This window comes from Ranitomeya variabilis, chromosome 5 (genome assembly GCF_051348905.1).
Source record: "Ranitomeya variabilis isolate aRanVar5 chromosome 5, aRanVar5.hap1, whole genome shotgun sequence".
Classification (NCBI taxonomy): domain Eukaryota; kingdom Metazoa; phylum Chordata; class Amphibia; order Anura; family Dendrobatidae; genus Ranitomeya; species Ranitomeya variabilis.
The window spans coordinates 303,719,814-304,296,529 of NC_135236.1; the positions used below are offsets into that span (position 1 = coordinate 303,719,814).

The 576,716-nt window shown below is 44.3% G+C and overlaps 1 long non-coding RNA gene across 1 annotated transcript; it reads right to left on the reverse strand.

The window, feature by feature from the left end:
* Positions 1 to 158,915: 158,915 nt before the first annotated feature.
* LOC143773635 (uncharacterized) lies at positions 158,916 to 441,637 on the reverse strand. Its single transcript, XR_013215267.1, has 3 exons — positions 441,596 to 441,637; positions 315,995 to 316,179; positions 158,916 to 159,173 (listed from the first exon to the last, which is right to left on the reverse strand). It is a non-coding gene; the product is annotated as an uncharacterized LOC143773635 (long non-coding RNA).
* Positions 441,638 to 576,716: the final 135,079 nt, after the last annotated feature.

Below are 576,716 nucleotides of genomic sequence, written 5' to 3' on the forward strand. Positions count from 1 at the left end.
GAATTGTGGACAGCTTTGTAGGTGAGAGCGATAATTTTGTATTGTATTGTGCAGTGGATGGGTAACCAGTGCAATGACTGGCACAAAGGTGTAGTCATCAGTGTAGCAGTTAGACAGAAATACAACCTTGGCTGACACGTACAGGATGGATTGGAGAGGAGAAAGTTTGGCAAGAGGGAGACTGATTAGTACAGAGTTGCAATAGTACAGACAAAAATGAGTAAGAACAACAGTAACAGTTGAGGTGAGAAAAGGATGGATTCTGAAGATGTTTGTAAGTTGCAGTTGACATGAGTAATTACTAGTGTTGAGCATTCCGATACCGCAAGTATCGGGTATCGGCCGATACCGATTTCCGATACTTTTGTGGTATCGGAAATCGGAATCGGAAGTTCCCAGTGTATGGTTCCCAGGGTCTGAAGGAGAGGAGACTCTCCTTCAGGCCCTGGGATCCATATTCATGTAAAAAATAAAGAATTAAAATAAAAAATATGGATATACTCACCCGTCCGGTGGCCCGGTGAGGAGTTTAGGGCCTGCGATGACGTCACGGCCTGTGATTGGTCGCGTGAGCGGTCACATGAGAGGCACGCGACCAATCACAAGCCGCGATGTCATCGAAGGTCCTAAACTGCTCATTCTTAGGAACGGAGGCTGCCGGTTACAATCGGTAAGGTCCAGGGGCCACCGGACAGGTGAGTATATCCATATTTTTTATTTGAATTCTTTATTTTTTACATGAATATGGATCCCAGGGCCTGAAGGAGAGTTTCCTCTCCTTCAGACCCTGGGAACCATCCTGGATACCTTCCGATACTTGTATACAGGAATACATTGGAATACATTGACTTGTATTGGTATCGGGTATCGGTATCGGCGATATCCGATATTTTTCGGGTATCGGCCAATACTATCCGATACCGATACTTTCAAGTATCGGAAGGTATCGCTCAACACTAGTAATTAAGTGATTGCATAGAGTGAATAGGGAATAAAGGAAAGATCTGTGTCAAATATGACCTCAAGACAGTGAGATAGTATTAAAAGAACTGTTTAAAGATTCAGAATAATTTGCGGCACTAGGTGAAATGCTCTTATCAGGTTAATATCATTGACCGGAGTTGTGCAGACTTCCACACTTCCAAGACATCAGCACATGAGGGCGGTGCACCGAAGAAGGATAAATCCAGACTTGGACCCGTGGAAGCACATTCGTGCGAAACGGCCGTCGTCCTCACCTCTTTCCCCGCACCCTCTTCTGTTCGTTTTCCTGCCGCCTCTCCATGGAAGTCTAAACGCTGAGTTCAGCGAATAAAGGACATTAATCACAGCAACGTTGGGTGAGTGCCTGATCTATTTTTTCGTTTCATAGTATTAAAAGGCAGTGCCCACTTAACAAATGCTTACATGAATAAGACAATATAAGGTTAGATAATAAACTAATTACTTGCTTTTCTGTGTAAATCATACAGACATTTTAATTACATAATTCTTTTCAGATGGTTTTGATAGCAGTGGAATTTCTTCAGAAACATGTTACATATTTTCCCTCCTCAGTATCATAGAAATGAATTATGTTTATGCAATCATGGACTGTCTGTATAGTAACATTTCTCTCATATATCATATTTGCATATTTGATTGTATAGATAGTGATACTAGTTGCAAGATAGCTATTACTTTTAGCAATCGTGTTGGTTTAAGTTCCTAACAGATATAATCCCTGAAATTCTTATAAGATTTTAGATTTTCCTTGGCAGAGCTTACATATGTTGATGCCATCCAACATTTTTTTCATGCATTTTGTGTACTATTATTTAAGGGAATATACAGAAGTAATATATTAGTAGATATTGTAGTTTTATAGGCCAAAGATGCAAACTGCATTTCCATTTGAGTGCCATGTTAGTATCTAACTTTTTTTTAATTTTTTATTGTTAAACTATAAATGGACATGTTCTAAGTGAACACATGCCTGGGAACAATTTTTGCTTCTTAGTTGAAAAGGGTTGTCCCACAAAACGCACATATCACCTATCGTTAAATGACCCGCCATTTCAGCTTTGTGTTTATAATAGACCCTGCTGGACCTGCAGTTTTAAGACCTCAGTTATCATTCACATGACTACTGCAGTCAATCACTGGCTTCAACAGTGATGTTTGCATGTATGACCTCTGAGACTAGTGTTTGACAGCTGCAGTTCTGTGAATGATTAATTTGTAGCGCTGCAGCACTTGTGGGGATTGTAGCAGCGGCACTGGATAAGCGATAAGCAGGAATCAATATTAATAGAGGCTATTTTTCTATTTTATAGCATTCCTTAAAAGGGTTGAACCAAATTTGGAATTTGGAGAATAATACCTTGACGCCCAGGACTCTGATTGCTGGGACTCCGCTGATTCTGTAAACTAGAACTTTGTGGATGGAGCAGTGGTTGATCATGCGCACCTCTGCTCTATTCATTCTTAGTTGGTGATTGCATTCCTGTCTAAATAGGCCCTTAGTATGTTGTGGCAAAGCTCATAGAATATTTAATGGACTTAGTGTGGACAAAAAATATTTTAGATTTGTCTTCTTATGGATATTGATAACTTTGATGAGGTCTTCTGTGGACCCAAAGTATAGTTAACTAGTTCATACCCATGTTTGAGGTAAACTAAGTTCAAAGTATATTTGCAAAAACTGTCAAATTGGTTTACATATGTGGACGATGTTTTCCTCCTTGGAACTAAGTCCAGGGAGAAGATGGCATCCTTCGTAACAAACTTGAATAATTGTTACCAGTATATTACATTTTCCCTTCAGACAGTTGCAAATAAGGCACAGAAAAAAAGGGAACTTGTTTGTTTGCTACTGTTTAAATTACTATGTATTTAAAGCCAACAGACAGTAATAGTTTTCTTAGGTGGAATAGCAGTCATGCATCCCAGACTTTTAGGTATGGTCCATAAGAGTCAAAGGATGAAATGTTGAGGGCTTGTAGAATCTGTAATGAGGATGGAGAATATAAAAGAAATATAGAAAAATCGAGTCATACATTTACACAACATGTCTATTCAAAGAGTGTAGTGAAAATGGATGTTGACATAATAACTCGAAGTATAATTAGAGCCTACAAGCCCAAGCCGGTAAACATTTGTCAACTGTTTTTCTACTTATTATCATTAAACATGCCATCTTGAAATATTGACCAAAGTTAAAAAGAAATTCCAAATGCAGAATTGCATTATGTATTGTCCTGTGTTAATTTGTTGAAAGGGCGATCATTGGTGAATCAGATTATATGGTGTAGCATTTCGCATACTACGTGTCTTGGGGGGACACTCGCTTGGCACGGAATTCAAGCACTCAGGCACGGTTTTCCACTTAAAGCAGTCTGTTTGGTTTATTCTCTCCATAAACCATAGAAAGATGAACAAATGATAAACAGTCTTACATCAGACAGATGAATCCTCAATGTCCATAGTAGAGCTCCGCTCTCTCAGGTCTGTGGGCATACAGGCTGTGCTATGTCCAGCATGCAGTCTAAACACAGTCTCTTTGTAGTGTCCAGCCGGGACACATGGAAGTCTGTCCACACTTGCAGACTGCCAAACACTCACTACCATGTGCAGCTAAACACACCTCCTTTGGGTAGCCTGTAACCACACCCAGAGGTGAGGTAACATCATATGCATTGGTCACATGATCATGACATCACTGCAGGTCCTCAACCTTCTGCACTTCCCGCAGGGAAAAGGGGTACAGTAAGCACCCTCACCCAGAGGTGAGGCATGTGGGTAGCCAGACCCTCCCATCTCTCATAGCTACCCGCAACCTGGACCCAGGTGCACTAAATGATATCTTTAGTGCTCACGTGCACTAAAGACAAAATACTCCGGGTTGCATCGCAGGAAGCATCCATCCCTGTGACACATACCTCCCATTAGCCATGCAACCACCAGTCACACCACATATTCCCCCCTCTGTTCAAACCCGTGGGGTTGAACACTTGTCCTAAACCGACCAGAGACGCTTCTCAGTCGTCCCTGACAGTCAAACCATCTGTCTTTGTCAGGGCCTGTTACTGAACCTTTTCGTCGGCATTCGTCAACCACTTACGTCACATCCTTAGACAAAGATGACCCCTTGTCATTTCGTCTGCTACAGGATCTCCTGCTTAGGTCACTGAGCCCTGAGCTAACTGAGGAGTCACTATTTCTAGCTCTTCCATCTGGCCACCTTCTTTCTCTGTGGGTGATCTCTCCTATTGTCAGGGAGCATCCATCCCTGTGACACATACCTCCCATTAACCACGCGACCACCAGTCACACGACAATGGGCTGATATCAAGAAGAATAAAATGTCAAAATAAATGCTTTTACAAACCTGAAACAATGGCACATTTGGTGATAGAACAATGATAGAACAAGTCAATGTAGATAATAGGAGACTTCTAGAAAGAAAGCTGATAGCATTTTTTTGAGACAACTGTATAGAGACGCTTCAGGAGGGAACATTGGTCTACGACCTGAAATGGCTTATCTTCGAAGAGTTCATGTTCCATATGAACAAACAATTAAGATCAGATTGATTCAACATGAAGTATCCTGGATCTTTAATCGTTATACACTTGAGCTGCCCTTTTATGACTTGGTTTGTTGGATTTTCCATGCTAAATTGAGACTCTTGGCAAGCATGCAATCAGAGATAGAAATTGGGAGCTGTACATGTTTGTAATACTTAATTCTTACATTAACCAAGAGGTAATAATTTTGGGGTATCTTCACTTAGATCTCTGCTTTGTCATATTCATCTGCTATTTCTCTTGAAGTATCTGAATAAGGCAGTACTACATTAGGCTTTTAAGACACAATTAATTCATTTTAAATACAGTTAGGTCCATATATATTTGGACAGAGACAACATTTTTCTAATTTTGGTTATAGACATTACCACAATGAATTTTAAACAAAACAATTCAGATGCAGTTGAAGTTCAGACTTTCAGCTTTCATTTGAGGGTATTCGCAATAAAATTGGACGAAGGGATTAGGAGTTTTAAGCCCTTAACATGTGCCACCCTGTTTTTAAAGGGACCAAAAGTAATTGGACAGATTCAATAATTTTAAATAAAATGTTCATTTTTAGTACATGGTTGAAAACCCTTTGTTGGCAATGACTGCCTGAAGTCTTGAACTCATGGACATCACCAGACGCTGTGTTTCCTCCTTTTTGATGCTCTGCCAGGCCTTCACTGCAGTGGTTTTCAGTTGCTGTTTGTTTGTGGGCCTTTCTGTCTGAAGTTTAGTCTTTAACAAGTGACATGCATGCTCAATTGGGTTGAGATCAGGTGACTGACTTGGCCATTCAAGAATATTCCACTTCTTTGCTTTAATAAACTCCTGGGTTGCTTTGGCTTTATGTTTTGGGTCATTGTCCATCTGTAGTATGACACGATGACCAATCAGTTTGGCTGCATTTGGCTGGATCTGAGCACACAGGATGGCTCTGAATACCTCAGAATTCATTCAGCTGCTTCTGTCCTGTGTCACATCATCAATAAACACTTGTGACCCAGTGCCACTGGCAGCAATGCATGCCCAAGCCATCACACTGCCTCCGCCGTGTTTTACAGATGATGTGGTATGCTTTGGATCGTGAGCTGTACCACGCCTTCCCCATACTTTTCTCTTTCCATCATTCTGGTAGAGGTTGATCTTGGTTTCATCTGTCCAAAGAATGTTCTTCCAGAACTGTGCTGGCTTTTTTAGATGTTTTTTAACAAAGTCCAGTCTCGCCTTTTTCTTCTTGATGCTTATGAGTGGCTTGCACCGTGCAGTGAACCCTCTGTATTTACTTTCAAGCAGTCTTCTCTTTATGGTAGATTTGGATATTGATACGCCGACCTCCTGGAGAGTGTTGGTCATTTGGTTAGCTGTTGTGAAGGGGTTTCTCTTCACCATGGAGATTATTCTGCGATCATCCATCACTGTTGTCTTCTGTGGACGCCCAGGTCTTTTTGCATTGATGACTTCACCAGTGCTTTCTTTGTTTCTCAGGATGTACCAAACTGTAGATTTTGCCACTCCTAATATTGTAGCAATTTCTCGGATGTTTTTTTTTCTGTTTTTGCAGCTTAAGGATGGCTTGTTTCACCTGCATGAAGAGCTCCTTTGACCGCATGTTTACTTCACAGCAAAACCTTCCAAATGCAAGCACCACACCTCAAATCACCTCCAGGCCTCTTATCTACTTAATTGAGAATGACATAACGAAGGGATTGCCCACACCTGTCCATGAGATAGCCTTGGAGTCAATTGTCCAATTACTTTTGGTCCCTTTAAAAACAGGGTGTCACATGTTAAGGAGCTGAAACTCCTACACCCTTCATCCAATTTTAATGTGGGTACCCTCAAATGAAAGCTGAAAGTCTGAACTTCAACTGCATCTGAATTGTTTTGTTTAAAATTCATTGTGGTAATGTCTATAACCAAAATTAGAAAAATGTTGTCTCTGTCCAAATATATATGGACCTAACTGTAAGTATTAATGTCAAATACTTCAGAGGTGGTTAAGCTGATTGTATTAGAACTGTCACTAATCCTGGTAATTGAGGCAAAATCAGGTTAAATCATAGAGCTGCGCTCCTGCCACTGACCTCTTGTGTGCATTGAGAGTAGCCTCAAAATCAGCCTAATGAAAATATAATGGTGGCCGGCTGCAAGGTACATATTCTTGCTATTCGGCATCTGGTGGACAAAGTAATGAATGGAGTGACCAAATATACTGTAACAAAGTCTGCCATCCTTACTGTCCTACAATTGTACTGCAATGAGTGTGTTATGGAAGGGGATGTTGAAAATAGTCTGGTTGGGTATTATGTGCCAGTGTTGCTTTTAACCCCTTCACCCCCGGAGCTTTTTCCGTTTTTTCGTTTTCGTTTTTCGCTCCCCTCCTTCCCAGAGCCATAACTTTTTTTATTTTTCCGTCAATATGGCCATGTGAGGGCTTATTTTTTGCGGGACGAGATGTACTTTTGAATGAAACCATTGGTTTTACCATGCCGTGTAACGGAATTTTTTTCCCGTTTTCTAAGTGTGATGAAATTGCAAAAAAAGTGCAATCTCACACTTGTTTTTTGATTGGCTATTTTGCTAGGTTCACCAAATGCTAAAACTGACCTGCCATTATGATTCTCCAGGTCATTATGAGTTCATAGACACCTAACATGTCTAGGTTATTTTTTATCTAAGTGGTGAAAAAAAATTCCAAATTTTGCTAAAAAAAAAATAAAAAAAAATTGTGCGATTTTCCGATACCCGTAGCGTCTCCAATTTTCATGATCTGGGGTCAGGTGAGGGCTTATTTTTTGCGTGCCAAGCTGGCATTTTTAATGATACCATATTAGTGTAGATACATTCTTTTGATCGCCCGTTATTACATTTTAATGCAATGTCGCGGCGACCAAAAAACGTAATTTTGGCGTTTTGATTTTTTTTCTCGCTACGCCATTTAGCGGTCAGGTTAATCCTTTGTTTTTATTGATAGATCGGGCGATTCTGAACGCGGCGATACCAAATATGTGTAGGTTTCATTTTTTTTTTAAATTATTTTATTTTGATTGGGGCGAAAGGGGGGTGATTTGAACTTTTATATTTTTTTTATTTTTTTTATATTTTTAAACACTTTTTTTTCTTAACTTTGGCATGCTTCAATAGCCTCCATAGGAGGCTAGAAGCATGCACAACTCGATCGGCTCTGCTACATCGAGGTGAAATACAGATCACCTCTATGTAGCAGAAATGGTCGTGTACTTTGAGCGCCGACCACAGGGTGGCGCTCAAAGCATTCGGCCATCAACAACCATAGAGGTCTCAAGGAGACCTCTGGTTGTTATGGCGATGTACTGCTGACCCCCGATCATGTGACGGGGGTCAGCAGTGCGAGCACTTCCGGCCGCGGGGCCGGGAGCGCTAGTTAAATGCCGCTGTCAGCGCTTGACGGCGGCATTTAACTAGTTAATGGTCGCGGGCGGATCGCGATTCCACTCGCGCTCATTGCGCGCACATGTCAGCTGTACAAAACAGCTGACATGTCGCGGCTTTAAGGTGGGCTCAGCGCCGGAGCCCACCTTAAAGCAGGGGATCTGCCAACTGACGTACTATTCCGTCAGCTGGCAGAAAGGGGTTAAGTCCAAGTCCGGCCCTGATTAATTTAAAAGCATCTTTAGTCCTGTAGCTTTAAATGAGTCTTGTAAATATATTGTTTCCTTGTAATTTATTCATTCATTTATTATGTCTCCAACTTACCACTTGTTCATATTTCTGTATGGGTATGTTTCATAATGGGTGCGATTGGTGTTAATATGGGTTTGGGTTTTGTAATTATTATAAACTAAGAAAAAGGAATCAACTACTATGTATTTAATCCAGTATTCTATATTATGAGCTGTCACGGATCCCTCTCCGTGCTGTCACTAATTCGTCACGTGCCCACTCTCAGCACTTGGGGTTGCGCCTGCAAGGGTTAATCTATCTCCCCACTCTCATTCCAGCATTCAACCTCTGTCCTATGCTGTAATGGGAGCATAAATCACACACTGACCCAGGCCACACACCCACTCATACACGCTGAAACCACTCACCGAAACACTGGCGATGAGTCCCGGAAATACTACTAATACTGTCTACCTCTCATAAGGCTCACTCACCTTAGGCTATGGATTCTTTAGAACATACAAGGTTCAACTGTTAAAGTTTATGCTTTAACCCCTTCACGACCTTGCCCTTTTCCTTTTTTGCGTTCTCGTTTTTCACTCCCCTCCTTCCCAGAGCCATAATTTTTTATTTTTCTGTCAATATGGCCATGTGAGGGCTTGTTTTTTGAGGGACAAGTTGCACTATTCAATGACATCATTGGTTTTAGCATGTCGTGTACTAGAAAACGGGAAAAAATTCCAAGTGCGGTGAAATTGCAAAAAAAGTGCAATCCCACACTTGTTTTTTGTTGGGCTTTTATGCTAGGTTCACTAAATGCTAAAACTGACCTGCAATTTTGATTCTTCAGGTCATTACGAGTTCATAGACACCAAACATATCTAGGTTACATTTTATCTAAGTGGTAAAAAAAATTCCAAACTTTGCTAAAAAAATAAAAAATTGCGCAATACTCCAATACCCGTAGAGTCTCCATTTTTTGTGATCTGGGGTCAGGTGAGGGCTTATTTTTTGCGTGCCGAGCTGGCATTTTTAATGATGCCATTTTGGTGCAGATATGTTCTTTTGATTGCCTGTTATTACATTTTAATGCAATGTCGTGGCGACCAAAAAACTTAATTCTGGTGTTTCAAATTTTTTTCTCTCTACGCCGTTTAGCAATCAGGTTAATCCTTTTTTTTATTAATAGATCAGGCGATTCTGAACGCGGCAATAGCAAATATGTGTAGGTTTGATTATTTTTTATTGTTTTATTTTGAATGGGACGAAAGGGGGGTGATTTAAACTTTTATATTTTTTTAGTTTTTTCATATTTTTCAAACTTTTTTTAACTTTTGCCATGCTTCAATAGCCTCCATGGGAGGCTAGAAGCTGGCACAAATCGATCGTCTCAGCTACATAGCAGCGATCATCAGATCGCTGATATGTACCTGAATTGCAGGCTTGCTATGAGCGCCGACCACAGGGTGGCACTCACAACAGGCCGGCATCAGTAACCATAGAGGTCTCAAGGACCTCTATGGTTACTATCCTGATGCATCGCTGACCCCAAATCATGTGACGGGGTCGGCGATGCGATCATTTCCAGTCGCACGGCCGGAAGCGCCCGTTAAATGCCACTGTCAGCGTTTGACAGTGGCATTTAAGTGGTTAATAGTGGTGGGTGAATCGCGATTTCACCTGTCGCTATTGCGGGCACATGTCAGCTGTTTAAAACAGCTTACATGTCCTGGCTTTGAGGTGGGCTCATCGCCGGAGACCACATCAAAGCAGGGGACCCAACTTCCGCTGTAATAGTACGGCGGAGGTCGGGAAGGGGTTAATACAAAAAGTACAGCGCTTACAGTAAAAAAGAATATAAAAATATGGTAATATAAAGACATACAGGTATGCAAAACAGTATAAACAGGAGAAAACTTTCAGAAATAGCTAACTTGTAGTCTGCTTCTGCTCCCTGAGTGTGGGATGAAAAAACCTGGATCACATCAGCTTTCCAGGCTGCCCTCACATGTGAACAATTTTGAATGTATACAAGCCAAATTTATAGTCACCCTGGAGGTCAGATTTCTAAACCAGTCCCTCAAGTTGATATTCTAATTACTTATTTTTGATTGGGCCACGGACGTGCCCCCAATGAATATAATATTTTCTCTGAGATTCTTTGTGTAAAGCTTCCCACAGATAGATAGTGTCAGGCTGTAACTGACATCTCTCTTTAAAGATCAAAGAGCTAGGGAAAATGGGAAAGGGAAAATGTTCCCTTTCTTCTTGGTTCCCATCCCGACCCCCTGGTGAGATTGGAGACAGAAGTCTACTGTCTCAGGAAAACACATATTAACACCTGGGTGAGACCTGCAGCCTTCAGGACAGATGTTCAATTATTACTAGTCACACAATAAACCTATACATAGTTCACTGCACACATATATATTTATATATATTTCACTACATGAACTGTTTTAATTATGTAATATTTAAAATGAGTGTATGTGTGTATAAGTGTGTGTATCGACGATGTTGTCATAATGGTTGCTATGGCGATGATGATGTCATAATAGGTTGCAGTGGTAATGTTATGTCGTAATGGTTGCCATGGCAACAATGATGTCATTATAGGTTGTAATGGTGACGGTTGTCATAATGGTTGCCATGGTGACGATGATGTCATAATAGGTTGTCATGGCGAAGATGATGTCAGAATGGTTGCCATGGTGAAGATGATATAATTATGGGTTTATGGGCATGTTACTATGGGATGGAGGATGTGTGATGGGTATATGGGCACGGGACTATGGGATGGAGGATATGTATGATGGGAATATGGGCACGGGACTATCAGATGGAGGATTTGTGATGGGTATATGGCATGGGAATATGGGATGGAGGATGTGTATGATGGGCATATGGGCACAGGACTACGGGATGGAGGATGTGTGATGGGTTTATAGACACGGGACTATGGGATGGAGGATGTGTATGATGGGTATATGGGCACAGGACTATGGGATGGAGGATGTGTGATGGGTATATGGACACGGGACTATGGGACGGAGGATGTGTATGATGGGTATATGGGCACAGGACTATGGGATGGAGGATGTGTGATGGGTATATGGAAACGGGATTATGGGATGGAGGATGTGTGTGATGGGTATATGGGCACAGGACTATGGGATGGAGGTTATGTATGATGGATATATGGGCATGGGACTATGAGATGGAGGATATGTATGATGGGTATATGGGCACGGGACTATGGGATGGAGGATAATCATTATAATTTGTTATCACTAACCACAGTTAGTTACTATGCCCAGGCAATGCCAGGCTCTTCAGCTAGTATGTAATATTTATAAATACTTAAAAAGTAACCACCATTTTAATTTTTATTTCATAAGTCAATAGTACGCATGAAAATAAGCAGCTTTGCAATATATCTTATCAGAGAAATCTGCTTCCTTTATCTGCCAGGATTGATCAGTCATTATCAAAATTCTCAATTCTGAGGTAAGATCTGTATTCAATGAAGACAGACTCACCAATTACTGAGATAGGAGGTGGCAGTTGCTATGGGTACAATTCTATATAGAAGGGAGGAGCTAGAGGCAGAGCTCCACCCTTTTCCTCCTCTTCTGTCAAGATGGAATCTCATCAGTAGCACTTTGCAATCTCCTATCTTCACTAAATACAGATTTTACCTCAGAATTTTGATAATGACTGATCAAAGAGAAAAAAGGAAACTTTTCCGATAAGATACAATACATAGTTTCTTAATTCCATTTGTACTATTCATTAATGAAATAAAATTTAAACGATAGTTACTCATCTTTGACAGGTGAAGTCATGTGATGACTAGTGTTGAGTAGTGTTGAGCGATACCGTCCGATACTTGAAAGTATCGGTATCGGAAAGTATTGGCCGATACCGGCAAAGTATCGGATCTAATCCGATACCGATACCCGATACCAATACAAGTCAATGGGACTCATGTATCGGACGGTATTCCTGATGGTTCCCAGGGTCTGAAGGAGAGGAAACTCTCCTTCAGGCCCTGGGAACCATATAAATGTGTAAAAGAAAGAATTAAAATAAAAAATATCGCTATACTCACCTGTCCGACGCAGCCGGGACTTCAGCGAGGGAACCGGCAGCGTTGTTTGTTTAAAATTCGCGCTATTACTTGGTTACGTGAATTCCCGGCTTGTGATTGGTCAGGTCGGCCATGTTGCCGGGACGCGGACCAATCACAGCAAGCCGTGACGAAATTACGTCACGGCTTGCTGTGATTGGTCCGCGTCCCGGCAATATGGCCGCCCTGACCAATCACAAGCCGTGACGTCACGGGAGGCTGGACACGCGCTCATTTTAAAATGGGCGCGTGTCCAGCCTCCCGTGACGTCACGGCTTGTGATTGGTTGCGCCGCGGTCAACCAATCACAAGCCGGGAGGCTGGACGCGCTCATTTTAAAATGGGCGCGTGTCCAGCCTCCCGTGACGTCACGGCTTGTGATTGGTTGCGCCGCGGTCAACCAATCACAAGCCGGGAGGCTGGACGCGCTCATTTTAAAATGGGCGCGTGTCCAGCCTCCCGTGACGTCACGGCTTGTGATTGGTCAGGGCGGCCATATTGCCGGGACGCGGACCAATCACAGCAAGCCGTGACGTAATTTCGTCACGGCTTGCTGTGATTGGTCCGCGTCCCGGCAACGTGGCCGACCTGACCAATCACAAGCCGGGAATTCACGTAACCAAGTAATAGCGCGAATTTTAAACAAACAACGCTGCCGGTTCCCTCGCTGAAGTCCCGGCTGCGTCGGACAGGTGAGTATAGCGATATTTTTTATTTTAATTCTCTCTTTTACACATTTTAACATTAATGTTGTTGCGATACCCGATACCCGATACCACAAGAGTATCGGAATCCCGGTATCGGAATTCCGATACAGCAAGTATCGGCCGATACCCGATACTTGCAGCATCGGAATGCTCAACACTAGTGTTGAGCATTCCGATGCTGCAAGTATCGGGTATCGGCCGATACTTGCTGTATCGGAATTCCGATACCGGGATTCCGATACTCTTGTGGTATCGGGTATCGGGTATCGCAACAACATTAATGTTAAAATGTGTAAAAGAGAGAATTAAAATAAAAAATATCGCTATACTCACCTGTCCGACGCAGCCGGGACTTCAGCGAGGGAACCGGCAGCGTTGTTTGTTTAAAATTCGCGCTATTACTTGGTTACGTGAATTCCCGGCTTGTGATTGGTCAGGTCGGCCACGTTGCCGGGACGCGGACCAATCACAGCAAGCCGTGACGAAATTACGTCACGGCTTGCTGTGATTGGTCCGCGTCCCGGCAATATGGCCGCCCTGACCAATCACAAGCCGTGACGTCACGGGAGGCTGGACACGCGCCCATTTTAAAATGAGCGCGTCCAGCCTCCCGGCTTGTGATTGGTTGACCGCGGCGCAACCAATCACAAGCCGTGACGTCACGGGAGGCTGGACACGCGCCCATTTTAAAATGAGCGCGTCCAGCCTCCCGGCTTGTGATTGGTTGACCGCGGCGCAACCAATCACAAGCCGTGACGTCACGGGAGGCTGGACACGCGCCCATTTTAAAATGAGCGCGTCCAGCCTCCCGGCTTGTGATTGGTTGACCGCGGCGCAACCAATCACAAGCCGTGACGTCACGGGAGGCTGGACACGCGCCCATTTTAAAATGAGCGCGTGTCCAGCCTCCCGTGACGTCACGGCTTGTGATTGGTCAGGGCGGCCATATTGCCGGGACGCGGACCAATCACAGCAAGCCGTGACGTAATTTCGTCACGGCTTGCTGTGATTGGTCCGCGTCCCGGCAACATGGCCGACCTGACCAATCACAAGCCGGGAATTCACGTAACCAAGTAATAGCGCGAATTTTAAACAAACAACACTGCCGGTTCCCTCGCTGAAGTCCCGGCTGCGTCGGACAGGTGAGTATAGCGATATTTTTTATTTTAATTCTTTCTTTTACACATTTATATGGTTCCCAGGGCCTGAAGGAGAGTTTCCTCTCCTTCAGACCCTGGGAACCATCAGGAATACCGTCCGATACATGAGTCCCATTGACTTGTATTGGTATCGGGTATCGGTATCGGATTAGATCCGATACTTTGCCGGTATCGGCCGATACTTTCCGATACCGATACTTTCAAGTATCGGACGGTATCGCTCAACACTAGTGATGACTGCTATATCTTCTGTACTCTGAGTAGAGTGCATGCTTCAGAAAGGGAATACTACCAAATATTACTAGTGTGATCTCATGTAGATTCTACTCCAGCAAGATTTCTGAATACTCTGCATAGCTGTTTCCACCCAAGGATTTTTTCTGTCTGGTCAAATGGAGGTGAATTTAATAAGATATTGACAGTTAAATGACTACTGAACAATTGACTATGTATAACATGGTCCCTATATTTTTGTATGTTTCATATATATTCTTACTCAGATCAAGCATAATTTTTTAAAATTATAAGTTGGTTGGTTGTTACATCCTTACTTTTCTATTAATCTCACAAATAGTTGAACATGAAACCAAGTGGGTTAAAATTAATTTCTCATAATGATAAAAGAAACTTCAAGGAAACATTGCCATATTATCAATTTATACAAATGAGAAAAATGAATAATGATATAGCGATTTTTCTTTCACACTTCATCCCACCACTTTCTGCTTGTCAGTTTGAAGTGGGTGGCAATATCAATACTCATACCAGTACAGGATGTGTTGACAGAAAACTTTAAACTATTAATTTGCGTAACTAAGTTACAGACAACAGGTATATATATACAGTTTAAACTAGAATGTTTTAAGGCATTTTTTCAGTCAAAAGTTTACATGCACTAAGATTATTATGATTTTACACAATTCTGGGCTGCCCATATGATGATGTCATTTGTTTGGAAGCTTCTGATTCAGGTTTTTTGGCAACATCTGCGTTCATTAGAAACACACCTGTGGTGGATGTATTTTAATGTAAACCTGAATTACGCTGCTTCTTTGTGTAGCATCATGGGAAAGTCTAAAGAAATCAACCAAGATATCAGGAAGAGAACTGTGGACTTGCACAAGTTTGGCTCATCCTTGGGTACAATTTCAAGATACCTGAAGGTGTCTCATTCATCTGTACAAATAATTATATGCAAGTACAAACAAGATGGGAATGCCCAGCAATCATACTGCTCAGGAAGGAGACGGGTTCTGTGTCCTAGAGATGAACATGCTCTGGTCTGAAATGTGCATATTAACCCAAGGACAAAAACAAAAGACCTTGTGAAGATGATGACGGAAGCTGGTAAGATTGTGTCAATATCCACAATGAAACGAGTGCTGTATCAACATAGGCTGAAAGTTCACTGTGCCTGGGAAAAGCCATTACTCCAAAAGGAACATTAAAAAAACAGATTAATGTTTGCAAATGCACACAGGAACAAAGACCTTAATTTTTGGAGACATGTCCTGTGGTCTGATGAAACTAAAATTGAACTTTGGACTGGTGCACTTTAAAAAATAGCTGGCATCATGAGAAAAGAAGATTATTTGGCAATACTGAAGCAACATCTCAAGACATCAGCAAGGAAGTTAAAGCTTGGGCGGAAATGGGTCTTCCAAATGGACAATGCATACTCTCAAAATGGTAACAGAGTGGCTTAAAGATAACAAAGTCAATGTTTTGAAGTGGCGATCACAAAACCCTAATTTCAATACTATTGAAAATTTATGGGAAAAGCTGAAAAGGCAGATGAGAGCAAGGCGACCTACAAACCTGGATCAGTTACACCAGTTTTGTCCGGAGAAATGGGTCCAAATTCCCACCAACTATTGTGAGAAGCTTGAGGAAGGATACACTTGTGGTTATGTCCTGAGGAAGAGGTCATTTGAACCTTGAAACGCATTGAATTAAACCACTTTTGTCTATTTGAACACCTTGACTTTATATCATTATCGGCAGCACAGACTACATCCACAATATCCTCTATCTTGTCATACCTGATATGGTCTCCTGCAGATCCACGGATCTGCTGCAGCTGGAATCCTCATTGAGATCTATATTGTTAGGAGTCGAGCCACTGCACAGGGGGAACCTCGAGCCATGTCTGCATCAGCCGCAGTGGAGCCTGCCCAGCAGAGACATCGGTCCCAGCGTCTCACTGAATCTGATACTGTGCAAAGGGTTACTGCTGCCTCTCCAGGCTCTGCTATTGTACCCTGTACTGGTCTGCGGCGAGCAGGCTTTTCTGGGACTGTCCTGCTTTGCACACACTGAGCATGCCCAGGGTAAGATCTCTCAGTGGAGATCAAGGGTCACATGCTCAGGTACTGCAGCAACTTCCATTGGTCCTCCAGGAAGGTCTTATACCTGATCAAGTTCTGTGGCAGCCTTCCATTGGTCCTTCTGGGAAGGTCCTGTAGTTGCTGCAGCTATAAAAGGTTCTCATGACCGCACAGCCATGCGCTAGTATCAAATATGTATGAGCTCAGCGCCAGTGTGGTCGTGTGGGTGATCAGGGACCCAGCTGAAATAAGCCCTTAGAATGCTGGCACTTCCGGTGAGGAGTTGTGTGTGTATGCAGTCAGGGACCCGGCTGAAATAAGCCCCTAGAATGCTGGCACCTCAAGCGAGGAGTTTATGCGTGAATTCAGGGCTGGCTAATAGCCATTAGAATTCCGGCTCCACCGGAGAGGAGCTGCGTGTTTGGTTTGGACTGCATGACCTCTGTCGGCTCTACTCAGTAGCTGTGTCCCCTGTGAGTTAAACAGGGCACAGCGTTCTCTTTACTATGGGCTCTGTGCAGTAACAGAGTTTGTTTAATCTAATTTACTTCACCGCCTTACTTAGCAGCAGGTTCTTTCCTGCACGGTGGATCCTGGGTTGCGAACGCACCTATCTCACCTAATAAATATTTTCGGTGCGTTCCGCCAACCCTAACATATATGCCTTACCAATAGATATATCAGGTTAGTGTAATGTGAATTGAATGAAATTTGTAACCATCAGATAAGACCCTATTGCGCTGATCTATCCTACAGTTTATTCCTAATAGGCTAAGCAGGCATTTCTTGGCATTTTTAGTGTGTTAAGAAGGGACCAGGGAGCAGAGCAGCATAGAGCATGTATGGGTGTTTTGCTGTGTTGGTGAGAATGAGAATTGAGTCTTTTCTTATGTTACCCTGGTCTGAAACTTTAAAAAAAAACATTATAATAAAAATGACCTATAATGCTGTAGATAAGCCCCTGATGTAACCTGAAAGATAAGAAAAACAACTTAGATTGTACTTACCCAGGGGCGGTCCTGGTGCCGTCCGGTCCGATGGGTGTCGCGGTCCGGGTCCAGCGCCTCCCATCTTCATGCGATGGCGTCCTCTTCTTTGCTTCCTGTTGCGGCTCCTGCGCTGGCATACTTTATCTGCCCTGTTGAGGGCAGAGCAAAGTACTGCAGTGCGCAGGCTCTGGCAAAGGTCAGAGAGGCTCAGCGCCTGCGCACTGCAGTACTTTGCTCTGCCCTCAACAGGGCAGATAAAGTATGCCAGCGCAGGAGCCGCAACAGGAAGCAAAGAAGAGGACGCCATCGCATGAAGATGGGAGGCGCTGGACCCGGACCGCGACATCCATCGGACCGGACGGCACCAGGACCGCCCCTGGGTGAGTATAATATAACGTGTTTTTCTTATCTTGCAATATACATCAGGGGCTTATCTACAGCATTACAGAATGCCCCTGATGGTGGTGGCCTTAGCTTATAGGCGAAATATGGGGTGACAGATTCCCTTGAAACATCCATTAACTTGTAACCTCTCTCTTGGTAAATACTATGTTGCAGCTTTTTCTTGGCCAAGATGTGCTGTCATATTGTGCAGCATTTTTTTTTGGGATGAAAAAAGGAATTATGATGAAATAAAATTAATTTAAAAGAAAGTATTTTTTTTAAATTCAAAATATCTCTGAGATTGAATAGCAATCATACATTATTTGATTTGATAATGCCAGTTAACTACAAAAAAAATCAATGGTGTCTGAAGACAAAATCTTTTTGCATATGCCAAAATTTTCGGTGTGAATTTAGGTTTATAAACTATTTTGGAAAGAAGAAAAGTTTGGTCTAAAAACAATATGACAATTTTCATTATATGACATAGTGCCAGAAGATATAGCAGAAAAATATATAAATATAAATGTTGTGTCTCAATAGTTAACATAAAATCTATTTCATTTTCTTTTTGACTTGGCTTATCATGTTCTTCTAATTTTACTATACAGTTTTCCCATTTAGGAAATAACCAGAGGTGGGGATTATTCAATGACAAAAGTGATTTACACTGTAACAGTAAATAAAGGAGGACCAACAAAGCTAAATGTTATCCTTTGCCAAAGTTTATGTCTTTAAATCAAGTAGCAACAGAAAAACAAACACTGTATTCAGGGGCAGTGAGCTGTAGACAAGAACACACATTTTTTTTTCAAGAAATGTCAACAGCTCATATTGTCTTTGAGACCAAACACTGTTTAGCTCTTTTTCATACATCAATACTGAAAGCCCTGGGGCATCTGTGTAAAACAAACAAGCCAAGTGGTAATCATACTAATATTTTTGTTTTGTATCTTTTAGTAGCCTCTTAGCATATGTAGCATGAAGACATTTGCATCACAAAACCCACTGATGCTGAAGCTTTCTAGTCACAATGCTGTATTTATTACACAAAAATGAGACATCTACCAAATAACAGAACATAGAACATCTATAAATTACATTTAGCTCCAATACCAAAATTATGAATTATTTTTACAGACTGTATTGCCTAAAATTAACAGTTCTTTTTGTAGCTAAATGGACACCTAACTAATAATTGGTGACATTGCATGTTTCAAATAATAATTTGACAATCTCTCAGGCCTCACTTCCCTCAGTTGAGGATAGTGTTCATGACTCCACCATAAGAAAAAGACTGGACAAAAATGGCCTGCAAGGCAGAGTTCCAAGACAAAAACCACTACTGAGCAATAAGAACATAAAGGCTCATCTCACTTTTGCAAGAAAATATCTTGATGATCCACAGGACTTTTGGGAGAATAATCTGTGGACTGATGAGACAAAAGTTGAACTTTTTGGAAGATGTATGTCTCATTATATTTGGAGTAGAGGAAATACAGCATTTCAGAAAAGGAATATTGCACCAACAGTAAAATATAGTGGGGGTAGTGTGATGGTTTGGGGCTGATTTGCTGCTTCAGGATCTGGAACACTTACTGTGGTAAATGGAACCATGAATTCTGCTGTCTACCAAAAAATCCTAAAGGAGAATGTCGGGCCAATTTTTTGTGGCCTCAAACTGAAGCGCATTTTGATTATGCAGCAGGACAATGATACAAAACACACAAGCAAGTCCACCTCTGAATGGCTTATGAAAAGCAAAATTAAGACTTTGGAGTGGCCTAGTCAAAATATTGATCTTAATTGGATTGAAATGCTATTGCATGACCTTAAAAAGGTGGCTCATGCTCAGAAACTCTCCAATGTGACTGAATTGTAACAATTCTGCAAAGATGAGTTGGACACAATTCCTCCAGGGTATTATAAAAGACTCATTGCCAGTTATCACAATTGCTTTATGGTAGTTGTTGCTATTAAGAGTGACCAACAAGTTATTAGGTTTATGGAGCAATCACTTTTTCTCACAGGGTCTTGTAGATTTGGATTTCCTTTTCCTTAATAATAGAGACGGTCATTTCAAAACTGCATTTTATGTTTACGTGTGTTATCTTTGTCTAATATTTAAATTTATTTTTGGATCTGAAACATTTAAATGTGACAAACATGAAAAACAATAAGAAATCAGAAAGGTGGCAAACATTTTTTCACACCACTGTAGTACAATGCCTGATGACGAGACCTGAGTAGTCTTGAAAGCTAAAGATTTATAACCATCTGTTCAGTTAGCCATTAACCCTTTCATGACCCAGCCTGTTTTCACCTTTCTGACCTGGCCAATTTTTACAATGCTGACCACTGTCCATTTAAGAGGCAATAACACTGGAACGCTTCAAAGAATCCCACTGATTCCAAGAATATTTTCTTGTGACATATTGTACTTTATGATAGCAGTAAAATTTCCTCAATAAGACTTGTACTTTTTTGTGGAAAAACGGAAATTTTGTGAAAATTTTGAAAATGTCAAAATTTTCCAACTTTTAATTTTTATGCCCTTAAATCAGAGATTTGTATTGCACAAAATAGTTAATAAATATCATTTCTTATATGCCTACTTTACATCAGCACAATTTTGGAACTAACATTTTTATTGTTAGGAAGTTATAAGGGTTAAAACTTGACCAACAATTTCTCATTTTTTTCAACAAATTTTACAAAAGCATTTTTTAGAGACCATATCACATTTGAAGTGACTTTGAGGGGTGTATATGCTAAAACATACCCAAAAGTGACACCATTCAAAAAACTGCACCCTTTAAGGTACTCAAAACCACATTCAAGAAGTTTATTAACCCTTCAGGTGCTTCACAGGAATTTTTGGAATGTTTAAAAAAATGAACATTTAACTTTTTTTCACAAAAAAATTAATTCAGATCCAATTTGTTTTATTTTACCACGGGTATCAGGAGAAAGTGCACCCCAAAAGTTGTACAATTTGTCCTGAGTATGCTGATACCCTATATATGCAGGTAAACCGCTGTTTGGGAGCATGGCAGAGGTTGGAGGGGAAGGAGCGCAGTTTGACTTTTTCAATGCAAAATTGGCTGGAATTGAGACCGGATGCCATGTCACGTTTGGAGAGCCCCTTATGTGCCTAAACACTGGAAACCCCCCACAAGTGACACCATTTTGGAAAGTAGGCCCCCTAAGGAACTTACCTAGATGTGTGGGGAGCACTTTGTACCCCCAATTGCTTCACAGAAGTTTATAGAGTAGAGCCGTAAAAATAAAAAATCTTATTCTTTTCACAAAAATGATCTTTTCACCCCAATTTTATATTTTCTCAAGGGTAACAGGAGAAAATGGACTGCAAAGATTGTTGTGCAATTTCTCCTCAGTACACTGATACCCCATATGTGGGGGTAAACCACTGTTTGGGTGCATGGCAGGGCTTGGAAGGGAATGAGCACCATTTGACTTTTTCAATGCAAAATTGGCTGGAATTGAGACCGGATGCCAAGTCAGGTTTGGAGAGCCCCTGATGTGCCTAAACAGTGGAAACCCACACAAGTAACCCCATATTGAAAACTAGACCCCCCAAGAAACGTATCTAGATGTCATGAACAATGCAAAAAAAGAAAAGGACCTCCGCACAGCTGTTTTTGTAGTTAGACTCTGTTTTCCAAACACCCCTATCACAGAGAAAGCCGACAAAAAAATTGCTTTATACCTACAATGGGGTGCAGCTTTCAGAGAAACACACTGTAGTCCATAGGAAGATAGAAAAAAGTGCACTTACCCGTGTATAAAAGTCACAGCTTTATTCGGACATGTTACAAAATATGCAGGGAGGGATGTGAAAAAACGCGTTTTTTCACATCCCTCCCTGCATATTTTGTAACATGTCTGAATAAAGCTGTGACTTTTATACACGGGTAAGTGCACTTTTTTCTATCTTCCTATGACTTATCTAGATGTGTTGTGAGAATTTTGAACCCCAGATGTTTCACTAAAGTTTATAACGCAGAGCCGTGAAAATATAAAAAAAAAATTCTCACAAAAGATTTTTTTAGCCCCCAATTTTTTATTTTCACAAGGGTAACATGAGAAATTGGACCATAAAAGTTGTAGTCCAATTTGTCCTGAGTACGCTAATACCCCATTTTGTGGGGGTAAATCATTGTTTGGACGCACGGCAGAGCACGGAAGGGAAGGAGCACCGTTTTACTTTTTCAATGCAGAATTGGCTGGAATTGAGATTGGATGCCATGTCACGTTTGGAGACTCCCTGATGTGTCTAAACAGTGGAAACCCCCCAATTCTAACTCCAACCCTAAACCCAGCACACCCCTAACCCTACTCCCAACCCTAACCATAACCCTAACCACACCCCTAACCTGAACACACCCCTAACCCTAATCCCAACACTAACCACAACCCTAACCCTAATCCTAACCCCAACCCTAACTCTAATCCCAACCCTAATCCCAACTGTAAACATAATCCAAACCCTAACCCTAACTCTAGCCCCAACCCTAACCCTAACTTTAGCCCCAACCCTAACGGGAAAATTGAAATAAACACATTTTTTAATTTTATTATTTTTCCCTAACTAAGGTTGTGATAAAAGGTGGTTTGATTTACTATTTATAGCGGGGTTTTATAGCTGGTTTTTATGCTTGGCAGCTGTCACGCACTAAAACATGCATTTTATTGCAAAAAAATAGTTTTTGTATCACCACATTTTTAGAGCTATAATTTTTCCATATTTTTACCCACAGAGTCATGTGAGGCTTTTTTTTTTTGCGGGACGAGTTGACGTTTTATTATTATTGGTAGTATATTATTATTATTGGTACTATTTTTGGGCACATGACATTTTTTAATAGCTTTTTATTCTGATTTTTGTGAGGCAGAATGAACAAAAACTAGCAATTAATTATTTTCTTTTGGTGGGGGGCCTGTGGCATTTATACTGTTCTGCGTGTGGCAAAATTGATAAAGCATTTATTCTTCAGGTCAGTGCGATGACAGCAATACCTCATTTACATAATTTTTATGTTTTGGCGCCTTTATACAATAAAAACTATTTTGTAGAAAAAATAATTATTTTTGCATTGCTTTATTCTAAGAGCTATAACTGTTATTTTTCTGGTGATGGAGCTATTTGGTTGCTTGTTTTTTATGGGACATGATGAAGTTTTCAGCAGTACCATGTTTATATCTGTCTTTTTGATCGCATGTCATTTTACTCTTTGTTTCGGTGGAATGATAATAAAGCATTGTTTTTTTGCCATATGTATTTATTTTTTTAATTGTGTTCACTAAAGGGGTTAACTAGTGGGACAATTTTATAGGTCAGGTCATTACGGACATGGTGATACCAAATATCTGTACTTTTACAGTTTTTTTTTATTATTTACATAAATATATGTTATTGGTAAAATATTTATTCAATTTTCTTTTTTTTTTTATTTGGGGATTTTTTAAATATATTTTTACACTATATATATATATATATATATATATATATATATATATATATATATATATATATATTTATTTAACTTTATTACATTGTCCCTGGTTGGGACACTACTATATAAAGTCAGATCGCTGATCTGACACTTTGCATTTGCATAGCACAGTGTCAGATCAGCAGTCTGACAGGCAGTATACAGGTCCTTCTCAAAAAATTAGCATATAGTGTTAAATTTCATTATTTACCATAATGTAATGATTACAATTAAACTTTCATATATTATAGATTCATTATCCACCAACTGAAATTTGTCAGGTCTTTTATTGTTTTAATACTGATGATTTTGGCCTACAACTCCTGATAACCCAAAAAACCTGTCTCAATAAATTAGCATATCAAGAAAAGGTTCTCTAAACGACCTATTACCCTAATCTTCTGAATCAACTAATTAACTCTAAACACATGCAAAAGATACCTGAGGCTTTTAAAAACTCCCTGCCTGGTTCATTACTCAAAACCCCCATCATGGGTAAGACTAGCGACCTGACAGATGTCAAGAAGGCCATCATTGACACCCTCAAGCAAGAGGGTAAGACCCAGAAAGAAATTTCTCAACAAATAGGCTGTTCCCAGAGTGCTGTATCAAGGCACCTCAATGGTAAGTCTGTTGGAAGGAAACAATGTGGCAGAAAACGCTGTACAACGAGAAGAGGTGACCGGACCCTGAGGAAGATTGTGGAGAAGGACCGATTCCAGACCTTGGGGAACCTGAGGAAGCAGTGGACTGAGTCTGGTGTGGAAACATCCAGAGCCACCGTGCACAGGCGTGTGCAGGAAATGGGCTACAGGTGCCGCATTCCCCAGGTAAAGCCACTTTTGAACCATAAACAGCGGCAGAAGCGCCTGACCTGGGCTACAGAGAAGCAGCACTGGACTGTTGCTAAGTGGTCCCAAGTACTTTTTTCTGATGAAAGCAAATTTTGCATGTCATTCGGAAATCAAGGTGCCAGAGTCTGGAGGAAGACTGGGGAGAAGGAAATGCCAAAATGCCTGAAGTCCAGTGTCAAGTACCCAGTCAGTGATGGTGTGGGGTGCCATGTCAGCTGCTGGTGTTGGTCCACTGTGTTTCATCAAGGGCAGGGTCAATGCAGCTAGCTATCAGGAGATTTTGGAGCACTTCATGCTTCCTGGCACCTGCTCACAGTGCCAAAACCACTGGTAAATGGTTTACTGACCATGGTATTACTGTGCTCAATTGGCCTGCCAACTCTCCTGACCTGAACCCCATAGAGAATCTGTGGGATATTGTGAAGAGAAAGTTGAGAGACGCAAGACCCAACACTCTGGATGAGCTTAAGGCCGCTATTGAAGCATCCTGGGCCTCCATAACATCTCAGCAGTGTCACAGGCTGATTGCCTCCATGCCACGCCGCATTGAAGCAGTCATTTCTGCCAAAGGATTCCCGACCAAGTATTGAGTACATAACTGAACATTATTATTTGATGGTTTTTTTGTTTGTTATTAAAAAACACTTTTATTTGATTGGACGGTTGAAATATGCTAATTTATTGAGACAGGTTTTTTGGGTTATCAGGAGTTGTAGGCCAAAATCATCAGTATTAAAACAATAAAAGACCTGACAAATTTCAGTTGGTGGATAATGAATCTATAATATATGAAAGTTTAATTGTAATCATTACATTATGGTAAATAATGAAATTTAACACTATATGCTAATTTTTTGAGAAGGACCTGTAGGAGGCTTGTCGGCATCTGCTCTCAGCTGGCGCTGACAAGCCACCTCACTGAGGGACCCGGAAGGACCCCACGGCCATCTTGGAGCCGGGGGTCTCCGTGGAAACCATAGGAACAACGTGATCGCATTGTGTTGTTCCGGTGGGAGAGAGCAGGGAGCCCCCGCCCTGTGCGATTATTCTCTATGCCGCTGTCAATACCGATCGTGGGCGTTGCTGTGGGGTGTCAGCTGTCACATACACCCACACCTGATTACTGCCGTGCTCAGCATGAGGCCGTGATGATTGTGCCGCTGTACTAGTACTGCTCTGGGTAGAAATGCAGTTCCCTCAGAGCAGTTCTAGTACGGAGAAGGTCGTGAATTGGTTAAAAGTTATCAACCAATGAGGACTCTCAATTTTTATATTTTTATATCTACTTGCTAACACAGTACAAGTATATATTTTTCTTGACTATTTTTGAATTTTAAGGTGCATTTAAACTAGCCAGTTATTCCTATGATAGCTCATTTCCCAATAATCAGCCAGTAAACAGATTACTGATCAACCAACAAATGAGTGAAATGCTCATGCGTAGGTCTAAATCATTTTTAAATACGCTTGGAAATACGCTTGGCCTATCTAAATATTCTAGAGAACCTGTCATCAGGCTTACGCATATTAAACTAAAGGTATGCCCATACTGATTGATTACATACATTCAGTGAAGAAATCTGCAGCCTGGTTGTTTTAAAATCATCATTAGAAGTTTTGGAGCTGGACTGTAGGGCAGAACTGTGGATAAGGTCTTTGGCACTGCAACGGCCCCTCCATGCCTTTGAATCCTTTTCCTTATTTAAATTTTGAACCTGTGTCCTCCTGCCTTCGGACGGTGCTTGTGCAGATTGATCTTGTGATGGGCTTCAGTAATATGGTTCTGGTGGAGGCGCATGTGCAGATTGAGATTTTGGCATGTCATTGAGCCGAGATCTTAATATGCACATGAGCGAGAATCAGTGCCATTTTCCTGAAGACTGCCAGGAGATCAATTTAAACAACCGCTGCCTACAGCTAGTATGGTGCAGGTGCGAAATTTGAATAAGGAAAAGGCTAAAGACAACAGAGACAGCATAAGGACTGTGGCAGAGCCAAAGTCCTTATCCACAGTCTCACCCCAATGGATGGAGAATAACATTTCTATTGATGTTTTAAAAACAACCAGGCTGTGGATTTCCACACCGAATGTATGTGCCAGATCAGCATAACAGTGTCATTATGGCCATACCTTTAGCTTAATATACATAACCCTGATGACGGGTTTTCTTTAAATGATCGCCGATTGGCAAACATATTTTTTTGTAGAACTACTGACTAACTCCAAAGCACAGCATCCTATTTAAACCTACCTTTACATGCAATCCTTTCCAGTTATAAGTGCTAAGTTAGGTTCACACAACTATATAAAAAAAAATCATCAGTTTCCTAGAGAACAGTTGGATGATTTTTTTTCCTCCATTGTCATCTGGTGTGCAGTCCGTTTTTTCACAGCAGCCTCTATTATTTCCTTACAAGACCATTTACAGTTTCCTATGTTATAAAATTGCAATGTATCCATAAAAATCTGATGTTATACTGACTCTGTATGGCATCAGATATATTTGTATGCACCCATGGACTTGGGTGTCCGAGTCTCATCCAATTTACAGAAGAAACTATTGCATGCTGTAATTTTTTTCACACACAGAATCGGTCAGTAAAAAGAATCACTCATCACACTTCACCATTGAATAACATTGGTCCGAGTGGGATAGTGTTATCCATTTTTTTTAAAGGATAGCACTTATTGAAGCATATTTTTAATCCTGATACTTGATTGGGTTTTTTACTTTATTTTTCTTTTGCCTGTCCCCTTGGATTGCTATAAAGATTTGACTGATTAACCCTTCTATTGCCTTCAGATCTTGTCTCTGATTTCAGCCTCCTGATTTGATCCCAGTTATTCTAACATTTACTATATGTACTTGCTTGTTGATTTTGTCTTTGAAGGCTATCACTGATTATGACCTGGCTTTTTGACTGCTCTACCACAAATTCGCTCCACTTGCCAGTAGCTATACCATGGATGAAACTCAAGGGCTTTCGTAGTGAAGGCTAGATTCTTGTCTAAGTGTGAAAGAGTGAATAGTAAAACATTGCCTGGGATCTATTGAGTGGCTACAGCCAAAATTGTCTATAGAAGCTAGATGTTGCCAGAACTCCATTTAGCGTCTGCAACAGCTAGCAGTTAAAGGAGTTATCAAACTTCTGTGGGTTTTGTTTTCAGTTTTTTTTTTAAAGCTGCAAATCATTAGCTGCAGAGGTTTAATGCCATACTTGTATCTCACAATGGTGGTATTGACACTGTGGCACGTGATCAATGTGGTTGTATTTTGTCTGCATCTTCACCAAGAATGGGATAAAAAGAATAACTTTTAGAACAACCCCTTCACAATCTAATTGTTTGTATCCATTAAAATTTAAACTCTAGAGATGAGCGAATGTGCTTGGTGATACTTGGATGTCACTTGAGTATCTGGGTGCTTAAATGTGTTCGACACTTGACGAGCAGTATCTGGTGCATTGATTTGAAGCTCAATTCCACGCCCCACATGTTTGGTACCTGTTACACAGCCAATAAGCATGCATGGATTGTCTGCCAGTCACTGCAATCCCGTAGCCATCTTGGTTGTGTCACTACTGTGATTGGCTGGCTGCATTACCTCATCAGAGGTTAGAAAAGGACTGGCACCATCACACTCAGCTCACTGATGCAATTGCACAGCTCAGAGAAAGTTCTGAAAGTTCTGATTGGAGGGAGAGAGCAGTTAACCAGGCCTGCGTGTGCACAGTTTAACTAATCAGAGTCCTCTGATGTTGATACTGGTACTGATGCTGAACCATCATACTAACAGTCCTTCTAAGGGCTATTCCTGTGCTGTTTGTATCAGATATATTCTTCATTTAGCCTAGGGACAGTTGCACTAGCAGGGAGCATGGCAGAATACAGCCTCTAGGCAGGGCTTATGGCTTTGCAGTCCATTGCTAAATATACAGCTGTTGCACGTGACATTCTTTTTTTGGGAGTGAAAAACTTGACTATTTTGTCATCCATGCAGTTTAACGTGCTTAGTGTTACATTGCAGGGGTATATAAAACTCATAAAAAAGTTAAACATTTTTTTCTGAATTCAGTTAGTCATCAATACAGTTTAACATGGTTAGTGTTACATTATTGTGGTATATAAAACTGTCCGAAACCTTTCAAAAATGTTTTTGTGGATTCAGTAAGGCTACGTTCACATTTGCGTTGTGCGCCGCAGCGTCGGGCGCTGCAGTGTTGCCGCATGCGTCATGCGCCCCTATATTTAACATGGGGACGCATGGATATGCGTTGCGTTGCGTTTTGGGACGCATGCGTCCTTTTTGGCGCAAGCGTCAGGGCGCAGAGGACGCAGCAAGTTGCATTTTTTGTGCGTCAAAAATCATGCCAAAAAAGGACGCATGCGTCACAAAACAATGCGTTTTGCATGCGTTTTGCATGCGTTGTGCGTTGCGTCGCCGATGCGTCGCCAACGCAACGCCCAACAACGCAAATGTGAACGTAGCCTAAGTCATCCATAAACTTTAACACATTGCATAGTGTTACATTACAGTGCAATAGAAAACTACAAAAAAGGTTAGGTTTTTTTTCTGGATTCAATTAGTCATCCATACAGTTTAAAGTGCTATGTGCAAAATGATGGTGGTTTAAAATGTATTAATAAAGGAAATTTTGTTTGCAGATACTTTGCAATTAGAAAATGCGTAAGGCCTGCAGTAAGGGACGGGAAGTGGAAGTACTGATAAAAGCTGTAACTGCACCTGTTGCTGAAGCACAAGAAACAAGCCCATCCACAACACATAGCTTCTAATCCCACTGTGCAGGGAGGCACTGGACACCACATCTAAAGTCACACCAGTGTGCTGGATAGCAGATAATGCATCCAGAGTGTTTGCCAGAATCACCCAGTCTTCCACATGGTCCAGCCTCACCATCCAACAGTCTGTATTACTTAATCCTTACCCTGATCCTTCTTCCTTCTACCATGTTGATTCCCAGGAGACCATGATCCCACAATAGGACATTCCATGGAGCTCTTTACAACATAATTTATTGATTGTGGCCTCTCACCCTGTGTGTTCCAAGAGAGACAGGAGGATATACTGTGCAGTGATTTAGAAAACTTAGAGCAGCCAAGGTCACAAGAAGATGATGATGGGGAATCACAAATTTTGTCTACGGAGTTAAATGATGGTGAGACACAGTTGACAAGTCAGGTTGTTATTCAATCAGGACTAGGGTGCGTCAGGCGAAGACTAGATGCTGGATGATGAAGTCATCGACCCAACCTGGGTAGCTGACATGCAGAGCAAGGGCAAGAGCACTGATATGAAGAGATCAGCAGCATTGAAACAGGCAGGAAGAGGCAGTGGGGGTGACCATAGGGAAAAAGTGGGTAACTGTTCTGCAGAGCACCAACACTTGTGAATTTCTCTGACAAACAGGTGTTCTCCAGTCAGGGACTTTTTTTAAAGTGAATTCTGAGACAAAATAACCTGTGCCAGGCCAAGATCAGCAGGGGTCTGACCACTAAGAGCCTAACCACCACCAACATGATCTGCCACATGTCATCTAAGCACCCAACTCAGTGGGCTGAACACCTGGGTCCATGATTGGTGCCAGCGGATGACACCACTTCCTCATCCCCTGTGCTAGTAGTCTGTCAATTGCCTGACCATGACACTGGTGCAGATACCTCCTGACCTGCACCTTTCCTTGCATATTCTGAGGCACCATCATCAGGCACCTCCAAAAACTTGTCCCAGCACAGTGTTCAGCTGTCCCTACCCCAGGCCTTGGATTGAAAAAGAAAGTTTCCAGCCACCACCCACAGGCCAAAAAAAGCTAAACTTGCACATTTCAAGGTGGCTTGACATGGAAATGTTGCCACTTAGGCTTGTAGACACGAGAAGCTAATTTCTCTAGGAGAGAAACCGCACAGTGCGGCAGAGTTGAAAGGCATAACAGACTAGACAGTTCTGTGGCTCTTGCTGCTGAACCTTAAACCAGTCATGGTCATTTATGATAATGGGCGTAACCTGGAGGCGGCTGTGAAGCTTGTCAAGCTCACAAGCCTACCATGCTTGGCCCATGTGCTAAACTTGGTGGTTCAGTGGTTTCTGAAAATCTACCCATATTTGCCAGTGCTGCTGGGGAGGAGTCATAACAGATGCTTTCGGCTGCCAACAGAAAATTATGACAGGCTAACTCTGATAAAAATGAACAAATTCTGGATTAGCTCCACAGCCACACATAAAGTGTTACTAATCTTCAATATTTGAATGAGGCCCAGTTGTTGCCTTCAAGGGTCTATGGATGACTGGATGACCCTACTTATAATTTTTTCTTTGCTTTGCACTTTGTGCAAAGACTTTATGAGTGTAAGAGTACCAGACCTACATTTTGTTCAAAATATTTGAATGAGATACTACAGTTGGTGCATTTAAGTGTGTGTGGATGACCCTGCTTCTATTTTTTGGCAGGAATTGCACTGTGTTCAGAACTTTTGAGTGTGGAAGTACAACAACTACTCTTTGTTCACAATGTTTTTCATGAGGTTCTACAGTTGGTGACTTGCAGGTTGTATGGAAGTCCCTGCTTGTAATTTTTGGCAGGGTTTGCCTTGTGTGAATACCTTCCATGAGTGTGGACATACCACAGCTACACTTTTTTCACAATATTTAATCTAATCTAAACAATCTAGTACAAGGTGTATATGAGTTCCTATTCCATCTAATTTTTGGAATCTTCTTGCTTCCTACATAAATTACACTGAAATTTCAAATTTTTTAATAAAGATTTACATTTTTGTTTACTTACATTATTATTAATTTTTAAATCCTTTTTAACTTGTGCCTTATATACAAGTCATTATACAGGAAAGAATGTTTCAGTCCTTATGCTATGTGCACACGTTCATGTTTTTTCATGTTTTTTTCACGTTAAAAACGTTATAAAAACTCATTAAAATGCATACATTATGCATTCTATAATTTAGAATGCATTCTGCATCCGCTCCGCTAATGACCTCAGGTTAGCATCCTCAATAATCAGAACCTCCCACTCCCATCTCCAAGACTTTACACGTGCTGCGCCGATTCTTTGGAATGCATTACCTAGGTTAATACGATTAATCCCCAATCCCCACAGTTTTAAGCGTGCCCTAAAAACTCATTTGTTCAGACTGGCCTACCGCCTCAATGCATTAACCTAACCATCCCTGTGTGGCCCATTCAAAAAAAAAAAAACATAATCAGGTTCCTCTCATCATGTTCTCATACACTTTATGCAGTTAATAGCACTCTGTGTCTGTACTGCTACATACTTAGGCAGTTAACAGGTTCATGCAGCTTTACATGAACACCCGAGCCTTACACTACGGCTGGTCCAAATAACTAAAGCAATTGTTACCATCCACCTCTCGTGTCTCCCGTTTTCCTCATAGTTTGTAAGCTTGTGAGCAGGGCCCTCATTCCTACTGGTATCTGTTTTGAACTGTGATTTCTGTTATGCTGTAATGTCTATTGTCTGTACAAGTCCCCTCTATAATTTGTAAAGCGCGGCGGAATATGTTGGCGCTATATAAATAAAAATTATTATTATTATTATTTTGTGCACATGGATGCGTTTTTTTCCGTGAAAAAACGCATCGCGGTAAAAAATGAGCATGTTCATTATTGTTGCGGATTGTCTGAGGCTTTCCCGCAATTTTATGCATTTGGGAAAAAACGCACAAAAAAACGCACAAAAACGCGTCAAAAACGCGAAAAAAATGCATGCGGATTTCTGGCAGAAATGTCCTGTTTTTGTCAGGAAAATTTCTGCAAGAAATCCTGATGTGTGCACATACCCTCAAAGTACAGTAAAAGTGTGACATCATTGTTCTTAGCAGGGATCTGCGAGTCAGATATGCTTCCAGGGATCTTCATCATGCTATTCTCCTTCCATTCAGCACTTTTTCCATACATTTCAACATGTTCACTGCACCCCAGACCTCCTACCAGAAAAGTGCTCAGATTTTCCATCGACTTCCATTATAATCTTAACTCAAAATGAGCATCCAAGCATTAGGAATTGCTTGGTTCTAATAATAATCATCCAAGCATTTTAGTGCTCGTTCATCCCTAAAAAACACTTATACTCACCTCCTGGGCTTATTCCATTCCAGCAGTGTCAGCACTCGCGTTCTCAAGGCTCACATGAGGCTATGTCATGCGAGCCCTGCGCCCAATGGAGAAAACAGGGACACAGATTTTGAGCAGGGCTCATGTGACATAACTACCTCATGTGAACCCTGGGAACACGATTGCCAACACCACACGTGAGGTGAGTATAAGAATTTTTGTGTTAACAAGGTTAAACATTCAGAATGAGAAGGGGTTGTCCTAGTAGTGAACAATCCTTTTAATTATATCATTATTATTTTTTTTAATTGAGTATTAAAAAGGAAAAAAATATTGTTAGAGTTGGTGTGAATCGATTCACAAGAACCAGTCCAGTGACCAGATCAGTAATCTTTGGCAGCCGGACGTGAGACATAAAAGTTGGGTCCTACCTCCATGTATCCAATGCTCTTCTTTTGATTAACTGGCCTGGTATGACATTGTTGTGACATGACACAAATATGACCTCACCCCAGTCTGTCTAATCAAAGGAAGAGCTGCAGATGTCAGGTCTTAGGCACCAGTTTTCAGGGCTCCAGTCCACCAGCCAGATATTGCTGCAAACCAACTCTGCTTAATTATGTGCAACAATTTATATTATACAAAAAAGTCTTACAATTTATAAAAGGTTGGAGATTTCTGCTTCAAGAACATATTCACCCCATACAAAAAGTATATATGTATGAAATAGATTCTCAGTTACAACAAATTTGACACATTTGTAGATATCTTTAGATGTAAAATTTATGATGATCCCTAATATATTATATAAAAACCATGACAGAGAAAATACAAATTCTATAATACTTTCAGATTAGGAGTTTTTATAAAAAAAAAACTTTTCTATGTTTTTACTTCAGTTGCAATCTTTCAAAATACTGTGTAAAGTTTTCCCTTAGTTTTGCAAAACCTGCCAAGTCCTGAATCAATGATTTTTTTTTCTTTACGAAAGTGAAGGTAGGTTGAATGAAAATGCTGTGCAAATGTTCAAAAGCCTGAGATGTTTGAAAATTGTACAATACAATTAAAATGTGTATTTCAGTGATAACTCAAACAGAGAAAAACAAAAAGAAAATAAATGAGTAAAGGAAAATTAAATTACACTTGAAAAGCTGTAAATGACATTCGCAGGTAGCTGTAACACAGACTCAGATGCTCACTTCTAAAATAAATGCATACAATTCAGTTTATGTCTGCATCTCTTCAGAGACTATGAGCATAATTTGAGCTACTAAGGGCCATCTCTGCTAAATACTGCTATATAATAAGACCCATTCTAGCAGTCCAATTACATTTAGCAGAGCATCTACTAAAACACCAGTAACCTTCATTTTTATTCTAAGTAGTGGGTCAAACATCTATATCAATAAACAAATTTCTCTATATATATAATATGCAAATTGCCTCTTCAGAGAAAAAGAGGACTTAAACTCTATAGCGCCACCTGTTGGAAGTAGCGATCCTACAAGTCACAATCAACCCTGTATGTATATATATATATATATATATATATATATATATATATATATATATATATATATATATATATACAGTATATACTTATGCAGATAGAGAGGAAAAAAGAACATAGGACAGATTTCCTAATTTTGTTTAACTGTTATCAGATTCCAAATTCTGTTTAACTGTTATACAGTGTAGGCTTAAAGGAGTTGTTTGGTCTAGTAGTAAAAGTCTGCACTCAATCTATGACTGCAGACTCTGCATCGCTCACTGTCATTATTCTCCAGTGTCGCTGCTGAGAACAGGCGATTTGCACATATGTGATCTGCATACTTCCGGCCATATTCTGACTAGACATGCTTGGCCTCCTTAAGTTCTTTTATGTTGCATAAGGTCAAGCACATATATTTGGCATGTAATCACATGTATGCAAATCACATGCTTGCCATCATGTGACTACCTGGTCTTAACAGTGACACTGGAGAATCCTGGCAGTGTGTGGTGCTTATGCTCTGTCATGATCCAGACCGGGTTTTTAATCCTGTTTTCCCCTTTTTCCCGCCTAGTCATGCTAGGGGTTAACTTCCTCACCCTCAGTCTGGTCTCAGGTTTGCTATTTATCCCCACTGTGTCCTGCAGACCATGTCAGTTATAGCTTCTGCCTACAGCGTGACTAGCTGACCCCATTTGCCTTGAATTGTCCTGCTGCTTGCTTACTGAACCCATGTCTGTTTATCCCCTCTTCCCTTTCCAGCTCTGTATTCCCCTTTTGTGTATTGACTCTCTGTTTTTTTTGGACTCGGCTTGGACCCTGACCTGTTGTTTTGTCTCTTGTCTTTGGCATATCCGCTCCTGTCTGGTACTGAGTCTGACCCATTTGGCTTGTTATTGACTCTGTGTTTGCTTATTTCCTTTGTACTGTGCTACAGTCTAATATTTGACCCGGCTTGTTTTGACTATTCTGCTGCCACCTGGTGGCGGCCTCGCCACTGCATTGCAGGTCTGCTCCTGCTGTGTGCAGTCCTCCCTCCACTCTATTGCCACCTAGTGGAGCTTGCAATTGCCTGTACTGCAGCAGCCTGACATTATACCTGACCAAACAGACAGTTTTATTTTCTCTGCTTCTCTTTCTATGGATCCGCTCCATACCTTTGCAGATCAGATGTCTAGTTTGACACAGATGATGCAGGATTTGTCTGTGAAACATAGGGCTCTGGCCATGTCTTATAACCAACTGCAGAGGGAGCTTTCTGAGACGGTTAAATCTCTTCAGGGATCTATTTCCCAATCTGTCTGTGAGCACTCTGACACTGTTGATATTTCGCTGCACTCCCCTGTACCTATGGTCAGGCTCCCAGATACCTTCTCCGGAGAAAAAGAGAAGTTCCGTACGTTCAGGGAGAATTGTAAGTTGCTGTTTTCTCTTAGACCCCGATCCTCTGGTAATGAAAGTCAGCAGGTGGGGATAATTATTTCCTTACTTCAGGAGGGACCTCAATCGTGGGCTTTCTCTTTACCTGCATCTGCCCCTGAACGTAGGTCTGTTGGTTTTTTGAGGCTTTAGAACTTATTTTTGATGAACCTGACCGGGTCAGAGTGGCAGAGGACACTATCATCGGTCTCTTTCAGGGTAAGCTCTCGGCCGAATGGTATTGCTCCGAGTTCCGATGATGATCCACTGAGGTGTCCTGGAACGACTCTGCGCTAAAGTGTAAGTTCAGGAGAGGACTGTTGGATCACCTGTAGGACGCTCTGGCTCTCCATCCACCACCCAGATCTTTGGAGGAGGCCATGACTTAGGCTATCCGTATGGATTGGAGGCTGCGGGAGATGGGTTCCTTTGCTTCCTACTACTTTTGTTTTTATGCCACCTTCTGAACCTATGGAGGTAGGGGCCGTCAACTTCAGGGAGAAAGAGAGGAGATGGCGACGTGAAGGAAATTTGTGTTTCTACTGTGGAAAATCTAGACATTGGAGAAAGGACTGTCCCTCCTGCCCACCGACAAGCAAGGTGTCGGAAAATGCCTAAGTCTCAGCTACCTTTTTCCTAATTTCATAAAATATTTCTGGAAGTGGAGCTTTGTTGTGGAAACTGCTTCATGCCCACTTCTGCTTTCGTGGACTGCGGGTCGTCCATGATCTTTATTGACACTAACTTGGTGACCAAGTGCATGTTAGGGACAGTTAGGCTTGAGACTTCTATTCATATTGTGGCCATTGTCAAAACAAGGTTGGCTAAGAATGTTATTAAATTTGTCTCAGAGGAGTTCCTCCTTAAGGTGGATTCCTTGCACCAGGAACATATTTCATGTTTTGTTCTGGACAACCTTTCTGCAGGACTGGTGTTGAGATTTCCTTGGTTACAGTTACACAATCCTGTGATTGACTGGAAATCTCGGGACATTGTTAAATGGGGACCTAAATGTATTAAGGGTTGTCTTACCTCTCTACTGGTGTCATCCGTAAGTCTGGAGGGTATTCTGGAGTACCTGAAGGATTTTGAGGATGTTTTTTCCAAAATGGAGGCCGAGATCTTACCACTCCACTGCCCATTTGATTGTCCTATCAATCTGATTCCGGGTGCTAAATTGCCCAAGGCCCATCTGTACAACCTCTCCGGCACGGAGCATACTGCTATGAAAGAGTATATTTCTGAAAGCTTACGGAAGGGTCACATCCATTCTTCTATCTCTCCAGTGGCGGCTGGTTTCTTTTTTGTAAAGAAAAAATATCGTGGTTTATGCCCGTGCCTCGAGTTTTGGGAATTAAATAAGAGCGCAGTGAGAAATACTTATTCTCTCCCGCTCATCCCTGATCTGTATAACCAATTATCTGGAGGCAAGTGGTTTTCTAAATTGGACCTTAGGGGAGCATATAATCTTCTCCGTATTCGGGAAGGGGATGAGTGGAAAATGGCTTTTCTCACCTCTGGGGGTTTGTTTGAGAATTCGGTTATGCCCTTTGGTCTCACTAACGCCAGCCATCTTTCAGAATTTTATTAACCATGTATTTTCTGATTTCATTGGGTGCTTTATGGTGGTTTACTGAGATTGTATCCTGGTATTCTCATCTTACAAACAAGATCACATGGGTTATCTACGTGCAGTTCTCCAGAGATTTACGGGAGAACTCTCTTTTTGCTAACCCTGAAAAATGTTCACTTTTTGTCCAGGAGCTGTCCTTTTTGAGGTTCAGTCTGCCAAGGGGTTTTGTATGGACCCTGGGAAGGTTCGGGCCATTGTGGATTGGGTGCAACCCAGAGACCTGATGGGTCTTCAGCATTTTTTGGAGTTTGCCAATTACTACAGGAAATTCATTAAGGGATTTTCACAGGTAATTAAGCCCCTCACGGATCTTACTCGTAAGGCGGCTGATATCTGAAACTGGTCAGCTCAGCAGTGGCAGCGTTTTCTTCACTTAAGGAATGCTTTATGCCTGCTCCTGTTTTGATCCAGCCTGATCCGTCTGAACAATTTATTGTTGAGGTGGATGCATCGGAGGTGGTGGTGGGGGCGATGTTGTCCCAAGGATTCACCACTTTGAATAATCTGAGACCCTATGCCTTTTTCACTAAGAAATTCTCTCCTGCTGAGAGAAATTACGATGTCAGGAATCGGGAGTTGTTGGCCATAAAGTTAGCTTTTGAAGAATGGAGGCACTTTTTGGAGCTGGCTCTTCATCTGATCATGGTGATTACTGACCACAATAACCTGTCCTATATTGAGTCTGCCAAATGTTTAACTCCTAGACAGGCAAGGTGGTCTTTTTTTTTCACGCTCTCATTTTCTCATTCCTGGTTCCAAAAATGTCAAGGCCAATGCCTTGTCTCGTAGCTAGGATCTGATATTACCTCCCAAACCTCCTTCCTCCATTCTTCAGCACTGGGTGGTCATGGCACCAGTGTCCTCAGAATTGGAGCAGGAGATTTGTGAGACTCAGTCTCTGGCTCCCCCGTCATTGACTGATAACAAGCTCTTCGTCCCTGTTCAGTACCGGTTGAGGGTGCTCCAGGAGTTCCACGATTCTGCTCTTATTGGATATACTGGATTCTTAGCCATATAGAGAGATTGCAATATGCATAATTAGTGGCACATAGAGTAGACACATAAGAAAATAATCCTAAATAATAATAGAATGTACCACTCATGCATGGACATGAGGATAACTGCACCAGTATAAGTCAAAAACAAGAGCCAAACATGCAGTCATAGAATCCAAACATGTAATACTTTATTATAAATATACATAAAAAACATACAGACAATGTGTAACAGGGCTAACAGATGGAAACAGCCATCAGCATCATGTAGAATAAAGCCCAAGGTTGGTGCTCACCCATACCAAGACAGAAACAGTACCTAGGTATAAAGTAAAGTGCACTGTATAGTGGCAGACAGAACTACTGAACGCCACCCAATAGGGAATGATATAGTAAGGAGTAGTGACTCCATTCAATAAGTAACAGCCACTATAATGGCTGATAATTAGTGTTGAGCATTCCGATACCGCAAGTATCGGGTATCGGCCGATACTTGCGGTATCGGAATTCCGATACCAGGATTCCGATACTTGCCGCGTATCGGATACCGGAATCGGAAGTTCCCAGATTCAAAATGCACAAATTCAGCCAATGAGAATGATTTCAAGTGTGGGCACATCCTGTTCAGCATGGAGGGCATGAAACTACTGGCATGGCTGTGATTGGCTGCTGAAATGATGTCATGATGCAGTTTAAAAGTCGCTGGCGCCATTTTGCGATCACTCTGCTGTGAATTCAATTAGTGACAGGACGCTGTTTGCTGACTGAGGGCCAGTTTAGAGATAGCGATTTGCTTCTTTGTGCTTTCCAAAGGCTAATTTAGCAACCGCTGTGTTCACCTACTATTCACCTTGCTTTTGCCTTGTAGCGCTGTTTTCACAGCGATCTGCAAGGTCTGTGTGTGTGTGTGTGTGTGAGTGCAGCCCACTCTCTAGTCTGAGTGCAGCCACATAGGCCATCCATAGCTGGTTGTATTCAGTTCAGGGAGGGTGGTTCATTGCCTCATACTGTTCTTTTTTTTTTTTTTTTTCCAAGTAGTGTAGTCTGCTGCTAAGTTTTAACAAAAAATCCTATTAGTGTCTTTCCACCCGTCTCCAGCTAATTTGTGGAAAAACACTACATAGGATAACGTAGAGGAGGGTTTTTGGGCCTTGCAGCGCCATTTACGGCTGTCTGCACGGTCTCCGTGTGACTGCAGCTCGCCCTGTAGTCTGTGAGCAGCCATAGCCTGGTTGTCTCCAGCTCAGGGTTGTTCACTGCGTCATACCGCAAAATCAATTTTCATTTTGTTTTAAGTAGTGTAGGCTGCTGCACATTTTTTCAAAAAATTCCTATTAGTGTCTTTCCACCCGTCTCCAGCTAACTTGTGGAAAAACACTACATAGGATAACGTAGAGGAGGGGTTTTGGGCCTTGCAGCACCGTTTACGGCTGTCTGCACGGTCTCCGTGTGACTGCAGCTCTCTCTGTTGTCAGTTCAGCCCCCAAAAAATAAATAAATAATAAAGTTCACCAAACACACCAGTGACACCACTTTACATTTCTGTAGGCCACATTAGCTCATATTAAAGTCTAGTCCACACTTGTTTCTTATACCTGTTAGGAGGAGTTGTTCAGGAATAAGCACACAAAGCCGTTAGTACTTTTCTGCTTATCTTTATCAGTCACCCAGGATGAAGAAGGCAGTGAGTAAGGCACGTGGGCGCGGAGCAGGGAGGGGACGTGGGGATTCTGTGCCCGCTGCGGGCACCGGTGACTCATCAGCACCCACTTTCACAAGGGAACAGTCATTCGTGCGCAGCTTTGTCGCAGAACGCCGTACACCGCTGCTGCGTGAAGACCAAATTGAAGTCGTTGTCGGATGGATGGCAGCTAATGCATCAACTTCAATTAGTGCCACATCCTCTCAGACACAGAGCACTGGAGAGCAGCCATCTGTCTCTTCACCACCTGCCAAATTGCCCAGGCAGACAGAGAGCCCAGGACAGGAGCCGTCTCTACTTCTGTTCTCTGAATCTCTTGGCTCGGAAACAGGGGGCCAGCCAAGCAGCATTGGAGAAATGGAAGAAGAGGCAGGGTGCAGTGATGCCCAACAGCTTTTTCTCTCTGAGTCTGAAGAGGCGGGTGGACCAGTGGCTCCGGTCACCACATCGCAGGCCGCATCCGCTGATGATGACACTCAGGTGCCACTTACTGGTGCGTGCTCTGCTGCTAAGACTACCCAGGAGGAGCAGTTGGGGGCAGAGGGTAGTGTAGATGATGAGGTCCTTGACCCATCTTGGCGTGAGGGACAGGAAGGTGGTGGGAGCAGCTCTGAGGAAGAGATTCCCCGTACGGCCCAAAGAGGGAGAGGGAGGGGGAAGACTGCGGATCCTGCAGCCTCCGCTTTGGCACCCGTTAGGAGCATGTCTCTTCCAAAAGCCAAAAAGGGCGCTCCCAAGACTTGCAGTGCCTGGGCCTTTTTTGACACAGTTGCAGATGACATTTGCTATGTCAAATGCAAGGTGTGTCATCAGAAAGTCAAAAGAGGTCGAAATGTCAGCAGCCTCAATACCTCCAACATGTGGAAACATGTGCGCAACAGGCACGCGGCGTTGTTAGAAAAACACACTGAAGAGCTAGGCCAACCAACAGCGGCAGCTACCACCTCTTCAGCTCGTGTTGCCTCTTCCTCCAGCTCACACGCATCTGGTTCGGCTTCCTCCCAGGATCGCCGTGGAAGAACCTCTGGCCCTGTTGTCCAGAGACCTGCTGTAATTCCACCCGCAGCACCACTTTCCCAGTCATCCACACACTCCCAGCCCAGTCTACAGCTATCGGTAGTACAGGCATGGGAGAAAAGGCGGCCTTTCTCGTCAAACCACCCACGAGCACAGGCTCTGACTGCAGGCATTGCCAAACTTCTGTCACTGGAAATGCTGTCATTCAGGCTGGTGGAGACTGACAGCTTCCATGACTTGATGTCATTGGCAGTCCCACAGTACAATGTGCCCAGCCGCTTTTACTTCAGCAGGCAAGCCGTCCCTGCCCTGCACAAGCATGTGGAGGGACACATAAAACACGCGCTACTGAACGCCATCAGTAGCAAGGTCCACCTCACCACCGATGCGTGGACCAGTCAACATGGACAGGGGCGATACCTTTCCCTCACTGCCCATTGGGTTAATGTCGTTGAGCCGGGTACAGACCGTGCGAGTGGCGCAGGACGTGTCCTGCCCACTCCAAGGATTGCAGGAATCCATTCTGTACGCATTGACTCCTCCTCCTACACCAGTTCCTCAGAATCATCGCTGCAGGAGCCGTCACAGTCCACCTCCACATGGACCCGTGATGAACGTGTACCTGTTACGACCGACATGAGCACAGCCGTGGCCAAACGTCAACAGGCCGTCTTGAAATTAATTTCTTTGGGGAATCGAAGCCACACAGCGCAGGAGCTCTGGAATGCCATCAAGCAGGAGAGCGATGTGTGGTTTGTGCCAGCGAATCTCCAGCCAGGCATGGTAGTGTGTGATAATGGCCGAAATCTGGTGGCAGCTCTGGGCCTCGGCAACCTCACTCACATCCCATGTCTGGCACATGTGCTCAATTTGGTCGTGCAGAGTTTTCTGAGGGACTATCCGGATCTTGATGCACTGCTGCACAAGGTCCGCCTAGAGTGTGCTCACTTGCGGCGTTCCAGCACGGCAAAAGCGCGCATTGCGGCTCTGCAGCGCCGACACCGCCTGCTGGAACATCGCATCATATGTGACCTACCTACCAGGTGGAATTCCACGTTACATATGTTGGAGCGGTTGTGTGAGCAGCAGCAAGCTGTAATGGAGTACCAGTTGCTTCAGGCGCAAAAAAATCGCAGTCAGCGCCGTACAGACTTCACAACCACAGAGTAGGCCACTATGAATGACGTCTGCCAGGTTTTGCGTCCCTTCGATTATTCCACGCGGATGGCGAGTGCAGATGATGCACTAGTCAGCATGACTGTCCCCCTTATCTGCCTGCTTGAAAAATCACTGCAAGCGCTAAGGGATGATGTTGTGGAAGAGGTGGAGGATGAGGATTCACCATTTCCATCATCTTCTGGACAGTCAGCGCCACGTGGTTCCTCACAAACGCGTAGGCAGGGGACAGTTTGTGAGGAGGATGAGGAGGAGTCAATGGAGGAGGAAGACATCCGTCCAGAGGAGGGAGTTACACAATTGTCCAGTACTCAGTGTGTACAGCGAGGGTGGGGTGATGACGAGCGGGCAGAGATCACGCCTCCAGCAGGGGACAGCGTTTCTTGGGCAGTTGGCAGTCTGCAGCACATGGTGGATTACATGCTGCAGTGCCTGAGAAACGACCGCCGCATCGCCCACATTCTCAACATGTCTGAATAATGGGTGTTCACCCTCCTCGATCCTCGCTACCGGGACAACGTAGAAAGCCTCATCACACCGTTGAACCGGGAGCGAAAAATGCGGGAGTACCAAGACACACTGGTGAATTCCATCATCTTCTCCATTCCAAGTGAGAGAAGTGCTGCTAGTGCATTCCAAAGCAGCTCAGTGCGTCCAGGCAGTGGTGGAGGCTCTGCACAAAGAGGGAGCAGAAGCAGTGCCTCTGCCCAAGGCAAGACCAGTATGGCCCAACTGTGGCACAGTTTTCTGTGCCCGCCACAAAAAGTCTACACCATCACAGACGGCTCCAGTCAGCAGGAGGCAACGGTTCCGTCAGATGGTGACAGACTACATGTCTTGGCCTCTTGCTGTACTCCCAGACGGCTCTTCCCCTTTCAAGTTTTGGGTCTCAAAGCTGGATACATGGCCAGAGCTAAGCCAGTATGCATTGGAGGTGCTGTCTTGCCCTGCGGCCAGTGTATTATCGGAACGTGTCTTTAGTGCTGCAGGTGGTGTACTAACTGACCGTCGCATGCGACTATCCTCCAGTAACGTTGACCGGCTTACTTTCCTGAAAATGAACAAGGCCTGGATCTCGCAGGAATTTGCCACTCCTCTTCCTGATTAAATAATTAGGTGACTGTCTACAGTATCCAGGTCTCCTGTTGTGTTCATCTTTCTACCACCTGAACTTAAATTCCTGGGCTCCAACACCGCCAGTTGAGGCTCAGAAGTGCCGTCTGCACAGTCAAAACATACGACCCAGTGTTATTGGGTTTCAGTAACGTCAGCTGATCCCCAGCTGTGTAGCCGGCAATGTGTCCTGCGACCGCCACGCTGACACAACAACTGAAATGTAAGGGAACCTGTCCCCCCCCCAAGGCGTTTGTTACTGAAAGAGCCACCTTGTGCAGCAGTAATGCTGCACAAGGAAAAGGTAGCTATTTTTGCTTAGCTCTTTGCACACGCAGAACTTAACACTTATAAAATGTGTCCACTGATACCGTAAAACCGTCCCGGAGGTGGGACTTTCCTTCGTAATATGACGCAGCACAGCCGTCATTCCTACCCCCTTGGCGCCGTGCCCCGGCTCCTCAGCGTTGTTTGATTCCGTCCCGGAGCCTGCGCTGTTATGTTATCCCTTGGCCAGGCACACTTAGCGCTGCCCGTCTTCTGACATCATTTGGTGTCAGGATGGCTGCGCCTGTGCGGCCGCGCTGGCCGAGAGCCCGCCTCGCAGTGTCTTCTGATTTCATCCCACCGGGGGCCTGAGATCCATGGACATGCGCAGTGCATATCTGAACCTCCACCTCTCACTCATCTCCCTATGGCTTCTTCAGACTGTGCGGTGTCAGCTGGTCCCTAATAGCATGCCACGGCCGTGACACCGCACAGTCTTAAGAAGCCATAGGGAGGGGAGTGAGAGGCGAGGATATGCACTGCACAAGGCCACGGATCCCAGGCCCGCGGTGGGATTACATTAGACAACACTGCGAGGCGGGCTCTTGGCCAGCGCGGCCGCACAGGCGCAGCCAGCCTGACACCAAATGATGTCAGAAGATGGGCAGCGCTAAGTGTGCCTGGCCAAGGGATAACATAACAGCGCAGGCTCCGGGACGGAATCAAACAACGCTGAGGAGCCGGGGCACGGCGCCAAGGGGGTAGGAATGACAGCTGTGCTGCGTCATATTACGAAGGAATGTCCCACCTCCGGGACGGTCACACGGTATCAGGGGACACATTTTATAAGTGTTTAGTTCTGTGTTTGCAAGGAGCATCATGAAAAGAGCCACCTTTTCCTTTTGCATCTTTTTTGCTGCACAAGCTGGCTCTTTCAGCTACAAACGCCTTGGGGGGGGGGGGGTAAAGGTTCCCTTTCGACTTTCTCCAATCAGGCTTCGGCCTACATTGTGTTCCTCTGCTTTTCCTCCTGTCCCTGGGCTCCAACACCGCTAGTTGTTGCCTGGTAGTGCTGTACGCGCAGTCCCGACAGTCCCTCCTCTGTTATTGGGGTTCAGTAACGTCAGCTGTTCCCCTGCTGTGTGTGTGGCAATCCCTCCTATCTCCTCCACCTCCTCCTCCTCCACCTGTCCCTGGGCTCCAACACCGCTAGTTGCTGTCCAGAAGTGTTGTACGCACAGTCAACAGTCCCTCCTCTGTTATTGGGGTTCAGTAACGTCAGCTGTTCCCCTGCTGTGTGTGTGGCAATCCCTCCTATCTCCTCCACCTCCTCCTCCTCCACCTGTCCCTGGGCTCCAACACCGCTAGTTGTTGCCTGGTAGTGCTGTACGCGCAGTCCCGACAGTCCCTCCTCTGTTATTGGGGTTCAGTAACGTCAGCTGTTCCCCTGCTGTGTGTGTGGCAATCCCTCCTACCTCCTCCACCTCCTCCTCCTCCTCCTGTCCCTGGGCTCCAACACCGCTAGCTGCTGTCCAGAAGTGTTGTACGCACAGTCAACAGTCCCTCTTCTGTTATTGGGGTTCAGTAACGTCAGCTGTTCCCCAGCTGTGTGTGTGGCAATCCCTCCTATCTCCTCCACCTCCTCCTCCTCCTCCTGTCCCTGGGCTCCAACACCGCTAGTTGCTGTCCAGAAGTGCTGTACGCACAGTCCCAACAGTCCCTCCTCTGTTATTGGGGTTCAGTAACGTCAGCTGTTCCCCAGCTGTGTGTGTGGCAATCCCTCCTATCTCCTCCACCTCCTCCTCCTCCTCCTGTCCCTGGGCTCCAACACCGCTAGTTGCTGTCCAGAAGTGTTGTACGCACAGTCAACAGTCCCTCCTCTGTTATTGGGGTTCAGTAACGTCAGCTGTTCCCCTGCTGTGTGTGTGGCAATCCCTCCTATCTCCTCCACCTCCTCCTCCTCCACCTGTCCCTGGGCTCCAACACCGCTAGTTGCCGTCCAGAAGTGCTGTACGCACAGTCCCAACAGTCCCTCCTCTGTTATTGGGGTTCAGTAACGTCAGCTGTTCCCCAGCTGTGTGTGTGGCAATCCCTCCTATCTCCTCCACCTCCTCCTCCTCCTCCTGTCCCTGGGCTCCAACACCGCTAGTTGCTGTCCAGAAGTGTTGTACGCACAGTCAACAGTCCCTCCTCTGTTATTGGGGTTCAGTAACGTCAGCTGTTCCCCAGCTGTGTGTGTGGCAATCCCTCCTATCTCCTCCACCTCCTCCTCCTCCTGTCCCTGGGCTCCAACACCGCTAGTTGCTGTCCAGAAGTGCTGTACGCACAGTCCCAACAGTCCCTCCTCTGTTATTGGGGTTCAGTAACGTCAGCTGTTCCCCTGCTGTGTGTGTGGCAATCCCTCCTATCTCCTCCACCTCCTCCTCCTCCTCCTGTCCCTGGGCTCCAACACCGCTAGTTGCTGTCCAGAAGTGTTGTACGCACAGTCAACAGTCCCTCCTCTGTTATTGGGGTTCAGTAACGTCAGCTGTTCCCCTGCTGTGTGTGTGGCAATCCCTCCTATCTCCTCCACCTCCTCCTCCTCCACCTGTCCCTGGGCTCCAACACCGCTAGTTGTTGCCTGGTAGTGCTGTACGCGCAGTCAACAGTCCCTCCTCTGTTATTGGGGTTCAGTAACGTCAGCTGTTCCCCTGCTGTGTGTGTGGCAATCCCTCCTATCTCCTCCACCTCCTCCTCCTCCACCTGTCCCTGGGCTCCAACACCGCTAGTTGCCGTCCAGAAGTGCTGTATGCACAGTCCCAACAGTCCCTCCTCTGTTATTGGGGTTCAGTAACGTCAGCTGTTCCCCAGCTGTGTGTGTGGCAATCCCTCCTATCTCCTCCACCTCCTCCTCCTCCTCCTGTCCTTGGGCTCCAACACCGCTAGTTGCTGTCCAGAATTGCTGTACGCACAGTCCCAACAGTCCCTCCTCTGTTATTGGGGTTCAGTAACGTCAGCTGTTCCCCAGCTGTGTGTGTGGCAATCCCTCCTATCTCCTCCACCTCCTCCTCCTCCTCCTGTCCCTGGGCTCCAACACCGCTAGTTGCTGTCCAGAAGTGCTGTACGCATAGTCCCAACAGTCCCTCCTCTGTTATTGGGGTTCAGTAACGTCAGCTGTTCCCCAGCTGTGTGTGTGGCAATCCCTCCTATCTCCTCCACCTCCTCCTCCTCCTCCTGTCCCTGGGCTCCAACACCGCTAGTTGCTGTCCAGAAGTGTTGTACGCACAGTCAACAGTCCCTCCTCTGTTATTGGGGTTCAGTAACGTCAGCTGTTCCCCTGCTGTGTGTGTGGCAATCCCTCCTACCTCCTCCACCTCCTCCTCCTCCACCTGTCCCTGGGCTCCAACACCGCTAGTTGCCATCCAGAAGTGCTGTCCGCACAGAGTCAAACACCTCGCCAATGTGTTATTGGGGTTCAGTAACGTCAGCTGTTCCCCTGCTGTGTATACGGCAACTTGTACTGCGACCGCCACGCAGGCACAACAAGTTAAATTTAAGGGAACCTGTCCCCCCCCCAGGCGTTTGTTACTGAAGGAGCCACCTTGTGCAGCAGTAATGATGCAAAGGGAAAAAGTGCCTCTTTTCGTGGTGCTCCTTGCACATGCTGAACCTAACACTTATGAAAAGTGTCCCCTCCTACCGTGATACCGTCCGGTAGGTGGAACTTTCCTTTGTGATGTGACGCAGCACAGCCGTCATTCTTACCCCCTTGGCGCCGTGCGCCGCCTCCTCAGCGTTGTTTGAATCAGTCCCGGAGCCTGCGCTGTTAGGTTAGCCCTTGGTCATGCACACATTTTGCGCTGCCCGTCTTCTGACATCATTTGGTGTCAGGCTGGCTGCACCTGTGCGGCCGCGCTGGCCGAGATCCCACCTCGTACTGTCTTCTGATTTCATCCCACTGGGGGCCTGAGATCCATGGACATGCGCAGTGCATATCTGAACCTCCACCTCTCACTCATCTCCCTACGGCTTCTTCAAACTGTGCGGTGTCAGCTGGTCCCTAATAGCATGCCACGGCCGTGACACTGCACAGTCTGAAGAAGCCGTAGGGAGGGGAGTGAGAGGCGAGGATATGCACTGCGCATGGCCACGGATCTCAGGCCCCAAGTGGGATTAAATCAGAAGACAGTAGGAGGCGGGATCTCAGCCAGCGTGGCCGCACAGGCGCAGCCAGCCTGACACCAAATGATGTCAGAAGACGGGCAGCGCAAAATGTGTGCATGGCCAAGGGCTAACCTAACAGCGCAAGCTCCGGGACTGATTCAAACAACGCTGAGGAGGCGGCGCACGGCGCCAAGGGGGTAAGAATGACGGCTGTGCTGCGTCACATTACAAAGGAAAGTTCCACCTACCGGACGGTATCACGGTAGGAGGGGACACTTTTCATAAGTGTTAGGTTCAGCATGTGCAAGGACCATAATTAAAAGAGCTAAGTTTACCTTTTCCAGCACTAGTGCTGTACACGATGGCTCTTTCAGCTACAAACGCCTGGGGGGGGGGGGTTAAAGTTTCCCTTTCAACTTGCTCCAGTGCAGGCTTCGGCCTACACTCTGCTCCCTCTCCTCCTCCTGCTGACCCTGGGCTCCAACACCGCCAGTTGGGGCCCGGTACTTCTAGCTCCACAGAGAAAAACACCAGCCAAAGTGTCAGTGGGGTTCAGCACCGCCAGCTGTTCCCCTGCTGTGTAGCCGGCAACGTGTCCTGCGACCGCCACGCAGGCACAACAGACCCAAAGCTGCCGCCAGTGCAGGCTTCGGCCTACACTCCCCTCCCCCTGCTCCTCCTCCTGCTCCTCCTCCTGCTGACCCTGGGCTCTAACACCGCCAGTTGGGGCCCGGTACTGCTAGCTGCACAGAGAAAAACACCAGCCAATGTGTCAGTGGGGTCCAGCACTGCCAGCTGTTCCCCTGCTGTGTAGCCGGCAACGTGTCCTGCAAAAGCCACGCAGACACAAGAACTGAAATTGAAGGGAACCTGTCCCCCCTCCCCCAGGCGTTTGTACGTTTTACAGCCACCTCGTACAGCGGTAATGCTGCATGTGTGCAAGGTGGCTCATAAACGTATTCTCCTCGCACATGTGGAACTGAAAACACGTCTAAAATGTGTCCTCTGTGTGACCATTTAACCGTCCCGGTGGTGTGACTTTCCTTTGTAATGACACGCTGCAACCCCCTTGGTAGCGCTGCCCGTCTTCTGGCATCATTGTTTGGCTGCCTGCGCCTCTGCGGCCGCCCTGACCCACACAACGCCCCTCGGTGTCTTATTTATTGGGACTGCGAGGGTGTGATTGATGGGCATGAGCAGTGCATATCTTCGCCTGTTGTCACTCATCTCCTTCCGCCTTCTTCAGACTGTGCGGCTTCATGGCCGTGGCATGCGATAAGGGATCAGCTGACGCCGCACAGTCTGAAGCGGGTGTAAGGACCCGAGTGCGAGAGGCGAACATATGTGCTGCGCCAGGCCATGAATCCCAGACCCGCAGTGTTTTAACAATGTTAAGACACTGCGGGGCTGGGATTCATGGTCATCGCGAAACGCACCGGCCGACATTACATGATGTCAGAAGATGGGCAGCGCTAACAGCGCTAGGCCAGGGGATAACACGACAGCGCAGACTCCTGTACAGCAAATAACAATGCTCAGGAGGCTGCACCCAGCACCAAGGTGGGATTCTTGACATCTGTGCTGCGTCTCATTACGAAGGGAACTCGCGCCTCCAACACAGTTTGACTGTATAAAGGGCTAAATGTTATACGTGTTTCATTCGGCGTGTGCAAGGAGAAAAATTAAAAGAGCAACCTTTGACTTGTGCGGCACTACTGCTGCATAAGCTGTGGCTCTTCTAGTTTGTAACCCCTGAGGGGGTTAAAGGTTTACTTTAAAATTGGTTCAATTATGCTTCGGCCTACACTCTGCTCCCCCTGCAGAGCCCGGGCTCCAACACCGCCAGTTGGGGCCCGGTACTGCTAGCTGCACAGAGAAAAACACCAGCCAAAGTGTCAGTGGGGTTCAGCACCGCCAGCTGTTCCCCTGCTGTGTAGCCGGCAACGTGTCCTGCGACCGCCACGCAGGCACAACAGACCCAAAGCTGCCGCCAGTGCAGGCTTCGGCCTACACTCCCCTCCCCCTGCTCCTCCTCCTGCTGACCCTGGGCTCTAACACCGCCAGTTGGGGCCCGGTACTGCTAGCTGCACAGAGAAAAACACCAGCCAATGTGTCAGTGGGGTCCAGCACTGCCAGCTGTTCCCCTGCTGTGTAGCCGGCAACGTGTCCTGCAAAAGCCACGCAGACACAAGAACTGAAATTGAAGGGAACCTGTCCCCCCTCCCCCAGGCGTTTGTACGTTTTACAGCCACCTCGTACAGCGGTAATGCTGCATGTGTGCAAGGTGGCTCATAAACGTATTCTCCTCGCACATGTGGAACTGAAAACACGTCTAAAATGTGTCCTCTGTGTGACCATTTAACCGTCCCGGTGGTGTGACTTTCCTTTGTAATGACACGCTGCAACCCCCTTGGTAGCGCTGCCCGTCTTCTGGCATCATTGTTTGGCTGCCTGCGCCTCTGCGGCCGCCCTGACCCACACAACGCCCCTCGGTGTCTTATTTATTGGGACTGCGAGGGTGTGATTGATGGGCATGAGCAGTGCATATCTTCGCCTGTTGTCACTCATCTCCTTCCGCCTTCTTCAGACTGTGCGGCTTCATGGCCGTGGCATGCGATAAGGGATCAGCTGACGCCGCACAGTCTGAAGCGGGTGTAAGGACCCGAGTGCGAGAGGCGAACATATGTGCTGCGCCAGGCCATGAATCCCAGACCCGCAGTGTTTTAACAATGTTAAGACACTGCGGGGCTGGGATTCATGGTCATCGCGAAACGCACCGGCCGACATTACATGATGTCAGAAGATGGGCAGCGCTAACAGCGCTAGGCCAGGGGATAACACGACAGCGCAGACTCCTGTACAGCAAATAACAACGCTCAGGAGGCTGCACCCAGCACCAAGGTGGGATTCTTGACATCTGTGCTGCGTCTCATTACGAAGGGAACTCGCGCCTCCAACACAGTTTGACTGTATAAAGGGCTAAATGTTATACGTGTTTCATTCGGCGTGTGCAAGGAGAAAAATTAAAAGAGCAACCTTTGACTTGTGCGGCACTACTGCTGCATAAGCTGTGGCTCTTCTAGTTTGTAACCCCTGAGGGGGGGGTTAAAGGTTTACATTAAAATTGGTTCAATTATGCTTCGGCCTACACTCTGCTCCCCCTGCAGAGCCCGGGCTCCAACACCGCCAGTTGGGGCCCGGTACTGCTAGCTGCACAGAGAAAAACACCAGCCAAAGTGTCAGTGGGGTTCAGCACCGCCAGCTGTTCCCCTGCTGTGTAGCCGGCAACGTGTCCTGCAACCGCCACGCAGGCACAACAGACCCAAAGCTGCCGCCAGTGCAGGCTTCGGCCTACACTCCCCTCCCCCTGCTCCTCCTCCTGCTCCTCCTCCTGCTGACCCTGGGCTCTAACACCGCCAGTTGGGGCCCGGTACTGCTAGCTGCACAGAGAAAAACACCAGCCAATGTGTCAGTGGGGTCCAGCACCGCCAGCTGTTCCCCTGCTGTGTAGCCGGCAATGTGTCCTGCAAAAGCCACGCAGACACAAGAACTGAAATTGAAGGGAACCTGTCCCCCCTCCCCCAGGCGTTTGTACGTTTTACAGCCACCTTGTACAGCGGTAATGCTGCATGTGTGCAAGGTGGCTCATAAACGTATTCTCCTCGCACATGTGGAACTGAAAACACGTCTAAAATGTGTCCTCTGTGTGACCATTTAACCGTCCCGGTGGTGTGACTTTCCTTTGTAATGACACGCTGCAACCCCCTTGGTAGCGCTGCCCGTCTTCTGGCATCATTGTTTGGCTGCCTGCGCCTCTGCGGCCGCCCTGACCCACACAACGCCCCTCGGTGTCTTATTTATTGGGACTGCGAGGGTGTGATTGATGGGCATGAGCAGTGCATATCTTCGCCTGTTGTCACTCATCTCCTTCCGCCTTCTTCAGACTGTGCGGCTTCATGGCCGTGGCATGCGATAAGGGATCAGCTGACGCCGCACAGTCTGAAGCGGGTGTAAGGACCCGAGTGCGAGAGGCGAACATATGTGCTGCGCCAGGCCATGAATCCCAGACCCGCAGTGTTTTAACAATGTTAAGACACTGCGGGGCTGGGATTCATGGTCATCGCGAAACGCACCGGCCGACATTACATGATGTCAGAAGATGGGCAGCGCTAACAGCGCTAGGCCAGGGGATAACACGACAGCGCAGACTCCTGTACAGCAAATAACAACGCTCAGGAGGCTGCACCCAGCACCAAGGTGGGATTCTTGACATCTGTGCTGCGTCTCATTACGAAGGGAACTCGCGCCTCCAACACAGTTTGACTGTATAAAGGGCTAAATGTTATACGTGTTTCATTCGGCGTGTGCAAGGAGAAAAATTAAAAGAGCAACCTTTGACTTGTGCGGCACTACTGCTGCATAAGCTGTGGCTCTTCTAGTTTGTAACCCCTGAGGGGGTTAAAGGTTTACTTTAAAATTGGTTCAATTATGCTTCGGCCTACACTCTGCTCCCCCTGCAGAGCCCGGGCTCCAACACCGCCAGTTGGGGCCCGGTACTGCTAGCTGCACAGAGAAAAACACCAGCCAAAGTGTCAGTGGGGTTCAGCACCGCCAGCTGTTCCCCTGCTGTGTAGCCGGCAACGTGTCCTGCGACCGCCACGCAGGCACAACAGACCCAAAGCTGCCGCCAGTGCAGGCTTCGGCCTACACTCCCCTCCCCCTGCTCCTCCTCCTGCTCCTCCTCCTGCTGACCCTGGGCTCTAACACCGCCAGTTGGGGCCCGGTACTGCTAGCTGCACAGAGAAAAACACCAGCCAATGTGTCAGTGGGGTCCAGCACTGCCAGCTGTTCCCCTGCTGTGTAGCCGGCAACGTGTCCTGCAAAAGCCACGCAGACACAAGAACTGAAATTGAAGGGAACCTGTCCCCCCTCCCCCAGGCGTTTGTACGTTTTACAGCCACCTCGTACAGCGGTAATGCTGCATGTGTGCAAGGTGGCTCATAAACGTATTCTCCTCGCACATGTGGAACTGAAAACACGTCTAAAATGTGTCCTCTGTGTGACCATTTAACCGTCCCGGTGGTGTGACTTTCCTTTGTAATGACACGCTGCAACCCCCTTGGTAGCGCTGCCCGTCTTCTGGCATCATTGTTTGGCTGCCTGCGCCTCTGCGGCCGCCCTGACCCACACAACGCCCCTCGGTGTCTTATTTATTGGGACTGCGAGGGTGTGATTGATGGGCATGAGCAGTGCATATCTTCGCCTGTTGTCACTCATCTCCTTCCGCCTTCTTCAGACTGTGCGGCTTCATGGCCGTGGCATGCGATAAGGGATCAGCTGACGCCGCACAGTCTGAAGCGGGTGTAAGGACCCGAGTGCGAGAGGCGAACATATGTGCTGCGCCAGGCCATGAATCCCAGACCCGCAGTGTTTTAACAATGTTAAGACACTGCGGGGCTGGGATTCATGGTCATCGCGAAACGCACCGGCCGACATTACATGATGTCAGAAGATGGGCAGCGCTAACAGCGCTAGGCCAGGGGATAACACGACAGCGCAGACTCCTGTACAGCAAATAACAATGCTCAGGAGGCTGCACCCAGCACCAAGGTGGGATTCTTGACATCTGTGCTGCGTCTCATTACGAAGGGAACTCGCGCCTCCAACACAGTTTGACTGTATAAAGGGCTAAATGTTATACGTGTTTCATTCGGCGTGTGCAAGGAGAAAAAATAAAAGAGCAACCTTTGACTTGTGCGGCACTACTGCTGCATAAGCTGTGGCTCTTCTAGTTTGTAACCCCTGAGGGGGTTAAAGGTTTACTTTAAAATTGGTTCAATTATGCTTCGGCCTACACTCTGCTCCCCCTGCAGAGCCCGGGCTCCAACACCGCCAGTTGGGGCCCGGTACTGCTAGCTGCACAGAGAAAAACACCAGCCAAAGTGTCAGTGGGGTTCAACACCGCCAGCTGTTCCCCTGCTGTGTAGCCGGCAATGTGTCCTGCGACCGCCACGCAGGCACAACAGACCCAAAGCTGCCGCCAGTGCAGGCTTCGGCCTACACTCCCCTCCCCCTGCTCCTCCTCCTGCTCCTCCTCCTGCTGACCCTGGGCTCTAACACCGCCAGTTGGGGCCCGGTACTGCTAGCTGCACAGAGAAAAACACCAGCCAATGTGTCAGTGGGGTCCAGCACTGCCAGCTGTTCCCCTGCTGAGTAGCCGGCAACGTGTCCTGCAAAAGCCACGCAGACACAAGAACTGAAATTGAAGGGAACCTGTCCCCCCTCCCCCAGGTGTTTGTACGTTTTACAGCCACCTCGTACAGCGGTAATGCTGCATGTGTGCAAGGTGGCTCATAAACGTATTCTCCTCGCACATGTGGAACTGAAAACACGTCTAAAATGTGTCCTCTGTGTGACCATTTAACCGTCCCGGTGGTGTGACTTTCCTTTGTAATGACACGCTGCAACCCCCTTGGTAGCGCTGCCCGTCTTCTGGCATCATTGTTTGGCTGCCTGCGCCTCTGCGGCCGCCCTGACCCACACAACGCCCCTCGGTGTCTTATTTATTGGGACTGCGAGGGTGTGATTGATGGGCATGAGCAGTGCATATCTTCGCCTGTTGTCACTCATCTCCTTCCGCCTTCTTCAGACTGTGCGGCTTCATGGCCGTGGCATGCGATAAGGGATCAGCTGACGCCGCACAGTCTGAAGCGGGTGTAAGGACCCGAGTGCGAGAGGCGAACATATGTGCTGCGCCAGGCCATGAATCCCAGACCCGCAGTGTTTTAACAATGTTAAGACACTGCGGGGCTGGGATTCATGGTCATCGCGAAACGCACCGGCCGACATTACATGATGTCAGAAGATGGGCAGCGCTAACAGCGCTAGGCCAGGGGATAACACGACAGCGCAGACTCCTGTACAGCAAATAACAATGCTCAGGAGGCTGCACCCAGCACCAAGGTGGGATTCTTGACATCTGTGCTGCGTCTCATTACGAAGGGAACTCGCGCCTCCAACACAGTTTGACTGTATAAAGGGCTAAATGTTATACGTGTTTCATTCGGCGTGTGCAAGGAGAAAAATTAAAAGAGCAACCTTTGACTTGTGCGGCACTACTGCTGCATAAGCTGTGGCTCTTCTAGTTTGTAACCCCTGAGGGGGTTAAAGGTTTACTTTAAAATTGGTTCAATTATGCTTCGGCCTACACTCTGCTCCCCCTGCAGAGCCCGGGCTCCAACACCGCCAGTTGGGGCCCGGTACTGCTAGCTGCACAGAGAAAAACACCAGCCAAAGTGTCAGTGGGGTTCAGCACCGCCAGCTGTTCCCCTGCTGTGTAGCCGGCAACGTGTCCTGCGACCGCCACGCAGGCACAACAGACCCAAAGCTGCCGCCAGTGCAGGCTTCGGCCTACACTCCCCTCCCCCTGCTCCTCCTCCTGCTCCTCCTCCTGCTGACCCTGGGCTCTAACACCGCCAGTTGGGGCCCGGTACTGCTAGCTGCACAGAGAAAAACACCAGCCAATGTGTCAGTGGGGTCCAGCACTGCCAGCTGTTCCCCTGCTGTGTAGCCGGCAACGTGTCCTGCAAAAGCCACGCAGACACAAGAACTGAAATTGAAGGGAACCTGTCCCCCTTCCCCAGGCGTTTGTACGTTTTACAGCCACCTCGTACAGCGGTAATGCTGCATGTGTGCAAGGTGGCTCATAAACGTATTCTCCTCGCACATGTGGAACTGAAAACACGTCTAAAATGTGTCCTCTGTGTGACCATTTAACCGTCCCGGTGGTGTGACTTTCCTTTGTAATGACACGCTGCAACCCCCTTGGTAGCGCTGCCCGTCTTCTGGCATCATTGTTTGGCTGCCTGCGCCTCTGCGGCCGCCCTGACCCACACAACGCCCCTCGGTGTCTTATTTATTGGGACTGCGAGGGTGTGATTGATGGGCATGAGCAGTGCATATCTTCGCCTGTTGTCACTCATCTCCTTCCGCCTTCTTCAGACTGTGCGGCTTCATGGCCGTGGCATGCGATAAGGGATCAGCTGACGCCGCACAGTCTGAAGCGGGTGTAAGGACCCGAGTGCGAGAGGCGAACATATGTGCTGCGCCAGGCCATGAATCCCAGACCCGCAGTGTTTTAACAATGTTAAGACACTGCGGGGCTGGGATTCATGGTCATCGCGAAACGCACCGGCCGACATTACATGATGTCAGAAGATGGGCAGCGCTAACAGCGCTAGGCCAGGGGATAACACGACAGCGCAGACTCCTGTACAGCAAATAACAACGCTCAGGAGGCTGCACCAAGCACCAAGGTGGGATTCTTGACATCTGTGCTGCGTCTCATTACGAAGGGAACTCGCGCCTCCAACACAGTTTGACTGTATAAAGGGCTAAATGTTATACGTGTTTCATTCGGCGTGTGCAAGGAGAAAAATTAAAAGAGCAACCTTTGACTTGTGCGGCACTACTGCTGCATAAGCTGTGGCTCTTCTAGTTTGTAACCCCTGAGGGGGGGTTAAAGGTTTACATTAAAATTGGTTCAATTATGCTTCGGCCTACACTCTGCTCCCCCTGCAGAGCCCGGGCTCCAACACCGCCAGTTGGGGCCCGGTACTGCTAGCTGCACAGAGAAAAACACCAGCCAAAGTGTCAGTGGGGTTCAGCACCGCCAGCTGTTCCCCTGCTTTGTAGCCGGCAACGTGTCCTGCGACCGCCACGCAGGCACAACAGACCCAAAGCTGCCGCCAGTGCAGGCTTCGGCCTACACTCCCCTCCCCCTGCTCCTCCTCCTGCTCCTCCTCCTGCTGACCCTGGGCTCTAACATCGCCAGTTGGGGCCCGGTACTGCTAGCTGCACAGAGAAAAACACCAGCCAATGTGTCAGTGGGGTCCAGCACCGCCAGCTGTTCCCCTGCTGTGTAGCCGGCAATGTGTCCTGCAAAAGCCACGCAGACACAAGAACTGAAATTGAAGGGAACCTGTCCCCCCTCCCCCAGGCGTTTGTACGTTTTACAGCCACCTTGTACAGCGGTAATGCTGCATGTGTGCAAGGTGGCTCATAAACGTATTCTCCTCGCACATGTGGAACTGAAAACACGTCTAAAATGTGTCCTCTGTGTGACCATTTAACCGTCCCGGTGGTGTGACTTTCCTTTGTAATGACACGCTGCAACCCCCTTGGTAGCGCTGCCCGTCTTCTGGCATCATTGTTTGGCTGCCTGCGCCTCTGCGGCCGCCCTGACCCACACAACGCCCCTCGGTGTCTTATTTATTGGGACTGCGAGGGTGTGATTGATGGGCATGAGCAGTGCATATCTTCGCCTGTTGTCACTCATCTCCTTCCGCCTTCTTCAGACTGTGCGGCTTCATGGCCGTGGCATGCGATAAGGGATCAGCTGACGCCGCACAGTCTGAAGCGGGTGTAAGGACCCGAGTGCGAGAGGCGAACATATGTGCTGCGCCAGGCCATGAATCCCAGACCCGCAGTGTTTTAACAATGTTAAGACACTGCGGGGCTGGGATTCATGGTCATCGCGAAACGCACCGGCCGACATTACATGATGTCAGAAGATGGGCAGCGCTAACAGCGCTAGGCCAGGGGATAACACGACAGCGCAGACTCCTGTACAGCAAATAACAACGCTCAGGAGGCTGCACCCAGCACCAAGGTGGGATTCTTGACATCTGTGCTGCGTCTCATTACGAAGGGAACTCGCGCCTCCAACACAGTTTGACTGTATAAAGGGCTAAATGTTATACGTGTTTCATTCGGCGTGTGCAAGGAGAAAAATTAAAAGAGCAACCTTTGACTTGTGCGGCACTACTGCTGCATAAGCTGTGGCTCTTCTAGTTTGTAACCCCTGAGGGGGGGTCAAAGGTTTACTTTAAAATTGGTTCAATTAGGCTTCGGCCTACACTCTGCTCCACCGGCAGAGCCCGGGCTCCAACAATGCTAGTTGCTGTCCGGAAGTGCTGGCTGCACAGAGCCAAACACCTCGCCAATGTGTCAGTGGGGTTCAGCACCGCCAGCTGTTCCCCTGCTGTGTAGCCAGCAACGTGTCCTGCGACCGCCACGCAGGCACAACAGACCCAAAGCTGCCGCCAGTGCAGGCTTCGGCCTACACTCCCCTCCCCCTGCTCCTCCTTCTGCTGACCCTGGGCTCTAACACCGCCAGTTTGGGCTCTAGGAAGACAAGCTTGAATAGGTCCCCATCCTGGTTCCAGTACCGTCAGCTGGTTCCGGGCAGAGCCTTTGGCTTAGGTGCCTCCCTCTGGGTATCCGAGTTCCACCAACGTCAGGTGGTCCTTGGTAGTGCTTTCAGGCACGGGTACCTCCTGCTTAGTAACCGGGTTCCAGTAATGTCAGCTGGTCCTCGGTAGTTCCATTGGCTCTTGGACCTTCGGCTACCCATCCGGGTTCCAGTACCGTCAGCTGGTTCTCGGCAGTGTCTTTTGCTCTTGTACCTTCTGCTCCCCATCCTGGTTCCAGTACCGTCAGTGTTATGACCCCAATGGCGAGGGTCTCAGAGGAACGTGGAAGTCTGCAGAATACAAAAATCCAGCTCATAGGGCAGTGGTAACTGGGTTGACCATATATCTACTCCTAACGCCAACACTAGAAGTAGCCGGGGATCATTCCTACGTTGATTCTAGATGACACGCGCCAGCCGGAGAATCTAGCTACCCCTAGCAGAGGAAAACAAAGACCTTTCTTGCCTCCAGAGAAGGGGACCCCAAAGCTGGATAGAAGCCCCCCACAAATAATGACGGTGAGGTAAGAGGAAATGACAAACACAGAAATGAACCAGGTTTAGCACAGTGAGGCCCGCTTACTGATAGCAGAATAAAGAAAGGTAACTTATATGGTCAACAAAAACCCTATCAAAATCCACACTGGAAATTCAAGAACCCCCGAACCGTCTAACGGTCCGGGGGGAGAACACCAGCCCCCTAGAGCTTCCAGCAAAGGTCAGGATATAGATTTGGAACAAGCTGGACAAAAATACAAAACCAAAACAAATAGCAAAAAGCAAAAGGCAGACTTAGCTGATATAACTGGAACCAGGATCAGTAGACAAGAGCACAGCAGACTAGCTCTGATAACTACGTTGCCAGGCATTGAACTGAAGGTCCAGGGAGCTTATATAGCAACACCCCTAACTAACGACCCAGGTGCGGATAAAAGGAATGACAGAAAAACCAGAGTCAAAAAACTAGTAACCACTAGAGGGAGCAAAAAGCAAATTCACAACAGTACCCCCCCCTTAGTGAGGGGTCACCGAACCCTCACCACGACCACCAGGGTGATCAGGATGAGCGGCATGAAAGGCACGAACTAAATCGGCCGCATGAACATCAGAGGCGACCACCCAGGAATTATCCTCCTGACCATAGCCCTTCCACTTGACCAGGTACTGAAGCCTCCGCCTGGAGAGGCGAGAATCCAAGATCTTCTCCACCACGTACTCCAACTCGCCCTCAACCAACACCGGAGCAGGAGGCTCAGCAGAAGGAACTACAGGCACAATGTACCGCCGCAACAAGGACCTATGAAATACATTGTGAATAGCAAACGACACAGGAAGATCCAGACGAAAAGATACAGGATTAAGGATTTCCAATATCTTGTAAGGCCCAATAAAACGAGGTTTAAATTTGGGAGAGGAGACCTTCATAGGAACAAAGCGGGAAGAAAGCCACACCAAATCCCCAACGCGTAGTCGGGGACCCACACCGCGGCGGCGGTTGGCAAAGCGCTGAGCCTTCTCCTGTGATAACTTCAAGTTGTCCACCACATGATTCCAGATCTGCTGCAACCTATCCACCACAGAATCCACCCCAGGACAGTCAGAAGGCTCCACATGACCCGAAGAAAAGCGAGGATGGAAACCAGAGTTGCAGAAAAAAGGCGAAACCAAGGTGGCGGAACTAGCCCGATTATTAAGGGCAAACTCAGCCAACGGCAAGAATGTCACCCAATCGTCCTGATCAGCAGAGACAAAACACCTCAAATAAGCCTCCAAAGTCTGATTGGTTCGCTCCGCCTGTCCATTAGTCTGAGGATGGAAAGCAGACGAAAATGACAAATCAATGCCCATCCTACTACAAAAGGATCGCCAGAACCTGGAAACGAACTGGGATCCTCTGTCTGACACAATATTCTCAGGGATGCCGTGCAAACGAACCACGTTCTGGAAAAACACAGGAACCAGATCGGAAGAGGAAGGCAGCTTAGGCAAAGGAACCAAATGGACCATCTTGGAGAAGCGATCACATATCACCCAGATAACGGACATGCCCTGAGATAGCGGAAGATCAGAAATGAAATCCATGGAGATATGTGTCCAAGGTCTCTTCGGGACAGGCAAGGGCAAGAGCAAACCGCTGGCACGAGAACAGCAAGGCTTAGCTCGAGCACAAGTCCCACAGGACTGCACAAATGACCGCACATCCCTTGACAAGGAAGGCCACCAAAAGGACCTGGCCACCAGATCTCTGGTGCCAAAAATTCCCGGGTGACCTGCCAACACCGAGGAATGAACCTCGGAAATGACTCTGCTGGTCCACTTATCCGGGACAAACAGTCTGTCAGGTGGACAAGACTCAGGCCTATCAGCCTGAAATCTCTGCAACACACGTCGCAGATCCGGAGAAATAGCTGACAAGATAACTCCATCTTTAAGAATACCAACAGGATCAGCGACTCCAGGAGCATCAGGCACAAAGCTCCTAGAAAGAGCATCGGCCTTCACATTCTTTGAACCTGGTAAATACGAGACAACAAAATCAAAGCGGGAGAAAAACAATGACCAGCGGGCCTGTCTCGGATTAAGGCGTTTAGCAGACTCGAGATACATCAGATTTTTGTGATCAGTCAAGACCACCACACGATGCTTAGCACCCTCGAGCCAATGACGCCACTCCTCAAATGCCCATTTCATGGCCAACAACTCCCGATTGCCCACATCATAATTTCGCTCGGCAGGCGAAAACTTCCTAGAGAAAAAGGCACAAGGTTTCATAACAGAGCAACCAGGGCCTCTCTGCGACAAAACGGCCCCTGCCCCAATCTCCGAAGCATCCACCTCAACCTGAAAGGGAAGTGAGACGTCAGGCTGGCACAAAACAGGCGCCGAAGTAAACCGGCGTTTCAACTCCTGAAAAGCCTCCACGGCAGCAGGAGCCCAGTTAGCTACATCGGAGCCCTTCTTGGTCATATCCGTCAAAGGTTTCACAATGCTAGAAAAATTAGCGATAAAACGACGGTAGAAGTTAGCGAAGCCCAAGAACTTCTGAAGACTCTTAACTGACGAGGGCTGAGTCCAATCAAGAATAGCTCGGACCTTGACTGGGTCCATCTCCACAGCAGAAGGGGAAAAAATGAACCCCAAAAAGGGAACCTTCTGTACACCAAAGAGACACTTTGAGCCCTTGACAAACAAAGAATTTTCACGCAAAATTTTAAAGACCAACCTGACCTGCTCCACATGCGAATCCCAATTATCAGAAAAAACCAAAATATCATCCAGATAAACAATCAAAAATTTATCCAGATACTTCCGGAAAATGTCATGCATAAAGGACTGAAAAACTGAAGGCGCATTGGAGAGCCCAAAAGGCATCACCAAGTACTCAAAATGACCTTCGGGCGTATTGAATGCGGTTTTCCATTCATCACCTTGCTTAATGCGCACAAGGTTGTACGCACCACGAAGGTCTATCTTGGTGAACCACTTGGCACCCTTAATCCGGGCAAACAAGTCAGACAACAGCGGTAAAGGATACTGAAATTTGACAGTGATCTTATTTAAAAGCCGATAATCAATACAAGGTCTCAAAGATCCGTCCTTTTTTGCCACAAAAAAGAATCCCGCACCAAGAGGGGAAGAAGACGGACGAATATGTCCTTTTTCCAGAGACTCCTTGATATATGAACGCATAGCGGTATGTTCAGGTACCGACAGATTAAACAGTCTTCCCTTAGGAAATTTGCTGCCTGGGATCAAATCTATAGCACAGTCACAGTCCCTATGGGGAGGCAGTGCACTGGACTCAGACTCACTGAAGACATCCTGATAATCAGACAAATACTCCGGAACTTCCGAAGGCGTAGAAGAAGCAATAGACACAGGCAGGGAATCCTCATGAATACCACGACAGCCCCAACTTGAGACTGACATAGCCTTCCAGTCCAGGACTGGATTATGGGTCTGTAACCATGGCAGCCCTAAAACGACCAAATCATGCATTTTATGTAAAACCAGGAAACGTATCACCTCGCGGTGTTCAGGAGTCATGCACATGGTAACCTGAGTCCAATACTGCGGTTTATTTGCTGCCAATGGTGTAGCATCAATACCCCTAAGAGGAATAGGATTTTCTAATGGTTCAAGAGTAAATCCACAGCGCTTAGCAAATGAGAGATCCATGAGACTCAGGGCAGCACCTGAATCTACAAACGCCATGACAGGATAAGATGACAGTGAGCAAATCAAAGTTACAGACAGAATAAATTTAGGTTGCAAATTACCAACGGTGACAGGACTAACAACCTTAGCTATACGTTTAGAGCATGCTGAGATAACATGTGTAGAATCACCACAGTAGTAGCACAAGCCATTCCGGCGTCTATGAATTTTCCGCTCATTTCTAGTCAGGATTCTATCACATTGCATTAAATCAGGTGTCTGTTCAGACAACACCATGAGGGAATTTGCGGTTTTTCTATCACATTGCACCGAATTAGGTGTCTGTTCAGACAACACCATGAGGGAATTTGCGGTTTTGCGCTCCCGCAACCGCCGGTCAATTTGAATAGCCAGTGCCATAGTATCATTCAGACCTGTGGGAATGGGAAAACCCACCATAACATTCTTAATGGCTTCAGAAAGGCCATTTCTAAAATTAGCGGCCAGTGCACACTCGTTCCAATGTGTCAGCACGGACCATTTCCGAAATTTTTGGCAATACACTTCAGCCTCGTCCTGCCCCTGAGACATAGACAGCAAGGCCTTTTCTGCCTGAATCTCAAGATTGGGTTCCTCATAAAGTAAACCGAGCGCCAGAAAAAACGCATCAAGATCAGCCAATGCCGGATCTCCTGGCGCCAGCGAAAAAGCCCAATCCTGAGGGTCGCCCCGTAAGAACGAAATAACAATTTTTACTTGCTGAGCAGAATCTCCTGATGAACAGGGTCTCAGGGACAAAAACAATTTACAATTATTCACGAAATTCCTAAACTTAAACCTGTCTCCGGAAAACAGTTCAGGAATCGGTATTTTAGGTTCTGACCTAGGATTTCTGATAACATAGTCTTGTATGCCCTGCACACGAGTAGCCAGCTGGTCCACACTTGTAATCAAGGTCTGGACATTCATGTCTGCAGCAAGCATAGCCACTCTGAGGTAAAGGGGAAGGAGAAAAAAAAAACTCAGAATCTTCTTTCTTATAATCCCTCTTCTGCAATGCATTAAACATTTAATACTGGCCTGGCAAACTGTTGTGACCCCAATGGCGAGGGTCTCAGAGGAACGTGGAAGTCTGCAGAATACAAAAATCCAGCTCATAGGGCAGTGGTAACTGGGTTGACCATATATCTACTCCTAACGCCAACACTAGAAGTAGCCGGGGATCATTCCTACGTTGATTCTAGATGACACGCGCCAGCCGGAGAATCTAGCTACCCCTAGCAGAGGAAAACAAAGACCTTTCTTGCCTCCAGAGAAGGGGACCCCAAAGCTGGATAGAAGCCCCCCACAAATAATGACGGTGAGGTAAGAGGAAATGACAAACACAGAAATGAACCAGGTTTAGCACAGTGAGGCCCGCTTACTGATAGCAGAATAAAGAAAGGTAACTTATATGGTCAACAAAAACCCTATCAAAATCCACACTGGAAATTCAAGAACCCCCGAACCGTCTAACGGTCCGGGGGGAGAACACCAGCCCCCTAGAGCTTCCAGCAAAGGTCAGGATATAGATTTGGAACAAGCTGGACAAAAATACAAAACCAAAACAAATAGCAAAAAGCAAAAGGCAGACTTAGCTGATATAACTGGAACCAGGATCAGTAGACAAGAGCACAGCAGACTAGCTCTGATAACTACGTTGCCAGGCATTGAACTGAAGGTCCAGGGAGCTTATATAGCAACACCCCTAACTAACGACCCAGGTGCGGATAAAAGGAATGACAGAAAAACCAGAGTCAAAAAACTAGTAACCACTAGAGGGAGCAAAAAGCAAATTCACAACACGTCAGCTGGTTCCGGGCAGAGCCTTTGGCTTAGGTGCCTCCCTCTGGGTATCTGAGTTCCACCAACGTCAGGTGGTCCTTGGTAGTGCTTTCAGGCACGGGTACCTCCTGCTTAGTAACCGGGTTCCAGTAACGTCAGCTGGTCCTCGGTAGTTCCATTGGCTCTTGGACCTTCGGCTACCCATCCGGGTTCCAGTACCGTCAGCTGGTTCTCGGCAGTGTCTTTTGCTCTTGTACCTTCTGCTCCCCATCCTGGTTCCAGTACCGTCAGCTGGTTCCGGGCAGAGCCTTTGGCTTAGGTGCCTCCCTCTGGGTATCCGAGTTCCACCAACGTCAGGTGGTCCTTGGTAGTGCTTTCAGGCACGGGTACCTCCTGCTTAGTAACCGGGTTCCAGTAACGTCAGCTGGTCCACGGTAGTTCCATTGGCTCTTGGACCTTCGGGTAGCCATCCGAGTTCCAGATCCATCAGCTGTTTCTCGGCATTTTCTCAGCCTTCTTGTACCTTCTGCTACATTTCCAAGTTCAAGACCCTAAAGACGATGACCCGGAAGACCACCCCTAAGATGATGACGACACCAGAGACGACAACCACCGAGATGACGACGACCCTGGAGACGATGACCCTGAAGACGACCCCGATGACGACGACCCCGATGACGATGACCCCGATGACGACGACCCCGGAGACGACGACCCTGGAGACGACGACGACATGGGAGACCGAGAAGCAGAAGAACAAGAGGCTGCAGAACAAAGAGCAGAAGAACATTAAGCATAACACTAAATATCAGAGCAAAAGATATTATCTAAATTATAAGCAGAAGAAGACTAAGCAGTGTATGGGGGTGAGTCCGTTCCTCCTCGTGGTGCCCCTGGATAAAGCCTGATGCTGCAGGCCAAACTGAACGCGGACAAATGTAACTCTTTTGTGACAGGCAGAACGGAAGGTGTAATCTTCAAACTTTTATAGATAACAACTACGGGAATGCCTGTCACAAATAAGAATATGATGAAGAAGTTGAATATGAAAAAGATAATAGTTAAATAAAAAGAATATGAACAATGTAAAAAAAAAAAAATTAGAGGTAGAAGAAGATGAATAAGGTGAAGATAGTTGATGTCAAAGAAGCTGATGATGAGGATAATGAAGAAGAAAGTGTGGGAGAAGTAAAAAAGAAGGTGAAGGACGTGGAAGTAGTGAAACATCAATATCTGACAAAATAAAAAAAAAAAAATAGTCAAAATCTTTCTAAAGCCGACCGTCATAAAAAAAAAAAAAAAAAACCTCCTATTCTATTTGTTTGGGCTAAACCTCTGTGCCTTTAATGTATCCGCCACCTCCCCCAATACATCCTACATTATTCTTAGTTGTTTTCCTTCATGTAGAATTAACCTACAAGGAAAGAAAGGGTTTATTTTAATTCCGATATTTTCGTCCCATTGACTTGCATTGGGATCGGGTATCGGTATCGGATTAGATCCGATACTTTGACGGTATCGGCCGATACTTTCCGATACCGATACTTTCCGATATCGGAAGGTATCGCTCAACACTACTGATAATGCCTAAAAATACAAATCAATTTGCACATACCCGTGATAGCTGTATTGACCGGTACGGGGGCTCCAATCCACCCCTGGATTCTTAGCCACTCAAAGAGCTATTGCTAGGCTGTTTTGGTGGTCCTCTATGGCCTCTGATGTCACCGTGTTTGTGTCAGCTTGTGATACTTGTGCCTGTGCTAACAGCTCCCATAACCGGCAGGCTGGGGAATTGGTGCCATTGCCAATTCCTGATAGACCTTGGACTCATTTGTCCATGGACTTTATCAGTGATCTCCCTCCTTTCATTGGCAAATCTGTGGTCTGGGTGATGGTGGACAGATTTAGTAAACAGGTGCATTTTGTACCTATGGCAAGCCTGCCTAATGCTGAAACACTATCGAGGTTGTTTGTTGAAAACATGGTGCGGTTGCATGGTGTGTCATGTTGTTCCTGATAGAGGGGTACAATTTGTGTCCAAATTATGGAGGGCTTTTTATAAAAGATTAGGTATTAGTCTGGCCTTCTCCTTGGTCTACCATCCCAAGACCAATGGTCTGACGGAGAGGACCAATCAGTCTTTTGAACAAATTTTGTGGTGTCTTGCCACATGCCTCTTTGTTGCCAGTGGCGGAGTTTGCATTTAATAATCAGATCAATCAGTCCACAAGCACCTCTACGTTCTTTGTAACTACGATTTTCACCCTCATTTTGGGGAGTTTTCTAGGCTGGATTCTGGGTGTCCTGGGGCTGATTCAGCTATTCATCAGTTGCAGGAGGTTTGGAGGGAGGTCCAGAGGAACATTGTGGAGGCTCAGGACAAACGTAAACATTTTGCGGACAAGCAACGGTCTTCAGGGCCAGTATTTTTGGTGGTGGGGTAAGATATGGTTGTCTACCAAGAATATACAGTTGAAGGTTCCTTCTGTTAAGCTGGGTCCCAGGTTTATTGGTCCTTATGAAATCATTGAGTTTGTCAATCCTGTTACCTTTTGCTTGCGCCTTCCTCCATCACTTTGGATCCCCAATGTGTTCCATAAGTCCCTCCTGAAGTCATCTGTGTCTCCCTCTGTTGAGTCTCCATCCCTTCCGTCACCTGTCTCTGTGAATGATCAGACTGAGTACGAAGTGGAGCGGATTGTGGATTCTCACATGGTCTGCCGTTCACTTCAGTACTTGGTTCATTGGAAGGGTCATGGTCCTGAGGAGCGATCCTGGGTCCCAGTGCAAACTGTCCATGCGGATCGATTAGTTCAGGCATTTCATTCACGTTATCCTGGGAAACCTGGAAATCTGGTGTCCCCCCTTGAGATGAGGGTACTGTCATGATCCAGACCAGGTTTTGAGTCCTGTCTTCCCCTTTTTCCAGTCTGGTCATGCTAGGGGTTAAATTTCTCAGCCTCAGTCTGGTCTCAGGTCTGCTATTTATCCCCGCTGTGTCCTGCAGACCATGTCAGTTATAGCTTCAGCCTACGGCGTGAGAAGTTGACCCCGTTTACCTTGATTTGTCCTGCTGCTTGCTTACTGAACCCGTGTCTGTTTATCCCCTCTTCCCTTTCTGATTCTGTGTTCCCCTTTCGTGTATTGACTCTTTTTTTAACTCGGCTTGGACCCTGACCTGTTGTTTTGTCTCTTGTCTTTGGCATATCTGCTCCTGACTGGTACTGACCCATTTGGCTTGTTATTGACTCTGTGTTTGCTTATTCCCTTTGTACTGCTCTACAGTCTAATATTTGACCCAGCTTGTTTTGACTATTCTGCCACCTGGCAGCGGCCTCACTGCTGCATTGCTGGTCTAGTCCTGCTGTGTGCAGTCCTCCCTCCACTCTATTGCCACCTAGTGGAGCTTGCAATTACCTGTATTGCAGTAGCCTGACACACTCTAAGGATTTAGAAGTCTGCAGAGTTTTAACACAAATTCGGGCAACTCCTTTAAGGCCCCCATACACATTAGACTATTGCCAGCCTAGTTTGCTGATATCAAAGAGTTCGGCCGAAAATAAATTGTGCATGTAAACACTGGCCAACAGAAGGTGGGGGAATATGACAATCAGGCATGTTCAGTTTTGGACTGCTTATCGCACTGATCTTTTAGAGATAAGCCACATTGGTCAGTAACTCTCTCACAGAGAACACAGGAGTACTCGGTCGCACGAGCGCTTCTGTGTATGGGAGGGTTGGCTAAGATGGTTGTTGGCCAAACAATTGGCTAATGCATAGTTCAGCAAACAGCCATTAAATTTATTTTGGGCTCTAGACTAGAGGGTGTTAAAATTCACTAAAATTGTCACAGTGGCTCTTATTGGATAATAATAAATCTGATGCATTTTTAGACTGTCTTAACACTGTCTACCGTATTAGTCATTTTATGCTTAGCAACTTTCTCAAACTTTATGTCAAAGCACTACAACAAAAATGTGAACTCAGGATAAAAAACTTAGCGAGCCAATGGCCAATATTACTGAGCATGGTATATGATACAGGGCTAGTTGAGTTTCTATATCTGGCATTCTTGTGTAATATTTGCCAGATTGACCCATTATTTATTATCTTTTAAATTACCAATTAGTCTATGTATATAGAGGAAAAACGTTTCTAGATTACCAAGCCATTGTACAAGACGTTATCCTTTCTAAACACAACACACAAATGAGAATTTCAACACATCTGATGTAAATTCACATTTAATTCCAAAGGGAGAAAATTGCAAAGAAATGTAAAACACTGCATCTAAAGATCTATCGATCCTTGTGCCACATGAGCTTATCTGGAGAAGCTGATAAATTTGAGTATAAATGAAACTAGTTTAGGTGATTTATTTGCAAAGATAAAACGATACAAAAATGTGAAGTTGTTTCACAAGTAAAAAAAAGTTTTCTTATCCAAGCATTTAATCTATGCCCTGCAAGAAAAAAACACCTCTGATCCACTCCACTTCTAACATTGGCCAGTGCAGGCGTCTGATTTCTCTATGGACATTCCTTCTTGTTCTACACAAACAACACATTTGGAGAACTTGCCCTCCACTTGTCAATAGTTAAAATAACGATTGGCGTATGCTGTAGATTTTTATGGATTGCTCATAAACTTGCATCTATGCTACCTGCAGTGTCTAATTGAGGTTTGTTGGGCCCACAAGCAGAAATTATTCTGAAGGACCACACTCCATTTACACAGAACATTTACACATCTACTTCTTATAATTAATAATAATAATTTTATTTATATAGCACCAACGTATTCCGCAGCGCTTTACATTATAGAGGGGACTTGTACAGACTATAGACATTACAGCATAACAATAAACACAAAGATCAAAACAGATACCAAGAGGATTGAGGGCCCTGCTCGCAAGCTTACAATCTATGAGGAAAAAGGGAGACACGAAAGGTGGATGGTGACAATTGTTTTTGTTGTTCGGACCAGCCTAAGTATGTAACAATACAGACACAGAGGGCTATTAGATGCATAAAGCGTATGAGAAACATGATGTGAGGAACCTGATTATGGTAAAAAAAAATTGAATTAATTATAATTGCATAATAAACTTTGCTGTCATTATTGTACACACAGGACATATCATCAATCAGGTCAAATAAGTCATTTGTGAATCAACCCCCAAAAATATAAACTGGGAAAAAGTAATTAGCAAACCTGAAAGCAGTTGTCTTAAAATTGTTGCATATACAGTGAGTTTAGATGTTTGGAATGGGATTCCAGCAGTAACAAACCGATAATTGTATTAGACCCTGGACACAACAGGCAATGCTTTGGTACTGTTAGGCCAGTCTAACTTTAGCTCAGTGTACACATATTCCCGTTTTTAATTTTTTTTTTCTATTCTAACTCTAGTTTTTGTTTCACTAACTGTCTTCATTTTGCAAATGTTAAAGGAAACCTGCCATATTGAATATGGCATGTAATCTGCAGGCAAGATGTTATAGAGCATGGGGAGCTGATAAGATTGATTTACATTTTGGGGGGATTTGTTCATTGAAATCCCTGGTGTTTGTATCAGTCGGAGGTCCTGCTGAGTGATTCGTAGTCTGCTCTGAATGACTGTGCATGCAGGGACAGCTGTCAGTCACTGAGTAGGACCACCCACTGGACTCATCATTCTAGTCTGTTGGTCCTGCGCTATACCATGCTCTGCACAGATTCGACTGCATATACAATGTGACACGTTTCCTTTAAACCAAATCCAATGTTTAAAAATGTGGGCTGTCACTGTTTGAGGTAATGGATTACTATGCTAGTGAATTTGATGTATGAACTGTCTGCCATATTTTTTACCAATCCAGCATAGTCAACTAATTATTTAAAACATAACTTTTACTTATTTATAGTTAAAATTGGTACCAGACAACAAACCTATATATAAAGTGCTCAATATTACCAGTGCACATGTAAAAAAGGTTTGGTCTCACCCATTTGCTGAGTCCTATCTCCTGGGGTCAGGCTTATGCTTTTGAGACCTAACTGAGAGCATTCCGGGGGGATAACACTGGGATCTGACTTCCCTGTCGTGCCCACTGTAAGAGACTCCCGCCCTAACAAGGGCAGTACCCAAGTGTGGAGCTGCCTTCAGATACCCATGGAACATATGGCCTCCCTGGGTGTTATGTATATCGCTTCCCAACTCATTTCCCCCCCTGTTCAGGGGGTTCGTCAGGGGAAGTAAATCAAATTAGTCTCCTGCAGTGGCTAGTGAGACACTTTTTTTCTATTGTGTATCTCTCTCTCTGAGGGTATGCGAGATCCTCACCCTCTGCAGACAGCCAATCTCCTCAGCCACGTCCTTTCCTATAGATGCCGGTGTGGTTCAGGACCTTCGATGACGTCGCGGCTTGTGATTGGTCGCGTGAGCGGTCACGTGACCAATCACAAGACAGTGACGTCATCACAGGTCCTGAACCACACCATCTATAGGAATGGAAGAGAGAGCATGCACCGGAGAGGCGGGAACACTTCGGGGGCCATCAGAGGGTGAGTATAGGACTATTTTTTATTTTAATTCTTTTTTTTTTACCAATTATATGGTGCCCAGTCCGTGGAGGAAATTCTCCTCTCCTCCACCCTGGGTACCAACCGCACATAATCTGCTTACTTCCCGCATGGTGTGCATAGCCCCGTGCAGGAAGTAAGCAGATCAATGCACTCCTAGGTGTGCGGAATCCCCGCAATTCCGCATTTTTAATGAACATGTTGCTTTTTTTTCCGCGATGCGATTTTTTTGCGGAAAAAAATGCAACATTTGCACAAGAAATGCAGAATACACTGTAAATAATAGGAGGCATATTTAAAAAAATGCGAAAAATACTGAATGTGTGCACATGGCCTCAATGACGTTTATTATCTAAGCTCACTGTAGATAAGTTCACTACAGATAAAAGTTAGTTCCCCAGGTTTTTTCTAACCTTTACCTTTGCTTGAGTAGCTGTGATCAACATGAAAGTACTGAAGTTTCACCTTCACATATATCATGTAACCGAAAAAAGTATGCTTTTTACTGTTCTACATGTAGATGTACTATGACAGCTAGAAATTGTGGTTCAGTGACTCTTATACTCATCACTTCAGAATACTCTGTGTGCTGTCAGGATGGGTTTTGTACATTTTGTGCAGGCATTTCAGGTGTAAACCAGGAATATTGACTCTGTCACAGCATTTACCTTCTTGTGGTTGCAGTCAGGGCAAGAAAAAAATCTGAAGAATGAAGGCAGAAAGTTGAAAGTTGCTAAATGAAAACATAAAACAAAAACAAGAAGAATGGAGGCAGCTTATAAGGCAGTCATTTGTTCTGTACTAAAACCAATGTGATGTGCTCCAGTATCATGCCTCAGCAAAATACTGTATAAACATCACTGTTCCATTTCTTCCTGTGTAACTGGTCTTACAAGATGCATACATTTTACTAAAAGTATCTTATTTACATAGAGCAGTATCACTGAAGCCTAATAAACTGTTTAGAAAACTGTTTTTTCTGGGTTCAGAATCTTATTAGTTTTATTAGAGAGAAACTGTCAGTAGGATTTTACACACCAAACAATTTTCTATGAGCATGTAGCTATTTCAAAGACAAATCCAACTACACCTTTACATGGCCAGTCCATACCTCCATTATTGAGAAATCAGATTTTGCACTGATATGCAAATGAGGCTGAAGAACTAGTTGTACATCTGAAGCCTCTGTCACTCCAGCTCTATCCCTTGTCCAACGCTGTATTCACCTCCTTCACGGCTCCTTTTGCCTGAAATCACATAGCAAAGAGTACGTCAGTCAAGCTAGAAGAGGCAACGCTTTTCTTGGATTAGAGCTGGACTGACAGAGGCTTCAGATTTGCTAATAGTTCCAAAGGCTCATTTGAGTATCAATTGAAATGCTGATTTCTCAGCCACAAAGGAACAGACTAATCAAGTAAAGGTATCACTGGACTTGTCTTTGAAAGAGCTACATGAACACATGAATAGTAACATCATGATGTGCATAATGACATCATTAACTTACCCTGGAATGTAAAGGTACCGTCACACTAAGCGACGCTGCAGCGATAGCGACAGCGATGCCGATCGCTGCAGCGTCGCTGTTTGGTCGCTGGAGAGCTGTCACACAGACCGCTCTCCAGCGACCAACGATGCCGAGGCCCCCGGGTAACCAGGGTAAACATCGGGTTGCTAAGCGCAGGGCCGCGCTTAGTAACCCGATGTTTACCCTGGTTACCAGCGTAAAAGTTAAAAAAACAAACAGTACATACTCACCAGCGCGTCCCCCAGCCTCTGCTTCCTGACGCTGACTGAGCTCCGGCCCTAACAGCACAGCGGTGACGTCACCGCTGTGCTTTCACTTTCAGTTTAGGGCCGGCGATCAGTAGAGTCAGGAAGCAGAGGCTGGGGGACGCGCAGGTGAGCATGTACTGTTTGTTTTTTTTAACTTTTACGCTGGTAACCAGGGTAAACATCGGGTTACTAAGCGCGGCCCTGCGCTTAGTAACCCGATGTTTACCCTGGTTACCAGTGTAAAATATCGCTGGTATGGTTGCTTTTGCTGTCAAACACGGCGATACACGGCGACCTAGCGACCAAATAATGTGCAGACCTTCTAGCAGCGACCAGCAATTTCACAGCGGGATTCTGATCGCTGCTGCGTGTCAAATACAGCGATATCGCTCCCTAGGACGCTGCAACGTCACAGATCGCTGGCGACGTTGCTTAGTGTGACGGTACCTTAAGAGAACATCATTAAATTTAAAAAAAAGCCTGGAAGAACCCATTGCGGTTTCCATGTATTGTAAATATCTTATATAAAGCACACTGATGCTTTTTTGACAGTGATTAATGAAATTGAAAGGCAATGGATGGTAAAGTAATGGTAAAAAATGGGAAATTGGTAACAGAGACTTATAAAAAACCCACATCCACTAATTTTCTACATCATCACAATAGTGCCCATCCCCGACATGTGAAAACTGGACTCCCTTACAGCCAATACCTAAGATTAAGGAAAACTAACAATGCAGATGCTTCTTTTTTGAGACAATCAAAGGAATTGACTAATAATTTCAGAGAAAGAGGTTATCCTAAAAAAAAATTTAAACAATGCTTTTAATAAAGCTAAAAATTACACACAATATGATTTATTGGGTAATAAACCAGGTAAGAACAAGGGCAGTAGTGAGAGATTTGTGTTCAATTTTAAACACAGCCCTATTGATAATATTTCGAGGCAAGCGATAAACAGAAATTGGCATTTTTTGGAAAATGAGAAAGATCTTAATAATCTAGCAAGGGATAGATCAATTGTATCATTCAAACGTTGTCAAATATATTGGGGGCATATTAATAAAACACAGAATTTCTCCTGATATTAATAACTGGCTGGATAGATCCCGTCCTAAAGGTAATTTCAAATGCAGAAGTTGCTCTTTTTGTGATCAGCATTTAACTACTAATCCTTTGAAAAAGGGCCGTGTATTACATGAAATCAGGGATTTTATAACTTGCAGATCAAAATTTATTGTATATGTTATTTTTTACCCTTTCGGTTACTTTTGTATAGGCAAAATAATTTGTCCTTTATTCATTTCAGGGAACATTTACACTCACTTGTTGCTAAGAAAGGCTCCCGCAAGTTAATTGAGCATGTGGTGGAACAGTACAAAGCTGATCCAAACATCCTGCTGCTTGCAGGCATTGAAAAGGTCCAGTGAGACATGGAAATCATAATAAGTACCTCTTACAAAGAGAAGCAAAATGGATTAATAAAACAAATGCCAATGGACCATTGGGGCTAAATGACAGGTCTAATTTGTCTGTTTTTATAAAAAAAACTTTATATGTCTTTATGTCAGCTGATTGCATTATGACGTATACCACATGTACACCTGGTATAAGGGAGGTGGTTGTTCATCTCCTTATGTTTGGACCCTCAGAAGCTCTGGGATAGGCGCGAAACGGCTGTTGTCCTCATTCATTTCCTCGCTCCCCCTGCATGTTAAAGGATTATCCCGCTACATGGAATAAAGGACATTAACCTTTTTTAAGAAGCAATGGTGAGTCCTATTTCTTTTTTCAATATTGATTATACTTGGTCTTCAACACATTTTTCATGCACCACCTAGCTCAATATCAGGTAGTAAGCTTTATAATAAGGACGGATACAGACTGCAGTCAACAGCTTGGTGCCGTTTTTTCTGCTTTTCCAATTTTTGCTATAAAAAAATTAAAGCTTTTTTAATATTGTCATTACCATAGAAGTGAAAGAAAGAAAAATCCAGCTCCACAAAAATCCAAAACTCTTCTTTATTGCTGTGGATAGAAAACACTCTAGTCAGTGAATTAAAATGTCAACACCTAGTTTCAAATAGTGAAACCCTTAATTAATTAATTAATGAAATTATAGAAGTGTGCTATATCAAAATATCAAATTCATTACCATTTATACAATTAACAGTTTGGCCTGCAATGATCAAACCCTCACACAGCTAAATCATTCTAAAAATACCAGTTTTTATAAAAAAAAAGAAATTTTTTTTTTCTTTAACTTTCTGAAATTTCAACCACTAAAATATAGAAACAATCTTCTAAGTAGAGATAAGCAAATCTGAACTTACAAGTTCAGGGTTCATATCGGACAGTTAGTCTCTGGTGCTAAATATCGAACACCAACTTCTCCTGGAAGCCCGTTGCTATGTTTGGTGTGGACTTCTCACGGAAGTCCCTTGATATGTTCGGCCTTCCGTGGGAAGTCCGAGGAGAGTGAGAATTTTCCAGCAGAAAAGTTGGAGTCCCCGTTATTCTCAATAGGATTCGGGTTCTGCTTCAAGTTTGGGCACAATTCTGGTACCCGAACCAAACTATGGAAAAAAGTTCAGCTAGAGTACAGAACCCTAACTTCCATGGGTTCACTTATCCCTAATTATAAGTTTGGTATTACCAAAATTCTACGGACCTGGTGAATCACATTTCCAGGTCATTTTTTCTTGGTAATATGATTTTCAAAAAAACTATTTCACCTCATGTTTTCCTGTTTTTAATACATTATATGGTAAAGTGAATTGTGACATTTAAAACTGCAATTTGTACTTCAAAGAAAAAACCTCATTAATGCATTCGCAGAAAAAAGGATATTGATCTTGAAAAAAGGGGAGGAAAAAAAGAAAGCACAAAAAATGGAAAATCAGCCAGTATTGAAAGGCGTTAATAGTAGTTTGATTATATAAACAGTCAACTGTGACAAATATGCAAACATAATAAATTGAGACATTACTATTTAGGAGATTTAAAAAAAAATAAATTATATAGAACCATACCCAGGAACATGGATTTCATTGCTGCCTGTCCACTGTCCCATATGTAACACTGCAAAAGACCACACACTTGGCATTGTATTGTACATTACCAAAACTCACCCTATACAAGCTAGGCATAGGGGCATAGTGTGGGGGTGGGACACTTTATTGTTCGTTTACTTATATATATTGTTCAACTTAATGAGAGCAGCTTGACGGCAGTAACGACAGTGTGTCTGTTTAATGAGGGGCATAGCTTCTCCGGTTCCTATAGCAGCAGTGTCTTGATGTTCTGTTTCTCTAAGCTGAATGCCGTGAGTTCAATTTGCCAATTCTGCAAGTCTGTCTGTGATAAAGATTTCTAAATTGCTTTAAGGAGTTATTCCCAAAATTTCAAGTTATCCCTTTATACACAATGATCAGCAAATTATTACCTATACTGTGGATAGGTGGTAAATTAAAAACTTATTAGTATTGAGACTAACCCTTTAAGCAATTGAAAACCCTGTTCCAAATTAGATGATACTTTCTAATGTTGTAAATAACCATTTAAAGGGGTTTGTCAGCAGGATTTTGGACTCTTAACTAAAGAAGACATGACTGTAATGGTACCTTGAAGTCGACTAAAATGATACCTTATTTAAGAAATCTATTTTGTCATTCTCTTGTAATCAACCATAAAAGTTTTATGTTAATGAGGGGCAAGAGCAGCGGAGCTGGATGTTGCACTTGGTCTTCTGCCTGTCTCAGTGGCGTAGCTACTGGGGGGGCAGAGGGGGCCATCGCCCCGGGCCCTGTCACATGAAGGGGCCCACTGGGAGCCAGGGCCACTTCTGTGCCGAGGCAGAACACCGCATAGGAGCAGAGCAGTATAATGTCTGCTCCCGTCTGACGGAGACTCTGCACGCTGCTAGCACAGTGGCCGGCTGCAGTCTCCATCCTGCAGTGAATGGTGCTGCTCGTCTGAACTGATCATGAAGCTTTTCCCGCTGCAGTTTTCTTCACTCTGTGCACGCAGGGATTGATTCAGGCACGCTGGGTCCTAGTGCCCACATCTTGCATTTCACTGACACTTCCTGGTCCTGCCTGCAGTGCAAACTTTATCAGTAAGTGGGGATAGAACTTATTAGGTTTATTAAATTCAGGTATGTCACTGTGAGACCGTTGGGGTATTGTGGGGGCTGAAAGTGAGTGAGGGGGGACAGGGTACTGGGGGGTGAATGTAAGACCATTTGGGGGTTGTGAGGGCAGAAGGTGGGTGAGGTGGGACAGGGCACTGAGGGCGTGGATGTGAGATGATGGGGGTATTGGGGGTGAAGGGGGAGTTGGGACAGGTCACTGGGGGCTGAATATTATAATGTTTTGTTATGATATTATATGTACTTCATCACGTAATATTTGCTGTCTGGGGAGGCTGGAGATGGGGAGGTCGGGGGCTTTTGATACGTACCACCTGGGTCTTTTATGAGTATTAGTATAAGGAGCCCGCATACAGTAACCAAGAGCTGCGTCACATTTACAGCACCACTCTAGCATTATTTTTTATCTCGTTGCTGGAGCGGTGCTGAAAATCCACGTCCCCTGCCTACTGTCTGATACTCACCTTCTGGCGTTTTCATCTGTTTTAGTCTCCGCTCGGCTCTGTCTCCTGCAGTTTGTGTCCTGTCCGAGGCTCCAGTGTTTCATGGAGCAGCGCAGAGGTCACTAATCAATGTAAGTCTATGGGAGCCTCGTTCTGGCCTCTTTCTCACTCTCAGGCTATATGCACACGTTGCGGATTAGCCGCTGCGGATTCACAGCAGTTTTCCATTTGGTTTGCAGTGCCATGTAAACCTATGGAAAACCAAATCCGTAGTGCCCATGGTGCAGAAAATACCGGAAAACGGTAACGGAAACGCTGCATTGCATTTTCCGCAGCATGTCAATTCTTTTTGCGGATTCTGCAGCATTTTACATCTGCTCCTGTATAGGATTCCGCAGGTGGTAAAATGCAGATGAAATCTGCACAAAAAAACACAGGAAAGCCACGGTAAATCCGCACATGAATCTGCAACAAGTGCACATAGCCTCATAGTCTTACATTGAGCGCTTGTGACATAGCTTCTAACTTCTGGCCTGTCAGAACTGCGCTCACAAGTTTGAGCAGCGGCACTGCAGCAGTGCCACAAAATAGTGAATACGCCGGAGGATGAGTAAATGACCGGGACATCCAAATCATGACAGGGAGCTGTGAATCCATCATACTGTGTATAAGGGAGCTGCGGGCCCATCATACTGTGTATAAGGGACCTGCGGGCCCATCATACTGTGTATAAGGGAGCTGCAGGCCAATCATACTATGTATATGGGAGCTGCGGGCCCATCATACTGTGTATAAGGGAGCTGCGGGCCCATCATACTGTGTATAAGGGACCTGCGGGCCCATCATACTGTGTATAAGGAAGCTGCAGGCCAATCATACTATGTATAAGGGAGCTGTGAGTCCATCATACTATGTATATGGGAGCTGCGGGTCCATCATACTGTGTATATGGGAGCTGCGGGCCCATCACACTGTGTATAAGGGAGCTGCGGGCCCATCATACTGTGTATAAGGGACCTGCGGGCCCATCATACTGTGTATAAGGGAGCTGCAGGCCAATCATACTATGTATATGGGAGCTGCGGGCGCATCATACTGTGTATAAGGGAGCTGCGGGCCCATCATACTGTGTATAAGGGACCTGCGGGCCCATCATACTGTGTATAAGGGAGCTGCAGGCCAATCATACTATGTATAAGGGAGCTGTGAGTCCATCATACTATGTATATGGGAGCTGCGGGTCCATCATACTGTGTATAAGAGAGCTGCGGGCCAATCATACTATGTATAAGGGAGCTGCGGGCCCATCACACTGTGTATATGGGAGCTGCGGGCCAATCATACTGTGTATATGGGAGCTGCGGTTCCATCATACTGTGTATATGGGAGCTGCGGGCCCATCATGCTGTGTATATGGGAGCTGAGGGCCCATCATACTGTGTATAAGGGAGCTGCAAGCCCATCATACTGTGTATAAGGGAGCTGCGGACCCATCATACTGTGTATAAGGGAGCTGCGGGCCCATCATACTGTGTATAAGGGAGCTGTGGGCTCATCATACTGTGTATAAGGGAGCTGCGGGCCCATCATACTGTGTATAAGGGAGCTGTGGGCCCATCATACTGTGTATAAGGGAGCTGTGGGCCCATCATACTGTGTATAAGGGAGCTGTGGGCCCATCATACTGTGTATAAGGGAGCTGTGGGCCCATCATACTGTGTATAAGGGAGCTGTGGGCCCATCATACTGTGTACAGGGGAACTGTGGGGGACATCATACTGTTTGACGGGAGCTGTAGGCCCATCATACTGTGTATAGGGAACTGTGAAGGCATATTGTGCATATGGGAGCTGTTGGCCATTACACTATATATAGGGGAGCTCTGGGGGGCATTATACTTTCTATAGTGGAGTTCTGTCAGCATTATACTGTATATAGGGGAGCATTGGGCTCATACTATCTATAGGGGAGCAGTGGGATCATACTGTGTAGAGGGGAGCAGTGGGAACATCATACTGTATAGAGGGGAGCAGTGGGAACATCATGCGGTGTATAGGGGAGTTATAGAGTCATCATACTGTGTATAGGGGAGCTGTGGGGCCTTAGACTGTGTATAAGGAAGCTTTGAGCTCACCGTACTGTGTATAATGGAGCAGTACATGGGGGGAACTTAGGGGACATTATTAAATGTTAAGTGGGCACTTAAGCATTATTGTTATAGGGGCACTCAGAGTATTGTGACCATCAAAGTTGCATATGGTCACAATATGGCGGTAAAGCCAATGTTCGTTTTTGTATATAGATTTATTTTCAATAACAGTGCTGTCATATTCTGAGGTTCCCCTATATTCACAATTAGAGTGCGCAACCGTAGCTGTAATCAGGGTTAGCTGGTTAGGGGCCCACTCAGATGTTTCACCCCCCCTAAGTTGAAACCCTAGCTACGCCTCTGGCCTGTCTGAGTGTTGTTCGCACCCCAAGCTGCCTCCAGTCTACAACAAAGATCACTGCTTATTTTATTGCTCTTTCTCTCCTGGACAAAAACTCACACAGATGCTGGCATGGTCAGTGGTGGCGATTGCGCAGATTGATTTCTCAGCTCATTACTTCACTTGGTAGTTTGCTTCGCATGCCCAGTAAGCTTGGGATTTCAGCCAGTGGAGGAAAATCACTGAAAAATCAATGACCTGTCAGTCATAGAAGTGAGAAGATGAGGGGGCTGATAATACTTGTAGGAGAAGACCAAGTGCAATATCCAGTCATGCTGCACTTGTGCCACATTATCATAAAACTTTCTCAGCTGATTTCAGAAGAACAACCAGATTACTTCTAAATTATGTCATTCTAATCAGCTTCAAAGTACCATTGGAGCGCCCCTCCCATGTATTAGGGCAATGGGGTACTCGGCACCGGGTCCTTCGGTTCGGGGGGTGTCATGGTGGCCTGAGCCGGTACCGTGGCCCTTAGAGGGGCGTCCAATAAAAAGGGGTGTGTGTATAAAGTTCGTGACACCTTCTGTGGTATTCGGTCAGGGTGACCGACGCTGCTTAGGGATCCACTGGGTTGATGTGATGGCAGCTAGATGGTATACCTTCCCACAGGTGAAGTGTATCCCCAGGGCTTCCCAGAAGTGTAGATGGTGATGGTGGGTGATGTAAGGCACAGAGAATAACGAGGACACAAGGTTGCAGTCTCTTTACCTTTTACAGGAGGCTTCAGCATCCACAGTCCAGGGTACATACCACAGGGTAGGCAGAGTCTGGCCGGTCCGAAGGCAAATCCAGAGTCCCCTTATCCAGGTGGAAATCAGTAGCCTTCCTACTAGCGCCTGTGTGTTGTAGTACCTCCCTGCTGAGCTTCCCGGTAAGGTCCTCACAACTCTTGTAGATGTTCTAGATGTTATTTCTTCCTCTCTGTCCCCCAGATGGTGTGGATAGGACAAACCCGTATGACTGATGGCCTGAGGCATGTTTATAGGGACCCTAGAGATGCCCCGATCCCCACTAGTTGCCACTGTGTCTTCTTAGGTATTAAGGTTGGGCAGCCAACTTGGAATTGACTGTCCTGCCGGTCTCTGAAGTAAAGCATAGAGACAATTACTCCCTCGGTGTTCCGGCCACCGGCTACGCGCCTCAGAAGGAGGCAGCCTATTTCAGGGCAGAACTCCTGGTGGTGTTTTCTGTTGTGAATTCTGCTTTTGGGAACCCAGCTTTGCTTAATGTAGATTCCTTTTTTCAGGCTTTAGGACTATTATATGATGAACCTAATTCTGTGGATCAAGTGGAGAAGACCTTGTTGGCCCTATCTCAGGGTCAAGAGGCGGCAGAATTGTATTGTCAGAAATTTAGAAAATAGTCTGTGTTGACTAAATGGAATGATGATGCTTTGGCTGCAATTTTCAGAAAGGGTCTTTCTGAATCCGTTAAAGATGTTATGGTGGGGTTTCCCACGCCTGTCGGTCTGAGTGATTCTATGTCTTTGGCCATTCAGATTGTTCGGCGCTTGCGGGAGCGCAGAACTGTGTGCGCTGTGGCGTTGTCCTCAGAGCAGAGTCCTGAGCCAATGCAGTGTGATAGGATTCTGTCTAGGACAGAACGACAAGGACTCAGACGTCAGAATAGGTTGTGTTATTATTGTGGCGACGCTTCTCATGTCATTTCAGTCTGCCCTAAATGGACAAAGAGGATCACTAGTTCATTTACCATCAGTACTGTACAACCTAAATTTCTGTTATCGGTGTCCTTGATCTGCTCATTGTCATCATTTTCTGTCTTGGCGTTTGTGGATTCAGGCGCCGCTTTGAACTTAATGGACCTTGAGTTTGCCAGGCGTTGTGGTTTCCCCTTGCAGCCTTTGCAGAACCTTATTCCTTTAAGGGGCATTGATGCTACACCTTTGGCTAAAAACAAGCCCCAGTTTTGGACACAGGTGACCATGCGCATGGCGCCAGCCCATCAGGAAGATTGTCGATTTCTGGTATTGCATAATTTACATGATGCTATCGTGTTGGGTTTTCCGTGGTTACAGGTACATAATCCTGTGTTGGATTGGAAGTCTATGTCTGTGACTAGTTGGGGTTGTCAGGGGGTTCATAATGATGTTCCTTTAATGTCCATCTCCTCTTCTTCCTCTTCCGAAATTCCAGAGTTTTTGTCTGATTTTCAGGATGTATTCGATGAGCCCAAGTCCAGTTCTCTTCCACCGCACAGGGACTGTGATTGTCCTATTGATTTGATTCCAGGCTGTAAGTTTCCTAAGGGCCGACTCTTCAACCTGTCTGTGCCTGAACATACCGCTATGCGGAGTTATGTTAAGGAGTCTTTGGAGAAAGGGCATATTCGGCCATCTTCTTCACCGATGGGAGCGTAATTTTTTTTGTTGCTAAGAAGGATGGCTCCTTGAGACCCTGTATTGATTATCGCCTCTTGAATAAGATCACGGTCAAGTTTCAATACCCTTTACCTTTGCTTTCTGATTTGTTTGCTAGGATGAAGGGGGCTAGTTGGTTTACAAAGATTGACCTTCGGGGGGCATATAATCTTGTTCGTATTAAGCAGGGTGATGAATGGAAAACTGCGTTCAATACGCCCGAAGGCCATTTTGAATACCTTGTGATGCCATTCGGGCTCACTAATGCTCCATCTGTTTTTCAATCTTTCATGCATGATATCTTCCGTACTTATATTGATAAATTCTTGATTGTATATTTGGACGATATTTTGATTTTTTCTGATGATTGGGAGTCTCATGTGGAACAGGTCAGGATGGTATTTCAGATCCTTCGTGACAATGCTTTGTTTGTGAAGGGGTCTAAGTGTCTCTTTGGGGTGCAGAAGGTTTCTTTTTTGGGTTTTATTTTTTCTCCTTCATCTATTGAAATGGATCCGGTTAAGGTTCAGGCCATTCATGATTGGATTCAACCCACGTCCGCAAAGAGCCTTCAGAAATTTTTGGGTTTTGCAAATTTTTATCGCCGTTTCATTGCTAACTTTTCCAGTGTGGTTAAACCCTTGACCGATTTGACGAAGAAAGGCGCTGATGTGGCGAATTGGTCCTCTGCGGTTGTTTCTGCCTTTCTGGAGCTTAAACGTCGATTTACTTCTGCTCCGGTGTTGCGCCAACCGGATGTTTCCCTTCCGTTTCAGGTTGAGATTGACGCTTCTGAGATTGGCGCAGGGGCCGTTTTGTCCCAGAGGGATCAAGTTGGTTCCTTGATGAAACTGTGTGCATTCTTTTCCCGTAAAATTTCGCCTGCTGAACGCAATTATGATGTCGGCAATGGGGAGTTGTTGGCTATGAAGTGGGCATTTGAGGAGTGGCAACATTGGCTTGAGGGAGCTAAGCACCGTATTGTGGTCTTGACCGATCATAAGAATTTGATTTACCTCGAGTCTGCCAAGCGGCTGAATCCTAGACAGGCTCGATGGTCCTTGTTTTTTTCCCATTTTGATTTTGTGGTCTCGTATCTTCTGGGTTCCAAGAATATTAAGGCTGATGCCCTTTCTAGGAGTTTTTTGCCTGATTCTCCTGAGGTCCTTGAACCGTTTGGCATTCTGAAAGAAGGGGTGGTTCTTTCTGCTATTTCCCCTGATTTACGACGGGTTCTTCAGGAATTTCAGGCTGACAGACCTGATTGTTGTCCAGTGGGGAAACTGTTTGTTCCTGACAGATGGACTAGTAGAGTGATTTCTGAGGTTCACTGTTCTGTGTTGGCTGGTCATCTTGGTAATTTTGGTACCAGAGACTTGGTTGGTAGGTCCTTTTGGTGGCCTTCTTTATCACATGATGTGCGTTCTTTTGTGCAGTCCTGTGGGACTTGTTCGCGGGCCAAGCCTTATTGTTCCCGTGCTAGTGGGTTGCTTTTGCCATTGCTGGTCCCTGAGAGGCCCTGGACGCATATCTCTATGGATTTTAATTCTGATCTTCCGGTTTCCCAGAGGATGTCAGTTATCTGGGTTGTTTGTGACCGGTTTTCTAAGATGGTTCATTTGGTGCCTTTGCCTAAATTGCCTTCCTCTTCAGATTTAGTTTCGTTGTTTTTTCAGCATGTGGTTCGTTTGCATGGTATTCCGGAGAATATTGTGTCTGACAGAGGTTCCCAGTTTGTTTCTAGGTTTTGGCGGGCCTTTTGTGCTAGGCTGGGCATTGATTTATCTTTTTCCTCGGCATTTCATCCTCAGACAAATGGCCAAACCGAGCGAACTAATCAGACCTTGGAGACTTATTTGAGATGCTTTGTGTCTGCTGATCAGGATGATTGGGTGGCCTTTTTGCCATTGGCCGAGTTTGCCCTTAATAATCGGGCTAGTTCGGCTACTTTGGTTTCGCCTTTTTTTTGTAATTTTGGTTTTCATCCTCGTTTTTCTTCTGGGAAGGTTGAGCCTTCTGACTGTCCTGGTGTGGATTCGGTGGTCGACAGGTTGCAGCAGATTTGGGCTCATGTGGTGGACAATTTGGTGTTGTCTCAGGAGGAGGCTCAACGCTTTGCTAACCGTCGTCGGTGTGTTGGTTCCCGGCTTCAGGTTGGGGATCTGGTTTGGTTGTCTTCCCGTCATGTTCCTATGAAGGTTTCTTCCCCTAAGTTTAAGCCTCGGTTTATTGGTCCTTATAGGATTTCTCGGATCATTAATCCGGTGTCTTTTCGATTGGCGCTTCCGGCCTCTTTTGCTATCCATAATGTCTTCCATAGATCTTTATTGCGGAAATATGTGGTATTCGTTGTTCCCTCTGTTGATCCTCCGGCCCCTGTGTTGGTTGATGGGGAGTTGGAGTATGTGGTTGAGAAGATTTTGGATTCTCGTTTTTCGAGGCGGAGGCTTCAGTATCTTGTCAAATGGAAGGGTTATGGCCAGGAGGATAATTCTTGGGTTTTTGCCTCTGATGTCCATGCTGCTGATTTGGTTCATGCTTTTCATCTGGCTCGTCCTGATCAGCCTGGGGGCTCTGGTGAGGGTTCGGTGACCCCTCCTCAAGGGGGGGTAATGTTGTGAATTCTGCTTTTGGGCTCCCTCCGGTGGTTGTAGGTGGTAATGCAGTTGTCCCTGAGTTACAGTCCTGGTCAGGTGTATCTGCTGATTGCAGTTCTGACTGGGGTATTTAGGCGTGCAGGATTCATTAGTCCTTGCCAGTTGTCCATGGTTGTTGGGAGGTTTTGGTCCTGGTTTGGTTCCATCTGCCTTCTGCCAAATCAGCAAAGATAAGTGTCTGGTTTTGTTTCTGTGGCACACATGCTGTGTGCTTAATAATTCTGTGCTATTCAGTGTTTTTTTGTCCAGCTTAGATTGTCAGTATTTTCTCAGTCTTGTTGGATTCTCTGGAGTGGCAGATATACATTCCATGTCTTTAGTTAGATTGTGGAACTTTTTGTATTATCTGCTGTGGATATTTTTGGAAGGGTTTTAATACTGACCGCTTAGTATTCTGTCCTATCTTTCACTATTTAGCTAGAGTGGCCTCTTTTGCTGAATCCTGTTTTCTGCCTGCGTGTGTCTTTCCTCTCCTACTCACAGTCAATATTCGTGGGGGGCTGCCTATCCTTTGGGGTTCTGCTCTGAGGCAAGGTAGTATTCCTATTTCCATCTATAGGGGTATTTAGTCCTCCGGCTGTGTCGAGGTGTCTAGGGTTTGTTAGGCACACCCCACGGCTACTTCTAGTTGCGGTGTTAGTTTAGGTTTTGCGGTCAGTACAGTTTCCACCTACTCCAGAGAAAGTTCATGCGGCTCCAAAGTCACCGGATCATAACAGTTTTCTCCTTGTGCTGTGACTTCATTTCTCACCCGCTACAATACAATTCTCTTTGAGTCCTTTCTTAGGATGCTGCCGCACGTGGGGCAGGCGCAGCTCCGTAGCTTTCTGTCCTGCTAGGCCTCTGTCAGGATCCCACCCCTGACAGGGACCCCCTGTCTGCAGCTCAGATGTTCCTCCTTTCCCCCTTTCTACCTGACAGGCGTTCCCTGGGCAAAGCCCAGTCAGCTTCTCTCTAACTTTCTATCCAGCCCACCAGTTTTGCCCTTCTAGTAGATAGGAGCAAGGCTCCCCCTGGTGGTCTGGAGTGTGAAGTGTAGTGTATGGTTTGTGATACCTGGTAGGAAGATCTCCTTTGTTACCTTCAGACGTAATATCACTCCCCCTGGTGGAAGAACGACATCACTGCAATGACCAGGACTCTGGGGCGCTGCACCATCACTGCCTTGTCTTTAGTTAAGAGCTCAAAATCCTACTGACAAGTCCTCAATAAATATCGGCTCACTCCAGAGGAAGCCATTAGGATATGTGAAACTCAATGGGAATCTCTACTCTTTTTTCTCCCCTCTTTGTTTAAACAATTCTGAGTGATTGTTACCCTTTAGATATTTTGTATCCGCTGTACCCTGTTGTTTAATTTGATTGATATTGAGTTTAATTTTCATTACAGGGCAAGCAAATCTTTATCGGTGTTATTGTCCATTTCCCTCCACCAAACTATATCCATGTTAACACGTCCAGTAGTTATTTCTGTTTTTGTGATGACAAAAATGAAAATAAAATAATCGAGTACAGCATAAATTTTTTTTAATTGGAACAATGTTCAAAAATATTTTCCTTTTGACTGTAATATGGCTGCAATCTATTTTTAGCTGAATCAAAAAATTTAGTCGACACAAATTTTTGGTCTGGTTAAAAAAAACTGATTGCATCACCGTTTGCTAAGTCAATGTGAACAAATTAGTTTTAAAATGCATCAGTTTTTCATCAGTTTGAAACTGATTCAGATATTTTGTTTATTAAATTAATGTTAATTAAAAGGTAATTGAAATGATCTTTTTAAGTGGCACTTGCTTGTCTTTGTCCTGTATATAATGAAGAATGCATTAAGTTTTTCTCTACCTATAGCATGCATAAGGGTCCGTTTACATGGACCAATCTGTGGCATTAAACAGCCTATTTTCTTTTTTCATAGCCTGTTTACATAGGTAGATCGTAGTAAATGATGTGAACTAAACAATCTTTAATGGGTTACTCAGTGCTCATAGGCTGCCATTGTTCTTGGCAGTGCAAATCCTGTTTATACAAGACAACATATCACCAAAAATGGAGCAAAATATCATTTTACCTGAGCATTTTGCTCAATCTTGTTGCTCGGCTGCCTTTTCTATGTTGAAAGTTTATTGTGAACTAGTTCTCTAAATAACTTTCCTTCACTATAATCTTTCAATGTCAATTTTTCAGTGAAAATGCAATTTAAAGGGAATCTGTCACGACATTTGAGCTACCTAACCTATTAATATGGGCATACAGGTTATAGATTGCTGAAAAAAGTCTTACCAGTATGCCTCATATCAGATGTCTTGTGGATAAATCAGCTTTTTTCACTTTATGTAAATGAGTTCTTCCAGGCTATGGAAATGATGTGGCCTCTGCACTTCATTATTCTATGTAAGGCCACCCACAGTGTCACTTTGTCCCTGTGGCTTTGGGTGCTAATCTGGAAATCTTGTACATGCACATTCCATTTCCCAGAGTTGTCTCCTCTTCAGTGTTCTGCCCTTCTATGGGCATAGGCTTCATGTTCTTACTGTGCAGGTGTTGGCAAGTCACTGGTACTTGTGTAGTGCAAGGTTTCAGTGCACCGGAGAACACTGGGAGCGGAAGTACCTGCGACTTGCCGACACATGCGCATTGTCTATGGGGCTGATCTGACATTGAAATTGATCACTATACTAAGCTAGGTTATGTAGTCATTCACTGTTTGTAGTTCCCTTGATGTATTCACATACTAATGGTGATTCTGATGATGTATTCATGTATTGATGGTATTCTCGTGACATATGCATGTCTTGATGATGGTATTGGTGTTGTATTTTTTTTACAGATAATGGTTCTAGTGATGTATTCATGTACTGATGATGCTTCTGGTGATGCATTTATGTACTGATGGTGCTTCTGGTGATATATTTATGTGTTTCTGGTGATGTATTCACCTACTTATGGTGGAGTTTATGGTAATGCATTCATGTATTGATGGTGGGTCTGGTGATGTATTATTTTACAGATGATGGCTCTGGTGATGAATACAGCACCAGAACCATCATTATTACATGAATACATTGCAAGAGCTATCAGCAGTACATGAGTACAGCACCTCAATGTCTATTACTACATGAATACATAACCACAACATTACATCTGACTAGGGCACCCAAGTAACTTGTCCTGGCCCTTATTGCTTGAAATAATTGCTGCAGATCTAGCAAAGGTTACCATGACTTAAGGTACCGTCACACTAAGCGACGCTGCAGCGATACAGACAATGATGCCGATCGCTGCAGCATCGCTGTTTGGTCCCTGGAGAGCTGTCACACAGACCGCTCTCCAGCGACCAACAATGCCGAGGTCCCTGGGTAACCAGGGTAAACATCGGGTTGCTAAGCGCAGGGCCGCGCTTACTAACCCGATGTTTACCCTGGTTACCAGTGTAAAATGTAAAAAAACAAACACTACATACTCACCTTCGCGTCCCCCGGCGTCCGCTTCCTGCACTGACTGAGTGCCGGCCCTAACAGCAGAGCGGTGACTTCACCGCTGTGCTGTGCTTTCACTTTACGGCCGGCGCTCAATCAGTGCAGGAAGCGGACGGCGGGGGACGTGTGACAGACAGCAGAAGGTGAGTATGTGCTGTTTGTTTTTTTACATTTTACACTGGTAACCAGGGTAAACATCGGGTTACTAAGCGCGGCCCTGCGCTTAGTAACCCGATATTTACCCTTGTTACCATTGTAAAACATCGCTGGTATCGTTGCCTTTGCTGTCAAACACAACGATACACTTCGATCTGACGACCAAATAAAGTTCTGAACTTTAATCAACGACCAGCGATATCACAGCAGGATCCTGATCGCTGCTGCGTGTCAAACACAACGATATCGCTATCCAGGACGCTGCAACGTCACGGATCGCTAGCGATATCGTTTAGTGTGACGGTACCTTTAGATAACATAACATATGGATATTACTAAACAAAAAGGTGTAATTCAATATTTAACTTGACATCCATCAATGGCTTCTTCCGTGTTAAATTATCTTAATCCTTTTAAGTAAAAAATCCATCTGCAACAAATTTTCAAGTGAGTGAGTCACGATAACCTTTGCCACATCTGTACATGTATTATTGGTAAAAAATTGCACAGCATGTGATTGTTACATTTATAGCTGTTTAACGACATCTTATATTTATTTGTATTCCTCTCTTTAACACACCAGATTAATACATCTTACCACTTGTAAAGGGCTAGAGTGAGTTGGCTTTGATACGATGTTCATTATGAGACCATGGGAAGTTGCATCATATGTGATGTACTACTGTACCTATTTTTACTCCTAGATAATGTGTCTAACATTAATTCTACATAGTGCTAGGGCTGTCCTCAGACTCTGTACTCATCATATACTTTATGGCTGGGGCTCTGGTATTTTGTTACATGCAAGAATTGTGAAGTCTGCAGCTTTTCAAAATACTGGAGCCCTTAGAGGAACCTGACAATATCCATTATTATTCTATGGTGATTTACCAGAATCTTTTTAACAATGAATGCAGCATAACAGTCAGGAGGACTGCTATAAATGGATCCAAGACACTAATGTGAATAAGTTGAATTTAAATAGCAAAAAAATGCACACTATGGTATACTAGCAGTGGATCTATTATTGAATGAGCCCTGTGCGGGTGACAGATGAATCTTAAGGGAATTCATTTCTCTCTGAATTGGTTTATGACTGCTGTTAAGAAGTAATAAAATTGTCTTCTTCTGTTAATTTGTCTAAAGGAGCTATAACATAGGCATGCATTCATTCATGTTGTGATCATAAAGAGACCTTTTATAAGGTACTAATTAAATGTTTAATGTAGCAGACTAGTGAAAGCGGAATAACAATAGTAACATCTGCATCGATATTGGGATTTAAGAACTTGTGCAGATGTTGGTTTATCTTTAAAACCTTCTGGCAAATATTTCTTTCTGTGAACACTATATAAGATTTGACATATATTAAAGTTTCTACTATTTATGATTGTGACGATTGTCATATAGCAAAAGTATGCAGGTGAAATCTAGAGTTAAAGCTGGTGAGGCCATACATGATTACCACTATAAAAAGTGAGATCTCTCTGTAGTAGGTTAATGTTGCTGCTAGTTGTATATCAATCATTTGTATTGTACGTATTTCAAAAACATTTTCAAAATGGGTGTGTAGCTTTAATTAATTTTTATTACTGTCCAACCAACACAGGTTTACTTTTCGATAATTGGTGATAGATGCCTGCTTTATAATAAATCAATAGTAATCATTTATCAGACTGAATCACGGCCCTACAATTGTTCAAGTGGATTTGAATCAAGAATAAGGATGATTAATAGTGTTGAGCGATACCGTCCGATACTTGAAAGTATCGGTATCGGAAAGTATCGGCCGATACCGGCAAAGTATCGGATCTAATCCGATACCGATACCCGATACCCGTACAAGTCAATGGGACACCAAGTATCAGACGGTATCCTGTATGGTTCCCAGGGTCTGAAGGAGAGGAAACTCTCCTTCAAGGCCCTGGGATCCATATCAATGTGTAAAAGAAATAATTAAAATAAAAAATAGGGATATGCTCACCTCTCCGACGCAGCCTGGACTTTACCGCCGTAACCGGGAGCCATTGTACCTAAGAATGCGCGCTTGAAGGGCCTTAGATGAGGTCACTGCGCTCTGATTGGTCCGTAGCGGTCGCGTGACCGCTACGCGACCAATCACAAAGCAGTGACGTCACCTAAGGTCTTTCAAGCGCTTGAAATACCTTAGAAGACGTCCGCAGCTTCTGATTGGTCGCGTAGCGGTCGCGTGACCGCTACGCTACCAATCACAAAGCAGTGACGTCACCTAAGGTCTTTCAAGCGCTTAGGTACCACAAAAGTATCGGATCTCGGTATCGGAATTCCCATACCCGCAAGTATCGGCCGATACCCGATACTTGCGGTATCGGAATGCTCAACACTAATGATTAATTTTTATTCTTTAAGCAAGAGGTAATCATTCCTTAATAGTGTTGAGCGATACCTTCCGATATCCAGAAGTATCGGTATCGGATTGGATCGGCCGATATCCAAAAAATATCAGATATCGTCGATACCGATACCCGATACCAATGCAAGTCAATGGGACACAAATATCGGAATGTAAATACGCCCTTTCTGTCCTTGTCCTTCCTGTTCCGGAGGGGGGAAGAGTGTGGGTCACACTCAGACCTCGCCCGCGCACACACACGCAGTCTCTGCCCATGCACCGCCCACACTCCATTATAGTGCATAATTGCACTATAGGAACTTCCGATTCCGGTATCGATATCGCAAAAGTATCGGAACTCGGTATCAGAATTCCGATACAGTGAATATCGGCCGATACCCGATATTTGCAGTATCGGAATGCTCAACACTATTCCTTAAGCTTCTTAGAAAGTTAAATTTCTTGAAAAAACAGAAGGCCTTTCTGGTTATAAGGATACGTCTTGAGAAGCTAGAGCCCTTTAATGGGCCCTAATAAATGTCTTGCTTGGCAATCAAATTAAGGAACTAATTAAATAAATTAAATCATTACATTAAATAAGCTAATTAAATAAATAATTAGGGTATTCGGGAAGTCTCTACCTTAAATAATAAGTTGATGATACAAATGTATGCATTCTGGGACTTCTTTGTGAAAACCAACCAATCATCCATGTGATCCTTTGTGAAAACCAATCTGTGCATGAATCCAGTTTAAAGAAAGCCAAAGTAGTCTGCTACTTTATATATCATAAGAATTTGTAAGCAAAATATCTATAAAGTAGCAAGAAAGTATATATAGCATAATAATCTGAATTGAGCCTACTTTTACTTGCTAAGCATGAGAAGTAGGGTTGAACAAAAAGATTTTCAAGATGTTGGTCCAGCAGCCATGTCAGTAGTCCATTTCTGCTGCACTAGCACACTGCAAACCTGCTGAATCCCCTTTACTTCTTCTGACATTGTGGCCCGATGCATGCATGACATCACCTACTAATCACAAAAGGCACCAGTAATGCAACAGCTAGTAGGAGGTTATTAGTGCTCTACTCTGACTACCACAGACTACTGACATAGCTGCTAGACTAGTGCCTTGCAAATCCTTTTTCTCAACTATAAAAAAAAGTTCAAAAAAGTAATGTATTTTGGCAAAAACTTCTAAAGGATATTGCTTGTCCAGATATAGGGATGTCGGTTATTCTAGCTGCAAATTTTTAAAGCTGAAGAAAAATACATAGGAGGGAATTCATTAAGACTAGCGTAGTGTATGCCAGGCAGGTGTGACCATGCCCCATCCAGGAAATTCCAAACCCATGTTGGTGTAGGTGGCCGAAACTGGTGTGTTAATGCCAAAAGTCACAATATTTTTGCTCAAGTGCATATTTTCGCTAACTATTTCTGGCATAAGCAGTATGAATTCCCACTATAACTCCAACATCTATATTAGGTAAGGGTATAAATATATTTTTCATGATTAAATGGGGAAGGTCCAAAAGCAGGTGTTTAAGCACTAAGTGAAAAGGTCTTAACAAAATGTACTTAAAAGCTCATATCTGGGTATTTTAGAGTTGAGACTTTAAGGCCATGTGCACACGTTCAGGATTTTTCGCATTTTTTTCGCGTTTTTTCGCTATAAAAACGTGATAAAAACGAAAAAAAAAAACGCTTACATATGCCTCCTATTATTTACAGGGTATTCCGCATTTTTTGTGCAAATGTTGCATTTTTTTCCGCGAAAAAATCGCATCGCGGAAAGAAAAGCAACATGTTCATTAAAAATGCGGAATTGCGGGGATTCCGCACACCTAGGAGTGCATTGATCTGCTTACTTCCCGCACGGGGCTATGCCCACCATGCGGAAAGTAAGCAGATTACCGTATGTGCGGTTGGTACCCAGGGTGGAGGAGAGGAGACTCTCCTCCACGGACTGGGCACCATATAATTGGTAAAAAAAAAAGAATTAAAATAAAAAATAGTGATATACTCACCCTCTGATGGCCCCCGAAGTGTTCCCGCCTCTCCGGTGCATGCTCTCTCTTCCGTTCCTATAGATGGTGTGGTTCAGCACCTGTGATGACGTCGCTGTCTTGTGATTGGTCGCGTGACCGCTCATGTGACTCACGCGACCAATCACAAGCCGCGACGTCATCGAAGGTCCTGAACCACACCGGCATCTATAGGAACGGACGCCGCTGAGGAGATTGGCTTTCTGCAGAGGGTGAGTATAACCATTTTTTAATTTTTTTTATTATTTTTAAACATTCTATCTTTTACTATAGATGCTGCATAAGCAGCATCTATAGTAAAAAGTTGGTCACACTTGTCAAACAGTATGTCAGTCAGTTTTCCAAGCGATGCTACAGATCGCTTGGAAAACTTTAGCATTCTGCAAGCTAATTACGCTTGCAGAATGCTAAAAAAACCGCGAAAAAAAACGCTAAAAAAACGCAAAAAAAAATGCGGATTTCTTGCAGAAAATTTCCGGTTTTCTTCAGGAAATTTCTGCAAGAAATCCGGACGTGTGCACATACCCTAAGTGCTGTTTACATGTGATCAGTTTCTATCCTTATCCCCATGGCATCACAGCCAGTTTTGACATTCACGAAAAACCTTTTTTTTTCCTCTTTTTCATTGCAGCATTCTAGGGGCCATAACTTTAATTTATTTTTCAGTGACAGTCATAGAAAGTTTTTTTATTTTTTTTTAATAAGTTGTGATTGTCAGTTTCATTATTTTGGGGTACATATAATTTATTAACAATCTTTAGTTGTATAGACCCAAATATGTGGGGGCTGATTTTTTCACAAATAAACCACGTTTTTGCTATTAAAACTTGCTGACGGCATTCTTAGGCCTTGTGTTGACATAGCTACCCATCAGTACTCTGAGATCATGCTGCGGGGTGCCGATAGGCTGCCAAAGGAATCTCTATCTGTTAAGCTCCTCACATGCTGAAGTTGCAATTGACAACAGCATGCAAGAGGGTAAAGTGCTTAGATCAGCTGTAGCTCAGATCCAGCAAGCCAGTGTGTTAGAGCTGACTGCTACGGGTGGTGTAGGTACATTCCCTATGCCTGTGTCTTCTATAAAATGTATCTGCACACCTTATCATGGGAATCACTTTTAATCTGAATGTACAGGGTGGGCCATTTATATGGATACACCTAAATAAAATGTGAAAGGTTGGTGATATCAGCTTCCTGTTTGTGGCACATTAGTTCATGGGAGGGGGAAAACTTTTCAAGATGGGTGGTGACCATGGCGGCCATTTTGAAGTCGGCCATTTTGGATCCAACTTTATTTTTTCCAATGGGAAGAGGGTCATGTGACACATCAAACTTATTGAGAATTTCACAAGAAAAACAATGGTGTGCTTGGTATTAACATATCTTTATTCTTTCATGAGTTATTTACAAGTTTATGATCACTTATAAAATGTGTTCAAAGTGCTGCCCATTGTGTTGGATTGTCAATGCAACCCTCTTCTCCCACTCTTGACACACTGATAGCAACACCACAGAAGAAATGCTAGCACAGGCTTCCAGTATCCATTGTTTCAGATGCTAGGGTCATCTGAAGGCAAATGTCTATGCTGTGAAGATACGAGATGTGCAGCATCTGAAGCAACGGATACTGGAAGCCTGTGCTAGCATTTCTTCTGTGCTAGCAATCATTGTTTTATCAAGGTCGGATTATCACTAGAGGACTAGTTGTCAATCAGTGGTGTGAGTGGAATTATAAAAAGATCAGCATTTAGAGAACTGCTAGATTTGCAGCAGATAGAAGAAGTGATTTTATCAAAACTGCAGCAAAGAGTGAAGTATGTGATACATCTCTTGACTCAGGGTCTCTGCCCATACATCACGCTTCTCTCAGAGGAGGTCTAAAAAACTTGGTGAAAGCTTCAAATTAAGGTGAAAGACTTGAAAGACATCATGACTATGAAGAACAGGTGCAATGGCAATGAAAGGTTTCTCACAAACTTTATACAGAGAGCACTCTGAAATACATTAAGCAATCATTCATGCTGCGTCCTGCCCACTCCTCCACTCTGCATTCTATATGTGTATGAAGTGAATCACCTATAAAGAATTGCAACCTACATGGTTATACTTCAAGTAACTACAAGTTTGGAGGAACAGTTCAAGGAAGAGCAATTTATTCCTTTCCTCAGAAATCTTTTTTTTTTAGTCTGCATTTTGACCTCAGTGCTTTACTGTTCCAGTCTACAAGTCTGCATTGTGTCACTGTGAACTGTGTGACTACACAATGAGATTCGGATTAACATGATTTAGAGCTAGTTGATATTCCAACATTCAGCCTAAAAATCCATTTAATTAGCCTGTCCACATGTTTATGTGCTCACAAAACAATGAGCCAGAAATGACAATGGAATTGTTTCTGAGAAGATGACACTTATTTGCACCTTTTAATGGTAAGGTATAGACAGAATTTAGATCCCTAATGTAAACATCATTATCATTTCAAATCAATTAGCTCCCCAGTCCTTACACTAACACTTGGAGTCACCTTTTGTAAATTGCCATTGTAAGCATTGGTTATTTGCCTCAATTAAGAGGAGACACCATGGATTTAGTCTACAGGTAAGAACAAACTGAATGAGAAAATTCGGCTCCTAACAAAATGGATGTCTAGGTCAGTCCTGGGCGAGGCCCGTACTCATTATCTTTTAGGCTTAAATGGACATTTGCTGTGTTAGTAAACACTGGAAATAATACACAAAGAACAGTGATCTTAAGCCTAAAGGTACCGTCACACTCAGCGACGCTGTAGTGATATAGACAACGAGCCGATCGCTGGAGCGTCGCTGTTTTGGTCGCTGTAGAGACGTCAAACACCGCAGCTCCAGAACGATGCAGGAGCGATCCAGTGAAGTAACAGCGACTCACTTATCGATCTCGCTGGTTGTTAGCTCCATGTCAAATATTGCTGACATCGTTGCTTTTGATGTCAAACATGATGATACACGCCGACCTGACGACGAAATAAAGTTCTGGACTTCTAGCTCCGACCAGCGATATCACAGCGGGATCCAGATCGCTACTGCATGTCAAACACAAAGAGATCGCTATCCAGGACGCTGCAACGTCACGGATCGTTGTCGTTCTCCTTGCAAAGTTGCTGAGTGTGACGGTACCTTAAGTCACACTAAACGACTTACCAATGATCACGACCAGCAATACGACCTGGCCGTGATCGTTGGTAAGTCGTTGTGTGGTCGCTGGGGAGCTGTCACACAGACAGCTCTCTCCAGCGACCAACGATTAGGGGAATGACTTCGGCATCATTGAAACTGTCTTCAACGATGCCGAAGTCCCCCTGCAGCACCCGGGTAACCAGGGTAAACATCGGGTTACTAAGTGCAGGGCCGCGCTTAGTAACCCGATATTTACCCTGGTTACCATTGTAAAAGTTAAAAAAAAACACTACATACTCACATTCTGATGTCTGTCACGTCCCCCACCGGCATCCACAGGGTTAAAACTGCTTTCGGCAAGAGCGCTGCTAATGCACGCGCTGCTGCCGAGAGCTTCCCTGCACTGAATGTGTCAGCGCCGGCAGTAACAGCGGTGGTAAACCCCCAGGAAGAAGCGGAACGCGAAACACGCGTCGGGGACCCACGCTGCTTAACTAGGTCGTATACCCCTTTTCCTTATGTTGATTTTGACTGATCTCCTTCTGTCCACTCTTGTTGCTGCTAATATTACTGTGCTATTTATACTTGCTCCAACCCAGTGAGGGAGTGTTCCTCCCATTTATGCTCGCCACATTGCGATCAGATTGACTTGAGCATAGATTGATTTATGTCTGTTACACCTAAGGTTTTACTGAGGTATTTCTTTCACCCTTATTACTATATATGATTTATGATAAATTGTATATTTGCACTAAGCACTTTATTATGGAGCACTAATATATTAGCAAGTATATCTCTCTTCCACATACAACATTGGCGTCACTTTTTAACATGCTTTATGGCCTCCTTAATGATATGTAGGCTTGGATAAGCCACTATGAATAGGAGAAAAAAATCTCTTTATATATCAGCAGCCTCTAAAAATGTATGATATTTAGCCAAGTGGGCGTTAACCAACGGGGATATTTAGGATTCACTAGGGGTATATTACCCAGTAGGGCAGCTATATTGTGCACTAGTATCTTCATTTTTAATTCTTTGTAATTGTATTATAATTGTTTATCAATAAAGTGTTTAGATTTTATTTGGCGTTTGCTTCCATTTTTCTCAGATTGGTTTATAAATAGAATGAAAGATTGCATGCTAAAATGCCACTCCATCCATTCCCAATGGGGCTTCCAAGTGTGTGGAATAATGACAGGAAAATATATATATATATTTTAACACAAATGCCCTACTGTGAAAGTTCTGCCACAATAGAAAATGCTTCCCATATACAAGTCACAGAGGAGTGTCACACCAACACCCTGATGTCATAATTTATGTTCTCGGATTTACATCACTAATAGCGTTTTTAAACAGTGGCAGTATTTTATAGCTGGTCTCTAGTGGCCGATATAAGTCAATCTGTGAAATCACTTCCCTGCATTGATCAATGTGGCACTGCAAAGAGTACAATAGTATTGAGCCAAGAGACAAGCCTTATACACGGAAGTCACAGTTCCAACAAACGTCTCTTTGTTATACTTTGTCTTCTTTAACTCTAATTTGTTTTGTTGCTTTCTAAAAGGAAACATTCATATTCCACTTTTTCCAGACTTTATTTTATCTTTGGGGACTTACAATAATCAAGTTTCTTAGAAAAGGACACAACAGTAGCAGATTGGTGGTTGTCAGCTAGCTTGGAAGAACATTGAACAGAGGACACATGAAATATTGTACACAAGTTTAGTGCATAGCCACACTAGGGAGATTTAACTATATGGTATCCTAGGATTAATTCAGTTCACACCTCCACACATACCCCTGACATGCAATCAGCACAGTGAAATACTCATTACTGCGTGGCTGCCTTTTGTAGACAATTTCAATTATATTGGCATTTGAATGGCTGAAGAAACCCTTTAGGCTGGCTTCCGAGATTAGATTTAAAGGCTGTGTAAATTAACAAAGTTGCAAACACTATATTATCTGCCAGGCAAAGGAGGGCACATGATAGAATGACAATAAAGCTGACAAAATTGTTAAAATCAGTTGGAAGGCTTGATATTTTAATTTGCTGCATAAGCTTGCACAAATAGTGTTTTGGTATGCGGCTTTGCCTGTACATGGAACCTTTATATGTCTGTCCCTTTTTCTAATCTGTAATGAAATCTGCTGCTCTGCAAGTTTATTAGACTATGTGCATTGTATTCAGACTCAGTTCTGCCAAGCTGCCTTTTCTACTGATGTTCCATACAATTTACCTTTAAATGTGACACTTTGTTCTAATCATTTACTCCAGATATAGATAGGTCTACTAATTATGGATATGCTGTTTTAGATCTTCACCCTTGGTATTTAAGCAAGGTTAATATAGAACATTGAATGGAAATAACACCTTTTTACTTTTTCTTTGCATTCCTACTATACTTTGAGGATACTGTGCTACAATTTAAGCTGGCCATACACAGAGGCACTGTTGGCCCAACGCTCCATCCAACATCCAACATAGCCAACAGCTATCTCTTGCAAATTACCCATAGATAAGAACATTTGGCTTGGTTGAGTGTTCATGTATTGTCAATGGAGAAAGTGGAAAAAGACACTGCCAGACAGTTTGGCAGAGGCTTATCTTCCAAAGAACAAAAGGGTCAAGTGTTTGAGTTCAAACTGCCCTACCCTTATCCTCCCTAACATCATCAAAAAGTTCTCATATACATTAGATGCTTGGCCATTCTTTCAATATTGGCTGGTCAACTGTAATCTGATGTTTATGGAAGCCTTAAGGTACCGTCACATTTAGCGACGCTGCAGCGATCTAGACAAAGATGCCAATCGCTGCAGCGTTGCTGTTTCGTCATTGTGTGGTCGCTGGAGAGCTTTCACACAGACAGCTCTCCAGCGACCAACAATGCCAGTCCCCGGGTAACCAGGGTAAACATCAGGTTACTAAGCGCAGGGCCGCGCTTAGTAACCCGATGTTTACCCTGGTTACCAGTGAAGACATCGCTGAATCGGCGTCACACACACCGATTCAGCGATGTCTGCGGGAGTCCAGCGATGAAATAAAGTTCTGGCCTTTCTTCTCCGACCAATGATGTCACAGCAGGATCCTGATCGCTGCTGCGTGTCAAACTCAACGATATCGCTAGCCAGGACGCTGCAACATCACGGATCGCTAGCGATATCGTTCAGTGTGAAGGTACCTTTAAGGCTTTCTGTACAATGTAAATAAAAAAAATCTAGACATTAGCTATATATTCCAACTTTCCCAGCTATCTCTCCATCACAGGAATGTTCAGCTCTATGAGAGAGACGCTGTCAGACACCTCTAGTAGCTTCTTATATAAGAGAGATCCAAAGGATCGGAATTTCGAAACCTAATAGGTTGAATGGATCTCTTCCCTGACATCATCTGTTGAGGGAGAATTTGATGGCCCCATACACATTAAACAGTTGGCCAATATAGGCAGGTAAAGACAAATTTAATATAGAGTATACCAAAGACATACTGATAGGGAATTTAGATTGTGAGCCCCATCAGGGACAGCGATGATAATGTGTGCAAACTGTAAAGCGCTATGGCATATGTTAGCACTATATAAAATTAAAGAATATTATTATCATTATATAGTGTATAGGGGCCTTCAAAATCAACATAATAAATTGAAATTTGAAAATTTGAAAATATTGAAAATTGCATGACAGACTTTTCTTTCCCCAATTTATTCAGTTAGGTGAGAACCAGGACACCCTCATATCATACACATTAGATGGCTTACTGGTAGTCCTGTACAATTTGGCCAATCTACATGTAATGGTAATGGCCACCTTACGGTCTCATGACAATGCACAGTCATATAAAGGAAACTTTACGGAGGTACATGGAGTCCCTGCAAATATTAGATAGTCAATGTGTTGATATGTACTATGCAGGTAGTGGGTGGGGAATAGAAAGAGGCAGTAGATGTGTTCCTACAGTTCTCAGTTTCAGGGCCGGCTCCAGGTTTTCGTGGGCCCAGGGTGAAAGATCTCAGTGGGCCATTTTAACACATATCACGATTCATGATGCATAGATATGGCAGAGAAATATAGGTATAGTATACTGCCAAAGATTTCACTCACTTCTTACATTACATGAGTGATAACTATTGTAAATTCTACACCGATTCTTTGGAATGCATTACCTAGGTTAATACAATTAATCCCCAATCCCCACAGTTTTAAGGGTGCCCTAAAAACTCATTTGTTCAGACTGGCCTACCGCCTCAATGCATTAACCTAACCATCCCTGTGTGGCCCATTAAAAAAACAATCAAAACAAAAACAAAAAAAAAAAACAACAATCAGGTTCCTCTCATCATGTTCTCATACACTTTATGCAGTTAATAGCCCTCTGTGTCTGTACTGCTACATACTTAGGCAGTGAACTGGTTCATGCAGCTTTACATGAACATCCGAGCCTTACACTATGGCTGGTCCAAATAACTAAAGCAATTGTTACCATCCACCTCTCGTGTCTCCCCTTTTCCTCATAGTTTGTAAGCTTGCGAGCAGCAGGGCCCTCATTCCTCCTGGTATCTGTTTTGAACTGTGATTTCTGTTATGCTGTAATGCCTAATGTCTGTACAAGTCCCCTCTATAATTTGTAAAGCGCTGCGGAATATGTTGGCGCTATATAAATAAAAAATATTATTATTATTATTATTATTATTATTATTAATAGCTCAGAATCCAGACAGTATAGTCCTCCATACAATAATATGGGCACCACATAGTGTTTCATACAGAACAATGTGCCCCATATAATGCTCCAGACAGCATTATGGGCACCACATAGTCCTCCAAATGAGCCCCATATATTGCTTCATACAGAATAATGGACCCCATATATTCCTCCATACATAATGAGCCCCATATAAGGCTCCATACATAATGGGCCAGATATAATGCTCCATACAGTATATGATGTGCTCCATATAATGCTCCACACATAATGAGCCCCATATAACGCTCTATTCAGTAAATGATGGGCCCCATATAATGTTCCAGTATGTGATGGGCCCCATATGATGCTCTATATATAATGGGCCCCATATGATGCTCCGGTATATGATAAGCCCCATATGATGCTCCGGTATATGATGGGCCCCACATAATGCTTAAAACATAAAAAAATTAAAAAAATATGAATTACTCAGCTCTCCTTGCTGGCCGCTGCTCTGCTCCAAACTCCTCAGCATCGACGTCTTCCGTCTCTCTGCACTGACTGTTCAGGCAAATGGTGCACAAATGTGATGTCATTGCACCGTCTGACCTGAAACGTCAGAGTTGGGGACTGGGGAGAGGTAAGTATTGCATGTACCGGGGCCCTGAGCAAGTGGCTGGGGGCCCACTTGCAGGCTCTAGCACCGGGCTGCCAGAGCACGCCTTTGTCCCTGATGACGAGTGGGCCCCAGCACTTGCCCAAGTGTGCCAGGTGCTGAATGCTGGCCCTGCCCAGTGCCCATCCACTGCACTTGTAACTCATTGCCATACAATTTCAACAATGGATTTCTCTAAAACAGCAAAACTAATTTTTACAAAACAGGTAAGAATTTATTCAGCATTAAAATGCCTTTGCATACATTCCATTTGGGGTATAAAATCCTTATGACAGGTTCTCTTTATGGCATAGTTTAAAATATTGATCTGCTTTCACAAAACTATTGAAAATCTACAAGAAAATTGATAAGTACCATATATACTCGAGTATAAGCAGACCCGAGTATAAGTCGAGACCCCAAATTTTGCCACAAAAAAACTGTGAAAACTTATTCACTGGAGTATAAGCCTAGGGTTGTAAATGCAGCAGCTACTGGTAAATTTCAAAAATAAAAATAGATACCAGTAAAAGTAAAATTAATTGAGACATCAGTAGTTAAGTGTTTTTGAATATCCATATTGAATCAGGAGCCCCATATAATGCTCCATAAAGTTCATGATGGACCCCATAAGATGCTCCATATTAAAATATGCCCCATATAATGCTACACAAAGGTTCATGGCCCCATACGATGCTCCATAGAATATTATGCCCCATATAATGCTGCACAAAAGTTGATGGCCCCATAAGATACTCTATAGAATATTATGCCCCGTATATTGCTGCTCAAAGGTTGATGGCCCCATAAGATGCTCCATGGAATAATATACACCGTATGCTGCTGCTGCTGCGATTAAACAAAAATTGACATACTCACTTCTCATCGCTGGCGAGGTGCTGATGTTGCCACTGGCTCAGGCCCTTGGCACTTGCAATATTCACCTGTCCTTGTTCCACCGCCGCACACCGCTGTGTCTTCCGGGTCTCTGCAGTGGCTGTTTAGACAGAGGGAGTGCACTAGCCATGTCCATTGTGCCCTCTGACCTGAATGTCACAGCCAGAGGACGTGGAAGATAGAGCCTGGCGGTGGAATGGGGACAGGTGCACATTGCATGGCTCACCCTCCCCTGTCATGCTCACCCCCTCCTGTTGCGGTCTCTCTGTGTGTCCCTGCTTCTCCAATGGTCTCCGGCACGTGCCAGCAGCTTGTTCCTGTGTTCAGAGGTCACTGGTACCGCTCATTAAAGTAATGAATATGCGCTCCATGCCTATGGGAGTAGAGTCGCATCCATATTCATTACTTTAATGAGCTGTACCACGTGACTGCTGAACACAGGAAGAGCTGCTGGCACTGGAGACCATCGTAGAAGCAGGGAAGTGCAGAGACAGTGCAGAGAGCAGGTGAGTATGATGTGACAGCCGCCACTCCTGCCGCTCCGGCACAGCAGGGTTAGGAAGGGAAGGAGCGTCATTTGACTTTTGAATGTAAAATTTCCTGGAATTATTAGCACACGTCATGTCCTATTTGGAGATCCCCTAATGTGCCTAAACAGTGGAAACACCCTATAAATGACCCTATTTTGGAAAATAGACCCCTCAAGGAATGTATTTAGATGCATGGCAGAAGTTTATAACGTTGAGCCGTGAAAATAATGAAATCACATTTTCCTCGCAAAAATGTTGGTTTAGCCCCAAGGTTTTAATTTTTCTAAGGGTTAACAAGGCATTTTTTTTACAACAATCTGAGGTCCATTTTTTCCTGAGTGCGCCAATTCCCTACATGTAATCGGGAAATATTTTTCAGGCACAGTGCAAAGCTCAGAAGGCAAGGAGCACCAGATTTTAGTGTTATGGTTTGGTGCCAGAACAGCAGAACCCCTCTATAAGTGACCTCATTGTACAAACTACACCTATCAATGAATTCATCTATGGGTGCAGTGATCATATTGAAATCAGGGGTGTGTCACAAAATTTTATACCATTGAGCGGTGAAGAAAAAATAACTACATTTTTACCATCAAAATTTATTTTTAGCTACAGATTTTACATTTTCACACAAGTGGATAAAAGTGGCACCAAAATTTGTTTCACAATTTCTACTGGGTGTGGCAATACCCAATACAGTGGGGATAATAAGTATTTGATCCTTTGCTGATTTTGTAAGTTTGCCCACTGACAAAGACATGAACAGTCTATAATTTTAAGGACAGGTTAATTTTAACATTGAGAGATAGAATATCAAAAATATAATCCAGAATATCACATTGTATAAATTATATAAATTTATTTGTATTTTGCAGTAAGAAAAGTATTTGATCCCTCTGGCAACCAAGACTTAATACTTGGTGGCAAAACCCTTGTTGGCAAGTACAACAGTCAGACTTTTTTGTAGTTGATTATGAGGTTTGTGTACATGTCAGGAGGAATTTTGGTCCACTCCTCTTTGCAGATCATCTCTAAATCTTTAATATTTTGAGGCTGTCTCTTGGTAAATTGAAGCTTCAACTCCCTCCATAAGTTTTCTATAGGATTAAAGTCTGGAGACTGGCTAGGCCACTCTATGACCATAATGTGCTTCTTTTTGAGCCACTCCTTTGTTGCCTTGGCTGTATGGTTTGGGTCATTGTCTTGCTGGAAGACCCAGCCACGACCCATTTTTAATGTCCTGGCCGAGAGAAGGAGGTTGTCACTCAGAATTTTGCGGTGAATGGCTCCATACATTCTCCCATTGATGCGGTGAAGTAGTCCTGTGCCCTTAGCAGAGAAACACACCCAGAACATAATGTTTCCACCTCCATGCAGACTCCATATACAGAGCTCCTAGTTGCTAGAAGATCAGAATCCCCCTCAAGTGACCCCATTTTGGACATTATGCCCCTTTGGGAATTTATCTACAGGTGTAGTGCTGATTTTGCCTCATGGGTATCTTCCAGAAACAAGCAGCAATGATTGTTGACAAGTGAAAATTGCAAACTGCCACTGTAGTCACCAGTACGATGCAGTCACCATTACTCTATGCCCAGCCTGTGCTTCTGGAGGCATGCACCTGTAAGTTAGGTAGGCTCTAATCACTTCAGAAATGCCAAACATGGATGCTATATGTGCTTTAGGTACATTGTGGGACTCAGAAGGGAGGGGCATTTGGATTTAGGAGCACAGAATTTGCTGAATTTCTTTTGATGGGTGAGGAGTAATTTCGCTTTTCCAGAGCCTTTGTACTACCACTAACATGGAAGCCCCTATATTTCCATTAACAAATGATGGACCTGAGTGAGGACCTGCATTTTTGGGGGATTGAGTTGAAGCTTTTGTTGGGAACATTTTACATAATGTTTGGGAGCACATTTATCTGGTGCTCTAAGCTGACCACTTACTTTGGGATTTCCATCTAAATTATTGAGTGACATGATTTGGATGAAACCCCTGAGGGATCCATTCACTATAATGAAGCAGCAGAGATACTCTGGACTCCCTCTGGCCTCTGTTCAGCAGTGTCCTTCTTTTCAAAAGTGCACAAAACTTTGGCCGATAGCACTTTTATGCACGCATAAAAAGACGGACACCGCTGGATCACAGGCAAAACGGCATCCACAGTGCCTCAATCTGCCTCATTATAGGGAATCTTTCGCCAGATGTTCCGTCTGAATCATGTATTTCAGAGATTTACATGGAAACCCCAGTGTAAGCACTCAACGCAGAACGCAGGATAAATGAGTGCCAAGCCTTACTGCGATCTTTGGGAGGCAGAATGAAAAAATAAACAGTAGGTGAAGAATTGATTTTATTCATTTTTTACGCCATTCCTTGTACAGTATAAGTGATTAGGCGACTTTATTCTTCGACGGGTCAATGCAATTACAGTGATACCAGATTTATATTGGGTTTTTATGTTTGGCTGCTGTCACACAGTAAAAGATGCTTTTATTGCAAAAAATAGTTTTTGCACCACCACATTTTGAGAACTATAATTTTTCCATATTTTGGCCAACAAAGTCAAGTGATGGCTTGTTTTTTGCAAGATGAGTTGACATTTCTATTGGTACCATTTTCGGGCACATAACATTTTTTGTTCGCTTTCTATTTCGATTTTTGTTAGACAGAACGAACAAAAAACAGAAATTCAGGAATTTCTTTTTTGGGAGGGGTTTATGCTGTTCTGTGTGTGTTAAAATTGATAAGGCAGTTTTATTTTTCGGGTCAGTATGATTACAGTGATACCTCATTTATATTTTTTTATGTTTTGGTGCTTTTATACACTAAAAACTATTTTCTAGAAAAAATAATTATTTTTGCATTGCTTTGTGAGAGCTATAACTTTTTTATTTTTCCACTGATGGAGCTGTATGATGGCTTGTTTTTTGGGAGACAAAATGTCATTTTCAGCGATACCATGTTTATTTATATCCGTCTTTTTTATTGCATTTTATTCCACTTTTTGTTCAGCAGTATGATGAAGCATTTTTTTGCCTTGTTTTTTTTTTTTTTTTGTGGTGTTCAATAAAGGGGTTATCTAGTGGGACAGTTTTATAGGCCGGGTCATTGCGGACGAGGTGATACCAAATATGTGTACTTTTATTTATTTTTTTCATTCAAATATTTATTTAGAGATACAGTATCTTTTCATTTTTAATTATTATTTTAGATTTTTGAATTAATTTTAAAAAAAATATGTTTACAATTATTTAAAAAATATATTTAACTTTTTAATAACTATTTTACTTTGTCCCACTATGGGACAATCATTTCCTGCAGGTTGATTGCTTCTTCAGCATGGATATGAAGCAGCATCCCCATGCTGCAGAAACTGTCAGCTCTGCACTGACAGCCAAACTTACTCATCATGCACTGGGCAGGATCAGCAAGTTTGCTAGGTTTGGTGACCCGGATGGGAACACAATGGGAACGATCGGGACCCCGCATAATGCCGCGGGGTCTGTGATCCAAAGGCAGAGGGGCTGTCAGCCCTCTGCCGGCTTCCAGAATGCTGTGCTCATGTTCGATAGCAGCATTTCAGGTTTTAAAGTGCCGGGAGCGGTCCTTAGTGCCAGGTGTCAGCTGTCAGAATCAGTTGACACCTGGTGGCGATCGCCCGCACACCCACTGTGTGCGTGAGTGATCGCGATGACGTAATATTCCGTCCATTCTCAAATAGACCCAGGGCAAATTTAAGGAATAATACGTCTGATGTCAGAACGGGGTTAATAAAAATAACAATATGGAAATAAAACCATTAACAATTTTTTTTAAATTGAAAACATGCAACACAAAATCCTGGTTTATGGCAGCACAGTGGTTCAGTGATTAGCACAGCAGCCTTACAGTGCTGTGGTCCTGCATTCAAATCCCAGCAAGGACAATCTCTGCAAGGAGTTTGTATGTTCTCCACATGTTTGCGTGGGTTTCCTCCAGGTTCTCCAGTTTCCTCCCACAGTCCAAGTCATACTGATAGGGAATTTAGATTGTGAGCCCCAATGGAGACAGTGATGATAATGTCTGTAAAGCGCTGTGGCATAAGATAGCGCTTTATAAGCAAGGCATAATAAATAAATAAATGTTAAATCATTTTCTGATTATATACTCCCTTTAAAGTCATCTGAATATACTAATTTTGGTAAGATTAGTGAACCATTAGATGTAAATAGGGGTCTCCAGAATCTTTCCCAACAGATAATGTTAAGAATAGAAGTTGTTAGTTTGAAATCAAAGGCTGATATTTTTGTTCTCCATCAAGATAAGCCGCTGCCAGAGATAGAACACTCTACCAAAAGAAAACACATGTTGAGCAGAATGGACATGCGTATAGAGAATTCAAGAGAAATAGTTACTTTGCCAACAGTTATTTAAGATTTATGTACACGTTAATAATACTGGACACACACATATTACTTTAACCCTGCTGTACTGTTTGGGTCAATATGACCCAAAATGATTTTTGAGACCCTGTAGATTGTTTTATATGAGGATTTGAAACTAGTGGTATCTTGACTTCTCCTCATTTGTGGAGCTCTCTATATTTTTTTTGTTTTTGTTTTTTGTTTACTTTTTGCTACACGCTGATTGTTACACTTGTACTGTTCGGGTCAATATGACCCGATAGCATTTTATACTGTTCTACAGGTCTCTGATTATTTCTGACTGCAAAAGTTATGTTTCTTTATGTGTACTTCATCTCAAAATGGTGGTGGTTTCACTGTGCTTATCAGTAAGCAAGTAATTATCTAGTATTATCCATTTGCTGTTTGTGAGAGAGGAGACTGGTTGTCTATCATTCAAAGGCTGGGGGTTTCAGGCCATGTGCACACGTTCAGTATTTTTCGTGTTTTTTTCGCTATAAAAACGTGATAAAAACACGAAAAAAACTCTTACATATGCCTCCCATTATTTTCAGTGTATTCCGCATATCTTGTGCAAATGTTGCATTTTTTTCCGTGAAAAAATCGCATCGCGGAAAAAAAAGCAACATGTTCATTAAATTTGCAGAATTGCAAGGATTCCGCACAACTAGGAATGCATTGATCTGCTTACTTTCCGCATGTGGCTATGTCCACCATGCGGGAAGTAAGCAGATCATGTGCGGTTGGTACCCAGGGTGGAGGAGAGGAGACTCTCCTCCACGGACTGGGCACCGTATAATTGGTAAAAAAAAGAATTAAAATAAAAAATAGTCATATACTCACCTTCGATGGCCCCCGCAGTCTTCCCGCCTCTCAGGTGCACGCTGCTGCTTCCGTTCCTATAGCTGGTGTGTGTGAAGGACCTGCGATGACATCGCAGTCACATGACCGCGATGACATCGCGGTCACGTGATGCAACATCATCGAAGGTCCTGCACACACCATCTATAGGAACGGACGCCGCTGAGGAGATCGGCTGTCTGCAGAAGGTGAGTATAACCATTTTTTATTATTATTTTTAACATTCTTTTACTATTGATGCCGCATAGGCTGCATCTATAGTAAAAAGTTGGTCACACTTGTCAAACACTATGTTTGACAAGTGTGACCAACCTGTCAATCAGTTTTCCAAGCGATGCTACAGATCGCTTGGAAAACTTTAGCATTCTGCAAGATAATTACGCTTGCAAAATGCTAAAAAAACGGGAAAAAAACGCAAAAAGAAACATGTGGATTTCTTGCAGAAAATTTCCGGTTTTCTTCAGGAAATTTCTGCAAGAAATCCTGACGTGTGCACATACCCTCACTGTTATGAGTAGTGTTGAGCATTCCGATACCGCAAGTATCGGGTATCGGCCGATACTTGCGGGTATCGGAATTCCGATACCGAGATCTGATACTTTTGTGGTATCGGGTATCGGTATTGAAACAACATTAATGTGTAAAATAAAGAATTAAAATAAAAAAATATTGCTGTACTCACCTCTCCGACGCAGCCTGGACCTCACCGAGGGAACCGGCAGCGTTCTTTGCTTAAAATGCGCGCGTTTACTTCCTTCCGTGACGTCACGGCTTGTGATTGGTCGCGTGCCGCCCATGTGGCCGCGACGCGACCAATCACAGCAAGCCGTGACGTAATTTTCAGGTCCTTCTAGGCATTCAGTATTTTAAAATTACGTTCCGGCTTTGTGATTGGTCGCGTCGCGGTCACACTGGCGACGCGACCAATCACAAGCCGTGACGTCACGGGAGGCAGGAAACGCGCGCATTTTTAAAATTACGTCACGGCTTGTGATTGGTTGCGTGCCGCCCATGTGACCGCGACGCGACCAATCACAGCAAGCCGTGACGTAATTTCAGGTCCTGTATGCCTAATTCTGCATTCAGGACCTGAAATTACGTCACGGCTTGCTGTGATTGGTCGCGTCACGGTCACATGGGCGGCACGCAACCAATCACAAGCCGTGACGTAATTTTAAAATGCGCGCGTTTCCTGCCTCCCGTGACGTCACAGCTTGTGATTGGTCGCGTCGCCCATGTGACCGCGACGCGACCAATCACAAGCCGGAACGTAATTTTAAAATCCTGAATGCCTAGAATTAGGCATTGAGGACCTGAAAATTACGTCACGGCTTGCTGTGATTGGTCGCGTCACGGCCACATGGGCGGCACGCGACCAATCACAAGCCGTGACGTCACGGAAGGAAGTAAACGCGCGCATTTTAAGCAAAGAACGCTGCCGGTTCCCTCGGTGAGGTCCAGGCTGCGTCGGAGAGGTGAGTATAGCAATATTTTTTATTTTAATTCTTTATTTTACACATTAATATGGATCCCAGGGCCTGAAGGAGAGTTTCCTCTCCTTCAGACCCTGGGAACCATCAGGATACCTTCCAATACTTGAGTCCCATTGACTTGTATTGGTATCGGGTATCGGTATCGGATTAGATCCGATACTTTGCCGGTATCGGCCGATACTTTCCGATACCGATACTTTCAAGTATCAGACGGTATCGCTCAACACTAGTTATGAGTAATCAAGTATTTATTTAGTCAAATGCATTTTCAGTTTGTGAGAGAAGACACTGTTGTCTTATAAATTGGACACCAGTCATTTGACTTACACCCTGAAGCTAAGTCCTGTGAAAGAGACACTGGAATCTGTGAGAGAGAGCACTGAGCTGTGAATACACATCTTTACAGGTATTCTTTTTTTTTCAAAACTTGGATAAAAATGTTTCTAAAATGTCTATTGACTGACGCTGTGAATACATATCTTTACAACTATTCTTTTCTTTTTCAAACTTAGATAAAAATGTTTAGAAAAAGAATATTGACTGATGCTGAATTGGAAGAGCTTGTCAACGCCTCTGATTCAGAAGATGATGTCCCACAGGAAATAATGTCCGCAGAGGAGGACCACATAAGCGAGATGGAAAGCAATGTTGAAAATTCGGATTCTGAAGTGGAGTATGAAGAGGAACATGATACCCAGACAACTAGCCGGATGCAAGAAATCCCTTCTAAAAACAAGTCTGTAATTTGGAACTTGCAGCCTAGTCAGGCTGGAAGATTGACATCTGAAAATATCATAAAAGCTACTCCTGGTCCTACAAGGTATGCTACATCAAGAATATCTGATATAGGATCAGCATTCGCATTGTTCCTAAATATGACTATCCTAAATATTATAATACAAATGACAAACAGTGAGGGACAAGTAGTTTATGGTGATAAATGGAAAAAATTAGATGTGACAGCTCTAAATGCTTATGTTGGTTTACTTCTTTTAGTGGGAGTATACAAATCTTATGGTGAATCAACTAAAAGTTTGTGGAATTGCGAAACCGGTTGCCACATATTTAGAGCTACAATGTGTGATTCTAAAACAGATAGAATGGAAAGAAGAGCTAAAGATAAACTAGCACCTATTAGAAATGTTTGGAATCAATGGGTAGAGATTCTACCAAAATTGTATAATAGTGGTGAAAATGTAACTGTTGATGAGCAACTGGTGGCATTCCGAGGTAGGTGCCCATTCAGACAATATATACCAATTAAGCCAGCAAAATACGGCATCAAGATCTGGACACTTTGTGACAGCAAAAGTTCATATGCTCTAAATGTTCAAGTGTATACAGGAAAAACCCCTGGTGAAAGACCTGAAAAAAATCAGGGTATGCGTGATGTTCTCGATTTGATTCATGGACTAAAAAGACAAAAATGTCACATGTGACAACTTTTTTACATCCTATCAACTAGGCCAGATGTTGAAGAAAAAACAACTTAGCATGCTGGGTACTATAAGAAAAAACAAACCTGAACTACCGCAAGGTATCCTTAGCAAGAGAGAGGTGTACAGTTCTACTTTTTTTTTTCTGGAAATACAGCTGTTGTTTCTTAAGTTCCAAAAAAAACCAAGCAGGTAATTCTAATGAGCACAATGCACCATGACAATGCCGTAAGTGATAGAGAAGACAGAAAGCCTGACATTATTTTGGATTATAATGCCACAAATGGAGCAGTTGATACTTTAGACCAAACAATATCAACATATACATGCAAACGCAAAACCAATCGGTGGCCAATGATTTTATTTTATAACATACTGGACGTTTCTGCATACAATGCATTTGTCTTATGGAGAGAAATCGACCCCGATTGGAACCGGAATAAGCTGCATAAAAGAAAATTATTTCTTGAGGAATTGGGCAAATCCCTGGTTAGGCCATATATTGAGAGCAGAAAAGTGACCCCCAGAAGTGAAGGAGCAACAGCCATTGTAAAAAGTGTCCAGCATGCTCAAGAAAGAGACTCCACATCCACAGCCTCCAGCAGCACAGCTACCAGCAGCACAGCTAACAGCAAAAAAAGGAAGAGATGTAGCTTCTGTCCATCTTCCTGTGACAATAAGACTAATCTGACATGTGCTGGAAATTCAAACTATCTGTGTAAAGGACATGTGTCTTATTATTGTGCTCAGTGTAAAAAACGCATGAACATGTTCAGTTTTTTCTTTTTTCTTTCTAAAAAGGTTGAAGTTTTTATGATTTTTCATTTGTTGATTTATAAATATTGCTTTCAAAAAGTTAAATTTCATGTTTTAGTAATAGTAATGTAAAGCTTCTTTGTTATTTGTGTGCAGAATGCCAACAATCAAAGATAATTGTAAAAAGCCTGTGTAACCTTTTTATGAAAAAAAATAAATTATTAAGTTTGAATTTAAATTTTTCATTTGTTTATGATCAACCATGTTCACATACAGTATAATAATGAAAAAGTATTCAAATAAAACACTTAGAGTAGCTAAAAATCAAGAACTAATAGGTCGGGTCATATTGACCTGGGAACAGTACAAGTGTATAGCAAATGCGAACAGAACAGCAGGGTTTCAAAGTCCATTTACACAGACCTCCAGGTAGCACACGTGAAATGTGTGTCGGATGCGGATTTTTGACTGGTGAGGTTATATGAATACCATTGTGCACGTTTATTATATTTATGGTACTTTTGCTAGACATCTCCTGTTTACTGTTTTACGTTCTGGTTGGTCCATCAGCACACAATGTCAAATAATACTGATTTACTTGGACTAACAGTACTTCTTGTTAAGTGTCCGTTTTCAATATTGTGACTGTACTTTTACTATATCATTTTTGCATTGATTTACACATTCATTTGTGATTTTATCATGACAACACCCACCAGTGTGTAACATTTCTCTTGTCTTAACTTTGTATGTACCATTTTAACTAATATTTAATAAAATGGATTTAATATATTCTCTATAGATATTGTGCCTTGCACTCTTTTATGTAGGTTCTCGGCATTGTTAAAATAGTTGCAATTCTCTAAGTTTTTTTCATTTTTCAATAGGCTTCTGTAAAGGACTTAACAAAACATAAAATATTAAAATATAATCACCTCCACAATCTTTGGCAAATATTTCTACATTAGTATCGGCTTGCTTAGCATGTCAATCTCCGCAAGGAGAAACAATACTTCTTGGATCTTGGATATCAGTCGGACGCCTCTCAACCAGTCAAACCAGATCTCCGCTTTGCACTGACAAGGGACAGTACCCCAAAACACAGTGTCTGCAAAATGATATTCTGGTTTAGCTATTATCCTAAGTCATGTGACAAGGCTCGTTAAAGGGTCAGCATTGACTTTTAAGATTGCTGCCTTCCAATAGGTGGCACTAGAGTTCTAGTACTATATATCCTAAAATACATAATCAATTTACCACCATATTTAGCATCTTTATAATATTGATAAGTCATGTGCATATGTTTTAAAGAGGAGGTTACACTTGTCCTCATACATTTTCATTATATGCAATCATTGTGTAATTTTCAGAAAATAAATTAGTGATCTACTCACTGCAATTAACACAATAGCAGCATGTACAAGCAGCGTTCAACCCCATACTCAGTTCATTCATTTTCACATGCCTTTATGAATGAGGAAGGATCAACTCTAATAAATGCAGTATAAATAAATTCATTGGTTATGTAATATATGGAATAATGTTGCAAAGTGATATCAGGTTATTTAATAAAATATCATATATTGGTAAAATATACAAAGTCAAATTGCAATAACTTATATAATGGCTTTGTCACACATAAAAATTTGAAAATGGCTCCACCAGCCAGTATCACTTTACTCATTGCATAGTCTGATCAGCCTTTAATTAATACCAGGTTACAACTGTCCCCTCTGGCATTTTAGAAAGGTGTTAATCAATAATAAAGAATGCTATTAAGTTAAAGCTGGAGTAGCCATCAGGGACAGTTCCTTGTCTGTTCTTAATGCATGGGTATGCACTTTTTTTTAAATGCACAGTGTAACTGCAAGGCTCTCATGGTATGCTCAGCTCACATATTTTCACATTGGTCCCACTGAACCTGTTCAGACAAGCACATGTTATTCCTTACTGGACAGCTACTGTTTTGAAGTTATAAAGATATAGCTTTATAATAGGCGCCTGAGGCACAGACCATATTATAACTTATAAAAACTGTTCTGCCAATAAAATAAATATGTTATTAAGGACATTGAGTATTTCTTGTAGTACAGAAAGTAAAGGAGTTAAAGTACATCTGCACAAAGATTATCATGAATGAGACTTCTTGAATGAGAATGCTCATTCATGATAAATTTTCACAGTGTAAACAAGTTGCCAATCACACGATGAATGAGCAAAATTACTGTATATTTTGTCCTGGACAAAAGATCCTCTTTCACAGACTTGCTCTGTTGAGAACTATGGCAGCCCATGCACACTGAATGATCTATTACTAGTGTTGAGCATTCCGATACCGCAAGTATCGGGTATCGGCCGATACTTGCGGGTATCGGAATTCCGATACCGAGATCCGATACTTTTGTGGTATCGGGTATCGGTATCGAAACAACATTAATGTAAAAATGTGTAAAAGAGAGAATTAAAATAAAAAATATTGCTATACTCACCTCTCCGACGCAGCCTGCACCTTACCGAGGGAAGCGGCAGCGTTCTTTGTTTAAAATTCGCGCTTTTCTTTCCTTTACGTGAAGTCCCGGCTTGTGATTGGTTGCGTCGCAGTCACATGGGCGACGCAACCAATCACAGCAAGCCGTGACGTAATTTCAGGTCCTTAAGGATTTTAAAATTACGTCCCGGCTTTGTGATTGGTTGCGTCGCAGTCACATGGGCGACGCAACCAATCACAGCAAGCCGTGACGTAATTTCAGGCCCTTAAGGATTTTAAAATTACGTCCCGGCTTTGTGATTGGTTGCGTCGCAGTCACATGGGCGACGCAACCAATCACAAGCCGTGACGTCACGGGAGGCTGGACACGCGCGCATTTTAAAATGCGCGCTTGTCCAGCCTCCCGTGACGTCCCGGCTTGTGATTGGTTGCATCGCGGTCAACCAATCACAAGCCGGGAGGCTGGACACGCGCGCATTTTAAAATGCGCGCTTGTCCAGCCTCCCGTGACGTCCCGGCTTGTGATTGGTTGCATCGCGGTCAACCAATCACAAGCCGGGAGGCTGGACACGCGCGCATTTTAAAATGCGCGCGTGTCCAGCCTCCCGTGATGTCCCGGCTTGCGATTGGTTGCATCGCGGTCAACCAATCACAAGCCGGGAGGCTGGACACGCGCGCATTTTAAAAGGTTCCCTCGGAGAGGTGAGTATAGCAATATTTTTTATTTTAATTCTTTCTTTTACACATTAATATGGTTCCCAGGGCCTGAAGGAGAGTTTCCTCTCCTTCAGACCCTGGGAACCATCAGGAATACCATCCGATACTTGAGTCCCATTGACTTGTATTGGTATCGGGTATCGGTATCGGATTGGATCCGATACTTTGCCGGTATCGGCCGATACTTTCCGATACCGATACTTTCAAGTATCGGACGGTATCGCTCAACACTATCTATTACAGATCATTCACTTGGTATTGCTCACAACAATCTGTCTGTGAAAACAGGCTATTACATGACTGCTGATTAGATGGTCGTTTAGTGCCGCTGGTCAGTTCATGTAAACTGACCGTTAAGATTTCTTGTTTGTGTTTTGCCACACTGTTAAGATATTTATGTGATAACTAGAGATGGCAAATCATTCCGTAACAAATCAAATTCATTACAAATTTTCTCCAAATTATTTGAGATTTACCAAATTTTTCAGAATTTGATTAGCACTAATCCAGCAAAATGGCATCCAGTCAGCTACCATTTTGCAAGAATCTTTTGAGGGCCAGCAAAAGGTTAATAGTTAATAAAATATTATTTTCATTTGTATTTAGAGTAAACCCTCACTTGCCTCCCTCACTAACCCCACAGTTGGATTTGCATCTAGCCCAGATCTTTCCATGTCGAATAAGTCTTTTTCCATCTAGTAATGCAATGTACATCATCGATGTAACTATGATGTGAGACAATAGTACATACATCCACCCGGTAGACCAATAATTTCCGCCATAGGTGGTCTTACATCTAATCTTTCTAAATTCGTGGATTGTTATCTACAGAAACTATGCTCTAAACTCCCATGCTATCTGAAGGATAGTTCACATATTTTAAATATTTTACAGAGTGTACCATGGGAAGAACATTATATAATAGGAACTTTAGATATTACTTCCCTATATACCGTAATTGAACACAAAAAAGGGTGTGAAGCAGTAAAGCACTTCATGTAAAAAAATAGCCAGACATCAGAAGATAAAACCTCCTTTATTATAGACTGTATAGATTTTATATTAACGCACAATTATTTTAAATTTGGGACGCGCTACTACTCCCAGGAGTGGGGGACTGCCATGGGTATCAGGTTCGCCCCAGCTATGCAAACCTATACGTCGGGAAATGGGAAGAGGAAACCATTTTCCATGGGGGCATGCTGAGGGCGGACCTGGTCCTATGGTAGAGGTTTATTGATGATATAGTATTCATATGGTCAGGTGGTCCCATTCTATTAAGTAATTTTATTCATGATTTAAATAAAAATGATTATTTTTTAAAGTTTACTGCAATGACTAGCAACAAAGAAATACATTTTTAGATTTTAAAATTTTGGTAGAAAATAGCAGAATTCAGACCCAAATATATCATAAACCAACTGACTCTAATAATTATATTGCCCTAGATAGTTGCCATCTCCCAAGTTGGTTCCTCAACATTCCAAAAAGCCAATTTATAAGAGCTTATAGGAACTGTTCCAGGCCAGAGGACTATAATACAGAAGCAGACCTTCTAGTGGAGAAATTTGAATTTAAGGGATATGATAAGCAATTTCTGATAGAAACCAAAAGGCAAATTGGAGGATATTCACGAGAAACATTGTTAACGCAGAAGGACAAAAAAGACAAAAAAGAGAATAGTAGGGAAGAATGGGAAAATTATGAAATTCCAATTATAACACAATATAACTCCAACAGTAAATTGCTAAACAAGATTGTCAATAAACATTGGAATATCCTGAAGGAGGACAAGGTAATTGGAGAGCTTTTACCAATGCATCCAAGATTTGTTTACAAAAAGGCAAACAACTTGGGAAAAATAATAGCTCCTACGATCTGTAGACCTCTGAAGACAAAAAAATTCCCTCTTACCACAACGTCCTAATGGTTTTTTTCCCTGCAAAAAATGCTTACCATGTAAAAAATTGGGTACTAAAAAACAGACTCTAATCTCAAATTAGTGGATGCCATGTCAAGTTCCTTTGGGAACTTATCTAGATGTGTACTACGCACTTTGAAACCCCAGGTGCTTCACAGAAGTTTATAACTTTGAGCCGTGAAAATAAAGAAAATCACATTTTTCCCACAAAAATGTATTTTAGGTCCAAATTTTTCATTTTTACAATGATAAAAGGAGAAATTACACCATTCAATTTGTTTAGCAATTTCCCCCAAATGTGGGGGAAAATTACTGTTTGGGTGCATGGCAGGGCTCGGAAGGGAAGAAGCGCCATTTGACTTTTCTAGGTCAAAATTGGCTGGAATCATTAGCCGATAGCATGTCGCATTTGGAAAGTGCCTAAACAGTGTAAAACCTGAGGAAGTGACTGCATTTTGGAAACTAGACCCCTCAAGGAATGGATCTAGATGTGTGATGAGCACCGTCAATCCCCAGATGTTACACAGAAGCTTATACAGTTGTGCTCAAAAGTTTACATACCCCTGAAGAATTTTTGCATTTGTGGTCTTCAGATAATATGAATAATAAAACCAAAACTTTTCCTCCATTCTTGGTTAGTGGTTGGGTGAAGCCATTTATTGTCAAACTACTGAGTTTTCTCTTTTTAAATCATAATGACAACCCAAAATATTCAAATAACCATGATCAAAAGTTCACATACCCTGGTGATTTTGGCCTGATAAGATGCACAGAAGTTGACACAAATGGGTTTGAATGGCTACTAAAGGTAACATCCTCACCTGTGACCTCTTTGCTTATAATCAGTGTGTGTGCATAAAAGCTGAGTGAGTTTCTGGGATCCAGACAGACTCTTTCATCTTTCATCCAGCCACTGATGTTTCTGGATTGTGAGTCATGGGGAAAGCAAAATAATTGTCAATGGATCTACAGGAAAAGGTAGTTGAACTTTATAAAACAGGAAAGATATTCAAAAAGATATCCAAGGAATTGATAATGCCAGTCAGCAGCAATAAAACTGTGATTAGAAAATGGAAAATCAGGGGCTTTGTAAAAACAAAACCACAGTCAGGTAGACCAACAAAAATGTTGTCCACAACTGCTAGGAAAATTGTTCGGGATGCAAAAAAACCCCACAAATAACATCAGCTGAAATACACTACTCTCTGAAAACAAGCGGTGTGGCTGTTTCAAAATGCACAATAAGGAGGCACTTGAAGAAAAATGGGCTGCATGGTTGAGTTAAAAGAAGACAGCCATTACTGCGCAAATGCCACAAAGTATCCCCCTGACGAAGGATTCTATATCCGAAACACGTGTCGGGGTGCGCATTGCTTGGATTTGGTGCTGCCATAAAGGTACAGGAACTCTTTTACCAAACATTTCTCTTTGCACTAGTTTGCAGTTAGGTTACCTTGTCATATGATTGCACACTGCACACTGCACTTTTTTTGCACAATGCACTTTTTGTATGGCGGGTTGGCCATATAATCTGGTTACACTACGGGTCATCCTATTTAACCCCTAAAATTGGTGGCATTGCACACTTGATATTAGCTTATTATTCCTTTAGCACTTGATACTCACTACGTTTTTCATGTTTATTTTTTCTGATTGATTTGCAAAAAAGAGTCCTGTCATTAATTTTTCCTTTATCGGTGCACCTTATACCTATTCAGGTTGTGAGATATATATATATATACTATTGGTGACTTTTTTACCTCTGTTTTTATATGCCTTTATGTATTTTTCCAGCATGTGCACAAATTAATATGTTATTACCATTACTAATAAAGTACTATTGTTAAAATAAACATACCCTTGCCATATAAGTTTCTTGGAGCTGATTCCTAGCGCTGGTGGTTGGTTTCTCCTGTCTATGAGTGGTTCCCACTCACTCTACTTGTTTTCACTGGGGGTTCTTTTAATACAATTCTTAAACACATTCATAAAATATATATAATAGAATCAATATAGGAAATCCTCCTTTCTGTGTTAACATTTCTTGCCTAAATACACAAAACAGCACAGAGACAAGCCTCAAAACATCTGGAACAAGATAATTTGGAGTAATGAGACCAAATTGAACTTTTTGGCCACAACCATAAACGTTACACTCGAGAGAGGTCAACAAGGCCTGTGATGAAAGGAACACCATTCCTACTGTAAAGCACATAGGTGATCTTTGATGTTTTGGGAATATGTGAGCTACAAAGGCACAAGAAACTTGGTCAAAGTTGAAGGAAAGATGAATGCAGCATAATTCAAGCAAATACTGGAGGCAAATTTGCACTTATCAGCCCGGAAGCTGCGCATGGGATGTACTTGGATGTTCCAACATGACATTGATCCAAAACACAAGGTCAATTTGACCTGTCATTGGCCACAGCAGAACAAAGTGAAGGTTCTATCTCAGGCTCCTTACGTCAATATCATTGAGCCACTCTGGGGAGATCTCAAGCTTGCAGTTCATGCAAGACAGCCCAGGAATTTACAGGCTTTTTTCCAAGAAGAGTGGGCAGCTTTACCATATGAGAAAATAAAGAACCTCATCCACAACTCATCTGTGTGTCACAGAATTATATACCATTGTGCAGTGAAGAACAAATAATTACATTTTAAAACCAAAATGTTGCTTTAGCCCTAGATCTTACATTTTAACAATGGGAAATGAGCAAAAATGGCATCAAAATTTGTCCCACAATTTCTGCTGAATGTAGAAATAACCTATATGTAACTGTACAGTGCTGCTCAGCCATATGGCGAGACTCGGGACGGATGGATTGCTATTTGTCTCCTGGAGTGCAGATTTTCCTAGACTAGATTGTGGATTCCATATACAGAACCCTTAAGTGATAGAAGAGCAGAATCCCCCCTCAAGTGACCTCATTTTGGAAATTCCCTTTGTAAATTTATCTACAGGTGTAGTAGCGATTTTGACTCCTTTGGTGTATTCCAGAAACAAGCAGCAATGGATGTTGCTGAGTGAAAATTGTAAACTGCCATTGTTGTAGTCATGCACACATTGCAGTGCCCAGCTAATGCTTTTAGAGACACGCGCCTGTAGATTAGGCAGGCTCTCATTGCTACAGAAATGCAAGCCATGTGGATGCTTAATGTGGTTTACGCACACTGGGGCTCAGAAGGGAGATGAGCATTTGGATTTGGGAAAGCAGATCTTGCTGGATTTTTCAGGGGGGTGAAAAGCCATAGCGCTTTTCCAGAGCCTTTGTGCTACCAGTAACATGGAAGCCCCCTATATCTCTATGAACAGATGACAGACCTGAGTGGGGACTTGTTTTTTTTATGGATTTAGTTGAAGCTTTCATTGGGAACATTTTACATAACGTTTTGAATTTTAGTCTATGTTCTATGCTAGGCACTTATTTTGGGGTTTCCATCTAAATCTCCAGATGAAATCACTGAGGGATCCATTCTCCATAATGAGGCAGCAGAGTTACTCTGGACTCTGGTCAGTGTTGTCCTACTTTTCAGAAGTGCACAAAACTGTGGCCTTCCTCGCTTTTATGCACGCCTAGAAAGACGGACACCGCCAGATCAAAGGCCAGACAGCAACCACAGTGCCACCATCTGCCTCATTCTAGCAAATCTTCTGCCAGGGTTTCATATGAATCATGTATTTCCAAGATTTACATGGAAACTCCGGTGTACGCGCTCAGAGTAAATGTGAGCTGAGCCTTACTGCAATCTTTAGTAGACAGTGAAAAAAGTAGTAAGTCAAGAATTGGTTCTATTTATTTTTTACACCATTCTACATGCTGTATAAGTGATAAGACGACTTTATTCTTTGGGTCTGTGTGATTACAGCTATACCAAATTTATATTTTTTTATGTTTGGCTGCTGTCACACACTAAATGACGCTATATTTTGATAGCTATAATTTTTCCATATATCGACTTCCAGAGTTACGTGAGGGTTTGTTTTTAGAGGGATGAGTTGACACTTTTATTGGTACCATTTTCAGTCACAAAATGTTTTGATTGCTTTCTTTTCTGATGTTTGGGAGGCAAAATGAACAAAACCCAGCCATTCAGGAAGTTTTATATGCCTTTCCGCGTGTGGCAAAATTGAAAGGGCAGCTTTATTCTTCACATCAGTATGATTACATCAATATCACATTTATATTGCTGTATTATATTTTGACACGTTTAACCCCTTCACCCTGAAACCTGATTTCACCTTCCTGGCCAGGCCAATTTTTTCAATTCTGACCACTGTCACTTTAAGAGTTCATAACTCTACAACATTTCAATGGATCCCACTGATTCTGAGATTGATTTTTGTGACATATTGTACTTCATGATAGTGGTAAAAAATGTTTTGATATGACTTATATTTTTATTTTTTATGCCCTTAAATCTTTGAGGGACCTATATGACAGGAAATGCCCCAAAAGGACACCATTTTAAAAACTGCACCCCTCAAGGTGCAAAAAACCACATTCAAGAAGTTTATTAACCCTTCAGATGCTTCACAGGAATTAATGGAATGTGGAAGGAAAAAATAAACATTTAACTTTTTTTCACCAAAATTTTTCCTTTAGACCCATTTTTTTACTTTGACAAGTATAACAGGAGAAAATGGACCATACAATTTGTTGTGCAATTTCTCGTTAGCATACTGATATGGCATATGTGGTGGAAAACCACTGCACGGCAGAGCTTGGATGGAAAGGAGTGCCATTTGACTTTTTGCCTGTAAAATTTGCTGGAATTATTAGTGGACACCATGTCGCATTTGGAGAATGTGGCTAAACAGTGGAAACCCCCACAAGTGACAACATTTTGGAAACTATAGCCATCATGGAACTTACCTAGGTGTGTATTGAGCACATTGAGCCCCCAGGTGCTGCACAGAAGTTTATAACGTTGAGCCGCGAAAATTAAAAAATCTAATTTTTCCCACAAAAATGCTTCTCAGCTCCAAATTTGCATAAGGGTAACAGCAGGATAACAGGAGAAATCACACCATACAGTTGTGAAATTTCTTTGGAGCCTGCCGATACCCCATATGTGGGGGAAAACCAATGTTTGGGCACATGGCAGGGCTTGAAAAGGAAGGAGTGGCATTTGACTTTTGGAATGGAAAATTTGTTGGAATAATTAGCGGATACCATGTTGGGTTTAGAGGGCCCCTGATTTCCCAAAAGAAATCCCTCAAAACTAGCACCATTTTGGAAACGAGACCCCTCAAGGAATTTATCTCTTGTTAACTATGTAGTCCTGTGGGTAAAATGTTATAAATGATGAGGAGCTAAGAAGGTTATATATGTATATATTGTAAGAAACAATTAATTTTGTAATTCCATTTTAATTCATGCTCATTCTGGATTCAGTAGTACAGTGTGTAGTTCTACCACAAAATCAATGGTGCTATATAAATAAATATAAATAATAATAATAATAATCAGTAATTGGTCCCTGCCATTTATAGGCATGCATATAAACATAGCTGTCGACGAGTGAGCAGAGCCATCCATTTGGATCATAAGTGATGAAATAAAAAATTAAATAAATACTAAATCTTTTCCCATGAAGTTATTTACATTTTTCAAATTCTTTCTGCTCTATAACTTACTACTTGAAAAATGAACTGCAAGTTTTTTATGACCGATAATATCGATAAGCGAATAAATTTGAGTGAAATTGAATTCTTCCTGAATATTACAATAGTCTGCATCTGCCATAAACTAAACTTTCTGTAATTCTCTTCCACACAGATTCAGCAGTATGGTGGCCATTAACCTCAATTTATTCTAAATTGTAAAAGACCTTCAAAAGGTTACCAAATGAAAAAAAAATACTTATACTCAATTTACTGTTCTCTTTTGTTGTCCTTTCACTTCTTACCGTTACCCGCCCAGTCCTTGTCGCATCTTATCGATGCAATGAGTGCTGCATCACTGAACCTTTTCCTGCTAGGCTGAGACTTCCTGCTCAGTTGAGACCTAAGAGGTTTCCACGCATGCACGTGCAAAGTCATGGCGCACATCATCATGCATTTGGCAGTGGTAATAAGATCCACCGATGATCGAATTGGTGTCATTGAGAGGCAGAAGAGGTGAGTGGCAAGGTGAGTACAAGGATTTTTAAAATTTTTACTTCTTAAATTTACTATGTTCTGAATTCTGGAGAAAGACCCAAGACCATAATAAAAGACAATACATTTGCAGAGAATAACTCTTCTGCATATCAAATCTCCTGGGAAAATCTTTGCCTGATCCATACCCTTTTAAATTTGGTCAACAGAACTAATATTTCAATCTCTATGTTATTGCAAAGCATATAATGCTTAGTGCTTTATCTCAGTCGATTGGGAAACTTATGAAGTTACATATCAAATTATTACAGTGGCATTTAAAAGTTTGGCACACCTGGTCAAAATTATTGTTATTATGAACAGTTAAGCAAGTGATTAACCCCTTCATGACTCAGCCTATTTTGGCCTTAATGACTTTGCCGTTTTTTGCAATTCTGACCAGTGTCCCTTTATGAGGTAATAACTCAGGAACGCTTCAACGGATCCTAGCGATTCTGAGATTGTTTTTTCATGACATATTGGGCTTCATGTTAGTGGTAAATATAGGTCGATAATTTCTGAGTTTATTTGTGAAAAAAACGGAAATTTGGCGAAAATTTTGAAAATTTCGCAATTTTCACATTTTGAATTTTTATTCTGTTAAACCAGAGAGTTATGTGACACAAAATAGTTAATAAATAACATTTCCCACATGTCTACTTTACATCAGCTCAATTTTGGAAACAATTATTTTTTTTGCTAGGAAGTTATAAGGGTTAAAATTTGACCAGTGATTTCTCATTTTTACAACAAAATTTACAAAACCATTTTTTTTAGGGACCACCTCACATTTGAAGTCAGTTTGAGGGTTCTATATGGCTGAAAATACCCAAAAGTGACACCATTCTAAAAACTGCACCCCTCAAGGTGCTCAAAACCACATTCAAGAAGTTTATTAACCCTTCGGGTGTTTCACAGCAGCAGAAGCAACATGGAAGGAAAAAATGAACATTTAACTTTTTAGTCACAAAAATGATCTTTTAGCGAAATTTTTTTTATTTTCCCAAGGGTAAAAGGAGAAACTGGACCACGAACCTTGTTGTCCAATTTGTCCTGAGTACGTTGATACCTCATATGTGGGGGTAAACCACTGTTTGGGCGCACGGCAGGGCTCGGAAGGGAAGGAGCGCCATTTGACTTTTTCAATGAAAAATTGGCTCCAATCTTTAGCGGACACCATGTCGCGTTTGGAGAGCCCCCGTGTGCCTAAACATTGGAGCTCCCCCACAAGTGACCCCATTTTGGAAACTAGACCCCCCAAGGAACTTATCTAGAAGCATAGTGAGCACTTTAAACTCTCAGGTGCGTCACAAATTGATCCGTAAAAATGAAAAAGTACTTTTTTTTCACACAAAATTTCTTTTAGCCTTAATTTTTTCATTTTCACATGGGCAACAGGATAAAATGGATCCTAAAATTTGTTGGGCAATTTCTCCAGAGTATGTTGATACCTCATATGTGGGGGTAAACCACTGTTTGGGTGCATGGCAAGGCTCGGAAGGGGAGGCGTGCCATTTGACTTTTTGAATGGAAAATTAGCTCCAATCGTTAGCGGACACCATGTCGCGTTTGGAGAGCCCCTGTGTGCCTAAACATTGGAGCTCCCATACAAGTTACCCCATTTTGGAAACTAGACCCCCAAAGGAACTTATCTAGATGCATAGTGAGCACTTATAACCCCCAGGTGCTTCACAGAAGTTTATAACGCAGAGCCGTGAAAATAAAAAATAATTTTTCTTTCCTCAAAAATGATTTTTAGCCCAGAATTTTTTATTTTCATAAGGGTAATAGGAGAAATTGGACCCCAAATGTTGTTGTCCAGTTTGTCCTGAGTACGATGATACCCCATATGTGGGGGTAAACCACTGTTTGGGCGCACGGCAGGGCTCGGAAGGGAAGGCACGCCATTTGGCTTTTTGAATGGAAAATTAGCTCCAATCATTAGCGGACACCATGTCGCGTTTGGAGAGCCCCTGTGTGTCTAAACATTGGAGCTCCCGCACAAGTGACCCCATTTTGGAAACTAGACCTCCCAAGGAACTAATCTAGATGTGTGGTGAGCACTTTGAACCCCCAAGTGCTTCGCAGAAGTTTATAACGCAGAGCCGTGAAAATAAAAAATAATTTTTCTTTTCTCAAAAATGATTTTTTAGCCCACAATTTTTTTATTTTCCCAAAGGTAACAGGAGAAATTGGACCCAAAAAGTTGTTGTCCAGTTTCTCCTGAGTATGCTGATACCCCATATGTGGGGGTAAACCACTGTTTTGGTACACGTCGGGGTTCGGAAGGGAAGTAGTGACGTTTTGAAATGCAGACTTTGATGGAATGCTCTGCGGGCATCAGGTTGCGTTTGCAGAGCCCCTGATGTGCCTAAACAGTAGGAACTCCCCACAAGTGACTCCATTTTGGAAACTAGACCCCCAAGGGAACTTATCTAGATGTGTGGTGAGCACTTTGAACCCCCAAGTGCTTCACAGAAGTTTATAACGCAGAGCCGTGAAAATAATAAATGTGTTTCCTTTCCTCAAAAATATTTTTTTAGCCCAGAATTTTTTATTTTTGCAAGGGTAACAGGAGAAATTGGACCCCAAAAGTTGTTGTCCAGTTTCTCCTGAGTACGCTGATACCCCATATGTGGGGGTAAACCACTGTTTGGGCACATGCCGGGGCTCGGAAGGGAAGTAGTGACGTTTTGGAATGCAGACTTTGATGGAATGGTCTGCGGGCATCATGTTACGTTTGCAGAGCCCCTGATATGCCTAAACATTAGAAACCCCCCACAAGTGACCCCATTTTGGAAACTAGACCCCCAAGGAACTTATCTAGATGTGTGGTGAGCACGTTCAACCCCCAAGTGCTTCACAGAAGTTTACAACGCAGAGCCGTGAAAATAAAAAATCATTTTTCTTTCCTCAAAAAAGATGTTTTAGCAAGCAATTTTTTATTTTCTCAAGGGTAACAGGAGAAATTGGACCCCAATATTTGTTGCCCAGTTTGTTGTGAGTACGCTGATACCCCATATGTGGGGGTAAACCACTGTTTGGGCACACGTCAGGGCTCGGAAGGGAAGTAGTGACATTTGAAATGCAGACTTTGATGGAATGGTCTGCGGGCGTCACATTGCATTTGCAGAGCCCCTGATGTGCCTAAACAGTAGAAACACCCCACAAGTGACCCCATTTTGGAAACTAGACCCCCGAAGGAACTTATCTCGATGTGTGGTGAGCACTTTGAACCCCCAAGTGCTTCACAGAAGTTTATAACGCAGAGCCATGAAAATAAAAAATAATTGTTCTTTCCTCAAAAATTATGTCTTAGCAAGTAATTTTTTATTTTTGCAAGGGTAACAGGAGAAATTGGACCCCAACAGTTGTTGCCCAGTTTGTCCTGAGTACGCTGGTACCCCAAATGTGGGGGTAAACCACTGTTTGGGCGCATGTCGGGGCTTGGAATGGAGGGAGCACTATTTGACTTTTTGAATGCAAGATTGGCTGGAATCAATGGTGGCGCCATGTTGCATTTGCAGAGCCCCTGATGTGCCTAAACAGTGGATACCCCTCAATTCTAACTTCAACACTAACCCCAACACACCCCTAATACTAATCCCAACTGTAGCCATAACCCTAATCCCAACCCTAACCCCAACACACCCCTAACCACAACCCTAACCCCAACACACCCGTAACCCTAATTCCAACCCTAATCCTAACCCTAATCCCAACCCTAACCCTAATCCCAACCCTAACCACAACTGTAACTCCAACACACCCCTAACCCTATCCGTAACCCTAACCACAAGCCTATTCTTAACCCTATTTCCAACCCTAGCCCTAATTCCAACCCTAACCCTAAGGGTATGTTCCCACGTTGCGGATTCGTGTAAGATTTTTCCGCACGATTTTTGAAAAATCTGCAGGTAAAAGGCACTGCGTTTTACCTGCGGATTTACAGCAGATTTCCAGTGTTTTTTTGTGCGGATTTCACCTGCGGATTCCTATTGAGGAACAGGTGTAAAACGCTGCGGAATCCGCACAAAGAATTGACATGCTGCGGAAAATACAACGCAGCGTTTCTGCACGGAATTTTCCGCACCATGGGCACAGCGGATTTGGTTTTCCATAGGTGTACATGGTACTGTAAACCTGATGGAAAACTGCTACGAATTCACAGCGGCCAATCCGCTGCGGATCCGCGGCCAATCCGCTGCGGATCCGCGGCCAATCCGCTGCGGATCCGCGGCCAATCCGCTGCGGATCCGCGGCCAATCCGCTGCGGATCCACAGCCAAATCCGCACATGCCATAACCCTAACCCTACCCCTAACCCTAACCCTACCTGTAACCCTAACCCTAGTTCTAACCCTAACCCTAGTGGAAAAAGAAAAAAATATATATATATTTTCTTTATTTTATTATTGTCCCTACCTATGGGGGTGATAAAGGGGGGGGTTTATTTATTATTTTTTTTATTTTGATCGCTGTGCTAGAACCTATCGCAGCGATCAAAATGTACTTTTAACGAATCTGCCGACTGGCAGATTCGGCGGGCGCACTGAGCATGCGCCCGCCATTTTGGAAGATGGCGGCGCCCAGCGAGGAGGCGGACAGACACCGGGAGCCTCGGTGAGTATAAGGGGGGGAGATCGGGGCACGGGGGGCGTCGGAGCACAGGGGGGTGGCATAGCAGCACGGGGGGAGCGGGCAGGAGCACGGGGCAGCGGAGCACAGGACCGAGGGGACCGGACCCCATAACGGAGCACTGGGGGGGCGATCGGTGGGGTGGGGGGGGGTCACATTAGTGTTTCCAGCCATGGCCGATGGTATTGCAGCATCGGCCATGGCTGGATTGTAATATTTCACCAGTTTTTCAGGTGAAATATTACAAATCGCTCTGATTGGCAGTTTCACTTTCAACAGCCAATCAGAGCGATCGTAGCCACGGGGGGGTGAAGCCACCCCCCCTGGGCTGAAGCACCACTCCCCCTGTCTCTGCAGATCGGGTGAAATCGGAGTTAACCCCTTCACCCGATCTGCAGGGACGCGATCATTCCATGACGCCACATAGGCGTCATGGGTCGGATTGGCACGGGTTTTCATGACGCCTACGTGGCGTCATGGGTCGGGAAGGGGTTAAATGATATCTACAATTTAAAGATGACACTTCAGGCAGGAGATGTTTTCTTCTGATAACTCTTCCATAAAGGCCATATTTGTGCAGGAGTCTCTGAACAGTAGAACAATGGAACACAAGTGCAGAGTCTGCCAATTCTTTCTGAAGGTCTTTTGCAGTCAAACGGGGGTTCTGATTTTCCTCTCTAGCAAACCTATGAGCAGCTCTCACTGAAAATTTGCTTTGTCTTCCAGATTTTATATTGACCTCCACTGTTCCTGTTAACTGCTGTTTCTTAATTACATTTTGAACTGAGGAAAGGGCAACCTGAAAACGCTTTGCTATCTTCTTATAGTCTTCTCCTGCTTCCACCATTTTAATTTTCAGAGTGCTAGGCAACTGCTTAGAAGAAGCCATTGCTGTTGATTTTGGAACAAGGTTAGAGGAGGCTGGGTTTTGATAAAGCTGGGAATTTTGCATTGTCTGGCCTTTCCTAACAATGATAGTGAGTAAGTCATAACCCCAATAATCCAATTATGCATGAAACTTTGCTCAAAGTTATGTCAGCACACAAATATCCAAGGATGCCCAACTTTTGAATCTGGCAATTTCCCTTTTCGTAATTTTTAAAATGAAAAAGCAAAAAAAAATACACATCTATCTATTTATCTATCTAATACAAAGGAAATGTATCATCTTTAACGATAGGCCTTTTGGAGATCATTTCATCTTCAACTTGCTTAGCTGTTAAAAATGACAGTAGCTTTGACAAAGGGTGCATAAAGTTTTACATGCCTATGTTAGTGTTGAGCGATACCGTCCGATACTTGAAAGTATCGGTATCGGAAAGTATCGGCCGATACCGGCAAAGTATCGGATCTAATCCGATTCCGATACCAGATACCAATACAAGTCAATGGGACACCAAGTATCGGACGGTATCCTGTATGGTTCCCAGGGTCTGAAGGAGAGGAAACAATCACAAAGCAGTGACGTCACCTATGGTCTTTCAAGCGCTTAAAATACCTTAGAAGACGTCCGCAGCTTCTGATTGGTCGCGTAGCGGTCGCGTGACCGCAACGCGACCAATCACAAAGCAGTGATGTCTTCTAAGGTATTTCAAGCGCTTGAAAGACCTTAGGTGACGTCACTGCTTTGTGATTGGTCGCGTAGCAGTCACGCGACCGCTACGGACCAATCAGAGCGCAGTGACCTCATCTAAGGCCCTTCAAGCGCGCATTCTTAGGTACAACGGCTCCCGGTTACGGCGGTAAAGTCCAGGAGCCGCCGGAGAGGTGAGTATATCCCTATTTTTTATTTTAATTCTTTATTTTACACATTGATATTAATCCCGATACCGATTCCCGATACCACAAAAGTATCGGATCTCGGTATCGAATTCCGATACCCGCAAGTATCGGCCGATACCCGATACTTGCGGTATCGGAATGCTCAACACTAGCCACTGTCTATTAAGTTTCTGTTTGTACCTGTCTTACTGTATGCATACATGTGTAGAATTACCAAGTTGCCTCTAGGAAAAGCAAAAAAATACTGCAAATATATAAAAACAAGACAAATCAAACAATAAATTCACCTTTTTTGATGCTGTTCAATGGTGCAGCTTGTTTATATGGAACATTATTGATGTAGTGTTTTGTTGTGACTGCAAATCTTCTGAACAGAAAGATATCATTAGTGACGTCTATTACGTGTCTGCTGGTATGAACCTGGGATTAAAGGCTGTTTTCCTAAAGCTCTTAAGGTAATATACCTGATGATGTGAATATCCTGTGTGAGTAAAAATATTATAGCAATACAGTCAACTGTACAAGGGACCAGATAAGTTTTTTTTGTAAATTGACAATGTTACTATATTAAAACAACTCAAATTACTTACAGTTTTAATAAAAAATATATATACTTTAAAATACAAGTTAAAAGATCATAGAAGTTGAATAATGTGATACCTTGATATCTGTAATCCGATCTCTTATTCCCGAGAAATACATGTTTTTCTTATATGTAAAATGAAAATGCAATGTTAAAATCTATGGGCCGGACCCTGATTTGCATGAGAATCTGCCTTCAAAACTTTTTTTTTAATTAAAGGGGGCTTTATCAGTGTGATGTGCAGTGATTGACACTTTGCTCTCTTAGGGTACTGTCACACAGTGCAATTTTGATCGCTACGACGGTACGATTCGTGACGTTCTAGCGATATCGTTACGATATCGCAGTGTCTGACACGCAGCAGCGATCAGGGACCCTGCTGAGAATCGTATGTCGTAGCAGATCATTTGAAACTTTCTTTCGTCGCTGGATCTCCCGCTGTCATCGCTGGATCGTTGTGTGTGACAGCGATCCAGCGATGCGTTCGCTGGTAACCAGGGTAAACATCGGGTTACTAAGCGCAGGGCCGCGCTTAGTAACCCGATGTTTACCGTGGTTACCAGCGTAAAAGTAAAAAAAAAAAAACCGTACATACTCACCATCTGATGTCTGTCAGGTCCCTTGCAGTCTGCTCTGACTGTGAGCGCCGGCCGGAAAGTGAGAGCAGATCACAGCGGTGACATCACTGCTGCGCTCTGCTCTCACTGTACGGCTGCACTCAGTCAGAGCGGGAAGCAGACTGCAAGGGACCTGACAGACATCAGATGGTGAGTATGTACGGTTTTTTTTTTTTTACTTTTACGCTGGTAACCACGGTAAACATCGGGTTACTAAGCGCGGCCCTGCGCTTAGTAACCCGATGTTTACCCTGGTTACCAGCGAACCTCGGCATCGCTCCAGCGCCGTGATTGCAAAGTGTGACCGCAGTCTATGACGCTGGAGCGATACTCATATGACGCTGCGACGTCACGGATCGTGGCGTCGTAGCGACGAAAATTGCACGGTGTGACAGTTCCCTTAATCACAAAAAGGTGTGCAGTGAGATCAGAGTTAACACAGAACAGCAGAAGTGAATTTTGTCTCATAATAAACAATTGTTTCTATATTTGTCCTGTCATAGTGCTGTCTGCTCAGCTCCCCTTTTTTCCGATTATTTGTTCCCACCTGTACCTTCTTTTTATGTTTGTTAATTATTTAATAAAATATTAGTTTTTACTTTATTTGGGTTTTAAATGCGGTTTGTCTCTTTGTTTATTAACTAATTTTGCCGATATGCCCTATAATATATTCATGGTACACATGTGGTGGTAGGAATAGAATAATATACACTATAACTTAACATTTTGCATGAATACTACTATTAACAATTCATGTGTACATTGTTTTTGAGACTTCTGTGACTAAGTGTCTGCTCTGCTGTAGAGCTCTCCCTGATTATAACCAGATCAGTACAACAGAGTTGAACCTTGTGTCATTACAAACACAACAAACACGTTTCTAGTTGTCCTCTTATGGGATTTCAACTTCCAACTCTCAGGAAACCAGTGTGTGTGTGTGTGTGTGTGTGTGTGTGTGTGTGTGTGTGTGTGTGTGTGTGTGTGTGTGTGTGCGCAGAGCAGTGCTGGCAGAATTTGTCTCATTACAAACTGCAAATGTGTTTGTAATGAGACAAAGTTTACTTCTATTGTAGTTTGTTAGACCTGATCTCACTGCACAGCTATGAGTGATTATGAGATCAGACTGTCAGTAATTACATGTCTCAGATTGATAACTTGTGCAATATGTAAACAAAAGGTCATGTGACCACCTGCTTACAGTGGCAATATGGGGGAATCGTGACAGCATGTGCTCACGTGACTCAGCAAGACTTTTATCTCAAGCCTGGACAACCCTTTTAACAGCAAAATTGGTTACAATAAAATAGTAAAAACATGGACTTTTCTTCAGGACCAACAACACCCCTCCAATGTCAGTGATGTCTATCCTGGCTGATACATGACATTACGATCACTGCAGCCAATCAGCAGCTACTAATGAGCTTCAGATTTACAGTATTTTATCAGAGCAAATATCTCTTGTGCCTTATTGTACCCAAAACTGCATTAAAATGCTGAAAAAAAATCAAAATATCACTTTCCGCCACAAAATAGCAGTCCATGCTACCTTGGGCACTGTTAAAGCTTTACCCAATCAACTAAATCTCCCGAATCAGAATTTGTTGTGATTCACTTCATGCAAATTCAGAAAATTTTTGTCTGGTTACTAAAGATGAGCAAATTTATTTGAGTGGAATTGAATTCTACTTAAATATACAGAAATTTTTTGAGCACACAGATTTTTGTAAATTTTTTTCTTTCAGATTCAGCAAAATGGCAACCAGCTGATCAACGTTTTGCTAAACCATAGAAAGTAGGGAAAAGCAAAACAAAAAAAGCTTACACTCACTGCTTACCTGTTCAACCCTTCCAATGATTGCTCTAGGTCAGGACTTCCGATGGAGACTTAAGGTACCGTCACTCAGCGACGCTGCAGCGATATAGACAATGAGCCGATTGCTGCAGCGTCGCTGTTTAGGTCGCTGTAGAGACGTCAAACACAGCAACTCCAGAACGATGCAGGAGCGATCCTGTGACTTAACGGTGACTCACTTATCGTTCTCACTGGTCGTTAGCTCCATGTAAAACATTGCTGGCATCTTTGCTTTTGCTGTCAAACACGACGATACACGCCGACCTGACGACCAAATAAAGTTCTGGACTTCTAGCTCCGAACAGCGATATCACAGCAGGATCCAGATCGCTGGTGCGTGTCAAACACAACGAGATCACTAACCAGGACGCTGCAACGTCACGGATCGTTGTCGTTCTTGTTGTAAAGTTGCTGAGTGTGAAGGTACCTTAAGCCTCAAAGTTTGCTTTTTGACATCATGGGCATGTGATGTGCAATGACTTCTAATGTTTAGTCATGGCTAGAAGTCCAGGCCTAGTGTAAACAGTGGAAATGAGAAGACTGGATGGTAGGCAGGTGAGCAGTGAGGTCAATGTAAGGTATTTTTTTTACATGTTACCTTTATTATGCTCTGGGATGTGACAGCATAATAAGGGACATTTTATTGGCATAGAACAACATGCAAATCAAATTTCCTGGGAAAATCCATGTGATTTGAATTCTGCCAGATGCTCTCATCTCTGTGGATGATCATTTTTGCTAATTTGTATTATTTTTTTTCACATTATTTTAACCTTACATTTATTATGCTCCGAAGTCCCCAGAAATATCCTGGAGCATAGCAAGGCACATTCAATTCACATTACATAAATTTGATTCAAATCAAATTTCTTGGCCAAATTTAAGCAAACACATGAATTTGAATTTTGACAGAGTCATCATTACAAACTATATTTTTTTATTCTGGTGAGAAAAGAGCTAAAACTTTCCAATCATATATTTTTTATTCACATATTATATTTTTCAAACACGCTTAGTACATGCACAATAATATATATATATATATATATATATATATATATATATACACCCTTTCTAAATGCAGACACACAAATAAGCACACATTGTAATAACAGCCCTGCATAAACTACATACAAATGCACACATACATAGGCATACATTCACTGTAGGCACATTTTACAGTACAATACGCAGAAAACATACCCACTTACAAAAATTAGTGCAACTACGTTTTTATAGACTTTTATAGACTGACTCTTTATCTGCCCAGCGAATCAGAACATACATTAATTAGGAAGTAAGTTTATTTAGTCATGACCCTGTATTTGATCATTTTTAGGAAGAAGATAGCAGCATCTGTTAACCAGGAGTAATTAAAGATTCTGTTGTGTAGCATCAATTAAAAATTTGTTAAGGTAGTAGTAACCTTTTTCTTGCTCATGGCCATTAATATTGTAGAATGACTCCAACCTTATGGGACTGCCAAATAAAACGAAATACTAGACTTGTACCTGTCAAATGTACTCATTAGATACAAATAATTATCAATGATTTACCCCTCCAGGGATGTGAAAACATTTGAACCATGTCATGCTGTAAACACCTTTGTGATAAATATGTTTGATTAACACAAATCAGTGGTTGTTGTATTTATAAGTGAATGTAGGATGGCCAAGAAAAATATCTACTTCACTTTAGCTTAGGGCACTGTCAGGCAGAGCAAACACTAATCTTTTTTTTTTTCTTTTTACATATTTGGATAAGTAGTGTATTGAAACACATAGTAGATCTTTTGATGGATCTGTTTAATTTGTATGAATTTCAAACTGATCTCAACATTTAATATTTCATATCACCTAGAGCTATTTGATAGGTTTATCTTTTGATGAAGATTTTTTGTAATTCTTTTTTATAGTGTTTGTTTTTCTTTTAGATCACTGTCTGATCCCGCACACTGGACTCTCTCCAATCTGAAGTCTTTCATTCTGTTATCAGACTCCAATTCAACACAGGTTGATCATATACCAATCACTGAAGACAATGATTTAAATTCCTGGAAAAATCCTGTTAAACATGTTGTTGTCCTGTGACATTTTTCACACTTAACTTGAAATGTTTTAATACTCTAAAATCCCAAAAAGCAATTCCTTAGCATTCATTTTCAGGCTATGTGCACACACAGATGAGTTCCAGCGGGAAAACAAGGATCTTCTTAAAAAAATGAACATTTATTAATACATGGTTAAAATATTATCCCATCTGGTATACTACAAAAAATATTTTAAACTAGCTAATACACAATGTAGCATTAGGCACAGCATTTACCAATGTGTTTTGACATAGGTCTTAATCATGACAACTGTTCTTTCTGATTGGAGTCATTAACTTATCTCGGTTTTACCATTTGGCCCAGACCGACATGACAAATTCTTCCAGCTATGACATTGTATGTGCAAGGTTTGTAAGAAGGACATATTTTATTTAGCACATTTCCAGAACCATCCCTCCTATTTCTAACCTACACAAACTTCCCGTCGTGCATGCACTTCAAAAGTTGTGTCACTGCTTTAACTTAAGGTACCGTCACATTAAGCGATGCTGCAGCGATCTAGACAACGATGCCGATCGCTGCAGCGTCGCTGTTTCATCATTGTGTGGTCGCTGGGGAGCTGTCACACAGACAGCTCTCCAGCGACCAACGATGCCGGTCCCGGGTAACCAGGGTAAACATCAGGTTACTAAGCGCAGGGCCGCGCTTAGTAACCCGATGTTTACCCTGGTTACCAGTGCTAATGTAAAAAAAAACAAACACTACATACTTACATTCCAGTGTCTGTCCCCCGGCGCTGTGCTTTCCTGCACTGACTGTGAGCGCCGGCCGGAAAGCACAGCGGTGACGTCACCGCTGTAATCTGCTTTATGGCTGGCCAGCGCTGACAGTGCAGGAAAAACCCACTGACAGTATTATGTCTTCACAGTTCAACTGCACAATTTGATGGCCATAATAACTCTTGGACCCTATAATATATATATATATAAAAAACAATAAATCTTATACTCACTTAATGCTGATTCTCTATCTACTGTAGCCTCCCTCTCCTCTGCTGACTTGTATAAACAGCAGACAGCCAATGATAACTAAATGCTGGGACACCATTGCAGCACCTGCACCAGGATGATGATTTCTTGTAAGCTGCAGGCCTACAGCAGCTTGTGGCCTGAAACTCAGAGTGATAGGTCAGTAAACTTGTGGCTCTTTGCTGTATCATAGGATTGAATGTTATCAAAGTCAAGATGATGATAAAGGTGAAGAAGATGACTAGCACTTCATCTGAAGACCCCTATTGTTGGGTTGTGTGAAAATTGTATTGTATTGCTTGCTTTACCCTCATGAAGGATGCAGTTCCTGTTAGCCAGGGGTGACAGTGTTAACTGTCGGGCTGGCCCAAAATTGGCCAGGAGTAATGGGCACTGCTGTATTAGTTCTTGGCTTTATAGTTAGTTGAGAGTAAGCTGGAGAGAAATAAGGACACCCTCAGAGAAGTTCTGCTATCATTGGATATGTGTGAAGAAACAGGCCGGTAAGGAAGTTACTCAGCAAGCATTCTTCAGTGGTGGAAGTTTTCCTCATAGCAGGCAAGTTGGGGTCACCTATGCAGAAAGTTTCTAAGCAAGTATCAGTGTTAGCTAGACCTGGAGGTCTGCAGTAAAAGAATATAGGATCAGCCAGGCTGGGGCACATCATTTAAGTTGGTAGCTAGTGAGAGCTCCTTACACTGTTCACAAGAGTGAAGTTAGGGTGCAGTGGGCACAGAATAACTCATTGACTCATATGTCCCTCTACTGGGAAAATGGAGACCCTCAGAGCAACCTGTTGTGTACATGTAATATTCTTCACAAGCAATGTGTCGCCATCCATAACCACTACGAATGTGCATCTATATTCTGTCGAAGGGAAGTCTAAGCATTGTTCCTGCTACTCCTTGTTTATATGTTTCAACTTCAATAAACAAGACTTTATTTTTGCAAAACCGTTAGTTTTCTTCATCATGGAGTTAAAGGAGCCCAGTCCCACACAAATTGTGCCAGAACTAAACCTGAAGGTGTTCGTAACAGAAACACAACTGTATGCACACACTAGTGTAACAAAGAAACTCCCAATCAACATCATTATGGTTTAAAATCATATAAAGAAAAGCACCAAAAGGAACCAGGTAATAAGAAATAGAAACTTTATTGAGACCAATTATATAAAATCATTAAACTAACAATAAATAGGGATGTGACAGAGGTAAGCCGAAAAGGGGTGGAACGACAGTCAGAGTCAGGTAGCCAGAAGGTATTTAAAGAGTTAACACTTTTGCTCAAAAAATGCAAGTGCATGGATACAATGTAAGATATGTAAGATAATCTGATTACTGTGCAGACATTGCTCTATGGGCTATTTATATAGAGAGCACTCCCTGCGCTATTTACTTTGGTACTTGTGTCACTGGTTTCACTTTATGTTACATTTTTGCGTAGATTATTGTATGTATCTATATGTGTATATTGTGTTTCCTGATTTTAACATTTTTCCTAATAAAATGTAAACAGTTTTTTTGATGCAACATTACTCATTGGCCTCTTTATATCTACCTGTATGCACACACTAGTCAACATGAGAGATGTTTAGGGGTGCGAAATTAGAAATCAGCAAAATTTCTGCCTTACACCAACACAGTTCAAAGTGGCGGTTGCTGTAGATCCAGAGCTAAAAGCCAGAGGTTTGTGGCCTGAGCCTTGGATTTTAAAGCTAGCTATGCCACTGAAGTTAGCATTATTTCTTTTGTTATCACTGCTCGGAGATTTAGTTTTTGTTGCCACAGCTGCATGATTTACAGCTGTTAGGCTGAATACATGTGAGGAATGCCTGTTTGTTAGGGAATTCCCACATGTATTCAGCCTGTCCAGCAGCTGTAAATCATGCAGCTGAGGCGACGAAAACTAAATCTCCGAGCACTAACAATTACTCGGAGACCACCCGAGCAATGAGTATACTCGCTCATCACTAATAATATACAGTAGATAGCTTTTTTTAGCCTGAACATATCCATAAATGTTCATGGCATGGAGATCAAATGTGGTTATTGTTGAGAACCCCGCACGTCAGCTGCATTCAAATGTATACTTGACTGGACAAATTAGGCCTTAAATATGATAGTTTCAATAATGTGCTTTATGTGACTTGTGGGCAAACTTTTGTGAATCAATGTTTTATTTACCGTTAAAAAAGGTTTAAAAGCTACAAAAAAAGTATACAACCTTGTACTGGTCAATGTTTCATCTCCAAAATACAAAATGTGCTTAGATATATTTTGTTACATTCAAGCTACACTAACATTTACTATGCATCATGTTAAGAGGGGTGGATATTTTCTATTTGGAATGTTTGATGTGTATACACTTCATTGGTTTTTGTGTGCAGCTTTACAGAACAATGCAAAAAAGACTCATTTAATTTGTTAAAAAAAAAGCACAGCATTCCAAATAGAGCCAAGTGCCTTTTCCATAGAATTGGGAATCCCATGCCATCTGTTCCCTTTTTCACAGATCTGCTTTTCAATACTGGGACTTTATACTGTGACATTTCTTCCCAGAAGCACCTTTACTCTGAACATCTGTTTTAAGGTCAGTCTAACAAATGCTCCAAATGTACAAGAATATACAAGGAAATACTAAAAAGGAAGTCCATAGACATTTAAACATTTATTTGCATACATATGTTAATTCTACACCACACAATGTGACGGGGTTTACATATGGTAGGACCAAAGCAATAGTGATAAGATCCACACTGCTGGTGCTGAAATGTGCTGATTAGGATGTATGCTAAATATTCACCTGTGACATATGACAAAGTTATTACTTTTACATCTCATTTTGAAAATAATAAAAAGCAAACAGAAGTTCAGCATTGGGTGCACTATTCAAAGCAAAAAAAGTATACTTCATGGTATATACAAATCAGAGTTACTATAGGCTATGATTAGTGTTGAGCATTCCGATACCGCAAGTATCGGGTATCGGCCGATACTTGCGGTATCGGAATTCCGATACCGGTATTCCGATACTTGCCGCGTATCGGATACCGGAATCGGAAGTTCCCAGATTCAAAATGCGCAAATTCAGCCAATGAGAAGGATTCCAAGTGTGGGCACATCCTGTTTAGCATGGAGGGCATGAAACTACTGGCAAGGCTGTGATTGGCTGCTGAAATGATGTCATGATGCAGTTTAAAAGTCGCTGGCGCCATTTTGTGATCACTCTGCTGTGAATTCAGTTAGTGACAGGACGCTGTTTGCTGACTGAGGGCCAGTTTAGAGATAGCGATTTGCTTCTTTGTGCTTTCCAAAGGCTAATTTAGCAACCGCTGTGTTCACCTATTATTCACCTTGCTTTTGCCTTGTAGCGCTGTTTTCACAGCGATCTGCAAGGTCTGTGTGTGTGTGTGTGTGAGTGCAGCCCACTCTCTAGTCTGAGTGCAGCCACATAGGCCATCCATAGCTGGTTGTATTCAGTTCAGGGAGGGTGGTTCATTGCCTCATACTGTTCTTTTTTTTTTTTTTTTTTCCAAGTAGTGTAGTCTGCTGCTAATTTATTCAAAAAAATCCTATTAGTGTCTTTCCACCCGTCTCCAGCTAATTTGTGGAAAAACACTACATAGGATAACGTAGAGGAGGGTTTTTGGGCCTTGCAGCGCCGTTTACGGCTGTCTGCACGGTCTCCGTGTGACTGCAGCTCGCCCTGTAGTCTGTGAGCAGCCATAGCCTGGTTGTCTCCAGCTCAGGGTTCTTCACTGCGTCGTACCGCCAAATCAATTTTCATTTTGTTTTAAGTAGTGCAGGCTGCTGCACATTTTTTCAAAAAATTCCTATTAGTGTCTTTCCACCCGTCTCCAGCTAATTTGTGGAAAAACACTACATAGGATAACATAGAGGAGGGTTTTTGGGCCTTGCAGCGCCGTTTACGGCTGTCTGCACGGTCTCCGTGTGACTGCAGCTCGCCCTGTAGTCTGTGAGCAGCCGTAGCCTGGTTGTCTCCAGCTCAGGGTTCTTCACTGCGTCATACCGCCAAATCAATTTTCATTTTGTTTTAAGTAGTGCAGGCTGCTGCACATTTTTTCAAAAAATTCCTATTAGTGTCTTTCCACCCGTCTCCAGCTAACTTGTGGAAAAACACTACATAGGATAACGTAGAGGAGGGTTTTTGGGCCTTGCAGCGCCGTTTACGGCTGTCTGCACGGTCTCCGTGTGACTGCAGCTCTATCTGTTGTCAGTTCAGCCCCCCAAAAATAAATAAATAATAAAGTTCACCAAACACACCAGTTACACCACTTTACATTTGTGTAGGCCACATTAGCTCATATTAAAGTCTAGTCCACACTTTAGAAAATTAGTGTTTCTTATACCTGTTAGGAGGAGTTGTTCAGGAATAAGCACACAAAGCCGTTAGTACTTTTCTGCTTATATTTATCAGTCAACCAAGATGAAGAAGGCAGTGAGTAAGGCACGTGGGCGTGGGCGTGGGCGCGGAGCAGGGAGGGGACGTGGGGATTCTGTGCCTGCTGCGGGCACCGGTGACTCATCAGCACCCGTGACTCATCAGCACCCACTTTCACCAGGCAACAGTCATTCATGCGCAGCTTTGTGTCAGAGCGCCGTACACCGCTGCTGCGTGAAGAACAAATTGCAGCCGTTGTCGGATGGATGGCAGCTAATGCATCAACTTCAATTAGTGCCACATCCTCTCAGACACAGAGCACTGGAGAGCAGCCATCTGTCTCTTCACCACCTGCCAAATTGCCCAGGCAGACAGAGAGCCCAGGACAGGAGCCATCTCTACTTCTGTTCTCTGAATCTCTTGGCTTGGAAACAGGGGGCCAGCCAAGCAGCATTAGAGAAATGGAAGAAGAGGCAGGGTGCAGTGATGCCCAACAGCTTTTTCTCTCTGAGTCTGAAGAGGCGGGTGGGCCAGTGGCTCCGGTCACCACATCGCAGGCCGCATCAGCTGATGATGACACTCAGGTGCCACTTACTGGTGCGTGCTCTGCTGCTGAGACTACCCAGGAGGAGCAGTTGGGGGCAGAGGGTAGTGTAGATGATGAGGTCCTTGACCCATCTTGGCGTGAGGGACAGGAAGGTGGTGGGAGCAGCTCTGAGGAAGAGATTCCCCGTACGGCCCAAAGAGGGAGAGGGAGGGGGAAGACTGCGGATCCTGCAGCCTCCGCTTTGGCACCCGTTAGGAGCATGTCTCTTCCAAAAGCCAAAAAGGGCGCTCCCAAGACTTGCAGTGCCTGGTCCTTTTTTGACACAGTTGCAGATGACATTTGCTATGTCAGATGCAAGGTGTGTCATCAAAAAGTCAAAAGAGGGAAAAATGTCAGCAACCTCAATACCACCAACATGTGGAAACATGTGCGCACCAGGCACCCGGCGGAGTTAGAAAAACAAACTGAAGAGCTAGGCCAACCAACAGCGGCAGCTACCACCTCTTCAGCTCGTGTTGCCTCTTCCTCCAGCTCACACGCAGCTGGTTCGGCTTCCTCCCAGGATCGCCGTGGAAGAACCTCTGGCCCTGTTGTCCAGAGACCCGCTGTAATTCCACCCGCAGCACCACTTTCCCAGTCATCCACACACTTCCAGCCCAGTCTACAGCCATCGGTAGTACAGGCATGGGAGAAAAGGCGGCCTTTCTCGTCAAACCACCCACGAGCACAGGCTCTGACTGCAGGCATTGCCAAACTTCTGTCACTGGAAATGCTGTCATTCAGGCTGGTGGAGACTGACAGCTTCCGTGACTTGATGTCATTGGCAGTCCCACAGTACAAGGTGCCCAGCCGCTTTTACTTCAGCAGGCAAGCCGTCCCTGCCCTGCACAAGCATGTGGAGGGACACATAAAACACGCGCTACTGAACGCCGTCAGTAGCAAGGTCCACCTCACCACCGATGCGTGGACCAGTCAACATGGACAGGGGCGATACCTTTCCCTCACTGCCCATTGGGTTAATGTCGTTGAGCCGGGTACAGACCGTGCGAGTGGCGCAGGACGTGTCCTGCCCACTCCAAGGATTGCAGGAATCCATTCTGTACGCATTGACTCCTCCTCTTACACCAGTTCCTCAGAATCATCGCTGCAGGAGCTGTCACAGTCCACCTCCACATGGACCCGTGATGAACGTGTACCTGTTACGAACGACATGAGCACAGCCGTGGCCAAACGTCAACAGGCCGTCTTGAAATTAATTTTTTGGGGGAATCGTAGCCACACAGCGCAGGAGCTCTGGAATGCCATAAAGCAGGAGAGCGATGTGTGGTTTGTGCCAGCGAATCTCCAGCCAGGCATGGTAGTGTGTGATAATGGCCGAAATCTGGTGGCAGCTCTGGGCCTCGGCAACCTCACTCACATCCCATGTCTGGCACATGTGCTCAATTTGGTCGTGCAGAGCTTTTTGAGGGACTATCCGGATCTTGATGCACTGCTGCACAAGGTCCGCCTAGAGTGTGCTCACTTGCGGCGTTCCAGCACGGCAAAAGCGCGCATTGCGGCTCTGCAGCACCGACACCGCCTGCCGGAACATCGCATCATATGTGACCTACCTACCAGGTGGAATTCCACGTTACATATGTTGGAGCGGTTGTGTGAGCAGCAGCAAGCTGTAATGGAGTACCAGCTGCTTCAGGCGCAAAGAAGTCGCACTCAGCGCCGTACAGACTTCACAACCACAGAGTGGGCCACTATGAATGACGTCTGCCAGGTTTTGCGTCCCTTTGATTATTCCACGCGGATGGCGAGTGCAGATGATGCACTAGTCAGCATGACTGTCCCCCTTATCTGCCTGCTTGAAAAATCACTGCAAGCGCTAAGGGATGATGTTGTGGAAGAGGTGGAGGATGAGGATTCACCATTTCCATCATCTTCTGGACAGTCAGCGCCACGTGGTTCCTCACAAACGCGTAGGCAGGGGACAGTTTGTGAGGAGGATGAGGAGGAGTCAATGGAGGAGGAAGACATCCGTCCAGAGGAGGGAGTTACACAATTGTCCAGTACTCAGTGTGTACAGCGAGGGTGGGGTGATGACGAGCGGGCAGAGATCACGCCTCCAGCAGGGGACAGCGTTTCTTGGGCAGTTGGCAGTCTGCAGCACATGGTGGATTACATGCTGCAGTGCCTGAGAAACGACCGCCGCATCGCCCACATTCTCAACATGTCTGATTATTGGGTGTTCACCCTCCTCGATCCTCGCTACCGGGACAACGTAGAAAGCCTCATCACACCATTGAACCGGGAGCGAAAAATGCGGGAGTACCAAGACACACTGGTGAATTCCATCATCTTCTCCATTCCAACTGAGAGAAGTGCTGCTAGTGCATTCCAAAGCAGCTCAGTGCGTCCAGGCAGTGGTGGAGGCTCTGCACAAAGAGGGAGCAGAAGCAGTGCCTCTGCCCAAGGCAAGACCAGTATGGCCCAACTGTGGCACAGTTTTCTGTGCCCCCCACAAAAGTCTAAACCATCACAGACGGCTCCAGTCAGCAGGAGGCAACGGTTCCGTCAGATGGTGACAGACTACATGTCTTGCCCTCTTGCTGTACTCCCAGACGGCTCTTCCCCTTTCAAGTTTTGGGTCTCAAAGCTGGATACATGGCCAGAGCTAAGCCAGTATGCATTGGAGGTGCTGTCTTGCCCTGCGGCCAGTGTATTATCGGAACGTGTCTTTAGTGCTGCAGGTGGTGTACTAACTGACCGTCGCATGCGACTATCCTCCGATAACGTTGACCGGCTTACTTTCCTGAAAATGAACAAGGCCTGGATCTCGCAGGAATTTGCCACTCCTCTTCCTGATTAAATAATTAGGTCACTGTATATGTTATCCAGGTCTCCTGTTGTGTTCATCTTTCTACCACCTGAACTTAAATTCCTGGGCTCCAACACCGCCAGTTGAGGCTCAGAAGTGCCGTCTGCACAGTCAAAACATACGACCCAGTGTTATTGGGTTTCAGTAACGTCAGCTGATCCCCAGCTGTGTAGCCGGCAATGTGTCCTACGACCGCCACGCTGACACAACAACTGAAATGTAAGGGAATCTGTCCCCCCCAAGGCGTTTGTTACTGAAAGAGCCACCTTGTGCAGCAGTAATGCTGCACAAGGAAAAGGTAGCTATTTTTGTTTAGCTCCTTGCACACGCAGAACTTTACACTTATAAAATGTGTCCACTGATACCGTAAAACCGTCCCGGAGGTGGGACTTTCCTTCGTAATATGACGCAGCACAGCCATCATTCCTACCCCCCCGGCGCCGTGCCCCAGCGCCTCAGCGTTGTTTGATTCCGTCCCGGAGCCTGCGCTGTTATGTTATCCCGTGGCCAGGCACACTTAGCGCTGCCCGTCTTCTGGCATCATTTGGTGTCAGGATGGCTGCGCCTGTGCGGCCGCGCTGGCCGAGAGCTCGCTTCGCAGTGTCTTCTGATTTAATCCCACTGGGGGCCTGGGATCCATGGACATGCGCAGTGCATATCTGAACCTCCACCTCTCACTCATCTCCCTATGGCTTCTTCAGACTGTTCGGTGTCAGCTGGTCCCTAATAGCATGCCACGGCCGTGACACCGCACAGTCTTAAGAAGCCGTAGGGAGGGGAGTGAGAGGCGAGGATATGCACTGCACATGGCCATGGATCCCAGGCCCCCAGTGGGATTAAATCAGAAGACACTGCGAGGCGGGCTCTCGGCCAGCACGGCCGCACAGGCGCAGCCAGCCTGACACCAAATGATGTCAGAAGATGGGCAGCGCTAAGTGTGCCTGGCCACGGGATAACATAACAGCGCAGGCTCCGGGACGGAATCAAACAACGCTGAGGAGCCGGGGCGCGGCGCCGGGGGGGGGGTAGGAATGACGGCTGTGCTGCGTCATATTACGAAGGAAAGTCCCACCTCCGGGACGGTTTCACAGTTTCAGGGGACACATTTTATAAGTGTTTAGTTCTGTGTTTGCAAGGAGCATGATGAAAAGAGCCACCTTTTCCTTTTGCATCTTTTGTGCTGCACAAGCTGGCTCTTTCAGCTACAAACGCCTTGGGGGGGGGTTAAAGGTTCCCTTTCGACTTTCTCAGGCTTCGGCCTACATTGTGTTCCTTTGCTTTTCCACCTGTCTCTGGGCTCCAACACCGCTAGTTGCCATCCAGAAGTGCTGTCCGCACAGTCCCAACAGTTGCTCCTCTGTTATTGGTGTTCAGTAACGTCAGCTGTTCCCCAGCTGTGTGTGTGGCAATCCCTCCTACCTCCTCCACCTCCTCCTCCTCCACCTGTCCCTGGGCTCCAACACCGCTAGTTGCCATCCAGAAGTGCTGTCCGCACAGTCCCAACAGTCCCTCCTCTGTTATTGGGGTTCAGTAACGTCAGCTGTTCCCCAGCTGTGTGTGTGGCAATCCCTCCTACCTCCTCCACCTCCTCCTCCTCCACCTGTCCCTGGGCTCCAACACCGCTAGTTGCCGTCCAGAAGTGCTGTCCGCACAGTCCCAACAGTCCCTCCTCTGTTATTGGGGTTCAGTAACGTCAGCTGTTCCCCAGCTGTGTGTGTGGCAATCCCTCCTACCTCCTCCACCTCCTCCTCCTCCACCTGTCCCTGGGCTCCAACACCGCTAGTTGCCGTCCAGAAGTGCTGTCCGCACAGTCCCAACAGTCGCTCCTCTGTTATTGGGGTTCAGTAACGTCAGCTGTTCCCCAGCTGTGTGTGTGGCAATCCCTCCTACCTCCTCCACCTCCTCCTCCTCCACCTGTCCCTGGGCTCCAACACCGCTAGTTGCCGTCCAGAAGTGCTGTCCGCACAGTCCCAACAGTCGCTCCTCTGTTATTGGGGTTCAGTAACGTCAGCTGTTCCCCAGCTGTGTGTGTGGCAATCCCTCCTACCTCCTCCACCTCCTCCTCCTCCACCTGTCCCTGGGCTCCAACACCGCTAGTTGCCGTCCAGAAGTGCTGTCCGCACAGTCCCAACAGTCGCTCCTCTGTTATTGGGGTTCAGTAATGTCAGCTGTTCCCCAGCTGTGTGTGTGGCAATCCCTCCTACCTCCTCCACCTCCTCCTCCTCCACCTGTCCCTGGGCTCCAACACCGCTAGTTGCCGTCCAGAAGTGCTGTCCGCACAGTCCCAACAGTCCCTCCTCTGTTATTGGGGTTCAGTAACGTCAGCTGTTCCCCGGCTGTGTGTGTGGCAATCCCTCCTACCTCCTCCACCTCCTCCTCCTCCACCTGTCCCTGGGCTCCAACACCGCTAGTTGCCGTCCAGAAGTGCTGTCCGCACAGTCCCAACAGTCCCTCCTCTGTTATTGGGGTTCAGTAACGTCAGCTGTTCCCCAGCTGTGTGTGTGGCAATCCCTCCTACCTCCTCCACCTCCTCCTCCTCCACCTGTCCCTAGGCTCCAACACCGCTAGTTGCCGTCCAGAAGTGCTGTCCGCACAGTCCCAACAGTCCCTCCTCTGTTATTGGGGTTCAGTAACGTCAGCTGTTCCCCAGCTGTGTGTGTGGCAATCCCTCCTACCTCCTCCACCTCCTCCTCCTCCACCTGTCTCTGGGCTCCAACACCGCTAGTTGCCGTCCAGAAGTGCTGTCCGCACAGTCCCAACAGTCCCTCCTCTGTTATTGGGGTTCAGTAACGTCAGCTGTTCCCCAGCTGTGTGTGTGGCAATCCCTCCTACCTCCTCCACCTCCTCCTCCTCCACCTGTCCCTGGGCTCCAACACCGCTAGTTGCCGTCCAGAAGTGCTGTCCGCACAGTCCCAACAGTCCCTCCTCTGTTATTGGGGTTCAGTAACGTCAGCTGTTCCCCAGCTGTGTGTGTGGCAATCCCTCCTACCTCCTCCACCTCCTCCTCCTCCACCTGTCCCTGGGCTCCAACACCGCTAGTTGCCGTCCAGAAGTGCTGTCCGCACAGTCCCAACAGTCGCTCCTCTGTTATTGGGGTTCAGTAACGTCAGCTGTTCCCCAGCTGTGTGTGTGGCAATCCCTCCTACCTCCTCCACCTCCTCCTCCTCCACCTGTCCCTGGGCTCCAACACCGCTAGTTGCCTTCCAGAAGTGCTGTCCGCACAGTCCCAACAGTCGCTCCTCTGTTATTGGGGTTCAGTAACGTCAGCTGTTCCCCAGCTGTGTGTGTGGCAATCCCTCCTACCTCCTCCACCTCCTCCTCCTCCACCTGTCCCTGGGCTCCAACACCGCTAGTTGCCGTCCAGAAGTGCTGTACGCACAGAGCCAAACACCTCGCCAATGTGTTAGTGGAGTTCAGCACCGCCAGCTGTTCCCCTGCTGTGTATACGGCAACGTGTACTGCGACCGCCACGCAGGCACAACAAGTTAAATTTAAGGGAACCTGCCCCCCCCAGGCGTTTGTTACTGAAGGAGCCACCTTGTGCAGCAGTAATGATGCAAAGGGAAAAAGTGCCTCTTTTCGTGGTGCTCCTTGCACATGCTGAACCTAACACTTATGAAATGTGTCCCCACACACCGTTAAACCGTCCGGTAGGTGGAACTTTCCTTTGTCGTGTGACGCAGCACAGCCATCATTTTTACCCCCTTGGCGCCGTGCGCCGCCTCCTCAGCGTTGTTTGAATCTGTCCCGGAGCCTGCGCTGTTAGGTTAGCCCTTGGCCATGCACACATGTTGCGCTGCCCGTCTTCTGACATCATTTGGTGTCAGGCTGGCTGCGCCTGTGCGGGTGCGCTGGCCGAGATCCCGCCTCGCAGTGTCATCTAATGTAATCCCACCGCGGGCCTGTGATCCGTGGCCATGCGCAGTGCATATCCTCGCCTCTCACTCCCCTCCCTACGGCTTCTTCAGACTGTGCGGTGTCAGCTGATCCCTAATAGCATGCCACAGCCGTGACACCGCACAGTCTGAAGAAGCCGTAGGGAGGGGAGTGAGAGGCGAGGATATGCACTGCGCTTGGCCACGGATCACAGGCCCGCGGTGGGATTACATTAGACGACACCGCGAGGCGGGATCTCGGCCAGCGCACCCGCACAGGCGCAGCCAGCCTGACACCAAATGATGTCAGAAGACGGGCAGCGCAACATGTGTGCATGGCCAAGGGCTAACCTAACAGCACAGGCTCCGGGACAGATTCAAACAACGCTGAGGAGGCGGCGCACGGCGCCAAGGGGGTAAAAATGATGGCTGTGCTGCGTCACACGACAAAGGAAAGTTCCACCTACCGGACGGTTTAACGCTGTGAGGGGACACATTTCATAAGTGTTAGGTTCAGCATGTGCAAGGACCATAATTAAAAGAGCTAAGTTTACCTTTTCCAGCATTAGTGCTGTACACAATGGCTCTTTCAGCTACAAACTCCTGGGGGGGGGGGGTTAAAGGTTTCCTTTCAACTTGCTCGAGTGCAGGCTTCGGCCTACACTCCGCTCCCCCTGCAGAGCCCGGGCTCCAACACCGCCAGTTGGGGCCCGGTACTGCTAGCTGCACAGAGAAAAACACCAGCCAATGTGTCAGTGGGGTTCAGCACTGCCAGCTGTTCCCCTGCTGTGCAGCCGGCAACGTGTCCTGCAACTGCCACGCAGGCACAACAGACCCAAAGCTGCCGCCAGTGCAGGCTTCGGCCTACACTCTGCTCCCTCTCCTCCTCCTGCTGACCCCGGGCTCTAACACTGCCAGTTGGGGCCCGGTACTGCTAGCTGCACAGAGAAAAACACCAGCCAATGTGTCAGTGGGGTTCAGCACCGCCAGCTGTTCCCCTGCTGTGCAGCCGGCAACGTGTCCTGCAAAAGCCACGCAGACACCAGAACTGAAATTGAAGGGAACCTGTCCCCCCTCCCCCAGGCGTTTGTACGTTTTACAGCCACCTTGTACAGCGGTAATGCTGCATGTGTGCAAGGTGGCTCATAAACATATTCTCCTCGCACATGTGGAACTGAAAACACGTCTAAAATGTGTCCTCTGTGTGACCATTTAACCGTCCTGGTGGTGTGACTTTTCTTTGTAATGACACGCTGCAACCCCCTTGGTAGCGCTGCCCGTCTTCTGGCATAATTGTTTGGCTGCCTGTGCCTCTGCGGCCGCCCTGACCCACACAACGCCCCTCGGTGTCTTATTTATTGGGACTGCGAGGGTGTGATTGATGGGCATGATCAGTGCATCAGTTCGCCTGTCCCTCATCTCCTTCCGCCTTCTTCAGACTGTGCGGCTTCATGGCCGTGGCATGCGATAAGGGATCAGCTGACGCCGCACAGTCTGAAGCGGGTGTAAGGACCCGAGTGTGAGAGGCGAACATATGTGCTGCGCCAGGCCATGAATCCCAGCCCCGCAGTGTTTTAACAATGTTAAGACACTGTGGGGCTGGGATTCATGGTCATCGCGAACCACACCGGCCGACATTAAATGATGTCAGAAGATGGGCAGCGCTAACAGCGCTAGGCCAGGGGATAACACGACAGCGCAGACTCCTGTACAGCAAATAACAATGCTCAGGAGGCTGCACCCAGCACCAAGGTGGGATTCTTGACATCTGTGCTGCGTCTCATTACAAAGGGAACTCGCGCCTCCAACACAGTTTGACTGTATAAAGGGCTAAATGTTATACGTGTTTCATTCAGCGTGTGCAAGGAGCAAAATTAAAAGAGCAACCTTTGACTTGTGCAGCACTACTGCTGCATAAGCTGTGGCTCTTCTACTTTGTAACCCCTGAGGGGGGGTTAAAGGTTACCTTTGAAATTGGTTCAATTAGGCTTCGGCCTACACTCTGCTCCCCCTGCAGAGCCCGGGCTCCAACACCGCCAGTTGGGGCCCGGTACTGCTAGCTGCACAGAGAAAAACACCAGCCAATGTGTCAGTGGGGTTCAGCACTGCCAGCTGTTCCCCTGCTGTGCAGCCGGCAATGTGTCCTGCAACTGCCACGCAGGCACAACAGACCCAAAGCTGCCGCCAGTGCAGGCTTCGGCCTACACTCTGCTCCCTCTCCTCCTCCTGCTGACCCCGGGCTCTAACACCGCCAGTTGGGGCCCGGTACTGCTAGCTGCACAGAGAAAAACACCAGCCAATGTGTCAGTGGGGTTCAGCACCGCCAGCTGTTCCCCTGCTGTGCAGCCGGCATCGTGTCCTGCAAAAGCCACGCAGACACTTGCTCTTGTACCTTCTGCTCCCCATCCTGGTTCCAGTACCGTCAGCTGGTTCCGGGCAGAGCCTTTGGCTTAGGTGCCTCCCTCTGGGTATCCGAGTTCCACCAACGTCAGGTGGTCCTTGGTAGTGCTTTCAGGCACGGGTACCTCCTGCTTAGTAACCGGGTTCCAGTAACGTCAGCTGGTCCTCGGTAGTTCCATTGGCTCTTGGACCTTCGGCTACCCATCTGGGTTCCAGCACCGTCAGCTGGTTCTCGGCAGTGTCTTTTGCTGTTGTACCTTCTGCTCCCCATCCTGGTTCCAGTACCGTCAGCTGGTTCCGGGCAGAGCCTTTGGCTTAGGTGCCTCCCTCCCTCTGGGTATCCGAGTTCCACCAACGTCAGGTGGTCCTTGGTAGTGCTTTCAGGCACGGGTACCTCCTGCTTAGTAACCGGGTTCCAGTAACGTCAGCTGGTCCTCGGTAGTTTCATTGGCTCTTGGACCTTCGGGTAGCCATCCGAGTTCCAGTTCCATCAGCTGGTTCTCGGCATTTTCTCAGCCTTCTTGTACCTTCTGCTACATTTCCAAGTTCAAGAGACTAAACACGATGACCCGGAAGACCACCCCTAAGATGACGACGACACCAGAGACGACAACCACCGTGATGACGACGACCCTGGAGACGATGACCCTGAAGACCACCCCGATGACGACGACCCCGGAGACGAAGACCCTGAAGACCACCCCGATGACGACGACCCCGGAGACGACGACCCTGGAGACGACGACGACCTGGAAGACCGAGAAGCAGAAGAACAAGAGGCTGCAGAACAAAGAGCAGAAGAACATTAAGCATAACACTAAATATCAGAGCAAAAAATATTATCTAAATTATAAGCAGAAGAAGACTAAGCAGTGTATGGGGGTGAGTCCGTTCCTCCTCGTGGTGCCCCTGGATAAAGCCTGATGCTGCAGGCCAAACTGAACGCGGACAAATGTAACTGTTTTGTGACAGGCAGAACGGAAGGTGTAATCTTCAAACTTTTAGAGATAACAACTACGGGAATGCCTGTCACAAATAAGAATATGATGAAGAAGTAGAATATGATGAAGATAATAGTAAAATAAAAAGAATATGAACAATGTAACCAAAAAAATAATAGGTAGAAGATGAAGAAGAAGATGAATAAGGTGAAGAAGTTGATGTCAAAGAAGCTGATGATGAGGATAATGAAGAAGAAAGTGTGGGAGAAGTAAAAAAGAAGGTGAAGGGCGTGGAAGTAGTGAAACATCAATATCTGACAAAATAAAAAAAAAATTAACATAGTCAAAATCTTTCTAACGCCGAACGTCATAAAAAAAACCCCAAAATCCTGCTATTCTATTACATTGGGCTAAACCTCTGTGCCTTTAATGTCTCCGCCACGTCCCCCAATACATCCTACATTATTCTTAGTTGTTTTCCTTCATGTAGAATGAACCTACAAGTTTATAAAGGGTTTATTTTAATTCCGATATTTTCGTCCCATTGACTTGCTTTGGGATCGGGTATCGGTATCGGATTAGATCCGATATTTTGACGGTATCGGCCGATACTTTCCGATACCGATACTTTCCGATATCGGAAGGTATCGCTCAACACTAGCTATGATACATGATATCATTTTTTTATTTTTTTAATTAAGAGTTATTAGTTAAAAACATTGTAAAAAAGGGGAAAAAACACAAAGAGAGGGCTTTACTATTGAAACGTAAATACAGTAGAATAAAATGGAATCCCCAGCCTATGTGATAGGTGAGATTCTACTTTTCAGTTTTAGTTTCCTGTTCAAACACTGAACTCAGTGAGGGCTTTTAGGGTAGCTCTCAATCTTTTATATGGGATGCAATGACATAATTTAGCAGAATTGTACATTATATTAAAAGAAGTATGTCGGTTTATGCACATAACCATATAATGGCTCCCTTTTAATACCATAGAGGTAGATGAGCCTCATACTGTAGCTTCATATGCCTCTGATTTACGGTAATATGGGAGTAATCAGAATTTAATTTCTATTGCGTTTTGATTAATCTGACAAAAATATGAAATAATCAATTAGATACCATATGTATGTAGCCTACTGCCCTAGAAGCATAGCTTCAACATACTGATCACCATAAAGTGGCATGCTGGGTACTCGGAGTGCTGTGGTGTAGGGTGCCATACACTTCTCTTCTATGTGAATACATTTATAAGTTGCACATACAACTTCAATAGCTGTTTGTCTCATACACTTGCATGCTTGGTTTTGCGTAGCATATGCATGATTTTCATGGTGATAGGGGAATAGTTCAGATAATTGCCAGAGCTTTTTTTAATATGAAAACAAGAGGTATAAGCAATTAAGTTCAACATGCTCAAAACTTAATTCCCCCAAAATCATCTAGAATCTCCATACACATTACATAATTGGTTGCTCCACCGAAATCATACATTTTGGCTGACTTTTATCTAAGGTGTGTGGGGGTCTTAATTCATTTTTACCTAGGCTTATAATGGTCAATTTACAATTTGGGGAAATATACTTGACATACAGCAGGTGAAATAAATATTGAGCACTTCACCAATTTTCTAAGTAAAAATTCCTATTAGACCTGAATCCAGTAGAAAATGTATGGAAGGAAGTAAAGCTCAGAGTTTATAGACCCATGACCCTTCGGGACTTGAAGAGCGTTTACGTGGAAGAAATCACACCTGAGCAATGCATGTGACTAGTTTCTCCATACAGGAGGAGTCTTGAAGCTGTCATGACTAATGAAGTCTTTTGTACTAAGCATTAAATAATTGTTGTTTTTTTTTAAATAAATTTTAGTAAGCATGTTGAATACCTCTTCCCTGTGTACTCATTATTACACAGACCTTAATTTTTTTGAAGGTTTGAATTTTTTGCCTCATACAGTCTGATCAGAATGTTAAACTAAGAACCTCATGCTCAGTTATATATATTTTTGTATAGCGGCATTAAATCAATGCATGATTTTTGGAGGGGCCATCCATTCTCTTTTTCAGCACCCTTAGAAAATTATTTACTTAGGCTTGTTTCACACTAGCGTTTGGCAGGGCTGCGCACTAAAGCCTTCTTCCTCCCTGAAGCCCCGCCCACTGTCGCGCCTCTTCCTTGAGCTACTCCTACTTCTGCATGCGTCCTGCATACCCTATCTTTAACATTGAGTATGCAGGCCATGCGGATGCATGTCGATACCTCCACATGCGTCGTTTTGAATCTGCGCCGACTGCAACAAAATCCAACATGTTGTGTTTTATGCAGGTCAGCGCAGCGTCAAGACGACGCATGCGGAGGCATCCGCATGCATCCGTATGGCCTGCGTACTCAATGTTAAAGATAGGGTACACAAGATGCATGCAGATGTAGGTGGAGCAGAAGGAAGAGGCGCAGCAGTGGGCGAGGCTTCACGGAGGAAGAAGGCTTTCGTCCACAGCCCTGCCGAACGCTAGTGTGAAATTAGCCTTAGAAAGCTGGTGACGTGTTCAATACTTATTTCACTCGTTACATATATATATATATATTTTTTTTTTAATTTGATTTATAAGCTGGATGAGCTGATACTTCTCAAGAGTACTTAAAAGCCATAATTTTAATTTTTTTATATTAAAATGTAGGTTTTCTAATGTACCTTAGATGCTCATTTGCCTAGAAATGTTCCTGTTTGATCTTTAGCATTGTGGCAATTTTACATTGCTTTCCAGAATACCGTTTGTGTAATTAATTTGTCCTCAGATGTGTTATGGAAACAGGAACTCTTGTATAGTTGTTGGATGTGGACAGGCCTTACATGGAATGGTTTCTACGTGCTTCTGATTTTGGCTTTGCAATTTTCACCTCAGGGGAAAGCTGAAAAGCAGATTTTAAGGCTTCCTCTGAGACGCTTCCCTAACTTGCCAATTAGTGTCAATTGTGAGTGTTAATTTTGTGACTTGGACACCTGCTTACTTGAAGCTGTCTTGGGAATATCAATTCATTACAAATAGACTGAGAAATGACTAACAATTAGTATTAAGGGAATCTGCATTCAGTTACTTACAATTTATTTCAACAGTAATTAACCCAGCAACGCAGCACATTAGACCAAAGGAGACCATTGCTGACCTATGCTTAAATTTAGGGATGTACTGGAAGAATAAGGTTCTTTGAAAATCCTATGCATGTTCTCCCCAAAGACAACCACAAACCAATAGCAAGTAGTCTTCCAATTAAATAAGCATCAATCATTTTGTAAATTCAATACAGTTTTCTGAAATTTGAAAATAGAACTCTTATTTATTGCTTAGTTAAAAAAACAATTTTGTTTTCGCATTTTTTTTCCAATTTCCAAGCAGTATGGTATAGTATACAATTTATCAGAGGATGAACCAGACATCTTGTGATGTAGATAATCAATTCTGCACGTGTGGATATCAATTATTGCCGCTAACGTGAAAACTTATCCTGGTGTGACATTTGAACTTTCCACCAGTACCTATGGTCATTAAGTTAATTATGTATACATACATTTATACATGCAAAAAATATATATACAGTATACATATATATATATATATATATATATATATATATATATATATATATATACACTGTAAATATATACATATGTACAGACCTACAGACCTACATAAACTTTAAAATCGTTAGCGACAATAATGAAACGTCATAGAGCTATGAAAATCACAGGATTCGGAGACTTTTATTAATGATATTCACATCTGGAAAAAATGAATGCAACATTATTCAAATAATTTCAATTTATTCAGAATCAAGTATGAACACAACACGCAGATAGTGTAAACTCCTTTGCTGCTGTCAATGAAGTTAATAATGGTTGTCTTAGGAATATTGTAACACACTGCGTACACTTGGCCACACAGATAAATAAGATTTGTTGATGACAGTTCTCTTTGCGATTGCCAACCAATGACGTCCCAGATGCTGCTCATGCTACTGTTAGGAGCCTACATTAACTAAATCTGTTACCATGGCTTTCATGATTAAAATTGGACTAAATTGAAGGATCCTGCATGGACTAAATTAAAACATGGCTTCCAATGGCTTCCATGTTACCATTATCCTCATTAGTTCATAAAAATTACGATTTTTGACGTTCTATGCAGAACTGGTAACATAAATAGCTGTTGTAGTGACATTTTTAGTCACTATTAGTTATGAGCGAGCGTGCTTGGATAAGGTGTTATCCGAGCATGCTTGAGTGCTAATAGAGCATGTTTGTGTCACTGTGGCTGCATATCTCGCTGCAGAGGTTGCCTAAGAACCAAGCAATCTCTGTATGTGTTGCTGCTGCTGAACAGCCATGAGACATGCAGCCATAATGACACAAACACAGTAATAGAGCACGCTGAAGATACTCTATTAGCATACGAGCATGCTCAGATAACACCTTATCCTTGCACGCTCGCTCATCACTAGTCACTAACTTACATGGTAGGAGTGGGTAATCAATTCAGGAATCAAAATCCTGACTCTATTCTACCCAAGGTTTGGACACCATGACAGATACACAAAACAAAATAAAAAGTAGATCTCACAGAATTTAGGGAACAAACTGCATAAAACTTCAACAATAGCTCCCATAGGGATACCTTATCTGAAATATCAGCAGGCGAACAATTGGAAGATGAACAAGGAACTCAAAGTCTCCAATATCAGAGATTTAACAACTTTTCCCACCTGCAAGGATCTCATAGACCTAACAATCATGGTAGATTTCCAAGATCTAAGAACTACCAGGGCTCTAACAGGAGTTTTTTAAAACAAGAATATTCAGTGGGCGCTGAATACAAAATACCAACCAGTTTGAAGCAATAAAGAGAAAATTAGAGACACAGACTGATAATATTATAAACTTGCCCTCGTATTATCTAACTAAGGAGAAGATGTGTATCCAGTATAATAGCATTTCCTTTGTCTTTATTCCAACAACACAATTCAGTGCCTTTGACTGTATCTGTTTGTATGCAAATTAAAATGGAGTAAATTTTATAAAATTCTCAATAAACACCAATGTGAGGAACTTGATCTTCATGAAAATTAATTCTATCATTTTTCTTTGCTACTACAGCTACTATAGGATGGGCAATGAGAAGAAGGAATATGTCCCTTTACAGATCTTAAGAAAAAGAGTATAAAATATCCTCCGTCAGGTGAAACAACCAATATTTATTTTTATGATGAATTAGCTACAGCAAGATATGATGAGCTCGAAAAACAAACACAAGAAAGAAGGGTCTCATTGATAAGAGAATTAAATTTTCTTTTCTGTGGCCTCCCTGCTAACACCCTTGCACCTCTCCAGTCCATCCTTAACTCTGCTGCCTGACTAATTCATCTCTCTCCTCACTACTCCTCCACTTCCCCCAATGCAAATGTCTTCACTGGCTCCAATTCCCTCAGCATATCCAGTTCAAATTGCTAATGCTAACCTACAAAGCCATCCATAACCTGTCTCCTCCATATATCTCTGAACTAATCTCCCGATATCTTCCCTCATGTAACCTCCAGTCCTCCTAAGACCTCCTTCTCTCCTTCACACTTAATCGGACCCAACAGCCTCCAAGACTTCTCCCAAATATCCCTCATCCTCTGGAATTCTTTGCCCCAACATGTCCGTCTATGAACCACATTCAGATCCTTCAGATGGAACATGAGAGCCCACCTCTTCAGGAAAGCTTAAAGCCTGCACTGACACCGCTGCCTCCTCACCACTACTGGAGCTACCGCCTCACCAACACCAGAGCTCCTGCTACCCTCAACCTATTGTCTCCTTCCCCACCATCCTATAGAATGCAAGCCGCCAAGGGCAGGGTCCTCACCCTCTGTATCAGTCTGTAATTGTTAGTTTGCTTACTGTAAGTGATATCTGTAATTTGTAAGTAACCCCTTCTCATGTACAGCACCATGGAAACAATGGTGCTATATAAATAAATAATAATAATCATAATTTTCTATCTATTGACAATCGACAGATTCCAACATTCTACATCATCACAAGATACATAAAGGGATAAATAATCTGAACGGATATCCAATTATAACAAGGATTAGAAGTTTAGCCTAGAACATCAGTATATATATAGAGAAATCTTGAGGAACATTGTAATAAGTTTACCCACCATGGATATTCTCAAAAAATTGGATGGAATAGTAATACCACCTAATACCTTTTTGGTTAGCCTTGATGTTGAAGCCTTGTATAGTGCCATTCCTAACATCCAAAGGTACCAAGTAGCACAATTCTACCTTGAACCAAAAGGAACTCAATTTAGAGAACATAACACATTTGTTATCTATCTATTGCAATTTATGTTAACAAAAATGTTTGAATGTTAAGGGGCCAGTTTTACCACCAACAACATGGGACAGCCAAGGGTTATCCATGTGCGCCAGGTTTTGCTAACCTATATCTTGGTTAGTGGGAAGATCATATTGTTTTCTCGGAATCCATGGAACAATTTACTTTGCCCATTCTATTTTGGGTGAGGTATATTGATGACGTATTTATTTGCGGGACTGACTCAGAACCAAGAATCATTGGAGTTTGTAAATCGTTTAAATGATAACCAGATTGGCTTATATTTTACAAGTAAAGTTCAAAGGGAGACATTGCATTTTTTGGATATTACCATTATAAATACATATTTTGGCCAAGAGAAAATCTTATATTGGAAGCTGACAGCTACGAATAGTCTATTATCATGGGAAAGTCATCACCTAAGGCCACTTCATAAAGGCTATTATTTGATACTAAGAAGAGGCTATTTCAACATTAGTGACTACATGAGCAAATCTAGGGAGCTATTTTGCAGGATTAATTGGAAATTTTGAGAGCAAATAAAGTCATGTGCGAAATGGTACCAGAAAGACCAATGGTTACCTATAGAAGAGGTAGAAATGTTAAAGATCACCACATACATAACCATATTGTTGAGCAGAAATCAAAGGGCACATGGCTAAATCACAAGAGTATAGGTACTATAAATGTGGAGGATGTAAAGCATGTGGCTATATAAAAAAGAGCAAAACATTCACCAGTGTATCCAGTAATGAAACTTTCTCCAATTGAAAAGTTGCCAACTGCAAGTCCAAAGAGTGGCCAATATGGCCTCATGCCAATGCCCTCGAAACTACATTGTAAAGACAAAGAGAATTTTGGAGGCAAATTTTGGACCATACAGAATATATAAAGAAAAAAGAAGACACTACTTCATCCAGGCACTTGCTTGAGAGACGTTCAGATAGCCCATTTAGCATAAAATATCAGGCAGTTGAAGTTGTATGTGTTTCTCGCAGAGGCCATAAATGGGATACACTATTACTACAAAAAGAATGTAGATGATTTCATTGACTGTGCTCTTGCAACCCCTTAGGTATCACTGAATCACTTTCCTTCTCTTGTTTTATTGAGGAATAATTATTTCCAAATGTTTGTGATTCTTAATATAGAATTCTGTATCATGTTGTTCATGAATACTGTTTAGTAAAACTATCGAATCTGCATCTTTATACAAAGCGGTTTACCATTTTTCTTGTTATCTCTAATATTATTAGTATGAACTTTATTCATTTGAGTTGTATGCATATTTTATCAATGACTAGTAAACAATTACTAATAATATACCATTTTAGGCAATTATGTGGGCCATTGAGCCACCTAGAGTTATGAGTCACATAGTTATGCAGTACATTGATATAATTATGTTGACCATTGAGCCATAGAGAACTTCAGTCTGTAATTCTATTTATCTCTCTTCCTAATGAGGCACTATATGTTAATAAACAATGTAAGACATAACTGTCATGATACTCACTGTTCCATACATGAGGATTAGTCTTATTGTAAGATGCTGACTCACCATAGAGATTGGCTAGGGAATGACTTAATAGCCAAGCCTCTGGTTTCATGGCTATTAAGTCATTCCCTAGCCAATCTCTATTGCCTCTGGTTCATGGTCGATTTCTGGAAAGGAAGGAGGTGAGATCTCCTTCCCTATATACTTACACCAGTTTGGCCGCCAAATGCAACGAGCAATCCTGCCGATATATTATCAGAATTGTATTATATACTGTATCTAACATTTTGTAATTTATGAACAAACTGCCATCTCCCGATGACTGCTGGCAGAAATGAATAGTTGAAGAAAAGCATATGGTAGAATCTCCAGCACAGCTGATAGATAGGAATGTGGTTATATACCGTATATACTCATGTATAAGTCAACCTGAGTATAAGCCGAGGCACCTAATTTTGCCTCTAAAAGCTGGTAAAACGTATTGACTCGAGTATAACCTGGGTATGCATTGTTCCCTAATCCCTATTCTGTTATACATGGTTCCTATTCCCATCATTATATGCATGGCTCCTTATTCCCATCCTTGTATGCATGGCTCCTCATTCCCATCCTTATATGCCTGGCTCCTTATCCCCATCCTTGTATACATGGCTCCTTATTCCCATCCTTGTCTGCATGGCTCCTTATTCTCATCCTTGTCTGCATGGCTTCTTATTCCCATCCTTGTCTGCATGGCTCCTTATTCCCATTCTTGTCTGCATGGTTACTCACCTCCATCCTTGTATGTATGACCCCCATGAGAAAAGCATAAAGAAAAATAAAACATCCTACTTACCTTCCCTGTGCACCCTCACAGCATCTCGTTCCGGTGCCAGCAGCTCCTGCGGCCGAGCGAACAAGTGTCCCTGCTCATTAAGGTAATGAAAATTCACCTCTCTTCACACTTATGGGAGTGATGAGAGGTGAATATTCATTACCTTATTGAGCGGGCACCTGTCAGAGCACAGCAGCTGCTGGAAGCTTGCGGCTGTAATTGTGCGTGCGTATAAGAGAAAAGAATATTAATTTCCAGTGCAGTGAATATTCATTTACAGTGGGTACGAAAAGTATTCATACCCCTTTAAAATGTTCACTCTTTGCTTCATTGCAGCCATTTGGTAAATTCAAAAAAGTTCATTTTTTTCTCATTAATGTCCACTCTCCACCCCATCTTGACTGAAATAAAACAGAAATATAGCAATTTTTGCAAATTTATTAAAGAAGAAAAACTGAAATATCACATAAGTATTAAGACCCTTTGCTCAGTATTGAGTAGAAGCACCCTTTTGAGCTAGTACAGCCATGAGTCTTCTTGGGAATGATGCAACAAGTTTTCACACCTGGATTTGGGTATCCTCTGACATTCTTCCTTGCAGATCCCCTCCAGTTCCATCAGGTTGGATGGTGAACATTGGTGGACAGCCATTTTCAGGTCTTTTGAATTTCAAAACATTTGTTCATCTGTAATAATTATAAAATGGATTATTAAAATGTCTGCTTCTGAAAAAAATATTTTTATATGATCCAATACTGGAGTGTGCACCTAACTATATGAGATGTTTTACAATGTGATAATACTTTGCGCCTGCTTTTTGCAATATTTCTGAATTACAATAATAAGGTATGAAATAGTCATTTGTAAATAAAGCTTGTTATGAATTATTAATTAAGTTTGAAAAGGTAAAACAATACTATATATTATATTTCACTGTTTAAACATTAGAAAAATGGTGGAATCAGCCTACCTAATATCTATGCCTACCATACTTCTAATATCATTCTTCAAAGTACATACTGGTTTCTTGAATCCTGCAAACCTGGATGGACGGAACTTGAGCTTCTAATAATAGTTCCTTTTTATCATCTTTAAAAATATCCCATTTATTGGATCCATCTCTTCCTTTACCTAATCAGTCTTTGATGAAATCAAATATCTCACTTTGGAAAAAGCTATATAGTATCTCAAAAGCTAATAATTCTAACATTAATCTCAACAATCTTATCTCAATTTTTCATACAGCTCTACCAAATTTTCGATGTAAAAAATGGGAAATATTGGGAATTTTACACTTTTCTTCACTTATAACGGGGACTAAATTAGACTTGATTATAAACTTTCAGTCATTAAAACACTACAGAATCTTCCTGACAAAGAATTCTTTATTTTTTTAGAGATAAGGAAGTATATTAGTAATAAATTCTCTTTCCCTTTGACCCTTTCAAGAGAAATCGTTACTCTTTTAGAGAATCCTATGAATAATTCAATTTGGAATTTGGAGAATATCTACTCAATTTTTAACTTATGTCTCTTTTGAAAAACCGAGTTACATGTGGAGATGGGAAAAAGATCTTAACCCCTTCCCGACATTTGACGTACTATCCCGTCGAGGTGGGGTGGGCCCGTATGACCGCCGACGGGATAGTACGTCATAGCCGATCGGCCGCGCTCACGGGGGGAGCGCGGCCGATCGCGGCCGGGTGTCGGCTGCATATCGCAGCTGACATCCGGCACTATGTGCCAGGAGCGGTCACGGACCGCCCCCGGCACATTAACCCCCGGCACACCGCGATCAAACATGATCGCGATGTGCCGGCGATGCAGGGAAGCATCGCGCAGGGAGAGGGCTCCCTGCGGGCTTCCCTGAGCCCCCCGCAGCAACGCGATGTGATCGCGTTGCTGCGAGGGTCTTACCTCCCTCCCTGCCTGCTCCAGACCCGGATCCAAGATGGCCGCGGATCCGGGTCCTGCAGGGAGGGAGGTGGCTTCACAGACGCCTGCTCAGAGCAGGCACTGTGAAGCAGCCTGCACTTCAATCAGATCGGTGATCTGTCAGAGTGCTATGCAAACTGACAGATCACCGATCTGTATTGTCCCCCCCTGGGGCAAAGTAAAAAAGTAAAAAAAAAAATTTCCAAATGTGTAAAAAAAAATAAAAAAAAATATTCCAAAATAATGAAAAAAAAAAAAAAATATTATTCCCATAAATACATTTCTTTATCTAAATTAAAAAAAAAAAACAATAAAAGTACACATATTTAGTATCACCACGTCCGTAACGACCCAACCTATAAAACTGCCACACTAGTTAACCCCTTCAGTAAACACCGTAAGAAAAAAAAAAAAAAAACGAGGCAAAAAACAACGCTTTATTACCATACCGCCGAACAAAAAGTGGAATAACACGCGATCAAAAAGACTGATATAAATATCCATGGTACCGCTGAAAACGTCATCTTGTCCCGCAAAAAACAAGCTGCCATACAGCATCATCAGCAAAAAAATAAAAAAGTTATAGTCCTGAGAATAAAGCGATACCAAAATAATTATTTTTTCTATAAAATAGTTTTTATCGTATAAAAGCGCCAAAACATAAAAAAATGATATAAATGAGATATCGCTGTAATCGTATTGACCCGACGAATAAAACTGCTTTATCAATTTTACCAAACCCGGAACGGTATAAACGCCTCTCCCAAAAGAAATTCATGAATAGCAGGTTTTTGGTCATTCTGCCTCACAAAAATCGGAATAAAAAGCGATCAAAAACGGTCACGTGTCCGAAAATGTTACCAATAAAAACGTCAACTCGTCCCGCAAAAAACAAGACCTCACATGACTCTGTGGAGCAAATGTGGAAAAATTATAGGTCTCAAAATGTGGAGACGCAAAAACTTTTTTGCTATAAAAAGCGTCGCTGGTTTCACACTTCCGTTTTTGTCTGCAGCGTTTTTTGCACAAAAAAACGCATGCGTTTTTTCCCTATATTTAACATTGAAAACGCATGCGGTTTTTTTGTACGCGTTTGGTCGCGTTTTCAAACGCATGCGGTTTTTTTCTGCATGCGTTCATTTTCAGAAATACAACCTGCAGTATTTTCTTGCGTTTTTAAGCACATGCGTTTGTTTGCGTTAAAAACGCATGCATTTTTATCGAAAAAAACAGAAAACACACTGAAAAGCCACCCACCACCATCAAGGTGATAAAGGGATCCAAACCCTAACCCTAACTCTACCCCTAACCTCACCCCTAACCGTTTAATGAACATTTTCTGACAGTCATAGTGCCACGTATTTCAGTGCCACGTATTTCAGTGCCACGTATTTCAGTGCCACGTATTTCAGTGCCATGTATTTCAGTGCCACGTATCACGTATTTCAGTGGCACGTGTTTCAGTGCCACGTATTTCAGTGCCACGTATCACGTATTTCAGTGCCACATATTTTAGTACCACGTATTTCAGTTGCACGTATTTCAGTTGCACGTATTTCAGTGCCACGTATTTCAGTGCCACGTATTTCAGTGCCACGTATCACGTATTTCAGTGCCACGTGTTTCAGTGCCACGTATTTCAGTGCCACGTATTTCAGTGCCACGTATTTCAGTGCCACGTATTTAAGTGCCACATATCACATATTTAAGTGCCACGTATTTCAGTGCCACGTATTTCAGTGCCACGTATTTCAGTGCCACGTATTTCAGTGCCACGTATCACGTATTTCAGTGCCACTTATTTAAGTGCCACGTATTTCAGTGCCACGTATTTCAGTGGCACGTGTTTCAGTGCCACGTATTTCAGTGCCACGTATCACGTATTTCAGTGCCACATATTTTAGTACCACGTATTTCAGTTGCACGTATTTCAGTGCCACGTATTTCAGTGCCACGTATTTCAGTGCCACGTATCACGTATTTCAGTGCCACGTGTTTCAGTGCCACGTATTTCAGTGCCACGTATTTCAGTGCCACGTATTTCAGTGCCACGTATTTAAGTGCCACATATCACATATTTCAGTGCCACTTATTTAAGTGCCACGTATTTCAGTGCCACGTATTTCAGTGCCACGTATTTCAGTGCCACGTATTTCAGTGCCACGTGTTTCAGTGCCACGTATTTAAGTGCCACGTATCACGTATTTCAGTGCCACGTATTTCAGTGCCACGTATTTCAGTGCCACGTATTTCAGTGCCACGTATTTCAGTGCCACGTATTTCAGTCACGTTTAGGGTTAGGGTTAGGGGTAGGGTTAGGGTTAGGGCTAGGGTTGGAGGTAAAGTTAGGGTTGGGGCTAAAGTTAGGGTTAGGGTTTGGATTACATTTACGTTTGGATTAGGGTTGGGATTAGAATTATGGGTGTGTCAGGGCTAGGGGTGTGGTTAGGGTTACCGTTGGGATTAGGGTTAGGGGTGTGTTTGGGTTAGGGTTTCAGGTAGAATTGGGGGGTTTCCACTGTCCAGGCACATCAGGGGCTCTCCAAGCGCGACATGGCGTCCAATCTCAATTCCAGCCAATTCTGCGTTGAAAAAGTAAAACAGTGCTCCTTCCCTTCCGAGCTCTCCCGTGCGCCCAAAAAGGGGTTTACCCCAACATATGTGTTATCAGCGTACTCGGGACAAATTGAACAACAACTTCTGGGGTCCAAGTTCTCTTGTTATCCTTAGGAAAATAAAAATTTGGGGGGCTAAAAATCATTTTTGTGGGAAAAAAAAGATGTTTTATTTTCACGGCTCTGCATTATAAACTGTAGTGAAACACTTGGGGGTTCAAAGTTCTCACAACACATCTAGATAAGTTCCTTGGGAGGTCTAGTTTCCAATATGGGGTCACTTGTGGGGGGTTTGTACTGTTTGGGTACATCAGGGGCTCTGCAAATGCAACGTGACGCCTGCAGACCAATCCATTTAAGGCTGCATTCCAAATGGCGCTCCTTCCCTTCCGAGCTCTGTCATGCGCCCAAACAGTGGTTCCCCCCGACATATGGGGTATCAGCGTACTCAGGACAAATTGGACAACAACTTTTGGGGTCTAATTTATCCTGTTACCCTTGTGAAAATACAAAACTGGGGGCTAAAAAATCATTTTTGTGAAAAAAAAAAAAGAATTTTTATTTTCACGGCTTTGCGCTATAAACTTTAGTGAAACACTTGGGGGTTCAAAGTTCTCAAAACACATCTAGATAAGTTCCTTGGGAGGTCTAGTTTCCAATATGGGGTCACTTGTGGGGGGTTTGTACTGTTTGGGTACATCAGGGGCTCTGCAAATGCAACGTGACGGCTGCTGACCAATCCATTTAAGTCTGCATTCCAAATGGCGCTCCTTCCCTTCCGAGCTCTGTCATGCGCCCAAACAGTGGTTCCCCCCCACATATGGGGTATCAGCGTACTCAGGACAAATTGGAAAACAAATTTTGGGGTCCAATTTATTCTGTTACCCTTGTAAAAATACAAAGCTGGGGGCTAAAAAATCATTTTTGAGAAAAAAAAAAAAAATTATTTTCACGGCTCTGCGTTATAATCTGTAGTGAAACACTTGGGGGTTCAAAGCTCTCAAAACACATTTAGATAAGTTCCTTAGGGGGTCTACTTTCCAAAATGGTGTCACTTGTAGGGAGTTTCAATGTTTAGGCACATCAGGGGCTCTCCAAACGCAACATGGCGTCCCATCTCAATTCCAGTCAATTTTGCATTGAAAAGTCAAATGGCGCTCCTTCCCTTCCAAGCTCTGCCATGCGCCCAAACAATGGTTTACACCCACATATGGGGTATCAGCGTACTCAGGACAAATTGCACAACATTTTTTGGGGTCCAATTTCTTCTCTTACCCTTGGGAAAATAAAAAATTGGGGGCAAAAAGATCATTTTTGTGAAAAAAATATGATTTTTTTATTTTTACGGCTCTGCATTATAAACTTCTGTGAAGCACTTGGTGGGTCAAAGTGCTCACCACACATCTAGATAAGTTCCTTAGGGGGTCTACTTTCCAAAATGGTGTCACTTGTAGGGAGTTTCAATGTTTAGGCACATCAGGGGCTCTCCAAACGCAACATGGCGTCCCATCTCAATTCCAGTCAATTTTGCATTGAAAAGTCAAATGGCGCTCCTTCCCTTCCAAGCTCTGCCATGCGCCCAAACAATGGTTTACACCCACATATGGGGTATCAACGTACTCAGGACAAATTGCACAACATTTTTTGGGGTCCAATTTCTTCTCTTACCCTTGGGAAAATAAAAAATTGGGGGCGAAAAGATCATTTTTGTGAAAAAATATGATTTTTTATTTTTACGGCTCTGCATTATAAACTTCTGTGAAGCACTTGGTGGGTCAAAGTGCTCACCACACATCTAGATAAGTTCCTTAGGGGGTCTACTTTCCAAAATGGTGTCACTTGTAGGGAGTTTCAATGTTTAGGCACATCAGGGGCTCTCCAAACGCAACATGGCGTCCCATCTCAATTCCAGTCAATTTTGCATTGAAAAGTCAAATGGCGCTCCTTCCCTTCCAAGCTCTGCCATGCGCCCAAACAATGGTTTACACCCACATATGGGGTATCAGCGTACTCAGGACAAATTGCACAACATTTTTTGGGGTCCAATTTCTTCTCTTACCCTTGGGAAAATAAAAAATTGGGGGCGAAAAGATCATTTTTGTGAAAAAATATGATTTTTTATTTTTACGGCTCTGCATTATAAACTTCTGTGAAGCACTTGGTGGGTCAAAGTGCTCACCACACATCTAGATAAGTTCCTTAGGGGGTCTACTTTCCAAAATGGTGTCACTTGTAGGGAGTTTCAATGTTTAGGCACATCAGGGGCTCTCCAAACGCAACATGGCGTCCCATCTCAATTCCAGTCAATTTTGCATTGAAAAGTCAAATGGCGCTCCTTCCCTTCCAAGCTCTGCCATGCGCCCAAACAATGGTTTACACCCACATATGGGGTATCAGCGTACTCAGGACAAATTGCACAACATTTTTTGGGGTCCAATTTCTTCTCTTACCCTTGGGAAAATAAAAAATTGGGGGCGAAAAGATCATTTTTGTGAAAAAATATGATTTTTTATTTTTACGGCTCTGCATTATAAACTTCTCTGAAGCACTTGGTGGGTCAAAGTGCTCACCACACATCTAGATAAGTTCCTTAGGGGGTCTACTTTCCAAAATGGTGTCACTTGTAGGGAGTTTCAATGTTTAGGCACATCAGGGGCTCTCCAAACGCAACATGGCGTCCCATCTCAATTCCAGTCAATTTTGCATTGAAAAGTCAAATGGCGCTCCTTCCCTTCCAAGCTCTGCCATGCGCCTAAACAATGGTTTACACCCACATATGGGGTATCATCGTACTCAGGACAAATTGTACAACAACTTTGGGGGTCCATTTTCTCCTGTTACCCTTGGTAAAATAAAACAAATTGGAGCTGAAATAAATTTTGTGTGAAAAAAAGTTAAATGTTCATTTTTATTTAAACATTCCAAAAATTCCTGTGAAGCACCTGAAGGGTTAATAAACTTCTTGAATGTGGTTTTGAGCACCTTGAGGGGTGCAGTTTTTAGAATGGTGTCACACTTGAGTATTTTCTATCATATAGACCCCTCAAAATGACTTCAAATGAGATGTGGTCCCTAAAAAAAAATGGTGTTGTAAAAATGAGAAATTGCTGGTCAACTTTTAACCCTTATAACTCCGTCACAAAAAAAAATTTTGGTTCCAAAATTGTACTGATGTAAAGTAGACATGTGGGAAATGTTACTTATTAAGTATTTTGCGTGACATATGTCTGTGATTTAAGGGCACAAAAATTCAAAGTTGGAAAATTGCAAAATTTTCAAAATTTTCGCCAAATTTCCATTTTTTTCACAAATAAACGCAAGTTATATCGAATAAATTTTACCTTTAACATGAAGTACAATATGTCACGAGAAAACAATGTCAGAATCGCCAAGATCCGTCAAAGCGTTCCAGAGTTATAGCCTCATAAAGGGACAGTGGTCAGAATTGTAAAAATTGGCCCGGTCATTAACGTGCAAACCACCCTTGGGGGTGAAGGGGTTAATAATAATTTTCTCCTAGATAAAAGGGAAAAAGTGGTGGAACTAGTGTACAAATCTTCTGCTAGCACAAACCTACATGAAAATTATTTTACTATTTTATGTAGGTGGTTCTACATTCCCGCTAGACTTAAAAACGCAGTACCCGATCAATCCGACTTATACTGGAGGAATTGTGGTCAAAGAGGTAATCTTCTTCACATATTCTGGGAATATCCCAAACTTTTGATACTTAGGAAAGATATGTCTTGACTCTTTACTATTGAATCAAATAAATGAGTCTCCAGTCAAAATTTCTCCCTAATTGGCTCTCCTTCTTCTGGAAGCATTTGACCTTGCTCAATATATTAGGCACTTTTCTTTACATATTTTTTCTGTCATAAAAACTTGAAATGCATCAAAGTGGAAATCAATGTATATTCCCTCTATATTTTACATAATTGATATTATGTTCTATCATAACTCTTTTGAAATATCCGTAGCTTTAAGGAATAACTTTCTACCTAAATATAATTACTGATGGTCCTCTTGGAACGCAATTTTTTCTCCAAGCAAGAAAAGCCCTTTTATATGATGTCTTATTACTTGCCAGAATTCTTTTAATCTATACTTTATTTTATGTTGTTTTTGCACTTGGTATGTTAATTGTTGTAGTGCAGCTATGTTAAGATGATCCTAATTTCCTTTCATTTTCCTTCTCTCCTCTTCCTCCAAAACCCCTTTCCTCTTTTCCTTTGTTTAGTTGCATTCCTTTCCTGGCCCCTTATCCCCTATACTGTAAAAATCCCCTAATAAAAAGAATTTTGAGAAGAATACTTTTTATAATTTCATCTAAAAAACAGAACATTGTTATAACATGAAAAAGCTTAGATATAGGGTATGTGCACACGTCCGGATTTCTTGCAGAAATTTCCTGAAGAAAACCGGAAATTTTCTGCAAGAAATCCGCATTTTTTATTTGCGTTTTTTTTTCGTTTTTTTCGCGTTTTTTTTAGCATTCTGCAAGCGTAATTAGCTTGCAGAATGCTAAAGTTTTCCAAGCGATCTGTAGCATCGCTTGGAAAACTGACTGACAGGTTGGTCACACTTGTCAAACACAGTGTTTGACAAGTGTGACCATCTTTTTACTATAGATGCAGCTTATGCAGCATCTATAGTAAAAGAGAGAATGTTTAAAAATAATAAAAAAATAAAAAAATGCTTATACTCACCCAGACGATCTCCTCAGCGACGTCCGTTCCTCTTCCTATAGCTGGTGTGTGCGCGCAGGACCTTCCATGACGTCGCGGTCACGTGAGCGGTCACATGACCGCTCACGACCAATCACAAGACAGTGACGTCATCGGCAGGTCCTTCACCGCACACCAGCTACAGGAACCGAAGCGACAGCGTGCAGTGGAGAGGCGGGAAGACATCGAGGGTGAGTATAGGACTATTTTTTATTTTAATTCTTATTTTTTGACCAATTATATGGTGCCCAGTGCGTGGAGGAGAGTCTCCTCTCCTCCACCCTGGGTACCAACCGCACACAGTCTGCTTACTTCCCGCATGGTTTGCACAGCCACATGTGGAAAGTAAGTAGATCAATGCACTCCTAGGTGTGCGGAATCCCCTGCAATTCCGCATTTTAATGAACATGTTGCTTTTTTTTCCGCGATGCGATTTTTTCGCGGAAAAAAAGGCTACATTTGCACAAAAAATGCGGAATACACTGAAAATAATGGGAGGCATAGGTTAGCATTTTTTTCGCGTTTTTATCACGTTTTTATAGCGAAAAAACACGAAAAAAACGCGAAAAATACTGAACGTGTGCACATGGCCTAACACTTGACCTGACAGAATTGTCTGCTGAGTCATCTATTTATTCTGATTTACTTAGATTTCCACTAGTAATTACAAACAAAATAATAGAATGCATATAAATACTAAGTCAGAGCAATGAGCACAGTTTTGAATACAGGCTCAAATCCACATAACCAGATGAAGGGCATCTGGTTTCTCCCTTCCTCTGATTTTGCAAAATATGGAGGAACAGAATGTTGTTACTGCATACATGTTCATGTCACTTTAAATTATGAAGTATCACTTGAGTTGTGAAATTCACTAGAATCTATACAACGATTAGTGAAAACCAGTTTTTGGTGGTGTTCAGCTACGAAAGTTAGCATTGTAGGACAAGAGAAAAGGTCGAAAAAATAGAGGCACTCAATACTGATAACTTAAAATAGCATCTTTATTAAAGGCACATGAACACCTAGAGATGCAGAGAAGAGAGTGAAACATGCTTCTTCTAAATCAAATGAAACAGCTGTAGCTCATCGATGCTCTTCTGGGTCCAAATCGTGTCCATATTCCCTCAATAAAGAGTCTGTTTTAAGTTACCAGAGGTGAGTGCTGCTATTTTTTCAACCTTTTCTCTTGTCCTTCTTGATTATTATAGTTATAAAGAAAGACAAAAAACATGATAACAAAAGAAGAGTAGAGGTGTGAAAATATATTCAAGTGGAATTGAATTCTGTTCCAATTGTACAAAAATCTGCATTGGCTTTTGTAATTTGCCTCTGTCCAGAATCAGCAAAATGAGGATCTCTAGCTGCTATTTCACTGAACCATAAAGAGCCAACAAAAGGTAAAAAAAACCCTTACGCTCACCTTACCACCCACTTCTCTGGTGCCTCAACTCCTCCTCACTGTCACCTGTCCAGTCCTCATCGCATCTTCTGATCACCGCTGTGAACCCTGAATACTTTGGCCTCTTAACACTATGCCAGGACTTCCAGCTCTGATGATGCCTAGGATTGTCCTGTTTCGCTAATGACAATGATCAGAAGATGCAATTTCCTGGGAGAATCTGCACAAGTAGGCACAAATGAATTTTGTCTGATCCACTAATCTCTAATGACATCATAAAATAACTAATAAAATAATACAATCTTCAATCTAAGAGAGCTTTTTTTGTTTCCCATCTTTCTTTTCCCGCCTCTTAGAGGCATAGCTAGGGTTTTGGTTCAGGGGGCGAAACTTCTGAGTGGACCCCTAACCAGGTAACCTTGATTACAATTCGGTGACGCACCCTAATAGTGGAGGAGAACCTCAGCAGATGACCGCGCTGTTACTGAAGATAATCTCTATATAAAGACCAATATGGATATTACTGCTATATGGTCAGTGATTGATACCAGCCCTACAGAACATATAACAGATCACTGCACAGTTACAGATAATTTCTTACCGCTGACATCCTTTCAGATGGAGTCGTTCATTTTTCCGGTCTTTTCCATCTGGCACAGACCGACATGACAACCTCTTCCAGCTACAACTCGTCTGCAGAGAATACAACAAAGACACATTTCACTTCTCATATTCCAGCCCCATCGCCATCTATTCCCAACCTGCACAATCTCCTCATCCTGCTGATACCCCAATACTGAGCCGCTGCTGCTGCTGTATGTGTCCCTATTACTGCACCTGATACCCCAATACTGAGCTGCTGCCGAATATGTCCCTATTACTGCCCCTGATTCCCCAATACTGAGCCGCTGCTGCCATATGTGTCCCTATTACTCCACCTGCTACTCCAATACTGAGCCGCTGCTGCCATATGTGTCCCTATTACTGCACCTCATACCCCAATACTGAGCCGCTGCTCCGATATGTGTCCCTATTACTGCACCTGATACCCCAATGCTGAGCTGCTGCCGAATATGTCCCTATTACTGCCCCTGATACCCCAATACTGAGCCGCTGCTGCCGAATGTGTCCCTATTACTCCACCTGATACTCCAATACTGAGCCGCCGCTGCTGTATGTGTCCCTATTACTGCACCTGATACCCCAATACTGAGCTGCTGCTGAATATGTCCCTATTACTGCCCCTGATTCCCCAATACTGAGCCACTGCTGCCATATGTGTCCCTATTACTCCATCTGCTACTCCAATACTGAGCCGCTGCTGCCATATGTGTCCCTATTACTGCACCTGATACCCCAATACTGAGCCACTGCTGCGATATGTGTCCCTATTACTGCATCTGATACCCCAATGCTGAGCTGCTGCCGAATATGTCCCTATTACTGCCCCTGATACCCCAATACTGAGCCGCTGCTGCCGTATGTGTCCCTATTACTCCACCTGCTACTCCAATACTGAGCTGCTGCTGCTGTATGTGTCCTTATTACAGCACCTGATATCCCAATACTGAGCTGCTGCAGCCGAATATGTCCCTATTACTGCCCCTGATACCCCAATACTGAGCCGCTGCTGCCGTATGTGTCCCTATTACTCCACCTGCTACTCCAATACTGAGCTGCTGCTGCTGTATGTGTCCCTATTACAGCACCTGATACCCCAATACTGAGCCACTGCTGCTGTATGTGTCCCTATTACAGCACCTGATACCCCAATACTGAGCCTCTGCTGCCGTATGTGTCCCTATTACTGCACCTGCTGTGTGGTTCTTTGTGCCCTCTAAATTCTAATGCACCCCTCTATAATATACTAATGCCGGGTGCAAGTGCCCTAGAAAACAGTGCCCATATTTTGCCCCCTAGAAAGTAATATTGCCCTGTGTGCCCCTTTGATAGCCACAGTAACCTGAGTTACAGTGCCCACTTTACATATAATGTCCCTAGTCTCCCCCCTGTACAGCTCGCTATACACAGCATGATGCCCCCTCACTGTATAGTACCACCACACAGTATACTGACCCCTTAGTAGCCCCCAAACTGTTTGATGGCTCCAACAATGTACAATGACCCCCACACTGTAATCTCCATACTGTATGATGGTCCCCTAGATAGCCTCCATATACAATAGCATAATGCACCAAATAGTCCGCAATATAGTACAATGCACTCCCCATAGGCAGACTCTATAGCATAAGGCAGCCCCCATAGGCAGACAGTGCAATAAGGCAGCACCCCTATAGGCAGACTCTGTAGTATAAGGCAGCACCCCCATAGGCAGACCCTATAATAAGGCAGCAGCCCCATATAGGCAGACCCTATAATAAGGCAGTGCCCCCATACACAGACTCTGTAGTATAAGGCAACACCCCCATAGGCAGGCCCTGTAATAAGGCAGCCCCATAGTCAGACCCTGTAATAAGGCAGCCCCCATATTCAGACCCTGTAATAAGGCATCCCCCATAGTCAGACCCTGTAATAAGGCAGCCACCATAGACCCTGTAATAAGGCAGCCCCCCATAGGCAGACCCTGTAAAAAGGCGGCAGACCCCCAAACGCAGACCCTGTAATAAGGCGGCAGACCCCATAGACAGACCCTGTAATAAGGCAGCTCCCCATAGGCAGACCCTGTAATAAGGCGGCAGAGCCTATAATAAGGCAGCAGCACCCATAAAAAAATAAATAAATACTCACCTCTTTTCTTCCTGGTTCCTGCGCTGCTCCCGTTGATCTCCTGACCGCTGGCTAACAGGGGGATGATGGGAGAAGGAGCATAGCGATCCTTCTCCCATCAATGCGATCAGCTGTATTGGCTAAATGCCGGTACAGCTAATCTTCCGATGATGGCGGGGGGGCCCACTGCTGGCACCGGGGCCCCCCGCCTGCTCAGGGGCCTCATAGCGGCAGAGCAGGGAGATTGAGTCTCCCTGCTCTGCTGCAGAATGTAACTGTATCGACGCACGCAGCCGATACAGTTACAGTAGCGTAGCTCCAGGTGGGCCCCCTCAGAGCACCGGGCCTGCACCCTCTGCCCCCCAGTAGCTACGCTACTGTCTAGCTCATATAAAGTCACAGCTTTCAAATGAGGAAAAGGGGGGCAGCGATGGATGAAAAAAAGTAGATAGAAACAAGGTGGGTTGGTAGGTATAATACTATGGTAAACTTAGATTAGCGGCACCACTCCAGCGCTGAAATAAAAAAGTGGTGCTTTAAAAGATTTGCAGTCTCATGAAGGCAAATGAGCAGATTTCTTCAGTTTCCCGCAAAAGAACTTTGTATTCACATCCTGGGAAGGGGTCCTCACAGGAGCTGAGCTCTCTTCACACGTGGTAGATGTTGGCTATAAAATATAGCTGCAACCAGGAGCTATATCTGATTCTGATGTCATAGATACACAGATATTCCAAAATGCCTCCTGAGTCCTGAGGGATTGTATCATGGGAGGGAAATGCGTCAAGGCGAGATCTGAGTTCAGATAAGTTTGCCAGTATTGACTGGCGTTATTATCTTATTGTTTTTGACCTATTGTGGGGAATGGTGCAATAGTGCTGGATTGGTATGGACATATGATCAACCCGTTGCTAAAAGGGCGTGTTGCAATATTTATTTTTATGGATATGCTGAGATTGGGCATACTGAGGACATGTTGCAATATTATTCCAATTTGGATAGGTGCCAATAGGGTTGCAATTATATAGGCATGCTTGAAAAGAAAGGGAAAAATCTCTAACTGATTGTATATTGCTGCTGAGGCGCATAATTTGAGACCGTATTGAGACAATTTTTATGCATGTTGCACAGTGACTCCCTATACAGTTTGTGTAAGCTATAATCTGTAAACCCCTAAAGGTACCTTCACACTAAGCGACTTTGCAGCGAGAACGACGACGATCCGTGACGTTGCAGCGTCCTGGATAGCGATCTCGTTGTGTTTGACATGCAGCAGCGATCTGGATCCCGCTGTGATATCACTGGTCGGAGCTAGAAGTCCAGAACTTTATTTCGTCGCTGATCACCCGCTGTCATCGCTGGATCGGTGTGTGTGACACCGATCCAGCGATGTGTTCACTTGTAACCAGGGTAAACAGCAGGGCCGCGCTTAGTAACCCGATATTTACCCTGGTTACCATTGTAAAAGTAAAAAAAAACACTACATACTCACCTTCTGATGTCTGTCACGTCCCCCGCCAGCGGCTTCCCTGCACTGAATGTGTCAGTGCCAGCCGGCCATAAACCAGAGCACAGCGGTGACGTCACCGCTGCTGCTGGCGCTGACACATTCAGTCAGTGCAGGAAGCTCTCGGCAGCAGCGCGCAACCCTGTGGACGCCGGGGGACGTGACAGACATCTGAAGGTGAGTATGTAGTGTTTTTTTTTTTTACTTTTACAATGGTAACCAGGGTAAATATTGGGTTACTAAGCGCGGCCCTGCACTTAGTAACCCGATGTTTACCCTGGTTACCCGGGTGCTGCAGGGGGACTTCGGCATCGTTGAAGACAGTTTCAACGATGCCGAAGTCGTTCCCCTGATCGTTGGTCACTGGAGAGAGCTGTCTGTGTGACAGCTCCCCAGCGACCACTCAACGACTTACCAATGATCGCATCGCTGGTCGTAATCGTTGGTAAGTCGTTTAGTGTAACGGTACCTTAAGAGTGTTAGTTATTCTGCGTGTGAAAACAGGGGTGGTCGGTGGCTTAAGGTTGGCTATTCATTATTGAATGATAGCATTGTATAGCCCCCTGGTATCCTAGATATGTATGTACTAGGGGAATGGTAGGGCTACCAGGGTCAGCCGCCGATGAGCGGGGGCTCCATATTGAGTCCAAGAGGGTGCCAACCTCCGCTGGTAGGTAGGGAGCATTCTAGGGACTCATTAGGGTGAATTTTAGTTGCCCCAAATTTTCCCTAAAGTGCAAGATTAATAAGATTATTTGCACCAGACATTTTTTGTGGTGGCGGTTAGAAATCCTTGTTTTTTGCTACACTGTATAAGTATTGTATGTTTTTATGTACGGTTGTATTTTGGTAGGGGAATTATCCGGTAACTGCACTCTATAACAAGGGATTTCTAGGGAGAAAAGGATGAGCTGCTGAGGAGCAGGGGCACCATATTGCGTTCAAGAGGGTGCCAACCTCTGCAGGCAGGTAGGGTTAAGATAGGAGTGAAAAGGGTTAAATAGGCATACCCATACCCTAGCCTGCCTTATGGTCTGGTCTGCTAATAGTGGGTCAAAAGTATTTAGTGACCTGGTGTTACATTGTTTTGTGTTTGGTTTGGTTTTTTATTCTAGTTGGAAATAAACTTTAATGTTTTATGGTATTAGTTTTTTAGTGAGCCTTGTTTACACTAATCCAGTTAATCTAGTAAGTATACTTTTTCATTATATAATATAGCTGGCCTCTTTCCCTAACAACTATGGCTGGTGTTGTGTTCTGAGTTAATCATTTAGGTGTCGCTGTAGATCTCTGGCAGCAGCACTTACATGGAATATGTGCCAGTGCTCTCATGTATCGGTGTGCTGTGATGCAAACACAGTGGACCAACAGTTTACTATTATAGCCAGGGATCTGCTGAAGACCCCTGCCATTGTCATCTGAATGCACCTGTTAATTTCACCCATAGGCTGAACTCCATAGGAAGCTGAGATCTTCATTATATATTGTGGTATTGAAGCATATAGTATAAGAGATCAAATGAACCCAGGTGAAGTCCCCTAAAGGGACTAAAAAAAGTAATGTAAACAATAAAGAAAAAAGTTTAAAAAAATAAAAAAAATAATTGAAAAAAAGTTTAAATCACCCCTTTTTACCCCCAATTAAAATTATAGGAAAAAAACATATTTTGTATTGCCGCTTTTGAAATAGCCTGGTCTATTAAATAAGGAATTAACCCAATTAAATACCATAAAGAGAAAAGAAAAAATCTAAATGCCATAATTGCTTTTTTTGTTCATCTCACCCTTAGGCTGGGGTTACACTTGGCGTAAGACAATACGCCACGTATTATACGTCCGTACTACGGCCGTAATACGGAGAAATGTTCCCAAAATATTGATCCGTAGTCAGGGTGTGTCAGCGTATTTTGCGCATGGCATCCTCCGTATGTAATCCGTATGGCATCCGTACTGCGAGATTTTCGCGCAGGCTTGCAAAACCGACATCTAATGGATTTATGTGCTCAAATGTTCGGGAAAACATATATACAGTATATATATATATATATATATATATATATATATATATATATATGTCATTGAGACACATATATATATATTCTGTATTTAGATTTCATTCAGCGCGATATCTGTGAACAGCCGGTAATTCAATTGCCGGCTTTTCATTTCTTCTGCACAAACCCGACATGATATGAGACATGGTTTACATACAATAAACCATCTCATATCCCCATTTTTTTGCATATTCCACACTACTAATGTTAGTAGTGTGTATGTGCAAAATTTCAGCGCTGTAGCTGCTAAAATAAAGGGTTAAATGGCGGAAAAAATTGGCGTGGGCTCCCGCGCAATTTTCTCCGCCAGAATGGTAAAGCCAGTGACTGACGGCAGATATTAATAGCCAGGAGAGGATCCATGGTTATTGGCCCCCCCGTGGCTAAAAACATCTGCCCCCAGCCACCCCAGAAAAGGCACATCTGGAAGATGCGCCTATTCTGGCACTTGGCCACTCTCTTCCCACTCCCTGTAGTGGTGGGATATGGGGTAATGAAGGGTTAATGCCACCTTGCTATTGTAAGGTGATATTAAGCCAGATTAATAATGGAGAAGCGTCAATTATGACACCTATCCATTATTAATCCAATTGTTTGAAAGGGTTAAAAAACACACACACACACACACACACACACACATGATTTAAAAGTATTTTAATGAAATAAACACAGCGGTTGTTTTAATAATTTATTGCTCTCTCAATCCATTTGCAGGCCCTCGCTTGGCAAAATAATAAACGCACAAGATACATACCCTCAGCTGAACCGTCCCACGTCCCACGAGGTAATCCATCTGAAGGGGTTAAAATATTTTACAGGCAGGAGCCCTGCTTATGCAGCTGTGTGCTCGTGCTTGTAATTCCCCGGCGAATGAATGAAATGTAGGTCATTGACCTACATTTCCTTCAGTCGCGGTGATGCGCCCCCTGGTGGATGTCCTCATATGACCTGGAGCGTGGGAAAAAGTTCCCAGGCTGCAGTTCATGAGAACATCCAGCAGGGGCGCATCACCGCGACTCAATGTAAGTACAGATCCAGCTTTCCTTTCAGCACCCGGGGATTACAGGCACGAGCGAGTGGTTTATCGCAGCTCGTGCCTGTAATATTAGTTAACCCCTTCAGATGGATTACCTCGTTGGACGTGATAGGACATCAGAAGGTATGTATCTTGTGCGTTTATTATTTTGCCAAGCGAGGGCCTGCAAATGGATTGAGAGAGCAATAAATTATTAAAACAACCTGTTTGTTTATTTCATTAAAATACTTTTAAATCATGTGTGTGTATTTTTTAACCCTTTCAAACAATTGGATTAATAATGGATAGGTGTCATAATTGACGCCTCTCCATTGTTAATCTGGCTTAATGTCACCTTACAATAGCAAGGTGGCATTAACCCTTCATTACCCCATATCCCACCGCTACAGGGAGTGGGAAGAGAGTGGCCAAGTGCCAGAATAGGCGCATCTTCCAGATGTGCCTTTTCTGGGGTGGCTGGGGGCAGATGTTTTAAGCCACGGGGGGGCCAATAACCATGGACCCTCTCCTGGCTATTAATATCTGCCGTCAGTCACTGGCTTTACCATTCTGGCGGAGAAAATTGCGCGGGAGCCCACGCCAATTTTTTCCGCCATTTAACCCTTTATTTTAGCAGCTACAGCGCTGAAATTTTGCATATACACACTACTAACATTAGTAGTGTGGAATATGCAAAAAAATGGGGATATGAGATGGTTTACTATATGTAAACCATGTCTCATATCCTGTCGGGTTTGTGCAGGAGAAATGAAAAGCCGGCAATTGAATTACCGACTTTTCACTAACACCGCTGCGTATTTCTCGCAAGTCACACTGCTGGTCCGTGTGTAATCCGTATTTTTCTCGCCCCCATAGACTTTCATTGGCGATTTTTTTGCGCAATACGCTGACAAACGCAGCATGCTGCGATTTTCTACGCCCGTACAACGCCGTATATTACGGATCCGTAATATATGCCTGATAGGACTAGACCCATTGAGAATCATTGTGCCGTATGTAATGCGAGTTTTACGGACGTAGTTTCTGCGCTCTTACGTCCGTAAAACACGCATGTGTGACCCCGGCCTTAAAAAAACCAAACAATTAAGAAGCAATCAAAGCATCATATGAACGTAAAATTTGGATCAATAAGACATTTACTCACCTCACAAAACACAAACCCTCATTAAGCCTCATCCGCAAAAAAAATAAATGATCAGACCATGTTCCTGCATTTCTTCTCTTCCATTTCTTCTGTTTAATCCATCCCTCACCAAAAATGCACAATATGTTTTGTATTAGTTTCAATATATTATGTAAGTTTGTATTCGAGACATTGATTGTATATTGTACATTGTGAATATTGCAGTATACTGAAGAAGGTCAACCTTGTTGACCGAAACGTTTGTACAAGTGGCTGCGAATAAAATTCTTTCAGTTGACAAAGTTGAGTGGCAAAATTTATTATATTTAGTTTCTGGTGTGGGAACCTTCTTTTGAGCACCACTACAGCTGTGCCACGATACACTTTAATACATGTTCCTGCATGGTCATGTACAGCCATTACTCAGTCTCATTGGTATATCCCAGCTATATACTAGCTCAGCACAGAAACATTTTTTAATACATCCATTTGTGGAACTTATTTTTACTCCAACATCTATTGATTGAAATGTACTTTGCTCTTGGGACAATCCTTTTAAAGGGAATCTATCAGCTGGATTGTTGACAGTAACCTAAAGACAGTGTCAGGTCGGTGCCGTTATACTGATTAAAATGATATGTGGGTTGATGAAATCCGTCTTGTGGTTGTTGTTTAATCTTTATTTTCCTTTATTTCCAGTTTTTAGATAATGATATGCCAGAGGTTTGGGGCGGCCTGTGGGAGGTCTTCATGTGGTGCTCTGTCTGGTGAGGTTTTCACCAGTATGGCTTCTGACAGGTCACTGATCCCTCAATGACCTGCCCCCTTGTTTACATAACGAATATTATATATATTTAAAAAAAAATCCCCCTTTGCAGGTAGGTGCCAGTTGCGCATCCATATTTGTATGGATATATTGTGTATTTAATTATCCATTTTGATGGTATCAGTAAATTTTTAAAAATAAAAATCAGTTTGAAAATGGTGCCGGCTGCACCTGCGCAGTAGCAGCTATTGTTGATCCGATAGCTTCTAACTTCTACTGGGCAGACACCAGCGGCGCCAACTTGCTAGAAAAATAAATTGCCTCTTCCAAGATGACACTGCCGGCGCCTTCGCAGTAGCATCTATCGGATCGCTGATAGATGCTACTGTGCAGGCACGGCCGGCACCATCTTAGTGGAGACCTTCTTTTTTTTCTCTAGCAAGAGGGAGCAGCCGGCGCCTGCTTGCAGAGGGGGATTTTTTAAAATATATGTAATATTCATTATGTAAACTAGGCAGCAGATCCCTCAGAGTACCACATAAAGAACCCCCACAGGCCCTCCCCAGAGCACGAGAATATCATTAACTCAAAACTGAAAATAAAGATTACACAACCACCACAAGATGGATTTCATCACCCAAGGTATCTTTTTTAATCAGTATAATGGCGCCGACCTGACACTGTGTGCAGGTTACTGTGCACAATCCTGCTGAAAGGTTCCTTTTAATTTTAAGCATTCCAATGTGAAACACGGTTGCTCAAATGCTTGCAAAAGAAGAGGGGGCATTTTACTGACTTAAATTACTAGCCATAAACTTGAAGACTGGATATATAAAATGTTTTTTTTAAATGAATTAGCAAAAAGAAAAAAAAACAAACAAATAAATACATGATTTTATGTATTTTGCATACATTAACAATATTAATAAACAGTGGCAAGTCGATTTGGATGCAAGCCGTTACTTTAGTGATATGAAAAATTACCATTGTAATCAATCTTGCTCATGCATATATGTGGAAATATAATTAAACATTTTAATCCCTTCAAAGAAAACATTCTCGGTCTAGAAGTCTATAGTTTATTAATAATAAGCATTCATCCACATTTCGTTAAACAGCCAAACAGTCCCATTTAGACAAGAGACTTATCTGTATTGACCACAAATTTTGACACTACCTTCCTAATATTGAAAGTATTTTATAATGCATATACTTGTATCATATTTCATTGGACACAATATGAATGTCTGTGTGCCCCCCTCTTTTTTTTTCTGCAAGGTTTCAGGAGGGCTTAATTGGTGACTGGGAGGTTTGCCAACTCTTATGATGAAGGAGAATTGTCAATAATGATGAGTCAAACTCTCAAAGTTAGTCTTCATCAAATGTGCAATGATTGCCATTAAAAGTCAATTATTATGCTCTTGGGTCTTCTCAAACCCCAAAGCATAATAAATAAAGCAGAAATGAAAAGGGTTAAAAATAAATTAATACCTCATGTTCATATGTCCTAGACACCCATCTGTCCTTATGCCACCTTCGCCACTGTCACAGCTCTTTAATCTTTATTCCTGCATGCGCTGGACTTCTGGTGTTTGCATCTGGTACTGAGGCCAGGGATTGTCCTCACCTAATCATGGAGACTGCACAAGTTATTGATATTGATGCCATACGTTTCCTTCACACAGATCTGTATGAGGCCAAACAATGTCCTCAGATCAGCACTGAGTTTCAGAGACACGCAGTGACATCATAGGCAGCTTAAGGAAAAGCGAGGGCATACCATATGTAATTATAACAGGGCCAATTCATTAACGTGTTTATGTCAGAATTCAGACCTAAATCACCTTAACAAGCCAACATATTTTTGTCAAATAGAAAACTTTGCCTCTTTTGACATTTTCATGCTAGTAGTGGACAACTATGGATGGAGCATGACCTGCACCTGGATTAAAAATGATATTTCATATACACACATGGAAAAATTGTTAGTACCCTTCTGGTAAAGTAATAAAGACCCATAATGGTTAAGAAAAAACTTGAAACTGACAACATTATTTTTCATTCAAAATTTACTGAATATGAACTAATGAAAGTCAGAAAAAAAATAAAAAAATGGCCTGGACAAAAATGATGCTACTTAACCCCTTTCTGCCATCCGACATACTATTCCGTCCATGTGACCTGGGACTTAATCCCCATGGATGGTAGAGTAAGTCGAGGCCGATCGACCGTGCACATGGGGTGTGTGCGGCCAATCGGGGCCGGGTGTCAGCTGATTCTCACAGCTGACACCAGGCAGTAAGTGCCAGGAGCGGTCATGAACTGCTCCTGGCAATTTAACCCCCGGAACACTGAGATCAAACAAGATTGCAGCTTTCCAGCGGCATAGAGAAGCATCGTGAAGGGAGGGGGCTCCCAGCGTGCTTCCCTCAGAACAGCGCAGCAGCAGCTCATTTCCCAGTGGTTCTCAGGCTGGACGGTTGCATATTGGCACCGTCCAGGTTGAAAGCTGTTTATCCCCCAGTCATGGATTATGCAATGGGACTGAATGACGGACAGTGTTGTTTTTTATTTTAATTCTCTTGCAGGTGACAATGGCGTCACTGGTATGGATCGGGTTAGTAATGGGGGCATCTTATAGATGCCTCTCCATTACTAACCTCTGGGCTGATATCACCTGGCAATACAAAGGTGACATCAACCACCCAACTATCACCCCACTTTCCACCCATACAGGGCAAGTGGGAAGAGCGAGGCTATGTGCCAGAATTGGCACATCTTATAGATGTGCTGTTAGGGGTTGAGTTCCCGCCTCTGCACAGGGGGAATCTCGGGCCATCTCCGCTGCGGTCTCCCATTCGTCTCCTGCTGCAGTGGAGTTTGCTCAGCGGAGACGTCGGTCCGAGCGTCTCGCTCAGTCTGACTCTGTACAAAGGGTTACTGCTGCTTTTCCAGGTTCTGCCATTGAAGCCAGTGCTGGGCAGCAGCGAGCAGACGCTTTTGGGACTAAGTCCTGCTTTTCTCCTTCTGAGCATGCCCAGGGTAAGATCTCTCATTGGAGATCGAGGGTCACATGCTTGGATACTGCAGCAAAGCCCATTGGTTCTCCAGGAAGGTCCTGAAGGTGCTCAGGCTCTGTGGCAGCCTCTCATTGGTCCTTCTAGGAAGGTCTTGTACTTGCTGCAGCTATAAAAGGCTCGCATGGCCGCACTGCCATGCGCTAGTATCAATCCAAATATTTGCTTTGCGCCAGTGTGGTTATGTATGAATGGATTCAGGGACCCGGCTGAAATAAGCCCCTAGAATTTCGGCACCTCCGGTGAGGAGACTGCATGTGTGCATAACCACTGACTGCTATCAGTTCGGCAGCAAGCTTGTGCTCTTGTGAGGCTAACAGGGCACAGTGCTTTCCTCTCACAGCTACTCTGTGAAGTAACAGAGCTAGTCTATACCGCCAAACAGTGCCACCATTCACTAGCAGCGGGTTCCTCCTGCACGGTGGACCCCGGGCTGCGAACGCACCATTTATAATAAACAGCTATATTTACTCGGTGTGTTCCGCTAGCCGTAACAGAATACTAGCTCCAGGGTCTGGCTAGTAAATGGCGGACGATCAGCGTTTACAGCAGTACATCCAGCAGCTGGATGGTAGGTTGGCGGCTCTTGAGCGCACAACCTCAGCTGTGGATGTTACCGCAGTCGCTGTTCAGGCTGCAAGTGTAGCTGCAGCCAGTTTGTCCTCTGCCACCCCTGCTCCGACTTTATCCCATCTCCCGCTTCCAGACAAGTTTGCTGGTGACAGTAAGCTATGTCGGGGATTCATGAGTCAGTGCTCCATACATCTTGAGCTCCTGGCTTCACGTTTTCCTACGGAACGGGCGAAAGTGGGATTTATTTTATCCCTTTTGTCGGGCAGGGCGTTGGAGTGGGCAACGCTGCTATGGGAGCGTAATGATCATGTGGTGCAGAGTGCTCCTCTTTTCCTGGACGCTCTGAAACAGGTCTTTTTGGGACCTTGTGTCACCCACGATACCACGCTCCAATTGTTGGCAATAAAACAGGGTTCGTCCATGGTCAGTCAGTTTGCAGTCCAATTCCGGACTCTGGTCTCAGAGCTGGAGTGGCCGGATAAAATCCTTATTCCAGTGTTCTGGAAAGGACTGGCAGACCATGTGAAGGACGCCTTGGCAACCAGGGAGATTCCGGTCACACTGGAGGAGCTCATTACTATATCTACCCGCATCGAGCTCCGTTTTAACGAGCGGAGGTTAGAGCGGACCCAGTGTAGGCAGAGGTTTCGGCTGGCTCCCGCCTTCGCCAGACCTCTAGAATCTTCCATTCAAGCGTCCAACTTCCATGAGGCCATGGAGGTTTCTTGAGCGGGACCTAACTCCCAGCCCGCTCGGGTATCCATGGTTTGTAAAAATTGCCAACAACTAGGACATTATGCCAATAAATGTCCACGGCGGTCGGGAGTACGATCGCGTCTAGTAACCATTGGAGGAGGTTCACTAGACCATGCGGCATTTTCCTCCAAGTTGTCCTTTAAAGGGACAATCACGTTAGGCTCATCTTCTCTAACAGTCGAGCTTTGTGTGGACTCTGGAGCAGAGGGGAATTTCATGTCCTCTGCTTTTGCTCTGCGCCATGCAATACCTCAGGTGATGCTCACCAAACCAGTGACTGTTAGAGTAGTGAATGGGTCGACACTTCCCACACAAATCACACACCAGACTGTCCCTTTCATGTTATCCATGTCCCCTTCCCACCAGGAGATTATTTCCCTTCTTGTCCTTCCCGAGGGGATGGACAAGATTCTGCTGGGAATACCCTGGCTCCGTTTCCACTCCCCACATATTGAGTGGACCTCTGGGAGGATATTGGGTTGGAGTGAATCATGTAAGGGCAGATGTGTGAGAGAGTGCGTTCAGGTTTCCACCACTGAGACACCCGCAGATCTTCCTTCTCTTCCCAAATGCTATTGGTCCTATGCAGACGTCTTCTCCAAAAAGGCTGCGGAGACCCTTCCGCCTCACCATCCCTATGACTGTCCTATTGATCTCTTGCCTGGAGCAGAACCTCCCCAGGGACATGTCTATCCCCTCTCTCTCCCGGAGATGGAGGCTATGTCCCAATACATCCAGGAGAATTTGGCAAGAGGGTTCATTAGGAAGTCAGTGTCACCTGCAGGGGCGGGGTTCTTCTTTGTGCAGAAGAAGAATGGAGAGTTACGTCCTTGCATAGATTACAGGGTTCTTAACGCCATCACCGTTAAGAATAAGTACCCGGTGCCCCTGATTTCAGAGCTCTTTGATAGGCTACGGGGAGCAAGGGTATTTACCAAATTAGATCTGCGGGGTGCTTATAACCTGATTTGCATCTGTGAGGGGGACGAATGGAAGACGGCGTTTAATACCAAGGATGGACACTATGAGTATCTTGTGATGCCCTTCGGGCTCTGTAATGCCCCAGCCGTTTTCTGAGACTTTGTCAACGATATCTTCCGGGATATGCTCTCCACCTCGGTCGTAGTCTATCAGGATGATATTCTCATCTTCTCTCCAGATATTGACTCCCACCAGAGAGATGTTGGCAGAGTCTTCGACCTCTTACGGGCAAATTCCCTGTATGCAAAGTTGGAGAAGTGTATGTTTGAGCAGGAGTCTTTACCTTTCCTGGGCTATATCATCTCCGCCCAGGGATTGGCTATGGATCCTGCCAAACTACAGGCTGTGATGGACTGGCAAGAGCCCCATTCTCTTAAAGCGGTGCAGCGCTTTATGGGGTTCATTAATTACTATTGCCAGTTCATTCCCCACTTCTCAACTTTGGTAGCTCCCTTGGTAGCCCTCACCAAGAAGGGAGCAAATCCCAAATTGTGGTCTGAAGAGGTCTCCAGGGCCTTCTCTTCTATTAAGTCTCATTTTGCTAGCGCTCCCATCCTACATCGTCCCGATGTTGATAAGCCATTAATAATGAGGTGGATGCCTCATCCGTTGGTGCAGGAGCAGTCCTCTTCCAAAAGGATGATCAAGGTCGGAAGCATCCTTGCTTCTTCTTCTCCAAGACCTTCACACCAGCAGAGAGGAATTATTCCATCGGGGACAGGGAGTTGCTAGCAATGAAGTTGGCTTTCTCAGAGTGGAATCATCTTTTGGAGGGGGCTCGCTTTCCCTTTCAAGTCTTCACGGACCACAAAAATCTGGTATATTTGCAAACAGCCCAGCGGCTAAATTCTCGTCAGGCCAGATGGTCCTTGTTCTTCTCGTGGTTCTACTTCACCCTCCAATATCTCGCTTGGGAGAAGAACATTCGAGCTGATGCTCTCTCTCGCTCCGTTGTGTCATCTGAGGAGGAGGAAGGGGAGCCTCGCCTTATTGTCCCTTCTGAGGGCCTGAGAACCATAGCTTCAGTTTCGCTAGAGTCTGTGCCTCCGGGCAAGACTTTTGTAGCCATTAATTTGCAACCAGAGGTTCTCTCTTGGGCTCATTCGTCCAGGGTGGGTGGACACTTTGGGACAAAGAGGACATCTGAACTGCTGGCGAGGACGTACTGGTGGCCTCATATGGATCGTGACATCAGAGATTATATTCGGGCGTGTGTCTCCTGCGCCAAAAATAAGTCTGCTTGACAACAGCCAGCTGGGTTACGCTATCCCTTGCCAGTGGCAGACAGGCCCTGGGAGATGGTCGGGATGGACTTTGTGGTGGGTTTGCCCAAGTCTCATGGCTGTACCATCATTTGGGTTATCACTGATCATTTTTCTTAAATGGTGCACTTGGTACCGCTTCCACGGCTAACTTCTGCATGGGCCCTGGCAGCGTTGTTTATAAAACACATTTTCCGCCTACACGGTATGCCGGACAAAATTGTCAGAGACTGGGGTCCCCAGATTGCATCTCGGTTCTGGAGAGAGCTTTGTCGTCTTCTCAGCATTGAGTTGAATCTCTCTTCTGCATATCATCCCGAGACGAATGAGTTGGTAGAGAGGGCCAACCAGACCTTGGTCACATACCTGCAACATTTTGTCTCAGCCAGGCAGGATGACTGGGCATCTTTGCTACCGTGGGCCAAGTTTGCGCTGAACAATGCTGTAGCTGACTCCACTGGACATACCCCATTGCTCCTTAACTATGGTCAGCATCTGCGGGTACCTGTGTCTATGCCCGTGTCTTCCGCTGACTCCAGGGTGGCAGACTGGGCTGTGGAGGCACGGGATATTTGGGACCGCACTCAGGATGCCATTCGGGCCTCCAAGGAGAGAATGAGGTCCTCCGCCGATGCACATCGGCGCCCCGCTCCGACCTTTGCTCCTTGTGACTTGGTGTGGCTCTCCGCCCGTAACATCAGGCTGCGAGTTGAGTCCACTAAGTTTGCACCTCGCTACTTGGGCCCTTTCAAGGTCCTCGAACAGGTTAACCCTGTGGTCTACCATTTAGCCCTTCTGCCATGCCTGGGTATCACCAAAACCTTTCATGTGTCCCTCTTGAAACCCGTATACATGTCCCGGTTTTCCGAGTCATCTGCCAGGACATCGGGTTCGTCTACGGATGATTACGAGGTGAACGCTATTTTGGGGTACAAGGTGGTACGTGGCAAAAAATTTTATTTGGTGGACTGGAAGGGTTATGGTCCTGAGGACAGGTCCTGGGAGCCTGCTGAGCACATTCAGGCTCCGCAGCTCATTGCTGCCTTCGAGCGTGGCGAGGTCCGGGGGGGGCCCTAGGAGGGGGTAATGTTAGGGGTCGAGTTCCCACCTCTGCACAGGGGGAATCTCGGGCCATCTCCACTGCGGTCTCCCATTTGTCTCCTGCCGCAGTGGAGTCTGCTCAGTGGAGACGTCAGTCCCAGCGTCTTGCTCAGTCTGACTCTGTACAAAGGGTTACTGCTGCTTTTCCAGCTTCTGCCATTGAAGCCAGTGCTGGGCAGCGGTGAGCAGCCGCTTTTGGGACTAAGTCCTGCTTTTCTCCTTCTGAGCATGCCCAGGGTAAGATCTCTCATTGGAGATCGAGGGTCACATGCTTGGATACTGCAGCAAAGCCCATTGGTTCTCCAGGAAGGTCCTGAAGGTGCTCAGGCTCTGTGGCAGCCTCTCATTGGTCCTTCTAGGAAGGTCTTGTACTTGCTGCAGCTATAAAAGGCTCGCATGGCCGCACGGCCATGCGCTAATATCAATCCAAATATGTGCTTTGTGGCAGTGTGGTTATGTATGAATGTATTCCATTCCTCCGGTGAGGAGATTGTATGTATGTATTCAGGGACTCGGCTGACATAAGCCCCTAGAATTCAGGGACCTCCGGTGAGGAGATTGAGTGTGTGCCTAACTACTGACTGCTATCAGTTCAGCAGCAAGCTTGTGCTCCTGTGAAGCTAACAGGGCACAGTGCTTTCCTCTCACAGCTACTCTGTGAAGTAACAGAGCTAGTCTATACCGCCAAACAGTGCCACCATTCACTAGCAGCAGGTCCCTCCTGCACGGTGGACCCCGGGCTGCGAACGCACCATTTATAATAAACAGCTATATTTACTCGGTGCGTTCCGCTAGCCGATAACATGTGCCTTTTCTAAGGCAGCTGAGAGATGATGTTTTTAGCCTGTGGGGCAATATCTATGGCCCCTTTCTAGGCTATTATCAGCCCACAGCTGTCAGCATAGCATTTGCTGGTTATTAATTATAATGGGACCCTATGTAATTTTTTGGAGGTCCCAGTTTCAAAAGCCAGTAAAGGCTAAGTATACAGCTGTGAGCTGATATTAATAGCCTGGGAAGCTCCATGGGTATTACCCCCTTCCCAGGCTATAAACATCTAACCCCAGCAGTCAGCTTTCCCTCTGCTGGTTAAGAAAATTATGTGGGATCCCACGCCATTTTCTTCAGAATAATCATCTTTTTCTCTATGTGTATATACTGTATGCAATCCATCTATTCTTTCCTGTCGGGTCCTGCTGTGAATTTACTGTATGCGTAAAAATTAAGAGACCATCACATCAAAACCCTGTCATGGGCAGCCCAATCTTCAGACCTGAACCCCATTGACAACCTCTGGAATGTAATCAAGAGGATGATGGGTAGTCACAAGCCATCAAACAAAGAGGAACTGCTTAAACTTTTGCGCCAGAAGCAGTGTGAAAGCAGTGTGAAAGATTGGTGGAAAGCATGCCACGACGCATGAAAGCTGTGATTAAAAATCATGGTTATTCCACAAAATATTGATTTCTGAACTCTTCCTGAGTTAAAACTTTAGTATTATTGTTTCTAATTGATTATGCACTTTTTTCTTTGCATTATTTGAGGTCTGAAAGCCTTGTTTTTGCTTTTCAATTTTGACCATTTTTCTTTGACAGAAAAAAAAATACAAAAATTGTTGCTTGGAAATTCGGAGACATGTTTTAAGAAGTTTATAGACTAACAGAACAATATACATTTTACTAAAAATTATACCTACAAAGAGAAAAATCATACAAACTGAACATTTTGCAATGGTCTCTTAATTTTTGCCAGAACTGTATATATACAGTATATATAGGTGTGTGTGTCAGTGATATTTATATATCTATCTATGTGTATATTCTGTGATTTTAGTGTACACTGCTGCTTAATTGCCAGCTTTTCAAAGGATATAGAGGTATGATTCTACAGGAAGTAGTTTTTTGTTTGCTCTGGGGGCACTCAACTTTATTAGCATGCACAAAGAGACACAAGCTAGCCCCCAAAACGCATGGAAAAAAGCACCAAAACCACAACAAAACCGCATCAAAAAGGCACTAAAACATGCGTTCTTGCCGCATCTTTCTTCCTGCATAGAAGTCAGGTTTTGCTGCAGAAAAAAGCAACAAAAATGGCCAGTGTGAACTTACCCTAAATGTGTTTTTAAAATTTGCTAAATATAAATATAAGAAAATCTTGCAATTTTTCTACTTGCTTCTAGGGCTGTCTTAGACTCATATTTCCTGTTGTTTCAAGAATTGCACATGTTCATTAGCAGCAATAAACTGATTCAGACTCTATCTTTTGTATGAAGCATCCACTGAATAGGGGACTGTTACTTTAACTTCTGTAAATGATGGATCCTGTGTTACTAGCTGTTTATAGTGGTACTACTTGTTTTTCTAATGCTGCTCCTGTTTATAATTAGTCTGCTCAAAGCGCTTCCTGAAGGTCTAAAAGAGTCCCAGTGGCCAACATGAATGTCATGATCCAGACCGGGTTTTGGGTCTTGTCTCTTCTTTCCTAGTCTGGCTTGCAGGCAGCGTCAGTTATATTTCCTGCCTACAGCGTGTGTAGCTGGCTCTGGAGAAACCCTGATTTGTCTTCTTGCATTTAACTGACTTTGCCCGTGTCTGTTCGTAACTCTCTTCCCATCCCTGTCTCTGTTTGTCCCTGTGTGTTTGGATTCCCTGGTACTCAACTCTGCTTTGGCTCTCACCTGCTTCTGTCTCTCCCTTCTGATACTTCTGCTATGGACTGGTACTGAGCATTTGGCACTCCTTTGACTCTGTGTTTGGAATTTCCCTTGGTACTACGCTACTCTCTGGTATCTACCCAGCTTGTCTGACCATTCTGCTGCCCCCTTGTGGTAGCTTCGCTGCGGTTCTGCTGGTCTGCTCTGAGCAGGATTTCAGCCCTCGCTTCACTCTGCTGCCATCTAGTAGAGTCTGCACTTACCTGCGAGGCTGCAGTGTTACAATGAACATTACTAAAATTAATGATTTTTTAATTAAAAAAAAAAAAATATTGACATGAAACAAAAATTATGAAAAATACATTTAAAGTGAATCTGTCACCAGGTTTTGTTACATCATCTAAGAGCAGCATGATGTAGGCAAAGAGACCCTGAATCCAATGATGTATCACTTTGTTATTTGGTGCAGCCATTCTCAATCAAAGCATTCTAAATGTAGAATGAAGCAGAGCTAAGAAAGCTATCCACGCTCAGACCAGGCTCTGTATGTACATTGTATATAGACAGTGAGCTGCCTATCACAGGAGGGCATGGAGTCTGATAATTGCCCTCATGCCTGATAGTCACAGCAATGTTAATCACAGGGCACCTGGTAGAACCTTAAGCTGTAAATATTAGTGTTGAGCGATACCTTCTGATATTCAAAAGTATTGGTATCGGATTGGATCTGCCGATATCCAAAAAATATCGGATATCACCGATACCCGATACCAATACAAGTCAATGGGACACAAATATCGGAAGCGATCCTGGATGGTTCCCAGGGTCTGAAGGAGAGGAAACTCTCCTTCAGGCCCTGGGATCCATATTCATGTAAAAAATAAAGAATAAAAAAAAAAAATATTTATATACTCACTAGTGTTGAGCATTCCGATACCGCAAGTATCGGGTATCGGCCGATACTTGCGGTATCGGAATTCCGATACCGAGATCCGATACTTTTGTGGTATCGGGAATCGGTATCGGATCCATATTACTGTGTAAAATAAAGAATTAAAATAAAAAATATTGATATACTCACCTCTCCGGAGGCCCCTGGACATCACCGCTGGTAACCGGCAGCCTTCTTTGCTTAAAATGAGCGCGTTTAGGGCCTTCCATGACGTCACGGCTTCTGATTGGTCGCATGCTGCTCATGTGACCACCACGCGACCAATCACAGTATTATTCAGCCCCTTTAAATTAATATTTTGTTGCGCCACCTTTTGCTGCGATTACAGCTGCAAGTCACTTGGGGTATGTCTCTATCAGTTTTGTACATCGAGAGACTGAAATTCTTGCCCATTCTTCCTTGGCAAACAGCTCGAGCTCAGTGAGTTTTGATGGAGATCGTTTGTGAACAGCAGTTTTCAGCTCTTTCCACAGATTCTCGATTGGATTGAGGTCTGGACTTTGACTTGGCCATTCTAACACCTGGATACGTTTATTTGTGAACCATTCCATTGTAGATTTTGCTTTATGTTTGGGATCATTGTCTCGTTGTTGAAGACAAATCTCCGTCCCAGTCTCAGGTTTTTTGCAGACTCCAACAGGTTTTCTTCAAGAATGGTCCTGTATTTGGCTCCATCCATCTTCCCATCAATTTTAACAATCTTCCCTGTCCCTGCTGAAGAAAAGCGGGCCCAAACCATGATACTGTCACCACCATGTTTGACAGTGGGGATGGTGTGTCCAGGGTGATGAGCTTTGTCGCCTTTACGCCAAACATAGAGAATATAGTACACCGCACACTCTGTATGTATATTTGCAAGATAGTGAAAAGTTTATTTGACATGAAAAGTGACCAGAGGTAATTATTATTGACGTTTCGGCCCTACCAGGGCCTTAATCATACAATCGCTATGGAAAAAATAAAGACAGAATATGTAAACATATAATATATACAATAACTCATATTCCAAAAACAAAAATAAAGTTCCCAACCTGGATAAAAGAAACAAAGGATAGGAAAAAACAAAAGGGGTTAAAATATGACATCCGTGACATGGCATGATACATATATCCAAAGCAACACTACGTAGATCCCCAAATGGAGATATAGTCAGGAGTAAGGTCACAGGGCCAGACTAAGGCTCCTGAAGCCAGTCCATATGACAATCAACATAAAAGATTCAAAGGAAGAAAAAGTATTACCTTTAATGTGCACATAGAAGAGGGAAGAGTCCTTGTAGTTAGAGGCATACACTGCAGAGAAGATGATATAGGTACGTGAGATGAAGGAGGTACATAGAGTATAAGAAGAGGTAAAGGTATATGATGTACCTTAAATGCCGTGTAGTAATGCGTGTATTCACGCAATAGTAGCCCTGAGGTGGGTTTTGTGGACCTGTGGGAGATGAGCATGACAGGGGCATATCATAACTAAAGTTATCCGGATGTTGCGGTACAGGTGGCAAGGTGAGGGCCCAATAAGAGAGAGTAAGTTACCTGGTGCTTGTAGTTACTATGCGGCGCTCCCGTGCCCTGCTGCCGGTGTGTAGCGTGGCCGGCGCCGCAATGTTTAAAGAGCGCTAACCGGAAGTGGTGCCTCTGACACAGGAAGTAGGGCCGGCGGTCAGGGACCACTACTGCGCATGCGCGGCCGGCGATTCAGTGTGTGCCTGGTTGCTAAGTGACCCAGGCGCTGTGCATGTCAGCGGCTGATGTTAGACCATTATGTCTGTATGTGCAGTACAATTAGAAGCTTAGAATGCTCTGGTAACATTGGAGATGCTGTAAATAGCCAGGGGGGGCCCATACCTGATGTGAAATGTGTTTAATACATATATCTACAAGCACCAGGTAACTTACTCTCTCTTATTGGGCCCTCACCTTGCCACCTGTACCGCAACATCCGGATAACTTTAGTTATGATATGCCCCTGTCATGCTCATCTCCCACAGGTCCACAAAACCCACCTCAGGGCTACTATTGCGTGAATACACGCATTACTACACGGCATTTAAGGTACATCATATACCTTTACCTCTTCTTATACTCTATGTACCTCCTTCATCTCACGTACCTATATCATCTTCTCTGCAGTGTATGCCTCTAACTACAAGGACTCTTCCCTCTTCTAAGTGCACATTAAAGGTAATACTTTTTCTTCCTTTGAATCTTTTATGTTGATTGTCATATGGACTGGCTTCAGGAGCCTTAGTCTGGCCCTGTGACCTTACTCCTGACTATATCTCCATTTGGGGATCTACGTAGTGTTGCTTTGGATATATGTATCATGCCATGTCACGGATGTCATATTTTAACCCCTTTTGTTTTTTCCTATCCTTTGTTTCTTTTATCCAGGTTGGGAACTTTATTTTTGTTTTTGGAATATGAGTTATTGTATATATTATATGTTTACATATTCTGTCTTTATTTTTTCCATAGCGATTGTATGATTAAGGCCCTGGTAGGGCCGAAACGTCAATAATAATTACCTCTGGTCGCTTTTCATGTCAAATAAACTTTTCACTATCTTGCAAATATACATACAGAGTGTGCGGTGTACTATATTCTCTATGTACGTGGGGCTCATACAGCTCACTACACCTGCACCTCGCTCCCATATTACTCTGAGTGCGCGCCAATTTTCTTCACTCATTTTACGCCAAACATGTCATTTGGCATTGTTGCCAAAAAGTTCCTGTTTGGTTTCTTCTGACCAGAGCACCTTCTTCCACATGTTTGGTGTGTCTCCCACATGGCTTGTTGCAAACTTTAAACACTTTTTATGGATATCTTTGAGAAATGGCTTTCTTCTTGCCACTCCTCCATAAAGGCCATCTCTATGCTGATGACACCCAATTATACACTTCTTCCCCTGACATCTCCCCTACACTAATTCAAAATACCAAGGATTGTCTGTCTGCTGTCTCTAACATCATGCCCTCCCTCTATCTGAAACTAAGACACTCCAAAACGGAACTTCTTGTGTTTCTCCCTTCTTCTAACCTCACTCTACCCAACATTGAAATTACCCTGGTGGATTCAACCATAACTCCCAAGCAGCATGCCCACTGTCTTGGGGTCATATTCGACACCAAACTTATATCTCCTCTCTCATCTCTGTCTATCACCCTACACGTGCCCTCCGTTCTACAAATGACCTAAGGCTAACATCCCCCATAATCCGAACCTCGCACCTCCGTCTCCAAGACTTCTCTCGTGCTGCGCCAGCTCTCTGGAATGCACTTCCCCAGACGATCAGACTGATACCTAGCCCCGACCTATTCAAGCGCGCTTTGAAAACCCATCTCTTCAAACAGCCTACCACATAAACTACTCAGTAAACTAACTTTGCCCTGTTCCCTCCTTCCAAATATTATTCTGAAACTGCACGCTACTATTCATCTGAATCAACACCCTCCATCCACATGATAACTGCACTTGATACTTGACTATTGCACTTAAACACACGGGCTGATGACCGGATCATGCAGCTTTATATGAAAATCCCTATTTATTATAATTGCCAGACCTGAAATAACAAGCACTTTTCACCTATTGTGTCCCCCCATTTCATTGTACATTGTAAGCTTGCGAGCAGGGACCTCATCCCTAATGTCACTGTTTAAATTGTCTTAACTTGTATTAAATTTATTGTCTGTACATGTCCCCGCTTAATTGTAAAGTGCTGCAGAATATGTTGGCGCTATATAAATAAAAATTATTATTATTATTATTAACCCCTTTCTGACATCTGACGTACTATCCCGTCGAGGTGGTATGTGCCCGTATGACCACCGACGGGATAGTACGTCATCACAGATCAACCGCGCTCACGGGGGAGCGCGGCTGATCGGGGCCGGGTGTCAGCTGACTATCGCAGCTGACATCTGGCACTATGTACCAGGAGTGGACACGGACCGCTCCTGGCACATTAACCCCCGATACACTGCGATCAAACATGATCGCAGCGTTCTGGCAGCATAGGGAAGCATCGCGCAGGGAGGGGGCTCCCTGCGTGCTTCCCTTAGACCCTCTGTTGTCCTTCTACCATATTGGAGTTTGGAGTGTTACATTTTGAGGTTGTGGAGAAGTGTCTGTTATACTGATAACAAGTTCAAACAGGTGCCATTACAGGTAATGAGTGAGGGACAGAGGAGCCCCTTAAAAAGAAAATACAGGTCTGTGAGAGCCAGAAATCTTGCATATTTTTAGGAGACCAAATACTTCTTTTTCCACCATAATTTGCAACAAAAATCTTGCCAAATCAGACAAGGTGATTCTCTGGATTTGTTTTCTCATTTTGACTCTCATAATTGTGGTCTACCTATGATGTCAATTACAGGCCTCTCATCTTTTTACGTGGGAGAACTTGCACAATTGATGGCAGACTAAATACTTTTTTCCTCACTGTATGTAGTGGAAAACTACTGTCTGGGCATACCGCAAGGCTTGGAAGGTAAGGAGCACAATTTGAATTTGGAGCCCAAAATTGGCTTGAATCGAACCTGTAGGTCTCTTGCCTTCATGGTAAAGCTGATCTTGGTCTGTTAGTGATTGCTAGAGTAGAAGGAAGAAGAATTATAATTTTTTCCTCATCTATTTATTTAGCTTTGTGAACATATCGATCAGGGATGCAGAGATGACAAAAAACTATTTCTATGGGGAGTCTGACTCCGCGCTCTGGCAACTGCACACAAAATGTTTTCACAGAAGTGACCATATTCTGCACAGTCCTTACAGGAGCTGGAGGAATCCATATTTTAGCAACATGAAAATCAACTTATTCTGTATTTATTTTAATGTTATACTGGGGTTAGGAAACAAAAAAAAATTATTGAGGTTGTCCACCTTTGGGGACAACTTTTTTTCATACTTACAGTTGTGTTAAAATGTTTTGAGACTTACACAAACTTAGGTTTTCACAAAGTTTGCTGCTTCAGTATTTTTAGATCTTTTCGTCAGATGTTTAAATGGTTTCAGTTATAAGCATTTCATAAGTTTTTATATTTTTTATGAGAAATACATGAAGTTTATGCAAAGAATTGATATTTGCAGGGTTGACACTTTTGTTTTCAAGACTTCTCCAATTTGCTCTGGCAGCTAGAAATCAGCTTTTGGGCCAAATCCAGACTGATAGAACCCATTATTGCCTAGTCAGTGTTTAAATTTAATTCCGTGTTTTCATTTGTTCTATGATTTTTGAGGAATGACCATTGATTCTCAATGGGAGTTTCCTGGCCATGGATCACAATTTTAATGATTTGTTTGCTGAACCATTAGCTATAACTTTTGCCTTGTGAGATATTTTTACATCATGCTGGAAAATTCATTGCTCATCATCAAATTGCTCCTGGATCATCAGGAAAAATAGCTATTGGATATTTAGATAACATTCTTTATTTATTACAGAGTTTTTAGACAAAATTGTGAGTAAACCTACTCACTTGGTAGGGATTACAGATAAACAAAAAAATTAAGTTCGCCGACTATGTTAAATTTTCCAACCGAAAAATCGATTTCCAGCAAATTTTTTTTCAAATCTTAATCCTGGAAAGCATGTAACTGATTGGAAAATATACATATGGGAGAGGGGAAAGACAAAGAACATGGTGATGAGAATAAGAGTTAAAACTTTATAGGTAAAGGAGAGGAACTTGCTGTCCACAAAAGCTTATACACTATAGAAGAGAGAGGACATCACTGATCACAAGAGCATACACTGTACTGGAGAAATAGAGAGGGCCCCACTGGCCATAAGAGCTTAGACACTACAGAAGAGAGAGGACAAACTTTACAGGTGAGAAAAAGAGAGAAGCCCGCTAACCATAAGAGATTACACTCTACAGGAGAGAAAGGACACAATTGATCATAAGAGCTTACAATTTTCAGCAGGAAGAGAGAGCAGACACCACTGGCCACAAGAGCTAACACTCTACGAACCATACTAACCATAAGAGCTTACACACTTTAGAAGGGAGAGACTTGTCCAGTGACTTTGGAGATGGAAAAGGACTATTATCTTTACAAACTGTGCTCCACTGCCAACCGCTGATCTGTGATAGCCCAGGTACTAACTACCACTGTGCAGGGTATGATAATCCCTAAGATGGCATAGCAGCAGGGCATTATGGGTTAGCCCACATAGCGATGCAAAAAGATATTAACCTGCTCTCTCTCTGATACTTCAGCAGTTTAGGAAATGGTGCTCTGAAAGTTTTTTGTTTTCTGATCCGCAAATCGAATCTCAAAGTGTTTGAATTTGCAGTGAACCACAAATTTCAGGAAATTTGTCTCTAACTCGATCTTTTGCAGATCTTTTTGCTCATCACTGCTCATAATGTTTTATTGTTGATATGACAAAGGATTAATGGTACTGCTCACATTTTCTTCTTTGGAGAATCATTCTTGCAGGTGTCACAGACATTATTTTAAAACACATACTGAATGCAGCAATAGATATACATCCAACTATAAGAGGTGATATATTGGATCTCCTATGGAGTGAGTGATATATATCTTCCGGTTGGATGAATGTTGGACCATTCAGAAGAATTTTGAAAATCAAAGAAGAAAAGCCGAACATGTGATCAACAAGGAAAATTGGGACAATTGATATAAAGATAAAATACCTTTATTTAACAAAAGTGGTAAGAGGTAGCACCACATACAAAAGGTGCCCACACAATATGATAAAAAGAAAACATAATTATATGCAATAAAAGATAGAACAGAACCTCTAGGTAATGGATGAACAGTTCCTATCAACCTGAATGCATAACGCAAACAATGAATTTATGCATCAAGTGTATGCATCAAAAATATACTTCGCCTAAACAGGAAATACTGTGTCCAATTATTGCAATGTGAGAGGCAGGGAATAAATCCACCAACGAACCAGATGGGCAAAAACATATATAAAGGGGTGAGAATATATGTGCTCCTTAGATGAAAAGTAAATAGCAGTTATATGGGAACATCAACCATAATGTGTCCAGAGTGTAAGAGGCAGCCTGGTAAGGCTCATAGATAGAACTTAATAAAATATAGTTCCTGTTTGACAAGGGATTAAATTTTGCAGGTGTCACAAACAGTCTGAAGGAGGCTTCATCAGAGAAAATAACTTAACCCCAGTTTTCTGACATCCAATCTCTGTACCATGGTGTTTTTCTTGAAGTTAATTGGCTTTTTGCTGTTCTTTTTAACAGCAGACCAGCCTCAAAAAGACATTGCTTCACTGTGCATGCAGATTATTATTATTATTTATTGTTAGAGTGTCATTGAATCAATGGTGCTGTACATGAGAAGGAGTAACATACAAATATAAATTACAATGAACAAAATGACAATGACAGACTAGTATAGGTGTAAAGTGTCCAAGAGCAGTAGTCTTGACCGAGCTGCTGTCAAGTTTTGCTCTGACACTTTACAGACAAGGGTATCCCAGTCCCAGTCTGCTGTAGGGTGTGGGGTGCGTCACACTCACTTGTAGGCCGCAGGGTTCCACTGCCCCCAGGCGTCCGTCCTCAGGAGCCACCACACACAAAGTATGGGACACTAAGTTCTTTGAAACAGTCAAACTTTTACTAAACAGTTCAAGTTCATCAGGTGGATGCAGGTGGATTAGAGCACAGCAATTTGCACTTCCTTCCTCTTAAGCACAACCCCTCTTCTGTTGTACCACCCATTCATTCTGGACTACCCACAAGCCCGCTGGCTCTATCAGCCTCAGCGACTCGAGATCTACTTTAGGACCGGCCACATGCTCCCCATGCAGTTCCAGGTCCACTGACCTTGTCATATCAGAAGACCAGGACCACTCCTTGGTACCTGGCCCGAACCCTAGGCTCCAGACACTGTTGAAATGTCCATCATGGATCTCTACTTGGCCTCCCACTGCCTTGAACATTTGGCCCATGCTGCCCCTAGCAACTCACCCCACCTAATCTGCAACCCATTACACCTAAGCACTTCACTAGCTGACACAGGACTCCCCTTAACCAGAAAGTTCCCACCCTTTTTATCATTATTAGTGCTCACCCACAAGGATAATCTTATTCCTAACCATTTCCTATCTTATATGTTAAGCTTAGTATCCTTATTATATATTCTATACTGTCCTAAGCTTATTATTATGCTGTACTTACATTACGCATTAACACCTTATACAGCTCTGGCAAAAGTTAAGAGACCACCACATCATAACCCTGTCATTGGCAGTCCAATCTCCAGGCTTGAACCCCATTGAAAACCTCTGGAATGTGATCAAGAGGATGATAGATAGTCACAAGCCATCAAACAAAGAGCTGCTTACATTTTTGCACCAGAAGCAGTGTGAAAGACTGATGGGAAGCATGCCAAAACGCATGAAAGCTGTGATTAAAAATCATGGTTATTCCACAAAATATTGATATTTAAACTACTCCTGAGTTAAATCATTAGTATTGTTGTTTCTAAATTATTATGAAATTGTTTTCTTTGCATTATTTGAGGTCTGAAAGCACTGTTATTTTTTTTTTTTAACTTTGACCATGTTAGGGGTCGAGATCCCGCCTCTGCACAGGGGGAATCTCGAGCCATCTCCGCTGCGGTCTCCTATTCTTCTCCAGCCGCAGTGGAGCCTGCTCAGCGGAGACGTCGGTCCCAGTGTTTTGCTCAGTCTGACTCTGTCCAAAGGGTTACTGCTGCTTTCCCAGCTTCTGCCATTAAAGCCAGTACTGGGCAGCGGCGAGCAGATGCTTCTGGGACTAAATCCTGCTTTTCTCGTTCTGAGCATGCCCAGAGTAAGATCTCTCAGTGGAGATCGAGGGTCACATGTTCAGATACTGCAGCTAAATCCATTGGTTCTCCAGGAAGGTCCTGAAGGTGCTCAGGCTCTGTAGCAGCCTCTCATTGGTCCTTCTAGGAAGGTACTGTTCTTGCTGCAGCTATTTAAGGTTCTCATGACCGCACGGCCATGCGCTAGTATTGAATCAGTTTAGTGCATGCGCCAGTGTGGTCACATTTATGTGTGTGTTCAGGGACTCGGCTGAAATAAGCCCCTAGAATGCCGGCACCTCCGGCGAGGAGATTGTGTGTGTGGATCTAGGGCCCCAGCTGAAATAAGCCCCAAGAATACCGGCTTCTCCAGTGAGGAGATTGTATGTGTGTGTGACCACAGACTGCCTTCAGCTCGGCAGTTAGCTGTGTACTCCTGTGGGGTTAACAGGGCACAGCGTCTTGTTTCCGTGCGACTCTGTGAAGTAACAGAGTTCGCTTAAACCACCATATACTGTAGTGCCGTCATTTGCTAGCAGCAGGTTCATCCTGCACGGTGGACCCCGGGCTGCGAATGCACCAATAATAACATCTATATTTACTCGGTGCGTTCCGCTTTCCTTAACAGACCATTTCTCCTTTTCAGAAAAAAAATACAAAATGTATTGCTTGGAAATTTGGAGACATGTTGTCAGAAGTTTATAGAATAAATGAACAATTTATATTTTACTCAAAAATATACCTATGAAGAGAAAAATCAGACAAACTGAACATTTTGCAGTGGTCTCTTAATCTTAATTTTAGCCAGAGCTGTATACTTTACATCACCAAAATGCATCACATTAGACACACGTTACTTTTACGTATAAAACCACACAACGGTATTCACATAGAGCATCTTTTATTATCTTCTTTATTTTTTTTTATATAGCGCTAACATATTCCACAGCACTTTATAGTTTGCACACATTATAATCGCTGTCCCCGATGGGGCTCACAATCTAAATTCCTTATCAGTATGTCTTTGGAATGTGGGAGGAAACCGGAGAACCCGGAGGAAACCCACGCAAACACGGAGAGAACATACAAACTACTTGCAGGTGTTGTCCTTGGTGGGACTTGAACCCAGGACTCCAGCGCTGCAATGCTATCCACTGAGCCACTGTGCTGCCCTGTTATCTTCAGGGGCAGGGACAGCCTAAGGCAGTCCACATCACTATAATTGGAGGAGAGAGCCCTGCCCTTGTAGGCTTACATTTTATGAGAAGGAGACAAAATATGGGTGATACACTGATATAGATATACTGTGGGAAATCTGCACCGATGCCTACCATTTTTTTTAGCTTGGATCCGGGGTAGAATAAGTAGGGTCCAAGCAGCATTCTGACCCTTGTCATCAGAAGTTAACCCCTGGGGGGAGGTGATCCTGATGAGACTCAGTTATCTGAGGCTCACACGGACTGTACTGTGCTGTCAGGGCAGGAAGAGGAGGAGGGTGACTCTAAGGGCGATAAATGTGATAACACAGAGGATGATGATGCTGATGTGGAAGTATTAGTTCCCAATTAATCAGCGAATATTGCAAATTCAGCAATCGTAATCAGAGTGGAACATTAAAATATTTGCTCATCTCTGTAGATAATGAGGTTTTGCATAAACTTTATGCATTTGTCAATAAAAGTGAAAAGCTATGGAATGCTTATAATTGTACTTTAATAACTAAAAAGGCATCTGAAAGATTTTAGGTACACCAAGGCATCAAATTTGGTGTAACACAACATTGTGTCAATCCAAATGCATGCTTTTACACCACTTTCCTTCTGTAGCCTTGGTGTTTACTTTGTGTTGCTAGCTGCAGAATTGGTTAACCGAGATTCTGTCAGTAAGCTCAGATCATTCTGATATTTCAATAGGAGGATTTCTAAGTAGTGATGGGTGAACTCCAGGATGCTCAGGTCCAGCAGGTTCAGCCGAACATTAAAAAAAAGTATTTGGGATACCAGAACACTACCTGAACCTGGGCTCCATTCAGATGAATGAGGGGCTCAAACCTGCATGACAGCGCAGAAAACACTGCCTCTGATTGGTGGAAAGATTATAGCGGTCAGAAAGCTGTTGTTCTCACATAATCAGATGACAGTGTGAGCCAGCAGCTGTAATTGGAGGTAAAAAGTCACACAGGCATTAGCTTATGAGAGAGTACTACTCCCATCAGCCTTTGCCTGCTGCCACTAATAACAGCAAGAGAAGGCCTGGCTGATGAGTGTTCATCAGCTATCACCTTCGCTATAAATAGATACTTAAAAAAAAAAATGACATAGGGGTTTCACTTTCTAGTTTTGATAAGCAGCATTGCAAAATTGACAGCTGCGGGCTGCAACCCTCAGCTGTCAGCTTTAACATGGCTGGTGATTTATAATAGATCTGTCCCCAAGTCATTTTTTAAAATTTTTTAAAATAATAATTCATTTCTGTGATGAATCATTTTCAACCTGGTTTGTGCCAAGGACCATCCAGGCTGAAAACCATGGTAGAATGAGCTGCTGTAAGAACAGCGACCAGGGGTGACATCATCGAGGTCATTGCAGGTCACTTCAACTGTGTTCCCAGCTCTCTTCAGTGTGAGCCATGAAAATGAACTGTGGCGACCTTAGTGAGATCACAGTGCAGCTCTGACCTCAGTGAGTTAATTGCAGCTCATCATGAGAAATTTCTTACAGTGAACTGCAGTGAACCCACTGAGCTCAGTGCTGTAGCATGAAACTTTTTCTCACGGTGCTAGCTGTGATCTCACTAAGGTCACTGTAGTATCTACCTGGTAGATGTCACTGCTAGCCACTGATGCTGTTCTTGCAGCAGCTCATTTTCAGCCTCAATAGTCACATCTTGGCACCATCCAGATCAAAAACCAATTATCGCAGACATGGATTACGGCATGGGACATTATATCGGACATGTGAGGTATATTGTTTATTATTTTCATTTTTTTACAGGGGACCAGGGCTTCAATGGAATGGGCGTAAGGTAAGTATAACTGTGTTTGACATTTTTAAATACGTTTGTAAAACAATGACTATTTTTATTTTAAATACATTTCTTTATTCTGATATTGACAATATGACTATGGGGTTTGTAACAGAGAGGCATCTCATAGACGCCTTTCCATTGCTAACCTGTGGGATTGATGTCACCTGAAAACACAAAGGTAACATCCACCCCACAAACACCACTTGCCATTGCCACAGGGCAAGTAGGAAGAGCTGGGCAAAGCGCCAGAATTGGGGCATTTAATAGATGTGCCTTTTCTAGGGCGGCAGTGGGCAGCTATTTTTAGGCAGGGGGGCCTTGCTCCTTACCAGCCAAAGAATACCAGTTCCCATCTACCTGCTGTAGCTTGGCTGATTGTCAAAAATGCGGGGTACCCCATGTCCTTTTCTAAATTCCTTTTTTTAAATGAAAAAAATGATTGGGGACTCAATTATTATTGACAACCAGCCAGTGTTTCTTGCGCTGTCATGAAGATAACAGCATCTGAAACATTCAATGGTCAGGTTGTCGAACCCAAACACTAGGTGTTCGTTACGGACCTTGAACTTTACTGTTCGGGTTCGCCCATTACTATTTCTAACTCTTTTATTTGTTATTTTTTATCTGCTGTCATCTGAGTAATGACCACATACTACATCAAACTTGAATGTGCAGGGAAACAATATTTTTATCAGACTGAATTGCAAAAATTATTTTAGCCCCAAATACTTGCATTTCAAGGAAATCTGTAAGTAGCGTGAACCCCCGTTTGCCTTCCATGTGGGCATATAGTTACAGAGAAATCCATGTTTTTCTTATATGCAAATGAGCTGTTCAAGGCTATGGGCGGGACACTGACCCTGATCTGCATGAGAGTCTTCCTCCAAAGCTTATTTTAAATGAAGGGGGAGTTACCAGTGTGATATGTAATGACTACTCTCTGATCTCAGTGCAGAGCTTCCGTCTCACAGGCAGCCAGTGTTGCAATGCAGGAGAACCGTTAGAGCTGCAGTAAATGTTTTTGCAAGGAGACAAAGTTCAATTCTGTTGTTCTGTGTTAGTTACTTGTCTCTCACCGGTAACGCCCCCACTAATTAAAAATAAGCTCTGGAGCCAGATTTTCATGCAGATCAGTGTCCTGCCAAAAATCTTAACAACTCATTATGTATGTGAAAATATGGATTTCTCTTGAATAAGACATCGAATTGCAGTTATCATGTCATAATTTTATTCAGCTTCCTATGACCTATATGCCTATATAGATGGCTTAGTACGCCAGATTTCCTTTTAAGTAAAACAAATTGTTCTCTTTAGGAGATATTTAAAAATGTAACATAAATTTTCAATACAGGTGGTGAGGTGCAGACATAAGTCTGATCTGTCAGGTGGAGAAATATTAGAAAAAGATTGATAAGCCCTGATCTAGACATTTAAAAAATTTAATTTGTCTGCAAGTAATTTAAAGAATGTTTTTTTTCTCTTCATAGAGAAACATATGGGAAAACTAAAAAGTAGAGTTGAGCGACTATTACTTTCTTAGGATCGAGTCGGGTTTCGCGAAACCCGACTTTCTCAAAAGTCGGGTCGGGTGAAATCGGCCGATTATTGCTAAAAGTCGGGGGCCGACCGAAACACGAAACCCAATGCAAGTCAATGGGGAATCAAAGTTGGCAGTGAGTGGAGGACAGGAAAACACCTACAGTGCCCATTTTAATGCCAAAAACATCAATTCTTGTTACTTAAGCTTGTCAATCTTAATTTACCTTATAATAATAGTTAGTCATTGAAAATTGGGGGTCATTTGGCTAAAGTTGTGGGGGGGGTAGGGCTGGTTCAAGTTTTTTGTGGGCCCAGGAAGCGCGGACTACGTCACGGCGGTGGAGCAGGGAGAGGTAAGTATTTAAACTTTGCAAGTGCTGTGTTCCTGAGCAAGCAGGGGGGCCACTCGTTCCCATTGGCACTGGCACAGGGCCCCTCAAAGTATGGTGGTGTGTTTGACGGCGGGGGCGCCTCCCACCGGAAGAGACACTTTTGCGTACTATGAGGGGCCCTGTGACAGGAGGCAGGGCACAACACCGGAGCCTATCTTCCCCCTGGTAGCCTGCTATTTTCATATCCCCATATCAAGAGGATATTGAATATGTATGTCTGGGTATGTTTTACATGCTTTTTAAATGTTTTTATGTCCATGAGCACTTTTGCTTGGTCTCAATAAAGCTTTTTCACATTCAATATAAGAGGCTGTGTGTGCACTTCTATTGCGCTTCTTTGTTTCTTTTCTTTTTCATATATGTAGTTTAAGCGCATTGGTAGCACCTGGCTGGCAATATTTATAATACTGTAGTGGTGCCCGCTCGACTTTCTATCTCTATCATGGACCCTGTGCCAGTGACGTCGCCAACGAGTATGCCCCCCACCTGATGAAGGAACCTGCACTTTCATCTGCACCTTCCTCTTTGTATAGTATGCGGGAAGGGGAACCTGATTTTCAGCAGGGTCAGATTCTGGCTGTGTAGAGTGCAAGGGGAATGTAGTGGTCTGGGTCAATGTACCAGCAGACTCATCTAGCAGTGGCTGGGCAATGGGCAGGATGAGAAGGAAACACAGATAATAGGCCCAAATAATAAAGTAGGCTAAATGCAGTTCAAATGTGGTAACAGGACTAAACAGGCGGCATTGCTTTGTTCAGTGGAGGACAACTGTAATGAGTGGCAGACACAGTAGGCCCAAGTAATAAAGTGGGCCAAATGCAGTTCAAAATTGGTAAGTAATTGGAGTAAACAGGCGGCACTGCTTTGTTCAGTGGAGGAGAACAACAAGCAGCCGCAGACACCATTAGTAGGCCCAACCAAACAAGTAGGCCAAATGCAGTTTAATATTCGAAACAGGATGAAAATTGAGGCTCAGCTTTATTCAGTGGAGGACAACTGTAATGGGAGGCAGACACCGTTAGTAGGCCTAAATAAGTAAGTAGGCTAAATGCAGTTCAAAATTGGTAACTGGAGTACACAGGTGGCATAGCTTTGTTCAATGGAGGACAGCTGTAATGAGTGGCGCAGACACTTAGTAGGCCTAAAATAAAAAAGTAGGCTAAATGCAGCTCAAAATTGGTAACTGGAGTCCACAGGCGGCATAGCTTTGTTCAATGGAGGACAGCTGTAATGAGTGGCGCAGAGAGACACAGGTAGTAGGCCTAAAATAAAAAAGTAGGCTAAATGCAGTTCAAAATTGGTAACTGGAGTACACAGGCGGCATTGCTTTGTTCAGTGGAGGACAACTGGAAGGAGTGGCTGACACAGTTAGTAGGCCAAAATAGTAAAGTGGGCTAAATGTCTGCCAAAACAATGTTCCTAAATAAACAGGTGGCATAGCTAGGTACAGGGGTGGGCTCCTCTGCTGAGTAGCAGACAGTGGTAGCTCGCGCACAGTATTAACTGGTCTAAATGGAGGGCAGGGCTCCTGTATATTTTTACTATCATCTATCATTTCAACAAATTTGTATTGGCAGTGCCATTGAAGGATTTAACAGCACAGACTAAACAGTGGTGGAGCAGTAAGAGGTAAGTTTTGCAAGTGGTAGAGCACTGTTTGAGCTGAGGGGGAACACTCTCTCGTGGGCGGCGGTACTGGCACAGGGCCCCTCATATTACGATGGTGTGTCTGACGTTGGGTGTGCACCACCACCATCAGAGACACTTCATTGTACTATGAGGGACCCTGTGCCAGTGCCGTTGCCCAAAAATGGGCACACCCACCTGCCCAGGCAAACGGCACTCGCACAGGTGCTTGCGCCAAGTGGTGACCACGGCCCTGTGGGGGGAGTCAGACCATTTAAGGAGGTATAAAAATGGCCTATGGTGGACATTCAGCAGCTGCAACTGGAGGAATTGGAACAGTCAGTAAGAGGAGGCCAAAAGCAAGACATTTTTCAGGCAAGCTACGTGTCAGCAGGGGAAGGTGGGGCAAAATAATTTGAAATCCATGATTGGTTCATTTTAATGAAGGTTAGATCATCAACATTTCGGGTAGCCAGACGAGTCCTTTTTTTGGTCAGTATTGAACCAGCAGCACTGAAGACTCTTTCTGATAGCACACTAGCAGCTGGGCAAGCGAGCTCCTGTAATGCATATTCTGCCAATTCAGGCCAGGTGTCTATTTTAGATGCCCAGTAATCAAAGGGGAATGACGTGTGAGGGAGAACATCGATAAGGGAGGAAAAATAGTTCATAACCATACTGGACAAATGCTGTCTCCTGTCACTTTGAATCGATGCAGCAGTACCTGTCATGTCTGCGGTCATTGGAAATCACTCCACAACCTGGTCATAAAACCCCTCTGACCAACGCCACTTCTGATTTGTGCACCTCTAACACCTCTGCCATGTTGCCCCCTGCAGCTTGTGTCAGAACCATGTGCTGTGTGCTGGGAATGCCTGAACCAAACGGTCTACAAGAGTTGCTTGTTTGGTAGCCAATATTTGCTCAAGGTTCTCATGTGGCATGATATTTTGTAATTTCCCTTTATATCGTGGATCCAGGAGGCAGGCCAACCAGTAATCGTCATCGGTCATCATTTCTATAATGCGGGGGTCCCTTTTTAGGATACGCAAGGCATAATCAGCCATGTGGGCCAATGTTCCAGGTGTCAATTCACTGCTTGTGCTGGGTTGAGGAGCACTTTCTTGCAAATCAACATCACTTGTCTCCCACAAAAACCCTGTACCTGACCTTGCAACACCACCAGTTTCTATTGCCCCCTGAGAAGCATCCTCCTCCCATAAATATTCATCCCCATCATCCTCCTCCTCCTCTTCGTCTGCCACCTCATCCAGGAGAGTTTCCTAAGCAGACAATGGCTGACTTTCATCGAGGCTTCCCTCCTCCTCGGCCGCAGACGCCTGCTCCTTAATGTGCGTCAAACTTTGCATCAGCAGACGCATTAGTGGGATGCTCATGCTTATGATGGCATCGTCTGCCCTTACCAGCCGTGTGCATTCCTCAAAACACTGAAGGACTTGACAGAGGTCTTGTAGCTTCGACCACTGCACCCCAGACAACTCCATGTCTGCCATCCAACTGCCTGCCCGTGTATGTGTATCCTCCCACAAATATATTACAGCATGCCTCTGTTCGCACAGCCTCTGAAGCATGTGCAGTGTGGAGTTCCACCTTGTTGCAACATCGATTATTAGGCGGTGCTGGGGAAGCTTCAGCTATCGCTGATGGTTCAGCATACGGCTGGAGTGTACGTGCGACTGGCGGATGTGCGAGCAAAGTCTTCGCACCTTCAGGAGCAGGGCTGGTAACCCTGGATAATTTTTCAGGAAGCACTGCACCACCAGGTTCAAGGTGTGAGCCAGGCAAGGTATGCGTTTCGGTTCTGAAACGGCTATGGCAGCCATAAAATTCCTTCCATTATCACTGACTACCTTGACTGCCTCAAGATGTACACTGCCCAGCCATGACTGAGTTTCTTGCTGCAAGTACTCGGCCAGTACTTCCGCGGTGTGTGTGTTGTCGCCCAAACACTTCATTTCCAACACAGCCTGCTGACGCTTACCACTAGCTGTTCCATAATGGGACACCTCGTGTGCAACACTGGCAGCTGCGGATGGAGTGGTCGTGCAACTGTGCTCTGTGGACGAGCTTTCGCTTCTGGAGGAGGAGGAGGGGTGGCGAACGCCTACAGCCAACTGTTTCCTAGACCGTGGGCTAGGCAGAACTGTCCCACTATGGCTGTCCCCTGTGGACCCTGCATCCACCACATTAACCCAGTGTGCCGTGATGGACACGTAACGTCCCTGGCCATGCCTATTGGTCCATGCATCTGTTGTGAGGTGCACCTTTCTACTGACTGATTGCCTCAGTGCATGGACAATGCGGTTTTTGACATGCTGGTGGAGGGCTGGATTGGCTTTTCTCGCAAAGAACTGTCGACTGGGTAGGTCATAGCGTGGTACTGCATAGGCCATCAGGGCTTTGAAAGCTTTGCTTTCAACCAACCGGTAGGGCATCATCTCTAATGAGATTAATCTAGCAATGTGGGCATTCAAACCATGTGTACGCGGATGAGAGGATGAGTACTTCCTTTTCCTAACGAGAGTCTCTTGTAGGGTGAGCTGGACTGGAGAGCTGCATATGGTGGAACTAGCGGGGGTGGTGGTGGACATGGCAGATTGAGAGAGGGTTGGTGATGGTATTCTTGATGTTGGCCTACATACAGTGTTTCCTACCAAGAACCTTGTGATTCCCTGACTGCTTTGGCCTTGCGACGATACCTCCACATTTGCTGCTGGTGGTGTCCTAAGCGGTGGGCTTACAGTGAGGGAAGCAATGTAGCGTTGCTGACTACCTTCATTCTGAGCAGGTGCACCAACGGTACGGGACATTTGGTAGTTAGTCCAGGCTTGCAAGTGCATGCTGGTTAAATGTCTACGCATGCATGTTGTATTTAAATTTTGGACATTCTTCCCTCTGCTAAAGGTCTTTGAGCATTTCTTACTTACTTACAAACTTACTTAACTTTGCACTGATCATTCGGATATTGGTTAAAAAATTCCCACACTGCACTCTTCCTACTATCGAATACCTTTTCAGGCATTGCACGCTGTGCTACTTTCACCGGATGGCCACGCTGTTCTAAAAGTATTTTTGGTTTTGTGAAACGTTTTTGGCCAGATACAGGCCTGCCAGATGAAAGCTGTTGCAATGTAGATGCCTGCTGCAGATCATCCTCCTCCGCTTCAGAGCTACTGCCAGCGGCACCCTGCTCCCCCAATGGCTGCCAATCTGGGTCAAAAAATGGGTCATCTATCACCTCCTCTTCAATGTCATGTGCACCTTCCTTTGTGTCACCGTGTAAGGTGCTATAGCGTTCGGGATGGGGCACCATAGTCTCATCAGGGTCAGATTCTGGCTCAGTACACTGCGAGGGCAATGTAGTGATCTGAGTCAATGGAACAGCATAATAATCTAGCTGTGGCTGTGCATCTGTGCACTCCATGTCCAATTCATCTTGTAATGGGCTGTTAACTATTTCCCTTTCTAACCCTGGCACGGTATGTGTAAAGAGCTCCATGGAGTAAACTGTAGTGTCGCCTGCCGCATCCTTCACATTTGCTTTAGGTGAAGGACACAAGGAAGCAACTTGTTCCTGACCGGGAGCATCCACTGACAACTCGCTGCTTTTATATTTTGAACTTTCTGAAGAGGAGGCGAAAGAGCTAGAGGCTGAGCAGCAAGGAAAGCCAAAACTTTTTCCTGCTGCTCTGGCTTTAAAAGCGGTTTTCCTACTCCCAGATAAGGAGCCTTCGAGGCCTTGTGTAGCCAGATGATGACGCTGGCTCACCAACTCGAGCCTTAGGTGCTATTTTGCTTTTCCCACTACCACCAGATGCTCCACCACCACCACCACCATCATTACCAGCTGGCAACGACCGCCCACGGCCTCTTCCACCAGACTTCCTCATTTTTGGGAAAATGTAACCAAACTAACAACCGTTATATGGTACTGTAACACAAGGTAGAAAGTGTATATAAATTTGTTGAGAATTTAAATCTCCCTTTTTTGAGGGGGGAGACTGCAGCAAAACTCAGGCCCAGTGTATTACACTAGACAATGTAAGTGGCAGAACGTGGCTGGCAGATATACGACAAACAGAACTGACGTATATAAACTTGTTGGCAATTTAAATCTCCCTTTTTTTGGGGGGGGAGACTGCAGCAAAAAACAGGCCCTGTGTATTAGACTATACAATGTAAGAGGCAGAACGTGACTGGCAGATATACGATAAACAAAACTGATGTAGATCCACTTAGTGGCAATTTAAAGGGGAGACTGCAGCAAAAAACAGGCCCTGTGTTTTAGACTATACAATGTAAGTGGCAGAACGTAGCTGGCAGATATACGATAAACAGAACTGACGTAGATTCACTTAGTGGCAATTTAAATCTCCCTTTTTTTGGGGGGAGACTGCAGCAAAAAACAGGCCCGATGTATTACACTACACAATGTAAAAGGCAGAACGTGGCTGGCAGATATACGACAAACAGAACTGACGTATATCCACTTAGTGGCAATTTAAATCTCCCTTTTTTTGGGGGGGAGACTGCAGCACAAAACAGGCCCTGTGTATTAGACTATACAATGTAAGTGGAAGAACATGGCTGGCAGATATACGACAAACAGAACTGACGTATATAAACTTGTTGACAATTTAAATCTCCCTTTTTTTGGGGGGAGACTGCAGCAAAAAACAGGCCCTATGTAGTACACTACACAATGTAAAAGGCAGAACGTGTCTGGCAGATATACGACAAACAGAACTGACGTATATAGACTTGTTGGCAATTTAAATCTCCCTTTTTTTTGCTGGGGAAACTGCAGCAAAAATCAGGCCCTGTGTATTAGACTATACAATGTAAGTGGAAGAACGTGTCTGGCAGATATACGACAAACAGAACTGACGTATATAAAGTTGTTGGCAATTTAAATCTCCCTTTTTTTGGGCGGGGGGGGACTGCAGCAAAAAACAGGCCCTGTGTATTAGACTATACAATGTGTTATGACCCCAATGGCAGAGGGTCTCAGAAATGAATACCAAGTCTGCAAACACAAAAAACCAGCTCATAGGGCAGTGGTAACTGGGCTGACCGTATATCTAATCCTAGCACCACAAATAGCAGCAGCCTGGGAACGTGCCTACATTGGTTCTAGACGTCTCGCGCCAGCCAGAGAACTAACTAACCCTAGAAGGGAAAAGATAGACCTTTCTTGCCTCCAGAGAAAAGACCCCAAAAGTTCGATACAAGCCCCCAACAAATAATAATGGTGAGGTAAGAAGAAAAGACAAACATAAGAATGAACTAGGTATTTAGCAAAGAGAGGCCCACTGACTAATAGCAGAATATAGTAAGATGACTTATACGGTCAGCAAAAACCCTATCAAAATTTCCACGCTGGATATTCAAGAACCCCCGAACCGTCTAACGGCCCGGGGGGAGAATACCAGCCCCCTAGAGCTTCCAGCAAAATCAGGAATCACATTTAGTACAAGCTGGACAAAAAATAAGAGCAATGCAAATAACCAAAAAACAAGGAAGCAAGACTTAGCTTAATTTTGCAAGAATCCGGACCAGCAGACAGGAGCAAACAGAAAGGACTGATTACAACAATGCCAGGCACCAGACTAAGAATTCAGGAAGTTCATATAGCAACACCCCTGGACTAACGACCCAGGTGGGTGCCAAACTGAGGAAAGACAAACCCAGAGTCATATCACTAGTGACCACAAGAGGGAGCCAAAAAAAGTCTAATTCACAACAGTACCCCCCCTTTAATGAGGGGTCACTGAACCCTCACCAAGACCACCAGGGCGATCAGGATGAGCAGTGTGAAAGGCACGAACTAAATCGGCCGCATGCACATCAGAGGCAACCACCCAGGAATTATCCTCCTGACCATAGCCCTTCCACTTGACCAGATACTGAAGCCTCCGCCTGGAGAGACGAGAATCCAAGATCTTCTCCACCACGTACTCCAACTCGCCCTAAACCAACACCGGAGCAGGAGGCTCAACAGAAGGAACCACAGGTACAACGTACCGCCGCAACAAAGACCTATGGAACACGTTGTGAATGGCAAACGACACCGGAAGATCCAAGCGAAAGGAAACAGGATTAAGGATTTCCAATATCTTGTAAGGACCGATGAAGCGAGGCTTAAATTTAGGAGAGGAGACCTTCATAGGAACAAATCGAGAAGACAGCCATACCAAATCCCCAACACGAAGTCGGGGACCCACACCGTGGCGGCGGTTGGCAAAACGCTGAGCCTTCTCCTGTGACAACTTTAAGTTGTCCACCACATGATTCCAAATCTGCTGCAACCTATCCACCACAGAATCCACCCCAGGACAGTCAGAAGGCTCCACATGTCCCGAGGAAAAACGAGGATGGAAACCAGAGTTGCAGAAAAATGGCGAAACCAAAGTAGCGGAACTAGCCCGATTATTAAGGGCAAACTCAGCCAACGGCAAGAAGGTCACCCAATCATCCTGATCTGCAGAAACAAAACACCTCAAATAAGCCTCCAGAGTCTGATTAGTTCGTTCCGTTTGTCCATTAGTCTGAGGATGAAAGGCAGACGAAAATGACAAATCAATGCCCATCAGCACAAAAGGATCGCCAGAACCTGGAAACAAACTGGGATCCTCTGTCAGACACGATATTCTCCGGAATGCCGTGTAAACGAACCACATTCTGAAAGAACAAAGGAACCAGATCGGAAGAGGAAGGCAGCTTAGGCAAAGATACCAAATGGACCATCTTGGAAAAGCGATCACATACCACCCAGATGACAGACATGCCCTGAGACACCGGAAGATCTGAAATGAAATCCATGGAAATGTGTGTCCAAGGCCTCTTCGGGACAGGCAAAAGCAAGAGCAACCCGCTGGCACGAGAACAGCAAGGCTTAGCTTGAGCACAAGTCCCACAGGACTGCTCAAATGACCGCACATCCCGTGACAAGGAAGGCCACCAAAAGGACCTAGCCACCAAATCTCTGGTGCCAAAAATTCCCGGATGCCCTGCCAACACCGAGGAATGAACCTCGGAAATGACTCTGCTGGTCCACTTATCAGGAACAAACAGTCTGTCAGGTGGACAAGAGTCAGGTCTACCAGCCTGAAATCTCTGCAACACACGTCGCAAATCCGGAGAAATGGCTGACAAGATTACTCCCTCTTTAAGAATACCAACTGGTTCTGCGACTCCAGGAGAGTCAGGCACAAAGCTCCTTGAAAGAGCATCAGCCTTCACATTCTTTGAACCTGGTAAATACGAGACCACAAAGTCAAAACGGGAGAAAAACAATGACCAACGGGCCTGTCTAGGATTCAGGCGTTTAGCAGACTCGAGATACATCAGATTTTTGTGATCAGTCAAGACCACCACACGATGCTTAGCACCCTCGAGCCAATGACGCCAATCCTCAAATGCCCACTTCATGGCCAGCAACTCCCGATTGCCAACATCATAATTCCGCTCAGCAGGCGAAAACTTCCTAGAGAAAAAAGCACATGGTCTCATTACAGAGCAACCAGGGCCTCTCTGCGACAAAACGGCCCCTGCCCCAATCTCAGAAGCATCCACTTCAACCTGAAAGGGAAGTGAGACATCAGGCTGGCACAAAACAGGCGCTGAAGTAAACCGGCGCTTCAACTCTTGGAAAGCTTCCACGGCTGCAGGAGCCCAGTTAGCAACATCAGAACCTTTCTTGGTCATATCCGTCAAAGGTTTAACAACGCTAGAAAAATTAGCGATAAAACGACAGTAGAAGTTAGCAAAACCCAAGAACTTCTGAAGACTCTTAACTTACATGGGTTGAGTCCAATCATGAATAGCTCGAACCTTGACTGGGTCCATCTCCACCGCAGAAGGGGAAAAAATAAAACCCAAAAAGGGAACCTTCTGTACTCCAAAGAGACACTTTGAGCCCTTAACAAACAAAGCATTCTCACGCAAGACCTGAAACACCATCCTGACCTGCTCTACATGCGAGTCCCAATCATCAGAAAAAAACAGAATATCATCCAGATAAACAATCATAAATTTATCCAGATACTTCCGGGAAATATCATGCATAAAGGACTGAAACACTGAAGGAGCATTAGAGAGCCCAAAAGGCATCACCAAGTACTCAAAATGACCTTCGGGCGTATTAAATGCAGTTTTCCATTCATCTCCCTGCTTAATGCGCACAAGGTTGTACGCACCACGAAGATCTATCTTGGTGAACCACTTGGCACCTTTAATCCGGGCAAACAAGTCCGACAACAGAGGCAAAGGATACTGAAATTTAACAGTGATTTTATTCAGAAGCTGATAGTCAATACAAGGTCTCAAAGATCCGTCCTTCTTGGCCACAAAAAAGAATCCCGCACCAAGAGGGGAAGAGGATGGACGGATATGCCCCTTCTCCAGAGATTCCTTGATATACGAACGCATTGCGGTATGCTCAGGTACAGACAGATTAAATAGTCTTCCCTTAGGAAATTTACTACCTGGAATCAAATCTATAGCACAGTCACAGTCCCTATGAGGAGGCAGAGCACTGGACCTGGACTCGCTAAATACATCCTGAAAATCAGACAAATACTCAGGAACTTCCGAAGGAGTAGAGGAAGCAATAGACACCGGCGGGGAATCACCATGAATTCCCTGACAGCCCCAACTTGACACAGACATTGCCTTCCAATCCAAGACTGGATTATGGGTCTGTAACCATGGTAGACCCAAAACGACCAAATCATGCATTTTATGCAGAACTAGAAAACGAATCACCTCCCGATGTTCAGGAGTCATACACATGGTTACCTGTGTCCAAAACTGCGGTTTATTTTCCGCCAATGGCGTAGCATCAATACCTCTAAGAGGGATAGGATTTACCAATGGCTCAAGAACAAAACCACAGCGCCTGGCAAATGACAGATCCATAAGACTCAGGGCAGCACCTGAATCCACAAACGCCATAACAGGGTAGGAAGACAATGAGCAAATTAAAGTCACAGACAAAATAAATTTAGGTTGCAAATTACCAATGGCGACAGGGCTAACAACCCTTGTTAGGCGTTTAGAGCATGCTGATATAACATGTGTAGAATCACCACAGTAAAAACACAACCCATTCTGACGTCTATGATTTTTCCGTTCATTTCTAGTCTGAATTCTATCACATTGCATTAAATCAGGTGTCTGTTCAGCCAACACCACCAAAGGATTAGCAGTTTTGCGCTCCCGCAAACGCCGATCAATTTGAATAGCCAGCGCCATGGAATCATTCAGACTTGTAGGAATGGAGAAACCCACCATCACATTCTTAATGGCTTCAGAAAGGCCATTTCTGAAATTTGCGGCCAGAGCACACTCATTCCACTGAGTAAGCACGGACCATTTCCGAAATTTTTGGCAATACACTTCAGCTTCATCCTGACCCTGAGAAATCACCAGCAAGGCTTTTTCTGCCTGAATTTCAAGATTGGGTTCCTCGTAAAGCAATCCGAGCGCCAGAAAAAACGCATCAATATTCGCCAATGCCGGATCTCCTGGCGCTAGCGAGAAAGCCCAATCCTGAGGGTCGCCCCGCAAGAAAGAGATAACAATTTTAACTTGCTGAGCTGAGTCTCCAGACGAACGGGGTCTCAGAGATAGAAACAATTTACAATTATTCCTGAAATTCCTAAACTTAAATCGGTCTCCAGAGAACAGTTCAGGAATAGGTATTTTAGGTTCAGACATTGGAGTACTGGTAACAAAATCTTGTATGCTCTGCACACGAGCAGCAAGCTGATCCACACTTGTAATCAAAGTCTGGACATTCATGTCTGCAGCAAGCATAAGCCACTCAGAGGTAAAGGGGAGGAAGAAAGGAGGGAAAAAAAAAAAAAAACAACTCAGAATTTCCTTTCTTATTATCCCACTTCTGCAATGCATTAAACATTCAATGTTGGCCTGGCATACTGTTATGACCCCAATGGCAGAGGGTCTCAGAAATGAATACCAAGTCTGCAAACACAAAAAACCAGCTCATAGGGCAGTGGTAACTGGGCTGACCGTATATCTAATCCTAGCACCACAAATAGCAGCAGCCTGGGAACGTGCCTACGTTGGTTCTAGACGTCTCGCGCCAGCCGGAGAACTAACTAACCCTAGAAGGGAAAAGTTAGACCTTTCTTGCCTCCAGAGAAAAGACCCCAAAAGTTGGATACAAGCCCCCAACAAATAATAATGGTGAGGTAAGAAGAAAAGACAAATGTAAGAATGAACTAGGTATTTAGCAAAGAGAGGCCCACTGACTAATAGCAGAATATAGTAAGATGACTTATACGGTCAGCAAAAACCCTATCAAAATTTCCACGCTGGATATTCAAGAACCCCCGAACCGTCTAACGGCCCGGGGAGAGAATACCAGCCCCCTAGAGCTTCCAGCAAAATCAGGAATCACATTTAGTACAAGCTGGACAAAAAATAAGAGCAATGCAAATAACCAAAAAACAAGGAAGCAAGACTTAGCTTAATTTTGCAAGAATCCGGACCAGCAGACAGGAGCAAACAGAAAGGACTGATTACAACGATGCCAGGCACCAGACTAAGAATTCAGGAAGTTCATATAGCAACACCCCTGGACTAACGACCCAGGTGGGTGCCAAACTGAGGAAAGACAAACCCAGAGTCATATCACTAGTGACCACAAGAGGGAGCCAAAAAAAGTCTAATTCACAACAACAATGTAAGTGGCAGAATGTGGTTGGCAGATATACGACAAACAGAACTGACATATATAAACTTGTTGGCAATTTAAATCTCCCTTTTTTGGGGGGGAGACTGCAGCAAAAAGCAGGCCCTATGTATTACACTACACAATGTAAAAGGCAGAACGTGGCTGGCAGATATACGACAAACAGAACTGACGTAGATCCACTTAGTGGCAATTTAAATCTCCCTTTTCTTGGGGGGAGACTGCAGCAAAAAACAGGAACTGTGTATTAGACTATACAATGTAAGTGGCAGAACGTGTCTGGCAGATATACGACAAACAGAACTGACGTATATAAAGTTGTTGGCAATTTAAATCTCCCTTTTTTTGGGGGGAGGGGGACTGCAGCAAAAAACAGGTCCTGTGTATTAGACTATACAATGTAAGTGGCAGAACGTTGTTGGCAGATATACGACAAACAGAACTGACATATATAAACTTGTTGGCAATTTAAATCTCCCTTTTTTTGGGGGGGAGACTGCAGCAAAAAACAGGCCCTGTGTATTAGACTATACAATGTAAGTGGCAGAATGTGGCTGGCAGATATACGACAAACAGAACTGACGTAGATCCACTTAGTGGCAATTTAAATCTCCCTTTTTTGGGGAAGAGACTGCAGCAAAAAGCAGGCCCTATGTATTACACTACACAATGTAAAAGGCAGAACGTGGCTGGCAGATATACGACAAACTGGACTGACGTAGATCCACTTAGTGGCAATTTAAATCTCCCTTTTCTTGGGGGGAGACTGCAGCAAAAAACAGGCCCTGTGTATTAGACTATACAATGTAAGTGGCAGAACGTGGCTGGCAGATATACGACAAACAGAACTGACGTAGATCCACTTAGTGGCAATTTAAATCTCTTTTTTTGGGGGGGGAGACTGCAGCAAAAAACAGGCCCTATGTATTACACTACACAACGTAAAAGGCAGAACGTGGCCGGCAGATATACGACAAAGAACTGACGGAGATCACTTAGTGGCAATTTAAATCTCTCTTTTTTGGAGGGGAGACTGCAGCAAAAAAACAGGCCCTGTGTATTAGACTATACAATGTAAGTGGCAGAACGTGGCTGGCAGATATACGACAAACAGAACTGACGTAGATCCACTTAGTGGCAATTTAAATCTCCCTTTTTTGGGGGGGAGACTGCAGCAAAAAACAGGCCCTATGTATTACACTACACAATGTAAAAGGCAGAACGTGGCTGGCAGATATACGACAAACAGAACTGACGTATATAAACTTGTTGTCAATTTAAATCTCCCTTTTTTTTGGGGGGGGGAGACTGTAGCAAAAAAAATGCCCTGTGTATTAGACTATACAATGTAAGTGGCAGAACGTGGCTGGAAGATATATGAAAAAATACAAGGACTGTAGTACATTTTCAATCTCCCTACAATGATCTCAGGACAAGTGTGGCAGCAATAAAAAGGACTGCTGCACACAAAAGTGTGGACAAATAAACAAGATAACTGTGCAGAAAGGAGCAACAGGATTTTTGCTTTTAAAAAAGCAGTTGGTTTGCACAGCGGCGTACAAACAGCAATGCAGCTATCAGGGAGCCTTATAAGGCAGCCTAATAAGCTACAGAGCTGATGCACAAAAATCTAGCCTCCACTGTCCCTGCAAAGAAAAGGTGGTGTTAAACAGTGGAAATCGCTACAGCACAAGCAGTTTGGGGGTTAACCTTCCCTCCCTAACGATATCCCTACTTCTGATGAAGCTGCAGCAACCTCTCCCTATGCTGAGATCGGCAGAAGTAAGATGGCGGTTGGTGTGCACGCCCCTTTATAGCCCCTGTGATGCCGCAGAAAGCAAGCCAATCACTGTCATGCCCTTCTCTAAGATGGTGGGGACTGAGACCTATGTCATCACGCTGCCCACACTCTGCGTCCTCCTTCATGGGCTGAAAAATGGCGCTGAAAGCATCATATGAAACGCGACTTTGGCGCGAAGATCACCGACCTCATAGCCGATCCCACACTGGGATCGGGTCGGGTTTCATGAAACCCGACTTTGCCGAAAGTTGGCGATTTTTGAATTTGTCCGATCCGTTTCGCTCAACCCTACTCAAAAGGTGTAGCCAAACCTAGAGCATGTTGCATTTGGAAAAATGTCAGTAACATAAAAATCACACTAGGGGTTCATTCAGAGATCAGTGATTCTTCATCAGGGTTTGAATGCTAAAACTAGGAGTGGAACATACAGAGAAAAACCATAATTGAAAGATTGACACTGGTTCTGTGTTTTGGAAAAACGCCTGGTTTTGGTGTACAAACTCTGTGATGCTGAGTCACTTCTCATGGACAAACCATGAGTTGGGATAGTCAAGGAGTCCGAGGTCAAAAGCCAGGAGTTTTTGTCATAAACACAGGCAAGAGACAAAATAACATGGGGAAATAGCGAGATCAGAGCAAAGGGTTAAAAAGATGGAGAGTCAGAATGAGGTCTAATGTAAGAAAGTGAAAGATCATGGAGCAAAACACTAGGTCAGATAAAACCAACCACACTTAGCTGAAACTACTTCTGGCAGAGGTATGGACAATCACCTAGGACAAGGAACACCTGAAGCACATCAGCCCAGCATCTCCTAGTCTCAGACTGTGATCCAGGCCTAAGGCCGGCCTCACACTAGCGAGTTTTATGGATGTATGAGCGCATAAACTACATCCGTAAAATACGCATAACACACAGCCCAATGATTCCCTATGTCCCAGCTCCTATCAGCCGTATTTTACTGATCCGTATTATACGGTCTTGTATGGCCGTACAAAATCGCAGCATGCTGCGTTTGTCACCGTATTGCGCAAAAAAATCGCCAATGAAAGTCTATGGGGGCAAGAAAAATACGGATTACACACGGACCAGCAGTGTGATCTGCGAGAAATACGCACCGGTGTTAGAGAGAAAAGCCGGTAATTCAATTGCCGGCTTTTCATTTCTCCTTCACAAACCCGACAGGATATGAGACATGGTTTACATACAGTAAACCATCTCATATCCCTCTTTTTTTTGCATATTCCACACTACTAATGTTAGTAGTGTGTATGTGCAAAATTTGGGCGCTGTAGCTGCTAAAATAAAGGGTTAAATTGCGGAAAAAAATTGGCGTTGGCTCCCGCACAATTTTCTCCGCCAGAGTGGTAAAGCCAGTGACTGAGGGCAGATATTAATAGCCTAGAGAGGGTCCATGGTTATTGGCCCCCCTGGCTACAAATATCTGCCCCCAGCCACCCCAGAAAAGGCACATCTGGAAGATGCGCCTATTCTGGCACTTGGCCACTCTCTTCCCACTCCCGTTTAGCGGTGGGATATGGGGTAATGAAGGGTTAATGTCACCTTGCTATTGTAAGGTGACATTAAGCCAGATTAATAATGGAGAGGCTTCAATTATGACACCTATCCATTATTAATCCAATAGTACTAAATGGTTAATAAAACACACACACATTATTACAAAGTATTTTAATGAAATGAAGACACATGTTGTAATATTTTATTAGACTCTTAATCCACCTGAAGACCATCGTCCTGAAACAAAGTAAAAAAACAAACAACAATATTCCATACCTTCCGTCGTTATGTCCCACGATGTAAATCCATCTGAAGGGGTTAAATCATTTTACAGCCAGGAGCTGTGCTAATGCACTCGCTCGTGCCTGTAAACCCCCGGGTACTGAATGGAAAGCTGGGTGATCTGTAGTTACCTTGAGTTGCGGTGATGCGCCCTCTGCTGGATGTCCTCATATGAACTCGAGCGTGGGAACTTTTCCAAGGCTCCAATTCATGAGGACATCCAGCAGAGGGCGCATCACCGCAACTCAAGGTAACTACAGATCACCCAGCTTTCCTTTCAGTACCCGGGGTTTACAGGCACGAGCGAGTGCACAGCTCCTGGCTGTGAAATGATTTAACCCCTTCAGATGGATTTACATCGTGGGACATAACAATGGAAGGTATGGAATATTGTTGTTTGTTTTTTTAACTTTGTTACAGAACGAGGGTCTTCAGGTGGATTAAGAGTCTAATAAAATATTATAACACCCTGTGTCTTTATTTCATTAAAATACTTTGTAATCATGTGTGTGTGTTTTATTAACCATTTAGTACTATTGGATTAATAATGGATAGGTGTCATAATTGATGCCTTTCCATTATTAACCTGGCTTAATGTCACCTTACAATAGCAAGGTGACATTAACCCTTCATTACCCCATATCCCACCGCTACACGGGAGTGGGAAGAGAGTGGCCAAGGGCCAGAATAGGCCCATCTTCCAGATGTGCCTTTTCTGGGGTGGCTGGGGGCAGATGTTTGTAGCCAGGGGGGTCCAATAAACATGGACCCTCTCTAGGCTATTAATATCTGCCCTCAGTCACTGGCTTTACCACTCTGGCGGAGAAAATTGCGCGGGAGCCCACGCCAATTTTTTCCGTGATTTAACCCTTTATTTTACAAGCTACAGCGCCCAAATTTTGCCACACACACACTACTAACATTAGTAGTGTGGAATATGCAAAAAAAAAGGGATATGAGATGGTTTACTGTATGTAAACCATGTCTCATATCCTGTCGGGTTTGTGAAGGAGAAATGAAAAGCCGGCAATTGAATTACTGGCTTTTCACATATATCGCGCTGAATTAAATATAAATACAGAATATATATATACAGTATATATGTGTCTCAATGACATATATATAGACTGTATATATGTTTTACCGAACATTTGAGCACATAAATCCATTAGCTGTCGGTTTTGCAAGCCTGTGAGAAAATTTCGCAGTACGGATGCCATACGGATTACATACGGAGGATGCCATGCGCAAAATACGCTGACACACCCTGCCTACGGATGACATACGGATTACTATTTTGGGGACTTTTCTGCGTATTACGACTGTAAAAAACAGACCGTATTTACATACGCTGAGTGTGAGGCCGGCCTAAGAGTGTGAAAAAACATCCAAAACACACCGCTTTTAGTGCTTTTAACCCCTTCACCCCCGGAGCTTTTTCCATTTTTTAGTATTCGTTTTTTGCTCCCCTCCTTCCCAGAGCCATAACTTTTTTATTTTTCCGTCAATATGGCCATGTGAGGGCTTACTTTTTGCGGGACGAGATGTACTTTTGAACGATACCATTGGTTTTACCGTGTCCTGTAACAGAAAACGGGAAAAAAATTCCAAGTGTGATGAAATTGCAAAAAAAGTGCAATCTCACACTTGTTTTTTGTTGGCTTTTTTGCTAGGTTCACCAAATGCTAAAACTAACCTGCCATTCTCCAGGTCATTACGAGTTCATAGACACCTAACATGTCTAGGTTATTTTTTATCTAAGTGGTGAAAAAAAATTTCAATGTTTGCTAAAAAAAAAAAAAAAAAAAAAAAAAAAAATTGCGCGATTTTCCGATACCCGTAGCGTCTCCAATTTTCATAATCTGGGGTCAGGTGAGGGCTTATTTTTTGCGTGCCAAGCTGGCATTTTTAATGATACCATTTTGGTGTAGATATGTTCTTTTGATCGCCCGTTATTGCATTTTAATGCAATGTCACGGCGACCAAAAAAACGTAATTTTGGCGTTTTGATTTTTTTTCTCGCTACGCCATTTATCGGTCAGGTTAATCTTTTGTTTTTATTGATAGATTGGGTGATTCTGAATGCGGCGATACCAAATATGTGTATGTTTGATTTTTTTTATTGTTTTATTTTGATTGGGGCGAAAGGGGGGTGATTTGAACTTTTAAATATTTTTTATTTTTTTATATTTTTAAATACTTTTTTTTACATTTTGGCATGCTTCAATAGCCTCCATAGGAGGCTAGAAGCATGCACAACTCGATTGCCTCTGCTACATAGAGGTGAAGTACAGATCACCTCTATGTAGCAGAAATGCAGGTGTACTTTGAAAACAGACCACAGGGTGGCGCTCAAAGCAATCGGCCATCAACAACCATAGAGGTCTCAAGGAGACCTCTGGTTGTTATGTCAATGCACCGAAGACCCCCGATCATGTGACGGGGGTCAGCGGTGCGAGGAGTGCCGGCCGCGCAGCCAGGAGCGCTAGTTAAATGCTGCTGTCAGCGCTTGATGGCAGCATTTAACTAGTTAATGGGCGCGGGCGAATCACGATTCTGCTCGTGCTCATTGCGTGCACATGTCAGCTGTACAAAACAGCTGACATGTCGCGGCTTTGAGGTGGGCTCACCGCCGGAGCCCACCTCAAAGCAGGGGATCTGCCAGCTGACGTACTATTCCGTCAGCTGGCAGAAAGGGGTTTTAATATTGGCCTTTTGAATTAGACATTAAGCTTTATTGTTTTTATTGATTTTTTTTGCTGTAAATAAAAGCGGGCAAAAATTAAAAAAAAAGCAATGTGTGAAACCACAGCAGTTTTTGAACTGAAGTCAGAATAGAAAGCGTAAGTTCTTCTTTTACATTACCCAATTCATTTGAATCTACTCTTCACTTTGGCTAAAAAAACTGCCTTGAAAACTAAAACAAAAAGCGTAGAGGCTTTCCTCCCAAAAAAACACTTTGGGTTCCATTAATCTTTTGCAGGTTTTTTTAAGTTACTTTTGCATGTTTGTCTTCTATTTGTTGCCATTTTACCAGCAGATTCTTAAAAATGATCCAGACGTGTTTATTAATTTTACATAAAACTTGCCTTTTTTAGAGCAAAACATAATGTGACCCATTCAGGTATTGTACGCAAAGCCAATATTTGCGCAAAGATTTCTGGTGTACAAAAAATACACTGCAGAGGCCAAGAGTACATTGCATCATTTTAAAAAGTAGCATATAATGAACTGGCTCAAACATCTGGTGTACAAAAATAATACCTACAATAGTTAAATGGGAAAAAAAGAAAATAGACTTTAAAATAGACACCAATTAAAAGAAGAATTTGGCAAAAAAAACATGCTCATAAGATAAAAAACAAGACAAAAATAGGCGCAAATGCAATAATGATTTGGACTCTATGTGTGAAAACACTAGCGGACACTAAGACAAGGTACTCTTTTTTTTCTGAAATGATTGTTTACTGTAAAAGTGGAGTGGATTAGATGGAACAAGTTGTGGGTGTCCCTCTAAATGACCTGGAATCCAGCTCTGTTTATTGCATATCTAGTCTATGTCTGTTTCACATGATGTGTTTTTTGTTTAGGCAGCATACTTAGTATTAAGAGTTTTAATATGTCCAACTCACCAGAGATGCCTAGAGGATGAGGAAAATGGAGTACAAATTTATAATTTAACATATTTCTTTTCAATGTATCCTATATTAGGACAAAAGCAAATTAACCTTGCATTGATGGCTAGTGTAGTCTAGACTATGCCTCTAATGCACATCTCTTTAGCTATTTTAAGGCAGTGTAATGTAATGGCAGACTGAACTACTAAATATTGATATTATTGCTGTGAAATTGAAACATATAATTCTTCAGGCTTAAAATAACTAATAAAAAACAGAAACTTTAGGAGAATTAAATGAATATCTACATTACTTTATTATAACGTGTCTCAAAATATAGACAAACATATACAGTATTTTTCGGACTATAAGATGCACTTTTCCCCAAAAAAATTGTGAGGAAAATGGGGGGTGCGTCTTATAGTTTGAATGCAGGCTTACCTGGTTGGTTGTGGCAGTGGTGTGGCGGCGGCAGAGGTGCGGGGACGATGAGGTGTGGTGAGCAGTATGGCGTGAGCAGAGGCCCTTCCACAGGTGAGGTGACGCCGTGGCCCGGTATCCAAGGCGAGTAGCAGAGCTGGGTGAATCACGGCTTTCTCAGAGGCGGCGGCCATCTTCCTGAGGCAGTGCGTGCGCAGATTGAGATCTCTGCTTCCCGGGGTTTCAGGAAAATGGCCGCGGGAGGCCGGGCGTGCGCAGACTGAGATCGCAACGGCCATTTTCCTGAAGCCGAGTTCGCAGATTGAGATCTCGGCTTCAGGAAAATGGCTGCCGCTATCTCCATCTGCGCATGCGCTGCTTCCCACTGCCATTTTCCTAAAGCCCTGGGAAGCAGAGCACACAATCTGCACATGCACGGCCTTAGGAAGATGGCCGCCGCCACTGAGAAACCGGTGATTAACCTGGCTCTGCTGCTCGCCTTGGATACCGGGCCGCAGCGTCACCTCACCTGAGGAGGTGACCACACCTCTGCTGCCTCCACACCACTGCCGCAACCCCCCCATGGACGCCAGGCCGTGGCATCGCCCACCTAAGCAGGAAGGGACCCTGCTCAGGTGCACGCCATTCCGCCCACCGCACCTCAGCATCACCTCACCTCTGCCACCACCATGCCTCCTGTGACCCTGCTCTGCCACTGCCAGCCCTCAGGTAAGATACCTTAAATTCGGACAATAAGATGGACCCCCATCTTATAAAAAATCTTTTTTTCTGCAATTTTCACCCCAAATTTGGGGTGTTTCTTATTGTCCGGTGCGTATTATAGTCCGAAAAATACGGTAAATGAGATAGGTAAAGTCTCCCATACACATTTGACTAGAGCCAGCTGCACCTGCTAATATTGATGGTTTTGGCTGAATGGCGCAGCGACAGATGATTGTGGGGAAAGATTGTAACAAGGTGCAACTGCGTAGCTGCAGGCAAGGCACGTTACATGAATTTGGGTCCTGGCTGGGTGTGTGGACTTGGGCATTATGCCCATGCAGGCTGCATTATAAACAATGCTACTGGTTTGCTAGGACCAGATGTTTCACAGTTTAATGAGGGAGAACATCATTGAAGAATAAACTAAACGGCAATTTTGTAAGGGTTATATACAAGGGATAGCAGATACAAAGTCTTATGAATATTTCCTTTTCAACATGAAGCATTTTCACAGTTTCTTCCTTAGTAGTTTACTTCAGGGCTATTTATGTCCACTGATTCTCCCTACATTGCCACAACCCAGCTTTATCACTACAGTCCTGATCAACAAGTCTCCTTTACTTGTTGATGAAAAGTTTTTGACTACTGGTGCCCTGGAACATCCACTCAGGATCCTTTACTAGACCCCAGTACTCAGTATTGTCCTGTTAAGGCCTGTTATCTGTCAACGTTACAAGCCTAAGATCTTGTGGCTAATTGTCCTTTCCTAGGACACATCTCCAGAAGGCCAATCTGTTTCTCCTAGTCATTTATCTTCAAGCTCTCGCTATTCTTTCTGTTCAGTCATCTCTCATTTAGAGTCAGCCCTGTCAGCAGCACTGATCTCTCTTCACTCAAGTCCCTATCTGCCTTCCTAGCAGGAAGCAGTCACCCTCCCTAACACTAGCCCCTCCCACTATTGGCTAATCTCAACTATTAACTCCTTTTGACCATGCTGTCTGTTGCTGGGCAGACCTTCCTTACAATACATTAACTTATAACAACATTATATACATACATTACACAGATAAACATCACAATTCACAAAACACAACACTATTCACATTACATGTCATTAACACTTATTATATTTTATATGATATTTCACATTACACACACTTCTATAACAACAAACTTATTTCTTCAAGAGGGAAACGTGTGCAGCATGTCTGTATCCTTACATGTATGATTTTAAACTTCTGATCCTTTAGCTCTCTAAGAAAATGCCAGTGACTCTTGTATACAGGACCAACAGAGTTTGGGCAAATGTGCATGGGAAAGTTGGTGAGATCGCTTTTGGCAGAACAATAGGCCAATATCTTTATAAAGTGTATGGGGGACTTTTGCTAAGGCTGTAGTGTGACATTTTGTACTACTACTGGCTGATTTTTAACTATTAATTTAAGCAATACAGGATACAGTCCAAAGGAACACATGGCGATATGACCAATCTTGTGTAATGTAATTGAAACTCAATATCTCAACCTCAATGCACACTACTTCAAAAAGTCTCATTGTGGCCTTCAAAAGAATGTCCGTTAAACAACAAATATCAACTGTTCATGAGATAAAAGGTAAATGTATAATCACTGTGGGTCTGACTACTAAAGCCCCACTATTCACGTAAAAGGGGTCTGTGTGATCTGTATGAGTAGAGTGATAGTGAACATGTGCATCCACTACTCCATTCACTTTCTAAAGAAGTGATTACACATGTCCACTAGGGGTGTAACAGTTGTGATTACAGAGGGTGCCACAGCAATTGGGCCCTTGCAGGAGAGATGCTCGCTGACGCTAGAAATATTTTCAGAATATGTGTCCTTGAAAGCACATTCAGATGAAATTTATTGCAGTGCAGAGGGCCATTAGCTTTCGGCACCATAATTACTATGCATGTAGCTAGCCAATCAGAGGCCGGCAGTTGACATGGGAATGTCCTTTGTGGGCAGTGCATGATGTCACTATCGTGCGTCACCCATCTTCTGCACTGATTAAGGAGGAGGAAGAGGGCACTGCTCATATGGGGCCAAGATAGGAGACCTTATTACAGTGTAGGAACCAACAAGGGATATTATTACAGGAAAAGTGCCAGGATAGGGGACCTTATTACCGGATGGAAGCCAAGTGGGGGACATTATTATAGGAATGGGGCAAGATCAGGGACATTATTGCAGAATAAAAATGCAAATCACATCAACTAAAATTTACCACTTACATGAAGTATAATGTGTCATGAAAAAAAAATCTCAGAATCACTGGGATATGTTGAAACATTCCAAATAGTCCAAATAGTGATGAGCGAGTGTACTCGGTACTCGGGTTTTCTGTTGTGGATTCTGTTTGCGGGCTCCCTCTGGTGGTTACTGCTGGTACTGGGTGACTTTGGTGGGTTGCGGCCTTTGGTTTCCATCTGTCCATCAGAGGCTGGGTGTTTCCTATTTTACCTGGCCTCTCTGTCATTTCCCTTGCCGGCTATCAATGTGTTCAGATGTGCTCTGTTTGGTTCCTGCCTACCTGCTCCCAGATCTTTCAGGATAAGCTAAGTGCTGATTTTCAGTTGTTTGGTTTTTTGTCCAGCTTGCTTAGAATGTCTCTTTGTTAGCTGGTTGCTCTAGTGGACTGAGGTTCTCCCCATGTGCCATGAGTTGGCACATGGGTTCTTGTAATCTCAGGATGGTTTTTTTGATTAGGGTTTTTTGCTGACCGCTCAGTCCCCTTTTGTGTCATTCTGCTTTCTAGTTTTCAGCGGGCCTCTATTTGCTAAAGCTATATACATCATCTCTATGTATGTGCCTTCCTCTCATTTCACCGTCAATACAAGTGAGGTCTTTGTTTTCTCTGCAGTACTAGTTAGCTCTTAGGCTGGTGCGTGGCGTCTAGAACCAACGTAGGCACGCTCCCTGGCTATCTCTAGTTGCGTTTGTCAGGCGTAGGGCAGCGGTCAGCCCAGGTTCCATCACCCTAGAGCTCGTCCGATATTTATTATACTTTGCTTATCCTGTGCTATCCCTAGCCATTGGGGATTCATGACAGTATAGCCGGCCCACAAAGTGTTAATTGTTTGGGCTGAAGCAGGAGGAAAAGAAGTGTTCAAGGAAAATTTTTTTTTTTTTCCTTCAGAGTTTTGCTGCCTAGCCCTTAATTGCTGTCTAGCTGCTTCTTACCTCCTCTTAACCCTTGAATGGCTCTGATCTTAGCTGTTTATCATGGATGTCCAGAGTTTGGCTTCCAGCCTGAGTAATCTTGCGGCAAAGGTTCAAAACATACAGGATTTCGTTGTTCACACTCCCATGTCTGAACCTAGAATTCCTATTCCAGAGTTTTTTTCTGGAGATAGATCTACCTTCCTGAATTTCAGGAACAATTGTAAATTGTTTCTCTCTTTGAAATCTCGCTCCTCTGGAGACCCTGCTCAACAGGTCAAGATTGTTATATCGTTCCTACGGGGCGACCCTCAGAATTGGGCATTTGCATTGGCACCAGGGGATCCTGCATTGCTCAGTGTGGATGCGTTTTTTCTGGCATTGGGATTGCTCTATGAGGAACCTAACCTATAGATTCAGGCTGAAAAGGCTTTATTGGCCCTCTCTCAGGGGCATGATGAAGCGGAAATATATTGTCAGAAATTTCGGAAATGGTCGGTGCTTACTCAGTGGAATGAGTGCGCCCTGGCTGCAAACTTCAGAAATGGTCTTTCTGAGGCCATTAAGGATGTTATGGTGGGGTTCCCTGCGCCTACAGGTCTGAATGAGTCTATGGCTATGGCCATTCAGATTGATCGGCGTTTACGGGAGCGCAAACCCGTGCACCAGTTGGCGGTGTCTTCTGAACAGGCACTTGAGACTATGCAATGTGATAGAATTCAGTCCAGAAGTGAACGGCAAAATTATAGGCGGAAAAATGGTTTGTGTTTTTATTGCGGTGATTCAGCTCATGTTATATCAGCATGCTCTAAACGCACAAAAAGGGTTGATAAATCTTTTGCCATTGATACTCTGCAGTCTAAGTTCATTTTGTCTGTGACTCTGATTTTTTCACTGTCTTCCATTTCCGTCGATGCCTATGTGGATTCAGGCGCTGCCCTGAGTCTTATGGATTGGTCATTTGCTAAACACTGCGGTTTTAGTCTAGAGCCTCTGGAAGTTCCTATTCCTCTGAAAGGAATTGATTCTACACCATTGGCTATGAATAAACCGCAGTATTGGACACAAGTGACCATGCGCATGACTCCCGTTCATCAGGAGGTGATTCGCTTCCTTGTACTGTATAATTTACATGATGTACTAGTGCTTGGTCTGCCATGGTTACAAACTCATAATCCTGTCCTGGACTGGAAAACAATGTCTGTGCTAAGCTGGGGATGTCACGGGGTTCATGATGATGCACCTCCGATTTCTATAGCTTCATCTACTCCTTCGGAGATCCCTGCGTTTTTGTCGGATTATAGGGATGTTTTTGAGGAGCCTAAGCTCAATTCGCTCCCTCCCCATAGAGAGTGTGACTGTGCTATAGAATTGATTCCTGGCAGTAAGTTCCCTAAGGGTCGTTTATTTAATCTGTCACTGCCAGAGCATACTGCTATGCGGAATTATATTAAGGAGTCCTTGGAAAAGGGACATATTCGTCCATCTTCGTCCCCTCTGGGAGCAGGTTTTTTTTTCATGGCAAAAAAAGATGGTTCCCTGAGGCCTTGTATAGATTATCGCCTTCTGAATAAGATTACAGTCAAATACCAGTATCCATTGCCATTATTTACTGATTTGTTTGCTCGCATTAAGGGGGCTAGGTGGTTCACTAAAATAGATCTTCGTGGTGCGTATAATCTGGTGCGGATAAAACAGGGTGATGAGTGGAAAACCGCATTTAATACGCCTGAGGGCCATTTTGAGTATTTGGTAATGCCTTTTGGACTCTCCAATGCTCCGTCAGTCTTTCAGTCCTTTATGCACAATATTTTCCGTGAATATCTGGATAAGTTTATGATTGTGTATTTGGATGATATTTTGGTGTTTTCTGATGACTGGGAGTCTCATGTTCTACAGGTCAGGAAGGTGTTTCAGGTTTTGCGGGCCAATTCTCTGTTTGTGAAGGGCTCAAAGTGTCTCTTCGGAGTCCAGAAGATTTCTTTTTTGGGGTACATTTTTTCTCCTTCTACTATTGAGATGGATCCCGTTAAGGTTCAGGCTATTTGTGACTGGACACAACCTACATCTGTTAAGAGCCTTCAGAAGTTCTTGGGGTTTGCTAATTTTTATCATCGGTTCATTGCTAATTTTTCCAGTATTGTTAAACCTTTGACTGATTTGACTAAAAAGGGTGCTGATGTTGCTGATTGGTCTCCTGCGGCCGTGGAGGCCTTTCGGGAACTTAAGCGCCGGTTTTCTTCTGCTCCTGTGTTGTGTCAACCAGATGTTTCACTTCCTTTCCAGGTGGAGGTTGATGCTTCCGAGATTGGAGCGGGGGCGGTTTTGTCACAGAGAAGTTCTAATGGCTCGGTGATGAAGCCATGTGCTTTCTTCTCTAGAAAATTCTCGCCCGCCGAGCGCAATTATGATGTGGGTAATCGGGAGCTTTTGGCCATGAAGTGGGCATTTGAGGAGTGGCGTCATTGGCTTGAGGGTGCTAAACATCGCGTGGTGGTCTTGACTGATCACAAGAATCTCATTTACCTTGAGTCTGCCAGGCGTTTGAATCCTAGACAGGCTCGTTGGTCGTTATTTTTTTCTCGTTTCAATTTCGTGGTTTCATACCTGCCAGGTTCAAAGAATGTGAAGGCAGATGCTCTTTCCAGGAGTTTTGTGCCTGACTCTCCCGGAGACACTGGGCCTGCTGGTATCCTTAGGGATGGAGTAATATTGTCCGCCGTATCCCCAGACTTGCGACGCGCATTGCAGGAGTTTCAGGTGGATAAACCGGATCGATGTCCACCAGAAAGACTGTTTGTTCCGGATGATTGGACCAGTAGAGTCATCTCCGAGGTCCATTCTTCTGTGTTGGCTGGTCATCCTGGAATATTTGGTACAAGAGACTTGGTGGCCAGGTCTTTTTGGTGGCCTTCCTTGTCTAGGGATGTGCGTACCTTTGTGCAGTCTTGTGAAGTGTGTGCTCGAGCTAAGCCTTGCTGTTCACGGGCTAGTGGGTTGTTGTTATCCTTGCCCATCCCGAAGAGGCCTTGGACGCACATTTCCATGGATTTTATTTCTGATCTCCCGGTTTCACTGAAAATGTCCGTTATCTGGGTTGTGTGTGACCGCTTTTCTAAGATGGTTCATTTGGTGCCCTTGCCTAAGTTGCCCTCCTCCTCTGAGTTGGTTCCTTTGTTTTTTCAGAACGTGGTTCGTTTGCATGGGATTCCGGAGAATATCGTTTCTGACAGGGGATCCCAGTTTGTGTCTAGATTTTGGCGGACGTTTTGTGCCAAGATGGGCATTGATTTGTCTTTCTCGTCTGCATTCCATCCTCAGACGAATGGCCAGACGGAGCGAACTAATCAGACCTTGGAAACTTATTTGAGGTGTTTTGTTTCTGCTGATCAGGATGACTGGGTTGCTTTTTTGCCACTGGCCGAATTTGCTCTTAATAATCGGGCTAGTTCGGCCACGTTGGTCTCTCCTTTTTTTTGTAATTCGGGGTTTCATCCTCGTTTTTCCTCTGGTCAGGTGGAGTCTTTGGATTGTCCTGGAGTGGATGTGGTGGTGGACAGGCTACATCACATTTGGAATCAGGTGGTGGACAATTTGAAGTTATCTCAGGAGAAGACTCAGCAGTTTGCTAATCGCCGTCGCCGCGTGGGTCCCCGACTTCTTGTTGGGGACTTGGTGTGGTTGTCTTCTTGTTTTGTCCCTATGAAGGTCTCTTCTCCTAAGTTCAAGCCTCGGTTCATCGGTCCTTATAGGATCTCGGAGATTCTTAACCCTGTATCTTTCCGTTTGGATCTCCCAGCATCGTTCGCTATTCATAATGTGTTCCATCGGTCGTTGTTGCGGAGGTATGAGGTGCCTGTTGTTCCTTCGGTCGAGCCTCCTGCTCCGGTGCTGGTGGAGGGAGAATTGGAGTATGTTGTTGAAAAGATCTTGGATTCTCGTGTTTCCAGACGCAAACTCCAGTATTTGGTTAAGTGGAAGGGTTATGGTCAGGAGGACAATTCCTGGGTGGTCGCCTCCGATGTTCATGCGACTGATTTGGTCCGCGCCTTCCATAGAGCTCACCCTGATCGCCCTGGGGGTTCTCGTGAGGGTTCGGTGACCCCTCCTCAAGGGGGGGGTACTGTTGTGGATTCTGTTTGCGGGCTCCCTCTGGTGGTTACTGCTGGTACTGGGTGACTTTGGTGGGTTGCGGCCTTTGGTTTCCATCTGTCCATCAGAGGCTGGGTGTTTCCTATTTTACCTGGCCTCTCTGTCATTTCCCTTGCCGGCTATCAATGTGTTCAGATGTGCTCTGTTTGGTTCCTGCCTACCTGCTCCCAGATCTTTCAGGATAAGCTAAGTGCTGATTTTCAGTTGTTTGGTTTTTTGTCCAGCTTGCTTAGAATGTCTCTTTGTTAGCTGGTTGCTCTAGTGGACTGAGGTTCTCCCCATGTGCCATGAGTTGGCACATGGGTTCTTGTAATCTCAGGATGGTTTTTTTGATTAGGGTTTTTTGCTGACCGCTCAGTCCCCTTTTGTGTCATTCTGCTTTCTAGTTTTCAGCGGGCCTCTATTTGCTAAAGCTATATACATCATCTCTATGTATGTGCCTTCCTCTCATTTCACCGTCAATACAAGTGAGGTCTTTGTTTTCTCTGCAGTACTAGTTAGCTCTTAGGCTGGTGCGTGGCGTCTAGAACCAACGTAGGCACGCTCCCTGGCTATCTCTAGTTGCGTTTGTCAGGCGTAGGGCAGCGGTCAGCCCAGGTTCCATCACCCTAGAGCTCGTCCGATATTTATTATACTTTGCTTATCCTGTGCTATCCCTAGCCATTGGGGATTCATGACAGTTTTCTGAACATGCTCGGGTGTTCTCCGAGTATTTTGGGCGTGCTCGGAGATTATGTTTTAGTCGCCGCAACCCTCACATGTATTCAGGCTGTCTAGCAGCCGCAAATCATGCAGCTGCAATGACTCAAACATAATCTCCAAGCACGCCCAAAATCCTCGGAGAACACCCGAGCATGCTCGAAAAAACTGAGTACACTCGCTCATCACTAATTCCAAAATTATTACCTGATAAAGTGAAGCTGATCAGAATTGTAAAATTTGGCCTGGTCAGGAAGGTGAATACAGGCTCGGGGGGTGAAGGAGTAAAGGTGAAATCTGTAGATTACATTAGGGGCTTTCACTCATACAGATATCTAACCAATTTCTGTCAAATCAGATTAACATCAATTGATTTAATTAAATAACCACTTTATTTTTATTATGAACTGTCTCATCCACCAGAAAAATCTTCTGATAATTGCAATAATTGTAGGATTAAAACAGTATTTTAAAGAGTTCCAAAACACAGCTCCATTATATAGAATCTAAAAATGTTATTGTACAATGATAAAGATGGGATTTTTTTTCTTCTTAACAAGGTAACTATGTGTGTAAGCAGTCAACTCAGATTAATACCATAACATCAGTCTGCTTTCTAGAAATGAAATCTTGATAGGGATCTAATGATATTAATTCTCTATTCAAATGAACAGGAGCTGAGCTGCAGTTCCACGCAGCAGCCATTACTCAGTTTCTGGAGCTGTGGCGTTCAGCTCAGTTCATGGTTCACAACCCACCACCACTGGAGTTGATATCAGCTGATTACTTTGGTTGAGGGGTGTTAGACCCCATTGATCTCATTATGATAACCTATCCTTTGGATAACTCCTCCAATATCATTAGCCTGGACAACCCCTTTTAGTCTTAATATAATTTTTATTTTATACTATTTGTCAAATGCAGGAGAGTCCTGAGCTTTTTTAGGTTTATAAACAGTTAATGGCTATTCCAAAGTTTATTTTCTACTAGTCAGTTTATTTGTTATATATTATTCGTGTGAACTTAATGTATGGGGTTTGCAAAAAAACATACATCATAAAGGAAAACTCAGCAATAAATAACACACTTAAAAAATGGCATATTTCTCTTGTGGAAAATGTGTTGCCTTTGTAACATGTGACCGTTGATGTGGGTGGTAAGAGGAATTAGAGTCTAAGGTGTGTTGATTTTACGTAAAAAGCAGTAAGCCACAGCTACAGGCTTCTATATATAGCACTGTGGTGAAGGAAACTGTCACATATCTCTAGCTTCAGTTGGGAACAGGTATATAAGATGAGACCTCTTTTTGGTGGGTTTGCTTTGTAGTTTTAACTGACAAAAGTAAAATGAATGCATGAAAAAATGATGACTTAGCTGTAACCTCAGAGACCCCCATTCTCAGGTGAAGAAAAGAGAAACAAATATTTCAGGGAGGGAACAGCAACATTTTATACCACTTTTAATACAGTAAAGTGAAGCAGTTTGAGCCAATTCAGGGGATTTAGATCTTTAATTATCTATATTCCATAAAGCACACCAAGTATAGCATGCTATACTGCAGTAAAGAAAACGAAACATGAAAATGAAATTAAAGAGGTTCTTTTGGCATATGATAATGGTGACCTATGAAGAGGACCCGTAGGCTAAGTCAAAAATATCACATCAGTTGGATTTCCAAAACCCAGCACCCCCGCTAATCAATTGCTAAGTTGTCTGGCGGTGGCAGTATGTACACTCTGAATGGAGCTGTACATTACTGCTCCATTAAATGTATAGTGGCCACTGCTAATTAATGCAGATAAGCTCCTATTCTCTAGCAGCTGATCAGTGTTGGTGCTGGGAGGATAACTTCAGAGGGGGGAAATGAAAGAAACGGTAGTACATTACTGCACTGCTGCCCCATGATGATGTCCTGTTCCAGCAAAGGAGATAGATAGGTGCTGCGGAGAAGTGAGTGCAGCCCCAGTCTTCCGATGATACTTCATTTGAGACTCTTCAAATGAACTGTCACAGGAAGTAAAGTAAAAAAGACACAAAAAAGACACATTTAGGCATTAGAAGGATAGGGAGAAGTGTAGGGTATTTTATAATAAAGCAGATGGGGATGGAACAGGATGAAATAGTCATTAATATGGTAGATTTTAATTATGTAGATATTAACTGTATTCATTGTTCTCCTTCAACTGCAAAGCAACAAATAGAGGAATAAAAAATCTTCCAAAAAATCAAGAATTAATTCATCAAAAAAGGGGCAGCAGTATATACCTGCCCAGGTCTCAGAACTAATGCTAATTGGTATTTGTGAGTGGTTGTCTCATCAGTATTTTGCACCTGTGTTGCCGCCATCTTTATTACATGGGTTTGCAGCATCCTGAGGGTGCATTACTTTTGGGACCTGATCAGGTTAACACTTCTGCCCTTTTTGTTATGTCAGTTCAACTGCATAAATTCCTCAGCTTGTTGAAGGATAATTTTATGGACCAGTTTTGTGTAAGACCCCACTATAGACAATGCTTTGTTAAATCTGGTCATTTCTAACAATGCAGAGCTTTTTGGAAATGTCATTATTTGTGAAAACTCTGGGACCAGTGACTGCAATATAATTTCATTTTACTTAAATATACATAAAAACATAATTGGGCACTTCATTTTTTTTTAAACGGCAATTTCTTCAAGCTGTAGACTGCACTTAAGGGCTCTGACTGGAAGTAGCTTCTGTCCTATAGTGATAGTGGAGCAATTTCTACATTGGTCCATTAGACAGCATAATATATCGCAAGAAGTAACATGTAAAGAAGACAAAAAATGTAACCCACACTTGGCTTACACCTATTGTTAGAAAGGCTGTTAATGACATTTCAATCTTCTATTTTTGAAAGCATTTTTCCCACACCTGCCTAAAACTTTTTCACAGCACTGTATGCTCTGCAAGAAAACGTTACTTGCCTTTTCAATGAGAAGAAAATAGCTACAGGATGGTAGATTTTATTTAAAAGAAAAGCAATGTTTCTTGCATGACTCCAGCTAATTGCAGGTAGTTGGCTTAGAATATAAGCAGGAAACTGTGGCAAGGCCTAGACACTGAAAAGCTGCTGGAACTAATACGTTGTGGTTTTGAGGATAGGTAGTGTCTTAGTAATGATGTGAAGTTTCTTCAAAACATGCTGAAATACTGCTGATTTTAGCACTTTGCATGGGCTTGTAAACATCTATTGTGTATGAGATTAGAGAGCTTGTAAATATTTCACGATAAATATCTTCAGAGAGTGAAAAAGAGGATAATATTAAAACAGTCGATACACAACAGAGGTTGTGTACTGAAGTATAAGCTGGCAGGATGGTAAAAACGATGGTTATGTCATATAGGGAGGAAAAGCCCAACTATTCCAGCACTACTGAGTGAAACGCTCTAGTATCAGGATCACACCAATATACTGTCATCTCCATTGCACATGTCATATAATTCTGAATATTATTGTACAATACTAATTGCATGTATTTTTATTGTATAAAGATTTGGATTTTAGCAGATTTTAAGTCATATATGTATAGAAAGCTAAGAAGCTCTTGTTGGTAGAGACCTAAGACTTGTCATTAGGATAGTACACCCCTAACTAATAGCATGTGTGTAAGGACTTTGTATGGCTTATTAATTCTTTAACAAGCTTGCAGAATTCTCTAAGGCCATGTTCACACAGTGCGTTTTTTACTGCAGAACCGCAGCGGTTTTGCCGCTGCGGTTCCGCAGCTGTTTTCCATGCAGGGTACATTACAATGTACCCCTATGGAAAACAGGAACCACTGTGCACACGGTCCTGAATTTCCCTTAAAAAGCCGCGATGAATCGGTGCGGGAAAAAAGAAGGAGCATGTCACTTCTTTCCCCGAAACTGCAGCGGTTCTGCACCCATAGACCTCCATTGTGAGGTCAAACCCGCAGTAAAACCCGCAGATCAAAAATATATCTGCGGGTTTTATTGCGGTTTGTGGTGCAGAACCGCTGCAGCCGGAAGTGCGGGGAAGCGGCCGGAAGTGCGTCGGCGGAAGTGCTTGGGCGGAGAGACATGGAGGCATACCGTCGCATGGGGATCGTGTCGGCCGTTTGATTGAATTGGTATGTGTGTGTGTCTGTCTGTGTGGTGTGTGTGTGTGTGTGTATATGTGTGTGTGTATGCGTGTGTCCCCATGCGACGCTAGTGCCACCATTGTGCTAAGTCGCCGTATGGGACTACTACTCCCATCCGGTATTAGGATGGGAGAGTTGTCCCTGTGTCCGGCGACTTAGCACAATTGTAAAGTTACACAAAACACCTACACACAATACACATACATGACACACAGTACAGTACATACAACACATAACATAGAGTATATACTCACCAACACCACACTTGTAGGCGAAGCCCTCGATCCTCCAGGAAAAAATCACAAAATAAAAAATCAAATTCATACTCCCTGTCCGCAGAATCCATAAAACGAGTGTCCCACGCCGATCCCCTGCTCTCCGGCGATACACTGCCAGGAGCGAAGCTCCTAGCAGTGTATCGCGTACTGTTCCGGAGTTCAATGACTCCGGCGTCTCGGTTAACGGCAGTACAGCTGCGTTGAACTTTCCCACGCAGCACTGCCGTTAAGCGAGAGTGCCGGGGTCAATGACCGCCGGTAAACTCGCTCGCGCATGCGCAGTGACACACCGACAGGAACTATGGCTCCTGTCAGTGTGTTGCTGCAGCCGTGGAGAGCAGACATGTCTCTGGATGTGTCTTTTCTCCATGGAAAATCTTCGTGGGATACGTGGCACTTAAATACGTGGCAATTAAATACGTGACACGTGGCACTTATACGTGATACGTGTCACTTAAATACGTGATACGTGTCACTTAAATATGTGGCACGTGGCACTGAAATACGTGATACGTGGCACTGAAATACGTGGCACTTAAATACGTGGCACGTGGCACTTAAATACGTGATACGTGGCACTGAAATACGTGGCACTTAAATACATGGCACTTAAATACGTGGCACGTGGCACTGAAATACGTGGCACTTAAATACGTGGCACTGAAATACGTGGCACTGAAATACGTGATACGTGGCACTGAAATACGTGGCACTGAAATACGTGATACGTGGCACTTAAATACGTGGCACTTAGGCTATGTTCACATTTGCGTTGTGCGCCGCAGCACACAACGCAAACAAAAACGCAGCAAAACGCATGCACAACGCTGCGTTTTGCGCCGCATGCATCCTTTTTTTGATTGATTTTGGACGCAGCAAAAATGCAACTTGCTGCGTCCTCTGCGCCCGGATGCGTGCGCTGCAGTGACGCATGCGGCGCAAAACGCAAGTGCGACGCATGTCCATGCGCCCCCATGTTAAATATAGGGGCGCATGACGCATAGCTGGAGAGAGCTGGATCCACGGGCTGTGATCTGGCCTACGCTCCGCACTCGGCGGAGCGCTGTCATTCAAAACACGTCCACTCATTTTGGTGTTTAGTCCCAAAATGGAGGATGGAAGAAGAAAAGGGTTGGACAAGGAAATGACATCATTTCTTTTTTTTTTTCCCCCACTGCAGTTAAAGCTTTATTTGTGTCAAACACAGACAATCTGCAGAGAAAACTGCATAAAAAAACGCACTAAAAACCGCATCAAAAACCGCATCAAAAACGCATCAAAAACGCGCCAAAAACGCACCTGCGTTTTCTGCCAAGAGCTGCGGTTTTTGTCCTGAAAAAAAAAGGATTGAAATCAGGATCGTGTGAACATACCCTAACACTTTATGTTAACAGCTATTTTGGGCCTTTAGGACACTTTTTTTTAAAATTGTGTTCCATGATCCATAAGTGTTTAATTTTTCGGCCAAAGTAGCCATATGAGGTCTCGTTTGGGATGGACAGGTAGTATTTTTTAATGTTGTCAATTTGGAATACATGTAATGTATGTTATATACATATAATAACTTAAGCAATGTTGTTTCTTTACAGTGTTTGCCATGAGGGATGTGACATGTTAACTTTATTCTATAGGTTAGTATGATTATGCCGACATCTAATGTATATATTTTTTAAAAAGTTTTTCTAATTTTGTGTGTTACGACGCATTAAAAAAATAGCTTTTTGTTGCATTATTCTGACAGCTACACATTATTTTATTTTGCTTATTTTTGAGGGCTTGTTTTTTTGGAGGAGGAGTTTGTGGTTACATGTGAATTTTATTCTTGCTTTTTCTTCTAGTTTTTGAGAAACTGATCATAGAATTATAGAATCATAGAGTTGGAAGGGACCTCAAGGGTCATCGTGTCCAACCCACCGCTCAATACAGGATTCACTAAATCATCCCAGACAAATGTCTGTCCAGCCTCTGTTTGAAGACGTCCATTGAAGGCGAACTCGTCACCTCTCGTGGCAGCCTGTTCCACTCATTGATCACCTTCACTGTCAAAAAGATTTTTTATAATAACTCATCTGCATCTTCTCCCTTTCAGTTTCACTCCATTGCTTTCATGTTTTCCATGTGCAAATGAGAATGATGATCCCTCTAGACTGCGACAACCCATGAGAGTTTTTCTCACGGTGCTAGCAGGGATCTCACCGAGGTCACCGCAGTTCAGCCTGGCTGGGAACAGAGCCTCAGTGATGGGACATAACCTCAATGATGTCACCACCGGTCTCTGAGGCTGCGTTCCCAGCAGCTCATTCACCAGTGGTTTTCAGCCTGGACAGTCGCATCTTGGCACCGTCCAAGTTGAAAACTGTCTATCCCCCAGACATGGATTATGGCATGGAACAGAACGACAGACAGGTATGGTACATTGTTGTTTTTTTATTTTACTTTTACTACAGGAGATCGAGGGCTTTGCTGAAATTAGGCGTTTAAATAACAATGGAAAACTGTGTTTAGTGTTATTTCAAATAAAGGACTTTATTCTTGCTGTGTCTTTATTCACCATACAACTGTAGGATTAGTAATGGATAGATGACTTATAGACGCCTTTCCATTACTAAGCCATGGTCTTGATGTCACCAGACAATTCAAAGGTGAAATCAACCCCACAAGTACGAACCCCACTTACCACCGCTACAGGGCAAGTGGGAAGAGCCGGGCAAAGCACCAGATTTGGTGCATATAATAGATGTTCCTTTTCTGGGCAGGTGCGGGCTGCTATTTTTAGCCTGGGGGGCCAATATCCATGACCCCTTACCAGCCTGAAAATACCAGCCCCCAGCTGTCAGCTTTAGCAAGATTGGTTGTCAAAAAGGGGGAACCCATGCCATTTTTTTTCAATTATTTATTTAAATAATTAAAAAAAACAGCATTTTTATTCTTGATAACTAGCCTTGCTGAAGCTGACAGCTGAGGGTTGCAGTCCCCAGATGTGAGCTTTGTCTGGCTAGTTAGCAAAAATACAGGGGATCCCATGCCATTTTTATTTAATTATTTATTTACAGCGCAGGAGCGGCTGATGAATACTCCCATCTGCCGCTCCTGTGCTCGCTGTTGTTAGCAGCAGTATGTGTTAGCTGATGGGAGCTGTATTCCCATCAGCTAAAACCAGTGATCGGAGGTAAAGTTTATACCTCCGGTCACAGCTGAGCGCTCCCGCTGTCATTTGACAGCGTGGGAACCATGGCTCTCTGACCGGCGGGGATGATTTCCACGCCGATCAGAAGCAGTGTTTGCTGTGCTGCCATGCACATGACAGCACGACAAACACCCGGGGTGCGGGCAGCTGATCCCGGACAGTAACATGGACTTCCTGGTGAAGTCCATGTTTGTTTGGTGTCCATGCTCGAGTGGGTGTTTGGTACGGATGGCGAACTTTAGGCTATGCGCACACGTTCAGGATTTTCCAGGGAAAAACACTAAAAAAAGCTTACATTAAGCATCCCATCATTTTAATGCAGTCCGCAATTTTTGTGCACATGCTGCGTTTTTTCCACTAAAAAAACACATTGCGGTAAAAAACACAGCATGTACATTAATTTTGCTTGTTTTTAGCATTTTTGCCGCTATATTATTGCATTGGGAAGCTCCGTAAAAAAACGTGAGAAATCCACAAAAAAAAGCACAAAAAATGAGATAAAAACGTGCAATAACAGCCAAAAAAAGCGAGCGGATTTCCTGCAGAAAAAGTCCAGTTTTGTTCAGGGAAATTCTGCTGACATTCCGCAACGTGTGCACATAGCCTTACTGTTCGGGTTTGGCCATCTCTACACCTGATGTACCTAAACAGTGGAACCCCCAATTCTAACTCCAACCCTTACCTCAGCACATCCCTAACACTAATCCCACCCCTAACCATATTCCCAACCATAACCACAACCCCAACTTTAGCCCAACCCTAACTTTACCCCAACCCTAACCCTAGCCCCAACCCTATCTCTATCCCTACCCTAACCCTATCTTTAGCCCCACCCTAACTTTAGACCAACCTTAAACTTCGCCTAACCCTAATGGATAAATAGAAGTAAATACATTTTTTTTTTACCTAACTGTTGTGAATTCCGTTCTCGGGCTCCCTCCTGTGGTACTGTGTGAGTTTGTTCTAGGGCTCCCTCTGGTGGCCTTTAGCGATATGGCTGGTCTTGGCTGGGCTCTGCTGATTCATTTCCTGCTATGCTGGGCCTATTTAATTCACCTGGCCCTTCATTTGTTGCCTGATGTCGGTGTATTCAGTCCTGTTTCTGAGAGCTCCTGAATATTCCTTGTGACCAGTCTCCTTCTGGAGAAGTTAAGTTTGTTTTTTCATTTTGCTCATTATTTCCTTGAAAACGTTTCTCTGTATATGGTGAGTTCAGTCCAGCTTGCTTATATGTGATTTTTAGCTTGCTGGTTAGTTCTGGGGTGCAGAGTGTGCCCCTCACATCGTGAGTCGGTGTTGGGGTTCTTGTATTCTCTGCGTGGTTTATTTTTGAGGTTTTTGTACTGACCGCACAGACTCCTATCTATTTTTCAGTCTATCTAGTGTTAGCGGGCCTCATTTGCTGAACCTGTTTCATTTCTACGTTTGTCTTTTCCACTTAACTCACCGTTATTATTTGTGGGGGGCTGACTTTAACTTTGGGGTTATTTCTCTGAGGCAAGTGAGGTCTTTGCTTTCTCTCTAGGGGTAGTCAGTTTCTCAGGCTGTGAACGAGGCGTCTAGGATTTTAGGAACGCTCCACAGCTGCCTTTAGTGTTTGTGGATAGGATCAGGATTGCGGTCAGTATAGCTTCCACATCCCCAGAACTTGTCCTATATTCTGGTCATATGTGTCAGGTCAGTTTTGAGATCCTACCACCGGATCATAACAGTACAGCAGGCCAAAAAGTGTTAATGCAGCAGAAGAGGGAGAAGAGAAATTCTGAAGTCATTTTTTTTTCCACTGCACTGTGTTTAGCTTCTCTCCTCCCCTTAATCTCTGGGTGGTTCTGAACTCAGCTGCAGATATGGACATTCAGAGTCTGTCTTCTAGTGTGGATCATCTCACTGCAAGGGTACAGGGCATTCAGGATTATGTAGTCTGCAGTCCTATGTCAGAGCCTAAAATACCAATTCCTGAACTGTTCTCCGGAGACAGATCTAGGTTTTTGAACTTTAAGAATAATTGTAAGTTATTCCTTTCTCTGAGACCTCGCTCCTCTGGTGATTCTGTTCAGCAAGTTAAAATTATTATCTCTTTGTTACGTGGCGACCCTCAAGATTGGGCATTCTCTCTGGCGCCAGGAGATCCTGCATTGCTAAATGTGGATGCGTTTTTCTGGCGCTTGGATTGCTCTATGAGGAAGCAAATCTGGTAGACCAAGCAGAGAAGGTTTTGCTGGCTCTCTCTCAGGGTCAAGATGAAGCAGAGGTTTACTGTCAGAAGTTTAGGAAGTGGTCTGTGCTCACTCAATGGAATGAGTGCGCCATGGTGGCGATTTTCAGAAAGGGTCTGTCTGAAGCCCTTAAAGATGTTATGGTGGGGTTCCCCACGCCTGCGGGTCTGAATAAGTCAATGTCTTTGGCCATTCAGATTGATCGGCGTTTGCGGGAATGCAAACCTGTGCACCATCTGGCGGAATTTTCTGAGCAGAAACCTGAGCCTATGCAATGCGACCGGATTCTGACCAGAGTTGAACGGCAAAACCACAGACGTCAGAATGGGTTGTGCTTTTACTGTGGTGATTCTGCTCATGTTATCTCAGAGTGTTCTAAGCGCACAAAAAGGTTCACCAAGTCTGTCACCATTGGTACTGTACAACCTAAATTCATTTTGTCATTTTGTCTGTTACTTTGATTTGCTCTCTGTCATCCTACTCAGTTATGGCTTTTGTGGATTCAGGTGCCGCCCTGAATTTGATGGATTTGTTATTTGCCAGGTGCTGTGGTTTTATTTTGGAGCCTTTACAATTTCCTATTCCACTAAAGGGAATTGATGCTACGCCATTGGCCAAGAATAAACCTCAGTACTGGACTCAAGTGACCATGTGCATGACTCCTGCACATCAGGAGGTGATTTGCTTTCTTGTGCTACATAATTTGCATGATGTTGTCGTGTTGGGTCTGCCATGGCTGCAGGCTCATAATCCAGTCCTGGATTGGAAATCAATGTCTGTGTCAAGTTGGGGTTGCCAGGGAATTCATGGCGATGCCCCTTTGGTGTCAATTGCTTCTTCTATTCCTTCTGAAGTCCCTGAATTTTTGTCGGACTACCAGGATGTATTTGATGAGCCCAAATCCAGTGCCCTACCTCCTCATAGGGATTGTGATTGTGCCATAAATCTGATTCCTGGTAGTAAGTTCACTATGGGACGACTTTTTAATTTATCTGTACCTGAACATGCCGCTATGCGGAGTTATATAAAGGAGTCCTTGGAGAAGGGGCACATTCGCCCGTCCTCTTCCCCTTTGGGTGCGGGTTCTTTTTTGTTGCCAAGAAGGATGGTTCTCTGAGACCCTGTATAGATTATCGCCTTCTAAATAACATCACGGTCAAATTTCAGTACCCCTTGCCACTGTTGTCCGATCTGTTTGCCCGGATTAGGGGGGCCAGTTGGTTCACCAAGATAGATCTTCGTGGAGCGTATAATCTTGTGCGCATAAAGCAGGGCGATGAATGGAAAACCACATTTAATACGCCCGAAGGCCATTTTGAGTACCTGGTGATGCCTTTTGGGCTTTCTAATGCCCCCTCTGTGTTTCAGTCCTTCATGCACGACATCTTCCGAAAGTATCTGGATAGATTTATGATTGTGTACCTGGATGATATTTTGGTCTTTTCTGATGATTGGGAGTCTCATGTGAAGCAGGTCAGGATGGTATTTCAGGTCCTGCGTGCCAATGCCTTGTTTGTGAAGGGCTCTAAATGTCTCTTCGGAGTCCAGAAGATTTCCTTTTTGGGCCTTATTTTTTCTCCTTCTACTATTGAGATGGATCCAGTCAAGGTCCAGGCTATTCATGACTGGACTCAACCTACATCTGTGAAGAGTCTTCAGAAGTTCTTGGGTTTTGCTAATTTTTACCGTCGCTTCATCACTAATTTTTCTAGCGTGGTTAAGCCTTTGACGAATTTGACCAAGAAGGGTTCTGATGTGACGAATTGGTCTCCTGCGGCCGTGGAGGCCTTTCAGGAGCTGAAACGTCGGTTTTCTTCGGCTCCTGTCTTGCGCCAGCCCGATGTCTCTCTTCCCTTTCAAGTCGAGGTTGATGCTTCTGAGATTGGAGCAGGGGCTGTCTTGTCACAGAGAAGTTCTGATGGCTCTGTGATGAGACCATGTGCTTTCTTTTCAAGAAAGTTTTCGCCTGCCGAGCGGAATTATGATGTTGGTAATCGTGAGTTGTTGGCAATGAAGTGGGCATTTGAGGAGTGGCGACATTGGCTTGAAGGAGTCAAGCATCGTGTGGTGGTCTTGACGGATCACAAGAATTTGACTTATCTCGAGTCTGCCAAATGGTTGAATCCGAGACAGGCTCGATGGTCGCTGTTTTTCTCTCGTTTCGATTTCGTGGTTTCTTATCTTCCGGGTTCGAAAAACGTGAAGGCTGATGCCCTTTCTAGGAGTTTTGTGCCTGACTCCCCAGAAGTTTCTGAACCTACTGGTGTCCTCAAAGAGGGGGTGATATTGTCTGCCATCTCTCCTGATCTGCGACGGGTGTTGCAGGAGTTTCAGGCCAATAGACCTGACCGTTGTCCACCGGAGAGATTGTTTGTCCCGGACAGATGGCCCAGTAGAGTTATTTCCGAGGTTCATTCTTCGGTGTTGGCAGGTCATCCTGGGATTTTTGGTACCAGGGATTTGGTGGCGAGGTCCTTTTGGTGGCCTTCCTTGTCGCGGGATGTGCGTTCCTTTGTGCAATCCTGTGGGATTTGTGCTCGGGCCAAGCCTTGCTGTTCTCGTGCCAGTGAATTGCTTTTGCCCTTGCCTGTCCCGAAGAGGCCTTGGACGCATATTTCCATGGATTTTATTTCGGATCTCCCTGTCTCTCAGAGGATGTCTGTCATCTGGGTGGTTTGTGATCGTTTTTCTAAAATGGTCCATTTGGTACCCTTGCCTAAGCTGCCTTCCTCTTCCGATTTGGTGCCACTGTTTTTTCAGAATGTGGTTCGTTTACATGGTATTCCGGAGAACATTGTGTCTGACAGAGGATCCCAGTTTGTGTCCAGATTTTGGTGGTCCTTTTGGGCTAAGATGGGCATTGAATTGTCTTTTTCGTCGGCCTTCCATCCTCAGACGAATGGCCAAACCGAACGAACTAATCAGACCTTGGAAACTTATTTGAGATGTTTTGTTTCTGCTGATCAGGATGATTGGGTGACTTTTTTGCCATTGGCTGAGTTCGCCCTCAATAAATCGGGCTAGTTCTGCTACTTTGGTTTCTCCGTTCTTTTGCAATTCTGGTTTTCATCCTCGTTTTTCCTCGGGTCAGGTTAAGCTCTCTGACTGTCCTGGGGTGGATTCTGTGGTGGATAGGTTGCAGCAGATTTGGAACCACGTAGTGGACAATTTGTCATTATCACAGGAGAAGGCTCAGCGCTTTGCTAACCGCCGTCGCTGTGTGGGTCCCCGACTTCGCGTGGGGGATTTGGTATGGTTGTCTTCTCGTTTTGTTCCAATGAAGGTTTCCTCTCCTAAGTTCAAGCCTCATTTCATCGGTCCTTATAAGATTTTGGAATCCTCAACCCTGTGTCATTTCTTTTGGACCTCCCAACATCGTTTGCCATTCATAATGTGTTCCATAGGTCATTGTTGCGGAGATACGTGGTGCCTGTGGTCCCTTCTGTTGATCCTCCTGCTCCGGTCTTGGTTGAGGGGGAGTTGGAGTACGTGGTGGAGAAGATCTTGGATTCTCGTGTTTCGAGACAGAAGCTTCAGTACTTGGTTAAATGGAAGGGCTATGGTCAGGAGGATAATTCCTGGGTTGGCGCCTCCGATGTCCATGCGGCAGATTTGGTTCGTGCCTTTCATTCGGCTCGTCCTGATCGGCCTGGGAGCTCTGGTGAGGGTTCGGTGACCCCTTCTCAAGGGGGGGTACTGTTGTGAATTCCGTTCTCGGGCTCCCTCCTGTGGTCATGAGCGGTACTGTGTGAGTTTGTTCTAGGGCTCCCTCTGGTGGCCTTTAGCAATATGGCTGGTCTTGGCTGGGCTCTGCTGATTCATTTCCTGCTATGCTGGGCCTATTTAATTCACCTGGCCCTTCATTTGTTGCCTGCTGTCGGTGTATTCAGTCCTGTTTCTGAGAGCTCCTGAATATTCCTTGTGACCAGTCTCCTTCTGGAGAAGTTAAGTTTGTTTGTTCATTTTGCTCATTATTTCCTTGAAAACGTTTCTCTGTATATGATGAGTTCAGTCCAGCTTGCTTATATGTGATTTTTCGCTTGCTGGTTAGTTCTGGGGTGCAGAGTGCGCCCCTCACATCGTGAGTCGGTGTGGGGGTTCTTGTATTCTCTGCGTGGTTTATTTTTGAGGTCTTTGCTTTCTCTCTAGGGGTAGTCAGTTTCTCAGGCTGTGAACGAGGCGTCTAGGATTTTAGGAACGCTCCACAGCTGCCTTTAGTGTTTGTGGATAGGATCAGGATTGCGGTCAGTATAGCTTCCACATCCCCAGAACTTGTCCTATATTCTGGTCATATGTGTCAGGTCAGTTTTGAGATCCTACCACCGGATCATAACAGTACAGCAGGCCAAAAAGTGTTAATGCAGCAGAAGAGGGAGAAGAGAAATTCTGAAGTCATTTTTTTTTTTCCTCTGCACTGTGTTTAGCTTCTTTCCTCCCCTTAATCTCTGGGTGGTTCTGAACTCAGCTGCAGATATGGACATTCAGAGTCTGTCTTCTAGTGTGGATCATCTCACTGCAAGGGTACAGGGCATTCAGGATTATGTAGTCCGCAGTCCTATGTCAGAGCCTAAAATACCAATTCCTGAACTGTTTTCCGGAGACAGATCTAGGTTTTTGAACTTTAAGAATAATTGTAAGTTATTCCTTTCTCTGAGACCTCGCTCCTCTGGTGATTCTGTTCAGCAAGTTAAAATTATTATCTCTTTGTTACGTGGCGACCCTCAAGATTGGGCATTCTCTCTGGCGCCAGGAGATCCTGCATTGCTAAATGTGGATGCGTTTTTTCTGGCGCTGGGATTGCTTTATGAGGAACCAAATCTGGTAGACCAAGCAGAGAAGGTTTTGCTGGCTCTCTCTCAGGGTCAAGATGAAGCAGAGGTTTACTGTCAGAAGTTTAGGAAGTGGTCTGTGCTCACTCAATGGAATGAGTGCGCCCTGGCGGCGATTTTCAGAAAGGGTCTGTCTGAAGCCCTTAAAGATGTTATGGTGGGGTTCCCCACGCCTGCGGGTCTGAATGAGTCAATGTCTTTGGCCATTCAGATTGATCGGCGTTTGCGGGAACGCAAACCTGTGCACCATCTGGCGGAATTGTCTGAGCAGAAACCTCAGCCTATGCAATGCGACCGGATTCTGACCAGAGTTGAACGGCAAAACCACAGACGTCAGAATGGGTTGTGCTTTTACTGTGGTGATTCTGCTCATGTTATCTCAGAGTGTTCTAAGCGCACAAAAATGTTCACCAAGTCTGTCACCATTGGTACTGTACAACCTAAATTCATTTTGTCTGTTACTTTGATTTGCTCTCTGTCATCCTACTCAGTTATGGCTTTTGTGGATTCAGGTGCCGCCCTGAATTTGATGGATTTGTCATTTGCCAGGCGCTGTGGTTTTATCTTGGAGCCTTTACAATTTCCTATTATCATCATAACACCTAACGAAGGGGGTGATAAAGGGGGGTTTTATTTAGTATTTTTTTTTTATTTTGATCACTGTGATAGAGTCTATCACAGTGATCAAAATGAACCAATAGTTACAATTTCCTATTGTTGCCGTGTGCCGGCCAAGAGATCTCGGTGTGCACACTGAGCATGCGCCTGCCGTTTTCTTCCTGGAAGATTGTGCCAGACAGGGATCTTCACGGGGGATGCAGGGACACCGGAGGGACCAGGGGGAATCAGGGTACCCTATTTCTCTCTCCTTTGAAGTGTGATCACATCAGAGGAAAGAGAAATTAAATGGTAAATCTGCCTTTTTTGCGGTCACCATTATTCCATTATTTAATGGCGACCGAGAAAAAAAAAAGCAATTAACTTGAGTAAGCCTGCACAGCAAGACACGAGCCATTGTGTGGAATGACTGAAAGTTGGAACCTAGGTCTGACCTCACGGGACAGCTTCCCCAAATTATGACTGTCCCACTTGATCTGGGATATTGCAGAGCAAAGCTTCAATTAGATAACAAATCATTTTCCATTAATATATTATTATAGCTTATTTAAGATTTTCTAGAAAGCACTAAGGCTCTACAGTGGCAGAAAAGTAAGATGACTGTTCCACTCTCAGCGAAAATCAGCTGAGCAGGAAGGTTATTTAGTATACAAACACAGTCATGCTGATAAACTTACCTAAACACAGTAAAGAGATTGGGCTATTTCAATCAACATGCTGCAAATTCTGAATACATGCGTATATGTTCTTAAGGCCTCTTTGACACATGCATTTTTTTAGAATCAGTCACAGTCCGTCATAGTGTTGAAAAGACGGATCCTATGCTGATTGTAAAAATCTGATGCACTGGATCCGTTTTTTTTTTACATATCCGTGGAAGTAGTTGCAGCCAGAATTTAAAGAAACAGAATTCTGGGGAGAGAGAGAGATTTTTCTGAAAGGAAAAACGGGTTCCGGGCATGCTCGGTTGCAAAAAACCTGGAATCCATCACTGTAATCCGTTTTCTGATGGACAGCGATGGATCCTGCGCCCATAGGCTTCCATTATAGCCAACGATGGCCGCCGCAGGATCCGTCGTTCTGCGTCTTTTCGACATACACAAAAAACGTTAGTATGTACATTGTTTCCGTCCAATGGACAACGACTTTACGACTGATCCGTCGGAAAGCCATCCGTCACAATCCAAAGCTAATACAAGTCTATGGGAAAAAAAATGGATCCAGCAGCAACATTTGCTGGATCCGTTTTTTTTCTAAAAATGATGGATTGTGACTGATTGTAAACTACGGGTGTGTGAAGGAGGCCTTACCGGTTAAGATTGCACACACCTGTTCACGCCTTGCTTTTCTATGTTACTATAGGAATGTGTGCTTTGTAGAGTCAGATTGGAAACAGCAAAACCACCAAGGAAAATATATAAAAACAAGGAATAAAGAGACAAGTGTAAAATAAACCACGATATGTGTGTTAAACCTTAGATTATCTAAGAGGAGGATCGACTTTGAGTCAAATTATCTGAATGTTGCAGGTCCTTGCGTATTTGAACAATTTTTGATTCATGTCGCAAGTATTGGTAAAATTCCTGCTGTGATTTAACAGAATGCGACAGTCTTAGAAAGCCATCTAATGGTGTCAGGTGTGGCCAAGTGGACTTCCCTATAATGCCTTGCAGCTTTTCAGTGATTAAACGCACAATGAAAATGGGGATAGTAGGCTCAATCTGGAGCTGGAGTCCTTGGGTGTCACGGATCACTACTTTGCTGGTATTGATATCCTCTGTATAGCATTTTTTCAGTCTTCATAGACTGTCCACTGGATTTGCACTTTATATGGATATATGAAAAAGTCTCACAGTGCAGAGGCGACTTCCTTGCAGTTCAAATTCACCGCAGTAAAATGCTCCAGGTGAACTGCGGTGAACTCACCTCTGCATCCTAAGACTTTTTCTCTAGGTACAGAGATCACTGCAGATCAGAGGCCTGGCTGAGAATGCAGCCTCAGTGACTGGCAGTAACCTCGATGACATCACCGCTAGTCATTGATGCTGCAATTACAGCAGCATATTTCTCAGTGGTTCTCATCCTGGATGGTCGCATCTAGGCACTGTCCAGGTTGAAAACTAATTATCCCTAGACTATGGATTACAATATGGCACTGAACGTCGGACAAGTGAGTGATATTGTTGTTTTTATTTTTGTTTTATTACAGGAGACGATGGATACAATTGAGTGGGCGTTAGGTGAGTATTACTGTGTTGTGTTATTTTTAAATAAAAAAGAAAAGTGCGTTTTGTTTTTATTTCAAATAAAGGACTTTAACCCCTTAGTGACTGAGACAATTGTGACCTTAATGATCAAGCCAATTTTTACAATTCTGACTACTGTCACTGTATGAGGTGTTAGATCTTGAAATTTGGCAAAAATGATGAAAATTTTGCAATTTTCAAACTTTTAATTTTTGTGCCCTTCCTTAAATCAGTGAGTCGTGACACACAAAATAGTTAATAAATAACATTTCACACATGTCAACTTTACTTCTTTTTTTAGGACTTTATAAGGGTTAAAAGTTGCCCAGCGATTTCTCATTTTTCAAACAAAATTTACAAAACCATTTTTTTAGGGACCATCTCACATTTGAAGTGAGTTTGAGCGGTCAATATGACAGAAATATCCAAAAGTAACAGCATTCTAAAAACTGCACCCTTCAAGGTGCTCAAAACCACATTCAAGAAGTTTATTAACTCTTCAGGTACTTTACGAGAACCAAAGCAATGTGAAAGGAAAAAATTAACATTTTACTTTTTTCACAAAAAAATTAATTTGGACCCAAACTGTTTATTTTTACAAGGGTATCAGGAGAAAATGGACCACAAAATTTGTTGTGCAATTTCTCCTGAGTACGCAAATCCCTCGTATGTGAGGGAAAGCCAGTGTTTTGGCGCATGGCAGGGCACAGAAGGGAGGGAGCACCATTTGACTTTTTGAATGCTATATTGGCTGGAATCAATGGCGGGCTCCATGTAGCGTTTGGAGACTCCCTGATGTACCTAAACAGTGGAAACCCCCTAATTCTGACCGTAATATAGCCCTAACCCCAACCCTTACCCCAACACACCTCTAACCCTAATCCCAACCCTTACCACAACTGTAACCCTAACCACAACCCTAAGGCTAGGTTCACACTGCGTTAAAGCAGCCCGCTCAACACATGCATTAAATGGGCTGCGTTAATGCAAGTGCCGAAATTTGCTCGCGCTAGTGCAGATAGAGCTAGCAGATGCTCCGTCTGCGCTAGCAGTGACGGACCCGGAAATGCTGCAGCCCGCATCCCAGGGTCCATCACTCAATGACGGCACATCACTAGCGCACGCACATTATGGGCGTGTGCTAGTGATGTGCCCAAAATAGGGGATAATGGCAGCATTAACGGACCACGTTATGCCACGGTGTAACGCAGTCCGTCTAACGGACTGCCAGAATGCTATGTGAACCCAGCCTAACTCCAACATCACAACAGTAACCACAACACCCCAACAAAGCCCCAACTCTAACCCCAGCCCAAACTCTAACTCTAGCCCCAACTCTAACCCTAACCCCAACACACCCCTAACCCTAGCCCCAACCCTAAACCTAGCCCCAACTGTAAACCTAACTGCAAGGAATGGAAAAAAATATATTTTTTTATTTTATGTTCTTACCTAAGGGGTTGACAAAGGGGGGTTTGATTTACTATTTTTTTATTTTGTTCACTGTGATAGGATTAAATTCAGCCAATAGGAAAAATCTCCTATTGTTGCTGGGTACTGACTGGCAGATCTCAGCGGGTGCACTGCACATGCGCCCGCCATTTTCTTCCAGGAAGAAGATGCGGAGGGTTGGGCAGTGGAGCAGGAGGGTTCGGGGATGGTGGAGGTACCGAGCGGAGCTAGCAGGACCCCTCTGGTATGCTAGATAATAGAGGAGAGAGAAATGAATAGGAAATCAGACTTTTTTGCAATCACAATTATTCGGAGAATAACGGTGATCACAAAACTGGGGACAGCCCAAATCATGTTCTCCGGGGTCTTAGCTAAACCCGGAAGCCTAGACCCCAGAGATTTTTCGATGCTGGGGAGCGCTATACCCTTATTTCTCAGCACCATTAACATACAGTGCTGAGGAATAAGTACCCTTAATTGCTGCATGCAGGTGTATCAGCAGTCATTAATGAGTTAATATGGCTGATTGTTTATTTACAATAAAACTATAGCATTAATAATGGATAGGCGTCTTCTATATGCCTCTCCATTACTAATCCGTGGGCTTGATGTCACCAAACAATACAAAGGTGACATCAACCCCACAAATATGAACCCCACTTGTCACCACTACAAGGCAAGTGTAAAGAGCCAGGCAAAGTGCTAGAATTGGTGCATATAATAGATCTGCCTTTTCTGGGGCAGCTGCGGGCTTCTATTTTTATACTATGGGGGCAATATCCATGGCCCCTTACCAGCCTGAAAATACCATCCCCCAGCTTTCTGCATTAGCAAGGCTGGTTGTCAAAAATGAGGGGAGCCCAAGCATTTAAAAATGTATTTAAATAATTAAAATAACAGTGTGAGGACCAATCTTAACCCCTTCAAGTCGCGGCCCTTTTTCGTTTTTGCGTTTTTGTTTTTCACTTCCCTCCTTCCCAGAGCCATAACTTTTTTATTTTTCTGTCAATATGGTCATGTGAGGTCTTATTTTTTGCAGGACGAGTTGTACTTTTGAAGGACACCATTGGTTTTACCATGTCTTTTACTAGAAAATGGGAAAAAAAATTCCAAGTGCGGTGAAATTGCAAAAAAAGTGCAATTCCACACTTGTTTTTTGCTTGGATTTTTTGCTAGGTTCACTAAATGCTAAAACTGACCTACCATTGTGATTCTCTAGGTCATTACGAGTTCATAGACACCTAACATGATAAGGTCATTTTTTATCCAAGTGGTGAAAAAAATTAAAAACTTTGCTAAAAAAAAAAAGAAAAAAAGTGCCATTTTCCGATACCCGAAGCGTCTCCATTTTTCGTGATCTGGGGTCGGGTGAGGGCTTATTTTTTGCATGCCAAGCTGACGTTTTTAATAATATCACTTTTGTGCAGATACGTTCTTTTGATCGCCCATTATTGCATTTTAATGCAATGTCGCGGCGACCAAAAAAACATAATTCTGGCGTTTCAAATTTTTTTCTCGCTACGCTGTTTAGCGATCAGGTTAATGCTTTTTTTTATTGATAGATCGGGCGATTCTGAACGCGGTGATACCAAATACGTGTAGGTTTGATTTTTTTTTTTATTGTTTTATTTAGGATGGGGCGAAAGGGGGGTGTTTTATATTTTTAAAAACATTTTTTTTTTTACTTGTGCCATGCTTCAATAGCCTCCATGGGAGGCTAGAATCTGGCACAACTCGATTGGCTCAGCTACATAGCAGCGATCATCAGATCGCTGCTATGTAGCTGAAATGCAGGTGTGCTGTGAGCGCCGACCACAGGTGGCACAGCAGGCCTGCATCAGTAACCATAGAGGTCTCAAGGACCTCTATGGTTACTGTCCTGACACATCGCCGACCCCCGATCATGTGACGGGGGTCGGCGATGCGCTCATTTCCGGCTGTGCGGCCGGAAGCGGTAGTTAAATGCTGCTGTCAGCATTTGACAGCGGCATTTAACAGGTTAATAGCGGCGGGTGAATAGCGATTTAACCCGCCGCTATTGCGGTCACATGTCAGCTGTACAAAACAGCTGACCTGTCGCGACTTTGATGTGGGCTCATCGCCGGAGCCCACAGCAAAGGGGGAGACACGGCATGCACAGTAACAGTACGGCGCATGTCGTGAAAGGGTTAATAACTAGCCTTGCTAATGCTGACAGCTGACTCCAGTAAACCTTTACCTCTGATCACAGCTGATGGCTCATGCTTTCAATTTACAGCATGGGAACTGCGGCTTTCAATGATTTTCCCACTGATCAGGTAGCAGGGTTTGCCGCACTGTCATGCACATGACAGCGCAACAAACACCCAGTGTTCAGAGGGCCAAACCTGAGCAGTAATACAGACTTCCCCTGTAGGTGTTCGGTATGGACAACAAATTTTGCTGTTCGGGTTTGCCCATCTCTACCCTCAGGGAACTTATTCAGATATGTATTTGGCACTTTGAAGCCCTAGGTGCTTCACACAAGTTTCTACCGTTGAGCCATGACAATTAAAAAATATATATTTTTCCCTCAAATGTTTTTTAGCTTCAAATTTTCCATTTTCATAAGGGTAACTGGAGAAATTGCACCATACAATTTGTTGTGCAATTTCACTGTGTACGCCAATACCCAATCTGTGGAGGCAAAGCACTGTTTGGGCGCATGTCATTGCATAGAAGGGAATGAGCGCCATTTGACTTTATGAATGTAATATTTGTTGGAACTATTAGCAGACGCCATGTCGCATTTGGAGCGCCCCTAATGTGCCTAAACAGTGGAAACCCCCCACAAGTAACACCATTTTGGAAACTAGACCCGTCAGAGAGCTTATATAGATGTGTATTGAGCACTAGAGATGAGCGAATTTGCTCAGGTCAGGGCTTATTTGGCAAGCGATAGTGCTTACCAAATAAGCTGCAGAGGGAATCAGGCTTTCTGAATTGCTCCAACTGATCAGCTGTTCAGCTCCGCAGCTTAAAAAAACTACAAACAGGCTGTCTATGCATGTGTCATGACTGTCACACAACCACGACACATGCAGCTGCGGAACCGAACAGCTGATCAGCCGGAGTGTTCTCTCTGGGTTCTCTCTGCAGCTTATTCGATAAGCGCTAACGCTTGCCGAAAAAGCCCCTACCGAATCAAATTCACTCATCTCTATTGAGCACATTAAAACCCCAGGTGTGTTACAGAAGTTTTATTCATTGAGCTGTGAAAATTAAAAAAAATCATGTTTTTCCCACAAAAAAATGTGATGCATTTGGATTTAGGAGCAAAGAATTTGCTGAATTTCTTTTGGAGGAGGTGTAGAACCATCTCAAGGAGGATCACAAGGAAATGGATAGCATGTAACTTAAACCTGAGTGTCTGAGCAAAGAGTCTGAATACGTATGACCATATGATATTTCAGTTTTTCTTTTTTAATAAATTTGCAAAAATTTCTACATTTCTGTTTTTTTTTCAGTCAAGATGGGGTGCAGAGTGTTGGGGTGTAGAGTGTACATTAATGAGAAAAAAAATGAATTTTTTTGAATTTACCAAATGGCTGCAATGAAACAGAGTGAAAAATTTAAAGGGGTCTGAATACTTTCCGTACCCACTGTATTCCAATTTTTGGAAGTAAGAATAAACAAACACCAGGAATTGAGGAATAGTTTTTTAGGGATTTTTTTTATTTTGTTCTGCATGTGGTAAAATTGATAAAGCAGCTTAATTCTTTGAGTCAGTACATTACAGTTATACCCCATTTATATATTTTTTATTTTTTGGTGCTTCTACACAATAAAACTATTTCATAGAATAAATATTTTTGCATTGCTTTATTCTGATAGCTATAACATGTTTATTTTTTCACTGACAGAGTGAAAAAATCTCCTCAAAGGAACATTTTTTTAAGCACAATTGGGAAAATTATTATTATTCACAAACCTATTAATTAAAATTAACTTTGTTTGGGGGAAAACCCTTTAACTTTATTCCACCCCAGCTTTGTTCGATTTCCAGTCATAGGGTGAGCTGTGTTTAGAGCGGAGACTGTAATTGTACCCCTGGCACTGACTGACAGCAGGATCAGCTTTAGGGCTCATTTCCACTGGCGAGGAAAACAGACGAGTGCAATCCGATAAAAAATCGGATTGCACTCGGACCAATGTTATTCAATAGGTGTCTTTTCATTTGCAATTTTTTTCTCAGCCGAAATCGGACTGAGAAAAAAATCGCAGCATGCTGCATATTGCTGCGATTCTCGGACGAGACTCGCCAATGTAAGTCAATGGGTGCGAGAAAAAAATCGCACAGCACTCGCACCATGCGAGTTCTGTCCGATTTTTACGCACCGGAGTCCTTTGAAAAGCAGGTAATTCAGCGCGGTGTACAGTAAAATCACACTGACAGGTTAGAATAGAGTAGATATATACACATAAAATAGGTATATATACATATATATATATGTCAGTGAGACACCTATATATGTATATTTATATTTAATGCAGCGCAAGATAGCATTAAAGCCGCTAATTCAATTGCCGGCTTTTCATTTCTCCTTCCCATACCCGACAGGATATGAGACATGGTTTACATACAGTAAACCATCTCATATCCCCCTTTTTTTGCATATTCCACACTAGAGTTGAGCGACTTTCATTTTTTTAAGATCGAGTCGGGTTTTGTGAAACCCGATTTTGTCCAGAGTCGAGTCGAGTGCAGTCGGCCGATTATCGCTAAAAGTCGGGGATCGACCGAAACACGAAACCCAATGCAAGTCAATGGGGAAGCAAAGTCGGGAGTGAGTGGAGGCCAGGAAAACACCTACAGTGCCCATTTTAATGCCAAAAACATCCATTCTTGTTTCTGAAGCTTGTCAATCTTAATTAACTTTATAATAATAGTTGGGCATAGGGAATTGGGGGTCATTTGGCAAAAGTTGTGGGGGGAGTAGGGCTGGCTCAAGTTTTTCGTGGGCCCAGGAAATGCGGACTACGTCACGGCGGTGTTGCAGGGAAAGGTAAGTATTTCAACGTTGCAAGTGCTGTGATCCTGAGCAAGCAGGGGGGGCCCACTCGTTCGCATTGGCACTGGCACAGGGCCCCTCAAAGTACAGCGGTGTGTTTGCATGGCGGGGCGCCTCCCACCAGCAGCGACACTTTTGCGTACTCTGAGGGGCCCTGTGCCAGTGACGTTGCCAACGAGTATGCCCCCCCACCTGATGAAGGAACCTGCACTTTCATCTGCACCTTCCTCTCTGTCCCTGTGTAAGGTGGTATAACATGCGGGAAGGGGAACCTTACTTTCAGCAGGGTCAGATTCTGGCTGTGTAGAGTATAAGGGGAATGTAGTGGTCTAGGTCAATGTACCAGCAGACTCATCTAGCAGTGGCTGGGCAATGGGCAGGATGAGGAGGAAACAGATATAGGGCCAAAGAATAAAGTAGGCTAAATGCAGTTCAAAATTGGTAACAGGACTAAACAGGCGGCATTGCTTTGTTCAGTGGAGTAGCAAACCCAAGAGCAGCAGACACTGTTTCAAGGGCCTAACCACTCTAGTAGGCCAAATGCAGTTTAATATCTGATAGTATAGGGCGAAAGCCAGAATGTGGAAGCTCAGCTTTGTTCAGTTGAGGACAACACCAGGCAGGGGCAGACAGACACCTTTAGTAGGCCGGAACAGCCAATTTTTTTAAAAAACAGCAGTTAGTAAGAGGCAGAAGGTAGAAGCTCAGCTTTATTCAGTTGAGGACAACACCAGGCAGGGGCAGACCCCTTTAGTAGGCCGGAACAGCCAATTGCATTTTTAAAAATGGTAATTTGGAACTGAAGGTTGAAGCTCAGCTTTATTCAGTTGAGGACAACACCAGGCAGGGGCAGACCCCTTTAGTAGGCCGGAACAGCCAATTGCATTTTTAAAAATGGTAATTTGGAACAGAAGGTTGAAGCACAGCTTTGTTCAGTTGAGGACAACACCAGGCAGGGGCAGACAGACACCTTTAGTAGGCCGGAACAGCCAATTTTTTTTAAAAAACAGCAGTTGGTAAGAGGCAGAAGGTAGAAGCTCAGCTTTATTCAGTTGAGGACAACACCAGGCAGGGGCAGACCCCTTTAGTAGGCCGGAACAGCCAATTGCATTTTTAAAAATGGTAATTTGGAACTGAAGGTTGAAGCTCAGCTTTATTCAGTTGAGGACAACACCAGGCAGGGGCAGACAGACACCTTTAGTAGGCCGGAACAGCCAATTTTTTTTAAAAAAACAGCAGTTAGTAAGAGGCAGAAGGTAGAAGCTCAGCTTTATTCAGTTGAGGACAACACCAGGCAGGGGCAGACCCCTTTAGTAGGCCGGAACAGCCAATTGCATTTTTAAAAATGGTAATTTGGAACTGAAGGTTGAAGCTCAGCTTTATTCAGTTGAGGAAAACACCAGGCAGGGGCAGACACCTTTAGTAGGCCAGAACAGCCAATTTTATAAAAAAAAAGCAGTTAATAAGAGGCAGAAGGTAGAAGCTCAGCTTTATTCAGTTGAGGACAACACCAGGCAGGGGCAGACACCTTTAGTAGGCCGGAACAGCCAATTTCATTTTTAAAATTCGTAATTTGGAACAGAAGGTTGAAGCACAGCTTTATTCAGTTGCAGCTTCTTGGCAATAATATAAAGAAGACGCGACAGGACAACACTCGGTGGATGCCATATCTGTGTTTTCAATGGAAAAAAACCTTTCAGTTAACTACTTGCAGGAGAAAGTTTTTGTAGCTGGTGGCCAATTTTTGTACTGTACCAGTTTTTTGTTGTATGTGTTTTTGTTTTTAATGTTAAAATGTCTGCATTTGATATCTCTCCAGTATTTTCTTTTTTATAAGCAAAATACTGCAGTTTTACATCGGTTACATGGATACACGGGCAGGCAGGTTGGTGGTCAGTGGAGGAGTATTTAAAGTAGGGACCGCAGACAGGCTATCAAAGGCCTAAAATAACAAACAATAGGCTCATGGCAGTTTTAAATCGGTTACATGGATACACGGGCAGGCAGCTTGGTGGTCAGTGGAGGAGTATTTAAAGTAGGGACCGCAGACAGGCTATCAAAGGCCTAAAATAACAAACAATAGGCTCATGGCTGTTTTACATCGGTTACATGGATACACGGGCAGGCAGCTTGGTGGTCAGTGGAGGAGTATTTAAAGTAGGGACCGCAGACAGGCTATCAAAGGCCTAAAATAACAAAGAATAGGCTCATGGCTGTTTTACATCGGTTACATGGATACACGGGCAGGCAGCTTGGTGGTCAGTGGAGGAGTATTTAAAGTAGGGACCGTAGACAGGCTATCAAAGGCCTAAAATAACAAACAATAGGCTCATGGCAGTTTTACATCGGTTACATGGATACACAGGCAGGCAGCTTGGTGGTCAGTGGAGGAGTATTTAAAGTAGGGACCGCAGACAGGCTATCAAAGGCCTAAAATAACAAACAATAGGCTCATGGCTGTTTTACATCGGTTACATGGATACACGGGCAGGCAGCTTGGTGGTCAGTGGAGGAGTATTTAAAGTAGGGCCCGCAGACAGGCTATCAAAGGCCTAAAATGACAAACAATAGGCTTATGGCAGTTTTACATCGGTTACATGGATACACGGGCAGGCAGCTTGGTGGTCAGTGGAGGAGTATTTAAAGTAGGGACCGCAGACAGGCTATCAAAGGCCTAAAATAACAAACAATAGGCTTATGGCAGTTTTACATCGGTTACATGGATACACGGGCAGGCAGCTTGGTGGTCAGTGGAGGAGTATTTAAAGTAGGGACCGCAGACAGGCTATCAAAGGCCTAAAATAACAAACAATAGGCTCATGGCTGTTTTACATCGGTTACATGGATACACAGGCAGCTTGGTGGTCAGTGGAGGAGTATTTAAAGTAGGGACCGCAGACAGGCTATCAAAGGCCTAAAATAACAAACAATAGGCTCATGGCAGTTTTACATCAGTTACATGGATACACGGGCAGGCAGCTTGGTGGTCAGTGGAGGAGTATTTAAAGTAGGGACCGCAGACAGGCTATCAAAGGCCTAAAATAACAAACAATAGGCTCATGGCTGTTTTACATCGGTTACATGGATACACGGGCAGGCAGCTTGGTGGTCAGTGGAGGAGTATTTAAAGTAGGGACCGCAGACAGGCTATCAAAGGCCTAAAATAACAAACAATAGGCTCATGTGTTATGACCCCAGTGGACAGGGTCTCAGAGGAACGTGTAAGTCTGCGATATTCAAAAATCCAGCTCATAGGGCTGTGGTAACTGGGTTGACCAAATAGCTACTCCTAACGCCAACACCAGAAGTAGCCGGGGATCATGCCTACGGTGATCGCTAGATGACTCGCGCCAGCCGGAGAATCTAACTACCCCTAGGAGAAGAAAACAAAGACCTCTTTTGCCTCCAGAGAAAGGGACCCCAAAGCAAGATACAAGCCCCCCACAAATAATAACGGTGAGGTAAGAGGAAATGACAAACACAGAAATGAACCAGGTTCAGCAAAGAGAGGCCAGCTTACTAATAGCAGAATATAGCAAGATAACTTATCTGGTCAACAAAAACCCTATAAAAATCCACGCTGGAGATTCAAGAACCCCCGAACCGTCTAACGGTCCGGGGGGAGAACACCAGCCCCCTAGAGCTTCCAGCAAAGGTCAGGATACAGATTGGAACAAGCTGGACAAAAATACCAAACAAAACAAAAGCAAAAAGCAAGGAAGCAGACTTAGCTTGAAATACAGGAACCAGGATCATAGGACAAGAGCACAACAGATTAGCTCTGATTTCAACGATGCCAGGCATTGAACTGAAGGTCCAGGGAGCTTATATAGCAACGCCCCTGAACTAACGGCCCAGGTGAGGATATAGGAAAAGACAGAAGCTCCAGAGTCAAATCACTAATAACCACTAGAGGGAGCAAAAAGCAAAATCACAACAGTACCCCCCCCTTAGTGAGGGGTCACCGAACCCTCACCACGACCACCAGGGCGATCAGGACGAGCGGCGTGAAAGGCACGAACTAAATCGGCCGCATGAACATCAGAGGCGACCACCCAGGAATTATCTTCCTGACCATAGCCCTTCCACTTGACCAGGTACTGAAGCCTCCGCCTGGAGAGACGAGAATCCAAGATCTTCTCCACCACGTACTCCAACTCGCCCTCAACCAACACCGGAGCAGGAGGCTCAGCAGAAGGAACCACAGGCACAACGTACCGCCGCAACAAGGACCTATGAAACACGTTGTGGATAGCAAACGACACAGGAAGATCCAGGCGAAAGGATACAGGATTAAGGATTTCCAATATCTTGTAAGGACCAATAAAACGAGGTTTAAATTTGGGAGAGGAAACCTTCATAGGAACAAAGCGGGAAGAAAGCCACACCAAATCCCCAACACGTAGTCGGGGACCCACACCGCGGCGGCGGTTGGCAAAGCGCTGAGCCCTCTCCTGTGACAACTTCAAGTTGTCCACCACAAGATTCCAGATCCGCTGCAACCTATCCACCACAGAATCCACCCCAGGGCAGTCAGAAGGTTCCACATGACCCGAAGAAAAACGAGGGTGGAAACCAGAGTTGCAGAAAAACGGCGAAACCAAGGTGGCGGAACTAGCCCGATTATTAAGGGCAAACTCAGCCAACGGCAAGAAGGTCACCCAATCGTCCTGATCAGCAGAGACAAAACACCTCAAATAAGCCTCCAAAGTCTGATTAGTTCGCTCCGTCTGTCCATTAGTCTGAGGATGGAAAGCAGACGAAAACTACAAGTCAATGCCCATCCTACTACAAAAGGATCGCCAGAATCTGGAAACGAACTGGGATCCTCTGTCTGACACAATATTCTCAGGGATGCCGTGCAAACGAACCACGTTCTGGAAAAACACAGGAACCAGATCGGAAGAGGAAGGCAGCTTAGGCAAAGGAACCAAATGGACCATCTTGGAGAAGCGATCACATATCACCCAGATAACAGACATGCCTTGAGACACCGGAAGATCAGAAATGAAATCCATGGAGATATGTGTCCAAGGTCTCTTAGGGACAGGCAAGGGCAAGAGCAACCCGCTGGCACGAGAACAGCAAGGCTTAGCTCGAGCACAAGTCTCACAGGACTGTACAAATGACCGCACATCCCTAGACAAGGAAGGCCACCAAAAGGATCTGGCCACCAGATCTCTGGTGCCAAAAATTCCTGGGTGACCTGCCAACACCGAGGAATGAACCTCGGAAATGACTCTGCTGGTCCACTTATCAGGCACAAACAGTCTGTCAGGTGGACAAGAATCAGGCCTATCAGCCTGAAATCTCTGCAACACACGTCGCAGATCTGGAGAAATAGCTGACAAGATAATACCATCCTTAAGAATACCAACAGGTTCAGCGACTCCAGGAGCATCAGGCACAAAGCTCCTGGAAAGAGCATCGGCCTTCACATTTTTTGAACCTGGTAAATACGAGACAACAAAGTCAAAACGGGAGAAAAACAATGACCAGCAGGCCTGTCTAGGATTCAGGCATTTAGCAGACTCGAGATACATCAGATTTTTGTGATCAGTCAAGACCACCACACGATGCTTAGCACCCTCGAGCCAATGACGCCACTCCTCAAATGCCCATTTCATGGCCAACAACTCCCGATTGCCCACATCATAATTTCGCTCCGCAGGCGAAAACTTCCTAGAGAAAAAGGCGCAAGGTCTCATAACAGAGCAACCAGGGCCTCTCTGCGACAAAACGGCCCCTGCTCTAATCTCTGAAGCATCCACCTCAACCTGAAAGGGAAGCGAGACATCAGGCTGGCACAAAACAGGCGCCGAAGTAAACCGACGTTTCAACTCCTGGAAAGCCTCCATGGCAGCAGGAGCCCAATTAACCACATCGGAGCCCTTCTTGGTCATATCCGTCAAAGGTTTCACAATGCTAGAAAAGTTAGCGATAAAACGACGGTAGAAGTTAGCGAAACCCAAGAACTTCTGAAGACTCTTAACTGACGAGGGCTGAGTCCAATCAAGAATAGCTCGGACCTTGACTGGGTCCATCTCCACAGCAGAAGGGGAAAAAATGAACCCCAAAAAGGGAACCTTCTGTACACCAAAAAGACACTTTGAGCCCTTGACAAACAAAGAATTTTCACGCAAAATTTTAAAGACCATCCTGACCTGCTCCACATGCGAGTCCCAATTATCAGAAAAAAACAGAATATCATCCAGATAAACGATCAAAAATTTATCCAGATAGTTCCGGAAAATGTCATGCATAAAGGACTGAAAAACTGAAGGGGCATTAGAGAGCCCAAAAGGCATCACCAAGTACTCAAAATGACCTTCGGGCGTATTGAATGCGGTTTTCCATTCATCCCCTTGCTTAATGCGCACAAGGTTGTACGCACCACGAAGGTCTATCTTGGTAAACCACTTGGCACCTTTAATCCGGGCAAACAAGTCAGACAACAGCGGCAAAGGATACTGAAATTTGACAGTGATCTTATTTAAAAGCCGATAGTCAATACAAGGCCTCAAAGATCCGTCCTTTTTAGCCACAAAAAAGAATCCCGCACCAAGAGGGGAAGAAGACGGACGGATGTGTCCTTTCTCCAGAGACTCCTTGATATATGAACGCATAGCGGTATGTTCAGGTATCGACAGATTAAACAGTCTTCCCTTAGGAAATTTACTGCCTGGAATCAAATCTATTGCACAGTCACATTCCCTATGAGGAGGCAATGCACTGGACCTGGACTCGCTAAAGACATCCTGATAATCAGACAAATACTCAGGAACTTCCGAAGGCGTAGAAGAAGCAATAGACACAGGCAGGGAATCCTCATGAATACCACGACAGCCCCAACTAGACACTGACATAGCCTTCCAGTCAAGGACTGGATTATGGGTCTGTAACCATGGCAGCCCCAAAACAACCAAATCATGCATTTTATGTAGAACGAGAAAACGTATCACCTCGCGGTGTTCAGGAGTCATGCACATGGTAACCTGTGTCCAATACTGCGGTTTATTTTCTGCTAATGGCGTAGCATCAATACCCCTAAGAGGGATAGGATTTTCTAATGGTTCAAGAATAAAACCACAGCGCTTAGCAAATGAGAGATCCATAAGACTCAGGGCAGCACCTGAATCTACAAACGCCATGACAGGATAAGATGACAGTGAGCAAATCAAAGTTACAGACAGAATAAACTTAGGATGCAAATTACCAACGGTGACAGGACTAACAACCTTAGATATACGTTTAGAGCATGCTGAGATAACATGTGTAGAATCACCACAGTAGTAGCACAAGCCATTCCGGCGTCTATGAATTTTCCTCTCATTTCTAGTCAGGATTCTATCACATTGCATCAAATCAGGTGTCCGTTCAGACAACACCATGAGGGAATTTGCGGTTTTTCTATCACATTGCATCACATCAGGTGTCTGTTCAGACAACAACATGAGGGAATTTGCGGTTTTGCGCTCCCGCAACCGCCGGTCAATTTGAATAGCCAGGGACATGGTATCATTCAGACCTGTGGGAATGGGAAAACCCACCATAACATTCTTAATGGCCTCAGAAAGGCCATTTCTAAAATTAGCGGCCAGTGCACACTCGTTCCAATGTGTCAGCACGGACCATTTCCGAAATTTTTGGCAATACACCTCAGCCTCGTCCTGGCCCTGAGACATAGCCAGCAAGGCTTTCTCTGCCTGAATCTCAAGATTGGGTTCCTCATAAAGTAAACCGAGCGCCAGAAAAAACGCATCAATATCAGCCAATGCCGGATCTCCTGGCGCCAACGAAAAAGCCCAATCTTGAGGGTCACCCCGTAAGAATGAAATAACAATTTTTACTTGTTGAGCAGAGTCTCCAGACGAACAAGGTTTCAGGGACAAAAACAATTTACAATTATTCCTGAAATTCCTAAACTTAAATCGGTCTCCTGAAAACAGTTCAGGAATCGGAATCTTGGGTTCAGACCTAGGATTTCTGGTAACATAATCTTGTATACCCTGCAAACGAGCGGCAAGCTGGTCCACACTTGTAATCAAGGTCTGGACATTCATGTCTGCAGCAAGCTTAAGCCACTCTGAGGTAAAGGGGAAAAGAAAAAAAAAAAAAAATGAGAGAGGGAAAAAAAAAACTCAAAATTTTCTTTCTTATAATCCCACTTCTGCAATGCATTAAACATTTAATACTGGCCTGGCATACTGTTATGACCCCAGTGGACAGGGTCTCAGAGGAACGTGTAAGTCTGCGAGATTCAAAAATCCAGCTCATAGGGCTGTGGTAACTGGGTTGACCAAATAGCTACTCCTAACGCCAACACCAGAAGTAGCCGGGGATCATGCCTACGGTGATCGCTAGATGACTCGCGCCAGCCGGAGAATCTAACTACCCCTAGGAGAAGAAAACAAAGACCTCTCTTGCCTCCAGAGAAAGGGACCCCAAAGCAAGATACAAGCCCCCCACAAATAATAACGGTGAGGTAAGAGGAAATGACAAACACAGAAATGAACCAGGTTCAGCAAAGAGAGGCCAGCTTACTAATAGCAGAATATAGCAAGATAACTTATCTGGTCAACAAAAACCCTATAAAAATCCACGCTGGAGATTCAAGAACCCCCGAACCGTCTAACGGTCCGGGGGGAGAACACCAGCCCCCTAGAGCTTCCAGCAAAGGTCAGGATACAGATTGGAACAAGCTGGACAAAAATACCAGACAAAACAAAAGCAAAAAGCAAGGAAGCAGACTTAGCTTGAAATACAGGAACCAGGATCATAGGACAAGAGCACAACAGATTAGCTCTGATTTCAACGATGCCAGGCATTGAACTGAAGGTCCAGGGAGCTTATATAGCAACGCCCCTGAACTAACGGCCCAGGTGAGGATATAGGAAAAGACAGAAGCTCCAGAGTCAAATCACTAATAACCACTAGAGGGAGCAAAAAGCAAAATCACAACACTCATGGCTGTTTTACATCGGTTACATGGATACACGGGCAGGCAGCTTGGTGGTCAGTGGAGGAGTATTTAAAGTAGGGACCGCAGACAGGCTATCAAAGGCCTAAAATAACAAACAATAGGCTTATGGCAGTTTTACATCGGTTACATGGATACACTTGCAGGCAGCTTGGTGGTCAGTGGAGGAGTATTTAAAGTAGGGACCGCAGACAGGCTATCAAAGGCCTAAAATAACAAACAATAGGCTCATGGCTGTTTTACATTGGTTACATGGATACACGGGCAGGCAGCTTGGTGGTCAGTGGAGGAGTATTTAAAGTAGGGACCGCAGACAGGCTATCAAAGGCCTAAAATAACAAACAATAGGCTTATGGCAGTTTTACATCGGTTACATGGATACACGGGCAGGCAGCTTGGTGGTCAGTGGAGGAGTATTTAAAGTAGGGACCGCAGACAGGCTATCAAAGGCCTAAAATAACAAACAATAGGCTCATGGCTGTTTTACATCGGTTACATGGATACACAGGCAGCTTGGTGGTCAGTGGAGGAGTATTTAAAGTAGGGACCGCAGACAGGCTATCAAAGGCCTAAAATAACAAACAATAGGCTCATGGCTGTTTTACATCGGTTACATGGATACACGGGCAGGCAGCTTGGTGGTCAGTGGAGGAGTATTTAAAGTAGGGACCGCAGACAGGCTATCAAAGGCCTAAAATAACAAACAATAGGCTCATGGCTGTTTTACATCGGTTACATGGATACACGGGCAGGCAGCTTGGTGGTCAGTGGAGGAGTATTTAAAGTAGGGACCGCAGACAGGCTATCAAAGGCCTAAAATAACAAACAATAGGCTCATGGCAGCTTTACATCGGTTACATGGATACACAGGCAGCTTGGTGGTCAGTGGAGGAGTATTTAAAGTAGGGACCGCAGACAGGCTATCAAAGGCCTAAAATAACAAAGAATAGGCTCATGGCTGTTTTACATCGGTTACATGGATACACGGGCAGGCAGCTTGGTGGTCAGTGGAGGAGTATTTAAAGTAGGGACCGCAGACAGGCTATCAAAGGCCTAAAATAACAAACAATAGGCTCATGGCAGTTTTACATCGGTTACATGGATACACAGGCAGCTTGGTGGTCAGTGGAGGAGTATTTAAAGTAGGGACCGCAGACAGGCTATCAAAGGCCTAAAATAACAAACAATAGGCTCATGGCTGTTTTACATCGGTTACATGGATACACGGGCAGGCAGCTTGGTGGTCAGTGGAGGAGTATTGCAAGGAGTATCTGTCCCAGTACTCCCAAAATATAAATATATGTTAATGTCTCGCAAAACAACCAAAAAAAAAAAAAAGGTGGCATACTTAGGTACAGGGGTGGGCTCATCTGCTGAGTTTCTGACATAGTAATTTGGCAGTAACTATTTAATGGTGCCAATATAGGACACAGACACAGACTACTTTAAGTTGCATCATAGATGTCTACAAATTTGTATTGTCAGTGCCAGACATTGAATGATGTCAGCGAATAGACTAAAGATTGGTGGAGCTGTGCGACATAATTTTGCACGTGGTAGAGCACAGTTTGAGCTGGGGGAGGGGGGGCGATGCTGGGGAAGGTTCAAAGACCGCTGATAGGTCTGCATACGGCTGGCGTGTACAGGCGAACGTCGGATATGTGAGCAAAGTCCACGCACTTTGAGGAGCAGGTCGGAGAACCCAGGATAAGTTTTCAATAAGCACTGCACCACCAGGTTTAAGGTGTGAGCCAGGCAAGGAATGTGTTTCAGTTGGGAAAGGGAGATGGCAGCCATGAAATTCCTTCCGTTATCACTAACTACCTTGCCTGCCTCAAGATCTACTGTGCCCAGCCATGACTGCGTTTCTTGTTGCAAGAACTCAGACAGAACTTCCGCGGTGTGTCTGTTGTCGCCCAAACACTTCATAGCCAATACAGCCTGCTGACGCTTGCCAGTAGCTGGCCCATAATGGGACAACTGGTGTGCAACAGTGTCATCTGCCGATGGAGTGGTTGGCCGACTGCGGTCTGTGGAAGAGCTGTAGCTTCTGCAGGAGGACGAGGAGGAGGAGGAGGAGGGGGTGCGAACGCCTACAGCCAACTGTTTCCTAGACCGTGGGCTAGGCACAACTGTCCCGAAATTGATGTCCCCTGTGGACCCTGCATCCACCACATTCACCCAGTGTGCCGTGATGGACACATAACGTCCCTGGCCATGCCTACTGGTCCATGCATCTGTAGTCAGGTGCACCTTTGTACTCACAGATTGCCTGAGTGCATGGACGATGCGCTGTTTAACATGCTGGTGCAGGGCTGGGATGGCTTTTCTGGAAAAAAAGTGTCGACTGGGTAGCTCGTATCGTGGTTCAGCGTACTCCATCAGGGCTTTGAAAGCTTCGCTTTCAACTAACCGGTAGGGCATCATCTCTAACGAGATTAGTCTAGCTATGTGGGCGTTAAAACCCTGTGTCTCAGAGTCTCATGTAGTGTGAGCTGAACTGGAGAGATGGAGATCGTGGAACTTGCGGGTGTGCCGGTGGACATGGCAGACTGAGAGACGGTTGGAGACAGTATTGTTTCCGCCGGTGCCCTAGATGCAATATTTCCGCCTACAAAACTGGTGATTCCCTGACCCTGACTGCTTTTGGCTGGCAAAGAAACCTGCACAGATACTGCCGGTGGTGCGGAAAATGGTGGCCTTACAGTGACGGAAGGGATGTTGCATTGATGACTAGTTTCATTGGCCGAGGGTGCTACAACCTTAAGGGACGTTTGGTAGTTAGTCCAGACTTGAAAATGCATGGTGGTTAAGTGTCTATGCATGCAACTCGTATTGAGACTTTTCAGATTCTGACCTCTGCTTAAGCTAGTAGAACATTTTTGACAGATGACTTTGCGCAGATCAATTGGATGTTGTTTAAAAAAATGCCAGACTGCACTCTTCCTAGCATCGGTCCCTTTTCAGGGATTGCAGACTGAGCTTTAACCGGATGGCAACGCTGTGCTCCAACAGGTTTTGGCTTTGACACGCGTTTTGGGTCAGATAGGAGCCCGGCAGATGGAACCTGTTGCGATGTTGATGCCTGCTGCGGCCCCTCCTCCACCTCCGCTTCTGAACTACTGCTGCCTGCACCCTGTTCCCCCAATGGCTGCCAATCGGGGTCAACAACCGGGTCATCTATTACCTCCTCTTCGAGCTCGTGTGCAACTTCGTCTGTGTCACTGTGTCGGTCTGTGGTATAGCGTTCGTGGCGGGGCAACATAGTCTCATCAGGGTCTGATTGTGGATCTGTACCCTGAGAGGGCAATGTGGTGGTCTGAGTCAAAGGAGCAGCATAGTACTCTGGCTGTGGCTGTGCATCAGTGCACTCCATGTCAGAATCTACTTGTAATGGGCATGGCCTGTTAAGTGTTTCACTTTCTAAGCCAGGGACGGTTTGTGTAAAGAGCTCCAAGGAGTGATCCGTTGTGTCGCCTGCTGCATCCTTCTCTCTTGTTGTAGTTTTTGCTGAGGAGGACAAGGAAGCGACTTGTCCCTGACCGTGAACATCCACAAGCGACGCGCTGCTTTTACATTTACCAGTTTCAGAAGAGGAGGCAAAAGAGCTAGAGGCTGAGTCTGCAATGTAAGCCAAAACTTGCTGTTGCTGCTCCGGCTTTAAAAGCGTTTTTCCTACTCCCAGAAAAGAGAGCGTTCGAGGCCTTGTGTAGCCAGACGACGAAACTGGCTCCACAGCTCCAGACTTAGGTGGAATATTTTTATCCCCACGACCACCTGATGCTCCACTACCACTACCATCATTACCAGCTGACAATGAACGCCCACGGCCACGACCTCTTGCACCAGACTTCCTCATTGTTTTAAAAAATTAACCAAAGTAACTTTATTTGTTGCTGTCAAACAACTTACACGGTGAGCTATAACTTCAGTATGATTTCTATATCCCTTAACAGGTTGGTGAGACCACAAGGAAAATCAGGCACAATGTTACACACTCTGTTTTCTGTGGCACAAAATCACAGAGATGACACACACGCAGGACTGTCACTCAAGCACTAATGTCAATATTATTCTCCCACCTAATTTTTTTTTTTTTTCTCAGGGAGACTTTAGAAACCAAATAAGATAAAATGTTTTTTTCAGGGACAATTTAGAAACCAAATACTAATAAAAAAAATAAATAAATAAAATAGCCTTTCTATGGCCCACAATTAGAGAGAGAGAGGTGGCACACCCAGGAGTCAAGACTGGCACACAAGCTGAAAGGGCAATATTACTCTCCCACTGTTTTTTTATGTATTTTTTTTTCAGGGAGACTTTAGAAACCAAATAATATTAAAAAAAGCAAAAAAATAAATAGGCTTTCTATGGCCCACAATTAGAGAGAGAGAGGTGGCACACCCAGGAGTCAAGACTGGCACACAAGCTGAAAGGGCAATATTACTCTCCCACTGTTTTTTTTATGTATTTTTTTTTTCAGGGAGACTTTAGAAACCAAATAATATTAAAAAAATAAAAAAAATAAATAGGCTTTCTATGGCCCACAATTAGAGAGAGAGAGGTGGCACACCCAGGAGTCAAGACTGGCACACAAGCTGAAAGGGCAATATTACTCTCCCACTGTTTTTTTATGTATTTTTTTTTTTCAGGGAGACTTTAGAAACCAAATAATATTAAACAAAGCAAAAAAATAAATAGGCTTTCTATGGCCCACAATTAGAGAGAGAGAGGTGGCACACCCAGGAGTCAAGACTGGCACACAAGCTGAAAGGGCAATATTACTCTCCCACTGTTTTTTTATGTATTTTTTTTTTCAGGGAGACTTTAGAAACCAAATAATATTAAAAAAAGCAAAAAAATAAATAGGCTTTCTATGGCCCACAATTAGAGAGAGAGAGGTGGCACACCCAGGAGTCAAGACTGGCACACAAGCTGAAAGGGCAATATTACTCTCCCACTGTTTTTTTTATGTATTTTTTTTTTCAGGGAGACTTTAGAAACCAAATAATATTAAAAAAATAAAAAAATAAATAGGCTTTCTATGGCCCACAATTAGAGAGAGAGAGGTGGCACACCCAGGAGTCAAGACTGGCACACAAGCTGAAAGGGCAATATTACTCTCCCACTGTTTTTTTATGTATTTTTTTTTTCAGGGAGACTTTAGAAACCCAATAATATTAAAAAAAACAAAAAAATAAATAGGCTTTGTATGGCCCACTGAATGAGAGATGGCACACACAGGAGTGGCACACAAGCCCTGACTGAGGCCAATATTTTTCTCCCACTGATTGATGTAGTGTTTTTGTGTTGAGGTAGATTTTAGAACACAAATCAAGGAAAAAAATAAATAGGCTTTCTATGGCCCACTCAGTGAGAGATGGCACACACAGGGATGGCACTGTAGCAGAAATGCCAATCTTAATCTTCCACAAAAAAAAAAAAAAAAACAGGGACTGTCCTACAATTACTATCTCCCTGCAGTAATGTAAGCCAGGTATGGCAGGCAGCAATAGGAGTGGACTGATGCACAAATTAAATAAAAAGTGTGGACAAACAAAAAAGATAGCTGTGCAGAAAGGAAGGAACAAGAGGATATGTGCTTTGAAAAAAGCAGTTGGTTTGCACAGTGGCGTACACACAGCAATACAGCTATCACGGAGCCTTCTAGGGCAGCCCAATGAGCTACAGCGCTGAGGGAAAAAAAAAATGTAGCTTCCAGTGTCCCTGCACACCGAAGGTGGTGTTGGACAGTGGAAATCGCTACAGCACAAGCGGTTTGGTGGTTAGTGGACCCTGCCTAACGCTATCCCTGCTTCTGACGAAGCGGCAGCAACCTCTCCCTAAGCTCAGATCAGCAGCAGTAAGATGGCGGTCGGCGGGAACGCCCCTTTATAGCCTCTGTGACGCCGCAGACAGCAAGCCAATCACTGCAATGCCCTTCTCTAAGATGGTGGGGACCAGGACCTATGTCATCACGCTGCCCACACTCTGCGTTCACCTTCATTGGCTGAGAAATGGCGCTTTTCGCGTCATTGAAACGCGACTTTGGCGCGAAAGTCGCGTACCGCATGGCCGACAAGCACAGGGGTCGGATCGGGTTTCATGAGACGCCGACTTAGCCAAAAGTCGGCGACTTTTGAAAATGAACGACCCGTTTCGCTCAACCCTACAACTCAGGAATGGGTATCTTTGGTTCTGACATAGGGCTATGAATATTTTGCACCCGTGCAGCAAGACGATCCACACTAGAAGTCAGAGTCTGAACATCCATGTCTGCAGCTGAGCTCAAAACCACTCAGAGTTCAAGGGGATGAAAGAAGCTAGACAGACTGCAGCACAAAAAAAAAAAAAAAAATGTACTCAGGTCTTCTTTTAATCCCACTTCTGCGATGCATAAAACACTTTTTGGCCTGCTATACTGTTATGATCCTTAGTGGTTGAGGATCACAAATTACTCCAGCAAGGTGACTAAACATAGGACAAGCTCTAGGGAGGTGGAAAACTGGACTGACCGCAAAACTGAACCTATCCAACCACACTAGAGGCAGCCGGTGAACGTGTCTAAAATCCTAGACGTCTCGAGCCAGCCTGAGGAACTAGCTACCCCTAGAGAGAAAGAAAGACCTCTCTTGCCTCCAGAGAAATAATTCCCAAAAGATATAGAAGCCCCCAACTGATAATAACGGTGAGGTAAGAGGAAGGCACATACACAGGGGTGAAAGCAGATTCAGCAAAAGAGGCCCACTAATTCTAGATAGCAGAAAATAGAAAAGGGGTCTATGCGGTCAGTAAAAAACCCTTACAAAATATCCACACTGAGATTTCAAGAACCCCCACACCAACTAACGGTGTGAGGGGAGAAACTCAGTCCCCTAGAGCAACCAGCAAGTAAGAAATCACATTTTAACAAGCTGGACAAAAAACATGATGAACGCTGATAATCAGAAACTGAACAAACAAAAACTTAGCTTGTCTTGGAGAGACTGGGAGCAAGGTAGTCACCAGGAATCTGAAGAGCACTGAATACATTGGTAGCAGGCAAGGAACTGTGTATCCAGGTGAGTTAAATAGGAAACCAACCAAGGATAACGAACCAGGTGATGAAGCCAACCTGCAGAAAGACAACACTACACAGTACCGTTTGTGACCACTAGAGGGAGCCCAAAAATAGAGTTCACAACAGATGTGCACATTTCAGAGATGGAGGCTGAAGAAGAGGAGGAGGTGCAAGAGCTGTAGACTGTGGGGGCAACCCTGATTGACATAGGGCCCGCAATCGTCAGTGTCATGAGGATGTGTTCCATCCCAAGGTCTGACTGGGTCCCGGCTTCCACTATGTTAACCCAGTGTGCCATCATTGAGATTTACCGTTCCTGCCCACAAGCACTTGTCGATGTGTCCATGGTTAAGTGGACTTTCCTAGTAACAGCATTGTTGAGGGCATGGGTAATATTGTGGGACACAGGCTGGTGTAATGCCGGTACGGCACACCAGGAGAAATAGTGGTGACTGGGGACCGAGTACTTTGGGATGGCTGCTGCCATCAGGTTGTGGAATGCTTTCATCTCAATGAGCCTAAAAGGCAACATTTTGAGCCCAAGCAGACGAGAAATGTTATAATTTAGTTCTGTGGCCTGTGGGGTAGGGTTGAGCGACTTTTATTTTTATAGGATCGGGTCGGGTTTCACGAAACCCGACTTTCTCAAAAGTCGGGTCGAGTGAAATCGGCCGATCCTATAAAAAAGTCGGGGTCGGGGTCGGCCGAAACACGAAACCCAATGCAGTGCAATGGGATACTATGGTTCCCAGGGTCTGAAGGAGAGGAAACTCTCCTTCAGGCCCTGGGATCCATATTTAAGTGTAAAATAAAGAATTAAAATAAAAAATATTGATATACTCACCTCTCCGACGCAGCCTGGACATTGCCGCTGGTAACCGGCATCTTCCGTTCCTAAGAATGGCGCTTGAAAGACCTTTCGATGACGTCACGGCTTGTGATTGGTCGCGGCCGCCTACGTGACCGCTCAGCGACCAATCTCAAGCCGTGTTGTAATTTTCAGGTCCTCATTCTAGGAATTTAGGACATGAGAATTTCGTCACGGCTTGTGATTGGTCGCTGAGCGGTCACGTGGGCCGCCGCGACCAATCACAAAGCCGTGACGTCATCTAAGGCCCTGAACGCGCTCATTCTTAAGAAGGAAGGCTGACGGAAAGAAGCCGAGGGTGAGTATATTCCTATTAGGTATATACTCACCCTCGAACGCGCCCTGCTTCTTTCCGGAAGCCTTCCTTCTTAAGAATGAGCGCGTTCAGGGCCTTAGATGACGTCACGGCTTTGTGATTGGTCGCGGCGGCCCACGTGACCGCTCAGTGACCAATCACAAGCCGTGACGTAATTCTCATGTCCTAAATTCCTAGAATGAGGACCTGAAAATTACGTCACGGCTTGTGATTGGTCACTGAGCGGTCACGTGGGCGGCCGCGACCAATCACAAGCCGTGACGTCATCGAAAGGTCTTTCAAGTGCCCTTCTTAGGAACGGAAGATGCCGGTTACCAGCGGCGATGTCCAGACTGCGTCGGAGAGGTGAGTATATCAATATTTTTTATTTTAATTCTTTATTTTACACTTAAATGTGGATTCCGATACCAATTTCCGATATCGCAAACATATCGGAACTCGGTATCGGAATTCCGATACCAGATTCAGAAGATCGCCGACCTCATGGCCGACCCCACACAGGGGTCGGGTCGGGTTTCATGAAACCCGACTTTGCCAAAAGTTGGCGACTTCTGAAAATGGCCGACCCGTTTCGCTCAACCCTACTGTGGGGCATTGGCTGTGTATTTCCGCTTGCGTTCCAGTGACACCTGAAGGATACGCTGTAACAAGGATGTGGACAGGCTTGATGATCGTGCTGGTTGACTGTGGGCAACAACAGGTGCAGGGCACGAGGCATCTTCACATGCACCGTGGACTGAGGATTGGCTTCTATGCAAAACAGTGGAAGAAGCAGTGGTGTCACCTGCAGACAATGTTCCTGGAGCCTGGGGTTCGGCCCACAAAGTCGCGTGCTTTGCTGCCATGTGCCTGATCATGCTGATGGTGTTCAGGCTGGCAGTTTTAATACCCCTGCTGATGCCGGCATGGCAGGTGCTGCAAATGGCCTGTTTAGGGTTATCGGCAGTCTTTAAAAAATAACCAGACTCGGGAAGATTTAGCAGTTGGAATGACAGATTCTGTCATGTTGGTGTTTCAGGGAATGGATTCATGCCTCTGTCTGTGGCCACCACACTGCTTCTTCCTGCCTGTTGGGGTGATATGCCTCCTTCCCCATGTGTGCTGCTGTCCTCCATCTGCATGTCCTCCTGCCAGGTTGGGTCAGTTACTATGTCATCCACCACCTCGTCTTCCACATTCGCACCCTGGTCCTCCTCCTGACTTTCTGGCAATTGTGTCTCATCATTGTCCACCTCTTGTGACAGTTTCCCACCATCGCCTTCGTGTGACCATGGCTGCTTAAATCTTTGGGCATCGCTACATGCGATCTCATATTGCCCCATTTCAAGTTGACTGGCAAAGAGTCTGGAATCTTTAAAGAGAAAAGTGAACAGCTCTTCGGAGTGTCCAAGTGTGGGATCCGTTGTCTCAGGGCACTCCGCATGGTAGGAGGAAGGATGATCATGGTCAGTAATATATGGTCCAGACTCACGGCTACTCAGACTTTACCATGTGGAAGATGTGAGGGTGGTGGTGGCTAAGTGACTGGAAGCATTATCCCCTATCCAACCAGCAACTGTTTCACACCGCTTTGGCTTCAATAGTGGTGTGCTGCGGTCCCCTAGAAACTGGGACAGGAAGGTTAAGTGAGAAGATGTGGGTCTTTGTTGTGGCCCACTTTCAGCTTGGCCATGGCCTCGTCCTCTGCATGCACCGTCAGCATCTCCTCCACTTCCTCGTCCCTTGCCCCTTGCCCGTTTTAAATGGAGTACTGAAATATTTTAAAAGTTCAATACAAGTGTATTAATTTTGAGAAAACTTATATGTGTGATCAGTATGCCTAAAAAGCAATTATTTGGACACCGCAGATATACCAGGCACTTGACTGAGATAACAGACTGTTTCAATAAGTGGCTTGTATTTTTTAACCACAAAATACTGTATAGACCAAGGGTAGCAGACAAAATACTGGAATGTAGGCCTGAAAAGCAAGGATTTCGAGACCACAGATAGACCGGGCATCTGAGTGAGACTGGTTCAATATGTGGCCTGGATTTTGCTAATTTTTTTTAATCACAATATACTGTATAGACCAAGTGTAGCAGACCAAAACCTGGAATGTATGCCTGCAAAGCAAGGATTTGGACACCACAGATAGACCAGGCGTCTGATTGAGATAACAGTCAAATAGATAAGGCAGCACACTGCGGCGCTAAGACTTGCAAACATGAAACATGAAAATTGAACTGCATTACTGCACTAGAAATATGAAAAATGAAAGCTCTTAGCTCACAAATTGGCCAATTCATGTGTACCTGGTGGCCACTTTATGGCATCTCTCGTATACCAGGTCCTACACTTGCCTTTCCTCACTGAGAATAAATGTCTTCATCTGAATGGGAACCTACTGTGAATCCTCTTCTTAGACTAAATTTCTCTCTCTCTATGGAGGGGTAACGGACCTGCTGCGATTAAACACCTGTGGCTAAGAGGCAGAGCAATTTGTGCACTAAAAGCTCTCATTTTTCATATTTCTAGTGCAGTAATGCAGTTCAATTTTCATGTTTCATGTTTGCAAGTCTTAGCGCCGCAGTGTGCTGCCTTATCTATTTGACTGTTTACGAGTTGGTGACTCTAGGTTCAGCACCTGTTCACACTTGGTTCATGTTTGGATGTGACGGTCAGTTTTTTAGATTTGTATTCATTAGCCTTCTGACTGAGCACTCTGCCTCTTAGCCACAGGTGTTTTAATCACAGCAGGTCCGTTACCCCTCCATAGAGAGAGAGAAATTTAGTCTAAGAAGAGGATTCACAGTAGGTTCCCATTCAGATGAAGACATTTATTCTCAGTGAGAAAAGGCAAGTGTAGGACCTGGTATACGAGAGATGCCGTAAAGTGGCTACCAGATACACATGAATTGGCCAAGTTGTGCGCTAAAATCTCTCATTTTTCATATTTCTAGTGCAGTAATGCAGTTCAATTATCATGTTTCATGGTTGCAAGTCTTAGCGCCGCAGTGTGCTGCCTTATCTATTTGACTGTTTACGAGTTGGTGACTCTAGGTTCAGCACCTGTTCACACTTGGTTCATGCTTGGATGTGACGGTCAGTTTTTTAGATTTGACTGAGATAACAGACTGTTTCGATATGTGACCTGTTTTTTTTAACCATAAAACACTGTGGAGACCAAGGGTAGCAGACAAAAAACTGGAACTTAGGCCTGGAAATCAAGGATTTGGACACCATAGATAAACCAGGCGTCTGACTGAGATAACAGACTGTTTCAACATGTGGCCTGTATTTTTTTTAACCACCAAATACTTTATAGACCAAGGTTAGCAGACACAAAAATGCAATATAGCCTGCAAAGCGAGGATTTGGACACCACAGATACAACGGGGATCTGATGGAGATAACAGACTGTTTCAATATGGGACCTGTATTTTTTTAACCACAAAATATTGTATAGACCAAGGCTAGGAGACAAATAAATGCAATGTATGCCTGCAAAGCAAGGATTTGGAAACCATTGATACACCGGGCAACTAAGTGAGATAACAGACTGTTTCAATATGTGGCCTGTATTTTTTTTTTTTTAACCACAAAACACTGTATAGACCAAGGCTAGAAGACAAAAAAATGCAATGTATGCCTGCAAAGTGAGGATTTGGACACCACAGATACACCGAGCGTCTGATGGAGATAACAGACTGTTTCAATATGTGGCCTGTTGTTTTTTTAATTTTTTAAACACAAAATACTGTATAGACTAAGGCTAGCAGACAAACATATGCAATGTATGCCTGCAAAGCAAGGATTTGGGAACCACAGATAGACCAGGCATCAGACGTAGATAACAGACTGATCAAAATGTGGCCTTGATTTTTTTTTGGCCCACCAAAATTGTGTCAATAAGTAGGCTATGACACAAAAAATTGGAGTACTAAAATTGTAAAATATTTAGCACAATGATATGTGATGCGTGTGGCGTATAAATCACAGTGATAAATATAAGAACTGTAGCTAAATATTTTTGAGCCAGTTACAGACTTTTTAAGCAGCAAAATGGTGTCCAAAAATGTTGTAAGAAACTCCAAAAAATAATATACTACCGAAAAAAAGCCAGAATTTTCTGCACACTCACATCTGATGCCTGGGAAAAAAGCAAAAAATGTTAATTTGTTAGATTTTCATGCTCTTGTATTGAGATGACCTGGCTGTAGTCTGCAGTGTGACCAAGCAAATAAATGTAGAAAAGGGTGCTATGGAATGCTTTATAATAAAATTAGCAGCTGTAAGGTGCAAAACAAACAAACAAAAAAAAACCTAGCCACAGATACCTGCAGCTACATACATATAAAATATGCAACAGCAGACAGTAATGGAGCTTTTTGAGGTATGCAGTGAGATCTACAGTGCCTTGCAAAAGTATTTGGCCCCCTGGAACTTTTCAACCTTTTCCCGCATATCATGCTTCAAGCATAAAGATTAGTGTTGAGCATTCCGATACCGCAAGTATCGGGTATCGGCCAATATTTGCTGTATCGGAATTCCGATACCGAGATCCGATACTTTTGTGGTATCGGGTATCGGTATCGAAACAACATTAATGTGTAAAATAAAGAATTAAAATAAAAAATATTGCTATACTCACCTCTCCGACGCAGCCTGGACCTCACCGAGGGAACCGGCAGCGTTGTTTGCTTAAAATGCGCGCTTTTCCTTCCTTCCGTGACGTCACGACTTCTGATTGGTCGCGTGCCACCCATGTGGCCGCGACGCGACCAATCACAGCAAGCCGTGTCGTAATTTTCAGGTCCTTCTAGGCATTCAGTATTTTAAAATTACGTTCCGGCTTTGTGATTGGTCGCGTCGCGGTCACATGGGCGACGCGACCAATCACAAGCCGTGACGTCATGGGAGGCTGGACACGCACGCATTTTAAAATGCGCGCGTGTCCAGCCTCCCGTGACGTCACGGCTTGTGATTGGTCGCGTCGCCCATGTGACCGTGACGCGACCAATCACAAGCCAAAACGTAATTTTAAAATCCTGAAGGACCTGAAATTACGTCACGGCTTGCTGTGATTGGTCGCGTCGCGGCCACATGGGCGGCACGCGACCAATCAGAAGCCGTGACGTCACGGAAGGAAGGAAAAGCGCGCATTTTAAGCAAACAACGCTGCCGGTTCCCTCGGTGAGGTCCAGGCTGCATCGGAGAGGTGAGTATAGCAATATTTTTTATTTTAATTCTTTATTTTACACATTAATATGGTTCCCAGGGCCTGAAGGAGAGTTTCCTCTCCTTCAGACCCTGGGAACCATCAGGGATACCGTCCGATACTTGAGTCCCATTGACTTGTATTGGTATCGGGTATCGGTATCGGATTAGATCCGATACTTTGCCGGTATCGGCCGATACCGATACTTTCAAGTATCGGACGGTATCGCTCAACACTAATAAAGATACCAAATGTAAATTTTTGGTGAAGATTAAGAATCAACAAGTGGAACACAATTGTGAAGTTGAACGAAATTTATTGGTTATTTCAAATTTTTGTGGAAATTCAAAAACTGAAAAGTGGGGCGTGCAGAACGAAATTTATTGGTTATTTCAAATTTTTGTGGAAATTCAAAAACTGAAAAGTGGGGCGTGCAATATTATTCGGCCCCTTTTTTCAGTGCAGCAAACTCACTCCAGAGGTTCATTGTGGATCTCTGAATGATCCAATGTTGTCCCCAATGCCTAATGATGATAAATAGGGTTGAGCGAAACGGATCGTTCATTTTCATAAGTCGCCGACTTTTGGTAAAGTCGGCGTCTCATGAAACCCGACCCAATCCCTGTGTGGGGTCGGCCATGCGGTACGCGACCTTGGCGCCAAAGTCGCGTTTTGTATGACGCGTTTAGCACCATTTTTTCAGCCAATGAAGGAGCGTGGGCAGAGTGATGACATAGGGGTTAGGGCGTGCACGCCTATCATCATTTTATCGCTTGTGCGCAGTAGCGATTTGGAATGTGTAAAACGAAATTCTCTGTGCTGGGACGGAGGGGAGAGAGAGAGAGAGAGAGAGAAAAAAAAAAAAAAAACCCATTGACGTGCATAGGGTTTTGTGTTCCGGCCGATCCTCGACTTTGCGCAGTAATCGGCCGATTTCGCCCGACTCGACTTTTCCAACAGTCGGGTTTCGCGAAACATGACTCGACCCTAAAAAAGTCAAGGTCGCTCAACCTTAATGATAAATATAATCCACCTATAATCCAATCAAGTCTCCGTATAAATGCACCTGCTCTGTGCTAGTCTCAGAGTTCTGTTTGAAGCACAGAGAGCATCATCAGCTCTGCAAGCCCCCTACTCTCAAACACGTGCTCTACGCTCATCATACACCACCATTATCGTAGCCAAAGTGCTGAAAATACTTTATTGGCAACCCAAATATTTTCCCGCTCTTTTTGCTGAATGTTACTGATTTAATAAAATTTTGCTCGTGTTTCTGATCACTAATCCGAATGTGCCATTTTTGTGCCGCATTTATGTTTGGTGGTCGTTTTTCATACAAATTTGCTCATCACTAGATATGGGCTTCCTTCCTCCAAATTCAAACAAGGAAATTTCCATTCACACTATGCAAAGATCCTTAGAAACTATTAACTGAATATAGGTGCGTTCATACTCTAGAACTTGACCCTTTGATGAAAGCCAATTTACTATGTGCAATGCGGTGGAGCACTGATGATGAGCTCTCCCTATACAGCATCATGTTATCAACAGCTCATCCCATGTTTTCATGAGTAAGTCATTGCAGATAATTGGAAAAGAGCATTCTTGGAAATGATCTTTTACCAATTTTCAGTTTGGACAAATGCACCATGACCAGTCAATGAGTAAATCAATTTTATTTGCATTTTATTTTATGACTGGCCAACTCTTGTGCAGATCAAAAATGTTACAATAAGGAATATTTTCAAGATTTCTGCTGTCCCCATTAAGATAAATTGAACACTGCATAAATTTCTGCAAAATTTTTGCAGTTTGTGAATATATCCTCTACATTTTTAACGGTGATTGTCACTTAAAAATGTCACTTAAAGATTTAAAAAGTGACTCAGTCTGTTAGAGTTTTACACAGAAAGGAAAGATAAGAATTCATGTCTCTTAAAGGAAATCTGTAACCAGGTTTGGCCGATATGAGATGCGGTCATCACCTTTTAGGGCTGATATACAACAGTCTCCTAGGCCCCGCTCTTCTGCTCAGGCGCACGTCTCTGCCCTGTTGAGGGCAGAGCAAAATACTGCAGTGCACAGGTGCTGGGAAAGGTCAAAGAGCCCCAGCTCATGAGCACTGCAGTACTTTGCTCTGCCCTTGACAGGGCAGAGAAGTACACCTGCGCAAGAGCGCTGTGCCAAGGAGACTGACTGTGGATGACAAAGTGACGCATCATACATATGAAACAAGCAGGAGGATGGGGATCGTAAGAAGAAGAAGGAAGGTGCCGGACCAAGATCAGCAACACCCATCGCACCAGACCGCCCCTCAGGTGAGTATAATAAAAGTTATTTTTCTTCTTTTACAGGTTGAGTTGGGAGCAGATATACAGCATTATGGAATGCTGTATATCAGCCCCAAAAGATGATGGCCGTATCTCTTATCGACCAAACCTGGTGACAGGATCAATTTAATGGTATGATTTACAATATATAGCTTTCCTTCCTGGAGTGAACACTCCTTTCTTGTATAACTACTGCTATTCAGAAATTATTTAAAGAGTAACTATTGAATTGCTTGGAAAAAAAAGAGTAGTAATTCTGGTTTCCTTCTTCACATTTAGAATTCAGATCTACTGACATAATGACATGTGCTCGACAGAATGTACTTTTACAGCTAAACAGTTCAAACATGGCCTGTTTTGGTAACGCTGCATCAGCAGTTGCCTTTCCAGTTCTTACATTCCTCTACATGACCTTTTTTATCCTTCAATTGTTTCTGTTTTACAATTATATTTTGAAATCTTACAATCTGTGCAAGTGTAAACTTGAAAGTTCAACTAAAAATTTATGTTTTCTTTACTGTAATTACTTGCGCTGCAGCCTCTTTAAAAATTACCAGATAGTTGTAAAGAATATGCATTAACAAGTTTATTATGCTTTATAGCAATGTGTCAAACATGAATGCTTTAGAGTGAAGTTCTTTTGGGTAATATATACAACATAAAGGTCAAAATTTGCAACAGGGGACCTCAGTATATAAGTCTTATATAATTTTAATTTGTACCTTACTTTGTACCTTGGTATCTGGACAGGCCATATTATATGCATCACATTTAATTTAACTCCTTAACTCCAGATGCTTTTTTCGGTTTTGCATTTTAGTTTTTCACTCCCTTCCTTCCCAGGGCCATAACTTTTTTATTTTTCTGAAAAAAAAGTGGTATTCACCTGCGCTGTCTACAAAAACGCACAATAAAATGAAAAATAGATGAATAAATGAATAAGAGAGCACTTACTTAATGAGTAATCATTGGTTATGCAGTGGATGTTGTAATAGGTCCTTAAAGTACTACCAGAATCTTGGGGGAATAAGAAAAAGAAAGGGTAAATGTTTGTATTGGTGAATATAGTGAGACTAAATAGATTTATAATATATACTCACTCAGATATTAAGTGGAAATGTGCAATGAAGAGACGTGATCCGTGTGTATCTGCAATTGATTCGGGTATTGTGATGACCACGGATGCTTAATCTTCCTGAGGTCTATACTAGATGCCCCTGCTTAAATAAATGTACAACCTTTATAGGTATGGTTTTAAATAAATGCGGTCTAGTTTTCCCAGTACACAATAAACTTACTGCTGGTGGGAGTAGCACAGGATTCTGTTAGGTTAAGGTACTAAGATGACCGTCAGGTGCTGGCTGACAAGGATTACTGTGATTAGAATTGATTGTCCATATGTTGAGATGAGGAGAAATGTTCCCCTAGTATGTTGGAGCACTAATATGCCACAATTGCTATGTGCAGATAAAATATGCTGTACTCACTGTGGTGCTGAGTGTGGAGGGAAGCAGTTCCAGAAAGTCTGAGCCACCGCTAGGTGTACCGCTATGGCAGAGCGGTGGGTTAAGGAGAGAGTGGCGGCAGAAGCTGCGCAACCTCGAATGCCTCGGCCGGATGCAGCGCTGAGGTAGCGGTCGGAGAGGATGGGCGAAGCTACTGGTTAATGATTAACCCTGATGAAGAGGGCCAGAGCCCTTGAAATGCATAGGTTGGCTGACTAGCTATACTAGCACACCTGTCCTCTTTAGTCCCGTAGCGTGGTGACGTCACCAATAGCTCCGCCCATCCTCTCCGACCGCTTCCTCAGCGCTGCATCTGGCCGGGGCACGCGAGGTCTCGCGGTCGCGCGGCTTCTGCCGCCACTCTCTCCTTAACCCACCGCTCTGCCATAGCGATACACCTAGCGGTGGCTCAGACTTTCTGGAACTGCTTCCCTCCACACTCAGCACCACAGTGAGTACAGCATATTTTATGTGCACATAGCAATTGTGGCATATTAGTGCTCCAACATACTAGGGGAGCATTTCTCCTCATCTCATCATATGGGCAATCAATTCTAATCACAGTAATCCTTGTCAACCAGCACCTGACGGTCATCTTAGTACCTTAACCTAACGGAATCCTGCGCTGCATCAATTGCAGATACACAGGGATCACGTCTCTTCATTGCACATTTCCATTTAATATCTGAGTGAGTATATATTATAAATCTATTTAGTCTCACTATATTCACCAATACAAACATTTACTCTTTTTTTTTTCTCTCTCTCATTCCTCTAAGATTCTGGTAGTACTTTAAGGACCTATTACAACATCCACTGCATAACCAATGATTACTCATTAAGTAAGTGCTCTCTTATTCATTTATTCATCTATTTTTCATTTTATTGTGCGTTTTTGTAGACAGCACAGGTGAATACCACTTTTTTTTTCATTTGATATACCTTACAGGTCTACACAGAACCTATCACAATCACCAGTAGCACTCTACATTCAGCAATTTTGTTCCCCCACTAGGAACTATCAGGAGCGCCAGTGCTTTTTACTTTCTTTTTTATTTTTCTGTCAATATGGCCAGGTGAGGGCTTGTTTTTTGTGGGACAAGTTGTAATTTTGAGCAACATCATTGGTTTTACCATGTCATGTACTAGAAAACGGGAAACAAAATTCCAAGTGTGGTGAAATTGCAAAAAAGTGCAATCCCACGCTTGTTTTTTGTTTGGCTCTTTTACTAGGTTCACTAAATACTAATACTGACCTGCCTTTATGATTTTCAAGTTCATTATGAGTTCATAGACATCAAACATGTTTAGGTTCTTTTTTTATATAAGTGGTGATAAAAAATCCAAACTTTGCTAAAAAAAATTGTGCCATTTTCCGATATCTGTAGCATCTCCATTTTTTGTGGTCTCGGGTTGGATGAGGGCTTATTTTTTGCATGCTGAGGTGACATTTTTAATTATAAAGCTAACATATTGACTAATACCTAAAATCTATTTTTTATTATTACCAATTAAAATTTCATAGTAAAAAAAAAACCTACAAAACCTACAAGCTACAAAAGACAAAAAATAGGCAAACGCACATTCCCCTAGTAGACCCTACCGAATCCCTAGTATACCATTCCTACCAGTGGAGGTTGGCACCCTATCTTGTACGCAAAATGGCACCCCTGCTCACCGACGGCTCTCCCTGGATGCACGCTAATAAACCCTAATTAAAGATAAATGCAACCAGTAAACAATGCAACAATCTGCCAACGAAGGTGCCGTGTGCAGGAATAGAAAGGAAGGGAGGTAGGGAAAAATACAGATGGTGAAGACTTATCAATGCCAAGCACTGTTAATCCCTCTGAAATCAGGAGCCAAATATGAATGACATAAATGAAAAATTGCTGACTAACAACAAATTTGAAAAACCCAGATATAGATGTTTACAAGGGCATGGGTAAAAAATGGAAAGACCTAAACTGCTGACCCTCCACTTACCCTAAATAGTTTGTCCCTGCCTGACTGTGGAGGTTGGCACCCTGGAACCAAAATGCAATTGGTGCCCCCGCTCTCGTAGGCTCACCCTCGGTGTCCCTTCACACTTACCCTCTCAACGCTGAACAACTAGATAGAAGTCAATAGCCCAAGAGAGAATGAGGGAACCACGTGTGAGGGAATCACTGAGCCAAGGGTGCAAAGGACAAACAAATCAGCCCAGGTACTAAGACACTGAAAAGTGTGCTTAGGGGTAATGGCATGGAGTCAACCGAGTGCCAGGACACAAGAATGAACAGCAAACAATAATCACTTATAGCAGATATATATTCCAGTACTGGACTGTTTGCTTTCAAACCAATAATGGTGTATAACACCCCTCTTTTATGTGTTACCCAGCAGCATCTAATACCAAATAATGGCACTATTGCAGCTTCCCTTATTGCACACTCCCATAGGTAACAAAGCAACACTTGAAGCAAAAACAATCTTATCTTGGGTCCAGATGATAGGCATATGCCTCTGCCTCAACGCGTTTCCCTATTTTTTGTATTTTGTAGCTTGCAGGCTTTGTAGGTTTCTTTTTTTGACTATGAAATTTTAATTGGTAATAATAAAAAATAGATTTTAGGTATTAGTCAATATGTTAGCTTGTTAAACCACTATACCATTATATCTTTTTGCATTTTTAATTATACCATTTTGGTGCAGATACGTTCTTTTAATCGCTCATTATTGCATTTTAATGCAATATCACAGCAACCAAAAAAATGTAATTTTGGAGTTTTGACTTTTTTTCTCGCTACACCGTTTAGCGATCAGGTTAATGCTTTTTTTATTGATTGGCAATTCTGAATGCGGAGATACCAAATATGTGTATGTTTGATTTTATTTTTATTGTTTTATTTTGAATAGGGCAAAAGTTTGATTTGAACTTTTTTATTTCTTTTATTTTTTTGATATTTTTAAAAAACATTTTTTTTTCTACTTTTGGCATGCTTCAGTAGTCTTCATAGGAGACTAGACACTGCCGCAACCTGATCAGCTCTACCACACAGAGGCAGAGGTTGTCATACCAACAGACCACTGACCCGTGATCATGTGTCTAGGGTCACCGGTGTGCGTACTTCCTGCGCGATTGCCGGAAGTGCAATTTAAATGCCGCTGTCAGAGTTTGACAGCGGCATTTAACTGGTTAATAGCTGTGGGTGGATTGCAATTCCAATCGAGGCTATTGCGGACACATGTCAGTTATTCAAAACAGCTGACATGTCCCCGGAAAGATGTGGGCTTACCGCTGAAGCCCACATTAAATGGAGGATGTCCGAAATAGGCGTAAATGTACTCCCGATATCAGAAAGGGGTTAAAGAAACAGATGTACAAAGAAGTTTTCCCACCAAAAAATCACATTCTATGCACCCTATGAAGACATATGAACATAGAAAAATGTGTGATTTTTCACTTAGGATTATTTGCTCCTTATCAGATGCCAGTGAAAACAGCTCATGATCTCAAGAACTTGGCACAATCATGTATTTCATGATCATAAATACTGTATATTTGAATATGTGACATTTAATAATTAGTGTTGAGCATTCCGATACCGCAAGTATCGGGTATCGGCCGATATTTGCTGCATCGGAATTCCGATACCGAGTTCCGATATTTTTGTGATATCGGAAATCGGAATCGGAAGTTCCCAGTGTATGGTTCCCAGGGTCTGGAGGAGAGGAGACTCTCCTTCAGGCCCTGGGATCCATATTCATGTAAAAAGTAAAGAATTAAATTAAAAAATATGGATATACTCACCCCTCCGGCGGCCCCTGGACCTTACCGATGTAACCGGCAGCCTCCGTTCCTAAGAATGAGGAGTTTAGGACCTGCGATGACGTCGCGGCTTGTGATTGGTCGTGTGAGCGGTCACATGATTCCAGCTAATTCCTAAAGGCATTCACCCAGAGGCAGAGCTAGGGTTTTGATTGAAAGTGGCCGAAACTTCTGAGTGGGCACGTAACCAGGTAACCCTGATTACAACTATAGTGGCGCACCCTAATAGTGGATGTACTGTTGGAGAACCTCAGCAAATGTCCCTTCTGTTACTTAAAAAAGTCTTCATACAAATACAAACACTGATATAACCACCAGATAGTGACCATATAGTGGTAGACATTAGTGATGAGCACTAAAATGCTCGGGTTGATCAAATTGGAATACTTGGGTACTCGGACAGAACAATGAGCCCAATGTAAGTCTATGGGAGACCTGAGCATTTTTACCGCTGTCCCCTGGGTCTAAAGACGTGTGAAAATGATGGAAACACTGCTCAGATGACACGGGAACATCATGGGGATCGCCCCTGGAAGCATTTCTGACTCCTAGGTCACAGCTGTAAACAATGACGTCAGACTTTCACGCCATTTTCACAGGTGCACCAAAAAACATACAAAAACTAAACCAAAATGGATTTTGCTGTGAAATATGTTAAGGTACATCCTTTCCAGGGTAATGACTTTTTTTATAAGGCAAAATAATTAACCCCAGGCCAAAATGTTCCTCCACCACTTAGGCTTAGTTCACACGCAGCGTTTTTGATACATTTTTCAACTTTAACATTGCTTTCAACCAATACAATTGCATTCACTGGGAAATGTCATTGTAACATTTATCAACCCTAGCTGGCCATGTGGTGTATGACACATAAGCAGACCGATCTTTTTTATTTATGAAGGAGGGACTCTTAAAGTCACAAAGCCTAGGGCATCAGGCAGCATTAATATTCTTAAAGGGACATTATTAAACAGTGGGTCTCCTATACTGTTATTGCCTATGCAGTGAGTGGCTTGGCTGCCAAGAATTACAACGCACCCCAATACCCCTTTCACAAGAGGTACAGGATGGTTTCCTGAAAAAATGTTGCATTGAATGCAAGGCCTGCCCTGCTATCAAGTCATATGCACCCCAATAAGCCTTTGAACCCAGGTACTGGATGGCCACAGGAAAACCCACTTCATATTATTCATTCTGTACTCGCATACTGTTTTCTTATGCATTGATTGCAAGGCCCGCCCTGCTGCCAAGTCATATGCACCCCTTTAAGCAGTTAACCCAGGTACTGGATGGCCACAGGAAAACCCACTTCACATTCTTCTGTTAGTCCTGCCATACTGTTTCCTTATACATTGAATGCAAGGGCTGCCTTGACCCAAATTTACATGAACCACAATCCTCCTTGGAAGAAACATGAAGGAGGGCCTCATAAAAAAAACTGTCCCATTATGAAGGAGCATGTCTCCTAGACTTGTAATGCCCATACACTAAGTGGATGGTCTGACAAACATTTTCTTCTGGGGGGTACACATCAACATACTGTGTAAATATTTTTATTATTGGCATCATAAACACCCTTGCAAAAAACTAGAGTGGCTGTAGCAGCACAGAACACTTTAACCCTGGTGATCTAGTGGTGGTGGATGATGAGACGTGGAGGAAGGCCCCACTAAAAAATAGGTCCAATTTAAGGGAGCGGGTCTCCTAGACTTGAAATTAGTGTTGAGCGATACCGTCCGATACTTGAAAGTATCGGTATCGGAAAGTATCGGCCGATACCGGCAAAGTATCGGATCCAATCCGATACCGATACCCGATACCAATACAAGTCAATGGGACTCAAGTATCGGACGGTATTCCTGATGGTTCCCAGGGTCTGAAGGAGAGGAAACTCTCCTTCAGGCCCTGGGAACCATATAAATGTGTAAAAGAAAGAATTAAAATAAAAAATATCGCTATACTCACCTGTCCGACGCAGCCGGGACTTCAGCGAGGGAACCGGCAGCGTTGTTTGTTTAAAATTCGCGCTATTACTTGGTTACGTGAATTCCCGGCTTGTGATTGGTCAGGTCGGCCATGTTGCCGGGACGCGGACCAATCACAGCAAGCCGTGACGAAATTACGTCACGGCTTGCTGTGATTGGTCCGCGTCCCGGCAATATGGCCGCCCTGACCAATCACAAGCCGTGACGTCACGGGAGGCTGGACACGCGCTCATTTTAAAATGGGCGCGTGTCCAGCCTCCCGTGACGTCACGGCTTGTGATTGGTTGCGCCGCGGTCAACCAATCACAAGCCGGGAGGCTGGACGCGCTCATTTTAAAATGGGCGCGTGTCCAGCCTCCCGTGACGTCACGGCTTGTGATTGGTTGCGCCGCGGTCAACCAATCACAAGCCGGGAGGCTGGACGCGCTCATTTTAAAATGGGCGCGTGTCCAGCCTCCCGTGACGTCACGGCTTGTGATTGGTCAGGGCGGCCATATTGCCGGGACGCGGACCAATCACAGCAAGCCGTGACGTAATTTCGTCACGGCTTGCTGTGATTGGTCCGCGTCCCGGCAACATGGCCGACCTGACCAATCACAAGCCGGGAATTCACGTAACCAAGTAATAGCGCGAATTTTAAACAAACAACGCTGCCGGTTCCCTCGCTGAAGTCCCGGCTGCGTCGGAGAGGTGAGGATAGCGATATTTTTTATTTTAATTCTCTCTTTTACACATTTTAACATTAATGTTGTTGCGATACCCGATATCCGATACCACAAGAGTATCGGAATCCCGGTATCGGAATTCCGATACAGCAAGTATCGGCCGATACCCGATACTTGCAGCATCGGAATGCTCAACACTACTTGAAATGTCTATATACTAAGTGTATGGGCTGACAACTAGTGTTGAGCGATACCGTCCGATACTTGAAAGTATCGGTATCGGAAAGTATCGGCCGATACCGGCAAAGTATCGGATCCAATCCGATACCGATACCCGATACCAATACAAGTCAATGGGACTCAAGTATCGGACGGTATTCCTGATGGTTCCCAGGGTCTGAAGGAGAGGAAACTCTCCTTCAGGCCCTGGGATCCATATAAATGTGTAAAAGAAAGAATTAAAATAAAAAATATCGCTATACTCACCTGTCCGACGCAGCCTGGACCTCAGCGAGGGAACCGGCAGCGTTGTTTGTTTAAAATTGGCGCTTTTACTTGGTTACGTGAAGTCCCGGCTTGTGATTGGTCAGGGCGGCCATGTTGCCGGGACGCGGACCAATCACAGCAAGCCGTGACGAAATTACGTCACAGCTTGCTGTGATTGGTCCGCGTCCCGGCAACATGGCCGCCATTAACCAATCACAAGCCGTGACGTCACGGGAGGCTGGACACGCGCGCTTTTTAAAATGGGCGCGTGTCCAGCCTCCAGTGACGTCCCGGCTTATGATTGGTCACGGCGCCATGTTGCCGGGACGCGGACCAATCACAGCAAGCCGTGACGAAATTACGTCACGGCTTGCTGTGATTGGTCCGCGTCCCGGCAACATGGCCGCCATTAACCAATCACAAGCCGTGACGTCACGGGAGGCTGGACACGCGTGCTTTTTAAAATGGGCGCGTGTCCAGCCTCCCGTGACGTCCCGGCTTGTGATTGGTTGCGCCGCGGTCAACCAATCACAAGCCGGGAGGCTGGACACGCGCGCATTTTAAAATTTTAAAATGGGCGCGTGTCCAGCCTCCCGTGACGTCCCGGCTTGTGATTGGTTGCGTCTCCCATGTGACTGCGACGCAACCAATCACAAAGCCGGGACGTAATTTTAAAATCCTTAAGGACCTGAAATTACGTCACGGCTTGCTGTGATTGGTTGCGTCGCCCATGTGACTGCGACGCAACCAATCACAACGCCGGAACGTAATTTTAAAATCCTGAAGGACCTGAAATTACGTCACGGCTTGCTGTGATTGGTTGCGTCCCGGTCACATGGGCGGCACGCAACCAATCACAAGCCGGGACTCACGTAAAGGAAAGAAAAGCGCGAATTTTAAACAAAGAACGCTGCCGCTTCCCTCGGTAAGGTGCAGGCTGCGTCGGAGAGGTGAGTATAGCAATATTTTTTATTTTGATTCTCTCTTTTACACATTTTTACATTAATGTTGTTTCGATACCGATACCCGATATCACAAAAATATCGGATCTCGGTATCGGAATTCCGATACAGCAAGTATCGGCCGATACCCGATACTTGCAGTATCGGAATGCTCAACACTACTGACAACCATTTCCCCATGGGGGTGTACATTTAAAAAAATAAATTGTTTGTGGACATCATAAACACTCTTGCAAAAAACTAGAGTGGCTATAGCTGCACGTAACACGTTTACCCTGGTGATCTAGTGGCAGAGGATGAACGCCTCATTAAACAATAGGCCCAATTTAAAGGAGTGGGTCTCCTAGATTCGGAATTCTCATACACTAAGTGTATGGGCTGACAAACATTTCTCCCTGGGGGTACATATCAATATAGTGTGAATTTTTTTTTTAGGGCCATCATAAACACCTTGCAAAACTATGAAGTGGTTTCCTACACAGTTGCTATTGGGAAGGACCTGTTTTTTTAGTAAAAATATGGCAGATGAATCGTTGGATGAAGTGATCAGGAAAAAGGGGCATGGTGATGACAGGAATGGGAACATACATGATTAATAACAGCGGTGGCTATGGGAGATATGAGATCCAAACTGATGGATGCTTGTGAAAAACTAAGTTTAAAGAGGATTGCACCCAGGGCCGGACTGGGACTAAAATTCAGCCCTGGCATTTGAAGTTACACAGGCCCACTTGTCACATGGTGACTGTATAATATCTTTGTACAATTGTAGGCAGGGCCAGTTTTAGGCAAAGTGGGGCCCTAGGCAAAGTTTAAAATGAGACCCCAAATGCTAACATATTGCACATCACACAAAAGCATTTCGGTTGTATTTACATGCGCTGATCTCAGGCTGCTAAATGAGTTTGATCGACAATACTGAAGTTGTTCAACGCTTGTTTCCCGGTCTCTTTCCACCAGATGAGGAATAATGATGGGACAGAACGATCACTAATAGATCACTAACAGATTACCAGTATCATGTTCTCAGCAGCACATCTAGAGTTTACACCGGCGATGTGCTGCTGAGAACAATGAGTTTTTTTCCAGCAAAAACAATCTGAATATGCAGCATTTTACTTGTTTAGTAAAATACACCCCATAGTCCTCCATATATCATATTGTGCACCACAGTCCTCCATATAGTATAATACACTCCCTATAGTCCTCCATATATTAAAATACACTGCTCAGTCCTCCATATAGCATAATACACTCCTCATAGTGCTCCATATAGTATAATGCACCGCCATAGTCATCCATGTAGTACAATTCACTTCCTTCCCATAGTATAATGCACCCCATAGTTCTTCATATAGTATAATGTATTCCCCATAGTCCTCAATACAGTACAATGCAGCCCACATATAGTATCATGCAGCCACCCCAGAGCATAATGCAGCCACCCCAGAGTATAATGCAGCCACCCCATAGAATATAATGCAGCCCCCCTCATAGTTTAATGCAGCCCCCTCAGAGTATGATGCAACCACCCATCAAAGAATATAAATATAATACAGTCCCCCATAGAATATAATGTAGCCCCAAATAGAATATAATACAGCCCACCTCCCCACAGAATATAATGCAGCCCCCATAGAATATAAAGAGTATGATGCAATCATCCCTCATAAAATCTAATACAGCCCCCATAGAATTATAATACAGCCCACCTCCCCATAATATATAATGTAGCCCCCATAGAATATAATGCAGCCCCCATAGTATATAACACAGCCTCCCCATAGAATATAATATACCCCCATAATATATAACAGCCTCCCAATAGAATATAATATACCCCCACAACAGTATATAACACAGTCACATAGTATATAACACGGCCTCCCCAAAGAATATAATATACCCCCCATAGTATATAGCAAAGCCTGCATAGTATATAGCACAACCCGCATAGTATATAGCAAAGCCCGCATAGTATGTAGCACAACCCACATAGCATATAGCACAACCCACATAGTATATAGCAAAGCCCACATAGTATATAGCACAACCCGCATAGTATATAGCAAAAGCCCTCATAGTATATAGCAAAGCCCGCATAGTGTATAGCACAACCTGCATAGTATATAGCACAACCCGCATAGTATTGCACAACCCGCATAGCATATAGCACAACCCACATAGCAGATAACACAGCCCACGTAGCAGTATACAGCACAGCCCACACAGTGGTATACAGCACAGCCTACACAGTAGTATACAGCACAGCCCACAGTAGTATACAGCACAGCCCACACAGTAGTATACAGCACAGCCCACACAGTAGTATACAGCACAGCCCAGGTAGCAGTATACAGCACAGCCCATGTAGCAGTATAAAGCACAGCCCACGTAGCAGTATACAGTACAGCCCACGTAGCAGTATACAGCACAGCCCACGTAGCAGTATACAGCACAGCCCAATTAGCAATATGCAGCACTGCTCACATAGTAGTATACAGCACAGCCCACGTAGTAGTATATAGCACAGTCCACATAGTAGTATACAGCACAGCCCACATAGTAGTATATAGCACAGCCCACATAGTAGTATACAGCACAGCCCACATAATAGTATATAGCACAGCCCACATAGTAGTATACAGCACAGCCCACATAGTAGTATATAGCACAGCCCACATAGTAGTATACAGCAGAGCCCACATAGTAGTATATAGCACAGCCCACATAGTAGTATACAGCACAGCCCACCTAGTAGTATATAGCACAGCCCACATAGTAGTATACAGCACAGCCCACACAGTAGTATACAGCACTGCCCACACAGTAGTATATAGCACAGCCCACATAGCAGTATACAATACAGCCCACGTAGCAGTATACAGGACAGCCCATGTAGCAGTATACAGCACAGCCCAATTAGCAGTATTCAGCACTGCCCACGTAGTAGTATACAGCACAGCCCACGTAGTAGTATATAGCACAGTCCACATAGTAGTATACAGCAAAGCCCACATAGTAGTATATAGCACAGCCCACATAGTAGTATACAGCACAGCCCACATAGTAGTATATAGCACAGCCCACATAGTAGTATACAGCACAGCCCGCCTAGTAGTATACAGCACAGCCCACATAGTAGTATACAGCACAGCCCACATAGTAGTATACAGCACAGCCCACATAGTAGTATACAGCACAGCCCACCTAGTAGTATATAGCACAGCCCACATAGTAGTGTACAGCACAGCCCACACTGTAGTATACAGCACAGCCCACCTAGTAGTATATAGCACAGCCCACATAGTAGTATACAGCACAGCCAGCATCTCTCCTCCCCCCCCCGAGAATGGCCCTACAGTCCAGTAAAAAAAAAACACACTCCTCACCTCTCCTCATGCCCGCATTGCTCCCTGCTCCTGTCTCGGCAGCTGCCGTGGCTGCACTGCCTGGGACACAGTGAGTGCGCGTGCACCCGCAGTGTCAGAGGCAGAGTGGGGAATGATGGGAGGGGAAGCGACAGCAGACGCTCTCTCCTCCATCATTGCATTCAACTGTAGTTGAATGCGGCGGTGCTGGGGGGGTGAGTCGGCGCGCAGTGGCCCACTACTGGCACCAGCCCTTCTGGCATTTGCATACACAGCTCTCATGTGTATTTAGCGTGAGATGGTTGAAAGATGATGTTTTCTGTTTTGTCCATGTCCACTTTTTGAAAGCGAACACAAAAGAAGGATGAAATAGTGGGAAGACGTGTGATTTTGGTCAGTAAGGAGGTGATGTCAGGTACAGGTAGGTAGATCTGTGTGTCATCAGCATACTGATGGTATTGCAAACCGTGCCATTACATCAGCTGTCCCAGGCCGAAGGTATAGATGGAGAAGAGTAGGGGTCCTAGAACTGCGCCTTGGGGAACACCGAAAGATGGGGGTAGAGATGAGGAGATGGTGGGGGAGAATAACCCCAAAAAGGCTATTTGCACCACTGGCCATGCCCCATCAGCAGGGGTAGCAAAACTACAAGCCTAACCACCACCAGCATGATCAGGCACATGGCAGCAAAGCACCTGACTTTGTTGGTTGAACACAAGGCTCCATGAACAGTGTCTGCAAGTGATACCACTGCTTCTTCCGATGTTGTGCATGCAAACCAATCCCCTGTCCATGGTGCATGCAAAGATGCCTCCTGCCCTGCATCTGTAGTTGCACAAAAACTCAACTAGCAACATCAACAATCACATCAACATCCTCGTCACAGCACAGCGTTCAGTTGTCCATACCCCACTTCTTGGAATGCAAGCGGAAATACGCAGCCAACACCACAGTACTAAATTCACACATTTCTCATCTGCTTGCACTCAAAATGTTGCATTTTAGGCTCATGAGGGACGGAAGCTTTCCGCAACCTGATGGCAGTGACCGTCACAAGGTACTCGTTCCCCAGCCGCCACAATTTCTCCAGGTCTGCCGTCACGATATTGCACAAGTAAGCACGTGTCCCACAACATTACCCGGGCCCTCAACAATGCTTTTACAGGGAAAGTGCACCTAATCACAGACACATGGACAAGTGCTTGTGAGTAGGGACAGTATATGTCACTGACGGCACGCTGGGTTAGCGAAGAGGAGGCCATGACCCAGTCGGACATTTGGAGACCATGTCACAGATGTATGGAGACAGGTTGTGGAAGTGCATATAATAGATGTAAGGGGGCACCACAGACCATGGGATACCACCAGGACCTATACATGGATATCCAAAAAGAAAAGAACAGACTAGGTCCTATAAATGGGGATCACCACACACGGATATGACACTAGTGTAAACATAGCTTTATTAGAAAACACGTACAAATGTGACAAAACACTCACATTTAAAAACATTTAAAAAGCATAGTCATGCTATAAACAACAGCCCTATGCGCATGCTTCGGCGCCTCCAGATGATAGGTATACCCAACAGGGTTGCCTAGGACATCAGAACGCTATCTGGGGAGCGCCTGTGCACTACTCCTACAACACGATTCAATTTCGTCTGGAACACACCTGTGGGGTCAGATGGGAGGATTTGGTAACAATCTGTGTTGCGTAGTTGACGCATGGCTTCCTGGACGTAGAGGTCCACTGGCCAAATGACCAGATTACCCCCCCTTATCCGCCTCACGAATAACAAAATCCCTGTTAGACCCAAGTCTTGTTATAATAGATTGATCAATTGATGAATCTCTCTACAAACCGCATAAAAAAAACAAGCAGTCCAGCAGTACAATGTTGTTTTGATGCGGTTTGTAGAGAGGTTCATCAATTGAAATTGGACCCTATTAGGGGCAGGAATATCAGCAGGGATGAACAATCTATTATAACAAGACTTGGGTCTAACAGGGATTTTGTTATTCGCGAGGCGGATAAGGGGGGTAATCTGGTCATTTGGCCAGTGGACCTCTTGAATCGGCTGTTGGATAATGCCTTTTTGCACAATATCATCAACAAACGGGAGAAAGAATTTTTGACAAACCAACATCCTAGGACCCCGACCTTTTACATGCTCCCTAAGGTCCACAAATCGTTGGAGGTCCCACCAGGTAGGCCTATTGTGTCGGGGATAGGGGGGTTACTTGAACGACCATGCATATACATTGATTTTTTTCTTCAGCCCCTTGTTCTAAATTTGCAGTCTTATGCTAGGGACTCAACGTTTCTTATCTCACAATTGCAGGATTTGGAGGTCCCTCCCAACACTTGGCTTGTGACTCTTGATGTAGAGTCACTCTACACATGTATAAGCCATGAATTGGGGATACAGGCTGTATCATATTTTTTGGATTTGAATACAACAGGAGATAGGGGACACGATTCATTTCTATTGGACCTTCTACTCTTTGTTTTGGACAGAAATTTCTTTATCTTTGACCGTGTCTTTTATAGGCAAGTGAGGGTTACAGCCATGGGGGCACGGTGTGCCCCGGCATATGCCAACCTCTTTTTGGGGTGGTGGGAGGCCACCAGGGTGTGCTGTCTGGAGGGATATGCCAAATATGTTATCAAATGGCTACGGTACATTGATGATGTTCTATTTCTCTGGACAGGCACCCTGGAGGAGTGTCAAGACTTTGTCAGAACATTGAATGACAACCCTTGGAATATCCGATTGACATCTCAGTATTCACAAGTGGATATTGAATTCCTGGACCTTAAACTCAGTGTGCGGGAGACTAGGATTATGACTACTCTGTACCGGAAACCGACGGCTACTAATAGTCTCCTTCACTTAACAAGTTTTCACCCCCCACATCTGAAGAGAGGAATTCCGAAAGGCCAATTCTACAGAGTGAAGAGGAATTGTAGCTGACCAGATGACTTTGAGGAACACTCCCGTGAGCTAACAACGCAGTTTCGGGAACGTGGGTACCCACAAAAGGTAATCTCACGAGCTTTTGTCGCAGCGAAGGATAGCGACAGGGGAGGCCTTTTGCAACCCCGTGCTAAGACATTGGGGAAACCCTTGGGAGTGATCACGGCCTATAACAATCAGTGGAGGGATGTAAGGAATATACTTTCTAAATATTGGGGAATTTTACGCAGTGAGTCCAGACTCCATCCCCATATTGCCACCCAACTGAGCTTAACAGCCAGGAGGGCTAGAAATTTGAGGGACTGCTTGAGCCATAGCCTGTTGTGAATTCTGTTTGTGGGCTCCCCCGGTGGTGTTTTATGGTATTGCCACTTATTGGCCTTCTTCTATCCTTGATCACCTGTTGACACCCATTAGGGGAGTTTCCTATTTAAGGCTGCTTGGCTGCTGGTCCGATGCCGGCCAACAATGTATCAGTAGCATTCTGTTGCATTCTCCTGCCTCAAGTTCCAGTTCAGCTAAGTTGAATTTTGTTCCTAGTTAATGTTATTTTTTGTCCAGCTATCTGCAATGTGACTCTCTGCAGCTGGAAGCTCTCGTGGACTGAAATTGCCACTCCAGTGGCATGAGTTGTCACTGGAGTTTTAAAGTAATTTCAGGATGGTGTTTTTGAGTAGTGTTTTGAAGTTGACCGTGAAGTAACTCTTTCCTGTACTTCTGCTATCTAGTAAGCGGACCTCACTGTGCTAAATCTGCTGTTCATCCTACGTATGTCTTTTCCTCTTGACTCACCGTCAATATTTGTGGGGGCCTGCTATCTCCTTTTGGGGTTCATCTCTGGAGGTAAGGCAGGCCTGTATATTCCTCTGATAGGGGTAGTTAGATCTCCGGCTGGCGCGTGGTGTCTAGGGCATCGTAGGAAACACTCCCCGGCTACTTCCAGTGTTGTGTCAGGTTCAGGTCACGGTCACTTTAGTTTCCATCACCCGAGAGCTAGTCCGTTTGTTATTTTTGATTTCCCTGCCATTGGGAAAATCATAACAGTTTGGCCGGCCGGATGTGTTAAAACTATGCACTAAAGCAGGAAAGGATATGAAAAGGTTTTTTTTTTTCCTTCTGTGTTTGGAAAGTGCACCTTAGTGCTTATTTGTACTCCTTGCTTAAACTGCAGTCTTCAGCCTTTTTTTTTTTCCTCTCCTCTTAATCTTTGAATGGCTTTGGTTACACCTGTTTGAAACATGGATCCACAGAGTTTGGTTGCAGGTCTGAATAACCTGGCTTCAAAGGTCCAGAACTTACAAGATTTTGTTATACGTGCTCCAATGTCTGAACCTAAGATCCCTATGCCTGAATTTTTTACCGGAGACAGATCCCGTTTTTTGAATTTCAGAGAGAATTGTAAATTGTTTTTGTCTCTGAAATCTCACTCTGCTGGTGATCCTGCGCAACAGGTTAAAATTGTTATTTCTCTATTGCGGGGTGACCCACAAAGTTGGGCATTTGCATTGTCACCAGGGGATCCTGCGTTATTAAATGTAGATGCGTTTTTTCTGGCTTTGGGGTTGCTTTATGAAGAACCTAATTTAGAGATTTTGGCTGAGAAAGCCTTGATAGCTCTTTCCCAAGGGCAAGATGAAGCTGAGATATACTGCCAGAAATTTCGTAAATGGTCGGTACTTACTAAATGGAATGAGTGCGCTCTAGCAGCTAATTTCAGAGAAGGTCTCTCTGATGCCGTGAAGGATGTCATGGTGGGGTTCCCTGTGCCTACAGGTCTGAATGATGCCATGAAATTGGCTATCCAGATTGATCGGCGTTTACGGGAGCGCAAATCTGTGCACCATATGGCGGTATCTTCTGAGCAAAAACCTGTGCACCATATGGCGGTATCTTCTGAGCAAAAACCTGTGCACCATATGGCGGTATCTTCTGAGCAAAAACCTGTGCACCATATGGCGGTATCTTCTGAGCAAAAACCTGTGCATCATTTGGCGGTGACCTCTGAAAAGGCACCAGAGCATATGCAATGCGATAGTGTATTGTCTAGAGGCGAACGACAGAATTACAGGCGCAAAAATGGGTTGTGCTTCTATTGTGGAGATCCAGCTCATGTTATATCAGCATGCTCTAAACGCATAAAGAAGGTTGATAAAAAGGTTGATAAATCTTTTTCTATGGGTACCTTGCAGTCTAAATTTCTTTTGTCCGTGACATTGATTTGTACTTTATCATCTGTTACTGTGGATGCTTATGTGGATTCTGGCGCCGCTCTGAGTCTCATGGATTGGTCCTTTGCCAAGCGTTGTGGGTTTGATTTAGAGCCTCTGGAGGTTTCTATTCCCTTAAAGGGTATTGATTCTACACCTTTGGCTAGCAATAAACCACAATATTGGACACAAGTGACTATGCATCTTTCCCCAGACCATCAGGAGATTATTCGTTTCCTTGTGTTATATAATCTACATGACGTATTAGTACTTGGATTACCATGGTTACAAATTCATAATCCAGTCTTGGACTGGAGATCAATGTCTGTGCTGAGTTGGGGATGTCGGGGGATTCATGGGGATGCACCTTTGGTTCCCATTTCTTCATCTACTCCCTCTGAGATCCCAGCATTTCTGTCAGATTTTTATGATGTCTTTCAGGAGCCTAAAACTGATTCTCTCCCCCCTCACAGAGAGTGTGACTGCGCTATTGAGTTGATTCCCGGTAGTAAATTTCCTAAGGGTCGCTTGTTTAATTTGTCTGTACCTGAACATACTGCTATGCGGGAGTATATCAGAGAATCTTTAGAAAAGGGTCATATTCGCCCCTCTTTGTCTCCATTGGGGGCAGGGTTTTTCTTTGTGGGTAAAAAGGATGGTTCATTGAGACCTTGTATCGACTATCGACTTCTGAATAAGATTACAGTTAAATACCAGTACCCGTTACCTTTACTGACTGATCTTTTTGCTCGCATAAAGGGGGCGAAGTGGTTCACTAAGATCGATCTACGTGGTGCGTATAATTTGGTGCGGATTAAGCAGGGGGATGAGTGGAAGACCGCATTTAATACGCCTGAAGGCCATTTTGAGTATTTGGTAATGCCTTTCGGTCTCGCGAATGCCCCTTCCGTTTTTCAGTCCTTTATGCACGATATTTTCCGTGAATATCTGGATAAATTTATGATTGTGTATTTGGATGATATTTTGATTTTTTCGGAGGACTGGGAATCTCATGTTCAACAGGTCAGGAGAGTTTTTCAGGTTTTACGAGCTAATTCTCTATTTGTGAAGGGCTCAAAGTGTATTTTTGGGGTTCAGAGAATTTCCTTTCTGGGATATATTTTTTCCCCTTCATCTATGGAGATGGACCCTGTTAAGGTTCAGGCTATTTGTGATTGGATACAACCTACTTCTCTAAAGAGTCTTCAGAAATTCTTGGGATTTGCTAATTTCTATTGCCGATTCATAGCGGGTTTTTCTGCCATTGCTAAACCTTTGACTGATTTGACCAAGAAGGGTGCTGATGTTGCTAATTGGTCCTCTGCGGCTGTGGAGGCCTTTCGGGAGCTTAAGCGCCGCTTTTCTTCTGCTCCTGTGTTGCGCCAGCCTGATGTTTCGCTCCCGTTCCAGGTTGAAGTAGATGCTTCCGAGATCGGAGCAGGTGCAGTTTTGTCGCAGAAAGGTCCTGACTGCTCAGTGATGAGACCATGTGCGTTTTTCTCTCAAAAGTTTTCGCCCGCTGAGCGAAATTATGATGTTGGAAATCGGGAGCTCTTGGCCATGAAGTGGGCATTTGAGGAGTGGCGTCATTGGCTTGAGGGTGCTAGACACCAGGTGGTGGTCTTGACTGACCACAAAAATCTAATTTATCTTGAGTCAGCCAGGCGTCTGAATCCTAGACAGGCGCGCTGGTCGTTGTTTTTCTCTCGATTTAACTTTGTGGTCTCATATCTGCCTGGGTCTAAGAATGTGAGGGCGGATGCCCTCTCTAGGAGTTTTGAGCCTGACTCGCCTGGTGATTCCGAACCTACTGGCATCCTGAAGGATGGGGTGATATTGTCAGCTGTCTCCCCAGACCTGCGGCGCTCTTTGCAGGAGTTTCAGGTGGATAGGCCTGATCGCTGTCCGCCTGGTAGACTGTTTGTCCCTGATGACTGGACCAGTAGAGTTATTTCGGAGGTTCACTCTTCCGCGTTGGCAGGTCATCCTGGAATTTTTGGCACCAGGGATCTGGTGTCTAGGTCCTTCTGGTGGCCTTCCTTGTCTCGAGATGTACGTATTTTTGTGCAGTCTTGTGATGTTTGTGCTCGGGCTAAGCCCTGCTGTTCCCGGGCCAGCGGGTTGTTGTTGCCCTTGCCTATTCCTAAGAGGCCTTGGACGCACATCTCTATGGACTTTATTTCTGACCTTCCTGTTTCTCGTAGGATGTCCGTCATCTGGGTGGTGTGTGACCGTTTTTCCAAGATGGTTCACTTGGTACCTTTGCCCAAATTGCCCTCCTCCTCTGAGCTGGTCCCTCTATTTTTTCAGAATGTTGTGCGTTTGCATGGTATTCCTGAGAATATAGTTTCTGACAGGGGTACTCAGTTTGTGTCTAGATTTTGGCGGGCGTTCTGTGCCAGGATGGGCATCGACTTGTCGTTTTCGTCTGCATTCCATCCTCAGACTAATGGCCAGACTGAGCGTACTAATCAGACCTTGGAGACTTACTTGAGGTGTTTTGTGTCCGCTGATCAGGACGATTGGCTTGATTTTTTGCCATTGGCAGAGTTTGCCCTTAACAATCGGGCCAGTTCTGCCACTTTGGTTTCTCCATTTTTTTGTAATTCAGGGTTTCACCCTCGCTTTTCGTCCGGTCAATTGGAATCTTCGGATTGTCCTGGAGTAGATGCTGTGGTTGATAGAATGCATCAGATTTGGGGACAGGTTGTGGACAATCTGAAGTTGTCCCAGGAGAAGACTCAACAGTTCACTAATCGTCATCGGCGTGTCGGTCCTCGTCTTTGTGTTGGGGACCTGGTTTGGTTGTCTTCTCGATTTGTTCCTATGAAGGTCTCGTCTCCTAAGTTTAAGCCTCGGTTTATCGGCCCTTATAGGATTCTGGAGGTTCTCAATCCTGTGTCCTTTCGTTTGGACCTCCCAGCATCTTTTACTATTCATAATGTTTTTCATCGGTCATTATTGCGGAGGTATGAGGTGCCGGTTGTTCCGTCTGCTGATCCTCCTGCTCCTGTGCTGGTTGAGGGTGAGTTGGAGTATGTGGTAGAAAAGATCTTGGACTCCCGTGTTTCCAGACGGAAACTTCAGTATCTGGTTAAGTGGAAAGGCTATGGTCAGGAGGATAATTCTTGGGTGACAGCATCTGATGTTCATGCTCCTGATTTGGTTCGTGAATTCCATAGTGCTCATCCAGATCGCCCTGGTGGTTCTGGTGAGGGTTCGGTGCCCCCTCCTTAAGGGGGGGGTACTGTTGTGAATTCTGTTTGTGGGCTCCCCCGGTGGTGTTTTATGGTATTGCCACTTATTGGCCTTCTTCTATCCTTGATCACCTGTTGACACCCATTAGGGGAGTTTCCTATTTAAGGCTGCTTGGCTGCTGGTCCGATGCCGGCCAACAATGTATCAGTAGCATTCTGTTGCATTCTCCTGCCTCAAGTTCCAGTTCAGCTAAGTTGAATTTTGTTCCTAGTTAATGTTATTTTTTGTCCAGCTATCTGCAATGTGACTCTCTGCAGCTGGAAGCTCTCGTGGACTGAAATTGCCACTCCAGTGGCATGAGTTGTCACTGGAGTTTTAAAGTAATTTCAGGATGGTGTTTTTGAGTAGTGTTTTGAAGTTGACCGTGAAGTAACTCTTTCCTGTACTTCTGCTATCTAGTAAGCGGACCTCACTGTGCTAAATCTGCTGTTCATCCTACGTATGTCTTTTCCTCTTGACTCACCGTCAATATTTGTGGGGGCCTGCTATCTCCTTTTGGGGTTCATCTCTGGAGGTAAGGCAGGCCTGTATATTCCTCTGATAGGGGTAGTTAGATCTCCGGCTGGCGCGTGGTGTCTAGGGCATCGTAGGAAACACTCCCCGGCTACTTCCAGTGTTGTGTCAGGTTCAGGTCACGGTCACTTTAGTTTCCATCACCCGAGAGCTAGTCTGTTTGTTATTTTTGATTTCCCTGCCATTGGGAAAATCATAACAATAGCCACTTCCAGCGACCTACCAAGAGGCTGAATAGGGGGGTTAGACATTCTGGTACATTCCCTTGTGGGAATTGTAACATTTGCCCCTTCATGGTTGGCGATAAATTAAACACGTTGCCCTCTTTATTTTTGCAGATCTCCATTAAGACCTACTTTAACTGCAAATCCCGCAACCTGGTGTATGCATTGATATGTCCGTGCCACAAAGTGTATGTTGGCCAGACTACACAAAAACTGAGGAAACATATTCAGCAGCATTTCTCGAATATTTCAACTGCCAGAATGGATCAAGCAAAAGGAAAGACTCTTACGTCTGTGGCCTCACATTATCTGGCCGAACACAACTCCCAGTTGGTGGACACCAAAATACTTGGACTGGAGGGGGTTCAAACGAACATTAGAGGGGGCAATACCACTTTAGAACTTTTGAGACATGAATCCAGATGGATCTTTGAATTGAACTGTTTAACTCCCTTGGGTCTGAATGAGGACCTATTGTTTACTGGGTTTCATAAACAGATTTGAAGTTGCCCCCTTTTTCTCTCTCTCGCCCTCCCTTGCCACTTTCTGGGCTTTGTCCCAAGTTTGTTGTTTCCTCAACTAACAAATGAAAATGGTCTCCCCTGGGTAATCTATCTTCTATATCGTGAGTCCAAATATAAATTTCTCAACCTAATTATAAGGGGTGCTCCTATACGTCTTTATAACGCTTTGTTTGGGCATTCGACCTTGTGGACAGTTTGCCTTTCAAGTGATATCCCGTTTTGAATGTACAGTATATTTGTGCCGCTTCACATTATGTCTTTTTGCTTAGGGACAGAATAGATTTGAGTATGCATTTTTTGGGTCCCCCTGTTTGGAACTACATTTGGGTAGTGCATGTTTGTGTACCTAGGGTTGTCCTGGGTTGTGTACAGTCAGTGCTTTGTTTATTTGGTAATATCAATATATGTGGTAATCTGCTCCTGTATTGAAACACGCCTAGAACTGTTTAGGTGTGTCCATCAGTGGGTATGTTCCTTATCCGGGTTGGGTGGTGTTGTCATACTTGGGAGGCAATTTATATTCATCTGCTCCTAGCCGCACTGTACACTAGGATTTGCGTGTCCTTTTTGTATGGTTGAAACACGTAATAAAAATCTGATGCCAAATTTATATGAGGTATGACCTGCTCTCTACATGGTATGGTGTGTATTTACATTGGTTCTGATATTTTTCTTGAGGTGTCGTTATGGTCCGTGTATTAGTCCTTGGCACGTGTTATATTTTTTTCATATTATTTTTATTTTTTCAATTCTTTTTTTGGGTCCTAGGCAACCCATTTTGGCCATTTTTTTGTTTTAGTAACCATTCACATTAGTTTATATGCACTTTGTTCCATTCTTTGTAAGCGGTTCTCGTCGTATTGTGTTGCCCTTATATTTTGAACTCGGCACTAGGTACAAGGTTATCTGTTTACAACAATAGGTTCATCTCCTTGATTATTTGTACAATTGGCTGCCGCTTTCATTGGCACGTACAGCCCTTAGTTAAGGAGAGGCTGTTGAATGTTTCTCACTAAGCATAATCATGGTTATGACATGCTAGCCACTGGGTACACAGTCGTGTACTTGGTTGGCTGAATAGGGCCTTATATTATTTGGTTTATTTATTTCAATATAATACTGGCACCATCAGTAGAAATATAATTATATGTGCAGGCATGGCTTTTACGTGCTGGGTTTGGTGCATTCACAGAACCGCCATATTCGTGTTGTAGGAGTAGTGCACAAGCGCTCCCCAGATAGCGTTCTGATGTCCTAGGCAACCCTGTTGGGTATACATATCATCTGGAGGCGCCGGAGCATGCGCATAGGAAATAGGGGGAGCTGAATGATGTTTTTCGCGTCTCATTATCATATAAGGTAAACAAGCGGCGAAAAGGTTGTATATTGCTATGCATTATCGCTCACATATCCGATTAGGGACGGGGGTATTACAGCGCTGTTTAAGTTTGGTTCTGTGCACGTTGTGCAGGAGTTCTATAGGAAGCGCTGTGGTCTCCTAGGCAACCTGGCTGGAACACCAATGATCTGTAGACGCCGGAGCATGCGCAGATTAAGGGGGTGTAGGGGATTGTATGACACTTCCTGGAATACTCCATGCGGCCGACAAGTAGCAGCACAGCTGAAGGTAGTAATGTTATCTAGTGTATTTATATATATATGAGTGGCATACACTTGGTTTTCAGATTACCCCTGACGAAGCCACCCAGTGTGGTGGCGATACGCGTTGGGTCTTTGTGTAGCCCATACTAGGACTCTAATGGGAGGCTCAATAGGCTGTGGTAATATATGTATTGGGGTATAAGATATTAATGGCCTCCGGCCCATGTGTGGCCTTGTTACTCTCCTTGCGTTATTCACTATTTGGTGGCAGACTCCAAGTCACATATCTTCAGTGGCTGTACTGCTTGTTAAATAGTCCCTGTTCATTTTCAGTTCACGCATTTATAGTTATATTTGCTCTGTAATTGTTATGCAGGTTGACCTCTGTGTGGTCCTTCATCTTGGATTCCTTCTTATCTCTTATTTTCTTATTACCTAGGGGAGTGCCAAGGTACTATGGTCTATATGTTACAAATTATGACTATACTGTCTCCATGATAACATAATGTATACCACATTTTTTTGAGTCCTATGTGGGTTACTGCCATATCAAGGGCTGTTGTTTATAGCATGACTATGCTTTTTAAATGTTTTTAAATGTGAGTGTTTTTGTCACTTTTGTACGTGTTTTCTAATAAAGCTGTGTTTACACTAGTGTCATATCCATGTGTGGTGATCCCCATTTATAGGACCTAGTCTGTTCTTTTCTTTTTAGGCTGTGGAAGTGCTTTGTATGTCAGAGTTAGGGTTTTGAACTGTATCCTCTGGGCAATAGGAAGGCAGTGAAGGGCCTGGCAGAGAGGAGAGGCTGGGGAATAACGGAAGGACAGTTGGATTACTCAAGCAGCAGACTTTAGGATAGATTGGAGTGGTTCAAGAGTGCTAGAGGGGAGGCCAGAGAGTAGAAGGTTGCAATAGTTGAGGTGGGAGATCATGAGGGCGTGCATAAACATTTTTGCAGTTTCTTGTAATGTACGGATCCTGGAAATGTTTTTGAGTTGTAGTGGGCAGGAGGAGGCAAGGGCTTGGATATGTAGCTTGAAATAGAGGACAGAGTATTACCCTGAGGCCCGAACATGCGGGACTATTTGTCCCAGTGTGCCATCCCAGCATTACACAGGCACGTGTCCCACAAAATTACCCGTGCCCTCCACAATGCTGTTACTGGGAAAGTCCACCTAACCCGAGACACATGGACAAGTGCTTGTGGGCAGGGATGGTACATCTCACTGACGGCACACTGGGTTAATATAGTGGAAGCCGGGACCCAGTCTGACCTTGGGATGGTGCACATCCTCCCTACCTAGAGTATTGCGGGCCCTATGTAAATCTGGGTTGCTCCCACAGTCCACAGCTCTTGCACCTCCTTCTCCTTTGCATCCTCTTCAGCCTCTGAAAGTAGCACATTAGTCACAAGCTGGAAGCACTGCAGCACTGCCTCATCCAACCGGCAACAGGCTGTGCTGAAGCTAATATGCTTAGGTGACAAAACTGCACAATGATGAAGAGTTGTGGACAGCTCTGAAAGAGCAGGCAGATCTGTGGCTGACACCGCTGAACCTATGGCTGGAACCTGGTGGCTCCTCTGTGTCGAGGCAAGCTCACACACGTGCCAAGCCTGGCCCATGTGCTTAACCTCATTGTTCAATGTTTTCTGAAAAGTGACACGGAGGTGCCAGATATGCTAGGAAAAGTATGAGCCTCTGTGTACCCATTTTACAAAGTCAGCTACAGCTTCATCCACCCTTTCTGTGCTTCAGGAGCGTTTGCAGTTTCTGGTTCACCGACTGGTGTGTGATGTCCCCACGCATTGGAACTCTACACTGCATATGTTGGAAAGGATTTGTGAGCAGAAGAGGGCAGTTGGTGACTACCAGCATCAACAAGGCCATCGGTATTCAGTTCTGACTTCACACATAAGATCTCAGGAGTGAACATGGATGTCAGACATACAATATGTACCATCCTCCAAAACTTTGAGGAATCCACCAAGATGGTGATCGTCAATGATGCCATAATTAACGTCTCCATCTTGCTTCTCTGTGTTCTAATATAAATATTTATAGTTATTTATATAGCGCTAACATATTTACAGTTTAACAGTTTCAAACACAGCAATCCTAAGTAACAACGATAACAATAATACAATAATTAAACAGAAATAAAACTACCCTGTTCGTGACAGCTTACAATCTACACTAAGTAACAACGATAACAATAATTAAACCTCAAAAAACGATCCTGCTCGTGACAACTTACAATCTTCAATGAGGTGGGGGAAATAAAAACTACAGGGGTGTATTTGCAATAATGTATTTACAATGATGTATTTGCAATGATATTACTGAGGTTTGTCAAAAGTCGTGGAGGCTTGAGGACAAGGAGGAGAGCATGGTCAGTCATCCTCTTGGTGAGGACACGGAAGTATTGACTGTTAGCAGTCTTGCATGCATGGCTGAGTTTATGTTACGCTGCCTGTCCCATCACCATCGCATTCTCAAAATTTTGGGTGACAGGCAGTATTGATTGGTGACACTTCTAGACCCATGCTACAAGGAGAACTTTATATCCTTTTTTCCAGAGGCACACAGGTGTACTAAAATGTTGGAGGACCAGAGGACCCTTCTTGCGGAATTATTAAAAAAATTCCCATCTGAAAACACTGGCAGCAGAGCTCACAGTTCGTTGGCCAAGCAAGGAGTACAGGTGAGAGAGACACAACTCCAATCCAGCAGATTCAATGGAACACTGGAAAAGTTCAGGGAGAGTTTTCTCAGACCCTTCCATCGCCCTGGCCCTGATATGCAGGGGACTCTCACAAGGAATGCAAAGTTTGGGAAAATGCTGAGGGAGTACCTTGCTGACCGTACCAACATCCTCTGTAATTCCTCTGTGCCTTTTAATCATTGGTTAGCAAAGCTGAACACGTAGCATGAACTGGCTCTCTCTACTGCACACATGTGCTGTACTCACGGTCATGGAGTGCACAGCGCCTCACTCTCTGATGATCATTGAGCACACGGCATCTCACTCTCTGGCAGTACTGCTTTTAGTGGTGGGAGCCAATGGGAACAGTCCTTTGTGGCGCCAGTGCTCTAATGAAGGAGAACGCTGCTCAGCCTCCTATGCGCTGCTTGTCCAAGCCAAAAGTCTCTGCTGTTGTGCCTGCTTTCTCTTAAGTTGGCCTCCCTGCCTCTAGGTCCCCGGGTCTGTCTGCTGCAGTTGGTTTCAGCTCTGGTGCTCCTGGTGCATAGTGCACTGCCCCCCTTGCTGCTCACATGCTGACAGCTGGGGACTCACTCCTGCTTTGCAGTTTTTTCCCTCAGCTTATGGCCAGGTTCCCTGTCTAAATAGGCCCCCTTTTCCTGGTGCCTGTCTGTTCCCTTATTCCTTCCCCCAGGAAACAGGGGATGCAGCATTGACAGTTCTGGACCCGGCGCAGCACAGGTAACAGCAGCCCGGTCATCCTGAGTCCGTACATATCTGGTCAATCAGTTCTTTAATGCAAGCATCATAGAAGTCATGTTCTTCTAATTTTCAAGATAAAATTGTTCATGACATCCTGAACAGTTTCACTTTGAAGGACTTTGTTGCTCATATCAATTCACAAGATGACACTAGTCTCATACTTCAAAACTTTGTTGGTAAATCATTTCCCCACAGATAGGTTGTGTATGTTCTGACTTATGTTACATCATTTGGGTGATAATTATTCATACCTATTTGCTTCACAATATATTCATCTTTTTCTTCAAGGCTTCGGAATCTAATGTTGTAAAAGTGAAAGCAAGTTGGTGAATTGTGTTTTAAGTCAAATGCGAAAGTAAATGTCATCTTTACTATTTCTCCATTCCGTGTGCGACTAACCACCTCACTGATCTTATTGAGTTTCTTTGGCAAGTTAAATGTTCATGTTTCATGTTTGCATGTTTCAGCGCTACAGTGTGCTACCTTATTTGCTTGAATGTATAGGAGTTGGCGACTCTAGGTTTAGCACCTGTTCACACTTAGTCTATGTATGGATGTGACGGTCAGTTTTTTCAAATGTATTATTTAGCTTTCTGACCGAGCACTCCGCCTCCTAGTCACAGGTGTTTTAATTACAGCAGGTCCATTACCCCTCCACAGAGAGAGAACGGTAGTCTCACAAGAGGTTTTCATAGGCACCCATTCAGATGGAGATGTTTATTCTCAGTGAGGAAGGAAATCGTAGGACCTGGTATAAGAGAGATGCCGTAAAGTGGCTACCAGGTACACATAAAATTGGCCTTTTTATGCGCTAAACGCTCTCATTTTTCATATTTCTAGTGCAGTAATGCAGTTAAATGTTCATGTTTCATGTTTGCATGTTTCAGCGCTACAGTGTGCTACCTTATTTGCTTGAATGTATAGGAGTTGGCGACTCTAGGTTTAGCACCTGTTCACACTTAGTCTATGTATGGATGTGACGGTCAGTTTTTTCAAATGTATTATTTAGCTTTCTGACCGAGCATTCCGCCTCCTAGTCACAGGTGTTTTAATTACAGCAGGTCCATTACCCCTCCACAGAGAGAGAATGGTAGTCTCACAAGAGGTTTTCATAGGCACCCATTCAGATGGAGACGTTTATTCTCAGTGAGGAAGGAAATCGTAGGACCTGGTATAAGAGAGATGCCGTAAAGTGGCTACCAGGTACACATAAAATTGGCCTTTTTTATGCGCTAAACGCTCTCATTTTTCATATTTCTAGTGCAGTAATGCAGTTAAATGTTCATGTTTCATGTTTGCATGTTTCAGCGCTACAGTGTGCTACCTTATTTGCTTGAATGTATAGGAGTTGGTGACTCTAGGTTTAGCACCTGTTCACACTTAGTCTATGTATGGATGTGACGGTCAGTTTTTTCAAATGTATTATTTAGCTTTCTGACCGAGCACTCCGCCTCCTAGTCACAGGTGTTTTAATTACAGCAGGTCCATTACCCCTCCACAGAGAGAGAATGGTAGTCTCACAAGAGGTTTTCATAGGCACCCATTCAGATGGAGACATTTATTCTCAGTGAGGAAGGAAATCGTAGGACCTGGTATAAGAGAGATGCCGTAAAGTGGCTACCAGGTACACATAAAATTGGCCTTTTTTATGCGCTAAACGCTCTCATTTTTCATATTTCTAGTGCAGTAATGCAGTTAAATGTTCATGTTTCATGTTTGCATGTTTCAGCACTACAGTGTGCTACCTTATTTGCTTGAATGTATAGGAGTTGGCGACTCTAGGTTTAGCACCTGTTCACACTTAGTCTATGTATGGATGTGACGGTCAGTTTTTTCAAATGTATTATTTAGCTTTCTGACCGAGCACTCCGCCTCCTAGTCGCAGGTGTTTTAATTACAGCAGGTCCATTACCCCTCCACAGAGAGAGAATGGTAGTCTCACAAGAGGTTTTCATAGGCACCCATTCAGATGGAGACGTTTATTCTCAGTGAGGAAGGAAATCGTAGGACCTGGTATAAGAGAGATGCCGTAAAGTGGCTACCAGGTACACATAAAATTGGCCTTTTTTATGCGCTAAACGCTCTCATTTTTCATATTTCTAGTGCAGTAATGCAGTTATATGCTCATGTTTCATGTTTGCATGTTTCAGAGCTACAGTGTGCTACCTTATTTGCTTGAATGTATAGGAGTTGGCGACTCTAGGTTTAGCACCTGTTCACACTTAGTCTATGTATGGATGTGACGGTCAGTTTTTTCAAATGCCAATTAGACATAGTTTGTGCACAGCTGAACAGAGTTGTCAGAAAATCAAGATTTTGATTCAATAACATGTTGGATGGATTGTCTAGTGGAAACACCCATATAGTATTATTCTTATTATTATTTATATAATGACATTCATTCCATGGTGCTGTACATGAGAAGGGGTTACATACAAAGTAATAGATATCATTTACAGTAAAAAAAAATGTACAATGACAGACTGGTACAGAGGGGAGAGGACCCTGTCCTTGTGGACTTACATTCTACAGGATAATGGGGAAGAGACAGAAGGTCAGGGGTGCGGCAGCTCGGGTGGTGGTGCAGAAGTCACATCTGCGACCACCACACTCTCCAATTGACAGCTCTTGAAATACAGCCAAAATGTCAAAATATCTAGCTTCTGTTGCAGAAAGTGCAGAGGCTCCTTTTTGACCTCCTCGTCTAACCAATTCAGTATTAGTAGGTGGTGGATTGTCAGAATCCGGCCCAGGAACACCAGGCTTCAGTAGTTGCTAGTCCTGGCCACGTGCTGTTCCATGTGCTCTTGCTCTGGCTCTTTCAGTCATGATTTAATCTAGAAAATTTTGCCTTCGTAATCCAGAGACAGAGAACAACACTGCCCAAGCGTTCACCCTCTGCTCCTCACACTTTCTATGTGCTCAGTGACTGCCTCTAGGCAGATGATGATGGTGGTAGTAGTTGGAGTATTTAAGACAGTCATGAAGCAGCCATAATAACTTGAAACAGAAGTATTTTTACCGAGATACCACACTGTTCAATATGTAGCCTGTATTTTTTAATTTTTTAAACCAAAATAGTGTACCGAACTAGGGTAACAAACAGCAAATACAGTGGAATGTAGGCCTGAATCTCCACAATTTGTATGCCACAAATACATCAGAAGTCTCACAGCGATACCACACTGCCAAATATGTGGACTGTATTTTTTAAATGAAAAATAGTACTGTATATAACTAAAGTAACAGACAGGAAATAAACTGGACTAACTGCCTAAAATGCCCAAACTTGGAGCACACAGACATATGAGGCCTGTCACAGAAATACCACACTGCCAGATATGTGTCCTGTATTTTTTTAATTAAAAATAGTGCTGTATATAAGTAGAGTAACAGACAGGAAAAAAACTGGAATACCGGACTAAAATACCCAAACTTGGAGCATGCAGATATATGAGGCCTGTCCCGGAAATACCACACTGCCAAGTAAGTGGACTATATTTTTTATTTTTTAAATGAAAAATAGGGCTGTATATTAGTAGAGTAATAGTCAGGAAAAAAACTGGACTAATGGCCTAAAATGCCTAAACTTGGAGCACGCAGATATATGAGGCCGTCACGGAAATACCACACTGCCAAATATGTGGTCTGTATTTTTTGGGGTGTCTGCAAAGTATTGCTGTACATAACTATAGTAACAGATATTAAAAAAATGGAATACCAGCCTAAAATGCCCAAATTTTAGCACATGTATGAGGCGTGTCACAGATATACCACATTGTAAAATATGGGGCCTGTATGTATTTTTTTTTGTGTTCAGCAAAATGGTGTCAAGAAATTGCGTAAGACACTCAAAAAAAATCTTCTCTACCTACCACAAAAAATTAAAGATTTTTCACTCATAAGTGATTTTTGTGACCCCTTTTTAAAATTGTTGGATTTTCACACTGTGCTAGGAAAAGGATCTGGCTGTATTGTGCAGTGTCAAAAAGAAATGAAGAAAAATTAGCTCTGGATTGCTTTGCAATAAAATAATCTCTATTAACCTGGCAAAAATATTTTTCCTAGCCAATTATAACTGGGGCTAGGTATATATGGTCAATGTATGCTATAAGTAGCAGCAGCAGCAGACACTAGTGGAATAGACCCTCTTGATATATGCAATGATATCTATACACACACATACAGTGCCTGCAGGTCTTCCACTCATATGTATAGAGCAACCTACACTCCCCTGCCTACCTAACACTGCAATCTATATACTACGGAATTTGTCCTTAAAAGGACTGTTTGTTTTGCTGGATTTGAGTAGTTTAGAATGTTAAGGTACCTTCACACGAAGCGACGCTGCAGCGATAGCGACAACGATGCCGATCGCTGCAGCGTCGCTGTTTGATCGCTGGAGAGCTGTCACACAGACCGCTCTCCAGCGACCAACGATGCCGAGGCCCCCGGGTAACCAGGGTAAACATCGGGTTGCTAAGCGCAGGGCCGCGCTTAGTAACCCGATGTTTACCCTGGTTACCAGCGTAAAAGTAAAAAAAACAAACAGTACATGCTCACCTGCGCGTCCCCCAGCCTCTGCTTCCTGACATTGACTGAGCTCCGGCCCTAACAGCACAGCGGTGACGTCACTGACGCTTTCACTTTAGGGCCGGCGCTCAGTAAGTGTCAGGAAGCAGAGGCTGGGGGACGCGCAGGTGAGCATGTACTGTTTGTTTTTTTTTACTTTTACGCTGGTAACCAGGGTAAATATCGGGTTACTAAGCGCGGCCCTGCGCTTGGTAACCCGATGTTTACCCTGGTTACCAGTGTAAAACATCGCTGGTATCGTTGCTTTTGCTTTCAAACACAACGATACACAGCGATTGGACGACCAAATAAAGTTCTGGACTTTATTCAGCGACCAGCGACATCACAGCAGGATCCTGATCGCTGCTGCGTGTCAAACGAAACGATATCGCTAGCGAGGACGCTGCAACGTCACGGATCGCTAGCGATGTCGTTTCGTGTGAAGGTACCTTTAGACCCAACACTGACTAATAAATTCCCAAATCTGATCCTATCTCAGCAGCAGCTCTCTGTCTGATTCCAGAGCTGAATGCGCCGAGCAGGGTGTCGTCCGGTCTCTTATACCCCTGATAATGCTGAACAGCCAGCCAATCACTTCAAGACCACAACAAAGACGGCTGCGGCGTTACAGTGCCTAGCAGACAATCCCTGCATGTTGATTGGGTATCTAAAGACCACCAAAAATGCAGTGTGGAGACCCGAGTTACCACAGAGTAATCCCAGAAATGCTTGGTGCTCGCTGAGTACACCGAGTACAGTGTTACTCGGGCGAGTAACGAGTAGTAGCGAACACGTTCGCTCATCACTAGTAGACATCAATCCTGCAGAACATACTGTATAAGAGAATACAGTACAGTTATAGATAGTGACTTTCAGCTGATGTTCTTCTAGTGGAAATGTTCACTTTTCCTATCTTTTCCATATCGCTCAGACTGACATGACAAATTCTCCAGCCAGGACTCGTCTGCAGAGATTACAGCAAAGACATATATGACTAGCGTTGAGCGATACAGTCCGATACTTGAAAGTATCGGTATCGGAAAGTATCGGCCGATACCGGCAAAGTATCGGATCTGATCCGATACCGATACCCGATACCAATACAAGTCAATGGGACTCAAGTATCGGAAGGTATCCCTGATGGTTCCCAGGGTCTGAAGGAGAGGAAACTCTCCTTCAGGCCCTGGGATCCATATTAATGTGTAAAATAAAGAATTAAAATAAAAAATATTGATATACTCACCTCTCCGACGCAGCCTGGACCTTACCGCTGGTAACCGGCAGCCTTCTTTGCTTAAAATGAGCGCGTTCAGGGCCTTCCATGATGTCACGGCTTCTGATTGGTCGCGGCCGCCCATGTGACCACCACGCGACCAATCACAAGCCGTGACATAATTCTCAGGTCCTAAATTCCTAGGAATTTAGGACCTGAGAATTACGTCACGGCTTGTGATTGGTCGCGTGGCGGTCACATGGGCGGCCGCGACCAATCACAAGCCGTGACGTCATCTAAGGCCCTGAACGCGCTCATTCTTAGGAAGGAAGGCTGCCGGATACTAGCGGTGATGTCCAGGGGCCTCCGGACAGGTGAGTATATCAATATTTTTTAGTTTAATTCTTTATTTTACACATTCATATGGATCCCAGGGCCTGAAGGAGAGTTTCCTCTCCTTCAGACCCTGGGAACCATACACTGGAAACTTCCGATTCCGATTCCCGATACCACAAAAGTATCGGATCTCGGTATCGGAATTCCGATACCGCAAGTATCGGCCGATACCCGATACTTGCGGTATCGGAATGCTCAACACTATATATGACATTTCACATTTCATCCCCATTTATTCCCTATGTGCACAAACTCCTTTTCCTGCTGATACCCCATTACTGAGTCTCTGCGACCACATGTGCCACTATTGTTGCACCTGCTGTGTGCCCTCTAGATGGTAAAGCAAGCCTCTAGAATATATTAATGCCCTGTGCAAGTGCTTTAGAAAACAGAGCCCACATTTTGCCCCTAGAAAGTAATAATGCCCTATGTGTGCCCCTATAACAATAAGTGCCCACTTAAAATTTAATTGTCTTCCCATACAGCTCCCCTCTACACAGTATGATGCTCTCCTGTACACAATATAATGCCTCTACACAGTATACTGACCCCTTAGTAGCCCACAAAGTATTTGATGGCTCCAACGCAGTATGACGGCACCCATACTGTACACACCCACATTTGCTCCCACATGGTATGTTGGCCCATGTCACTGTAATCCCCACCTTATATGATTGCCCCCTAAATTGCCCCTTAAATAGCTTCCATATAATACAATGTACGCCTCATAGACCTCTATATAGTATAATGCACTCCTATAGACCTCCATGTGGTATCATGCATCCCATAGTCCTCCATATATTATAATGCACTCCCCATGGACCTTCATATGGTATAATGCACTCCCCATAGGCCCTATACAGTATAATGCACTCCCCATAGGCCTCCATATAGTACAATGCACTCCCCATAGGCCTCCATATAGTATAATTTAGTATAATGCACTACCCATAGGCTTGCATAAAGTGTTATAAAGTATAATACAGTCCCTATAGGCCTCTATATAGTATAATGCATTCCCCATAGACCTCTATATAGTATAATGCACTCACAGAGGCTTGTGCAAAATATTATATAGTATATTGCACTTCCCAGAGTCCTTCATATAGTATAATGTGCTCCCTACAGGCCTCAATATAGTATAATACACTCCCCATAGACCTCCATACAATATAATGCACTTCCCAAAGGCCTCTATATAATATAATGGCATATCCACTGATAAAATGATTAACCTCTTCCTGACATAATTTTCCATTTTTGCGCTTTCGTTTTTACCTTGCCTTCTTCCAAGAACCATGACTTTTTTATTTGTTCTGCGATGTCACCATATGAGGGCTTGTTTTTTGCAGGATGAGTTGTACTTTTGAATGACATCATTCATTTTATCACGTGAAGAACTTTAAAGTGGGAAAAAAAGCAAGTTTCCGCAATTTTAAGATTTTGTTTCTACATAATTCATCCTATGAAGCAAAAGAAAAAAAATCAAAACAAAATGAAAGTAGACCCTATAATAAGTAAATAAGTAAATAGTAACGGCACATGTAAGCAACTATTTTGATCAAAAGAGCATAAAAGCCATCCCACCATGGGAAGGTCCTCACCTGTCTACTATTAAAATCTTACCATGTGTCATACAATGTTAATGTGGATAAGGGCAGAGAGCTAATAAGACATTAATTCATGGGAAGCTATGCAGATGGAATAGTTAGCTCATAAAGGGCAGCCACACCCCTTGTTTGTACAGAGAACAAAAAATTACAGTAAAATGAAAAAAATAAAGTCACAAAATAAGCTGGTATCCGTGTAAAGTTCAATAGGATGTTCACACTGTGGATATTTCACAGTCAAACCCAAGAAAAAAACAAAAACAAAATGAACATGTAGACCCTAGAACAAGTAAAAGCGTAAATAGTAATGATATGTGTAAATACCAGAGTACTTGGTTAATGCTGTTTTGAGCAAAAAAGCATAAAAGCCATCCCACCACATCAGTGTCCCCAATGGGGCGGTTCTAATCTGTTTAGTATTAAAATCTTACCATGCATCATGTGACACCAGTGAGAATAAGGGAAGAGCAGGATATAGCCCCAATAAGGCACCTATCCATGGGAAGCTATGTAGACAGAATAGTTAGCTCATAAAGGAGGGCTAAGCCCCACGGTTGTACTAGGGCTTGTTTTGAACATGTATGAGGGCTTGTTTATTCAGGATGAGTTGTACTTTTGAATGACATCATCCATTTTATCATGTGATGAACGTTAAAGTGGGATCAAAATTCTAAATTTGTCAAAATTGCTATAAACGCACAATTTTGCAATTGTTATTTTAGCTTTTATTTCTACAGCATTCACTATACGGTAAAAAAAATTACCTGACAGTATAATTCTCCAGGTAAGTCCTATTATGGTGATACTAAATATGCATAGTTTTTTTCCTTATTTAAGTGGTAAAAATAAATTTGGAAATTCATAAACATAAATAATTTTGCTTGTATCACCATTTTACGATTTCTGTTGTGTTTTCAGTTGATCGGGGCAGGATCAAGGTTTGGTTTTTGAGAGCTTGTTATTGCATATTTTTATGTCTTGTGGCATCTGAATAACTACAATTTTCGTACCTTGACTTTTTTTCTGATTTTTATAGATCTGACTTTTTACGGACATAGCGATACCAAATATGCCTATTTTTTAAATTATTTATTATTCATGAGGAAAAACAGTGGGATATTTGAACTTTTATACATTTTGTTTTCATTTTTTCATATTCTTAAAACTTTTTTAGTTTTTATTGTATTTCGTAGGCGACTTGAACCTACAATCATTGATGATTTGTACTATACACAGTAATACTCATAGGAGTACCGTCATGACAGACATGGGGATCTTCAGCAGACTCCTGGCATTTCGTGCCAGGGCAGCAAGTTGTAAATGCCACTATCACAGACTGACAGTGGCATTTACCCCCTTCCCATTATGGCCAATTTCCATTTTTGCATTTTAGTTTTTCTCTTATCTTCATCCAAGAACCATAACTTTTTACATTTTTTGTCTACATAGACATACAGTATTAGTGCTTGTTTTTTGTGAGACGAGTTGTTCTTTTGAATGTCACCATTCATTTTACCACAGTCTACTGGAAAACGGAAAAAATTCCACATGCAATGAAATTCTGACAAAAAGTTTGCAATTCTGACATTGTATTTTGGGAATTGTTTTTACGGCATACAATGTATGGTAAAAAATGATCTGGCAACATGATTGTCCAGATCAGTACAGTTACAGTTATACTAAACTTGTCTAATTTTTTTTATTATTTTAGTGGTAGAAAAAATCTGACGTTTGTAAATAACAAATTTTTGGATTCTGTCTCCATTTTCTGAGACACATAACATTTTTCATTTTTTGGTCAAAGTAGCTCCAGGAGTTCCAGGAACAACAAAATACTCCAAGTCAGAAGAAACAGCGCTCCAGCCGGGTGTAGTAAACAAATAGAAAAGGTCTTTATTCAGCCATGATAAAGCGACGTTTTGACCACATATCGGTCTTTTTCAAGCAACGGGCGCCCCAATAAGTGAGTGCTGTCAGCCACTTTTCTATTCCAGGAACAACAAAATAAACGCAATTTGGGTGTTTTGAGTTATTTTCTGTTTACAATTTTTACAGATCGGTTATCTATTATATTATGTTTTCGACTTTTTCCTAATACTCCGAAAAGTTTCTATCTTTACAGCATCTACTTAACTATTTGATGCTTCTGGATTATTGTGAATCAAGACTTACTATTCTTTATGGATAAGCCTGAATTCTTTTTGGCATTTAGTTTTTTGTTTCTAAATGTTAGCATTATTAATATTTTTATAATGATGATGAGGAGGATTATATGATATTTTAAGCTGCAGAGTATCAACCTATATCATGAAAAGTACAAGAAGTGGAATTCATATTCTCTTTAATAGACATTTTATGGATTTATTTAACTCAAGGACCATGAAAAAAAGTTAGCAAGGTAATATGTCAAGGGCCGTGAAGAAAGCTTATTAACAGTTCTACTGATAACCGCTGTAGGAGGGAATGCTGTGTTAGACACACTCTGCTATTTCCAATTGTAGAGCATAATTAAATCATTAAACAAATAGTTGCTGGAGGCCACATATTTCACTAACGTCCTAAACTAGACCTTTGATGACAAGTGTCCTGTGTCCTTATATAGTCCTAAATCATTTTAAGTAGAATTGAACCCAGAAAAATGTATTCTATGGTCACTGTGGTTTTTAAATGGGATTTCATATCTAATATTATTAAGTGAATTAGAAAAAAATTCTATAAAATATTTGGCATTTCTTCCTTTTCATGATATGCAGGTTTTGAACTTACCTGGGAGAAAATACTGAGAATTGGTCAGTAACTTGTCCTTCCAAAAAGGACATTTAAATTGGGTATTCCAACTATATACATGTATCAGATGTTTACATATGCCTGATAGAAGAAGGGATGTCCCATGAATGATCCTATCCTAGAACTTAAATATCACACTTTAAGGAATCAGCGGTCAGTTGGAGGTAAAGATAAGAAGAGACATCACTTAAGGCCCCGTCTCACATAGCGAGATCGCTAGCGAGATCGCTGCTGAGTCACTAGTTTTGTGACGCAACAGCGACCTCAGTAACGATCTCGCTATATGTGACACGTACCAGCGATCAGGCCCCTGCTGCGAGATCGCTGGTCGTGTCGGAATGGCCTGGACCTTTTTTTGGTCGTTGAGGTCCCGCTGACATCGCTGAATCGGTGTGTGTGACACCGATCCAGCGATGTCTTCACTGGTAACCAGGGTAAACATCGGGTTACTAAGCGCAGGGCCGCGCTTAGTAACCCAATGTTTACCCTGGTTACCAAAAAAAACAAACAGTACATACTCGCCTTTCGGTGTCCGTCAGGTCCCTTGCCGTCTGCTTCCTGCTCTGAGTGCTGCCGTACAGTGAGAGCGCAGCACAGCAGTGACATCACCGCTGCGCTCTGCTCTCACTGTACGGCGGCACTCAGTGAGAGCAGGAGGCAAGGGACCTGACGGACACCGAAAGGCGAGTATGTACTGTTTGTTTTTTTTGGTAACCAGGGTAAACATCGGGTTACTAAGCGCGGCCCTGCGCTTAGTAACCCGATGTTTACCCTGGTTACCCGGGTGCTGCAGGGGTACTTCGGGATCGTTGAAGACAGTTTCAACGATGCCAAAGAGGTTCCCCTGATCGTTGGTCGCTGGAGAGAGCTGTCTGTGTGACAGCTCCCCAGCGACCACACAACGACTTACCAACGATCACGGCCAGGTCGTATCGCTGGTCGTGATCGTTGGTAAATCGCTATGTGAGACGGGGCCTTTACTGGTTGGTTAGAGGAAGCAATTAAAATCCACAAAATAAAGATAAACAGTCCAAACATCAATGTTCATGTAAAATTGGTCAACTTTAAAATCCTGAATGTTCACTCCCTTACTCATTTCAAGCATTACTACAATTAGGTCCCTTTCGCACTTCCAACTTTCTCTTATGTGTTTTATCCGTTTTTTATGTGGATAGATTATACAGCCATTATAATTTATGGGGCTATTAACATGTTCGTTTTTTGTTTGTTTTTTTCAACCAAGTATCCCCACTAAAAAAAACATGTCCGCTTTCAATTCTAGTTACAGATTGAATTTACCCATGCAAGTCTATAGGTCAGTGAAAAACTCGGACAGCACACGGATGATGTTTTCACTGATCATTTGCCAAGAAAAGCTTTAGATAACTGCTGCAGCTGTTGTTTTTTTGCATGGGGGAAAACTGATGAAACACTGATAGTAAAAGTTGACACACTGACCAAACACTGATGAAAATAAATAGACATGCAATATCTAGTCTCTTTTAGACTAGCGTATAATCAGTCTATGTGCTGTCCTTATGCAAAATGGATAGCATATGGAGAGCACAAGGAATCAATGCAAGTCAATGTACTAGTTCAAATGAATACTTTTAGATATGGACCAGTGGTTCACGTGTAAAAATCACAGCACACATATTATGATTACATACAGGTTACCTTCCTTATGTCATGTGTTTTCCATGAATATTTTTATTTAATAATTTTTTCATGTAAAAATAAAAACCATATGCCATGTGAATTAAAAAAAACAACCAGACATACAGATAGCATGCACATAACAATACAGATTCAAAATAATACATTTTTTCTAGATTAAAAAAGGATCATTTTTCATAAGCTTGTCTGAACCCCAACACAATTTCAGCCACATTTTCATCGATATGCTGTGCAGATCGCTGTTTTCCACATCTGTATGGTATCTGTTTTAGCATGAGCAATTTTAAAAATAATAAAGTGATGAAAATTAGTTTTCTATTTTTTGTGCACCCATTGACATATAACGGGCTGAACTGACATATGGAGTCTTACCTGAAATACAGATCAAAGTAGCGCATGCTGCAATTTTTTATACGTGGACTATTGTTTTGTGTGCAAAAAACTTTCATGTTTTATACACACTGACTTGCACTGATCAGTGTGCTGTTTCAATGCTACCCATCTCAGGAACAGACCAATTATATCCTCGTCTGGACAAGCCCTAAGTAATAGCTAAATGTTACATTAGAACTCAATACTCATATTGAGCCCATTGGTTACGTCATAGGTCATGTCCCTGCCTTTGATGCGGGCTCAGGCACTAAGCCTGCATCTTTCCCTGCACATGACAGCTCATCTGAAAAATAAGTGAAAATTATTTAAAACAAGAAAAGTTTTAAAGAAAATTACTTTAAAAATAAGTGATTGGCCTGTGACTATCAGTTTTGCAGACATATTTGTTGTGAGTCTTTTACCCCTTTTGTTGTACTCCCTCTTAACAGTTATTAATCTTTTTGTTAAGCTAGGGTTTACAAGGGCAATACAGATGAGCCTTCGTTGAGCAGCGGTACCATTTTGCGTTTATAAGATAGGGTGCGAACCTCCGTAGTAAGGTAAGGACATCTACAGGTGAAGTTCAGGGTGAGTCATAGCTCTGCCTATTTTCTGATCTTCCTGTTTTTCTTTTTTTTTTGACAGATTTTTGTATCTAAGATTTTTGGCCCCCTTTTGTGCCTATTTTTAGCCTGAGTGTCGTCTATGCACGGCTGGGTAATTTACTGCACCTTTAGCCAATATTGGCTTTCATATGTTTAAAAAAAGTTATTTTCTAGGGTATTAGTTTTCTTGATAGTACTTCTTTCTAGTAATCCCACATACATATATTCCACAAGCTTCACACAGCTCTAGCAATGAAAAAATATAAATGTTGCAGTTGTCAAAAAACGGTGACACAAACCAAAATTCTTTATTGCAAAGTTTTGAATTAAAAACGAAAACAAAACCCAAACAACAATGGCTGAATTTCAGTTTTTTTCCTAATTTCATTCAACTTTAAATATTTTTCTCCAATGTTTCAGTACCTTTTAGGGCAAAATAAGGTTTTTGCCAATAAAAAACTAAAAGCCTTATGGTTCTTGGTAAGAGGGTATTAAAAAAACAAAAGCAAAAATGAAAATTTGCTGGGTTATGAAGGCATTTAAATAAGTCAATAAATATCTAAAAAAATCTATCTATCTATAAATAAATAGAAAAAATAGGCAGCACTCCAATAGTTACCAAGACAAGTGGACTTTATTTAGTCCATGTGGCGTGGCGACGTTTCAGGTCAAATTAACTTTCTCAATCAGTGAAACAAGTGCACATCAAAAGAGCAATTTACAAAGTTTGTTTAAAAACAATACATTTAAGTTTGTGCAATAGATATATATTTTCAGTTAATCTGGTATAAATTGCTAATATTATAAGGTGCATGACACAAATATGAATACATGATTATTTTGTACATAACTACATAATTTGTATGGTGATCAGATCATGTGTTGTAAATAATTAAATATGACTCATCCACATATGTTTTATTATACTGTGTATACTTCTCATAGACCACAAGGTTATCGGCATCTGTATTGCACTACTACACATTACCAGCTATGTGATTGCGAAGCAACCAATCATATCTCAGCCAGGTCACAGCGCAATCACACATGCGCAGTAACACTTGGATGAGCGCAATCTCCATTTTTAAACAGAGAAAGATTACAGGCTAGCTCTCACCTGCGTAATAACGCATCAGAATGTGCAGACACAATTTTTCTTTTGGAATAAGAGCTTTTCTTTACATTAAGAAGTTTTATACAAGTTTATAAAATAATGTAATGTCTTTAATGAGCATTATACATTCCATGGTCACTGACAACATGCACTTTAATACCATAAAAAATGTGTGAAGTTTCAACTTCATAAAATTCCAAAGTTTATTAGAAAATCTTGCAAAATTCCAGGTAAATGACAAGGTTCGTATGTCAACTTATGTAGCAATGCGTTTCAAATGCTCACAGGCATCCTTTTTCAAAGCTAAACATGGAAAATCCCACAAGATATTTAGCCATTAATATTACCAATGAGAACCCATTTCCATATCATGTGATCAAAATCCATAAAAACAAAAATATACATACTAGAAAAAAATTATAAATAAAATACATAATATATACAACCCATAAGAACATTAATTCAAGTTTACAAAGTTAATAATGGAACATAACTTCCTTGAGAGCATTTAAACCTCCAGGGTGACAGGTGAGAAGGCAGAAAATCCAGAAAATCTCCCTGGTCTCTCCTCCGCTCAGTGATTTCACCACCCGTTCAATACCCAAGACCCTAAAAGATGTTGTGCATCTTGTATGGAAGGTAATAAAGTGCTTAGATGCACAAGAGATAGCACATTTGGAACTGGAAGAAGAGATCATATCAATTAGATGCTCAGAGACCCATCTTTTTAATTTTCTGGTAGTGCAACCAATATAATTAGATTACATTCCTCACCTTTAGTCATGTAGACCACATTCTGTATGTTACAGTTAATAGTGCTTATTCCTATATATATACATTCTTTAATGTTCCATGTTATCATGACCAAAAAAAATGTGTGTAACCAAAGAGTGCTTACGGGTTCTACACCTGGCACCTCCACATCTGAAAAATCTGGGATGATTTAACCAGGTTCTGTGATGGCCACACCATATGGGCTAATAAAGTCCACTTTTTTCGCATTTAAATTTTTTGGAATGCTGCCTGCTTTTCTTATTTTTATTTATATTACAGTTGGATAATTGTTTTGGAGGCCTTGCACCCACTGCTACTTCTACCATGCAGTTCCAATATTTTTCTATCTATCACATATCTATCTATCTATCTATCTATCTATCTATCTATCTATCTATCTATCTATCTATCTATCATCTATCTATCCCATATCCATCTATCCCACATCTATCTATAGATCTATCTATCTATCTATCTATCTATCTATCAATCATCTGTCTATCTATCTATCTATCTATCTATCTATCTATCTATCTATCTATCTATCTATCTATCCCTTATCTATCTATCTATCTATCTATCTATCTATCTATCTATCTATCTATCTATCCCTTATCCAGCTATCTATCTATTTATCTATCTATCGATTTATCTTCCCAGCATCTGTCTGTCTGTACTTCTATTTTATTAAATGTAACATTGAAAACAAAGTTGCCTTTAAAGTACACACAAATGTAAATATGTGGAGCTTTAATTTAATTTGTTGCCTGTTATTCTGTTTAAAAGAATCTTTTTCTTTCTAAGTTAAAAGAACACACAGCAATATCCATGACAGCTGCTATTTTATTGCACAAGTGGGACCTTTTGTAAACCAGATAGCTATTATTACAATTGATTTTACTCATTGCCATGACTATATACTCCCTTATTAAAGAGATAACCTTCCGAAAAATCAATTAACTAACTGAAAATTTCTAATTAACAGGGAAATGCTAATACCATGGATTTCTGGGGATAGTAGCTGCTGCTTTATAACCTGCTGTATACTTAGAATTGTTGTGTTTCATGAATTCCCCCTCCCAGGACAACAATGAAACAATGACTGTGTCATGTTTAACCGTTCTTAAAAAGCAACAGTGCAGGAGTTTGCATATGTGAAGGTTTAACTTTATATGGACAACCATTAGTGTGGTAATATTATACTCATTAATCATGCTTTTTGTGTTTACCAGGACCATGGGATCCAGATATTTAAAAAAAACTATTTATAAAGGCAAAGGAAAAGTTATTTCTTGTTTTGATACATTATTATTTTGCCTTCTTTCCTTCTATTTATATTTGTATTTCTAAATCAATGATATTTAAATATAGTGATCATATAGCTATATTGCACCAAAAACCCAGGAAACGACAGATGTACAGCATAGCGAGGAATACATACGGTAACTCAGTGGTATAGTACATTTACATTGGTCAATTTCTATACATAATATTCAAACATGTGCATTATAAATAGTAAAGGGAATCATAGTTCAAGAAATGTTCAAATATAGCGAACTCCAAAAGAATTCATGATACCTACAAAAATATGGAGTATGTAAACCCTAAATAAAGTAAACAAATGACAGAGTATGTATAAAAATATAACAAATTTTATTACATGTCAACAATTGCAATATAATTACACAGAATCTGAAGTAGAAAAATGGTCAATGGTGAAGAAGACACAACAAAAGCAGATAAAAAAGAAACACACTATTGGACCAGAAGGTAATTACATTCCCCGAGGAAGCCCACGCCAAACACGGGTAGGGGATGCTAGCACCAGACCCTGTGTAGAGACCATGGGTAAGAACCCTTGTTTTAAGGATTTGGTGGTGTATACTGCCTAGTCGTGAGTGCTCTATACTTGTGCTCTAGACTATCTAGCTTATTTGTTACTAATATTGAGTTTGTGACTGATCACCTACTCTTGTTGCAAATTAAACACAGTATGTGAGCACTGAATGAACAGTTAAAAATAATATAAGCACTAGCACTTTATAATGCTGCTATTTCCATGGGTCTCCCATGCACCTTATATATAAACCCCATTTTTTAGGGTCTGGGTGCTGCTTTCACTATTGTTCCACAAGATTCAGCTTTTGTCATTGATTGAATCTGTATATATACACTGGTGTTTTTAATCATGTGATTAATAAAATTTGATGTTTTATATTGGACAATTAGTCTCTCTTTTCCTTTTTGGTTTTACATGTGAGGGTGGTTGAGAGATTGGAAATTGCTGAAATAGTTATTCAAAAATATATGTACTGTATTTCGCGGACTATAAGACGCACCGGACCATAAGACGCACCCCAAATTTGGGGTGAAAATTGCAGAAAAAAAGATTTTTTATAAGATGGGGGTCCGTCTTATTGTCCGAATTTACAGTATCTTACCTGTGGGCTGGCGGTGGCAGAGCAGGGTCACAGGAGGCATGGTGTCGGCAGAGGTGGGGTGAGGTGGTACGGCGTGCACCTGAGCAGGGTCCCTTCCTGCTTAGGTGGGCGACGCCACGGCCTGGTGTCCATGGGAGGGTGGCAGCAGTGGTTACCGGCAGAGGTGTTGGGATGAGGAGGCACAGTGAGAGGTATGGCGTGAGAGGGGTCCGGGTGAATCCTGTTGTTACCGTGGTGGCAGAGGTGTGGAGATGAGGAGGTGCAGTGAGCGGGGTCCCTTTCCCTGGTGAGGTGATGCAGCAGCCCCGGTAATGCAGCAGAGCCGGGTGAATCCTGTGGTTACCGTGGTGGCAGAGGTGTGGAGATGAGGAGGCACAGTGAGTGGGGTCCCTTTCCCCGGTGAGGTGATGCAGCAGCCCCGGTAATGCAGCAGGGCCGGGTGAATCCTGTTGTTATCGGTGCGCGCGGCCATCTTCCTGAGGCCGCGCGTTCGCAGATGGAGCTCTGCTGCCCGGGGCTTCAGGAAAATGGCCGCTGCGATCCCCATCTGCGCACGCGCGGCATCCCGCGGCCATTTTCCTGAAGCCCCGGGCAGCAGAGCTCCATCTGCGAACGCGCGACCTCAGGAAGATGGCCGCGCGCACCGATAACAACAGGATTCACCCGGCCCTGCTGCATTACCGGGGCTGCTGCATCACCTCACCAGGGAAAGGGACCCCGCTCACTGCGCCTCCTCATCTCCACACCTCTGCCGCCACACCTCTGCCGCCACGGTCCACGGTAAGCCTGCATTGCGAATATAAGACGCACCCCCCATTTTCCCCCATTTTTTTGGGGGGAAAAAGTGCATCTTATATGCCAAAAAATACGGTATATACTGTATGAAGAGACTATACAGGGTGCATTAACAATGTAACCTCAGCTTGAACACAGACTAACAGCGTAATCAATAATATGGAGAGTATTACAAATGTCTAACTTAAACAATTCCTCACCCAATAAAAATTAACCTTTATTAATGCCATTAAAAAGGAACTATCACAGACACTCTCCCCAGACAAAATAACAAATACATATAATGAAATACACATATAAATTAACTACTGTGTGCCACAAAAGAAACCAGGATTAGGAGAGAGTATTGGAGGGAAAGGAGGTGACCATCTAATAGGCTTGCCCTAGTCCGTGTACCCTATTCGTCACCCTACCTGATCATGAAGGTTGGCACACTAGATAAAGCATGCATGTTGTGACGCCCCCGCTTAGGCTTCTTTCACACTTCAGTCGTTTGGCGTCAGTCACTTCCGACAAAGTGACGGATCGACGGATCCGTCACAATTGTTGAAAAAACGGATGTAACGGATCCGTTTTTTTGACGGATCCGTTACTCGGGGGTTGTATATACTTTTTGGAGCATGCGCAATTGAAAAAAATTGAAAAAACGGATTGGGGCGACGGATCCGTCGAAATAACGGTTGCGACGGATCCGTCGCCCATAGGTGGCCATTCTATGGAATGACGGACGCGACGGATCCGTCGCGATCCGTCATTTCAACGGAGACAAAAAACGTTGCAATGACCATCAATGTCTAGATGACGTCCGCTAAATTTTGACGGATCCGTCGCATGACGGATGGAACGGACGACCATCCGTCAGAATCCGTCGCTAATGCAAGTCTATGGGGAAAAAAACGGATTTGTCGAAAAAAAAACGGATCCGTTTTTTGAGGAAAATGACGGTTTTAGACTGACGCCAAACAACTGAAGTGTGAAAGAGGCCTTACCATCTAGAAGAAGAAGAATTTTAACACCGTTCTACATATTTTCAAAACTTGCCAGATTCAGTTATTTAATTAGACAATTCTTAAAGGGGACCTGTCATCAGATAAAATGCAATTAATCTGCAGTCATAGGGTTATTCTGAATGTTAAGAGCATTATTAACCTATCTGGTGCCCGAACTTAACCAAATGCTGCAGATAGAAAATGAACTTTAGCTTCAGGGTAGCGTTCTGGTTTCAGCCACGGAGGCAGCACTGTCACTGGTTCAGTAACAGCTCTGAGTATACAGAGCAGTGGCTGTGACCATGCTCCCGACCCGGCTGACACTGGCTCTGCATTGTGGCGAGCTGTCAGTAAAGGCCAGGGGCACAGTTGCTCTCTATACTTAGAGTGATAACTGAACCCATGCCTGAACTGCCCCACGACTGAAACCAGAATGCTGATAGAGGGAATAAAGTTAATTTTCTCCCCCCAGCGTTTGGTTACATGCGAATGCCGGGCAGGTTATTAACCCTATTAATCTGCAGATTAACCCCATATCTGCAGGTTAATAGCTTTTTTCTGGAGACAGGTTCCATTTAATGACTTTGACCTCTGCCAAAGGCGGCTCTGATCAATGGTAAGATTATTACCGCCGGTCCATTGACAGTGTGAGCCAGAAGCTGTGAAAGGAGGTAAAAAATGTAACACCAGTCACAGGAGTCGGCTGAGGAGAGAGTACTACTTCCATCAGCCTATGCCTGCTGTCGCTGATAACAGCGAGAGCAGGCACTGCTGATGGGAATATTCATCAGCCAGTGCCTGTGCTATAAATAAACATTTAAAAAAAAAATTAACGTGGGGTCTGTTCTATTTTTGATAACCATCGCTGGCAAACCTGACAACTGCAATCTGCAACCCTCAGCTGTCTGCTTTATCATGGCACAGTGCTTGCAGTGATCTCATTGAGGTCACTGCAGCTCATTGTCCTGGCTCACAAGAAGTGCCGATGGGAACGCAGCCTCAGTGACCTGCAGTAACCTCGATGATGTCACCGATGCTGCTTTGTCAGCACCTCATTCTCCTGTAGTTTTCAGCCTGAACAGTCACATCATGGTACCGTCCAGATTGTAAAGCACATATCGCAGACATGGATTATGGCATGTGACTAGCGATGCGCGAGTGTGTTCATTACTATTTGAAACACATTACATTGCGAGTATTTGTGTACTCGCCTCGCTATATTCAAAGGTCCTGCCCTGCAGTTTTGGCAACTCCTTTGCCGCCACGAAACATGTTGGGCTTCTTAACCAATCACCATATTTCCGCAGACATCTTGGTTGTGGCATTACTGTGATTGGCTGGCCGCCCACTGTCATAGGGTCTATAGAAGCCCTGCTGCCACCATTTTGCGCACATAGCATCCGGAGCCTGCATTCCACAAGCATAGAAAGAGATTGCTCAGCTGCTAGAGAGAGTCTTTAGGCCTCTTGATAACACAAAAGCCCTTTTAAGGGCTATCTGCAGTGTATACTAGGTCAGTGTAGAGGAGGGAGAGAGAGATACTTGAGCAAGGACAATACAAAAGAGCTGGTCACTAGCTCCATAATACCATCAAAAAATAGCTCTTTTCATAGCTGAAACACACAACAAAGTCAGAGTACAGGGAGGGAGAGATTGTGCATTAAGTAGAGAGGTTAAAGTGTTCTTCCAGTGTCCATCTTAAAACAGATCGTGTTAGATGCAAAGCAATATTTTTTTAGCACACAGAGTACTAGCATTTAGTGCTGCTTCTTTTTAAAGCACCGGTCTATTTTCATTGCTGTTTTTGGGGTCAGAGCCTAGCTTCTGCTGTCCACATTAGTCCACTTAAAAAGGCATTAAGTGCCCTACACAAAGCAGTAGTCCAAACATTTCCTACTGCCTGCTTCCAAGAAAGCACCATGCCATTTTCCTGGATGTTTTTGGGGTCAGAGCCTGGCTTCTGCTGTTCATATTAGTCCACTTGAATAGGCATTAAGTGCCCTATGCAAAGCAGTAATCCAAACATTTTCTACTTCCTGCTACCAAGCACGCACAAGGCCATTTTCACTGCTATTTTGGGGGTCAGAGCCTGCCTTCAGCTTTCCACATTAGTCGACTTAAAAAGGAGGTTAATGCCCTATGCAAAGCAGTTGTCCAAACATTTCCTACTGCGTGCTACCAAGCACGCACCAGGCTATTTTCCCTGCTGGTTTTGGGGTCAGATCCTGCCTTCTGCTGCCACATTAGACTATGTAAACTTCGGTCAGGGTTTCCGCCTCTTCATCTTCCACTTCCACTCTACCCTCCTCCTGCTCCTCATCCTCTGCTGAAGTACCCTCCCCATCACTGCCAAGCTGGGACCTGTGCAGCAGTGCATTGGCAAAGCGGCAGCATGCTCTGCTAAAGCTGATATGTTTAGGTCATAAACCACAAAGAGCAGAAGAGCTTTCCCCACTGCACCTCCAACTCAGTCTGGTCATCTGCAATAATGGGTGTAACCTGGTGGTGGCTTTAAAGGTCGGCAAGCTGGTACACATGCCATGCATGGCTCACGTGCTGAAACTAGTTGTTCAGAAAATTTTGAAAAGTTACCCTGCCTTGCCGTACCTACTTGAGAAGGTATCCCATATTAGTGCCCATTTCCACCATTCCTCTACCACTTTTGCTGGTCTTACAGCACTGCAAAAGCGCTTAAACTTGCCAAGTCACCAACTCATTTGTGACCTGCCCACGCGTTTGAGCTCAACCTATCATATGTTGGCGAGGATTAGTGAGCAGCCAATGGCAGTAGCTGAATACTAGCTTCAACATGCCCATCAGACTGAGAGTCAGCCACCACACATAACAACTGTTGAGTGGGTGTGGATCACTGACATTTCTGAGGTTCTTGAGAACTTTGAGTACTGCACAAATCTTATGAGCGGTGATCAGGCTATTATCAGTGTAACCATCCCACTTTTGTGTCTCTTGAAACAATCACTGCATAGTCTCAAAGAGGAAGCTTTGAGTGCCAAGCATTTTGGTATGGAGCCAAATTTCACAATGGGTAATACTTCCCAGCACAGCCAATATTCCTAGGCAACATTGGGTGATGAGGAGGAAGATGAGGAGGGAGATTGTTTTTCTGTGCTACCGAGGGGACTTCTACTGCTACAGAGGGGACACCCAACCCAAGTTTCAGGTCTGTTCAGCCTGGATGGGCTGAAGAGGAGGAGATGGAGGTGGAGGAGGAGGTGAATAAGGAAAGGATGGATACTGTTCCTACTGTTGGGGACACAGAAAATTTGCCTTTTTGCAGCTTGGCTCACATGGCACAGTTCATGTGTAAGTGTCTGTGGCAAGACCCTCTCATGATACACATTTTATCCAACAACCAATACTAGTTGGCCACCTTTCTCGATCCACGGTACAAGGAGAAATTTCCTTCTCTCCTTTTGGAGTCATAGATTTTTACAATGGAATCTTTCAAGAGGGCCGTTGTAGATCAGTTGCTGAAAACATCACCCTCAGACAATGCTGGTGGCAGAGGTAGTTGCTGTTTTCAACACCAAGGGATAATGGGGAGAGACACGAACACCAGGTCCAACAGAGGTGGGGGAGAAATGTGCACACATTGGGCAATTTTCAATAAACCAGCACAACAGCAAGGGCTATCTGTGCCTGTGACAATGCCAAGAAGGGAGAAGTTGCAGAACATGGTAAAGGGGTACTTGAGTGACCATACGTGCATCCTTTATGACGTTTCAGTTGCCTTTAATTATTGGGTGTCCAAGCTGTACACTATGCTCAACCTCTCCTTATACAGTACAGACCAAAAGTTTGGACACACCTTCTCATTTAAAGATTTTTCTGTATTTTCATGACTATGAAAATTGAAAATTCACACTGAAGACATCAAAACTATGAATTAACACATGTGGAATTATATACTTAACAAAAAAGTGTGAAACAACTGCAAATATGTCTTATATTCTAGGTTCATCAAAGTAGCCACCTTTTACTTTGATGACTGCTTTGCACACTCTTGGCATTCTCTTGATGAGCTTCAAGAGATAGTCACCGGAAATGCTTTTCACTTCACAGGTGTGTCCTGTCAGGTTTAATAAGTCTGATTTCTTGCCTTATAAATGGGGTTGGGACCATCAGTTGTGTTGACCTGAAGTCTGGTGGATACACAGCTGATAGTCCTACTGAATAGACTGCTAGAATTTGTATTATGGTAAGAAAAAAGCAGCTAAGTAAAGAAAAACGAGTGCCCATCATTACTTTAAGAAATGGTCAGTCAGTCAGAAAAATTGGGAAAACTTTGAAAGTGTCCCCAAGTGCAGTTGCAAAAACCATCAAGCGCTACAAAGAAACTGTCTCACATGAGGACCGCCCCAGGAAAGGAAGACCAAGAGTCACCTCTGCTTCTGAGGATAAGTTTATCTGAGTCACCAGCCTCAGAAATCGCAGGTTAACAACAGCTCAGATTAGAGACCAGGTCAATGCCACACAGAGTTCTAGCAGCAGACACATCTCTACAACAACTGTTAAGAGGAGACTTTGTGCAGCAGGCCTTCATGGTAAAATATCTGCTAGGAAACCACTGCTAAGGACAGGCAACAAGCAGAAGAGATTTGTTTGGGCTAAAGAACACAAGGAATGGACATTAGACCAGTGAAAATCTGTGATTTGGTCTGATGAGTCCAAATTTGAGATCTTTGGTTCCAACCATTGTGTCTTTGTGTGACGCAGAAAAGGTGAACGGATGGACTCTACATGCCTGGTTCCCACCTTGAAGCATGGAGGAGGAGGTGTGATGTGTGGGGGTGCTTTGCTGGTGACAATGTTGTCGATTTATTCAAAATTGAAGGCATACTGAACCAGCATGGCTACCACAGCATTTTGCAGTGGCATGCTATTCCATCCGGTTTGTGTTTAGTTGGACCATCATTTATTTTTCAACAGGACAATGACCCCAAACACACCTCCAGGCTATGTAAGGGCTATTTGACCAAGAAGCAGAGTGATGGGGTGCTACACTAGATGACCTGGCCTCCACAGTCACCAGATCTGAACCCAATCGAGATGGTTTGGGGTGAGCAGCAGAGTGAAGGCAAAAGGGCCAACAAGTGTTAAGCATCTCTGGGAACTCCTTCAAGATTGTTGGAAGACCATTTCAGTTGACTACCTCTTGAAGCTCATGAAGAGAATGCCAAGAGTGTGCAAAGCAGTCATCAAAGCAAAAGGTGGCTACTTTGAAGAACCTAATAGAAGACATATTTTCAGTTGTTTCACACTTTTTTGTTAAGTATATAATTCCACATGTGTTAATTCATAATTTTGATGCCTTCAATGTGAATTTACAATTTTCATAGTCATGAAAATACAGAAAAATCTTTAAATGAGAAGGTGTGTCCAAATATTTGGTCTGTACTGTATGTCTTGGGGATGCTGGCCTGCCCGGCTTCTAGTGTGATGTCAGAGCGTGTTTTCAGTTCTGCTGGGTCAATCATCACTGATAGGCGCACACTCCTCTCCATGGAAAATGCAGACTGACTTACTCTGATTAAATTAAGCAAGGACTGGATATCTTACCAGTTTACAATCCCTCCAGATGACAGCAAGCCAACCTAAATTCACCAAAAGTGCTGATTCATGCTACTGCTGTTAATGTCAACTAGGGTTGAGCGAAACGGGTCGATCATTTTCAAAAGTCGCCGACTTTTGGCTAAGTCGGCGTCTCATGAAACCCGATCCGACCCCTGTGCTTGTCGGCCATGCGGTACGCGACTTTCGCGCCAAAGTCGCGTTTCAATGACGCGAAAAGCGCCATTTCTCAGCCAATGAAGGTGAACGCAGAGTGTGGGCAGCGTGATGACATAGGTCCTGGTCCCCACCATCTTAGAGAAGGGCATTGCAGTGATTGGCTTGCTGTCTGCGGCGTCACAGGGGCTATAAAGGGGCGTTCCCGCCGACCGCCATCTTACTGCTGCTGATCTGAGCTTAGGGACAGGTTGCTGCCGCTTCGTCAGAAGCAGGGAGAGCGTTAGGCAGGGTCCACTAACCACCAAACCGCTTGTGCTGCAGCGATTTCCACTGTCCAACACCACCTTCGGTGTGCAGGGACTGTGGAAGCTATTTTTTTTTTTTTTTCCCCTCAGCGCTGTAGCTCATTGGGCTGCCCTAGAAGGCTCCGTGATAGCTGTATTGCTGTGTGTACGCCACTGTGGAAACCAACTGCTTTTTTCAAAGCACATATCCTCTTGTTCCTTCCTTTCTGCACAGCTATCTTTTTTGTTTGTCCACACTTTTTATTTAATTTGTGCATCAGTCCACTCCTATTGCTGCCAGCCATACCTGGCTTAGATTACTGCAGGGAGATAGTAATTGTAGGACAGTCCCTGTTTTTTTTTTGTTTTTTTTGTGGGAGATTAAGATTGGCATTTCTGCTACAGTGCCATCCCTGTGTGTGCCATCTCTCACTGAGTGGGCCATAGAAAGCCTATTTATTTTTTCCGTGATTTGTGTTCTAAAATCTACCTCAACACAAAAACACTACATCAATCAGTGGGAGAAAAATATTGGCCTCAGTCAGGGCTTGTGTGCCACTGCTGTGTGTGCTATCTCTCATTCAGTGGGCTATAGCAAGCCTATTTTTTTTTTTTTTTTTTTAATATTATTTGGTTTCTAAAGTCTCCCTGAAAAAAAAAAAAAAACTAAAAAAACAGTGGGAGAGTAATATTGCCCTTTCAGCTTGTGTGCCAGTCTTGACTCCTGGGTGTGCCACCTCTCTCCCTCTCATTCAGTGGGCCATAGAAAGCCTATTTATTTTTTTTTTTTTTAAATATTATTGGGTTTCTAAAGTCTCCCTTAAAAAACAAAAAATACATAAAAAAACAGTGGGAGAGTAATATTGCCCTTTCAGCTTGTGTGCCAGTCTTGACTCCTGGGTGTGCCACCTCTCTCCCTTTCATTCAGTGGGCCATAGAAAGCCTATTTATTTTTTCCGTGATTTGTGTTCTAAATTCTACCTCAACACAAAAACACTACATCAATCAGTGGGAGAAAAATATTGGCCTCAGTCAGGGCTTGTGTGCCACTGCTGTGTGTGCTATCTCTCATTCAGTGGGCTATAGCAAGCCTATTTTTTTTTTTTTTTTTTTAATATTATTTGGTTTCTAAAGTCTCCCTGAAAAAAAAAAAAAAACCTAAAAAAACAGTGGGAGAGTAATATTGCCCTTTCAGCTTGTGTGCCAGTCTTGACTCCTGGGTGTGCCACCTCTCTCCCTTTCATTCAGTGGGCCATAGAAAGCCTATTTATTTATTTTTTTTAAATATTATTGGGTTTCTAAAGTCTCCCTTAAAAAACAAAAAATACATAAAAAAACAGTGGGAGAGTAATATTGCCCTTTCAGCTTGTGTGCCAGTCTTGACTCCTGGGTGTGCCACCTCTCTCTCTCATTCAGTGGGCCATAGAAAGGCTATTTTTTTTTTGGTTTTTTTAATATTATTTGGTTTCTAAAGTCTCCCTGAAAAAAAAAAAAAACATACAAAAAACAGTGGGAGAGTAATATTGCCCTTTCAGCTTGTGTGCCAGTCTTGACTCCTGGGTGTGCCACCTCTCTCCCTTTCATTCAGTGGGCCATAGAAAGCCTATTTATTTTTTCCGTGATTTGTGTTCTAAATTCTACCTCAACACAAAAACACTACATCAATCAGTGGGAGAAAAATATTGGCCTCAGTCAGGGCTTGTGTGCCACTGCTGTGTGTGCTATCTCTCATTCAGTGGGCTATAGAAAGCCTATTTATTATTATTTTTTTTTTAATATTATTTGGTTTCTAAAGTCTCCCTGAAAAAAAAAACAAAACCTAAAAAAACAGTGGGAGAGTAATATTGCCCTTTCAGCTTGTGTGCCAGTCTTGACTCCTGGGTATGCCACCTCTCTCCCTCTCATTCAGTGGGCCATAGAAAGCCTATTTATTTTTTTTTTTAAATATTATTGGGTTTCTAAAGTCTCCCTTAAAAAACAAAAAATACATAAAAAAACAGTGGGAGAGTAATATTGCCCTTTCAGCTTGTGTGCCAGTCTTGACTCCTGGGTGTGCCACCTCTCTCTCTCATTCAGTGGGCCATAGAAAGGCTATTTTTTTTTTGGTTTTTTTAATATTATTTGGTTTCTAAAGTCTCCCTGAAAAAAAAAAAAAAAATACAAAAAACAGTGGGAGAGTAATATTGCCCTTTCAGCTTGTGTGCCAGTCTTGACTCCTGGGTGTGCCACCTCTCTCATTCAGTGGGCCATAGAAAGCTTTTTTTTTTTTTTTCCTTGATTTGTGTTCTAAAATCTACCTCAACACAAAAACACTACATCAATCAGTGGGAGAAAAATATTGGCCTCAGTCAGGGCTTGTGTGCCACTGCTGTGTGTGCTATCTCTCATTCAGTGGGCTATAGAAAGCCTATTTATTTATTTATTTTTTTTCTTATTATTTGGTTTCTAAAGTCTCCCTGAAAAAAAAAAAAAAATAAATTAGGTGGGAGATTAATATTGACATTAGTGCTTGAGTGACAGTCCTGCGTGTGTGTCATCTCTGTGATTTTGTGCCACAGAAAACAGAGTGTGTAACATTGTGCCTGATTTTCCTTGTGGTCTCACCAACCTGTTAAGGGATATTGAAATCATACTGAAGTTATAGCTCACCGTGTAAGTTGTTTGACAGCAACAAATAAAGTTACTTTGGTTAAGATTTTAAAACAATGAGGAAGTCTGGTGCAAGAGGTCGTCGTGGGCGTTCATTGTCAGCTGGTAATGATGGTAGTGGTAGTGGAGCATCAGGTGGTCGTGGGGATAAAAATATTCCACCTAAGTCTGGAGCTGTGGAGCCAGTTTCGTCGTCAGGCTACACAAGGCCTCGAACGCTCTCTTTTCTGGGAGTAGGAAAACCGCTTTTAAAGGCGGAGCAGCAACAGCAAGTTTTGGCTTACATTGCAGACTCAGCCTCTAGCTCTTTTGCCTCCTCTTCCGAAACTGGTAAATGTAAAAGCAGCGCGTCGCTTGTGGATGTTCACGGTCAGGGACAAGTCGCTTCCTTGTCCTCCTCAGCAAAAACTACAACAAGAGAGAAGGATGCAGCAGGCGACACAACGGGTCACTCCATGGAGCTCTTTACACATACCGTCCCTGGCTTAGAAAGTGAAACATTTAACAGGCCATGCCCATTACAAGTATATTCTGACATGGAGTGCACTGATGCACAGCCACAGCCAGAGTACTATGCTGCTCCTTTGACTCAGACCACCACATTGCCCTCTCAGGGTACAGATCCACAATCAGACCCTGATGAGACTATGTTGCCCCGCCACGAACGCTATACCACCGACCGACACAGTGACACAGACGAAGTTGCACACGAGCTCGAAGAGGAGGTAATAGATGACCCAGTTATTGACCCCGATTGGCAGCCATTGGGGGAACAGGGTGCAGGCGGCAGTAGTTCAGAAGCGGAGGTGGAGGAGGGGCCGCAGCAGGCATCAACATCGCAACAGGTTCCATCTGCCGGGCCCGTATCTGGCCCAAAACGCGTGTCAAAGCCAAAACCTGTTGGAGCACAGCGTTGCCATCCGGTTAAAGCTCAGTCTGCAATCCCTGAAAAGGGATCCGAGTCTAGGAAGAGTGCAGTCTGGCATTTTTTTAAACAACATCCAACTGATCAGCGCAAAGTCATCTGTCAAAAATGTTCAACTAGCTTAAGCAGAGGTCAGAATCTGAAAAGTCTAAATACTAGTTGCATGCATAGACACTTAACCACCATGCATTTTCAAGCCTGGACTAACTACCAAACGTCCCTCAAGGTTGTAGCACCCTCGGCCAATGAAGCTAGTCAGCAATGCAACATCCCTTCCGTCACTGTAAGGCCACCATTTTCCGCACCACCGGCAGTATCTGTGCAGGTTTCTTTGCCAGCCAAAAGCAGTCAGGGTCAGGGAATCACCAGTTTTGTAGGAGGAAATATTGCATCTAGGGCACCGGCGGAAACAATACCGTCTCCAACCGTCTCTCAGTCTGCCATGTACACCGGCACACCCGAAAGTTCCACGATCTCCAGCTCTCCAGTCCAGCTCACCCTACATGAGACTCTGGTTAGAAAAAGGAAGTACTTATCCTCGCATCCGCGTACACAGGGTTTTAACGCTCACATAGCTAGACTAATCTCGTTAGAGATGATGCCCTACCGGTTAGTTGAAAGCGAAGCTTTCAAAGCCCTGATGGAGTACGCTGAACCACGATACGAGCTACCCAGTCGACACTTTTTTTCCAGAAAAGCCATCCCAGCCCTGCACCAGCATGTTAAACAGCGCATCGTCCATGCACTCAGGCAATCTGTGAGTACAAAGGTGCACCTGACTACAGATGCATGGACCAGTAGGCATGGCCAGGGACGTTATGTGTCCATCACGGCACACTGGGTGAATGTGGTGGATGCAGGGTCCACAGGCGACATCAATTTAGGGACAGTTGTGCCTAGCCCACGGTCTAGGAAACAGTTGGCTGTAGGCGTTCGCACCCCCTCCTCCTCCTCGTCCTCCTGCAGAAGCTACAGCTCTTCCACAGAACGCAGTCTGCCAACCACTCCATCGGCAGATGACACTGTTGCACACCAGTTGTCCCATTATGGGCCAGCTACTGCCAAGCGTCAGCAGGCTGTATTGGCTATGAAGTGCTTGGGCGACAACAGACACACCGCGGAAGTTCTGTCCGAGTTCTTGCAACAAGAAACACAGTCGTGGCTGGGCACAGTAGATCTTGAGGCAGGCAAGGTAGTGAGTGATAACGGAAGGAATTTCATGGCTGCCATCTCCCTTTCCCAACTGAAACACATTCCTTGCCTGGCTCACACCTTAAACCTGGTGGTACAGTGCTTATTGAAAACTTATCCTGGGTTCTCCGACCTGCTCCTCAAAGTGCGTGCACTTTGCTCACATATCCGACGTTCGCCTGTACACGCCAGCCGTATGCAGACCTATCAGCGGTCTTTGAACCTTCCCCAGCATCGCCTAATCATAGACGTTGCAACAAGGTGGAACTCAACACTGCACATGCTTCAGAGACTGTGCGAACAGAGGCGTGCTGTTATTTATTTGTGGGAGGATACACATACACGGGCAGGCAGTAGGATGGCAGACATGGAGTTGTCAGGTGTGCAGTGGTCTAAGATACAAGACATGTGTCAAGTCCTTCAGTGTTTTGAGGAATGCACACGGCTGGTTAGTGCAGACAACGCCGTAATAAGCATGAGCATCCCCCTAATGCGTCTGCTGATGCAAAGTTTGACGCACATAAAGGAGCAGGCGTCTGCACCAGAGGAAGAGGAAAGCCTTGATGACAGTCAGCCATTGTCTGGTCAGGGCAGTGTACAGGACGAGGTAGCGGGCGAAGAGGAGGTGGAGGACGAGGAGGATGATGGGGATGAGTATATTTTTAATGCCGAACCTTTCTCGGGGGCACAGGAAATTGGTTGCGTGTCACGGCCGGGTTCTGGTTTTTTGAGGGACACAAGTGACGTAGATTTGCCTGCAACTGCCCCTCAACCAATCACAACCGGAGATTTGACAACTGGAACTTTGGCCCACATGGCGGATTATGCCTTACGTATCCTAAAAAGGGACACACGCATTACGAAAATGATGAACGATGACGATTACTGGTTGGCCTGCCTCCTTGATCCACGCTATAAAGGCAAATTGCAAAATATTATGCCACATGAGAACTTGGAACTAATATTAGCAACCAAACAATCAACTCTTGTTGACCGTTTGCTTCAGGCATTCCCAGCACACAGCGCACGTGATCGTTCTCACACGAGCTCCAGGGGGCAGCAGACTAGGAGTGTTAGGGGTGCACACATCAGAAGTGGCGTTGGACAGAGGGGTTTTCTGACCAGGTTGTGGAGTGATTTTGCTATGACCGCAGACAGGACAGGTACTGCTGCATCAATTGAAAGTGACAGGAGACAACATTTGTCCAGTATGGTTACTAACTATTTTTCATCCCTTATCGATGTTCTCCCTCAACCGTCATTCCCATTTGATTACTGGGCCTCCAAATTAGACACCTGGCCAGAATTGGCAGAATATGCATTGCAGGAGCTTGCTTGCCCGGCAGCAAGTGTCCTATCAGAAAGAGTATTCAGTGCTGCAGGTTCAATATTAACCGAAAAAAGGACTCGTCTGGCTACCCAAAATGTTGACGATCTAACATTCATTAAAATGAACCACAACTGGATTTCGAAATCTTTTGCCCCACCTTGCCCGGCCGACACCTAGCTTTCCTATGAAAAGCTCTTGCCTGTGAATTACTTTTCTAATGTCTAATTTGCTGCAGCTGATTGTACAGCATACGACATGTTTACACCTCCCTAAATGGCAAAACTCCCCACACGGGGCCGTGGTATCGCGACTTGGTGCAAGCACCCGTGAGACTGCTGTTTGTCTGAAGAGGTGGGTGTGCTCGCTTTTGGTTGACGGCATTGCTACTGGGTCCCTCATAGTACAATGTAGTGTCTCTGGCGGTGGTGGTGCGCACCCAACGTCAGACACACCGTTGTAACATGAGGGGCCCTGGGGCGGTCCCGCCGGCCTCAAGAGAGTTCCCCCCTACCCCAGCTCAAAATGTGCTCTACCACGTCCAAAATTATGTCGCACAGCTCCACCAATCTTTAGTCTATTCGCTGACATCATTCAATGTCTGGCACTGACAATACAAATTTGTAGACATCTATGATGCAACTTAAAGTAGTCTGTGTCTGTGTCCTATATTGGCACCATTAAATAGTTACTGCCAAATTACTATGTCAGAAACTCAGTAGATGAGCCCACCCCTGTACCTAAGTATGCCACCTTTTTTTTTGTTGTGGTTGTTTTGCGAGACATTAACATCTATTTATATTTTGGGAGTACTGGGACAGACACTCCTTGCACTACTCCTCCACTCACCACCAAGCTGCCTGTGTATCCATGTAACCGCTGTAAAGCTGCCATGAGCCTATTGTTTGTTATTTTAGGCCTTTGATAGCCTGTCTGCGGTCCCTACTTTAAATACTCCTCCACTGACCACCAAGCTGCCTGCCCGTGTATCCATGTAACCGCTGTAAAACTGCCATAAGCCTATTGTTTGTTATTTTAGGCCTTTGATAGCCTGTCTGCGGTCCCTACTTTAAATACTCCTCCACTCACCACCACCAAGCTGCCTGCCCGTGTATCCATGTAACCGCTGTAAAACTGCCATGAGCCTATTGTTTGTTATGTTAGGCCTTTGATAGCCTGTCTGCGGTCCCTACTTTAAATACTCCTCCACTGACCACCAAGCTGCCTGCCCGTGTATCCATGTAACCGCTGTAAAACTGCCATAAGCCTATTGTTTGTTATTTTAGGCCTTTGATAGCCTGTCTGCGGTCCCTACTTTAAATACTCCTCCACTCACCACCACCAAGCTGCCTGCCCGTGTATCCATGTAACCGCTGTAAAACTGCCATGAGCCTATTGTTTGTTATTTTAGGCCTTTGATAGCCTGTCTGCGGTCCCTACTTTAAATACTCCTCCACTCACCACCACCAAGTTGCCTGCCCGTGTACCCATGTAACCGCTGTAAAACTGCCATGAGCCTATTGTTTGTTATGTTAGGCCTTTGATAGCCTGTCTGCGGTCCCTACTTTAAATACTCCTCCACTCACCACCACCAAGCTGCCTGCCCGTGTATCCATGTAACCGCTGTAAAACTGCCATGAGCCTATTGTTTGTTATGTTAGGCCTTTGATAGCCTGTCTGCGGTCCCTACTTTAAATACTCCTCCACTCACCACCACCAAGTTGCCTGCCCGTGTATCCATGTAACCGCTGTAAAACTGCAATGAGCCTATTGTTTGTTATTTTAGGCCTTTGATAGCCTGTCTGCGGCCCCTACTTGCAATACTCCTCCACTGACCACAATGCTGCCTGGAGTGCCTGCCTGTGTATCCATGTAACCGATGTAAAACTGCCATGACTGCCTACTGTTTGTTATTTTAGGCCTTTGATAGCCTGTCTGCAGCCCCTACTTGCAATACTCCTCCACTGACCACACCAATGCTGCCCGTGTACCCCTGGAACCTATTTAAAAGTTCATAGAGCCTAGTTATATATTTTATTTACTATTAATAAGGCCATGATGGACTACGCTGTACCACGCTACAAGCTAACCAGTCGACACTTCTTTTGCGAGAAAAGCCATCCCAACCCTCCACCAGCATGTAGAAGACCGCATTGTCCATGCACTCTGGCAATCTGTGAGTACAAAGGTGCACCTGACAACAGACGCATGGACCTGTAGGCATGGCCACGGAAGATTACGTGTCCATTACGGCGCAATGGGTTAATGTGGTGGATGCATGGTCCACAGGGGACAGCCTACTAAGTCTGTCTGCAGTCCCTAATTCAAATTGTCCTCCACTGTCTAAATCGGAGCTTCCACCTTCTGGCTTTCGGCCTATAGTATCAGAAATTAAACTGCATTTGGCCTTCAACTTTGGTTAGGGCCTACTAACGGCTTCTGCCCCTCCCTGGTGTTGCCCTCAACTAAATAAAGCTGAGCTTCAACCTTCTGCTCCAAATTACCATTTTGAAAAATGCAATAGGCTTTTCCGGCCTACTAAAGGTGTCTGTCTGTGTGCCCCTGCCTGGTGTTGTCCTCAACTAAATAAAGCTGAGCTTCAACCTTCCGGCTCTCATTAAGTGGTTTTAAAAAAAAAAATGGTGGTTAGGGCCTACTAACGGCTTCTGCCCCTCCCTGGTGTTGCCCTCAACTAAATAAAGCTGAGCTTCAACCTTCTGCTCCAAATTACCATTTTGAAAAATGCAATAGGCTTTTCCGGCCTACTAAAGGTGTCTGTCTGTGTGCCCCTGCCTGGTGTTGTCCTCAACTAAATAAAGCTGAGCTTCAACCTTCTGCTCCAAATTACCATTTTAAAAAATGCAATAGGCTTTTCCGGCCTACTAAAGGTGTCTGCCCCTCCCTGGTGTTGTCCTCAACTGAACAAAGCTGAGCTTCCACATTCTGGCTTTCGCCCTATACTATCAGATATTAAACTGCATTTGGCCTACTAGTGTGGTTAGGCCCTTGAAACAGTGTCTGCTGCTCTTGGGTTTGCTACTCCACTGAACAAAGCAATGCCGCCTGTTTAGTCCTGTTACCAATTTTGAACTGCATTTAGCCTACTTTATTCTTTGGCCCTATATCTGTTTCCTCCTCATCCTGCCCATTGCCCAGCCACTGCTAAATGAGTCTGCTGGTACATTGACCTAGACCACTACATTCCCCTTGTACTCTACACAGCCAGAATCTGTCCCTGCTGAAAGTAAGGTTCCCCTTCCCGCATGTTATACCACCTTACACAGGGACAAAGAGGAAGGTGCAGATGAAAGTGCAGGTTCCTTCATCAGGTGGGGGGGCATACTCGTTGGCGACGTCACTGGCACAGGGCCCCTCAGAGTACGCAAAAGTGTCGCTGCTGGTGGGAGGCGCCCCCGCCATGCAAACACACCGCCGTACTTTGAGGGGCCCTGTGCCAGTGGCAATGCGAACGAGTGGGCCCCCCCCTGCTTGCTCAGGATCACAGCACTTGCAACTTTTAAATACTTACCTTTCCCTGCAACACCGCCGTGACGTAGTCCGCATTTCCTGGGCCCACGAAAAACTTGAGCCAGCCCTACTCCCCCCACAACTTTCCCCCAATTCCCTATGCCCAACTATTATTATACAGTTAATTAAGATTGGCAAGCTTCAGAAACAAGAATGGATGTTTTTGGCATTAAAATGGGCACTGTAGGTGTTTTCCTGGCCTCCACTCACTGCCGACTATGCTTCCCCATTGACTTGCATTGGGTTTCGTGTTTCGGTCGATCCCCGACTTTTAGCGATAATCGGCCGACTGCACTCGACTCGACTCTGGACAAAATCGGGTTTCCCAAAACCCTACTCGATCTTAAAAAAATGAAAGTCGCTCAACCCTAATGTCAACCTCTTCCCATTAAAACCAGTTTCCTTCCTTCATCAACCTTGACTCAGCCCATAGATCTAAAGGTACCGTCACACTAAACGATATCGCTAGCGATCCGTGACGTTGCAGCGTCCTGGATAGCGATATCGTTTAGTTTGACACGCAGCAGCAATCAGGATCCTGCTGTGATATCGCTGGTCGTTGAACAAAGTTCAGAACTTTATTTGGTCGTCAGACCGGCGTGTATCGTCGTGTTTGACACCAAAAGCAACGATACCAGCGATGTTTTACACTGGTAACCAGGGTAAACATCGGGTTACTAAGCGCAGTGCCGCGCTTAGTAACCCGATGTTTACCCTGGTTACCAGTGTAAAATGTTAAAAAAACAAAGTACATACTCACCTTGCGTCCCCCGGCGTCCGCTTCCCACACTGACTGAGCGCCGTAAAGTGAAAGTGAAAGTGAAAGTATAGCACAGCGGTGAAGTCACCGCTCTGCTGTTAGGGCCGGCGCTCAGTCAGTGCAGGAAGCGGACGCCGGGGGACGCGAATGTAAGTATGTACTGTTTGGTTTTTTTACATTTTACGCTGGTAACCAGGGTAAACATCGGGTTACTAAGCGCGGCCCTGCGCTTAGTAACCCGATGTTTACCCTGGTTACCCGGGGACCTCGGGATCGTTGGTTGCTGGAGAGCGGTCTGTGTGACAGCTCTCCAGCGACCAAACAGCGACGCTGCAGCGATCAGCATCGTTGTCTGTATCGCTGCAGCGTCGCTTAGTGTGACGGTACCTTAATTTTCACAAACCCTATGTACATTGTGCAGTGGACAAACCAGGACAGTATTCCAACTCTAGCCAAACTACTATTTGTGATTGGAGGCCCTTGGGATGGAGGCTTCCTGCGTCAACCATGACTCAGCCCATAGAGCTAATTTTTACAAACCCTATACACATTGTGCAGTGGACAAACCAGGACAATATTCATACTCCAGCCTAACTACTATTTGTGATTGGAGGCCCTTGGGATGGTAGCTTCTGGCATCAACCATGTTACACCCAGTCCCGGTCCTGTACCTTCGCGGGGTCCCTGTCGAGACTGTCGCTCTGAGTCGGCACCACGCCATCCTGCTGCAGCCTCTGCTTCCTCTCTTTCCCCTGTTTCCTGACATGCGGCTGGCATGCTATCGGGCAGAATGCTTAGGTCACGCACGCGCACACTCCCGGTCTCTTAAAGGGACAGCGCGCATTGTTCAAAAAGTACTTCTGACCAATGGCGTGTTAGTAATTACTATTTCTAGCCCCTCCGCCACAGGGACGGCACTGGAGCAACAAGTGACCTCTGTTGCTAGCTTCTAGTTTTATCTAGTGTGTGCTTTAGCTTCTGAAGTGTTCTGCCAGTTCTCCGCTTACACTGTTTGTCTCCGCAGGCTATCAGCTACCTGTTACTCAGCTATCTTGGACAACGTCCATTCTGTCTACACCAGGTCCATCACGTCCCACCATTCAGCCATCTGTACCTCTGGATAACGCCAGTACCACCTGTGTCAGCTCCATGACATCTGTAAACCCTGCTTGTCCATCTGTCCCGCTGGGACAGCTGCCACGTGTCCGGGGTCTAACTGGAGGTAGCAGCCGTATCCCCCAGGCATTCCATTCTGACCCTGTTTGAGGGTACTTACCATGGGTGCCAGGGGCTCACGCAGTCAAGCCCCCTTCGGAGCCCCCCGGCCCGTGGTCCCAAGGTTCCACAAATATATCAATAAAAAACGAATGTGAACTTCACCAACTGTGCCTCCTCTTCCGTTCGTTACAAACCATAACTCAGCCCATAGAGCTAATTTTTACAAACCCTATGCACATTGTGCAGTGGACAAACCAGAACAGTATTCCAACTCCAGCCTAACTACTATTTGTGGTTGGAGGCCCTTGGGATGGTGGCTTCCTGCATAAACCATAACTCAGGCCATAGGGTTAATTTTTACAAACCCTATGTACATTGTGTAATGGACAAATCTTGAATGTAGAGTGGTCCTACCAAACTAATATTTGTCATTGGAGGCCCTTGTGAGAGGTTGTCCCACATTGTGACTGAGATAGGGATACATATTCAATAGAAATCTAGGTTTGGTAGTTGTTCTTGTGTATCTGTAAAAGTGGCGTAATACTGCAACAACCTTATTAACAGAAACCATATGTGAGTCAGAAATGCATGCAGGCATATTCTTCAAGCTCTTCCCAATCTGTTTCATCACTTTCCCATCAATTTCAGCCTTTTCCTCAGGCGCTCAGACCCCTTTGTAGGGTCCAACAGAAAATTACTCGCACTTTTCATTGACTTGCATTGTACTTGCTATTCGGAACCAATTTTTATAAAGTACTCATTACGAGTATAGCAATTATGAATATTACGTTACTCGCTCATCACTACATGGGACATCTTCACTTCTGACAGGTGAGGGATATGGTTGTTTATTATTTTTATTTTTTTACAGGAGACAAAGGCTTCAATGGAATTGGCATAAGGTGAGTATATCCGTGCTTTTTTATTTCAAATAAAGGAGTCAGTGTCTTTCTTTCACATAAAGGATTTTATTCTGGCCTTGCGCAGGCGTGTACTCCGGAGGACAGAGAATGAACTTCAATCCAATATTGCGGCCAGCATGCAGCCAGCGGGTAAGGAAAGGGTGAATCAAACACCCGAAAACCCCGCCCATATGACCCAAAACTGGTCCTGCCAAATTCAGGTGACAGGTTCCCTTTAAGTCACCAAGTCAGGAGGGCAAGGGTGTGGTGGTGGAAGATGAGGTGATGGGTAGTTATGGGTGGTTACCAACTGAACCTGAGAAGTTGGCATGCAGTGCAAGGACATCAGCAGCGAGGGGGAGGGATAGGCACCACAAAAATAGGCAGGAAGAAGCAGTGGGGTGACCAGAGGGAGAAATCAGGCAACTGTTCTACAAAGCACCAACACTCATGAATTTTCCGTCAAAGAGTTAGGTGCTTGCCAATCTGGGACTTTTATAAAGAGAGTTCTGAGACAAAAAATGGTCATCTGCAACCTGTAACCATGCCAATATCAGTAGGGACCTGACCACTAAGAGTCTAACCACCACCAACATGATCAGGCACATGTCATCTAAGCACCTGACTCAGTGTGTTGAACGCCTGGGTCCACGATTGGTGCCAGCCAGGGGTGGATTAAGGGTAGCCAGGGCCCCAGGCTGTTCAGACACTGTGGGCCCCCCCAGTCATGTGACGGGGTCATGTGATGGGGTCATGTGACGGGGTCATGTGACAAAGATTTTGTAAGCCGCCACCATAACACGGTAGACACTTTTGGCCAGGCCCTACTCTACTGTAACCTATTAAATATTTGTTAAAATATGCAATAAAATTTAGGTATATTTTGATCTATTTTTAAATTTTTAAAATGACCAATAATATTACATACAAGGAACAAATACCACCGCACCATGACCAGACCACAAATTACAACCACAGTGATCGAATAATATCACATACAAGGGACAAATACTGCAACACCATTTCCAGACCACATATTACCACCACATTAGTGACTGAATACTACAATACTGATCAGTGATAAAAAAAAAACAAAAAAACACAATACTATCACCATAAGTGCCAGTATTCACAGGAGATCTGTACTTAGTATGCAGTGTCTGTGTAGAGGTTATACAGTGATCACCGGTGGGTGACATTATACACAGGACCTCTGTATATAGTGTACAGTGTATAGTGTCAGTGTATAGGTAACACTGACTCACCAGTGACGTCTCTAGGTGAAGTCCTTCATCTTTCATCCAGCACAGACCGCCATCATTTCTTCCAGCCAGGGCTCGTTTCTGCAGGAAATAACACAGTTATCTAGAGCTCCGCTTGCAGAACAGAATTTTCCCAACTTCTACATTACACCACATGAAGAAAAAAAGGCGATATAGTGTCACTCTGCACAGTAACAGGACCGCCCCCCATTTAAGACAATATACTCAAAAAAATAAAATAAATACATCACTGCAGTAATAATATCCCTTAATTAGCCCCTATGGCAATAATATTCCCCATCCTGCCCCGTGTATCTCATTACTGGCTCCAGACATACAGTGCCTAAAAGTAGTATTCAACCCCCTGCAGATTTAGCAGGTTTAATAAGATGCAAATAAGTTAGAGCCTTCAAACTTCAAACAAGAGCAGGATTTATTAACAGATGCATAAATCTTACAAACCAAAAAGTTTTGTTGCTCAGTTAAATTTTTATAAATTTTAAACATTTAAACATCAATTATTCTTCAACCCCTAGGTTTAATATTTTGTGGAATAACCTTTGTTTGCAATTACAGCTAATATTCGTCTTTTATAAGACCTGATCAGGCCGGCACAGGTCTCTGGAGTTATCTTGGCCCACTCCTCCATGCAGATCTTCTCCAAGTTATCTAGGTTCTTTGGGTGTCTCATGTGGACTTTAATCTTGAGCTCCTTCCACAAGTTTTCAATTGGGTTAAGGTCAGGAGACTGACTAGGCCACTGCAACACTTTGATTTTTTGCCTCTTGAACCAGGCCTTGGTTTTCTTGGCTGTGTGCTTTGGGTTGTTGTCTTTTTGGAAGATGAAATGACGACCCATCTTAAGATCCTTGATGGAGGAGCAGAGGTTCTTGGCCAAAATCTCCAGGTAGGCCGTGCTATCCATCTTCCCATGGATGCGGACCAGATGGCCAGGCCCCTTGGCTGAGAAACAGCCCCACAGCATGATGCTGCTACCACCATGCTTGACTGTAGGGATGGTATTCTTGGGGTTGTATGCAGTGCCATCCAGTCTCCAAACATCACGTGTGTGGTTGGCACCAAAGATCTCGATCTTGGTCTCATCAGACCAGAGAACCTTGAACCAGTCAGTCTCAGAGTCCTCCAAGTGATCATGAGCAAACTGTAAACGAGCCTTGACATGATGCTTTGAAAGTAAAGGTACCTTACGGGCTCATCTGGAACGGAGACCATTGCGGTGGAGTACGTTACTTATGGTATTGACTGAAACCAATGTCCCCACTGCCATGAGATCTTCCCGGAGCTCCTTCCTTGTTGTCCTTGGGTTAGCCTTGACTCTTCGGACAAGCCTGGCCTCGGCACGGGAGGAAACTTTCAAAGGCTGTCCAGGCCGTGGAAGGCTAACAGTAGTTCCATAAGCCTTCCACTTCCGGATGATGCTCCCAACAGTGGAGACAGGTAGGCCAAACTCCTTGGAAAGGGTTTTGTACCCCTTGCCAGCCTTGTGACCCTCCACGATCTTGTCTCTGATGGCCTTGGAATGCTCCTTTGTCTTTCCCATGTTGACCATGTTTGAGTGCTGTTCACAAGTTTGGGGAGGGTCTTAAATAGTCAGAAAAGGCTGGAAAAAGAGATAATTAATCCAAACATGTGAAGCTCATTGTTCTTTGTGCCTGAACTACTTCTTTATACTTTAGGGGAACCAAACAGAATTCTGGTGGGTTGAGGGGTTGAATAATAAATGACCCTCTGAAAAAACTTTTCACAATTTAAAAAAAAAATAAACAAAGAAATAACATTCTTTTTTGCTGCAGTGCATTTCACACTTCCAGGCTGATCTACAGTCCAAATGTCACAATGCCAAGTTAATTCCAAATGTGTAAACCTGCTAAATCTGCAGGGGGTTGAATACTACTTGTAGGCACTGTATGTTCTCTCATCCGCTCCTCACGAGTATCCATTCTACCCCATATGATCTCCCCATCCTGCCCCATCTGTCTCCATTGTATCCATCCTGCCCCATGATCCTATCCTGCCCCATGTCTTTCATTCTGCCCCATGTCTCCAATCATGCCCCGTATCTGCATTCTGCCTATGCCTCCAGTCCTGCCCCAGTGTGTCCAGCATATTGCCCCCAGTGTGCCCAGCAATCTGCCCCAGTGTTTCCAGCATTCTGCTCCAGTGTCTCCAATATTGCCCCCAATCTGTCCAGCAATATGCCCCAGTGTGTCCAGCATTCTGCCCCAGTATCTCCAGCATATTGCCCCCAGCATTCTGCCCCAGTGTGTCCAGCATTCTGCCCCAGCATGTCCAGCAATCTGCCCCAGTCTGTCCAGCATATTGCCCCCACTGTGTCCAGCATATTGCCCCCAGTGTGCCCAGCAATCTGCCACAGTGTTTCCAGCATTCTGCCCCAGTGTCTCCAATATTGCCCCCAATCTGTCCAGCAATATGCCCTAGTGTGTCCAGCAATCTGCCCCAGTATCTCCAGCATATTGCCCCCAGCATTCTGCCCCAGTGTGTCCAGCATTCTGCCCCAGTGTTTCCAGCAATCTGCCCCAGTCTGTCCAGCATATTGCCCCCAGTGTGTCCAGCATATTGCCCCCAGTGTGTCCAGCAATCTGCCCCAGTGTGTCCAGCATATTGTCCCCAGTGTGTCCAGCATATTGCCCCCAGTGTGTCCAGAAATCTGCCCCAGTGTCTCCAGCATATTGCCCCAGTGTCTCCAATATTGCCCCCAGTCTGTCCAGCAATCTGCCCCAGTGTGTCCAGCATTCTGCCCCAGTGTCTCCAGCATATTGTCCTCAGTGTCTCCAGCAATCTGCCCCAGTGTCTCCAGCATATTGTCCTCAGTGTCTCCAGCAATCTGCCCCAGTGTCTGCAGCATTCTGCCCCAGTGTCTCCAGCATTCTGCCCCAGTGTGTCCAGCATTCTTCCCTAGTGTGTCCAGCATATTGCCCCCAGTGTGTCCAGCATATTGCCCCCAGTGTGTCCAGCATATTGCCCCCAGTGTGTCCAGCATATTGCCCCCAATGTGTCCAGCATTCTGCCCCAGTGTCTCCAATATTGCCCCCAGTCTGTCCAGCAATCTGCCCCAGTGTCTCCTCTCCAGCATTGCCCCCAGTGAGTCCAGCAATCTGCCTTAAGGTACCGTCACACTAAGCGACGCTGCAGCGATAGCGACAGCAATGCCGATCGCTGCAGCGTCGCTGTGTGGTCGCTGGAGAGCTGTCACACAGACCGCTCTCCAGCGACCAGCGATGCCGAGGTCCCCGGGTAACCAGGGTAAACATCGGGTTGCTAAGCGCAGGGCCGCGCTTAGTAACCCGATGTTTACCCTGGTTACCAGCGTAAAAGTTAAAAAAACAAACAGTACATGCTCACCTGCGCGTCCCCCAGCCTCTGCATCCTGACGCTGACTGAGCTCCGGCCCTAACAGCAGAGCGGTGACGTCACCGCTGTTGCTTTCACTTTCAGTTTAGGGCCGGCGCTTTAGTGTCAGGAAGCAGAGGCTGGGGGACGCGCAGGTGAGTATGTACTGTTTGTTTTTTTAACTTTTACGCTGGTAACCAGGGTAAACATCGGGTTACTAAGCGCGGCCCTGCGCTTAGTAACCCGATGTTTACCCTGGTTACCAGTGTAAAATATCGCTGGTATCGTCGCTTTTGCTGTCAAACACGGCGATACACGGCGACCTAGCGACCAAATAATGTGCAGACCTTCTAGCAGCGACCAGCAATTTCACAGCGGGATCCAGATCGCTGCTGCGTGTCAAATACAGCGATATCGCCATCCAGGTCGCTGCAACGTCACGGATTGCTGGCGATATCGCCTAGTGTGACGGTACCTTTAGTGTGTCCAGCATTCTGCCCCAGTGTGTTCAGCAATCTACCCCAGTGTCTCCAGCATATTGCCCCAGTGTGTCCAGCATTCTGCCCCAGTGTCTCCAATATTGCCCCCAGTCTGTCCAGCAATTTGCCCCAGTGTGTCCAGCATTCTGCTCCAGTGTCTCCAGCATATTGCCCCCAGTCTGTCCAGCATTCTGCCCCAGTGTGTTCAGCATTCTGCCCCAGTCTGTCCAGCATATTGCCCCCAGTGTGTCCAGCATATTGCCCCCAGTGTGTCCAGCAATCTGCCCCAGTGTCGCCATCATATTGCCCCCAGTGTGTCCAGCATTCTGCCCCAGTCTGTTCAGCAATTTGCCCCAGTGTGTCCAGCAATCTGCCCCAGTGTCTCCAGCATATTGCCCCCAGTCTGTCCAGCATATTGCCCACAGTGCATGATCCAGCAATCTGTCCCAGTGTCTCCAATATTGCCCCCAGTCTGTCCAGCAATCTGCCCCAGTGTCTCCTCTCCAGCATTGCCCCCAGTGTGTCCAGCAATCTGGCCATTCGCAAAGAAAAAAAAAACGAGTTCTCCTCACCTGTCCATGCTCCAGCGGCGAGTACCCTCCAGCAGCTCGCACTCGCCGGCGACTGACAATGACGTCAGACGCCGGCGACATGTGTGCTGTGCCTGCGGCCAACATCAGCTGCCAGCCTCCAATTGGCTGGTGGCTGTTGTTAACTATTGACGTGCGGGCGCGCACGTGAAACTGCCGCAGCGCCGGTAGGGGCCCGGTGAGCAGATGAGACGGGGCCCGATGCGGGCCCCCTCTGCCCACCGGGCCCATACGCCAGTCAGGGCAGTAATGCCCTGACTGGTGGCGGGCAATCTGAGCGGTAGCCAAGGGCCCCCCCACACTGCTGGGCCCTGGGCTACCACCCAGATTGACCCTATTATAATCCACCCCTGGTGCCAGCGGGTGACACCATTGCCTCTTCCACTCTGTTAGGTGCTTCCCAACCCCTTGTCAATGGCACTGGTGCAGATGCCTTCCGCCATACATCTGTCCTTTTATACTCTGAGGTACTATCATCAGGCACTTCTAAAATCATTTCCAAGCACAGCATTCAGCTGTCTCTACCCTAAGTATTGGAACAAAAAAGAAAGTTCTCAGCCACTCACCCACAGGTCCAAATGCAAAACAGACACATTTCCAGGCTGATTGCCATGGCTTGTAGACAAGGAGGATTTATGCAAACTCATGGCGACAGCTGTTCATTGGTACTTGGTCCTCATCCACCACTATTTCTCCTGGTGTAGCGTCCCTGCCTTGTACCAGCACATGTCCAGGAACATCACCTGTGCCTTTAAAAGCACAGTTACTGGAATTGTGCACATAACAATCAACATGTGGCCAAGCGCTTGATGCCAGGGACTATATACATTTCACTGACAGCACACTGGGTGAACAATGTGGAGGCTTGGGATGAGTCCCACTATGGCACGGCACATGTGTTACGAACTCTGTGGATTACTGGTCCTATTTCTATGAGGGTTTCCTCCCCTTCCTACAGCAGTTACTGCAACCCCTCCTAGTCCTTCTCATCCTCCATCTCCGATTTATAATCTCAGAGCATGTCATCCACATGGTGGAAGCTGTGAAGCACTGCCTCAGCATAACAGCCCTGCTGAAGCTAATTTGTTTAGGAGACAAACCACATGCTACGGCAGAGTTATTCTTATTGAAAGAAATAGCATTCCAGACATATATGTGGTTCTCGATGCTGAACCTCCAACCTGGCATGGTTGTGTTTGATAATGGCTGTAACCTACTGTAGTGTCGACTCTGAAGCTTGGCAAGCTTACACACGTTTTCTGCTTGACCCACATGCTAAGCTTGGTGGTTCAGTGGTTTCTGAAAACCTACTCATATTTATCAGAGCTTCTGGGCAAGGTACGTAACCTCAGCACCCATTTCCACAAGTCAGTCACAGCTGTCGGCACTTACTGCAGCAACGCATTCAAGTGCCAGCTCACCAACTTGTGTGCAACGTCATCATGCACTGGAACTCTACACTGCACATGCTGGCAAGGCTTTGTGAACAGCAGAGACAGTTGTTGAATGCCAGGAAGACATGAGACGGGGAGATACTCCCCAGCTTCATCTCACCTGTTCAGCACGGATTGGGTAACAATTAGGATGTGGAGGTTGAGAAGGAGGAAAAGGAGCTGGTTGCTAGCACAACAGAAGCTAATACCCATCTATCCAATGTGGATGAGCTGAAGAGAGCAATGAGAAGGAAGAAAAGGAGTAGGAGGAGATGGAGAGTATTCAACATGGTGGAGACGGGGAATTGTTGCCTAAAGGGATCTTGGCTACCTTTCCTGTGACTGCCATGTTACATTCATCTTGGCCAAAAATGAGTACTGGTTGTTCACCCTTCTATCCCCTACACTACAAGGAGAACTTTGCATCTCTCTTTCCTGAGGAGGAGAGATCTACTACAATGGGGCTATATCGGAAGGCTATAGTGGAAATGCAGCGCCCCAGAGTCCTGGTCGTTGCAGTACTGTGGCTCCGCCACTATGGGGAGCTATGGTGCGTCTGATGGCACTGAAGGAGTTCATCTGATCAGGTGTCACAGACACCAATACATTTCACAGTCGGGCCTCCGGGGGGAGCTAAGGGTTCTATTCACTAGGCCACTCCCCACCATAGTGGGTAAACTGGGGGTCAGGCAGGAAGTTAGATCAGAAAGCTGACTGGGTTGGAACCAGGCAACACCTTGTGGCAGAGGGTGTTGTGGGGGAAGATACAGTAGGGTCTCTGTCAGGGGTGGGATCCTGGCAGAGGCTTGGCAACTTGAATGAACGTAACGGGACCGCGCCTGCTCTGGGTAGCGGCGGTGCCCAAGGAAGGAATAGAAGCGAGATAGATTGTGCTGAGTGAGAAACGAGATCACGCAAAAGGAGAAATACCAGTAGGAGTCGTGCTGTAAGACCGAAGCAACATCCTACTGAGGCGCACTACCGGTGGCCGGAACGACGAGGGAGTATCATAACATTCAGCTTCAAGCAATACTCCAAACAGCGGCAGGACAGTCAGTTTAAGGTGGGCTGTCTAACTTAAATCACCTATGCAGTCTTGGGGGGCAACTTGTGGAGAGGGGCGACTCTAGGGTCCCGGAAGAGCTCCGAGCCTACCCGTCAAACGGGTGCCGTCCCAACCAGAACATCAGGGAGGGACGGAGGATTAGCAGAACATCATCTAATCGAGTTGTGAGGGAACTTAAGAAACAGACACAACAGTTGTGGGGACTTTCCGTAAGCACAGCAGGGAAGGACCGCAACACATAGCGCAAGTAGGAAGGCACAGATTTCCACCTGTGAGGAGGACTTTGGAGGTGCCATTGGACCGACCGGACTTGCGTAGCCTGGTGGACCGTATTCTGGACTGAGGACCCAGAGATCTTCAGTAAAGAGGTAAAGAGACTGCAATCTGGTGTCCTCGTTATTTACCGCAACCTGCACCTCACAACTACAGCCTCACCACCACCTTCACCCGTCACAAAATTCACTGTGCGCCCCTCGGCAGGGTCACGGACTGGGCCTAGCCACCGTGACAACCCCAGAGCAGAGACTCAGAGGCCTGGTACCGGGTAACCCTCGGCCCTGCGGCAGTGGGGGTGCTACAACTTGGCGTCACGAACAGGATCTACTTAAGCCTGAAGAGTCAGGTCATGTGTGCCTTGGAACTGTGATTAGTAGTGCTTGGACTGTACTTTATTGTAAAGAATGCGCTGTGCCATTTACCGCCAAAATCCGCCGCCATTACAGCGCTGAGGAGAGCGCAGGAAGAGAAGAGGGGCGTGGAGTGGGCGTAGGCAAGCTGGAGAGCGCGAACAACAATGGCCGCCCAGTCTAAATATTTCTGCACTGTGAGGACGTGTCCGTCAGCCGCAGAGATCCGCCTCCTAATCCTCAATGGAGGGCGGAGACCGAGAAAACGACGCCGCCCACGGAGGAGAGAGCGGGAAACAGACCAGGAAGTGACCCACGTGGAGGACGCTATGGCCAGCAGCTCCGAACCCGACAGTGGGGTTTGTTGTGTATCCGCTTTTTGGGCTCCCCTGGTGGTTGCTGGTGGTACTGGTGACTTGTTTGCACTTTGCTGCTTCTGTTCACCTGCTTCCATCAGCGTTTGGGAGTTTCCTATTTAGCCTTGCTCTCCAGTCATTTCCTTGCCGGTCATCATTGTAACCAAAGCCTTCGGTTGCATGTTCCTGCTACTAGTCTGCTGATCAGCTAAGTGGACTTTGTCCTTTTGTTTTGTATCTTTAGTCCAGTTTGCAGTTTTTGTAATTCTCTGTAGCTGGAAGCTCTTGCGGGCTGAAATTGCCACTCCTGTGTCATGAGTTGACACAGGAGTCTTAAAGTAATTTCAGGATGGTTTTTTGAAAGGGTTTTCAGTTGACCGTGAAGTCCTCTTTTGTATCCTTCTGCTATCTAGTAAGTGGACCTCTCTTTGCTAAATCTACTTTCATACTGTGTATGTATTTTCCTCTTATTTCACCGTTATTACATGTGGGGGGCTGCTATCATCTTTTGGGGTATTTCCCTAGAGGTAAGCCAGGTCTGTTTCTTCCTCTACCAGGCTTAGTTAGTCCTCCGGCTGGCGCGTGGCATTTAGGAAGCCGTAGGTATGCTCCCTGGCTACTATTAGTTGTGTGGTAGATTTAGCTCACGGTCAACTCGAGTTTCCATCACCCGAGAGCTCGTTCATTATTTATATGTTTCTTACGTTCCCTTGCCATTGGGAACCATGACAGTATGACCGGCCATGTGTTAAACTTATTGGCAGAAGAAAGGAGAGAAAAAGGAAGTCTGTAAAAAATTTTTTTTTCTTTTTCCCTATGCTTGCTCCATAGTTGGATCAGTTGTATTTCAGCTCTAATTACTGCCTTTGCCTTTCTCTCCTTATAATCCTTGAATGGCTCTGAGCTCACCTGTTTAAAGATGGATCCTCAGAGTTTGGCTGCAGGTTTAAATAATCTTGCTACGAAGGTTCAAAATTTACAAGATTTTGTTATGCATACTCCTATTTCTGAACCTAAAATCCCTACACCAGAGGTGTTTTCCGGAGATAGATCTCGGTTTCTGAATTTCAAATATAATTGTAAATTATTCCTTTCTCTCAGACCTCACTCCTCAGGAGATCCTGTCCAGCAGGTTAAGATTGTAATTTCTTTGCTGCGAGGTGACCCTCAAAATTGGGCATTTTCATTGGCACCAGGGGATCCTGCGTTGTTCAATGTGGATGCGTTTTTCCTGGCTTTAGGGTTGCTTTATGAGGAACCTAATTTGGAGATTCAAGCTGAAAAAGCTTTGATAGCCCTATCTCAAGGGCAAGATGAAGCTGAGATATACTGCCAAAAATTTCGTAAATGGTCTGTGCTTACTCAGTGGAATGAGTGCGCCTTAGCGGCAAATTTCAGAGAGGGCCTTTCTGATGCCGTTAAAGATGTTATGGTCGGGTTCCCTGCGCCTACAGGTCTGAATGAGTCCATGACAATGGCAATTCAGATTGATCAGCGTTTGCGGGAGCACAAACCCGTGCACCATTTGGCGGTATCTTCTGAAGAGACGCCAGAGAAAATGCAATGTGACAGAATTATGTCCAGAAGCGAGCGGCAGAATTATAAGCGTAAAAATGGGTTATGCTTCTATTGTGGTGATTCTGCTCATGTTATATCGGCATGCTCTAAACGTACTAGGAAGGTTGACAAGTCTATTTCAATTGGCACTTTACAGTCCAAATTTATTTTGTCTGTAACCTTGATTTGTTCATTATCAGTTATTACCGTGGATGCCTATGTGGACTCTGGCGCCGCTCTGAGTCTTATGGACTGGTCCTTTGCCAGGCGCTGTGGGTTTGATTTAGAGCCTCTGGAAGTCCCTATACCTCTGAAGGGTATTGATTCTACACCTTTGGCTTGTAATAAACCACAGTTCTGGACGCAAGTGACTATGCGTATGACTCCAGACCATCAGGAGGTGATTCGCTTCCTTGTGTTGTACAATTTACATGATGTTTTGGTGCTTGGATTACCATGGTTACAGTCTCATAACCCAGTCCTTGACTGGAAAGCTATGTCTGTGTTAAGCTGGGGATGTCGGGGGGCTCATGGGGACACTCCTATGGTGTCCATTTCGTCATCTATTCCATCTGAGATTCCGGCATTTTTGTCTGATTATCGTGATATTTTTGAAGAGCCTAAGATTGGTTCACTCCCTCCTCACAGGGATTGTGATTGCGCCATAGATCTTATTCCTGGCAGTAAATTTCCAAAGGGTCGTTTGTTTAACCTATCTGTACCTCAACATGCTGCTATGCGCGAGTATATTAAGGAGTCCCTGGAAAAGGGACATATTCGTCCTTCTTCATCACCTTTAGGAGCCGTTTTTTTCTTTGTCTCTAAAAAGGATGGCTCTCTGAGGCCTTGTATTGATTATCGACTCCTGAATAAAATTACAGTCAAATATCAGTATCCGTTGCCTTTGCTGACGGATTTGTTTGCTCGCATAAGGGGGGCTAAGTGGTTCTCTAAGATTGATCTTCGTGGGGCGTATAATTTGGTGCGAATTAAGCAGGGGGATGAGTGGAAAACCGCATTTAATACGCCTGAGGGCCATTTTGAGTATTTGGTAATGCCTTTCGGCCTTTCTAATGCACCTTCTGTCTTTCAGTCCTTAATGCATGATATTTTCCGTGAATATTTGGATAAATTTATGATAGTGTACTTGGATGATATTTTGATTTTTTCTGATGACTGGGAGTCTCATGTTCAGCAGGTCAGGAGGGTTTTTCAGGTTTTGCGGGAGAATTCTTTGTGTGTAAAGGGTTCAAAGTGTGTTTTTGGGGTTCAAAAAATTTCCTTTTTGGGGTCCATTTTTTCCCCTTCTTCTATTGAGATGGACCCTGTCAAGGTTCGGGCTATTTACGACTGGACGCAGCCTACTTCTCTGAAGAGTCTCCAGAAATTCTTGGGCTTTGCTAATTTTTATCGTCGATTTATAGCTGGTTTTTCTGGCGTTGCTAAACCTCTGACGGATTTGACTAAAAAGGGTGCTGATGTTGCCAATTGGTCCCCTGCTGCCGTGGAGGCCTTTCGGGAGCTTAAGCGCCGCTTTTTGTCTGCCCCTGTGTTGCGCCAGCCTGATGTTTCCCTTCCCTTTCAGGTTGAGGTCGATGCTTCCGAGATTGGAGCGGGGGCGGTTTATCGCAGAAAAGTCCCGACTGCTCAGTGATGAGACCTTGTGCGTTCTTTTCGCGAAAATTTTCGGCCGCCGAGCGAAACTATGATGTTGGTAATCGGGAGCTTTTGGCCATGAAGTGGGCATTTGAGGAGTGGCGTCATTGGCTTGAGGGTGCCAAACATCAGGTGGTAGTTTTGACTGATCACAAGAATTTAATTTATTTGGAGTCTGCCAGGCGCCTGAATCCTAGACAGGCACGTTGGTCGTTGTTCTTTTCCCGGTTTAATTTTGTGGTCTCGTACTTACCGGGTTCTAGGAATGTGAAGGCAGATGCTCTTTCTAGGAGTTTTGAGCCTGACTCTCCTGGGAATTCTGAACCTGCTGGTGTCCTTAAGGATGGAGTGGTTTTGTCTGCTGTCTCTCCTGATTTGCGACGTGCTTTGCAAGAATTTCAGGCGGATAGACCTGATCGTTGTCCGTCTGGTAGACTGTTTGTTCCTGACGAGTGGACCACTAGAGTCATCTCGGAAGTTCATTCTTCTACTCTGGCAGGTCATCCGGGAATTTTTGGCACCAGAGATTTGGTGGCTAGATCCTTCTGGTGGCCTTCCCTGTCTCGAGATGTGCGTGTTTTTGTGCAGTCTTGCGATGTGTGTGCTCGGGCCAAGCCTTGTTGTTCTAGGGCTAGTGGGTTGTTGTTGCCCTTGCCTATTCCGAAGAGGCCTTGGACGCACATCTCTATGGACGTTATCTCGGACCTCCCTGTTTCTCAGAAGATGTCTGTCATCTGGGTGGTGTGTGACCGTTTTTCTAAAATGGTTCATTTGGTGCCATTGCCTAAGTTGCCTTCCTCATCTGAGTTGGTCCCTCTGTTTTTTCAAAATGTGGTTCGCCTGCATGGTATTCCGGAAAACATCGTTTCTGACAGGGGTACCCAGTTCGTGTCTAGATTTTGGCGGGCAGTCTGTGCCAGGTTGGGCATTGATTTGTCTTTTTCGTCTGCATTCCATCCTCAGACCAATGGCCAGACGGAACGAACTAATCAAACTTTGGAGACTTATTTGAGGTGTTTTGTGTCTGCGGATCAGGATGATTGGGTTGCCTTTCTGCCGTTGGCGGAGTTTGCTCTTAATAATCGGGCTAGTTCTGCCACTTTGGTTTCTCCTTTCTTTTGCAATTCAGGGTTTCATCCGCGTTTTTCATCTGGTCAGGTTGAATCTTCGGATTGTCCTGGAGTGGATGCGGTAGTGGATCGGTTGCATCAGATTTGGGGACAAGTGGTGGATAATTTGGAATTGTCCCAGGAGAGGACTCAGCAGTTTGCTAACCGCCGTCGTCGTGTTGGCCCCCACCTTTGTGTTGGGGACTTGGTGTGGTTGTCTTCACGTTTTGTCCCTATGAGGGTTTCTTCTCCTAAATTTAAGCCTCGGTTCATCGGTCCTTATAGGATTTTGGAGATTCTTAACCCTGTCTCCTTTCGTTTGGACCTCCCGGCATCTTTCGCTATCCATAATGTGTTCCATCGGTCGCTGTTGCGGAGATATGAGGTACCGGTGGTTCCTTCTACTGAACCTCCTGCTCCTGTGCTGGTGGAGGGTGAATTGGAGTACGTGGTAGAAAAGATCTTGGACTCCCGTATTTCCAGACGGAGACTTCAATATCTGGTTAAATGGAAGGGCTATGGTCAGGAAGATAATTCTTGGGTAACTGCCTCTGATGTTCATGCCTCGGATTTGGTTCGTGCCTTTCATAGAGCTCATCCAGATCGCCCTGGCGGTTCTTGTGAGGGTTCGGTGCCCCCTTCTTAAGGGGAGGGTACTGTTGTGTATCCGCTTTTTGGGCTCCCCTGGTGGTTGCTGGTGGTACTGGTGACTTGTTTGCACTTTGCTGCTTCTGTTCACCTGCTTCCATCAGCGTTTGGGAGTTTCCTATTTAGCCTTGCTCTCCAGTCATTTCCTTGCCGGTCATCATTGTAACCAGAGCCTTCGGTTGCATGTTCCTGCTACTAGTCTGCTGATCAGCTAAGTGGACTTTGTCCTTTTGTTTTGTATCTTTAGTCCAGTTTGCAGTTTTTGTAATTCTCTGTAGCTGGAAGCTCTTGCGGGCTGAAATTGCCACTCCTGTGTCATGAGTTGACACAGGAGTCTTAAAGTAATTTCAGGATGGTTTTTTGAAAGGGTTTTCAGTTGACCGTGAAGTCCTCTTTTGTATCCTTCTGCTATCTAGTAAGTGGACCTCTCTTTGCTAAATCTACTTTCATACTGTGTATGTCTTTTCCTCTTATTTCACCGTTATTACATGTGGGGGGCTGCTATCATCTTTTGGGGTATTTCCCTAGAGGTAAGCCAGGTCTGTTTCTTCCTCCACCAGGCTTAGTTAGTCCTCCGGCTGGCGCGTGGCATTTAGGAAGCCGTAGGTATGCTCCCTGGCTACTATTAGTTGTGTGGTAGATTTAGCTCACGGTCAACTCGAGTTTCCATCACCCGAGGGCTCGTTCGTTATTTATATGTTTCTTATGTTCCCTTGCCATTGGGAACCATGACAGGGGTTGAAGTGGAAGTCTCCCCCAACTACCCGGATGAGCATAGCAGCCCGTCCTCCGTTGATAACACCGAACTTCTGCGGGACGAGATGGAGAGCCTGATTGACCAGCTCCTTCAGCTGAACATGAAGGCCCAGGCTCCGCACCAGGCAGCGCCGTAAGAAGGTCCGCAGGCGCCAGATCCTGCACCGTTACCGGAGCAGCCGCTGAGAACTTCGCTGACCCCGCCGGAGGAACCCGCCGCGGAGGAGGAATCTGCATCGGCTGGTGAGTCCGCCGACCCCGTCCCGCTGGCCGAAGATTTGCTGGTGGGTCCTGTAGCAGCACCACCTCTCCCGGGAACCCATAGACTACAGCGCCTGCTACCATGGGAGGAAGCCACGGGCATGGAACACCGCATGCGGGCCCCAATCACCCCTACTCCTCTGTTGTGTGAGGTCCACGCGGAGCGCACAGTGTGCCGCTGGGTGAACCCCGGATCCAATCTTATGGGGTTCCCCGGGGTGGAGACCCAGGAGGGAGAGATGGTGCAGGCCCTAAGCTGGGGAGAATATCAGGCCCAGCTAGAGCAGCAGTGGAAGGAACAAGACAAAAAGTACCAGGCCGGGCTGGAGGCCTACCACCGGAAAGACTTGGCGGTCAAGGACCGGGCCCGCAAGGACCCCACTGCTCACCAGGCCCTGCGCAGGCAGGGCGTCATCACCACCTTAAAGCTCCGTGGGGGCTGGGGCTTTATCAAAGAACCGGGTCTGTATGCGGAGGTGTTTGTGAACCAGAGGGATGTTGAGTCGCACCTCAGGGAGGGCCACCCAGGCCGGGATCTCTATCCGGGGGATAAAGTATCGTACAGCAGGCACTTTGGGGAGAAGGGGTGGTTTGCCCTGAATGTCTACAAGGAGCCAACCCCTGCGATGCCTCCGATTAGGGTGCCAGTAAAGCTGACCCCTGTAGCCAAGGTGTCCCCCTGCGGTCAGCCCGTGGTCGTAGCCAGGACCACTGAAGACACCCCCACGTGCACTATGGTCAAGACCACGACATGCAGCATCGTCACCTCCACCACCCTCGTAGCCAAGGAGGCACCTCTCTCGGAGGGTGGTGCCCGTGCTGCTGCAGAGCTGAAGACTGTGGGTACGCAGACCCCCAGATGGGACGACAGACCCCCTTATGTAGTACCAGGCGGTTCGCAATACCCAAAGGGGTTGCCTCCGCCGGTGCTGCCTCCTGGGTGGTTTGCGTAGATGTTCCCGTATACTGCAATACATGTAAATAGTTCCTTAACTGTTTGTTTGTTTCCTGATTTTTGCTAAAACCCGTCCAGGTTTTACTTAAAGAAGGACTCTTTGTGAAGATACCACACTGGAACCTTTGCTGAGTATGGACTGGTAGCTTGAGAAGACGTGCTACCTCATAGAGACTTGGTCCCCTCTTAAAGGGGATGTTCAACTGTCGCACTTAAACAGTGATATTGCTTTAAGACAGGTAGCAATAATGTTCTGACAAAAGAAAGTGATGATAATGTTTACATGAGAAAGTTATATGTATCTAACTAGTTAATTGTGAAGAAATGCTGATGATGTTTTCTGAAAAGAAAAAGTGAAAGATAGCAGAAGGATGCAGTGGGCCCGTAGGGGTAGACGTGGTGTCCAGCATGCATGTTAGTGAGAAAGATAATGAGAAGGTTTGATGTTATATAAAGAAAATGGTTGATAATAATTAGGATGGAAGGTAAACCCTGAGTCCTCATAGGAGTCATGTAGAGATGGCTCAGTGCTCTTAAACTGAAAGTAATGTTATGCTCTATACTGTGTATAGTAGTTGAAAAGGCAGTAGGCCCGGGCTGAACGGGGCGGTCCTGCATAGAAAGGAGAGGCAGTAGGTCTGGTGCCGTTAGGACAGGCGGTCCTGCAGATTTTAAGAAGGAGAATGTAAACGTTAAATTGCCTTATAATGTGATTATAAGAAGGTCTTTAGTGGATTCAGAGTGTAGGTCCTTAAAGGCAATGTTAAATTATTGTTCAACAATTTTTGCACTTAAGTAGAATACCCGGTTGGGTAAGAAAAGTTAATTATAGCATGTTGCTATGATATTTAACCATGTTTGTAACGTTCAAGTGTCCTAACCTCCCATAAAGGGAAGCTTGTTCAAATATACTTATTGTTATTGCACTCAACAAAACTGTATGTCTTTTTGCTAACTTGTATTGTTGTTTTCTTCCCAGTCCCGGAGTACTGTGTTTAACCAGGGGGGAGTGCAGCGCCCCAGAGTCCTGGTCATTGCAGTACTGTGGCTCCACCACTATGGGGAGCTATGGTGCGTCTGATGGCACTGAAGGAGTTCATCTGATCAGGTATCACAGACACCAATACATTTCACAGTCGGGCCTCCGGGGGGAGCTAAGGGTTCTATTCACTAGGCCACTCCCCACCATAGTGGGTAAACTGGGGGTCAGGCAGGAAGTTAGATCAGAAAGCTGACTGGGTTGGAACCAGGCAACACCTTGTGGCAGAGGGTGTTGTGGGGGAAGATACAGTAGGGTCTCTGTCAGGGGTGGGATCCTGGCAGAGGCTTGGCAACTTGAACGAACGTAACGGGACCGCGCCTGCTCTGGGTAGCGGCGGTGCCCAAGGAAGGAATAGAAGCAAGACAGATTGTGCTGAGTGAGAAACGAGATCACGCAAAAGGAGAAATACCAGTAGGAGTCGTGCTGTAAGACCGAAGCAACATCCTACTGAGGCGCACTACCGGTGGCCGGAACGCCGAGGGAGTATCATAACATTCAGCTTCAAGCAATACTCCAAACAGCGGCAGGACAGTCAGTTTAAGGCGGGCTGTCTAACTTAAATCACCTATGCAGTCTTGGGGGGCAACTTGTGGAGAGGGGCGACTCTAGGGTCCCGGAAGAGCTCCGAGCCTACCCGTCAAACGGGTGCCATCCCAACCAGAACATCAGGGAGGGACAGAGGATTAGCAGAACATCATCTAATCGAGTTGTGAGGGAACTTAAGAAACAGACACAACAGTTGTGGGGACTTTCCGTAAGCACAGCAGGGCTTACGCCCCCTATTTGAGGAAGCCGATCAGGCGAAATGGCGCTGTCGGGGTCGCTGTGGAACATTCTTGGCATTGGACACTTATCTATGTGAGTTTACATATCCCTATGCACGGTTCACTTTACCACTGCACCGTGCATATTCACATCAAATGCTAGGGTTATTATTGGCACTTTGTGTTTTTTTATTTTGTGCCCCTCAAACCACATCCGCTTTAGCAGGTTTGCTTTATGATACTTGAGTATTCACTTTAGAAGTGATTTGAGTGCGCATAGGAAATTAGTTTCCATGTTTTTGCTGTCTGTGCGTACACCTGTTAATCCACATTACTTTGACAGGATAGCAGCACTCAGAGACATTTATTAGTTGCTTTATAATGTGATTATTTCCACAGCTAATTAGTGGTATATGGAGGCAGTTATAGCATTTTTCTAAACTCTTATGTGGTATGTGCCGCACAGGGACGTAGGAAATTGGTTTTCACGTTTCCTTGTTTTGATGCTGCTACTATTCAATATTTATTGAGCATTCTTATTTTGGTGCATTTCTTAGCTATAGATATCATGGTATATCTTTAGATATCTGTGCATGATTTTCTGTCCTGCCAATAGTTTGTTCTCAGCACACATTGTTTTATATGAATGTTCCCTGTTGTATATGTATTTTTTAAAATATTTTCATTAAAAATTATTTTATTTTATATTATTGCCTTCAGCCTCGTTTTCCCAGTTTACTTATACATGGGTAATTGTATCTAATATGTATTCATTGAGGTGTGCACAACATTTTCTATTGACATATGATAAAAACAACAGTTGTGGGGACTTTCCGTAAGCACAGCAGGGAAGGACCGCAACACATAGCGCAAGTAGGAAGGCACAGATTTCCACCTGTGAGGAGGACTTTGGAGGTGCCATTGGACCGACCGGACTTGCGTAGCCTGGTGGACCGTATTCTGGACTGAGGACCCAGAGATCTTCAGTAAAGAGGTAAAGAGACTGCAATCTGGTGTCCTCGTTATTTACCGCGACCTGCACCTCACAACTACAGCCTCACCACCACCTTCACCCGTCACAAAATTCACTGTGCGCCCCTCGGCAGGGTCACGGACTGGGCCTAGCCACCGTGACAACCCAAGAGCAGAGACTCAGAGGCCCGGTACCGGGTACCCCTCGGCCCTGCGGCAGTGGGGGCGCTACAGAAATATATTGAAAAAATTCCCATCAGACAATACTAGTGGCAGGGGGCAAGCTTTCTTGCCCAACCAAGGAGGAGAGGTGCAGGAGATACACACCAGGTATAGCAGAGGCAGAGGTACACGGTCAAAGGACTAGGACAATTTCATAACACCCTCCCAGCATCCAGACCCTGATGACTAGGTATTTTTGACAAGGAGGAAAAAGTTTTTAAAGCTGGTCAAGGAATACTTGACCGACAAACCCAGCATACTCCCTAATTGCTCTGCAACCTTCAACTAATGGGTATCAAAGCTGAACACCTGGCATGAGCTGTCCCTCTATGCCTTGGAGGTTTTGTGCTGCTCTGCCACTAGCATCTTGACTGAATGGGTTTTTAGTGCCACTAGGGGGATCATAACAGACAGGCACTTTCAGCTGTCAACAGAAAATGCTCACAGGCTCACACTCATCAAAATTGAACAAAGCCTGGATTGTCCCCGACTTTTCCACACCACCAGATGACAGCAGCACATAAAGTGTTTTTCATCTTTAATATTTGAATGAGGCCTGCCAGTTGTTGCCTTCAAGGGTCTATAAATTTCTGTGTTATCATTCTTATCATTTTATCCTGGTTTTCTACTTTGTGCATAGCCTTTATGAGTGTAGGAGTACATCAACTACACTTTTAAAATATTTGAATGAGGCCCGCATGCTGTTGCCTTCAAGAGTATATGGATGACCCTGCTTATAATTTTTGGAAGATTTTGCGCTTAGTGCATAGCCTTTATGAGTCTAGGAGTAATTTAAACATCAAGTGTATGAGGCCCTCATTTATATCTAATACATGGTGTATCTGTAGTGTATATCTCCTACATCTAGTTTTTGGCAGTTCTTGCTTTCTTCATAAATTACATTGACATTTCCATTTTTTTCATTAAAAAAATCAAATTTGGTTGACTTAAATTATATATATATATACAGTACAGACCAAAAGTTTGGACACACCTTCTCATTTAAAGATTTTTCTGTATTTTCATGACTATGAAAATTGCACATTCACACTGAAGGCATCAAAACTATGAATTAACACATGTGGAATTATATACTTAACAAAAAAGTGTGAAACAACTGAAAATATGTCTTATATTCTAGGTTCTTCAAAGTAGCTACCATTTGCTTTGATGACTGCTTTGCACACTCTTGGCATTCTCTTGATGAGCTTCAAGAGGTAGTCACCGGGAATTGTCTTCCAACAATCCTGAAGGATTTCCCAGAGACGCTTAGCACTTGTTGGCCCTTTTGCCTTCACTCTGCGATCCAGCTCACTCCAAACCATCTCGATTGAGTTCAAGTCTGGTGACTGTGGAGGCCAGGTCATCTGGCGTAGCACCAATCACTCTCCTTATTGGTCAAATAGCCCTAACACAGCCTGTAGGTGTGTTTGGGGTCATTGTCCTGTTGAAAAATAAATGATGGTCCAACTAAACGCAAACCGGATGGAATAGCATGCCACTGGAAAATGCTGTCGTAGCCATGCTGGTTCAGTATGCCTTCAATTTTGAATAAATCCCCAACAGTGTAACCAGCAAAGCACCCCCACACCATTACACCTCCTCCTCCATGCTTCACGGTGGGAACCAGGCATGTAGAGTCCATCCGTTCACCTTTTCTGCGTCCACAAAGACACGGTAATTGGAACCAAAGATCTCAAATTTGGACTCATCAGACCAAAGCACAGATTTCCACTGGTCTAATGTCCATTCCTTGTGTTCTTTAGCCCAAGCAAGTCTCTTCTGCGTGTTGCCTGTCCTTAGCAGTGGTTTCCTAGCAGCTATTTTACCATGAAGGCCTGCTGCACAAAGTCTCCTCTTAACAGTTGTTGTAGAGATGTGTCTGCTGCTAGAACTCTGTGTGGCATTGACCTGGTCTCTAATCTGAGCTGCTGTTAACCTGTGATTTCTGAGGCTGGTGACTTGGATAAACTTATCCTCAGAAGCAGAGGTAACTCTTGGTCTTCCTTTCCTTGGGTGGTCCTCATGTGAGCCAGTTTCTTTGTAGTGCTTGATGGTTTTTGCCACTGCATTTGGGACACTTTCAAAGTTTTCCCAATTTTTCTGACTGACTGACCTTCATTTCTTAACCCCTTCATGACCCAGCCTATTTTGACCTTAATGACCTGGCCGTTTTTTGCAATTCTGACCAGTGTCCCTTTATGAGGTAATAACTCAGGAACGCTTCAACGGATCCTAGCAGTTTTGAGATGGTTTTTTCGTGACATATTGGACTTCATGTTAGTGGTAAATTTAGGTCGATAATTTTTGCGTTTATTTGTGAAAAAAATGGAAATTTGGTGAAAATTTTGAATTTTTATTCTGTTAAACGAGAGAGTTATGTGACACAAAACAGTTAATAAATAACATTACCCACATGTCTACTTTACATCAGCACAATTTTGGAAACAATTTTTTTTTTGCTAGGAAGTTATAAGGGTTAAAATTTGACCAGCGATTTCTCATTTTTACAACAAAATTTACAAAACCATTTTTTTAGGGACCACCTCACATTTGAAGTCAGTTTGAGGGGTCTATATGGCTGAAAATACCCAAAAGTGACACCATTCATTTTAGTTACATAAATGATATTTTAGCAACAATTTTTTTATTTTCCCAAGGGTAAAAAGAGAAACTGGACCCCAAAAGTTATTGTACAATTTGTCCTGAGTACGCCGATACCTCATATGTGGGGGGAACCACTGTTTGGACACACGACAGTGCTCGGAAGGGAAAGAGCGCCATTTGACTTTTTCAATGAAAAATTGGCTCCAATCTTTAGCGGACACCATGTTGCGCTTGGAGAGCTCATGTGTGCCTAAATATTGGAGCTCCCCCACAAGTCACCCCATTTTGGAAACTAGACCCCCCCAAGGAACTTTTCTAGATGCATAGTGAACACTTTGAACCCCCAAGTGCTTCACAAATTGATCCGTAAAAATGAAAAAGTACATTTTTTTCACAAAAAATTTATTTTAGCCTCAATTTGTTCATTTCCACATGGGCAACAAGATAAAATGGATCCTAAAATGTGTTGGGCAATTTCTCCTGAGTACACCGATACCTTATATGTGGTTACAAACCACTGTTTGGGCACACGGCAGGGCTCGGAAGGGAAGGAGCTCCATTTGACTTTTGAATGAAAAATTAGCTCCAATCGTTAGCGGACAACATGTCACGTTTGGAGAGCCCCTGTGTGCCTAAACATTGGAGCTCCCCCACAAGTGACCCCATTTTGGAAACTAGACCCCCAAAGGAACTTATCTAGATGCATAGTGAGCACTTTGAACCCCATGGTGCTTCACAAATTGATCTGGAAAAATGAAAAAGTACTTTTTTTTTCACAAAAATTTCTTTTAGCCTCAATTTGTTCATTTCCACATGGGCAGCAGGATAAAATGGATCCTAAAATGTATTGGGCAATTTCTCCCGAGTACACTGATACCTCACATGTGGGGGTAAACCACTGTTTGGGCATACGGCAGGGCTCAGAATGGAAGGAGCGCCATTTTACTTTTTGAATGAAAAATTAGCTCCAATTGTTAGCGGACACCATGTCGTGTTTGGAGAGACCCCGTGTGCCTAAACATTGGATCTCCCCCACATGTGACCCCATTTTGGAAACTAGACCTCCCATGGAACTAATCTGGATGTGTGGTGACCACTTTAAACCCCCAAGTGCTTCACATAAGTTTATAACGCAGAGCCGTGAAAATAAAAAATCTTTTTTCTTTCCTCAAAAATTATTTTTTAGCCCGCAATTTTTTATTTTCACAAGAGTAACAGGAGAATTTGGACCCCAAAAGTTGTTGTCCAGTTTGTCCTGAGTACGCTGATACCCTATATGTGGGGGGGAACCACTGTTTTGGCACACATCAGGGCTCGGAAGGGAAGTAGTGACGTTTTGGAATGCAGACTTTGATGGAATGGTCTGCGGGCATCATGTTATGTTTGCAGAGCCCCTGATGTGCCTAAACAGTAGAAACCCCCCACAAGTGACCCCATTTTGGAAACTAGACCCCCCAAGGAACTTATCTAGATATGTGGTGAGCACTTTGAACCCCCAAGTGCTTCACAGAAGTTTACAACGCAGAGCCGTGAAAATAAAAAATCATTTTTCTTTCCTCAAAAATGATGTTTTAGCAAGCAACTTTTTGTTTTCACAAGGGTAAAAGAAGAAATTGGACCCCAATGATTGTTGCCCAGTTTGTCCCGAGTATGCTGGTACCCCATATGTGGGGGTAAACCACTGTTTTGGCACACATCGGGGCTCGGAAGGGAAGTAGTGACGTTTTGAAATGCAGACTTTGATGGAATGGTCTGCAGGCGTCACGTTGCATTTTCAGAGCCCCTGATGTGCCTAAACAGTAGAAACCCCCCACAAGTGACCCTATTTTGGAAACTAGACCCCCAAAGGAACTTATCTAGATATGTGTTGAGCACTTTGAACTCCCAAGTGCTTCACAGAAGTTTACAACGCAGAGCCGTGAAAATAAAAAATAATTTTTCTTTCCTCAAAAATGATGTTTTAGCAAGCAATTTTTTTTTTCACAAGGGTAACAGGAGAAATTGGATGCCAATAATTGTTGCCCAGTTTGTCCCGAGTATGCTGGTACCCCATATGTGGGGGTAAACCACTGTTTGGGCGCACGTCGGGGCTTGGAAGTGAGGGAGCACCATTTGACTTTTTGAACGCAAGATTGGCTGGAATCAATGGTGGCGCCATGTTGCGTTTGGAGATTCCTGATGTGCCTAAACAGTGGAAACCCCTCAATTCTAACTCCAACACTAACCCCAGCACACCCCTAACCCTAATCCCAACTCTAGCCATAACCATAACCCCAACACACCCCTAACCACAACCCTAACCCCAACACACCCCTAACCCTAATCCCAACCCTAATCCTAACCCTAATCCCAACCCTAACCTCAACCCTAACCCCAACACACCCATAACCATAACCCTAACCACAAGCCTAATCTTAACCCTATTTCCAACCCTAGCCCTAATTCCAACCCTAACTCTAATTTCAACCCTAACCCTAAGGCTATGTGCCCACGTTGCGGATTCGTGTGAGATTTTTCTGCACCATTTTTGAAAAATCCACAGGTAAAAGGCAATGCGTTTTACGTGTGGATTTACTGCGGATTTCCAGTGTTTTTTGTGCGGATTTCACCTGCGGATTCCTATTGAGGAACAGGTGTAAAATGCTGCGTAATCCGCACAAAGAATTGACATGCTGCGGAAAATACAACGCAGCGTTCCCGCGCTGTATTTTCCGCACCATGGGCACAGCGAATTTGGTTATCCATAGGTTTACATGGAACTGTAAACCTGATGGAACACTGCTACGAATCCACAGCGGCCAATCCACTGCGGATACGCAGCCAAATCCACACCGTGTGCACATAGCCTAATTCTAAGGCTATGTGCACATGCTGCGGAAAACGCTGCGGATCTGCAGTGTTTCCGCAGCTGCGGGTGCGCAGCAGTTTCCCATGAGTTTATAGTTCAATGTAAACCTATGGGAAACAAAAATCGCTGTGCCCATGGTGTGGAAAATACAGCGCGGGAACGCAGCGGTTTACATTCTGCAGCATGTCACTTCTTTCTGCGGATTCCGCAGCGGTTTTACACCTGCTCCAATAGAAAACCGCAGTTGTAAAAATGCAATGAAATCCGCAGAAAAACCACGGTGAATCCGCGGTAAATCCGCAGCGGTTTTGCACTGTGGATTTATCAGATCCGCTGCGGAAAAATCCGCAGAGGACCAGAATACGTGTGCACATACCCTAACCCTAGTTCTAACCCTAACCCTAACCCTAGTTCTAACCCTAACCCTAGTTCTAAACCTAACCCTAACCCTAGTTCTAACCCTAACCCTAGTCCTAACCCTAACCCTAACCCTTGTTCTAACCCTAACCCTAACCCTAGTTCTAACTTTAGTGGGGGAAAAAAAAAATATATATATTTTCTTTATTTTATTGTTGTCCCTACCTATGGGGGTGATAAAGGGGGGGGCATCATTTGCTATTTTTTTTATTTTGATCGCTGTGATAGGTTTTATCACATTGAGCAAAATGTACATTGAACGAATCTGCCGGCCGGCAGATTCGGAGGGCGCACTGCGCATGCGCCCGCCATTTTGGAAGATGGCGGCACCCAGGGAGAAGATGGATGGACACCGGGAGTCTCGGTAAGTATGAAGGGGGGGAGATCGGAGCACGGGGGGGATCGAAACATGGGGGGGTGGATCGCAGCACGGGGGGAGCGGACAGGAGGACGGAGGGGAGCGGACCACCGAACGGAGGACTGGGGAGTAGATCGGGGCGGTGGGGGGGCAGACCAGTATTTCCAGCCATGGCCGATGATATTGCAGCATCGGCCATGGCTGGATTGTAATATTTTACCATTTTCATAGGTGAAATATTACAAATTGCTCTGATTGGCTGTTGCACTTTCAACAGCCAATCAGAGCGATCGTAGCCACGGGGGGGTGAAGCCACCCCCCCTGGGCTAAAGTACCACTCCCCCTGTCCCTGCAGGTTGGGTGAAATTGGAGTTAACCCTTTCACCCGATCTGCAGGGACGCGATCATTCTGTGACACAGCATATGTGTCACAGGTCGGATTGGCACCGACTTTCATGACGCATACGCTGTGTCACAGGTCGGGAAGGGGTTAAAGTAATGATGGGCACTCATTTTTCTTTACTTAGCTGCTTTCTTCTTGCCATAATACAAATTCTAACAGTCTATTCAGTAGGACTATCAGCTGTGTATCCACCAGACTTCTGCACAACACAACTGATGGTCCCAACCCCATTTATAAGGCAAGAAATCCCACTTATTAAACCTGACAGGGCACACCTGTGAAGTGAAAACCATTCCCGGTGACTACCTCTTGAAGCTGATCAAGAGAATGCCAAGAGTGTGCAAAGCAGTCATTAAAGCAAAAGGTGGCTACTTTGAAGAACCTAGAATATAAGACATAATTTCAGTTGTTTCACACTTTTTTGTTAAGTATATAATTCTGCATGTATTAATTCATAGTTTTGATACCTTCAGTGTGAATGTACAATTTTCATAGTCATAAAAATACAGAAAAATCTTTAAATGAGAAGGTGTGTCCAAACTTTTGGTCTGTACTGTATATATATATATATATATATATATATATATATATATATATATATATACTAGATGGTGGCCAGATTCTAACGTATCGGGTATTCTAGAATATGTAGGTAGTATATAGCACAGGCTACGTACTATATTGCACAGTGACGTAGTATATAACACAAGCGACGTAGTATATAACATAGCTATGTAGTACATAACAGAGCTACGTAGTATGTAACACAGCGTACGTAGTATATAGCAGAGCTATGCAGTATATAACACAGCCACGTAGTATATAACATAGCCACGTAGTGTATTGTACAGGTATGTAGTATATTGGTAAGCCGCGTAGTATATAGCAGAGCCACGTAGTATATAACATAGCCACGTAGTATATTGTAGAGCCACATAGTATATTGCACAGGCACGTAGTATATTGCGCAGCCACGTAGTATATAATATAGTCACATAGTGTATTGCACAGCTACGTAGTGTATTGCACAGCTATGTAGTATTGTCAGGACTCTGAAAATTTTTTACCTTTTGTGCATTACTGCCCTTTTCCAACATGGCATCTTTGGTCTCATGTGCACTTGTCTTCCTGCTATAAAACTCCACCCCAGCCTTCAGTCTGTGCTAGATTATTCTGCTTTGCATCCAGCTCATGATTACTCCCTGGCCTTGCACCTGCACCTGCTCCTGTGAACCTGTGTTGGAGATCCTGCCACTCTGCCCTGAGTTCCTGCTGCATACACCAGTGTTCTGTAATCCTCCTTCATCTGCTGCTTGTGTTACTTCCATCTGCATTTGCTGGACATGTAAGCTGTTTCTGCTCTGCAAAACCTGAGACTATTAACCAGGCCTCCCTGGTTGAGCTAAGATATGATTTGAACTGCCTAATAGCATATCTATCTGTGTCTGGACTAAGTCAAGGATCTATTTGTGTCAAGTTTCCTCAAGAATAACTGTGCTTCATAGACTTTCTGTTTATTTGCATCTACCTCTGAAGTTTCCTATTGACTGCTAAGCTGTGTTTATTATTTGCACCAAGTGTTGTGGACTTGAGTTTCTCTCTGCACCTGTTTGAATCACCGTGTGATAATATTAACTTTACCACTTATAAAACTGTGTCCTGTTGTCTTGTTCCACGCAAAGAGTCTCCTGAATTATCCCCTATAATTATTACAAGTATATTGCTCAGCGACGTAGTATATAGCAGAGCCACGTAGTATATAATATAGCCACGTAGTATATTGCACAGCCACGTAGTATGTAACAGAGCCACGTAGTATATTGCACAGTCGACTTGCATATAACAGAACCAACACAGCCACATAGTATATTGCACAGCTACATAGTATATAACACAGAGCACGTAGTATATTGCACAGCCACGTAGTATATTAGACAGTCACGTTGTATATTGCACAGCCACGTAGTATCTAACAGAGCCACGTAGTATATTGCACAGTCGGCGTAGTATATAAAAGAACCGACACAGCCACATAGTATATTGCACAGCTACATAGTATATATATATATAGCACAGAGAATTAGTATATAACAGAGCCAACGCAGTATGTAACACAGCCCACATATTATATAGAAATGTGGGCACTATGTGCATGGTTAAAAAATACTTACAATAAAAAATAAACATATACTCACCTTCCGAAGGCCCCTTGAAGTCCGGGCGCCTGTGTGCGGTGCATGTGGCAGCTTCCGGTCCCAGGGTTGGTATGAGCGCAGGACCTGTGATGATGTCGCGGTCACATGACTGTGACATCATGGCAGGTCCTTCTCGCATAGCATCCTTGGCACCGGAACCTGCCGCTTGCATTGCCGAGGACAGCGTGCAACGTCGGAAGGTGAGAATAACCTTTTCTTTATTATTATTATTTGTAGCATTAGATTACGCAGCATCAATAGTAAAAAGTTGGTCACACAGGGTTAATAGCTGCGTTAACGGAGTGCGTTACACTGCGGTCCGTTAACGCTGGCATTAACCCTGTGTGAGCGCTCAGCGCTGACTGCAGGGCAGTAAAGCAGCGGCCATTTCGCTGCCAGACTATGGCCTTCGCTGATTGGTCGTGGCAATGGTCATGGGAGTTTTGCCACAACCAATCAGCAACTTGGATTTCCATGACAGACAGAGGCCGCGACCAATGAATATCCAGGACAGACAGACAGACAGAAGGAAGTGACCCTTAGACAATTATATAGTAGATTTTAAATCCTTTAAAAATGTTGCCTTATTTACAAATCATTATACAGTAAAGAATGCTTCTTTAACATTGTTTTCCCTGTAAACTTCAATTTCTCTTTGATTTTGAATGTTTTATTTTCAGTCCTTAGTTAGCTCAGATTTTACCAGAAAATTTAATTTAAATTAAATTTACCTAATGTGATTCGAATGTATCTTGTTCTGGGGTATTTCTAGATCCCACAGAATATTAAAGAGAGTATAATGACAGGATTGCATGAGATCACAGATTTCTATGAGGTAAAGCAATATTTAAAAATAGGCATTGAAATGTTTTGCCTCACAAAAAAAAATCAGCTGCAATCCCATGCTGTAATGTCTGTATACTCTCTTGTCCCCTTCTCTGCTCAGTAGATGTTTTATGGTCAGATTATGTTCATGCATTGTCAGACACAGACATTACACAGTACATAACAGGGACACAGTTGTAAGATTATCTCAGCACAGGAACATTTTTAACACATTTAATTGTGGAACTTATTTTTATTACAGGATCTATTAGTTAAAGTGTACTTAGTTAAAGGAGAGTGCTTTAGGGAAAGGGGAGTGTTTTTAAAATTGCAAAGATTAATTTTTTTCCTACATTTTCCAATACTATTTAATTGTTTTTTTTTAATTCTCGAGTTTCTATTTGCATTTCTCTAAAGTGTACTTGCTTTCATAAAGATTAAACATGTATGAAAAGATGACTCCTCATCTAACTCAAGTAGAAAGATGGGCACACCTTTTCCTTAGAAACAATATCCAAGAAGTATAATTTCTCCTTGCGGAGATTGACATGCTAAGCATGACGAGATGAGGAGTCTTAAAGCCGCAATGCTCCTCTGGGAAATATGCAAATTGTCTCTTCAGAGAGGAAGAGGACTAGAACTCTAGAGCCATGTATATTGCTACTTCCAATAGGTGGTACTAGAGTTCTAGTCCTCTTCCTCTCTGAAGAGACAATTTGCATATTTCCTTAGAAACAATGAAAGAAGAAAGGAACACAATTGTCGCTTTGCATCACCGCTTCCATTGTAAACAATAAGCTCTACAATTTGGGTTGCATTGTATCATTACTCGAGAAGTATTTTGTAACAAAAAATTGTTATCTTTAAAGCATCTTATACTTTGAAGAATCAGAGGAAAGTGATATTTACAGAAAGGACATATTTTCTTTTTAGACGTAAACAGTAACAGCCATTGTATTTGCAGAACATAACTAAGGCATCTAGAAGTTCTTGTAAATATTAGTTTTTAAGTCCAACAATTAAGATGACATTATTTTAGTGCATAACAAAGGCAGGAAATATTAAGGTCTCTACTCTTTATTCTACTTCAATCATAAACAAGCTTATTTTATTTTGCGATCTTGGCAGGTTACACTGGCACAATGTGCTGAGCCTTTTATTCCTTTGACTTAGATGACATCCGATGCCCTGTGCCAGAATTCTTTTTATTGCTGCCACTTTGTTTACAAACTCCTCCAAGCTGTTCTAATGAATCAGCTAACTGGCTGCAGGTCATTGGGATTGTTTTATACCAATTTTTTTTTAAAGGTTACTTTTATTGCATCTATGATTTGCATATTAGGAAAGCATTATTTTTCACCTTTGGAAGGTTTATGCTATTGTTCCTAGAACACGGAGTTACATATGGCTGGTGCCGAGTATTCCACTCATGGTTGAGTTCTGAGGTTGTCTTAACACCTTAATGACCGCCGATACGCCTTTTAACGGCGGCAGTTAAGGGTACTTAAACCACAGCGCCGTTAATTAACGGCGCTGTGGAAAAAGTGAATAGCTCCCCCCAGAGTCGGATTTTCTCTGAGGTCTCGGTTACTGGGGGTAGCCAAGACCCTAAAGAACATGATTCAGGGTTTTTTTTACCGACCCCCGGGTTGCGCTCGCCGGTAATTAACAAAAAAAAACACGATTTCCCATTTAATTTCTCTGTCCTCCGATGTGATCGCACATCAGAGGACAGAGAACTGGGGTCCCCGATAGCCACCGATACTCACCTGTCTCCCCCGGTGCTCCTTGTGGCTCCCGATGAGCGCCGCCATCTTGTTCCGGCCAAAAAATGGCGGGTGCATGCGCAGTGCGCCTGCTGGCCGGCACCCGGAGAATCTTTGGGGTCTTGGCTGCCAGGGGTAGCCGAGACCCGAAAGAACATGATCGGGGACGGTTTTTACCGACCCCTGTTTTGCGATCGCCGGTAAGTAACTGTTTACCGGCGACCGCAAAAAAAAAGCGATGTGTACTTCTCTGTCCTCTGATGTGATCGCACATCAGAGGACAGTGTAATAATTATAGGGGATAACTCAGGAGACTCTTTGCACAGAACAAGACAACTACAGTACACAGTTTTATAAGTGGTAAAGTCTATATTATCACACGGTGATTCAAACAGGTGCAGAGAGAAACTCAAGTCCACAACACTTGGTGTAAATATTAAACACAGCTTAGCAATCTATAAGGAACTTCAGAGGAAAATGCAATCACGCAGAAAGTCTATGAAGCACAATTATTCTTGAGGATACTTGACACGAATAAGTCCTTGTTTAGTCCAAACACAGATTGATATGCTTATAAGGCAGTTCAAATAATATCTTAACACAACCAGGGAGGCCTGGGTAATAGTCTCAGGTTTTTGCAGAGCAGCAACATCTTACATGTCCAGCAAATGCAGATGGAAGTAAACACAAGCAGCAGATGAAGGAGGATTACTGTAAACTGGTGTATGCAGCAGGAACTCAGAGCAGAGTAGCAGGATCACCACACAGATTCACAGGAGCAGGTATATAGCCAGGGAGTCACCAGGGTCAGGAGCTGGATGCAAGGCAGAATACTCTAGCACAGACTGAAGGCTGGGGTGGAGTTTTATAGCAGGAAGACACAGTGCACATGAGACCAAAGACGCCATCTTGGAAAAGGGGCAGTAATGCACAAAAGGTAATAAAAAATGTTCAGAGTCCTAACAGACAGAGAAATAGGGGGATTCAGAGACCCTGGTATACTTACCGGTGTCCCTGGGTCCTCATGTGTCCTCTCCTGGCCACCGGCTTCTTCCTCCAGTAAGAAAATGGTGGGCGCATGCCCAGTGCACCTGCCATGATCTGCCGGCTGGCAGCTAGAGGAGTTGGGGCTAAAATTAGGGTTAGGGTTAGGGTTGGGGCTATATTTAGGGTTAGGGTTGGGGCTAAAGTTAGGGTTAGGGTTGGGGCTAAATTTAGGGTTAGGGTTAGGGTTGGGGCTAAATTTAGGGTTAGGGTTAGGGCTAAAGTTAGGACTAGGGTTAGCTTTGGGGCTAAAGTTAGGGCTAGGGTTAGGGTTGGGGCTAAATTCGAGTTAGGGTTAGGGTTGGGGCTAAAGTTAGGGTTAGGGTTGGGGCTAAAGTTAGGGTTAGGGTTGGGGCTAAAGTTAGAGCTAGGGTTGGGGCTAAAGTTAGGACTAGGGTTGTGGCTAAAGTTAGGGTTAGAGTTGGGATTAGGGTTAAGGTTTGGATTAGGGTTGGCATTATGGTTACATTTGGGATTAGGGTTAGGTTTGGGATTAGGGTTAAGATTAGGGTTGGGATTAGGGTTAGGGGTGTGTTGTGAATTAGACTTTTTTGGCTCCCTCTTGTGGTCACTAGTGATATGACTCTGGGATTGTCTTTCCTCAGTTTGGCACCCACCTGGGTCGTTAGTCCAGGGGTGTTGCTATATAAACTTCCTGGTTTCTCAGTCCAGTGCCTGGCATCGTTGTAATCAGTTCCTTTCTGTTTGCTCCTGTCTGCTGGTCTTGGATCTTGCAAAATTAAGCTAAGTCCTGCTTCCTTGTTTTTTGGTTATTTGCTTTGTTCTTATTTTTTGTCCAGCTTGTACTAAATGTGATTCCTGATTTTGCTGGAAGCTCTAGGGGGCTGGTGTTCTCCCCCCGGGCCGTTAGACGGTTCGGGGGTTCTTGAATATCCAGCGTGGAAATTTTGATAGGGTTTTTGCTGACCATATAAGTCATCTTACTATATTCTGCTATTAGTCAGTGGGCCTCTCTTTGCTAAATATCTAGTTCATTCTTACGTTTGTCTTTTCTCCTTACCTCACCGTTATTATTTGTTGGGGGCTTGTATCCAACTTTTGGGGTATTTTCTCTGGAGGCAAGAAAGGTCTATCTTTTCCCTTCTAGGGTTAGTTAGTTCTCCGGCTGGCGCGAGACGTCTAGAACCAACGTAGGCACGTTCCCCGGCTGCTGCTATTTGTGGTGCTAGGATTAGATATATGGTCAGCCCAGTTACCACTGCCCTATGAGCTGGTTTTTTGTGTTTGCAGACTTGGTATGTACTTTTGAGACGCTCTGCCATTGGGGTCATAACAGTATGCCAGGCCAAGGTTGAATGTTTAATGCATTGCAGAAGTGGGATTACAAGAAAGGAAAGTCTGAGTTTTTTTTTTTTTTTCTTTCCTCTCTTTTTTCCTCCCCTTTACCTCTGAGTGGCTTGTGCTTGCTGCAGACATGAATGTCCAGACCTTGATTACAAGTGTAGACCAGCTTGCTGCTCGTGTGCAGGGCATACAAGATTTTGTTACCAGTAGTCCAATGTCTGAACCTAAAATACCTATTCCTGAACTGTTCTCTGGAGACCGATGTAAGTTTAGGAATTTCAGGAATAATTGTAAATTGTTTCTATCTCTGAGACCCCGTTCATCTGGAGACTCAGCTCAGCAAGTAAAGATTGTTATCTCTTTCTTACGGGGCGACCCTCAGGATTGGGCCTTCTCGCTAGCGCCAGGAGATCCGGCATTGGCAAATATTGATGCGTTTTTTCTGGCGCTCGGATTGCTTTACGAGGAACCCAATCTTGAAATTCAGGCAGAAAAAGCCTTGCTGGCTATTTCTCAGGGTCAGGATGAAGCTGAAGTGTATTGCCAAAAATTTCAGAAATGGTCCGTGCTTACTCAGTGGAATGAGTGTGCTCTGGCCGCAAATTTCAGAAATGGCCTTTCTGAAGCCATTAAGAATGTGATGGTGGGTTTCTCCATTCCTACAGGTCTGAATGATTCCATGGCACTGGCTATTCAAATTGACCGGCGTTTGCGGGAGCGCAAAGCCGCGAATCCTCTGGTGGTGTTGTCTGAACAAACACCTGATTTAATGTAATGTGGTAGAATTCAGACTAGAAATGAACGGAAAAATCATAGACGTCAGAATGGGTTGTGTTTTTACTGTGGTGATTCTACACATGTTATATCAGCATGCTCTAAACGCCTAACTAGGGTTGTTAGTCCTGTCGCCATTGGTAATTTGCAACCTAAATTTATTTTGTCTGTGACTTTAATTTGCTCATTGTCCTCCTACCCTGTTATGGCGTTTGTGGATTCAGGTGCTGCCCTGAGTCTTATGGATCTGTCGTTTGCCAAGCGCTGTGGTTTTGTTCTTGAGCCGTTGGTAAATCCTATCCCTCTTAGAGGTATTGATGCTACGCCATTGGCGGAAAATAAACCGCAGTTTTGGACACAGGTAACCATGTGCATGACTCCTGAACATCGGGAGGTGATTCGTTTTCTTGTTCTGCATAAAATGCATGATTTGGTCGTTTTGGGTCTGCCATGGTTACAGACCCATAATCCAGTCTTGGATTGGAAGGCAATGTCTGTATCAAGTTGGGGCTGTCAGGGAATTCATGGTGATTCCCCGCCGGTGTCTATTGCTTCCTCTACTCCTTCGGAAGTTCCTGAGTATTTGTCTGATTACCAGGATGTATTCAGCGAGTCCAGGTCCAGTGCTCTTCCTCCTCATAGGGACTGTGACTGCGCTATAGATTTGATTCCAGGTAGTAAATTTCCTAAGGGAAGATTATTTAATCTGTCTGTACCTGAGCATACCGCAATGCGTTCGTATATTAAGGAATCTCTGGAGAAGGGGCATATCCGTCCATCCTCTTCCCCTCTTGGTGCGTGATTCTTTTTTTGTGGCCAAGAAGGACGGATCTTTGAGACCTTGTATTGACTATCGGCTTCTGAATAAAATCACTGTTAAATTTCAGTATCCTTTGCCTCTGTTGTCGGACTTGTTTGCCCGGATTAAAGGTGCCAAGTGGTTCACCAAGATAGATCTTCGTGGTGCGTACAACTATGTGCGCATTAAGCAAGGAGATGAATGGAAAACTGCATTTAATACGCCCGAAGGTCATTTTGAGTACTTGGTGATGCCTTTCGGGCTCTCTAATGCTCCTTCAGTGTTTCAGTCCTTTATGCATGATATTTTCCGGAAGTATCTGGATAAATTTATGATTGTTTATCTGGATGATATTCTGGTTTTTTCTGATGATTGGGACTCGCATGTAGAGCAGGTCAGGATGGTGTTTCAGGTTTTGCGTGAGAATGCTTTGTTTGTTAAGGGCTCAAAGTGTCTCTTTGGAGTACAGAAGATTCCCTTTTTGGGTTTTATTTTTTCCCCTTCTGCGGTGGAGATGGACCCAGTCAAGGTCCGAGCTATTCATGATTGGACTCAACCCACGTCAGTTAAGAGTCTTCAGAAGTTCTTGGGTTTTGCTAACTTCTACCGTCGTTTTATCGCTAATTTTTCTAGCGTTGTTAAACCTTTGACGGATATGACCAAGAAAGGTTCTGATGTTGCTAACTGGGCTCCTGCAGCCGTGGAAGCCTTTCAAGAGTTGAAGCGCCGGTTTACTTCGGCGCCTGTTTTGTGCCAGCCTGATGTCTCACTTCCCTTTCAGGTTGAAGTGGATGCTTCTGAGATTGGGGCAGGGGCCGTTTTGTCGCAGAGAGGCCCTGGTTGCTCTGTAATGAGACCATGTGCTTTTTTCTCTAGGAAGTTTTCGCCTGCTGAGCGGAATTATGATGTTGGCAATCGGGAGTTGTTAGCCATGAAGTGGGCATTTGAGGAGTGGCGTCATTGGCTCGAGGGTGCTAAGGCATCGTGTGGTGGTCTTGACTGATCACAAAAATCTGATGTATCTCGAGTCTGCTAAACGCCTGAATCCTAGACAGGCCCGTTGGTCATTGTTTTTCTCCCGTTTTGACTTTGTGGTCTCGTATTTACCAGGTTCAAAGAATGTGAAGGCTGATGCTCTTTCAAGGAGCTTTGTGCCTGACTCTCCTGGAGTCGCAGAACCAGTTGGTATTCTCAAAGAGGGAGTTATCCTGTCAGCCATTTCTCCGGATTTGCGACATGTGTTGCAGAGATTTCAGGCTGGTAGACCTGACTCTTGTCCACCTGACAGACTGTTTGTTCCTGATAAGTGGACCAGCAGAGTCATTTCCGAGGTTCATTCCTCGGTGTTGGCAGGGCATCCGGGAATTTTTGGCACCAGAGATCTGGTGGCTAGGTCCTTTTGGTGGCCTTCCTTGTCACGGGATGTGCGGTCATTTGTGCAGTCCTGTGGGACTTGTGCTCGAGCTAAGCCTTGCTGTTCTCGTGCCAGCGGGTTGCTCTTGCCCTTGCCTGTCCCGAAGAGGCCTTGGACACACATTTCCATGGATTTCATTTCAGATCTTCCGGTGTCTCAGGGCATGTCTGTCATCTGGGTGGTATGTGATCGCTTTTCCAAGATGGTCCATTTGGTATCTTTGCCTAAGCTGCCTTCCTCTTCCGATCTGGTTCCTTTGTTCTTTCAGAATGTGGTTCGTTTACACGGCATTCCTGAGAATATTGTGTCTGACAGAGGATCCCAGTTTGTTTCCAGGTTCTGGCGATCCTTTTGTGCTAAGATGGGCATTGATTTGTCGTTTTCGTCTGCCTTTCATCCTCAGACTAATGGACAAACGGAGCGAACTAATCAGACTCTGGAGGCTTATTTGAGGTGTTTTGTTTCTGCAGATCAGGATGATTGGGTGACCTTCTTGCTGTTGGCTGAGTTTGCCCTTAATAATCGGGCTAGTTCCGCTACTTTGGTTTCGCCATTTTTTTGCAACTCTGGTTTCCATCCTCGTTTTTCCTCGGGACATGTGGAGCCTTCTGACTGTCCTGGGGTAGATTCCGTGGTGGATAGGTTGCAGCGGATCTGGAATCATGTGGTGGACAACTTGAAGTTGTCACAGGAGAAGGCTCAGCGTTTTGCCAACCGCCGCCGCGGTGTGGGTCCCCGACTTCGTGTTGGGGATTTGGTATGGCTGTCTTCTCGATTTGTTCCTATGAAGGTCTCCTCTCCTAAATTTAAGCCTCGCTTCATCGGTGCTTACAAGATATTGGAAATCCTTAATGCTGTGTCCTTTCGCTTGGATCTTCCGGTGTCGTTTGCCATTCACAACGTGTTCCATAGGTCTTTGTTGCGGCGATACGTTGTACCTGTGGTTCATTCTATTGAGCCTCCTGCTCCGGTGTTGGTTGAGGGCGAGTTGGAGTACGTGGTGGAGAAGATCTTGGATTCTCGTCTCTCCAGGCAGAGGCTTCAGTATCTGGTCAAGTGGAAGGGCTATGGTCAGGAGGATAATTCCTGGGTGGTTGCCTCTGATGTGCATGCGGCCGATTTAGTTCGTGCCTTTCACGCTGCTCATCCTGATCGCCCTGGTGGTCTTGGTGAGGGTTCGGTGACCCCTCCTTAAAGGGGGGGTACTGTTGTGAATTAGACTTTTTTGGCTCCCTCTTGTGGTCACTAGTGATATGACTCTGGGATTGTCTTTCCTCAGTTTGGCACCCACCTGGGTCGTTAGTCCAGGGGTGTTGCTATATAAACTTCCTGGTTTCTCAGTCCAGTGCCTGGCATCGTTGTAATCAGTTCCTTTCTGTTTGCTCCTGTCTGCTGGTCTTGGATCTTGCAAAATTAAGCTAAGTCCTGCTTCCTTGTTTTTTGGTTATTTGCTTTGTTCTTATTTTTTGTCCAGCTTGTACTAAATGTGATTCCTGATTTTGCTGGAAGCTCTAGGGGGCTGGTGTTCTCCCCCCGGGCCGTTAGACGGTTCGGGGGTTCTTGAATATCCAGCGTGGAAATTTTGATAGGGTTTTTGCTGACCATATAAGTCATCTTACTATATTCTGCTATTAGTCAGTGGGCCTCTCTTTGCTAAATATCTAGTTCATTCTTACGTTTGTCTTTTCTCCTTACCTCACCGTTATTATTTGTTGGGGGCTTGTATCCAACTTTTGGGGTATTTTCTCTGGAGGCAAGAAAGGTCTATCTTTTCCCTTCTAGGGTTAGTTAGTTCTCCGGCTGGCGCGAGACGTCTAGAACCAACGTAGGCACGTTCCCCGGCTGCTGCTATTTGTGGTGCTAGGATTAGATATATGGTCAGCCCAGTTACCACTGCCCTATGAGCTGGTTTTTTGTGTTTGCAGACTTGGTATGTACTTTTGAGACCCTCTGCCATTGGGGTCATAACAGGGGTGTATTGGGATTCGGGTTAGGTTTGAGGTTAGGGTTGAGATTAAGATTAGGGGTGTGTTGGATTTAGGGTTCTGATAAGGGTTATGGTTGTTTTGGGGTTAAGATTGTGATTATCGTTAGGGTTGTGATTAGGATTATGGATCGGGTTGGGATTAGGGTTAGGGGTGTGTTGGCGTTAGGGTTGGAGTTAGAATTGGGGGGTTTCCAATATTTAGGTACATCAGGGGGTCTATAAACGCCACAGCCAATTTTGCGCTCAAAAAGTCAAATGGTGCTCCCTCCCTTCTGAGCTCTGCCGTGCGCTCAAACAGTGGTTTACCCCCACATATGGGGCATCAGCGTACTCAGGATTAATTGTGTTAGGAGTCGAGTTCCCGCTGCTGCACAGGGGGAATCTCGAGCCGTGTCTGCTGCGCTCTCCCATTCTGCATCGGCTGCAGTGGAGCCTGCTCAGCGGAGACGTCGGTCCCAGCGTCTCACTGAGTCTGATATTGTGCAAAGGGTTACTGCTGCCTCTCCAGTCTCTGCTATTGTACCCTGCACTGATCTGTGGCGATCAGGCTTTTCTGGGACTAAGTCCTGCTTTGCACACACTGAGCATGCCCAGGGTAAGATCTCTCAGTGGAGATCAAGGGTCACATGCTCAGGTACTGCAGCAACTTCCATTGGTCCTCCAGGAAGGTCATGTACCTGATCAAGTTCTGTGGCAGCCTTCCATTGGTCCTTCTTGGAAGGTCCTGTAGGTGCTGCAGCTATATAAGGTTCTCATGACCGCAAGGCCATGCGCTAGTGTCAAATATGTACGAGCTCAGTGCCTGTGTGGTCATGTGTGTGGTCAGGGACCCGGCTGAAATAAGCCCCTAGAATGCTGGCACCTCCGGCGAGGAGTTTTGTGTATGCAGTCAGGGACCCAGCTGAAATAAGCCCCTAGAATGCTGGCACCTCCGGCGAGGAGTTTATGTGTGAATTCAGGGCTGGCTAATAGCCGATAGAATTCTGGCTCCACCAGAGAGGAGCTGCGTGTTGGTTTGACTGCATGACCACTGTTGGCTCTACACAGTAGCTGTCTCCCCTGTGAGCTAAACAGGACACAGCATTCTCTTTACTACGGGCTCTGTGAAGTAACAGAGTTCGTTTATTCTATATTGCTTCGCCGTCTTACTTAGCAGCAGGTTCTTTCCTGCACGGTGGATCCCGGGTTGCGAACGCACCTATCCCATCTAATAAATATATTCGGTGCGTTCCATCAACCCTAACAGTACACTAGTGCCAGGATCTGGCTAAGTAATGGCAGATGAACAGCGATTGCAGGGGTACATCCAGCTGCTGGAGGGCCGGTTGGTGTCTCTTGAGCGTGCAACCTCGGCGGTGGATGTTACCGCAATAGCTGTTCAGGCTGCAAACATGGCTGCAGCAGTTTGACCCACTGCCACCTCTGTTCCGACTTTATCTCACCTCCCATTGCCTGAGAAATACTCTGGGGACAGTAAGTCCTGTAGGGGTTTCGTGAGCCAGTGTGGTATACACCTCAAGCTCCTGGCTGCACGTTTTCCCACAGAGCGGGCAAAGGTGGGATTCATAATCTCTCTCCTGTCGGACAGAGCGTTGGAGTGGGCTACGCCGCTGTGGGAGCGCAACAATCATGTGGTGCAGAGTGTTCCTCAGTTTCTGGACACTCTGAAACAGGTCTTTGTAGGACCTCAAGTCACCCATGATACAGCGATCCAAATGCTGGCTTTGACTGACGGTTCAACCATGGTCAGCCATTTTGCCGTTCGCTTCCGGACATGAGCGTCTGAGTTGGAATAGTCAGATAAAACCCTCATTCCCGTATTTTGGAGGGAGCTGGCTGACCATGTGAAGGATGCTTTGGCCACTAGGGAGCTTCCCGCCACACTGGAGGAGCTCATAGCTGTATCAACTCGCATAGACCTTTGTTTTCACGAGCGAAGGTTGGAGCGAGCCCAGTGTAGGCAGAGGTTTTGGCTGGCTCCCACCTTCGCCAGACCTTTGGAATCTCCAGTCCAGGCGTCCGAGTCACATGAGGCCATAGAGGTGACATGAGCGGGATCCAAGTCCCAGTCCTCTCGAGCAGTTAAGGTCTGTCATGTTTGCCGTCAGTCAGGACATCTTGCCTCCAAGTGTCCTCAGAGGTCGGGGAAACGTCAGCGTCTAGTGGCAGTTGGAGGAGGTACACTAGACACGGCGACGTTTGCCTCTAAATTGTCCTTCAAGGGGACAATTACCATTTGCCCATACACTCTTATGGTAGAGCTATGCGTGGACTCTGTGGCGGAGGGTAATTTTATGTCATCCGCTTTCGCTCAGCGTCATGCAATACCCCTGGTGATGCTTGCCAAACCAGTAACCTTTCGAGTGGTAAATGGGTCGACACTACCCTCACAGATTACCCATCAAACAATAACTTTCACTCTTTCTGTGTCTCCATCACATCAGGAGATTATCTCCCTATTAGTCATTCCTGAGGGAATTGATGAGGTCCTGTTGGGGATACCATGGCTACGCAATCATTCTCCTCATATAGAGTGGTCCTCAGGGAGAATATTGGGATGGAGTAAATCCTGTGAGGGTAGATGTCAGAGGGAGTGTGTTCAGGTTGCTACAACAGAGGTACCCGCAGATCTTTCCTCTCTTACCAAGCACTATTGGCCCTATGCAGACGTGTTCTCCAAAGGGCTGCGGAGACCCTTCCGCCTCACCGCCCCTATGACTGTCCTATTGACCTCTTGCCTGGTGCTGAGCCTCCCCGGGGTCGAGTCTATCCGTTATCTCTCTTGGAAACGAAGGCTATGTCTCAGTACATTCAAGAGAATCTGGCAAGAGGATTCATTAGGAAGTCAGGGTCACCTGCAGGGGCTGGGTTCTTCTTCATACAGAAGAAGAGTGGAGACTTACGTCCATGCATAGACTACAGGGGTCTTAACGCCATCACCATTAAGAACAAGTACCCATTACCCCTGATATCTGAGCTTTGTGATAGGCTACAGGGAGCAAGGGTATTTACAAAATTAGATCTGCAGGGTGCTTACAACCTGATTCGCATCTGTGAGGGGGACGAATGGAAGACGGCTTTTAACACCAGGGATGGGCACTATGAACATCTGGTGATGCCCTTCGGGCTCTGTAATGCCCCAGCCGTTTTCCAAGACTTTGTGAACGACATCTTCCGGGATATGCTCACCATCTCGGTCGTAGTCTATCTGGATGATATTCTCATCTACTCTCCAGATATTGACTCCCATCGGAGAGATGTTCGCAAAGTCTTCGACCTCTTACGGGCAAACTCCCTCTACGCCAAGTTGGAGAAGTGTGTGTTTGAGCAGGAGTCCTTGCCTTTCCTTGGTTATATCATCTCTGCCCAGGGTTTGGCTATGGATCCTGCCAAGCTACAGGCTGTGTGATGGACTGGCAGGAACCCCATTCACTTAAAGCGGTGCAGCGCTTTATGGGGTTCATTAACTACTATTGTCAGTTCATCCAACACTTCTCAACTTTGATAGCTCCCTTAGTTGCCCTCACCAAGAAGGGAGCAAATCCCAAGTTGTGGTCAGAGGATGTCTCCAAGGCCTTCCTCTCGGTTAAGTCACACTTTGCTAGCGCTCCCATTCTACATCACCCTGATGTAGATAAGCCATTTATCATGGAGGTGGATGCCTCATCCGTTGGTGCTGGAGCAGTCCTTTTCCAAAAGGATTCTCAAGGTCGGAAGCATCCATGCTTCTTCTTCTCCAAGACCTCCACACCGGCGGAGAGGAATTATTCCATCGGGGACAGGGAGTTGCTAGCCATGAAGTTGGCTTTCTCAGAGTGGAGACATCTCTTGGAGGGAGCTCGCTTTCCCTTCCAGGTTTTCACTGTCCACAAAAACTTGGTATATCTACAGACAGCCCAGCGGCTGAATTCTCGCCAGGCTAGATGGTCCCTGTTCTTCTTCCGGTTTCATTTTTCTCTTCATTTTCTCTCCGGGGAGAAGAACATTCACGCCGACGCTCTCTCCCACTCCGTAGTGTTATCTGAGGAGGAGGAGCCTTGGCTTATTGTCCCTTCTGAGAGCCTGAGAACTGTAGCTCCGGTTTCGCTAGAGCCTGTGCCCCGGGCAAGACTTTTGTGCCAGCAAATTTGCGACTGGAGGTTCTCTCTTGGGCTCACTCGTCCAGAGTGGGTGGGCATTTTGGGACCAAAAGGACATCCGAGCCTTTGGCGAGAACGTACTGGTGGCCGCATATGGCCCGTGATGTCAGGGACTATATGCGGGCTTGCGTTTCCTGCACCCAGAATCAGTCTCCTCGGCAACAGCCTGCTGTGTTGCTTTACCCCTACCGGTGGCAGACAGGCCTTGGGAAATGGTCGGGATGGACGTCATGGTGGGCTTACCCAAGTCACGTAGCTGCATCGTTATCTGGGTTGTCACCGATCATTTCTCTAAGATGGTGCAATTGGTGCCACTTCCACGGTTACCTTCTGCATGGGCCTTGGCGGCGTTATTCATAAAGCACATTTTCTGTTTACATAGAATGCCTGATAAAATTGTCAGCGACTGGGGTCCCCAGTTCGCGTCTCGGTTTTGGAGAGAGCTCTGCCGTTTACTCAGCATAGAGTTGAATCTCTCCTCTGCATACCATCCCGAGACGAATGGGTTGGTAGAGAGGACCAACCAGACTCTGGTGACATACTTGCGACATTTTGTCTCTTCTAGGCAGGATGATTGGGCATCTTTGCTACCTTGGGCGGAATTTGCCTTGAACAACGCCGTAGCCGATTCCACTGGGCAGACTCCTTTTCTCCTTAATTACGGCCAGCATCCGCGTGTCCCTGTGCCCATGCCCATGTCATCCACCGATTCTAGGGTGGCAGACTGGGCGGTGGAGGAACGTGACATCTGGGACCGCACACAGGATGCCATCCAGGCCTCCAAGGAGAGGATGAGGGTTTCTGCTGATACACACCGGCGCCCCGCTCTGACCTTTGCTCCTGGCAACTTAGTGTGGCTCCCCGCCCGTAACATCAGGCTGCGAGTTGAGTCCACTAAGTTTGCGCCTCGCTACATTGGCCCATTCAAGGTTCTGGAACAGGTCAACCCTGTGGTCTACCGTTTGGCTATTCCTCCACGCCTTGGTATCACCGACACTTTTCACGTTTTCCTCTTAAAGCCTCTTCATTTGTCCCGGTTTTCTGAGTCATCTGCCGGGACATCGGGTTCATCCTCGGATGAGTTTGAGGTGAATGCTATTGTGGGGTGCAAGGTGGTACGTGGCAAGAAATTTTATCTGGTGGACTGGAAGGGTCATGGTCCAGAAGATAGAACCTGGGAACCTGTGGAGCACATTCGGGCTCCGCTGCTCATTGCAGCTTTTGAGCGTAGCGAGGCTCAAGGATGGGGGGGCCCTAGGGGGGGGGGTAATGTTAAGAGTTGAGTTCCCACTGCTGCACAGGGGGAATCTCGAGCCGTGTCTGCTGCGGTCTCCCATTCTGCATCGGCCGCAGTGGAGCCTGCTCAGCGAAGACCTCTGTCCCAGCATCTCACTGAGTCTGATATTGTGCAAAGGGTTACTGCTGCCTCTCCAGGCTCTGCTATTGTACCCTGCACTGATCTGCGGCGAGCAGGCTTTTCTGGGACTATGTCCTACTTTGCACACACTGAGCATGCCCAGGGTAAGATCTCTCAGTGGAGATCAAGGGTCACATGCTCAGGTACTGCAGCAACTTCCATTGGTCTTCCAGGAAGGTCCTGTACCTTTTCAAGTTCTGTGGCAGCCTTCCATTGGTCCTTCTTGGAAGGTCCTGTAGGTGCTGCAGCTATATAATGCGCTAGTGTCAAATATGTACGAGCTCAGCGCCAGTGTGGTCGTGTGTGTGGTCAGGGACCCGGCTGAAATAAGCCCTTAGAATGCTGGCACCTCCAGCGAGGAGTTTTGTGTATGCAGTCAGGGACCCGGCTGAAATAAGCCCCTAGAATGCTGGCACCTCCGGCGAGGAGTTTATGTGTGAATTCAGGGCTGGCTAATAGCCGATAGAATTCTGGCTCCACCAGAGAGGAGCTGCGTGTTGGTTTGACTGCATGACCACTGTCGGCTCTACACAGTAGCTGTGTCCCCTGTGAGCTAAACAGGGCACAGTGTTCTCTTTACTACGGGCTCTGTGAAGTAACAGAGTTAGTTTATTCTATATTGCTTTGCCGCCTTACTTAGCAGCAGGTTCTTTCCTGCACGGTGGATCCCGGGTTGCGAAAGCACCTATCCCATCTAATAAATATATTCGGTGCGTTCCGCCAACCCTAACAAATTGGACAACAACTTTTGGGGTCCCAGTTCTCCTGTCACCCTTGTGAAAATAAAAACTTGGGGGCTAAAAAATCTTTTTTGTGGAAATTTTTATTTTTTTTATTTTCACGACTCTGCATTATAAACTTCTGTGAATCACTTGGGCATTCAAAGTTCTCACAACACATCTATATAAGTTCCTTGGGGGGTCTAGTTTCCAAAATGGGGTCACTTGTGGGGGGTTTCTACCATTTAGGTACATCAGGGCTCTGCAAACGCAATATAACACCCGCAGACCATTCTATCAAAGTCTGCATTCCAAAACAGCCCTCCTTCCCTTCCGAGCTCTGCTGTGCACCCAAACAGTGGTCCCCCCCACACATGGGGTATAAGTGTACTCAGGACAAATTGGACACCAACTTTTGGGGTCCAATTTCTCTTGTTACCCTTGTGAAAATAAAAACTTGGGGGCTAAAAAATCTTTTTTGTGGAATTTTTTATTTTCACGACTCTTCATTATAAACTTCTGTGAAGCACTTGGGCATTCAAAGTTCTCACCACACATCTAGATAAGTTCCTTGGGGGTCTAGTTTCCAAAATGGGGTCACTTGTGGGGGGTTTCTACTGTTTAGGTACATCAGGGGGTCTGCAAACACAACATAAAGCCCGCAGACCATTCTATCAAAGTCTGCATTCCAAAATGGCGCTCCTTCCCTTCCGAGCTCTGCCATGCGCCCAAACAGTGGTTTACCCCCACATATGGGGTATCAGCCTACTCAGCATAAATTGCACAATAAATTTTGGGGTCCAATTTCTCCTGTTACCCTTGTGAAAGTTAAAATTTGGGGGTGAAAATATCATTTTTGTGTAAACAAATGCGATTTTTTATTTTCACGGCTCTACTTTATAAACTTCTGTGAAGAACTTGGGGGCTCATAGTGCTCACCACACATCTAGATAAGTTCCTTAAGGGGTCTAGTTTCCAAAATAGTGGCACTTGTGGGGGGTTTCCAGTGTTTAGGCACATCAGGGGCTCTCTAAACATGACAAGGCATCCGATCTCAATTCCAACCTATTCTGCATTGAAAAAGTCAAACAGCGCTCCTTCTCTTCCGAGCTCTGCGGTGCGCCCAAACAGTGGTTTACCCCCACATATGGGGTATCGACGTATTCAGGAGAAATTGCACAAAAAAATTTATGGTTAAATTTCTGTTTTTACACTTGTGAAAATAAAAAAAAAGGTTCTGAATTAAAATGTTTTTAAAAAAAAGTTAAATTTTCATTTTTTCCTTTTACATTGTTTCAGTTCCTGTGAAGCACATAAAGGGTTAATAAACTTCTTGAATGTGGTTTTGAGCACCTTGAGGGGTGCAGTTTTTAGAATGGTGTCACACTTGGTTATTTTCTATCATATAGACCCCTCAAAATGACTTCAAATGTGATGTGGTCCCTAAAAAAAATGGTGTTGTAAAAATGAGAAATTGCTGGTCAAATTTTAACCCTTATAACTCCCTAACAAAAAAAAATTTGTTTCCAAAATTGTGCTGATGTAAAGTAGACATATGGGAAATGTTATTTATTAACTATTTTTTGTGACATATCTCTCTGATTTAAGGGAATAAAAATACAAAGTTTGAAAATTGCAAAATTTTTAATTTTTTTGCCATATTTCCATTTTTTTCATAAATAATTGCAAGTAATATCAAATAAATGTTACTACTAACATGAAGAACAATATGTCACGAAAAAACAATCTCAGAATCAGCAGGATCTGTTAAAGCGTTCCATAGTTATAACCTCATAAATTGACAGTGGTCAGAATTGTAAAAATTGGCTCGGTCATTAAATACCAAATTGGCTCTGTCACTAAGGGGTTAAACAAAGATGAATTTTTATTATAATTGTGATTTGTTTATATAGCACAATCCTATTTCACAGCTCTTTACATACATTATAATTTATGTGCTCAATGGAGCTTTTAATCTAAATTCCCTATCAGTATATCTTTGGAGTATGGGAGGAAACCAGAGTACAAGGAGGAAACATAAGCAAACACTGGGAAAACATGCAAACTCCTCATAGCTGTTGTCCTAGGTAGGATTTAAACCCAATACCACAGTACTGCAAAGCAAGAGTACTAACCACTGAGCCACTGTGAATTAAAAACTGTCTATATATTTAATAATATAACCATGTTTCCAATATACTTAGTTTCGTAATTCCCTACCGTTTCCTTTCTACTCTATACTTCCCTATTGTTTTTATTCATAATTCCCATTACATTTTGTTTCAGTATCCCAGCATTAATTGGGGATTCTCAAATGTGACATCTTCAGGGGCCTAGTGTTATGGTCATTGACATACGTTTCAGGGGTTGGGCATGCTACAGTTTTCAATTCTGATGCATAGTCATTATGTGCTCCCAGCTTGCTGTGCTACATTCCTTTGAATGAGCATCAACATTGTGATTCCTTGCTGGGAAGAGTGCATATTGTGAGTGAACACTGAAAAGGATAGAACAAGCAGTGAGATCAGAGAAAAGCCTAGTCCCTGAAACAGACATCACTGATGAAGTACTGTTCCATATTGGTGATGTCTATTTCAGGAGGTCATTTTGCTCTCACTGCTTACCGCGTTCTCTCCTTTTCAATGCGCATTGACATGACAGGATGATCTCTTACTGGCTAGTCATGGTAGCACAACACCAACAATTTTAAAATAATAAATTATACAAAAAGAAGTACACACTGAAAAAGGATGGATTGAAAACAGGCTGTGACGTTTATTAGGAGCTACCTAAAATAATTTGATGATTAAAATCAATATGGAACATTTAACCATATCCTGAATGCAAATAACTAGACCAATTTCCAAATCTAGCAAGCAAAAACTGGGTGATGATCTTACTAATAAATATCATGACAGTCTATAGAGGATGTGAAAAGTTTGATGTTCCCTTTTCTCCCCAACCCCTTTAAGTGTGTAAAATGTTTGTTATTATTGTGTTCGTACACGGTGGTACTGCTACACATAAAGTGTATTACCACCTTGTATAAGAGCATTGCTATACCTTCCGTATATTGCTCTGTATGTTTATGTAATGCCATTGTTTTGCGTGCACACATAGTTTATAGGGAAAGTTTGTCCCTGGGCCCAGTATAGTGATAGGGGTGTAGTGTCCATAGTTGGCCATTAGAGGGGGCACTGTAGTTTATAGCTTGAATAGGAGGGGCACAGTGGGGATAAGAATAGTTAAGCTTCCTGGTTTTAGCTAGTTGGGGCCTGGGGGCCCATGCAGCTCACTGGGCTGCTTTGCCAGGAGACACTGTGACCCCGCACTGTTAAGAAAGGGGTCCAGCATAATACAGCTACACTGAAGGTTCCTCTAGGAGGAAGAAGCACGGAAGCGCCGCGGATGCCGCTGATAGAAGTTTGTCCCCACAAAGAGAAAAGTCTGGTCAGCATAGATGGTACAAGCAAGATGTGACAGATCTTTGCCTGGTGGCAGTTCTTAGAACCGAGGCGAAGTGCTGTAGGACTCTTGAGGCAAGAATTCCAGATGGAACAGATTCTGCAGGACCGGAAGATTCGGTCCGACCTGTTGCTGAGCATAGTGAAGGAAAGGACAGAGAAGGGACATAAAGGAAGAAATTAACTGTGATACTTGAAGAGTTAGTATTGAAGTTAAGCCAGAGTGTGTCTCCTTCATTGCGGAACCGTCTGTGAGGAATACATCCCGGTACCGGGCAAGTCCAGATGGTGCAGAGAGCCAGCTACAAGGTACTGCAAGAGAGATATGTGATCCTATGTGGGCAGGGATCCAGGGAGTGAAACAGGGATTGCTGTCGGCTATTGCTACTGCCCTGACCTCCGACCCCTACAAGTCCATAGGAGGGCAAGATAAAATGGGGAGGGAGGGTGGCTGTTTTCTTTAAATATATATATCAAGTCCGCTGTGCTACCCTATCTAATGGCTGCAAAGGATAAAAGGGGAAAGTGCTGAACACGGTGTTAGGGCTAGCGGAATGCACCAAATAATTAGAATAGATAGAGTAAGGTGCGTTCGCAGCCCAGGGTCCACCGTGCAGAGATGGAACCTGCTGCTAAGTAATGATGGACTATATGGCAGTACAATGTAGATACACACATGGGTTATCTTCACCCTGTGTGGAGGAAGCGAACCCTGTTACGTCACAGGGCCGCGGTACCGCACCAAGAGCGCAAGCAAGGAGTCCAAGAACTCAATTCCAAGACACAGGATTTGAGTTCATATAGACCTCTTGCACTCAACACCGCAACTGGGGTGTCAGAGAGAAAGAAATAATATTAATAAAGATGCACGAGAGTGCGTGCGGTGCCGCACTGGCGGACACCACTAACCACCCACGCATGGGTCAGGAAAGCGCTGTGAAAGTGCACGGCGCCGCACTGGCGGTCACAGCAATAGACGCTGTTTTGTGTGTTACGTGCTGATGGCTAAGTGGGGTGCTAGATATCAATCATCCACCTTACGCGAGCAGTCATTCAATAGGGATGGGATATTTAAGGACAACTTGCACTCATCAACACACACACATATACAAATGTACACTAGCGCATGGCCGTGCGGTCATGCAAACCTTTTATAGCTGCAGCATGTACAGGACCTTCCCAGAAGGACCAATGGGAAGCTGCCACAGAAGTTGAGCACCTTCAGGACCTTCCTGGAGGACCAATGGGATCTGCTGCAGTATCTGAGCATGTGACCCCCAATCTCAAATGAAAGATCTTGCCCTGGGCATGCTCAGAAGGGGAAAAGCAGGACTTAGTCCCAAAAGCTTCTGCTCGCCGCTGCCCAGCACTGGCTTCAATGGCAGAAGCTGGAAAAGCAGCAGTAACCCTATGCACAGAGTGAGACTGAGCAAGACGCTGGGACCAACGTCTCCGCTGAGCAGACTCCACTGCAGCTGGAGAAGAATGGGAGACCGCAGTGGAGATGGTTCGAGATTCCCCCTGTGCAGAGGCGGGAACTCGACACCTAACATTACCCCCTTCCTAGGACCCCGCTACGCTCGAAGGCAGCAATGAGCTGTGGAGCTCGAATGTGTTCAGCAAGCTCCCAGGACCTGTCCTCTGGGCCATAACCCTTCCAATCCACCAAATAGAATTTTTTGCCACGTACCACCTTGCACCCCAAAATAGCGTTCACCTCGTAATCGTCCGTAGACAAACCCGATGTCCTGGCAGATGACTCGGAAAACCGGGACATGTATACAGGCTTAAAGAGGGACACATCAAAGGTGTCAGTGATACCCAGGCGTGGAGGAAGAGCCAGATGGTAGACCACAGGGTTAACCTGTTCAAGGACCTTGAAGGGACCCAAGTAGCGAAGTGCAAACTTAGTGGACTCAACACGCAGCATGATGTTACGGGCGGAGAGCCACACTAAGTCGCCAGGAGCAAAGGTCGGAGCGGGGAGCTGATGAGCATCGGCGGAGGACCTCATTCTCTCCTTGGAGGCCTGAATGGCATCCTGAGTGCAGTCCCAAATGTCCCGTGCCTCCACAGCCCAGTCTGCCACCCTGGAGTCGACGGAAGACACCGGCATGGGGACAGGGACATGCGGATGCTGGCTGTAATTTAGGAGGAATGGAGTCTGACCGGTGGAGTCGGCTACGGCATTGTTAAGCGCAAACTCTGCCCACGGTAGCAAGGATGCCCAGTCATCCTACCTGGCAGAAACAAAATGTCATAAATATGTGACCACGGTCTGGTTGGTCCTCTCTACCAACCCATTCGTCTCGGGATGATATGCTGAAGAGAGATTCAACTCAATACTGAGTAGACGACAAAGCTCTCTCCAAAATTGAGATGCAAACTGGGGACCCCGGTCACTGACAATTTTGTCCGGCATACCGTGTAGGCGAAAGATATGTTTGATGAACAATGCAGCCAGAGCCTGTGAAGAAGGTAGCCGTGGAAGAGGCACCAAGTGCACCAATTTGGAAAAATGGTCAGTGATCACCCAGATAATGGTGAAGCTACGAGACTTGGGTAAGCCCACCACAAAGTCTATCCCGACCATCTCCCAGGGCCTGTCCACCACCGGCAGGGGGTAAAGCAACCCAGCTGGCTGTTGCCGAGGAGACATGTTCTTGGCGCAGGAGACACACGCCCGAACATAGTCTGCGACGTCACGAGCCATATGCAGCCATCAGTACGTACTTGCCAAGAGCTCATATGTCCTCTTGGTCCCAAAATGTCCACCCACCCTGGATGAGTGAGCCCAAGAGAGAACCTCCGGTTGCAAATTAGATGGAACAAAAGTCTTGCCTGGGGGCACAGACTCTAGCGAAACCGGAGCCACAGTTCTCAGGCTCTCTGAAGGGACAATAAGCCAAGGCTCCTCCTCCTACTCTGATGACACTGCAGAGCGAGAGAGAGCGTTGGCAAGAATGTTCTTCTCCCCGGAAAGAAAATGGAGGGTGAAATGGAACCGGGAGAAGAACAGGGACCATCTAGCCTGATGAGAATTTAGCCGCAGGGCTGTCTGTAAATACACAAAGTTCTTGTGGTCTGTGAACACCTGGAAAGGAAAGTGAGCTCCCTCCAGAAGATGTCTCCACTCTGAGGAAGCCAACTTCATAGCTAGCAACTCCCTGTCCCCAATGGAATAATTCCTCTCCGCTGGTGAAAAGGTCTTAGAGAAGAAGAAGCAAGGATGCTTCCAACCTTGAGCATCCTTTTGGAAGAGGATTGCTCCAGCACCAACGGATGAGGCATCCACCTCCATAATAAATGGCCTATCTACATCGGGGGCGATGTAGGATGGGAGCACTAGCGAAGTGTGACTTAATGGGAGCACTAGCAAAGTGTGACTTAATCGAGAGAAAGGCCTTGGAGACCTCCTCCGACCACAACTTGGGATTTGCCCCCTTCTTGGTGAGGGCAACCAAGGGAGCTACCAAAGTTGAGAAGTGGGGAATGAACTGGTGATAGTAATTAATGAACCCCATAAAGCGCTGCAGCGCTTTGAAAGAATGGGGTTCCTGCCAGTCCATCACAGCCTGTAGCTTGGCAGGATCCATAGCCAATCCCTGGGCAGAGATGATATAGCCAAGGAAAGGCAAGGATTCCTGCTCAAACACACACTTCTCCAACTAGGCATAGAGGGAGTTAGCCCGTAGGAGGTCGAAGACCTTGCAAACATCTCTCCGGTGGGAGTCTATATCTGGAGAGTAGTTGAGAATATCATCCAGATAAACTACTACCGAGGTGGAAAGCATATCCCGGAAGACGTCATTTACAAAGTCTTGGAAAATGGCTGGGGCATTACAGAGCCGGAAGGGCATCACCAGATATTCATAGTGCCCATCCCTTGTGTTAAAAGCCATCTTCTATTCATCCTCCTCACGGATGCGAATCAGGTTGTAAGCAACCTGCAGATCTAATTTAGTAATTACCCTTGCTCTCTGTAGCCTATCAAAAAGCTCAGATATCAAAGGTAGTGGGTACTTATTTTTAACCGTGATGGCATTAGGAACCCTTTAGTCTATGCATGGACGTAGTTCTCCACTCTTCTTCTGTACGAAGAAGAACCCAGCCCCTGCAGGTGACACTGACTTCCTAATGAATCCTCTTGCCAGATTCTCTCAGATATACTGTGACATTGCCTCCATCTCCGGGAGAGACAAAGGATAGACTCTACCCCGGGGAGGCTCAGCACCAGGCAAGAGGTCAATAGGGCAGTCATAGGGGCGGTGAGGCGGAAGGGTCTCCGCAGCCCTTTTGGAGAACACATCCGCATAGGGCCAATATTGCTTGGGAAGAGAGGATAAATCTGCGGGGACCTCAGTAGTAGCAACCTGTATGCTCTCTGAGCCCAATCTCAGTTCTCTACCTCCTCATAGGGATTGTGATTGTGCTATAAATTTGATTCCTGGTAGTAAGTTTCCTAAGGGACGACTTTTCAATTTGTCAGTGCCGGAGCATGCTGCGGAGTTATATAAAGGAGTCTTTGGAGAAAGGACTTATTCGCCCCTCCTCCTCCCCTCTGGGTGCGGGATTCTTTTTTGTAACTAAGAAGGAAGGTTCCCTGAGACCTTGTATTGATTATCGCCTTCTAAATAAAATCACAGTCAAATTTCAGTATCCTTTGCCATTGTTATCTGATCTGTTTGCTCGCATTAGGGGGTCTAGTTGGTTCACCAAGATAGATCTTCGTGGTGCGTATAACCTTGTGCGTATTAAGCAGGGTGATGAATGGAAAACTGCATTTAATACGCCCGAAGGTCATTTCGAGTACTTGGTGATGCCTTTTGGACTTTCTAACGCTCCTTCTGTCTTTCAGTCCTTCATGCACGACATCTTCCGCGAGTATCTGGATAAATTTATGATTGTGTATCTGGATGATATTCTGTTTTTTTCTGATGATTGGGAGTCCCATGTTAAGCAGGTCAGGATGGTGTTTCAGGTCCTGCGTGCCAATGCTTTATTTGTGAAGGGCTCAAAATGTCTTTTTGGAGTCCAGAAGGTTTCTTTTTTGGGTTTCATTTTTTCCCCTTCTACTATTGAGATGGACCCAGTCAAGGTTCAGGCTATTCATGACTGGACACATCTGTTAAGAGTCTTCAGAAGTTCTTGGGTTTTGCTAATTTTTACCGCCGCTTCATCGCTAATTTTTCTGGTGTTGTTAAGCCTTTGACGGATTTGACCAAGAAGGGTTCTGATGTTACTAATTGGTCTCCTGCGGCTGTGGAGGCCTTTCGGGAGCTGAAGCGCCGGTTTTCTTCGGCTCCAGTCTTATGTCAGCCAGATGTCTCTCTTCCTTTCCAGGTCGAGGTTGATGCTTCTGAGATTGGAGCGGGGGCTGTTTTGTCACAGAGAAGCTCTGATGGCTCTGTGATGAAGCCATGTGCTTTCTTTTCAAGAAAGTTTTCGCCTGCCGAGCGGAATTATGATGTCGGTAATCGGGAGTTGTTGGCTATGAAGTGGGCATTTGAGGAGTGGCGACATTGGCTCGAGGGAGCTAAGCATCGTGTGGTGGTCTTGACTGATCACAAAAATCTGATTTATCTCGAGTCGGCCAAGCGGCTGAATCCTAGACAGGCTCGTTGGTTGTTGTTTTTCTCTCGTTTTGATTTCGTGGTCTCGTACCTGCCTGGTTCGAAGAATGTGAAGGCTGATGCTCTTTCTAGGAGTTTTGTGCCTGACTCTCCTGGAGATTCTGAGCCGGCTGGTATCCTCAGAGAAGGGGTGATTTTGTCTGCCATCTCCCCAGATTTGCGACGAGTGCTGCAGGAGTTTCAGGCGGATAGACCTGACCGTTGTCCACCGGAGAGACTGTCTGTCCCAGATAGATGGACCAACAGAGTTATTTCCGAGGTTCATTCTTCGGTGTTGGCAGGCCATCCTGGAATATTTGGTACCAGAGATTTGGTGGCCAGGTCCTTTTGGTGGCCTTCCTTGTCGCGGGATGTGCGTTCCTTTGTGCATTCTTGTGGAATTTGTGCTCGGGCTAAGCCTTGCTGTTCTCGTGCCAGTGGTTTGCTGTTACCTTTGCCTGTCCCGAAGAGGCCTTGGACGCACATTTCCATGGATTTTATTTCAGATCTCCCTGTCTCTCAGAGAATGTCTGTCATCTGGGTGGTGTGTGATCGTTTTTCTAAGAAGGTCCATTTGGTGCCCTTGCCTAAGTTGCCTTCCTCCTCCGAGTTGGTTCTGCTGTTTTTTCAAAATGTGGTTCGTTTGCACGGGATCCCTGAGAATATTGTTTCCGACAGAGGATCCCAGTTTGTGCCTAGATTTTGGTGGACCTTTTGTGCTAAGATGGGCATTGATTTGTCTTTTTCGTCGGCCTTCCATCCACAGACGAATGGCCAGACCGAGCGAACTAATCAGACCTTGGAAACCTATTTAAGATGTTTTGTTTCTGCTGATCAGGACGACTGGGTGGCTTTTTTGCCATTGGCCGAATTTGCCCTTAATAATCGGGCTAGTTCTGCTACTTTGGTTTCGCCTTTTTTTTGTAATTCGGGGTTTCATCCTCGTTCTTCCTCGGGTCAGGTGGAGCCTTCTGACTGTCCTGGAGTGGATCTTGTGGTGGATAGGTTGCATCAGATTTGGGATCATGTGGTAGACAATTTGAAGCTGTCACAAGAGAAGGCTCAGCGCTTTGCCAACCGCCGTCGCTGTGTGGGTCCCCGACTTCGCGTTGGGGACTTGGTGTGGTTGTCTTCTCGCTTTGTTCCTATGAAGGTCTCCTCTCCCAAGTTCAAGCCTCGGTTTATCGGTCCTTATAAGATTTTGGAAGTCCTTAACCCTGTGTCATTTCGTTTGGACCTCCCAGCATCGTTTGCTATTCATAATGTGTTCCATCGGTCGTTGTTGCGGAGGTATGTGGTGCCTGTGGTACCTTCGGTTGAGCCTCCTGCCTCTGTGCTGGTTGAGGGAGAATTGGAATACGTGGTGGAGAAGATCTTGGATTCTCGTATTTCTAGACGGAGGCTTCAGTATTTGGTTAAGTGGAAGGGCTATGGTCAGGAGGATAATTCCTGGGTTGTCGCCTCTGATGTTCATGCGGCTGATTTGGTTCGTGCCTTCCATGTGGCTCACCCTGATCGCCTTGGGGGTTTTTGATGAGGGTTCGGTGACCCCTCCTCAAGGGGGGGGTACTGTTGTGAACTCTGTTTTCGGGCTCCCTCTTGTGGTCACAGGTGGTATTGTGTGAGTTTTGTTTTTGGGCTCCCCCTGGTGGCTTTGTTTGTTATCCTGTGGATCTGTGGCTGAATCAGCTGCCTCGTTATGCACTAGGGAGTTTCCTATTTAGCTCTGCTTCACCTCCACTTGTTGCCGGCTGTCGATGTATTCAGTGCTATTCTGATCTCCCCTGAGTATCTTCGTTTTCAGTCTCTTCTGGAGAAGCTAAGTTTCTGTTTGATTATTTTTTGCTCATCAGTCTGCAATATGATTTCAGTGTATGATGAGTTTAGTCCAGCTTGCTAATATGTGAGTTCTTTCTGCTGGTAAGCTCTGGGGTACGGAGTTGCTTCCCCCGCACCGTTAGTTGGTGCGGGGGCTCGAGCAATCTCTGCATGGATATTTTGCTTAGGGTTTTCTATTGACCGCACAGCTCCCTTCCTATTTTCTGCTATCTAGTGTTAGCGGGCCTCATTTGCTAAATCTATTTCATCTCTGCGTTTGTGCTTTCCCCTTAACTCACCGTTAATATTTGTGGGGGGCTTTTCTATATCTTTGGGGTCATTTCTCTGAGGCAAGTGAGGACTTTACTTTCCCTCTAGGAATAGGTAGTTTCTCAGGCCGTGAAGAGACGTCTAGGATTTTCAGGTAACGTTCCACGGCTGCCTATAGTTGTTTGCGGATAGGATCAGGTTGCGGTCAATCCAGATACCACTTCCCCAGAGCTGGTCGTCGGTTTAGTTACTTAGCTAGTCTTACTTGCGATCCTTGCCACTAGGATCATAACAGCTCTCCCTCTGATATCTACCCCCACAAGATTCACCCCATCCTAAAATTCTGCCTGTGGACCACTCGATATGAGGAGAGTGATACCGTAGCCAAGGCATCCCTAACAGGATCTCATCAATTTCCTCAGGAATGACGAGCAGAGATATAATCTCCTGATGAGATAGCAACAAGGACAGAGTGAAAGGGATGGTTTGGTGTGCTATCTGTGAGGGCAGTGTTGACCCATTCACCACTCGTACAGTTACGGGTTGAGATAGCATTACCAGGGGTATTGCGTGACGCTGGGAGAAGGCAGAAGTCATAAAAGTGCCCTCCGCTCCAGAATCCACGTAGAGCTCTACCGAGTGAGTGAATGAGCATATTGTAATTGTCCCCTTAAAGGACAATTTGGAGGCAAACGTCGCCGTGTCTAGTGTACCTCCACCTACTACCGCTAGACGCTGATGTTTCCTCGACCGCTGTGGACATCTGGTGGCAAGATGTCCTGACTGCTGGCAAACATGACAAACCTGGAGTGCACGAGCGGCCCGGGACTTAGATCCCGCTCGTGACACTTCCATGGCCTCATGTGACTCAGGGGCCTGGACTGGAGATTCCAAAGGTTTGGTGAAGGTGGGAGCCAGCCGAAACCTCTGCCTACACTGGGCTCACTCTAACCTCCGCTCGTGAAAATGGAGGTCAATACGAGTGGACACTGCTATTAACTCCTCCAGTGTGGCGGGAATCTCCCTAGTGGCCAGGGCAGCCTTCACATGGTCAGTCAACCCCCTCCAAAATATTGGAATAAGGGCTTTATCCAACCACTCCAGCTCAGATGCTAGGGTGCGGAAATGGACGGCAAAATGGCTGACCAAGGACGAGCCCTGAGTCAATGCCAACAGTTGGAGCACCGTATCATGGGTGACACGAGGTCATAAAAAGATCTGCTTCAGAGTGCTCAGAAACAACGAAGCACTCTGCACCACATGATCGCCACGCTCCCACAGCACGTAGCCCACTCCAACGCCCTGTGTGACAGGAGAGACACAATAAACCCCACCTTAGCCCGCTCTGTAGGGAAACGAGAGGTTAGAAGCTCGAGATGTATAGAGCACTGACTCAAGAAACCCCTACAAGACTTACTATCACCAGAAAATTTTTCTGGCAGCGGGAGGCGAGATAGAGTCGGTACAGGGGTGGCAGTGGACAAGGTTGCTGCAGCCACACTAGCAGCCTGAACAGCAACTGCGGTTACATGCACAGCTGAGGTTGTGCGCTCGAGAGCCGCCAACCTACCCTCCAGCTGCTGGATGTACAGCAAGGATTGCTGTTTGTCCATCATTACTAGCCAGACCCTGGTGCTAGTGTAATGTTAGATAATACGTTTTTAAATAACAACCACACATTTTAGAATTAATAACACAATTATGTGAGAAAAAATGTCTGGACTGTTTCAACCCATCATCAAAACTAGATACATACCACAAAAAGATGATACCAAGGTCTTTTGTTAATTTAGAAAAATACAAAAACTTTATTATTAAGATATAGTGTATGAGGATACAGGAAATGCAAATGTAAAGTTGGTCACATCATGTAATGCAATAAAGAAAATGGCCACGCCAGGATACAGTACCATCTATATAGATTAGCATTAATCATATACCAATAGATCAAATATAAAGCAACTCCCCTATAAAAAAACACCTCTTTATGAGGTAAGCCAATGTTATGATTAGATATATAGGTATAACCACAATATTCTATACGCTACATGCTGGGTATTGTGTTATACAAGTATAAGGGTGGGCACCCAAGGTACCTAGACATACAGGCTAATTAGTATATGAACAACAAGATAACATAATGTCTATAACTCACCCTAAAAAACCAGCATTCAGCGTAATACTTTACAATAACCATAAGTCAAAGTATTTACCAGTGAATAGGGGGGTAGCAGATAGGGACCAGTACCCGGCGCGTCCGCCCCGACGCGCGTTTCGGACCTTCCTTCTTCGGGGGGCCTGTGTGTAGCCATACTAACGCCTCTTTTATACATCCGCTACAGCTGCGATAATCACAGCGAGAAGACCGGAAGTGATGCGCCGCACCACTGATGACGCGCACCTCCCCATGACAACCGAGACGCTGGACGGCGTCGGCGTCACATGACCGCAGGTCCGAAGGACACCGCTAATCACGAGGAGACGCCAAGAGCCACCCAGGGCAACGGAGGCAGCAGGAAGTGCGCGTCCAGGTGCGGGACATCTACGGTATCATAATGATAACATCAGGTTAAAAGCGGGATATCAATTTATCAATAACAGTTTATCAAAATCATGTTGCGGAGACATAGATCTAAAAATACAAATAATGACCAAACAAACTACAAAGAGAACTAAATAAGCCTAAGTCAAGAATATATAGCCACAATAAACATAAATTGACATGGTTATAAGTCATAGTTCACAAAAGGCAGATCTTATATGGTTTCTCCAACTGGTCCTATATTCGTACGTCTCCAACTTCATTATAGATGTTGAATAACCAATTATAGTTGAGGGAGCAATTAGCCCGTATTATTCGAGGCTGCAGAGCGTGGCAAACACATGATTTCATATAACACTATAATTAAAAGATTAATAAAAACAAATAGTTAGAATATTGCATATACAGGAGATTATACTTATGCAAGTACCAAGGCCAGAAAAATAGTTAATATTCATAACGGGTCCCCGATCATAAAAATGGGGTGAAACTTATATTTTCATTGAGTCCAGATGGATGGACCGTATCCAAGGTCCAAATCCATCTGGACTCCATTTGTGCCAACCTTCTCGACGCATCACCACCCCGGATCCCAACCTCCAACATATCTATGGCTCGAACCCTCAAAAGACTCCCATCGCAGTCATGATATTCCCTAAAATGGCGTGGGAGCGTTTTCAACATGGGTATGTCCTCCTGGGTCGCCGCAGCTTCGATACCCCTAACGTGCTCCCTAATGCGTATTTTAAACTGTCTTGTAGTCAAGCCAACATAGATTTTCTTGCAGGGGCATACTGCATAGTAGATAACATATCTATCAAAACAGGAAATCTTCTTCCTGATTTCAAACTGCCGGGAGCCGCTGGCGTTTGTAAACGTACAACAAGAATCCACGTTGGGGCACGCTATGCAGCGACCACAGGGGGCACACCCATTTCTCTTTATCCTGGTATTCAAAAAGGTGGTTTTAGGTTCCCCCACATAATGGCTATGCACCAAGTAATCGTGAAGATTTTTGGCTCGTCTTGCTGTAATAGATGCCCTTTCAGGCAAAAACCTAGCCACAATGGGGTCCGCTCTTAGGATATGCCAGGATCTTTCCAATACCCTTCTCATATGGGGGAAATGCGAGTGAAAGTTGGTCACAAAACGGACCACATCTTGTTCCCTATGATCTCTCCTTTCATACAACAGGGAACTTCTAGGTATATGTCTAGCCCTGTTATATGCTTTTTTAATTTGTCGATTGCTATAATTACGTTCCCTCAATCTATGTTTAAGCTCCTCAGCTTGTACCATAAAGTCATTATCTGTGGAGCACAATCTACGGAGCCGCAAAAATTGTCCGGTGGGGACCGACTGGATCATGTGACCAGGGTGGGAGGAGGTAGCATGGAGGAGTAGATTAGTGGAGGTAGGCTTTCGAAAGATATTGGTTTGTATCTCTCCCTGTACATCTCGTTTAAGTGTAATGTCTAAGAACTCAATTTTCTCTTCATCCCATTTATAAGTGACAAAAATATTACGGTCATTAATATTCAAAGATGACATAAAGACTTCAAGTTGTTCACATGAACCCTGCCAGATCAATAGAATGTCGTCGATGTACCGCATCCATGATAGGACGCGGCCCACCGACGACAGTTGATCTGGCAGGGAGAGGTCCCTCTCCCACAGCCCCAGGAACAGGTTAGCATACGCAGGGGCAAAGGATGCCCCCATAGCTGTTCCCTGGAGCTGTAGGAAGAAGGACCCCTTGAAAATGAAAAAATTATGGGTTAGAGCAAACCTCAATAAATCAAGGACCAATTTCCTAATGGTGGAGGGTAAGTTTGAGGTCTCTAGGAAAAATTCCACTGCCTTTAAGCCGTCATCATGGCAGATACTTGTATAAAGCGATTCAATGTCTGCCGTGACAAACATTGTATCAATATCCAGACAGATACCATCAACCTGCCTCAGCAGGTCTCCAGTATCTTTAAGAAATGACGGTAAAGTCACAACTAAAGGCTGAAGTTTGGAGTCTATCCAGCGGTTGACATTTTCTAAAAAATTCCCCCTACCTGATATTATAGGACGACCGGGAGGCGTCTGCGCGTCCTTATGGATTTTAGGTAATAAATAGAAGGTGGGGACTGTAGGTTCAGTTATCAGGAGGGCATTAGCCACTTCTTTAGTAATAGTTCCCACCTCCTTAGCGTTTAAGACAATTGATCGTAATTGTGCCACATAGGCGGACAGGGGGTTAAATGTAAGTTTCTTATAGCATGTGGGGTTATTCAATTGGCGAAAGGCCTCCTTTTCGTAAAGGGCCTTTGGCCATACCACAATATTGCCCCCCTTGTCCGCCGGCTTGAACACCACGTCGGACAGATCCTGAAGGACGCGCAGACGTCCCCGCTCCTCCTTCGATAGATTGTCTTGATGTATATATTGTGGAATATTTAAAAATTCCTTCGTCACAATTTGTACGAATAATTCAACATTTGGGCATGATGATAATGGGGGGAATTTCTTAGATTTAGGGCGTATACTGGGGGGCATCTTACCTCCCTCCGTAATATTGTGTTCAACCGCCAGATCCTCCAGGGCGCGTAATGCTATTTGTTCTTCCTCTGTGGGAAATAATTCAATTAGACTCCCATCACAAAAGTGTTTTTTAAAAATCAGAGAACGTGCAAAGAGATGAAGATCCTTCACCGCAGAAAAGGCGTCAAAAGGCGCCGCTGGGGAAAAGGATAAACCCTTTTGAAGCAATGCCATATCAGTAGCTGTAAAATCATGCTGGCTAAGGTTAATTACCTTTTTATCATGTCTCTGAAACTCCGGAGAACGATATTCGCGTCGTTTATATGGATGAAAAAAATCGTTTTGCCTCCTCCTAGATGTCCCTGACCTAGTGGTCATGGATGTTCCAGATGTCTCCGAGAGATCACTCAGTGATGACACCGATGACTGGGAGGGGATACGTTTCATATTTGATTCCTGAAATATCGCCTTCCTCCACAAATACACACGTTTGTTTTCATAATCACGGAGATCTCTAGTCAATTTACTCAGCTGTGTATCATGAATCTTCTTTACCACACCCTCCAATACTTTCTCCATCTGCCCACTAAAAGTATTAAATTTTTCGGGGGTGCAAGTCTCCGCAACATGATTTTGATAAACTGTTATTGATAAATTGATATCCCGCTTTTAACCTGATGTTATCATTATGATACCGTAGATGTCCCGCACCTGGACGCGCACTTCCTCCTGCCTCCGTTGCCCTGGGTGGCTCTTGGCGTCTCCTCGTGATTAGCGGTGTCCTTCGGACCTGCGGTCATGTGACGCCGATGCCGTCCAGCGTCTCGGTTGTCATGGGGAGGTGCGCGTCATCAGTGGTGCGGCGCATCACTTCCGGTCTTCTCGCTGTGATTATCGCAGCTGTAGCGGATGTATAAAAGAGGCGTTAGTATGGCTACACACAGGCCCCCCGAAGAAGGAAGGTCCGAAACGCGCGTCGGGGCGGACGCGCCGGGTGCTGGTCCCTATCTGCTACCCCCCTATTCACTGGTAAATACTTTGACTTATGGTTATTGTAAAGTATTATGCTGAATGCTGGTTTTTTAGGGTGAGTTATAGACATTATGTTATCTTGTTGTTCATATACTAATTAGCCTGTATGTCTAGGTACCTTGGGTGCCCACCCTTATACTTGTATAACACAATACCCAGCATGTAGCGTATAGAATATTGTGGTTATACCTATATATCTAATCATAACATTGGCTTACCTCATAAAGAGGTGTTTTTTTATAGGGGAGTTGCTTTATATTTGATCTATTGGTATATGATTAATGCTAATCTATATAGATGGTACTGTATCCTGGCGTGGCCATTTTCTTTATTGCATTACATGATGTGACCAACTTTACATTTGCATTTCCTGTATCCTCATACACTATATCTTAATAATAAAGTTTTTGTATTTTTCTAAATTAACAAAAGACCTTGGTATCATCTTTTTGTGGTATGTATCTAGTGTAATGTTAGGGCTAGCAGAACGCACCAAATAATTAGAATAGATAGAGCAAGGTGCATTCGCAGCCCGGGGTCCACCGTGCAGAGGTGGAACCTGCTGCTAAGTAATGACAGACTATATGGCGGTACAATGTGGATACACACATGGGTTAACTTCACCCTGTGTGGAGGAAGCGAACCCTGTTACGTCACAGGGCCGAGGTACCGCACCAAGAGCGCAAGCAAGGAGTCCCAGAACTCAATCCTAAGACACAGGATTTGAGTTCATATAGACCTCTTGCACTCAACACCGCAACTGGGGTGTCAGAGAGAAAGAAATAATATTAATAAAGATGCACTGGTGGACGCCACTAACTACCCAGGCTTGGGTCAGGAAAGCGCTGTGAAAGTGCACCGCGCCGCACTGGCGGTCACAGCAATAGACGCTGTTTTGTGTGTTATGTGCTGATGGCTAAGTCGGGCGCTAGATATTAATCATCCACCTTACACGAGCAGTCATTCAATAGGAATGGGATATTTAAGGATGACTTGCACTCATCAACACATACAAATATACACTAGCGCATGGCCGTGCGCATGGCCTTTTATAGCTGCAGCATGTACAGGACCTTCCCAGAAGGACCAATGGGAAGCTGCCACAGAAGTTGAGCACCTTCAGGACCTTGCTGGAGGACCAATGGGATCTGCTGCAGTATCTGAGCATGTGACCCTCGATCTCCAATGGGAGATCTTGCCCTGGGCATGCTCAGAAGCTGGAAAAGCAGCAGTAACCCTACGCACAGAGTGAGACTGAGCAAGACACTGGGACCAATGTCTCCGCTGAGCAGACTCCACTGCAGCTGGAGAAGAATGGGAGACCGCAGCAGAGATGGTTCGAGATTCCCCCTGTGCAGAGGAGGGAACTCGACACCTAACACACGGTTAAACTTTTTTTTCTTTGCTGTATTTCAGTATTTTTATGTTAAAAAGCTATAAATGTTGTAAGAACTAATTGAGAAAGCCTGTGAGTTTTGCATCCATCACAAACAAGACTCCCAGTCTTTCTATGAGTTCCATTTTTGATACTGTGTGCTCTATTCCCACAAGGAAGTAAGGACTTTCCCACGGGATCTCCCCAGGCCACTGACCCTGGAACGGTCACTGTTAATTACAATGGGCATAATATTGATATTAGGATAAAATTTAGAACATTAGTAATAGGTGACAGTTCTAATTTGAGGACAAATCAAGCAGAAGTCATAATGAACAGCAGACAATGAAATGTTTTCTATAATAAAATGAAGGACAACTTGCTGGATCATAACCATAGTAGGCAGTATAAAACACACCATAGCAATCAAGGAACCAAATGCACGCTATTGCTTAGGGAAGTACTTTTATGAGGCATAGTACAGTCTGAATTGGCTAGAGTTAGCTGAATGACATAATAAAAATTGAGAGCTCAGACCACAGGTAGAATGCTGGTCAATGGGACAGGTGAGACCTGTTGTCATTATATTTACTTCCCTGCATCTTTGAGTTTGTTTTTCAGACAGCATTTTGTTGTGAATTTGGTTTTTGGGCTCCCCCGGTGGTCGCTGGTGGTACTGGACTTGTGTGCTTCACTTTCTCTGTTCACCTGTTTCCATCAGGATGTGGGAGTATCCTATTTAGCCTTGCTGCTCAGTTATTCTAGTGCCGGCCATCAATGTAACCAGAGCCTTTCTGTTGCATGTTCCTGCTTCTAGACTACTATCAGCTAAGTTGGACTCTTAGTCCTAAGTTTGTTTGCATTTTTGTTCCAGTTCACAGTTATGTTAGGTTTCTGTAGCTGGAAGCTCTTGTGGGCCGAAATTACCACTCCGGTGTCATGAGTTGACACATGAGTCTTAAAGTAATTTCTGGATGGTATTTTAATAGGGTTTTCAGCTGACCGTGAAGTTCCCTATTGTATCTTCTTGCTATCTAGTAAGCGGACCTCGCTTTGCTGAACCTACCTTCATACTGCGTATGTCTTTTCCTCTGAACTCACCGTCAATATATGTGGGGGGCTTCTGTCTCCTTTTTGGGGGAATTTCCCTAGAGGTAAGCCAGGTCTGTTTTTTCCTCTATTAGGGTTAGTTAGTTCTCCGGCTGGCGCTGGGCGTCTAGGGATAAAACGTAGGTACGTCACCCGGCCACTCTTAGTTGTGTGGTAGGCTTAGCTCACGGTCAGCTCGAGATTCCATCACCCAAGAGCTAATCTGTTATTTAAGTTCTCTGACGTTCCCTTGCCATTGGGAACCATGACAGTATGGCCGGCCAAGGGTTAAAACCGTTGGCAGAAGAAAGGAGAGAAAAAGAAGTCTGCAGATTTTTTTTTTTTTTTTCCTTCTGAGCTTGCTCTATAGTTTACTCAGTTGCATTTCTGCTCTAATTGCAGCCTTTGCCTCTCTCTCTCCTTCTAATCCTTGAATGGCTCTGATCTCACCTGATTAAAATGGATCCTCAGAGTTTGGCTACAGGTTTGAATAATCTTGCTACGAAGGTTCAAAATTTACAGGATTTTGTTATTCATGCTCCTATATCTGAACCTAGAATTCCTATACCAGAATTTTTCTCCGGGGATAGATCTCGTTTCCTGAATTTCAAATATAATTGTAAATTATTTCTTTCCCTGAGATCTCGCTCCGCTGGAGATCCCGCACAGCAGGTTAGGATAGTAATTTCCTTGCTGCGGGGTGACCCTCAAGACTGGGCATTTGCGTTGGTACCCGGGGATCCTGCGTTGCTCAATGTGGATGCGTTTTTTCTGGCTTTGGGGTTGCTTTATGAGGAACCTAATTTAGAGATTCAGGCTGAAAAAACCTTGATGGCCCTATCTCAAGGGCAAGATGAAACTGAAATATACTGCCAAAAATTTCGTAAATGGTCTGTGCTTACTCAGTGGAATGAGTGCGCCCTGGCGGCGAATTTCAGAGAGGGTCTCTCTGATGCCATTAAAGATGTTATGGTGGGGTTCCCTGCACCTACAGGTCTGAATGAGTCCATGACAATAGCTATTCAGATTGATCGGCGTTTGCGGGAGCGCAAACCTGTGCACCATTTTGCGGTGTCTTCTGAGAAGGCTCCAGAAAATATGCAATGTGATAGAATTCTGTCCAGAAGCGAACGGCAGAATTTTAGGCGAAAAAATGGGTTGTGCTTCTATTGTGGTGATTCAACTCATGTTATATCAGCATGCTCTAAACGTACAAAAAAGGTTGATAAGTCTATTTCAATTGGCACTTTACAGTCTAAGTTTATTTTGTCTGTGACCTTGATTTGTTCATTATCGTCAATTACCGCGGATGCCTATGTCGACTCTGGCGCCGCTTTGAGTCTCATGGATTGGTCCTTTGCCAGGCGCTGTGGGTTTGATCTAGAGCCTCTGGAAGTTCCTATACCTCTGAAGGGTATTGACTCTACACCATTGGCTAGTAATAAACCACAATACTGGACACAAGTGACTATGCGTATGAATCCAGACCATCAGGAGACGATTCGCTTCCTTGTGTTGTACAATCTACATGATGTTTTGGTGCTCGGATTGCCATGGTTACAATCTCATAACCCAGTTCTTGACTGGAAAGCAATGTCTGTGTTAAGCTGGGGATGTCAGGGGGCTCATGGGGACGTACCTTTGGTTTCCATTTCGTCATCTATTCCCTCTGAGATTCCGGAATTTTTATCTGATTATCGTGATGTTTTTGAGGAGCCTAAGCTTGGTTCACTACCTCCTCACAGAGATTGCGATTGTACCATAGATCTGATTCCGGGCAGTAAATTTCCAAAGGGTCGTTTATTTAATCTATCTGTACCTGAACATGCTGCTATGCGAGAATATATTAAGGAGTCCCTGGAAAAGGGACATATTTGTCCTTCTTCATCTCCCTTAGGAGCCGTTTTTTTCTTTGTATCTAAAAAAGATGGCTCTTTGAGGCCGTGTATTGATTATCGACTCTTGAATAAAATTACAGTCAGATATCAGTATCCTCTGCCACTGCTGACTGATTTGTTTGCTCGAATAAAAGGGGCTAAGTGGTTCTCTAAGATTGATCTCCGTGGGGCGTATAATTTGGTGCGAATTAAGCAGGGGGATGAGTGGAAAACCGCATTTAATACGCCCGAGGGCCATTTTGAGTATTTAGTAATGCCTTTTGGTCTTTCAAATGCCCCTTCAGTCTTTCAGTCCTTTATGCATGACATTTTCCGGGAATATTTGGATAAATTCATGATCGTGTATCTGGATGATGTTTTGATTTTTTCGGATGACTGGGATTCTCATGTCCAACAGGTCAGGAGGGTTTTTCAGGTTTTGCGGGCTAATTCCTTGTGTGTGAAGCGTTCTAAGTGTATTTTTGGGGTTCAAAAGATTTCTTTTTTGGGGTACATTTTTTCCCCCTCTTCCATTGAGATGGATCCTGTCAAGGTTCGGGCTATTTGTGATTGGACGCAACCTTCTTCGCTTAAGAGCCTTCAGAAATTTTTGGGCTTTGCTAATTTTTATCGTCGATTTATAACTGGTTTTTCTGATGTTGCTAAACCTTTGACTGATTTGACCAAAAAGGGTGCTGATGTTGCTGATTGGTCCCCTGCTGCTGTGGAGGCCTTTCGGGAGCTTAAGCGCCGCTTTTCTTCCGCCCCTGTGTTGCATCAGCCTGATGTTACTCTTCCTTTTCAGGTTGAGGTCGATGCTTCCGAGATCGGAGCTGGGGCGGTCTTGTCGCAGAAAAGTTCCGATTGCTCCGTGATGAGACCTTGTGCGTTCTTTTCTCGAAAATTTTCGCCCGCCGAGCGAAATTATGATATTGGTAATCGGGAGCTTTTGGCTATGAAGTGGGCTTTTGAGGAGTGGCGTCATTGGCTTGAGGGGGCTAGACATCAGGTGGTGGTATTGACCGATCACAAGAATTTGATTTATCTTGAGTCTGCCAGGCGCCTGAATCCTAGACAGGCGCGCTGGTCGTTGTTTTTCTCTCGGTTTAATTTTGTGGTTTCATACTTACCAGGTTCTAAAAATGTGAAGGCGGATGCCCTTTCTAGGAGTTTTGAGCCTGATTTCCCTGGTGATTCTGAACCTACAGGTATCCTTAAGGATGGGGTGATATTATCTGCTGTTTCCCCAGACCTGCGACGGGCTTTGCAGGAGTTTCAGGCGGATAGACCTGATCGTTGCCCGCCTGGTAGACTGTTTGTTCCTGATGATTGGACCAGTAGAGTCATCTCGGAGGTTCATTCTTCTGCGTTGGCAGGTCATCCCGGGATCTTTGGTACCAGGGATTTGGTGGCTAGGTCCTTCTGGTGGCCTTCTCTGTCTCGAGATGTACGAGTTTTTGTGCAGTCTTGTGATGTTTGTGCTCGGGCCAAACCTTGTTGTTCTCGGGCTAGCGGATTGTTGTTATCTTTGCCTATTCCAAAGAGGCCTTGGACTCACATCTCTATGGATTTTATTTCTGATCTCCCTGTTTCTCAGAAAATGTCTGTCATCTGGGTGGTGTGTGACCGTTTTTCAAAGATGGTTCATTTGGTGCCCTTGCCTAAGTTGCCGTCCTCTTCCGAGTTGGTTCCCCTGTTTTTTCAAAATGTGGTTCGCTTGCATGGTATTCCGGAGAATATCGTTTCTGACAGGGGGACCCAGTTCGTGTCTAGATTTTGGCGGGCGTTCTGTGCTAGGATGGGCATCGATTTGTCTTTTTCGTCTGCGTTCCATCCTCAGACTAATGGCCAGACTGAGCGAACTAATCAGACCTTGGAGACTTATTTGAGGTGTTTTGTGTCTGCGGATCAGGATGACTGGGTTGCCTTTTTGCCGTTGGCGGAGTTTGCCCTCAATAATCGGGCTAGTTCTGCCACTTTGGTTTCTCCTTTCTTTTGCAATTCGGGGTTTCATCCTCGCTTTTCTTCTGGTCAGGTGGAGTCTTCGGATTGTCCTGGAGTGGATACTGTGGTGGATAGGTTGCATCGGATTTGGGGACAGGTGGTGGACAATTTGGAGTTGTCCCAGGAGAAGACTCGGCATTTTGCTAACCGCCGTCGTCGTGTTGGTCCTCGTCTTTGTGTTGGGGACTTGGTGTGGTTGTCTTCTCGTTTTGTCCCTATGAGGGTTTCTTCTCCTAAGTTTAAGCCTCGGTTCATCGGCCCGTATAAGATTTTGGAGATTCTTAACCCTGTGTCCTTTCGATTGGACCTCCCAGCATCTTTTTCTATCCATAATGTCTTCCATCGGTCAATATTGCGCAGGTATGAGGTACCGGTTGTGCCTTCCGTTGAGCCTCCCGCTCCGGTGTTGGTTGAGGGTGAATTGGAGTACGTTGTGGAGAAGATCTTGGACTCCCGTGTTTCCAGACGGAAACTTCAGTATCTGGTCAAGTGGAAGGGCTACGGTCAGGAGGATAATTCTTGGGTGACAGCCTCTGATGTTCATGCCTCTGATTTGGTCCGTGCCTTTCATAGGGCTCATCCTGATCGCCCTGGTGGTTCTTGTGAGGGTTTGGTGCCCCCTCCTTGAGGGGGGGGTACTGTTGTGAATTTGGTTTTTGGTCTCCCCCGGTGGTCGCTGGTGGTACTGGACTTGTGTGCTTCACTTTCTCTGTTCACCTGTTTCCATCAGGATGTGGGAGTATCCTATTTAGCCTTGCTGCTCAGTTATTCTAGTGCCGGCCATCAATGTAACCAGAGCCTTTCTGTTGCATGTTCCTGCTTCTAGACTACTATCAGCTAAGTTGGACTCTTAGTCCTAAGTTTGTTTGCATTTTTGTTCCAGTTCACAGTTATGTTAGGTTTCTGTAGCTGGAAGCTCTTGTGGGCCGAAATTACCACTCCGGTGTCATGAGTTGACACATGAGTCTTAAAGTAATTTCTGGATGGTATTTTAATAGGGTTTTCAGCTGACCGTGAAGTTCCCTATTGTATCTTCTTGCTATCTAGTAAGCGGACCTCGCTTTGCTGAACCTACCTTCATACTGCGTATGTCTTTTCCTCTGAACTCACCGTCAATATATGTGGGGGGCTTCTGTCTCCTTTTTGGGGGAATTTCCCTAGAGGTAAGCCAGGTCTGTTTTTTCCTCTATTAGGGTTAGTTAGTTCTCCGGCTGGCGCTGGGCGTCTAGGGATAAAACGTAGGTACGTCACCCGGCCACTCTTAGTTGTGTGGTAGGCTTAGCTCACGGTCAGCTCGAGATTCCATCACCCAAGAGCTAGTCTGTTATTTAAGTTCTCTGACGTTCCCTTGCCATTGGGAACCATGACAGCATTTATTCACATTACATGAAAATACTGAATCAAATAACAGAAAAACTATATCTAAAATCTAACTTATATCTTCTATATCTTTGATAATTTAATTTACTGTTGTTTGCTTATTTATTTAACATTTTTTGCAGTGCAAAAATCCTTTTTGTGGCATGAAAACAGTTATCCAACCAGTTGTAAATTATCTCAAGCAAACATCTCAAGCAGATTTGGAAACATTCCTCCAGGAGAAAGAAAACTGTCTCTCTAGTACCACCTAAAGGTACATCGATGTCTGATCTATAAAGCCATAGACCGTAACTAACTAGGGATTTCAACGAAACCCAACAGCTCTCTTGGTGTTCTTGTCCTTCATTAGCAGAGGGCAAGATACTGAATATCTGCGTCAGAGGCCTTAGACAGCTCTCTGTTGTGGGGTACTGAAAAAATATTGCCTGTAAGACTATACCTGCTGGATTTTCATATTTCTAAATTCCTACCGAAACAAATTTAAAGATGTTTTTTTTAATTTATTACATACGTAAAAAATGTGATACTGTCAAATACAACTCATCCTGTGCAAAACAAATCCTCCTAAAGCGAAGTCAATAGGAAAATAATAGCGTAATGACTCTTAAATTCATTTGAAAAATATGTATTAACTTATGATTTTCTCATTGACCCTGCATCCTCTGGTTTTAACCCACATTCTACATGTTATTCCCTCAATTGACTCCACCAACCAGCAGCTACTTCGTGGATGCAACCAATGGCCCCTGCAGTGAGACCAGATTCTAGTATATGGGTGATGGATGAAAACCAGGGAGCCGTTGGCATTTGCTTTGTGCAGTGGTGGCCTACCAAGTAGTGTGGCTTGTGCAAAGTCTGTCTGTGGACATCCTAAAATCTTGTATTTTATAAGAGGATTTCCTTTTCTCCAACTACGAATAAGTCATGGTTCCTATTGAACATGCCACCAAATGAGTTATACAAAATACAATACATGATTATATTTTAGACACTTTTTGGATTATATTTCTAAATATGTAATTAACGCAACGAAAAATGACATGATTATGACATTCGGGGCTATCGTTGCTTTAAAGCTTCTAAAAATTCCTCTTAGAAATTTTTAAATATTGTGTGACCTAACAGTTTTAATAATTATGTGTATTTCAGAATAATAATAAAATAGTTATAAAAAAAGGTGTTCTGTGACATATAATTGTATTAGAATGTAAACTTTAAAGTAATTTGTAAATATGACTTACTACTTCCAGGGAACATTTATGAGATGTGAAAGGTGATTCTTCTTTTTTAATGCTTCAAGTGATATAGGGATTACTGGCTTTTCATAGCATCACAAATATAATAAACAATCTACAAATCTCACCCCAAAGAGGTACAAAATATCAATGGGAACTAAACTGGTTGTGTACTATGGTGCTCATTATATAGTGATCCTGATCTGGAGGGCAGGTAGAATTATTGACTCACAATACTACATATCAAAAGGGGTCATTATTAAAGGATTGTATGTGTCATGCACTAAGAATTTATTTCCTAACCCTGTGACAAAAATCATCATCTTGTTCCCTCTAAAATGTGTCATAGGCATCTCACTTCTATCATAGGAACGAGCAAAGTTCATGACCTAGTTTGGAATGCAATTACTCCATTAAAAACTGCATTAGGGATTTGTTGCAAGACAGGAACTTAATACCATGAAAGTTGTCAATCCACCTATTACCTGGAGATGGTAAAAAATAGCATTAGTTTCTTTTTATTTAAGTAAGACACTTCTTTTGGTCAGGTTTCTTGGCAAACAACCACTGTAAAGTAGCTCTGATTACTTTTATCTCACTCAATATAAGCCATTGATATACCTCTTGTCACTCATTCTTCATGTGCTACTATTTACCACTCCTAAATCCATCAAAGACATTGTGCTTTGCTCACCGTGGACAAATAGAAGTGACAGTTTCCTTCCTTAAATATACAAACCAAGTACTTAATCACAGTTCAAAGATTTTAACACCTCCACCCAGTGCCCTTAAGGTTGGCATGGGAAATTATCTGCTTAACATTACAGCTGCTTCTATGGTGAATTCCATTACAGCAATATTGTTATGACGTGCACAATATAGTAATAATGTACCGGAAAATAATACATAGAAAATGATCTGGACAATCTGATGAAAAATGGAGTTTACAAAAATACTTAGGAAAGAAGGTAGATGGTAATGGGGCAGAACATTAAGGGTATGTGCACATGATCAGGAATTTTTGCGTTTTTTGAGTGTTTTTTCGCCAATAAAACACTATAAAAACGCATAAAAAACGCTTGGATATGCATCCTATCATTTAGAATGCATTTCGCAATTTTTGTGCACATGATGCGTTTTTTTCCGCCAAAAAAACGCATTGCAGTAAAAGAAGCATCATGTTCATTCTTATTTCAGATTTTTTGCGGATTTCCCATTGTTTTGGAGTGCAGGGAAAAAACGCAAAAAATCCACATAAAATCCGCAAAAAAACCGCGTCAAATCTGTGAAAAAAAAAACGCAAAAAAAGCATACAGAAAGCCTCAGGTTTATGTCAGGAAAATTCTGCATGCATTCCGGACGTGTGCACATACCCTAAACTCTTCCCATTGTGTTTCTTTCCCTTTACACTTGATTATCGCCTTTGTCTTTTTTGCCCTCATTGCAACTTTTTTGCAGTAGGTAATTTGTTACTAATTACAATTGATTAATTGCCTGATCATATGTTTCTAACTCCCACACCTTAAACTGATGTCATGTTTTATCAGTTTACGTGGTTTGAAGCCACCTCATTACATGTAAGGGGTTTTAGAACCATCACATATCCATTGCAGGCATAATTAACAAAAATCAATGATACTTAATGATGTTATTATTTATCATTTACCAATTAATGGCTTTACACTGAGCACACAGGAAATAAACAAAGCATGATGAAAGTTGCCTAAGAACTCATTCAAGATTCAGGTTTTTTTAAATCAGTAATTTTCATCAGATTTTCATCATTGGGCAGCACGGTGGGGCAGTGGATAGCACAGCAGCCTTGCAGCGCTGGAGTCCTGGGTTCAAGCCCCACTAAGGACAACATCTGCAAAGAGTTTGTATGTTCTCTCCGTGTTTGCGTGGGTTTCCTCTGGGTACTCTGGTTTCCTCCCACATTCCAAAGACATACTGATAGGGAATTTAGATTGTGAGCCCCAATGGGGACAGCGACGATAATGTGTGCAACCTGTAAAGCGCTGTGGAATATGTTAGCGCTATATAAAAATAAAGATTATTATCATTGTCATCAAAATTTTATCAGTTTGGTCAGATTTTCATCAGTTTTTTTCACTGATGAGAAAAAAAAAAAATTGTATCCGCTGTCTCCTATTTATCAGTCAATAAAAAACTGGCAGTACACGGATGGCATCTCAATGTTGTCTGATTTTTTTCACAAACCTATAGACTTTTGTTGCCGACCAACACTCGGATCAATATCAGACATGTCTCCACAATTTTACAAGGACCACTTGGTCCACAAAAAATCATGGATATATGAAGAGTCCCATAGATTATCATAGGTACGAGTGGTATATGTGAAAAAATCAGATAGCACCCGTATGTGAAAGACTGACGTGTGAATGAGCACTAATGCATGTGGATAATTAGGGAGTGCATTAGTAAAGATGACACCTATATGTAACAATTGGCCTTATATTTAGAGTAATGATGTCATTTGTATCACATAACTCATTCTGAGAGTGTTTCATAATGGAATTCATTGCTGCCAGCAAAGTTAAACATGTCTGGATATGAGCAGAAAAACAAACAACTTTGCATAAAACCTGCAGAAGGCATAATATTAACAATTGTGCTCGTTACTTTTAAACAGAAAGTATGAAGGTCCGGTCTCATCTGCACTGTGGAGTTCATTTATAACAAGGTGAAGGTCCTAACGGACATATGAGCAGAGCCATAGCAGTCTTCATGATGGTTAATGTGTCAAAATGATTTATCTCATTTCTATTCTTATTTATATCGTTTGCCGCTGCTGAAAATAAATAATTCCAAAGACTAAGGAAATAAACTTCACTTTTAGTTAATAAATTGGTTCTTTTTCATTATTTATACATAAACATTGTGTAATCTATAACCATATTAACACATGTGATGCTCCAGAAACTTTCCCAGCCTTCATGATAAAGCAAATTATTCTAACTTAAGGGGTTATATTTTTCAAAGTGTCAGACGCTGATTAATGCAAGGTTAGGTTCTAACTCTTTGGGTAAACTTTGTCTTATCTTGTTTGACTATGCCTTTGGCACAGTCAGGAGTCCACTGATAATTTCAGGCTCAACATATTGCCCTAGGAATGAAAGACTTGGCTCTTTTCAATAGAACATGCCAAATCTATGTAACATCACACCATTTAAGCACATGCAAAAGACAATTATGGGCTCTCTAATGTATCTCTGCCATTTCTAAAGAGGAAATTTATTTATTGTGCTATGCATAAAATTGAGACATTTATATGCGGGGTAGCAATATTTATCATTTGTATGAATTTGACTTGTAAAACCCTAAAATTCAAAGTTTTAACTCCTAACATGTATTTAAATGTGTTTTCAGTACATTTATTTGTGACAAAACTAGTGGCAAAAGATAAGGCTCTTCCCCCAAAATATATGTTAACATACAGTGGTGTGAAAAAGCGTTTAACGAAGGAATAAGGAATGGGAGAAGTCAGCTCACCATTTGCAGTCTCTTTCCAAGAATAAGTTCCACGTACAGAGCTGCCTGGGCTTGGGCATGTAAGTTCCAAAGAATGAAGAAAAAAAGGTACTCCAGTGTAGAAAAATATAAAACTTTAATGGAAAAAATTCATGAAAACAAGCACAATGCGGACAACATATAGGTCCCAGAGAGCTACGAACTGACGCATTTCGAAACATGGATAGTATAGAATGTTAGACTGGAGGCTTAAAAACCTGAAGCAAACAGGTATAAAAATCTGTGCTAGTTGTGAATTAAATCACAAGGTGAGTAAATCTATTTTTTTTACTCACCTTGTGATTTAAATAACAACTAGCACTGTTTTTTTCACCTGTATGCTTCAGGTTTTTAAGACTCCAGTCTGACAACCTATACTAACCTTGATGAAGACCGGAGTATCGAAACACATCGGTTGGCAGCTATCTGTGATCTATATGTTGTCCACATTGTGCCTGTTTTCATGAATTTTTTCCATTAAAGACCAAGTTTTATATTTTTTTACGCTGGAGTACATTTTTTTCTTCATTCTTTGAAATAGTGTTTGCCCCCTTCCTGACTTCCCATTCTTTTGCATATTTGTCACACTTAAATTATTATTATTATTTTTTTATTATAGCTCCATTTATTCCATGGCGCTTAAATGTTTCAGATCACCAAACAAATTGAAATATTAGACAAAGATAACACAAGTAATCACAAAATGCAGTTTTTAAATGAAGGTTTTTATTATTAAAGGAAAAATAAATCTAAACTTACAGTGCCCTGTGTGAAAAAGTAATTACCCCTACTCCTAATTACTGGTTGAGTCACCCTTAGCAGCAGCAACTGCAATCAAGTTTTTGCGGTAACTGGCAATGAGTCTCTTACAATACTCTGGAGGAATTTTGGCCCACTCATCTTTGCAGAATTGTTGTAATTCAGCCACAATGGAGAGTTTCCCAGCATGAACCGCCTTTTTCTTAAGTCATTCAGAGGTGAACTTGCTGTTGTGTTTTTGATCATTGTCCTGCTTCACAACTCAAGTGCGCTTCAGCTTGAGGTCGCGTAAAGATGGTCGGACATTCTCCTTCAGGACTGTTTGGTAGACATGAGAATTCATGGTTCCATTTACCACAGCAAGTCTTCCAGTTCCTGAAGCAGCAAAACCGCCCCAGATCACACTACACCACCATATTTTACTGTTGGTATGATTTTCCTTTTCTGAAATGCTGTGTTACCTGTACCCCAGATGTAATGGGACATACAATTTTCAAAAACTTTAACTTTGTCACATCAGTCCAAAGAATATTATCCCCAAAGTCTTGGGGATCATCAAGATGCTTTCTGTAAAAACCGAGATTAGCCTTTATGTTCCTATTGCTTAGCAGTGGTTTTCGACTTGGAATTCTGCCATGCAGGTCATTGCCCAGTCTCTTTCTTATGATGGAGTTATGAAAACTGACCTTAACTGAGGCAAGTGAGACATGCAGTTCTTTGGATATTGTTGTGGTGTCTTTTGTGACCTTTTGGATGAGTTATTGCTGCGCTCTCAGGGTAATTTTGGTAGGCCGGACACTCCTAGGAAGGTTCATGACTCTTCCATGTTTTTGCCATATGAGGATAATGGCTCTCACTGTGGTTGGATCTTAATTACTTTGCTTCTCAATTGTTCCAGAATTTCTTTGGCTCATGGCGTGATGTCTAGCTTTTGAGGATCATTTGGTCTACTTCACTTTGTCAGGCAAGGTCTTATTTAAGTAATTTCTTGTTTGAGAACAGGTATGGCAATAATCAGGCCTGGGTGTGTCTAGGGAATTTGAACTCAGCTTCCCAAAGATATGATAAACCACAGGTAATTTTAGAACATTAATTAACTGTGGTTTAACACAAGTGGGGAAATCACTTTTTCACACTGGGCCCTGTAGTTTTGGATTTATTCCTCCCTTACTAATAAAGACATTAATTTAAAAACTGCATTTTGTGTTTACTTGTGTCATCTTTGTCTAATATTAAATTTTTTTTTGTTGATCTGAAACATTTACGTTGACAAACATGCAAAAGAATAGGAAATTAGGAAGGGGACAAACACTTTTTCACACCACTGTATACATAAAAACACTGAATAATTCAATTACCAATTTCTGCTTTAAACAGTGTTTATTATTTGGATCTCTAAAATGCTCCCTTATTCTCGCCATACCAATAGTAAAATGATTTATACAGATTTTGAAATATTTGAGACTTGCAGATCTTCTACTAAATGTATGGTGTTTTACAGAGTTACAGAGTTGAATGTATTTTTTTTATTTTGGATGTAATGATGGAAAGAATAGCAACAATTTTTAAAAAAAAATAAGTATAAATGGATTAGGACTAGTGTTGAGCGATACTTTCCGATATCGGAAAGTATCGGTATCGGAAAGTATCGGCCGATACCGTCACAGTATCGGAATCCAATCCGATACCGATACCCGATCCCAATGCAAGTCAATGGGACGAAAATATCGGAATTAAAATAAACCCTTTCTTTCCTTGTAGGTTAATTCTACATGAAGGAAAACAACTAAGAATAATGTAGGATGTATTGGGGGAGGTGGCGGAGACATTAAAGGCACAGGGGTTTATCCCAATCAAATAGAATAGCAGTATTTTTAATTTTTTTATGACGTTCGGCGTTAGAAAGAATTTGACTATGTTAATTTTTTATTTATTTTGTCAGATATTGATGTTTCACTACTTCCACGCCCTTCACCCTATTTTTTACTTCTCCCACACTTTCTTCTTCATTATCCTCATCATCAGCTTCTGTGACATCAACTTCTTCACCTTATTCATCTTCTTCTTTTCTACGTATATATATATTTTTTTTTTTACATTGTTCATATTCTTTTTATTTAACTATTATCTTTTTTATATTCAACTTCTTCATCATATTCTTATTTGTGACAGGCATTCCCGTAGTTGTTATCTATAAAAGTTTGAAGATTACACCTTCCGTTCTGCCTGTCACAAAACAGTTACATTTGTCCGCGTTCAGTTTGGCCTGCAGCATCAGGCTTTATCCAGGGGCACCACGAGGAGGAACGGACTCACCCCCATACACTGCTTAGTCTTCTTCTGCTTATAATTTAGATAATATCTTTTGCTCTGATATTTAGTCTTATGCTTAATGTTCTTCTGCTCTTTGTTCTGCAGCCTCTTGTTCTTCTGCTTCTCGGTCTTCCAGGTTGTCGTCGTCATCTCCAGGGTCGTCATCTCCAGGGTCGTCGTCATCGGGGTCGTCGTCATCGGGGTCGTCGTCATCGGGGTCGTCTTCAGGGTCATCGTCTCCAGGGTCGTCGTCATCTCGGTGGTTGTCGTCTCTGGTGTCGTCATCATCTTAGGGGTGGTCTTCCGGGTCATCGTCTTTCGGGTCTTGAACTTGGAAATGTAGCAGAAGGTACAAGAAGGCTGAGAAAATGCCGAGAAACAGCTGATGGAACTGGAACTCGGATGGCTACCCGAAGGTCCAAGAGCCAATGGAACTACCGAGGACCAGCTGACGTTACTGGAACCCGGTTACTAAGCAGGAGGTACCCGTGCCTGAAAGCACTACCAAGGACCACCTGACGTTGGTGGAACTCGGATACCCAGAGGGAGGCACCTAAGCCAAAGGCTCTGCCCGGAACCAGCTGACGGTACTGGAACCAGGATGGGGAGCAGAAGGTACAAGAGCAAAAGACACTGCCGAGAACCAGCTGACGGTACTGGAACCCGGATTGGTAGCCGAAGGTCCAAGAGCCAATGGAACTACCGAGGACCAGCTGACGTTACTGGAACCCGGTTACTAAGCAGGAGGTACCCGTGCCTGAAAGCACTACCAAGGACCACCTGACGTTGGTGGAACTCGGATACCCAGAGGGAGGCACCTAAGCCAAAGGCTCTGCCCGGAACCAGCTGACGGTACTGGAACCAGGATGGGGAGCAGAAGGTACAAGAGCAAAAGACACTGCCGAGAACCAGCTGACGGTACTGGAACCCGGATGGGGACCTATTCAAGCTTGTCTTCCTAGGGCCCCAACTGGCGGTGTGTTAGAGCCCAGGGACAGCAGGAGGAGGAGCAGGGGGAGGAGGAGCAGGGGGAGGGGAGTGTAGGCCGAAGCCTGCACAGGCGGCAGCTTTGGGTGTGTTGTGTCTGCGTGGCTTTTGCAGGACACGTTGCCGGCTACACAGCAGGGGAACAGCTGGCGGTGCTAGACCCCACTGACACATTGGCGAGGTGTTTGGCTCTGTGCAGCCAGCACTTCCGGACAGCAACTAGTGTTGTTGGAGCCCGGGCTCTGCAGGTGGAGCAGAGTGTAGGCCGAAGCCTAATTGAACCGATTTCAAAAGTCACCTTTAACCCCCCCTCAGGGGTTACAAAGTAGAAGAGCCACAGCTTATGCAGCAGCAGTGCTGCGCAAGTCAAAGGTTGCTCTTGTAATTTTTCTCCTTGCACACGCTGAATGGAACACGTATAACATTTAGCCCTTTATACAGTCAAACTGTGTTGGAGGCGCGAGTTCCCTTTGTAATGAGACGCAGCACAGATGTCAAGAATCCCACCTTGGTGCTGGGTGCAGCCTCCTGAGCGTTGTTATTTGCTGTACAGGAGTCTGCGCTGTCGTGTTATCCCCTGGCCTAGCGCTGTTAGCGCTGCCCATCTTCTGACCTCATTTAATGTTGGCTGGTGCGGTTCGCGATGCCCATGAATCACAGCCCCGCAGTGTCTTGACATAGTTAAAACACTGCGGGGCTGGGATTCATGGCCTGGCGCAGTACATATGTTCGCCTCTCGCTTGGGTTCTTACACCTGCTTCAGACTATGTGGCGTCAGCTGATCCCTTATCGCATGCCACGGCCATGAAGCCGCACAGTCTGAAGAAGGCGGAAGGAGATGAGGGACAGGCGAACTGATGCACTGCTCATGCCCATCAAACACACCCTCGCAGTCCCAATAAATAAGACACCGAGGGGCGTTGTGTGGGTCAGGGCGGCCGCAGAGGCGCAGCCAGCCAAACAATGATGCCAGAAGACGGGCAGCGCTACCAAGGGGGTTGCAGCGTGTCATTACAAAGGAAAGTCACACCACCGGGACGGTTAAATGGTCACACAGAGGACACATTGCAGACGTGTTTTCAGTTCCACATGTGCGAGGAGAATACGTTTCTGAGCCACCTTGCACACATGCAGCATTACCGCTGTACAAGGTGGCTGGATAACGTAAAAACGCCTGGGGGAGGGGGGACAGGTTCCCTTCAATTTCAGTTCTGGTGTCTGCGTGGCTTTTGCAGGACACGTTGCCGGCTGCACAGCAGGGGAACAGCTGGCGGTGCTGGACCCCACTGACACATTGGCTGGTGTTTTTCTCTGTGCAGCTAGCACATCTGGGCCCCAACTGGCGGTGTGTTAGAGCCCAGGGACAGCAGGAGGAGGAGCAGGAGGAGGCGGAGCAGGGGGAGGGGAGTGTAGGCCGAAGCCTGCACAGGCGGCAGCTTTGGGTGTGTTGTGTCTGCGTGGCTTTTGCAGGACACGTTGCCGGCTACACAGCAGGGGAACAGCTGGCGGTGCTGGACCCCACTGACACATTGGCGAGGTGTTTGGCTCTGTGCAGCCAGCACTTCCGGACAGCAACTAGCGTTGTTGGAGCCCGGGCTCTGCAGGTGGAGCAGAGTGTAGGCCGAAGCCTAATTGAACCGATTTCAAAAGTCACCTTTAACCCCCCCTCAGGGGTTACAAAGTAGAAGAGCCACAGCTTATGCAGCAGCAGTGCTGCGCAAGTCAAAGGTTGCTCTTGTAATTTTTCTCCTTGCACACGCTGAATGGAACACGTATAACATTTAGCCCTTTATACAGTCAAACTGTGTTGGAGGCGCGAGTTCCCTTTGTAATGAGACGCAGCACAGATGTCAAGAATCCCACCTTGGTGCTGGGTGCAGCCTCCTGAGCGTTGTTATTTGCTGTACAGGAGTCTGCGCTGTCGTGTTATCCCCTGGCCTAGCGCTGTTAGCGCTGCCCATCTTCTGACCTCATTTAATGTTGGCTGGTGCGGTTCGCGATGCCCATGAATCACAGCCCCGCAGTGTCTTGACATAGTTAAAACACTGCGGGGCTGGGATTCATGGCCTGGCGCAGTACATATGTTCGCCTCTCGCTTGGGTTCTTACACCTGCTTCAGACTATGTGGCGTCAGCTGATCCCTTATCGCATGCCACGGCCATGAAGCCGCACAGTCTGAAGAAGGCGGAAGGAGATGAGGGACAGGCGAACTGATGCACTGCTCATGCCCATCAAACACACCCTCGCAGTCCCAATAAATAAGACACCGAGGGGCGTTGTGTGGGTCAGGGCGGCCGCAGAGGCGCAGCCAGCCAAACAATGATGCCAGAAGACGGGCAGCGCTACCAAGGGGGTTGCAGCGTGTCATTACAAAGGAAAGTCACACCACCGGGACGGTTAAATGGTCACACAGAGGACACATTGCAGACGTGTTTTCAGTTCCACATGTGCGAGGAGAATACGTTTCTGAGCCACCTTGCACACATGCAGCATTACCACTGTACAAGGTGGCTGGATAACGTAAAAACGCCTGGGGGAGGGGGGACAGGTTCCCTTCAATTTCAGTTCTGGTGTCTGCGTGGCTTTTGCAGGACACGTTGCCGGCTGCACAGCAGGGGAACAGCTGGCGGTGCTGGACCCCACTGACACATTGGCTGGTGTTTTTCTCTGTGCAGCTAGCACATCTGGGCCCCAACTGGCGGTGTGTTAGAGCCCAGGGACAGCAGGAGGAGGAGCAGGAGGAGGAGGAGCAGGGGGAGGGGAGTGTAGGCCGAAGCCTGCACAGGCGGCAGCTTTGGGTGTGTTGTGTCTGCGTGGCTTTTGCAGGACACGTTGCCGGCTACACAGCAGGGGAACAGCTGGCGGTGCTGGACCCCACTGACACATTGGCGAGGTGTTTGGCTCTGTGCAGCCAGCACTTCCGGACAGCAACTAGCGTTGTTGGAGCCCGGGCTCTGCAGGTGGAGCAGAGTGTAGGCCGAAGCCTAATTGAACCGATTTCAAAAGTCACCTTTAACCCCCCCTCAGGGGTTACAAAGTAGAAGAGCCACAGCTTATGCAGCAGCAGTGCTGCGCAAGTCAAAGGTTGCTCTTGTAATTTTTCTCCTTGCACACGCTGAATGGAACACGTATAACATTTAGCCCTTTATACAGTCAAACTGTGTTGGAGGCGCGAGTTCCCTTTGTAATGAGACGCAGCACAGATGTCAAGAATCCCACCTTGGTGCTGGGTGCAGCCTCCTGAGCGTTGTTATTTGCTGTACAGGAGTCTGCGCTGTCGTGTTATCCCCTGGCCTAGCGCTGTTAGCGCTGCCCATCTTCTGACCTCATTTAATGTTGGCTGGTGCGGTTCGCGATGCCCATGAATCACAGCCCCGCAGTGTCTTGACATAGTTAAAACACTGCGGGGCTGGGATTCATGGCCTGGCGCAGTACATATGTTCGCCTCTCGCTTGGGTTCTTACACCTGCTTCAGACTATGTGGCGTCAGCTGATCCCTTATCGCATGCCACGGCCATGAAGCCGCACAGTCTGAAGAAGGCGGAAGGAGATGAGGGACAGGCGAACTGATGCACTGCTCATGCCCATCAAACACACCCTCGCAGTCCCAATAAATAAGACACCGAGGGGCGTTGTGTGGGTCAGGGCGACCGCAGAGGCGCAGCCAGCCAAACAATGATGCCAGAAGACGGGCAGCGCTACCAAGGGGGTTGCAGCGTGTCATTACAAAGGAAAGTCACACCACCGGGACGGTTAAATGGTCACACAGAGGACACATTGCAGACGTGTTTTCAGTTCCACATGTGCGAGGAGAATACGTTTCTGAGCCACCTTGCACACATGCAGCATTACCGCTGTACAAGGTGGCTGGATAACGTAAAAACGCCTGGGGGAGGGGGGACAGGTTCCCTTCAATTTCAGTTCTGGTGTCTGCGTGGCTTTTGCAGGACACGTTGCCGGCTGCACAGCAGGGGAACAGCTGGCGGTGCTGGACCCCACTGACACATTGGCTGGTGTTTTTCTCTGTGCAGCTAGCACATCTGGGCCCCAACTGGCGGTGTGTTAGAGCCCAGGGACAGCAGGAGGAGGAGCAGGAGGAGGAGGAGCAGGGGGAGGGGAGTGTAGGCCGAAGCCTGCACAGGCGGCAGCTTTGGGTGTGTTGTGTCTGCGTGGCTTTTGCAGGACACGTTGCCGGCTACACAGCAGGGGAACAGCTGGTGGTGCTGGACCCCACTGACACATTGGCGAGGTGTTTGGCTCTGTGCAGCCAGCACTTCCGGACAGCAACTAGCGTTGTTGGAGCCCGGGCTCTGCAGGTGGAGCAGAGTGTAGGCCGAAGCCTAATTGAACCGATTTCAAAAGTCACCTTTACCCCCCCTCAGGGGTTACAAAGTAGAAGAGCCACAGCTTATGCAGCAGCAGTGCTGCGCAAGTCAAAGGTTGCTCTTGTAATTTTTCTCCTTGCACACGCTGAATGGAACACGTATAACATTTAGCCCTTTATACAGTCAAACTGTGTTGGAGGCGCGAGTTCCCTTTGTAATGAGACGCAGCACAGATGTCAAGAATCCCACCTTGGTGCTGGGTGCAGCCTCCTGAGCGTTGTTATTTGCTGTACAGGAGTCTGCGCTGTCGTGTTATCCCCTGGCCTAGCGCTGTTAGCGCTGCCCATCTTCTGACCTCATTTAATGTTGGCTGGTGCGGTTCGCGATGCCCATGAATCACAGCCCCGCAGTGTCTTGACATAGTTAAAACACTGCGGGGCTGGGATTCATGGCCTGGCGCAGTACATATGTTCGCCTCTCGCTTGGGTTCTTACACCTGCTTCAGACTATGTGGCGTCAGCTGATCCCTTATCGCATGCCACGGCCATGAAGCCGCACAGTCTGAAGAAGGCGGAAGGAGATGAGGGACAGGCGAACTGATGCACTGCTCATGCCCATCAAACACACCCTCGCAGTCCCAATAAATAAGACACCGAGGGGCGTTGTGTGGGTCAGGGCGGCCGCAGAGGCGCAGCCAGCCAAACAATGATGCCAGAAGACGGGCAGCGCTACCAAGGGGGTTGCAGCGTGTCATTACAAAGGAAAGTCACACCACCGGGACGGTTAAATGGTCACACAGAGGACACATTGCAGACGTGTTTTCAGTTCCACATGTGCGAGGAGAATACGTTTCTGAGCCACCTTGCACACATGCAGCATTACCGCTGTACAAGGTGGCTGGATAACGTAAAAACGCCTGGGGGAGGGGGGACAGGTTCCCTTCAATTTCAGTTCTGGTGTCTGCGTGGCTTTTGCAGGACACGTTGCCGGCTGCACAGCAGGGGAACAGCTGGCGGTGCTGGACCCCACTGACACATTGGCTGGTGTTTTTCTCTGTGCAGCTAGCACATCTGGGCCCCAACTGGCGGTGTGTTAGAGCCCAGGGACAGCAGGAGGAGGAGCAGGAGGAGGAGGAGCAGGGGGAGGGGAGTGTAGGCCGAAGCCTGCACAGGCGGCAGCTTTGGGTGTGTTGTGTCTGCGTGGCTTTTGCAGGACACGTTGCCGGCTACACAGCAGGGGAACAGCTGGCGGTGCTGGACCCCACTGACACATTGGCGAGGTGTTTGGCTCTGTGCAGCCAGCACTTCCGGACAGCAACTAGCGTTGTTGGAGCCCGGGCTCTGCAGGTGGAGCAGAGTGTAGGCCGAAGCCTAATTGAACCGATTTCAAAAGTCACCTTTAACCCCCCCTCAGGGGTTACAAAGTAGAAGAGCCACAGCTTATGCAGCAGCAGTGCTGCGCAAGTCAAAGGTTGCTCTTGTAATTTTTCTCCTTGCACACGCTGAATGGAACACGTATAACATTTAGCCCTTTATACAGTCAAACTGTGTTGGAGGCGCGAGTTCCCTTTGTAATGAGACGCAGCACAGATGTCAAGAATCCCACCTTGGTGCTGGGTGCAGCCTCCTGAGCGTTGTTATTTGCTGTACAGGAGTCTGCGCTGTCGTGTTATCCCCTGGCCTAGCGCTGTTAGCGCTGCCCATCTTCTGACCTCATTTAATGTTGGCTGGTGCGGTTCGCGATGCCCATGAATCACAGCCCCGCAGTGTCTTGACATAGTTAAAACACTGCGGGGCTGGGATTCATGGCCTGGCGCAGTACATATGTTCGCCTCTCGCTTGGGTTCTTACACCTGCTTCAGACTATGTGGCGTCAGCTGATCCCTTATCGCATGCCACGGCCATGAAGCCGCACAGTCTGAAGAAGGCGGAAGGAGATGAGGGACAGGCGAACTGATGCACTGCTCATGCCCATCAAACACACCCTCGCAGTCCCAATAAATAAGACACCGAGGGGCGTTGTGTGGGTCAGGGCGGCCGCAGAGGCGCAGCCAGCCAAACAATGATGCCAGAAGACGGGCAGCGCTACCAAGGGGGTTGCAGCGTGTCATTACAAAGGAAAGTCACACCACCGGGACGGTTAAATGGTCACACAGAGGACACATTGCAGACGTGTTTTCAGTTCCACATGTGCGAGGAGAATACGTTTCTGAGCCACCTTGCACACATGCAGCATTACCGCTGTACAAGGTGGCTGGATAACGTAAAAACGCCTGGGGGAGGGGGGACAGGTTCCCTTCAATTTCAGTTCTGGTGTCTGCGTGGCTTTTGCAGGACACGTTGCCGGCTGCACAGCAGGGGAACAGCTGGCGGTGCTGGACCCCACTGACACATTGGCTGGTGTTTTTCTCTGTGCAGCTAGCACATCTGGGCCCCAACTGGCGGTGTGTTAGAGCCCAGGGACAGCAGGAGGAGGAGCAGGAGGAGGAGGAGCAGGGGGAGGGGAGTGTAGGCCGAAGCCTGCACTGGCGGCAGCTTTGGGTGTGTTGTGTCTGCGTGGCGGTCGCAGGACACGATGCCGGCTGCACAGCAGGGGAACAGCTGGCGGTGCTGAACCCCACTGACACATTGGCGAGGTGTTTTTCTCTGTGCAGCTAGCAGTACCGGGCCCCAACTGGCGGTGTTGGAGCCCAGGGTCAGCAGGAGGAGCAGGGGGAGCGGAGTGTAGGCCGAAGCCTGCACTCGAGCAAGTTGAAAGGAAACCTTTAACCCCCCCCCCCCCAGGCGTTTGTAGCTGAAAGAGCCATTGTGTACAGCACTAATGCTGGAAAAGGTAAACTTAGCTCTTTTAATTATGGTCCTTGCACATGCGGAACCTAACAGTTATGAAATGTGTCCCCTCACAGCGTTAAACCGTCCGGTAGGTGGAACTTTCCTTTGTCGTGTGACGCAGCACAGCCATCATTTTTACCCCCTTGGCGCCGTGCGCCGCCTCCTCAGCGTTGTTTGAATCTGTCCCGGAGCCTGCGCTGTTAGGTTAGCCCTTGGCCATGCACACATGTTGCGCTGCCCGTCTTCTGACCTCATTTGGTGTCAGGCTGGCTGCGCCTGTGCGGGTGCGCTGGCCGAGATCCCGCCTCGCAGTGTCGTCTAATGTAATCCCACCGCGGGCCTGTGATCCGTGCCCGTGCGCAGTGCATATCCTCTCCTCTCACTCCCCTCCCTACGGCTTTTTCAGACTGTGCGGTGTCACGGCCGTGGCATGCTATTAGGGACCAGCTGACATCGCACAGTCTGAAGAAGCCGTAGGGAGGGGAGTGAGAGGAGAGGATATGCACTGCGCACGGGCACGGATCACAGGCCCGCGGTGGGATTACATTAGACGACACTGCGAGGCGGGATCTCGGCCACCGCACCCGCACAGGCGCAGCCAGCCTGACACCAAATGAGGTCAGAAGACGGGCAGCGCAACATGTGTGCATGGCCAAGGGCTAACCTAACAGCGCAGGCTCCGGGACAGATTAAAACAACGCTGAGGAGGCGGCGCCCGGCGCCAAGGGGGTAAAAATGATGGCTGTGCTGCGTCACACGACAAAGGAAAGTTCCACCTACCAGACGGTTTAACGCTGTGTGGGGACACATTTCATAAGTGTTTGGTTCAGCATGTGCAAGGAGCATCACGAAAAGAGGCACTTTTTCCCTTTGCATCATTACTGCTGCACAAGGTGGCTCCTTCAGTAACAAACGCCTGGGGGGGGGGGGGGGTCAGGTTCCCTTACATTTAACTTGTTGTGCCTGCGTGGCGGTCGCAGTACACGTTGCCGTATACACAGCAGGGGAACAGCTGGCGGTGCTGAACCCCACTAACACATTGGCGAGGTGTTTGGCTCTGTGCGTACAGCACTTCTGGACGGCAACTAGCGGTGTTGGAGCCCAGGGACAGGTGGAGGAGGAGGAGGTTGGAGGAGGTTGGAGGAGGTAGGAGGGATTGCCACACACACAGCAGGGGAACAGCTGACGTTACTGAACCCCAATAACAGAGGAGGGACTGTTGACTGTGCGTACAGCACTTCTGGACGGCAACTGGCGGTGTTGGAGCCCAGGGACAGGTGGAGGAGGAGGAGGTTGGAGGAGGTTGGAGGGGGTAGGAGGGATTGCCACACACACAGCAGGGGAACAGCTGACGTTACTGAACCCCAATAACAGAGGAGGGACTGTTGACTGTGCGTACAGCACTTCTGGACGGCAACTGGCGGTGTTGGAGCCCAGGGACAGGTGGAGGAGGAGGAGGTTGGAGGAGGTTGGAGGGGGTAGGAGGGATTGCCACACACACAGCAGGGGAACAGCTGACGTTACTGAACCCCAATAACAGAGGAGGGACTGTTGACTGTGCGTACAGCACTTCTGGATGGCAACTGGCGGTGTTGGAGCCCAGGGACAGGTGGAGGAGGAGGAGGTTGGAGGAGGTTGGAGGGGGTAGGAGGGATTGCCACACACACAGCAGGGGAACAGCTGACGTTACTGAACCCCAATAACAGAGGAGGGACTGTTGACTGTGCGTACAGCACTTCTGGACGGCAACTAGCGGTGTTGGAGCCCAGGGGCAGGTGGAGGAGGAGGAGGTTGGAGGAGGTTGGAGGAGGTAGGAGGGATTGCCACACACACAGCAGGGGAACAGCTGACGTTACTGAACCCCAATAACAGAGGAGGGACTGTTGACTGTGCGTACAGCACTTCTGGACGGCAACTGGCGGTGTTGGAGCCCAGGGACAGGTGGAGGAGGAGGAGGTTGGAGGAGGTTGGAGGGGGTAGGAGGGATTGCCACACACACAGCAGGGGAACAGCTGACGTTACTGAACCCCAATAACAGAGGAGGGACTGTTGACTGTGCGTACAGCACTTCTGGACGGCAACTGGCGGTGTTGGAGCCCAGGGACAGGTGGAGGAGGAGGAGGTTGGAGGAGGTTGGAGGGGGTAGGAGGGATTGCCACACACACAGCAGGGGAACAGCTGACGTTACTGAACCCCAATAACAGAGGAGGGACTGTTGACTGTGCGTACAGCACTTCTGGACGGCAACTGGCGGTGTTGGAGCCCAGGGACAGGTGGAGGAGGAGGAGGTTGGAGGAGGTAGGAGGGATTGCCACACACACAGCAGGGGAACAGCTGACGTTACTGAACCCCAATAACAGAGGAGGGACTGTTGACTGTGCGTACAGCACTTCTGGACGGCAACTGGCGGTGTTGGAGCCCAGGGACAGGTGGAGGAGGAGGAGGTTGGAGGAGGTTGGAGGAGGTAGGAGGGATTGCCACACACACAGCAGGGGAACAGCTGACGTTACTGAACCCCAATAACAGAGGAGGGACTGTTGACTGTGCGTACAGCACTTCTGGACGGCAACTGGCGGTGTTGGAGCCCAGGGACAGGTGGAGGAGGAGGAGGAGGAGGTTGGAGGAGGTAGGAGGGATTGCCACACACACAGCAGGGGAACAGCTGACGTTACTGAACCCCAATAACAGAGGAGGGACTGTTGACTGTGCGTACAGCACTTCTGGACGGCAACTGGCGGTGTTGGAGCCCAGGGACAGGTGGAGGAGGAGGAGGTTGGAGGAGGTTGGAGGAGGTAGGAGGGATTGCCACACACACAGCAGGGGAACAGCTGACGTTACTGAACCCCAATAACAGAGGAGGGACTGTTGACTGTGCGTACAGCACTTCTGGACGGCAACTGGCGGTGTTGGAGCCCAGGGACAGGTGGAGGAGGAGGAGGTTGGAGGAGGTTGGAGGGGGTAGGAGGGATTGCCACACACACAGCAGGGGAACAGCTGACGTTACTGAACCCCAATAACAGAGGAGGGACTGTTGACTGTGCGTACAGCACTTCTGGACGGCAACTGGCGGTGTTGGAGCCCAGGGACAGGTGGAGGAGGAGGAGGTTGGAGGAGGTTGGAGGGGGTAGGAGGGATTGCCACACACACAGCAGGGGAACAGCTGACGTTACTGAACCCCAATAACAGAGGAGGGACTGTTGACTGTGCGTACAGCACTTCTGGACGGCAACTGGCGGTGTTGGAGCCCAGGGACAGGTGGAGGAGGAGGAGGTTGGAGGAGGTTGGAGGAGGTAGGAGGGATTGCCACACACACAGCAGGGGAACAGCTGACGTTACTGAACCCCAATAACAGAGGAGGGACTGTTGACTGTGCGTACAGCACTTCTGGACGGCAACTGGCGGTGTTGGAGCCCAGGGACAGGTGGAGGAGGAGGAGGTTGGAGGAGGTTGGAGGGGGTAGGAGGGATTGCCACACACACAGCAGGGGAACAGCTGACGTTACTGAACCCCAATAACAGAGGAGGGACTGTTGACTGTGCGTACAGCACTTCTGGACGGCAACTGGCGGTGTTGGAGCCCAGGGACAGGTGGAGGAGGAGGAGGTTGGAGGAGGTTGGAGGAGGTAGGAGGGATTGCCACACACACAGCAGGGGAACAGCTGACGTTACTGAACCCCAATAACAGAGGAGCGACTGTTGACTGTGCGTACAGCACTTCTGGACGGCAACTAGCGGTGTTGGAGCCCAGGGGCAGGTGGAAAAGCAGAGGAACACAATGTAGGCCGAAGCCTGAGAAAGTCGAAAGGGAACCTTTAACCCCCCCCCAAGGCATTTGTAGCTGAAAGAGCCAGCTTGTGCAGCACAAAAGATGCAAAAGGAAAAGGTGGCTCTTTTCATCATGCTCCTTGCAAACACAGAACTAAACACTTTTAAAATGTGTCCCCTGAAGCCGTGAAACCGTCCCGGAGGTGGGACTTTCCTTCGTAATATGACGCAGCACAGCCATCATTACTACCCCCCCGCCGCCGTGCCCCGGCTCCTCAGCGTTGTTTGATTCCGTCCCGGAGCCTGCGCTGTTATGTTATCCCGTGGCCAGGCACACTTAGCGCTGCCCATCTTCTGACATCATTTGGTGTCAGGCTGGCTGCGCCTGTGCGGCCGCGCTGGCCGAGAGCCCGCCTCGCAGTGTCTTCTGATGTAATCCCACTGGGGGCCTGGGATCCATGGCCATGCGCAGTGCATATCCTCACCTCTCACTCCCCTCCCTACGGCTTCTTTTTCAGACTGTGCGGTGTCACGGCCGTGGCATGCTATTAGGGACCAGCTGACACCGAACAGTCTGAAGAAGCCATAGGGAGATGAGTGAGAGGTGGAGGTTCAGATATGCACTGCGCATGTCCATAGATCCCAGGCCCCCAGTGGGATTAAATCAGAAGACACTGCGAGGCGGGCTCTCGGCCAGCGTGGCCGCACAGGCGCAGCCAGCCTGACACCAAATGATGCCAGAAGACGGGCAGCGCTAAGTGTGCCTGGCCACGGGATAACATAACAGCGCAGGCTCCGGGACGGAATCAAACAACGCTGAGGAGCCAGGGCGCGGCGCCGGGGGGGGTAGGAATGACGGCTGTGCTGCGTCATATTACGAAGGAAAGTCCCACCTCCGGGACGGTTTTACGGTATCAGTGGACACATTTTATAAGTGTTCAGTTTTGCGTGTGCAAGGAGCAAAACCAAAATAGCTACCTTTTTCCTTGTGCAGCATTACTGCTGCACAAGGTGGCTCTTTCAGTAACAAACGCCTTGGGGGGGGGGGGACAGATTCCCTTACATTTCAGTTGTTGTGTCAGCGTGGCGGTCGCATGACACATTGCCGGCTACACAGCTGGGGATCAGCTGACGTTACTGAAACCCAATAACACTGGGTCGTATGTTTTGACTGTGCAGATGGCACATCTGAGCCTCAACTGGCGGTGTTGGAGCCCAGGAATTTAAGTTCAGGTGGTAGAAAGATGAACACAACAGGAGACCTGGATAACGTATACAGTGACCTAATTATTTAATCAGGAGGAGGAGTGGCAAATTCCTGCGAGATCCAGGCCTTGTTCATTTTCAGGAAAGTAAGCCGGTCAACGTTATCGGAGGATAGTCGCATGCGACGGTCAGTTAGTACACCACCTGCAGCACTAAAGACACGTTCCGATAATACACTGGCCGCAGGGCAAGACAGCACCTCCAATGCATACTGGCTTAGCTCTGGCCATGTATCCAGCTTTGAGACCCAAAACTTGAAAGGGGAAGAGCCGTCTGGGAGTACAGCAAGAGGGCAAGACATGTAGTCTGTCACCATCTGACGGAACCGTTGCCTCCTGCTGACTGGAGCCGTCTGTGATGGTGTAGACTTTTGTGGCGGGCACAGAAAACTGTGCCACAGTTCGGCCATACTGGTCTTGCCTTGGGCAGAGGCACTGCTTCTGCTCCCTCTTTGTGCAGAGCCTCCACCACTGCCTGGACGCACTGAGCTGCTTTGGAATGCACTAGCAGCACTTCTCTCAGTTGGAATGGAGAAGATGATGGAACTGACCAGTGTGTCTTGGTACTCCCGCATTTTTCGCTCCCGGTTCAACGGTGTGATGAGGCTTTCTACGTTGTCCCGGTAGCGAGGATCGAGGAGGGTGAACACCCAATAATCAGACATGTTGAGAATGTGGTCGATGCGGCGGTCGTTTCTCAGGCACTGCAGCATGTAATCCACCATGTGCTGCAGACTGCCAACTGCCCAAGAAACGCTGTCCCCAGCTGGAGGCGTGATCTCTGCCCGCTCGTCATCACCCCACCCTCGCTGTACACACTGAGTACTGGACAATTCGGGAACTCCCTCCTCTGGACGGATGTCTTCCTCCTCCATTGACTCCTCCTCATCCTCCTCACAAACTGTCCCCTGCCTACGCGTTTGTGAGGAACCACGTGGCGCTGACTGTCCAGAAGATGATGGAAGTGGTGAATCCTCATCCTCCACCTCTTCCACAACATCATCCCTTAGCGCTTGCAGTGATTTTTCAAGCAGGCAGATAAGGGGGACAGTCATGCTGACTAGTGCATCATCTGCACTCGCCATCCGCGTGGAATAATCAAAGGGACGCAAAACCTGGCAGACATCCTTCATAGTGGCCCACTCTGTGGTTGTGAAGTCTGTACGGCGCTGACTGCGACTTTTTTGCGCCTGATACAGCTGGTACTCCATTACAGCTTGCTGCTGCTCACACAACCGCTCCAACATATGTAACGTGGAATTCCACCTGGTAGGTAGGTCACATATGATGCGATGTTCCGGCAGGCGGTGTCGGCGCTGCAGAGCCGCAATGCGCGCTTTTGCCGTGCTGGAACGCCGCAAGTGAGCACACTCTAGGCGGACCTTGTGCAGCAGTGCATCAAGATCCGGATAGTCCCTCAAAAAGCTCTGCACGACCAAATTGAGCACATGTGCCAGACATGGGATGTGAGTGAGGTTGCCGAGGCCCAGGGCTGCCACCAGATTTCGGCCATTATCACACACTACCATGCCTGGCTGGAGATTCGCTGGCTCAAACCACACATCGCTCTCCTGCTTGATGGCATTCCAGAGCTCCTGCGCTGTGTGGCTACGATTCCCCAAAAAAATTAATTTCAAGACTGCCTGTTGACGTTTGGCCACGGCTGTGCTCATGTCGGTCGTAACAGGTACACGTTCATCACGGGTCCATGTGGAGGTGGACTGTGACGGCTCCTGCAGCGATGATTCTGAGGAACTGGTGTAAGAGGAGGAGTCAATGCGTACAGAATGGATTCCTGCAGTCCTTGGAGTGGGCAGGACACGTCCTGTGCCACTCGCACGGTCTGTACCCGGCTCAACGACATTAACCCAATGGGCAGTGAGGGAAAGGTATCGCCCCTGTCCATGTTGACTGGTCCACGCATCGGTGGTGAGGTGGACCTTGCTACTGACGGCGTTCAGTAGCGCGTGTTTTATGTGTCCCTCCACATGCTTGTGCAGGGCAGGGACGGCTTGCCTGCTGAAGTAAAAGCGGCTGGGCACACTGTACTGTGGGACTGCCAATGACATCAAGTCACGGAAGCTGTCAGTCTCCACCAGCCTGAATGACAGCATTTCCAGTGACAGAAGTTTGGCAATGCCTGCAGTCAGAGCCTGTGCTCGTGGGTGGTTTGACGAGAAAGGCCGCCTTTTCTCCCATGCCTGTACTACCGATGGCTGTAGACTGGGCTGGGAGTGTGTGGTTGACTGGGAAAGTGGTGCTGCGGGTGGAATGACAGCGGGTCTCTGGACAACAGGGCCAGAGGTTCTTCCACGGCGATCCTGGGAGGAAGCCGAACCAGCTGCGTGTGAGCTAGAGGAAGAGGCAACACGAGCTGAAGAGGTGGTAGCTGCCGCTGTTGGTTGGCCTAGCTCTTCAGTGTGTTTGTCTAACTCCGCCGGGTGCCTGTTGCGCACATGTTTCCACATGTTGGAGGTATTGAGGTTGGCGACTTTTTGACCTCTTTTGATTTTTTGATGACACACCTTGCATCTGACATAGCAAATGTCATCTGCAACTGTGTCAAAAAAGGACCAGGCACTGCAAGTCTTGGGAGCCCCCCTTTTGACTTTTGGAAGAGACATGCTCCTTACGGGTGCCAAAGCGGAGGCTGCAGGATCCGCAGTCTTCCCCCTCCCTCTCCCTCTTTGGGCCGTACGGGGAATCTCTTCCTCAGAGCTGCTCCCACCACCTTCCTGTCCCTGACGCCAAGATGGGTCAAGGACCTCATCATCTACACTACCCTCTGCCCCCAACTGCTCCTCCTGGGTAGTCTCAGCAGCAGAGCACGCACCAGTAAGTGGCACCTGAGTGTCATCATCAGCTGATGCGGCCTGCGAGGTGGTGACCGGAGCCACTGGCCCACCCGCCTCTTCAGAGGAAGACAGAAAAAGCTGTTGGGCATCACTGCACCCTGCCTCTTCTTCCATTTCTCCAATGCTGCTTGGCTGGCCCCCTGTTTCCAAGCCAAGAGATGATTCAGAGAACAGAAGTAGAGACTGCTCCTGTCCTGGGATCTCTGTCTGCCTGGGCAATTTTGCAGGTGGTGAAGAGACAGATGGCTGCTCTCCAGTGCTCTGTGTCTGAGAGGATGTGGCACTAATGGAAGTTGATGCATTAGCTGCCATCCATCCCACAACGGCTTCAATTTGGTCTTCACGCAGCAGCGGTGTACGGCGCTCGGTGACAAAGCTGCGCATGAACGACTGTTCCCTTGTGAAAGTGGGTGCTGATGACTCACCGGTGCCCGCAGCAGGCACAGAATCCTCACGTCCCCTCCCTGCTCCGCGCCCACGCCCACGCCCACGTGCCTTACTCACTGCCTTCTTCATCTTGGTTGACTGATAAAGATAAGCAGAAAAGTACTAACGGCTTTGTGTGCTTATTCCTGAGCAACTCCTCCTAACAGGTATAAGACACACTAATTTTCTAAAGTGTGGACTAGACTTGAATATGAGCTAATGTGGCCTACACAAATGTAAAGTGGTGTGTAACTGGTGTGTTTGGTGAACTTTATTATTTATTTATTTTTTTGGGGCTGAACTGACAACGGATAGAGCTGCAATCACACGGAGACCGTGCAGACAGCCGTAAACGGCGCTGCAAGGCCCAAAAACCCTCCTCTACTTTATCCTATGTAGTGTTTTTCCACAAATTAGCTGGAGACGGGTGGAAAGACACTAATAGGATTTTTTAAAATAAATTAGCAGCAGACTACACTACTTTGAAAAAAAAGAAAATTGATTTGGCGGTATGACGCAGTGAAAAACCCTGAGCTGCAGACAACCAGGCTACGGCTGCTCACAGACTACAGGGCGAGCTGCAGTCACACGGAGACCGTGCAGACAGCCGTAAACGGCGCTGCAAGGCCCAAAAACCCTCCTCTACTTTATCCTATGTAGTGTTTTTCCACAAATTAGCTGGAGACGGGTGGAAAGACACTAATAGGATTTTTTAAAATAAATTAGCAGCAGACTACACTACTTTGAAAAAAAAGAAAATTGATTTGGCGGTATGACGCAGTGAAAAACCCTGAGCTGGAGACAACCAGGCTATAGCTGCTCACAGATTACAGGGCGAGCTGCAGTCACACGGAGACCGTGCAGACAGCCGTAAACGGCGCTGCAAGGCCCAAAAACCCTCCTCTACTTTATCCTATGTAGTGTTTTTCCACAAATTAGCTGGAGACGGGTGGAAAGACACTAATAGGAATTTTTGGAAAAAATGTGCAGCAGCCTGCACTACTTCAAAAAAAAAAAAAAAAAGGACAGTATGAGGCAATGAACCACCCTCCCTGAACTGAATACAACCAGCTATGGATGGCCTATGTGGCTGCACTCAGACTAGAGAGTGGGCTGCACTCACACACACACACACAGAGAGACCTTGCAGATCGCTGTGAAAACAGCGCTACAAGGCAAAAGGAAGGTGAATAGTAGGTGAACACAGCGGTTGCTAAATTAGCCTTTGGAAAGCACAAAGAAGCAAATCGCTATCTCTAAACTGTCCCTCAGTCAGCAAACAGCGTCCTGTCACTAACTGAATTCACAGCAGAGTGATCGCAAAATGGCGCCAGCGACTTTTAAACTGCATCATGACATCATTTCAGCAGCCAATCACAGCCATGCCAGTAGTTTCATGCCCTCCATGCTGAACAGGATGTGCCCACACTTGAAATCATTCTCATTGGCTGAATTTCTGCATTTTGAATCTGGGAACTTCCGATTCCGGTATCCGATACGCGGCAAGTATCGGAATCCCGGTATCGGAATTCCGATACCGCTAGTATCGGCCGATACCCGATACTTGCGGTATCGGAATGCTCAACACTAATTAGGACCCATGTACACGATGGTATTATCTGCATGACCTCTGAGTTGTACTGGGCTATGATTTTTTTTCCTTTATCCTGTTATAGGATCTTAAAGGGAATTTGGGATGCTTTTAAGATATTACTATGGGCATTTGGGTAATAGAATGGTTAAACCAGTCTTACCTGTATGCCTCATAGATGCTGTCTAGTTGTTGAGAAATTGAGTTTTAATCTTTTATGTTAATGTATTTCTTCCAGGCTCCAGGGTTTGTGGTGCCTAGAAGAAATCTCCACCTCCTGTCTTCATTATCACAGCACCCCCCCTCCCATGCACATCACACTGTAATGTGACATTCATCTTTGGCACTGTCTGATTTAACAAAACAAAGTTGGCAAAGCAATAATGTGAGTTGTTTTGCAATGAATTCTGTCTTACTGTGAAAGACATTGCTTCTAGGAAATAAAAGAAATACAGATTTCTAACCTGTAGAAGTCTCCCATACAAGACAAAGTGGCTATCTCAAGCCATTGAATAGTGGCTGGGCAGTAATAAGTTATCATTTCTAAAATTGACCAAATATGTGTACATACTGTATAGATAAAGAAACAGAGAGCAAGAGAGACACAGAAAATATATCCATGGTGAATAAAGGACTGCGGCACTCCCCAACTGTAGTAAAACATTCCATTTGTATCCAGAATAAAAGCAATGTAATTCTGGATGCAAATGAAGCTGGACTATTTTACTTCAGATAGTGAGTGACACAGTTCTCTCTTTTTCTTATTAAAGCCCGAAAATGTGCTCTAACTGCACTAAAAAAGTGACTAAAAGGTGCCACAAAAAATGCACTAAGATGTGGTCAGTTGTAACTCTTTCTATCAGGATAAAGGCCACAAAAACTGTTCCCCATCCCTCCGAGCCAGAAGGTCATAGCAAGGGACAGGAACAAGTATCCTCCCCTATCAGAAACCAAGGTGGAACCAATCTGGCTCCTAGCATCTGCTCGGGCTCCCACCCAAGTAAGAACTATGAGCTATCTATGGTGATCTCCCCTCCCGAGAGAGGAGAGTCTGGGGTCACAGGGGAACGGAACCTAATGGCTACACACTGCCCCTTAGACCCACCAGAAAGGAATCCGCAAGGGAACCGCAAATGACAAATCCAAGTGCAAGACACACAGTGAGAAGGGTGACAGTCAACAATCAAAAAAATAATAAAGGCAATCTAGTGTAATACTAGCTGGATCTTCAACCGGGAATTTAAAAATTCCCCATCCTAAGCCAAAAAGCTCAGAAAAGGGTGTGCGCTAAACAAAATATGAATAATTGAAGTGCTTTCCAACTTACTCAAACCTTGTGGCTTTGATCCTGAGGGGGCCACGTTTTCCAAAGGTTGACTATATAAGCCACCTGACATACTAACAAGCGCACAAAACCAAGTGTTCATAATGTATCAAACTACTAGGGCAGTTCAGGCCAGAGCTGCTTTTTTCAAAAGACACTGCAATTGATCTAAACCAAAACGATAAGTGTCACAGTCCTTTATTTATCTTGGAAATATTATGTTAAACTGTTCTAGTTAACCTGAACAGTACCATGTCTGCATTGAGCCATAATCTGCTTATTATTGGTTACACCACAGAGAAGGAACAAGAGCCATTTCTATCCAATAGTCCTATCTGAGCACTTTCTTTTCTATGTTATATTTCATGAAATAGACAGGAAGAATTAGAGAAAAAAAGCATGCACAAGCAGTAGTGAACACAGAAAGAAGAGGTCCCTTGTGCAAGATCAGTAAATGGGCACTTTGCTGTCCAATAGCTCATCACAGTGGGCTTTTGTGTGACTTCACAGGTTGAACCAATGTTATGTCCAATCCTGTGCACAATGTAGAACATTAATATATGTAAATCATTTCCGGTCAGCTTAGTTGGCCTGCAATATATCAGCATTAGCAATAAGCAATTGTTTTGAAAAACATTTTTTTTGTTTCTGCAAATGTGAATACAAATTGTATTTGAATTTTTCAATGTTGAGAATGTATAACTTCATTACGTAATGTAGGGATTACCCGCCTTATTGTTGTGACCTGGTCATTTGATGCTAGAGGGTCTTTCTGTTGTTTGTTTTACCTTTCCTTATCATGGTTAAGAATGATACCAGAAGTGTTCCTTGTCAACAATGATTATTGAGCAAAGGTCAGCTTTGAGTCATTCATTCAGAAATGCTTTACAAGTTAACACTATAGACCATTGGGACTCCTTAACCCTCTCACCTGTCTGTGTTTGTATAAGGAGGAAGTAAAAAAGTGACAAAAGTGATCTTCTCCAACAGTGTTTCCCTTGTATGCAACGAAGGTAGTAAACTGCTACCATGTCAAGGGTAGTTTAATTAAATATCATGTTTTTATTTAAGGAAAACAATATTTCCCCTATATAAAATATTTGTTGTGACGATCAGCTTTGTCAGAATGAAGAAATTATACTTGCATCTATATTTCCATAAATATTTACCGTGTTAACAATTTCAACCTTGGCTACCAGTCCCCAACTATTCGGGGATCAATGGTTTGCATAGCAGATAGCTTATTGGTGGACACAATGGCAGCACATGCTTCATCCCAATTACTAACAGAGGAGTAATTAAACAGTTCACATCCAAATCAATGGATTATCTGTATTGTGCAAGACAAGATAGGTCCTCCAAAACAAGACATACACTTGTAGCAGCTCTTCACTATAACCAACAAACAAGGATCCTGAATAAGTAGGTTTGGTGAATATGTTTTGACTATTTAAAGGGACTCTGTCACCTCAATTTGGCGGGATATTAAAATGAGTTGTTAACGGTCAGATGGGTGGCGTATCCTCGTAATTTCTCCACCCTGTCCATCCCGTTTTTCTGCAATAGTTTAGTGCATAAGAGTATGCTTGCGCCATAGTTGGTGCATGCGCCTGCAGTCTTCGGTGGCGCGCGCACAGTATGCTTTGCCCTACTGCGGGCAAAGCCGAAAAGCATTACTGCGCATATGCCTGTGCACTATGTTCTGGAAGTATTTCATTGTGTTCTGGGACATAGTACGCGGGCGCAAGCGCAGTAATGTTTTCGGCTTTGCCCGCTGTAGGACAAAGCATACTGCGCGTGTGCCACCGAAGACTGCAGGCGCATGCACCAACTATGGCGCACGCATACTCTTATGCACTAAACTATTGTGGAAAAAAGGGACGGACGGGGTGGAGAAATTACGAGGATACGCCGCCCATCTGACCGGTAACAACTCATTTTAATATCCCACCAAATTGAGGTGACAGAGTCCCTTTAAGGGAATTATTAGGGTGATGTATTTTATATCAACTAGGTAGCAAATTCTGAAGTCATTATTTATCATGAGTATTTCACACCAGTTGAAAGACAAAGCTAAGCCTATTGTAGAATGCCAAAACAGAGTTACCAGAGCAAAAGGGCATCAGTAAAGATGAGCACTAAATAAGTTTGCTGCAACATGTTGCATATCTAAGCATACTTTACCACTGCGCAAAGCCTACACTTGACCCTGCACTCTACTGAAGTCAAGCAGACAAAGAATGTAAAACATCTGGGATGAGAGTCTTGCAAAGTGTTGGTTCACTGAAAGTCACCTTAAATTCTTACTGTGAAATGTGAAATATACACATTTGAAATATTCAACTTTTAGAAGTGAAGTAGAGTTTGGGTATCATATAGTATGATCATCAGATTACAATTCTAAATATTTTTAAATATATGAGAAAGTAATAATAATAACCTTTATGATTATAGTGTCAACATATTCTGTAACATTTTGCAACAAGGCAAATATTTAAAAATTAAGGGGTTGATGCATCAAAGTGTTTAAAGGGGTATTCCTATCTCCAAGATTATATCACAATATGTAGTTGGTGTAATACTAATAAAATTAGCAAATTCACTATGTTGCTTATCCCATGTGCAAGGCATTGTAGTAGCCATGGATACCTAAGTTACTGCAATGCCCTGCACATGGGGTAAGCGACAGCAAATGAGAAGAACTGTACCACATTTCTGTTTGTTATTATTATTATCATTGTTATTATTATTATACCCACTACATATTGAGATAGGATCTTGGAGATGGAAAAACCCCTTTAAGTCAGAAAGTCAGAAATCTAGCATAAAATACTTTGAATATTCATAACATATTTGTGCAAGGTCCAGTTGCACAAACATGTTGCAGCTTTTGCAGTTTTCACACTAGTTTTAAGCAGTTTCGCCCAAATGGGCAGAGCTGGGGAGGAACCAGTGTGTGGGTGTGGCTATATCCAACTGTCAAATTCATAAAAAGTGGGAGGTGCTTTTTAAAGAGAGGCATTACAAAATATGTTAATACAGGTAATATGATCTCATCAACTGTTTTTGATGATACATTTGTTGGGAAGGAGTAGAATATTGTTCTAAAATGTACAATGTATTGATTCAAATAGTAATATAAAAATGTAAGTTACCAACCACAAGTAAATGGCAAAAAAGTATGAATACTTGGTTTTTCTAATTACCCAGCTAAATAAACTAAAAATGGTGCCACTGCCAATAATAAATGTACCATATTTTTCGGACTATAGGACGCACCGGACTATAAGGCGCACCCAGGTTTTAGAGGTGGAAAATAGGGAAAAAAATATTTGAAGCAAAAAAAAGTGGTAAAATATTTAATAACATAAATAACATACTATTATATGTGGTGTTATTATATATAATAGTATGTTATTATGTTGGAAGCTGCGGGACCAGTGTGGTGTCTGTGAAGAACTATATGAAGATGCTGGAGGGTGAGTATAATAATGGGGCACAGGGCCTATAGTGAAAGCACCACTCCAGCATTGCAAAATAACACTGGAGTGCTGCTTTAAAATCCCATGGGAGAACTATAACTCCCAGCATGTCCTGCAGATCCTATGACATGCTGGGAGTTATAGTTCACCAAAGGAGTGGCAGAGTGCTTTATTGTGTTTTGTAAAGACTAACCTCTTAATTGTGGGAGCCAGCCTGTGGTGAGGTAAAAGCTGGAGCGTCCCATGGCTGCACACAGAGCCCTCTCTCTTGTTGCCTTTCCACAGCGCACGCGCAGGACATAAGAGGAAGCTGCAGATTCTAGGTGGGAGTCTGAAGGGCCTATGATGATGTCAGAAGAGGGAGGGCTCTGAGCTGCCATGTGATGCTCCAGCCCGCCCACTCCTGACATCACACAGGTCCTCCTGCACAGCACTCGTCCAGCACAGGCAGGTATGCAGCGATCTCCTGGCCCCTGCTGCTGCTGCCTCCTCCCCTGGACACACAGATTCTCCCCAGAATCAGTGCTGGGGAAACTGTGTGTCGCTGCTTAAGTGCAGTATTCATTTGCTGCTCCCGGCTCACCGCTCAGCTGATCGGTGGGCGGGGAGCCGCTAATGAATATTCACTGCACTTAATCAGCGGGACCATGTGGTTTCCCCAGCAGCTGATTCCGGCAGCTGGGACATCCTGAAGTTGGATATCATTGCGATCCCACTCACTGCTGCCCCCCTCCCCACATGCTATATCCGTACTATAAGACGCACCCACACTTTCCTCCCAAATTTGGAGGAAAAAAAGTGTGTCATATAGTCGGAAAAATACGGTATGTCACCTCGCATAAAACAATCCTCCATACTACTGGAGTTTAGAAATACTGCTATAATAATAATACACATAAAAACATTAAGATTAATCAGATTTTCATTTACTAGCATTACAATTAATTAGCAAAAAATGAATCTAAAACTAAATTACATACATTTTACATTGTCAATAATTAGAAATAAACGTGTGATGTTAGAAATGTTCCTATTCTTATGTGAACAGTAAGCAAACAGAGAGCTTTTTAATATAGTGAATTTTTCACAAATATGATTACAATAAAAATTTTGTTTATGATGAAAGTACAGACAGCATATATGTAATTCCTGTGAGTTATAAAATACTAACATACAGCCTTTACCATATACAATACCTCCATGCTTTACTCTATATTCCTATTAAATATACATTCTACAGCTATAGGCCCCGTGCACAACATTATATTACAGTTACTAAATGTTTAAGTACCCCAACAAATGAAAAATTTATGGCAAAATTATATACTTTTTTAATTAAATAAAATAGCATGGAAAAGAATAATAAATTAAAAATTACTTTGATCAAACTCTTTATATACAATAAAAATCATTTGCAAGAAAAAAATTGCACATTTATATGGTATTTTTGAACTTGTAACTTACTGTACAAGAAAAGGGTTTTTTCAATTATAGTAAACTGTAAACAGAAAACAATCAAAAATATATTTTTATGCATTAGGCTAGTTAAAGGATTAATATTGACTTTTAGAATTCCCACTTCCACTAGGTACTGAAAATAGCATGTCATTATGATTAAATAGATAGTGATACCAATCTTGTATAGATTATTTTTTTTAATTTTTTGTTTAAGTGGAGAAAAAAATCAAAAATTTGTAAAAAAATTAAAATAAATTTGTCCTCCTATATCAAGTAGTTTACTTAGTGATACATCACAGAAGGGAGTTGCTGTGGCAATCGTGGATCTGTCCGGTGTCACTCTCATGTACTGTATGTTTGAAATGCTCTAATTCCAGCAGCATCGACCAGAGTCACGTCGTGGGAGTTGCCCGTTGTTGCTCATATGTGCCTCTGAAAGATTTCCAGGGTTATGCCCACTGGATTGTAAGTATCACAGGTTTAATAATGGTTTGAGCACTTTATTTATCATTATGTCATCAATAGTGTTGAGCATTCCGATACCGCAAGTATCGGGTATCGGCTGATATTTGCGGTATCGGAATTCCGATACCGAGTTCCGATATTTTTGCGATATCGGGAATCGGGATCGGAATGCATATTCATGTGTAAAATAAAGAATAAAAATAAAAAATAGGGATATACTCACCCTCTGACGCGCCCTGGTAGTAACCGCTGCAACCGGCAGCCTCCGTTCCTAAGAATGAGCGAGTGAAGGACCTGCGATGACGTCGCGGTCTTGTGATTGGTCGCGTGAGTGGTCACATGAGCGGTCACGTGACCAATCAAAAGCCGCCATGTCATCGAAGGTCCTCATATTTTACACATGAATATGGATCCCAGGGCCTGAAGGAGAGTTTCCTCTCCTTCAGACCCTGGGAACCATCCAGGATCACTTCCGATATTTGTGTCCCATTGACTTGTATTGGTATCGGGTATCGGTATCGGCGATATCCGATATTTTTTGGATATCGGCCGATACAATCCGATACCGATACTTTCAAATATCGGAAGGTATCGCTCAACACTAGTCATCAATTATATAAATGTACACTTCCTGTTCAGAAAGTATTTAAGACATGTAGAATTTATCTGTTGGCATAAACCTGATGAAAACCACAGAGGGTAGTTGAAACATTGATGTCATAAATCAATACAAACAAATCAATTAAAAGTATTTCCTCTCCTAGTTCCTCCCTTTAAATCCTCATACAATGAAAATCCCCAAACAGTGCATAGAATTGCTAGTGCAAAGATGATATGTGAACATTCAAACTCACATATAAATTTATATGCAAATTGCCTCTTCTGAGAAAAAGAGGACTTAACTCTATAGCGCCACCTGTTGGAAGTAGCGATCCTACAAGTCACAATCAACCCTCTAACGAGTCGTGCAATATAACTTCGGATAAAAGCCAAATCAGTATCTCAATTCGCAGACACGGTGTTTCGGGCTGTTGGCCCTCGTCAGTGCGAAGCATGACCTGATTTGGCTAGGTGAGAGGCTCTGGACTGGGGTCTAAGGGGTATCGTTTCTCCTTATGGAGAGTGACATACCATCTCTGGCTTGTCAAGGTAAGGAGGCTTATTTGCCGTACAATGCTCCTCTGGGAAATTAAATATGCAAATTGCCTCTTCTGAGAAAAAGAGGACTTAACTCTATAGCACCACCTGTTGGAAGTAGCGATCCTACAAGTCACAATCAACCCTCTAACGAGTCGTGCAATATGGCTTAGGATAAAAGCCAAATCAGTATCTCAATTCGCAGACATGGTGTTTCGGGCTGTTGGCCCTCGTCAGTGCGAAGCATGAGAACTGATTTGGCTAGGTGAGAGGCTCTGGACTGGGGTCTAAGGGGTATCGTTTCTCCTTATGGAGAGTGACATACCATCTCTGGCTTGTCAAGGTAAGGAGGCTTATTTATATATATATATATTATATATATATGTATATATATATATATATATATATATATTTATATATATATATATATATTTATATATATATATATATATATATATATATATATATATATATATATATATATATATATATATATATATATATTTATACTATTTCAACCTGGCATGTGACACCATTTTGTATTCCTGAAAAATATCTATGGCAGGTCGCATTTATGGCAGAAAAAAGAAGCTTTGAGAATTTTTTCACCTGATTTTAGAACCTGTCAATTTCATTTATTTATGTACCTTACCAAGTGGTCTCCTTGGGACTTCTTTGATGGTGCATTTTTACTTAGACAAAATTGCCCTCTCTAGTGAGTGTCCATGTTGGAGTCCTGTGAGCTTTTTCCTAGATATTTGTATTCGGTCTGTGATTCATGCAATATTTCGAGTTATCAAAAAAGGACAGCAAATAGAAAAAATTTAGTCAATTGTGTCCAGTTAGTTGGACACAATTGATGAAAAAGTTATGCATTTCGTGCACTTGTAGGGCGTACATTGCCTCCTCAGAAAAAGCTGAACACAATGCTTTTAATATGTCACTAGAACCAGACTGGCACAATAACTGACGTGCTGAATCACTAAGATTGACTGGACTCATCCCTTCACATCCATTCTGACATCAATGATGACAAAAAAGTTATATTTCTAAATTTTGGAAACCAGGCTTAAATCTATAATAGTAGAAGACGCTAAAGCATGGCCAACTTTGTGAGCACTTATAATGCAGCAATACATTGCACCTTATAAATCCAAATGTCATAAACATCTTTATTAACCACTAAACCTGGAAACCGTTCTCTATCATCCCAATTCCTCAACGATTTTCACTTGATGAGAGGGAGACTCCACTGATTCATGAAGCGGTGCACATCTCTTCATGAACCTGGAGCGTCTTACAAGTGACGAGGAGTGGAGTAAGATTTCTGGCAAAGAGAACTGCCCATGTTGTTATTAATTAGGCAAATTGTGTCATCTACCCTTGCAATAACCCTGTTCTGCCTGTGAATACGTCAGAGGTCGCAACACCAAAATGTTGTAACTTCTCAAAGCTTTTACACCACTTTTTGGTCATAAAAGCTTTGATGAATTAAACCAAAAAACAACATTATGCACAAACGGACAGATATCGTGCATTATATGATGTTATCTACTTGCTATAATGTTCAATATTTTTCAGACTTGGAAAGCAGTTTTTTTTTGCATGGAATCAATGACATAAATTTAGATTAAAATAACATTTAGAAGATACTCTAATGAAATGTCTGTTTATACTCCTGGGTAAACACTCATTTTGAGTAGAACGGCAATTCATAGAAAAGTTGTGCACTTTTGGCAAAACATATTTTATTTTTACTTTAAATCAAACGTAAGTGCATTTTTCTGTGCAGTTTTCATATTTAACACCAGTAGCTTTACTCATAAGACCTGTTCTGACAAGTTCATTGTGTTTTTGTTGAGCTAGCTCTAGGCCTTATGACCCTAAGGAAGCTGAGTAGACAAAAGGCAGATTCAGTTGATGCAGTTTTGTTTCTTTTTTTTTATTTAGTGAACAATTATCTTGTAAATGACAGGACATAAGGCATTTAACTGACATATTTCAAAGAAAAGTGTAGCATGACATCCCTTTATAACCAACATCATGCTCTTTAGAGCAAATGATTCTCGGGATATCAGTTTATAAAATAATCTTGATGACATTCAGCAATGTTACTGCAAATTGTCTGCTGTGCTGCTAACATTTGTATTGTAAATTTGATTTTGTTTTCTGTTTTTTTTCAGTCTAGTTACATAGAGGAGCATAAAGGTAATAAAGATAATAACTTGTATTAATTTAACAAATACATGCATAAAGTGCATAACAATTCAAGAAATAGTAAAGTGCATAAAGATAGTTAAAAAGGTGAGTATCCAGTGGCATTACAGGCCCATATAAATACCAGGCAATAAGCCACTTGTGAAAGAGCAGCCCAGAATAATTCTAGGAATCGATCAGTAAGCAAGACAATGCTCAATAGCCTAAAATAATAATAGCCAAAGGGAGCTTTCCAATCTGGGATGCTAGGGCATGTATGCCAGGACGGATCCTTACCAAGAGATTGGGGGTTTCTCTTGGTAAGGATCCGTCCTGGCATACATGCCCTAGCATCCCAGATTGGTAAGCTCCCTCTGGCTATTATTATTTTAGGCTATTGAGCATTTTCTTGCTTACTGATCGATTCCTAGAATTATTCTGGGCTGCTCTTTCACAAGTGGCTTATTGCCTGGTATTTATATGGGCCTGTAATGCCACTGGATACTCACCTTTTTTACGATCTTTATGCACTTTACTATTTCTTGAATTGTTATGCACTTTATGCATGTATTTGTTAAATTAATAAAAGTTATTATCTTTATTACCTTTATGCTCCACTGGTACTCCTTTTTTCAGCTGTCTATATGGAGTTGGTTTTTTGCTTGGCCTGGGGTTATTGCTGCACTATTTAGTGCTTCAGCTTTCCCTTGGTTGTAATATGTTGCCTGGTTTTGTTATTAGTTACATAGAGGGGAGGAAAATTGACTCAACATAGAAAGAAACCACCACATTGCAATGGATGAGACTTTTCTTTCAAATTGTTTTCAGTCATTCAGTGATACCCTTGCAGTTTCCTGTTAGACATATGCATCTTGCAAAGAGTGATGAGAAAATATTTTTCTGCTATCTGCATTTAAAGTTTTTTTCTCCCAAACTCATAAATGATCCCATTTCCCTTGTAAAGCAAATAATCAGGTGATTGCTAGGAGTCTAACCACCAGGACCCCCAGCAATCCCTGGAATAGAGAAGAGAGCAGTGCGCATGCTTGACTTCATTCATTAATAAGAGGAAGCCGAAATCAGCACTCACCTATTGCTGGCAGACCCATTGACAGTGATTGGAATAAAAGTGGAATATGTGTACCTCTATTTTATTCAAGACGAGGCTCTGCCACACCAGGTTTTTGTAGTTACCGAGCACCATTGTGTGGGTTCAGTAGCGCTGTTAAGTCAGATACCCAGAAATCAGCAAGCTATTCCTTATCTTTGGAGAAGACCCACTTTATGAAATATGTACACATTCAGGATTTGCAGCGTAAAAGTCAGCTGCAAATCCTGATGTGTTGACAGGACAAATGCTTCTTAAAATATGTGCATATTTGATACATTTTTAAACATGTGTTTTTTAAGCAGATTTTTCCCATTCATTAGTATGGGTGAAATCTGCTGTAAAAACGCTGTCAGACACACCTGCAAGGAAAAAATAAAAACAACGTGTACATGAGACTTCGGGGATCACACTCACTTTACTGGTACTTTGAGATCCTTCAGGTTTTGTGACAAAACTGTGTGGAAAAAATTAGACAAAAACACAACAAACATGCAACGTGTGCACATACTCTATTATTAGCTACTGTTTGGCTAGGCTACTTTTACCTTGCTCTTTGTTAGATAGTATGATGGTATGAAAAGTTTGGATGAGGAGGTAACACAAATACAAACTATGATGCTTAACGATCTGGTTGAATATGATGATCAAGGCAGTATCCAGTGTGCTCACAAGTGCGTAATATAGTATTAAGACAACCTGTAGGTTGCACTTATTTACAGAGACTAAGCACATTGAATTGTTGTGCAGGAGCCTTTATCTTGTTCCAAACATGTTAGTTTGTATAAGAAAGAGGTTGGGAACCTCTGCCCTGTGGGCCGTTTGTAGGCCGCCATGACCTTTTCTCTGACCTAATACATGCTGAGTATATTCAGAGTTGAATCCCATAATATTGGGAGAGTCAGAGGAGAGTGCGCTATAGAGTCTAGACTCTACTACGTTAATAGTGGGTCGAGAGAAGGCAGTACAGTTCTATGCTCAATGGAAACTTAAATATGAGCTACAAGCACTAAGTAGAAAAGCTGTGGAAAATAAAATCATGACTCAAAAAAAGGGGTGAAATCATTTTTAATGGTTAATTCTCTGATCCTATAAGGACAGCAACTGCTCTCGGCTAAGAAATATCGCGATTCCAAGTTGATATAGAAACTGTGGCATAATGGAAAGTGATTCATGTACAGCAGTACACAATGCTGGATACATTTGAGAAGGAACATAAGCAGGTGAAAGAGCTAGTGAGTAAAACTAAAGTGGAATGAAATAAAATGTAGAGTCAAGAAAGAAAAAGGAGAGGAAGAAAATTTAGTCGAGCACAAAGGAAAATGGACTTTTAAAGCAGAGATTCTGTTTCAGTCATTAACAAGGCTAAAAAAAATATAAATATGGAATCAACTACACACATTCCTAAAAGCCAAGAAGATGAGCTGGACATATCCCCTTTTAGAAGGAGGAAATTTAGGAAAGAGTTGACAAAAAAATAACAGAAGCAGGTATGAAATGAAAGCAAGTATCTTGGCAGGGGTGAAGAAGCTAGCTTCAGAAAACATTACATGCACCCTGCAAATTGATTTTGTTAATTGTAGTTAATCTTACTGTTGGAGATGAACTAATACATTTGAGAAAAATTGCGTTGTGCTTGACTTTTACAAAAATTCAAATTTGGCAAAATGGAGATATTTTTGCAATTATTTTCTGCATATCTTCAGCAAAATCATGGCTGCTGGATGCCACTTTTCTGAACAGATGAAGGCCATCAAAATGTAAAAGAATAATACAAATCATTATACTTATTTTACCGCTCACCTCTTTGGCCCCTCTAAGTCACTCTTCCAGTCCTCACCATATTTTCAGATCTCCACTGTTGGTGCTGAGCGCCATATATTGCTCCATACATAATGGGCCCCATTAAATGATTCAAAAGTATATGATAGGCCTCATATAATGCTACATTCATAATAGACCCCATATAATGCTCCCTACAGTATATGAAGGGCCTTATATATTGCTCCATATATAATAGGCCCCATATAATGCTCCATAAAGTAGATGATGTGCCCCATATAATGCTCCAGTATATAATGGGTACCATATAATACTCCGGTGTTTGCTGGGCCCCATATAATGCTCCAGTATATGCTGTGCCCCATATAATGCTCCAGCATATGCTGGGCATCATATAATGCTCCAAGCAAGCAAAAAAAAGAAATACTCACCTCTTCTTGCAGGCCGCTGTTCAGCTCCAGACTCCTCAGCGTCGCCATCTTCCGTCTCTCTACACTGTGACTGCTCAGAGCAGAGGGCGCACACTAGTCATGTCATCGCACCCTCAGACCTGAAATGTTAGAGAATCAGGAGACACAGAAGAAGCCGCAGCAGAGGAACTGGGAGAGGTAAGTATTGCAAGTACCGGAGCCCTGAGCAAGTGGGGGGATCCCACTCACGGTCAATGGCACTGGGCCCCCCTCGCCTGCCCTGGGCCCCGGTACTTGCTCGGGTGCTGACGTTGGCCCTGTTGAGAGTCCTTAGTGGTTGATACCTTTTATTGGCTAATTGAAAAGATGGTAACAAATTGCAAGCTTGCAAGACTACTCAGGTCTCTTCATCAGGCATAGAATAACACAAAATCTGAAGAGTCACATGCAGTTTGTTACCATCTTTTCAGTTATCCATTAAAAGGTATCAACCATTGAGACTCTCAAATCTTATTTTTTTTTTAGTATATAAAAACATTTGTTCCCCATTCTGTAATTTTTTTTTTAAATATTGGATATGGGTTTTTTTTTTTATATGAGGCGGGGCTAGTAACAGTGATTTTATTTTCACATTTCCTTTTTATTTTTACCTGTTATTTTTTCAATCTATTTTACTATCTTTTATTTTACACATTGTGCCTCCTGTAGGTCATAAAAGATTTTTTACTTTTTGGGGGTAATTGAAATATTTAATATATATATATATATATATATATATATATATATATATACAGTACAGACCAAAAGTTTGGACACACCTTCTCATTTAAAGATTTTTCTGTATTTTCATGACTATGAAAATTGTACATTCACACTGAAGGCATCAAAACTATGAATTAACCCATGTGGTATTATATACTTAACAAAAAAGTGTGAAACAACTGAAATTATGTCTTATATATTCTAGGTTCTTCAAAGTAGCCACAAATTTACAGATCATGTCTGTGAGTGCTTGATGTTTATATTATGTCATAATGCATTTCAGTTTGATTGTAGGTAGTGGAACTGCGATGGGCACCCCTAAAATCCCAACTTTTGCTAATCTGTTTTTGTAGATATCCTTTTGTGAGGCATATCCATCATGTGGTTGATTATATTGATTATTTATTCATTGTATGATTGTGAACTGACAATGAGTTTAGATCCAATTTACCGCTCCTGAATAGTAAGAATGAGAATATGCATTTCACCAGCATATAGCAATCACACTGTATTTTTAGATGAGTCAGTTGACATGATAAATTAGTTACAATTTGCTACTGGAAACCTATTGCAACAATTCTCTATTACATTGTGAGAGTTATCACTCATATCACATTAAGAAACCATTGTCATATGGCCAATGCCAATTCTTATGTTTCAGAAAGAAAACAGGTATGGTCAGCCAAATAATGCACACGTGGAGAATTTATGCCACTGCTTGAGATTAAATGATAATCTTGATAGCAACATAAAGAATACTTTACAGAGATCAAAGAAAAATAATAGGGGGAATTACTAAGTGAAATTGGTAACAAAAAAAGCAAATAATGAGATTTATATTTTCCTTAAAACATAGTCCAGTTGAGGATATTTTACAATCTACTATTTAAACAATTGGTATTGAAAATAAATTTGCTGAAGTTGCCAAGAGAAAATCTATTGCATACTTTCGATTTTCACTAAATCTCTGGGATATCTTACACATTTTTCCATCTAAATGTTATCTTGGCTATTTTCCATCTAATGTACACAACCAGAAGACATGGCTTACAAGTAGTATGCTGAACGGCAATTACAGATTTCGACAATGCCAATTTTGCAGTCAACTGGTCTGTAGTAAAAATCTGCAGATAGGAGGAAATATGTTTGAAATGAAAAGTCTCATCAGCTATAAAACTAATTACTTAGTACATTTATTAATATGCCCATGGATGCTATGTAGGCAATGCAATCAATCCTATGTACTGTATGTTCAAAAGATTTTGGGAAAACGTGGTTATTTTGCACAGGGATGGAATCCCCTAGATTAGTACAGCATATAATGGTGATTTAAGTCACTTGTTTTCCACATTTATTGCTGGTGGGAAGACCTGTGATTATAGAAAAACTGTCTTCCTTAACAATATTATTACGCAAACATTGGAATCCCTCCCTTTGATGTGGGCTCCGGGGTTGAGTCCACATCTTTCCCGGCACATGTCAGCTGTTTTTAACAGCTGACATGTGTGTCTAACAGCTGTGGGTGGACTCGCGATCCACCTGCGGCTGTTAACTTGTTAAATGCCACTGTCAATCTCTGACAGCGGCATCTAACTCATGCTTTCGGTAAGCGCGAGGGAAATCCTGCCCATCGGTGACCCCGTCACATGATAGTGGATCACTGATGGGTTGGCATGACAACCAGAGGTCTCCAGCAGACCTCTATGGTTGCCACAGCCACATTAGCTATGAGGTTGTGGTTGGTGCTCATAGCAAGTGAGCATTTCTGCTATATACAGGCAATCTGATCATTGCCTGTATGTAGCAGACAACTGCAGCTTCTAGTCTCCCATGGTGACTATTGAGGCATGCAAAAAGTAAAAAAAAGTTTTTAAAAAATATAAAAATAAATAAAAAATATATAAAAGTTCAAATCACCCCCCTTTCGCCCCATTCAAAATAAAACAATAAAAAAATCAAACATACACATCTTTGGTATTGCTGCATTCACCATCGCCCAATCTATCAATATAAAAAAATGAATTAACCCGATCAGTAAATGATGTAACGAGAAAAAAATTAAAAACACCAGAATTACTTTTTTTTGGTCGCCTCTACATTGCAATAAAATGCAATAACTGATGATCAAAATATTGTATCTACACCAAAATTGTATCATTAATAACGTCAGATTGGCGCACAAAAAATAAGCCCTCACCCAGCCCCAAATTACGAAAAATGGAGAAGATACAGATCTCGGAAAATGGAGCCTTTTTTAACAAAGTTTGGACTTTTTTTTCACCAGTTAAATAAAAAAGAACCTAGATATGTTTGGGCTCTATGAACTTTTAATGACCTGGAGAATAATAATGGCAAGTCAGGTTTAGCATTTATTGAACATGGTAAAAAAATGATAAGATTATTCAAAATATTCCCACTTTGTCTTATTTTATAGAAACATTGTAAGGGTATGTGCACACGTCCGGATTTCTTGCAGAAATTTCCTGAAGAAATCCGGAAATTTTCTGCAAGAAATCCGCATTTTTTTTTTGCGTTTTTTTTCCGTTTTTTTCGCGTTTTTTTTAGCATTCTGCAAGCGTAATTAGCTTGCAGAATGCTAAAGTTTTCCAAGCGATCTGTAGCATCGCTTGGAAAACTGACTGACAGGTTGGTCACACTTGTCAAACGTAGCGTTTGACAAGTGTGACCAACTTTTTACTATAGATGCAGCCTATGCAGCATCTATAGTAAAAGATAGAATGTTTAAAAATAATAAAAAAAAATAAAAAAATGGTTATACTCACCTGCAGGCATCCGTTCCTCTAGATGCTGGTGTGGTTCAGGACCTTCCATGACGTCGCGGTCACGTGAGCGGTCACATGACCGGTCTCGACCAATCACAAGACCGTGACGTCATCGCAGGTCCTTCACCGCACACCAGCTATAGAAACCGAAGCGGCAGCATGCACCGGAGAGGCGGGAAGACATCGAAGGTGAGTATAGGACTATTTTTTATTTTAATTCTTTTTTTTAGACCAATTATATGGTGCCCAGTCCGTGGAGGAGAGTCTCCTCTCCTCCACCCTGGGTACCAACCGCACAATCTGCTTACTTCCCGCATGGTGTGCACAGCCCCGTGCGGGAAGTAAGCAGATCAATGCACTCCTAGGTGTGCGGAATCCCCTGCAATTCCGCATTTTAATGAACATGTTGCTTTTTTTTCCGCGATGCGATTTTTTCGCGGAAAAAAGGCTACATTTGCACAAAAAATGCGGAATACACTGAAAATAATAGGAGGTATATGTTAGCATTTTTTTCGCGTTTTTATCACGTTTTTATAGCGAAAAAACACAAAAAAACCGCGAAAAATACTGAACGTGTGCACATGGCCTAACCCATTGGCTAACGCCAACAGGAGTTAATATCTTGAGAACTCATGAATCCAAAAAGTCATATTTCCCTTAAAAAAAAGCAGCATTACCTGTGAACTTTTTGTTTTTGCAGTTTTTGCATAATAATAATAATAATAATAATAATAATAATAATAAATATATTATTCCTACATGGGAAAAATTACCATAAGGCTTGATAAATTAGTAACGAATGTTTGTGAATTCTTATTCACAGCATGTCATTTATTAAGATGCCTGATCTTAATAGTATTTTCTGACATTAAGGGGGTGATCTGAAACTATTTTTTTTTATCTTAAATGCCTATTTATTGTCATTCTAATACTCTTTAATTAAAAATTCCCTACCATTCCCTCACTATTCTAACTGCTTAATTTATTTTTACTGCTTCCTCTTTGATAACCCTTTGTTTGAAAATCTTAGGTGGGATGGGGCATGGAGAAGTGAGCTTCATATAGTCATCAAAATTTGTGCAAACTTAGTAGCTTAAATTACACCAGAAACGTACTCCAGTCACTGACTGGAGTAATATTTCTGATGGAGACCCACAACACGCATAGGAGGTACCTAATGTTTTAACCCCTTAACGACCGCCGATACGCCTTTTAACGGCGGCCGCTAAGGGTACTTAAGTGAATAGCGCCCCCCAGAGTTGGATTTTCTCTGGGGTCTCGGTTGCCGAGGGTAGCCGAGACCCCAGAGAACATGATTCGGGGGGTTTTTACCGACCCCCGAGTTGCGATCGCCGGTAATTAACCGTTTACCGGCGGTCGCAACAAAAAAAAAAAACGCGATTTGCCGTTTAATTTCTCTGTCCTCCGATGTGATCGCACATCGGAGGACAGAGAAATGTGGTCCCCGATGGCCCCCAATAGCCCCCCAATACTTACCTACCTCCCCCGGTGCTCCTCGTGTCTCCCCATGGGCGCCGCCATCTTTTTTCCGGGAAAAAATGGCGGGCGCACGCGCAGTGCGCCTGCCGCCCGGCACCCGGATGTTCTTTGGGGTCTCGGCTGCCGGGGGTAGCCGAGACCCCAAAGAACATGATCGGGGTCGGTTTGCACCGACCCCTGCTTTGCGATCGCCGGTAATTAACAGATTACCGGCGACCGCAAAAAAAAAAAAAAAAAAAAAAAAAAGCGATCAGTTATTTCTCTGTCCTCTGATGTGATCGCACATCAGAGGACAGAGAAATAGGGGGATTCGGGGACCCTATCATACTCACCCGGGGTCCCTGGGTCCTCTTCTGTCTTCTCCTGCCAGCCGGCTTTTTCATCATGGCGGGCGCATGCGCAGTGCGCCTGCCATCTGCTGCCATCTGCCGGCCGGCAGGAGAAGACAAGTTGGGGCTAAAATTAGGGTAAGGGTTAGGGTTAGGGTTAGGGTTAGGGTTAGGGTTAGAGTTAGGGTTAGGGTTAGAGTTAGGGTTAGAGTTAGGGTTAGGGTTAGGGTTAGAGTTAGGGTTAGGGTTAGAGTTAGGGTTAGGGTTGGGGCTAAATTTAGGGTTAGGGCTAGGGTTAGGGTTAGGCTACTTTCACACTAGCGTTTTTGGCTTCCGTCGCAATGCGTCGTTGGAGAAAAAACGCATCCTGCAAAAGTGCTTGCAGGATGCGTTTTTTCTCCATTGGCTTGCATTTGCGACGGATTGTCACATGTCGCATCCATCGTGCGACGGATGCGTCGTGCTTCGGCGGACCGTCGACACAAAAAAAACTACATGTAACTTTTTTGTGCGACGTGTCCGCCATTTCCGACCGCGCATGCATGGCCGGAACTCCGCCCCCGCCTCCCCGCACCTCACAATGGGGCAGCGGATGCGTTGAAAAAACAGCATCCGCTGCACCCGTTGTGCGGCGCTTACAACGCTAGCCTCGGTACGTCGGCCCGACACACTGCGATGGGCCGAGTACGACGCTAGTGTGAAAGTAGCCTTAGGCTTCTTTCACACTTGCGTCGGTACGGGCGGTCGCAATGCGTCGGCCCGATGTACCGACGCACGTTGTGAAAATTGTGCACAACGTGGGCAGCGGATGCAGTTTTTCAACGCATCCGCTGCCCAGTCTATGTCCTGGGGAGGAGGGGGCAGAGTTACGGCCACGCATCCGCGGAAATGGCGGACGCGACGTACAAAAAAAAGGTTACATTGAACTTTTTTTGTGACGACGGGGGCTAAAGTTATGGTTAGGGTTGGGGCTAAAGTTAGGGTTGGGGCTAAAGTTAGGGTTAGAGTTGGGATTAGGGTTAGGGTTTGGATTAGGGTTGGGATTAGTGTTACGTTTGGGATTAGGGTTGGGATTAGGGTTAGGGTTGGGATTAGGGTTAGGGGTGTGTTGGATTTAGGGTTTTGATTAGGGTTATGGTTAGGGTTGAGATTAGGGCTGTTTTGGGGTTAGGGTTGTGATTATCGTTAGGGTTGTGATTAGGATTATGGATCGGGTTGAGATTAGGGTTAGGGCTGTGTTGGGGTTAGGGTTGGAGTTAGAATTGGGGGGTTTCCACTGTTTAGGTACATCAGGGGGTCTCCAAACACGACAGCCAATTTTGCGCTAAAAAAGTCAAATGGTACTCCCTCCCTTCTGAGCTCTGCCGTGCGCCCAAACAGTGGTTTACCCCCACATATGGGGCATCAGCGTACTCGGGATAAATTGGACAACAACTTTTGGGGTCCAATTTCTCTTGTTACCCTTGTGAAAATAAAAATTTGGGGGCTAAAAAAATCTTTTTTGTGGGAAAAAAAATATTTTTTATTTTCACTACTCTGCATTATAAACTTCTGTGAAGCACTTGGGCATTCAAAGTTCTCACCACATATCTAGATAAGTTCCTTGGGGGGTCTATTTTCCAAAATGGGGTCACTTGTTGGGGGTTTCTACTGTTTAGGTACATTAGTGGTCTGCAAACGCAACATAACGCCCGCAGACAATTCTATCAAAGTCTGCATTCCAAAATGGCGCTCCTTCCCTTCCGAGCTCTGCCGTGCGCCCAAACAGTGGTTTACCCCCACATATGGGGTACCAGCATACTCAGGACAAATTGGACAACAACTTTTGGGGTCCAATTTCTCTTGTTACCCTTGTGAAAATAAAAATTTTGGGGCTAAAAAAATCTTTTTTGTGGGAAAAAAAATATTTTTTATTTTCACTACTCTGCATTATAAACTTCTGTGAAGCACTTGGGCATTCAAAGTTCTCACCACATATCTAGATAAGTTCCTTGGGGGGTCTATTTTCCAAAATGGGGTCACTTGTTGGGGGTTTCTACTGTTTAGGTACATTAGTGGTCTGCAAACGCAACATAACGCCCGCAGACAATTCTATCAAAGTCTGCATTCCAAAATGGCGCTCCTTCCCTTCCGAGCTCTGCCGTGCGCCCAAACAGTGGTTTACCCCCACATATGGGGTACCAGCATACTCAGGACAAATTGGACAACAACTTTTGGGGTCCAATTTCTCTTGTTACCCTTGTGAAAATAAAAATTTGGGGGCTAAAAAAATCTTTTTTGTGGGAAAAAAAATATTTTTTATTTTCACTACTCTGCATTATAAACTTCTGTGAAGCACTTGGGCATTCAAAGTTCTCACCACATATCTAGATAAGTTCCTTGGGGGGTCTATTTTCCAAAATGGGGTCACTTGTTGGGGGTTTCTACTGTTTAGGTACATTAGTGGTCTGCAAACGCAACATAACGCCCGCAGACAATTCTATCAAAGTCTGCATTCCAAAATGGCGCTCCTTCCCTTCCGAGCTCTGCCGTGCGCCCAAACAGTGGTTTACCCCCACATATGGGGTACCAGCATACTCAGGACAAATTGGACAACAACTTTTGGGGTCCAATTTATCTTGTTACCCTTGTGAAAATAAAAATTTGGGGGCTAAAAAAATATTTTTTGTGGGAAAAAAAATATTTTTTATTTTCACTACTCTGCATTATAAACTTCTGTGAAGCACTTGGGCATTCAAAGTTCTCACCACATATCTAGATAAGTTCCTTAGGGGGTCTATTTTCCAAAATGGGGTCACTTGTTGGGGGTTTCTACTGTTTAGGTACATTAGTGGTCTGCAAACGCAACATAACGCCCGCAGACAATTCTATCAAAGTCTGCATTCCAAAATGGCGCTCCTTCCCTTCCGAGCTCTGCCGTGCGCCCAAACAGTGGTTTACCCCCACATATGGGGTACCAGCATACTCAGGACAAATTGGACAACAACTTTTGGGGTCCAATTTATCTTGTTACCCTTGTGAAAATAAAAATTTGGGGGCTAAAAAAATCTTTTTTGTGGGAAAAAAATATTTTTTATTTTCACTACTCTGCATTATAAACTTCTGTGAAGCACTTGGGCATTCAAAGTTCTCACCACATATCTAGATAAGTTCCTTCGGGGGTCTATTTTCCAAAATGGGGTCACTTGTTGGGGGTTTCTACTGTTTAGGTACATTAGTGGTCTGCAAACGCAACATAACGCCCGCAGACAATTGTATCAAAGTCTGCATTCCAAAATGGCGCTCCTTCCCTTCCGAGCTCTGCCGTGCGCCCAAACAGTGGTTTACCCCCACATATGGGGTATCAGCATACTCAGGACAAATTGGACAACAACTTTTGGGGTCCAATTTCTCTTGTTACCCTTGTGAAAATAAAAACTTGGGGGCTAAAAATCTTTATTGTTAAAAAATATATATTTTTTATTTTCACGACTCTGCATTATAAACTTCTGTGATGCACTTGGGCATTCAAAGTTCTCACTACACATCTAGATAAGTTCCATGGGGGGTCTAGTTTCCAAAATGGGGTCACTTTTGGGGGGTTTCTGCTGTTTAGGCACATCAGGGGCTCTCCAAACGCGACATGGCGTCCGATCTCAATTCCAGTCAATTTTGCATTGAAAAGTCAAATGGCGCTCCTTTGCTTCCGAGCTCAGCCATGCGCCCAAACAGTGGTTTACCCCCACATATGGGGTGTCGGCGTACTCAAGACAAATTGTACAACAGCTTCTGGGGTCCATTTTCTCCTGTTACCCTTGGTAAAATAAAAATTTGGAGGCAAAAAATCATTTTTGTAGAAAAAATTCGATTTTTTTATTTTCACGGCTCTACGTTATAAACTTCTGTGAAGCACCTGGGGGTTTAAAGTGCTCACCACACATCTAGATAAGTTCCTTAAGGGGTCTAGTTTCCAAAATGGTGTCATATGTGGGGGGTCTCTACTGTTTAGGCACATCAGCGGCTCTCCAAACGTGACATGGCGTCCGATCTCAATTCCAGCCAATTCTACATTGAAAAAGTAAAACGACACTCCTTCTCTTCCAAGCTCTGCGGTGCGCCCAAACAGTGGTTTACCCCCATATATGGGGTATCGACGTACTCAGGAGAAATTGTACAACAACTTTGTGGTCTAATTTCTCCTGTTACCCTTGTGAAAATAAAAATTTGGGGGCAAAAAGATCATTTTTGTAGAAAAAATGAGATTTTTTATTTTCACGGCTCTACGTTATAAACTTCTGTGAAGCACTTGGGGGTTCAAAGTGCTCACCACACATCTAGATAAGTTCCTTAAGGGGTCTAGTTTCCAAAATGGTATCACTTGTGGGGGGTTTCCACTGTTTAGGCACATCAGGGACTCTCCAAACGCGACATGGCATCCGATCTCAATTCCAGCCAATTCTGCATTGAAAAAGTCAAACGGTGCTCCTTCACTTCCAAGCTCTGCGGTGCGCCCAAACAGTGGTTTACCTCCACATATGGGGTATCGACGTACTCAGGAGAAATTGCACAACAACTTTTGTGGTCTAATTTCTCCTGTTACCCTTGTGAAAATAAGAATTTGTGGGCGAAAAAATCATTTTTGTGAAAACAAATGCGATTTTTTATTTTCACGGCTCTACGTTATAAACTTCTGTGAAGCACTTGGGGGTTCAAAGTGCTCACCACACATCTAGATAAGTTCCTTGGGGGGTCTAGTTTCCAAAATGGTGTCACTTGTGGGGGGTTTCCTCTGTTTAGGCACATTAGGGGCTCTCCAAACGCGACATGGCGTCCGATCTCAATTCCAGCCAATTCTGCATTGAAACAGTCAAACGGTGCTCCTTCACTTCCAAGCTCTGCGGTGCGCCCAAACAGTGGTTTACCTCCACATATGGGGTATCGGCGTACTCAGGAAAAATTGCACAACAAAATTTGTGGTTAAATTTCTGTTTTTACACTTGTGAAAATTAAAAAAAATGGTTCTGAAGTAAAATGTTTGCAAAAAAAAGTAAAATGTTCATTTTTTTCTTCCACATTGTTTTAGTTCCTGTGAAGTACGTAAAGGGTTAATAAACTTCTTGAATGTGGTTTTGAGCAGCTTGAGGGGTGCAGTTTTTAGAATGGTGTCACACTTGGTTATTTTCTATCATATAGACCCCTCAAAATCACTTCAAAGGTGATGTGGTCCCTAAAAAAAACATGGTGTTGTAAAAATGAGAAATTGCTGGTCAACTTTTAACCCTTATAACTCTCTAACAAAAAAAAAAATTGTTTCCAAAATTGTGCTGATGTAAAGTAGACATGTGAGAAATGTTATTTATTAACTATTTTTTGTGACATATCTCTCTGATTTAAGGGCATAAAAATACAAAGTTTGAAAATTGCAAAATTTTAAAAATTTTCGCCATATTTCCATTTTTTTCATAAATAATCGCAAGTAATATCGAAGAAATGTTACCACTAACTTGAAGTACAACATGTCACGAAAAAACAATCTCAGAATCAGCAGGATCCGATAAAGCGTTCCAGAGTTATAACCTCATAAAGTGACACTGGTCAGAATTGTAAAAATTGGCTCGGTCATTAAGTACCAAATTGGCTCTGTCACTAAGGGGTTAAGAGGAGTGTAGTTCCTTTGAATTAGGCAATCTTACTACACAGTTGCCTTCAATAAGACTGGTATGTGCAATGCCTCTCTTCATGAATGGGGCCCATAGTTTTAGGCTATGTGCACACGCTGCGGATTTTGCTGCGGATCCGCAGCGGATTTGATGCTGTGGATCCGCAGCGGATTTGACGCTCTGGATCCGCAGCAGTTTTCCATGCGGTGTACAGTACAATGTTAACCTATGGAAAGCAAAATCCACAGTGCACATGCTGCGGAAAAATCCGTGCGGAAACGCTGCGGAAAAAAAGAAGTAGCATGCCACTTCTTTGCACGGATTCCGCAGCGGATTTCAACAAGCACCAATAGGAAAGTGCAGTTGAAAACCCGCAGAGGAATCCACAGAAGAAACCACGTGAAAATCCGCAGTGAAAACCGCAGTGGTTTTGCACTGCGGATTTTCAAAATCCGCTGCGGAAAAATCCGCAGCAGAATCCGCAACGTGTGCACATACCCTTAATGTGTTTCACATGTGTTTAATGTGATCATGTTTTTTCCTCAAATGTTTTTACATAAATAAACAATATTATGCTGTTTAACCCCTTAGTGACAGAGCCAATTTGGTACTTAATGACCGAGCCAATTTTTACAATTCTGACCAGTGTCACTTTATGAGGTTATAACTCTGGAACGCTTTATCGGATCCCGCTGATTCTGAGATTGTTTTTTCGTGACATGTTGTACTTCAAGTTAGTGGTAACATTTCTTCGATATTACTTGCGATTATTTATGAAAAAAATGGAAATATGGCGAAAATTTTTAAAATTTTGTAATTTTCAAACTTTGTATTTTTATGCCCTTAAATCAGAGAGATATGTCACAAAAAATAGTTAATAAATAACATTTCTCACATGTCTACTTTACATCAGCACAATTTTGGAAACAATTTTTTTTTTGTTAGGGAGTTATAAGGGTTAAAAGTTGACCAGCAATTTCTCATTTTTACAACACCATGTTTTTTTTAGGGACCACATCACCTTTGAAGTGATTTTGAGGGGTCTATATGATAGAAAATAACCAAGTGTGACACCATTCTAAAAACTGCACCCCTCAAGCTGCTCAAAACCACATTCAAGAAGTTTATTAACCCTTTACGTACTTCACAGGAACTAAAACAATGTGGAAGAAAAAAATGAACATTTTACTTTTTTTTGCAAACATTTTACTTCAGAACCATTTTTTTTAATTTTCACAAGTGTAAAAACAGAAATTTAACCACAAATTTTGTTGTGTAATTTTTCCTGAGTACGCCGATACCCCATATGTGGAGGTAAACCACTGTTTGGGCGCACCGCAGAGCTTGGAAGTGAAGGAGCACCGTTTGACTGTTTCAATGCAGAATTGGCTGGAATTGAGATCGGACGCCATGTCGCGTTTGGAGAGCCCCTAATGTGCCTAAACAATGGAAACCCCCCACAAGTGACACCATTTTGGAAACTAGACCACCCAAGGAACTTATCTAGATGTGTGGTGAGCACTTTGAACCCCCAAGTGCTTCACAGAAGTTTATAACGTAGAGCCGTGAAAATAAAAAATCGCATTTGTTTTCACAAAAATGATTTTTTCGCCCACAAATTCTTATTTTCACAAGGGTAACAGGAGAAATTAGACCACAAAAGTTGTTGTGCAATTTCTCCTGAGTACGTCGATACCCCATATGTGGAGGTAAACCACTGTTTGGGCGCACCGCAGAGCTTGGAAGTGAAGGAGCACCGTTTGACTTTTTCAATGCAGAATTGGCTGGAATTGAGATCGGATGCCATGTCGCGTTTGGAGAGTCCCTGATGTGCCTAAACAGTGGAAACCCCCCACAAGTGATACCATTTTGGAAACTAGACCCCTTAAGGAACTTATCTAGATGTGTGGTGAGCACTTTGAACCCCCAAGTGCTTCACAGAAGTTTATAACGTAGAGCCGTGAAAATAAAAAATCTCATTTTTTCTACAAAAATGATATTTTTGCCCCCAAATTTTTATTTTCACAAGGGTAACAGGAGAAATTAGACCACAAAAGTTGTTGTACAATTTCTCCTGAGTACGTCGATACCCCATATATGGGGGTAAACCACTGTTTGGGCGCACCGCAGAGCTTGGAAGAGAAGGAGTGTCGTTTTACTTTTTCAATGTAGAATTGGCTGGAATTGAGATCGGACGCCATGTCACATTTGGAGAGCCGCTGATGTGCCTAAACAGTAGAGACCCCCCACATATGACACCATTTTGGAAACTAGACCCCTTAAGGAACTTATCTAGATGTGTGGTGAGCACTTTAAACCCCCAGGTGCTTCACAGAAGTTTATAACGTAGAGCCGTAAAAATAAAAAAATCACATTTTTTCTACAAAAATGATCTTTTTGCCTCCAAATTTTTATTTTACCAAGGGTAACAGGAGAAAATGGACCCCAGAAGCTGTTGTACAATTTGTCTTGAGTACGCCGACACCCCATATGTGGGGGTAAACCACTGTTTGGGCGCATGGCTGAGCTCGGAAGCAAAGGAGCGCCATTTGACTTTTCAATGCAAAATTGACTGGAATTGAGATCGGACGCCATGTCGCGTTTGGAGAGCCCCTGATGTGCCTAAACAGCAGAAACCCCCCAAAAGTGACCCCATTTTGGAAACTAGACCCCCCATGGAACTTATCTAGATGTGTAGTGAGAACTTTGAATGCCCAAGTGCATCACAGAAGTTTATAATGCAGAGTCGTGAAAATAAAAAATATATATTTTTTAACAATAAAGATTTTTTAGCCCCCAAGTTTTTATTTTCACAAGGGTAACAAGAGAAATTGGACCCCAAAAGTTGTTGTCCAATTTGTCCTGAGTATGCTGGTACCCCATATGTGGGGGTAAACCACTGTTTGGGCGCACGGCAGAGCTCGGAAGGGAAGGAGTGCCATTTTGGAATGCAGACTTTGATAGAATTGTCTGCGGGCGTTATGTTGCCTTTGCAGACCCCTAATGTACCTAAACAGTAGAAACCCCCAACAAGTGACCCCATTTTGGAAAATAGACCCCCCAAGGAACTTATCTAGATATGTGGTGAGAACTTTGAATGCCCAAGTGCTTCACAGAAGTTTATAATGCAGAGTAGTGAAAATAAAAAATATTTTTTTTCCCACAAAAAAGATTTTTTTAGCCCCCAAATTTTTATTTTCACAAGGGTAACAAGAGAAATTGGACCCCAAAAGTTGTTGTCCAATTTGTCCTGAGTATGCTGGTACCCCATATGTGGGGGTAAACCACTGTTTGGGCGCACGGCAGAGCTCGGAAGGGAAGGAGCGCCATTTTGGAATGCAGACTTTGATAGAATTGTCTGCGGGCGTTATGTTGCGTTTGCAGACCACTAATGTACCTAAACAGTAGAAACCCCCAACAAGTGACCCCATTTTGGAAAATAGACCCCCCAAGGAACTTATCTAGATATGTGGTGAGAACTTTGAATGCCCAAGTGCTTCACAGAAGTTTATAATGCAGAGTAGTGAAAATAAAAAATATTTTTTTTCCCACAAAAAAGATTTTTTTAGCCCCCAAGTTTTTATTTTCACAAGGGTAACAGGAGAAATTGGACCCCAAAAGTTGTTGTCCAATTTATCCCGAGTACGCTGATGCCCCATATGTGGGAGTAAACCACTGTTTGGGCGCACGGCAGAGCTCAGAAGGGAGGGAGTACCATTTGACTTTTTTAGCGCAAAATTGGCTGTCGTGTTTGGAGACCCCCTGATGTACCTAAACAGTGGAAACCCCCCAATTCTAACTCCAACCCTAACCCCAACACAGCCCTAACCCTAATCTCAACCCGATCCATAATCCTAATCACAACCCTAACGATAATCACAACCCTAACCCCAAAACAGCCCTAATCTCAACCCTAACCATAACCCTAATCAAAACCCTAAATCCAACACACCCGTAACCCTAATCCCAACCCTAACCCTAATCCCAACCCTAATCCCAAACGTAACACTAATCCCATCCCTAATCCAAACCCTAACCCTAATCCCAACTCTAACCCTAACTTTAGCCCCAAACCTAACTTTAGCCCCAACCCTAACCATAACTTTAGCCCCCGTCGTCACAAAAAAAGTTCAATGTAACCTTTTTTTTGTACGTCGCATCCGCCATTTCCGCGGATGCGTGGCCGTAACTCTGCCCCCTCCTCCCCAGGACATAGACTGGGCAGCGGATGCGTTGAAAAACTGCATCCGCTGCCCACGTTGTGCACAATTTTCACAACGTGCGTCGGTACATCGGGCCGACGCATTGCGACCGCCCCGTACCGACGCAAGTGTGAAAGAAGATTAAGGCTACTTTCACACTAGCGTCGTACTCGGCCCATCGCAGTGTGTCGGGCCGACGTACCGAGGCTAGCGTTGTAAGCGCCGCACAACGGGTGCAGCGGATGCTGTTTTTTCAACGCATCCGCTGCCCCATTGTGAGGTGCGGGGAGGCGGGGGCGGAGTTCCGGCCACGCATGCGCGGTCGGAAATGGCGGACACGTCGCACAAAAAAGTTACATGTAGTTTTTTTTGTGTCGATGGTCCGCCGAAGCACGACGCATCCGTCGCACAATGGATGCGACATGTGGCAATCCATCGCAATGCGTCGCTAATACAAGCCAATGGAGAAAAAACGCATCCTGCAAGCACTTTTGCAGGATGCGTTTTTTCTCCAACGACGCATTGCGACGGAAGCCAAAAAACGCTAGTGTGAAAGTAGCCTAACCCTAACCCTAGCCCTAACCCTAAATTTAGCCCCAACCCTAACTCTAACCCTAACCCTAACCCTAACTCTAACCCGCCCGCCATGCGCCCGCCATGATGAAAAAGCCGGCTGGCAGGAGAAGACAGAAGAGGACCCAGGGACCCCGGGTGAGTATGATAGGGTCCCCGAATCCCCCTATTTCTCTGTCCTCTGATGTGCGATCACATCAGAGGACAGAGAAATAACTGATCGCTTTTTTTTTTTTTTTTTTTTTTGCGGTCGCCGGTAAACTGTTAATTACCGGCGATCGCAAAGCAGGGGTCGGTGCAAACCGACCCCGATCATGTTCTTTGGGGTCTCGGCTACCCCCGGCAGCCGAGACCCCAAAGAACATCCGGGTGCCGGGCGGCGGGCGCACTGCGCGTGCGCCCGCCATTTTTTCCCGGAAAAAAGATGGCGGCGCCCATGGGGAGACACGAGGAGCACCGGGGGAGGTAGGTAAGTATTGGGGGGCTATTGGGGGCCATCGGGGACCACATTTCTCTATCCTCCGATGTGCGATCACATCGGAGGACAGAGAAATTAAACGGCAAATCGCGGTTTGTTTTTTTTTGTTGCGACCGCCGGTAAACGGTTAATTACCGGCGATCGCAACTCGGGGGTCGGTAAAAACCCCCCGAATCATGTTCTCTGGGGTCTCGGCTACCCTCGGCAACCGAGACCCCAGAGAAAATCCGACTCTGGGGGGCGCTATTCACTTTTTCCACAGCGCCGTTAATTAACGGCGCTGTGGATTAAGTACCCTTAGCGGCCGCCGTTAAAAGGCGTATCGGCGGTCGTTAAGGGGTTAAACACAAGGTGAAAACCAAATGCTGTAGCGAACATACATCAGCAAAGATAAGTTGCAGAATGTTGAAATGCCAATAATTAAATATAAAGCGTTCATGTCTAAGGTAGATAGTAGATTTTCCTGCTCATTTCTTTTAAAATTGATGTGCAATATTTAGCGCCTAATATTTAGTGCCTATTGGCACGATAGCTAAGAAATATTTTGTACACAAAGTCTCTAGTATTCCCAAGTCCAAACTGCTGACCACAAGTTTCTGGCATTTACGTGAGCTTACTGTTATGTCTGAAAAGGCAAAGCTAAATAATAAACATAACATCTTTGAAGAAACCCTTCAGTTAAGACACACATTTTAAAACCAAAGTCATATTAAAATGTGGCAGTGCTGAAAAGAGCCCAAAAAAGCACAACGAGGAAATAATTTTGTATATAGAGAACAAGTTAAAATAAACTGACCAGACTGTTGTTTTATTTCTTAATGTGCATTGAATTCTTAGAATTTAATACTAATTCTACAAAGATAAAAAAAATCTGTACTCAAATTGATTTCTTCATTCAAATAAAATTTCAAAAATGGAAAGTGGGCTTCCGTGCATGCATGCTGCCTCCCTCTGCATGTAAATCCACTATTACTCATCAGAAGAAAGTCTAAGTTTTTTTATATCATAGATATCAGTATAGACTTTGGATGATACATGTAAGTGTCCACTATCGGCTGGTCACTTGTGTCTTCCATGTTAGAGAGAAGAGGTGTGGCAAGAAGTGGCAAAACTTTTAAGAACTGGAACAGGTTAGTATTAATAGTGTACTGTTATGGGTGACCCTAAAGCTTGCATTGTTAAAGATCTGTCAGCAGGTGTTTGATATGCAATCTGAGAGCAGCACAATGCAGAGGTAGAAAGTCTGATTTCAGTGATGTGTCACTTGCAAGATTGTGTTTTGATGCTTCAAAACAATTAGTCTTTTATCAGCAGACGTTTATCACTACAGGTCTAGGTGTCTCATGCCTTCTAGTCAAGTGCTCTATGTAACCCTGCCCCCACTTCTAGATAAGGCACTTTCTGTCAATATATAGTGTACAAAGAAAGCTGCTAATCAGTGTGTGCAAGGTTATGCAGAAATCAGCATTCTGAGCACTGTAAGATCTGCAGCAGAAAAAGCATTGATTTATCAAAATAACGGCATGCAGACCAAGAAGTGATGCACCACTAGAAACGGTCTCAACTCCTACATCATGCTGCTCTCAGATTACATAAATCAATCTGCTGACAGATTGCTTTTAACTAGAGATGGGCGGGTTTAGCCGAACAGTTAAAAAAAGCCCTGGTTTGGGTATCAGAACAGTACCCGGACCCAAACATCCAGTGTTTGCCATGCTGTCAAACCGTGAGGCAAGTTCACCATGGACTGCGGTGAACTCGCCTCTGCATCATGAGGCTTTTTCTCACTGTGCTAGCGGTGATCTTGCTGGAGAGAGGTCACCACAGTTCATTACCCCAGCTGGGAACGCAGCCTTAGGCCTCTTTCACACTTCAGTCTTCTGGCAACAGTCAAAATCCGTCGTGGCGACGGAGCGACGAATTCGTCAAAAATAGTGAAAAATGGAAACAATTGATCCGGTTTTTCAATGGATCTGTATAGCAGGTCCGTCGAAAAACCAGATCTGTTGCATCCATCGCTTCCATTTTTTCCATCTGTTTCTTCCGTTTTTTCGAAGGATCTGTTTTTTCATATCTCCAAATGGGAGGCTCCCAAACGTGATTAGCTACTGGAAAATAACAGAAACCTATATATTGAGTGTTTTAACACCCCATATTTGAGAGGTTGTAGAGCAAGTGGTAGAAATGGAAGGAGTTCTAGCAAATATTGTGACCATCTATGCATCTATCCATCAGGCAGGTTGCTGGCAGGCTTCTTGCTTGTATGCTTCTTGCTGGCATATTGGGAAATGAAGCCACATGGCAGGTTAAATACAGATTTGGAGCATTCTGAGTGTTAAAAAACGGAATCCGTTGCTGGATTCCGTCATTTGACGGACAGCGATGGATCCTGCGCCCATAGGCTTCCATTCTAGCCAACGACGGACGCCGCTGGATCCGTCGCTGTCGTACTTTTTGACACAGACAAAAAACGTTACGTTGTCCGTCCTCTCCAGATGATAGATAAACAAATTCCGACAGATCCAGCGCACGACGGAAGAAACGTGAGGTCATCTGTCGTAATCCGTCGCTAATACAAGTCTATGAGAAAAAGACAGATCCAGAGGGCAAATTCGCTGGATCAATTTTTTCACAAAACGATGGATTTTGACTGAAACAAAAAGACTGAAGTGTGAAAGAGGCCTTAGTGACCTGCGGTAACCTAGATGAGGTCACCACTGCTCACTGATTCAACTCAGTGGTTCTCAGCCTGGAAGGTCGCATCTTGGCACCATCCAGGTTGAAAACTAGTAATCCCCAGACATAGATTATGACATTGGACAGAGCAATGGAGAGGTGAGGGATATTGTTGTTTTTTATTTTTGTTTTATTACAGGAGTCAAGGGATTCAATGGAATGGGCGTTAAATGAATATACAGTGGGGCAAAAAAGTATTTAGTCAGTCAGCAATAGTGCAAGTTCCACCACTTAAAAAGATGAGAGGCGTCTGTAATTTACATCATAGGTAGACCTCAACTATGGGAGACAAACTGAGAACAAAAAAATCACATTGTCTGTTTTTTTATCATTTTATTTGCATATTATGGTGGAAAATAAGTATTTGGTCAGAAACAAAATTTCATCTCAATACTTTGTAATACATTCTTTGTTGGCAATGACAGAGGTCAAACGTTTTCTGTAAGACTTCACAAGGTTGCCACACACTGTTGTTGGTATGTTGGCCCATTCCTCCATGCAGATCTCCTCTAGAGCAGTGATGTTTTTGGCTTTTCGCTTGGCAACACGGACTTTCAACTCCCTCCAAAGGTTTTCTATAGGGTTGAGATCTGGAGACTGGCTAGGCCACTCCAGGACCTTGAAATGCTTCTTACGAAGCCAATCCTTCGTTGCTCTGGCGGTGTGCTTTGGATCATTGTCATGTTGAAAGACCCAGCCACGTTTCATCTTCAATGCCCTTGCTGATGGAAGGAGGTGATCTTGCTGGAGAGAGGTCACCACAGTTCATTACCCCAGCTGGGAACGCAGCCTTAGGCCTCTTTCACACTTCAGTCTTCTGGCAACAGTCAAAATCCGTCATGGCGACGGAGCGACAAATTCGTCAAAAATAGTGAAAAATGGAAACAATTGATCCGGTTTTTCAATGGATCTGTATAGCGGATCCGTCAAAAAACCAGATCCGTTGCATCCATCGCTTCCATTTTTTCCATCTGTTTCTTCCGTTTTTTCGAAGGATCTGTTTTTTCATATCTCCAAATGGGAGGCTCCCAAACGTGATTAGCTACTGGAAAATAACAGAAACCTATATATTGAGTGTTTTAACACCCCATATTTGAGAGGTTGTAGAGCAAGTGGTAGAAATGGAAGGAGTTCTAGCAAATATTGTGACCATCTATGCATCTATCCATCAGGCAGGTTGCTGGCAGGCTTCTTGCTTGTATGCTTCTTGCTGGCATATTGGGAAATGAAGCCACATGGCAGGTTAAATACAGATTTGGAGCATTCTCAGTGTTAAAAAACGGAATCCGTTGCTGGATTCCGTCATTTGACGGACAGCGACGGATCCTGCGCCCATAGGCTTCCATTCTAGCCAACGACGGATGCCGCTGGATCCGTCGCTGTCGTACTTTTTGACACAGACAAAAAACGTTACGTTGTCCGTCCTCTCCAGATGATAGATAAACAAATTCCGACAGATCCAGCGCACGACGGAAGAAACGTGAGGTCATCTGTCGTAATCCGTCGCTAATACAAGTCTATGAGAAAAAGACAGATCCAGAGGGCAAATTCGCTGGATCAATTTTTTCACAAAACGATGGATTTTGACTGAAACAAAAAGGCTGAAGTGTGAAAGAGGCCTTAGTGACCTGCGGTAACCTAGATGAGATCACCACTGCTCACTGATTCAACTCAGTGGTTCTCAGCCTGGAAGGTCGCATCTTGGCACCATCCAGGTTGAAAACTAGTAATCCCCAGACATAGATTACGACATTGGACAGAGCAATGGAGAGGTGAGGGATATTGTTGTTTTTAATTTTTGTTTTATTACAGGAGTCAAGGGATTCAATGGAATGGGCGTTAGATGAATATATAGTGGGGCAAAAAAGTATTTAGTCAGTCAGCAATAGTGCAAGTTCCACCACTTAAAAAGATGAGAGGCGTCTGTAATTTACATCATAGGTAGACCTCAACTATGGGAGACAAACTGAGAACAAAAAAATCACATTGTCTGTTTTTTTATCATTTTATTTGCATATTATGGTGGAAAATAAGTATTTGGTCAGAAACAAAATTTCATCTCAATACTTTGTAATACATTCTTTGTTGGCAATGACAGAGGTCAAACGTTTTCTGTAAGACTTCACAAGGTTGCCACACACTGTTGTTGGTATGTTGGCCCATTCCTCCATGCAGATCTCCTCTAGAGCAGTGATGTTTTTGGCTTTTCGCTTGGCAACACGGACTTTCAACTCCCTCCAAAGGTTTTCTATAGGGTTGAGATCTGGAGACTGGCTAGGCCACTCCAGGACCTTGAAATGCTTCTTACGAAGCCACTCCTTCGTTGCTCTGGCGGTGTGCTTTGGATCATTGTCATGTTAAAAGACCCAGCCACGTTTCATCTTCAATGCCCTTGCTGATGGAAGGAGGTGATCTTGCTGGAGAGAGGTCACCACAGTTCATTACCCCAGCTGGGAACGCAGCCTTAGGCCTCTTTCACACTTCAGCCTTCTGGCAACAGTCAAAATCCGTCATGGCGACGGAGCGACAAATTCGTCAAAAATAGTGAAAAATGGAAACAATTGATCCGGTTTTTCAATGGATCTGTATAGCGGATCCGTCGAAAAACCAGATCCGTTGCATCCATCGCTTCCATTTTTTCCATCTGTTTCTTCCGTTTTTTCGAAGGATCTGTTTTTTCATATCTCCAAATGGGAGGCTCCCAAACGTGATTAGCTACTGGAAAATAACAGAAACCTATATATTGAGTGTTTTAACACCCCATATTTGAGAGGTTGTAGAGCAAGTGGTAGAAATGGAAGGAGTTCTAGCAAATATTGTGACCATCTATGCATCTATCCATCAGGCAGGTTGCTGGCAGGCTTCTTGCTTGTATGCTTCTTGCTGGCATATTGGGAAATGAAGCCACATGGCAGGTTAAATACAGATTTGGAGCATTCTGAGTGTTAAAAAACGGAATCCGTTGCTGGATTCCGTCATTTGACGGACAGCGATGGATCCTGCGCCCATAGGCTTCCATTCTAGCCAACGACGGACGCCGCTGGATCCGTCGCTGTCGTACTTTTTGACACAGACAAAAAACGTTACGTTGTCCGTCCTCTCCAGATGATAGATAAACAAATTCCGACAGATCCAGCGCACGACGGAAGAAACGTGAGGTCATCTGTCGTAATCCGTCGCTAATACAAGTCTATGAGAAAAAGACAGATCCAGAGGGCAAATTCGCTGGATCAATTTTTTCACAAAACGATGGATTTTGACTGAAACAAAAAGGCTGAAGTGTGAAAGAGGCCTTAGTGACCTGCGGTAACCTAGATGAGATCACCACTGCTCACTGATTCAACTCAGTGGTTCTCAGCCTGGAAGGTCGCATCTTGGCACCATCCAGGTTGAAAACTAGTAATCCCCAGACATAGATTACGACATTGGACAGAGCAATGGAGAGGTGAGGGATATTGTTGTTTTTAATTTTTGTTTTATTACAGGAGTCAAGGGATTCAATGGAATGGGCGTTAGATGAATATATAGTGGGGCAAAAAAGTATTTAGTCAGTCAGCAATAGTGCAAGTTCCACCACTTAAAAAGATGAGAGGCGTCTGTAATTTACATCATAGGTAGACCTCAACTATGGGAGACAAACTGAGAACAAAAAAATCACATTGTCTGTTTTTTTATCATTTTATTTGCATATTATGGTGGAAAATAAGTATTTGGTCAGAAACAAAATTTCATCTCAATACTTTGTAATACATCCTTTGTTGGCAATGACAGAGGTCAAACGTTTTCTGTAAGTCTTCACAAGGTTGCCACACACTGTTGTTGGTATGTTGGCCCATTCCTCCATGCAGATCTCCTCTAGAGCAGTGATGTTTTTGGCTTTTCGCTTGGCAACACGGACTTTCAACTCCCTCCAAAGGTTTTCTATAGGGTTGAGATCTGGAGACTGGCTAGGCCACTCCAGGACCTTGAAATGCTTCTTACGAAGCCACTCCTTAGTTGCTCTGGCGGTGTGCTTTGGATCATTGTCATGTTGAAAGACCCAGCCACGTTTCATCTTCAATGCCCTTGCTGATGGAAGGAGGTGATCTTGCTGGAGAGAGGTCACCACAGTTCATTACCCCAGCTGGGAACGCAGCCTTAGGCCTCTTTCACACTTCAGTCTTCTGGCAACAGTCAAAATCCGTCGTGGCGACGGAGCGACGAATTCGTCAAAAATAGTGAAAAATGGAAACAATTGATCCGGTTTTTCAATGGATCTGTATAGCGGATCCGTCGAAAAACCAGATCCGTTGCATCCATCGCTTCCATTTTTTCCATCTGTTTCTTCCGTTTTTTCGAAGGATCTGTTTTTTCATATCTCCAAATGGGAGGCTCCCAAACGTGATTAGCTACTGGAAAATAACAGAAACCTATATATTGAGTGTTTTAACACCCCATATTTGAGAGGTTGTAGAGCAAGTGGTAGAAATGGAAGGAGTTCTAGCAAATATTGTGACCATCTATGCATCTATCCATCAGGCAGGTTGCTGGCAGGCTTCTTGCTTGTATGCTTCTTGCTGGCATATTGGTTGCCACACACTGTTGTTGGTATGTTGGCCCATTCCTCCATGCAGATCTCCTCTAGAGCAGTGATGTTTTTGGCTTTTCGCTTGGCAACACGGACTTTCAACTCCCTCCAAAGGTTTTCTATAGGGTTGAGATCTGGAGACTGGCTAGGCCACTCCAGGACCTTGAAATGCTTCTTACGAAGCCACTCCTTCGTTGCCCTGGCGGTGTGCTTTGGATCATTGTCATGTTGTAAGACCCAGCCATGTTTCATCTTCAATGCCCTTGCTGATGGAAGGAGATTTGCACTCAAAATCTCACGATACATGGCCCCATTCATTCTTTCATGTACCTGGATCAGTCGTCCTGGCCCCTTTGCAGAGAAACAGCCCCAAAGCATGATGTTTCCACCACCATGCTTTACAGTAGTTATGGTGTTTGATGGATGCACCTCAGTATTCTTTTTCCTCCAAACATTACAAGTTGTGTTTCTACCAAACAGTTCCAGTTTGGTTTCATCAGACCATAGGACATTCTCCCAAAACTCCTCTGGATCATCCAAATGCTCTCTAGCAAACTTCAGACGTGCCCGGACATTTACTGGCTTAAGCAGTGGGACACGTCTGGCACTGCAGGATCTGAGTTCATGGTGGCGTAGTGTGTTACTTATGGTAGGCCTTGTTACATTGGTCCCAGCTCTCTGCAGTTAATTCACTAGGTCCCCCCGCGTGGTTCTGGGATTTTTGCTCACCGTTCTTGTGATCATTCTGACCCCACGGGGTGGGATTTTGCGTGGAGCCCCAGATCGAAGGAGATTATCAGTGGTCTTGAATGTCTTCCATTTTCTAATTATTGCTCCCACTGTTGATTTCTTCACTCCAAGCTGGTTGGCTATTGCAGATTCAGTCTTCCCAGCCTGGTGCAGGGCTACAATTTTGTTTCTGGTGTCCTTTGACAGCTCTTTGGTCTTCACCATAGTGGAGTTTGGAGTCAGACTGTTTGAGGGTGTGCACAGGTGTCTTTTTATACTGATAACAAGTTTAAACAGGTGCCATTACTACAGGTAATGAGTGGAGGAAAGAGGAGACTCTTAAAGAAGAAGTTACAGGTCTGTGAGAGCCAGAAATCTTGATTGTTTGCTTCTGACCAAATACTTATTTTCCACCATAATATGCAAATAAAATGATAAAAAAACAGACAATGTGATTTTCTGGATTTTTTTTTCCTCAGTTTGTCTCCAATAGTTGAGGTCTACCTATGATGTAAATTACAGACGCCTCTCATCTTTTTAAGTGGTGGAACTTGCACTATTGCTGACTGACTAAATACTTTTTTGCCCCACTGTAACTGTGTTTGTTAATTTTAAATAAAAAAAGTTAAAGTGTGTTTTGTTTTTATTTCAAATAAAATACTTTGTACTTGTTTTGTCTTTATTCACAATACAACTATAGGACTAGTAATGGAAGGGTGACTTATAGACACCCCTCCATTACTAAGCCGTGGCCTCGATGTGATAATAGAAAGGTGATATCAACCTCACAAATATGAACCCCAATTGCCACCACTACAGGGCAAGTGGGAAGAGTCGGACAATGAGCCATCTAATAGGTACACCTTTTCTGGATGGCTGTGTGTGCAGCGCCCCAGAGTCCTGGTCGTTGCAGTACTGATGCTCCGCCGCTAAGGGGGGCCATGGTACGTCTGATGGCACTGAAGGAGTTCTTCTGACCAGGTATCACAGACACCAATACACTTCACAGTCTGGCCTCCAGGGGGAGCTAAGGGTGCTATGTATTAGGCCACTCCTCACAATCTGGTAAAACTGGGGGTTAGGCAGGAAATTAGACAGAAAGCTGACTGGGAATCGAACAGGCAACACCCTGTGGCAGAGGATGTTGCGGGGAGAGACTCAGGGGGGTCCCTGTCAGGGGTGGGATCCTGACAGAGGCCTAGCGAACAGAGAAAACGTTACGGGACCGCGCCTGCCCTAGATAGCGGCGGTGCCCTAAGAAAGGACAAGAAGCGAGGTATATTGTGCTGAGTGAGAAACGAGATCAACGCAACTAGGAGAAATACCAGTAGGAGTCGTGCTGTAAGACGAGGCAACATCCTACTGAGGCGCGTAGCCGTGGCCGGAACGCCAAGGAAGTACTAGGCTCCAAGCAATACTTCAAACCTATGACAGGACAGTCAGCTATAGGCGGGCTGTCTCACACAAATCACCTATGAAGACACAGGGGGCAACAACAGGAGAAGGGTGACACTAGGGTCCAGGAAGAGCTCCGAGCCTACCCGTCATACGGGTGCGTCCTAGCCATATCATCTGGGGGACGAAGAAGAACATCAGAATCGAGTTGTGAGGGAACACGAGAAACAGACACAACAGTTGTGCCGACTATCCCGTAAGCACAGCAGGGGAGGACCACAACACACAAGCGCTAGAAGGTAGGCACAGATTTCCACCTGCAAAGGGAACTCTGGAGGTGCCATCGGACCGGCCAGACTTGCGCAGCCCGGTTAACCGTATTCCAGACTGAGGATCCTGGGACCTTCAGTAAAGAGGTAAAGAGACTGCAACCTGGTGTCCTCGTTATTTACTGCGACCTGCACCGCACCACCATAACATCATCACTATACCTCCACCTTCATTGTACGCCCCTCAGCAGGGTCACGGACTGGGTCTAGCCACCGTGACAATCCCAGAGCAGAGACTCAGAGGCCCGGTACCTGGTACCCCTCGGCCCTGCGGCAGTGGGGGCGCTACAACTTGGCGTCACGAACAGGATCCACTTAAGCCTGAAGAATCAGGTCATGTGTGCCTTGGAACTGTGATTTATTGTGACTGGACTGTGACTTATTGCAAAGGCTGTGTGTTGCCACTTGCCGCTAAAAGTTCCCGCCAAAAGCAGCCGCCATTACAGTGCCACCGGGAGCGCAGAGGAAGAAGAAGGGCGTGCCATGGGAGGAGACTACCAAAGCGGCGCCTCCGACTTCTGCTGCAAGACGACGACCTGCCCAGCAGCAGAGGAGAAAAGCCCCCTGATTTGCAACGACGGGAACGAGGTGAAGAGGGAACTCGACCTTGGAGAAATGGCTGAGCCAGGTGCATGCCTTGCCGCCGAATGCCGGACAGCGATGACGATCAGCAAGTGCTCGAGCGACGACAAAGTGATCCCGGCTTGCCTTCACCCACCAGAGGCGGACCCACATCCACTGCAGCGGAAGGATCTGAACTCCTTGGGGCCGCTGGCGGCGGAGCCGAGCCTACCTATCCCGACCACGGAGCAAGCAGGTGTGGAGCCATGGAGAGCGGAGCTACATCGAGAGGCCACCTTGGAGGAGCCGCGGTCCGGGCTGCAGCCGATTCCAGTGTCCTTGTCAGCGGAACGGATCGACATCGGTGGAATCACATCAGGCGCAGGTTTGGAAGGCGCCCCTACTCCCCCGGCCGATTCTGCTCCCCTGACCGATCCTGCTCCCCTGACCGATCCCGCTCCCGCGACTTCTCCTCACCCCAACAATAACTGTTTCCTCTCGGCGGGGCTGGTGGTGCTCACCCCCGACACGATGGGGAAGCTGGTACCTCCACTACCGACCACGGTGGGGGAACCCATAGATGTGAGCCCAGAAGGGGTGATCCTCCAGTGGGACACCCCCTGGACCGGGCCAGAAGGAGCTCGGGAGGAAGGCCTCACCCTTGCTGTGCTCACCTGGGAACAATATAAACAATGCCTGATCCTACATTGAAAAAACCGAAAAGACACAGAACAAACTAATGCGCCAAAAGTACAACGCCCGAAGCCTGCGTGCGGCAGGAAAGACGTGGTAAAGCGGGGAACTGTGCTGGCCTTTCACCCAAAGTGGGGTTGGGGCTCCATACAGGAACCGGGACTACCGACTGACGTCTTCGTTACCAGTTATAACGTGAAGACTCCCTGCTGCGAGCAATATGGTGACCCACTATTGCAGAGGGGGAATCAGGTGACCTACACCCGCCACCGGAGTGCGCAAGGATGGTGCGCTCGGAACGTCCAGCGATGTGGGCCTGAGGGGGTGTCACCTGTTGCCCCGATCATGACCGGTCCGGGCTTGACAGATCTTGTTACTATCGCTACTGTACGCCTTGTTGCGGCTACCGAGCTTGCAGCCAGGGTTAGCCTTCGAATCCAGACACCGGGTGACCTGACTGCACCCGAGAGACCAACCCTTGACACTGACACCACATCAGCCGCAGAGCAGAGGCCGCCTCCTGCTCAGCCAGAAACTGAGTAAGCAAGAATGCTTCATCGAATGTAAATAGTTAACTGTTTGTCCTCTTGCTGCTACAACCCGATCAGGGTAACTCTTAAAGGGATCCCTTTGTTTACCCGGGATCCCTTCTTCTGCTTTTTGTTTTTGTTTCCTGTTTTATCATTGTTGAAAGAACTGCTGGATCATGAACACTGCATGATTACAAACTCCTTGTAAATAGTTTGCACCTTCTTAAAGGTGCCCTCTACTGGTTTTATAAAAGAAAGGACTCTTTGCAAAGAAACTGTTCCTGGAAACAGTACAGGAGTCCTTGCTGCATACGGACTTGCAGCTTGAGAAGTTGCACTACCTCATAGAGACTGGGTCCCCTCTTAAAGGGAACGTTCACCCATAGCACTTAAAGAATAATGATGCCTTAAGAGAAATAGTGATAATGCTTACATGTAAAGTTATGAGTAGTTACTTGACTGATTGTGAGAAATGTTTGATAATGTGATGAGAGAATGAGGACAGGAAGTAAACCCGTACGGGGTTAGTCACTGAGTCCTCCTAGGAGCCATACAGAGATGGCTCCGCGGTCCTAAAATGAGAGATGGATGATAAGTTCTATACTGTGTATAGTAGTAGAAAGGCAGTAGGCCCGGGCAGAAAGGGGCGGTCCTGTAACAGAACGAGAGGCAGTAGGCCTGGGGCAGATGGACAGGCGGTCCTGCAGATATAAAGGTGGAAAATGAAGAAAAAGTTGATTAGCCTTATAATGTTTTTTAAGAAGGTCTTTAGTGGATTCAGCGTGTACGTCCTTAAAGGCAATGTTAAATTATTGTTCAAAAACTTGCACTAAGTAGAATACCCGGTTGGGTAAGAAAAGTTATTTATAGTATGTTATTTAAAGTATTTAACCATGTTTGTAACGTTCAAGTGTCCTCACCTCCCATAAAGGGAAGCTCTGTTCAAATTTACTTATTGTTATTGCATTTCCAAAATTGTATGTCTTTTTGCTGACATGTATTGTTGTTTTCTTCCCAGTCCAGGAGTACTGGATTTAACCGGGGGGAGTGCAGCGCCCCAGAGTCCTGGTCGTTGCAGTACTGATGCTCCGCCACTAAGGGGGGCCATGGTACGTCTGATGGCACTGAAGGAGTTCTTCTGACCAGGTATCACAGACACCAATACACTTCACAGTCTGGCCTCCAGGGGGAGCTAAGGGTGCTATGTATTAGGCCACTCCTCACAATCTGGTAAAACTGGGGGTTAGGCAGGAAGTTAGACAGAAAGCTGACTGGGAATCGAACAGGCAACACCCTGTGGCAGAGGGTGTTGCGGAGAGAGACTCAGGGGGGTCCCTGTCAGGGGTGGGATCCTGACAGAGGCCTAGCGAACAGAGAAAACATTACGGGACCGCGCCTGCCCTAGATAGCGGCGGTGCCCTAAGAAAGGACAAGAAGCGAGGTATATTGTGCTGAGTGAGAAACGAGATCAACGCAACTAGGAGAAATACCAGTAGGAGTCGTGCTGTAAGACGAGGCAACATCCTACTGAGGCGCGTAGCCGGTGGCCGGAACGCTGTGGAAGTACTAGGCTCCAAGCAATACTTCAAACCTACGGCAGGACAGTCAGCTATAGGCGGGCTGTCTCACACAAATCACCTATGAAGACACAGGGGGCAACAACAGGAGAAGGGCGACACTAGGGTCCAGGAAGAGCTCCGAGCCTACCCGTCATACGGGTGCGTCCTAGCCATATCATCTGGGGGACGAAGAAGAACATCAGAATCGAGTTGTGAGGGAACACGAGAAACAGACACAACAGTTGTGGGGACTATCCCATAAGCACAGCAGGGGAGGACCACAACACACAAGCGCTAGAAGGTAGGCACAGATTTCCACCTGCAAAGGGAACTCTGGAGGTGCCATCGGACCGGCCGGACTTGCGCAGCCCAGTTAACCGTATTCTGGACTGAGGATCCTGGGACCTTCAGTAAAGAGGTAAAGAGACTGCAACCTGGTGTCCTCGTTATTTACTGCGACCAGCACCGCACCACCATAACATCATCACCATACCTCCACCTTCATTGTACGCCCCTCAGCAGGGTCACGGACCGGGTCTAGCCACCGTGACAATCCCAGAGCAGAGACTCAGAGGCCCGGTACCGGGTACCCCTCGGCCCTGCGGCAGTGGGGGCGCTACATGTGTTGCTATTTTTAGGATGGGGGCCAATATCCACGGCCCCTTACCTGCCCGAGAATACCAGCCCCCAGCTGACTGCTTTAGCAAGGCTGGTTGTCAAAAATGGGGCCCCATGCAATTTTTAAAATTATTTATTTAAGTAAATAAAAAAACAGCATAGGGACCCCTCTATTCATGATAACCAGCCTTGCTAATGAGGTTGTCAGCTTTGGCAGCTGTCAGTTTTGTCTGGCTGTTCATCAAAAATACAGAGGAACCAATGCTGGTTTTTTTTTAATTATTTATGAGAGCCTGCCTAATTTACAGGTGCTTGTCTCCAGAAGCATGTGTTACTTACCACTACTGCAGGTAATGTGTATCTGACACTATAGTGAGGGTCTGACTGAGGTCTGTCATAAACAGTTTCAAGAACTCCAGGCAAAACTGTATTTGTGCTAACAGTAGTCAATAACAGTAATCTCCTTGATTCTTATTGAATCCCTCTTGATCACATGCTAGGCATCACCCAGTGCAACAGTGTTACCTATGTTGCTCCTTTAAAGTATATTCTCATCTGAGATTTACTGTATATGGTGTATTTATAGTATACTATTACCAGTGTAATTCTAGAGATGGAGTTAAAGAACAATCAGCTGTTTTCATAAAGGCCCCGTCTCACTAAACGATTTACCAACGATCACGACCAGCGATACGACCTGGCCGTGATCGTTGGTAAGTCGCTGTGTGGTCGCTGGGGAGCTGTCACACAGACCGCTCTCCCCAGCGACCAACGATCAGGGGAACGACTTCGGCATCGTTGAAACTGTCTTCAACGATGCCGAAGTCCCCCTGCAGCACCCGGGTAACCAGGGTAAACATCGGGTTACTAAGCGCAGGGCCGCGCTTAGTAACCCGATGTTTACCCTGGTTACCAAAAAAAACAAACACTACATACTCGCCTTTCGGTGTCCAGGTCCCTTGCCGTCTGCTTCCTGCTCTGACTGAGATCCGGCCGTACACTGAGAGCAGAGCGCAGCGGTGACGTCACTGCTGTGCTGCGCTCTCGCTGTACGGCCGGCAGTCAGTGAGAGCAGGAAGCAGACGGCAAGGGACCTGACGGACATCAGAAGGCGAGTATGTACTGTTTGTTTTTTTTTACATTTACGCTGGTAACCAGGGTAAACATCGGGTTACTAAGCGCGGCCCTGCGCTTAGTAACCCGATGTTTACCCTGGTTACCAGTGAAGACATCGCTGGATCGGTGTCACACACACCGATTCAGCAATGTCAGCGGGGCCTCAACGACCAAAAAAAGGTCCAGGCCATTCCGACACGACCAGCGATCTCGCAGCAGGGGCCTGATCGCTGGTACGTGTCACACATAGCGAGATCGCTATGGAGGTCGCTGTTGCGTCACAAAACTTGTGACTCAGCAGCGATCTCGCTAGCGATCTCGCTATGTGAGACGGGGCCTTTACTCTCATGACCTATAATGGAGAATGCTTCTACTTGGAGGATGATTCTTTGAGAGGAAGCTGATGACATGCTGGGACCCCAAGTGATTACTCACTGTTTAGGGAAAGCTGAGAGCAAGAGTTCATGTACATGAGCAGAAGTTCGTTTAAATGATGAATTATGAGATCATAACTCACGACCAGGAAGCAACGTCAGGGCTCATACAGTATAAGAATTGTGAATGAGATGATTGAATAGTGAACATATATATATAATCCCAGAAGTTATTCCATTTTTTTTTGAGTAGATCATTTTATAAGCATACAAGTTCAAACATTTCCATTGATAACATACGAAGAAATGTAACTAACTTAGAGCCAAAATGTACAATAATTAATTTCATGATTATTTATGAACAGTAGCATTTGCAATAATACCTATGAACAATAAATATCACACAAGTATGTTTTCCTTCAAATGTTCCAACTGCTGCTGAACAATCCCCTCAGATGAAATAATCACTGAAAGCAATGCCTGTTTTAGATTTGAATTTCTGCTTCTCCGTTTTGCTGGTCTAATCGTTGAACAGCGAACTATTTCCATTTACATTACACAGTTTTCTAAAAATGAATAAGAAATTTTTCACTCACCTAAACAGTTTCATGCAGAATGAACAAGCCTTTTTGGACACATAGCTAGGTCGTTCGTTAGACAAATATTGTGAAAGATGGGTCATTATTAATGTTAGAATCTGACGTATCAGCCAGTGTGAATGGACCTTAAGTGTTTAAATTCCTTGCATTGCCACAGAGGAAATTAAATGAATAACTGAACTAATTGAATCTAACGAGTTGTCTGTGTATTGCAGGAAAGGAAAAGGCCTGTAACAGACACAGACTGTGATGTCACCATCAGAAAAAAATCTTTCTTTGACTTCTGAAGCTGCACTTGCAAACAATACCTCCAAAATGCTGTCATTCTGACGAACTATACCATACATGATTCAGCTTAAATCTAGTCTGCCTAAATAAGAGTGCTCTTTTCCAATGTAGCTTTAGACTATACCTTTGTTTCTGATCTGTTGGTGATGCAACCAGTTCATTGAAACTATGTTTCTTCTCTACTTTTTAGAGGAAGCATCCAAGGGCGGTAGGCAACGGCTATCACGTTACTACCCCAAAGATACCGATAGCATTATTTGAATAGTGTTGCACTTCTTATATATACAGTATATATATTGTGTCATGTGATATGTTTTTATGTGATGTATTATGACATAGATTGTGATAAGTGTTGAATTATAATATGCATAATATATAATAATGCAGGATGTGATAGAGAAAACTATAATATAAATTAATGCATAATGCTGGTAGTGTACAAAATAAGACATAGATAGTGACATTATGTTATAGGCTGTAGATAGTTGTCTGTAAAATAGTGTTTTGTGGAGAGGTTCTGCCCAGCAACAGGCTGCAGGGTAAGTAAGAGTTAAGAATTGGGAATACCCCACAGTGGAAAGGACTAGTGCCCGGGAAAGCAGACTACTTCCTGATAGATAGTCATTTAGGAGTTGGCGTTTGGAGGGTAACAAGTGTGCAGTGCTGCCAAAAGGTGATCCACAGTTAGAAAAGACTGGAGAGAGGAGTAACAAGATCATAAAGAGAGTAAATGACGAGAATGGGAGACTTTCCAGAAGGTGTTATTGGGTATGACGCTGAGTCATAAGAAACCCAGGAACTTGCTAGTGTCGAAGGTAACTAACCTAAAAAGGACTGAGAACGTAGGACTAGTGGTGGTCCCGAGCACTCTGAGCGAGTAGAAAGATACTTGCCAATCAGGACTGTAGTGAGAAGCTGAGTTTTGGCAAAGTAGAGAAGAAATAGATAAGCTGCAGAGCCCTGGAGTAGCTAACAGAAGAAGGATACAGTGGGAAGGAAAAGGCTTCTTACTAAGAAGGAAACGTGCTTAAGACTGTGTACCCGCTATCCCTTGTACTTAACGCTTATCAAGTTTAGTAAAGTCCACATGCTTGAATGGAAATCTCCTTTATTAATCTGTGGAATTTCTTGTCCTGGCCTGCCAACACCATCAGCTAAAAGAGACCTGCACAGGCGAAAGGCTCACACAACACTAACACCAACACCCAGCCTGGACCACTCTTTCATATAGTGCTCCTCGGTGTGAAAGGAGAAGACGAGTGCCTCACCTGCAGCTACCACCTTGTGCCACACTACAGCCATTCACTAGTTTAAAGCTGATGGAGTCACTATGGGCACTATTTGGCCTCTGTCCTGGTAGTGTTCATCATTTTAGGCATGCATAAAAATGTTGCAAACCAGGACAGAGGTGAGACAGTTTCCACAGATTCATTCCAGTGAATGGCTCTATTGGGGTTTTGTGTGAAATGATGTCCAATTTGCATTTTTTCCATCTTTTTTACTGATCCAATAAACACAAACGAATTTGCAAAACTTGTAATTGCAGTAATTTTCTGGGAGAAATACTTCATTTTCTGGAACAATTTCAAAACGTTGCCACATGCGCCAATAAAGAGCAACTTACAACTGCCTTATGGAGTGCTGCTTCAACTTTTTCTTACTTTATTCATGAAGTTTGGTATGTGCCTATTAAGTTTTGCACCCTACTTTTACTGTGCTGTGCTAATTTTTTCTTTTTTTGATTATATATATATACTGTATATATATATATATATATATATATATATATATATATATATATATATATATATATTTATATATACAGTCCAGACCAAAAGTTTGGACACACCTTCTCATTTAAAGGTTTTTCTGTATTTTCATGACTATGAAAATTGTACATTCACACTGAAGGCATGAAAACTATGAATTAACACATGTGGAATTATATACTTAAAAAAGTGTGAAACATCTGAAATTATGTCTTTTATTCTAGGTTCTTCAAAGTAGTCACCTTTTACTTTGATGACCGCTTTGCACACTCTTGGCATTCTCTTGATGAGCTTCAAGAGGTAGTCACTGGTAATGGTTTTCAACTGACAGGTGTGCCCTGTCAGGTTTAATAAGTGGGATTTCTTGCCTTATAAATGGGGTTGGGACCATCAACTGTGTTGTGCAGAAGTCTGGTGGATACACAGCTTATAGTCCTACTGAATAGACTGTTAGCTGCTTTTTTTTTGTCATAATACAAATTCTAAGTTAAGAAAAATGAGTGGCCATCATTACTTTAAGAAATGAAGCTCAGTCAGTCAGAAAAATTGGGCAAATTTTGAAAGCGTCCCCAAGTGAAGTGGCAAAAACCATCAAGTGCTGCAAAGAAACTGGCACACATGAGGACCGCCCCAGGAAAGGAAGACCAAGAGTCACCTCTGCTTCTGAGGATAAGTTTATCTGAGTCACCAGCCTCAGAAATCACAGGTTAACAGCAGCTCATATTAGAGACCAGGTCAATGCCACACAGAATTCCAGCAGCAGACACATCTCTGCAACAACTGTTAAGAGGAGACTTTGTGCAGCAGGCCTTCATGGTCAAATAGCTGCTAGGAAACCACTGCTAAGGACAGGCAACAAGCAGAAGAGACTTGTTTGGGCTAAAGAACACAAGGAATGGACATTAGATCAGTGGAATTCTGTGCTTTGGTGTGATGGGTCCAAATTTTAGATATTTGGTTCCAACCACCGTGTCTTTGTGCAACGCAGAAAAGGTGAACGGATGAACTCTACATGCCTTGTTCCCACCGTGAAGCATGGAGGATGAGGTGTGATGGCGTAGGGGTGCTTTGCTGGTGACACTGTTGGGGATATATTCAAAATTGAAGGCATACTGAACTAGCATGGCTACCACAGCATCTTGCAGCAGCATGCTATTTCATCTGGTTTGTGTTTAGTTGGACCATCATTTAATTTTCAACAGGACAATGACCCCAAACACACCTCCAGGCTGTGTAAGGGCTACTTGACCAAGAAGGAGAGTGATGGGGTGCTACGCCAGATGACCTGGCCTCCACAGTCACCAGCCCTGAACCCAATCGAGATGGTTTGGGGTGAGCTGGACCGCAGAGTGAAGGCAAAAGGGCCAACAAGTGCTAAGCATCTCTGGGAACTCCTTCAAGATTGTTGGAAGACAATTCCCGGTGACTACCTCTTGAAGTGTGATAAAGGCGGACTTCTCCTGCGCCTCGGGGCTCAGGGGAATCTGCCAGTATCCGCGACTCAGATCCATTATTGTCAGGTATTTTGCGCCAGCTAACTTCTCAAGCAGCTCCTCGATGCGCGGCATTGGGTGCGCGTCAGAGGCTGTAATGGCGTTGAGCCCCCTGTAGTCCACGCAGAACCGGGTGGTCCGGTTCTTCTTTGGCACGAGAACTACAGGTGAGGCCCACGCGCTCTTTGACCGTCGAATCACCCCCAGCTGTAACATCTCATCGATCTCCTGGCGCATAATCTGCTGCACCTGGTCAGAGATTCGATAGGGTGTTCGCCGTAGTGGGGCGTGATTCCCGGTGTCCACCTCGTGGACGGCTAACTCAGTCCTTCCAGGCCGGTTGGAGAACACGACCCGGAAGGGTTCCAGTGTGGTTTGCAACTGCAACCGCTGTGGTTCATCTAGCGAGGCGCTTACCTCCACGTCCTCAATGGACCCACGGGCCTTGGCTTGGGCCAGCATGTCCAGGAGGGTGTCTTCCTCCCCTTCTTCGGATGCGCTGCAGACCGGTAGGACGAAAGGTTCACGTTCGTGATGAGCCTTCATCATGTTGACGTGAAAGGCTTTTCGCCTACCCCGAGCGTGGTCAAGCGTGACCACGTAGGTGACCGGGTTGAGCTGTTGGTGGACGACGTACGGGCCCTCCCAGGCTGCCTGAAGCTTATCTGTTGGTACAGGAACCAGCACCCACACCTTTTGACCCACGTGGTAGGTCCGCTCCCGGGCGTTCTGGTCGTACCAGTGCTTCTGATCAGCCTGAGCCTGCGTCATGTTGTCATGCACCAACTGCGTCAAGGTCTGCATCTTGTCACAGAAGCGCATGACATACTCCACTATGGACACTTCAGAAGGGTTCGGCTCCTCTTCCCAGGATTCTCTTACCAACCCAAGGGGTCCCCGGACTCGCCTGCCGTACAGGAGCTCGAAGGGGGAGAACCCCGTCGAGGCCTGCGGAACCTCTCGGTAAGCGAATAGCAGGTGTGGGAGGTACCGCTCCCAGTCGCGCCCTTGAGTCTCAACCAGCATGCGTAGCATCTGTTTGAGGGTACCATTGAAGCGTTCACACAAGCCATTGGTCTGTGGGTGATACGCACTCGATACCAGGTGCTTCACCTGCATTTTCTTACAGAGAGCCTCCATTAGGTGAGACATAAATTGGGTCCCTTGATCAGTAAGCATTTCTCTGGGAAATCCTACCCGTGCAAAGATAGCCAACAGGGCATCCGCCACCTTATCTGCCCTAGTTGAAGACAGAGCTACTGCCTCTGGGTACCGGGTAGCGTAGTCTACCACAGTAAGAATAAATCGCTTTCCAGAGCTGCTGGGGACGGCCAGCGGGCCCACAAGGTCCACCACGATCCTCTGGAAAGGCTCCTCTATCACTGGCAAAGGGATCGGGGGAGCCTTAAGAGCAGGCCCCGCCTTCCCCACTCTTTGACAGGTGACACAGGAGCGGCAGTAGTTTGACACATCTGTCCCCATCTTAGGCCAATAGAAATGTTGAGACAGCCGGGCCTTAGTTTTGCTGATCCCCAAGTGTCCAGCTAGCGGGATCTCATGGGCAATCCGTAACAACTCACCCCGGAATTGCTGCGGGACGACCAGCTGTCTTTCCCTCAACCACTCCTTTTGTGATTCTCCGGGTACTGTCTCCCGGTACAACCTTCCCTGTTCCCAGAACACCTTCTCCTTATCAGTCTCGGAGAATGGCGTCCCGGCGAGTTGTCTGAAACTCGCTAGGCTCGCATCTGTGTGCAGAGCGGCCTGAAACTCCTGGCTAGGGGAAGCCAGAAGCGACGTCAGGGTCCCTTCCCCACGGGAGCCCTCTGGGACCTGCTCTGGGTCCACCTCTGGTTCAGTCATACTGATGACTGAGGAGGGTCCGGAAGGCAAACAGGTATCTGCGTTCCGGGCACTCTGACTGCGGGTGACAGCAGCTACGTAGGCTGTCTCCCCGGGGGTTTCTACAGACCCATCAGCCGACGCTGCTATGGGCTCTACCTCCCCATCCACCCCCATTACCTCAGGAGCATTGCTACTTATGGGCCAGTTACCTTCCTCGGTGGCACTGGTCAATTGCATGGCATCACCTTCCTCACGGTTCCCATGTATCTCCCCATTTCTTGTAGCACCGACACTTGTCCCTGCTAGGGGTTCCTCAGCCGTCTCACTCCGCAGAGCTACGTGGCTGAGCACTCCTGTACCTATGGACACATCAACTTGCACAGAAACATCATTATCAGAGTCAGTTGGCACAGGTACAACATTTTCACCATCGATCCTAGGGAAAAAATAGTTAGCAGATGCATCATTACAAGATAAAGCATGGTCAGGTAACACATGCAATTTCCCATCATCATCATCAGCAGCAGCAGGGTTAACTTTACCCTCATTAGTAGATTGGGGAGGGGGGTCATCCACGAAGTATGCAACCAACCTCCCCAAATCAGTCCCCAACAAAACATCAGTGGGCAAATTATCAGACAGCCCCACTTCCTTCACCCCGCTCCCGGCACCCCAATCAATAAAAACCCGGGCCATCGGTAAGGGACAGCTGATGCCCCCAATCCCAGTGACAGTTAGGGTTTTCCCCGGAATGATTTCTTCAGGGGCCGCCAGTTCGGGTCGGATGAGGGTTCGTTCAGCCCCGGTGTCCTTGAGGCCTGTAGCAACATGACCTCCCACAATGACATGCTGTACGTTATCACACCCCCTCCCAACCACACCACCCACCAAAAGAACTGCTGCATTCGGCCCTGGGGCCTTGGCTGGGAGGTTCTTCTGCTTGGTTGGACAGAAGGTACTGATATGACCAGTCTGCCTGCAGTGGTAACACTGGCGAGGTTCGGTGGTAGGTCTGGTGCTGTTGGCCACGGGGACAGGAACTCTGGTGTGTTGGCTGGCAGGGGTACTGGCGTTGGATGCAGGCTTACCCCCTCTCTAGCTGGAGGTGACTGGCTTCTGCACTTCCGATCTACGGTTGGCCTCATAGGCATCGGCAATCTGCGCTGCTTTCGTCACGTCTTTGGGTTCTCTGTCCATCACGAACTGTCGCACCTCAGTTGGGCAAAGATGGAAGAACTGGTCTTTGATCATCAGGTCGCGCAGCTGTGAAAAGGTGGTCACTGACAGTCCTTGGGTCCACTGGTCAAAGTTGGTCCCCAGTCCATGCACCACATCACTGTAACTGTCATGTGGGCCACGTTGGAGGGTCCGAAACTTTTTACGGTACACCTCGGGTGTAAGCTGGTACTTGGCTATCAGAGCCTGCTTGATGGCCTCATAGTCACCATCTTGTTCTTGAGGGAGGGCAGCAAACGCCTCCAGAGCTTTGCCTCTCAGCCCTGGTGTCAGGTATCGTGCCCATTCTTGTGTAGGTAGCTGGTACTGTCTGCAGGCTTTCTCAAAGGCCCGCAGAAAAGTGTCCAAGTCCCCATCCTTTTCCATAACTGGAAAGTGGTCGGGCCGGGGCTTTGGTGTCTGAGCGCTGCTGGGCTCACGGCTCTGGGACGACCCCTGCATTTGCAGTCGGGCCATCTGCAGCTGGTACTCCCGCTGCGCTTGGGCCTCTCGCTCGGCTCACTGGGCCTCTCGCTCGGCTCGCTGGGCCTCTCGCTCGGCTCGGGCCTCGGCCTCCTGCCGGTATTGCTGAATCAGCTGCCGACGTCCCTCATGGTCGTCAGTGGGGAATTCTTTCAAGGCTGCCTGCAGGTGGGGGTCCAATTTGCCCGGATTGCTAATGGGGCGGGCATTCAGTGGTTGGACCTCTGCTGCAGCACCATGTTCGCTGGTGCTGGCATCTGCGGCCTCTGGGCTCTGTGAGTGGTTTAGAACGGCTTCCCATTGCATTAGGACTGCGAACAGTTGGCTTTTGTTTTTGTTTGCATAGTCAATGTGCTGCGACTTGCACAAGGCCACAAGGGTGTCTTTGGTCTGCTGCTCATAAAAGGTTTCTCCCAGCACGACCATGGTTGCCAAATAAAAGATAGGATAGAAAAACGAAGAGAAAGGGAAGGGATAATTACCAGTACACAATTGTCTCACAACTAATAAGCACTGAGTTCGTTCTCCCAAACTTATTTGCGCAGAGTTCTCGCAAGAACTTTCTGCAAGTTTTTAGCGAGAGGAATGATTGCTCAAACCAAATCACTAATGCTCTAATATCCCACCGCCTTGCCACCAATTGTCACGATTCACACCGTGACTGTCAAGATCCCTTAGCCACGGCCAGAAGTTTGTCACAACATCCACAGGGATTCCTGGCCACTGCCACCAATATGTCACGGATTGGGGTGACTTTAGACCAACAGACGGCTATCACATGTGCAGGGGGCTTATCTTAGTTATCCCTCCACTGCCACAATGTGATAAAAAAACACACACAAGTTTACAGCAGGGGCTTATTTTAGGTATCCCACTGCTCTTCAATATACCATGAACTGCAGGGATTTGTGTCTATCCCGCTTACAGTTCCACTTAAACCTTGCAGCTCTCTGGCGCCCCCCCTTACTGTCAGGTCAGATTAGGTACTGCACCTAGGGTAATTCGTCACCCGAAACGCTGCCTGCTATGTACTGGCTATTGGGCGCACTGCAGCGACGCGATAACTACTCCCACTTAGGCAGGAACAATAATTATCAAGCCGCAGTCGCTGAAACAACCCCCAAAAGCCTGCACACGGTAAGCTGCCACCAGCTCCGATTAAACGGGTCCGGAGCTAACCCAACACAGTAGCGTAATTTCCCTTCAAGAGACAGGGTATGTTTTTAGAGCATAAAGAACGAACTAGTATTAAATATTATACTCCAGAAAGGTTAGGCAGTGCTTTCAAAATATTTTACAAAGATGTTACAAATGAGACAATTGCAAATATGTACAAGGTAATTATGAAAATAAAAGGATTAAATGAAGAAAAGATAACACTCACATATTTTTAGTTCATATCAGTTCAGGCAAACACCATGCTGGTGGGCGGAGCTCCCAAAAATCCCAATGCATGAGGTACACCTCTTCAGATCAGACTCCCATGTTCTTCCAGCAACAGACTGACTGCTGGGGTCTGGCCAAAACAGTTATAGCTTAGCTTGGTGACATCACCAAAAAGGCTGGCTATCCCAGACCCTCCTACCTTTTCCATCTGACTAAGTGTGCATTAAATATATCTAATGCCCGTAACTTCGCTACAGGACATGTCAGAATCATATCATACCCAGCATTCATCTCGGATTACCGTGGGCTTTCTAATGAGATCAAATATGTCCTATTAAGTACAAAGCAATCCCTACTTCTTCACCCGATGGAGTTAGACGCCCGTATTTAGAGTGATGCGTAGATCCACCGAGGGAGAATAAGAAGATATGTCTACCATTTTTCTATCTTACATCGTCTGCCTAATATCTTACAAAAATGGAACAAAGGACCGCATGGTTCTAGAGACTTAGAATCCAGTTCTTGCTGGAGGAGCTTCTAACCTGGTCGTAAACATTCCTTTAGGCAATAAAACGCTCTTCCCCCATGTACATTGGCAAGGCAAGCTCAACTCTGAAGTAAAAGAGAAGGGGGGTTTCTTAGCCCACATCCTGGGCTGACAAGAGAAACTCAACTTATATATTTCCTACCATATCGTGACACCCTGGTATTTCTCCAACTTCTCATATTCCTTCTTTCTGATGTTGCTGTCACATGGCACTGCCACATCTATTATCATTGCTGTCTTCTGATCCTTGTCTACTATGACAATGTCTGGTTGGTTAGCCAACACTTGCTTATTTGACTGGATCTTGATGTCCCACAGCAGTTTAGCCCTTTCATTCTCCACCATTTTTTCTGAGGTTTCCCACCTGGACTTAGTGGGACTTAGCCCATATGCTGTGCAAATGTTCCTGTATATAATTCCTGCTACTTTGTTGTGGCGTTCGGTATACACTGTTCCTGCTTGCATTTTGCATCCTCCCACTATGTGTTGGATGGTTTCTGAGGCTTCTTTGCATAGTCTGTACCTTGAATCTTGTCTTGTGTGGTAGATTCCTGCTTCTATGGATCTGGTACTTAGTGCTCGCTCTTGTGCTGCTATGATAACTGCTTCTGTACTGTCTCGGAGTCCCGCTTTCTCCAGCCATTGGTAGGATTTCTCCATGTCAGCCACTTCCGTTATCTCTCGATGTTACATCCCATGGAGCGGCTTGTCTTGCAATTGTGCTTCATGTTCCTGTTCTTCCTTCGAAATCTGTTGTTGTTGCTGCCTTAGGCTTTCTCTCAGCATCTCATCTTTTGGTGCCATTTTTCTGATGTATTCCTGGATACTCCTTGTTTCATCCGTGATGGTGGCTTGCATGCTTATCAAGCCTCAACCACCCTCCTTTCTGTTGGTATGCAATCTTTGGATGCTAGACTTAGGGTGGAGACCTCCATGCATTGTGAGGAGCATTTGTGTCTTCACATCTGCAGTTTCCATCTCTTCTTTTGGCCAGCACACTATGCCAGCAGTGTAACTGATAACTTGCAGGGCAAATGTATTGATGGCGCAGATTTTACTCTTCCCATTGAGCTGGCTCTTTAGGACCTGTCTTTCCCTTTGATGGTATTTAGATGTTGCTGCTTTCCTTGCCTCCTCATCATGGTTACCATATCCTTGTGGGATGCCGAGGTACTTGTAGCATGTCTGTATATCTGCTATGTGCCCTACTGGTAATTCCTCTCCATCAGTCTTGACTATCTTGCCACTCTTTATTACCAACCGGTCACACTTCTCTAGCCCGAAGGACATCCCGATGTCTTCACTGTAGATCCTCGTAAGGTGGATCAGTGAAATGATGTCTCATTTGTTTTTTGCATACAGTTTGATGTCATCCTTGTAGAGGAGGTGGCTGATGGTACTTCCACCATCTTGAATTTGTATCCATAGCCAGGCTCTGTAATTATTATACTAAGGGGTTCAAGCCTATGCAGAACAGCAATGGGGACAGTGCATCCCATTGATATATGCCGCATTTGATGGTCACTTGTGCTAGTTGTCTTCAGTTGACTTCCAGTGTTGTTCTCCATAGCCCCATTGAGTTTCTGAGGAAGGTTCTTAATTTCCTGTTGACATTGTATAGAGCCATGCATTCACAGATCCATGTGTGTGGCATTGAGTCATAGGCTTTCCTGTAGTCAATCCAGGCTGTGATGAGATTGGTCTGTCTGGATGTTGAGTCTTGAGCGACCGCTCTATCTACTAGAAGCTGGTGCTTAGAGCCTCTGGTGTTGTTCCCAATGCCTTTCTGAGCTGGATTCATATACTGGTTCATGTTTCTGTGGTTTGGTGGCTATGATGCCTGACAGGAGATGTCATGTTGCTGTAAGGCAGGTTATTGGGCAATAGTTGGATGGAGCTATTCCTTTGTGAGGATCCTTCATGATCAACACTGTTCTTACTTGTGTAAAGGTACCTTCACACTAAACGATATCGCTAGCGATCCGTGACGTTGCAGCGTCCTGGCTAGTGATATCGTTTAGTTTGACACGCAGCAGCAATCAGGATCCTGCTGTGATATCGCTGGTCGTTGAATAAAGTTCAGAACTTTATTTGGTCGTCAGACCGGCGTTTATCGTCAGGTTTGACACCAAAAGCAATAATACCAGCGATGTTTTACGCTGGTAACCAGGGTAAATATCGGGTTACTAAGCACAGGGCCGCACGCACTTAGTAACCCGATGTTTACCCTGGTTACCAGCGTAAAAGTAAAAAAAACAAACAGTACATACTCACCTGCGCGTCCCCTGCCGTCCGCTTCCTGCTCTGACTGAGCGCCGGCCCTAAAGTGAAAGTAAAAGCACAGCGGTGACGTCACCGCTCTGCTGATAGGGCCGGCGCTCACACAGTGCAGGAAGTGGACGCCGGGGGACGCGCAGGTGAGTATGTAGTGTTTTTTTTTTTACTTTTACGATGGTAACCAGGGTAAACATCGGGTTACTAAGCGCGGCCCTGCGGGGACCTCGGCATCGTTGGTTGCTGGAGAGCGGTCTGTGTGACAGCTCTCCAGCGATCAAACAGCGACGCTGCAGCGATCGGCATCGTTGTCGCTATCGCTGCAGCGTCGCTTAATGTGAAGGTACCTTTAGACAAACAGGGTGGTGGCCTGCTTCTAGCAGTTTGTTCACCTGCTTTGCCATGCGTTCATCTACTGCTGTTAATTTCATTAGCCAGAAGGTGTAGATCATGTCTGGGCCAGGTGCTGTCCAGCTTCTGTAATGGTGTCTGGTTCTTGCTCTAGGTGGTTGCTGTGTTTCATTTCATTCTCAGATCTTGCAGCCAGTGCAATGTGGCTGTGTATATATATATATATATATATATATATATATATATATATATATATATATATATATATATATATATACTGCTCAAAAAATAAAGGGAACACTAAAATACCACATCCTAGATATCACTGAATTAAATATTTCAGTTGCAAATCTTTATTCAATACATAGTGGAATGTGTTGAGAACAATAAATCATAAAAATTATCAATGTAAATCAAAATGAATATCCCATGGAGGTATGGATTTTGAACGATACTCAAAATAAAGTGTAAAATCAAATTACAGGCTGATCCAACTTCAGTGGAAATGCTTCAAGTCAAGGAAATGATGTTCAGCTGTGTGTGTGTTGCCTCCATGTGCCTGTACGACCTCGCTACAGCGCCCGGGCATGCTCCTGATGAGGCAGTGGATGGTCTCCTGAGGAATATTCTCCCGGACCTGGACTAAAGCATCCGCCAACTCCTGGACAGTCTGTGGTGCAACGTGCCGTTGGTGGATGGTGTGATACATGATGTCCTAGATGTGTTCAATCAGACTCAGGACTGGGGAATGGGTGGGCCAGTCCATAGTTTCATTGCCTTCATCTTGCAGGAACTGCTGACACACTCCAGCCACATGAGGTCTGGCATTGTCCTGCATTAGGAGAAACACAGGGCCAACCTCACCAGCATATGGTCTCAGAAGGGGTCTGAGGATCTCATCTTGGTACCTATTGGCAGTCAGACTACCTCTGGCGAGTACATGGAGGGCTGTGCGGCCCTCCAAAGAAATGCCACCCCACACCATTACTGATCCACTACCAAACTTGTCGTGCTGAAGGATGTTGCAGGTAGCAGATTGCTCTCCACAGCGTCTCCAGACTCTGTCATGTCTGTCATATGTTCTCAGTGTGAACCTTTCATCTGTGAAATGCACAGGGCACCATTGGCAAATTTACCAATCCTAGTGATCTGTGGCAACTACCAATTGTCCTGCACGGTGTTGGTTTGTGAGCACAACCCCCATCTGTGGATGTCAGGCACTCAGACCATCACTCAGACCATCCTCATGGAGTCGGTTTCTAACCATTTGTGCAGACTCATGCACATTTGTGGCCTGCTTGAGGTCATTTTGCAGGGCTCTGGCAGTGCTCCTCCTGTTCCTTCTTGCACAACGGCCCCCTCCACGTCTCCTGGTGTATCGGCCTGTCTCCTGGTAGCGCCTCCAGCCTCTGGACATTACGCTGACAGACACAACAAACCTTCCTGCCACAGCTCGCATTGATGTGCCATCCTGGATGAGCTGCAATACCTGAACCACTTGTGTGAGTTGTAGAGTCTGTCTCATACTACCATGAGTGTGAAAGCACAACCAATATTCAAAAGTGACGAAAACATCAGCCAAAAAGCATTGGTACTGAGATGTGGTCTATGGTCCCCACTAGTGATGAGTGAATATACTCGTTACTCAAGATTTCTCGAGCATGCTCGGGGGTCCTCCAAGTATTTTTTAGTGCTCAGAGATTTAGTTTTTCTTGCTGCAGCTAAATGATTTACATATGTTAGCCAGTATAAGTACATGTGGGGGTTGCCTGGTTGCTAGGCAAAAATCTCGAGTAAAGAGTATATTCACTCATCACTAGTCCCCACCTGCAGAACCACTCCTTTATTGAGTGTGTCTTGATAATTGCCAATAATTTTCATCTATTGTCTATTCCATTTGCTCAACAGCATGTGAAATTAATTGTCGAACAGTGTTGCTTCCTAAGTGGACAGTTTGATTTAACAGAAGTGTGATTTACTTGCAGTTATATTCTGTTGTTTAAGTGTTGCTTTAATTTTTTGAGCAGTGTCTATATATATATATATACATATATACAAAACTAGATGGAGGCCCGATGCTATCGCATATGGAGGGTGGTAATGTCACAATGGGGGCAGGCTTTGCAGCGTTGAGAATCTCTCCCCCCATGTGATCACCCACCTATCCTTTCTCTCTTTCCTCTTGTGCTGACTTCTCCCATCTGTGCTCTCTTCTTTGACCTGTCTACCCCATGTGCTATCCCCCCTGTCTCGTTCCTTCCTGTGCTGTGTTCTCTCCTCAAAGACAATACTGACATTACAGTAGGAGATCGCAGAGGATACATTTTGTGAGGTTAAATATTTTTGAAAAACAGTCAGTGAAATACTTTACCTCACAAAATGAATCCACTGTGATCCCCTGCTGTAATGTCAGTATTGTCTTTTGCTTCGTCCCCTGCCCAGGAGATGTGGCATGCTCCGTATATGGTCAGACACAGTCACCCCTGTGTCTGACCATGTACAGAACATACCACAGCTCCTGGGCAGGGGAGAAAGCAAAAGGCAATACTGACATTACAGCAGGAGATTCAAGAGGATACATTTTGTGAGGTAAAATATTTTTGAAAAACAGTCAGTGAAGTATTTTATCTCACAAAATGAATCCACTGTGATCCCCTGCTGTAATGTTAGTATTGTCTTTAGATTCCTCCTCTGCCCAGAAGATGTGGTATGCTCCATACACGGTCAGACACAGTCAATTTTTAAAATGAACTTTCGTTAGTGGGAAAACACCTTTAATGTGACCGGCTTCCTCGGCCTGTAGACACGTCACGCATCTGCCGCTGGGATCAGCCGAATGATTCACTGCACTTGCGCGTAATTCATGCAAGCGCAGTAAATAAGACCACTGCCATCTTTGTGCAGACAGATAGCGGCGGTCACATTAAAACTGCACATGCACTCCTCCTGTACAAAGATGGCGGCAGTCAGTGAACCATTCAGCTGATCCCGGTGGCAGCGTGTTCGCGATGGTGTTCCACTGGTGGTACCATGCAAGAGGCTGCGTGAGTGTGAGTGTGTGTGTGAGTGTGAGAGTGTGAGTGTCAGTGTGTGTGAATGTGAGTTTGTGTGAGAGTGTGAGTGTGTGAGTGTGTGAGAGTGTGTGTGTGTGTGTGTGTGTGGTGCGACAGAGTTCCGCTGGTGGTACCTCGCAATAGGTTGGTACCAGCAGCAGTTTCCATATTGAGACACCCATCACTTGGGTGTCACAATCTGGCCGTCGGTGAACTTCCGCCGCTTAGAATTCTGGGATCCGGACACATCTGGACAGAACAAGAAATGAAAACATTGCAAGGGAATTATATAGATATTTTAGTAGATATGTTAGTGAGGTTGCTTCAGTGCACCCTTGGCACAGCCAAGGGCTCAGTGTACTGTTCCTCACCCTCATTTACACTACTTCATGCCTAACGCTTATGTTAATTAACAGTGCTTGCTTTGGAGCACTGCCTATATTGAATACTCAGCCCTGCAAACACAGACACTGCAGGAGCCAGAGCACACACTATGTTGGTGTGTGCAGCTGTTTTCTCATTCCTTTGTACTGTTTGCAGTGGCCAATGACTGCAAACAGGAGCCTACTATAGCAGGTGGCTGAGGCTAACAAGAGAGAAGGGCTGATACTGTGTGCATGCTCGTCTCCTGCAGGTGTAAGTGCAGGTGTTCTCTGATTCCTCTTTCATGTCAAGATTTTCTCCACGATTCTGTGCGAACCTGTGTAGAAGTGGAAATACATAAATCCCCCATAGGAATGACAGGCTTACACACCTTAGATGCTGCATTCAACAGATGTAACATCTAGCTGGTTAGATTAAGGGAACACTATCACTCTGTCAATGGTTATAAATTTTAGATTGCTCAGCTGAGATTTAGATTACATACGTATAAAGTTCAATGAAGAGAAAGGTTCCTGTTGGGACCGAAACGTCGCTTTCTGGGCTGATTAAATAGCTCTTTTTCACTACAAAACAGTGTGCTGCCTCCAATTTTTATTTTTTTTCAAAAGTTCAATGAAGATTGTAAAAGATAAAACACGTCCAAAGAAAAGAAAAACTACCAACTTTTTCCTCTTGCTAAAGTGTAATCAACATTTCAATTTTTATAAAGTTGTAAACGTCATAACTAGAGATAGGCAGAACCCTGGATGTTCGGGTCCGGCAGGTTTGGCCGATCAGTTAAAAAGACTGGTCTTCACGCTGTTTTTTTAATTTATTTAAATAAATAAATAAATAATTGTAAAAAACGGCATGGGGTCCCCCAATTTTTGACAACCAGCCTTGATAAAGCTGGGTTTGGTATTCTCAGGCTTGTAAGGGGCCATGGATATTGACCCCCCTCAACAGCCCGCAGCCACCAGAAAAGGCACATGTATTTGATGCACCAATTCTGGCACTTTGCCATGCTCTTCCCAATTGCCCTGTAGCGGTGTCAAGTTGGGTTCATATTTAGTTATATTGTAAATAAACACACAGCAAGTATAAAGTTGTTTATTTGAAATAAAAACAAAGCACATATTTCCTTTTTTTATATAAAAATAACAAACACAGTTATACTCACCTAACGCCTATTCCATCGAATCCCTCGTCTCCTGTAATAAAGCAAAAATAAAAAACAACAATATTCCTCATCTTTTCGATGTTCTGTCCCATGCTATAATACATGTCTGGGGAATACTAGTTTTCAACCTGGGCGGTGCCAAGTTGCGACCGCTCAGGCTGAGAACCACTGACGAATGAGCTGCTGCGCGTGTAGCTTGGTGCTCAGTCAAGTATTTGATTACTCGTGCACCCAGCCCTGCATGTTTCACAGTTGATTTTCAGCCATTAAACATGAAGGGATTGCCTGCCAGTCACGGTAAAGCAGTAGCCATGTTGGCTACTGGCATTACTGTGATTGGCTGGACGCGTTTATAAGACCCGGTGATGCCATGTTCAGCGCATTGTACCCAGAAATAATATAGGAAGAGTTTCTGCTGTAGAATCGACAGTGTTTTATATAGTGTTACAGTACCTGCTAGTATAACATTAAATCAACAGTTCTGTTCAGGGCCAATTCAAATAGATTTTATTTCATAATTCATCTCAGCTACAATTAGTGTAGAATTAGTTCCTGTATTGGGGATAGCGTATTAGAGGCATTTAATTGGATTGCTGATTTAGCGTAGCAGCAAGTAGTACTGTAACACAATGAGGTAAGGTTCATTGCATTACAGTACTTTTTGCTGCTAGTCCAGTAGATTCTATTCTCTACCAATACCGCTAAGGTTCTTAGACGAAGTGTGGATAGTGCATTGGAAGCATTTAGGTAGGGTTAATTGTGTTACAGTCCTTGGTGCTGATACACACAACCAAAAGTTATTTCAAGGCCAATTTAAATAGATTATATTCTCTAATAATACCACTCTTATCTGCAATTCATGTACAGTTAGCTGGCAGAATGGGGATAGTATATTAGAGGCATTTATGCAGGGTTCATTGTGTTAAATTTCTTGTTGCTGACATGTACAACCAAATGTCCTTTCAGGGCCAATTTACATAGATTCTATTCTCAAATAATACTGCTCTTAAAGTACCTTCACACTAAGTGACTTTACAACGATATCGCTAGCGATCCATGACGTTGCAGTGTCCTGGCTAGCGATATCGTTGTGTTTGACACGTAGCAGCGATCAGGATCCCGCTGTGAGATCGCTGGTCGTTGCTGAAAGTCCAGAACTTTATTTCATCGCTGGATCTCCCGCTGACATCGCTGAATCAGTGTGTGTGACACCTGTGGCGCCCTAGGGGTACTTGCCACAAAAATAGTTATTGACACCAAATACAAATATTAAAATAGCAAGACTGCACTACCATCTCCGACCAGAAGGGGGAGCTCCAGAGACTCCCCTTGATCTATTCTGGTCTGAGAAAAGGACTGGCAGTTGGGTTGAGGAGCTGAAAGTGAGAGGTCGTATAACTGCACTCTTAACAGCCCTATGACGGATTATAGGCCCGTAATATCCATAGTAGGAAAAGAGGAATAGAGAAAAAGGACATTGTGAGAACTGGGTAGCAATAACCTCTACCCAGAATAGGCGCAGAGACGGATACCGGATCCGTGGCTATATTCATTATACATAATACAGCAATCGGAAGGAAGTGAGGTGATATCAGCTTCACTAGGGTAAGACGCAGCAACAGACACAGAGTTCAGCGGTACTCCCAGAGGGGGTAAGCCGACAAAAAAGGACTCGGGTTGTCCGTCGGACCAGAGCACAGAAGAGACAGATTGGGTCGGCAGCCAGTTCACATACAGCAGCAGGGCCATACAGAAACTGCGCATATTAAGAGGTGGAAATCCTGACAGGGTGAAAGTAATTCTTAAACAGACTCCGGTGACAGTATTGGTTGCAAATCCCTTTTTTGTTGAAGTAAACTGGTTAAACGTTTCAGCGCCTCAGTCTTTCATTTGGACAATAGCTATCGATCCAGGATCGGGATCATCACAGCTGAGCATTGCCTGAGGCCACAGCACCATGTCAAGCCACTAGTGACATCCCCCTCAAGAGACGGACCTCATTGATCTGGTGCTGGGTACCTCGGTCTCCCGGGCGTTACAACTGGCGTCACGAACAGGATAGGGCCAGCCGGTACACTGGGTATTGTGTGCCGTAATTGGAGTCTGAAACTGTGAAAATTTGGATGAAAAATCTTGGAAATTGACTTTGTTAAAGAAAATCCCGTTCCCCATTGAAAACTATTGAAAGTGACTTTTCTCCATTGGTTATAATGGGGTAAAAATGGCCACTATCCCCTGATGTAATCATCTCATAACCGTTAGGCACAAAACTGTTAATCAAGCTATGTCATTACCCAAGCCCCAGTCTAACTGAAAAACTTCAAAATCCACCATCACAGAGCGTGTGGCAGTTAGGGCAGCAGGGGGCGTGTCATTGTCATCCTGCTGCACAGAGGAACGAATCTACATTATCTAGACGGAAGCTGGGACCGGAGGGGTCTGGATTAACTAAGGGGGTACAGTATGTTGCAGCACGGAGACGCCGCAGCACCCGGCGATGCTAATGCAGCTGAAAGACAGAGTGTCAATAGAGAGCCTGGCAGCACAGCAGTGCAAGGAGTGGCGCCCATCATGCCGGTGTTGATGCCATATACCCCGGGTGGCCCGTGGCTTCCAATGTACGAAGGTGAACCTAATACCCTTGACGGTTTCAGGGAAAAGATGCTGGCTCATTTTGATATGTTCCCCGTGGGTGAAGCTCAGCGTGTTAGTCTCCTGATGGTGCAGTTAAGTGGCCATGCTAAGCGAGAAGTCACGGCATGGGCAACTGATCTAAAAGGTACTGTTGAACGCATATTTGCTGGATTAAAAGCTACATTTGAAACCACTACCAGCAGCAAAGCTAAAGTACGATTCTTTAATTGCAAACAAAAAGCTAATGAGGGCGTGAGAGATTTTACCTTAAACCTGCAGGAAGCCCTTAAATCACTTACACTGGCTGAACCCATTTTTAACACAGGAGCCGATAAACTGCTAAGAGATCAATTTATTGAGGGACTCTACACCCCTTCTCTCCGGGGGCATGTGAGCATGCTTGTTTTTAAGAACCCTGAATTGACATTTGCCCAATTAAAGGAGAGCGCTATACGTCTCCAGCTGGCAGAGGCACCTCGGGATCAGGATCTCACACAACCCATGGCAGATGCACTTCAGCAACAGGGAATGCCAGTGACATCAGCTACGTCCGGTGCCAGTGCTAAGTCCCTGGGGCCCATTACTAATGAAGCCCTTCAGCAAAAGCTTGACTCTTTAACTGATGTTGTTGCTTCAATGGCTAAAACCATGCAGGAGATGAGAGAACCCAAGATGGAGTTGGCAAACCGTAGAGAGGATGTTCCATGGATGAGGTCCCGGAGATACCCGACATGGAGAGGACGACCCTGTGACCTCTACCAACCGGATGGACAGCCCATTTGCTGCCATTGCCAGCAGCCAGGCCACTTTGCACGGAATTGTGATTTAAACAGGAATCCCCTGGGAATGCGGGCTGCTTCGCAGGAATGAATTTCCAAGGCCCAACACCCTGGCATGACAGGTACATCGGAGGACGTTCCATCATCCCTATCGTGCTGGACGGAATTCCCCTCAACGCTTTGCTGGATACAGGTTCCCAGATTTCATCTATACCATATATCCTTTATAAGAGGTACTGGGCTGAGGTAGATATTGATAAAGGACCCTCTGATGTTGAACTAGATATATGGGCCAGTAATGGTAAGTTGGTACCGAAACTAGGATTCAGGGAGATGACCATAAAGATTGGTAAAGCAGAATTGAAGAAACAGGGTATAATTGTCGTTGATGTTGACCGACAGAACTGTGAACCAACTGTATTGATAGAAATGAATGTGTTAGAGAACTGCTTTTCCGAAGTTATTTCTGTCTTACAACAAGTTGCTGAAACTGCCCGATCCTGCCAGCAGAGAGTTCTCCAGAGGGAAATAAAAGTATTAATGTTAAGGCAGTGGAGAAATTGGCAGTGTGAGGGTGAGTGATCCTACGTCTATTGTAATCCCACCAAAAACAGAAATGCTGGTATGGTGTAGAGCAGCCATTGGTACTAAAGGACGAGACTATCAAGCCTTAATAGAACCAGCGTACACCGACAGCAGGCCCACTATACTCACGGCACGAGGGGTGGTCGAGGTACACCGGGGATGGGTGCCGGTACGACTTTTGAACTGTGGAGAGGAAGAGGTCACTTTGCCAAGGTACGCTACAGTGGCAAAGTTATATACTGTTGACAACAATGCCATCACAACCGTTGAGCCCTTAGAATCGACCTGTCAGGTGGAAAATAACGGCTCAGATGGAGAATCGGAGGATTGGTGCCAACAGCTAGACGTGGGTGTAGATTCAACACCTACCCATCAAAGACAAGGGGTGTATAGATTAGTGACGGAATATGAACAGGTCTTCAGTAAACACCCATTGGACTTCGGACGGATAGAAGGGGTGGAACATACAATCCCCACCCGTGACCATCCCCCGATAAAAGAAAGATATAGACCCATACCGCCCGCTCACTATCAATGCACAAAGGACATGCTGAGAGAGATGAAACAGGCCGGGGTAATAAGAGATAGCTGTAGCCCTTGGGCGGCCCCTCTGGTGATTGTCAAAAAAAAGGACGGAACCATGAGAATGTGCGTAGACTACCGGCTGATTAATAACATCACCCATAAAGACACCTATCCCTTGCCTAGGATAGAAGAGTCCTTGACTGCTTTGAAATCTGCTAATTATTTTTCCACCTTAGACTTAACAAGCGGGTATTGGCAAGTCCCTGTGGCTGAGAGAGATAAAGAAAAAACGGCATTCACCACACCAATGGGTCTAAGCGAATTTAATCGCATGCCGTTCGGACTCTGCAATGCATCCGGTACTTTCCAGCGACTGATGGAATGTTGCCTCGGACACAAGAACTTCGAGACCATCCTCCTGTACCTACATGATGTGATCGTCTACTCAAAGACTTACGAACAGCACTTAACAGACCTGGCAGAAGTGTTTGAAGCCTTATCCAAGTATTATGAAAATCAAACCATCCAAATGTCACCTTCTCAAGCCAAAGGTACAATACTTGAGGCACATCGTGAGTTCGGAGGGAGTAGCACTGGATCCCGAGAAAATAACTGCCATAAGGGATTGGCCAAGACCTACCAACGCAAAAGAAGTGAGGCAATTCTTGGGATTAGTGGGTTACTATCGTAGATTTATAAAAGGATTTACCAAATTGGCAGCGCCCTTGCAAGATGCTTTGATAGAGCAGACGAAGAAACCTACAAACCGAAACCCTCCTTTTCAGTGGAACGACAAAAGAGAAGACTCCTTTGAACAAATAAAGAAGGCACTAACCGGAGAAGAAGTTCTGGCGTACCTGGATTACCATCAACCTTTCATCCTCTACACCGATGCCAGTGATGTGGGATTGGGAGCGGTGCTGTCACAAAAGCAAGAAGGTCGGGAGAAAGTCATTGCCTTTGCAAGTAGAAAACTCCGGCCTACTGAAAGAAATTCAGAAAATTATAGCTCCTTCAAATTGGAGCTACTGGCAGTAGTTTGGGCTGTGACTGAACGTTTCAAACACTATTTGACCGGTGCAGAATTTATTGTCTATACTGACAACAATCCGTTGACCCACCTAGACACGGCTAAATTAGGTGCGTTAGAACAGCGATGGATAGCCCGGTTATCTAATTACAACTTTGTGATCAAGTATCGAGCAGGTCGCAAGAATGGAAATGCCGATGCCCTATCCCGGATGCCACACTTGAGAGATGTAGAAGAAGAAACGGGGGAGCTTGAAGAAATTGAACTACCAGCCTTTCATCAGCCCAAGGTAAAACATCGTCAGTCAAATACCTATCAGAAACAACAAGAAGTGAATTTTAATCCGTTAGCACACCATAGATGGGCTGACACCCAAGATAGCAATCCGGCTGTGAAGCTAGTGAAAGAACTGTTGACTGAGCAAAGTGCATATCCCGATGAGGATGCCCCAGAAGAGACACATCAACTCTGGAAAGAGAGAGGCAAAATGTTCATGTATCAAGGGAAACTCTGTAGAAGATACACCAATCCGAAAACACATGAATTGGTTTGGCAGATTATTGTGCCTAAACAAGATGTGAGGATGGTCCTCGAGGCTTACCACAATGGTGCTGGTCACTTTGGTTGGAAAAAGCTAGAAGTACTTCTGAGAGAAAGATTTTATTGGGTCGGGATGAGAAAATCAATCGAACAGTGGTGTAGAAACTGTGGCCCATGCAACCTCAGAAGGAACGATCAAAAGAGCCAAAGAGCACCACTGCAGCCCATAATCACCAAACAACCACTTGAACTTGTAGCCATTGACCACGTGAAGTTGATACCGAGCCGGTCCGGTTACGTCTATGCCTTGACCATCGTGGACCATTATTCGCGCTTCTTGGTAGTAGTACCTGTAAAAGATCTGACTGCAAAAACAGCAGCTAAAGCGTTCCAAACATACTTTTGTAGACCCCATGGATATCTGGAACAGGTTCTCACTGACCAGGGTACAGCCTTTGAATCAGAGATCTTCAGAGAATTCTGTAATATGTATGGTTGCAAAAAGATCCGGATGACGGCCTATCATCCGCTAACAAACGGCTTATGTGAGAAGATGAACCATATTGTGATAGACCTACTAAAGACTTTACCTGAAACGGAAAGGAATCAATGGCCAGAGAAATTGCCTGACTTGGTGGATCTGTATAATAATGTCCCGGTGAGCTCTACCAACTGCACCCCAGCTTATCTTATGCGTGCAAGACCCGGCCAATTGCCAATCGATATAGAAATGGGAATTCTGAGACCAGACGCAGAAGTTCAAGACTCCAATTGGGATGTCGTACGGCAAAAGCAGTATTGCCAAGTGCAAGAGAGTGTGGAAAGAAGCCTCCAGCAAACCAGAGAAAGACAAGAGCAAACTTTCAACCAGAATGCTCTAGCAACTCCATTAAGACCGGGTGACCAAGTACTCAAGAGGAATCGTCGAACCAATAAACTGGATAATCAATGGGAAGCTTTACCCTACACAGTTTTACCAACAAGAATAGATAATCCTAAAATGTGTCTCATTAGCAAAAACGGAGGTTTAACATCTGTACTAGTGTCAAGAGACAATCTTAAATTATGTCCGGAAACGTTGAAAGAGCCAGAAGTTGTCCAGCCAGAATAAGAAGTTATTCAACCTATACAGGTTCAACCAGTAAAGGAAAAAGAGGAGGAAATGTATCACACCTGTATAGGAGACTTTCCCAAAACCCTACTAACATACCATGGTGCGGTAGTGGTTCCCATGGTGGCCTTTTATCCAACACCGAATCCAATATTAGAAGTCCCAAGACAGGAAGAGGCTGAACCCGTACTACAAGAGGTTCCAGGTCAGGAAGAACAGATTCCTGATCAGAGTGATCCCATTCACGGAGGACTTGCCAACCCCATAGTGGTGGAATTATCTTTAGCAGAGAGGGCAGATACTATATCCGCAGTAGACAATAGTACACCACATAAAGAGACACCGCTATTACGTAGATCCCAGCGTAGTACCCAGGGTCAATTACCGGCCAGGTATGCGGATTACCAACTATAAGACTATAGTCATTGTTATCGTTCTGTAACGTTTAAGCCCAGTACCTACAGAGACTTACCTGTATGAACTTCTTGCATATTCTTGAACTTTTTATCAGCCCGGAAACACTAAATCAAAGCTCCGGAAAGACTGCTTTGTGAACTTTGCTTCCTAGTTCCTTCAAGAATAGAACTGTATTAATGGACGCTATTTGAAGTGACTTTTTACAGAATTCCATTTTTTTTGTTTCTTTGAGTGTTTTTTTGTAACTTTTCATTTTTAAGACTCTGTACATATCAATTGTTATTTCAAAATGTTATCGTCCCACAGTCCCGGAGTACTGTTCTTAACTAAGGGGGAATGTGGCGCCCCTAGGGGTATTTGCCACAAAAATAGTTATTGACACCAAATGCAAATATTAAAATAGCAAGACCGCACTACCATCTCCGACCAGAAGGGGGAGCTCCAGAGACTCCCCTTGATCTATTCTGGTCTGAGAAAAGGACTGGCAGTTGGGTTGAGGAGCTGAAAGTGAGAGGTCGTATAACTGCACTCTTAACAGCCCTATGACGGATTATAGGCCCGTAATATCCATAGTAGGAAAAGAGGAATAGAGAAAAAGGACATTGTGAGAACCGGGTAGCAATAACCTCTACCCAGAATAGGCGCAGAGACGGATACCGGATCCGTGGCTATATTCATTATTAGTGTTGAGCATTCCGATACCGCAAGTATCGGGTATCGGCCGATATTTGCTGTATCGGAATTCCGATACCGAGATCCGATACTTTTGTGGTATCGGGTATCGGTATCGAAACAACATTAATGTGTAAAATAAAGAATTAAAATAAAAAATATTGCTATACTCACCTCTCCGACGCAGCCTGGACCTCAGCGAGGGAACCGGCAGCGTTGTTTGCTTAAAATTGGCGCTTTAACTTCCTTACTTGAAGTCCCGGCTTGTGATTGGTCGCGCGCCGCCCATGTGACCGCGACGCGACCAATCACAGCAAGCCGTGACGTAATTTTAGGTCCTTCAGGATTTTAAAATTACGTTCCGGCGTTGTGATTGGTCGCGTCGCGGTCACATGGGCGACGCGACCAATCACAAGCCGTGACGTCACGGGAGGCAGGACACGCGCGACCAATCACAACGCCGGAACGTAATTTTAAAATCCTGAAGGACCTAAAATTACGTCACGGCTTGCTGTGATTGGTTGCGTCGCGGCCACATGGGCGACGCGACCAATCACAAGCCGTGACATCACGGGAGGCTGGACACGCGCGCATTTTAAAAAAGTAAGGAAGTTAAAGCGCGAATTTTAAGCAAACAACGCTGCCGGTTCCCTCGCTGAAGTCCAGGCTGCGTCGGAGAGGTGAGTATAGCAATATTTTTCATTTTAATTCTTTCTTTTACACATTAATATGGTTCCCAGGGCCTGAAGGAGAGTTTCCTCTCCTTCAGACCCTGGGAACCATCAGGAATACCGTCCGATACATGAGTCCCATTGACTTGTATTGGTATCGGGTATCGGTATCGGATTAGATCCGATACTTTGCCGGTATCGGCCGATACTTTCCGATACCGATACTTTCAAGTATCGGACGGTATCGCTCAACACTATTCATTATACATAATACAGCAACCGGAAGGAAGTGAGGTGATATCAGCTTCACTAGGGTAAGACGCAGCAACAGACACAGAGTTCAGTGGTACTCCCAGAGGGGGTAAAACGATCTAATATGAAAAATAATAATAATAAAAAAAAATCGTTATATACTCACCGTCCATCGGCCACCGGATCGACAACAGGCCTTTCCCGCTCGTGATGCTCCGGTAACCGGTCCATGCTGCGATCTCGCGAGATGATGACGTAGCGATCTTGTGAGACCACTACGTCATCATCTTACGACACCGCAATGCACTCTTGAGACCAAAGCGCACGAGTAGCGTCAGTAATCGCTTCGCTTGGATCCGGGGGCTCCAGAAGGTGAGTATATAACTTTTTTTTATTTTATTTCTTTTTTTTAACAGGGATATGATGCCCACATTGCTATATACTACATGGGCTGGGCAATATACTACATGGGCTGGGCAATATACTACATGGGCTGTGCTATATACTACGTGGCTGGGCAATATACTACATGGGCTAGGCAATATACTACATGGGCTGTGCTATATACTACGTGGCTGGGCAATATACTAAATGGGCTGGGCAATATACTACATGGGCTGTGCTATATACTACGTGGCTGGGCAATATACTACATGGGCTGTGCTACATACTACGTGGCTGGGCAATATACTACATGGGCTGTGCTATGTACTACGTGGCTGGGCAATATACTACATGGGCTGGGCAATATACTACATGGGCTGTGCTATATACTACATAGCTAGGCAATATACTACATGGGCTGTGCTATATACTACGTGGCTGGGCAATATACTACGTGACTATACAACGTGGGCTGCGCAATACACTACGTGGACTGCGCAATATACTACATGGGCTGCGCAATATACAACGTGGGCTGTGCAATATACAACATGGGCTGTGCAATATACAACGTGGGCTGCACAATATACTATGTGGGCTGCGCAATATACTACGTGGGCTGTGCAATATACTACGTGGACTGCACAATATACTATGTGGGCTGTGCAATATACAATGTGGGCTGCGCAATATACTACTTGGGCTGCGCAATATACAATGTGGGCTGCGCAATATACAACGTGGGCTGCTCAATATACTACGTGAGCTGCGCAATATACTACATGGGCTGTGCAATGTACTATGTGGGCTGTGCAATATACTACGTGAGCTGCTCAATATACTACGTGAGCTGCGCAATGTACTGCGTGGACTGCGCAATGTACTGTGTGGGCTGTGCAATGTACTGTGTTGGCTGCGCAATGTACTGCATGGGCTGCGCAATGTACTGTGTGGGCTGCGCAATGTACTGCGTGGGCTGCCCAATATACTACGTGGGCTGCGCAATATACTACATGGGCTGTGCAATATACTATGTTTACTGCGCAATATACAAAGTGGGCTGCACAATATACAACATGGGCTGCGCAATATACTACGTGGGCTGTGCAATATGCAACATGGGCTGCGCAATATACAACGTGGGCTGCGCAATATACAATGTGGGCTGCGCAATATACAACGTGGGCTGCTCAATATACTACATGGGCTGCGCAATATACTATGTGGGCTGCGCAATATACTATGTGGGCTGCGCAATATACTACGTGGGCTGCGCAATGTACAATGTGGGCTGCGCAATGTACAACGTGGGCTGCGCAATGTACAATGTGGGCTGCGCAATGTACTACATGGGCTGCACAATGTACTACATGGGCTGCGCAATGTACTACGTGGGCTGCGCTATGTACTGCATGGGTTGCGCAATGTACTGCGTGGGCTGCACAATGTACTACGTGGGCTGCACAATGTACTGCTTGGCTGCACAATGTACTGCGTTGGCTGCGCAATGTACTGCGTGGGCTGCAGAATGTACTGCGTGGGCTGCACAATGTACTGTGTGGGCTGCGCAATATACTGCGTGGCTGTGCAATATACTACGTGGGCTGTGCTATACACTACGCATACATATTCTAGAATACCCGATGCGTTAGAATCGGGCCACCATCTAGTACACTATATTTGTACAGCACAGATGAATCATGGAGGATGCTGGTATGGTTTGCTCGGTACTCCTTCATCTTTTTTTTAAAAGAAAAAAGTTCCCTCCTTGTCAAACTACCCAAGGCATTAGGGCCGGGGAGCTGTGAAGATCTATTAAAAGTGTCCCAGACCTTTGATAGTGTTATCCTACCTCTGTTGGACTTGGTGTATGTTTTCTTTCTCTCTCCTCCTTGTTTGCCCAACCTCTGCCACCAGCGTTGTCATATAGGAATTTTGATTCTAATTGTTTGACTAGGGCCTTCTAGTATTGCACCATTTTTCTAACCCTCTCTTCCGGATGAAGGAGAGATGAAAAGTTATCCTAGTAGAGTGGGTTGAGAAGGGTAAACAACCAGTAATCATTGTTCTCCAAAATGCATATAATGCAAAGGTCATAGGAAAGGCAGCAGGAAATAAAGTCAGCCATGTATGCCAGACTCCCAACAGGCAAGACTTCCCAATCTCCACCAAGAGGTTGACTCTCCATTTCCTCCTCCTTATCCTCCTCCTGATCTTCAGCTCATCCATGCTGAACAGAAAGAACAAAGCTGGTGTGGATAGTACTTTCTGTATCGCAGGCAATGATCTCTTGTTCCTCCTCCTCCTGAGCCTCCTCTTCCTTATTATTACCCAATCCACATTGAGAAAATGAGAGGAGGCTGGGCTGCATAGTATTATCCTGTGTACTTTCTTACTCCATCTCCACCTGGTCCAGATGTAAAGCTTCCTCTTTACAGTAATTGTGAGCAGCGAGCGTTTGAGTAACCATAGAAGTGGGATGGCTACACTGATTATTGTATCATCGCTGCTTGCCATCTTGGTTGATTCCTCAAAGTGTTGTATAACCTCACAGATTTCAGACGTTCATGCCCTCAGGTCGGTTGTTATATGCGGAGGCAGACCGGAATACCGACGTGCATGTTGTAGCAGGTATTAAACTTCTACCCTCTGCTGCTCACAAAGCCTTGCCAACATTTGTAATGTAGAGTTCCAGCACGTGGTCATGTTGCACACCCATCAGTGAGCTGTCACTTGCAAGCCATTCTGCAGCACTGCTAGACTGGCAGCAGCTGTAGCTGAGTTGCAGAAATGGGCACACACGCACAGTGTACCTACATAAGTAGCTCAGACAAAACTGGGTAAATTTTCAGAAACTGCTCAACCACTAAGTTGAGTATGTAGGCCAGGCATGTATGTGAAGTTGCCAAGCTTCAGAGCCTCCACCAGGTTACGGCCTTTATCACACACAGGTTACATGCCTGGTTGTAGGTTCAGAGGATAGAGTAACAGATCTGTCTGATCTGTTATACCTTTCCACAACTGTATGGCGGTGTGCTATTTGTCACCTGAATAAATTAGTTTCTGCAGAGCCTATTGCAGCTTCACCAAGGTAGTGCTGCAGTGACATGGGCGACATGCTCCTAGATGACAATTCAGAGATGAAGAATTAGAAGGAGGAGGGATGCAGGAACTGGTGTATGAGGTGGAGGAAATCTTCATGGCACTAGTATTCGCAATCCACAGCATTGGATGCACATGTGCAGCCCCAGGGTCCAACTCCGTCTTGACATCTACATGGTTCACCCTAGTGTGCCATCAGGGAATGGTTCCATCCTTGGCCACAAGCACTTGTCCACATGGCAGTCGTTAAGTGAACCTGGCCAGTAACTGCATTGGTCAGGGAATATGTTATGGGAGATATGTTGGTAAAAAGTGGTGACGGGACACCAGGAAAAAAAGTGGTGCCTGTGGACCAAGTACCAGGGGATGGTTACCACCCTGAGTTTGGGGAAAGCCTCTGTGTCTACCTAAATTGTAACATTTCTGGAGCATACAGTCTGGAAATGAATTTAGTGTGAAGGCTACATGATGGCTGTCCAAAATGTATGAGTGAAGGCAACCCGATGGTCCTTCAAAATGTGAGTGAGGGCCATATGATGGCCCTTCAAAATATATGACTGAGAGCTACCTGATAGCCCTATAAAAAGTATGATTGAGAGCTGCCTGATGGCCTTCCAAAAATGTATAACTGATTGTCCTCCAAAATCTATGACTGATAGCTCTCCAAAATGTATGACTGAGGGACGAGGACACCTGTTGATATGGTGTAGGAGGAGGACAAGATAAGAAATGAACCATGAACCATGTACACTTCTTGGGGTGGGAAGGGGTGCATGGGAATACACCAGTAAAAAAATTATATTGCCTTCATGCTCATCTCATTTGGCTTTGTTCATTTTGAGAACAGTCATCCTGTCAGCATTTTTAGTTGACAGGTGGATGTGAGTATTAGTTATTATGCCTCCAGCAGCATTAAAAACACATGGAATCAGCTTAAGCAGGAGAATAGTGACTGTGGCCTGTGAGACTCAGATTTTCCTCAACTACGTGTAAATTAGTAGTGAAGATGCATTCATACAATGAGAGAAAGGCTCAAATGCACCTTTTATGTGAATAAACGGACAAAAGAACTTGTGGTGTTCTTTGCCCAGGATGAGTTGGAGAAGTTTCCCCCACATGGTTTATTGGTAAAGGTCACCAAGGAGATAAAAATAATGTTTTGAAATCCCAGCTTTAATCTATTTGAAACCTCGGGTTTGCCTAATGCCCAAAGCCAGCATAAATGGAACTGCCACCCACCTTAGCTGGAGCAAAATTGGAGTCGGATGCCTGAAGTTCCTTGTAGTGTCAGTTGTACCAAGAGTAGTGGCCTAGAATCCGGGACTCCTTGTTGTTGGTCACAGAAGTCTGACTCCAATGTAATTTTTTTCTAAAGCCCTACTCTACATGTGTCCCAGGGCGGATTGTAGTGTCCCCTTCAAATTTTTGGACACCCTTGCACATAGTGCATATCCTTTACCAGTCTAGGAGTCACACTCATTCCAAATGGGAAAAAATGTTTTTAAAAGCCATTTATACCAGGGTGAATTGCTATCCTTCCTTTCAATTTTTGATAGGCCTTGCGCTTATTGCATAGGCTTCACCAGTCTAGGAGTCCCACTTCTTAAAAATGGAAAAAAAAATCTGAAATTTTATGCACACTATTTCTATTTTTTCCTTACTGAAATGAAAAACTGCTGCACTTTTGAAAGAAGCAGCATGTCAATTCTTTTGGTGTTTTTGCAGTGTTTTTAACCATTAGATGTACCAATTCTGGCGCTTTGACCCATTCCTACTTGCCCTGGTGCTGTGGCAGTGTGGTAATATTTATGGGATGGAAGTCAGCTTTGCAATGTCAGTTGACATCAAGCCCACAGGTTAGTAATGGAGAGGCATCTATAAGACACCCAGATTGGTAACCCCAAAATTATTATTAATTATTATTTATTATTATGGCGACATTTATTCCAATGCGCTTTACATGTGAGGAGGGGTATACATAAAAATAAGTACAATAATCTTGAACAATACAAGTCATCATTGTTACAGGAGGAGAGAGGACCCTGCCCATGAGGGCTCACAATCTACAAAGGATGGGTGAGGATACAGTAGGTGAGGATAGAGCTGGTCATGCAATGGTTTGGTCGATTGGTGGTTACTGCAGGTTGTAGGCTTGTAGGAAGAGGTGGGTCTTCAGGTTCTTTTTGAAGGTTTCGATAGTAGGTGAGAGTCTGATATGTTGTGGTAGAGAGATCCAGAGTAGGGGTGATGCGCGAGAGAAATTTTGTATGTGATTGTGGGAAGAGGAGATAAGAGTGGAGTAGAGAAGGAAATTTTGTGAGGATCACAGGTTGCGTGCAGGAAAGTATCGGGAGACGAGGTCACAGATGTATGGAGGAGACAGGTTGTGGATGGCTTTGTATGTCATGGTTAGGGTTTTGAACTGGAGTCTCTGGGTAATGGGGAGCCAGTGAAGGGATTGACAGAGGGGAGAGGCCGGGGAATAGCAGGGGGACAGGTGGATCAGTCGTGCAGCTGAGTTTTGGAATAGATTGGAGGGGTGCAAGAGTGTTATAGGGGAGGCCACAGAGCAGGAGGTTACAGTAGTCGAGGCGAGAGATAATGAGGGCATGGACTATGGTTTTTGCAGATTCTTGGTTTAGGAATGTACGGATCCATGAAATTTTTTTGAGCTGAAGGCGGCAGGAAGTGGAAAGGGCTTGGATATGTGGTTTGAAGGAGAGATCAGTGTCAAGGATTACCCCGAGACAGCAAGCTTATGGGACTAGGGAGAGTGGGCAGCTATTTACTGTAATGGATAGGTTCGTTGGGGGGGTCACGTGAGATGGGGGAAAGACGATGAATTCTGTTTTGTCCATGTTAAGTTTTAGAAATCTAGCGGAGAAGGATGAAATAGCGGATAGACATTGAGGGATTCTGGTTAGTAGGGTGGTGATGTCTGGTCCAGAGATGTAGATCTGTGTGTCATCAGCATAGATATGATACTGAAAACTGTGAGATTCTATGAGCTGTTCCAGGCCAAAAGTGTAAATGGAGAAGAGCAGGGGCCCTAGAACTGAACCTTGCGGGATTCCGACAGATAGGGGCGAGGTGAGGAGGTGGTGTGTGAGTGGGAGATGCTGAATGTCCGGTCAGTTAGGTATGACGAGCTCCAGGATACGGCCAAGTCTGTGATGCCAAGGGATGAGAGGGAGCAACAGGGAATGGTCCACTGTGTCAAAGGCAGAGGACAAGTCCAGGAGAAGGAGCATAGAGTAGTGTCGCTTGATCTTGAATTTAATAAAAACACAGACAAGGGAAAAAGTCTTTTATTTGAAAGAAACACTGCCCACCATCTTTCACCTATTTATTATTGTAAAATTATACATAATAAAACATGATATTCCTTACTTGTCTAACAATAATCCATACATCCCACGATGCACTCCAAAGCTGCTACATTGGAATTCAAGGCTCAGCGGTGGCATGATGCAATTGGTCAGCCCCATGAATCGAGGAGACACTGAGCTGAGCCTGAGAACTCAGCTTCACAACTTTGGGGGTCTAATTTCTCCTGTTATTCTTGGGAAAGTAAATATTTTTTTGGGAAAATGTCATTTTTGTGGAAAAAATATGATTTTTTATTTTCACGGCTCTACATTATAAACTTCTGTGAAGCACTTGGTGGTTCAAAGTGCTCAACACACATCTGGATAAGTTTCTTTGGGGTCTAGTTTCCAAAATGGGGTCACTTGTGAGGGATTTCCACTGTTTAGGCACATCAGGGGCTCTCCAAACGCGACATTGAGTCAGATCTCAAATCCAGTCAAATCTGCATTGAAAAAGGTCAAACGTGCTCCTTCTCTTCCAAGCCCTGCTATGCGCCCAAAACAGTGGGTTACACCTACAAAAGGGGTATCGACGTACTCAGGACAAATTTTAAAACAACTTTTGTGGTTCATTTTCTCTTTTTACACTTGTGAAAATAAAAAAAATGGTTTTGATTCAGTAAAATGTTTGTGAAAAAAAGGTAAATGTTCATTTTTTCCTTCCACATTGCTTCAGTTCCTGTGAAGCACATAAAGGATTAATAAACTTCTTGAATGTGGTTTTGAGCACCTTGAGGGGTGCAGTTTTTAGAATGTTGTCACTTTGGGGTATTTTCTGTCATATACACCCCTCAAAGTGACTTCAAATGTGATGTGGTCCCTAAAAAAACAATGGGGTTGTAAAAAGAGAAATCGCTGGTCAAATTTTAACCCTTATAACTTCCTAGCAAAAAAAATTTTGTTTCCAAAAATGTGCTGATGTAAAATAGGCAGGTGGGAAATGTTATTTATTAAGTATTTTGTGTGACATATCTCTCTGATTTAAGGGTATAAAAATTCAAAGTTTGAAAATTGCTAATTTTTCTAAATTTTTGCCATATTTCCATTCTTTTCATAAATAAACACAAGTCATATCGAACAAATTTTACTGCTATCATGAAGTGCAATATGTCGCGAAAAGACAGGCTGAGAATCAGTGGGATATGTTGAAGCATTCCACAGTTATAACCACATAAAATGACAGAATTGTAAAAATTGGCCTGGTCATTAAGTACCAAATTAGCTCTGTCACTGAGGCCGGTTTCACACGTCAGTGGCTCCGGTACGTGTGGTGACAGTTTTCTCACGAACTGGAGACACTGACTCACGTAGACACATTAAAATCAATGTGTCTCTGCACATGTCAGCATGTTTTCACGGACCATGTGTCCGTTTGAAAAACACGGAGACATGTCAGTGTTCGTGGGAGCGCACGGATCATTAAAGTCAATGGGTCCATGTAAAACACGTACCGCACACGGATGCTGTCCATGTGCCGTCCGTGTGCCGTGCAGGAGACAGCGCTACAGTAAGCTCTCTCCCCCAGCGTGTGGTGCTGAAGCCGCCATTCATCCCTTCTCCCCAGCAGCGTTAGCTGGAGAGAAGGAATGAAAAATCAATGTTTTTTAATTTGTTTTGTGGTTAAAATAAACTTCCCAGCAACCTCCCCCCTCCCACCCGCTGTGCGCCCACCCGCTGGCATTAAAATACTCACCCATAGGGGTGGAGCCGCATATTCATCACTGTAATGAGCGGCACCACGTGACCGCTCATACAGGACAAGCTGCGGCACTGAGAGGAAGCATCGAGGGAGCTGGGTGAGTATTTTAATGCCAGCGGGCAGGCACACAGGGGGTGGGAGGGGGGAGGTGAAAAGGAACTTGATTTTAACCACAAAAAAATAAAAAAAAACAATGATTTTTCATTCCTTCTCTCCAGCGAACACTGCTGGAGAGAAGGAATGAATGGCGGCTTCAGCACCACGCTGGGGACAGCGCTTACTGTAGCGCTGTCTCCTGCACAGTCCGTGTGGTACTCAGTCGGCACACGGGCGGCACACGGCTGCCGCACGTGTGCCACACTGATGTGCCACTTGAGCTCACGGACACACGGACACGGATAACTTCGGTACCGATTTTTCCGGTACCGGAATTATCTGGACGTGTGAGACTGGCCAAAGGGGTTAATACACCTACAGTGTGGTGGAAACCAGCACTTCTGAGCCTGGTACACATGCAGTGAAAACTAGGAGGACTACGATAGGGTTATTCTAATGTTCTATCTTAAGGATCACACTGCTCTTGGCCTCAGGCATCCAGCGAGCTGTGTGCGTCTGAAGATTGCTCTCTCCTTTGGTTCATTCAGATGTCAATTTTATTCAAATAGGAGAAAAAGGACTGTGTTTCATCCGTGATTTTGATCCGAGTTTTATCAGATTTTCATCAGCATGTTATCATAATTTCACAAGAGTCTGCTCAGAGATTCATTAGTTTTTCACTGATGACAAAGAAAAAGTTTCTCTACCTTAAACTATCAGTCTGTGAAAAAAATGACATGGATTGTCATTGTAAAGCGCTGCGGAATATGTTATATAAAAATAAAGATTATTATTATTATTATGGATGGATGGACTTTTTCATGGACTCAGATTCTCAATGCCTTTTTTCATCCAACATTTAGATCAATATCGGATATGTCTTCGCAATTTTGCATGGACCACTCAGCCTGCAAAAAATCACGGACATGTGAACAGCCCATACACTATCATAGATATGAGTGCTATCCGTGAAAAACACGACTGTTACGGAACCCCCCCAGCACCCAGAATATGTTGTGTAGTTATATGTATGTATGATAGGTTCCATGTGAGATGCATGTCCCTAATGCATCAGCCCACAGGCTGCGCCCCTGGGCAGAGGGGACAAGATATCCCCCTTCTGAACTCCCCCACCTTTTGGAAGGCATTATACTGGATTTTTTTGTGGCTTACTGTTCAAGGTACCTGGGCGGAGGCCAGAGCTCCCCTTGCTCACTGACTCTCCATCTTGGCCAGCTCCACTTTGGTCCGCTCTGCCAACTCCATCTTGGCTAGCTCTATCCTGGTCCGCTCGGCCATCTTTTCCATCAGATCAGTACGCACATCAGCCATCACCTCTTGTATGATCTCTGCTGCAGGGTTTGGGCCATAGAACGCCAGTCTGTTCTTTACCTCCCTCTGGAATTCAGTCTCCTTCACGTTCACATTGGGGGGTGCTGCACTGTCGTGGTCCATGATGGCTGCTATCAAATCCGCTTTTGTTTTGTTGCAGGCGATTAACCCTCGGGCTTCCACCAGATCTTTTAATGTAGTCCTCTTTAACTTCTGGTAGTTGTTTTCCATTCATTCCTTTCCTCCTGTAGACGGGGTATCACATCCCACTGCTGCCACCAGTGTAACGGGGTCTACTGTGCTGGAGTACCTCTTTCAGTACCACCCCGTGTTTCAGGAGGTCCACTCTGCTTTTGCTGGAGTCTGAATGAAGGACGCTGGCTGGAATTGCTTGGTTACATGGGCTCATATAAAAGATCACTGCTTCTCCACGTATTTCCAGTGTGACAACACTTTACTCACAGGACACAGAATGTATCACACAGATACAGAGGGTGGGCCAATTGAAAAGCGGCAGGCCAGACATACATTACAATAGCCACAGGTGGCCGGAGCCTGCCGATATTTACTGTGGGAATTACAAAGGTGGGGGAGGTCAGAAGGGAGATATATTGTCCCCTCTGCCCAGGGGCGCAGCCTGTGGGCTGATGCATTAGGGACATGCATCTCACATGGAACATATTATACATACATATAACTGCACAACATATTCTGGATGCTGGGGGGGTTCCACAACAACATACATATAACTGCACAACATATTCTGGGTGCTGGGGGGTTCCGTAACAACGTCTAAAACTTCTACTTGAAAAATTGATGTCTGAATGAGCCTTAGGCCACCTTCACACATTCAGTATTGTCCATCAGTTACCCAAAACCAGGAGTGGATGAAAAATTCAGCAAAATGGGTGCAGCTGCACTTATTTCTATTATAGTTTTCCTCTAATTTTTCCATTCCTGTTCTTCGTTTACAAATACTGATGTGAAATACTGACCAAATATTGAACTGAATGTGGCCCTAGACTGCTAGCAGAGGAAGATTTGCTCCTAGAGCATGAGAGAAACACGTCAGCACTAAGGTTGGTTGAATCCAGCGATATAGCAAGCTTCTTAGGCTTCTATCACACTTCTGTTTTTACAATCTGCACAGGATCTGTCAAAATGTTGAAATGACGGATCCTGTGCAGATTGTAAAAAACGGGTGCACTGGGCCAGTTTTTCTGACAGACCAGTCGAGGCTATGTGCACCTGTTGTTTATGCATCATACACAGCACAACACAGGTTAAAAATAATAAAAAAAATAAAAAATCACAATATTCTTACCTTCCAGCATCCCGGGCAGTGTTACCGATGCTCGAGATGATCCAGGCAGCTGGCGTTCCCTGTAATGCCCAGCGTGCAATGACCTCTGATGACGTAGTGGTCTCGTGAGACTATGACGTCATCGGGTCATTTCGCAATGCATTACTGGGAACGCTAACTGCTGGAAGCATCACGAGTATCATTAACGCTGCGCGGGATGCCGGAAGGTAAGAATATTGCGATTTTTTTTTTCAACATTATATTTTGTTACTATTGATGCTGCATAGGCAGAATCAATGGTAAAAAGAGAGAGAGAGCGAGCTAGAGAGAATTTCCCTGACTAGAAATTCTTCCACGCATGCTCAGTTTTCAAAAGACGGAACCCGTCGCTGGATTCCTGCTTTTGACAGTCAGCGACGAATCCTGCTTCCATAGGCTTCCATTATAGCCAACGACGAGCAGCGCAGGAACCGTCACTGAGCGATTTTCCAACGTACAGAAAAAACGTTCCTCTGAACGTTTTCTCCGCCCGACGGACAGCAATTTTCCGACGGATCCAGTGCACAATGGATGAAACGGAAGGCCATCCGTCACAATCCATCACCAATACAAGTCTATGGGAAAAGACAGGATCCAGCAGAAAAATGTTTTGGATCCTGTTTTTTCAAAAAACAACAGAGCTCAAAGACGGAAGTGTGAAAGAGGCCTTAGTGCCACAGTATGTTTTAAATCACAAAACCTGCTAGTGGCACAGACTACTAGCCACTAGGTAACAAGCCAATCTAAGACTGGAGAGATGCCGCTAACCTAGGCAACCAACTATACACTATAGAATTTAAAATTGCTCCATTCTTGACAAAAGAGAAGATTTTTAACAGAAAATACATTGCATAGATGATTATTTTAACAAGCACTTTGCAGTGTTATCTATTTAAAAACTTGAAATAACTCCTTAAATAAGCGTGATATTTTAAATAGACTTGTTTCACCACATTTGTTATGGATATTCTTACACTACATACAACATTTTACATTATTTGGATGGAATGCTGAATTGTAATTAGACTGAGCAAGTTATAACCTGTGTATAAAATGGTAAAATGCTCCATAAAGCTTTCAATGTTCAACATAGAAAAATAAAGCGATACACAGTTTTGATGACCTAGAACTGCCAGGGCATTGCTGACAATAATTATAACCCACAGGTATATAATTAATTGGTTAATTTTACAACTTGTCATCTAGCGAATAGTAATATATGATAGATTATCAGTAAAGCAATTTTTATTCTTAACCCCTTCACCCCTAGTCTGTTTTCATCTTCCTGACCAGGCTATTTTTTTCAATTCTGACCAGTGTCACTTTATGAGGTAGTAACTCTGGAACACTTTAACGCATTTCAGTGATTCTGATAATGCTTTTTCATTACATAGTTTACTTCATGAAAGTTGTAAAATTTGTTTCATAAGACTTGCATTTATTTGTGAAAATATTGCTAATTTGGTGAAAATTTCGCAATTTTCAAACTTTTTAATTTTATGCTCTTAAACCAAATAGTTATGACATACAAAATAGTTAGTACATAAAATTTTACATATGCCTACTTTTTATCAGCACAAATTTTAAAACATACTTTTTTGTTAGAAAGTTAGAAGGGTTAAAAGAATATCAGCAATTTCTCATTTTTCCAACAAAATTTACAAAACAATTTGTAATTTGTAACATTTGAGTACTACTGTCATCTGCCTACATCAATTAAAAATTACGTGGTGTCTCTTCTATTTTTGATAACCAGCGCAAGCAAAATTGACAGCTGCGGGCTGCAACACTCAGCTGTCAGCTTTATCATTGCTGGTTATCGAGAATAGAGGAGTACTATGCCATTTTTTAAAATTGTTTAAAGAAATAATTGAAAAAATGGCATGGGTTCCCCCCATTTTTAACAACCAGCCAAGCTAAAGCAAACATCTGGAGGCTGGTATTCTCAGACTGGGAAGGAGCCATCGATATTCCCTGTAGCTTGCAGCCAGTCTAGAAAATGAGCATCTATTAGATGTGCCAATTCTGGCACTTTGCCTGGCTCTTCTCACTTGCCCTGTAGTGGTGGCAAGTGGGGTAATAGTAGTAGGGTTCATGTCACCTGTTTTATGGCCCCTGATATCAAGCCCACTGGTTAGTAATGGAGAGGAGTCTATAACATTCCCCCATTACTAACCCTATAGTTAGATTTAAAAAAAAATAACAGCCAGAATAAAATACTTTAGTTGAAATGACACAGACTCTTTTATTTGAAAATAAAAATAAAAATAAAAAACAAAGTTACTCACCTTTATGCCTAATCCTTTGAAGCCTATGTCACCTATACAAGACAGAAAATAATAAACAACCATAATACTCACCTTTACTTCTAATCCACCAATGCCCATGTCCCAAAATAATAACCAACCATATCACTCACCTGTCCAACATGAAGATAATCCATATAGTCCAACAAGATCTGGATGAATTTGAAAGCAGTCACATCAGTGACCGCTGTCCCAGCCTGCCGACTCACACTGAAACAGGAGTGTAATCATGCTCCTGCTGTGTGTATCGCTGAGCTGTCGTGTAAAATATCACCTTTTTTTTTTCTCTTTTACTGTGAGCATAGGTGGCAGCTGATGACTTTGCTCATCAACAGTGCCTGCTCTCACTGTTATCAGCGACAGCAGGCATGGCTGATTGGAGTAGTAGTCTCTCATTAACTGACACCTGTGATCGGCAGAAAGCGTTTTACAGGTGATCATAGCCACCAGTGTTTCTCGCAATGTCACATATATGGCAGTGCAGGAAACATCCAATAAAGGACGTCTGTGTTCGGGGTCCATTCCCAAACACTAGGTGTTCAGTATGGACTGCAAACTTCACTGTTCGATTTTGTCCATCTCTCTCTCTCTTTCTCACTCTACATATATTGTAGGGTTGTACTCGCTCAGGTGCAGCGGGTGGCAATCAGGAGGAACGTTCCTTTAAAAGTTCACAGGGTTTATTGTTTCACAATCCCAGAAAACAAAACAGAAAAACAAATAGCCTTTAGCTCAGGCAAAAGAAAGCATAAGTGTCCTGTACTTCAGGCTCTGTCCTGGAGCCTCAGCACCAACAGGAGGCTTCCACCTCCCACATACAGGTCCTGTGTTAAGCAGTAGCCTACATTATATAGCTATAATCACACCCAGGAACCCATCACATGATTATTCATGTGGTCGTGACATCACCGCAGGTATTCAAACACATATAGAGGTATGGTGATGTCCCTACACAGGAGTGAGGTATATGCGTAGCCAGACCCTACCATCTCTCACAGCTACCTGCAACCCAGACCTAAGTGTACTAAATGATCTCTTAGTGCTTATGTGCATTAAAGAAAACACTCCGGGTTACATCACAGTGACAAGCCATCTCTGTGACACATACCTTCGGTCCACTGTACGAGCGTAGCCACACTACAATATATATAGTCTCATAGTGATCGATGACCGAAGAGTTGTTTTTATATATATATATATATATATATATATATATATATATATATATATATATATATATATATATACATTTGTGGCCAAAAGTATTGACACCCCTGCAATTATGTCAGATAATACTCAGCTTCTTCCTGAAAATGATTGCAAACACAAATTCTTTGTTATTATTATCTTCATTTAATTTGTCTTAAATGAAAAAAACACTAAAAGAATTGTCCTAAAGCCAAATTGGATATAATTCCACACCAAACATAAAAAAGGGGTGAACCAAAGTATTGGCACTGTTCGAAAAATCATGTGATGCTTCTCTAATTTGTGTAATTAACAGCACCTGTAACTTACCTGTGGCACCTAACAGGTGTTGGCAATAACTAAATCACACTTGAAGCCAGTTGACATGGATTAAAGTTGACTCAACCTCTGTCCTGTGTCCTTGTGTGTATCACATTGAGCATAGAGAAAAGAAAGAAGACCAAAGAACTGTCTGAGGACTTGAGAAACCAAATTGTGAGGAAGCATGAGCAATTTCAAGGCTACAAGTCCATCTCCAAAGACCTGAATGTTCCTGTGTCTACCGTGCGCAGTGTTATCAAGAAGTTTAAAGCCCATGGCACTGTGGCTAGCCTCCCTAGATGTGGACGGAAAAGAAAAATTGACAAGAGATTTCAACGCAAGATTGTGCGGATGTTGGATAAAGAACCTCGACTAACATCCAAACAAGTTCAAGCTGCCCTGGAGTCCGAGGGTACAACAGTGTCAACCCACACTATCCGTTGGTGTCTGAATGAAAAGGGACTGTATGGTAGGAGACCCAGGAAGACCCCACTTCTTATCCCGATACATAAAAAAGCCAGGCTGGAGTATGCCAAAACTTACCTGAAAAAGACTAAAATGTTTTGGAAGAATGTTCTCTGGTCAGATGAGACAAAAGTAGAGCTTTTTGGGCAAAGGCATCAACATAGAGTTTACAGGAGAAAAAAAGAGGCATTCAAAGAAAAGAACACGGTCCCTACAGTCAAACATGGCAGAGGTTCCCTGATGTTTTGGGGTTGATTTGCTGCCTCTGGCACTGGACTGCTTGACCGTGTGCATGGCATTATGAAGTCTGAAGACTACCAACAAATTTTGCAGCATAATATAGGGCCCAGTGTGAGAAAGCTGGGTCTCCCTCAGAGGTCATGGGTCTTCCAGCAGGACAATGACCCAAAACACACTTCAAAAAGCACTAGAAAATGGTTTGAGAGAAAGCACTGGAGACTTCTAAGGTGGCCAGCAATGAGTCCAGACCTGAATCCCATAGAACACCTGTGGAGAGATCTAAAAATGGCAGTTTGGAGAAGGCACCCTTCAAATATTAGGGACCTGGAGCAGTTTGCCAAAAAATAATGGTCTAAAATTCCAGCAGAGCATTGTAAGAAACTCATTGATGGTTACCGGAAGCGGTTGGTCGCAGTTATTTTGGCTAAAGGTTGTGCAACCAAGTATTAGGCTGAGGGTGCCAATACTTTTGTATGGCCCATTTTTGGAGTTTTGTGTGAAATGATCAATGTTTTGCTTTTTGCTTCATTCTCTTTTGTGTTTTTTCATTTAAGACAAATTAAATGAAGATAATAATACCAAAGAATTTGTGATTGCAATCATTTTCAGGAAGAAACTGAGTATTATCGTACAGAATTGCAGGGGTGTCAATACTTTTGGCCACAACTGTATATATATATATATATATATATATATATATATGTATATATATATATACAGTTAGGTCCATATATATTTGGACAGAGACAACGTTTTTCTAATTTTGGTTATAGACATTACCACAATGAATTTTAAACAAAACAATTCAGATGCAGTTGAAGTTCAGACTTTCAGTTTTCATTTGAGGGTATCCACATTAAAATTGGATGAAGGGTTTAGGAGTTTCAGCTCCTTAACATGTGCCACCCTGTTTTTAAAAGAGACCAAAAGTAATTGGACAGATTAAATAATTTTAAATAAAATGTTCATTTCTAGTACTTGGTTGAAAACCCTTTGTTGGCAATGGCGGCCTGAAGTCTTGAACTCATGGACATCACCAGATGCTGTGTTTCCTCCTTTTTGATGCTCTGCCAGGCCTTCACAGCGGTGGTTTTCAGTTGATGTTTGTTTGTGGGGCTTTCTGTCTGAAGTTTAGTCTTTAACAAGTGAAATGCATGCTCAATTGGGTTGAGATCAGGTGACTGACTTGGCCATTCAAGAATATTCCCCTTCTTTGCTTTAATAAACTCCTGGGTTGCTTTGGCTTTATGTTTTGGGTCATTGTCCATCTGTAGTATGAAATGACGACCAATCAGTTTGGCTGCATTTGGCTGGATCTGAGCACACAGTATGTCTCTGAATACCTCAGAATTCATTCGGCTGCTTCTGTCCTGTGTTACATCATCAATAAACACTAGTGACCCAGTGCCACTGGCAGCCATGCATGCCCAAGCCACCACACTGCCTCCGCCGTGTATTACAGATGATGTGGTATGCTTTGGATCATGAGCTGTACCACGCCTTCCCCATAATTTTCTCTTTCCATCATTCTGGTAGAGGTTGATCTTGGTTTCATCTGTCCAAAGAATGTTCTTCCAGAACTGTGCTGGCTTTTTTAGATGTTTTATAGCAAAGTCCAGTCTAGCCTTTTTATTCTTGATGCTTATGAGTGGCTTGCACCGTGCAGTGAACCCTCTGTATTTACTTTCATGCAGTCTTCTCTTTATGGTAGATTTGGATACTGATACGCCGACCTCCTGGAGAGTGTTGTTCACTTGGTTGGCTGTTGTGAAGGGGTTTCTCTTCACCATGGAGATTATTCTGCGACCATCCACCACTGTTGTCTTCCTTGGGCGCCCAGGTCTTTTTGCATTAATGAGTTCACCAGTGCTTTCTTTCTCTCTCGGGATGTACCAAACTGTAGATTTTGCCTCTACTAATATTGTAGCAATTTCTCGGATGGGCTTTTTCTGTTTTCGCAGCTCAAGGATGGCTTGTTTCACCTGCATGGAGAGCTCCTTTGACCGCATGTTTACTTCACAACAAAACCTTCCAAATGCAAGCACCACACCTCAAATCAACTCCAGGCCTTTTATCTGCTTAATTGAGAATGACATAACAAAGGGATTACCCACACCTGTCCATGAAATAGCCTTGGAGTCAATTGTCCAATTACTTTTGGTCCCTTCAAAAACAGGGTGGCACATGTTAAGGAGCTGAAACTCCTAAACCCTTCATCCAATTTTAATGTGGATACCCTCAATTGAAAGCTGAAAGTCTGAACTTCAACTGCATCTAAATTGTTTTGTTTAAAATTCATTGTGGTAATGTCTATAACCAAAATTAGAAAAATGTTGTCTCTGTCCAAATATATATGGACCTAACTGTATACACACACAGCAACTTACCAGCTCAATTAACCTTGATCCCCATGAGACAATACCAGGCCATAGTGATTTATGCCTTGCCAGACAAGATGTGCACTTTCCTCCACTCTACAAAATATGGTGTAGTTTTCTCTTCCTTCTGGTGACATCAGCTTTTTTTTCCACCAATGCGTTTTTTGGAGCAAAAACTCAAGCAAAATTGCAACAAATCCGCAAACGTTTTTATACCTATGCTTTTACTGTGTATTTGACTAACTCAATTGAACTCAAAGGGTGAAAAGCGCGGCAAAAATGTACAACGAAATGACATGCTGCAGATTTAAAAGCACAGCAAATTCTGAAAGAAAAAATATGCACATTACTTCAGGATTTTCATTGACTTTGCTGGCATAAGGATTTCCGAGCATTGTTGGGTCTATTATACAGCCCACTATATTACATTCGTTTAGCCAAATTAGTGCCATAATGTTTCATGTTTTGCATTATCCCACTAGTTTAATTCATAATAAAAGTAAATTCTTAGGACTTGTTAGTGAAGGTTCTTGTTGTTCTTGTTGGGATATCCCAAATTGTAAATAATTCATTCTAGCTGTATTTTTAGGCTTGAGAAAGGCCAAAATGTTGTCTTCTTATCATTGTGACCTTTTTGCACTGCGCATGCCCAGCAAGTTTCCTAGCTCTGGTGACCTGGATTTCATCATGACAACATCAGGCCACCATGGCAATGATTGGGACACCGCGTCACGTCGCGAGGTCTCAGATCCAAAGGCAGAGGAACTACAAAGAAAGAACTTAATCAAAAGAGAGAACTAGAAAATCTGTAAGGAATAAAACAGTGTTTTATTAAAACTAAATCAAGCAGCCAAGTAGGTGACACTCCACTAGCTAGAATCAGTGTTTCTGCCCCTATATCAAGCTGCCCTTAGATAAAGCAGCAAAAGCATTGAGACAGACTTTTTTTGTCACAGCAGGAGGATTAATGTTAAATACATGACACAGAATACAAATATTATAATCTGTTAAAGGAAGATCACTTTTCCGGAATCTAACAGCCTCGTGCAGACTTAATTAAAATGGTTTATGAAATGAATATATATGTTACTGTAAAAGTCAGAAGGAAGGTAAAACCTAGGATTTACCGGTCAATCTGGACATTCACCGAGGCCGTCGGTAAAAGCTCAAAATGAAAAGTAAAATTGGACTTTTACCGGTGAAGTCTTGGTAAATGTTAACATTTCTCAACAGCGTTGGTAAAAGTCAGAAATATCTGGTGTGAAGATGGAACATCTGACTTTAACCAAGCGCAGTTGGTAAATGTGCACATTTACCACGGCTTCTTGGTAAATGTAGCTGAGAAGGGTGTAATAAAAAGTGTAAGCCACCGCGGGCGAGGAAATGGAGGACACAGTGGGAAAGTGTCTGATTAGGCAGATACGGCGAGGAAATGGAGGACACAGTGTTCAAAGTTTTTATAAATGTAATAAGAGTAAATGGGGAAAATATGGTAATAACAATGAACAAAAGCTAGTGCGTTTAGTTAACTTTTACCACCATCATCTGCTGGTCAGAGTCAGAATTCTGTGACTCAAAGTTACTTTTACCAACACATGCTGGTAAATGTAAAGATTTACCAAATCGCCCAGGTAAAAGTCCAAAATCGTTCGTTTATATGGAATACATCTGACTTTTACCAAAGCTGAAATGTTAACATTTACCAAGACTTCACCGGTAAAAGTCCAATTTTACTTTTCATTTTGAGCTTTTACCGACGGCCTCGGTGAATGTCCAGGTTGACCGGTAAATCCTAGGCTTTACCGTCCTTCTGACTTTAACAGTAACATATATATCATAGTTTGAATATCACTATATAATATACATGCAAAATTTTCCCCACAAAAAAATCACAATTGATGGGTTTTAAGATGTCACCACTACACGTGAAAAATAATGTTGGAAATTCTGATTTTGCGTGCACAATGTTGTAAAACTAAATCTAGTTGCTCCACTCACTTCAAAAATACAAGCGAGTAGTGAGAACTTTAATGTGTTTAGGAATCTAAGATTTCTTATCTTAAAGCTTACATCTGGAATATATGATATGTGCAGTTCCGCCAAGCCTATTTTTAACTTTGTGCCATTTCTAATTTTAACTTTAAAGACATGGATGTATATTCATGAAAAAAAGTGATAATGTCATACCTGGGCTTCATCAAAGTAACTAAAATAAGTCAGAGCTAAGTGAATCAGCCAAACTGAAAAATATATCAAATAGATGTCTTTTGTGTGAACACCTGCTGGCTGTTATATACTCAACCAACAACCATTTTCATTTCTAAGGGTACTGTCACACAGTGCAATTTTTGTCGCTACGACGGCACGATCCGTGACGTCGCAGCGTCGTATGATTATCGCTCCAGCGTCGTAGACTGCGGTCACACTTTGCAATCACGGCGCTGGAGCGATGCCGAAGTCCCCGGGTAACCAGGGTAAACATCGGGTAACTAAGCGCAGGGCCGCGCTTAGTAACCCGATGTTTACCCTGGTTACCAGCGTAAACGTTAAAAAAACAAACAGTACATACTTACATTCCGGTGTCTGTCCCCGGCGTCTCAACTTCTCTGCACTGTGTAAGCACCATAGCCGGAAAGCAGAGCGGTGACGTCACCGCGTCACCGCTGTGCTAGCTTTCCGGCCGGCAGGCGCTCACACAGTGCAGAGAAGCTGAGACGCCGGAGGACAGACACCGGAATGTAAGTATGTACTGTTTGTTTTTTTAACGTTTACGCTGGTAACCAGGGTAAACATCGGGTTACTAAGCGCGGCCCTGCGCTTAGTTACCCGATGTTTACCCTGGTTACAAGCGAACACATCGCTGGATCGCTGTCACACACAACGATCCAGCGATGTCAGCGGGTGATCAAGCGACGAAAGAAAGTTCCAAACGATCTGCTACGACGTACGATTCTCAGCAGGGTCCCTGATCGCTGCTGCGTGTCAGACACTGCAATATTGTAACGATATCGCTAGAACGTCACGAATCGTACCGTCGTAGCGATCAAAATTGCACTGTGTGACAGTACCCTAAGACTACTTTAAAAAAAGGGCTAAAAATTAAAATCTCGGTTATTTGCTGGGGATCTAAATAATAGTGTTTCTTATTCTTATTATAAATGACTGTTATTTAAAAATATCGATATACGTGTCTGACTGCACGGATTTCTCATGCAAGATCACCATACTAAGAGATCGGCAAGGACTTATACTGTGAATGTATGAGCTATACTTAAGATATGTCATTAATAGTGTTGAGCATTCCGATACTGCAAGTATCGGGTATCGGCCGATACTTGCTGTATCGGAATTCCGATACCGAGATCCGATATTTTTGTAGTATCGGGTATCAGTATCGAAACAACATTAATGTAAAAATGTGTAAAAGAAAGAATTAAAATAAAAAATATTGCTATACTCACCTCTCCGACGCAGCCTGCACCTTACCGAGGGAAGCGGCAGCGTTCTTTGTTTAAAATTCGCGCTTTTCTTTCCTTTACAAGAAGTCCAGGCTTGTGATTGGTTGTGTGCCGCCCATGTGGCCGGGACGCAACCAATCACAGCAAGCCGTGACGTAATTTCAGGTCCTTCAGGATTTTAAAATTACGTTCCGGCGTTGTGATTGGTTGCGTCGCAGTCACATGGGCGACGCAACCAATCACAGCAAGCCGTGACGTAATTTCAGGTCCTTAAGGATTTTAAAATTACGTCCCGGCTTTGTGATTGGTTGCGTCGCAGTCACATGGGAGACGCAACCAATCACAAGCCGTGACGTCACGGGAGGCTGGACACGCGCGCATTTTAAAATGGGCGCATGTCCAGCCTCCCGTGACGTCCCGGCTTGTGATTGGTTGCGTCGCGATCAACCAATCACAAGCCGGGAGGCTGGACACGCGCGCATTTTAAAATTTTAAAATGCGCGCGTGTCCAGCCTCCCGGCTTGTGATTGGTTGACCGCGGCGCAACCAATCACAAGCCGTGACGTCACGGGAGGCTGGACACGCGCCCATTTTAAAATGCGCGCGTGTCCAGCCTCCCGTGACGTCACGGCTTGTGATTGGTTGCGTCTCCCATGTGACTGCGACGCAACCAATCACAAAGCCGGGACGTAATTTTAAAATCCTTAAGGACCTGAAATTACGTCACGGCTTGCTGTGATTGGTTGCGTCGCCCATGTGACTGCGACGCAACCAATCACAACGCCGGAACGTAATTTTAAAATCCTGAAGGACCTGAAATTACGTCACGGCTTGCTGTGATTGGTTGCGTCCTGGCCACATGGGCGGCACGCAACCAATCACAAGCCTGGACTTCTTGTAAAGGAAAGAAAAGCGCAAATTTTAAATAAAGAACGCTGCCGCTTCCCTCGGTAAGGTGCAGGCTGCGTCGGAGAGGTGAGTATAGCAATATTTTTTATTTTAATTCTTTCTTTTACACATTAATATGGTTCCCAGGGCCTGAAGGAGAGTTTCCTCTCCTTCAGACCCTGGGAACCATCAGGAATACCGTCCGATACATGAGTCCCATTGACTTGTATTGGTATCGGGTATCGGTATCGGATTGGATCCGATACTTTGCCGGTATCGGCCGATACTTTCCGATACCGATACTTTCAAGTATCGGACGGTATCGCTCAACACTAGTCATTAACATCAAAGCATTGGGATCTGACACTGCAGGAACACAACAGTTGCATATGCTATTTAGTGGTTGTTGTCAGTTACTGCAGCTCGGCTTCTGTTAAAGTTGAGATGCAGTACCCAAAAAACAGAAACAATATATTTTATGGACCCATGCTGTTCCAGCTCTGGCTACCAAAGGAGATGCAAATATCTGATTAATGGGGGAACCAGTGATAAGTCTAGGAAAGATTATCAATATATAAATCCTGGACAAGCCCTTTAAAAAGGTTTTCTCATATGGGACATTTATGATATATCAACAGAATAAATCAAGTGTTTGGTAAATGCATATTCCGAAGTCGTGAGCTGTACCTGTTTTGTGAAAGAGACCTATATGTGCACTGCCAGAATTGGAGAGGTGGCTGCACATGTGAAGTTTTCTCCATTCATTTTTATGGATGCATTGAGAAGTGCAGCGCCAAGGCATGTAAACTTTATTCTGATTCTCAAATAAATACATGGACTGATATCTACTTCCTGGTTTGAACGGAACTAACTTTTATTATATATGTAATGTAAAGAATGTGCCTGTATTTTTTATCAACATTGTATAAAAGAGGAATTATATTTATATAACATAAAAACAAAGCACCCTAAATGGAATTTTACACTTTTATTCACTATTTATTCATTTCCATTCAATTTTAGTTCTGTCTTACAAAAATTGATTAGAACTACAACCAAAAATATTGGCTCAAAGAAGCTGTTAATGTGGCAATAGACATCATAATGCCACATCAAAAAGATGTGTAAGATTTCCTTACAAATTTAATGTAAATGAAACCATCATTTACAATTGTCTCAATGTGTAAATACTCATAACTGATCACTTTTGATAGTCAACATCACAATCGTAGATATTCAAGTATGACAAATATTTATTTTGTTCAACTTGAAAACTGTCATGTGGAAGTGCTATCATTCCATGGTCTGGCTGTTTAATCACTCATCCACACCTTTGTGCCCCAATATTGTACCAACTGAAAACAATTGTATTGCAATAGTAAGGAATTTTCCCAAACTGTTTGATTTTTTCCAAGACCGGTAAAGGACAGTGTGACAACACAGCATTTATTCTTAATTATGCCAGACACATTTTCTAGTAAGTCAAGAGACATAGGCCATAGTTCATGCAAGCCTGAACGTTGACTCTTGAATTGATGTTTATTGCAGCTTATTGCACTGCTATCATTGGAGGACAGGGATGCTGATTGCTGAGTCATTAAACAATGCTCTAAAATATTTTGATTACCCGTTTTATCAGTCCATGCAGCTTGTTGACCTGCTAAGATTGAAGTTAAGAGAACACTCAAAGAGGCACAGATATAATTGACTTACAAAATATATATATATATATATATATATATATATGTATGTATGTATATCCTTTATCGTGCCAATGAGAGAAAAGAAAAAAGTGGAACCCACTCAACGTGTATATAAGACAGCAAAATCAAAGCAATGGATGAACAGGGGACCAAGACAGGAAAATAGGTGATAATTAAAAATAATTTTATTATAATGAAATATAGTAAGCAATAATACACACAAAAAATGATAAAAAATATAAAATATAATTATAGACAAAATGCGCACGTATGCTGGACCAAAAATTATTCCAATCTTATAAATATATATAGGCAAAAAATTAAAAGTTAAACAACCCCAAAGGTAAAATAAATACAATATACTTCATAAAAATCATGTACTGTACTAAAAGCAAAAGGTGGGGGAGGGGAAAGGTAAAAAATGTGAATACAAGGGGAATAAATTCCAAATATAAGAGAGTGAGGACTAAAATAAAAAAAATATATATAAAAATCATTAGCCTCAGAAAAGTGCACAGTGCCAAATAGTCATTCAATTATGCAATACAAAGTGAGGGTCCACTGACCCCAGAATACATCATTCCACTCTCCAAAACATAAAGTGAGCAAGTGCATGTAAACAAAGTAGCAGGATTGCTAACACAGTAAATAGATATATACCTTTTAGGGGTTAATAGGTCCAGTAGTACGTGCGCCCTGACGCGCGTTTCGGAACAAGTCCTTCGTCAGGGGGTACGTATGCGCCGCATACACCCGGACACCGTACATTGGCGCTAATCAGCATCTGTATAAATATGGCTAATTAGGACAGTATACGTACCCCCTGACGAAGGACTTGTTCCGAAACGCACGTCGAGGCGCACGTACTACTGGACCTATTAACCCCTAAAAGGTATATATCTATTTACTGTGTTAGCAATCCTGCTACTTTGTTTACATGCACTTGCTCACTTTATGTTTTGGACAGTGGACCCTCACTTTATATTGCATAATTGAATGACTATTTGGCACTGTGCACTTTTCTGAGGCTAATGATTTTTATATATATATTTTTTTATTTTAGTCCTCACTCTCTTATATTTGGAATTTATTCCCCTTGTATTCACATTTTTTACCTTTCCCCTCCCCCACCTTTTGCTTTTAACACAGTACATGATTTTTATGAAGTATATTGTATTTATTTTACCTTTGGGGTTGTTTAACTTTTAATTTTTTGCCTATATATATTTATAAGATTGGTATAATTTTTGGTCCAGCATACGTGCGCATTTTGTGTATAATTATATTTTTTTATTTTTTATCATTTTTTGTGTGTATTATTGCTTACTATATTTCATTATAATAAAATTATTTTTAATTATCATCTATTTTCCTGTCTTGGTCCCCTGTTTATCCATTGCTTTGATTTCACTGCAAAGATTGAAGGACTAGCTATGCAGATGGATTGTATACTCGAACATTAAGGCTACGTTCACACGTTCCTTTTTTTCATCCTTTTTTTTTCAGGTCCTGTTTTGAAAAACTGCAGCTAAATTCAGCGCTGATTTTAGCTGCGGTTTTTGATCCTTTTTCTTCTGCGGATTCCACTGCGGGTTTCCAAATGCAGTTTCCTATTGGAGCTGCTGGAAACCCGCTGCGGAATCCGCAGAAAGAATTGACATGGTACTTCTTTTTTCTGCAGGCAAAACCGCTGCGGATTTGCCTGTGGAAAAAAGGATCGTCGGCACAGCGGGTCCTGTTTTCCATTGGGTTACATTGTACTGTAACCTACATGGAAAACTGCTGCGGATCCGCAGTGCAAAAACCACACCGTGTGAACATAGCCTAAGAGTTGACCTCATCCCACCTTCCCCCTGGACTGTGGATAATGGTCTGAAGGAAAGATGTGGGTATAAAAAGGGAACTCTATCCTTTTGCAGAGAGACACTACAGAACAGCAGCCACAGACCCATGGCTCCAACCAGAAAAATAAAGATTTCAGACTCTACATGGCAGTAGCCAAGGCACCATGGCTCCAACTGGAGGAATACAGATTTGACTCTCTACAGGGCACCAGTTTAAGGGACCTCGGCCCCAGCTAGAGGAAAACAGATCTCATCCATTGACCATAACTGATCCAATGGAGACATTTGGCATAGCCAAGTTGGGACTATCAGGTCAACTGGCCATATGGAGACATTGGGAGAAGCCAGGTTGTGACAATCTGGTCACCTAGCCCCATGGAGACATTTAGAGAAACCAGGTAGGGACAATGAGGTCACCTGGCCACATACCTCAATGGACTGTCAGCTTCCTAAACTTGTTTTTACCTCCTCTCTGTGGGTACCAACCAAAAGTGGGGTGCCACTGATGGGGGTAGTATGCCCTCAATGACCTGAAGACACAGCTGCTCTAATCCTGACGAGCCAGGGTATATGCGTTCTTTCTAAAGACAGCTGGGCCAGCAGACAAGAGCATCCACCAACCCTCGTGTCTCCACAAATAGTCATGTAAGCAAGAACTCAAAGAACATTATCTAAGCATGTAAAAACATCCTCAGTAATCAAAGCTTCTACTCAAATGGACTTTATCCTTATTTGTGATAAATGCTTTAATAACCATGCTGCGGTTAAACTACATATTTCGCAGGAATTGGTAAATCTCTGAAACAGAGATACTACATCACATAACAGCAATCAGAAAAGAATTCTGAAGGTGGAAGTTTGCATTCCATAGTTTTTAAAGGGTAAGGTGCAAACTCACATATTATATATATATTACAGATAAGAGGATTGATCCATGGAGGATCAAGTTCTAGTGGAATTTACTGAAATTTGCAGTTTCATGGGAATTTTGAACAATCTGTGTTTTGATTTTGTATGTTTAACCACTTCACAACATCCGCTATACAGGCACAGCACAAGTAGGAAGCGAGTGTATGGAGCAGAAAAACAGGGTGAGCTCACCCCATATCTGGAAGGTAATGGCTGTGTGTTACAGCCAGGATCTGCCTCTAACAATCACATATTGTAGTTCCCGCTACAATTTTTCACACTATTGATGCATCAGACAGCAGTCTAAAGTCTTTTTGCACAGCCGATTGGGTTTCCCCTGCAGCAGGGGAGTATCTAGGAGGGGTATTTTCCCTGGGTGCAGTGGTCCAATGTGTCTCCCCAGCGGCTGCATTTCGACACCCCTCCATAGTGCGTGTCAGTCTTTTTCTGAGCCAGCTGTCAAGCAGCTGGCAACCAGCTCAGAGAAGGTGCAGCATGCTTGCTCCCAGTGATCAAGTATACTTATAGTCAGGATTCAGCTCTGCTTGCTAGTTCCAGCAGTCTTCATATGGCAACTTCATTCATATGCAATTTTCATACTTATGGTCACATGAAAACTAGCTTTTCTTCCTGTTTTCCTCAGTTTTTCACTGAACATGGAGAGAATTAGGAAGAGCAAAGTATAAAGAGTGATCAGTACAGGTGACACAATGCGAGTGGACAGAGTGAAGATGAGCCTCAGTATGGAAAGGAGAGAGCAGTGTAGAGAACATGCACCATAAACATGACAGTGAGTGGGTCGTATTTTGTGCTGGTGACATAGTGAGGAGCAATTATTTTTCAGAGTGACAGCGTAGGGCAGATATTTTCATTCAGTAGCATTGTAATGACACTGCTTTTTTAAGGGTATGGTATGGGGATGTGCTGCACAAGACCGGAAAAGATGGAAGTCTGGAGAGATGTACAGTACTGTGGCTGTAAAAAAATCATCATGGTATTTGAACAGGATGAAGAATAGAAAGAGAGTGACACCAGTCAGAAGCAACATCCTCTATAAGATACTTGTTGTAAATGTTTATTTGTAATACTGACTAATTCTCAAAAGACCTGCTCATCTATAAAAAATTGGATTCTAGGACACACATATATGGTGTTGTTAAATTATTTTTCTATATTTTTTTTCTTTATTGGTTGGAGGCCGAGTTTGTCAAATCAAACATTGGCAAAAATGACAATACGTTTTGCAGAATAAAAGTACATAGACAAAATCTACCTGACAAAGAAACATCTTGTAAACAGGGTCAGGAAATAGCTGTCTGCTGTGACACATGACCCTATTATTGCTTATGCTATTATGCTGTACAGTAAAATGTAATATTTACAATAAAGTGTAACCACCTCCTATTTGGTCATTATTCAAAAGCATAACAAACAAATTACAAACAAGATTACTTATATATTAGTCTGCAATAATGCTGAAAACCTAAAAGGTACTATCAATATAGTAAATAGATTCTGAAAGTATTGATGTTTAATTAAACAATCTATCCATGGTGTTATCTGAGAAAGCTATATAACATTTATCAGTAGGAGAAAAAAAATATATAATTGTTGCAGCAAAGTTGTGTAGATTGATTCAAACAATTTGCTTTCCAGTAACATTGAATGGAAAAAGTAAAATTGCTGTTTTGCAAGGATTTTTAATTAGCTGGATCACTTATCTCTACCTAATTTTTCTAAAGATGGAGTAGTCCAAATGTGATATTAGGATTCGCATAATTGCTTTCAACCCTTGAATAAATTGAGAGAATAATAAATACCAAAACAGTGGGGGTAAAGCTGTGAATCACTAGCAAAAGCTATTATGTTGTAAAATGCAAAAAAAATATAGAAAAAGTGTATGTGCTAGACTAGTTTGTTGACTAAACAGCCAAATATGTAAAAGAATACCTAAATTCTAGCCCTTAAAGGGACTCTGTCACCCCCAAAATCGTATATGAGGTAAGCCCACCAGCATCAGGGGCTTATCTACTCACCCCGGGGCGGTCCCCCTGCGGTTCAGGTCCGATGGGCGTCGCGGTTTGGTCCGGGGCCTCCTATCTTCATTCGATGACATCCTCTTCTTGTCTTCAAGCCACAGCTCCGGAACGCAGGCTACTTTGTCTGCCCTGTTGAGGGCAGAACAAAGTACTGCAGTGCGCAGGCACCAGGAAAGGTCGGAGAAGCCCAGCGCCTGCACACTGCAGTACTTTGCTCTGCCTTCAACAGGGCAGACAAAGTACTGCCCAAGACCGCAGTGTTAAGACAAGAAGAGGACGTCATCCTATCTAGATAGGGGGCCCCAGATCGCGACGCCCATCGGACCAGAACAGAACCGGGACCGCCCCTGGGTGAGTATAATCTAACCTGTTTTTCTTATCTTTCAGGTTACATCGGGGCTTATCTACAGCATTACAAAATGCTGTAGATAAGCCCCTGATGACAGTGGGCTTAGCTCATATACGATTTTGGGGGTGACAGGTTCCCTTTAAATAAATGTACAATCCCTTTTCATGTGCCTTTCCAGGGCATCCGAACATCAACTCGCTCAAGATCTGCTTCTACTTGCCAAGGCAGAGACCAGTAGTTTGTCAGTTTGAAAGCCTGTCATGTGAGGGCCCCCCATACACTTTGGCAAAATGATGGCTCTGCAGATTAATTAGTTATCTAGCCTGATTTACAGAAGCTCTCGCTCTGCTGCGCTCTCCAGTGTTTACTATGAGAGATCAGATACCAGACATCTTTTGGCAGCATGGTGGCTCAGTGGTTACAATGTCACACTGTAGCCTTGCAACTTTAAGATCTTAGGCGCCAACTCCCACAAGGATAACTTCTGCAAGAAATTTATATTTTCTCCTCGTGTTTGTTTGGATTTCCTCTCACACTCCAAAGACATACTGAAAGATCATTTAGATTGTGAGCCCCTATAGGGAGAGTGACGAAGATGTCAGCAAAGCCGTGTGAAATTAATGGTGGAACATAAGTGAGTAAAGTACACAACTAAATCTCTGGTAACTTATTTCTCCTGTCCTCACATGTAATAAGAGAGTCAGGAGCAGGGTTGGACTGGCCCACTGGAGAACCGTAGGATTATCCAGTGGGCCTAGGTACTGACATCCGCTGGCATACAGGGCCGGCAACCACCTAGGGCCCCCACTGCCCCAGGGGCCCTGAGCCAGTGGCGTGTTGCTAGTAGCGGCATGTCACGCAGCTGCTATGGGGCCCGTGAGTCAGGGGGGCCCACCCAGTGCCAGTGGAGCAGCAACGTGTGACAGGAGGCAGGAATCGGCTGCTGCAGCTAAAGCCTGTGCCTACTGCTGAGGAGACATGAATATTCACTGCATTCCACACCCATGGGTGTGGAATGCAGTGAATATTCATTTCACTTTAATAGTGTGCAGAAGAAGCGGTGTCAGCACTTGGGCTAGTGTTGGAGCCCTAAGAAGGCTGGGGGCCTACTCGCCATTGGGGACAGGGGCGTGCTACGGGTGTCTATTCCGGTGCTTGTGAGTGGGACCCCCCGCTTGTTCAGCTCCCGGCACTTGCGATGCTTACATCTCCCTGCTCCACCGCTGCAATGTCTTCCGCGTCTTCGGAATGTGATGCTCAGGTCAGAAGTCGCGATGATGTCACATCTTTGCGCCCTCTGCCTGAACAGTCACAGTGCAGAGAGCCAGAAGACGGTGATCCTGAGGAGTCCAGAGCAGAGCAGTGTCCAACGAGAAGAGATAAGTATTTCATTTTTTATGTTTGGAGCATTATACAGTATATGGGGCCCATTATACACTGTAGCATCATATATGGGCCCAAAATACACGGAGCATCATATATTGGGTCCATTATGCACTGGGCCATGATATATGGGCCCATTATACACTGGAACATCATATATTTGCCAATTATACACTGCAGCGTCATTTATGGGGCCCATTATACACTGGGGCCCATTATGCACTGGAGCATCATATATGGGGCCATTATAGACGGGAGCATCATATATGGGCCCATTATACACTGGAGCATCATATATGGGCACATTATACCCTGGAGTATCAGATATGGGACCAATTATACACTGGAAGATCATACATGGGGCCCATTCTACTGTACACTGGAGCATCATAAATGGGTCCAATATACACTGTAGCATCATATATAGGCCCACTGTACACGGGGGCATCATATATGGGGCCCAATATACACTGGAGGATCATAGATGGGCCCATCATACACTGGAGCATCATATATGGGCCTATCATACATTGGAGGATCATATATGGGTCACATTATACACTGGAGCATGATCTATGAGGCCCATTATATATGGAGCATTATATGGGCCCATTACACACTGGAGCATCATACATGGAGCTCAATATACACTGGAACATCTTATATGGGGCCCATTATACATGGAGCATTATATGGGCCCATTACACACTGGAGCATCATATATGGGGCCCATTATGGAGCATTATATGGGCCCATCATACACTGGAGCATCATATATGGGGCCCAATATATGGATCATTATATGGGCCCATCATACACAGGAGCATCATATATGGTGCCCATTATACAGTATATGGAGCATTATATGGGTCCATCATACACTGGAGCATCATATATGGGGCCCATTATATATGGAGCATCATATGGGGCCCATTATATATGGAGCATCACATGGGGCTCATTATATATGGAACATAATATGGGACCCAATATGTATGGAGCAAAATACTGTATGATGCTAATTATACCGTATGGAGCATTATATGAGGCTCATTATACTGTTTGGAGCATTATATGGGGCTCATTTTAGAGTATGGAGCAATATATAGGGCTTATTAATCTTTATGGAACATTACATGGGGCCCATTATACAGTATGGAGCAATATATGTGGCATATGGGGCTTATTATACTGTATGGAGCAATATATTGGGCTCATTATTCTATATGAAGCAATATACTGTATGCCTGGATTGGGAACATACAATATATATATATATATATTCCCGGGATGCAAGAAATTAGTACATAATTGACCACATTTTTTACTTCAATTTTTTTTTAAATTTTCATCCTCTAAAGCCTACGTGCATCTTATGGTCCGGTGCGTCTTATGGTCAGAAAAAAAGAGGTATACAGTATATCAGTGAGCGAGAGAGTACGTGGTGGCCATAATACTGTAGGACTGCATTGTATTCTATGAGGGGGGCTGCATTATACTATATGAAGGCTGCATTATATTCTATGAGAGGGCTACATTATATTCTATGAGGGGCTACATTATTTTCTATGAGTGGGGTTACCCTATCCTCCGCTATATGATTAGGACGTGAACTACCTTATATTATACCCTGATATTAGCGTGTTTTACCCCACAATTGGTGCTCTTGTATTTATTTCTATGTAGTTACATAGTGGGCCCCAAGAATGATTTTCTCTGGTGGGCTCAATGTGCTCCAGTCTGACGCTGGTCAGGAGACTCCATACACAAAAGTCTGTCTGCTGAGTTCACCAATATTGGTGGATTTGTCCAACATTAGTCTAATGTGTATGGCGACCAATACAGTCTACATATATAATGCCATGTGCAATCTGTATTATGAAGGGACAGGTTGATATTTTATTTCTGTTACTTTTCATTCTTTCTACTTTTTGTCTCATTTCACATGCACACTAACAGCATGGCTTCTGTTTGTACTGGATCCAAAAGAATTATGATGGATTCATTTGAAAATCAATAGTGATGACTCCTGATATAGTCTATTGACAAACTATTGGATCTCTTGGGTATCATTAAAGCAGGGATGTGAAACTTAAATACACAGAGGGCCAAAGTTAAAAGATTGAACAAAGTCTTGAGCCAATCTTGATTATTAAAATAAAGTCTACAATTGAGGAAGTTTTTCCATATCAAATATAATGATAAACTTTTTCATATAAAAACAAACTTAAAAAAATGAAAAAAATAAAGGATAAAAAAACATTAACTAATATAAATAATAAAGTATGATGCCAACAAACGTGCCCCCAAACACAGTAATGCTACGTTCACATTTGCGTTGTGCAGCGCAGCGTCGGGCGCAGCTGCGGCGACGCATGCGTCATGCACCCCTATATTTAACATGGGGGCGCATGGACATGCATTGTCTTGCGTTTTTTGACGCTTGCGTCTTTTTTGACGCAAGCGTCAGGGCGCAGAGGACGCAGCAAGTTGCATTTTTTTGGCGTCCAAAAACACAACGCATGCGTCGAAAAATGCAGCGTTAGGCTACGTTCAGATTTGCGTTGTGCGCCGCAGCGTCGGCGCCGCAACGCACAACGCAAACAAAAATGCAGCAAAACGCATGCACAACGCTGCGTTTTGCGCCGCATGCATCCTTTTTCTCATTGCGCCGACCGCAAATGTGAACGTAGCCTAATGCATGCGTTTGGCATGCATTGTGTATGCGTTGTGCGTTGCGCCGCCGACGCTGCGCTGCACAACGCAAATGTGAACATAGCATTTGATAACCACACTGTGAATTCCTCGACACACACGATATGATGACCCTACAGTTACCCCCCTCTCAATTCTCTTGACAAAGAATGGTGACAGCATTCCAGTATGATTCTCCAACTGTAATCCCCACTCAGGCCTCTTTACAGTATAATGGCCACAAAAAGTGTTCCATACAGTATAATAAGCCCCACATACAGTAGTCCTCCATACAGTATTATGGGGCCCTGCATTGTCTTCCATACAGTATAATGGCCCCACATAGTGTTCCATACAGTAAATTGGCCCAAATAGTGCTCAATACAATATAATGGCCACAATCAGTACTCCATACAATATAATGGCCCCACATATTTGAAATTGTGATTCCGGCTGAAAGTCCGATGAATCATGGGTATATTCACTCTGCGAGCCAGACTTGTCTCACGGCCCAGAGTTTGACATTTGTGCCTTAAAGGTTCTAGTGTCTTTTACGTCAAGAAAAACACTGCTGTCTGTGCTATTCTAAAATACAGATTAATCGGGTATGTGATGTACTTACTAGCAAAACCGCATTATAATAAAAATTAGACAAGATTTTAAATGAAGATTTTTTATTTTTTAGCATGACTAATAGCCTTATTTGTAAGAAGTGCCAAGCCTATCTAATATATCTATCTAGTGCAGAAATGCATAAGATTAGAATATATGTTGTTGTGCTTGCTGTTTTTCAACTAGATTCTGTGGTCTCAGCAGTTTGCTTACTGCCGTGAGGGGTTTAGTGTATCTTACTATGTGGGCTGCACCTGTTGATGATATAAATAAACATGGTTATAGATATTTTTCACATGATATATCTTATCTTTTAATTTCTGTTTACTTCGCAGGTTCTACATTTTACATGGTTCTCTTGAAAACTATTTTAATGCTTGAATTTTTGTTATACAGTTATATGAAAAAGTTTGGGCACCCCTATTAATCTTAAGCTTAATGTTTTATAAAAATTGTTTTTTTTGCAACAGCTATTTCAGTTTCATATATCTAATAACTGTTGGACACAGTAATGTTTCTGCCTTGAAATGAGGTTTATTGTACTAACAGAAAATGTGCAATCTGCATTCAAACAAAATTTGACAGGTGCATAAGTATGGGCACCCTTATCATTTTCTTGTTTTAAATACTCCTACCTACTTTTTACTGACCTACTAAAGCAATTTTTTTAGTTTTGTAACCTCATTGAGCTTTGAACTTCATAGCCAGGTGTATGCAGGGGTGGGATTCAGCCGGTACGACCCGGTACGGGGCAGCCGTTTACTAAAATTTCTATCTGCCAGCGTTCCGGGAGCCGGCTCTGCAGCGTGAGTGAACCGACTCTTTTTTTTTTTTCCTTCCTTGTCTGGCACCTGCAGCCTATCAGATTCAGCGAGCTCAGTGAGTGTGACTGTGACTCATGTGGGAGGAGCAGACAGGAGAGAGGGAGATGTGGAGTCTGTGGAGTGTAAAGAAATGCCGGTGAGTCCAGTGATGTGATCACAAAATCAGTCCCCACTCCCTAGGAAGGCACAGCCGCTGCGGTTGAAGTGTCGCTGTATTGTGTTCCCCTCAGCACCCGGGCATTCACCTCACACAAGCACCGCAGCTGTGCAGCCTGTAGCCTCCCGTCAGGCCAGGCTTGTGCTGGAGAGGTGGCCATGCTGTTAGTATCAGCTCCCTCTAATAACGGCTGCAGTTCTGTGCCATCTCCAATTATCTGACACTCTGCAGCTCTTCTTGTCTTTACACTTTTGCAACCTTTTTAATGCACCCAAAATATCTGCAAATCATGGTGATTAACCCCTTCATGTTGTAGCTATTGTTCTTTTTCTGCCACACCTTTCAGGAGCCTTTGTAAGGGCTTGGGGTTTTGTTTTTCTTTTTTGCAGGACAAGTTTTAGTTCTGAATGAGCCCATTTTACCATATAATATCCTGAAAAACCAGGAAAAAAAAAGTTCACAGTGAGGTAAAATGAAGGTGGGGAAGCAATTCCACCGCATAGTTTGGGGGATTTGTTTTGCGTAGTTCAGGGTGCATGGTTTCATTTGAGGTGGTCTCACACGTGGCATCACAGGAGGCTGGGGCTGCACTCGCTTCTCTGCAGCGTCTCGCCACATTGATCACCTACAGTAAGGGTACCGTCTCACAGTGGCACTTTGGTCGCTACGACGGCACGATCCGTGACGTTCCAGCGATATCCATACGATATCGCTGTGTCTGACACGCAGCACCGATCAGGGACCGATCAGAATCGTACGTCGTAGCAGATCGTTTGAAACTTTCTTTCGTCGCTGGATCTCCCGCTGTCGTCGCTGGATCGGCATGTGTGACACCGATCCAGCGATGTGTTCGCTTGTAACCAGGGTAAACATCGGGTTACTAAGCGCAGGGCCGCGCTTAGTAACCCGATGTTTACCCTGGTTGCCATTGTAAATGTAAAAAAAAACCAAAACACTCACCTTCTGATGTCTGTCACGTCCCCCGGTGTCTGCTTCCCGCACTGACTGTGAGCGCCGGCCGTAAAGTAAAAGCAGAGCACAGCGGTGACGTCACTGCTGTGCTGTGCTTTACGGCCGGCACTGACAGTCAGTGCGGGAAGCCGCCGGCGGGGGACATGACAGACATCAGAATGTAAGTATGTAGTATTTGTTTTTTTTTTACATTTACAATGGTAACCAGGGTAAACATCGGGTTACTAACCGCAGCCCTGCGCTTAGTAACCCGATGTTTACCCTGGTTACCTGGGGACTTCGGCATTGTTGGTCGCTGGAGAGCTGTCTGTGTGACAGCTCCCCAGCGACCATACAACGACTTACCAACGATCACGGCCAGGTCGTATCGCTGGTCGTGATCGTTGGTAAATCATTTAGTGTAACGGTACCCTAAGGCCAGGCCATCAATGTTAGTCATGGACAATCTCTTTAAACTTGTTCTATCTGTAATACTACCTCAATCATATTTACTGTAACTTAACTGTTAATAAAGTTGGTATGTAACTAGGGTTGCAGTGCCATATTCTGTTTGACTTGCTGGGATTTGTAGTGCTGTGCACCACCAGCAGGAGTTGATGGTATAGTAGCAATTATACATTTCTGTTCCACGTTGTGTTGAAATAAACTGAGTTTACTATTCCGTATGCTTTGCACAGCGTGTGTGTGTGTGTGTTTGTGTGTGTACAGTGTATACATTGCGTATGTACACAGTGTATGTGTGTACAGTGTGTGTATACAGTGTGCGTGTAAGGCTACTTTCACACTAGCGTTGTTTGGTGTACATCGCAATGCGTTGTTTTGGAGAAAAAATGCATCCTGCAGAATTATCTGCACGATGCGTTTTTTCTCCATAGACTTTTATTAGCGACGCATTGCGATGTAAGGCCACACGTCGCATCCATCGTGCGACGGATGCGTTGTGTTTTGGTGGACCGTCGGCACAAAAAAAGTTCCATGTAACTTTTTTTGTGCGTCACATCTGCCATTTTCGACTGCGCCCCCTCCTCCCCAGACCTTACAATGGGCAACGGATGCATTGAAAAACTGCATCCGCTGCCCACGTTGTTCATTTCTTTCACAACGTGCGTCAGTACATCGGGCCGACGCATAGCGATGGCCCCGTACTGACACTAGTGTGAAAGTAGCCTTAGCACAGTGCTTGCAGCATGCCTTTATTTTTATGAATTACAATCTTATACAGCACCAACATATAGCACAGCACTTACTAATTCAGAAAGGACGTGTACAAAAAAGGCACATATTACAAAGTAATACAGGTTAGGCTGGGTTCACATTGCGTTAGTGGCGTCTGTTAGACGGACTACGTTACACAGCGGCATAAACGCGGTGTAACGCAGTCCGTTACGGCCACCATTGACTCCATTGTCGGACGTATCAGTAGCGCACACCCACAATGGGCGAGCGCTAGGGATATGCCATCATTGAGTGACGGACCCGGAGCCGCGGGCTGCAGCGTTTCCAGGTACGTCACTGCTAGCGCAGATAGAGCTAGAAGATGCTCTATCTGCGCTAGCGCGATGTAACGTCGGCACTTGCGTTAACAGCAGCCAGTTAGCATATGTGCTGAGCGGGCTGCTGCTAACGCAGTGTGAACCCGGCCTTAGGACTACAACCAAGTAGCGCGGGCTCTGTTCACAAGAGCCAACAATCTGCGGAAACAGCAACGCTAAAAAACAGTCTTTACTGCTTCACTAGATACTTACACAGGTGTATCATGAGGCTGTCACTTTACAGGCAAAGAGTGGGAACGATGACAGAGTAAAATCTAGTTTTATTTAAAAAAGAGCCGGTTCACGAGCCGAAAGAGCCGGCTCTTTATAGTGAGCGGAGCCGAAAGAGCCGGATCACCAAAAAGAGCCGGACTGCCCATCACTAGCTCTCAGCGACTGCACGACTGCAGCTCGCCCTGTGTGAGCGGTCACATGGTGCCGCCTCATTAAGGTGATGAATATTCATGAATATTCATCATCTTAAATGACCGTTACCACCTGACCGCGGCGCTCACACAGGACGAGGAGGACGGTGCAGTGCTGCGCAGGGACAGAGCGAGGTGGAGGATTCCGTTCCTCTGCTACACGGTGTGTGAGCCTGTGAGGTGACTCAGGTGAGTATGAATCATTCCAGCCAGGGAGGACGGGGGAGCCGGCGGGGAGGAGGAGGTCTGCGGTGGACGGCCAGGACGGGGAGCCATGCCCATGAATGATACAAGATGGGACTGGGAGCGTCGGGGAGCCGGCGATGAGCCACGCATGGGGGGGGGGGGCGGCGGGATGAATCATGAATCATTCCAGGCAGGCAGCCAGGGAGGATGAAGGGAGCCGGCGGCGAGCATGTAGGAGGTCCGCGGTGGACGGGGAGCCATGATACAAGATGGGACTGGGGAGCCGCGCCGGCGATGGTCCACGCATACGGGGGGGGGATGGGAGATGAGCCAGTGCCTGAGCCACCCATGCATACATAACGTATTCTTGTCATTAAGGGAGACAAACTGCTCCCAAAAATATGAATCGTGCCACTGGGCGTGGCTTATTAGTATGGGCGGGGTTATTGAAAATGGGCGTGGCCAAAATTCCGGCGACTTAGAGGACCTGTTGTTAAAAATTTGAATCCCACCCCTGGGTGTATGCAATCATGAGAAAAAGCTACTTAAAGTGGCCACTTGCAAGTTGTTCTCCTGTTTGAATCTCCTCTGAAGAGTGGCATCATGGGCTCCTCAAAACAACTGTCAAATGATCTGAAAACAAAGATTATTCAACATAGTTGTTCAGGGGAGGGATACAAAAAGCTGTCTCAGAGATTTAACCTGTCAATTTCCACTGTGAGGAACATAGTAAGGAAATGGAAGAACACAGGTACAGTTCTTGTTAAGGCCAGAAGTGGCAGGCCAAGAAAAACATCAGAAAGGCAGAGAAGAAGAATGGTGAGATCAGTCAAGGACAATCCTCAGACCATCTTCAGAGAGCTGCAGAATCAACTTGCTGCAGATGGTGTCACTGTGCATCGGTCAACTATACAATGCACTGTGTTTTTTTGCCGCCATGCATAACGCCTTTTTGTATTACCAAACAACTCAATCTTGGTTTCAAGAGTCCACAGGACCTTCTTCCAAAAAGAAATTGGCTTCTCCAAATGTGCTTTTGCATAACTCAGCCGACTCTGTTTGTGGCGTGCTTGCAGAAACGGCTTCTTTCGCATCACTCTCCCATACAGCTTCTCCTTGTGCAAAGTGCGTTGTATAGATGACCGATGCACAGTGACACCATCTGAAGCAAGTTGATGCTGCAGCTCTCTGGAGGTGGTCTGAGGATTGTCCTTGACTGATCTCACCATTCTTCTTCTCTGCCTTTCTGATGTTTTTCTTGGCCTGCCACTTCTGGCCTTAACAAGAACTGTACCTGTGTTCTTCCATTTCCTTACTATGTTCCTCACAGTGGAAATTGACAGGTTAAACCTCTGAGACAGCTTTTTGTATCCTTCCCCTGAACAACTATGTTGAATAATCTTTGTTTTCAGATCATTTGACAGCTGTTGTGAGGAGCCCATGATGCCACTCTTCAGAGGAAATTCAAACAGGAGAACAACTTGCAAGTGGCCACTTTAAGTAGCTTTTCTCATGATTGCATACACCTGGCTATGAAGTTCAAAGCTCAATGAGGTTACAAAACAAAAAAAAGTGCTTTAGTAAGTCAGTTAAAAGTAGGTAGGAGTATTTAATACAAGAAAATGATAAGGGTGCCCATACTTATGCACCTGTCAAATTTTGTTTGAATGCAGATTGCACATTTTCTGTTAGCACAATAAACCTAATTTCAAGGCAGAAACATTACTGTGTCCAACAGTTATTAGATATATGAAACTGAAATAGCTGTTGCAAAATAAACCATTTTTATAAAACATTTAGCTTAAGATTAATAGGGGTGCCCAAACTTTTTCATATAACTGTACATAATTGAATTCATATTAGTCCTAAAAATTATTTATTATAAAATCATATTATATTATAAAATCAAGCTCCTTCCACTTTCTATCATACACTAATAGCGACATCATGAAATGTCATTGGTAGGTTCACTAGGTCAGATGGATCCTCGAAGCCTAAGGACTGGGTGGGCACACATGCCACGAGCATTGGTGTATCAGTCAGTTGAGACATGCGGGAAACAGGTAGCAGAGGTACTATAAGCTGCAGGAAAACCGGAGATGTCTGGGAGATCACAGACAGTTCGCAGAGATCCTGGAAGAAAAGTAACAGGTAGCAGAGATATTGGAAACTGCAAATACGTTGCAGATGTCCTCTAAGCTGCAGACAAAAAGGAGACATCCTAGAGACTGCGGACAGGTAGCAAAGGTTCTGGAAAACTAGGAACAAAAAGTAGAGGTCCTGATAGCCACAGAGAGCTAGCAGAAGTCCTGGAAGATGAAAAACATGCAATCATGCACCAACAAATTGACTCTTAATACCATATAAGGTATGCCTTACATAGGCCTAGGTAGATGATCATATGGGAGCACGTTGGGCTACTTGCAAAGCCTGGTGTGGAGCACAAGAGTTTAGTGGACCTTGGTGAAGAAAGCAGAGTAGGCAGGTTTGCAAAAAAAAAAAATGAAAAAAAAATGGTGTGGGGTCCCTTGTAATTTTCATAACCTAACCAGCAGAGGGAAAGCCAATGGCTCAGGGCTGATGTTAATATTCTGGGAATGAGCCAATAGCCATAAATGTTCCCAGGCTATTAATATCAACTCACAGCTGTTTGCTTAGCCTTTACTGGTTATTATAGAGGAGACCGTAAAAAAAAATGGGGTCCCCCCTAGTCAATAACCAGCAAGCGCTAAACAGACAGCTGTGGGCTGATTTTAATAGCTTAGGAAAGGGCCATGGATATTGGCCTGCTCCCAGACTAAAAACATAGTCTTTCAGCCGCACCAGAAGTGGCACATTCATTAGATGCATCAATTCTGGAGCATGGCCTCGCTCAACAAACCACTTAGATGTAGCAGATCTGGAGTTTTTCGTGGGACAGAATCACATTGTGATTTTCGGCAGACAGGTGATTAATGTGTTGGTTTATTATTTTTTATTTTACAGTAATAAATGGGAAAAAAAGGAATGGGGAGTATTTATTTAAAATAAAGGAGTCTGTGTCTTTCTTTCAATTAAAGGACTTTATTCTAGCTGTGTACTTTTACAATATGATTGTGGGGTTAGTAATGGGGGCGTCTTATAGACGTTTCTCTATTACAGTATTTCTCAACTCAAGGCCTCCAGACCCCACAAAGGAAATCCTGAAAACATGACCTGTTGTGGGGTCTTGAGGACTGGAGTTGAGAAACACTGCTCTATTACAACCCCTGGACTTTATGTCAGCGGCCATAAAACAGCTGACATCAACCCCACAAATATTATCCCACTTGCCACCACACCAGGGCAAGTGGGGAGAGCTGGACAAAGCACCAGAAATGGCACATCTAATAAATGAGCCTTTTCTGGGGCAGCAGCTGGGGGAGCTAAAATCCATGGCCCCCTTCCAGTCTGAGAATACCAGCCCCCAGCTGTCTGCTTTAGCTCGGCTAGTTGTCAAAAATGGGGAGAACCCATGCCGTTTTTTTAAATAATTTATTTTTTCATTGCACAGGGGCCAGCTAATGAATACTGTCATCAGCCTAACCTGCTCTTGCTGCTATCAGCAAGAGCAGGTATATGCTGATAAGAGAAGTACTCTCATCATCCGATGCCTCTGACTGGCGGTAACCTTTTTGCCACCTGTCAGAACTGCTTGCTCATATGCTGTCATCTGCTTGGCAGCGAGGGAACTGCAGCGCTCTGACCGGTGGTAACAAACTTACCTCCGATCAGAGCCGGTGTTTCTCGTGCTGTCACACAGATGACAGCGTGGGAAACACTGGATGTTCAGGACCCCCATTCATTTGAACGAGGTCTAGGTTTGAGTTTGAGTTCAGGTACCATTTTTTAAATACTGTATGTTCGACTGAACCAGCCAGAAAAAATGAAAGGGAGAAGAAGAGCTTACACTCTACAGAATAAAATGACAGAGAAGACCCCGCTAACCGTAATAGCCTACATTTTACAGAAGAAATAGACAATTAGGCTATGTCCACACGTTCAGTATTTGCTCAATGTTTTACATCAGTATTTATAAGCCAAAATCAGAGGAAAATATAATAGAGAAACATCACTCCTGATTTTGGCTTACAAATACTGATGTAAAAAACTGACCAAATACTGAACATGTGAACATGGCATTAGCCAGTAACTTTGGAGATGGAAAGTGACTCTGCCATACAAACTGTGCTGATTTGTGATAACCCAGGTACTGACTGCTACTGCAAGGTATGATAATGATAATTTATAAGATATTATAGCTGCAGAGGATTTTGGGAGGCCTGTACAACAATGCAAAATGATGTTAGCTTGCTCTTTGATGCTTCAGCAAAGTGGAAAAAGATGCTGGGCAAGTTATTTTTTGTGAACCATGAATCTAGATCAAATTGTCAAATTCGCACAAAACCCACAAATTTTAGGATATTTGACTGAAGCTTCATCCTCTGAGGATCGATCCACTCATCTCTACTTGGTTTCATGAGTTAAACTGCATCCTTATTTGCAGTTTCTCAAGAATAAAAAAAATGTTATTATTAAGGTGCTGTGTTCTAAAGTATAAGAATGGGATCCCACATGTGAGAAACATGGACTCGCATGCTCCACTACCGTGTGCCGGGTGCAGTGCTGAGTAATAACATGCAAAACTCGGCCGTGTTTCTCGCATGTGTGATCCTGGTCTGACACTGACTCTGCAGGTGCAGCACCTCCCTATTTCACTTGAATCTTTGCATCTTTATTCATGTAATGCGACTACTGCTCCCATTTTCAAAGTGCTTAAGTACTGCAGTAGTACACCACAATAAAATTGAGGCCTTTTTCTATCCCTGTGTGTAAAGTTCACCTCCTATTCCAAGGCTGTAAAATCCTAAAATGGCAGCTGCTTTCCCTGCCTTCATCTTTTAGAGTCCCTAAAACAGTCCTCCATGATTGTCAGCACTAGACCACATGATGTGATAGCTGCAAGGCATTATGGGGAAACCTACACGCCTGCACTTGATGTCATATGCCCGCTCTTTGGCTGATAAAATCCTTTTCACATTTTTCAATCCTCACAAATCGATAAGAAAATTATTTGAATTTGCAGGGATCTTTGAATTTCAGGAAATTAAATTCAAAGAAAATCCGCAGCAGATCGATCCATTTATTTCTATCCAGCAGGAATTGTTGGCCACTTTTCCTAGACTTTTGAATAATAAATCTGCCAAGTTACAAACTTTACTTCTTTCAGGTATGGTAAGTTATTGGAAAAGCCAGTATATTGCACTGATAATATGTTTTCTTCTGAAATATCACAATAAGGTTTTAGATCCTTTTATTCCATTTGAGAGTAGGTAATTTACTCAACCATGTTCAATGCCATTGTAGGAGCCCAGCTGTGCAGTGGGAAGCAATGGAAATACTTCTTCCTTGAAGACTTGTCAAGATTACACAGGTTATCCGTTTTTTAAATATATTCCAGAGTATTGCAAATGGAGGCATGTGCTATAGCACTACCTTGCACTTTATAAAATTAAGATGTTTGGTTGCCCTATTTATTCATTGAACATATATAGTTAGTTTTTTTTCAACAAAGTTTGATAAATAAGACCCAGAGAAATACAGCAGGAAGTTTTCATTTTTATCATAATTTGCTATCCTTTTCCTGAGTATTGGTCTTTAAACCTGCTCTGTGGAAAGCTATATATGCCAGCCCAATGCTCATCAAAAGCAGGCAATCACAGCTAAATCAGCATGCAAAATGCCACTCAACCTTGGGCCTTTATTAAAATTTACTGGGACTCAATTTGAGATAGTGATCATTCTTATTAAAAAGCAAAATGTAAGATAGTTTTTTTTATATAAATCTCTGGATGGAATGGAATTGTTAATCAGCATAGGCTGATGTGATTTCTCTGTTGCAAATCCTGCCGAGGGCTCAGAAGTGGCACATTACCATAATTCCCAGGCTAGCATTGGCAGCTTTGAAAAGAGCTGCAAGAACCCTTAACATGCTCAAGCGAAGCTGTAAGTCATAGCAGAGCAATGTTCCCTGGGCTACAGCAATGAGGTTTCTTGTGTTAGACCAACAAAATATCTATCATCTTCATAAATATGCGATAACAGAAGCTGAGAATGCATATGCCACAACAAACAGCTGTGCATTTTTACATGCAAATATATAGACATGCCTGTTAATGAGGTTGCATTTTTATTACTATATATAATGCAACTGTAATATTATCCATTTCACAACAAAGGGCTATATTTGTATAGATGTGTACAATAATTTGATTATGCCCTATGCTTGTTGTTACATTTGCCTCAAATGTTTTGGCAGAAGCATAGTCAAATATTCACTTTGTCACCCCTTCCAGAACAGCATAAGGGTAGGGCCAGGTGAAATGGTGATGTAATGGTGCAAGAGCAGCTTTAACATGTTCATATATTTACTGTAAATATGGCAGCCATGTTACAATTTTTTTATTGTGGTAAAAATGCATGCAATAATTTTGCCACAATTTTGAAAAAATAAAGGCAAAATGATGCTGACAATACAGATAAAGCCACATACTGAACGTATGAATATGGCCTAATACTGACATAATGACAGTACCTAACCAATACCTAATATCCGAACAATACAACAGCACTTAATACCATAAATACCAACAATACCAACAGTACTGTTAGTACCAATAATACGGCTGTTACTGCTAATACCACCAATACCAACTATACCAACAGTACTGACAATACCAAAAACCTAATGTAACTGATAATATGAACTATACAGACAGTAATGAGAAGAACAACAATACAGATGTAACTGATAATGCCAACAATAGCAACTATATTAACTGTACAGACAATAACAGCCAAACCAGCTATACTAACAATAACAATAAGACCAACAAAATCTTTTGTCTTCAGGCTCAATTAGGTGTAAAAAAACCCAGAGATTTTCTCATACATCCAGATCCAGCATTGTTTCTCCACTACAGTCTGTCTGATCTCTGTAATGTCAATTTGACAGTGCTGCAGCCAATCACTGAGGTTAGTGCCTCTGCTAGGCGGCTCTCATTGCAGATGGTACAAGCCACTGTGCTTGGCTTGTAGTGCTGTCGAGTAGTGCTGGACGAACCCCTGGATGTTCGAGCTCGGCGGTTTCAGCCAAACAGTTTAAAAAAGTTTGCTCTCGGTACCAGGAAAGTACCCGGACCCAAACCCGGACCCCATTCAGATGGATGACAGCGAGGCAAGCACTGCCTCTGATCGATGGTAAGAACATTACCCTTGTTCAGAGAGCTGCTGTTCCCAAGCTGTCAGATAACAGCGTAAGCCATCAGCTGTGACCATAGGTAAAAAGTTTACCTCTGGTGACACAGGCGTCGGCTGATGAGAGAGTACTACTCCCATCAGCCTAAGCCTGTGCCATTAATAACAGCAAGAGCAGGTGCGGCTGATGGGAGTATTCATCAGCTGAAGCATGCACAATAAATAAATATTTAAAAAAAAATTAAATGGGGTCCTTCTATTTTTCACATCCAGCATGGCAAAACTGTCAGTTGCGGGCTGCATCCCCCACCTGTTAGCTTTATTATGGCTGGTTATCAAGAATAAATTATTTAAAAACTGGCTTGGTTCCTACCCATTTTTTGACAACCAGACAAGCTAAAGCAAACAGCCATGGATATTGCCCCCAGCCTAAAAATAGCTGCCATCAGCCGCACCAGAAAAAGGCACATCTGTTAGATGCTACAGTTCTGGAATTTTGCCCAGCTCTTCCCACTTGGAGTGTGGAAAGTGGGGTTCATATTTATGGGACTGATGTCACTAGAGATGGGCGAACCTTTCAAGGTTCTATTCCGTTCGTAAATGTCCCGATGTTCGCCAAACATATTTGCTGAAGGTTTTTTTCAACATACCCGATCCCCATTGAATTCAATTGGAGTCAAAACCAAACACATAGACAGCACCATAAGGATGGGCCAAAAAGCACAAATTAGGGGAAGATATCAGGAAATGTGTCATAAATTTGCCCATTGTACAAATAATAAGATTGCGCAGCAAGGATGCATGGGACAGGGCTTGCGCTAGCATTTCTAGCTGAAACATTGATTAGTAACAGGTGGATGAATGACAGGTGTAGGCCTGGTGCTCTGAGAGGCCTGCCAAATTCATGCAACACACATGAAAGAGTCCAAATATTTCCAAAAATGAGGTGCAAACAACAGGAAAAGTGGCATCAATTGACCCATAGTAGAAACTTGATAATGGCACAGCAGCAGTCAGCCATGGGCCATGAGGTATCAGGGTGTGACCCAGTATTTAAAGCTTTGAATAGAAGTTTAAATTAAGATGAAATGGATGAGGGACCAGTGTAAGCCTTCTTTGCTGGGACCCCTGATACCTCTTGCAACAGTTGAAACTGGATTTTTGCTTAGCCACAGTCAGGTGCCACAAACATAAGTTTCATAGACTACTATTTGTAGAAAAAATTAAGGATAGTAACACAGGTAGTTGACTGATGATCAATTCACCCACAGTAGAAATTTGATAGTGGCACAGCTGCAGTTAGCCATTGGCCATGCATGAGGTATCAGGATCTGGGCCAGCATTTAGACCTTTGAATTGAAGTTTCAATTTTAGATTAGGTGGGGGATGGAGCTGTGTAAGCCTGCATTGCTGGGAGTCCTGATACCTCATGTAACAGCTCAAACTGCTTTTATGCTCAGGCACAGTCAGGTAGCATAAATATCAGCTTGGTAGACCACTAATGTTAGAAAAATATAAGGATTGCAACACAGGTAGTTGACTGAAAGTAAGTGCAGGCATACTAGTCTGGAAGCCCTACTGCTACAGGCCACACACATGAAGGAGACCCAACTTGGAGTGCAAACAATTCAAAAAATTATTGCCACATACCAATAAAGTGGCATCAATTTACCCAGAATACAAATAGTATAATGGGCCTCTAATACCCCTTCCACTACAGCTAGAAAGCAGAAAAGGTGCACTCTCAGCAGGGTGGGTTGGGGCAGACTGAACTGGACTAGTGCAATGTAACAATAGGATTAAAACAGCCGCAATCCTGGGTGGATGCAAATAGAACATTATATTGCAATAGTCACCACACTAAGAAATATAACAAAAGACGATGGTTCAGAAGATAGCAGTATGCAATGTTTCGACCCAATCCTGAATCTTTTTTATGCATTGCTGTAAGACAGGTACAAAAAAATTGGTGTGTCATATGAACAAAAAAAAAATGCAGAGATATGAAAATACTGCAACTTTACTATAAAATCTGGCTAGAGGACAATAATGCAAGGACAGCAGTGCAACCTACGGTAAATAAAGTAACCGTGCACACAGGTAATTTAGTAGTGTGTAATATTATGGAGAGAAGGGGAGCACAGAGTGAAGTTATGTGGAGATAAGTGATGGTTGGGAGACTTACATGGTATGGGACTCGAAGAAATATCATGTAGCTGATGAAATTAGAGTTAGATTGGGTATAGAGATCTCTGTATACAGAGGAACAATGGGGTGTATAGAGAGTAGATAGAATAGAATAAGAGAGAAAGAAAGGGAAAGAAAAGGATTTACTGATTATAATAGTATTAAGGTAATACGAGCCTATGGCGTTAACAACCTGGGTTTCAACATGTCCTTCTGGAGGTGTATAGACCTGTTGGGGCTCATGTAAGATGTAAGATACTGGGGTAAATTTGGATAGGGTACTTGAAAATAGGTAAAGGTGAGGTTTACTGACCATGTGTCTCGTTGCCAAGGGGCTCCGTTACATGTATAAATATGTGCTAAGGCGCCACTTCTCGTATTGAAAAACTGGAAATGACACATCAGTATAGCCCAAACAAAGGCTTGGATGCGCATTGCGGTGTGAGGTAGCAATGCCGGAAGCGACGTCTGCAGGAGGCTCAAAGTGAAGCCTGGTGGTGGGAGATGTACATCCGATGGACTGGTAAACCGGAAGTGTTGCGATAATGCGGCTGGAGCTGTGGGGAGGAGACATGAGGGAAAACAATAAAAGGAAAGAAAAAAATTAAAATCTAAGTTAAAAATAAAAATTAACAGGAAACGGAGTAATAAAATAGTATAGAAAATAAGGAAACAAATAATGAAAAATATAGCTGTACTCCTTCCTATACTTACCCCATAAGGTGTGCAGAGGTTAATGGGTCTGTAAAAAGGGGGAGGGGAAGGGAAAATATAATTAGATAAGGAAAAAATAATGTGTAACAAACAGTGAACTCCACCACATATAGAGTTAGAAAAGAAATATATCAATGGATTAAATACTCCAATTCCCTAATCAAACCTTTGGGTGCCAGGGACTCTAATGTGCTATGAATATCAGCCGCAGCTGTCTGCGTAGCCTTTACTGGCTATTAAAATAAGGGGTCCCCCCAAAAAAATGACGTGGGGTCCCCCTATATTTTATAGCTAGAAAGGCTACGCAGACAGCTGCGGCTGATATTCATAGCCTAGAGAGTGGCCATGGATATTGGCCCCCCCGGCTACAAATACCAGTCACCTTTCATGTGATATATGCTTTGATCTGCCCTTGCCCTTGTATTTATGTAGGTCAAACTTCACAACAGTTATGTCGGAGAATACAAGGTCATTTTTCAACCATCAATACAGCCGCAGCGGACAGTCGCAAAGGTAAGACACTTACCACAGTCACCTCACACTTTCTACTACATCACGCAGGAAACTATGCAAAGACTAAGATAGTCGGCTTGGAGCATGTCAGGTGTTCTGGCAGAGGTGGCTCTTTACTCAAGCGTCTATTACAGATTGAGTCTCGATGGATCTATTTACTCCACTCTGTAGCACCCCATGGGATTAACGAAGACCTTCTCTTTACAGATTTCTTGGGCTAACGCCTCCTTGGCAGCTCTCATCTGTATTCAGGCCTGGTTACACTGGGGGCTGAGATATGCGGATGGAGATGAATACTCAAGGGTGGTACTTTCCGTCAGAACATCATTGAGGATCTTCTGGACAGTTTCACCTACGAAAACCATTTTTGGACTGATATCTACCGGGACAAAAAAATATGTGGAGTTGTATCTGTTATTGTGGCTATTGTCCTACGATAAAACATTTCTGAGGACCTCTGGAAATATTTCCATCTATAGAACTCGAATTATATCGGAGTATTGGGTTGTGTCCATGTGGAAGTCTTCTACATTACGTATATGGACTTTCTTCCGTATGAAACACGGGTGTATTACCATCTTTCCAGTGGCATGTATTTCTTATGGTTTTTTGAAGTTTATATATGTATTGGGGCCAGCTTGTGCATTTGCATTATGGTAGGGGGGTAGCCTTCATATATGCATACTGTTGTATATTTCTTTAGCTCATCTATATGCACTGTATGTATTATTATACCTTTTTGTTCATAATGCATATTTTGTTTCATTTCTTTCTTCTTTACAGCAGTTATGCCATTTTTTATTGGGGTTTATTTCTGCCCGGTTTCATTTTTCCTCGGCTATATCTCCTCCTTATATCAAGTAGCACGGTGCCAATTTGTCCCCCTTCACCTCGGTATTTTTCCCAGCACTCTTCATTCTGTTCCGGTGCTCTGGTTTTTGCTCTATTGCGGACCGCCGGCTTTTTGTCTGGCGCTTGCGCAATAGAACACTATGGGCAGAGATGTCTGCCCATTCTATTCATCTTCTGGCTTCCTGCGCATGCGCCAATTTCATTGGTCTGTTTGACCTTTAATGTTCTACTTCCTGCTTCCTCCTTGACCTGCGATAGGTCACACAAATCAGCGCGCTCACCTGTTACTGGATCTTGCGATATAAAAGGATGCCGCTTATGTTGGTAAGCCACTTCCCCTGACAAAGCGGTCCTTGACACCGCGATACGCGTTGGGTCCTCTCACCCATTGGTCTTGTTCTTCCCACTGGCCTCCCAGGTGTTTACCTTATTTTAGGCTACTCTGGGGTATTTTTGCATGCTGCTCGGGTTGCGGTCCTGCTAGGGGTTTCAGGACTGTCAAGCTGGTTTGTATCTACTCACATCAGTGGTTACTTTATGTTGGGATCGGGACCCCTTTTCCTTCACTTGGGTCAGATCCATACACCAGCATGGGATTTTGTGCCATCTGCTGGATCTTAGCAGGTTGGCTCATAGGGTCCATTTCCCTTTTATAATGTTATAAGTGTTTACCCAGGCTGCACATTGCAGTATATATGCATTATTGTACCATTGTTTGTGCCAGGTGGAGTTATTCGATGATTTGTTAAGTACATGTATTTTGAGCAGACCGTATGGTGGAGGTTTTTTGTCTGTATTGGTTTTAATTGTTTTTAGCATTTGTTATCAATAAAGTTGTCCTTTTTCTATACAATTGATTTGTGGTGTGCAGATTCTTTAAGTGGCTTCTTTTTCTTTTTGGGGTGGTCATTATTACTAGCCACTTATCTGCACCCCTTTATCTGACTTTGTTAATATATGAATAGTAGTGCGCCAGCAATATTGTATTGGTAGTTGTTCCATTTTAAACATTTTGTGGTGTTTTTTCTAGCTTGGCAGCACACGGTTTATTAGAGCCTTTTCTTACCTGTATATCCATCTGTATATTTACGGTTTCTCTAGGTGGGCATTGTTTGTGTGTGGTTTTGATGGATTGGGATACCAGAGAGGCCGCTTGGAGGGCCTCGGCATCTACCGTCTTCTCCGATACTACTCAGAATTGCCAAGATTCTGATTTTTCACGCTTGACGACAGAACTTATGGCAGCATAGAAGCAGGGTATCAAACTGTTATGGAACATTCGATGTCTCGAGGAGTATGTTAAACTGAACCTGGTACCGAGGGGACTGAGACTCTTTATCTTTCCGGCATGGGAACCCTCTGATTCCTTCCGTATTACATGGGAGGAAGGATTATTACGGTGCTCACAGGTTTTGATCAATTTATTGATCACACATGACAGAGAGCTTTTGGCCCAAGTTAAATCTGAAATAAAGTGTCTAGAAAATATAAATTTGATGAAACTTCGCAGATTCAACCTTTCAAGGTCAAATTAAAGGAGGCTCTTGACAGATATGACAAAGAGATTATGGACAAAAAAAGATCTAAATTTTTGAGAGATAAATCAGGCCTTTAACTGGAAACACCAAGGTAACAGTGCTGGGGTTACAACACTAGGCCAAGTCCCAGTGAAATGGCGCAAAGTGGTTCAACTATGGATGGACATGTTTCTAGTAATTTTTTATCTTCCGCGGAAAGCGAACCAGAATCAGGGACAGGACCAGGCGAGGTCGTAGGAGGCATAAGCCCCTTCACTTGGGTAACCAGGAACAGGAATTATAAACCGATGTATCACAACCAACGGAGGAAAAATCACAAGTGATTTCATCATCCACCAGCAGCATTCGTGAGTATGACAACATTAACCCCTTAATCCCATATGACGTATTATCCCGTCAAGGTGACATGGGACTTAATTCCCAGTGACGGGATAGTACGTCATAGCCGATCGGCCGCGCTCACGGGGGGAGCGCGGCCGATCGCGGCCGGGTGTCAGCTGCCTATCGCAGCTGACATCCGGCACTATGTGCCAGGAGCGGTCACGGAAAATTCCTAAATAAAAAAGAAAAAAAAAATATTATTCCCATAAATACATTTCTTTATCTAAAAAAAACAAAAAAAAACAATAAAAGTACACATATTTTGTATCGCCGCGTCCGAAACGACCCAACCTATAAATCTGTCCCACTAGTTAACCCCTTCAGTGAACACCGTAAGAAAAAAAAAAAAACGAGCCAAAAAACAACGCTTTATTATCATACCGCCGAACAAAAAGTGAAATAACACGAGATCAAAAAGATGGATATAAATAACCATGGTACCGCTGAAAACGTCATCTTGTCCTGCAAAAAACGAGCTGCCACATAGCATCATAACCAAAAAAATAAAAAAGTTATAGTCCTCAGAATAAAGCGATGCCAAAATAATTATTTTTTCTATAAAATAGTTTTTATCGTATAAAAGCGCCAAAACATAAAAAAATGATATAAATGAGATATCGCTGTAATCGTACTGACCCAACGAATAAAATTGCTTTATCAATTTTACCAAACGTGGAACGGTATAAACGCCTCCCCCAAAAGAAATTCATGAATAGCTGGTTTTTGGTCATTCTGCCTCACAAAAATCGGAATAAAATGTGTTCAAAAACTGTCACATGTCCGAAAATGTTACCAATAAAAACGTCAACTCGTCCCGCAAAAAGCAAGACCTCACATGACTCTGTGGACCAAAATACGGAAAAATTGTAGGTCTCAAAATATGGAGACGCAAAAACTTTTTTGCTATAAAAAGCGTCTTTTAGTGTGTGACAGCTGCCAATCATAAAAATCCGATATAAAAAACGCTATAAAAGTAAATCAAACCCCCCTTCATCACCCCTTTAGTTAGTGAAAAATATTAAAATTAAAAAAAAGTATTTATTTCCATTTTCCCATCAGGGCTAGGGTTAGGGCTAGGGTTAGGGTTAGGGTTAGGGCTAGGGTTAGGGCTAGGGCTAGGGCTAGGGCTAGGGTTAGGGCTAGGGTTAGGGCTAGGGTTAGGGCTAGGGTTAGGGCTAGGGCTAGGGTTAGGGCTAGGGTTAGGGCTAGGGCTAGGGCTAGGGTTAGGGCTAGGGTTAGGGCTAGGGTTAGGGCTAGGGTTAGGGTTAGGGTTGGGGCTAGGGTTGGAGCTAAAGTTAGGGTGGGGCTAAAGTTAGGGATAGGGTTGGGGCTAAAGTTAGGGTTGGGGATAAAGTTAGGGTTGGGGCTAAAGTTAGGGTTAGGGTTTGGATTACATTTACGGTTGGGATTAGGGTTGAGATTAGAATTAGGGGTGTGTCAGGGTTAGGGGTGTGGTTAGGGTTACAGTTGGGATTAGGGCTAGGGGTGTGTTTGGATTAGTTTCAGGTAGAATTGGGAAGTTTCCACTGTTTAGGCACATCAGGGGCTCTCCAAACGCGACATGGCGTCCGATCTCAATTCCAGACAATTCTGCGTTGAAAAAGTAAAACAGTGCTCCTTCCCTTCCGAGCTCTCCCGTGCGCCCAAACAGGGGTTTACCCCAACATATGGGGCATCAGCGTACTCGGGACAAATTGGACAACAACTTTTGGGGTCCAAGTTCTCTTGTTATCTCTGGGAAAATAAAAATTTGGGGGGCTAAAAATCATTTTTGTGGGAAAAAAAGGATTTTTTATTTTCACAGCACTGCGTTGTAAACTGTAGTGAAACACTTGGGGGTTCAAAGTTCTCACAACACATCTAGATAAGTTCCTTGGGAGGTCTAGTTTCCAATATGGGGTTACTTATGGGGGATTTATACTGTTTGGGTACATCAGGGGCTCTGCAAATGCAACATTACGCCTGCAGACCAATCCATCTAAGTCTGCATTCCAAATGGCGCTCCTTCCCTTCCGAGCTCTGCCATGCGCCCAAATAGTGGTTCCCCCCTGTTGTGAACTCTGTTTTTTACTGACCGCACAGTTCCCTATCTGTCTTCTGCTATCTAGTATTAGCGGGCCTCATTTGCTTAATCTGTTTTCATTTCTACGTTTGTGTTTTCCCCTTACCTCACCGTTATTATTTGTTGGGGGCTTCCTATATCTTTGGGGTGATTTCTCTTGAGGCAAGTGAGGTCTTACTTTCCCTCCAGGAGTAGATAGTTTCTCAGGCTGCGTCGAGACGTCCAGGATTTTAGGCACGTTCACCGGCTTCCTTTAGTGTGTTGGTTAGGATCAGATTTGCGGTCAGTCCAGTTACCACCTCCCTAGAGCTCGTGTCTATGTTCATAAACTTAGCTAGTCCGTTTTGTGATCCTCAGCCACTAGGATCATAACAGTACAGCAGGCCTAAAAAGTGTTTAATGCATTGCAGAAGTGGGATAAGAGAAGCCCTGAGTACAATTTTTTTTTTCTCTCTATCTTTGCTGCAGTCTGTCCAGCTTCTCTCATCCCCTTAATCTCTGGGTGGTTTTGTGTTCAGCTGCAGACATGGATATTCAGAGTCTGACTTCTAGTGTGGATCATCTTGTTGCAAGGGTGCAAAGCATTCAGGATTTTGTTGTTCATAGCCCTATGTCAGAGCCAAAAATACCTATTCCTGAGGTGTTTTCTGGAGATAGATCTAGGTTTCTGAATTTTAAGAATAATTGTAAATTATTTCTATCATTGAGACCTTGTTCCTCTGGTGATTCCGCTCAGCAAGTTAAAATTGTTATCTCCTTGTTACGTGGCGACCCTCAAGATTGGGCTTTCTCTCTGGTGCCAGGAGATCCTGCATTGCTGAATGTGGATGCGTTTTTTCTGGCGCTTGGACTGCTTTATGAGGAACCTAATCTTGAGAACCAGGCAGAAAAGGCCTTGCTGGCTCTTTCTCAGGGCCAGGATGAAGCTGAGGTGTATTGTCAAAAATTTCGGAAATGGTCGGTGCTTACTCAATGGAATGAGTGTGCCCTGGCTGCAAATTTCAGAGAAGGTCTTTCTGAAGCCATTAAGAATGTTATAGTGGGGTTCCCCACTCCTGCAAGTCTGAATGACTCAATGGCTTTGGCCATTCAGATTGATCGGCATTTGCGGGAGCGCAAATCTGCGCACCATCTGGCGGTGTTTTCTGAACAGAGACCTGAGTCTATGCAATGTGACCGAGTTCTGACCAGAATTGAGCGGCAAAATCATAGACGTCAAAATGGGTTGTGCTTTTACTGTGGTGATTCAACTCATGTTATCTCAGCATGCTCTAAGCGCGTTAAAAAAATCGCTAAACCTGTCACCATTGGTACTATACAGCCTAAATTCATTTTGTCTGTTACTTTAATTTGTTCTTTGTCATCCTACTCGGTTATGGCTTTTGTGGATTCAGGTGCTGCCCTGAATCTGATGGATTTGTCGTTTGCCAGGCGCTGTGGTTTTGTCCTGGAGCCTTTGGAATTCCCTATTCCACTGAGGGGAATTGATGCTACACCATTGGCTGAGAATAAGCCTCAATATTGGACTCAAGTGACCATGTGTATGACTCCTGTACATCAGGAGGTGATTCGCTTTCTTGTGCTGCATAATTTGCATGATGTTGTCGTGTTGGGTCTGCCATGGCTGCAGGCCCATAATCCAGTTCTGGATTGGAAAGCTATTTCTGTGTCAAGTTGGGGTTGCCAGGGGATTCATGGCGATGCTCCTTTGGTATCAATTGCTTCTTCCACTCCTTCTGAGGTCCCTGAGTTTTTGTCGGACTACCAGGATGTATTTGATGAGCCCAGATCCGGTGCCCTACCTCCTCACAGGGATTGTGATTGTGCTATAAATTTGATTCCTGGTAGTAAGTTCCCTAAGGGACGACTTTTTAATTTGTCTGTACCAGAACATGCCGCAATGCGGAGCTATACAAAGGAGTCTTTAGAGAAGGGACATATTCGCCCGTCCTCCTCCCCTCTTGGTGCAGGATTCTTTTTTGTGGCCAAGAAGGATGGTTCTCTGAGACCTTGTATAGATTATCATCTTCTAAATAAAATCACGGTCAAATTTCAGTATCCTTTGCCATTGTTGTCTGATCTGTTTGCTCGGATTAAGGGGTCCAGTTGGTTCACCAAGATAGATCTTCGTGGTGCGTATAACCTTGTGCGCATTAAGCAGGGGGATGAATGGAAAACAGCATTTAATACGCCCGAAGGCCATTTTGAGTACTTGGTGATGCCTTTTGGACTCTCTAATGCTCCTTCTGTGTTCCAGTCCTTCATGCATGACATCTTCCGAGAATATCTGGATAAATTTATGATTGTGTATCTGGATGACATTTTGGTCTTTTCTGAGGACTGGGAGTCCCATGTGAAGCAGGTCAGGATGGTATTTCAGGTCCTGCGTGCTAATGCTTTATTTGTGAAGGGCTCTAAATGTCTCTTCGGAGTGCAGAAGGTCTCCTTTTTGGGTTTTATTTTTTCTCCTTCTACTATTGAGATGGACCCAGTCAAGGTCCAGGCTATTCATGACTGGACTCAGCCTACATCTGTTAAGAGTCTTCAGAAGTTCTTGGGTTTTGCTAATTTTTACCGTCGCTTCATTGCTAATTTTTCTGGCGTGGTTAAACCCTTGACGGATTTGACCAAGAAGGGTTCTGATGTGACTAATTGGTCTCCTGCGGCCGTGGAAGCCTTTCGGGAGCTGAAGTGCCGGTTTTCTTCGGCTCCAGTTTTGTGTCAGCCTGATGTCTCTCTTCCTTTTCAGGTCGAGGTTGATGCTTCTGAGATTGGAGCAGGGGCTGTTTTGTCGCAGAGAAGCTCTGATTGCTCTGTGATGAAGCCTTGTGATTTCTTTTCAAGAAAGTTTTCGCCTGCCGAGCGAAATTATGATGTTGGTAATCGGGAGTTGTTGGCTATGAAGTGGGCATTTGAGGAGTGGCGACATTGGCTTGAGGGAGCTAAGCATCGTGTAGTGGTCTTAACTGATCACAAAAATCTGATTTATCTTGAGTCTGTGAAGCGGCTGAATCCTAGACAGGCTCGTTGGTCGTTGTTTTTCTCCCGTTTCGATTTCGTGGTCTCGTACCTGCCTGGTTCGAAGAACGTGAAGGCTGATGCAATTTCTAGGAGTTTTGTGCCTGACTCTCCGGGAGTTTCAGAGCCAGCTGGTATCCTCAGAGAGGGAGTGATTTTGTCTGCCATTTCCCCAGATTTGCGACGAGTGCTGCAGAAATTTCAGGCGGATAGACCGGACCGTTGCCCACCAGAGAGACTGTTTGTCCCAGATAGATGGACCAGCAGAGTTATTTCCGAGGTTCATTCTTCGGTGTTGGCAGGACATCCTGGGATTTTTGGTACCAGAGATTTGGTGGCTAGGTCCTTCTGGTGGCCTTCCTTGTCGCGGGATGTGCGTTCCTTTGTGCAGTCCTGTGGGATTTGTGCTCGGGCTAAGCCTTGCTGTTCTCGTGCCAGCAGTTTGCTTTTGCCTTTGCCTGTCCCGAAGAGGCCTTGGACGCACATTTCCATGGATTTTATTTTGGATCTTCCAGTCTCTCAGAGAATGTCTGTCATCTGGGTGGTGTGTGATCGTTTTTCCAAAATGGTCCATTTGGTGCCCTTGCCTAAGTGGCCTTCCTCCTCCGATTTGGTTCCTCTATTTTTTCACAATGTGGTTCGCTTGCACTGCATCCCTGAAAATATTGTGTCTGACAGAGGATCCCAGTTTGTGTCCAGATTTTGGCGGATCTTTTGTGCTAAGATGGGCATTTATTTGTCTTTTTCGTCGGCCTTCCATCCTCAGACGAATGGTCAAACCAAGCGAACTAATCAGACCTTGGAAACTTATTTAAGATGTTTTGTTTCTGCTGATCAGGATGATTGGGTGACTTTTTTGCCATTGGCCGAGTTTGCCCTTAATAATCGGGCTAGTTCTGCTACTTTGGTTTCGCCTTTTTTCTGCAATTCTGGTTTTCATCCTCGTTTTTCCTCGGGTCAGGTTGAGCCTTCTGACTGTCCTGGGGTGGATTCTGTGGTGGATAGGTTGCAGCAGATTTGGAACCATGTGGTGGACAATTTGAAGTTGTCACAGGAGAAGGCTCAGCGCTTTGCCAACTGCCGTCGCGGTGTGGGTCCCCGACTTCTTGTTGGGGATTTGGTATGGCTGTCTTCTTGGTATGTTCCTATGAAGGTTTCCTCTCCTAAATTCAAGCCTCGCTTCATCAGTCCTTATAAGATTTTGGAAATCCTTAACCCGGTGTCATTTCGTTTGGACCTCCCAGCGTCGTTTGCCATTCATAATGTGTTCCATAGGTCTTTGTTGCGGAGGTATGTGGTGCCTGTGGTTCCTTCTGTTGAACCCCCTGCTCCGGTGCTGGTTGAGGGCGAATTGGAGTACATGGTGGAGAAGATCTTGTATTCTCATATTTCTAGACGGAGGCTTCAGTATTTGGTTAAGTGGAAGGGCTATGGTCAGGAGGATAATTCCTGGGTTGTCGCCTCTGATGTTCATGCGGCCGATTTGGTTCATGCCTTCCATGTGGCTCATCCTGATCGCCCTGGGGGTTTTGATGAGGGTTCGGTGACCTCTCCTCAAGGGGGGGGTACTGTTGTGAACTCTGTTTTTGGGCTCCCTCTTGTGGTCACAACTGGTACTGTGTGAGTGCTGTCTTTGGGCTCCCTCTGGTGGTTCTTTGTGTCATTCTGCAGGTCTGAGGCAGGATCAGCTGTCTCGTTATCTCTTAGCTGGTTTCCTATTTAGTTCACCTGGACTCTCAGTTGTTGCCTGCTGTCAGTGTCTTCAGTGCTATTTTGGAGCTCTCCTGCAGTCCATTATCAGTCTCTTCAAGAGAAGCTAAGTTTTGCTTGGTTCATTTTTTGACCATCAGTGGTCACATGTTTCTTGGTTTATTTTTGTCCAGCTTGCTAATATGTGATTTCCTTGCTTGCTGGTAGCTCTAGGGGGCTGAGTTTCTCCCCTCACACCGTTAGTTGGTGTGGGGGTTCTTGTATTCTCAGCGTGGATATTTTGCATAGGGTTTTTTACTGACCGCACAGTTCCCTATCTGTCTTCTGCTATCTAGTATTAGCGGGCCTCATTTGCTTAATCTGTTTTCATTTCTACGTTTGTGTTTTCCCCTTACCTCACCGTTATTATTTGTTGGGGGCTTCCTATATCTTTGGGGTGATTTCTCTTGAGGCAAGTGAGGTCTTACTTTCCCTCCAGGAGTAGATAGTTTCTCAGGCTGTGTCAAGACGTCCAGGATTTTAGGCACGTTCACCGGCTTCCTTTAGTGTGTTGGTTAGGATCAGATTTGCGGTCAGTCCAGTTACCACCTCCCTAGAGCTCGTGTCTATGTTCATAAACTTAGCTAGTCCGTTTTGTGATCCTCAGCCACTAGGATCATAACACCCCCCCACATATGGGGTATCAGCGTACTCAGGACAAATTGGACAACAACTTTTGGGGTCCAATTTATCCTGTTACCCTTGTGAAAATATAAAACTGGGGGCTAAAAAATCATTTTTCTGAAAAAAAAAGCATTTTTAGTTTCACGGCTCTGCGTTATAAACTGTAGTGAAACACTTGCTTGTTCAAAGCTCTCAAAACACATCTAGATAAGTTCCTCAGGACGTCTAGTTTCCAATATGGGGTCACTTGTGGGGGGGTTGTACTGTTTGGGTACATCAGGGGCTCTGCAAATGCAACGTGACGCCTGCAGACCAATCCATCTAAGTCTGCATTCCAAATGGCGCTCCTTCCCTTCCGAGCTCTGCCATGCGCCCAAACAGTGGTTCCCCCCCACATATGGGGTATCAGCGTACTCAGGACAAATTGGACAACAACTTTTGGGGTCAAACTTATCCTGTTACCCTTGTGAAAATATAAAACTGGGGGCTAAAAAATCATTTTTCTGAAAAAAAAAAGAATTTTTAGTTTCACGGCTCTGCGTTATAAACTGTAGTGAAACACTTGGGGGTTCAAAGCTCTCAAAACACATCTAGATAAGTTCCTCAGGAGGTCTAGTTTCCAATATGGGGGTCACTTGTGGGGGGGGTTGTACTGTTTTGGTACATCAGGGGCTCTGCAAATGCAACGTGACGCCTGCAGATCAATCCATCTAAGTCTGCATTCCAAATGGCGCTCCTTCCCTTCCGAGCTCTGCCATGCGCCCAAACAGTGGTTCCCCCCCACATATGGGGTATCAGCGTACTCAGGACAAATTGGACAACAACTTTTGGGGTCAAACTTATCCTGTTACCCTTGTGAAAATATAAAACTGGGGGCTAAAAAATCATTTTTCTGAAAAAAAAAAGAATTTTTAGTTTCACGGCTCTGCGTTATAAACTGTAGTGAAACACTTGGGGGTTCAAAGCTCTCAAAACACATCAAGATAAGTTCCTTAGGGGGTCTACTTTCCAAAATGGTGTCACTTGTGGGGGTTTTAATGTTTAGGCACATCAGGGGCTCTCCAAACGCGACATGGTGTCCCATCTCAATTCCAGTCAATTTTGCATTGAAAAGTCAAATGGCGCTCCTTCCCTTCCAAGCTCTGCTATGCGCCCAAACAGTGGTTTACCCCCACATATGGGGTATCGTTGTACTCAGAACAAATTGAACAACAACTTTTGTGGTCTAATTTCTTCTCTTACCCTTGGGAAAATAAAAAATTGGGGGCGAAAAGAATATTTTTGTGAAAAAATATGATTTTTTATTTTTACGGCTCTGCATTATAAACTTCTGTGAAGCACTTGGTGGGTCAAAGTGCTCACCACACATCTAGATAAGTTCCTTAAGGGGTCTACTTTCCAAAATGGTGTCACTTGTGGGGGGTTTCAATGTTTAGGCTCATCAGGGGCTCTCCAAACGCAACATGGCATCCCATCTCAATTCCAGTCAATTTTGCATTGAAAAGTCAAATGGCGCTCCTTCCCTTCCGAGCTCTGCCATGCACCCAAACAATGGTTTACACCCACATATGGGGTATCAGCGTACTCAGGACACATTGCACAACAATTTTTGGGGTCCAATTTCTTCTCTTACCCTTGGAAAAATAAAAAATTGGGGGCGAAAAGATCATTTTTGTGAAAAAATATGATATTTTATTTTTACGGCTCTGCATTATAAACTTCTGTGAAGCACTTGTTGGGTCAAAGTGCTCATCACACATCTAGATAAGTTCCTTAAGGGGTCTACTTTCCAAAATGGTGTCACTTGTGGGGGGTTTCAATGTTTAGGCACATCAGGGGCTCTCCAAACGCAACATGGCATCCCATCTCAATTCCAGTCAATTTTGCATTGAAAAGTCAAATGGCGCTCCTTCCCTTCCGAGCTCTGCCATGCACCCAAACAATGGTTTACACCCACATATGGGGTATCAGCGTACTCAGGACAAATTGCACAACAATTTTTGTTGTCCAATTTCTTCTCTTACCCTTGGGAAAATAAAAAATTGGGGGCGAAAAGATCATTTTTGTGAAAAAATATGATTTTTTATTTTTACGGCTCTGCATTATAAACTTCTGTGAAGCACTTGTTGGGTAAAAGTGCTCACCACACATCTAGATAAGTTCCTTAAGGTGTCTACTTTCCAAAATGGTGTCACTTGTGGGGGGTTTCAATGTTTAGGCACATCAGGGCTCTCCAAACGCAACATGGCGTCAAATCTCAATTCCAGTCAATTTTGCATTGAAAAGTCAAATGGCGCTCCTTCCCTTCCGAGCTCTGCCATGCACCCAAACAATGGTTTACACCCACATATGGGGTACCAGCGTACTCAGGACAAATTGCACAACAATGTCTGTTTTCCAATTTCTTCTCTTACCCTTGGGAAAATAAAAAATTGGGGGCGAAAAGATCATTTTTGTGAAAAAATATGATTTTTTATTTTTACGGCTCTGCATTATAAACTTCTGTGAAGCACTTGGTGGGTCAAAGTGCTCACCACACATCTAGATAAGTTCCTTAAGGGGTCTACTTTCCAAAATGGTGTCACTTGTGGGGGGTTTCAATGTTTAGGCATATCAGGGGCTCTCCAAACCCAACATGGCGTCCCATCTCAATTCCAGTCAATTTTGCATTGAAAAGTCAAATGGCGCTCCTTCGCTTCCGAGCTCTGTCATGCACCCAAAAAGTGGTTTACCCCCACATATGGGGTATCAGCGTACTCAGGAAAAATTGTAGAACATCGTTTGGGGTTCATTTTCTTCTGTTACCCTTGGTAAAATAAAACAAATTGGAGATGAATTAAATTTTGTGTGAAAAAAAGTTAAATGTTCATTTTTATTTAAACATTCCAAAAATTCCTGTGAAACACCTGAAGGGTTAATAAACTTCTTGAATGTGGTTTTGAGCACCTTGAGGGGTGCAGTTTTTAGAATGGTGTCACACTTGGTTATTTTCTATCATATAGACCCCTCAAAATGACTTCAAATGAGATGTGGTCCCTAAAAAAAAATGGTGTTGTAAAAATGAGAAATTGCTGGTCAACATTTAACCCTTATAACTCCCTAACAAAAAAAATTTTGGTTCCAAAATTGTGCTGATGTAAAGTAGACATGTGGGAAATGTTACTTATTAAGTATTTTGTGTGACATATCTCTGTGATTTAAGGGCATAAAAATTCAAAGTTGGAAAATTGTGAAATTTTCAAAATTTTTGCCAAATTTCCATTTTTTTTACAAATAAACACAAGTTATATCGACAAAATTTTATGATTAACATGAAGTACAATATCTCACGAGAAAACAGTGTCAGAATCGCGAAGATCCGTTGAAGCGTTCCAGAGTTATAACCTCATAAAGGGACAGTGGTCAGAATTGTAAAAATTGGCCCGGTCATTAACGTGCAAACCACCCTCGGGGCTTAAGGGGTTAATGATTATGATAATTTACAAATTATCAATTTGTCACAATATCAATTGACTACTGTTGAGACGTCTGTACTCAAAAGAGGATTGACCTTTTCACCATCACAGCAGACAGACAAATTTACATTAGTTAAAGATCTTTTCCTCTTTTGCAGAAAGATTACCTTACAGGTTCTGCATAATCAGCCGCAGTCTATTTCTACCTTGGATCAAATGGAACAAAGAACATTTCAGGATCTGATGGATCTTTTACGGGAGGCAGACTCTCCAGCAGGTAGGTCACGATTTCCATATAAGAACAAATCTACGGTGTGCCCTCCTCTTTCCACTGTTCCAGCTGTTAAAATCTTTTTTGAAATGGTTAAGCAAGATATAGAAGCGTTGCCTATGGGGACTGGCTTTGCCACCAACCTCACTTCCCAGGAATGAATGGCTTTATTTAATCTCAAGAACAATAAGGAATTCCTCATTAGAGAGGCGGACAAAGGCGGCAATGTGGTCTTATGGCCTCATGAACTATATCTAGAAGAAGCGTATAGACAACTGAATGACCCACGCTTTTATCGCAGACTTCCTTCTAACCCCACTGGGCTTTTTGCTATGAAATTGAGAGCACTCATAGACAAAGCTTTTTCATTGGGCATCATCAACATTAATGAGCGGGACTTTATGTGGGTAGAACAACCGATTGTATCGACTTTCTACATGCTACCCAAAGTCCACAAAGATCTTGAAAAGCCCCCCGGTCGCCCAATAGTCTCGAGTATTGGTAGCCTGTGCGAAAAAGCATGTACTTACATTGACTTCTTCTTACAGCCGATGGTCACTACACTGCCCTCTTATGTTAGAGATTCTTCATACTTCATCAGCATCTACAAAGGAGTGACGTTATCCCCGGATGAATTCATGGTCACTTGTGATGTGGAATCATTGTATTCAAACATCAATCATGATGACGGCATACAGGCTGTCCTGTTTTTCCTTGATCAACAGGTAAATTCTGACAGAATGCATGATTCCTTCATTATTGATTTGCTTGATTTTGTTCTGAGGCACAATTTCTTTTTGCTTGACAAGACCTTTTTTTTTACAAACATCCGGTGTGGCCATGGGTGCGCGCTGTGCCCCGGCTTTTGCAAATCTTTTTTTAGGGTGGTGGGAATCCACTATCGTTTATGTATCTGAATTTTTTGTCAAAGTGCGACATTGGTCACGCTTTATAGATTACATCTTTTTCATTTGGTCTGGTTCATTGGAGGAATGTTTGAACTTTTTGGACCTCCTTAATAACAATCCGTTCAACATTTTTTTGACTCACCATTTTTCTTCTGTTACAGTTAACTTTTTAGATCTTGAGGTCAAGTGTCAGGATGGCATTCTGTCTACCTGTTTGTATCGGAAGCTTACAGCCGTCAACAGTTTATTGGAGTACCGGAGTTTCCACCCCAAGCATACCAGAGATGGGATTCCGGTTGGTCAATTTCTCAGGGCCAGGCGGAACTGTACACTGGATTTTGATTTCAGGAAGGAAGCACAGGATCTTACTACAAGGCTCAGAAATAGGAACTATCCTAAAAAATGTATTTCTCGCGCTTACCAGAGGGCTAATGCACAGGAACAAGATTCTCTGCTCGTTTCCACCAAGAAAAGACCAGATAATTATGTACTCTTCATTACGGGATACCATACCCAATGGTCCCAGGTAGGCGGATTGTGAGTGAGCATTGGAGGATTTTAACCACGGATACACAAACGTCCCAAGTGGTCAGTGTCCAGCCATTGATGACAGCTAGGAGGGCGCCCAATTTTAGAGATATACT